Source organism: Lampetra planeri, chromosome 3 (assembly GCF_965212315.1).
Source record: "Lampetra planeri chromosome 3, kcLamPlan1.2.h2, whole genome shotgun sequence".
In the NCBI taxonomy this organism is placed as follows: Eukaryota; Metazoa; Chordata; class Hyperoartia; order Petromyzontiformes; family Petromyzontidae; genus Lampetra; species Lampetra planeri.
In genome coordinates this window covers 23,245,820-23,805,396 of record NC_136109.1, presented here as the reverse complement: position 1 = coordinate 23,805,396, position 559,577 = coordinate 23,245,820, and the positions used below count along the sequence as shown (strand labels likewise).

The following is a 559,577-nucleotide window of genomic DNA, read 5'->3' as shown; positions in this document are numbered from 1 at the left end:
GAATGGTAAGAGGCAAAGGTGCATCCCTGCAATATCTTGCTCAAGTCGCTGCAAGGACCTATTAAGAGAAGGGGCTGTAGCGAGCCACTTCAGAGGTTATCTTGGCCTACTCTTTGCACGCTGGCGAGGCATCTTCGAAGTGGTCAAGTAATCTAAACAAAATCAATATGACAAATAACATATATTTGCGCGGCAATGACGTGCGGCTGTGTGGGCGTGCACGCCTATTTTGCAGCGATTTGGGAGCAGGGTAGATGGACCACACACAGATCGACGTGTGACGCATCTTCGGCGGGGTAAGTCTTCTCCAGGATGCTCCCATATCATCCTACCAGGACCCCCCCACCCCCTACTCCCCACAACAAATGCTCGAGAACGGAATTGGTCAAACATCCCAAGCAGAAGAAAACGAGCGAGCAGCCTTAAGGACTCAGCGAGGCTTTCCTGGGTACGGAGTTGAAATTTGTTTTAAATTTATAACGGCCACGCCAGGGCCTGAGATGGAGCCGCCAGCCCTACCCCGGCCCTCGTACGCTGCCCCTCTCCCTCCTACCACACACCCCCCCCCCCCCATGTCTGTCTGCCCGTGCGTGTCGTTAAAACATTGCTTGCTTGGGCGCGTGCCCCCGATGCGACCACTCTGCGGCGGTGATGGCGGTGACGGCGGTGACGGCGGTGACGGCGGTGACGGCGGTGACGGCGGTGACGGCGGTGACGGCGGCGACGGCGGCGACGGCGGCGATGGCGGTGACGGCGGTGACGGCGGTGATGGCGGTGATGGTGGTGACGGCGGTGACGGCGGTGACGGCGGTGATGGCGGTGACGGCGGTGATGGTGGTGACGGCGGTGATGGTGGTGATGGCGGTGACGGTGGTGATGGTGGTGACGGCGGTGACGGCGGTGACGGCGGTGATGGCGGTGATGGTGGTGACGGCGGCGATGGCGGTAGCAGCAGCGGCGTTAGCAGCAGCGGGGTAGCGATGTCGGTAGCAGCAGCGGTGGCGGCTGCGGTGGCGGCACAACTTTTCTATTAGCGGCGAGCCGCGACGGCGTTCCTTATCGCCGGCGAGCCGGGCTGCCAACGATAAAGTGCCGGCCGCGCGGAGGAGCTGACCTTGGTCCTTAAATTTACGGCGCCGATATCGCCGGCAGAACCGCGACTGAATGGCAGATTTAATGGAGAAGAGAAAAAAAAGAAACGAAGACAATAAACCATCCTTAAATATAACGGTCGGCAAAACGGACACCTCCCAAACCCAATATCACTGGGGGCCCCTCTCTCTCTCTTTTATGTTAACACATTTTTGGCTGCAGATTAAATAACACCATCAGGGATGAGTGGGGACTCTGGGGGTTCATTGTTTCAAAAATCCAATTCAATTTTCTCCACCACCCCCCCCCCCCCCTCCTGTCAATGAAAAGCGCAGCAGCAGCGAAGGCTGGCGGATCGTGGGGGGGCAGGCGTTGGGGGGGGGGGGGGCCTGTGGGGACAGTGGGATACTGCGCTTTTGTTGAGTAAATACACGATAAGTTAATCCGCTTCCCTGCTCCTCTGTAAAGTGATGCAGGGCTGGTGAGATTCTGAGGGTGCGTGGGGTGGGGGCGGGTGGTGCTGGTGGCGGTGGGAGGAGCAGTTCGGAGAGGGCCCTGTCACCCACCGCGGTGTAGAATCTTCAAGCTCCACAGATACGTCAGCCCCTTCACCACCTGACAAACAACGAGGAAACGCAAAAAGTCACGTAACGTCCGATGCACGATGGAACGCCGTGTGATGGACAAACTGTTGAGCCTGTGGGGCGTGCGTGTGTGTACGTCGGTACCGCCGGCTCCTTTGTATTTTGCTCATACATCTAAAAACACAAACTCTACTGCTTAAGTCGGCAGCTCTCTTACATTCAGATCGGCTACTCGACACGTTGCTGAATCGAGCAAAACATGACCAGACGTGTCCACGTTTGAGCGCAAACAAACGTGCACTCGCCCAGCAGATACCGAGAGCTGGCGATCTCAGCCGGTAAATTACATTTTTTTCGCTTTTTTCACGTGGAAACATTCCACACGCTCGAGAATAGAAACGAGGTTCCGTCGGACATCCGCCTAACGACCTCAACGATGCTTAACTGCTGAAACTCGCTGAAATGCCCCGTGAGGCTACGGCCGCAGCGAAATGATGGGTCTCAGCTCCGTTTCACCTCTCACCCGCACATGCAATATGAAATAATAATACTACAGAATTACTCTTTAGTTCCTTCGGTAAAGTCACGTAGAAAGAAAATAAATGTAATAATGGAATACGACGTTTCGATTGCAACACAATCAATCGTCATCGGGTAGAAAACAAACGTAGTAAACTTAGAAATACAAAGCAATACAACACAGAGATTCGGCTAACACAACAGTCACCACCCCACCTGGTTGATTGCATTCTTCCAAAGATTGTTAAATTTGAGAGAGAGACAAAACACAGACACGGATACACACACACAGACACACACAGACACAGACAGAGAGAGACAACACAGAGACACACAGAGAGACACACACATAGACACACAGAGAGAGACACACACATAGACACACAGAGGCACAACGCCTCTGTGTCGAGGCCGTAAATACAGAATTGTTTTATTTATTTTACTTGATGGAGCTAGAGCTTCGAGGGCCAAATTGTACGCGAGATGAACGGCGCGTGGCGAGCTGCAGAGACGGGGCGAAGGTATTCAGGTGAGCCGCACACGCAGGGATCTGCAGCGTCCTCACACCCACGACGAAACATTTGCATTTCCTTAATGATCTATCACCGCTTTCGGGGGGTCACGCATGCCGATGTAAATGTGTCTCGCCGCATCCAAATGCCCCGAGCACTTGGAATAATTTGCTTACCTTTCCGAAACTCTGCACCCCTATCGCTCTTGGTACTGTTTGTCGTCGTAAACTTTCTGACCCGCCCCGACCGGACATCTGTGAAAAAGCCCTTCCTAGCTCATCGGATTTCTCCAGGATAAGTAAACGACTCTGAAGTGCTCTCTTTATCTTCAGAAGTATGCGGACGCAGACAGAGTATTCTGCTCTGTGTCAATCCAGACCCTTGAAATTCTACATACCGTCCAACGGCGGCCCCTTCCGTACACAAATCATTCCCGATGTATCGCTTTATGTTGTCACTGCCATCTATATATGCCTAATGTCGTGACTGCCATTTACAATAGAAGATCACGACCAACAGCTTTTAAATCAACGCAACACAAAGAGCGTACGTTCATTTCAATCTCGGTTAAACACCAGCGTTCATAAAAGCATAATGTGCTTTTCAAAACTAAATAATTAATGCAAACCCACGTGACTTAAAAAACCACAATTAAAAAATCACCGGCAATGGTGAGGCCAAATGAGATGCTTCAGAAAATATTTATTTTACAAAACAGCTGCTTAATACTAAGCACATTCTCTCATTCTAAGCAAGCGAAGCAGCAACATAATAGCGACGAACAATAAGCATTCAACACTTATTTACATTTTAGAGCACTCCGAATTTTCGAGGCCGCAAAAAGACCTTCAAGTCCCGCTGAGGGCAAAAAAAATTAACCCATAAAAACTAAGTTTTTCACTATAAATCCTTTATATGCGTGGCGGCTAGAGTCCTCTCGTCCTCTGGCTTGAGATGGCTGCCACCTATGGGTCAGATGATTGTCTGCCACCATTAAGCAATTGGTAATTAAATATTTTTTTTTTTCCCTAAACAGTGTACAATTTTGGAAAAAAATTTTCACGAAAATTAATTGTCACGCACAACGAGTGTGCAAAATGTCAGCTCGATTGGATCACGGGAAGTGGGTCAAAAAACGACCGAAAGATTTGCACGGTCGTAAGCAAGCAAGCACGCAAGCACGCAAGCAAGCGAACTTAATATAAAGGATTTAAAAATGACGCGAGGCGCTTCGCGGACGCGCGCGGCGCGCGAGGGAGAAAGCCCACGGAGGAGTTGAACAGGCGCTTGCAGTAGCTCGAGTCTCGCTGGGCCCTCTCCGTCCCCAAACGGTCAGAGCGTCCAAAAAAGCGACGCCGATGTGCAAAACTTCCCCCCCCCACCCCCCGCGGCTCAAATCCGGCGCACGGGAGGCACCAAGGGGGGGTGGTGGTGGCGCGTTCAGAAACACTGAAACGACGCCGCCGTTTAAAACGGCACGGGCGGCTCGCACGTTTTTGAACGGACAAATTAAAATAAAATAATAAAATAAAACAAACGAATAAAACTGCTTTTTGAGTGGCCACGAGCAGTCCGCTGGGCGCTTTTGTTCAGGTACGCGAGTAATTCTCTTTAACTGTCTTGCTTTAACAGAGATAGTGTGCAGGATACATGAAAATATCCCACAAGGCCACGGAACGGGATGCAAAATCCCTCCCTTAACAGCTCCCATGCCAGCCATCTTGGTAATGTGTTTATTGGACTGCTGTCAATCAATTCATCGGGGCACCCTTAGCGCCGCTCCTCGTTTCTGATAAGCCCCGCATTAATTAATGCGAGCGCTTTGCGAAATCGCTTCTGTGTCAATTACTTTTGCAGGAGTCTTTACAGGCACTATAATCTTCGTCAGCGGGTTGTTTAAGCGGTGCTCGGAGCCCGCTCACTCACCTTCTGCTTTGAGAAACCGACAAAGTGTACACAACAAAGGCAGCTACAGCTTTGCAATGCCACGCCAATTTAAAAATCGCCCGGCAAATCGCTCACAATATATGAAACGGGCAACGGGGCAATTAAATCCATTAATTGGTCCAAGATCGATTCCAAACGCTCGTGAATCGCACGTGGCAGAGTCAATTATTTTTGGTTTGCGCAGTTATAGGTATTTGGTTCATGTAGAACTCCTGCAGCCACTAGAGCAGCAACGGTGGACCGGTGTAAAAAAAAAGAAAGGAATTCGGACAACGCACGAACCACTGCACCACCCCTGCAGCCAAAACCCAAGTTAATATTTCATTGCACAAATTCAGCAATCCCTCGCCGACTGCAGACTTGCCAACCCAAGCGAAGTTTATATTTCATTGAAAATCTTCCGCATCACAATGGCGCACTCGAGACTCCAGCCTCGGTGGGCGGGACACAGTCCATGTTTTTACACCGCAACAAGCCAAACAGGTGGAGCGACGCTCGTTATCCGATTCACAGAAGAGTGAGCGGTCCCTGCTGCCGCGCAGAGATGCACGCGGCCAGACAGGGTCCGAAGTCAAACCACGCATCACGTAGTTCTTAACGTGACGGCAAACGAAGATGAAGGCGATGGCACACGATGGTGGTGGAGCAGCAAACGTCACTGCGAAAGTGTAAATGCGTACATCTAAAGAATAATAATTAAAATACTGCAGCATCAACATTATCAGCCAAGAACATTCCCCTGCTGGATGAAAACCTCCCTCCCCCCCCCCACTACCCACAAGCCATCATCATCTCTCATGGTCCTGGGATCCAAAAATCTGTCCAGCACCCGCAGACAAGCTGCTTTGAACAATAAAGGACACAATTAACACGACCGCTAATGTAACAAGACTTCAACTAAAGGCACGCTTAACAATCTACACAGAAAAAAAAATCGACTAAGTTAAGAAACTAAATGTAACGAACCCTGAGCATGGATACAATTTCTGATGGGAGAACAAGAAAGGGAGAGTAGGTGGGTAAAAAAAAACAGAGCAGAGAGCAAAGCTAAATCTGTGCTGGAGGGCAGGCCATTTGATTTAATAGCCCCAAGTCTGTGTTCTCAAAACAGTCAATTTTGGCCCAAATTACCCTGGTATTGATTAGAGGCAAGAAAGGGGAGAAAGGCAAGAGATGCGGGAGCTTAGCAAATGAGTGAAGATTACAGGGAATTGGCTTTGCTGGCTTCAGGGGTGGACAGAAAATAGGGCCCAAGTAATTGGTTGGATTACATTAAACTATTACCGTTTTCTTGCCAAGCGTGTGCGCGCGCTCGTGAGTGTGGAGGCACGAGTGAGCATGTGTACCTGTGTGTGCGCATGCACCTGTGTCCGTGGTGTATTTACGCGCACACTTCCGCGCCCGCGCGCGCGCGTGGCCGGGCTGGGCTTCTTGTACGACGTGCGAGAAATTTTCGCGGCAAAATCGCTTTCATTTTGTTTCCTTCCTCCTCTTCACGAAGGGGGATGAGCGGTGGGTGGTAGTGGGGTAGTGGGAGGGTGGGGGGGGCAGTGGGGTGGGGGGTGCGGTTGTGCCCGAGATGATCGCTTGCCGAGACTACCGTGGCCGGAGTGCGCGATGTTGCCGCTGTCCGATGGAACTGGGTGTGGAGCAGCGCCAGGCAGGACGGGGCCAGAGCGGGCACGGTCAGCGTGAACCAAGATGAATAGCCATCCGCTGGGTCGCAGGAAGCGCCGTGACAAAACAATCGGCGGCGTATCGCTCCGACAGCCACTTCGCTGAGACGTCGCCGCAAAACTCGTGTGCCGTCTCTCTCTGCGGCCCCACTCCTGGCATCCCTCGCACATCCCCGGACGTGACTCATTCGGGGGCATAACGGTTCCTGCCGTGAGGACAAACGACGGGCCAAGCTGCGTCGGCCTGGCACGCGATGGCCAAACAACAAACAGCACGCGACAGCGCGACAGAACGACTGATCTACTCCACGCTGTGCTCGCGTGGGCAGTAGGAAGTGGGCCGGCCCAATTCGCAAACCCGGACATGTGGGCCCGGCCCGGGACATGGCAGCAGCCGTACCGGGCCGAGCCAGCTCCGACCGGGCCGTGCACCCTGCTCTTAACGGGCTGTTTGGCTCCCTTAGCAAGGGGAGCTGCATGCTCTGCCTGGACGACCCTCCGAGTGACCCAGCCATGATGCGGCAGACAAAAGAGAGCAGTTGCCGGGGGTGGGGGTGCGTGTCGCTTAAGTCAGCTGCTGTGCCGTATTTTTTAATTTCACGAAAAAACACAGCTTGTGAGCTCATGCAAGTCTATGTTAGGTTAACAAATATAGATTGCTTCCATCGAGCTGTGGAGTGTAGGGAGAGGAAAAGGAGGAGAAGCAAGGGGGGTTGGCACAGAACGGGACGGGAACTGAGCTCGCAGAACCCCGCATCTTCCGACATTGTTGGGGACATCAAAGAAAGAAGCAGTGCCGATGCCGTACCAAAAACGGCCCGGCACGGGTCCCCCGATCTGCAAAGGCGCGTGGGAACGCGGCCTAAGTGACTGGCGACGGGGGAGTCTCTCTCGCTTGCGCCGAGATGATTGCGCGAGCGCGCGACAGCACGAGCCGACGGCGGCAGCCGCTGCCGCTGCGACTGGCCCTCGCGCGCAAATCTCATCACTCCGTCCGCGGCCGTGTCATCTCGGCAGGTGATTTAATTTCACCCGACGGATTCGTTTTAACAAGCGGCGCCGTCTCGTAAGCGCCCAAATGCAACAGAGGGCAACGGCGGAGGTGGAATATTTTACGCCGCCGCTCGGCGGGCTGCCACGGACGCGGGCGCCAAAAAGAATTAATCCAGGTTTGGGATTAACCTCGCAAGAGATAGGCCTGTAACCGGCAACTACACCCACGCTGCTATTGTTATGATTATCCTCGATAGAAGTTGGTTAATCATGAAGCATCAATCCTTTAGCAAGCAGTTTCACTGGGTTAAGTAGGGCCGTGACAATCCACCAGCCCCGATGATTGGTTGGTTTGTCACGATTCAGAGTTTTGATTCTTGTGAATATAGCGGCGCTCTCGTGGCTGGACTGATCACACGAAAAATCATTATTTACAACACGCATGAGTCGAATTTTTGTTTAATTCTTAAACAAGAGAATCATCAGCTTTTGAATCGATATGAATCGACGCATCATCACACCTCGTATAAAAAGGGTTGTTAATCGGGACCAAGGATATGTTTAAAAAAAAAAAATCTCCTATTCCCAGAATCAACCTCTCACCGCCCTCAGCATTCCACACCCCCCACCCACCCACACCCTACTTATACAACATTGTGACATCCAAGTGCATTTAGAAGCCTTAAATATCCAAATTGCACCGCGCGGTAATCTAACCCAGTTTAACCTCCCACCGTTCGCGCCGCTTAACCAGAACGCCGGTCGCGGCTTACGCGAGACGTGCCGGTCTCGCGACCTCCTCCTCCTCCCATCGTCATCGCGCGATAGCTGCATCCAATTATTTCATTATTTCTCCCCGCGATGCCGGGGTGTGTGTGTGGGTTTTTTTTTCTAAACGCGCAGAGAGGCTCCAACGACAGAAGAGTGCACAGCGGGCGGAGGTGGAAAGCAATTATTTGCCGTCCGTCGCGCCTGCCTCTGTGCGACGCGGGTGCCGTTTAGCCGCGGGGAGAAGCAGCTGTTCCCATCCTCCTGATTAGATTCACCGTGGAGTTTTTTTTTTTTTGCGCGGCTCGAAAGATAGGGGGGGGGGGGAGGAGGAAAAAAATATATGAAATAAATTTTAAGAAACAAATAAAATTAAAACCGTGCCGCACATCCTCCGTAGAATAATCAAACCCCCCCACCCCCCCCCCCATCTTGTTTTGTTGTTGTTGGTACTGACGTTTGTTGTTGTTAAACACCCCGGGACGCAGCAGCGGTTATCGTACTCACTCTTAAAAAAAAAACATCGCCCGGCCTCGCTCTGCCCCCGGATCTCCGCAAATTGTGAGGGCAGACTGCGGCCGCTGCCCGACGCAGCCCTTCCACACTCAGGGGACCACCACGCGTTCCTCTCTGCTCGGGAGATCAATTTAACGAAAATGTAAAGGTAACATCCCTCCAGGAGCCACACCCAAAGTGAGAGAGAGAGATCAACAACCCGACGGCAGGCCTAAACAAACGGCGAGCGCGTTATTAATTGGCGGGGAGGACAAACGCGGCGCACTCAGCTTGCGCGTTCGCGCTTGGCTGTAATTAATCATGCCACGCAGCCGGCTCGCAGCCACGCCGCGACGACGCTGGGCCAGCCGCGGGAGGTGCAGCGTCGAGGAGCAAACACGTGAGGTGGCCCACGCAGGCCAGCTTTGGACTTCTCCTCCGCTAACTCACGATTGGTTTTTTCTCTCTTCAGAATCAGAAGATACATTTCTACTGGAGGAATCCAATGAGGCTATAAAGGCTCTTTTTCACACAAGTCCAGTGGGGGCGGGTGAGAACGAGACAACAACAAACAATTAAACAACAAGATAGGAGTGCCAGAGGCCGTCCTCGGTCTCTTCTTCGCCCCCTCCCCTGGCCGTCTGGGCCATCGCAGAGTCTCATCTCAACTGAAGGGCATCTCGCTCTGAATTTCTGACATTTCCACCGACATCGCAAGAGTTGCCGGTGTCTGACATTGGCACGGCTCGATAAAGAAAGCGGTCGGAAAGGCATGTATTCTTCTTTCAACGAACTTTGACCGCCCACAGAGTCTGTGAAGCCTCATCCTCCAGTCGTCCGTGCTGTCGACTGCCTGCCCCTCATACAAGTCCAGACTCAAGACCACGCTTTTTCATCTGCTGATGATCTACCACCTCACTATAAATCAACCATGAATAATTGTGACTCCATCTTGAGATGGAGTCGCAATTATACGCTCTACAAATCTGAATTGTATTGTATCTCACATAATTAGGGCGCAACAAGAGGCCATGTTTTATTAATTAGCGGGTTATTAACTCTGTTTTTGTGCCTTTTGAGGAGAATGCTAAACGGCCGTTACTTAAACGTTGATAGAACGACAGCTCAAGTTTCTCAGGCCATGAAAAAAAAAAGTTTCTTTACACTTTCATAACCGTAGGAATTATAGTTAAGATCTGACCAACTACAATGGCCAAGGGAAAACTAGTCTGAAAAACGTCATCTCAAGTTATGTGGAAAAACATACATTCTCTGTAAAAACACTGCCAATCTGAAGGCTGCAACAACGGCTTTCCAATAACGCACCGCGCGTATGCGGGATTTCATGTTAACGAAGCGACTGTTAACTCGTTATGCAGCACTGAGAGAAGTCGAGAAAGTGGGAATAAATTAACGGCAAGAGTGTTTGTGACTCGACGAAGAGAGCTTTTAATTAAATCGACGGTAACGACCGAATAAAAAAAACTTTCGTTCCGCCAACGACACTTTGCACGGCGCTACAAGCAGCGCGCAAAGCTGAAGGGGGGGGGGGTGGAAATCTTCAAGAGAGAAAAAAAATAGTTGTTACATTCATTCTGAAGGCATACAGGGAACTCGACGCATCGTCTCCCACTGAAGGTTATTTAATATGCAAAATATGCAAATGAAGCCGTGTCTTTACTCATGTTCTACATTAGCAAGACACAAGAGCGCAGCTAATTATTAACGACAAGAGCTGCTCTCTGGCTTTAATTGTAAATGCGTTATTTTTTCCCCCTACGCTTCCCCCCCCCCCTGCCGGCTTGTCCCCCCCCCCCGTCCCCTCCTCCCACAACTCCCAACCAGCCCCCACCCCCCCTTCTCTCTCGCTCTCCCAGTGAAAAGAGGATCGCAGTTGTTTACCTCAAGGCAAAAGAGCCCCATACAGAGTGGAAATACACAGACAGCTGTTGTGTTGTATCGCGGTGGCAGGGCTGCCCGCGCTTAATTGTAACTGCGCCGTCGTTATTGCCAGCTTTTCGCGCAGGAAGGCTAATAAATACTGGCAAGGTTACAAAATGCATTCAGCTCGGTAACAAAAAACGGCGGCAAACGGCTTGACAAGAGAAATTTCGCGAGTGGCGCATTAGTGCGGGTCGTAAAGAGAGGAGAGAGAGAAAATAAAAATAGCGGAGCGCGCACCTCTCGCGTTGCACCGCCGGCGGCGTGATGCGATTCACGCTAAAAACCAACCCCTCCAAGCTCCAGCGCACACAAAACATTTGTTCTCTTCAGTTTTTAGCGTAACCCTCGCCCGGATGAAAAAGCGTCGAGTTGAACGCATTTACGCCACAAAAAAAAAAAAGCTCCAGACGGAAATAGAAAGTTGACTGCGAGCACCTTCAAAGAGTCTCTTTTACCCACTCGCAGCTTCACACCGGCATTCATCATCGTGACAGCCCAGGCAGCATCGGCGCTCACACCCCAACTCCTGTCCTCCGAAGGCCCCCTTCTCCGAAGGGCTGCTCTCTCCCAACCGTCACATTTTTAGCCGTACCCTTGACCCCGACTGGCGCTCGCGTTTTTTGAGAGCGTTCCACCGTTCGCATCGACGCACCAACAAAAAAAAAACCCAACCCCGGCAAAACGAACAGCGGAGATTGATTCATTAGCGGCGCGATATATTAATTCTTTTTTTTCGCGTTCCGTTGAAAGTCACGGGTTTTTTTTATTCGGTAAGTAAAGTTACCTAAAGCAAAAGGCCGACACGTGTTCCAGGTCATCTTTATTTAAGCACAACAATTACGGCCATGAATTATAAAGTCATGCTCCGCTCGTTAGCGGGAGCCTATTAATAAGGGGGCCGCTCAAGTGATGCCCGGGCGGGCGGGCGGGCGGGAGGGCCTACCACGGCTCGGGTTTAAACCCCGCAGGCCCCGTCGCAGTGCCCGCCCGGGGACGCACGGCCGAGTGGAACCAACCGCGCCCACAATGTCAGCGCTCACCTTCAGAGTGCCGACATCGCCGCCACTGCCATTGCTGGCATGCGTGCGCGCACACGCAAACGCACGTACGCGCGCACGTATAGGCCCAGATACATGCAAGGAAGGCACTGCCCTTCACCGGCACACACGAAAAGTCGAGATATTTGGTAAATAGTACGGGAAGAAACGAAATTCACCACTTCCCCAACCCCACATCAACCCTCCCTGTCCTCCTCCTCCACTGTCCAATCCTGTGCCATGGTGATTCAAGGAAAATGTCACCGTTCAGGGCTGCGATTCAAGAATCTCAAATTTTTGTCTTGTTTCCCCCCCCCACCCCATCTCATTTGTCTTGTTTCACATTTGTTACATGCTGTGTAATTATTTTATCCGCTCAATAATAGTTAACAGCTCATTTGGCAAATGCACCACTGGGTGAAAGAATCTCCACACCGAGTGAGTCATGGGGAGTTGTTGGACTTAATGACGCTGGTCTGTGCAGGCGAGTGAAGATGAAACCCTCAGACTGCATCATATATCACTCGCCACCAATGTTGATTCGTGGCCAAGAATCAAACTCAGGTCACCACCAGGTTTAAAACACAGTGCGCTAACCATTGTGCCACCACTCCAAACCAGAGTGTGCGTGTAATATTACTTAAAGAGTAAACCTTTTCTACAAACACTGCCCAAAGTGACCGCTTTCATCTTTGTAACGATCGCAAAAGGGGTTGTCACCAAAAGCGCCGTTGAGCCACAGATAAGCGCGCGCTCACAGCTGCAAGGGAGCCAGGAGAATACAGAACAGCAAAGGATTACTGAATCCATCCGTGCAGAGATTTGAGAGTTATCCCCTCGCATGCGTGGGTAGGTTTTACTGGGTCCTCCAGTTTCCACGCACATGAAGCCAGACACTAATTACCGGAATATGGTCAAACATTCCAATGCAGAACCCTCCTTAAAAAAAATTTTTGAGACTCAGTGACCCTTTCCTGCTTAAATAAAATGAATTATTATTGTATTGCGCTTATACGCGCACCTTGAAGGCAATGCAAGGCGGACACTTGTATTGAAATAATATTTGCTCACGCAACCAATGTGCACTTGTGAGCATGTCCAATAGCCATGCAGTGATCTTCAACTCGAGCAAGATGCGTACATTTGCGTTGCGGCTCTAAGAATCACCGAATCACTCGAGGAACTCGCATGCGCACAAACAGGTTAGGGGTGAAAAGGTCAAAGTGCATCCCTGCTCAAACGGGCAAAGGGGTGGCAATCTTTTCAACGAGCAGCGCTGCCCAATTGCGTGGAAATTCCAAATTCCCATGACGAGAGGCTCGCCTTCTACAAGGCGACCGACCGCCCGCTGATGACTGTAGAAAAAGACCAAACGGTCGTAGTCATTTTACCGTCAACACAAGGCAATGATGAGCTAAAGCTCGAGCGACCCCCTCCATGACCTAGAATCCGAACTTGCGACCTTCAAACGAAACTCTGAAGAAGCATCATAGCGCCACGCACGCAGGCACCAACGCACAATCGCGCGCGCAGAAAAACACAACGCGCTCCCCCAACCGTCGCTTTCCGCACCACCTGTTACCCGGCTCGCGACAGCCACCATTTTACCAACCACCCACCCCAACTGCCCCCCGACAACCCATCACTAACCCCCCCCTGTCTCATAATTGGCCAACGACGGGCGCCCCCAACCCCCCCCACCCTCCACTGCCACCCCCCCCCCCCCCGCCCAATGCAACGGACGACGAGCGCCGCATTCATCGAGGAAGGACCTTGATGGAGAGCGCGAAGAAGCTCGGCACGGTGATATACGCCGCTCCCAAACTCCCATCTCCGCGACCTTGGCGCCGCCGTTAACAAAGTGGACTGGGGCGAGGGGGGGGGGGGGCCGCGGCCGGAGTGGGGTGCGGCGGTCGGGCCGGCTCACTGCTCCCGCTCTGCTCTTACTTACTTATCGACCGGGCCGCGTGAGGAATTGGCCGATATAATGTCCAAATGGATATCCCGAGCCCTGCTGTACGTCTCTCTCTGTGCGACAGCGAGGCAAGCCACCTAACCTCGTGCCAAGTGGACTTTCGCATTTTCTTTTTTTTTCCCCGGCCGCGATGAAGTTGGTGTGCGTGCGTATGTGCCGGCACGACTGTGGCCGTCGCGCCAGGCCGGCTCAGCCGGGATGACGTCGGTTAAAGATATTGATCCGCGGCCCATCTCCCGCACTTGAGCTGCGATACTTTTTAGTTTTACCTTGGTTGCCTATAAATGCCGGTCCTCTCAACCTCTCTTTCTCCCAAGCCGCCCCCCCCCCAGTCACCCCCGTGTGTATAAAAATAATACGATGAAATATAACCTAAATCTTGCGAAATATAGTGCCGCTTTAAGAGCGTTACGTTTGTCGAGTATGAATTGACAACAGGTGTTGATGTGCTCTTATATACGTATGCCTGTGAACATTTCACACTTTACACACACTCGCGTGATTAGACACACATCATGCGCTTTACATATTCCCCACAGCACTCAGTTAAAGGCTGACTTGAGGGCTTGTCTCTGATCGCGTGGTATTTGTGTATAAAATAAAAAAAATGCAACCCGATGCTTATTATTTGTTCTAGAATTATGACGCTGAATTCATGCTTCTGTTCAATGCAGGACATTGCTAAAGCAATTAATTCAACGTTCTTGCACGTCACTTGCGCTGCGTTGTGTTCAAGCCGGGGGTTTGGGGTGCAGCTGTGTAGTTACACAAACACATGGCACAACGTGCCATTTCCTGGATCGCCAGAAGGCAGTACAGCAAGTGGACTGATCGCCATCTGTTTCCATCTGTGCGGGGACAGAGTGTTGCCCCCTTGCACGCCGTGGGTTCTCTGCGGTTTCCTCCCACTTGTATGAACACTCGTCGTTAATTGGCTGAAAACACCTTCAAATAAAAACCCAAATGCAGGACCATCCTGAAAAAGAGTCCTGTGACTCAGTGTGCCCCCCCCCCCCACACACACGAAGCCTAAACAGTCTGTTGGAGCAAGTGCTGCTAGCGTGCATCATGGAGGCCAGCATGGCACACAAAGAGTTGGTAGCAAACAAATACAAACCAACACACAAAGACAAAGATCCCAACCTCCCCCCCATAGCCTTAACAGACTGTAGAGGCAAGTGCTGTTAGCGAGCACCTATGAAGGCCAGAACGGCACACGAGGGGGTGGGTGTCCAGGTTCATAGCGCAGCGCGCTAAACGCTACACTACCGCTCCCCATACACACGTACACACACACACATAGGACGCATAAACACAGAGAGAGGTAGACAATTACAGACGGGGAGATAATGGGTGTGAATGAGACATACAAAACAAAGACAAAGATCCCCTGTATAGCCTTAACAGACTGTTGAGGCAAGTGCTGTTAGCGAGCACCCGTGAAGAAATGAGACATACACACATGTCGATATACACACACACACTCACGATGGACACAGATACACACGGAGGTGAATCCCCGATTCTCTCCAATTGCTCGCCCACTGGCGGTCAGTCGCTTCGTGATCACTTTGCTGTCGCGACGACCGTGGTTACCGTTCCCACGAACTTCACTCACTCATTCCTCCATCCGTGCTGAGGCCTCGGCCTAGCAGCCTCAATGTCTCGTGTCATCTGCACCGTGTTCAACCACCACGCTGCAGGCCGCAACGCTTCCCCCTTTCCGCTTCTTTCCTCGCACTGCTTGGGTGTGGAATATCCTCCCGTCACTTTTCCCCAGGCTATTGTAACCTTTCTCAATTTAAGAAACGTATTAACTCTTATCTTTAACAACTATAACAGTGCAGTTTGTTGCTGTCTGCTTGGGAGTTTTTGGGCCTTTGGCCTGTGCCCAACAACCCGTATACAGAGAGACAAGGGAGACACGGACACGAATTAGACAGATTTGTGGGCAGAGAGAAACTCACCGCCACTGCGATGCGGCCAAGGACGTGCTCAGGGACCGTGCCGTACACGTCCAGGGAGCCCCCTGCACGAGACACGGACACGAGTCAGCACCAGCGGGCCAGCACGCACACACACACACCAGTACGTACACGCCGGGCACACGCAAACGTGCACACACAAGCAACAACAAGACGGATCTCCCTTGCAAAATAGCCGGGCTTACTGGCTAAATGGGACCGTCTGTGTGACGAATCACGTACACGCAAACTCGAAACTCAAGCAGCTGACATTCGCCACCAAATTATGACGCACTTGTACAAGGCTAGGTGGACTCTGAGTTGGCGAAGGCTCACGATGTGATGGCGATGTCACGAGAACGCTTGTGTCAGCCTAGATGTTGAAGGCCCTGGCATGGGGTCACGGGACGCGACGCGGTGTTAAGGGTAATGCTCCACTTCTGCTCCCCACTGTACTTTCGCAACACAGTATTCCCTCATCATCCACGAACTTACTATCCGCAATTTTGTCTGTCCGCGCATCACATCTGGAAATCTACTCGGCTCCATCGAGAGAGAGACAGAGAAATAAAGTGATGAGATAAGAGTGATGAGAATGTGATGCGAGAAAGTGAGCGAGTGTACATATATACGGACACACGCGTCTGTACGCCACGTGTCAAATAAAATAAAAAAAATGGTTCACCGCTAAATCCTCGTCTATAGACATGAACGGTATATGTTCAGGCATCAATAATACTCAATGCCAATCAACAGCAATGTTGTACAGCAACGTATGGGTATTTGTTGAAGCATCAATAACGGTCAATGGCGATCAACAGCTTCGATGTACGGCAAGGCCCTGCGCTTTAAATAAGAGGTTTGTCAACTTTTTTTGGCCGCTCGATTGAATCGTCTAGAGAAATACAATTCAGTGTCCTTTATTTAACCATGCCCGAGTCCACAGAGAGAAATGACCTAGTTTGCAAGTGAGATGATGATGATGATTACAACATAGTGGGGTCTCCTTGAGGACATTTGCCGTATTTTTATTTATTTAGCAGAGGGTTCTTTTGTGCGATTTGGGCTCCCGTACCGGAGCACGTCATGGCATCGTGGGGGTCGCGAGAGATGCTCGCGGCTTGGGGGAGAACCTTCATCCAGCAGTGGAATGATCATGACCGATGATGAACAATGATGTTGAGCAAACTTCGCTGTGCGTGCGTGAATACCGATCAAGTGAAAACGCTCGGAAAAAGCAAAAGCCAAACCAAGAGTGACTCGTCGAGAATTCACCGGCAAGACGGGTCCTATGGATGCCCTTTAAACAGACGGCATTTTTAATCACTCACCAACAGCTTAGCAAGGAGTTATCCGAGAACAGTTCAGCGAATATTTTATTTTTCCACATCAACGACGGATGAGAAAGAAACTCACCGTCCATGAATTCCGTCGCGATGGATATTCTGTTTTCAACAAAAAATGCACCGTAGAAGGCTATGATGTAAGAAGAATCGCACTGTGGGTAGAGGAAACAAATATAATGAACAGAAACACAGGACAGATATAACGACATGTTCCCTCCTGTATAATTAGTGCGAGATTTTTTTTATATATATAAACAACTTACACAGGATTAACGTTAACACTGACGTGGTAAAGATGGCGAGAACAAACGGCTCACCTTGTAAAGAATGTCCAGCTCTGACATGATCTGCCTTTGGACCTCTGGCGTCACGTCCAACGGAATCACCTGGACGAGGGAGGATTTTTTTAAGAAACGCGACTCCACGTTTTACTGGAAATGCAAGCAGACGAAGCCCTCGCAAAAACGAAACGACCATCAGCCCCACGGCCACTGTGCACTGCAGGTCAAGGGGGCAAGTGGGACAGCAAGGGGGAGGGCGAATATTGCGATAGGGAGAGGCGGCGAGGGGCAAGGCGAGACAGTGGCGATGCACTGAACTAAAATAGAGCGAGTAAGAAAGATGGAAAGAGTGTCGGAGACCGAAAGGGATGACAAAAACCCATTAGCGGTTGGCGAAAATGAAGAGAGGAAGGTGCAGATAGAGAGGTTGAGATGCAAATACATAAGGAAACTCAGCGTGTCTTAGAGATGTGTGACATACTGTAGCTGGGGGTAGCGGCTAGAGCTAACACTAATTTCCCCGCAGGCCTAACGCAGGCTCAAGAAGGAAAGTTAACCCTCCAAACGCCTGCATTAATTGTGCTGCTTCTTACCGACCGCCCATTAGTGGTAGGTGGAAGGGGGAAACATCGTACTCGCCACACACGTATAACAGTTGTTTCTTTGCAACAGCATTATACGTGTATATATATACACACACTCGTCGAGCTGGAATACGCAGAATTCAAATTCAGGCACGGGGCGCCGGGAAAAAAACCAGCGGGCGATTGCGCTCACGCGCCACAACCAAAAGCGGCGTGTTCCCGCCGTTACTCCCGAAGGCGTTAAACAAGGGCGCCAGACCGAGCGCGGTGCGGCGGCACCACCGCCACGCGCCACCACCGCCACACGCCGCGTGCCCACCAAGCGCGCCGTCGCCCGCCACCCCCCCCCCCCCGCCCCAAAGCCCTCCTGCCGCCTCTACTCTTCACACTCCAGTTAAAACCACCGCGAGAGTACGGAGCTCCGGCGAAGTCATTTATCACTGCCAAGCCACCGCCGCCGCAGCCGCCACGCGCCCACACACCACCGGCCAGCTCCAACCGCACGCCTCCCTCCCTTCCACTCCGGGGTCACTCGCTTTCCTAGAAGCTCGCAGGAGGGCCCGAGCGTACGGCTTGGCAAAGCTGAGCTGCGCACACCTGCCCGCGCAATTTCGCACGTAGAGAAGTGGTGCGGGAGTCTTACGAGGGTGGGCAGTGGTGATTCCGAGGGTTTTTCAACCGTGAGGTTTTATTCTGAACCATTGTGCGCGTGAATGCGAGTGCAAAACGCAGAGCTGGAGACAAGTGCAGGTGAGAGGCCGAGAGTGCTATGGCAAAGATCGCCCGCACAGCCTACGTAGAGTGTTGGAGCATACCGCTGTTATGGCGAGCACCGATTCAGGCTGGCATATCACACGAGGGGGTGGTGTCGCTAGCACCACGCACGGTTGCCTTCTTCTCGCCACTGCTGACGTTTACCCACTGTACCAGGTACTCGGGACAAGCGCTGATCTCGCTCGTCACAATAAAGATAAAAACCTAATGAACATTAATTCATCACTCTCTTAGAAATTGTCGCTCCATCTTTGTTTTCTAAATCTCTTTCATGCGACTCAACTGTGTCGCTATTCTCCCACTAAGAGTTTATAAATCAAAAGGGCCAGGGGATGAGGGGAGGGAAATTCATTTCTCCCTAGGGCCCCCAATGGGCCATCACACACACACATCCACGCCCCGCACAACCACAAAGGAAAATGCAAAGATCCCCTTGTATAGCCTTAACAGACTGTTGGGGCAAGTGCTGTTAAGGAGTAGCACCTATGAAGGACGGCGCAGCACACCACGAGGGGGCGGGTGGCCAGCACAACTCCTAGCCACCTCTGTCTCCACAGTGGCGATGTTTACGCACCGCACCAGGTACTCATTTCAGGCTGAATCGACCTAGGGGAGGCCCAGGACCGGTTCAGATAATCGTCACTGGTGTTGGCCGTGAGCGGGAATCGAACCCGGGGTCGCCGGGTTCATAGCGCTGCGTGCTAGCTGCTGCACTACCACTCCCCAAAGACACACGCACACAGATTTCCACAGACAAGCGATAGCCAAAGCAACACGAGGACTGGGTAATAAGTCGACAGAGGCCCTTGCAGATGCTCAATGTCAAATTCTGAAACGTCTACCCGTCCCACAAGGAACGCGCAAGGTACGACAAACTCATAATCGCTATTTTGAAACGAGCAGAACAATAAAAAAACACGCACGAGACAATGTCTCTTAAGCAGTATATTTTACAGCCTTTCCAAAGTGCTCTAATTATAAAACTGACAGGATATGGCAGCCCTAACTAAGGCTCTATGGGGCCCAGGTGGTTATCAATAAGGTAAGCTGATCAATGAAGATGGCTTTTCCCCAATTTAATTAAAACTGAATTAACAACCTTGGAATACTGTGTATAGAAACAATTACAAGCATTGGATACACATGTGCATGTGTGCGCGTGCACATAAACACAAACACACTTGTGCACAAAGACAAAGACTTCCCATATAGCTTTTAACAGGCTGTTGGGGCAAGTGTTGTTTGCGAACACCTATGAAGTCCGGTATGGCACACACAAGTGTGGGTGGCCAGTACCATGCCCAGCCACCTTTGTCTCCCATGGGGCAATGTTTACACACCAGACCAGGTACCGTTGTCAGGCTGAGACGCCCTAGGAGAGGGCCTAAAACCAGTTTAGATAATCGTCCCTGATGCTGGCCATGAGCAGGAATCGAACTCTTATCGCCAGGTTGGTAGTGCAACATGCTAACCACTACGCACACACACACTCACATACATACAAAGTCAAACATCCCGTGTAGCCAACACACCCACGTACACCCAGAGAAAAAAAATCCCCCATAGAGCCTTTAACCATACTTAAGGCCAAGATCAAGGTCATGAGGTCAACATCGCCTATGCTTGAGCCCAAAGTTGTTGTAAAGCTGACACTCGACTTTCAAGGTCCGCTCTGACATTATCCCACCATCTGGCTTTTGGCACTGGAGGTTGCTTGTAAATGGGTTATCTAAAGCACTTGCATGTCCTTGATATATGGCCAACCTTTCAAAGCGTCTTGCAGGCGACGAGGAACGCGCAAATTACAGACGACGCTCACAACCGGCAATGAACATGACTTCATTCCTCGGCACGTTTAACGGGTAACGGAGAATGCTCTCCATCGCATCAACATAAAATATTAACGGTGGACTTCATGACTGCAGCAGGAGAAGGCAGCGGCGGCGGTGGCAGCGGCGGCAGCGCAGTGGCTAAGTGGCGCTGCACTATGAACCTGGCGGGGCGATGTCCAAATCGGGGTCCCGAGCCACGACGAAGTACGGTCAAACGCCCCACAAGACCAACGCGGTGCGTGGGGAAGCCCTCATCCAGCAGCGGCACTGAAGGGCTAGCAGTGACGCGGCATCGCTTTCGTCGCTTATTGCAGAAGTTCACGGTTCAGATACGGCGGGCCGCCTTGGTTATTGTTTACTGCCGGTGTATTGACTAAACGTACACGCCGTCCGCTTCGCAGCGGACGTGGGGGAATCCTGTGACATCATTCGCAAGAGTAGGCCAATGTGTGCTGGCACAATGTCCAAATTTGTTGAATAATCATGCACAACTTTGTATGCGTGTTGCAATCATTGACCGACCTCCTCCTAGAAAGAAAATAGCAGGACCCTCCTAAAGAGAGTCTTGAGACTCGGTGATGATTTCATGGCTAAAAAAGCATACCGATGATAAAATAATAATCGGCAGATGAATCACATTTTGTCCCTGCAACTATCTATAAAAAATGTTTCTTCAATACAATTTTGGGCAAACGTCTTCTGAATAACTCTGGTGACAGCACGTCATCTCGTCTGTTTCCCCGGAAATTATGCCGAATCTCTCTCGCTTATATTCAATTGCATTTGAATGTCATACATACCAACTTATTTTAATAATTAAAAGAATTTAATAATGATTCCAGAAAAAAAAAAATTTTCATTATTGGTAGAGTTCAACATTTAGAATGTGTATCATTTGAAAGAAGTTCAACATACATACATTTGAAGATTCATTGGAAAATGAAGAATTAGCATTCATCACGATAATTATTATTACGAATGAGTAACGAGGAACGGTAGACACTCTGCCCCATTCGCCGTGTCCTCGATCTCAAAGGGACCTCCCGCCGTGACCGTGAGCGATGGACAACACCACGAGGCTTTCACCGCAAAGCACATCACCACGCTTTCACCAAAGAAACGTTTCGACGTAAATACGCCATTCCCTCGTTATTCGCGAGTGATAACGTTCCGGTTACGCTCGTGAAAAATAGCACATTTCGCGGACAATGATATTGGCCTACGAAAAAAGCCTATCTTTGTAAGGAATTACCTTAAATAAATATGAGGGGGCTTTCAAATATACAGAAGTGATCACAACACAAGAATAAAAAAAATTATCGTAATAAACGTGAAGTAAATACGAATACATATTAAAGTATTAAACCATAGCTTATAAATGAACATACCGTAAATTATGATGACGATGCTGCACAGTAGAATCACATTCTCTCTCATCACTTTATCTCATCACGCTCTTTCTCTCTCTCTCTCTCGATGCAGTCGCATGGAGTTCCAGATGCGATCCGTGGACAGCCAAAATGATTGATATAGCAAGTTCGTGAAATAACGAAGGAACACCGTAGACATTCGCCGGCATATGAAACGAGCCGTTGATCCCTGCACGATCCACCAATCCCATTTCCAGAGCGCTGGATTACTGGTGTGCGTCGCCATGCCCGGCAGGTCTAATTGCATTAATAGCCGTTGCGCTCTAATCCTAATTTTAATTACACTGCAATAAATTAATTGTGGAATTAAAATGTAAATATTGCGGTGGCCGTAATCACGTTGTTAAAGAGCACAGATTAAAATAAAGAAACGACATCCTCCCTCAACGATAAAGCAGGACCATAATGCATTCAAACATAATGCTATTCACATAATATAGATCTGGGAAAGTGTGCAATAGTACAGTTTTAAGTTAATTAACCGGGTGGAGCGATGGCGCAGTGGTTTGTGCAAGGCACTGTGAAGCCAGTGATCTGGGTTCGATTCAGAGTCGTGGCTGCCACTCTCGTAGAGTCTTCAACAGACTGTTGGGACAAGTGCTGTTAGCGAGCACGGCACACGAAGGGGTGGGTGGTTAACACCACGCCTGGTCACCTTTGTCTCCCCAGCGATGATGTTTACACACCGAACCAGGTACTCAATTGAGTCGACCTAGGGGAGGCCCAGGACCGCTTCTGATATTCGTCACCGGTGTTGGCCGTGAGCAGCAATCGAACTCGGGTCGCCGGGTTCGTAGCGCAGCGTGCTAACGCACTAAACTACCGCTTCCAAGTCAACCCCGTCACCCGCCCGCGACGATGACCAACGTGGTTTAAAGCGATTTAAAACCCCCACTTCCCAAAGGCGTAGGGAGGCCTTCATCCAGCGGGGAAAGTGACAAAGGGCAGGATATTATTTATTCTGATTATTCATACAGGAGGTGGAGAAATGTCGAATGATGCCATTTAAACTATGCGTGTAGAAAACTATATTTAAGCCTGAACACATAAAATGAACGAATCTCTGAGCAACGGTAGCAGCAAAGGGGAGATTCGGCTTTGGCTCGTTGATGAAAGTCGGACGTATGTTGGTGGGAATCTCTCCGGTGTACGCTTTACCCACCTTTATTGCCATGATCTTCCCGCTCGGGAGGTGATTGGCTCTGCCGAAAACAAACAGCAAACCATCGGACACATTGTCAGCATCGTGATGACAAACATCAGCCTTGTAATGATTCACCCATTCATCGTCTGTGATCGATTCTTACGCTCACAATACAAGCGTTCATGAAAATTACACGCACGACATGCCCCTCATGTGTTTTTTGCTAATAGCGCAATTAAAACTGTACAACCGGGACAGACAAAAATGAGACATAATAGAAACGAGACGGTAAATACAGAGACAAGGCCACATTAAAAAATTATTGAAATGAATGACGATCCTAAATGGGGAGAATTCCTCAAATCGCTGAGCGGGAGAGGGGGGAGTAGACACGTTTATTAAAAATGCATCTTCAAATGCATGTCGTGGACTGAGTATGGGAGAGCTTAAGTACCTTCCTAGAGACAAACATTTTAACAAGGCCGTTCCATCAGTCCTTGGGCCCTTAAAACACCCATCCGGGTGCCTTAAAGCATCTCACTGGGGATGTAGGAAAAGGTCAGAGTTAGAGAACCCAGTCATAATAACTGTCATCTCTCGACAGATCCGATGGGCGTCAATAAACACCGAACCAGTGGTCATGTATTGGAGCAAAATGTAGATGCATCTCGAGTACCAAAGTTGTGCATGAATATACTCCGGCACTTGTGACTCTTTAGAAGGAATGAGCAACACTTTTGAAAATGAAACTGCACAAAGGTTCTGCATGAAGCTAATCATTTAAAAGTATTTACGTTAAGTTGCTGGATAAAGCGACAAATAAAACCTGAGGTATTTCTGTTTTGGTCCAAGCTGATGTCCAAACTTATATTTCGGAGTGTTTTAGGACAGATTACTGATGGACCAGTGATTCTTCAGAAACATTACCTTTTGTAAATAAAGCGAGTAACTCTTCTTTTGCATAATAACATAAATTACTCATTGATACAAAGTTTGCCTTGCAGAAAAGTAAAATGTTTGGCATTGCACTGAAAGCAAATAATCATGCAGTCTTCTTAAAGTGTGATAATACATTTTTTCAAGGAGCTCGTTTTTTAAAAATAATCTCGTTTAAGAAAAATACCTACAAATATTGGAGTAATTTTGACGAGAATGCCAACGAACCAAATTCCACTACCATCAAATTCATTTTCATCGAATACTGGGACCAAACGCATAACGGCTCAGGAAAGTCACTAATACAGCGTCCAAACTTTTGAACGCAAAATACTTTCCCGAAGTTTATCCGTTCACCAGTCGTTTAATTTGGGCTGTCACCACAGCGGCCACAAATACCGTCTTGTCACCACGGCGACCGCGGTATATATGGAAGCAGGTCCTCCTCTCACGAGCGAGCACCGAGGCCACCGGCATGGCAGAGGAAAGGCTCCTCCGCCGAAGAGGCCCCGCCGCCGAAGAGGCCCCCCCGACACCCAACACCTCGTTTGACGGACACCTTGGCCTCGCCCCGCGCGCGGCCGCAATGAACGCGACTAATCGCGTACAAAGGCCCGATCCGTCGCAGGGCGGGCGGGCGGGCGGGCACACGACCGGCCCACGACTGCCGCACCGCGTTAATCAAAGCCTGTCAGCGTGCCATTGTGCAATTTGCTCCGTCCCGGGTTTCCCCTCCCCTTCCAGACGGGCGACGTCGACGGGCCGGGCACGGTGTTTGGCTGACGCGCCGCGTTGCAAAGTGCAAGGTTACCGGCGGCCGCATTGTGTCGGCGTGACAGTCGGCAGGCAGGCTCCGCACGCGCCGGTTTAAACTTTCACACCGACACACCCGATCCCCCTTTTATTCCCCCCTTTTTTTTTTTCCTTTTATCTGCGCATCGTTCCGCCGTGGGGAGGGCGAGGACCACGTGCGCCTCACTTGCGCCGGTGGCAGGAAGCTGGCAGCCGACACCGGCCTGGCCCGGCCCAGCCCGGCCGAGCTCGGCGTCGGCTGTTTTTCTCGTTTGGGCCGAACACGAGACGAGGGAAAAGTGAAGCGTCTGACGGAGTGGAAATGGAAGTGGCACTTTTCTGGCTTTGCTGCTAGTGTCTCGCTTTCTCTCTCTCTCTCAGTGCATTTGGCAGCATTCCGTGGTTTGATGTCTCTTTGTTGGAGGACGCTTCATGCCGTGGTTTATCCGAGCCGCGATTCGCAAAAAACCTGATGGTACTTAGGGCGACGGGACCTTTGCGAGCTGCCTGCAAAAATTGTTAAAAATGCCATTTTTGGGCAGAATCATTCGTGCGCAAAACTGAAGCAGGAAAAAAAGACAAATCTGTCGAAAAAAGTGATATTTAACAACTAAATGTTGCCATAATCTGCCTTCCCTTCAACACATGAATTCGCAGCTCAAGGCATTAGGCAACATCCACGTTTGCAACATCTCTTTGTTTGCAGCATGACATTTTAATTACAAGAAAAATGAGCACGCAGCACCGCTGTGATGAAAGAAAAGGAAAGATCAGACTTCGTCGTTGGATCAAATTACGCCGGGGCTGGCAATGCAGCAGTGGCATCTGTACTTAATGAGTAACACAATCGCGAAAATGGCCGAGCACTGCGCAACCCCCACCTCCCAGCGATCTGACGATTTGTCTTAACTCGGGGTCACGATCCTCACCAACAATACATCTCTTTTTTAATCATTCATACAATCTCATTCGCACCATTGGCCTTCATGAAACGCTAGCCTATAATTTGCATCGAGCCTAAACGCTGCGAACAACGCTTGCGTCGCGAGCCTGAGAATAAATTCCATACTCGACGAATCGATGCATCCGTCACGTGCCTGCCGATCACAGCCCCCCCTCCTCCTGGTAAACGAGGATACACGGGGGGGGGGGGGGGGCCCTTCGTACCACCTTGCGTCGCCCTGGCATGCGTGGGCACCTTGGTGGGCACCAGGGCGTAGTATACGCCCGCCCATCGGTGTGTCCGCGCGGTGGATATCGCCGCGCCCGCTTACGAGCGTAGAGGCGTGCCCGAAGGAGGATCCACGGCGCCGCTCGGGTTTCACGCCGGGGATGACCCCACCGTGGCCACTACACCGGCTTGTTTGGATTGTACGCCACTTTTAAATTACAGTTAACTGTAAGGGGAGCTGATCATTGGCTACACAAGACAGCATGGCATCGGGTGTCCGGATGGACTGCCTGTCCTGTCCTCCACTCACAGCCACCACGGCCCCCCCACCCTCCCACCCTCCCACCCTCCCGACACGAATGCACCCCCCCACCCCGCCGCCAAACTCCACCGCTCCCTCCTCTTACCTCTCCTCCGCTCTTATGTCCCACACCCCAACTTGATTGTCTGACCGATCCTGCCCGTATATCCCCCCCCACCACCCACCCACCCACCGCCACACCTCCCACTCCTCCGCCCAGCGTTCGAGTGAAACTGGATTCTCCTTGCGTGTCTCACGGGGCATCACTAAACGGGTCACTTTCCATGCGGCGACGGATAAACGGGCCCCGCCGAGCACCCCCACCCTCACGTGCCCCCCCCTCCCTCCCCGTGCCTCTGTAAGACAACACGCTTGTTTACTGCAACTCCTTGATTTACGCCCACAGATAAACCACAGGGGACGCCCCCCCCCCCCGCCCCTTAATCGGTCATCTGTCTTTCACTTTCTTGTTTTGACGTCCGTGAATCGATAGGGATCCATATCCGAGTGGAGGGAGCATCGTAGATACAAGTCAGGGTTGACAGTTTTCTTCGCCGACATATCCAACATGTCCCGCGTGGGTCTTTTACTTCCTCCGTTACATACCTGCAAGTAAATTTCGTCAGGCTCCCACAATTATGACAATTTAATTACATCGTTTATTTGATTTTCGTACACCGGGTAAAAATGTTAATATACCCAATAAGAGGCCATCCCTGCCCACTGACCTCTCCTTCACTGCGATAAAATTACCAGAAATGCATCCAATTGCGTTGAATCTCAGAAGCTAAGCGGGTTGAGCCCGGCTAGCGTGGAATGGGTGGCCACCAGGGGCTTGCGAGGTGTGGACAGGAGATGGCAGGGCTGAGTGTCAACCCTCGCATGCCTCGTGGGTTTTATCGAGGTGCTCCAGCGTCCACAAACACGAAGCCCCCTCCCCCCCCCCCCCCAAAAAAACAGGCTCAATAATAAAGCGATTGCCCAAGTATCCCAATTGAGCAGCAACCCCCTGGAAAACGCTTTTGAGACCCAGTCGATGCTTTAATGGCTAAATGAACAGAATAATCGCAAATATTCTTATTGATAACAAAATATCAGAGCAGGTTGTGTATCCGCTTAGAACAAAACCTGGCCAACCCTCCTGCACCAACCTCTGCTCCGTCCCCCCCACCACCCCCCCTCCTGGCCCCCCCTGCCCCCTCCGTCTTCACAATCAGCAGCCAAGCTCAACAGCAACCCGATCACCGCAGGAGACGCAACGCTTGGCCGGGCTGGCCGATAATTTATGCATGGCGGCCCCCGCGCTCGTCTTACCGCTCCACGCTTGCTCGCCCGCCTGCCCGCCTCGCGTGTGCCCCCCCCCATCCATCTGTCCGTGCCGGGTCCCAGGTCCACTATCGATTTACCTGCCCTGTCCAATCTCACTTCTCTGATGGCCTTTTTTTTGTATACGTCCTTACATTTAATTAGCGTCAGGGACTGTTGTGCGCCGCATTGTTTTATTAACTCCCCTACATTTAATTAGAGGCAGGACCCGCGGCTCGCTTACACGCCACGGTGTTTCTCTCTTTACGGCCTCCCCCCCCCTCCGCAAAGGATGAGCGCTCAGGTCGTGTTTTTTAAAGCCCCCTGCCGCTCTCCTCCGCCCAGTCGCGAGCCGCGTGCCCGGGCTATCGGGTCGCTCCCGTGTACCGGGAGGGTAATAGTACGCTGTTGTTTAGCCTGCCCGCCGCTCTGTAAAATTAGGAGGATCCCTTACACACCGCTTCGCTGTGTTCATGCGGCTGTACTTATGTGGAAAGAGGCCAAGTCAACGCAGGTGTTTTCTTTTTTTTGTTAACTGGCAAGGCACAAACCGATTTGCAGGCTTGGCACGGGCCCTGTTTCCTGTTTAACGATTTCTATTTTTTGTTTAGAAAACTCCTGCTGGCAATTGGTAAAAAAGCACCGCCTTACACAATAGATGAGTAAGTACAGTGATGAGCCGGCATTTCAGGTATCCGAACTACTTCAACTGTCTGGAATCTGCAGACGATTCGTAGCTGCTCTTCAAAAAATTGTAATTTCCTAAACGGCTCAGCTACAACAAAAATTGTGTATTTTGCCGCTCTGCCCCCCCCCTCCTCCCTAAACAGGGCCACAACACACTTTAAAATGAAATCACAAAAAAATTGAGGGTGCTTGACATCTGGACGCTTTACAAACACATCAGCGATTGTAAAGCTTCAAGCTGCGAACTATTTTAATCATTTTTCTTTTACCAGCTAAGGCCCACTGAGCCATACAGCTCTTTTTCAGAAGCGACATGGCCACAAATGATAGCTCAACGAAGTGGCTTATCGCATGGAAATTTATAGCGGCCAAAAACTCTAAATGCACGTCGATTTTAAATGTGGAGGGAAAAACCGGAGAACCCGGAGAAAAATCCACGCGACCACAACAGGCGTCAAGGGTCAGGATCGATTCCGCGACCTCCTGCCAACCAGGCAAGGGAGAAAACATCTCACCGCCACGACGCCCCTGCTGCCACTGCGGCATTGTCGATGCCGCGCGCGACGAGCGATTGCTCATTCAGACGCTGTCTCCCCGACAGACCTGGTCTTCACCTGAGGACGGCTGCTTGCGCTGTGGCCGAAACGTCGTGAGAATAATTTAATTATGCTTTATTTTTATTATTTTATTATTTCCCTTCTACGTGACTTTACCGAAAGAACCAAGAAGAGCGACTGCTCGCTTGCACACCCGCACACTACGGCCCTTGCCGTGCCTCTCCCTCGCGCGTTTCAACGCAACGTAGACATCAACACTGGTTCACGCTTCAATTAACTTGTACCCTTTTTTACATCATAATTTCTGATGATTATTTACGGCCGTTGAATTTATTGACGGTCATGCAAAACTTTTCTTTTGGATATTTTTGTTGCATTAGAATATATCTCTATAGATGTCTCATCAACAACAACATCATCATCATCATCGGCTCTGCCAGAGACCTTGGCTGTTATCTGCAAGTGGGCACTCAGCCCGTACTAACCCCCTCTCCGATGCTTCATAAGCTGGCAAAGTCCAAAAAAATTCTTTGTGAATGTGTCAAAACTATTTGAAATGTTTAAATTTGCTGTGCACACTTATGATATAAAATATATATACTCCTCCCCTGTGGGATGTTAAGTGGAGAGGTTTGTGTGAAATGTAAATTCACCTAATTAGTAAAAAGAAAATCAATGTCATACATCTGAGCCGGTCATTACTTGGTGGTATTAGAATGTTAAGCAACGACATGTTACATCGCAGGACCGTGATAGCAACTGCCTTCAGGATGTCCTCATTTGGGAGTGGATCGGCCATGGCTGATAATGAAACGTAATTATCACATAATATATAATCAATGCAATTATAACATTTCACGCACATATAGGAGTTACTAACCGGAAGGTTTAATGTCCAAAAAATATTTTATGAATCATGATTCCAAACACAATTACTCTTAAATTTTGATTTAAAACTTTCGTGACTGCAGGGATTCAGATTCTTGGTTCTTTCGGTAAAGGCACGTAGAAGGGAGATTATAAAATAATATAAATATAAAACAATAAAAATTCTCACGACGTTTCGACTGCAACACAAGCAATTATCATCAGGTGTGAAATCCACAGAAAGAACATTTTTCAAATTTTCTTTTTTTTTTTCAAATTTTCTTGCCGTGGATTTCACACCTGATGATGGTTGCTTGTGTTGCAGTCGAAACGTCGTGATAATTTTTATTGTTTTATATTATTTTATTATCTCCCTTCTACGTGACATTACCGAAAGAACCAAGAATACAATTACTCTTCTTTTTGAAAAACGTCTTCTCAACGCCTTGAAACGTCTCTTTGTGAAACTAAAGACAATGGGGGAAAGTGATACCTGAACCGGTTCAGTGCACTCTCCTTTTCCACCAACCCACAATGAGTGGCACCATGAAATATTGTCAAACAATGCCCATGCCATTTCATTTATCACTAAACAGCCATTTCATTTATCACTATCTGTCAACATTACGCTTTCACGGCACAAACTTAGAGTTATTTTTCGTGGAATTTTGGATAAATAAATAACAAAAACGAAAACATTTCGGGACAGGGTTGGTCGCACGATGTGCCGCGTGCCACTCCACCGCTGGCTCGCGCCGAGAGTCGCTGGCGGATTTCGGTTCCTCCGAGGAAACCGTCCAGAAGCCACTTGCCGATAAAACGGCCCCAATCAAAAACCCATCTCTCGCACCGCGTCGCCAAACCGCCAGCGGAGGTGCGGCGCGTTTAAAGACTCGATCGTCCACAACAAAAAAAAAGCGCACGCTTTGGCACAACTCAAATTGGAAGCCGGCTTTTTCTTCCGTTCCGACAGCTCCTGGCATGCCCTTCCGAGACCGGCCACGCGCACCACGCGACGCGTCAAAAGAAAGCGAAATGCTATCACGGTGCACCTTCCACCCCCCCCCACCCCGCTGGCCCCCCACGGGCAGCCTCTTGCTTACATAAATCCAGGTAACTACGTATGCGTAATCATTTCTTTTCGGATATTTCTGTGCGTTTTATTAACCGAGACAACCCATCACATCGACAATTGTCCCATTTAGATGTGTCCCGTTGATTGCCCCATTTAAACGCCGTCTGCCGACTTTCCCCGGCAAATCCTGTTGGGAAAGGCGGCGATGCCGTGAAGGTAAAATGGAAAAAGATGAAAAGGGACTCCTTGGAGAGACGGCGGCACAATGTAAATGTAAAGCAAAGCCTCGAGCCAATAAAAATGTAAAATTTGAATCTGAATGTTACCAATTTAGAAAATAAAGTAGTGGGTGTTTTTGAGCCACTCGGGCTCCCAGAGGCCAGCACGACAGTGGAACTCATCTCAATCGAAGGGGCCCAATCTGTCCCCCGGTTTATGAATTTCCTGCCCCAACGACTGATTGTCTGCTCCTGTTTATGAAGGAGAAAGCAAGGAGGAGGGCAGCAGGGAGGTGGTGAGAGGAGGAGGAGGGGGGAGGAAAAAGTATGAAAAAAACCCACGTGGCCTTCGTTGTGATACGCGGAACATCTCAATGTTTATTCAAAACTTCCCGGGAGTGATCTCGGCGGGGAGAATCCTTAATACTGCGGGGGTCCCAGCAGAGGCACGACGAGATGGACGGTATAATTATTGAGAGGGGTGGGCTGGGGGCTTGGGGCGGTGTGGTGGGGGGGGGAGGGCCTCCAATACGCACGCACACACTCTCGCACATGTGCGCACACACACACACGAGCTCGCCGGTGCTCCCGCGCCTGTGTGCAAATTGCCAGGATAAATTGTTTCTACCCGCGGCCATCTACGGCTAAACAGCCCATCCAGAGCCGTCGCAGTGTGTGACACCGGGGCTGCTGGCAAAGGCATTGCTCGCTCGCGTACGTACGTACGCACGCACACACGCACGGGCGAGCGGCTGCCGTTGCACACGGGGCAGTCGCAGCCCATCACAGCGTCCGGCTGATCACACAAACGTCCAAATTACACGTGTAACGATGCATCAAATCAATTCCGATTCTTAAACTCAGGTTACATTTGTCCCCCTTTGCTTGATAAGAGAGAAATGCTTAGGGCGAACCAAAGTGGCCATGTCAGACGTACACTCAGACAAACGGACTCTTTATTTCTTCTGCTGGGATTGCGCTGCAGTTCGTATCCCGGGCTTACTCCCTCGTTTGGCTGCCACTCCATCAAATATTCTCAACCAAAGGCCATACACCCCTTAGCGTAATTTCAAACTTATATAATTGAATCGAGCATGCTTGATTTTTTTTTTAGACAAAATGTGAAAGTGGTTTCCTAGAGCTCAGTGGGCCTTACCTGGTAAAATAAAAAAAAATTGTTTAGTTTATAGTTCCTGCTCAAAGACACATGGAACAGCCTTAAGCCGGTGGTGGAAGTTCCACGTTCCTATGGTCGGGGCCAAACTTCCCATAGAACAATCAACTGTTGACTTCCCTAAAAAGTGGTACGAATTTTATTGACCCTGGAGGGATGATGGGCTGAGTCGAATCCCCACCAGAAATTTGAATTCGCGACCTTCGAATTACAAGCCGCGTGTGCTCTACTGCGGAGCCTCCTGGCCTTGATTAAAAAATATATATCTCTGTCTTATGCAATTAACTGACCTGTCGTGTTATTGGCTATGCTATTCTCGCGTTACCATATTGAGTGTCATCACACATCACCACTCCGAGTGCCTTGGTGCTATTGTGAAGACAACAGCAGACATAAAACACAAATTGTTGGCATCGACAGATCACAGGAGCAATGTTTACAGCCCTTTGTCAATCCATTTGCCGGATGAAGGTCTTCCCATGCCATATCAATGGTAAGAGTTGTTTGGCCATTCTTCATCATGCTGATCAGTGTGGGTTGTTGAACAGTAGGGGGTGGGCAGGGAAGGGTGGGAGGGGTCCAATTGACCAGTTGTGATATCGCTTAGCCCTGGCCAGAAAACCAAATAACGATGCTCACAAAAAAAATCTGATTGTTAAAAACCGAGCCGTGAGGTCGAATCGCGTCGATTAATTTATCATTAGCTGACACGGCAATTAATTATAACGAGCAATGCGGCAGTCAGCGTAAGCAATTCTACAATTCACACAATGGGCGTCCCATGGACCTGTTACGCGCCGAGCGAGCTTCGGTGCTCGTTTTGAAACAACCGAAACCACCCACCTCCACCGCCCCCGAAATACACGCAATTCAAATCTACCTGACGTCCGTAGTGTAATGCAGGTAATGGCAAAATCTTTGCTTAATGCCAAAGCAATACTCAACTCATTATTCTCCGTGAAAAGTCGGCTTCCGCAGTGCGAAATTGGACTGTCCTATTATTTCCTCAAAGGCTTCTAACGAGACTTGACACGACCAATATTTACTCACAGCAGGCGATACCTGAGGATGGCATGCGAGGGAAAATGGCCGGAAAACACGCAATCAATTTCGCCGCCCCCACCCCCCTCCCCCCCCTAATTCGTCGACGCGAGAATAAAAGTCAATTTTCATATCGTTCTCAAAACTCTGCCCAAATGAATGGCACGTCCGTCAGCGACGGAGAAATAGTGAGAAGTGGGAGTGTTTTTTGTTGGTTTTTTTTTGGCTGTTTTTGCTTCTCTGCTCTCTCCCACCGGGCCATGCGTTGGAGTCCTTTAAACGATCGGTGATAAAAAGGGTGAATCGAAAAAAGCCACCATTATCATCTTCGTTTCGGCTGAAACAGCGAAACCGTTAAATAAATGGCGGCGCGGGGGGAAAAACCTTCCGGTGTAATTGTATCGCGAAAATTTCCATCAAAATCAAGTTCCCGCTGCAAATTGATGAGGACCTGGAAGCGATTTTTTTTTTTTTCCCCCCGCACCAAATTGCCTTCGTGTATTAATATTCATCAGTAGCCAGCGGGAGCTTATTCTCAATGTCACGCGACAAAAAGCCCTCTTCCCCCCCACCACCCACCCCCAGGCCCCCCACCGCCCCCCCCCGCCCCCCCCCCGCTCAACCCCCCCAAACCACCTCCACCGCCACCCAGCCGCCCTCCCACCCATCTGCCCCCCCCCTCCCCCACCGATTTCTAATTTCTCCTAAACAGTTCCTCGTGGTCACCGTTACTCCGGCACAGGTGTGTGCCGTGCCGACGCGGGGAGCAAAGGCGGCGTTATTTATCAAGCTACGATGACCCCCCCGCTAAATGGCCGGGGACGGCCGTAATGGCTGGCACGCTCCTCCCCTTTGCGTGTTACGTGCCCGGCCGTGCCCCTCCTTATGCAGACGCGCGTGAGCCTTAACCGGGCGATTACCTCCCGCGTGACGTACAGACTCACCGCTCCTCAAATGTGACAGCGTATTTAAATTGATATTTGTAAGTGCCGGCGCGAGAGCGCGAGATGTGACCACCCCATTGACAAATCTACGTTTCCTTTAGGTATAGGTCGTGCGAGTCATCGGTTGTTTTCATTGAGTCTCAGAGGGGTGGGTGGGGAAGGGGTGGGGGGGAAGAACTGCAGTGCTCTCTCTTCTCCATAAGTGCAGATTTATTAAGTTATTATGTTATTATGAGTCTTTATTTGTTTATCAATTATTTCACTCCTACACACGCGTCATTGTGCTCTTGTTCTGTGGGAGCGAGGGGAGAGAGGGCAGGGAGGGAGGGGGGGCATTGTGCTGCCGAGTAATGGCCGAGCGCGATTTCTTTCTCTCTCTCGCTCCCCGCATTCGGCACAAAAACAGCGGCGCTAATCACGGCGCCCAGTAATGGGATAAGCGGCACGAAAAACGCCACGAAGACGTCCCCCCGTGCGCGCTTGACGGACAAGTGTGCCATAAGCGCGTCGACACAGGTGCACAGCCATCGCGGAGAGTTAATAAATCGCCGTCACACGTCGTAATTTCACCGGAGCCATTTGTCAGTGTCCGACGAGTCAAACTAATGGTTTCTCACGGCAGCAAAAATGAAAGTGGTCAGAGAGGTAAGCGCCATTTCACAACATATTACAGCGTTTATGTCATCCCGCCGACTTGGTTATCGCCTTCCATACGTCTTCATTCCCGCTCGTGGATTGTGCACCGTAAAAAAAAAGGGGGGGGGGGTGTGGAAGAGAGAGAAGTAGTCCTCGGATGTAACAGGTTTGCAGGGGAACAAAATCAATAAGTTGTATTAGCTCATTCCTCTTGTGTGAGCGAAAAGAATTGGGGGCGAAGGTGCAACTGCCATCTCGCCGCTAACACGGGGGCCATTCTTTTAGGGGACACACAAAAAAATCCTCCGAGGTTTTTTTTTTCTTAACCCTCGTCCTCCCATCGCTACTACTCACCGCCCCCCTCTCACCTCACCGCCGCTGTTTCGCAGAACGGTGGAAACGGAAAAAAACAGCGCAATCAAAAGCGACGGTCGGAAAGGAACCGCGGTGGTGGCGCGGGTTGCCGGGCCGTGTCAAAGGGTAACGCGTCTGCGAAGGTGAGCGTGGCGCTGACGCGTCAGCGTCCATCCGCCCGCCGCTGACATTCCCCAGGATTAAAACCACGGCTTTCCGTCCGCTAGGTTCAAACCGCAGCTTTCCGTGCGGAAAATTCGACTTTGGAAATGTGTCTCTGGGGCGTGGAAATGCCGACGAATCGACTCGATTATTACGAGGATGAACCACGGCAGAGAGCGTCTCCGGTAACCACGGTCGATTGAGGTCGGTCAAGAAGTGTTTTCGTTAACCTCTTAACCAATTTGCATCGGCGAAATATCCAGAGTTGACTTTCCCAGCGATGTCAAACAGCTGGAGGGATGAACCGTAAGTGAACTAATAAGCTCAGCGGAACGTACAACGGTTGAGATGTTATGCCTTTACATGCACACTTGTAATGTTTACTATTCCATTCAAAAAGGTTTCCGACTACTTTCTCAATTTTATTACAATTGTGGTATCGGTGTCATGTCACGAGACAGAATCGGAGCATTTATTTACACCGGAATAATCTGACGAACTCTAAAGCTCTTTTTCGCAGTCGTCCAACTAGTTTTCATGTTACAGTAATCCCTCGCCACTTCGCGGTTCAAGTTTCGCGGCCTCAGTGCATCGCGGATTTTTCGAACTGATTTAAAGGCCTCATTATACCTGTGCAGTAACACCATCATCATCATCCATCATCACATTCATCGAACTGCACAGGTCTGTCATCGTCGTCATTGTCATCATCATTGTCATCGTCGTCGTCGTCATTACTGGAGTCAAGTCTCAAGATACTACTGTCATTGGTGAGTGTAGAACACCATAATACGTATCGTATGAGAGAGAGAGTGAATGTATAATATTAAGGTTTTATAATTAAATAGATTTAAGTAAAATATATATATAAAGTATAAATAAACATATTTTAAACATTCTGGTACCCACACACACATATACGGATTCCTAGGGGGCCAATCCTACTTCGCGGATTTTCACCTATCGTGAGGGGTTCCGGTCCCCATTAACCGCGATAAACGAGGGATCACTGTAATTCAGAACTCTCGCAGATGCCGTTCGCAGAGCCACCTCCAAGGTCGCTTCAAGATAACTCTTTCATCCATCCACGCAACAGTGGGGGGGGGGGGGGACGCTACGTTTTGCCACCTGCGCTGCTGTGGGCAATGTTTGTACACTCTCAGGGATGAAGTTGAGCCTCGTTAAGTTATAAACCAACCCTAACGTGATGTTAATCGTGCATTGGCGTTGACCTGCTGTGAGGCGTCAACTCTCTACACGTGTGAAAGCCGGTTTAATCAAGGGTGGCTGAGAACCAGATTCAAACCTCGACTCTCAACAAACCTCGACTCTGATGCAAACTCCAGTCGTCCTCGCAAGCAGCGGCTTTTGGCTAACCATCGAACAAAGACGGTCAACGCATCGCGCGTTTTACTATGCGCTCCCGCAGCCGTCTGAAACACTCTTTCCGTCCGACATTACGAAGTCACTGTAGCTATGGACTTTTAGGTCTAGATTGAAAACGTATTTCTTCGTCACTGCTTTTTGCGTTTAGTTCGTTGTCCTTTCCCTGCACCTCCAATTAGCACGGTTGGCTACCTACGGTACAAAAGACGTTCAACATACATACATACATACAGCAACAATGATGGACCTCAGTGCTCTTATCCACGAGCCACCTGGGCTCCTTGTACATGTGCTGTCTAAATTTCGATTTGAAGCTTTCGTGATTGCAGGGATTCATCTTCTTGGTTCTTTCTGTAAAGTCACGTAGACTTTACCGAAAGAACCAAGAACATGTGCTGTCTGTTATGAATCTTTCAGCCTGTCACGGCTATGAGACACAATATAGACACCCACAATGAATCTTCACGCAAAGTTCTCTGTTGAGCGGTTAGGTGGTGTCAGAGACAAAGACAAAGACCCCCTGTATAGCCTCAACAGACTGTTGGGGCAAGTGCTGTTAGTGAGCACCTATGAAGAATGGCAAAGCACACGAGGGGGTGGGTGGCCAGCACCACGCCCGGCCGCCTTTGTCTCCCTAGAGGCAATGTTTGAACTGCACCAAATACTAATTTGAAGCTGAGTCGACATATGAAAGGCCCAGGACCAGTTCAGATAATCGTCACTGGTGTTGACCGTGAGTGGGAATCAAACCCGGGCTGCCAGATTCATAGCGCAGCGTGCTAACCGCGACACCACCGCTCTCCACCTACTCAGACCAGCACAAAAGCACAAAACTGCTCGGGTTTGTTAGCTCGCACCTATTAAGGACAGAACGTCGCACGAGCGGTCGGAGTGGCGAGCCCCATGCCCGGCTGCCTGGTGCAACATTTACATGTCTGACAATCTTTGATGGCCAAAGACGACGCAAGGGAAGCACAGGTATAGTTCAGGTACCACTCGCCACCGATGACAGCCACCAATGTGGTGAACTAAAAACCACTGCACCGCAGCTGCTCCCCACAAATGTCCGTGCACGCCGACAGACGGACAAGGCAGCTCGAAGTCCCTCGCCTGGTATTCAGGAGGTCGTGAGTTCGATCCAGACCCTGACGCCTGCTGTATATTTGTAGTTTGCGTGTTCTCCCCGTAATCGCGTGGATTTTTCTCCGGGTCCTCCAGTGTTTCCCCTCCACGTTTCGAATCAACATACGTTTAGAGTATTTGGGCTGCAATAAATGTCCACATGATAAGCCACTTTTGGCCGGGTCGCTTCTAAAAAAAAAGTTATCCATCTATACAGCTCAGTGGGCTTTACCTGGTTAAATTAAAAAAATCGTTTCGTGTTAAACGCAAGCATATATAAAAAGTATGAGGCTGTGAGGCAAGCAGAAGGGGTGACCGCCTCATCAACACCGAGAGCCGGAAGAGACGCGCACCCGGCAGACGCTGCGCCTCCTCGACTGCCCCCCCCCCCGTCTGTGGAACATCCTCCACTCGGTCCCCGTTCACCCCGCCAGCTTCGGCCTCAGTGCAGCTCTTCCTCAGCCTGCGCCCTGAAAGCCACTCAGCTCCGGTGTGGCGGCAAGGGCTTGCATCCCGGTTTTGTGACCGTTCGGGCGCGCGGTGTAGGTGTCCCCCGGGGTTAGCGGTAGACGTGTGCGTAAAGCGATCAATCAAATCATCAAGAGATCATTATGAGTACAGGGGCTGCACCTTGACCTTTGAACTTCTTTCGCACCGTACGTAGCCAACCGTGCTAATTGGAGATGTGGGGAAGGACAACAAAATAAACACAAAAAAGCAGTTCTAAATAAATGAGTTTTCAATCCAGATTTAAAAGTGCATCGGTCTCCAGTGGCTTACTAATATCGGAGTTCGCGTGATGATTTCATCGAACGGTACACGCGTTGAACCCTGTGCGCAAGAGCCGATTGGCTACAATGCATGCGAATTATATACGAAAATTACAACACACGCAAGTCAGAGGCATTGCATTGGCTGGTAAGAAGAGTAAATGGGCTTGGGCAGAAAGGGATTATGGCCAGCGGTCAAAGGAGGGAGCGCGCCAGGTTCATAGCGTAGTGACGCTAACCACTGTGCTACCGCTCCACCCCCCTTAATGATTAAACACGTGCAAAGTTTATTATTAAGTAAAGCATCCCATAGTTTGCCCACATTTTTACCTCCTATCCGCTTGGTTCTATTCTTCAATTTGTCTCAAAGCAGAGTAATTTTCCCCGAAATTCTACTCCCGAAGCAATCGTAGCGCTGGGCACAATATCGTAACTAAAATTTTCTCGAATATTCAACATGGCATTGAATAAATATTGCACTTATGCACCCAGTCCATGCTCATGCACGATGATTTCACCGCGATACACACGAACGGAGCCAGGAAGCGCGGAGTTGGTCATGACGTCGCTCTGCGCTGGATAAATCCGCACCGCCTGAGATCGTTAGCGAGCGACCGTGTGCGACGGACGACGCAAGCGGACCAACGCTGAACGTTTCGATACGAATCGCGGAGAAAATTACGGATGGAGGGAGTATACTGAAAATAAATTACAATTCTGCATGTAAATAATAGAACTTACATGCTTGTGATCATTAATACATGTTTACAAGAAGTCGTGCTAATATTCTCAAGCAATACAATGTTTTATTATTCCAAACTTAGCGGCTCTTTCTTAATCAACAGCAAGATCGAATACCTCGACATGCTACATCTTGTTATATGACGATACTTCACCAGGTTGGTGAAGGGGTGGGGTTCAGGACCGGTTCATGTATCACCCGGCCACCGATGTTCACTGTGGCCGGGAATTGAACTCTGGTCGCCACCTTCATAGCGCTGTGCACGAACCATTGCGGTAATACTCCTGCCACAGCAACTTACATGACTACAGGGCGAGGCCCTCATCCAGCAGTGGAATGACAAAGCACTGTCAAAGCAATAAATACAATTTTACTGAAATGACTTAGATTGCGCGGGGATTAGTTTTAATGGGCGACTGAACGATGCACCATCTGGAAACCCATTCAGACGAGGGCCTTTTTGTTTTCAGGCAGAAAAAATTCCCTGGCTCGAAACATTCTGGGGGGCAAAAGAGAGATTGTAATTTGGGGGGGGGGGGGTGCTGGCTGAGATCCACGCTCAATCGCCGATAGACAGCGCTAATATTCCGTTTCATTTTTCACTCGCAGGCGATGGATGGGGGCGTGGCCATGGCTCACCCCTTGCCCCCGAGGCTTGCGACAGCGGCGGCAGCAACTTAATGACACAATGCATCGAAAACAAATTGGCCCAATTTATTAAATTGAAGAACCTTAAACCAGATGAAAATAAATGATTACACACTAGTTATGTTAAATGATCCCCAACACATCTGAGCCAAGGAGTAAGCAATTGAGATAAATCTTATTTTCTATAACATTTTGCGCACGGTTGAAACAAATCAATACGGAATATTTTCTGGGGAAGGGAGGTGGGTGGGGGGGGGGGGTTTGGCGGGCCAGGAGCGGAGTTGTGGCTTTTTTGTGAGTAAAACAGATTGTGCGTGGGCGTGGAGGTGAGAAGCATTAGCGGTGAGCGACCAGAGCCCCGGCCCTGGAGAAAAGTTTAAGTTCATTCACTATCTCATTGGGAATTGTCAAAAAAATGTCTTTGATCAAGATTCCTTAGATTTTTTGAAAATATATACCTTTGGTCGTTTTATTTTGTATCCCTTTTAAAATTCTTTCCCATGGTGCGATCGGCGTCACATCATAAAATTGTGATTATATATTTGGAAATCTCACAGAACGGTGTACCTCCAACATTTGCAGAAGATATTTGTCACAGGGCACCCTCTGGAAAAATAATTCAAGTCGGCTTTTTATCCTTTACTCATAACGGGTCACACAAGCCAGCAAAACGTATGATTTAAAAATTCTCCAAGCTGGATTTAGTTACATTCAATGCCAAAATTTCGAATTAATTTGTGCAATCTTTGGTGACTGGAATGAGACCATCCACTCGCCTTCCATCACAGGGCAGTTAAAAACCCCGAGTTGAACCCATGACCTCAGCGGTGGCGGCTCAGCACTCTAACACTCGAGGTCATCGGGCCACCTGCAGATTCTCCGTTTCGTGAGCAGGATTTCCATACGGTGACAAAAGGAGAGGGAAAAAAACGCGACAGCATCGAGCGCAAAATAATCAAGTCAAGTGTTTACTTACAAAAAATTCAAATAGCCGTGTCGGCGGAGAGCGAAACACAACAGAAAAACAAAAGGATAATTTAATTATAAATGCAGTAAATACGAGGCCCCCCCACCCCACGTCCCCTCTGCCTCAAGTGCGGGTTCGGAATTGACTGTACGGATTGTGCTCGGACGTCCGAGCCGATTACCGCTCATGGCGCGCGCGAACCGGTGTCTGTCAACAGCGCAGCGCGGTACCGGCGCAGGACCGCAGTCAATTCTGCGACAGCGACGCCGGCTGCTCAGCGTGAAAACAGAAAGGCGTAGCGTAAATGCGGTCACTCAAAAAATTAAAAAGGTCAAGGTGCAGCCCCTGTACTCAGAATGATCACGAGAGCTGCCTCTCGACGCTATTCATTTGCTACTCTCCCACGCTGGCCACGGCATCTCCGGCAAAAGTCGGGTGTTTACGCAATTTAGCCCAGCCACACGCGACCTGCCGGTGGGCTAACTGTGGCGTCCTCACCATTGGAACCTCATTTGCCAGTAAAAAATATGATAATTGTTTTTTTACCCTTCTATCTGGCAACAAAACTGACACCTTTTATACAAGGAGTCATGTTTGCATAGACCACAATACCTGCAGTCATAATGCAAACAAAAAACATAACTCTGATAATGTGCACTGTCCTTGAAGTTGATTGGTCCACACCCGAGACAGCTTTTCTTAGATCCTAGTCTCCTTTTGGCGTCATCTGGTCCAACCCATGGCGTCCTCGTTTACACTTTTGTGTGGGCAGAGGTGGAGGTGGGGGCGGTGTAGCCGGTAGGAGACGATGTTTTGTAATCGAAAGGCAGGGTGGGGGTGGGGGTCTTTCACCTTTGGCTCTCAGTCCGGTGCTAACAGCAACGCTCGTGAAGGCTCGCTCCCATGACAGGAGCAGTGGGCTCTCGAGTCGTGATTAAACGAGATCTTGCAATAGCCTCAACGCGCGTGAAATACCGCGCACCCCGTGCGGCCGAGTGTCCGAGCGCAGGGCCTGCTTCTCGCGACCCCGACCAACGGTAAAATAACTCCAACAACAACAACAGCCACAATCCCAACAACTGGCCATGACCTCTCTAACCCTACATCCATTCTTGTCCGCCCAACCAGCAACTGTTTCTATATAAATTACCCGAACATTTACAATTACCATAAATATGTTAACCCTAGCAATAAATTGTATGCCAACAACATTGGCAAGCCTCATTAACGAATCAACAATAAACCTGCCCTAATCCTAACCATTGCCTACAAATAATTGACACATCTTTTAATTCACGTCTAAAAACCATAAAAACATAATAAATATAACAAAACATGAAAAAGATAACCCTAACACACTGGCAATAATGCTAAATTAGTCCTTACTAACCACAATACCAACAACATATTTCACAATGTTTACAAAAATATACATAAAAATTGCCGCTGGACGAATGCCTCTTCACACTGCTGTCAGTTATGGGAATTGTATTCTGACCACACTTCACCACGTTGGCCAACGCGGGCTGCTGAAGTGAGCACCCTGAACCGATTGAGATACCACTCAGTGCTGAATGTCAGCCGTGGCCGGAAAGCCTGCTCGGGATCGCCGAGGTTCAGAGCGCAATTTGCTAACAACTGCGCCCCCCCTCCCCCTCCCCTTGCTTAACAATAACCTAACCCCACGCAATAACAGCAGCCCGAGCGCTAATGACAGCCTTAGCCTCAAAGGTCTATTCCCAACCCGAAACCTATCAAAACCTACGTCTGACACAATCATAATCCTAACTGCTGTAATCCCAACAACAACAACAGCAGCAGCCGTAACCGCAGCCCCAACATTGAGGCAACAATGGCTGTACGTACACCGACCCCCGACGAGCGGTGCCAAACCCCCGCCCCCCCGTGGACGCGCGAGCTGCAGCGCAACGGGCCTGGCCACTCGACGTGGTCAAGGATGCCACGAAGAGCTTCCATTTATTTAATATCAGAGCACGGTCCGATTTTAGTATGCCTCGTCAGCCTCCACCAACTCCCTCTGCTGCTGCTACTGCTGCCTGCCTCCACCAAGAGGCATTAGGCATGTAAATGCATGTGAGGCAGCGGAAGTAATTACGGGTCATAAATTCGGCAGTACACTACTCCAATAAAAACAGATGCCTCCGAGCTCCTTTACAAAATATTACCTTGTATAGCGAGCATCTCATCTGTTGGACGTTCTATGGGACGTGACGCCAGCTGTTTTCTTACGATTTTTTTTGTACATTCTTTTTTTTTCGGTTGTTCTGTCGGAACGTGCGGATGGACCGACGGAACTGTGGGTGACGCCAGGCGGGCCGAGCTTACTTGTAGACGGTTCCTCCGTTTCCATGGCCAAGCATGTCCTGGTATTCGATGTCCTGCTCACTGATCTGCAGGGGGGTGGTTGTGGGGGGGGGGGGCGGCAAGAACAACGCGAGCCCATTAGCAAGTACGAAAGTGACAGGCCTCACCGGCAACCGAAAAGGAAAAAGCTGCCGCCCCTCTTCGGCCGATCCTGGTGGTGCCCACCGTGGCAGCTAATCGCTCATCTCTCAGCAAGCGAGCGAATCTCTGTGTTCGGTAAAAAGCCAAAGTCTAGCCGCAGAAAACAAGACGACTTGGGTGCCTACGTAGGCTAGACGGTCAAATAAACGTCTACACCTCCACATCTATGCTGCCCGCCTTCACCAACCCGCGCTGACCAGCGTGGTGAAGTATGGCCAAATAACACCGACGACGGGCAAGGCGTGGGGAGGCCCTTGCGCAGCAGTGGACTCGCAAGCGCTGAGCACGAACGAGGGCGTCAAAAACGCGGCCTCATCTCAAGACGCTGGCGAATTTTCGGAAGACATTCCAGTCCAAAAAGAAAAATCACAGCTCTCTGTCAATCCCCTGCTGGATGACCCCCTTCACCAGCCCATACTGGTGAAGGGGGTTTGTTTCACCATACTTCACCACGCTGGTCAGAGCAGGCTGGCGACGAGAGATTTAGACTAAAGAGGGCAGCGCATCAAAGGGTTATGTAGTACGGCGCTTAAAAGCTCTCATCTCCCCCAACTACCACCGGCCCGGGCTGAGCGGCGTGGTGAAGCACGGTCAAACAACCTCCACGATCCACGTGGCACGCAAAGGCCCTCGTCCAGGAGTGGAGCGACAAGGGGGCCGTGCGCGCACGGCGCGTTGGCTTGGGCGTGCGTGCTAAAGGGTAGCACACGCACGTCCCTTCTGTCAGCTCACACAATGGATGCGGGAGCGCCTGTCAACTGCGAGCAGGGGGTCACTGATGCCATTTGCCCATACTTCACCACACGGTGTAAACTAATTCGCGGAGCGGCGCGTCCGCCACGCGGTTACAAGGCGCCCGCCGGTGCAACGGCAGAGCGTGGGAGACGCGGAGCACCGAGCGCGTGAGAGAGCGGGCGCTTCGAGGCGTGCGAGCATGGGCGGCGGCGCAGTGGCGATGGCCCACGAGACGTCACATTCTTAATCTCGGCAGACAACTTAATTCATTCCAAATTGTCGAACGATTTAAAAACACTGCATTAAACATTAGCGTCGTGGGGGAAGTAAGGGGGAGGGTGGGGGGAGGAGGCCGGGTGGGGGAGGCGGGGGGGGGCAGAAAACGGTTAAAAACCGGGACGGAATAATGACCGCAGCGGGAAAATGGCAAGCTCGGTTCAAAAGCGGCGTACACTCAGACGTACACGCGGACGTACATGGGTGCACACAGACGTACACAAAGACACAGACGCACACGCAGACGCACACGCAGATATAACAAGAAGAAAACAAATGACGGTATCGCCGGAGAGACGAAGGCAAGGTAGAGAGAAGGCAGAAAGAAGAGAAAACGTCGAGGGGAAAAGATTATTCATGTGAAGAAAAAAAAACGCCCAATCAAACGAAGCCCCTCAAGGTCTGTGCGTGTTACGTCTGAGGTCGTGTCAAGTGCAGAGCCGATCAATACTCAGTTTGTCAAGCAATTTATAAAAAATAAATAAATAAAAATAAGGTGTGCGGTGGTGGCGGCGGGGAGGAGGAGAGGGTGGGTGGTGGGCGGCGGTGGGGAAGGTGTTACGAGTGAGATGTAAACTGTTCGAAACTTTGCCAACAATTCACAGTCAGCCGAGAGTAAGCTCTGGATTACTGACAGGCAGTTTCATTACTGGCATATTCTACGACCCATCGCTGTGCAGGAGCATCAATATGAAACTTAAAAAAAAATATTTTTGTTGGTTATTTTGTAGGGTCCTTCCTTGTCTTCTCCGCTTGCTACGGGTTAAAATGCTTCTGCATTGAGTTTAAGAGGGCCCAAAAAGATTGCAAGACATGCAGTACCTTCTTGTCAAACTTTGGCAAATAATTAATTGACAGCAATTATGTAATTTCATTTGGGGGATTTAAAGTTATTTATGAAGGCTTTAAAGATTAGCGCTGATTGGATGCTAATGACTTAGCCACAACATCCTACCAGAGTTAATATTACCTGGATCTCAAAGAAATTAGTCTTTAAAACACATTTTGCTTTAAAAGCAAATTAAAATGTTCTTAAAATATTAACCCAATAACATAATCGCAACAATAATTAAAATACGCTTGTGCAATGATCGCTAGAGGGATTTTTTGTTTTAAAATTACATCCACGTAAAGCATAACGCTCCAGCAAGAATTCTAAATTGGGACACTGTCAAAACATTTAATAATAAAATTAAATTATAAACTCAACAAAAATCCAATGTTGAAATACCAAAATCATAACTTAACCTTTCGTACACTAGACACTGACTTTCCCCCACACAGCTAAGCCATTGATTTTGACACTGAATAAATAATGAGCTTCCTCAACACCATATTCAAAATTAAATTGCAATCTAAATAAAAATCAATGGCCGTTTGTTGCACCGTTTCTTTTTTTTACCGTGTTAGTAAGTGGTAATGAAGGCAACGTGTCGGCACTTAAGAGCAAGGGCCCCCCCTCTCTCATCCGTCCTAGCGCTTAAACCTTCACGACACCAACAAAGTACCAGTGATGAAAATACCTGTCACTTCCAAAATATCATGTCCGTTTGAAGCAATATTTCCCCTCCGCTATTGATTTTTTGTAAACACGACCTTAACCAGATGGATTTCATATTGCGCCATCAGACTCGGCCGCCTCGACCCTTTAATAGGTTACCCTCTTGGTCACGAGTGGACAAATTTAAACGGATGGCGACGGCCGTCCACCAATCACAATTTCGCCCTCATAAAAACGAAATGGCAGCCAATACGCGCCGACGAGAAACGACACTTCTTTTTTTGTAAATAATTAGAGCGATTGCCATTTCGCCGCTCGACCTTTCGGCCAGGGAGCGAAATATCATCGAGACAAATTTAGGGGCCATTCCAACCGCCCCAATCAATCTCGCCCATTACGGACAAATTTCGGAGTAATAGATCTATTACAATAACAATCTCGCCACGCGACATTCGTCAATCCGAGGCCGCGAGCGGTCGTTTCGAACCTGTCAATATCGGCGGTGCGCGGGGAGCGCGGGGCCGCGCGGCCCGTTTTCGTTTTTACTGAACGCCTGATGAGGTCAATATTGGGCTGTCAGTTGCGATTTTTCCTCCTCCTAACGAGTCTTTTCGCCAGCGCGAGCTGATATTGCGCGTCCGCGCGACGGCAGTCGATAGCCGCGAGTCGTTAACAAGGCAGGTCCCGTTTAATAGCGCGGAGGCTCGGTTTCAGGAGGGAACTGCCAGGCAAAACAAAAAAAAATCCTTTTGCTGTAACCACGTGAATGTCTCTTTACTGCTCGCAAGAGAATAAAGACTACAGAGCGCTTCCAGGACGAGCTGGGAGGAAAATATTTATATCAATTTCTATTGCGCGCCACCAATGAAAAGATTCAAGAAAACGAAAAATTATTGCATTTATCAATGTGAATGCAGCGGTATGAGGAACGAATAGGGCACAAAGGAAGGAATAGGCTGCTGTTCAATTAATATTTGACAAAATAGGGCTTTCGGGAGACCTGCAACTTTAATTGAACCAATCTCAAAACCTTTCACGTGAGGCCACTGAAGAAGAAAACAAAAAGATGCCTTCGGTGCGTTAATTCCGTTCTTTCGTACGTCTATTTATGTGGACGCGCACGTGTGTGTGTGTGTGTCCGCAAGCACCACTTTCCATCTCTTGTCCATCAATCTGTCGTTTTTCTCTATCCAGTCCCCACATCCACCAACGCAAGCACACACACACGAATTCGCACCCCCCCCACCCTCGCGATTACAAAAGAGAAAAAAAACATTCAACCCCCCCTCCGCTCCCCCCAGTGCTTTTGCCTGGGGTCCCCCGCCCCCGTCCCCTTGCGTAACACACGAGCGGGCTTGTCTGTCCGCAGGATGAAAACTGATTGAGTCTGACTGCCGGGGTGAGGGTCAACACCAACCCCGCTGTCATCGCTCCCACAAAACAGACACTTACGGGAAAAATGGACCCGACCTCTGTCCATTCACACGGCCCTATTTATTTTGCTAAACGAGTTTGGGCAGCCCGGCAACTGCAATTTGATGAACGCCTTTTGTGCTATGCCGCGACCTGAAAATAATTTTGTTTTCGTAAAGATATGTATCAAGCGGGCAAATAAATATATCAGAGGCGGAGAAGCGAGCGAGGATGCGAGCAGGGTGGATGGGGAAAAGTCGTCTCGTTTTGTTCAAACTTTCGCCGAGAGATTCGGAAGCGGACAACTTGAAAAAAATGCTGCGCCGAGCCACGGGAGCAGGGGACAGACACAAATGGGGTTGGACCCATCTGGATTTGTAGGTCTGTTATAATTACAAGGGTTTCGTGATTTATTGTAAATAGAATGTGTGTGTGTGTATATATACGCTAAGGTAATCTCCCACGGCGATGCCACTCACCCAACTGAGCCTTGGACAATTACAGTAGACCCTAAGAATCTAAAGGTGCCTTATTCTGGATTTCAGACCTGGGCATTAACACTGAACCCTAGGAAACGAAAGTATCCTAAGTCTGGCTTTATGAGCCTCAGGGATTAGCATCGGATGCCTAGACTCGAAAAGGGTGCCTTAGTTTGGCTCTATGAGACTCGGGCATAAACAATTCACCCTTAGGATCCCAAAGTTGACTTGGTCACTGAAATTGTCGATGGCTGGTGGTCAAAGAATAGCAACAGAGCAGAGGTCGCAATCGGGTACCCAATACCTGTACCCTACCCGATACCCGGCTACCCGTACCCGGCCGGGTACGGGTACCCGTTTGCGACCTTGGTGCGGCCGGGTACGGGTAGGCCGTGAGTCACTGGTGAGTAACCGTTTGTCACTCATTTCCCAACGTCTTGTCTCTTCTCACAATTCAAGTTCCTAGAATCAACCCACCCGCACCTGCAACATGGCTTCATCCCAGAGGTCGCAATCGGGTACCCGTACCCGTACCCTACCCATACCCGGCCGGGTACGGGTAGGGTACGGGTAGCCGGGTATCGGGTAGGGTACGGGTACCCGTTTGCGACCCTGGTGCGGCCGGGTACGGGTAAGGAATCAAAACCCGTTTGCGAACTCTGCAACAGAGTGACGGCCAACGGACAGAACACGCCCGAGGACGACCGCCCAGGAAATGGAGCGATGTACTCAGCTCCAGTGCGGGAGATGAACACCGTGCGAGAGATGACAACCGGCTTGAGAGGGCCCTCATCCAGCAGCGGATTGATAACGGCTGATGATTACGAACGCCGCGCGTCGTTTAATTTCACAACTGAATACAAAAAAATATGGTACACTGATAAAGCTGCTAAATGCTCCGCTAACGAAGCAGTAAATAGCGCAGAGGTACAATATTGTTGTCAAGCAGGGGTTTAACGATGTTACAATTCATCGATGAACATCGACACATAAGTTCAAGAAAAATGCCGCCAACCGCATGTGCAAAAATTAGTTTGTTTTCTATCCCTATACGTCGTTTGCAATTGGTTTCCAAGCGACCTCTGCGGCGGCCAGATGCCGCTAAGTCACCAAAATGGTCAAATGAGCCTCGACGATTGAATCGAATAACAATCCCAGAATTGTGACAAATCATTGAATCGTTGACTCGTGACTGGGGCAGAATCGTTGCAGGCTTCGTGAGGAGGCAGGGTTGGTGGATGGCGACGAGATTATTTTGTGCATCAGACACTGATCTGCAGAGAAGTCAGCCAGGAGATGGCGGTATATAAAGTTCGCTGGTGACCATTCTGCGCTGCATTTGAGCGCTCAATTTTGGCATGCGCACGTCTTCACCGGCTGACATCGTTTCCGTCGACGTGTTTGGCCAAATGACCTTAAAAAAAAAGTCTCCGAAAAAAAAAGAAGTTCTGAGACTTAACAGTCAAGGCATTGCTGGATGAATAAAGAATGACGTGGCTCTAATGTGTCCGTACAAGAGACGGCAAATCAGCATCATGGTGCGCGCTTACTACCGGCTCCAGTCGGCGAGCGAAAGAGCAAGAAGAGAGATTAATTCCGCTCGCCAGAGTAAAACGGGAGCGCGCCGCATCTGGCAAGGACGCCCTCGGGTTACGTTTTCGTGAAGTTAAAAACGGCTTTAATTTCCAAACTTTTCTGTAAGAATGACAAAAAAACAACTCGGCGCTCATTGTGAAGGAAAATAACGAACAATAAAGAAGCAAATGGCATGGCAGTAATCTTCCAGAAATAGGGCAGCGCATTTGAAAAAACAAATTGAAACATGGGGGTGGAGGGGTTGGGGGGGGTTATTGCCGCATTATGCAGCTATGACAGAAATCGCGCAAAAAAAACGAAGCCAACGATTAAAGAAGACAGGAAGAGAGACACATATTCTTAGGTTTTTTCGGTAAAGTCATGTAGGTAAAAAATTTAAATTAATAAAAGTAAAATAAAAAAATAAAAAATAAATCACGCCGTTTCGGAGGCAACACAAGCTTCCGTCTTCAGGTGGAACTGTCACAGCATGCTTGCTGTATCATGATACAGCTATCGTGCTGTGACTCCGAAACGTCGTGATTTTTCTTTTATTTTACTTTTATCAATTTTATTTTTTTACCTACGTGACTTTACCGAAAAAAACCTAAGAATATGAATCCTTGCAGTCACGAAAGCTTCAAATCTAGAAAGAGAGACACAGGATGCGTGGCGGTGCAACCGGGGCAAGTGATTCGACGCCGCCGCTTTTGGCGTAGTAGAGACGCGCGAGCATTTCGCGCGAGCCCGTGCATGCAGGGACGGGAGAGAGTGTTCGAGCGGCCGCGATCCTTTGGCGTACCTGCTCGTTGGCCAGGATCTTATTTAGCTCTGCCGAGGGCTTCTTTAAACTGCAATGACAAACACGGGGAGGGTCAGGCAGACAATCCAGTTTCAACCGATAAGCCGATACCCGTGGAGCGTTCGGGGCACTCCATTTTTATTGCGGGCGGTTTGGCGTGTCCCAGTACGGAGGTGGGTCACGTTCGCTTGGCAGGGCATGGCTCGTAAGCACTTGCGTGCATTTCACACATAACACTCGTGTGGACGAAAACAAAAAAAAAACCGCATCATCCCCGCATGCCATTAGTGACCGCAATCCCGACAACATCGCCATTACAGAAATGCTTTATTCTGGGCGGCCGCGTTCGGCTGCCCTGGACGGAGTTTTGAAGGAGGCTGCCGCTGGTGTAAGGGGAATATGCCTTTAATAGCGGCTGGTTAATTTAGGCGCGACACGGGCACGCCGCAGCCCCACTGTTCTGGCGGAGCGTCGGGGGATCTTTGAAACGTCCGCAAGTGAACGGGACTAACAAATTAGCATCGCCTCTGAAGGACGGAGAGCCTCGGTGATGCCGCAGCGCCGCCCAGAACGCACGAGGGCTCTGCCCTCAGGGCTGCCTCCTTCCCCCCCCCCCACCCGCCCCTCCTCATCTCCATACGGCCGACGAGTGGCCAGCGACTCCGGTGAACATGCGCCGAGGTCACTGGGTAAAATGTGGCCACCGCACCAGACTATCAACGACATGGATTGCTTTTTTTCTTCTTCTTCTTCTTCTTCTTCATAAATCAGTAATAATATTTTTTTTCCTGTCCGTGGCGGTTGAACAATTATCTTTGCATGTTTTGTTTACGGTTTGAAGCTTTATTTTCTTTTATGAGAATTTGCGCGCTAAACTAAGTGATTCTATTGAGTGTCAAATATTTTCACAATAAACTATATTTGCATATAGCTAGGTTTTTTTTCTCCACTGTGAAGTGCCTGGAGATGTGGTTGCATTTTGACGCAACTATGTGAATGTAAATTGCATTGTAAAAGTTTGTCTTGTTTCGACAAATATCTCGTTGCATCTACTAATATATCTTAAGAGTATGCATGTAATGACGGATCGATTCATCAATGCATGATGCGAGATAATTTAGTGTTTACTATTCATGAAAATTACACGCAATTATATATTATTGTTACATTTAGGGAAAGGCAATGATCAAAACTACACAAACGAGATGGACAACACAAAAGAGACAAAAACAAAAATCGATTCTTGAGTCAAACCGTGACCCCGAATCGTAGCAACGTATGGAGCCGCTGGTGGCCTGGCTTGTGAGATGGCTACCATAGCTGACGCTGACGTTGTCATACCTGTCACCCTCGAGACTCCCACTGTTTTAGCGGAACAAGTCTCGTCATCTAAAACCCTTAAAATACATTTCTGTTTCGTGTGCTGCCTGCACACTCCACGCCAGATTATATACGTACAATATCTTAACGAGTACAATCGCTTTGTTTGCATATTTCCAGTCCAATATTTTAAATAAATGAACCTCAATTCGTAAGTGCATTATGGAATGTTTTCCCAATTTCGACGGGGTCACTTTCACGGACACGTTGCCGTCCGTTCGCTGCAATGGACGGCTAATGGCGAGCAATCCCCGTTCTCTCTCCTTTCCCTGTCCAAACACGCGCACCGTTGCGCACTCCCTGCTACTCGCTGAATATTCCACTGTGTATTGCGAAGGGACGTAGAGTTGCTGTACTGTGATAATCGTCTCAAATAAATGTGTTGCACGCTCTCCAGGTCAGGTCGTAGTAAAAAATAATTCTCTCCGCATTACAGAATACTAATTTGTTGCCTCGATCAAAAGCCACTTTTATTATTCTACCAATGATTATCCACATGAGTGAAGTGCCTGAAATGTACTGCCAAAATTGTGGAACACCTCGCTTGTATTTCGGGGGGGGGGGAGGAGAGAATGTTTAAATTGCGATACGTGCGTCCCATATCATAGAACAGGGGGCTGAAAAAGTACGAAACATTCCGTCCCCGAACTTGTGGGCTTGCCGAACCGCATTTCAGGGCAATTACAGGCCGTACCGTTGTGCGGGTGGAACAACCGCGCCGACGCCGGGCGACCGGCTCAAGCGACGTGCAACTCTCGTGCGTCAGCCGCCCGTCCGGTACCTGTTGGTGGGGAGGCCGCTACTGCCGCCGCTGTCGCTGGCGCTGGCGGTGGAGGCGGTGGCCCCGCTCCCTGGCCCGGCGCGCGTGTTTACCTGCGGGCGGTCAGCAGGGGAGGGGGTCGCGTCACGTGCGAACGGGCGCTGCCAAGCGCTGCCTCCTAATTAGCCCGCGTCCCGCCTCCCTGCCAAGGTTAATTATTCTGTCGGCAGGTTCCGCCGACGGCAAAGGAGCCAACCGGACGCGGAGAGGGATTTTTATATATATATATATGTTTATAAAATATTTTTTGCCGTAAAACGCTACCTCCGCCTTAATGCTTTGCACAAGCCAATACCTCGTTCACTGTTGGCTATGCCCGTGAAGTGATGATGGGTTTTTTAATACAGTAAAAAGGGTTGAGAATTATTAGAAATGTTTTTTAAGGTAACAATTGTCACAACCGATTATGTGTTTCATATCTGCCACCCCGTTATTTTCCAAAGATGAAAAAAAAAAATCAGATTTTTTTTTTACCTGTGTATGGACATCAAAGGAGAAAAAAATAGTTAAAGTGGGACTTTCAATTGTTTAACAGAGGCAGTGATGCGGTAATATGTAATGGTTAAAACGAAATGAAATCAACGTGCAGTGTGACAAAAGGCTCGACTAATGTCAAACGCTTGGCAATAAAGCAGCTGTTGAAATTCCTTTGCCCACATTTAGCCAATCTACATCAGCATTACAAATTTATGGCCTGCTCACCCACCCCCTCCCTCCGCCCCCCCACCAACACCCACCTCCTCCCCATTCCCCAACACCCACAACCACCCCACCGACCCCCCCTCTTAAAACAATTATTGAAATGATTACCTTCAGGCCGTGTATGTTTCGCTTCCCTGGTGGCTTGCAAGCTGGAACAGAGTAATTGAGCTAAATTGGGGAGTCGTATTCAAGCGATTTATAAATATGTCAGAAAATGAATTGCGCGCGGGGAAGGAAAATTGAAACGGCCGCGAAAATTAGCGGCGGGAAAAAATGATGGACAGAGCGAGCGGGCGGGCGGGCAAGCGGGCGAGTAAGCGAGCGAGCGGGCGGGCGGGCGAGCGGGCGGGCGGGCGGGCAGGCGTGGTGGCTTCATGACGATCACTCCAGGCAAGGACTTCTTTTAAATGGCTCCCATATGTTACCGGTCGCCGAGCCGTCGCCTTTGACAGATTCCACGGCCACCAGGGCCTCTTTTTAAGCGAGCTCCTTGTCCACCGGCCATCAATTACCTTTTTAACTATTCCATTTTTTATTTAGTTAAGGGAGTGTTAACGTGTCACGGCGCCGGCGCGGTGTGGGCCTGCTCCGGCGAGCGAGCCAAGCGGAGCGAGCCGCGCTGAGCGAGCGATCCCCGTCACCCCTTCTGGGTCAGGACGTGGCAACGCGTGCGTCCGGTCGGTCAGCGAAGCCGTCCCCGAGATTTCATTATTTTGTTTTCAATTCTCCAGCAGACACTTGCATGAACTACAACGTTTGTCTGCAAGCAGCTTACATTGTTACGTGCGTAAGCACGTAACAATGTGCGTAAGCACGTAACAATGCATCGAGTAAATGTGGTCGTTTTTATGCCTGCGGAATCAATTATTTTTGCCGTATGCAAATTATATGGCAGAGAAGCGTTTTTGTCACATTGAGGATAATGAAGCGAACGCAAGTGTAGGTATGAGAAAGATCATTTTTAAAAATACAAATGAGGTGATGAAAACGAGACAAAAAATAAAACATTCAGGAAACAATTCCAGAACCCCGAATCGTGACAATTCTTAAAATTACTGGGGGAATGAATCGCTACGTGCCTATTAAATATGCTCTTCACTAAAATTACTAATTTTGTGAACCGAATCACCTAGGAGAATCGCAAAGATTAAGAGAATCTGGGAAGAATCGTGACATGCCTCTTGTCGACCAGTCTCTCACAGCACCGTCACAAAACACAAGGGACATTGCGCACAAAGAGGTTACAAAAATAAACGCAACCAATTTTCATTTTAAAATTCACTTTAAATTATACCTAACAACCAACTCTCTACCGTGGTGCCCACCTCTACCCCACGTGCCCTCCCCAAGAGGCTATCTTCGCAACGGAGCATCGCAGCAGCAGAAGCAGCAGAACACAAGAATGACTTCAAGTCTGGCTCTTACCCCTCGGGTAGATGTTCAAAGGCTCCACCATTTCCCCGGACATCTGCATGTCATGCATCGTGCCCAGGTACTGCGAAGAGACAGCGTCTCAGTGAGTCTCGGCACACCTCAGCCCTCAAATAAACTCTCTGGTGTACACGGAGGGAGCGGATGTTTATAGAACACAAGTGAAAAGGGCGAGAGTCAGGGCAAACCGTTCACAATGGGGCAAAAACTGCCGTGGAGCACGGCCAAAGCATTTCTACGAGATGGGATATTCCCGCGGCGGGTAAACAAATAAATGTGAAACGCGCAGAATTAGGCGTCGCAATTAAAGCGAAGCCACGTCACAAAAGTCACACGCGGACAGCCAAGAGAAGTGGCAACGTTGTGTTTTAAACGCAATCATTCCAAAAAAAGTTTCCCCCCCACCCCCCCGAAAAAATTTACGTCGCCATTTTAGCGTAATTAAATGAGCGCACGCGCATCGAAGGATCGGGCAGTCTCGTTGGTTTGTTTGAATTTTCGATTTGGCTCGGCATTGTGGCACGGCCAGGCCCCTTCTGCGATCGGTCCAAAATTAATTTTCAGCTTCCTTTCATGCACCTTCAAGTGGTGCTCGCCAATGTTTGATTCACAATTTAACATTGGCAGGCTCTATAATGCGACGCACGCGGAACACACATAGGCCAGCATGGCTTTCATTTCGTCGTCGCTCCGAACGGTGATTCTATCGCCATCCTCATCCTCGTCTGAAAGGGAGAGAGGGAGAGAGAGAAAAAAAAACACATCTTTTTAAACCTTTCAAATGCGATTTCGTTTAAACAGCTCGTCGTCTAGCGTATTCATGTGGATTTCTAGCTTTTTTAATGTAAGATATGGAATATCACGAGTTACAAAAGAAAAAAAGAAAAAATCAATTTGGTGGGGGTTTTTTTTTTCCATCATCGTGTTATTGGCTGATAGAATAATACTTATTGTAAATGAAAAATTGTAAAGAAATACTATATTTTATTAAACCTTGAAAGGAAAAGTTATTTTTTAATGCAAGCAAAAAAAACCTCTAAGTATTGACACCGAGATGTCATTCCCGTTGAGATTAGTCACTAAAATTCAATTTCTCAAACCGAATCTCTAAATGTGAAGCATTACAAAACAAGAAAAAACCCAGGGTTCTTCCGTTAAATTATCAGCCTTCAAAACTTATCGCTCGCCCACCAAATAATCCGCGCCTCAAAAAAATGCGCGAATATTTAAAGGGTAATAAGTATATAAATTGCCACGGGAAAAAAAAAAACCTGCATAATCAGATGCAAATAGGGTGTACAGAACCACACAGGACGGAGGAGAAAAAAAACTCACATTCAAAGGCTGTGGTCGTGGCCTCAGGGAGGACTTGACTGATGACATCCTGACAAAAAAATAAAGGAGACATCTGAGAATGTGTAACGGCGGCGGCGGTGGCGGCCTCCTTCACTCCCCATCACAGTTTGGCCATTTGTTTTGCGTCTGCACCGCACTGTGGTCTGCGCAGTGTGCTCGCACACAGACAGCGCAGTGGGGGGGGGGGTAATTCCTTGCCTCGTTTTTTCTGTCAAATACGGGAGCGGTGAGTGCCCCCTGCTGGCTCGAACGTGGCCAGCGTGGCAGTGACGGTTCCACGCGATGCTCCTCGAATTGTGCATGTGTATGTTGAACTTCTTTCGCACCGTACGTAGCCAACCGTGCGAATCGGAGGTACGGAGGGAAGCGCACTAAACTCGCAGCTACAAGAAGCCAAAAGACAATTTTTTTTGAGCAACCGTTGCTGGAAATCTTCCACCGACAACTTCTTTTGATTTGAGCAACATTGCCGACTTGCACGACGAAAGCCTAGGCCGACAGGGGATTTCCACCTGCAAAACCGCAAGAAAACGGTGCGGACAGCTGCGATCGGTGAAGATTGTCGGTAGGAGTTGTGATACTTTACATTTTGCCCAGTGTGTCCGTAGCCTAGAAAGGGTACTTGGGGGAAACGGTGATGCAGAAGTGGCGGCGTTGGTATTAAAACTCTCTACGGCTGTTTGCATTCATGAGGGGAAATTAGCCAAATGAGAGCCAGACTCATTGACTGAGGAACAGATTCGCTGAGTAGAAGTAATGACCAGAAAATTGTGCGCGTTGCATTTGTAGTGGAATGGAGAGTGCGGATGATCCTCGGGGCCATCACGATGTGAGAGAGAACACTTAAAAAAGACAACGGATTGTTATCATCAGCCAAGACCTATCCACTGCTGGATAAATGACTCCCCAAGCCATCACCGACTCTCACGCACGGTCTGGCGATGCAACAGCCCGTCTAGTTTCTGCACACGAGCAGATTTCATCACCTAATCTCTGTTGGTGGGTGTCCTCTCGGGCACGTTTCCTCCATTGGAAGCCACTATTATTGTTACTTCTCCATGACCACAAAAAGCCTTTTGAGCATTTGCTCCACACTGTTGTTAATGCGGACTGTTAATGGGCCGCGCCTTGCCGAGAAGACTCAAAGAAATCAAAACCAGACAAGAAGTTGGCCCGTCTAAAAAAAAAAAATCACTTTTGGTAAACAGTACAAACCAGTGGCGTAGCGTAGTTGGTATAGGCCCTGGTGAGATGAAGGTGCCTACGCACTCCAAATCCATGGGCACCAGTGTAGTTGCACCGCCTGCACACTCAATATCTACCCCGCGCTGATGCAAACGGCTCTTGGGAAACGTTAATATGGGAGTCCGCTAGTGGAACAAGACGTCCACGAGCAGTGGCGACGTATTGCGCTGTGCAGAGGAATAGCCCGTGTCTCGCTGCACAACGATTAGCTGTGAAGGAACGGATGGATCAATGCTGGATAAAGAGAGGAACACATGTAAGATGTTCGCCGTCTCTTTAGCTCAGAGGCTGGAGGAGACGGTGGAGTGGGAATTCGTTTTGCGGGGGGGGGAGCTTATCAAGTTCAACAGCATTTTTTCTTATTTGGCATTTAAATGCAAAGCAATCTCAATGCACTTTAATAAAAGAGTATATGGGGGAGGGGGGAGGCAGAGTAAGGGAAGGGAAACATGGGAGAGAGGACAGAGATCATTGCTGCCAGAGCTCAGGATGAAGCACACTGGGGCCCAGCCACCAACAACGGACCCCAGGGACAGCCAGGCAAGCGCCACCGCGTGATTATAGTCTCAAGTGCCGCCACACAGGATGACAAAAGCGACAAGATGACCATCGTGGCAAACCGTCTCGCAGTGGCATAGCTATCGAGTGTGCAGGTACTACAACTGCAGCTGGGGCTGAGGCACCGGGCTATAAATTGGGGGGGGGGGGGGGGGGAATTGGACATGGAGTACCAATTCATTCCTCGCGCCTGAGTCCACGCCAACCACAATGCACCACTTCCCATCTGGCTTAAGAAAACGACACTTTCGGCAAGCCCAAAAAGAAAGGTCAGAGTCAGAGGGTGGCATGTGAGACCTGTACCGCAAGGTATGGTTCATTACAACACTGATGTGGGTATTTCATGCATTGGCAGTCCCCAAGTGAATTTTAGTTTTTTATTTCCCATTCATCTCGAATGGGTCGGCCCTCATCTCCAGTTTGGAGCCCTGGATCAATTTTAGAAATGTTAGGGGCAAGGGAATCGAACGTACTCCTCTTGATTTCATAAAGTGATACGGATTTTATCAACCACAAAAGGGATGAGGGCGTAGTGCATCCCAATCAGCAGTTGAACTCGTAACCCTGAAAATGCGAGTTGCACTTTGTGATCACGACTGCACTTGATCCTGACCAACCATATTATATCTACTGCCAGATGATGACCTCTCCAAACAATCATCATATTTCACCGTCTTGTGATACAACGATGATCGTATTGCTCCGTCTGCACGGTAGACACCCAGTCGCCATGTTCTTTCCTTTGGTTGTCACTCTGTCTTAGGCTGAACCAGCGGCCATCATCCCCATTCAGTGACATGTTCCGGCCCAAGCCCACTTAATTGTCTAAACAGACAACAATATCAGGGTGAGATGTTCACTGCCTCGCCTGGTATACAGGAGGTCGTGGGCTCCATCCTGACCCTTGACACCTGCGTATTTGGAGTTTGCATGTTCTCCCCGTGGTCGCGTGGATTTTTCTCCGGGTCCTGCGGTTTTTCCCTCCACATTACACACACGCGTTTAGATGCTTTGGATTGCCACCACGTTAGGATATAATTTATGGCCAGGTCGCTTCTGAAAGAGAGCTGGTAATTAAAAAAAAATTGTTCATAGTTATAGTATATGATGTATTTAACTCTAACCTTTGTGTTTCTCTTCAAACTCACGATGTCATTCCATGCATGCGTGGACTTCTACAGCACGACTTGGCTGGACGCTATGAAAACCGTTATAATCTGGTAAAGCTAGTCCATTTAGTGAGCCCCAATTGTGCGTGTGTGCGAGTGTGTATTCGGCTGTACAATACAGGAAACGGACGTCCGCACATAATAAACAGGCAAACGCACAGACGTACGCGTTATAGGCACGCGACCTCGATGACTCGCACGCTCTTGAAAATGCGTATTGAGACTCAATTTCGAATGTATTTTTGGACACGAAGGGAACAAAAGGCAGCTTTGCTGCAATCCGCTAGAATGAACAGCCAATTAAAACCAGGTGAAATTGGTCCACATTTCTCCACGTTGCAACCTATGGGGCCATCTCAACCGCAGCCGTTTAGATTTTTGTTGGAAAAGTTTTTGGTCAATGCAGGAGTTGTCGAACGGTTATCTCGTGCAAAGACGACAGGCGAAACGATGATTAGTAACATTATTATGAAGCGAGCACAAGAACGCTCACATTTCGTAAGCAGCTTACTCACGGCATTGCCTGTTTAACTACACCGCCACTTCGCAGCAAAACATGCGTCTCTCTAAAATTGTTTAGTGTTGTATGTTTGTGCAAACATTATTGTTAATTGCCGACAGTGTTGACTAAATTCTGTGTAGTAAATAAATGACGTCACGCGATTTTTGGCCGATGTTTGGCATCCCCCTCCCCCCCTCGTCACACAGCGTCACAAAGTCAGACCCCCCCTCAAAAATGATGTCACAAAGCTCTGCCCCCCCCCCCCCAAAATAAAAATCGCTTTAAATTATTGTCATTGTAGTGCGTATTTAATGTGCCGCTGCACTCTGATGTTGTAGGAGAAAGCATTTATTAAAAAGTATATTTAAATAAGATGAACGTGTTGTCTATATTTATTTAAAGTTGCGCATTTTGATGTGACGTCACATTTCTCAACCCCTCCCCCCCTCGTCACACATCGTCACAAATGTCTGACCCCCCCTCCCCCCCAGGTGCTTGACGTCATTTATGGACGGCCCCTTTGTTGTTTCACGTTCGCATTGCTATCATGTTTGGATGTTCAGATTGTTTGTTTACGCTCACTACTGCTGCACTGCTTTGTAACCCGGGCCCCCCCCCCCTCTCAAAACAACGAAACTCAAGCTTCTCAATGGGCCCCGGTGGCCACTTTAAAGAGCTGTCAAAGCAAGCGAAGCACGCGGTCGCTTGACCACCGCGCAGAACTCAATCCTCAACGTCGTCTTCTCAACTCGCGTCTCTCGTAAAAACAAAACAAAACTCGCGCGATAACTCTCGAGAGGCCTGGCTCGAGAACAGCGCGCTCGCCTAGCGACCGAAGCCAGACGAAGGGCGGTGGTGGGCCCCCTGCCCACGGGGGGGGGGGTGAGGGGCGGTCGGGGTCGAAGTGAGCACTCGTTCGCGGCGGCGCCGTCTCTCACCAGCACGTCTCTGAAATAGAGCTGCGGAATGGGGTCGACGCTCCAATCGACGTCGTTTCCATCCGGCGTCTTTATGCGAATTACGAGCGTGCGTTCGTCCATGGCTGTCGGCAGGAGCGAGGGCTCATTCTGCCCGGCGCTCACGATTTTCTGACAGTGGCGGCGGCGGCGGTGATGATGATGGGGGCGGTGCGCGCTAACACGTGCGTGCCACTTCCGGGTTCCCTCCTGTGGGCGGGGCCACGTGCCCATACCCCTCCCCCTTCCCTCTTCCGCCCCGCCCCCTCTACCCGGAGCTCACCCTCAATTGTAACCCTTCACAATAAACTTAATTTGGAGCATACTCTTAGTTCTTTCGGTAAAGTCATGTAGGTAAAAAATGAAATTAAAATAAAAAAATAAAAAAATCATCAAGTGATGCAGAAAATCTGACTGTGACGGTCCCACCTGATGACGGAGACTTGTGTTGCCTCCGAAACTTCGTGATTTTATTATTTAATTTTTTATTAATTTTAATTTCATTTTTTACCTCCGTGACTTTACCGAAAAAACTAAGAGTATGAATCGTTGCAATCACGAAAGCTTCAAATCTATAATTAATATTGAGCTTTCGTGACTACAGGAATTACTCTTTGGTTCTTTCACAATAATTATTTGGGTCTCTGCGATCGAAACGTCGTAGTTTTTTTTGTTAATTTTTATCTGTTCTACGTGACTTTCCCGAAAGACCCAAATAATATGAATTCATGCAGTCGCGAAAGCTTTAAAGCCTTCACAATAAGTTCCAACTTTGCATCGTGTGCGCGTGTGGTTTAGGGGTCGTCCATAAATGACGTCACGCGATTTTGGACGAATTTTTTACCCCCCTCTCGTCACACGGCGTCACAAAAAGTCAGACCCCCCCCCTCAAATATGACGTCACAAAGCTCTGCCCCCCCCCCCCCAAATGCTTAAAATCGCTTTAAACTATTTTCATTGTATTTAATGTGGCGCTGCACTCTGATGTTGTAGGAGAAAACATTTATTTAAAAGTCTATCTAATTAAGTAGAACGTGTTGTCTATATTTATTTATAAAGTTGCGCATTTTGATGTGACGTCACATTTTTAAACCCCCCCCCCCGCCCTCGTCACACATCGTCACAAATGTCTGACACCCCCCCCCCAGGTGCGTGACGTCATTTATGGACGGCCCCTTAGCCGAGATGATACGTCGACGTTGGCCAGAGTGAGCTGGGGGGCATTGGTCTTCCAGTCGCGGGCGATGTCCCGATCGAGTCATTTCTTTGGCGACACTGCGTTAATGTTCCAAGCCGTGCACGAGCACAAGTAACGAGGAGAATACAAATCAACGCATTCGTCAATAGCACCGTGGCTTTAAAAGGATACGGTTACGATAAGGCGACGTTTCAGGCAAGGGTTCTTCTTCAGAGCACATGCGCCATTGTCCGAAACGTCGCCTCCATTAACGTGTCTTGCGCAAGGCCACTTAATTTTCCGAGCCGTCAATGTGTCTTTAACCTGAATGTGCGATACAGATGGGAAATTGCCCCAAACGAAATAGGCAACGTTTCGGGCAGTGGCCCTTTTTCATAGCACGTGTGCCTATACGTTTTTCCCTTTTTCTTTTTGTATGGCTGATGGAGATGCAGAGCGACGGCTACAATTTCACATCCACGTGGTCAAGCCCAGATAAACACGTCAGGCGTAGCGGAGCGTGTCGCTGTGATGCCTCCGTGTTTGCGGATCGGGGCATTGCAGTGTTATTGACAAATGTGTTAAATTCTTTCATACCAGGGATCAAAACCCGACGACCCTTGGGCCATCGACAGTCCGCGACGTTATTCCATTCAGCCCATAAGCACGTGGTTAGGTGGTTCAACGGTAAAAAAACAAACCGAGCTGCTGGCAATGAAAAGGTTGCGAGTTGAAATCCTGGCTGGGGGTTGACCCAGCCCATCGTCCATTTGGGGCCGATAAAATGAGTGTCACTTTGCAGGGAAGTCAACAGTGGTTGTCCTATGAATATAATGGCACCTGCCATAGGAATGCAGAATTTCTAAAACTGGTTTGATGGTTGTGAACAGCAGATGAGCACGGCTTCGTTGACCATTTGAGCAAGATATCACTTTCGCTTGATCACTTTGACTTCGAAACGGCCCCCAAACGATATTTACCGATGACTGTGAGCATCTCAGCTGCACTAACCAGGTACTGGCAGGGAATATTTTCAACCTGATAACAACACAATTTCTAATTTTAGTGCGCTGAGTCATCACAGAACATGTTAGACATTAGTAGTAATTATTTGAGCATCCATACACATTGAGGCTAGTCTGAAATTGCAATGACTTATTTGTTGTAAATAAAACCAGAAAAACTTGGTGGTCATTTATTTGTATACTCCTCCAAGGCAAAGTTACACCAATGCATATTTAAGTATCGTGAGAGCCAGATTGGGTAAATTCCTACTGATGATGTCCTTTATTTAGCAGATGGCCTTCATGTGACGCGTGTGGAAACCATGTTAAGATTGACAAGATTCTCCATCATGGGACCTCCTTTGCCAGTACCAAAATATGATAATAGGTTTTCCCCCTTTTTTCTGGCAACAAAACAGGTGTTAAGTTGTTAAAACACCAAACTGAAACCTTTTACAAGGAATCATGTCTGCATTAACCACAATGTGGTCAGAATGCAAAAAAAAGACACTGATAATAAATGCATTGTCTTTGAAACTGATTGGTCCACACCAGAGACAGCTTTCTTTTGAGCCTCGTTTCAAACGGTGTTAGACCAGAGGATGCCAAAAGGCGTACAGCCCAAAGATATTACTCTGATAGTGCATTGTCTTTGGGCTGCAGCAATTGTTTATTGCTGTGGTTGTCCCGCCTGATGACGGACGCTTGTGTTGCGCCCGGAACGTCGTGATTTAATTCATTTTATTTTATACTTACGTGACTTTACTGAAAGAACCAAAGAGTAATTTAGACATGATTCCTTGTAAAAGGTTTCAGTTTGGTGTTTTAACATCTTAACACCTGTTTTGTTGCCAGGAAAAAGGGGAAAAACCTATTATCAATGACAGAATTTTTATTATATTTTACCTTGATCCGAGTCAGGCCAGAATTTACATTTCCACTCACAGATGCAGACCTTTATCTAGTAGATTACCTTTATGTAACATGTGACAATCATATTGGGATTTATGATGTCCTTTATCAATAAAGAATGTGTTACGTAATTCGTTGCTCTTCGATGTGTCTTGGGGTTGTAGCGCGTATTGTTCGGTATGACGTGCAACGTTTCAGCCCGCGACGCTATACAACAGAGGAAGTGTAACTGCTCAATTCAATTTCTAAAGAAGTTCCCAGCACATTTCGCGAAACGTCAGACACCATGCCAAACAACACGCTTACTGCCGCAAAAAAACGCATCAGAGATCTATACGGCACAAGCGTGAAAACCCGACGCAGTGGTATAATTAATTGCTCTATCAATATTTAACTAGTATAACCTTTAACCCACGTGAGAGCGGTATTGAAACTGATGTCCTTTCGCCCGGTTGAGAGTCAAATTGAGATTCATTCCCTCTTGCTTATATTAAGATTCATTATCTCTATTGATGTCCATTTTTTATCGAGTAATAGGAATTGTAAAATAATAATTGTCACCCTTTGTCAGTCCCACATTGGCCACACCGACTCGAGTGATGAGCTATGGTTAAAACATCCCCCATGGCCTTCTACTCATCCAGCATGGAGATTGACAAACAGCTGTAAATTAGTATTATTATTATGTGTAACACAGGTAAGATCCTTATTGAGAGAGAAAATGTGGCATTACTACAATAAAAACAATATACAAGAACAAAGGCACGGAGGTTTAAATTATAAGCCCAGGGAAAAACAAAACCATAGCCATGCATATAAGAGTGCAATTGCATATACAGCAGCGACAAATTACTGACATTTAAAGCCTTCAACAAACGTGGAAAGAAATGTGGACAACAAAAGCCATGACAAACTTTTTTTTATTGTTGATAAATCATGCAAAAGCACGGAATAGGTAACACTTTCCAACGTGCATGTGTCCTTGGAAATATTTAATTTCCAGTATGGTTAGCTGTCTGGGCCCCATTGTGTTTGCATGATTACATCTTTACGTTTTTGGAAACCTTCTGATCAAATTGGCCGGCCTTCAATTGGGTTACACCTCCCCTCCCTCCTTCGTTGCTTTCGGCCTTCGTTGTCACTGCCTGCATATGCTTAATATGACAGGGATTCCCAATAGGGGAAAAGCATCACTCCTCCTCCCCACGTCTCCACCACTCCACCATCCAATGACGAAACGCACAGGGACGGGTGGTGATAATCAACGCCGTTTCTTTACTCAAGTTAATCAGCGTGCTTAATTAATAACCGAGACCACACAAATGCGTAATGAATTGATGGGGGGAAAAAGATAATTACAGCGGAGAACTCCCTCTTCCGATGTCACGTGATTTTGGTGGGACGCTGGGGAATTGCCCGTGCAAGGCTTTGCGATCTACTGGGGGTAAAATTACAAATTAAAGAAATATAGTAACCTGAAGTAGTTGGAGCGTATAGAATTGTATATGGGGTGTTTTTTGTATTTGCTATAAACTACGACGTGTTTCATGGTGTCATAATTTTTTTTTTTAAATGAACACGTGGTATGATTTTTTTTTTTGAAATCTAGTCTTGCCAAACGTTGTGATAACAGGAGTGTATTTATAACTTTACAAAAAAAATTATGAAAAAATAACTCCAATAAAACTGAGAAGACAATTTCTCAGTATTGCGAAATATACGACTCTTTTATACATGGTAATCTCCAAATTCAGGATCAGTTATACGACACTTGACACATCATAGTGGCCAGCTAATGAAAGAGATCTTGTACTCTTTCATGCCCGCTTTTACAGCAACATTGCCCATATAAGAAAATGCTGAATGGATAGTGGGAATTTAACTATACTCTTAGGGTTTTTTCGGTAAAATAAAATAATAATAAATCACGACGTTTCGGATGCTAAATTTAGCTGTGACGGTCCCACCTGACGACGGAGACTTGTGTTGCCTCCGAAACGTCGTGATTTATTATTATATTTTATCATTGTTGTATGAATCCCTGCAGTATATACGAACGGGAGACACAGCAGAGCCTCACCATTATGGCGAATTGCCCGATGATGCTGGATGCAATTACCAGCGAAACGTCGTACTCCAATTATAAATGTTGTGGCTTCAACACACCGGTGGGCTAAAGCAGTGAACTATTTGTCTTTTGTCAACGTGACACATTTTTACTGATTGGCCGTGTCGGGTGGTGGAGGGTTACGACACATTTATAAATAACGCGATCTAAACCCAAAAACGTTGATTATGAATTGTTTACCTACGTGACTTTACCGAAAACAACCTAAGAGTATGAATCCCTGCAGTCACAAAAGCTTCAAATCTAGAAGGGAATTTAACTGTCAACTCAAAGGAAACTGGCTTGGTAGCGAGATCAATCCACCGTTAGAACACAAGTCACGGAAAAGAGTTGAGAATCTGTGAAATTCCTTCAGGCCATCGCATCTCGTTATAGTACCGCATTAAATACCACTGCAGTAAGAATTAAGCACAGTGCACTTAAAAACGTCACTATTATTAAAAAGTTAAATAAGGACCTTTTCCAGGCACTACAAGGACAAATGTGCTTCGGCACGTTTGTTCGGAAGCGAACGTCTAATCTGTAAACATTATATACTCATTTATAATAAGTGGTCATTAGTAATAGCATAATGAGTCCATTATGAGAAGTAATTTAACATGAGCATGATAAAATGCCTGGCAATTATCAGTAATTGTAAATGTTTATATGATGTAAATTAGTTTGCAATCCATGTTCTGCCATTTCTTAATACCAGTAGAATAGACCATTTGTGGCCCGTGCTTTACCCCAAACTACAAGTTTGAAATTACCAACAATTAATAATTAAAAAAAATTTGTTTTTTTAGTCGCATTAGGTCTTAAATCTAGACTATCTCAATATACATCATGTGTGATACCATTCCTGTAGGCAGAGGTGCCTAAGGCGCCCGAGATGGTTTGTTGACCTATTTACATTTACAGCCATTTGTCAACCCACCGCTGGGTTATGGCCTCCCCATGCCATGTGGGTTATTTGACCATATTCCACCTCGCCAGTCAGAACGGGTTGGCGAAGGCAGAGAGCGGAGAGCAGTCCAATGAATTTTGCTTCACTGCCCTCTGCTGTCCACCACGCGGCACCACAGCAGCCTATTGCAACTTGATGTTGCCCACCCAAGCCCGATTCAGACTCAACCCTGCTCAGCTTCCGAGTTGGGCACATCCTGGGGGATTTGGTCGTAACTCATTAGTGGATATTTTTGTCATCCCCTACTAATACGTGTTTGGGTGTTTTTCTATGAAATCCAATGGCTTACGTAGAAAAAAATATCCATTAGAGAATTGATCAAACATCCCATGTTGGACCTCGCTGAAAAAGTATTGAAACTCAGTCAGACTTTCCTACATAAATATTATGGTACTATTAATAATAATAAAGATTACATCGGTAATGTCAGGTGTTTACTTTAATCATATTCAAAACATAAATGTTATGTTCACCGTCTTGATAATGTCCCAGTATCAATGTTTGCCACTCACGTCGTGATTCCGTATTTGCCATTGGACACCGTATAAAACTAAATACTGTGGTAAACGTATTTTAAAGTACCGTATCTAAATGATACATTTATTAAAAGCACCACACCCCAGCAAAATTGTTTTTAAATATGAATCAAATAACAATTAACAGCGTACAATTAAAGCTAAGAGGACGCAACGTGTTCACGTACGACGCTTTAATTACGACCGCTTATGTAAATTAAATCAAGCATATTTTCAGCAAGCAACAAATAAACGAGACAAATTGCGCATAGCAATGAGGCTCCCGCTCGCTCTGCGGACATTTTCTTGAGGCTCATTTATTTATTTACTAGGAAACATGGAACACAAAAAAAATGCGCTTGTAATTATGGTTCCATCAGCACTGTACCCCGGAGGTCCGTTTGCACCCATTACGCTTTCTTGTAAATTTCAAACAAGAAGACGCTGGGTTGTTTTCACGAGCCACTTTTGTGACATGTCATTTTTATATTACACTTTCCATCAACCAAATTTCCCTCCCCACTACACCCCTAACAACTCGATTACCTTATGAGTTTTACAGTGTGGATGTAATAACTTTCCACGGGCATGAAATTCAATATAGGGTGCAATATAACGAAGGGACAGAATCAGCGGTGAAACTGCACTTTAGCCTGGACTGTTAGCGGTTTCGAGTTTTGAATGTAATATTTAAGATACAAAAAAATAAATGCCATATTCGCAATAAATTAATAATGCACATCTTTCCAACCCTCATCCACACTGCCCTGCACATTTTGTCAAACATTTTAAATTTAGAGCCTGAAACCTTCAATTTGACATTTAGTCATATCGTGAAACAATTACTAGTGTTGATAAATAGAATTAGCAAAATATGTTGTCAGCGGCCTGAACAGGGGGTCAATCTTGGGGAACAATTGGAAGTCCAATTCACAATACAATAACAAAACAACACGCTTTAAAAAAAAAAAAGGAATTAAACAATAAAATATAAAAACTAAAATAAAAAAAGAATACTTATCCACATACATCACATCCACCTGTCAATCCAGCTCCAAACTTGGAGCACTTTTCCACTCTAGCTCCGAATTGCCGCCACATCGTCAGCTGTGTCGGTCTTGTTGTATTTGGCAATTCCTTTGCTTGCTGACTCGCAAAAATAATTGGTATCTGATTTTGGCTTCATTTAAAAATCACTTTTAAGCACATGTCACTTGTTTTGTAGGTACAAGCAAGTATTAAATAAATTCAACCAATAAAACCAAAAACTGCTGTTAGCCAGCCTCATTGGCAATGATCTGTCTCTCCCCACAGCCAAACGATCGCCGCATAAATCAAACGATTGCCACCTAAATCAGCCAATGCCGGGTTGTCTCATTAGTGGCCTTCGGCGATCACTTTTCACCACCATCACCTCCATCCCGCGTCCCGGTTGGGACTGATGAAGCCTTCCCAGAGCCGGGAAGAGGGGCGGCCAAACGATGTCGCGGAAAGGGATCGATGCCCGGCACCGGGTTCACGAGTAATCACTTTCACTAAATTACAGCGCAACGGCGGTGGGGGCTGGCGTGAAATCGACGACGCAATTAACACCCGCGCTGCGAAGAAATTAACACGATCGATGGCGGGTAGGTCGTTAGCGCCGCTCGCGATGGCCAGGGGTGGCTCCCCCAGCGATCATCTCCTCCTCCAGACGCGTGCTCCAGCCCAATTGACCTCTCGGCAGCTGTCACCGCTCCCCATTGTTTGTTTCATCAACAAGAGCTTTAATCAAAGAGGACAACGATTGATTAGCAAAGGTGGGCAGTGTGAGCAATTATGTTGTTACCGCCTTGGGTTTTTTTTCTTCTCCACAATGATCTGCAACCAGGGTAAGTTTTTTTTACGCGATGCCGCAGAGGAGCTTTTTGTATTGTGGAAAAGGGATTGCAATTCACAATGAATCCAAAATTCATTGAAGAGGTTATTATTTCTGCCCTAATTGTTCCATTAAACTTTGCCGTTAAATCTTACGAAGACTACACCAAGGGATAATTCGGGTTAAAAGAAACACGCGCGTGCGTTGTTTGTTTTACAAAGTGACGACAGTCGGCAGCAAGACTACATACGCTGCACGAATCGAGTCAAAAGTGCAAACAGCTTGCATTGGCACAGACCACAGCTCCGCCCTCATGAAAACTGATCTCTGTTTAATCCTCTTTCATGATCAAAGGCCTAAGAGTCATTCCCAGTCATCTGTGCTCAGGTGCATTAATGATTGCCTTGCATAGACAGGGTGGTTTCTCCACTTTGCAGTTACCCCTCATGCCACCTCAATTCAGTTCACGGCCCCCTCCTGCTCCTTGTAGAGAAAGTAGATGGTGACAGGGCCCTGTTCCGTGGTCACAACCTCTGTGACCTTTGGCAAAAACAAAGCGCCCATGCCGTACGCCAGCGTCGGAATCCCTAGGGGGGGGGAAACAAACGAAATTAAATCATTAGGACACTGACTTTAAATTATTCTAATAGAGTTGCATGGATTGTGGAGGCAAATTTATTAAAGGACATGCTACAATGTATTTTCCACTTTGAAAATAGCCATTTTATGAAATGTTAGCACATTAAATGCAAATTGTGTAATGATTCACTCCCACTGACTTGTCAGGATTCTGGATCACAATTCGATTCAAGAGTCGATCGTTCTTACCATGTCATAGATATTGTTTCACATTTACATCTGTCTCGTTTATGTTTTGTTCACTTCCTTAGCTTAAAGGTAACATGAGAATAGAATTTGCATGTAATTTTTTATGAACAATAATCGAGCCTAACGCGAACGATTTGACACATGCACCCTGAATATAACAATCAATGTTAAATGATGACTTAATGCATCATTACAATCCAATGAAATATTAAATACACAGTATATGGCAGGTACTAGGTGAATTATTGCATTGTGACGGCTTGAGCATGCCTCCATCCAGCAGTGGACTGATCGTGGCTGATGATGTGACAGTTTGTTAATAATTAAGGTGGGGTAAAATACAATTGCCTGCTAAACTAAATTAAGGGCAAAGTGTTTTTTTTTAACGTGCTACACGATACTCGCGACAATCTCCGAGACCGCACAATTGAAGTCCTGCGCAGTTTGCAGTATCGGGTTTTCCGTCGGCTATTAAGCACGGTCAAGAATTACTGCAGTTTCTTGCATTGTCACCTACTTTAACTATTTAACAACATCGATTCCGCAGCTGTAAATCAGGTCGAGTGGCCGACGCCCATTGATCGGAAGAGCTACCGAACACAGGGCACTAGACCTTAACAATTAACCTTTCAACTGTGTCCTACTGGATCACGGCAGTAAGTTTACCTCCTATCGCCGGTCATGATCATCATTCTTTCAGAAGCCACATTGGCCTCATGAGGCCACATCCACCACCTGCTACCACAAATCCACGCCGCGCTACTCCGTTTGTATGTCACCCGAGGGAATTCACATTTACCGAGTGTAATGCCACGATATCGACATCTTCTATTCTACCCTGGGATAGACAGATATTTCTGCAGGGCCTTGTGAGGATCACGACATTCAAGAACACGGTGGGGTTTTCTCATGTAAAAAAAAAAAGTTGAAGTGGTTTCCCATCCAATTGCACATGTGGTAGAAATGTCACGTTCCTTTGATAGTGGTTAGTCTTTCCATAGGACAACCACTAATGCGACTTCCTAACACAGCGGTACTTTTGTTTGTCTGCTTGCAACCATTTACTCGGTTGCTGCGCACCTGACTTCACTAGATGCTTGCTTTCCATGGCTAGCCAAAAAATTCACCTCTATTAAACAAAACAAAAAAACCCAAAAGGACTGTATTGGCAGTAGAGCGCTATCAGAAATCAAATAAACTCACCACATTCATCATTAACACGGCCTTATAACAGGATAATATATAACAGGCTCACGTGTTCGGCCCTTGATCAAAACCTCCAAGGATCTGAAGAGGACCATTACCTAAAAAGTCGGCCGATTGTATCATTAGTTCTCTTACAGGGCAGTGTTACTGACGAATGTGACTTGTTTGCAACTTTATTTCTACTCAAATACATTTTTGGTGGATCTTAATTTGGGTAAATGTTCAGTTCACAACCACGACCCTCATCCCCAATTTGTTTCATTGAAGATAAGCATGGTGTTTGGATATTAATTCTGACCCACAAAACCAATTTAAAAATACACTTATTATGCATTCTGAGATTGCTGTTCAACTCAGAATGTGTGGTATCAACATCATGGTCGATTATGATGACGATAATGACCGTGCATTGTTTTAAAATATATATTTTAGAGTAATCATATTAATGTTGTTATCATCGAACCTAGGTTGATGAGTTTGAGAGCTGTGAAGATGCGGTTTTCAAGCGTCAAGTCCTCCCAGGGTCTCCGCGAGCAGTGGTACTTGATGAAGGGGAAGCACCCGGTCCTCAGCACATGATAGTTTGCTCCATCCACTCCCCAGTTGAAATGAGACAGCGAAAACTGATCGTTCTGCACATCGCTGTACTGAAATGACAAAGAGGCCACGAGCGACCATCTCTCATTGCACAGCGTGACAATGAAGAATCACGCTGATCTGACATGCAGGCTCCACTCCTCCAAGAAAGATCAAGTCATAATTCCACAGTCCAACTTCAAAGTATAAGAGCTCACCCAACTGCATCAATGTCCACAAAGTAAAATGCCTTTTCATAGTCTACAAAGTCTATTCATAATGGTACGTGAACTTAATTTGTCTTTTTCATAGCCTGAGTGATACGTTTGCATGCAGTCAATGGTCGAGAAAAATCTAAACTTAAAAAAAATGTGGTTTGCTCACTTGCTTGGTTAGCTTGTGAATTGTATTTTATTCTGTTCCCAATGATCTGCATGAACATTTTATATATAATTGATGAGGCGACAAATGATAACGGAAATTAATTTACAAGGGTAAAATTGCTTCACTGAGATGTGCACGCAACAACTGAATAAACATCCAAATAAGCATCAAGCAAGTAGATACATTCTTGCCAAAGTTAATGTCAGAAACATTACACGTTCTGCTCAAAAATTAGATCTGACAGATAAAGGAATAAACGTATAATGTAAAATAATAACTATCTCATCTGATGTCATATTTAATTATGACAACAAAACAAATGGAAATTAATTTTAAAAAATTGATTGAAGACCCAAGGAAAGAATGCTACAAAGTTGCACAGAACATGAGTAAAACAAAAGTCATGTACACAAATTTTCCTAAACAAAGATATATTGGAGGGGCACAAGTGGAAAACAAACCAAAATACGTATATTTAGCTCAATTACTGAAGGGAGATCGGAATCAAATACAAATACAAACAATACAATGTATGTACTTAACGTATGTTGAACTTATGTCTCACTGTAAGTAGCCAACAGTACTAATCAGAGGTGCGTGGAGCTAATTTGAGGTTGTGATAACCACAAAAAGATGAGAGCGGGTTGGAGTGCTTTTGGAAAACTGTATTTAATCATGAAAAAGAACATACCAATGTGCTGAATGATTAAAGTTTAAATCTGTTTAAATCTATGCGCATGATCTGCTATAACATATTGATCAGAAAAACGGACACTGGCAAAGAAAATGGAAGAGAAGCTAAGAAGTGTACATAGAAGCACGGTGAGGTCCTTACTTGGAATTACACAGACACGAAAAGAAACAGATTTGGGAACGTACGCAAGTTAAGATATCATATTGACTGTTAAGGAAGTAACTGGGCTTGAGCAGGACACGTTGCTAGGACAATGGCCAGTGATTGAGAATAACTGGCAGTCGAAGGACACGTCCAAACACGTGAAGATGGAGCTTTGAATCAGCTTATGTGCATGAATAAGATAGATTGTTGCGTCACACGACTGGGCATGGAGAGAGGCCTTCATCCACCAGTTGAGAGAATATCACTTATGACGATGATCTAGCATTACCGCTGGAAGGTCTGAGCTTACACACCTTGACAAAATAGGAGGTCCAATATGGGAGGTTTCGCTGCAGGAGATGAGCTGTGAGCACCTGGGAAGCCCGGGGTCTACGCTTGCTTGTTGACCAGCTCCTGGGCAGCAACTTCATCCTAACTCACAGATAGCCCTGCGAGTGACAGAGGGTCATATACATTGGGTCAATGCATGTCAACTGTACCAGAGGGCCACACGTAACTATCTCAGATTTTTTAGAAAAAAATACGCGTACCACTGAGATAGTGTATGTAAATTACATTAAATTATCAGCTGACTGCGCTGAAGACCTGTTTACTGTCAGTTATCGGGGTTGTTTGACTATATTTCACCACGATGGTCAGTGCAGGTTTGGTTACTTGAGCGAGGACCAGAATCAGTCTTGATATTACTCAGCACTGATGTAAACCATGGCTGACATTCAAATCAGATTAGGTTTACAGTGCAGCACACATAGCAGTTCACCACTGCTCCATTAATACCCTTTATTTACCCAGGAAATGCCTGGGTCTCAATACTTTCCTCAGCAGGATCCTGCATTAGAATGCTCGGCCAATTCTATTCACCAGCATTTGGCTTCATCTAGCATGAAGTAGAACCCAAAAAACACAACCAATACAAGGGGTTCACACTCACATATCTGCACATATTGATCCAATAGCTCAGTTATACTGCTGGTTCTTGGCTATTTGGCAGCTCATGCAAACACCTACAATTCCCAGTTTCCCCTCCACAGTTTCTCATCTTCCAACCCCAATTGCTTTCTGAGATCCGACAAGGTTAGATACATTGAGGGTACTGGAATTTGATCATAGGCGATTGATGGACATCTGCACAGTGTGAGCTGGATTCATTTGAGAAACAATCTAAAATCCACATCAAAACTCTCATACATTCTGGGGGTCAGGTTAAAACGTGTTGGTGTGGTTAAAGCGTTTCATTCATGAATGTGCATGACAATGAAATATAATGTGTGTACAGCCTGTGGTCAACCCTCTGCTAGATGGTCTCCCCACGCCGTATCAGTCACGGGGGGTTTGTTTGACCATACTTCACCACGCTGGTCAGTGCAGATAAGTGAATGGGGAGGGGTTCAGGACGGGTTCAAATATCACTCGCCACAGATATTATCCGTAGCCGGGAATAGAACGCGAGTATGTAAAGCCGGGACACAGTAAAATACAACATAGAGGGTGACCGCTTGAGCGGCTGCTAATTTCTGGTGGCCGACCCCTGACCCAATTGTGGAAATTCCACATTCCTATGACGGTTACCAGGTCAGACCGCTGTTGAATTTCCACAAAGTGCAACGAATGTTATCGGCGCCCCCGAGGGGGTGAGAGGCCGGGCCCACCTTCACAAACCGAAACTTTTTTTTTACTTAGGGGCCGTCCATAAATGACGTCACGCACCTAGAGGGGGGGGGGGTCAGACATTTGTGACGATGTGTGACGAGGGGGGGGGGTGAGAAATGTGACGTCACATCAAAATGCGCAACTTGAAATATAGACAGCACGTTCAACTTAATTAAATAAACTTTTTAATGTTTTCTCCTACAACATGAAAGTGCAGCGCCACATTAGATACGCACTACAATGACAATAGTTTAAAGCGATTTAAAGCATGTTTATTTTCAAAATGCAAATACAGTATGGTTTTGGGGGGGGGGGCAGAGCTTTGTGACGTCACATTTGAGGGGGGGGGTCTGACTTTTTGTGACGCCGTATGACGAGGGGAGAGGGAGGTCAAAAATCGTCCAAAATCGCGTAACGTCATTTATGGACGGTCCCTTAAACAATGTCAACAAATACGACTCGTTCAGCGCTACCCATCGCGCAAGCACAGTGACCCGCACCGCAGCGAGTAGCAGCATTGACCCCGGCGACCTATTTAAATGCCGCTCGCCGAACGACAACGGCAGAATAACGACAAAGGTTCACAAGCATCACTTTAGTTTCCACGAAGATCTTTAACGTCGCTTGCGGGAAGATAAAACTGCACAAACCTCGCCGTGAGGTCACTGTACGTACGCAACACGCCGCGGAACCGAAGAAACGTAATGGGCGTGACCTAAAAAAAGGCGGGATCACAGCTTCGGCAGCCCATTGGTTGATTGGGCTTGTCATTAGCATAAAGGGGTGTGGTTTACAAAGAGCCTCGCGCTAAGTCGGTGCCTGATTGGCTGATGGCTCTGGCTATTTATAGATTTGAAGTTTTCGTGACTGCAAGGACTCTTGATTCTTTCGGTAAAGTCACGTCGGTGAAAATAAAAATAAAATAAAAAAGTGAAAATAACTAAATTAAATCACGACGTTTCGGGCGCAACACAAGCTATGCCAAAGAGGCGCTAAAAGTTCAGTTTCTCTTTAAAGTGTCCCCTTGGTTAAGTATTGTGTGGACTTGTCAGCGTTACAATATATGTAGAAGTAAATAAATTACTGTAATGTGGTGATACTGCGCCGGCACTGGTGGCCCAAACACACGTCACAAACACATTCGTCAATGACAACTTCCTTATACGTAACAATATAATTAAATCAAACTTTATTTATACAGCACAATTGGTGCAAATAATTCTACACAAAGTGCTTTACGGGACGAAATGAAGGGACTGACGCAATGTAAACAACAATAAGAATAATACATTAAAAATTAAAATGAACAACTATAATAGAATGCATAATAAACACATAATAAAAGCATCCTATTCTAGATTTGAAGCTTTCGTGACTGCAAGGATTCATACTCTTATGTTTTTTTTCGATAAAGTCACGTAGGTAAAAAATAAAATTACAGCTAAATCTGGCTGTGACGGTCCCACCTGATGACGGAGACTTGTGTTGCCTCCGAAACGTCGTGATTTATTATTTTATTTCTATTATTACTTTTATTAATTAAAATTTTATTTTTTACCTACGTGACTTTACCGAAAAAACCTAAGAGTATGAAAGCATCCTAATTAAAAGGCAATCTAAAAAGGCAATCTAAAAAAAATAGACATTGATAAAAAAAAATACTTTTAAGACAGTGGTATTGATGATGTGTTCATGGTGTTTTTGTACAGATACAGTAATGCTTAAGTCTGAATTGCTATATCAGTGGCTTCATTTAATTCTATAAAAGTGAAGGCACGTCCAGTGAATATCCTCAGAAAGTGCATGCAATGATTCATATTCTTAGGTATTTTCGGTAAAGTCACGTAGGTAAAACATTAAAATTAATAAAAGTAAAATAAAATAAAAATCACGACGTTTCGGAGGCAACACAAGCTTCCGTCTTCGAAACGTCGTGATTTTTATTTTATTTTACTTTTATTAATTTTAATGTTTTACCTACGTGACTTTACCGAAAAAACATAAGAATATGAATCCTTGCAGTCACGAAAGCTTCAAATCTAGAATGCATGCAATGAGTGCAATATGACCAAAACAGATGCACCATCATACGGATGTTAAAAGTGATGTACCTACATGTAAAAATGTGTTTTACTTCCCAAAGTATTGTACTTACACAACTGAAGGTGAACCCGGATAAAGTTGAGCAGGTTGGAGTTCCAATAAAACAAAACTGAACATCATGAAAAGCAATATCCCAATATGACCAAAAGAAGAACGTTTAAAGTCAGTGTAACAGTATATCATTTGCCATGTGGTATGTATCAGAGGGTGGGAGCAGGGAGTGCCTTGGCTCCCGTTGATGACCAAAGTTCAGAGTTGGGGCCCCCTTGACACATCAAATATTGGGGCCCCACCTGACCTTGATAATGCAATTTCGATTTAAAGCTTTCGTGACTGCAGGGATTCATCTTCTTGGTTCTTTCGGTAAAGTCACGTAGAAGGGAAATAATAAAATAATAAAAATAAAACATTATAAAATTCTCACGACGTTTCGGCCACAACGCAAGCAGCCGTCCTCAGGTGAAGAACAGGTCTGTCGGAAAGACAGCGTCTGAATGCATCTGTTTTGGTAATATTGCAAACGCTGTCTTTCCGACAGAACTGTTCTTCACCTGAGGATGGTTGCTTGCGTTGTGGCCGAAACGTCATGAGAATGTTATGTTTTATTTTTTATTTTTATTTCCCTTCTACGTGACTTTACCGAAAGAACCAGGAAGACTTGACAATGCAGTTATGCCACTGGGAGAAGTGCATGCTCGGAGTAACACCGAGACAGGAAGAGGTACACGTGGATTAGAGAACATAACCACAAGTCAAGGACATGACATTTGTAATGCGGGCGTAAGCGACCTTCCGGATGTGACGTCACGGGGGGTGGAGTCATGTGACGTGGGTGGAAGGTTCGGGTCCTTAAGCGGGTAAACCGGAAGGGGAAGTCAGTCGGGGTGTGAGCGGAAAAGAGTGAGGCCATGCGGGCGAGTGAGAAGAGGGGGGGCACCGACGGCCATCGGGAGCCAACCCCGAAGACAAGAGGAAGCTGCGGAGTGGTGTGCAGCTGCAGAGGAGACAGCCAGAAGGGCTGCGTGTTAGAGGCAGCGGTGTGGCTGCCAGGAGGAGCTGCGGAGAGAGAGAGAGACAGCACGAGGCTGTCAGAGCTGCGGAGGGAGAGAGGGAGACAGCACGAGGCTGTCAGAGCTGTGGAGAGAGAGGAGTTGCAGCGAGTACAGCCAAGGGGGGCTGTGTGAGAGAAACAGCAGCGGGGCTGCTGTTGTGGATCGGGCCGACATTGGAGTCAGCACCGTGGAGAAGCTACAGAGTAAAGACAGCCGTGTGGGTGTACAGCACGAACCGAATAAAGGACACTGAGCCAGACATCGTGGTCCAGTCGTTTATTACACTGGTGTCGGAAGTGCAACGGCATGTCGAAACAAGTGAGGAAGAAAGTTAATCCGGCGCCTGCATCGGCTTCTTCGTCCGACGACGACGAACTCCCTCCAACCACGGATCCTGTTGGGGTGGTGGAGGAGAGCCCGGCTGAGGCGACCACGGGAACGGGAGTGGAGGATGTTGGCGCGGTGGCGGGTCCGTCGACATCATCAGACGCGGATCAACGATGGCAAGCGATGGCGGTACAACTGGAGGCACTTAAGGACGTCCTGGCGCATCTATGCCATCTCGTCGCGCCAGGGACGATGGATGATGCAATTGGTGCTCCGCGGGCCGCCACGTTGCCTGTCCTGCCGCCGCCATTGCCCACGCGGCAAGAGGCCGCCATTTTGCGCGCTCCGTGGCGCCAAACCGCCATCTTGGCCACGCCGCGGGCCGACGCCATTTTGAATTTGCCATCACAACCACCACCATTGGAAGACGGCGGGAAGAGGAGTCGGAGTCGCCACCTTACAACGGTTAAAGAATTTTCCGTCGGTGGGGACTGGAGCGCGTTCGCCTGCCGCTTCTTGGCGGCGGTACGCACAGCAAGATGGACCGATGCGGAGGCTTTGGAGGTGTTGCCGACTCTCCTGGACGACGAATCTGTCCGATTCTTCCGTTCCATAACGACCGATAAGAAGGCAACTTTATGTGGTGTTTTTCAAGAAATGGCCGATGCTTATGAGCCACCAGATGATGCGCATCGGCGATTCGCTCAACGACAACGAGCACCAGAGGAGTCGCCCGTGGCGTTCAGGGGTGCGGTGCTGGAGCTGGCCATGGCAGCTTATCCTGAGACGCCACAGGACCTGCTCGAGCCTCTCATATTAGGGAAAATGTTGGAGCTGTCTCGGGATCTAGGGATCCCCATGCCTGTGTGTGGGCATGAGAAGCTAACTTCCCGGACGGCTGCTAAGTGTCTCGATGCGCAATTCAACCTCCGTCGCTGGAAACAAGTGACGGCGTGGACGGTGGGGCCCGTCAAAGAAGGGGATGCGCTGGGGTGGAACCCTGCGCAGGCTGTCTATGTTCCGGATGACCGGGGCCCTCAACAACTGACGGCCGCCTCCGCTCCATGGACGGGACGCGGCGGCCCGAGACCGCGCGCGGCGCTACCAGAACGGGGCCGTCAGGAGGCGAGGCCTGCGCTTCGGCGCAACGAGGCCGAATGTTTCCGCTGCGGGCGTAGGGGCCACTACGCCAGAGACTGCTGGGCCCGCTTCCCGGCTCCGCCGCAGCAGGAGGCCTCGGCACCGGTCAAGTCGGCTAAAGATCCTCCGAAACGGGCATGTCGGCACGCACCAGACACTCGGCAAGGCTTTACACCTCACCCATCACCGTCGTTGTGCCATCCTAACGTTGTGGTTAAAGCATGCCCTTCGACGGGGCCTTGTCGCTCGGTCACGCAGTGGCGCAAGTTGGCACGGAGAGTCGTCGCGGCCGCTACGGGCTCGTCCACTGTACCGGGGTCTATACAAGGGGTGGACGTACGCATTTTGGTCGACTCCGGCGCGTCTGCGACTATTATTTCGGATGTCATTTTCCATCTGTTGGGCATCCCGCCGGGGGCTGTGCGTCCGGTTTATGGGTCGTGCGTCGCTGCGAACGGGGGTAGCATGGGTATCGTGGGTCAGGTGGATGCTAAGATATCTATTGGGGATGTGTCGGCCTCGGGTGTTGTGTTGATATCGAGATCTTTGGCGGTTCCTTGTTTGTTAGGCACCGATTTTTTGGCTAAGATGCCCATTTTGATCAAAATCAATGAGAATTGTATTGAACTGCCGGGGGGCCGTCAAATCTCGTTTCTGCCGTCGCCCTGGGGGCGACCTGCTTCGGCCGTACAAGTGCAGGCGCTGTCCGTCGCATCTGTGGACATCCCACCTGGTACACAGATGCTTATACCCTTGCGGTATCGGAAGCCCCTGCCTGATCGGCTAGGAGCAGTAGGGGTCTTGTTGTCACCGTCCGCCACGATAACAACCGGGTTGGCGTTAGTGGGGGCACAGACCATCGTCCGGCCGGATCAATTACCGTTGTTACAGGTGCTTAATGCGGGGGGAGAAAACGTCCGTGTCCCGGCCGGTACGGTTGTGGCACATGCCACTACGGCGTTTGCGACCCATGATTGTCCACATAGCCGGGGAGTTGTTGCTGGGGTTTCCGAGCCAAGGAGTTCGGATGATCGTTGGGTTGCTCATTTATGTGACGGAAATTCTTCCCTGTCCATGGAGCAACGTGGTGCACTGCGTAAATTGTTGTTGACATATTCCGATGTGTTCAGCTCCGATGATTTGGATTTGGGCCGCACTTCGTTGCTTTACCATCACATTGAGACGGGCGATGCTGCCCCTATTCGATTAAATTCGCACCGGATGAGTCCTGCGGAGCGAGAACACGTACGGGGGGCAGTGGAAGACATGTTGGCTGCGGACATTATATCGCCATCTAACAGCCCATGGGGCGCTCCAGTCGTCTTGGTTAAGAAGAAGGATGGCAAATTGCGATTTTGTGTTGATTTCCGCAAATTGAATAAGATATCGGTGGCAGATGCGTACCCCCTGCCGCGTATGGATGACTCCCTCGACGCATTGTCGGGGGCTAAGTTCTTTTCCACACTGGACCTCTCTTCGGGATTTTGGCAGCTTCCCCTTGACGAGTCCTCACGGGAGAAAACCGCATTCCGTACGCCGCAGGGGTTATTTCAATTCAACTGTCTCCCGATGGGATTGAATGCGGCCCCTGCTACATTTCAAAGATTGATGGAGCTCGTTTTGACGGGGTTGCAGTGGGAGACGTGTCTTATATATTTGGACGATATTATTGTCTTCAGCCGCACATTTGATGAACATTTGACGCGGCTGGAGACAGTGTTCACGAGGATGCGTTCTGCCAAATTGAAATTCAAACCAAAGAAATGTCACCTACTGCAACGGTCCGTCCGCTATTTGGGGCACATTGTGAGTGCTGAGGGAGTGTCCACGGATCCGGAAAAGACGGCGTGCGTCCGGGATTGGCCGACTCCGGCCACCGTGGGGGATGTTCGGCGGTTTTTGGGATTTGCCTCGTATTACCGAAGATTTGTGCCGGGTTTTGCTACGATTGCGAGGCCCTTGCATCTCCTTACGGGTAAAGGACGGAAGTTTGTTTGGGGACAGCCGGAGGAGGCGGCCTTTCGGAGTCTGCGTGATCTATTGGCCACGGCCCCAACATTGGATTATCCCGATTTCGATCACCCATTCATTCTTGATACGGACGCGAGTGACACAGGTATTGGGGCGGTGTTATCACAGTCTAAAGGGGGTGTAGAGCGTGTCGTGGCGTATGGTAGCCGAGTCTTGTCTCCTGCGGAAACCCGCTACTGTGTCACTCGCAGAGAACTATTGGCGGTTGTTTTTTTCCTACGGCAATTTCGACCATACCTCTACGGTCGTTCTTTTATTGTGCGTACGGATCATGCGGCCTTGCAATATGCCCTTAAAATTGACCAGCCATCCGGACAGTTGGCACGTTGGTTGGACACGCTACAGGAATTTTCCTTCCAAATTCAACATCGGAAGGGAGTGCGCCATGCGAACGCTGACGCACTTTCCAGATTACCGCGGCGCGCCCCTTGTAAATGTGAGTCGGGGACGCATAGGTGTTCGCCGATTCCAAACCCCCCTCAGCCGCTTACGTTGGCCGTCGAGAAGTCGGACACTCCGATGGAACCGGGACCGGCTGACGGGGTTTTGAATCTGCCGCGGTCTGTCTGGATCCGGGAACAGATGATGGATGAGTCATTGGTGTCCTTGCGGAAGCGGTCTGCTAGGGACAATGGGAGTCCGAGTACGGCTATGGGGCCGCAAACCGCTCTCCGAGATGGTCTGCTTATGTGGCGGGAGGGGTTCCAGGAACGTTGGCGCCTGGTGGTACCAACGTCCTTGCGATTCGAGTTGATTAGAACCCTCCATTGTGACACTCTCTTACATTTAGGGGTGCAGAAGACCTTGTTGACGTTGCAACGTCATTATTTTTGGCACGGCATGGCGACAGATGTCGTAGGGCACGTGCGCGCGTGCCCTGCGTGTGCACGACGTAAGCCGCCGAAACATCCTTACGTGCCGCCTCTCCAGTCGATTCAGGTGTCTCGAGTCAATGAATTGGTGGCACTGGACATATTGGGACCTTTTCCACCATCGGCGAGGGGTAATAAATATTTGCTGGTAGGGGTTGAGTACCTCTCCCGTTGGCCGATGGCCTGGCCGTTGCCCGATCAGTCGGCCGCGGCCATTACCGACGCCTTTTTGTTTGGGTATATTATGGATAAGGGGGCGCCTGAGAGACTCCTCACGGACCAGGGCAGGAATTTCTCTTCTAAATTATTGGCGGAAGTGTGCGCGGGCCTTGGGACTAAGAAAGTACGGACATCCCCATACCATCCGCAGACGGATGGTATGGTTGAACGGCTGAACAGGACATTGTCTGCCATGCTTTGCCATACCGTGAGTGAACAACAATCAGATTGGGATCTGCACATCCCCGGGGTGCTTTCGGCGTACAGGATGACGCCTCATGCGGCTACAGGATATTCGCCGTTTTACCTTATGTATGGTCGGGAAAACGTGCCGCCGGTGGATGTGCAATTGGGAACTGGGGTGAAGGGACCTCGTAAACCACTTCCTGAATACATTCAGGACACGGTTCGCCGAGTCACGGAGGCGCGGGAGAATGCCCGCGTGGCTACGGCCAAAGCCCAGGCCCGGAACGAGCGATATGCGCGACGGTCTGAGGGGGAGTGCCCTTGGAAGGTTGGGGACCTAGCCTGGCTTCATTGTCCACAGGTACGTCCGGGGACCTCGCCGAAATTGCACAAACCCTGGCATGGTCCCGTACGCCTCATTGCGGTTCCCAACCCACAGTCAGCACGCGTCCAGATTGGGTCTCGTCGCTGGGTTGTGCATACGTCGCGCTTGAAACCATATGTTGCTCCCTTACATGATGCGTCATCCCCCAATGTTGCCTTGCCGGGGTCTGTTGCTGCTGACTCTCCCCTGCCTGCGTCCATTGATCTTGCTAGAGCGCCTGTCGTACCTGTTCCAGACAGGCCGGCCGTGACATTGCGGGGGACGAGGGGCCCTGCTCGGAGGACGCCTGCCAGGTCTGCGGGACCTTCGAGCCCTGCAGCCCTTCCGACCCAGCTGCGGGCACGGTCACAGGACAAGCCCAAGACTAACTCTTTAGGGACACGGGACGTCGGTGGACTTCCAGCTGCGACAGGGGGATTACCCCCTGTCATTCCTCGACTTTCATCGCGTTCCCGTTCTGCGAGTGGGCCGCCGACCGTCCGGGACGGGCCGGCGACCCGCACACGTTCCAAATCGCTTACGTTTCGTTGATTGTTGCTGTCTTGTTATTTTTTTTTCTTACAGTTGTATTTATTGCATGCTTTTTGTACGTTCGTTGATGTTAATTGCGTTGTTGTTGTTGTTCTTGCTGTTACATTGTATGCTTAGTGTCCTTTAGGGGGGGAAACTCGGTTCGCCGCATTACGATTTGCTATTGGTCAGCCGAGGTCGGCTGGGATTTTTCTACGGGGGAGGGTGGTGTAATGCGGGCGTAAGCGACCTTCCGGATGTGACGTCACGGGGGGTGGAGTCATGTGACGTGGGTGGAAGGTTCGGGTCCTTAAGCGGGTAAACCGGAAGGGGAAGTCAGTCGGGGTGTGAGCGGAAAAGAGTGAGGCCACGCGGGCGAGTGAGAAGAGGGGGGGCACCGACGGCCATCGGGAGCCAACCCCGAAGACAAGAGGAAGCTGCGGAGTGGTGTGCAGCTGCAGAGGAGACAGCCAGAAGGGCTGCGTGTTAGAGGCAGCGGTGTGGCTGCCAGGAGGAGCTGCGGAGAGAGAGAGAGACAGCACGAGGCTGTCAGAGCTGCGGAGGGAGAGAGGGAGACAGCACGAGGCTGTCAGAGCTGTGGAGAGAGAGGAGTTGCAGCGAGTACAGCCAAGGGGGGCTGTGTGAGAGAAACAGCAGCGGGGCTGCTGTTGTGGATCGGGCCGACATTGGAGTCAGCACCGTGGAGAAGCTACAGAGTAAAGACAGCCGTGTGGGTGTACAGCACGAACCGAATAAAGGACACTGAGCCAGACATCGTGGTCCAGTCGTTTATTACACATTGAACACAAGTGAGTGGGCTTTGGACTCGGCGGCACACCGATAGAAGGGTGGATAGATGATGGCCTGTGGTTCAGACTGGAGAAGGAAACATGTCGGAGGGAGCGCACGTCGAAGAGATGGAACGACAAAATCATCTCGTGAGCAGGTATTAGACAGATCGTTGCAAGATCGTGAGAGATGACAACGACTTGGCGATGAATTATGGCTGGTGGTGGTTAGTGGGCATACCTGAGATTCATAGGTACGAACTAAGGAATAAACACCGCAAACCCGAGGAAGAGTGGCAGGGTGAGAGTTCAATACAAACAACACAGAAGCATAATTTAATTAACAGCTCTTTTTCGATCCACTGCTGGATGAAGGCCTCCAAACACCGTGTCAGTCATGGGCTATTGTTTGACCATACTTCACCACGCTAGGCAATGCATGTTGGCGAAGGGAGGGCCCAAGGTCGGTTAAAATATCAAGAGGCGTGGTGAGCTCGGTGACATCAAGTAACACACAGCTATAGGTAATCTAATGATGAGGGTTATGAGGAGGGCTGAGCAGTACATTTGACGGCGTTATCGAAGGGGAGCTATTGCATCATTTTCCATGGGGATCTATGGCCAATGGAGCACGGAGCACAATTTGAAGGCTGAGCATCTCTCCAATGAGCACTTCAGCCAAACATCCACTTAGACGGTACGGCCCCTCTATCTGTACACACTGACACGTCCCCGCGGAATATTCACTCTCAAATACTGTGTATTACTGTATCTACAAAATCTATAGATTGCACCATTGGGTGTGTTTCATATTTCGGTTTTGGAGGCTTTTACACACAGGGGAAAGCTTACACATCACGACATAGGGCCTGATTGACACCTTGACATAAACACGAAGCTTTGTAGCGTTGGGGAGGATGGAGTGTGGCTGAGACTACACACATATACACGCGCGTGCCTGTTGAAGGTTCTGCCACCTTCTAAATTCTCAAAGTTAAACTAGAAAATAATGATGCAATCTTTACATCTGGGGTTGAGAACTAGAGCAGAATGTATGACAGACAAAAGCAGATCGTTGGTCATTCTGTTTTAGCATTTAACATTTAGTTAAAGGTTAATATTGACCCGTGTTGTGCCCCTCCCATGAGGTTTTGTATGGCTCCCACGTTGACGAAGGGTACGCTTACAGGGTTGCTGAAACAGATCGCATCACCTTGGAGATTTTCCAGTTGCTGGTGATGGAGACATGAGATTGTCTTTTGCCGAAAATTGGACGAGAAAGGAACATTCACCGAAACGCGCATCGGGCCCTGCTAAGGCCTGTGTGTTTTCAAAGCAGGTGATGCACATTTTGATATGGAAAATTTAAACATTTTTTTGTTTCAGCAAATGACACTTATAAGAAGATTTGCGCGGACACTGTGTGATCACCGAGTTGGTTTTATTTAGCTTTGACACCCATTGCAGAGGCATGTCAGCGACTGATGCTTTATGACATTGCTATATGACATATGACAAGAAACACATTATCCATCTCCATCTTTTGATTATACACTATGTAACACGATTTTTGTCCCTGGCTAGTAAATGTTGTTTTTTTTAATTGCTTATGCCTAAAAAGTATAGAAAATGGCTATTATTCCCCACAAACTTTGCTTTTGTGACCAGGACTTTACGTGAAGGAATGACACAAATGCACACCACGTTTTCTCATTAAAAATAGGTATATTTCAAAATATCACTGTCCTGGTCACAAAAGCAAAGTTTGTGGGGAATAATAGACATTTTCTGTACTCTTGAGGCATAAGCAATTAGGAAATAACACTACTCAGTAACAAAACATTTTTTTGTTACACAGTGTTATTAATGGAGTGGATGATTAACTTTGCTTTTGTGTTCTGGTCACAAAAGCAAAGTTTGTTGGGAATAATAACCATTTTCTGTACTTTTGAGGCATAAGCAATTAGAAAATAACACTTACTAGCCAGGAACACATTTTTTGTTGTTACACATTCTATCGCCACTTACAGCAGACAATACCACAATCCGGCAACGTTCACTCGCATACTACAAACCAACAAACTTACGAGTTTTTGGGAACATATACTTGTTTTATCAACGTGAAAATACCAGGGAGAAAATACGACGTATCACAACAATACTATAATTCAGCCCTCTGTCAATCCACTGCTGGATTAAGGCTTCCTCAAATGGGGTTGTTTGATAATCAATTCTTCCCAAGCTGATCAGTGCGGGTTAATGAAGGGGGCGGTCAAGACTGCTTCAGTAATAGCTTGCCACTGATGTTAGTCAAGGAGTCAAATTCTGGGTTTACGGATTTATATTGCATTGTGTTAATCATTGTGCCACTGCTCCCCCATTGCGCTATTATACACTACAAACACATGCGTTGGTGGCTACAGTGCTTACACGTGAGTATTATTGTGTAACAGTGCAGCTGCTTATGAAATGTAAAGCTTCTTGTACTACAATGAAAACAACTCACAAATAATGATGAATGATCCTACAGTGAAATTACCATGTAGAAAAGCCTGACGAATACTAAAAAGTAATAAAGTATAGCGGCTACTCTATAAACGACGTGAAATGTTCCTTACCAGATTTTTAAAACCATAATTCCTATTTCTAAATGTAATTAAAAATACTTGAAAAAGAAACATTCACCATTTGTAAAAATCAGATACATACACATTTGGCACATACTGTAGATAAATGGCCAAATCGTCAACGCACAATCATGGAGCTAAACAAACCCCTCTGGCACTTGGGATTAAATAGCGAGTGGCGGCGCAGTACAAGTATTTCACTATGATCCCTTTCCACATATGTCGCTGCCCATTGCCCCATCTTTCATTAGGCCTTTGCTCATAGGAGGTCAGCGCTTAGCCAGCTGAGGGCATGCTTTTCTTGACGAAGCATTTCCCTCTCTGTCCCACCTTCGCATCCTCAACCGATGGCTCACAGGGCCTCTGTGACAGCAGCGGGGGCAGTGGCGGTGGTGGTGGTCTTCGTGTGGTCAGCAAGCTGGCCACTACTTTCCCGCTCCTTTTCCTCTCTGTCCCAGTTCTGCACCGTGATGCCCAGAATTGACTCAATTTCCTGCACAGCTTCCTGCAGCCAAAGCACAGATAGAGCCTTCCTGAACAGTCCATTTAGGCATGATGCCACAAAATACACTTATTAACCTTTCAACTGGTAAGCGCACGCACTTATAGAAAGTGACTCGCATTTGTTGTGCGGGAACATAATTTGAGCACTACACACACATTATATGCCATATGAGGGCATACCCAGAGACGACCTACATTCATTATATCATGGAATATATCAAGTACGATAATAAAACATTTCAATTTCTATCGCATCTAAATGCAACAACATCTCGAAATGCTTCACTAAAGTGAGGGGCTACATTCGGAAAGATGGCAGTGGCAGGGGTTGGGTAGGTAGGGTTGGGAAACATGGGAGAGAGGAAAGGGAGTAAAGTAAGCCAGAAGCAACTGGAGCCCAGCTGCTGGAACGGCCCGGGCAGCACCAACTAGTCCCAGAGCAGTCCGAGGATGGTGGGATTAAGGCGGGAGAGGGGAGGGTTGTGGGCAGATGAGGCCGGGGACAGAGATAGGAGGCGACGGTTTCGAGGATGGAGAACGTAGGGAAGATATCCGGGTGAGGAGGTGGTGTGGGAGTAAGGCACATTGCAAGGGGCAGAACAAAAAATGTGGTGGAGTGAAAAACATCAAACACAGCCATATGGAGGCAGACGGGATGAACAGGGAAAATTCGGGTTGGGTAGCCGAAACTTTACCAGTGCGCATCTACGTCAATCCAAAGGGAGGTTGGAAGCAGGAGACAGGCAACAGGTAGAAGGCAACTATCCTGCCTAGCAAGTCAATTACTTTAAAACTGTCTCAAAAGGAAAAAAAAGTTCTCAAAAGAAATGTCATCAAATGCATTTCATTTCATATTATGCTACTGCACTTGCACAAATTGCTTCGTGTTTCTTTCTACAGAAGTAGGGAAACAGCGGAGAGCATTGCGAGACCAACCTTAAAATTCGTCTCCCCTTGCATATCGGCGGAGGAGATCTGCTGGTGGATGAGTGCGAGGTTTTGAGCAAAAGTCATCAGCGCAACCTGGAGATCGTCCATGATCACCCTGCGAAAGGGACGCGCACAAGAGCGCGGCTGATGATGCAAAGTGCGCGCGCCATTTGGATGGAAATGAATGCAATTGCTCCACGCAGACCGACACACAAAATGTATCAAACAAAAGATTACGGATGGGCTGGTTGAGGGCGCACTCACATCATCCCGAGCCGCTCACGTCTCTGCCCGTGGATGAGGGTGAAGACGGTTCCCTGCCGCTCCTGATGTCACGTGCGAGCACGCCAGCATGCACGCGCACACACACACACACACGGCATCAAAAAGGAATGTTATTATTCATTGACTTATTTGACTTATTTGTCAAATTGATGTATTTGTATTTGAGTAATGGAAATGGAATGAGGCTGGGTGGCTTAAGGGGAAAATGCACAAAATAAGGGCGCCAGAGGCTAGGTCAAACATCGGAGGACAAACCTTTACAAAATAAATATTTTAATTGCGGAGAAATCTGCAGTTGAGATGTAGAAATTCAACAGTGAGTTTGCGGGCAGCAATCCCTCCTGAGAAACAGGCAAAGAAGCATTGACATGTGGAAGGCATTCCTACCAACGCCACAACATTCTTAATCATAGAAAATATGCCCCCCACATACCAAATGCCATTTGAGAATTACAATCATACACTCTTAAAAAATAACACAGAAAATAGAGAAACTGGATAAATTCCATGGTGGTTATTATTGTTAATGTGGTGAGATCCAAACCATCAGGCGTACTGTATCACTGATGGCCAATACGATGTGAAGCAATACAAACAGACAACACATCCTACTACGTTTTAATTTACGATCTGAGGAAACAAGAAGATGCTCGGTGTAGTCGGCACTTTGCTTCGTTCATCATTTCGTTTTTTTAGTTTTTTATGCTTTGCTTTATGTAAACCCCCCCCCGCCCCTTTTTAAATTAAAGATTTCACAATAGATGTCACGCTCTGCTCTCCTTACCCCTTCCCTCTCTCCCTACTACGTCTTTCGTAGGTAAACGATGTGTTGTATTTGTTAATAGGCTCATTTATTTGTTTTGTTTCAACTGGGCCACCCACCCCCCCTACCCCATTACTCCGGATATTCGAGAGTTGGCTCTGTAGTATTCCCTTATTATTCACGAACCTGCTATCCGGCATCCGCGAAACACTTCTGGAACTCTACACGACTGCATCGAGAGAGGGAGAAAGAAAGTTACGAGAGATAAAGTGTTGAGATAAAGTGATAAGATACTTTAATATTTGTAGCGTCACTACCATGTGGACACACACACGCGCGTGACGTCACTACGCGGAGAAGCGTCACTACCACGTGGGTCCACACACACACCCATACACATGACGTCATCACATCTGGATGCGGGAATGACGTCACGCCGGTTCGGGAGATCTGGAGGTCGTGCGTCATGGCCGCAGGGGTTGTGAGGCCGTGGCACTCTGAGTGAACCCGGCTGGACACGTGACCGGATCAAGTTGGGGGCCCCGGGGGCACCTTGGAGGCCACGTGGACAGGAGAGGAGCCTTCTCGAGAGTTCTCGAAGGTGGGCGTGGCCGGGGTGTGGCCCGGACACGCCGAGGCGCATATAAGCGGCCTCCGCCCCGGGTTCGAGGCTGCTCGTGTCAAGGAAGAAGATGCCTCGTGAAGACACCTCGTGAAGAGGAGCCAAGCCTCAAGTCAGCGTGGCCAGCCAGCAGCAGAGGTCGCAATCGGGTACCCGATACCCGTACCCTACCCGATACCCGGCTACCTGTACCCGGCCGGGTACGGATACGGGTACCCGTTTGCGACCCTGGTGCGGCCGGGTACGGGTACAGGTAGGCCGTGAGTCACTGGTGAGTAACCGTTTGTCACTCATTTCCCAACGTCTTGTCTCTTCTCACAATTCAAGTTCCTAGAATCAACCCACCCGCGCCTGCAACATGGCTTCATCCCAGAGGTCGCAATCGGGTACCCCGATACCCGTACCCTACCCGATACCCGGCTACCTGTACCCGGCCGGGTACGGGTACCCGTTTGCGACCCTGGTGCGGCCGGGTACGGGTAGGCCGTGAGTCACTGGTGAGTAACCGTTTGTCACTCATTTCCCAACGTCTTGTCTCTTCTCACAATTCAAGTTCCTAGAATCAACCCACCCACGCCTGCAACATGGCTTCATCCCAGAGGTCGCAATCGGGTACCCCGATACCCGTACCCTACCCGATACCCGGCCGGGTACGGGTAGCCGGGTATCGGGTAGGGTATGGGTGCGGGTACCTGTTTGCGACCCTGGTGCGGCCGGGTACCGGTAAGGAATCAAAACCCGTTTGCGACCTCTGGCCAGCAGCCCTCCTGGCTTGGTCACGCTAGTTGTAGCGAGTGATGGTGTGTGTTAGCGAGAATAGGTCGGCGGTCACCACCCTATGTTAAGTACTCTTTGGTTCTTTCGGTAAAGTCATGTAGGTGAAAAAATAAAATAAATGAAATAAAAATAAATGTATTAATTCACGGCGTTTCGGGCGCAACGCAAGCGCCCGTCATCAGCTGGGACAACCACAGCAAGAAACAATTGCTGAAATGGTCAAGAGAGCTGCTGCAAAGCAAGAGGTTATATATGTCAGAGAGAGGGGGAGGAGCCAGGGAGGGGAGGCAGAGGGGGGGGGGGCGTGAGGACTTTACTGAAAGAACCAAAGAGTATGGATCCTTGCAGTCACGAAAACTTCCACCCTATGTTAAGTGTTGCCTTGTGTTAACAATAAATAGTGTTGCCTTCCAAGCAGTTGCGAGTGCGCCTAATTCGAGCCCATTACATATTTATAATATTTCATGTTCATTTTGATTGCGAATATTTCGTTTTTGTGTTATGATTAATGTTCACGTATTTCATAAGTTCATCATCCGCCAAATTTGCCATTCACGAGCATCTCCGGAAAGTATCCCTCGTGAAAAAACGAGGGAATGCTGTACAAGAAGATGAATCTGTCTGTATATCACTCATCTGTCTGCCAGTCACCTCACTGGTGGAGTTTTTGTCACACAGCCTGGAGTAGGAGCCAGTTCTGATCAGATGATGAGCTACGCATTTGTCGTGGGCGGTTAAAAAAAAGAAAAAACCTGACTGCAAGGCCACGAGCATCTCCGGAACTCATCCCTCACGAACAACAGGAGAGGGAACGCAGCAGAGCGAAGGCCACCTTGACGTCGAAGCCGATGCCGTGCGCACGGCACATCTTGAAGAAGACGCTGTAGTGCAGCAGCGCCAGGTTGGAGTGCGCCAGCTGGGTGCTCGTCACCGCGTAGCGTCTGCTCGCTGGACGGGACTGCGCGCACGTCATAATCAACGTCGAGGTTATCATCGTCGTCGTCGTTGTCAATATCATTATCATCATTAACGTTCCCATCATCATAATCATTATTTCCAACATTATGAACATCCTCATCAAACAAAGACCATTGTCACTGCATCGCGCGCTTTCAGATGCGCTTCTGCGGCCGTCTGGAACGCTCTTGCTTCCGATATTAGGAAGCCACTGGAGCTATGCACTTTCAAATATAGATTTAAAACTAATTTCTTGAGAACTGCTTTTTGTGTTTAGTTTGTTGTCCTTCCCCCGCATCTCTGATTAGCACGGTTGGCTACGTATGGTGCGGAAGAAGTTCAACATAAATCGATACATTACCACTGTCAACATATCATTAACATCTGCATCGTCATCATAATCATTATCAACATCATCAATATCCTCATCAACATCATCATCACAATTATTATCAACATAATTAAAATCCTCATCAACATCATCACAATCATTCTCATTAACATCATTAATATCCTCATAATCATCATTCTCATCATGATTCGCATCCTCATCAACATCATCATCAACATAATTGTCAACATCATCATCAACTCTTAGTGGGCTCACGCTGGATTACTTGACGCACGCAATTTAACACAATGGCCCATGTTGACAACTTGAGACTGAGCATTGCAAACACTAACGAGTGACTGAAAATGTATTTTTTTTATTCTAGTGCCGCTCACCCTCTTGGCTCTGTCCCCATGTAGAGGCATTGCGCCGGACTCCGGGGTTGGCTCCGACGGCACGGAGAAAATGCTGTTGCGCCAATCCAGCGCTCCGCCCGTCACGAACTCCATGAGGCGCGTCATGGCCAACTGATCGCTGTAACCCACGTCCAGGTCCAACGCCCAAACCTGCAACCAGTTGATTCACCATCATCGCCATCATTATCAAGCCGTGGTCAGTCCACTGCTGGTTGAAGTGGATGAAGGCCTCCCCAAGTCACGCCATCTCTCATAGTCCTCAATAGTTTTTGTACTATTATTTTGATCACCTCCGATTAGCACAGTTGGCTACGTATGGCGCGAAAGAAGTTGAAGATACATACATACGTACATCACAGTTAATGAGCATAGGAACAAAGGCCCAAAATTCCAAATGCAACTAACAAACAGCATTGTTTTACGTGCCAATATCGCCCTCAATAAAATAGGCATCAGTGCACATTACGGCGGAAAGGGAACGGCACCGGGGGGGCACAGAGCAACAGGAATGAAATAAGAAACCCGTCACGACCTCAGCAGCTAACACCGACTGAACAAAGTACATCGCAACCACGCAGCAAAATAAAGCGCAACCGTGCGTAACGAACAGCATTAGTAGTGGATCAAAATAAATAACCACCGTGATGGGACATAGACACACACGGGAAGGAAGCAGAGGAGGAAGGAGACGCGTCGCAAGAGAAGCGGGAGACGGAGGAAGAGGCCGCACCTGTTGCTGGAGGCTCTCGGGGTCGATGAAGGTGACGAAGTCGACCGACAGGTGCCCGACGAAGCCGTGCCCGCAGCACGCCTGCGCCACGCGGCGCGCCAGCTCGTGGAGGGCGCCCGGCTCCACGGAGCTCTGCGGGAGCGACGAGCCCCAGCAGCGCAGCGCCGGGGTGGTGGGGCGCCCGCCCAGCTGGTCGCCCCACGCCTGCACCGCCACGTCCCCCGACGGCTCCAGCAGCAGGTCCACCGTGAGGCAGGTGAGGCTGTCGCCCGGCGGGCAAGCCTCGATCACGCCTCCTGGGTGGAGTGAATGGGATGAGTGACTAGGGTTGGGGTGGGGGGGTGGTGACTTGTCAAAGAAAACTGAATGGACTGCACTGGTGAGTGGTGTTCCAGCACAGGCCCATTGTTCGAATACATTGTGTCTGCCCATTGTTCCAATACATTGTCTGCCTATTGTTATAATACCTCGTGTTTTCCCATTGTTCCAATACATTGTATGTAGCTAGTTAACCTTAACATTCGACATTTCTCAATTGTGTTTTATGGGTAACAAAAGCGTTGATGAAATTCAGGAGAGAAAGGGCATCATGCCTAGGAACTGTTGGTTTTGAATGGAATTGTAGGAGGGGGGGCGGGGGTGGTGGTCATGGGGAGAGTCTCACCGTGGCAGAGGAAGGCCTGGATGAAGGAGGCCCAGTCGGGGTAGAGGTCGTTGCTCACGAGCTCGCAGCGCGTCTCCAGAAACTCCGGCAGCTCCTGAGCAATCCTGGCCACCGCCGCATCCTGGCAGCGTTGAAAGAGCACGTGGTAAGTCGATTTTTTTCTTTTACTTTATAAGTCTTTTTCCAAAGGTACCGCGATCTGCGGCATCTCATGCATGAGATGGAGAGTCCATTTAGAATTCTCGCTGGGATGGAGTAATGAGATCCTGCACAGCGGCTTCCGCGCAGGAATCAAATGGATTGCGGCATCGCGAGGACCGTGAGAGATGGCGACAAGAGTGGGGAGGCCTTCGCACAGCAGCGAATTGACCACGGCCAATGATGATTATCACAAGCAAGTTAAACTCCAGGGACTGCGTGAGCATTAAAGGGAGCCAACAGGAGGTGCTTGCTCTTGCCGAATAATGAGAATGCTTGATTTGTGTTTTTTCTTCGAATATTTGTTCTCATCCTGATTCTCCTTATCTGTGGCCAGCAGCCATTCTGATGCTTGTATCCACGGCCACTGTTCCCCCATGGGGAAGAGAGGGCAGGGTTGACGTACACACACCCACACAAGACACAGATCCCCTGTATAGCCTGATAAGACTTTTGTGGCAAGTGCTGTGAGCGAGCACCTACACATCGCTCCAGATACTCATTTGAGACTGCGTCGACCTAGGGAAGGCCCAGGACTGGATCAGATAATCGTCACTGGTGTTGGCCATGAATTGGAATCGAACCCGGGTGACTGGGTTCGTAGAGCAGTGCGCTAACCGCTGCACTTCCGCTCCCCATACACACACACACATACACACGGGACATGTTCAAATAATTAATATTTCAGCAACGGCGACCGAGAGTGTTACCATTAGCGCGTGTAGGCAACACGAATATTACCCTTGCTATTGACGTAATGATTAAAACAAAAACCCAGCATTCAAATGTGCACCAAAGCTGTGGCTAAAAATATATGTTCATATACAAAGATCCCCCGTATAGCCTTAACAGACTGTAAAGGCAAGTGCTGTTAGCGAGTACCTATAAAGCCAGCACGGCACACGAGGGGGTGGGTGGCCAACACCACGCCTGACCGCCTTTGTCTCCCTAGTGACGATGTTTACACATCGCACCAGGTACTCATTTGAGGCTGAGTAGACCTAGGGGAGGCCCAGGACCGGTTCAGATAATCGTCACTGGTGATGGCCGTGAGCGGGAATCGAACCCGGGTCGCCAGGTTCGTAGCGCAGCGCGCTAGCCGCTACACTACCACTCCCCACTATTCATGTACACGCATACACATACATACACCATGAAAACATCACTTTCCATTAATTATAGATTAGTAATGTGTAAGCGAGTAGGTGAGTTACTATTCGGCAGATCCTATTCAATAATGCATGCCTTTTATTTTAGAAAATTACAACCCACTTAGCTTGGTCACCTAAAAAAACACAAGAATTACTTTTCCATGGTTACAAAGCCACTTTTTTCCTCGATGGGAAGGATAAGCCTCTCTCCTGGCTTTCATAGCACAACGCATTGGCCCCTCGAGATCTGTTTTGTAAACACAGGACACAGATGTAGTCCGGCATTTATCTATTCGTGCGAGAGGCAGATATATATATATGTTTTGGGGGCCTCTGCCAGATTGCTGCCATTTGTACGTAATTTAAACCCGTATCACAATTACGAGGCTTTCCATGAAATGCTCTTTTACATTGTGCTGGGCCTTTAAAAGCCAGAAGTAGGTTTTCATGGTTGTGCTGCGCGGTTTTCCGACGGTTTGTTTTTTTGCCAGCTTCTTCAGGAACTATTGGAACTGAAGAAACTCCCAGCAGCTTGGAGTGAAAACGTCAGATGGATGTGGTTCCGAATAACGCGCGGCAACAACCCGAAAACCCATCATCGGAGAGCTAGATATCCATTACTACACAACCCTCTATCAACAAGCGTCCGCGAGCACCGCCAAAAGGTACCACGCGCAATTCTGCTCGCTTGAGTTAATCAATTAAAGGACAAAAAGAGGCAGGGCCACCCCTGGCGAAGGAGCAGGAGGAGGGGGGAGGGAGACAAATTAATTGCTGCCAGTGACTCTCCCCTGTTTTGTGAGGATAGAACTCAGGCAAGGCCGGGGTGTTTTCATAATGCACCTTCCCGCCGGAATTTAATTGATGCCAGCGTGGGCTGTGCGGTCCAAAGAGAAAGGTCCCCTGTATAGATTTGAACAGGCTCTTGGGGCAAGTGCTGTTATGCGAGCACCTATTCAAGCCAGCGTGGTACATGGGGGGGGGGGCAACACCATGCCAGGCCGCTTTTGTTTTGTTTACCCTGAGCTAGCCTAAGCGGAGGCCCAGAACCGATTCAGATATTTGTAGCTGATGTTGGCTTTGAGTTGAAATCGACCTTGGGATGCCGGGTTCGGTGCGCAGCACACACACACTCTCACTGTGCAGTGCACACACTCTCGCAGGGAGAGAGAGCCGTTTAATTTGCCCACCGGCCGCGGGGATCTGTGCATAACGCGGAACAGGACACGGACGCAAAATAAGCGATGCGCTAAGAAATACAAAATAATTTATCACCCCGATGTAAAGCAATAAATGAATAATGCCACTCAACGCTTGTGTAAAATTGTACGTGTCTACACTTTGCACATATTTGACATAGATATATATTGCCTCTATATAAATAATATATGTCACCGTGTGTCATCGCACACCATTAAAAACTATATTTACTCTACATTAATATATTAGACAATAATCGATGTTAAATGTACACCAAATCTTTGGCTCTGTACAGGTCCATATAATAATAGAATCATAATGAACCATCCGTAATGTTAATGAGTAAATCATCCTGAATGCACCCAGCATCTTTGTATCTCATAAGCTATGCGGGCTTGAGTCTGTTCAGATGTTGTAGGATTGGGCTGCAAGGAGATCAGGCGATGGTAATAAAGCAATGGATTCCTGACTCTATCTGTGCGACACTATGGGTGATATCTCATCATAAGCATTGTGGGTTTTGTCATAACACCGCACAACAGGCATGAGCCAAACATGACCGGAACTGGCCAAACATCCGAATGCAGGATGCCATATCCAATGCAGTTTGGATTTATTTAGCATTCAAAATGAATCTGCGTGCCTATACGCCCTATTACATTTTTTTACAGACCTTTGTTAATCTACTACCGGATGAAGGCTGTGTAGGTTATGGGGGTTGTTTGACCATACTTCACCATACTGGTCAGTGCGGGTTGGTGAAGGGGGTGGCGCAGGGCGAGTTAAGATTTTAAAAAACCTTGTAAGCCATGGCCAGGAATCAAACTCAGGTCGCCTGGTTCGTACCGCAGTGTGCCACCTGCTGCGACACTGCTACATCTCTAAGTGCGGAATACAAACGATGAGCCCTATTCTCAGATTTCGAGTTCTGAATATATAAGGTTGTGATTTTTTGGGTTTTTATTAATCAACACTCATAACCAGGTGCTTAATTCTAGATTTTAAGCTTTTGTGACTGCAAGGATTCATATTCTTAGGTTTTTTTCGGTAAAGTCACATAGGTAAAAAATTTAAATTAAAATGAATGAAAATAAAATAAAATAAAAAAATATTTTATTTTTATTAATTTGAATTTTAATTTTTTACCTACGTGACTTTACCGAAAAAACCTAAGAATAAGGTGCTTAATTTTAGCCGTAGCTGTGCAGGGGCTGAGCATCGCAAACAAAGTTGTCGTTCGGGGCCCCAGGGGGTTAGGGGTTGGGCGTTGAGGGGGCCCTGAATAAAATGCCATGCGAAATGAATCCCCGCTTGCAAATGTGATTACAGGTAGCAAAGATCTGATGAAGTATCATGAATCCCACCCAACATGTACACACGCACTTCACTACAACAACAGAGATCTCACGATTATGTTCAAGTATACTTATTAATTAAATTTAGAATAATATTTTTATTTAGTTTTTTTGTTGTTGTTGGTGGTGGTGCCGGCGCTGGCTTATTATGCCAAATGTAATGAAGACATGCTTCGGAGAACTTCACTGAGCATCACAGCACACAGATTTTAATTACTATCCAGTGCATGCACCATGAAATAAACTTTCACAATGTCCCACTTTTTCTGGGGGGGGGGGAGGGTTGGGGGTGGGGTTTGGAAAGACATTTAAATCACACTGAGTCATACGACCCAGGATGTTACGGTATTGGGATTGTTGGCCAAATCCATCATCATCACCATTGCCATCTTCATCAGTAGAACTATGATAACCAGGATGTTTAGCAAACTCATTTTAGAATACAGTTTGGTTTAAATCATAATAATATTTTCTTACAAATGTACAGTCCTTTGCCAGTCAAATGCTGAACATAGGCCACCCAATTTCGTACAGGTAATGAAGGGTCTTTTTTAACCATACTTCACCACATTGGCCATTGCAGGTTGGTAACAGGAGGGGCCAGGATCAGTTCAGACATCACTCGCACACACCAAATGTCAGCTGTGGCCAGGAATCAAACTCAGGTCGCTGGGTTCATAGGGTACTGTAGTGCGCCAAGCACAACGCACAAACGTAGTTATAGAGGATGGAAGGATAGAGCTTCGAGGTTTGTAATGTTTGCAGAAACAGCCCCGATACTGATTACGTTTTTTTTTATTATAAATTGGCCGCACTGAAAGAGGCGAATAGGGTTTATTGACGAATTTGCGCTGAGAGTGCCGTGCAGTTTCCGTGAGATGTGGGAGAATGCAAAAATCAGAAACAGACTGTGATGTGCTACTATCATCACGACAATTACCACCACCATCACCAAAATCATCATCATTGCTACTGTCATCAATATAATCACCACCACCATTCCCAAAATCATCATCCAAATCATCATCACCGTCATCATCAGTATCATCGGTCAATGCTCAATTTTAAAGCTACAGAAAAGCAGCAGTGATATAAATAATCAAGACAAACAACTTCCAAACAATTTCATGCATGTTGTTCTGATCATTATGATGAGTTTATTCATTCAACGAGGGTTCTCACCCGTGCCCAGCGATGCCTCCACTGCTCGGAGCCGTAGCGCCGGCTCTCGCTCAGCACCCAGCGGTGGCAGGGCAGATGCTGGGCCACGGGGCAGCTGGCCGTGCCGCGTCCACCCGGGCCCTCCTCCGTCTTGAGCAGCCAGCACCGCACACCAGCGTGGGCGGCCACGAGCCGCGACAGGCTCTCCACTAGCTGGTCGCCGCACCGCAGACCACACACACGCCAAGTCATATCGCGCTCCTCCGCACCGTGTCACATGGTGCCATGCCAGTTCTTATCAGAATGAATCCGCTTCGTAGAGCAATGACGATGAGCGACACACCACCTGTGGCATTTGTCATGGGTAAAAAATAGAATTGACTGCACGGCAATATATGCATATCCCTACAAGTGTGCAGCACACATCTAACAACAATTTAGGAAATACACATACGCTCACGCAGTGCAGTTGTATTTGTGATTACAGCTTAGAAAAAATGTACCCGTAAAAACAAAGTTTTTCACTATAAATCCTTTATATGCATGGCATCGGTTTAATTTATTATTCATTTCTGTTTTCTTGAGTAAGAGTTTCATTTTAATCACATTGGTATTTTAAATTAAATATGAAATTTTTTTTTCCCTAAAAAGTGGAAAATTTTGGAAAAAAATTTTCACGAAAATAAATTGTCACGCACAACGAGTCTGTGTGCAAAATGTCAGCTCGATTGGATCACGGGAAGTGGGTTAAAAAACGACCGAAAGATTTGCACGGTCGTAAGCGCGCAAGCAAGCAAGCAAGTGAACTTAATATAAAGGATTTAAAAAGACTGCATCCTTCCACAGGACGAGTTAGTACCGGCTTGTGTTTGCATCTGTCAAGGCCCACATCAGTGCAGGCGCCTTTCCAACTTCTTAGTTAATTGTTTCCAGACAGCCTCCTTCCTCGATACAAGTGGGAATCAGGGACGCTATTAAAACAACTGACCACTGCATTCACCCGTACCCTTGAGCCACCCACCCAGTGGTTCTTTGGGCCAATGGCGGACGTGAACATCGCTGCCAGAAACATCTAAAAGCCACCGGCTGCGAGGCATTACAATGGGAGGAGCGCAGCTACGAGGTTAGGGTGACTCAGGGCAGGTACGCCCCAGTATCGGAACGGTACAAAACAGTGATAGTGGAAATAAATGCCCCGCTATGTCTCCAACGCAGATTTAATAATTTTTCTACACACACCCCGCCCCCCCTGCCGCATTTTATATTGCGCATTATAAATGCTCATTAATTACTCGTTTCTGTCTGGTAATTTAACTACAATTAATGCCACCGCCACGCACTGGTTAATTTAAAAAGCGGTTGACGAGTCACTGCGCGCGACGAGCATATTTAAGCATGTTTCGAAAATTAGCAGTAAGTACGGTCTTAATTTGCTCAGTAAAGAAATCATCCACTTTCACAACAACAAAATCACGAGAGAGACAGAGACAGAGCACGAGCCAAAGCGAGAGAGAATTGCGGGGGAGGGAAGGAGGTGGGTGGAAAGTAGAGAGGGCTTTTTTTTGTGCGTGTGGTAAAGCACGCATTATTTATTTATTTCGTCCCGATGACAGCGGCTCCGCCGCCAGGCTATTTGTGTCACGCTGCTTGTAATCTGGGATGCGAACGCTCCGCGCCCGCGTGAGATGCAACACAGCCGAGCGCCGCCCCCTGAACCGCGTCGGAAACAAATCGCTGCCGTCCGGGAAAGATTAGCAAAGATGATCCGAGAGCACATTCATTCCAAAAACAATAAAATCGGTCGCAGGCCATTAGTTTGCGTAATTTGTGTAATAATATTACGCCGCCGAAAAGTGCGGGCGGAGCAAAATGGATTTTTTTAAAGGATGGCGGCTTGTGCAGACAGCATCGTGTTTGGGAGGAATATTTGTTTTCAATTTATTACTCGTGTGGCAATATTGTTTAACCTCCCGCTGCATTGTGGTGTGCGCGAACCCCTGCGTACGGCAGAGCCGCAGTGACTAATGGGCACACTCCGCTGCCACTTGGTAATCATTTGTTTTGTAAGTAATCTAGTTTGGCACCTTAGCTGTTTTTTACTAATTTCATCAACATTGTAATTCATCGCGCTTCACAGTCACTAATGCTCTAATTTATTGCCGTCCGAGGCTCGCTCGCGCGCGCGCTTCCACTCGCGCGTGTACGCACGCGGACAGACACACGCGGGGGAGCGTGCACACGCATGTGCACGTGCGCACACTCGCACATTCGTGTGTGCGCGCGCACGTACGCGCGTGTGCGCCGCGTGTTCCATGCGTGTGCTCATGCTGCGTTTTCCATATAGTATTCCACGTGAGCCATCGGTACGAAGAGCAGCCCGAGGCAGGAAAATATAGTGTGTATCAGATGGGCACTTGCTAACAAGGTGTGAAAAGAAATAGCGAGCGCACCTGTTAATGCACGCCTTTGCAAATTGACCCCCAAAGGCACAGGGGAATGTTTATAGTTGCGCGTGTTTTTGTATTTTTCCCCTCCGCCAATATCACGTGCAACCTATACGCCCCAAAGCTACGGTCTGTGTCACTTAAGAGTAAACCAAGAGGCTTTATGGAGAGGGCACCCATCCCAATCGTGCAAGCGTGTTCTCGACGTCGTGTTTCACAGAGTCATCAAACGGAATGTCACCGAGCCCCCCCATTGTTTAGCTTTCCATCGCGCCAGCCGTACCTGTTAAGGCTCCACGGTGGCTCGGCAACGCGCGTCTCCTGCCGTTGCGACCGGTGGCGTCGCGTGTACGGCATGGGCCAACCTCGGCCCCTTTGGCCTGCGGGCCCTTGGTGCGGTGGCACCGCCTACGCACTCGACGGCTACGCAACTTGATTGCGACGTCCCCCCGGTGCTCTTGTGGCAGGAGGCAGGGCACGGAGGGAAGAAACGATATTGTCGAGAATGGAGGACCATGTTTCTCGTTTCCCAATAAAATGGGCCCCGTAACCAGGTTGGCAACGGGAAAAGACCCATCACCGAAATGCGTGCGGAGGTTGACTTTCTACTCTGAAGCTGCCGTAATGCGGTTTTGCAAAATGAAAATGCTTCAGGAGAATTGTCTTATTGCTTATCCTTGATAACCAATATTCTTATACGTCTTTTTGAGCACGCCTGCCCGAGGATGCTGTCAACACAACGGCTTGGAAATAATCCTGCCATTGTAAAAGGCACTTTAATTAAATGAGGAGGTGTTGCTGCTGCTGCTGCTGCAGATATCCTAAGGTGAACTTGAGCGAACACCAGCGAGCCGCTTCGCTTTCACTTGTGCCAGCGCAACACCAATAGCGGCCGTGCGGTGCAGAATTTCCGTCGGGATGCCACAGTCTCTGGTACACACTGACGGCGTGTGAGACAAGGTTTTTTTTCTTCCTACTAAAACAGAGCGGGGGAACTGACAGGCCACGAGTCGGATATGGCTCACACGTCTTCAATTCGTATGGCACGTGGGCAGAGGAGGCCTACCACCTCCGATTAGCATGGTTGGCTACGTAAGGTGCGAAAGAACTTCAACATACATACATATATAACAACAACAACCGCCATTTGGCACTAAGTGGCGGTGACGTCACCACGACGCTTGTGCCAGGCCATGTGCACCTTGAGGCCACGTGAAGTGTCGAACGCCCGCTGGCAGGAGGTCACGGGGCAGACCCAGGTGCCACGGGTCGACTGACTGAGATGACTGAGATGACTGGCTGATGCACCACCTGTGCCTCCTACTGTGCCAACATATATACAGCCCCACCCACAGACGACATTAATCCATCACTGCAAGGATCTCAGCCAAACTAATTGGGTACCTGAGTGAACAATACTCGAGCTGGCACCAACAATATGTGTTTCTAATATTCGTGTAATAAACGACTGGACCACGATGTCTGGCTCAGTGTCCTTTATTATTCGGTTCGTGCTGTACACCCACACGGCTGTCTTTACTCTGTAGCTTCTCCACGGTGCTGACTCCAATGTCGGCCCGATCCACAACAGCAGCTCCGCTGCTGTTTCTCTCACACAGCCCCCCTTGGCTGTACTCGCTGCTGCACTTCTCCCTCCGCAGCTCTGACAGCTTCTTGCTCTCTCTCTCTCTCTCCGCAGCTCCTCCTGGCAGCCACACCGCTGCCTCTCACAAGCAGCCCCCTCTCTCTCTCTCTCTCTCCGCAGCTTCTCCTGGCAGCCACACCGCTGCCTCTAACACGCAGCCCTCCTGGCTGTCTCCTCTGCAGCTGCACACCACTCCGCAGCTTCCTCTTATCTTCGGGGTTGGCTCCCGATGGCCGTCGGCGCCCCCCCTCTCCACACTCGCCCGCGTGGCCTCACTCTTTTCCGCTCACACCCCGACTGACTTCTCCTTCCGGTTTACGCGCTTAAGAACCCCCTACCTTTCACCCACGTCACCTGGCTCCGCCTCCTCGTGACGTCACATCCGGAAGGTCGCTTTCGCCCGCATTACACCACCCTCCCCCATAGAAAAAACCCAGCCGACCTCGGCTGAACAACACCAAAGCGTAATGCGGTGAACCGACCTTCCCCCTTAAAGGACACTAAGCATGCAATATAACAACAAGAACAACACACAAGTAACATCGACGAACGTACGGAAGCATGCGATAAATACGACGGCAAGAACAAGAACAATAACAACATACAATCAACGAAACGTAAGCGATTTGGAACGAGTGCGGGTCGCCGGCCCGTCCCGGACGGTCGGCGGCCCGCTTGTAGAACGGGGACGCGATGGAACACGAGAAATGACAGGGGGTAATTCCCCTGCTGCGATTGGAAGTCCACCGACATCTCGTGTCCCTGACGAATCGGTCTTGGTCATATTCCGCGAATGCGCCTGCAGCGGGGTCGGAAGGGTCGCCGGGCTAGAAGGTCCCGCAGCCTTGGCAGGCGCCCTCCGAACAGGCCCACTCCTCCCCCGCGGTGTCACGGTCGGCCTGTCTGGAACAGGTACGACAGGCGCTCCAGCAAGATCAATGGACGCAGGCGGGGAAGAGTCAGAGTCAGCAGCAACAGACCCCGGCAAGGCAACATTGGGAGATGACGCATCACGTAGGGGAGCAACATATGGTTTCAACCGCGACGTATGAACAAACCAACGGCGAGAACCAAACAGAACGCGCGCCGACTGTGGATTGGGAACCTCAATGAGGCGCACAGGACCATGCCAAGGTTTGTGCAATTTAGGAGAGGTCCCCGGCCGCACCTGCGGGCAATGGAGCCAGGCCAGGTCTCCCACCTTCCAGGGGCACTCCCCCTCAGACCGCCGAGCATACCGCTCGTTCCGGGCCTGGGCTTTGGCCGTAGCCACGCGGGCGTTTTCCCGCGCCTCCGTAACCCGGCGAACCGTGTCCTGAATGTATTCAGGGAGTGGTTTACGAGGTCCCTTCACCCCAGTACCCAATTGCACATCCACCGGAGGCACGTTTTCCCGACCATACATAAGGTAAAACGGCGAATACCCTGTAGCCGCATGGGGCGTCATCCTGTACGCCGAAAGCACTCCGGGGATGTGCAGATCCCAATCTGATTGTTGTTCACTCACGGTATGGCAAAGCATGGCAGACAATGTCCTGTTCAGCCGCTCAACCATACCATCCGTCTGCGGATGGTATGGAGATGTCCGTATCTTCTTAGTCCCAAGGCCTGCGCACACTTCAGCCAATAATTTAGAAGAGAAATTTCGGCCCTGGTCCGTGAGGAGTCTCTCCGGCGCCCCCTTATCCATAATGTACCCAAACAAAAAGGCGTCGGTGATGGCCGCGGCCGACTGATCGGGCAACGGCCAGGCCATCGGCCAACGGGAGAGATACTCAACCCCTACCAGCAAATATTTATTTCCCCTCGCCGATGGTGGGAAGGGTCCCAATATGTCCAGTGCCACCAATTCATTGACTCGAGACACCTGAATCGACTGGAGAGGCGGCACGTAAGGATGTTTAGGCGGCTTACGCCGGGCGCATTCAGGGCACGCGCGCACGTGCCCTACGACATCTGTCGCCATGCCGTGCCAAAAATAATGACGTTGTAACGTCAACAAGGTCTTCTGCACCCCTAAATGTAAGAGAGTGTCACAATGGAGGGTTCTAATCAACTCGAATCGCAAGGACGTTGGTACCACCAGGCGCCAACGTTCCTGGAACCCCTCCCGCCACATAAGCAGACCATCTCGGAGAGCGGTTTGCGGCCCCACAGCCGTACTCGGACTCCCATTGTCCTTAGCAGACCGCTTCCGCAAGGACACCAATGACTCATCCATCATCTGTTCCCGGATCCAGACAGACCGCGGCAGATTCAAAACCCCGTCAGCCGGTCCCGGTTCCATCGGAGTGTCCGACTTCTCGACGGCCAACGTAAGCGGCTGAGGGGGGTTTGGAATCGGCGAACACCTATGCGTCCCCGACTCACATTTACAAGGGGCACGCCGCGGTAATCTGGAAAGTGCGTCAGCGTTCGCATGGCGCACTCCCTTCCGATGTTGAATTTGGAAGGAAAATTCCTGTAGCGTGTCCAACCAACGTGCCAACTGTCCGGATGGCTGGTCAATTTTAAGGGCATATTGCAAGGCCGCATGATCCGTACGCACAATAAAAGAACGACCGTAGAGGTATGGTCGAAATTGCCGTAGGAAAAAAACAACCGCCAATAGTTCTCTGCGAGTGACACAGTAGCGGGTTTCCGCAGGAGACAAGACTCGGCTACCATACGCCACGACACGCTCTACACCCCCTTTAGACTGTGATAACACCGCCCCAATACCTGTGTCACTCGCGTCCGTATCAAGAATGAATGGGTGATCGAAATCGGGATAATCCAATGTTGGGGCCGTGGCCAATAGATCACGCAGACTCTGAAAGGCCGCCTCCTCCGGCTGTCCCCAAACAAACTTCCGTCCTTTACCCGTAAGGAGATGCAAAGGCCTCGCAATCGTCGCAAAACCCGGCACAAATCTTCGGTAATACGAGGCAAATCCCAAAAACCGCCGAACATCCCCCACGGTGGCCGGAGTCGGCCAATCCCGGACGCACGCCGTCTTTTCCGGATCCGTGGACACTCCCTCAGCGCTCACAATGTGCCCCAAATAGCGGACGGACCGTTGCAGTAGGTGACATTTCTTTGGTTTGAATTTCAATTTGGCAGAACGCATCCTCGTGAACACTGTCTCCAGCCGCGTCAAATGTTCATCGAATGTGCGGCTGAAGACAATGATATCGTCCAAATATATAAGACATGTCTCCCACTGCAACCCCGTCAAAACGAGCTCCATCAATCTTTGAAATGTAGCAGGGGCCGCATTCAATCCCATCGGGAGACAGTTGAATTGAAATAACCCCTGCGGCGTACGGAATGCGGTTTTCTCCCGTGAGGACTCGTCAAGGGGAAGCTGCCAAAATCCCGAAGAGAGGTCCAGTGTGGAAAAGAACTTAGCCCCCGACAATGCGTCGAGGGAGTCATCCATACGCGGCAGGGGGTACGCATCTGCCACCGTTATCTTATTCAATTTGCGGAAATCAACACAAAATCGCAATTTGCCATCCTTCTTCTTAACCAAGACGACTGGAGCGCCCCATGGGCTGTTAGATGGCGATATAATGTCCGCAGCCAACATGTCTTCCACTGCCCCCCGTACGTGTTCTCGCTCCGCAGGACTCATCCGATGCGAATTTAATCGAATAGGGGCAGCATCGCCCGTCTCAATGTGATGGTAAAGCAAGGAAGTGCGGCCCAAATCCAAATCATCGGAGCTGAACACATCGGAATATGTCAACAACAATTTACGCAGCGCACCACGTTGCTCCATGGACAGGGAAGAATTTTCGTCACATAAATGAGCAACCCAACGATCATCCGAACTCCTTGGCTCGGAAACCCCAGCAACAACTCCCCGGCTATGTGGACAATCATGGGTCGCAAACGCCGTAGTGGCATGTGCCACAACCGTACCGGCCGGGACACGGACGTTTTCTCCCCCCGCATTAAGCACCTGTAAAAACGGTAATTGATCCGGCCGGACGATGGTCTGTGCCCCCACTAACGCCAACCCGGTTGTTATCGTGGCGGACGGTGACAACAAGACCCCTACTGCTCCTAGCCGATCAGGCAGGGGCTTCCGATACCGCAAGGGTATAAGCATCTGTGTACCAGGTGGGATGTCCACAGATGCGACGGACAGCGCCTGCACTTGTACGGCCGAAGCAGGTCGCCCCCAGGGCGACGGCAGAAACGAGATTTGACGGCCCCCCGGCAGTTCAATACAATTCTCATTGATTTTGATCAAAATGGGCATCTTAGCCAAAAAATCGGTGCCTAACAAACAAGGAACCGCCAAAGATCTCGATATCAACACAACACCCGAGGCCGACACATCCCCAATAGATATCTTAGCATCCACCTGACCCACGATACCCATGCTACCCCCGTTCGCAGCGACGCACGACCCATAAACCGGACGCACAGCCCCCGACGGAATTCCCAACAGATGGAAAATGACATCCGATATAATAGTCGCAGACGCCCCCGAGTCGACCAAAATGCGCACGTCCACACCTTGTATGGACCCCGGTACAGTGGACGAACCCGTAGCGGCCGCGACAACCCTCCGTGCCAATTTGCGCCACTGCGTAACTGAATGACAAGGCCCCGTCGATGGCCTTTCTTTAACAACAACAATAGGATCGCGCAACACAGGTGGTGGGTGAGGTGGAAAGCCTTGCCGAGTGTCTGGTGCGTGCCGACATGCCTGTTTCGGAGGATCTTTAGCCGACTTGACCGGTGCCGAGGCCTCCTGCTGCGGCGGAGCCGGGAAGCGGGCCCAGCAGTCTCTGGCGTAGTGGCCCCTACGCCCGCAGCGGAAACATTCGGCCTCGTTGCGCCGAAGCGCAGGCCTCGCCTCCTGACGGCCCCGTTCTGGTAGCACCGCGCGCGGTCTCGGCCCGCCGCGTCCCGTCCATGGAGCGGAGGCGGCCGTCAGTTGTTGAGGGCCCCGGTCATCCGGAACATAGACGGCCTGCGCAGGGTTCCACCCCAGCGCATCCCCTTCTTTGACGGGCCCCCCCGTCCACGCCGTCACTTGTTTCCAGCGACGGAGGTTGAATTGCGCATCGAGACACTTAGCAGCCGTCCGGGAAGTTAGCTTCTCATGCCCACACACAGGCATGGGGATCCCTAGATCCCGAGACAGCTCCAACATTTTCCCTAATATGAGAGGCTCGAGCAGGTCCTGTGGCGTCTCAGGATAAGCTGCCATGGCCAGCTCCAGCACCGCACCCCTGAACGCCACGGGCGACTCCTCTGGTGCTCGTTGTCGTTGAGCGAATCGCCGATGCGCATCATCTGGTGGCTCATAAGCATCGGCCATTTCTTGAAAAACACCACGTAAAGTTGCCTTCTTATCGGTCGTTATGGAACGGAAGAATCGGACAGATTCGTCGTCCAGGAGAGTCGGCAACACCTCCAAAGCCTCCGCATCGGTCCATCTTGTTGTGCGTACCGCCGCCAAGAAGCGGCAGGCGAACGCGCTCCAGTCCCCACCGACGGAAAATTCTTTAACCGTTGTAAGGTGGCGACTCCGACTCCTCTTCCCGCCGTCTTCCAATGGTGGTGGTTGTGATGGCAAATTCAAAATGGCGTCGGCCCGCGGCGTGGCCAAGATGGCGGTTTGGCGCCACGGAGCGCGCAAAATGGCGGCCTCTTGCCGCGTGGGCAATGGCGGCGGCAGGACAGGCAACGTGGCGGCCCGCGGAGCACCAATTGCATCATCCATCGTCCCTGGCGCGACGAGATGGCATAGATGCGCCAGGACGTCCTTAAGTGCCTCCAGTTGTACCGCCATCGCTTGCCATCGTTGATCCGCGTCTGATGATGTCGACGGACCCGCCACCGCGCCAACATCCTCCACTCCTGTTCCCGTGGTCGCCTCAGCCGGGCTCTCCTCCACCACCCCAACAGGATCCGTGGTTGGAGGGAGTTCGTCGTCGTCGGACGAAGAAGCCGATGCAGGCGCCGGAGTAACTTTCTTCCTCACTTGTTTCGACATGCCGTTGCACTTCCGACACCAGTGTAATAAACGACTGGACCACGATGTCTGGCTCAGTGTCCTTTATTATTCGGTTCGTGCTGTACACCCACACGGCTGTCTTTACTCTGTAGCTTCTCCACGGTGCTGACTCCAATGTCGGCCCGATCCACAACAGCAGCTCCGCTGCTGTTTCTCTCACACAGCCCCCCTTGGCTGTACTCGCTGCTGCACTTCTCCCTCCGCAGCTCTGACAGCTTCTTGCTCTCTCTCTCTCTCTCCGCAGCTCCTCCTGGCAGCCACACCGCTGCCTCTCACAAGCAGCCCCCTCTCTCTCTCTCTCCGCAGCTTCTCCTGGCAGCCACACCGCTGCCTCTAACACGCAGCCCTCCTGGCTGTCTCCTCTGCAGCTGCACACCACTCCGCAGCTTCCTCTTATCTTCGGGGTTGGCTCCCGATGGCCGTCGGCGCCCCCCCTCTCCACACTCGCCCGCGTGGCCTCACTCTTTTCCGCTCACACCCCGACTGACTTCTCCTTCCGGTTTACGCGCTTAAGAACCCCCTACCTTTCACCCACGTCACCTGGCTCCGCCTCCTCGTGACGTCACATCCGGAAGGTCGCTTTCGCCCGCATTACATTCGCACATGTGAATTCACCGGTTGTCTTTCAAGTAGTTCTGAGCATACGGTAAATCCACACATTGTCGACAAACGTGTGGCTCACCAAAGAGGTATTTTCAAGTCCTTTTCGGCCCTCGGTAAGGAAATGGTTGCCCCAGTCGTGCGTGCAAATGGTGAAATCAAAATGGCTTGAACTCACGTCGGCCACCGACCCAGTTTTCCAAGTAGTCGATCACGTCGAATGCGCCTTCAAACTTTTGATTTTCATTGCGCAATCCGACAGTGCCGTTTGCCGGGGGTTGCCGATATTCTAAGTCTTTTTAAATCCTTTATATTAAGTTCGCTTGCTTGCTTGCGTGCTTGCTTGCTTGCTTACGACCGTGCAAATCTTTCGGTCGTTTTTTAACCCACTTCCCGTGATCCAATCGAGCTGACATTTTTGCACGCAGACTCGTTGTGCGTGACAATTTATTTTCGTGAAAAATTTTTCCAAATTTTTTTTTTATATTTAATTACCAATTGCTTAATGGTGGCAGACAATCATCTGACCCATAGGTGGCAGCCATCTCAAGCCAGAGGACGAGAGGACTCTAGCCGCCACGCATATAAAGGATTTATAGTGAAAAACTTTGTTTTTACGGGTTAATTTTTTTTGTCGTCAAATTGCAATAACAGACCAGAATTTTTTTTATATATATCAGCGTAAGGAATGGAGCACCGTGTACAGCGCTGCTGCCCCCCCCCCCCCCACCGTGTGCAAACGAGGAGGCGGAATTTATGACCTGAACGCTCGTTGACGCCACTTGAGCGGGAGTCAAGTTGCCCTCGCTTTTTTCCAATTCTCTGCAAATATATGGACGTCTGGAAACCCCGCTGTGCGCATGGTTTCCGCAAACTGTAAACGCCCCCACTAATTAACAGTGATTACACTGTAATAATAATAATAATCCGGTGCGGTAGAAGAACGGCGGCACAGGGATCGAGCGCTCTGCTGCACGACGAACCTGGCAATCCGAGTTCGATTCCCGACTGTGACTAACGTCTTCTTGGCTCTTTCGGTAAAGTCACGTAGAAGGGAAGTAATAAAATAATAAAAATAAAACATAATAAAATAATTATCACGACGTTTCGGCCACAACGCAAGCAGCCGTCTTCAGGTGAAAAATGTGACTAACGTGATTTGTGAGTCAAATCCGACCAGGTCTTGGTTGAGATCCCCCCCCCCCACTGAACCCCCATGTTCACAAACCCACACTGATTGGTTTGGTGAAGTATGGTCAAACAACCTCTACGGTCAACACGGCATGATAGTCCAAAATGTGGCGGCCAGACTGCTCACCTGTACCTGTAAATGGGATGAGATCGGCACAATCCTCCAATCTCTACACTTGCTCCCAATACAATCCCAGATCAATTTCAAGATCATCCTCACCATCTTCAAAATGCAACCAAGGACTCGCCCCTGCCTACCTCTTCTCATTTCTACTCCCCTCCACGCACTCTCCTGCCTCTACCATCTCATCTCACACTGCTCTACTCGACGCACCCCCTGCTCCTGCAACCACGGGCTTCCTGCCAAAGCCGTCAGCAGTCGACGTTCCCATCAGTGTGGGTTCACTCGTTCTCCTTTGCTGCCCCCGTGGTTTTGAACTACTTTCCCCCTTAGCCATTTGTGTTGTCAGCTCCCTGCCCCTGTTCAATTCCAGACTCAAAACATTCCTTTTTGCCTCTCTCAGTTGCTGGTTTTTCCCTCGAAGAAAAAAGAAACACACACTATATACTATATACATAGTGTGTACATGTATCTATCCAACTACTAGAGATGCGGTTGCATTCATGCACACTCTCTCCGTGTCTTCTAACGTTCTCTGCCCAAGTGCAGGTCCATGGCTCAAGCTCCCTCCATCCCATGCCGGCCTCCCATCCGTCCTTCCTTCTTCGCCTCGCAACACCGCACTCTATATTAGGCAGGGATTTTAACACCGTAGGTAGGGCAGGGCAATCAAGTTCAAGTTCATTTATTAGGTGTAGCCCTGTGAGCCATTCGGCTCTTGAATCGGGTGCAACCGCAACAACAAAAAAACATGAACAAAAAACATCTTATAGTGACTATGTAACTAAGTGCAAACAGAAAATCCAAGAAAAGACAGCAAAATATTGCAGAAAAAAATCACCGTACACCAACGCTGTGTGCAAAAATCCCAGTGGGATGCTTTCCTCAACACTATTCTTCCACGTGACCCAGAAATCCCGTGAAACCTGCAACGCATTTGTTTATGATCGATCAACCACCGGGGCCCGCTCGCCCGCCCCTCCGCTCGGCCGCCCGCTCGCTCATCCGCCCCTCACCTGCGGCATCGACCGGATGTGCTCCTCGCCGGGCGGCGTGGCCACGCCGGCGCTGGAGAAGATGCGTCGGGCCTCCGACTTGGAGCCACAGAGGCGGGCGACGGTGGGCTCGGGCGCCAGCGCGGGTAGGCCCAGCTCGTCTGCCACCGCCAGGTCGGCCTCGCCGGTGCCGCCCGAGACCACGTAGGCTTCGCGGCCGCTCACCAGCGCGCGGATGCGCCGCAGCGTGCCGGGGCTGTACTCCAGCAGGCTCGCCAGGGACAGGGGCAGCTGCTGTGGTGGTGGTGGTGGCAGAGATGTCGGGTTGGGTTGGGTTGGGGGGGTGGAGGGGTCGGGGGGTAGGGGTGCTTGCAAGCAGTACAGCAACAAGGATGAATTGCTAATAGGGTTTTCCCCCTTTTTTCTGGCAACAAAACTGACACCTTTTGCAAGGAATCATGCTTACATTAACCACAATACTTGCAGTCAAATGCAAACAAAAAACAATACTCTGATAATTTATGCATTGTCCTTGAAACTGATTGGTCCACACCAGAGACAGCTTTCTTTAGAGCCTAGTCTCATATGGTGTTCGACCAGATGACGCCAAAAGGCGCACAGTTCAAAGACAACGCACTATCAGAGAAATGAGAGCTCGGGGTGAGCATATTTATATTTTGGTACTGGCAAAGGAGGTCGCATGAAGGATGAATTGCTTTCGCTTCCAAGCGAAGGGCTGTTGCTTCCGAGGTGGTGTAGTCGGATGTGACATCGTGTGGATAGAAACTAAAATAATAATACTGATTCTTGCAGATACAAGTGGCTGCTGCATGCAATGTGAGATTAATTCATTTAATTGGTAAATCAATGCTTTGTTCTACACCTCCTCGCTAGAGAAGGAGTCTGAGCATAACAGGAGACTGATGTTTACCGCATTTCCCCGGATTATAAGATCCTCCAAACAGTAAGAAGCGCTCCAAATTTGCGCCCGGTGTCAATAAAGTTACACAAATATGATAACACGAACACCTACATGGCATGGGTAGGGCTTCATCCAGCAGTAAGCTTACAAAGAGGCATGCAGAAATGTAAACACGCTCACATAGACGCGGGCGGGTTAGGCATGAGCGCAGGCAACACGCAGGCGCCCGTGATATAACACGCGGGCAACACGCAAGCGCCCGTGATATAACACGCGGGCAACACGCAAGCGCCCGTGATATAACACGCGGGCAACACGCAAGCGCCCGTGATATAACACGCGGGCAACACGCAAGCGCCCGTGATATAACACGCGGGCAACACGCAAGCGCCCGTGATATAACACGCGGGCAACACGCAAGCGCCCGTGATATAACACGCGGGCAACACGCAAGCGCCCGTGATATAACACGCGGGCAACACGCAGGCGCCCGTGATATAACACGCGGGCAACACGCAAGCGCCCGTGATATAACACGCGGGCAACACGCAGGCGCTCGTGATATAACACGCGGGCAACACGCAGGCGCCCGTGATATAACACGCGGGCAACACGCAAGCGCTCGTGATATAACACGCGGGCAACACGCAGGCGCTCGTGTTATAACACGTGTGTGATAATCGTGCTGGTTCGCATCAAAACGTTATATTGTTGAAAAACAAACTTTGTTGACCTATTTCATTATCAATATACGCCAAAAACTATGCGGATCTGGGCACTGGTATTGTTCAGCTGTGCGGTGAGGTTTGTAGCGATTGGTTTAGGGGTTTGCAGTGATTGGTCTGGGGCTTTTATAGCGATCGGTGTAGGGGTTTATAATGATTGGTTTAGGAGTTTTATAATGGTTAGATTAGGGATCCGTAGTGATTGGTTTAGAGCAGTGGTTCTTGACCTTTTTGGAGGTACCGAACCCCACCAGTTCATATGCGCATTCACCGAACCCTTCTTAATTGTAAAAATAAGATATGATTTTTTCAAATTAAAAACATAGGTATATGTTTTACTGGTGCACAATCACACGAGTCGGGTGTGTGTCTTAACATCCGCCGAACCCCTGAGACTGACTCACCGAACCCCTGGGGTTCGATCGAACCCAGGTTAAGAACCACTGGTTTAGAGGTTATATAGTGATTGATGTCGGGTCTTATCATGATTGGTTGAGGAGCTTTATAATGATTGGATGAGGGATTCATAGTGTTTGGATTAGGAGTTTAAAGGTTTTGCAGCGATCATTTTAGGGGGTTTGTCGCGATTGGTTTAAGAGTTTTGTAGCAATCGGTTTAGGAGTTTTGTTGCAATTGCTTTAGTGGTTTTTAAGCAATCAGTTTAGGGGTTTTGTAGCAATCAGTTTAGGGGGTTTGTAGCAATCCGTTTAGGGGTTTTGTAGCAATCAGTTTAGGGGTTTTGTAGCAATCGGTTTAGGGGTTTTGTAGCAATCGGTTTACGGGTTTTGTTGCAATTGCTTTAGGGTTTTTTTAGCGATTGGTTTAAGGGTTTTGTAGCAATCAGTTTAGGGGTTTTGTAGTGATCGGTTTAGGGGTTTTTCAGTGATTGGTTCAACGGTTTTATAATGATTGGTTTAAGGGTTTTAGAATGATTGGTGTAGAGGTTATGTAATTTTAATGTGAGTGCCGAAGGAGAAACAGACACACAGACACATGTCAGGAAGAAGATTACTTTTTATAATTCCTGATGGAGATGATTGCCTCTAAATACACTCGCGAAAATACCCTCTGTGTTAAAACATACCGGGAAGAGAACGTGAAAACAATTAAGATAAAACATTACACTTCAGACCTTTTTATTTCTGGCTTCAGGAGCTCTTGCTTCTAATGGTATCCTGGTGAGACGGTGTGCGTAGTAATTTATCTGCGAAAGCATTAGGAACAAAGCCTCTGTATCTACCACTTGCTGGCACAGCAGTGACACATTGCTGCATAAAATCTGCTTCAGCCTTGACAATAGGTGAACTTCAATATCATCAACAGCAGCCATTGCATCCTCATGTCATCTCATCCCCATAGCGAACCTGCAAAGTGACAATCCACCCAGGACCTGCATTTTCATTGCTGCATAGATATCCTGTTGGGCATGTTCCATCTTTCGACTACCGCTAAGTTGTCATCCTGGTCCATGAGCCATCATCCAATCTGACTTGGCTTGCCCAAGCACACTTACGGTACTTTTCTTCACAGTAAATAAGACGTCTCTAGCTTGCACGTGTGTTCTCTAACCCACTTGCTCCTCTACGTCTCTCTCACCATCATTCCAAGCGTGCTCCTCTCCGTGTTGCGCACGTTTGAGCATTCGTTTCCATTTTCTTTTGCATCCCACTGGGATTTTTGCACACAGCGTTGGTGTACGGTGTTTTTTTCTGCAATATTTTGCTGTGTTTTCTTGGATTTTCTGTTTGCACTCAGTCACATAGTCACTTTAAGATGTTTTTTGTTTGTTGCGGTTGCACCCGATTCAAGAGCCGAATGGCTCACAGGGCTATACCTAATAAATGAACTTGAACTTGAACTTGTCAGTGTCCACCCAATAAACACCAGGCCAACGTCGGTCCAACGCCGGTCCAACGGTTCCAATCGCATGCCAACGTTGGCCGAATGTTGCATGCTTCCTGGGCATGTTCCGATCCCATACGTTAGAGCAGGCAGTTCACATCGATCGCCCGCGAAGAAAGTCGCCCGTGGCGTCGGGGACTACGACGACGACGACGACTCAAAATTAAGACGCTTCAGTATCGTGAGCCACACAGCACAACCGCGAACGAACCTACGCAGCCGTGAATAATTGAACCTACGCGGCAGTGAAGAGTCATTGATTCGCTATGCAGGGGCCTGGTGGGTGGCGGTGAATTGCAACACACAACCAGTGGCAATCCTACAGCCATCAACAACTCACGGGAAAGCGGACCACAGCGTCAGGGACGATGATGGTGTAGCGGCCCGCCCCTTCCCCTCCGGATGCCGACAGCCCCAGCAGCCGCTCGTAGTAGTGCAGCACCTCGTCGCTCAGCGGCACGGGGCTCACGTAGATCACGTCCACATTAGGATCTGCCACACAGGTGAAGGCAAAGGTCCGCTGTATAGCGTTAATATTGCCATCAGCAAGTACCAATGAAGCACACGAGGGGGTTTGTGTGGCTAGCACCCCACCTGGTTGCCTTTCTCTCTCCCCGCTGCTGATGTTTACACACCACGCCAAGTACTCGTTTAAGGCCGAGTCGACCTAGGGGAAACCCACGAACGGTTCAGATAATTACCGCCGATGCTAACTGTGGCCGGGAATTAGATTCACATCGATTCGTAGCGCAGTGTGCTAACCACTGCACTACCGCTCCCACAGCAACACAAATACACACGCCCACATGAAGAGAAGGAAACCGTGTCATGTTCCATCTGAGTTAGATTTCTGATTCACAGCCACGGCTAACGTCAGTAGTGAGTGATATGGGAACCAGTCTCGGGCCTCCCTACCACTTCATCAACTCACACTGACCATTGTGGTGAAGAATGGTCAAACAGGCCTCACGACCAACATGTGTGTGTGTGTGTACTTGAACTTCTCTCGCCGTACGTAGCCAACCGTGCTAATCGGAGGTGCGACGCGGTTGTGGGGGGCCCTGCTTCCAGCAGTGGATTAACAAAGCGCTGCACACCCTTCACATATTTAATTACTATCAACATGTCTTTTGAGCGAATTACACGTGCCGCAATTATTTTAATGGCAGCTGCTCGCATTACAAAGCCCGCGCCGCGAGTCCCAACGTCGTCGCCCCGTCCTGACCTTTGATGTCACAGAGCCGGCCCATCTGCAGGTTCTGCAGGACATCAAAGTGTTTGAGGCGACGACGGAGGTGCTTGGAGTAACCTGCAGGGCACGGACACAACACGGAACATGCACACAGACACACGTCAGAACGCACAAAGTTAAAGCAAATCCTCCGTAGAGCCAACATGAACTTTTGGGGCAAGTGCTGTAGGCGAGCACCTACGAAGGCCGGCACGGCACACGATGCGGTGATGACATACGAACGTGTCTGTTTTACATGAATGTATGCATGCAAATACAAAGATCCCCCATATAGTCTCGGCATACGTTTGGGGCAAGTGCTGTTAGCGAGCACCTACGAAGGCCGGCAGGGCACACGAGGGGGTGGGTGGCCAACAGCACGCGCGGCCGCTTTTGTCTCCCGATGTTTACTACACACCGCACCAGGTACTAATTTGAGGCTGAGTCGACCTAGGGGAGGCTCAGGACCGGTTCACATAAATGTCACCGGTGTTGGCCGTGAGCGGGAATCGAACTCGGGTCGCCGGGTTCGCAGCGCAGCGTAGCGCTAACCGCTACACTACCGCTCCCCATATACATACACACACACACAGCCGTGCCCATCACTTCCAAGACGCTTTCAAATCACGACACAATTTGTCGTCTTGAAAATGCGGGGTCTCGTTGTGCGAGGCAAATTCGCATGCTAATACGGGGGTGGGGGGGGGCTACCCGCGATTTAAATGCGCGCGCGTGCAGAGAGCGAGGGGGGCCAACTCTGTGCGGCCCTCCAGCTCCTGAGGGCCCATCTTCTATCATTACGCTGCTTCCCGCGTCCTCGCGCGATCAAAAGATGGGCAATTTTCCACGTAATAGTTGACAAATTGCGCGTAATTACAGGTATCTGTACAGATGATTAATTAAGGCAGATCAAGGGGAACGCAAACCGGCATTTCCCCCACCCCACCCCTGCTCCGGCTTAATTACCCATGTCTGAAAAGCAGACTCTTCTCCTGACACACCTGGCCACTGGTACGCAGTCATTTGCCGTTGATTGATCATGTTTTAGCAACACAGTTGTCCAATCATAAATAATGTCGTAATGGGCAGGAGGCCAATTTTGGCAGATGTTATGTTTTGCCTTCACCGTCCATTTTAATACGGCAGCGAATTTCCTTTTGTTCTCTTCACGGCAAAATGCACTCGGTGGTTACTGAAATGTTTCTCTGCATTACAAATTATACCGTGCCCTATTTGTACATCGTTCGTGCAGGCCACACATGTGTTGTATCGTGTGTGCGTGTGACGTGTCGGCCTTCGGAGGTGCTCGCAAACAAGACTTGCCACAAAAGTCTGTTTAGGCTGTATGGGGGGGAGCGGGGGGGGGGGGTATTTTGTGTGCATGTGGGGAGCGGTGATGTACTGACTAGTGCACTGCAATACCGATTTTGATACCCGGCCAGAGCTAACATCAGTAAAGATTATCTGGAATCGTCGTCGAACTCACCTTGGTTGACATCAGCACTGGAGAGGCCAAAGCAGCCGCTCGCTAACACCATTCGCCCCGACAGTTACGTTCAAGGCTACAAACGGTGATCTTCATCATTGTTTTGTGTGTACATATACACACACACACGTGAAGTTTGCCTCGCAACAGAGACACGTTTCACATGGGCTCTCACTTGGTTGAATAAAGGAATTGATTCATTTACTGCTTCACTGAAACAGATGCCCAGAGGATTCCACTGCGAGTGGTTGTGGGGGGCAGCCAATTGGGCAAGTCCAATTTTAAGACATTAAAGGGGGGCACACTTTCTATCGATACTGGCGAACGCTATATCGGTACCTTATTTTACATTTCATTGGTGTGTGCCCCAACATACAGAGATAAGCAGTGTGCTTAGTGCCACCGTATATGTCTGTACACATAGACGCATGTGTGCATATGTTTTTTTTTATTTGTAGGTAAGTCGAAAGGATTTTAGATTCAGATGTTAAAATGTTAGGACAACCTAAATGATACTCATTTCAAGGTTCCCATCTCCACTTGTTAATTGTGTACTTGAAAAAAACAGCCCCCACCACATTCACGATTGAAATAATAATTTAAAGAGATGAAATATACGGCACGCGCAAGAGCATACATTCAGTGTCCCATGCTCAAAGGTTTGTGACTACTCGTCTTATTATAACACACATACGTATAACGAAATAACTATACACAGCATATAACCCTGCGGGCTGGCCTATCCATGAGGCCTGCCTAGGGGCAATGGATCGCGACACCTGATGGACTATTCGGAATGGCCAAATGATGGCTTAGTGACCACTAAATACTCCTGTGTATGGGTGGCTTCCCTGTTAAATCATGTTCTGTCTGCTATATAACAAAATGTTAGGACAGGTGTTGTTAGCGAGCAGCTATTAAGGCCAGCATGGCACACGAGGAGGTGGCTGGCCAGCACCATGCCAGGTCATCTTTGTACCCCCAGTGCTGATGTTTATACGCCACCCCAGGTACTCAATTAAGGCTGAGTCGACCTGGGGGAGGTCCAGGACCAGTTGAGATATTCGGCACCGTTATTTGGTCATAAGCGGGAATCGAAATTGGATCGCTGGGGTTTGCTATAAAAACAAAACACACACACACATACATGCACATAATACATACAAGGATTACAAGCTATATATATATACACGATACCTGTGTAATATATGTGGGCATAAAATTAAAATGTATATCTCATACGTATACCGCAATTACTTTGACAAACAGTTTCTATTACAAGCAATCACGGTTAAAGATTCCCTTTCAGTTCATACGCGATATTTATTTGAGTGTAGGGGCCGAGCTCGCTTTGCCTCTTCTCCTGTTGTGGCTCATTATTACAAATGGGCCCAAACAGCGTCCGCATTAGCAGTGGGGTCACGCAATTTTGCAAAGTACGAGCACATTGTTCCCGAGCAGCGCAGCCGTCGTCTTAACGCTTTCATAACCGGGCGGCGCTGATTATCCAGCTCCTTTCGTCGCTAAATTATTTTTCTTTTCCAGCCAAAATAAAAAAGAAGAAGCCATAATTACAGCAGGACATTAGAGACGGTGCCAGTCACATCTAACGACAGCCGCGGCGATCGTTAGCGAGGTGCGCCGCTTCACGCACAGCCCACAACGGCGCTTAGTGGCAAAAACAACAAACAGAGAGAGAGAGATGTGTGGAAATTAAAAACCGAAGGACAACATGAAATAATAATGATGAAAAGACCGAAGGCGCCGAATAGATAAATAAATAACTGCACATGCCAGTTTTGGTAAATGGGGCACGGGTAATCGCTGCCCGGATTTACGAAACACAAAATAAATCGGGCCCCTTATTGTTAAAAGCTCATTCCGCGCTCAAGCCACGCCGCGGCGTGCTCAGCGCGACTTTAAATGACGGCAGATTGCCTCCATTCCGGGGCTGCGGGTAATGGCTCGGTGAGGAGACAGGGAAGGTAATGATGTTGTCGGAGGATTTTTAAAGCCGCGTGGCGTGTAGCCTATTATGGTCCGCCACGCAGGGTGCTGCATTATGCGGCCGGCGTGGCGCTCGCAGGGACCCTGGCCAAAAGAGAAGCCCTCTCTGTAATAACTAACCGGAGCGCGGAGTGCGGGCAAATGATAATCCGGCAGCGGCCACGGCAATTAGGCCTGTGGGAGGTCATTCGGCATTAACCAGGCTTTTAGTTTTTAGGTTTTTTTTGCTTTTTGCCGCGAGTTATCCACTGCCCCCGTTTTATTTTTTTAAAACGCCGCGCCTTCATTATCTTTTCCCCCCGCACGGAGTGCCTCTAACGCTCGCAGCGGCCAAGTTAACAAAGTTGAAGCGAGAATGTTTTTTAATGAGCAACGGTTTGAGAAATATGGCTGCTAGTGAACGGCGAGGGTTGCATCATCGGCGGCCATGATCCATCCACTGCCGGATGGAGGTTCTGCCCGAGCCGTGGCCATCTCACGTGGTCCCGCGAAGCGAGAATCCATCGAGTGCCCACACTCTGCCACGAGTCTTTGCCATCTGGCCGTCGTCTATCCCACCGAGACGGTGTCCTCCCACTTAAGACCGAAACAGGAGGAGTTCTCCACAAATCTGGCTGTCGCCTGATGAGGCTGGCTGTAATCACCAGCGAAACGTTGTGCTTGAATTGTGAATGCTGTGAGCTTACTCTCCAACACACAACCGGTGTGCTGAACTAGTAACTAATTGACACGTTCTGTTTACGTGACAAACCTTACTAATTACCTGTTTCGGGTGGTGGCGGGTTTAACGACACATTTATATTCACACGATCTTACCCAGAAAAAACGCTATTATGGATCATATTAGTCGCGAAAAGCCTACTTGTTAAACACAGCCACTTTTCTCCGCAGTCAACATAATATATCCAATTGCATGCGTTCTCTAATAGCGATCCATTGGTTTCAAAAGGTTATATTAGCAAACTACTTGCTTGCGACTAGGGCTGAACGATTTGCGACTAGGGCTGAACGATTTGGGGAAAATATCTAATTGAGATTTTTCTGACAGATATTGCGATTTGATTTGAGATCATTTTTTTAAGTCCAGCTTCAGTTAAATATTCACTGTGTAATAGATTTTAAACATGTAATGGAGCATTGCCACATGATACCATCAAAATATGAACTGCTCTATATATTATAAAGCAAGGATGATAACTTAAAAGATATGAATTGCTTGCAACATGTAATTATAAAAAAAAAATAATTGAAAAAGAACAATCTAACATAGAACAATTGTTAAGTTAAATAAAGAAAGTTATAATAATAAATAAATAAACAATTCCAATCAAAAAGTAATAGGACTTTTCAAATAGCAAAAAATCGCTTGTGACTTGCTATCGTTCAGCCCTACTTGCGACTGCTGTTTTTTTTTAAAGATCTTAAGTACAAAGTGGCCAATAAATTTAATGAATGTGTTCACTGCCAAAATATCCTCCTACTTATCCATCTAATCTATTGACCAATGTCTTCTTTTAATCATGTGCAAATGCTTTGAGACTCATTTTTTTTATTAAGAGACAGTTGAAAAACTAAAGCACACAGAAAAGAGGGGTAACAATAAAGAGGCAAATACCTACAAAAATGCTAAATCCATTGTTTCTTAATTATCTCCATTGGCTTTCATAACGCTCTATTAAAGCTAACACAATCGTATTCTAATGCTCTCATTGTGGCAATATCCGTTTCTCTAACCTTAATTGTATTGTTCAGCATCACATAAGGGTTAATTACTTGCATTAAAAATAATGCAATACCATTGCAAAGCAGATTTCCTAAATGGGCTTCATTACAAAATGACCCCATGCCAGACGGTGTGATGCTGTACAATACCAATCATGCCGACCCAACACATACAAGATCTGGCACCAGGAAGGAAGCGATAGCCCATGATGATCTCTACCTACAACAATTTACACGGCCTTCCTGGCATGATGCTTTGGGTGTTCTGCTCAATTCTACCTTTTCACGGTGCCTCTGTCACGGAGTTATCGAGTGTGCAGGCCACGCAACTCTACCAGGTCCCAGAAGGCCAGAGGGGCCCTGGGGACAGGTTAGGGAAAGAATGGAAATTGAACAGGGAGGGGGCTCTAGATTTGAAGCTTTTGTGACTGCAATGATTCATACTCTTAGTTTTTTCGGTAAAGTCACGTAGGTAAAAAATGAAATTAAAATTAATAAAAATATTTTATTTTTTTTATTTTTATTTTTTTCATTTACGTGACTTTACCGAAAAAACTAAGAGTAGGGAGGGGACTCATTTCGTTCCTTGCACTGGGAATCAGTCCGACGCGACATCACTAGCGGAGCCCCACAAAGCCCCACCGCAATCGCAGTCCAGGGCGGGGAGTATAGAGGGACAGGCCATGGCCTCTCACCCAGCGATGGGATGTGGATGATGGTCCTTCTTGAACTCTGGATGCGTTTCCAGTTTTCTGCGAGATACTGAAATGAGACATGGGTGGAACGGACAAACAGTTGATATTAGGCACTTCATGCAATAATCACAACTCAAATAAGATTGCCACAATTTTGACTCATCCAGCGATGGGACCGATCCTATGATTGCAATCACACCTTCTGCTGTCTATAAATAACCTTGTGTGTGTGCAGTATTATGATTAATATGCTTATTTGTTTCCAGTCTGCACTCACTTTGCTGTCTGCTACAGAAAGCGTTCTAATTTGTCTACTGTCGCCCTTCATCTCACGATCTGGAAACGAAACGTGACATCACGTGGTCTTGTGGAATGCCAAGAGAGAAAAAAAAACAGGTCTCAATGCAAATTCCAAAAAAAAAACATCTAAATAAAACGAATAATATCCTATATTTACCAAGGAAATCCTCACAAAAGTATATATTTTTATATAAACTAAACTACTATATTTACATCAAGAGGCCTCCTTTGCCAGTACCAAAATATAATAATAATAATAGGGTTTTTCCCCCGCTATCTACTTTATTTAACCCGGTAAAGCCCACTGAGGTATCAGCTCTGTTTCACAGGCGACCTGGCGACGAATGATAGCTCAACAAAGTGGCACGTGGGATTTATAGTCCTAGCCAAATAATTAATCTTAACGCATGTTTCTCAAATATGGAGGGCAAAACTGGAGGACCCTGAGGAAAAATCCACGTAACCACTACTGGGAGAGAACACGTGAACCTCAAACATACCGACATCTCCAGGGTCTGGGATCCAACCGACGTCCTCCTGTGTACCAGGCAGGGGAGAAAACACCTCCCCCGCTACCATTGTGCCTGCATTTGGGATGTTTGGCCAATTCCATTAATGAGTGTCTGGCTTCAAGTGGAAGGAAACTCAATTACCCAGAAAAAAGGCAGAGAGATACAAGGAGATAATGACGCCCCACACAGAATGCAAGAATCCGCTTGCTGTGGTGCCATCTGCTGGTCACTACGTAGCCCCAGCGTCTTTGTGAATTTCACAAATCTGCGTGATCCACCAACCGTCCCGCAAAGGACTGTATAACAAGGCATGTGCAGGCATGTGCAGGCATGCGCTATCATTCTTGGCCACGAGCAGTAAATGCGCGATAATCACAGGAAGATACGGACGTATATGCTACATTGCTGTGTAATTCTAGGGAATCTGAAGTGTTAAAGAAAAACCGTGAAATTGATTTTGAAACACGTTTATGAAAACCACTGATTTATTGACAAGTTGTATACTTATAGAGGATCTCCCAGTGATTTCGAATGCCCCCTTTTACGTGCTTTGCAACGGGTGAATGATATTTGTGAAACGCGATTACTTCTTTGTTTCGCGCAGACACCGAGAAGAAAGGTGTAATCGAGGGTGGTGGAGACACCACAAAGATTTGATTCAAATGTTTTCTCTCTCGCTAATTTCTCCACATTATATTCGTGGGGTACCTATAAATGGGTCACCTTTTGTATCATGGCCCAATCATACAGATACGGCCTGTAGTTGAGCTGGCCATTGCAGTGTTCCTCTGCTCTCTTGGCGACTTGACGGTTTTTATCCCCCAACAGTGAGCTCACGATGCCACATCCCCGCATCACGATCTATACACTGCGAGATGTCAAGCATCCTCAGAGTCTCCTTAATGCGGTGAGATTTTACCCGATAAAAAATTCACAAACGTAAGGCTATTCCTCGAACATACGTACAGCATATTAATTGAGCCCTTAGTCAATGCACTGCTGGATGAAGACCTCCCCATGCTGTATCATTCATCATGGGGTTTGCTTGACCATACTTTACCACACCGGTGAGTACACGTTGGTGAACGGGCTGGGGGTGGTCGATGATCATTAATGCGCACAGATATAGCTCAGCAGGGGCGGGGGTAGCAGCAGGCTCCATGAATCACCAGTTCAACAGTGACTGGCTGTTTTGTATGGATGAGCTTGTTCCCATGATAACAATGTGGAATTTCCACCGCTTGCTTGCTCAGAACCGCCAATAGTGCTGAGCGTCACCCAAAGCTCATTAGAGCATGGGGGACACTTAAACTTAAAATGTATGATTAGTGGATTCATTGTTCTTTATTTTATTCGTAAATAATAACGACTGTGTAAAAGGGCCATTCGAGTCTGTAGTGTATTTCTTTGTGTACTGGCAAAAAATGTAGCTCTTTGTTCCAATTATATTCCGTTTCATTACCACGTACAGGGGTGTGTGTATGTTTTTTCAATTCGTGGGTTATTCGTTCAGAGAACTATTAGTTAATTTGTAAATAAAAACAGTATATATATTTTAAATATAAATGCATTCTCTTTGAATCGTCAATTAACCCTTACACAAACGCACACTCTCGCGAGAAGGCAAATGCGCCGCCGCTCCTTTTCAATTTCAAAAGATCAGGTTTGTGCGAGAGTGAAATCCTTAATGACGGCGGTGTCATCTTTTTCTGTCAGCCAGCTGTTAAAATTAAATGCATAATCAGTTTTGTAAAAAACAGCGGCAGATTGGCGATTTTAAAAGGCGGGGGGGGGGTCAATTAATTAGCCTCCATCTGCACAGAACAAATAAAACCCGAGCGAAACAAAAGCATTGTTGAGCGAAACGTGCGGGTGCTGATCGCAGGGGCGAGCGAGCGGGTGGCGTGCGGGACGACAACGGGAGTACGAAGCGAGCTCCCACCCCCCCACCCCCCCACCCCCCCCACCCCCCCACCCCCCCAAAAAAAATATATAGATCTGAATTTAATTAACAAAGCGGCGTGTTATTGTGCACGGGGACGATTGTGTTTACATTGCAAAACAGAACCTTTGACCTGCTCGCGCGCGCCGGCCCGGGCTCTTTGCGAGGAGGAGAACGTCCCACGCCAGTCTCAGCCGCGGCTTTCGCACGCGCGGTGCGTTCGCGTAAATTACCCTAATTAATTTAATCACACGCTCCAGCACTGCGACAATTAATTTAATTAGAGGCGTGCGATGGCGACGGCGGTGATAACGGAGAGGAGAGGGTATAATTAACAGGACGGGAATTAAAAACACGGCGGAAAAAAAAGCAGCGGGGAAGCGGTGAGCACTAATTAATGTCACCGCCGCCGCTGCAACCGGGAGAAGCCTAAACAAGCCGGAGGAATAACCTCATCCCCTCCCCTCCCTTCTCCGCGAAAACCAAATTAAAACTCCATTCATCTTCGGGGGAAAGAAGGTGACACCGCACCGTGGCACAGGCAATCATTCCCATTCTGCGGTAAACGAAGCGACAATTACGCGGGGACGTCACGCGGCAGGGGTCACCGTGCCCGTGACGCCGGCGACAACTGCGTAACAAAACATTTGTCATTTTCGGAAGAGCGCGGTGGGTTCGGCCGCTAATGTGTTTAAACAAAACAAAACAAGAAGCCATCCGGGCACGCGCGCACGCGCGTGTACGAGGCGGCGTCCGTCCAGACGGCGCAAACAATTTACGAGCAAACCCGCGTCGCCCTTTGGGATTACATAATCATTATTATCTAATGATGCTGTGCGTGCAGAAGAAGTACGCAGGGCCGAAAGTGCCCGAGATGTTTGTCGAGCGATCAAGCGGGCTCTGCAAACGAATGCGCGCGCGCCCCCATTAATCATTCATACGCAAGGAGTGCTATTGACTCGCGCGAGACACAAGTCAAAAAAGAAGAGAGGAAAACGTCGATAGCTCCACGATCCTTTGCTTATTATTAAGTATCCCCCCCCCCACCGGCTCTAGCTATCGTCATACGATGCCGTCGTACGTACACCACGCGCAATGTTTCAAAGTTCAAAGTTTATTTATTAGGTATAGCCCTGTGAGCCATTCGGCTCTTGAATCGGGTGCAACCGCAACAAACAAAAAACATGAACAAGAAAACATCTCATAGTGACTATGTAATTCCTGCCACCTCTGACTCGTGTGGTTGCGATGAAAGGAGCCGGGGTAGACTTGTATAGCCGAAGGCCCTTCCGCGTGCCGTTTGTAAGGAACGCAAACTGTTTACCGCGACCTAATGGATCAAACAAAACCTCTATTATGCGTGCATTCCCCCACTCCCTGCCCCCCCCCCCTCTCCACCCACTACCCTCCCATCCGCCGCTCCGCGCGCATCGCATCGCATTAGGACGATTTCGCAAAAAAAACATTTCTGGGGTGATGGGGCCATCCGCATTAGGCAGATACATATCGTTTAAAAAAAAAAGCCACTTTAATGTACGGCGCTAAAGCATTATAACGAAACACCAATGGAATTTTCTATTATTGTAGCATAATTATCATTGCTCCACAAAAAAGCCGCACAATTTATTGTTTAACATTAAAGTGGATGGCGTAAGTAAATGTTTCTTCAATTACGTTTAATGGTACTTCATTTACCGTTAAATGCATTCACCGCACTTATTTCCGTATTTGTGCTAATGGTATGGCGCATGCAATTAGGTCTGCGCAGTCAAGCTTTGAACCCAGATATCATCAGGGCACGGTATTAAAATGAAAAAGGGAAGGGGGGGGGTGCGGAAGCAAGGCACACGCGATAGAAATTGGAAAAGGGTAGAGAGAGAGGGGGGGGCTGGGAAAGCGAATGAATGGCGCGACGACGGGCAGAGAAGGACATTGCAGTGTTTATAATTTCAATAAAATAACAACAAAAGGGGGAGAGAAATAATAATATGAACAAAAATGAAACCCGCTGATGCAGCTTTTACCGAGCCGCACTATGATGGAAAAACAAAGTAAATATGTATAAGGCAACTGTAATTTAGCTAAATAAATCATTACGTTCATTACAGTTTGGTTTGCTGTGAAAGCAAATCAATGTTAATGATATTGATGAGACTTTACAAAAAATGTACTGTATACCAATAAACAAAATAAATGCTAGGTGGCTGGTATTACACCTGTATATAAATTGGAACCGCAATTGTGATAACGATAGTTTCGTATAAGTCTTCAAGTCAGTCCTGTAAATGGTAACTGGTCAATATTTGTTTTTAGTATTGTCAACATGTTGGTGGATCAGAAGTGTCAAGAGAAAACCTTTAATGCAAGGAGACGGCACCCACATTAACAGAAACAATTGTATGTGATTGACCAAAGGGCTCTATATTGTGATTATACGTCGTATGCTATGCATCCGTGGATCCCCACCAGCCACTGAAAGCACTAAATTCAGCGTAATATTCCAAAAAGAGAATCAACATCTGGAGCTGAACGCACAACCATGCTCCGCAATAATCCGTGAGCGAGGGCGAATCGTCACAGACCCACGACAGTCATCAACCAATCCGCCTGTACGTGCCACCCCGAGACGGGAAAACCCGAAGCAGAGTCTGTAGTCTCTCCCCCACATAAAACCGGATCGGTGGTCAGTGTCACCTGACTGTTAAAACCATCCGGAGCACCTGGGTCCGTTCGCAAGTGCGTATATCCGTCGCCTGGACATGCACGGTGGCTTTTCTCTGGGCGATCCGGCGTCCTCTCATATGAAGCCAAACACTTGTGAATGCATCTTGACTTAAAGCTTTCGTGACTGCAGGAATTCATATTCTTGGGTCTGTCGGTGAAGTCACGTCGATAGGTTCAAAGAAAATTACAAAAAATAACAAAAACAAACGACGTTTCGATCACAACGCAAGCGGTCGTCTTCTTGCGTTGCGATCGAAACGTCGTAGTTTTTTGTTATTTTTTTGTTATTTTCTTTGAACCTATCGACGTGACTTTACCGAAAGACCCAAGAACACTTGTGAATGCAATTTGCCACTCGTGTCAATGTAGCGGGGCCCTGGGGAAGGGGGGGGAGGGCGAATCTTAAGACTCAAGTGAGTCTTCACTGGGTAAAAGGGGGTGCGATTCTTGCACCCGTGGAAGAATTCTTGCAGTTGTCCAAGCACCACAAGTGTGTTTCTGTAACATCGTGGGCGCCTCCCATATGTGGGTGTCGCACCTGTCCACAGGTGCGCATACGTGTATGTCACGTCTACGTGCGTGCGCGCATACGTGTGTGTTGCACCTGCGTGCGCGCACACGTACGTGTGTGTAGCACTTGTCTGCGTGCACGTACGTGTGTGTCTCGCCTGCGTGCGTGCGCACGTACGTGTGTGTCGCACCTGCATGCGTGCGCACGTACGTGTGTGTCGCACCTGCGTGCGTGCGCACGTACGTGTGTGTCGCACCTGCGTGCGTGCGCACGTACGTGTGTGTCGCGCCTGCGTGCGTGCGCACGTACGTGTGTCTCGCCTGCGTGCGTGCGCACGTACGTGTGTGTCGCACCTGCGTGCGTGCGCACGTACGTGTGTGTCTCGCCTGCGTGCGTGCGCACGTACGTGTGTGTCGCACCTGCGTGCGTGCGCACGTACGTGTGTGTCGCACCTGCGTGCGTGCGCACGTATGTGTGTGTCGCACCTGTCCGCGCACACGTACGTGTGTGTCGCGCCTGCGTGCGTGCGCACGTGCGTGTGTGTCGCACCTGTCCGTGCGTGCGCACGTACGTGTGTGTCGCACCTGTGTGCGTGCGCACGTACGTGTGTGTCACACCTGTCCGCGCGCACGTACGTGTGTCGCGCCTGCGTGCGTGCGTACGTACGTGTGTGTCGCACCTGCCCGCGCGCGCGTACACGTGTGTGTCGCACCTGCGCACGCGTGCGGAAGTTCTCGAGCTGCGCTTGCCGCCTCTGGGCGAGCGAGCGGCGGACGCGGCCGCGCTGCGCACGCAGCATCCACGCGACGGCGATCACGCCCGCCGCCCAGCGCCGCCGTCGGTGGCGCTCGAAGTCGCGGCGGGCAAGGAACGCGCGCCAGCTCGCCTGGATGCACGTGGCCGCCCGGTCGTGCCCGCCCGGGCTCCTGGAGGGAATGGCGACACAGCGAGCAGATGCCGAGAGAAGATACAATATATATATTCATTTTTTATACGGACGCACGTTGTGGAAATGTGTTGTGTTCACTCTTAATTCTCCACGAGTAAGGCCACGAAGCACGCGTCTCTTGTTTGATGTACGCAGTCCTTGTCGTGAGCAATACCAAGTGTGCTGCAGAGGCACATTACATCATGACATTTAAATCGCTAAATGTACCGATAAAAATAAACTTTACCCAGGAATGCCTCCCTGAATATCCAAGACTTCTCATGTATCGCTGGTTTCTTTTGTTCGTTATTAACGCTTTCCAACGAAGACATGGGTTATTGACGCTGAAACCGGTTTATGCGATTGGGCTCTGTCTGTCCATAATGACAGGACACGATGACTCTTGTAAACGTGATCCGATTCAAACTATAACCCAGCGTATAAAACTGTGTTGCACTTTAGGATATTACCCTACTGAAATCCGTCCCAAGTTAATCAAAAGGTTGCCCAAAGCATGCGTACATTTTCAGTAGAAAATGCAAATACATATCTACATGAGGGAATCGGTGTGGGCAAGCCAACATTTTAATTTTTTTTTGCGGTTCGTAAGTTTTCTCTCGCGATGCCTGACAAACGAAGGCCCTATTATTGCGAGCTGTATGGAAACATTTTAACAAGCACAAAAAAGGCTACAGCAATTAGATCTTGTAATTGTAATTTTTCGTTAATGCCCATTCTGTTGTTTGCATAGATGATAACCGATTCGTGCTTTGTTAATGAAAACAAGGATGGAAGTTTTTTTTTTTTAAAGCCAAACAACGCAGATTAATTTCCGAAGCTCCCAGCTCTGATGAAAAACATCTTCAGCCTCCGCGTAAATAATGCCGTGACCTTCGGTGTCGCCTCCCATGGGAATCGATAACCAAACAACGCTTTGTTTACGATGATACCGTATTCACACGTTTTTTTTTAAAGGGAAATTAATGTGTATAGTAATGAGTTTGGTCATTTGTATTTATTTTATTCACCTGCGTGGGCTGATAAGACATCGCAGGGCCTTCGCCGGCTTTCGGAAACTATAATGAACGTCAGGCTCTTTGGGCTGTTCTGTGAAAAGACTCCTGACTTTTTTTGAACGAATAAATTAATCGCCGTTCAATTATTATTCTTTCACTGCAGCCGCTGACCGCAGGCCAAAGGTCTACGACACGAAGCAGACAGCTGCTAGCAGAGCTACGATAGTGTAGCGGACGAGAACGAAAGCATTTTCCTTGAATTGAGAACGTTTTCGGGTGCTTGTCTTGAATCGAGAATATTGAATGAATTAATGTTGTTTTCACTAAAGGTATATCTATTTTGGTTGAGAAATAAATAATATTTCATTATTGGGTGTTTTTTTTTCTTTCTTCGAAGTCAAGGAACATGAATCAATAACTGAATGCTTAATTTGAGTTGATAATGTTTGGTTATAAAAAAAAATGTCGTTGATTAATTTTCATGTTTTATTGCTGTTGTCTTCAATAGCGTTGTGAGATGCAGTTTTGCATGAATTTTTTTTTTTTATTATAAAAAAAAAAGTACGTTTTCATTGACAGACTACAGTTTGACCAGACACGAATGAATGCATACATAAACCAATATTTCTGTTTGAAAGACTTCAAAATGTGAGCGGTTATATCCGTGACGTGTTCGTTCTAAACTAACAAATAAACACCTTTATTGACGATCTCTAAAAAACAAATCACACCACGAAATAAATAAGCAAACAATTATTATACAGGGACTCCTCTACTTACGAGCATTCGACTTACACAAACTTTCAGAGATACGAACAAACCTAAATTTCGATTTAAAGCTTTCGTGACTGCAGGGATTCATCTTCTTGGTTCTTTCGGTAAAGTAACGTAGAATGGAAATAATAAAATAATAACATAAAACATAATAAAATAATTCTCACGACGTTTCGGCCACAACGCAAGCAGCCGTCCTCAGGTGAAGACCTCCCCGACAGACATGGTCTTCACCTGAGGACAGCTGCTTGCGTTGTGGCCGAAACGTCGTGAGAATTATTTTATTATGTTTAATTTTATTATTTTATTATTTCCATTCTACGTGACTTTACCGAAAGAACCAAGAAGACGAACAAACCTGTCTGTATGTCCAGTCGCTCGTTCGGACCGATAGTCGTAAGTTCAACCACCGCGCAATAGATGGCAGTGGTGGCATCTACATCTGCAGGACATGAAGAACCAGTGGCATCTACATCTGCAGAACATGAAGAACCAGTGGCATCTACGGGAGATTATATAACTTTTAAAGCCGTTCCCCGTGTTTAGTGTACACGCCGTACAACGTGTTTGTAATCGACAGAAGTAAAGTTGGACTTACAAACAAATCGACTTACGAACAGACCTGCGGAATCTAACTCGTTCATAACTAGAGGAGTCCCTCTACAAGTATTTTTATACCCTTTTACATATCAAGAATTTGCAAGAGCATGCTCTGAATCACAGTCGTTGGGCTGACGGTGAATTTCAAATTGTAAGTTCGTCGTGACCAGGAGAGAGACACCGAGCTGTCACCTGAACCCTCGTGCCAGCAGGGGCAAGAGTGAGTCCGGATTTTCGGCCGCGAACAACAGATCACGCTCCGTCACCCTGCGCCTCTGCAGCCCCAGCTCCAGCTCCTGTGCCACCTGGCAGAAGTGCACACAGGTTGGGGGTGAGATGGGGGGGGGGTGGGTCAATAGGGGCAGTTGCCCACCCACCCCAAAAAAACCTAGACAGCCATTGTATGTCATCGATGATGCTTCCCTGGTGTTAATGGTTAGCACAACGGAATTGCAATCAAGAGGTTGTCGTCAGTTCAATCTCCCCTCAGTTTAAACGATGGGCAAGTGGCTTAAATCCTCGCCTCCGTCCATGCAGCAGTATACATGGCTACACCGTGCTCAGTTGACTGGCAGGTCACGTTTGGTTGGGTAAAGTGTGGGTGCTTCCCCACCTCTTCCGAGGCACCTGGTCAGTGTGGAAGAGTAGGACAGATACCATCTCGGAGGGGGCAATCTCTGAGGGGGTATCTGTCAGGGCTGCTTCTGCCAGCAGTGGCATGAGCAGGCAATTGCAGGGCTGCACCTATACCCTTTATGGAATGTCACAAACTATATTTGAGATTCTTTTCATGGATATAAAAAAAAATGTGAGTAAATAGGTAGTAATTATTTTTGTTATATATATATGTTTTTTTGCAATCACTTTCGTTCCTTGAAAGAAGTGGCTTTGTATCACAGTGGAAACTATTTGCTCTCTCTGCGGAGTTAGGCTGGGTGTGCCACCGTCAGCTGGGTGTGCCACCATCGGCTGGGTGTGCCACCATCGGCTGGGTGTGCCACCATCGGCTGGGTGTGCCACCGTCAGCTGGATGTGCCACCGTCAGCTGGGTGTGCCACCGTCAGCTGGGTGTGCCACCATCGGCTGGGTGTGCCACCGTCCGCTGGGTGGACGGTGTTGTTATTACGGTTCTGAAATAATTGGTTCCAGGTGCAATTCTACATGCCACGCCATTTGCAACAATTCAGCCTCAATTCTAATAATAACGATAAAACTGCCTCGCCTGGTATACACGAGATTGTGGGTTGGATCCTGTAGTTGTGTGGATTTTTCTCCGGGTCCTCCACATTTAGAATCAACATGCATTTCAAGTATTTGGCTGCAAGAAATATTCACGTGATACAACACTTCGTTGAGCTATAATTTGTGGCCAGGTCGCTTCTGAAAACTAACTGTGTAGCTCAGTGGACCTTACCTGGTAAAATATTTTATTTTCTTTAGTTTATAGATAATTACCAACAATTATATAACGCCGTTACATGGCACGCCATAACAGGGGTGCTGAACAAACAAAAAGTTCGACTTCGCCTCTTAATGGAAGCCTAGTTTAGGTTCATGTTTTTGACCCAGCCAATCATCCCTTCTGAGGTTGATAAATGTGGTCAGCTCTGCAGTAGTTGTTCTGTGATAGACCTGCCCCCACAGTAGGATCGTGTAATTTCCACCGCTGGCTCGGGGCTGTAAACAGGAGATGAGCAACTCATTCTGAATATCTCGCCAGTTCTAGTTCTCACCAACTAATACTTGTTCTCTCTGAACTCTTTAACACCATACATAGCCAACTGTGCTAATCGGAGGTTCTAGTTCGGTGCACTGTTAAACGGTTTGATGTAGGCATGATAAAGGGTCTGTAGGCCTACCTGAATGCATTTGTTCGACGGTAGTTATGAGACCTCGGATATGACGGAGTGATGTTGAACCTGACTGTGAAGCGTGTGGGACCACGCCGCTCGAGGATGTTCTAGTTGCCATCTCGTTCCCTACACAGCTTGAACGCTCACTTCCCGCTTCTACCACAGTTCCGCCAAAATTTCCATCTCGTCCTCATTCTAGTGCCCGTTAACGGAATGCTCAGATTTCACCGACGGCTATTTTAAGGTTTTGCGAAAAACTTAAATGGTTGGAGTCAAGCCGATGTTTGATCAGTTTAAAATGTGGTACAAGTGGTCAGCAACAAATTAATAACGGTAACTATATCGCTGAATCCATGCATTGTAATTGTTACAACTGTTGCTCGGCACGCTGTGACACTGTTCCGTATACGAGCACGAACACGCGACAAAGCGCTATGGTCGCTGTCAAAATCTGCCGTCAAAAAATAAGCCCTGGCTTTCAGTTGTAGTTCTGGGTTCTTTGTCAACAGCAATAACGCAGACCTGGACCACGCGCTCCCCGCGCAGCACCACCACCAGACCGGCTCGCGAGGCAGACGACGTGGAGGCGGCGGCGGCGGTGGCGGTGGCGACGGCGGTGGTTGCGGCGATGGCGAGCAGGCCCTCCATGCCGCGGAGCGTCGACGAGATGGGCCCCCACGCCGTGCGATGCAGCTTCCGGAATTCGGAAAAGTCTCCGGCGGTCTCATCCACGCGGCCGTCACGTAGAACCAGCCGGTGCCACTGCTCCGAGGCCGGAGTCGTGGGCTTTGGAACAACGCCCACGGCAAAGGTAAAAATGAAAAACATCACACTAAATCCGACTCTACCAACAAAAGCGAACGGCGCTGACAAACCGGGTAGTGCAAGGTGACACGTGAACATACCACGCGTGTGAAAATAGTGGTGGCTGAGACACTTATTTTTTTAATCCACCATACTGCTGATAAATATAATGTTCTTTTCAAATTCCTATTTAAAAAATCGCTCATCACGGTGGGTAAATTTGATTTTGAAAGCAAACAAAAAAAGCCGAAATTTACATTTTGATGAGGTCACCACTTGCAAAAAACGAACTAATCAATTTAACAATTTCTTTCTGAATTGATCCTTGATTGATTCTAATTATTGTGAATTCTAAGAGGTTTTTGTTCGATCAGAATTGACCATTCCAATTTGTCAATCTTTTTTTCTTTGAGGAATTTTTTTCTCTGAAGTTCAGTTACACAGCAGAGCTGCATATGCCGGGCAATTGCTTCAAATGATAACTCGTTTTTTTCCATAATTTAAAAATTATTCAAAACGAATGACAACTAAAAATACATCAGCGACTATCAAACGAAAACACGTGCCAATATAACACCACGATTAGCAAAACTAACATGTCATGTAAATTTAATAACCGTTCATGTCGATTCAAAGCACAACGATGGATGCCTAATTTACGTGACTATAGAAAAAAATATATATAATTTGTGTACATTTGCTAAATTATCTCACCAACGAAAATCAGCGCAAGTGGGGAGAGGGGGTGAGGGTAGAAATTAAACTCCGGATTCCTGCCTACACCTGAATCACCCTCGTCAACGTGTCTCGGATTTTAGCCACGTGGTTTTTTCCCTTCCAGATGGGCTTCACCTGCAGCTGCGATCGCGACGGCTCCGCTGGTGCCGGTTCCCAGGACGATGCTTGAGTCCTCGCGCGAGCCAATCGCTGGCCTCGGCGCGGCGTCGACAGGGGAGCCGAGGAGATGCCCTGGGGCGGCTGCGTCCGCGACGCTTCCAAACGCGGCCCTCCCAGGTGTTCGCCGCCTGAAGCGTGGAGCGGCACTATTATTGTCGGACGTGTGTGTGACTTATTTGCGCCCTCCCCACCCAACCCTCCTCCCTCCAAACGCCCCCACCACTCTGTTCCCGCAACAAACACAATTGATTTGTCGCCGTTCGGAGACGTTGAGTGATTCGACTCACGGCTCGAGTTCTTTTGTCTCGCTTTCACCACCTCGTTTGCAGCGTTGCCTCTTGATGTAACAACCCACCCAGCTCCTGCACACGAGCCGATTTCATCGCTCCATCTCCGCGATGGGCGCCCTTCTGGGGCCACGTTCTACCATAAATGTAACGATAGCATATCAAATTTCGATTTAAAGCTTTCGTGACTGCAGGGATTCACCTTCTTGGTTCTTCCGGTAAAGTCACGTAGAATGGAAATAATAAAATAATAAAAATAAAACATAATAAAATAATTCTCACGACGTTTCGGCCACAACGCAAGCAGCCGTCCTCAGGTGGAGAACAGGTCTGAGAATGATTTTATTATGTTTTATTTTTTTTATTTTATTATTTCCATTCTACGTGACTTTACCGAAAGAACCAGGAAGATGAATAGCATATCAGTAGTAATAATGTATGATCTAACGTGTCGCAAATTTTTATGGAATGGTGACACTGCTGGATGAAGCCCTCCCTCCTTCACGCTGTAACTCCGCAAAAGCGGAGGAATGTTGAGAAGTAAGCGAATATTTTTGACAATTTTGTCCGACGTTTCGCTGGACATTACAACCGCCACCACCAGGTGTTGGCAGGGGCTCGGCTCTTCAATAAATTAGACGGTAGAGTCACCGCGGACCAAAAATAACGAACTGCAGAGCAAACATCACTCATTCTAACAAAGCAATACTCTTTAGCAATCAGAAACCCGCTGTGAGGAGTTGTTACCCCCTGAATTTCTTTGACATCGCAATTATTCCAAAAGAGATGAAAAGAAAATACATCCTCATTGCAGTGCCTCAAATCCAATTTGCATTGCTTACTGGCTGAACATGGGTAAAGTCGCTGTAATTAAGAGTCCTTAATTATTGTTATTACCAAAAAATATGCCGAGAATAATGGGTCGTACGCTGGAGATTCCACGGCAATTCTTCTGCAACTTCCGTCGAGAAAGTGCACTCTTAAATGACAAATAAAAACACGTGTAAATGTGCGGTGGTTGTTTGTCAAGACAGCACTGATGGCTGACGGCTTTCCCCATGCCACGCCAGGGTCGTGGGACGTATATTGGACCGCACTTCACCCGCCTGGCCGGCGCAGGTTGGGAAAGGCGCGGAACGTAGATGTGTGAGCGTAGGAGTCAAGGGTGGCACAGTCGGGTTTTTTTACAATCGGGTTTAATTGTCTTTTTATATTAAACCCGATCATCTGAGATTGGGAGAAATCCGGTTTAATTGGTTCTAATTGCAGAACCGCACTTCTCAACGATGGGCTTCATCCATTCCAAGTTAAGGAACTCACTGGCGCCCACGATTGTGGAGAAGCTCGTGTTCATCAAGACCAACCTGCCTGCCGCATTCTACGACTACCCCGTGCCCGACGGCCCCCCGAGTACGATAGCAGCACCGACGAGGAAGCAGCCTAAGCCTTGGATCAGAGTTTCGTATTCATTAAACCAGGTTTTAATTTCCAGAAATCGAGTTTAATTGTATTAAAGAAAAAACCGGATGCCTGCCGCTGGAAAAATCGAGTGTTTCCACCCATGGTAGGAGTACAGCACAGTGGAGCCGCTATGCCTATAATAACACATGTTATGTATGGCAGCCGCCCATCCTAGCACTGCCCAAGCTCTCGCCCTGCTTTTAGGTTTTTGAGATCTGTCGAGATCGGGAGCATTTCCTGTGGCTTAGTTTACATTCGCATGGCATTCTCTGAATCAAGAATGAAAATGAAGCATTTTCACTCGTCGTTTTGTAAAGCCAAAAGCCATTAAGAGAACAGACAAGTCCGCTCATCGTTTATTCACTGACGCGATGCGGCTGAAATTATCAAGTAGTTCTTGTTGTCTTTTTTTTTTATACGCTGTAATTCACAGCCTGGCGGAATGCACACCCAAGCCCAGCTGTCATAATCTGCCGCAAATTGCTTTCTTGTTTAGCGAGGTTATCCCAACAGCCGGCTCCCCGAGATGCCAGGCTCCGGCGTGAATAAATCAGCTCTGCGCGGCGTGCCCGGTGTACGCTGCGTTACGCTGCTCGCTCGCCTCTGCAAAACCGAGGGGGTGGGAGAGGAGTAAAACCACGGGATGCCGACACGCCTGGCGATGCCGTCAAGAAGAGAATGCGATCCACCGGTGGTGGTCGGTAAGTCGAGCGTTGTGCCATGGACCACCGCCACCACCACCACCACCACCGCCATCCATTCAACCATCACCTACCACCCATTCAACTGTACCACCACCCCCGCTCATGCATCATTACCACCACCACCACCACCCATTCGACTATACCACCACCACATTAATATATATATCCCCTGTGTAGCCTACATAGACTGTTGGGGCAAGTGCTGTTAGCGTCCAACCGTCTTTGTCTCCCCACTTGTTCATCAGGACGAGTTCAGATACTCATCACTGATGTCAGTCATGGTGCGCGGGAATCGAACTCAAGCTGCTCGGTTCATAGCGAGCTGTACACTCATCACGCCACCAAAGCTACCGCGACCACCGCCACTACCCCCCCCCCCCCCACTGCATCCCTGATGGCACGGGGATGGAGGCCGAGATGCCGGCCGTAGCGCCCCCAATTCCTGCGCTCGCCCACTGTGCTCACACAGCCCATGATTGATGTGCGTTATTTAAGCAGGTGAGGGCACGGCGAGATTCATCATCTTCGGTGCAGCAGAGACCTCGGGGAGTGCAGCTATGCATGGGTAGTTATTAATTTTATTATTACTATAATTATTTTAGCCAGGGGCAATTTTAAACTTTGTAATTTGGGATATGACATTTGTGCACGATGGACGATTATATCATTATGTTTGTCACAAGGTCTTAAACGGCACACTTTACTGCAGACGGAAGCACGCTTTGCTATGTATGCGCTTAAGCACTGTTGCTGTGCAAACAAAACATGACAAAATATTGCAAGATTAAACTCAGCCAAAACTATTTTTATTTTACCAGGTTAAGCCCACTGAGCTATTAGCTCTTTTTCAGAAGCGACCTGGCCAAACATGATAGCCTCACGAAGTGCTTAATCACGTGCAAAATTGAAAGCAGACAAATAATCTAAACGCGTGTTTCTAAATGTGGAGGGGGAAAACCGGAGGAGCCGGAGAAAGATCCATGCGACCAAACACATATACAAGCGTCAAGGTCGGGACCGAACCCAGGACTTCCTGCATACCAGGCGAGGGAGATAACATCTCGCCATCGCGACGCGGAGACGGAGCGATGAAATCCGCTCACGTGCAGGCATCTGGGTGGATCGTCACATCTGAAGGACCATGCGAGACGGCGATGACCTAGCCGAGGCCTTCATCCAGCACCGAATCGATCGTGGTCGGGCAACGATGATGACGATGACTTACAACGATAGCGGCGATGGTAATCATCGCGGCACGTGGACTTGGGGTGGTGCCACGTGTACTGGGGGCCCGGCACAGCTGCGTGGGCTCCGCGGCAGCAGCAGTGCGCGGTGGGGGAGCCCTGAGCGGCCCGTGCCGCTACATTACGCGCTCGCCGCACGCACACGGCCTCGCGTGACGCTCACGCGCTCCGCCAACGTGTCCGCGTGTGTGCGCGCGGCCGTGTCACTGTGCAGTCTCAGCGCGCCCGCCGTACATTCCCCAATCACACACCACACTCGTCGATTTCATCATCAGCAGCAGCAGTAGCAGCAATAGCAGCATCAGCATCGCCCATAACAACATCATAATGATTTAAAGCTTTCGTGACTGCAGGGATTCATCTTCTTGGTTCTTTCGGTAAAGTCACGTAGAATGGAAATAATAAAATAATAAACATAAAACATTATAAAATAATTCTCACGACGTTTCGGCCACAACGCAAGAGCAGGTCTGTCGAGTAGACAGAGTCTGAATTCAGACTCTGTCTACTCGACAGACCTGCTCTCCACCTGAGGACGGCTGCTTGCGTTGTGGCCGAAACGTCGTGACAATTATTTTATTATGTTTTATTTTTATTATTTTATTATTTCCATTCTACGTGACTTTACCGAAAGAACCAAGAAGAACATCATAATGGTGATGATGATGATGGCGACGGTGATGATGCTAATATAGAGGAGGGTGCTTCGATTGATAATGTACAAACACGGTAAAAATGCGTGCATGAAACTCAGGAGTGGTTACCGTCATAACATCGCAATCGTGGTATCATCGCAAAGTGTGGTAATTATTGCTTTGCAATTATTGTTGCAGTTTCATTGTGATAATTACTATGTTATTGATTCTGGGTCATATATTGTACAATCTAACCACTTCTATAATAAAATGACCATTGCTATGTGATCCACCATATGGTATCTTCTTCAAGCAATAGGAGCAGGGAATCAGCAAAGAGGAAATTGATAATTGGCAATTCCCAATTGGTAGCTTTTAGGGTGACAGATACAGTAAATCCATAGGCCATTATAGATTCTTAAAGTTAGGAGGAATGTTATGCATATCTCTGTCAAAAAAAGTGAATATATCCCAAGAATCAAATCTGGACAAATACTGAACAATATGATATACAAATGACTAAGTAAAAAAAACAACTTAATTTTTTCATGCTGATAGAAAATATATAATTGTAATTTGAATACTATTTTAAAACTGCTTAAGGCCACACTGCACGTTGAAGAAGCACTTTGGCCAACTGGCTATAAGTGTGTTTAAATCTCACCATGCTTTCTTTCGATTTTTCTCAAAGTACACACATTTTAAAAGCTGATTTGAAATTCCCATCGCCTGGACATTTTCTCTACTTTGCTTAAAAACTAGATATTTTGGCAGTGCCGGACTCATTACACAGGAAAAAAAAATTGTAATAGCTATAGTAGTCTCCGGTTACAAGTTGAAACCCATTATAAATTCCCTTCAATCCAATTTTTATTACAATCTACGCAAGTTAAAAGTACACTGTATATTTTAATACGGAGATAGCGTGTAATTAAACGTGGTCACACCGGACAGATTCCCTATTATCAAACGCCGTTCGCACGTGGAATCCGAGCTCTTGCGAGCAGCGGTGGCAGTACATGTCACGTCACTGTGCTGCAGTGTTCATTCTTTACGCACTAAAGTTTAGCGTGCGTACTTCTTCACGGACATGTCTTCACGCTGACTGGCTCTTCTTCTTCTTGGTTCTTTCCGTAAAGTCACGTAGAATGGAAATAATAAAATAATAAAAATAAAACATAATCAATTAATTCTCACGACGTTTCGGCCACAACGCAAGCAGCCGTCCTCAGGTGGAGAACAGGTCTGTCGAGAAGACAGAGTCTGAATTCAGACTGTCTTCTCGACAGACCTTCTCGACAGACCTGTTCTCCACCTGAGGACGGCTGCTTACGTTGTGGCCGAAACGTCGTGAGAATTATTTTATTATGTTTTATTTTTATTATTTTATTATTTCCCTTCTACGTGACTTTACCGAAATAACCAAGAAGATGAATCCCTGCAGTCACGAAAGCTTTCAATCGAAAGCTGACTGGCTCGTTGTCATGAGAGCACGTGTGAGTTGCGCAGAGAAAATCCTTTTGAGCAGAGAAGTGAACGTTTGAAAGTTGAAACTCTGCTCTGACACACTGGCCTATGCGCGTTCACTTCATCGTACAGTATCCATCGTTCAATGTTACCGTATCCTCTGGATTATGAGGAAAATTCTACCCCCCCCCCCCTTCCCCTCACCTTTCAAAGGAATAGTTGAATAGTTCAGAATGCGTCTTATTATCCAGTAGTCTGTACGTAACTTTGTTGACACCGGCTACAATCTTGGCTCTATAATCGAAAGAATATAGGACCCCGTACTCATCAAGGTATTCACCGTTCCATGCGATTCACTTAGTCACAGTAAAGCAATGTGCCATTCAATTACATTCAATGCGATACAATAAAAACATCGATTTACACAGCATTGGTTCATGCTGACAAGAAATGTATATTTTATTTAGATTAATGCTAATTCTGTACCAATGTTTACATGAGCACTAATGGATTTGAATTGTGAAAACTCATGGAAGACACGCAGCAAGCTGGTCGGGCGCAAGTTAAGTCCGACTAAATAACAGCATGGCCACGTGCAATTCTAACTGAACAAGCATCTTGAAATTTTTCTACGTCAACAAGTCACGCGTAAAAAAAAAACCCTCCAACAATAATTGCCAGTCCAACAGTTTTTTCCCCCCCACAATTTGGCGAAATGTCCTCATGCAAGAGCTGCTTGAAGTAGTCTTGAGACTCAATTGAGGCTATCCAGAATAAATAAATAAATAACTCCAGCAATTGTATGGCCAAGCTTTTGTTTACCTCGAGGGCATCAGGATCCTCCTGACCCAACATGAACTGCGCTGACCAAATTTTAACCTAATGGGCTGTGTCCGTACGGCCTCGAGCAAAGGTCCGCCCAATTGCTGTACCTAAGGCTCCAACCACCGGTGGTCACGTGCGCGGCCCAAAACTACGTCACGTTTGTCTCGACTTTCGTGCGAGGATTTAAAAAGTGGTTCACTCGGAGATGTCAGAAGCAATTCGACGATGTCTCCGTGTGCCGAGCACAAGACGTTGCACTGCTCTGTGAGAATGCCAATAGGGCTGTCCATAAATGACGTCACGCGATTTTGAACGATTTTGACCCCCCCCCCCCCCTTCGTCACACGGCGTCACAAAAAGTCAGACCCCCCCTCAAATATGACGTCACAAAGCTCTGCCCCCCCCCCCCCAAATAAAATAAAACATGCTTCAAATTGCTGTAAACTATTGGCATTGTATTGCGTATTTAATGTACCGCTGCACTCTGATGTTGTAGGAGAAAATATGTATTAAAAAGTCTATTTAATTAAGTAGAACGTTTTGTCTATATTTATTTAAAGTTGCGCACTTTGATGTGACGTCACATTTCTCAAACCCCCCCTCTCCCCCTCGTCACACATCGTCACAATCTGACCCCAAAAGGATACTTGGCCTCACGAGCATGATGCCGATAGCACGAGAGGAATCAAACCGCGAAACGTTAAAATGGAAGAAGACCAATAATAGCAGAGTGGAGATTGCTCCCGTGCATAGGAGGTAACGCTTGAACACGGCATATTGTTCAGCAGCACAGCGATGTAGCTGAACCAGTGTGCAGGCGGTGTAACTGCACCGGGGCCCACGGAACGCAGGGGCCCTAGGTGCCAGGCGACGAATGTGGGAGGAATTCTAGATTTGAAGCTTTCAAATCTAGAATTAATGCCCTCTATGGGGAGGAATTCCACCTATCTGTTAGAGTTTTTAACAGACAACGAGACAACTGATGACGGAGGCTTGTGTTGCCTCCGAAACGTCGTGATTTTTATTTTATTTTACTTTCATTAATTTTAATGTTCTACCTACGTGACTTTACCGAAAAAACCTAAGAATATGTGGGAGGAAGTTGAGACAGAGACGACTCAATTCCATTCCTCACACCAGGGCCCATGCCAAGCACGCCACCCCTCTGCTTATGATCTGATTTCGATTTAAAGCTTTCGTGACTGCAGGGATTCATCGTCTTGGTTCTTTCTGTAAAGTCACGTAGAAGGAAAATAATAAAATAATAAAAAATAAAACATTCTAAAAATAATTCTCACGACGTTTCGGCCACAACGCAAGCAGCCGTCTTCAGGTGGAGAACAGGTCTGTCAAGTAGACAGAGTCATTCAGACTCTGTCTACTTGACTTTACCGAAAGAACCAAGACTATGATATGATTCTTCCCTGTCTTGATCATTGAGCGCCACTTCCCCAGCGTTCGTCGACGCAAGCCAGGGCGTTTGTTCTGGACACGCGCGCGCTCTCTCTCTGGAGTAAACGCAGCATTTGCGGAGGAATCAATCGTGACGGCAAGGTGCGAGGGCAAAAGATTCAGCAAATACGGAGCGTATGCTGCAGTGGCGGAAGCCGGGGAGGGATCGGGCAGAAGTGGATGGAGGGGCGATGTGGTGGGGTGGGTGGGTGGTGGGGACAGCGACGATGACGGAGCCCCCGAGCCCGCAAGGGGTTCACCGGCACCCGTAACGACCCACGAGCGAGTGTCCTCTGCAGCCGAACATCTGGCGCGCTCACTGCCGTAGCACCGAGTGTACCCCCCCACCCACCACCACCACCACCACCCCCCAACGACTCCCCAAGCTGTTTGCCTTCCTTCCCCGAGCGCGGTCGCGACCACGATCCACGCAGCGGCGGGTGACAGCGGCGAGCCCGACGTGTCTGAGGCTCCGCCGTGCGTGATGGACTGCGATCGCAAAAGTTCCTTTTTTTTTGTGTTCGAGTGAAAAACGACGTTATTTCTCACGCGCGAATTTTTTTCATTACGCAATCATTACACAATAAAGTTTTTACACAGCGGTGTTTTATGTAATGATGGTCGGAAACAGCTGGTAAATTACTTGACATGACGTTTTAAACATAAGCACGCGCGATAAACGTAAAAGAAGCAAATGCCCGCGGTAAACCCTGAAATCAAAGATTCCGGACAAGCGGAATAAATCGCTCACGTGATTTTTGTTTTATTTTGCATTGTGCGTCGTCGTATAAACGAGCAGCGTTGCGTTGTTGTATAAACGGGCGCATAGTACAGCGCGTGTACTTTAGTGATGACATTCTGAATGAATGTTTATTCCCGGCTTTCTGAAATTCCGCTATCAAATACGCCACATTATCATTCCAATGGACACAGCTTTGTGCAACATCTTTTATGGCAAGTCCACTTTTTCTTCGCACGCCTAATTATTTTTATTCCCTCGCGATGGTTATTACAATTGCACGCTCCCTGGGAATTGTGGGCAAATTTTCACATGGCACCTTTACTGGGGGGGGGTCTCCCCCCAACACACCCCCACACCCCCCGACCCCCCACTACGAACCTGGCGACATACCGAACCAAACTTTTCATTGGAAACAGCAGGACAGCAACGGAGTAGTCACAGAGAGAGAGAGAAAGAGTGCGAGTCACGTTTACAACAAAAAACAAAAGGCCTTGTCAAAACTCCGGGCACGCCGCTACTTACAACCCATAGTTCATCTTTCGTACGGTTCATAGCCACATTGCGGGCAAGGTCCCATGGTGTAACGTATAATCCCGCCTTACGATTAACCCTCGAAGGAGAAGGAGAGTGGTGGGGTGTGGAGGGGGGTGGGTGCAGAGAGAAAAATATAAAAGGATTGGAGAGGGGAAAAAGTGTGGGGGGGGGGGGCAACAAAAAAAAAGGGACATGCTGCCAGCTTGAACAGACGCCGGCAACATACGCAGGGACATTAAGGAGATCATCGACAAAGCCCCACTGGGAGAAAAAGCAATCTCGTGCAACCGCGTTCCCCCATTTACCGCCGCGCAACATACGGGCGGCGCTACAACGAAATGCATTACACACGTCGGCTTAATGAGCCCTCCACGGGCCCAACACGATTAGCGTTATCTTATTTTAATCTCAAACTCAATCCGACGCGATGTCGCCATTCGACGGCCGTTTGAAGGGAACCGAGCCGTGACTGCTATTACTCAGCGGCGCGCATTGTGGGCCCGATTCCCCTTTAACGGGCCCCGTTTTATGCGAGGCATCTCCTTAAACGTCCGGCGGTATTTCTTTGCAAGTGCCCCCGTAATAACCAAAACCCATCTCCACAACTCAAGCTGCTGCTTTCAATTATATTTCATAACGCGCCGGGCGTTTGGCGCTGCGCGGGGAGGACGGATGGGATTGATGCGGGAGGAGGCGTACAATATTCTCTCTTTTTTTTTCTTTCTTTCTTTTATGCACAGAGGGGTCTTTTAGTCCACTTTAGTCCGGGGCAATAATGAATTGGCCAATGATCCCAATCTCTGAAACATTCCATCCTATTTCCGCAGTGATTTGTAACGCGATCACATGACGAACATTATCGGCAGAGTCTCTGAAGCATTCCGAGTGTGACATTAGACAAAAGTATGTAATCCGGCCAGTAGCATTACAATTCATTGGGGGCTGTTACTGACATATTGAGAGCAATCTGTGCCAAATAACATGCCATTACATCGAGAATCACATCTAAAACACATGATGAGCCACTCCCGCATATTGTCCTACGCGGAGACCGTGAGCACGTATAAATTACATTCATAACCGCACCTATTAATTCTAATATCTTTCCAGTTTCCTTTAATATACCGTCCCATAAAATTAAAAGAGCGGCACAAAGGTGACTGGCCACAAAATCCGCAAGCAGAATGAGCAAGGTGGTAAAACGCAATATCCCGCAAAACACTCCAGCGTGTCGCGTGGAAGGCACTTCACCTCTTCTGAACCGAACGCCCTTTTTTAAGTTTTGAATGACTTCCAGGTGCCGTTGAGGTAACACCCTCAGCCATTGCCCTGCGTCAGCGTTTCAATTTTGCTTAGCGCAGGGGAGAGACGTGCATGGCGAAACATATTTTTGAACAACTTCAAAAGCCGTCGAGAACGTCCGCTACGAGCGTTGTTGTGTAATAAATAAACCACAAGGCCGTTTCACGCGCGCATTAAAGCCGCTGGATTTGTTTTGGGTGCGCAGTAAGAAGTTGCCAACCTTAAAATACGACGAGGCATCTGGCATCACGTAAGATATTAAATATAATTTAAATAAAGCAATCTGTTGTTATTATTATTGCGAGTGAAATTGCTAGTCATCATTTGGTAACACCTTTCCAATGTTCACTTGTCATTGAGCTGTGCGACATTTAGTGATATCCCTCAACGGAACCAAATCGATACGGCGACCACCGATTCACTGGGGCCTCCAGCCCCGAGACCTGGAACCAGTCACCGGCAGATGGAATTAACGTCCCCTTGTACATTAAGCAGTCCTCCTCCTTAACCTCCTTCTGTTCCTATCTTCAAGCTCTACCTTCTCTCTATTGCCCAATTTTCTTCCTCTTCCCTGCCCTCGACCCTCCTCCACTCCTTCCCGTCACTCCTCTCCCCTTTCGTGATCCCTAAGTACCCCTCTATCGCTGTCACTCATTTCTCAACCCTTGTACACAACCATTCAAATCATTTCTATTCTGCCACAGTTTTGTAAGCTATGTGGAGCGCCTTCAGGGAAGGCCTTCGGGGAAGGCGCTCTATAAATATAGATTAGAAGTAGAATGTTCGAGATCCATGCTTGAGTCTGAGCCAGTTTTGCAACAGACTTAAAACAGTGGTGTTCCAAAGAGCTTGCTAAATGTGATCAGCATGCAATCCTGATGGAGCATAATAACAAATATTCAGACTTGCTATGTAAAAAAAATCAAATACAGGCTTTTTGCCTCCAGTGTAAGGGATTACAAATTACTGTAATTCATTGACATTAGAGGAATTGAGGATTTGGTCATCATTACACCGTTAATCCACCACGGGATAAAGACCTCCGCACATCATGTTGATCATGGGGGTTGTTTGACCACACTTCACCTTGCACTGACTGGTCAGTGAAGGTGGGAGAATGTGTTAAACACTGCGTCAATACTCCATGCCCCGTGATTCTTATTGTCCACTAGCTTTACTACCCGGCTTCGCCCGGGACTTGGATTCTTGTCTCGGGTTAATTTAATATTCCCTTATTTCACTGAAAAACCCTGAAAAAAAAGTGATGCTTGCAAGAAATAAAAAAAAGCCGAAACTAATACATTTAACTAAATCGGATGTTTTTCACTGAAGGAAATTCAACCTTAACCCACGTTTAAGGTCGATTTAGGCAACTCGGGAAGGGACTGCGTTCCCTTAGAAACGCCAGACAGCATGAGCTGTGCAAATTTCGTAACGTCAGAGCTCAGCATTCGAGAGTTTTTGCTGCTTCACACAAACAGATGTTGTTTCTGCTTTATATTTAGGAGCGAGCTGAAATTAGTCGCGTTGACTTAGAACATCGAGACAGCTACGCAGCACATTTGTGCGGGATACACGGCCTACGCGGAGGGTTTGGGGGGGGGGGTGCGTGACGTCAGCAGGCGCACTGCGTGACGCTGCCGCATGCGGGTGACATCACACATGTGACGTCACCGCTCACTTGCCGTGCAATATATTATATCCATTATTGCCCCCCCCCCCCCCCCAAATACAAAAGTCTAGTTTTATACTTTTTGTATTGTGTATGTCTGGAAGCTACCCACATGCCAAATTTCAAGTCTGTTGCATGTCGGGAAGTATGCTAAACATTTCGAACAGACACACATATTCACAAATTTCCCTTTTATGAAAAAAAAATATTGTTTGTATACTTGTAAGGGCCTTTTCAACGTAATGCACAGCAAACCAGAGGCTTTTGTTAGCTCACTCCCTCTGGTGACAAAATCACGAAACGCACCAACACAGGCGAGATCCAAACCCACATTCCTCTGCAGCATAGAGCACTCCGCATACATGTGAGCATCTACATACATGTGAGCATCTACATACATGTGAGCATCTACATACATGTGAGCATCTACATACATGTGAGCATCTACATACATGTGAGCATCTACATACATATGTGCATCTACATGGCAGAAGCTCTTTGATGAGTCCACTTCTGGTTGTGGACCTCCCCACACCATGCGTGCCTTCAGGGTTATTTAACCATATTTCTCAATTTAGTCTGTACCGGTTGGTGAAGGCAGGGAGCGCAGGTGTTGGAGCATAGTACAGCACAACGATTGATTTTGCCGCACTGCCATGTGCTGACAACGTGGTCCTGCAGCAGCCTGCGGCTCCCGCTTAATGCACGGTGGACACCCCTCAAAGCATTATCCAGACTCAAGCCTGTTCAGCTGCCAAGCTGCGAGGATATGGGGTGCATTCCTGGTGATTTGGTCACAAGTGACTCCGCTCCACACAGCACACATTCATATTGACCAGAACCAACTGCGTTCTTTATCAAAGCCCGCCTACACCGCTGCTCTGTTTGCGTCTGATTTACAACCACTGGCGGAGACACTTGGTGGGCTGTGACCAGCTTTTCCATCATTCACATATCGCGTTGCAAAATTGGTCCGTGACGTAAATGGTTTCAGAGCGCTGACCCTAATACATCGGCAGTACATCTGTTAATCTGCAGTGCATGATTCAGCGGAACTCTTACTATTCAGAGGAAAGCGGATGGACAAATTTACACCTGCGCTGAAGTACGTTCTACGGGCTGCCAAGGAAACTGTGCGCTGGCTTTGAAATACCCACACTTCAATTAAAAGTGCTCGTTTCTATCACCTCTCAATAACTCACAAAGCTGTTAAATACATTTTCAACCTGGACAGCTGATCTTGTCTGCGGCGATACAACTAATGATTGTAGCATTGACTTGTCGTTGCATCACAGTTCCTGAAAGCGTAATTCTGGAATGCCCACAGAATAAACCTGAAAATTATAACACCAACATAATACTCGAGCGTTACTCTGCTGTACAATGATTGTTTCGGGAATGGGGGTGCTTTCCAGATATGGTGCAAAAGGCGCAGTACAAATTAAAGCGATGGTGATGATGATGACGACGGTGGTGGTGGTGGTGGTGATGATAGTCATCTCCACAAGTGCCCATAAAAATGCTGCACGTGCATCGGCAGCTGCCTCCTTCACCATGAACCCACCTCCTCGGCCATCCTTATCAGGGATGGGAGGCAGAGGCAGAGAGATGGGCCCTCTGTGGAGGGGCGGGCGGCCAGAGAGGGGCTCAGGAATTCCCCTCTTCAGAAGCCTCCCGGGAAGAAGCTGAAACGAGACGGACCAAGGGACGCGACATAAAAGCCATCAATTACCCGTCACAACGCTCCCGAACAAAATATATATTTTTTTGGTTGCCGTTATATTTCATTCTCTCCAGTGTCGCATCACTTGCATAACCTCGCTTTCGCGACCTTTCGCGGCGTCTGTTCGCGAAGAACCCGTGGAATTTATTCCGCGCGCCGGTAGCGTTATTTTGAAGCGCCAATACGACGACGGCGAAGATGTGTGCCGAGCCCAGCAACGTCGGGAAGCCGCGTGGCAGAGGTCAGACAGACCGGGAGCCCACGGAAGAAAAATCGGTCAGTAGATACGCGGCGCCGAAGATGTGATTTATGGTGGGACACGCGTCGCGGTGCCTCTGCCATAACTCCGCGTTATTGTTCTTGCCAGGAAGTCCCAACTCAGGAAAATGAACGCACCAGTGCCCCCTGCTTGACTGTAGCTGCAAGCGCTGTGACGCTTGCATTCGTACAGAAGCCATGCTTGCGACACAGAGATCGTTGCATGCTTCGCAAAGTGAAATATTTACGTAAAACATAAGAGCTTTCGTTTTGTACACACGGACAAAATTCGTTATTGCGTTGTCTTCACTGCTTTTTTTTACCACTAAAGATGAACGGGACCCTGTCATGAACAGAGGGCGCTCTTGCCAATAATAAATCTCGCTCTGATGATGAAACCATAAATGTCATATAATTGGTTTCCTTATTTAAACAAATTCTGCTGAATCAGAGGCCAATCAGGTGAAAGCCTTATTAAAAAAAAATATATCGTATAAAATGCCACGTGAATTAAAAAAACATAAAGATGTGAGAACCCACAATTAGAGAACAAGTCACTTGACCTCAAAATTACTTTTTATAAAACTAAAGAGGCATGGGCAGCACACATCACTGGAAGCGGTGATGGCCGCTGGTCGAGACGAACAACGGACTGGAAGTCAAAGGAGGGAACGCTCCAGAGAGGGCATCCCCCGTGGAGATGGAGCGATGGAATCCGCTCGTGTACAAGGAGGAGCAAGATGGATCGTTGTATCGCAAGACCGTGAGAGGGGTGGCAAATAGCCTTCATACAGCTCTGTGGCCAATGATGATGATGAACACTCCACAGCAGCGCTTAAAATGCTTTCATACATTTGCATGCACATCAGTCATGCACATTACATTCGCTGCATACTGTAGGCTGCATTACCTGCTAACTTTACCAGAAACTCGTGCTGAACAAAAATTGAAGAGCCACAGTCAGGCTGCGGCATATCATGATACGAGTGCTCCGCACCGCCGATTTGAAAAACTACACATTGTCAAAAAGAAGCATTTCATCTCGGAAGAAAAACTGCCACGAAGTGGAAATTTCGAAAGTGTCTGCCATGTTCCCTGGGGTTTGTGTTTACGGATAGCCTGCTGCCACAAAACACACCATTAATCATTCTCGCGGGTCCACTGACAAACAGTGCAGGGGCGTATCTCCCCTTGACTTTTCGGGACGAGTGCTGAGCGCGGGCAGATGGATGTTGCTATCAGGACGGGCAGCCAAACAAGACAGGACAGATGTCTGCGCTAACAGGGCCTAGCTTGCCAGGAGAGGAGAGGAGGGGGAAAAAATGCCGCGTGAAGCCGAGGAAATAAAGTGAAAACTAGATTCGAAGCTTTCGTGAACTGCTGTCAGGTGCGGTGTTGCTGTTGTTTGTGTTGTCCGGCTCTCTGTGTTGTGTTGTGTTGCATTGTGTTTCTAAGTTTACCATGTTTGTTTTTTTCTCATTCATTCTTACCTGATGACGGTTGCTTGTGTTCCAATCGAAACGTCGTGTTCTATTATTATTTTCTTTTTTGATTTCTACGTGACTTTGCCGAAATAAAGTGAGCATATTGGCAGCACGAAAGGAAAGTTGCGTCAACACCGCGAGACGCCAAATCGTTTCTGGGTGTGGCAATGCCACGATGTGTATCCCACAATACAAGATCCGCGAAAATTGTGTGGTCAGTTTTTGCTAAATATCTCTTCATGGTAATTACGGTAGCTCACTTAAGATTTCTTAAATATTTAACTTCCTGACAAGATTTTTCGATTTAAAGCTTTCGTGACTGCAGGGATTCATCTTCTTGGTTCTTTCGGTAAAGTCACGTAGAAGGAAAATAATAAAAATAAAACATAATAAAATAATTCTCACGACGTTTCGGCCACAACGCAAGCAGCCATCTTCAGGTGGAGAACATTCAGACTCTGTGGCCGAAACGTCGTGAGAATTATTTTATTATGTTTTATTTTTATTATTTTCCTTCCTGACAAGATATTTAATAAATTGAAAGATTTAAATTTAAGAATACGTTGTAAAGACAATAGCTGTTACCCATTAAATGAGTGCTTTGTAAAACATCTTGCAGATTAATTGATGGTGAGGTGGTTACACGAAGTGATAATTTTCTGCCTGCACGTGCATTCTCAGCGACAGAGATTGTAAAGTTGCAGCGATTAGACGGCTCATGGCAGACGTATGTTGAGTGAACCACAGTTGAATAACATTTAATCAATCTTTATTCCTACTCGGGGTACGGCAAAGCACGAAATCAAGGCGATAAAAATATAAAATACAATTAAAGTACAAAGTTCAGGGAGGATGATATTATGAATTTAGATGTTCACAGCCATGAATACAATTCACGTTGTAACTTTATTCGGGCTGTGACTGCATAAAAACACCCCAGCGAGATTTTCCACTCCAAAGTCGCCGTCTGACAGGGACCAGGTGGCAGGAGGGCAACTTAAGCAGCAACTGGTGGCAAAGTCAAAGGCAAGTATTCCCTGCATAGCCTTAGCAGACTTTTTGGGGCAAGTGCTGTTAGCGAGCACCAACGAAGGCCAGCACGGCACACGAGGGGGTGGGTAGGCAGAACCCACGTCCGGCTGTGCTTCTAAGGAGCAATGTTTACACATAGTACCAGGTACTAATTTGATGCTAAGTCGACCTAGGGGAAGCCCAAAACCGATTCAGATAATCGTCACTGGTGTTGGCCGTGAGCAAGAATCGAACGCGGGTCGCTGCGTTCGCAGTGCAGCGTGCTAACCGTTACACCACCGCTCCCCTTAAAGTCTAAATTAAAAACTTTTTTTTCACTGAATTTAGTTTTTTGTACTTACCCTGCAGCTACGATTAGCACGGTTGGCGATATACAGTGCGAAAGACCTTCAACACACATACATACGTACAACGCCATGCACGCAGTCACACCGGCAAAAAAATTATTTAGTTAAAACATTGACGCATCGCGGTGACCATCAAATCGCCGTACTCTGCCGTGAACGGTGGCACCGTGGCCACCCCGGATCGCTGGCGCGGCACGGAGACGGAGCGCCGCCTCACCTGAGCCTCGCGCCTCCGCACGGTGGGCAGCTGGATGCCGTACGTGTCCCACAACAGCGGTCTGTTCTGGGGGTTCTCGGGGTCCGATAGAATCCTCGCCTCCATCGCCTGCCGCAGCTGCGTCAGATGAGGAGGAGGACCAGGGTAAAATTTCGATGTAAAGCTTTCGTGACTGCAGCAGGGATTCATCTTCTTGGTTCTTTCGGTAAAGTCGCGTAGAAGGGAAATAATAAAATAAAAAACATAAAACATAATTAAATAATATAATAACATTAGATACTAATTTAATAATATAATATTTTATTTTTATCATTTTATTATTTCCCTTCTACGCGACTTTACCGAAAGAACCAAGAAGATGAAAATAAAACATAATATTATAATATAATAATATAACATCTTAACACCTCTTCTTAGCTGTGACGGTCCCACCTGAAGACAGAGACTTGTGTTGCCTCCGAAACGTCGTGATTTAATTGAGTTATTTTCATTTATTATTATTTTATTTTATTATCATTTTACCGACGTGACTTTACCGAAAAAACCTAAGAGTTTTATTTCAGTATTCAGCCACCTGTGATTAAACTGGGATCTCATATGTGTGGTGAGTTGATGGTCATGGCCAGGTCACCAATGAATTAGATACAATGTCCATCATCGTAAATTTCGTTTGTCACTTGACCTGATTGCCCTGTGAGAATGCGGATGAGATACTTTGCCGCACGGCATGAGGCCGATAGCACAATCGGAATAATATCGGGGGTCAAAAGGTCATGCCGAAGGATGTAGCATAAAATAGTTGGCAAAGTGGAGAAAGCTCACATGTAAAAAGGGGGGTGACACTTAAACACGGCACAATTGAAGAGTGACCTAATCTTCTCTACTGCCCCTCTGGACTGCGGGTGGGTGTCACTCACACCACACTTGATCTCTGAGCTTCCCACCCACCGGCCCCACCACTAAAGCCCTGCATTGAGAGGTGCACCACCGAGCCCAGCTGACTGTATGTATGTTGAACCTCTTTCGCACTGTACGAGATGTGGCTGAAGGACAACCAACTAAACACAAAAGCAGTCCTACAAACATGAGTGTTAAATCTCGATTTAAAAGTGCACAGCTCCAGTGGCTTCCTAATGGCTCCGGTGACATCACTCACGACTGTGGGTTATCAAGCGGACCCTTGGCCGAGGTCAGGTGCACGCATCGATAGGAGCCTTACGCGGATTCCGGGCGAGCTGTGTGACTCCAGCGCGCGACCCTCCCGTCCCGTTGACGGCTTCCGTAGAGTCCTCAGGGCCTCGCTCAGGGGGTCGCTGAAAAGGAGGGAGTTAAAACTAAAATTGCACGGCTTTTTTTTTTTGGTGGGGGGGGGGGGCAGGCGGATTTCATCGGCAAGTAAAATAAAAATAAGGCCAAAAATGCAAGGCGACAAGAGCGGGTCGTGAATAAGATTTAACAAAGGCATGCTTCATTTCCCGACTCCCTATCTCGTAGATATGTGGGTACTTTTACGAACGCCATCTCATCGCAAAGGGGTTTGCATTTTTACGTAAAAAAAAATTCCAAACATTTTTTTGACTGAGGCGTAGCGGGCCAAAAGAGGAACCTCGCGCGAGAGAGTTCGTCCCCCCGGCGAGACGGAGACGTTCAAAGCACCTTTGGATGAAAGCCTCGCGTTGTGTGCCCGTCTCGTCGAGCGAAGGCAGCGTGAGCACCTGGCTGTTGAGCGAGTCCAGGCACTGTTCCGCGTAGCACTGAGGGAGGATTAAAATATTCACTGAGGGAGGTGGGTATGCCGAAAGTAACTTGTGACCTCGCGAATGGCTTACACGAAATAAAACCCGCGACAATCGCCGTCGGCCCGTTGCTGCGTGAAGGCCTCCCTAGGCCGTCCGCAATCTCGCCGCGATCCAGCGTCGTCGTAACAAAGCACCCGGCGCCTGCACGCGATTTTGTTTCATCGCTCCATCTCCCCTCAGCGGGAATCCTCCTCGGGTGCATTCTTCACTTCGCCTGCCACTCCATCACTGTTCTTGACCAACGGCCATCATCCCGTTTAGCGATGAGTCTCACCCAAGCCCAAATAGTTGTAGTTATGTCTTTAACCTGCGTGCTCATCTTTCTTTCTCATTCCAAGCATGCATCTCTCCACCATTTTCAGTTTTTGTTCCATTTTTTTGGGCAGAATGACCGTATTTATGAACCAAACGCCGCAGTGGGTAGTATGCAATGATTCAAAGCATGTAATAACATACCATACATTTTTAAAACACCCGCTCCGTTGTTTATGATATTTTGTTGGTAAGTGCAATACTTAGTGTGAGCAATTTGAACCGTACTGCAGAGGCATATTAAAATATTACGTAAAAACCTGCTCAAATCTTTTAAACAGGTTAAAAATGGTTGAATTGCACAGCGCAAACACAGATATATTAATACTTTATGATTTTTGTTTGCATCCTTATTTACATCGGAATGCCTCCTAAAATCCCCATGACTTGTTTAAAAAAACTTTCCACTTCTCGTATGTCACCAGTTACTCAAATAATTATTTAGTTTAACTTGGAAGGGTTTGTGGTATCCGGAGAAAACCCACAAGCACGAGGAGAAAGCGATCAAACTACACACAGGGCAGGTCAAAAACACATGAGTCAACAATATTGCCCTAAAAATGGTCATTAACAAAAACGTCGTCTATTAAATACACGAACATTTTAAGCTTTCGTTATTTGTACGTGTGCACCCCTGCCAACGCAGCGTGGCAATTTATACTGCGTGTATCTTTTCTTTGTATCTGCATACGACACCTGGATTCTCGTCTCCGTCTTCAGGATGGCCGAATCCAGGGCCTGAATGTCGATGACCTCTCCGTCGCCATGGATGCGGATGTGCGTCAGCCCGTCCCTGAGCTTCACCAGGTCCTCCTTCACCTGCACGGGTACGTCACGTACGTATGTTGGAACTTCTTTCGCAACGTACGCAGCTAATCGGAGGTGCGGGGGAAGGACAACAAACTAAACCCAAATAGCAGTTCTAAAGAAATTAGTTTTCAATCGAGATTTAGAAGTGCATAGCTGCAGTGGCTTCCGAATTTCGAAAGGAAGATCATTCCAGACGGCCACAGAAGAACATCTGAAAGCGAGCGATGCAGTTATAAAATAAAATAGTTATAAAATAAAATATTTTATTTCTACCTACGTGACTTTACCGAAAGAACCAAAGACTATGGATTCCTGCAGTCGCGAAAGCTTCAAATCAAGATCGATGCAGTTATGTTAGCCACAGGGGGCAGCACAACGACAACGATCCTAACCATCAGTGACTTAGCGAGCGAGTGTGCAGGCGGTGCAATTGCACCGGTGTCCATGGGTTAGAGGGCCTACCAAGAGGTGGTGGTGGTGGGGAATTGTACAGGTGCCCACCCCTCCCCCCGCATTTCGTTAATTGCACCGGGACCCATACCTACCAGGCTCCACAGCTAATTGCCTTGCAGGCTGTTGGGGCACGACAGAATTGTGTACGTATAGCAAGAACCACGCCCGCTCGCCTTTGTTTTTCACTGTATCAGACACGGTACACTACTCGTTTTTAAGGTTGAGTCGACCGAGGGGGGAACCAGTACAAGTCCTAATACCACAGGTTCACACAGATATGAACCTGTTGTTGCACATACACAAAAAGATCCCCCGTATAGCCTGTAACAGACTGTTGGGGCAAGTGCTGTTAGCGAGCACATATGAAGGCCGGCACGGCACAGGAGGGGTTGGGTGGCTAGCACCACGCCCGGCCGCCTTTGTCTCCCCAGTGGCGATGTTTACACATCGCACCAGGTGCTACATTCGAGGCTGAGTCGACATAGGGGAGGCTCAGGACCGGTTCAAATAATCGTCACAATGGTGTTGGCCGTGAGCGGGAATCGAACCCGGGTTCGTAGCGCAGCGCGCTAACCACTACACTACCGCTCCTCCTTCACACACACACACCTATACACAGACACGAATATATATAAAGTTGTGTATTGTTAGGCAATGTGCAGACCATGGAAAATATATTCTTAGGTTTTTTCGGTAAAGTCATGTAGGTAAAAAATTAAAATTAATAAAAGTAAAATAAAAAATAAAAATCACGACGTTTCGGAGGCAACACAAGCTTCCGTCTCCAGGTGGAACCGTCACAGCCCGACAGCTGTATCAAGTAAATGAGAGATTACAAGAGATACCACTCCGTATATATAACAGAGGTGGGACAAAGTCATTGTTATGCAAGTCACAAGTAAGTCTCAAGTCTTTGCTCTCGAGTCCCGAGTCAAGTCGAGTCAAAGATGAGGCAAGTCCAAGTCGAGTCTGAAGTCATCAAAATCATGACTCGAGTCTGACTCGAGTCCAAGTCGCATGACTCGAGTCCACACCTCTGATATATAATACTCTGTATATATACAGCTGTCGGGCTGTGACGGTTCCACCTGAAGACGGAAGCTTGTGTTGCCTCCGAAATGTCGTGATTTTTATTTTTATTTTACTTTTATTAATTTTTATTTTAACTTTTTTACCTACGTGACTTTACCGAAAAAAACCTAAGAATGTGAATACTTGCAGTCACGAAAGCTTCAAATCTAGACATGGAAAAGATTGCATGCACCCAATGTAAGACTTTCGCCGCTAGAGGGAGCACTATGCAGTCATCAAAGCAACGTTCACGTTCTCAGTTTACGAGGCTCCTAAACGTTATTCATTTTACCGGGGGTATTGATTCACCCAATAATGTATATATATCAATAAAACAGACAATAGTTTCCTTCGTGTATCTTGTCTCTGAGCCGCAAACTCGCCCTTCTCTGGGAGCGCATCGTTTTCAGCAGTGTCGATTCAGTGACAAGGGGCCGTCCATAAATGACGTCACGCGATTTTGGACGATTTTTGACCGCCCCCCTCGTCACACGGCGTCACAAAAAGTCAGACCCCCCCCCCCTCAAATATGACGTCACAAAGCTCTGCCCCCCCCCCTCCCCCAAAAACATATTTCCATTTTGAAAATAAAACATGCTTCAAATCGCTTTAAATTATTGTCATTGTAGTGCGTATTTGATGTGGCGCTGCACTCTGATGTTGTAGGAGAAAACATTTGTTAAAAAGTCTATTCAATTAAGTAGAACGTGTTTATATTTATTTAAAGTTGGGCATTTTGATGAGATGTCACATTTCTCAACCCCCCCCCCACTCGTCACACATCGTCACAAATGTCTGACCCCCCTCCCGCCCAGGTGCGTGACGTCATTTATGGCCGGCCCCTAAGGCCCACTGAGCCGCGTAGCTGTTTTTCAGAAGCTACTTAGCCACAAATGACAGCTCAACGTGGTGGCTTTCCGCGTGTAACTTTCGAGCGAAGCAAATACTCGAAACGCGTGGCGTCGATTCTAAATGTGGAGGTGGGGGGAGAAAAAAAACCGGAGGACACGGAGAAAAATCCACGCGACCACGGGGGGAAAAACATGCAAACTCCAAATATACAGCTGGCGTCAGGGTCGCCGGTATACCTGGCGAGGTAGTGAACATTTTGCCACCGTGGCGTCCTAGAAACTGCAGTGATGAACAAGTGACTAGGAGGTACAGCCCATAGCGAGGGGTACGGATCGATGTGGTGTGTGGAAATACAGTTTGGGTCACCGATCCAGCTGATATTAAAGCCCCCCGCCCCCCTGTGTCTAGATACCCTACAGCGATATGAATGTGACTGAATAACAGAGAGCGAATACCGTGTGTATTTATTGACGGTTAATGTTTGAGATTTAATGTCTTTAAAAGTGAGTACCATATGACAGTAGAGAATATGTCCTGAGTGAACGTGAATGACGAAGAGTGAATGATGAGACGTGACCAACGAATCGTGAATATCGAGTGGTTAATACCCTATGCACGTATCGATTAAGGCTGGGTAATGACAGGTCAGTGAGATGATTGATGAGTGAATGAGGAGAAAATGAATAGCGAATATCGCGCTTAATTCGTGAATGTACGTACTATGTTGAACTTCTTTCGCGCCGTACGTAGCCAACTGTGCTCACGAGAATGCGAACCGTGGGGAGTAAATGAGCGAGTTAAGAGTAAGTGAGTTAACGAGGAGTGAATCATTAGCAAAGTATCAATGAGCGAACACCCCACGCGCTCAGTTAGAGGATACGAGCGAATGAAAGGTGAATGATTCAACGCAGAGTGAATCAAGAGTAAATTGGTGGGCGTAATGCGACTGTGTAGCGAATACGGAGTGAACGAGGAGCGAATGAAGAGCAGCTTGGAGAATGAAAAGCGAATGAGCCACGGAGAGTGAATGAGTAGTGAATGGTGATGGGTGAACTACCTTGAGAAGGATGCCCCCGACTCGCTGCGTCTCCCCGTGGTCCACCAACCCCGACATCGCCGCTCGGTCCCCAGCGGGGCACCGCGAACCCCTAACCCCCCCCCCCTCTTCCTCGAGACGGGTCGTCACACCCCAAAACAACAACAACAACAACCAATAAACACCCGCCCCCCCCCCCTAAGGCAGTCCGTGACCACTTTGAGAGATCTCAGGTCGCAATCTCTTTCGGTTGCGCTCAGTCGCCGAGGCAACGAGACTCGGGGAGTGCATTTTTAGGGCCGTTCCAACATCCGAGTGGTCGGGAGGGGGTGTTTGTGTGTGGACGCCTTAGGGCGGGGATGAGTTCGGGCACAAAACGTGGACGTTTAATGGCAGGGCGAGGCGAAGACGCGATGTTTTAATGGGAGGATGTGATTTATTTTCGTGTGTGTGTTAAGTTCGTCTGCGGTTGGTGGCGTTGTCTTTGTGTCACGCACGCCGTTACTAATCGACACCCCCGGCGAGACGAGTTGGTACGGTCCGGAATAGGTTAGTTACAATGAGTGTTGCTAAATCATATCCTAAACGCGTGTTTAAGTATGTGGAACGCGTTATTGTTCTACTCGTTCCGCTTAATTGCTTGGATACGGGTGCGCTGTGCTATGTACGAATGTTGAACTTCTTTCGCACCGTACGTAGTCGACCGTGCTCATGGGAGGTGCGGGGAAAGCACAACAAACTTAACGCAAACAGCAGTTACATTTCGATTGAAAGCTTTCGTGACTGCAGGGATTCATCTTCTTGGTTCTTTCGGTGAAGTCACGTAGAATGGAAATAATAAAATAATAAAAATACAATATAATAAAATTATTCTCACGACGTTTCGGCCACAACGCAAGCAGCCGTCCTCAGGTCTGTCGGGGAGACAGCAAACAACAGTTCTTGAAATAAATTAGGGTTAGAGCGGTGGGGCAGTGGTGAGCGCACTGCGCTAATCTCGCACGGTCCACTCGAGTTGTGTTGCCGACCGCGGCTAACATCAGCGGCGAGTGACAGCTGAACTGGTCATGGACCTCTCTCGTACCGCCAGAGTTCCACCTTTAACGACCCGCGCTGATTATCGTGGTTGCGATGAGGTGAACTCATCCTCACGGTCCTGCAAGGCGTCATCCAGCAGTGGACAACTGTCTTTCTCAAACGCTTTCTCATCGCCAGGGCACTTTTAAGGCAACGTTTTGATTCCCCGAGTGGCGTCTTCAAGAAAATATCTGAACTGGTTGTTGTTGTTGTTGCTGCCTAAAAACCGAAACGGCGTGGGGAGGCCCTTCATCCAGCAGTGGATTGGCAAAGGCGATGCAATTGTGCATCTGTGAAGGATCCTCGTAACGGGCCAACAGCGCCCCCTGCAGTCCGTCGTGGGTGAGTAAGAAAGAAAAATAATTTTTCGTTTCGATTGAAAGCTTTCGTGACTGCAGGGATTCATCTCCTTGGTTCTTTCGGCAAAGTCACGTAGAAGGTAAATAATAAAATAATAAAAATAAACATAATCAAATAATTCTCACGACGTTTCGGCCACAACGCAAGCAGCCGTCCTCAGGTGAAGAACAGGTCTGTCGGAAAGACAGCGTCTGGTGGTATTTCATTCAGACGCTGTCTTTCCGACAGACCTGTTCTTCACCTGAGGACGGCTGCTTGCGTTGTGGCCGAAACGTCGTGAGAATTATTTTATTATGTTTTATTTTTATTATTTTATTATGTTTTATTTTTATTATTTTATTATGTTTTATTTTTATTATTTTATTATTTCACTTCTACGTGACTTTACCGAAATAACCAATAAGAAGGAGGAAGAAGCTCCCGGGCTCAGCGCACCGCGCTGCGAACACTGAGTTGGCCACCTGAGTTGGATTCCCACCCACGGCTACCATCGGCGTGGCAAAGTGACATCTGCGCTGGTTTTGAGCACCCCCCCCTCCAACCCCCTTGCCCATGGCAATTTCGCACCGTGGTGAAGTATGGTCAAGCCAACTCACATGGCCAAAAACACGGCGTGGGGGGAGGCCTTGTGTCAACCCATGCGGTTTACGCCGTATTCTTCTTGTACAGGGAAAATCGAGTTTTCAGGTCTGTACGGCGTACAGCCGTTTCAATACGGGCAAAAAAAATTGTCTATTTGTGTTTCTCCCTTGTGATGGGGACTTTGTAGAATGAACGTTGAGATTTATAAGGGCACGGGGTGACCAATACGTTCTGAATTGTTCTGTAATAAGGTAGAGCACTGATAAGGAGTTGACAGGTATGCCTTCGTCCAGCAGCGGATTGACCAAGGGTCTGCACGTACTACTCCGTGTTTCATTGTCACGACAGGCGGAACACGCAACGCGTAATACAACGATTCACGCGTGGCGGTACTGTATCCATTACCCATGCGCCATAAATTGCCGTCTGGCATTGAGTCAATACCCTAATTGCATTTGTGCGTAAATAAATAAATAAGCCACGCTGGCTTCCACTGTGATTATAAATTTAATAAAAACTCTCTTGATTGAAATGCAACGCCGCATGGCGCTGGCTGTGTACGGCACGGATTCGCAAGTCGCGTGCGATGTTTCGCGTGAAACAAAAACGGCGACAATCCAATTTCTTTGCTCGACGTGAGGTCTCGACTCATCTACAGTCTACACCAGGAGAGAGACAGAGAGAGGGGGGGGGGGTGTTTACACCAAGGCCGTAATTGTAATATATTTTGGGGGACACACCCCCCCCCCAATATTCAAATATGTTCAAAATACCCCCCCCCCCCCCAATATATTGCTATTAAAAAAATTGCTATGCTATGTAAATAAAAACTATTTTCTCAACCTTGGCCACAATATTTGGACTTGTCTTCATATAAATCAATGCATAGATTTCTGTTTATATGATTGTGGTTATGGTTGTACTTTATTAATCCCTAATCTCTGCCATTACATACAATGAAACAAGAAATGGAAAAAAAAAGTTAAAACAGAGCAAGGTAATATAATACACTATTCGACATTATTGTAAAAAAAAGTCCATCCTATATGTTGGTGATTTTTCCAATATTTTAGGCAGGAAATGAGTTTTCAAAGTTAGATCTTTTTCTGCGTTGGGACCCCCAGACACCCTGTCAGATTTGATCCCCCCCCCCAGTGTTGACTCCATGGCTACGGCCTTGGTTTACACAGCGATGTCACTCCACATATAAAGAGAAGAACACGCGGCAAAATGACGTGTATTTATTGAGATAATTGTGGCGTTGCACCGAGAACCACGACCGTTGATGATGATCACGTGAGATTCGGTTTCAAAACGGCTCTCTCTCCGATGTGTTCGAGTTGTCACCCCGTGCTGTTGTTCGACGTGACGCTGGAGAATCTCCCGGCACGTGCAGCAAAACGTCGGACAACCCTGACGAACACGCAAAACACGTGTCGGTGAGAAACAAAAAATCCATGTAATGTTCCAACATCCTTCGGCCACATCGCTCGGATTGCGCGCCCGACCTAGGGAAGTTAAGCCAGGTTGAGACTGGAGAGTGGTTGGATCGGTGAGCATCATGTCTAATAACTACAGGCGTGGGCAGCAGAGGGCAGTGAAGCGAAACACTTTATGCTTGTAGGAACCTCCTGGTTACAGCAGCCCACAGGGGATTATTGTGTCCGTCGTGCAGGGAGGGGCTGGGTGGGGAGGGAGGGGCTGGGTGGGGAGGGTGGGGTGGGGAGGGGCTGGGTGGGGAGGGTGGGGAGGGGCTGGGTGGAGAGGGTGGGGCTGGGTGGGGGGTGGGAGGGGTGGGGCTGAGTGGGGAGGGGCTGGTCACCCCGTGGTGCCCTTATAAAACTCAACGTTTAACCTACTCACGCCGGCTTGTGCCCGCCCTCACAGTCGGGCATATTTGCGGAATACACCACGCCGCCGTTGACCCTGGCCATTGACCGAGCAACCCAACGTTCCTACCAGATCCCTCCGCAGGAGGAATGTGTTATACAGGACTATGACTACAATGTCTGTGCTGGCCATAGGGCTGAACTATGGTCAAAGCAAACAGCCAATCCGCTTGCACAAAACGTCTCACGAAAAACTCGTCTTTTTAATGGCCCTTTTTATGTTTATAGGATAGGCGGCGAATTTTCCCACATGCACTGCGATAATGAATTTGTGTTTGCTGCATAACCGTCAACCCGATATGTGTATGACATTTGTAAGTGAGCCAATATAGTCTTTACTCTGTAGCGAAATTAAGTGGCAAATCATGCCGAATTTAATGGGGGAGTTTTGTGTGCAATCATCAGTGGCTTGTCTACACCAGAGATCTCGATCTGAATTTAACACGTGGTAGGCTTTCGCGACCAATATTATCCATAATAGAGGTTTTTGTGTTAGATCGCGTAAATATAAATGTGTCGTTAAACCCGCCACCACCCGACACAGCCGTTTAGTAAGGTTTGTTTACGTAAACAAAACATGCCAATTCGCTATTAGTTCAGCACATCGGTGTGTGTTGGAGAGTAAACCTACAACATTTACAATTCGAAATACATTAACACCCCCCCCCGCCCCCCAAATCTGGTCTTCGCACCTGATTTTCTCGGAAGTGATATCACATTTGTGCCTCTATTTACGACCGAAACAAGAGGATTTCTCCACAACTCTGGCCGTCACCTGATGATGCTGGTTGTAATTACCGGAAACATACCATACTGGAATGTATTATGTTGTGCCTTTACTCACCAACACACCGGTGTGCTGAACTAGTAACGAGTTGGCACGTTTTGTTTACGTGACAAACCTTACTAATTGGCTGTGCCGGGTGGTGGCCGGTTGAACGACACATTTCCATCCAATCGGCGAGCTCTAAAGTGGTCTGACCAAGCCTCGGCCAATCAGCGCCGTCCATTCATGAGCGTTGGGGCATTGTTTACATTCGATGCTGTGGGAACGAATTAGGTCTTTAACGTGTATTTCCTACACTCGCTTAACGAACAAATCACTTAACGAACGGCTTCGTGGAACCAATTGCCCTCGTTAAGAGGGGTACGGTACCTACTGTATTTGTGCTTCTGTACCATTGCCAACGCAGCGTCACCGAGTAATGTGCTTAACGTTTAGACGTTAAGCGAGTTAAAGGTTCATTTTAAAAAAGGGCATTCCAGTAAAGAGCCGTTGGACGGGGTGGGGACTCCGCGTGGCACGCATTCCTAACCTTTGCTCCAAACGGGTTGATGGTGTTTTGTGTGTTTTTGTCAAAAGCAGAGGTATCGAGACAATGTCTACCTTGCACCATCAGGGGGCAGAACCTCACCGTTGTGTTTTTTTTTACTTAACGCTTTGCCAACTCATTGAAAGCATTTTGGCTTCGTTCTGCCGTCCGTAACCAGGAAGGGCAAACACTATGCACCTCGTAAAGACGATCTAGTAGTATACGGTCGAATTGAACGTGTGAACAGAGAGGAGTTGCCCAACACTCGGAGACACACTCTCAAAGCAAAGACAAGACTTGTGTACATGCAAATCTACGAGCGCGTTTTGTCCTGACAGCTACCCGTCGGCTTACAATACTGCTAATTAAAAAGACATACATTTCACGTTGGGAAAGCGTTACGTAATCTATGCGTATGCACGATTTTCTACCGAAGCTGATGGGGGTTTTTCTTTGTTGTAACGTTGAACAAATCATTGTCCACCCTGCTGGAAAAGTGGACCTTAAAAACCAAGTGGCATAATTGTCACTGGTTCGGTTATTGTATGCCAATGTGTAAAAAAAAACACGAATTACAGATTTGAAAATTATGCGCATTTCAATTGAAACCAGTTCGGCGCAGTGCAGCAAAATGTCTATTTGTTAGTCTGGCCATACCCTGCTGATGAAACTTAGAGAAATGAAAACTGGCCAAAGGGTTTGTCTGCTTAAACACGTGACGTTGATCAACATTGGTCTATTTAATTTATTTTAATGGTAAACCATACCCTTAATACCACAGTATACATTTCATATTACAGACCTTCGTTAATCCACTGCTGGATAAAGGTCACCCAATACCGTGTCAGTCATGGAGATCGTTTGACCATACTTCACCACGTTGGCCAACGTGGGTTCATAAAGTGGTGGTCGGGGCATGTCCGGTTTTCAGATATCACTCGCTACTGATGTTAGCTTGGGCGGGGAATCGGCCTCAGGTCGCCAGATTCCCAGTGCAGTGCAATGACCTCTGCACGCCCCTGTTTGTAACCATCCACAGTTATGATGACAATGATCATAATTATCATCTGTATATTGCCTTTACTCATCACAGGCTCACAGAGGCGTAATTTAACCCAGACCACCTCCCTCCCCCTCCCAAAATCCAAACCAAACACATCCACGGGCCCTCTCCAAGTTGCATCAGGGGGGCATCGCTCTGTAACGCCGAGTGAACGAACGCAGCAGCACTCAGCGAGTGAATGAGCGAATGAATGGGCGCTTTCATCTGAAGCAGATTGCATTAGGTCCATGTACAACATCCCTTTTGTGAGCCACGGCCAGCACATAAACATTACTGCAACGATGCACGCAGGGACGACAGACACCATGTTTTGCCTGCAATGCCATGTGCCTCCCCGGAGTGCACGCGTCTCTTGCACACGATGCTCCTCGCGTCCAGGCTCGCCAGCGCATCATTCTGCATTCTTGCAAAGAGCATCGTGGGTTGTGCATAAATACATTCACGAACGTCTGTATCTTTCCGCACGAAACAAAACGTAATTTTGTGTGCAGTGCATCAGCCGATGGCGGCCTTCTGGACCGACGATTTCTAAAAGCGTGGCTTTTTTTTTTATCAGGCAAGGTTTAGAGCGGGTTTGACCTTCTGGTCTTTTCAGTAAAAGTCAGGCCTTATAAACTATTTATTTTAGTCTATCAACCTTCCATAATATTTATTAACAGCATTGGTTTAAGCAGCCAACGCTTTTTGGATCCATTTTCGATTTGGTGGGGGGGAGAGAGGGCATCATCAGCAGAATGGCAATTGATGAATTTTGTCAAAACATCACACTCCAATTATTAATGTATATGGTAAAAACAAATAGCACATCCGATTAGCACGGGTGGCTAGGCACGGTACGAAAACAATTCAACATACACACATACAAACATTCATAAACAGGACAATTGCGTGATTACCTTATATTTCTGATAACACCTCCCAATACCACAACACACGCCGGATGCCATAGGCAGGGGGCATAAGAAGTGTGGGCCATGAGATGGGTCACTTTAATATTTTCACGGTCCAGGGGTGGCAACCTCTGACCCACGGGCAGTAAACGACCAACACCGTCAGTCACCGTCCACGGCCACACGAGGCCTAACCGCTTCGAAAAAGGGCCCGCAAGCGATATTCGTCATCTTCGCCGCATTACATAACAAAATTACACCAACGCTCGGACCTCCGCATTGGTATTCATCTCCTAAACATGTTGCTGCCGTACGCAAGAATATAATAGAATTGGGTACTACAGAGGGCGGTTGGTGGAGGGAGGGGGGGGATATTTTCGATCTGTCGACGCTGTCATTTTAGCATGCTTGGGTCACCTGTAAAATTGAGCCCTCATTTTTTTCGTGATAACCCTTAGGTGTGTGTGTGTGGGTGTTAAATGGCATTTTAAAGTCCTACTCGGTCCCTCATTCAGCACAAGGTTATACCCGCCACGCGTCACACTCCGATATACACAAACACGACGATCATACACGGCTGTTGATAACAAACGACGGGCAGCCCCGCGTCCACTGTCGGCGCTACGTGTGTGTGTGTGTGCTATTTGGAGTCAATTTCAAAAGCACGTGCACTTTGACAGCGACCCCCACGTTGTGCGGCCGCCGTTGGGGTTGGAGGCTTATATGGCGCTGAACGTTACCGAGCACGAATGTTTGCGGGGTGGGGTTTGTTCTTGTTGAGGAAGTATAATCGTACTGTATAGCCTCATGTGCAAGCGTACGGACGCTGCCTGGTTTTCAATCGCACGGGAGAGCGAGAGAGAGAGAGAGCGAGAGCACGTGGGTGAGAGGGAGACACACATGCGTGCATGCATTTTAAATCACCAAGCCATTATACAAGGCGTCCGTTCAGCATCGGCACGGTTCGGGTTTCACCTATAAATACACAGGCACACTCGCTCGCTCTCACACACGCACACGAGCTAACCCATACGCGGACTACAACATCCTCCTCGTCCGTCTCCCCGTCTAGGGCTGCTAGAGAGGCAAGGCCAGGCAGGAATGGTGGTGAGACGCGAAGAGAAGAGAGGAGACGCGCACACATTACGCACACCCCACCACGCACACGCGTGTTGCGTAGGAGACGCGCACGGGGGCTGCTGACAGGGAGGTCCGCTTGAGGTTTGTAACAGGGGGTGGGTTACGCTTTGAGTACACACCCCCCCCCCCGTACACACACACACACCACACAGAGCTATCTTCTTGCTCGTGAACAGTTGACAGGCGGACAATCTTCGAGCGACAGGCGCCTAAAGACGCAGCGAGAGAGAGAGAGAGACCACGACGACACACGTGAACGGAGCAAGAGACACGCAGCGAGAGAAGTCGACACAGGAAGACGCGCGCGCGTTCGTTGCGGTAGGAGGAAGGCGTTTTAAGCGCATCACGATTTCTACAACAACGAGCACACCACCACCACCACCGAGATCATGCCTCCCAAGAAGAAGCCGGCCAACCTGACCATCAACCCAGGCGTGGTGGAAGCTCCACCGGTCATCAACAACGAGTGAGTTGTAGTATACACCAGCCCCGGGAGTGCGAGTGAGAGAGATATGGGGTTGGGCTGGCGGTGAGAGAGACGCGCTTGTGTGTGGTGGTGTTGGTGTGTGCCGCGTGGCGTCGTACGTGGGTTCCATAGCGCACTGCGCTACGAGCCCGGCCGGCTGGGCCGGTCTGGGCCACCTCTGGGTCCGCGTCGCCGCCACTTCCAGCATCAGTGGCGACTGATGTCTCAACCGGCCCTGGACAGAGAGACTCGGTGTCAACGCATTCACTTGGTGTCGTGGGTACACAAATGGGACAGACAGCAGCGCCCCCCCTCTCTCTCCAAACGCCCACGTCGTTCGTGGTACCGGTTTTGATAGGTGCTCGCTAACAGCACTTGCCCCAACAGTCTGTTGAAGCTATACGGGGGATCTTTGTCTTTGCGTGCGTGTGTTGGGGGGAGCGGTGGTGTTGTGGTTAGCGCGCTGTGCTACGAACCCGGCGACCCGAATTCGATTTCCGCCGACGGGCACCAACACCAGCAAAGTGACGATTATCTGAACATGGTCCTGGGCCTCCCCTAGGTGAACTCAGCCTCAAATGAGTACCTGGTGCGGTGTGTAGTAAACATCGCCACTGTGTGTGTGTGGGGGGGGGGGGAGAGACCAAGGCGGTCGGGCGTGGTGTGTTAGCCACCGCAACCCTCGTCAGGTGCCGTGCCGACCACCTTCATAGGTGCTACTCAATCTCGATTTGAGATGCTACTCGCGCGCGGCACTTGCCTCGACAATCTCTGTTCGAGGCTACACGGGTGGTGGGATCTCTCTGCCTTTGGTGTGTAAACTGCCTCGGAAATGCACACGGAGGGAGAGGCTATGGGATGGAACGCTGGGGATGCAGCCTGAGCCCCGACTCTTGATGGTGTTTACACTCGGGACAAGTGCGACGAGGGGGTAAACGCCACAATATGGCTGGGGTTTTATTTTATTCCATCGGTTTGGCCTTCTCTCCAACTCGTTCGCCGTAGGCGTGTCGCACCTGCGTTGCTTGTGCGTGTGTGCGTGGTGGTGGCGGCGCGCTTTTGGAGGTATTTGGGGGTTGGTGGGTCTCGTGGAGATTTTGCGAGAGTTTTGGTGGACGCTCCCCAAAACCACGAGATTCCGTTGCAAGTGAATGATGCATTTATTGCATCTATCTGTGCGGGGTTAGGTCTGTTTTCTCGGGTGCTTGCTTTGGTTTGGTTTTTCTCCCGCATGAAATAAAACATGAACAGAATTGGCCAACGGTGCCCAAAGCGGTACCCTTCTGAAAAATAACATTGAGGCTCAGCAAGGCTCTCCTGGATAAACAAAGGACGTTGTTGTTACAGTCCTTAAGTCGTCGCGTACGAGCATATCGATGGCTTGACATAATCGCAAAGGTTGCGAGTGGAAATTTCAGTTAGAAATGTCAGTTAAAAAATGCACGCGATTTGGGTTTTCTTAAAAAAAAAACTAATCTAATCACCAGTTTGAAGGGCAGCCAACAACAGTGCCCCGTGCTTTGGCTCGTCTGGCCCCTACCATGGGAATGTCAAGTTGCATTATCTCGGAAGAGTTAGCCTACGTAATACCTGTAATATCTACTGTATATGCAGATCCGTGCGCACGTGTCACTGCACACCACTTCGGCGAGATGCGCTCTTGAATGTTTACAAGACGCCTATTAATAGCACAAAGCGGTGGGGCTTGCAGAGGAGACACTTGGAGTACCACAATGCAACGGCGGCGTGCAGCTTGGTGCAAGGCGCTAAAGCGTCGTGCTGGTAAAAGGGCCCTGCTGCCGTTTGCTATGCGGCTCGTGCTACTGATGCAGATGCTGCTGCTGCCGCTGCCGCCAGTGCTGATGCTGCGTCTCTCCAACTCTCCTCCAATTTTGGATCAATTTGTAGGATCGAAATTACCCTCTCTTCCAAGATCCGACATGGACTCGCAACTGCCGGTCTCTCTTCACTTGTAATGTCTCACTCGACTTCCCACACACTCCCTGTTCCAGCGACAAAGGCTTTCTGTCGAAGTCTGAAATGAACCCTTTTTGCCCAGCCAGGGATTTGTCATTATTCTCCGCTTGCCCTCACGTTGTGGAATCTCCCCCCCCCCCCCGCCAGCAATCCGTGCTGTCGATTCCCTGCCCCTGTTCAAGTCGAGGCAGATTCAGGTTTAAACAAACAAAAAAAATCCTTACATCTCTCCACATAAATTTTTTTCTTCATATCATCAGCCTTTTGCCCTTCTCGACCAATGTAGCATGTGAACAATCAATCTGGACTAAGTTTCGACCTTCTGGGTCACATCAGTAGGCTTGTTAAACAATACTGGGATGTCAGCCTCGTTTGTCCCTTCTCCTCGTTAAGTTTGAGCTCAAACGTTGCCATCATTTCCTCTGCCTATTAAAACATATATATCTTCACCGTATCTGTGCAGGTGCCATATGAATCCACGTTGTATTGTGTGTAATTCTTCACAGTCAAAATAAAGAAGGAGACGTCTCGTTCTGTATTTCGACCGTGAAGAAAATTGTCCGTGAGCAGGACCCGTCCGCTAGAAGGGATTGGTGACCAGTGGGCGAAAATAACGACTTAGTGGCAGTGGGAGGAGGGAAATCTCCCAAGAGGGTCTCCACAGAGGAGAAGGGCAAACGAGATCAGCTCGTGCTCCGGTACTAGGAGGATTTGTTGAATCGTAGGACCGTAAGGGGTGCATGTATGCATACTCTTATTTCTTTCGGTAAAGTCACGTAGGTAAAAAATGAAATTTAAATTAAAAAAATAAAATAAAATAAAAATAATAAAATCATAATAATAAAATCACGACGTTTCGGAGGCAGCACAAGTCTCCGTCATCAGGTGGGACCGTCACAGCCAGATTTGCTGCATCAAGTGAGGCAGGGATTCCAAGATGCATCTTGCCTCCGAAACGTCGTGATTTTTTTATTTAATTTAATTTTTTACCTACGTGACTTTACCAAAAGAACCAAGAGTACGAATCCTTGCAGTCACGAAAGCTTCAAATCTAGAATGTATGTATGCATGTTGAACGTCTTTCGCGCCGTACTTAGCCAACCGTGCCAATCGGAGGTGCGGCGAATGACACCACGGCACACGCTTGAGCAGTCCTTCATCAAGCAGTGGATCGACAGTGTCTGATCGTGGTCACGTATTGTAATTGTATCATCCTCACTTCACCCCCCCCCCCGCCACCCCCACCAGGGGCCTGAGGCCAGAGGGCCCTCCCGCTGCGGCGCACGGGGACTCGGAGGTCGACCGCGAACAGCAGAAGCGCCTGGACGCCTTCTTGCACGACAAGCAGAAGGTGGGCGAGCTCAAGGATGACGACTTCCAGAAGCTGAGCGAACTCGGCGCCGGGAATGGCGGCGTGGTCAACAAGGTGCTGCACAGGCCCTCCGGCATCATCATGGCGCGCAAGGTGAGGCCCAAACTCGTGGTCACGTTGTCATGTCTTGTGCGGACATTCAAACGTACTCAGGGGTGAATGGGCTGCAGCCCACAACTTACACGTTGAAGGGACCGGAACGGTTGGCTACGTACGGTGCGAAAGAAGCTCAACATACTTACATATGTATTGTTTACAATCCGCTCCCCAAGAGGTTGCTGCTTGATTCAAGGGTTAGAGCAATGAGCTGGGAATTGAACTCGGATCGATGGGTTCACTGCATTTATTAATCTGGCTGCTCTGCATCCACCAATCTGGCCTGGATTTGAACATCAATATCTGGAGCCCTGCCTCTCCACCGACTGAGTTACAATGCTGATAGCGTGGAAGGGTGACCCCTGAAAACTTCGCTCGACAAGACCATAAAAAGGATGTTGCAGGCCCGAAGCAAAATGCCAGTTGAGACCCCTCCTGAGGCTTTTTCGCATCTCGAGGCCCGAGACAAACTAGCCCACCTGTCCTCCCCCGCCCCCTCCCCCACTACCCACCCCCTCCTCTCTGCGGCCCAGCCACTCCTCGACCGTGTATGCCATGGCTCGACGCCAACCAAATTGACTGCACGTTGGCACTTTATTTCAGTGCCAGCACAGCGGGGATTCTAATGCATTTTTCTTTCGGGAAAACAGTCTCCCGCTGGCACGTTTAGGTTTTACGCCGTGAAAAATCATTGCTGCGCCTAAATCATTTTCGGAATCGGAGCACTGTGTGTACGAGTCCTCACCGTAAGCCGGTCACGCTTCCGTGTGTTTGATTATTTTAATATTTGCTTTTGTTGATTTTTATCCCGGTCATATTCCAATTGAGCTGTCGTCATCACGCCGTGAGACGGAGACGTCGCCAATTCGAAATTGTGCAGCTAGAATTGTGTGTGTGTCAAAGGATGGGGCTACTTCTCATGTCACGTCCATAGGCATCATTATCCACACTAAGGGGCGCAACTTTGGAATGGCCTGAGAAGTATTGATCATTGCATGTCAACCTCACGGAAATGTTTCATTCTCAGAGCTGGAAGGGTTTAAATCGAGCGACAAACAAAATGTTACGTTGAGTTCTATATGCGTGTGTAGAGGTGTAGTGGGTGACATCACGTCACGCGCGCCCTCGCAGAGAGTTGCGTCGCGGGACGTGACGTCAGGCGGGCCGTGGGGGACGGTGACGTCATGCCCCCAGGGGGGGGGGGTGTTATTTAAAGGGGGACCCGGGATGTAACAGGGGTTCGTCGGGGGTGTAGGAGTGGAGACTCGGGGTAGTTGGTCCTCACACGAGGCTAGGGGAGGCTACTCCGCCCGACCGGCCGAGGTTGGGGGTGGTCCCAGGCCGGGGTAGGGAGGAGACCCGAGTTAGCCGGGGTGTAGGGAGCCCAGTACCCTGTCCCCTGGGGAGTTATTGGCTAGGGGGGGGGTGTTGGTTCGGCATAAGCCCTTAACAACCTGGCAGCAAGCCCTTAAATTAACGTGGCGTGAGCCCCTAACAGCAACCTGCCTCGGAGTCGTGAATTGCGCTACAACACGTGCAGTCATTGGTGGTCAGGCTGAGACCATTAACTCACTTCATTTGAGAAGCCGGTTTGCACACATGACCCATATCTGAACCCAGGATTTCTCCACTCCGGTTCTCGAAAACCCCGTCACGGTTCACATTTTTGGTGTTGGCAGTCTTTTATATTTATTTGCAAATTAAGCCACTCTAATTCTAGATTTGAAGCTTTCGTGACTGCAAGGATTAATATTCTTAGTTTTTTTCGGTAAAGTCACGTAGATAAAAAAATTTAAATTAATAAAAGTAAAATAAATAACAAATCACTATCGTGCTGTGACGTTCCACCTGAAGACGGAGGCTCGTGTTGCCTCCAAAACGTCGTGATTTTTATTTTATTTTTATTTTACTATTATTAATTTAAATTTTTTTACCTACGTGACTTTACCGATAAAACCTAAGAATTTGAAGCCACTCTGCACACTGCACGCGCCTGATGGTTGGTAACCGTGGAAAGCCGCATCGTGTGTTGCGAGTACTGGAGTGGAGGACGACTAATGGATTATATTCGACTGTAATAGTCACTCCGCGGACACATTTCTAGTCCCGGCATACTTCAGAAGTGGTTGTAATGACACCACCACCATCGTCGGTTCATTTAATTTCACACAATTGCACGTGTACTCCTGTGAGATGGGAGTGAATCATTGCACGCCCATCACCTACATATGAACCGCTATTGAATTATATTGTTGGGTAAATAACTAATGCTGTTGGTGGAGCAGTGGCGCACTGAGTCATGAACCTGGTGGTTCGTTATAATTGAACAGGCGCTGGGCCATCTCCAACACTTCACCAAACGTGCGGTGAAGTATGGGGAAACCTTCATCCAGCAGTGGATTAACAAAGCGCTGTATATGTATAATATTGTACAGCACCATTATGCATTAGCTTTAACATTGTGTAATAACAACTCTTGTAAAGATGATCCAATGTCAATGAAATGTTTATATAACGTTGCGTTGTTTTTGGGGACATACTCTCCTCAGTGGCCAAATCGAGCATATGAAGGGTTGTCAGCGCCCTCCACAGTGGGGCGCGATTCGAGCCCCATTGTGTCTCATCAGGGCCTAAGGACTTGCTCCTTCCTGCGCCCCTGGCACAATGGCTACCGTTATTATCACAAATGAAGACCTTTGGAGGACGGATAGACCGTCGGATGCACGCACGTTGGAAAGCGTCACTGAATTTCGCGAACGTTCACGATTTGTCCTCCTCGTTAAAATCCTCAGTTGATCCACCTGGAGATCAAGCCGGCGATCCGCACGCAGATCCTGCGCGAGCTGCAGGTGCTGCACAAGTGCAACTCGCCGTACATCGTCGGCTTCTACGGCGCGTTCTATATCGACGGCGAGATCAGCATTTGCATGGAGAACATGGTAGGTTTTGATGGGCGCGTGGATGCGTGGGTGCGTGGTTGCGCACGCGATGGGCCTGCTTAGCTCAATCCAAACTGTGGCGTCTCTTCGCAGCTCGCGGCAACCCCGGGGAAATTTATCGTCGATCGCAAAAAAAAAAACAACTGCCGTCCTGCTGCTGAGATTGCCTCCTTGATCCTCATTTATTTAGTCGAGTGGCCTGCCGCAAACAACACAGCGCTTGCAGCGCAGCCTGAAGGATATTGTGTCCTTGTGTGCCCTCCTCCTTTGCTAAGGGTGGAACGATTTGCTATTCACCATCTGTCCCCATCTCTCCACCCAGAGATTCGATGAAATGTTTCAGTTCAGCGTTCGCGATTCAAATTGAACAATGGATCTTTTTGTGTTTTACTTTGTGAAATGGAGTGGCATCTATTGGCTGCAGGGGTGACATACCATTACATACAACGTGTGTACATGTACAGCCCATTTGTCAATCTACTGCTGGATGAGGGCCTCCCTATGCCATACGGGTCGTGGGGTTTATTAGACCGTATTATTAGACTGCTCCAGTGTGAGTTCGTGAAGGTGGGGCGCAAAGATGTGCAAGCATGGAAGTACAGTACAACTATGCATTTTTCAAACAAGAATAAATTATTAGTCATTACACGTGGGATTTCATGCCCTTAGAAAGAGCTTAGAGATGGACACTAGTTGGTGCATGATCCATTTTTGAACAGGTCAACTTTAGTTTTCAGATATGGGTGTTTGAGGCAGAAGTAATAATATCTGTGTCAGTATCGGGGTCAGAGAGCCGGACATCAACAAGGCAACTTGAAAATAATTATCCGTCGAATATACAGATGCATGCGGAGGAAACTGGGAATTCTATGGTAGGATAGGGCAAGCAACTTGGACGTTTGCAACAGAACGCGGCAATACATTGTTGTCCGTGTAATCAGGAAGTGGAGGTTGTGATGGGTGGCGCATTCGTGCAGAATGGAGGAGGGCAGCTTGCCGAGACAGCCACTGGAGTGGCACCCAGAGGGGTCGGCAGCTAAGGGGAAGACCGAAGGTCAGATGGGCGGATACTGGAGGAGCGGTCCTCGGAGATGAGATGTCGTCTGTGGACGAACTGAGAGGTCTACCAAAAGAAAGCAAGTGATGGCGATGACCTCTTTAGCTTCAATTTGAGTGCCACCCTGAGTATGTATGGTGTACTTCTTTCGCACTGTACGATAGCTACCTTTCATTAACGGGGGGGAGGGGGGGGGTATTGGCCCACAATTGTCCCCCCCCAAACATAATCGCCTTTGATTCCATATCGGTGGCGTGGGTGGGCGGAGAGTATAGCGGAGATCAGTAGAAAATGTTGCGTTGAATACCACCTGGCAGCACTGCAACCCACCATGAGCTCGCGTTGGCCAGACAGGCGTCTGCCAGACATCGAAGCAGCTCCCACGACAGAGCTCGTTCATCGCAGCAGCCGCCCCGTGGAGTGCGTGGGGAGGATTGGCAGCTCTGCAATCGTCAGATCTTCTGTTTGAGATACGAGCGCTTTTTTTCTTCTTTTTTCTCTATTTCCACGAGCGGGCCGGGGCGTAGGTGGAAATGTGGGTGGGTGGGAGTGGTGTCTGTAGTGGCGCATCTGCCAGTCAACTCCGTGGCACCCGGGGCTGTCCCGTGACCTCCCGTCAGCGAGCCTTCGACACTTCACGTGGCCTCAAAGTGCACCTGGCCTGGCACAGGCACCGTCGTGACGTCACGGCCACTTAGTGGCGAATGGCGGCCATTGTTGTCGGTAGTGGTGTCTTGGCGTGTTGTATCTGCATATTACAGTTTTGCTTCTTCTGTTGCTTGGGGTCGGCCGCTCAGATTTACTTTCTTCCTGGACCCCGTACGTATGTACGTACGTCACCGACTTACGCTCGGCCTTTTGTACGTATGTACGTACGTCACAGACTTTCGATTGAGCACCGGAGACACTCGCCTGCTTTTTCCTTACCGCCGACTGGCACGCTCTCCTTCCCTGACGGGGTTCTCCTGGGTTGTTTCGGCCCAACGCGTTGCGTTTCGCCCGGGGGAGTGTGCGAGCGTGTGCGGCGGGTGGGAAGGGCGCGGTGACCAGTTGCGCAAGCCGTGCCTTCGCCATACCGCGTTTTGCCGAGCTCCCCCGTGTTTGGTCGTTTTCGTTTTGACAAAAGTATTTTGTGCGCGCGAAGAAGGCTAAGGGCTTTAACAAAATATTGCACGCCTGTGTGCGTGTGTGGCCGTAGCGCACACTGCGCACACGAACCCGGCGACCCGCTCACGGCCAACATCATTGACGATTAGTTGAACCGGTCCTGGGCCTCCCCTAGGTCGAATTAGCCTCAAATGAGTACCTGGTGTGGTGTGTAAACATCGCCACGGGGGGAGACAAAAGGTGGCCGGGCGTGGTGCTGGCCACCCTCCCCCTTCGTGTGCTGTGCCAGCCTTCAAAGATGCAGCTCGCTAGCAGCGCTTCCCCCAATGGTCTGTTAAGGCTACACGGGGGACCTTTGTCTTTGTTTAGAAGGCCAAGCTCATCCTGCCTTCTGTGAATTTAGACCATTTTACAGTCCCTAAGAGTCATGGCTCACAAAGCAAAGAAAGCACTGGGGCTGTCCACCCACCACCCCACTTCACCAACCCGCGCTGACAAGCACAATGAAGTATTGGTCAAACAAGCACCATGCCCGGCGTGGTGCGAGGAGGCCTTCATCCAGCAGTGGATTGACAAAGAGCTCCACATCACTCTTATTATTTACAAGACGCTACTATTTATCATACTAAATGTTTCCACGTATGCTACGTGCTCAACTCTCGTATACCTCTCCCGTTGTTGTTTAGTTCACGCCATGTACAGCCCTTTGTCAATACACTGCTGGATGGGGGCTCCCTTACACCGTCTGGGCCACGCAGGTTATTTGACCATAGTTCACCACACCGTCGAGTGCGGGTTGGTAAAGGCGTGGTCGGAGCCGAGATATCGGAGCATGAATTTTCCGCGCTGGCTTTTGTACCGTACCTGTGTTGAACTTCTTTCGCGCCGTACGTAGCCAACCGCACGAATCGGAGGTGCGGGGGAAGGACAACAAACTGCCCACAACGTAGCACCACTACGTATAACACGTGGCATGCATAGTGGTCGCACACCCACGCACTCTTTAGGCCAAAATCCTGATAATCTAACAAGATATGACAAGATCTAATAATTTTTTCCGGGTGATTTGATAATAGGCACTGATCACGTGATCGACGTACACACATGTAATCACTCGTTTGCGTTCCATATATTAAACATTACAATATAATGGTTTGCTTGCCAAGTCTGTCCCCAGTACCGTGGGTGTTCTCCACTGAATTATAATCTACAATGGGGCACATGTGTCAGGAGGGGAATTTCTTACATTATCCCAATGTCATTGAAGTTATTTTGCACATTGAATGTCAATGTGTACCTAACCCTGTTATTGACTGTTGTCTATAAAACACATTCCTAGAATTACAAAGGTGAGCTGCAATGTAACCTGCCAGAAAATTGCCATTGATTAATCCTCACAGCACTTAACAGTGATCTAACGTGTACTCCAGTGCGGCAATTTGTGCCATTGAATCCATACTGTACAGTAATAATGAAGCTAATCATTTACGCAGGAGGGTTTAAAGTTTGACCCGGGCGTGAGAACTCAAGAGAGACCAGGATTGTCTCATTTGCAAGAGTCACATGGGTCACCGATATAGCCTCACCGAGTCTTCAAGACTCTGTGGTGAGACATCTCAGACCGTGAAAAATCTCGACAACGACCGCCCCAAATCAGATCATCACACAACGGCGCTCTGAAACACATCCAACGGCGCTATTCCTGAAGCAGTCGAATGGATGTCAGATCTCGACATCAATTTATCTGTTGCAATCCCCAAAAATGCTATATACGAAAGAAGGAGGAGAGTCCTGCACTGGGATGTTTGGCAAATTTCATTTCACACAAGTTCGGCAGGTGGAATGAGAAACGAGAACAAATGCATATAAAGTGAAATACTAAAAAACTTCCATTACATTACTGCAATCTCCTGGACACCCGCAACCCGATCCTTTGACACCTGATATACGAAAGTGCTAACTAGGTCAGAAGTCCTGCTTAGTTTCTGAGCTGACCAGATCGGGTGAATTGTGGGTGATTTCACATACGATACGGTAGAAGCCAAATCCATTGTCCTAATTGAATTTCTGTGCTCCCCATATTTACCAAACGTACACTGACCGGCGCAGGACCCACACACAGCGTGGGACGTTGAGAAAAGTAACTGTGCATACGTATCCCAATGAAACGGACAAGAATAAGCCACGTGTGCAATATCCGCTGTACCGAACCATCCTCAAGACCGTCATCATCGTTTGATGAACGTGATGCGAAGGCCAGCCGAACTTCGTTTTGGAACAACACGCACTAAACTACGCCGTAGGCTTTTCGCGGCTGCGCCGCACAGCTCCTCCGCGTGTGTTTTTGTTGTTGTTGTTTTGGTCGTGCCGCGGTGTTGTTTGGAAACGACGTCCGACGTTTCGCGCGCCGCGCGCCTGCGGAACTTCTCTAGTTCTAACAGTTCCTGCTCCGACCTGAAAACAAATTCTGTTGGGTCGCGCAACCACAATCAATACCTTGCTGACAGTGCCGGATTCAGCTAGTGCGGGGCCCGTAGCATATGTTGTTATAAAGGGGCTGTATATATAAAAAAACAGGTAAATATTAAAACTCAAAATTTGTACTTGCATAGTAAAGTTATTGCATTTTTTCATTTGCTATACAGCCAAATAATACGACAAATCGCTAACCTTAAATACCCAGTCTTCATAAAAGTTGAAGGCGGTATAGTACTATAGTAATAGAGCAAGTGCAGAATCACCGAACCGGAATTGATAGCTTTAAGGCATTTAGCGCGGGGCCCTTGAAAGTGTAGGTCCCGTAGCTACATGTGTAGCTACTTTTGCTACTAGGACAATCCGGCACTGCTTGCTGATCTCATCAAGGAGCATAGGCTGTCACATCACGCGATCTAACAAAGACGGTTGCTGCATCGCGCGATTTCAGATGCGCTTCTGCGGCCGTCTGGAACGTTCTTCTACCTTCCCACATTAGGAAGCCGCTAGGAGCTGTGCGCTCTTAAATCTACATTGAAAACTCATTTCTTTACAACTGCTTTTTGTGCTTAACTTTCTTGTCCTTCCCCACACGGCCGATTCAGCACGGTTGGCTACGTGCGGTGCGAAAGAAGTTCAACGTGCAAGTAGTACACACATACAAATCATTATCAGCAACAGCAGCAACAACAAAACTCAGTGGAGCTTCGCGGCCGGGGCAGGAGAGGTGTGAGTTTTGCAGGCCGAAACAGGGGCCAGGAATCTTGGGAATGTTCCCTTGGGGGTGGCGGCGGCGGCGGTGGTGGTGGTGGCGCTGCTCCTGATGCTCGCTGCTGCTGCTGCTGCAAGCACGAAGCTCCCAAACCGGTTACTCCATTCTCTTTGGCGGCCGAGAAATCCCTGCGTCGCCCGGCAGCAATCGTTGTATACAGTGTGTCCTTGAAATAACGTGGGCGGGTGGAGTGTTGTGCCCTCGCCTCTCACGGGGTTTCATGATTGATAGATGGAGTTTGGGGGGGGGGGGCGAGGGTGTGGGGGGGACGACGACCCCCCCCCACCCCCAAAGAAAAATTAATTGGGGGAATTTCGTAAAATAAATTGCACTGCTGAAGTCAAAACATTTAACACCCTCCCAACCTGTAATACTAATCGGATTGACCCTTTCTGGCAATAAAAAACAAGGTGTTAAGATGTTCAAACACCAAATGGATACCTTTCGCAAGGCATCAAGTCTGCATTAGGAGGCTACGCGTACTTGCGGCGACACATGCAAACATGCTCCGATTATAATATATGCATTGTCCTTGAAACTGATTGGCCTATACCAGTGGCAGCCTTCTCTTAACATCTCAAAACCTGTTTTATTGCCAGAAAGGGCAAAACATACGGTATTCTTATTTTTGATACGATAATCTTCCATCTGCTCTGTGGATGGATAAAATGGCGCACTTGTATGGAATTTAACACGTTTGTGGTCGTGGTGGTGCTGGTGGTGCTGGCTGTTGTTTGCCTACACAGGATGGTGGCTCATTGGATTTGGTCTTAAAGAAGGCTCGCAGAATCCCAGAAAAGATCCTGGGCAAAGTCAGCATCGCCGTGAGTTCAATCCGACATTCTGTTCGCTTGAGTCTTCACCTGCACGCAGCAATCATGGAGTGGAATTGTCCAGCGCTGCAATGTCTCTTCGCAGTACTATACAGGCGAAGAATGGCACTAACATAATAGAGTTGTTTTGGGTTACATCGCGTAAATATATAAATGTGTCGTTAAACCCGCCACCACCCGACACAGCCAACTAGTAAGGGTTGTCACGTAAACAGAACGTGCCAATTCGTTACTAGTTCAGCACACTGGTGTGTTGGAGAGCAAATCCACAACATTGTAAATGTTGTGATGTGCTGTACAAGTAAGGAATTGGCATGTTCTGTTTACATAACAAACCTTACAAATTGGCTGTGTCCGGTGGTAGCGGGTTTAACGACACATTTACATATTTACGGGATCTACCCCACAAAACCTGTGTTATGGATGATATTGGTCGCGAAAGGCTGCGTGTTAAAATGGCGCCTACGTTGGACGATTCCATTGTGGTGGAGCGGATGGGAGGAGAGGTCACCTTACGCGACTATTCTCCCACCGCTTTTGAATGACCGTATAATGCACCTTTTGTCCAAAAATAAAATGACGTGAGGTGAATGTGTGTGGCTTTTTGAAGGTGATTCGAGGGCTGGCTTACCTCCGCGAAAAACATCAGATTATGCACAGAGGTACGTCGGCTCTTGTATGACGTGCCTGAGACGTTCTCACGCTGCAATTTGTATTTGCGGTTAACACAAAGAGGTGGTCCCCATATTTGTACGCTTCATAAATTGCACGCGTTGTTAACTTGACACGATTTTCGATTTAAAGCTTTCGTGACTGCAGGGATTCATCTTCTTGGTTCTTTCGGTAAAGTCACGTAGAAGGGAAATAAAATAATAAAAATAAAACATTATAAAATAATTCTCACGACGTTTCGGCCACAACGCAAGCAGCCGTCCTCAGGTGAAGAACAGGTCTGTCGGAAAGACAGCGTCAGACAGCGTCTGAATTACGCTGTCTTTCCGACAGATGATGAACTTCACAAGAGATACAAAATTCCACTGTCGTGTTGAGCATAAATCTGCTCGAAAGATTTGCATTACGTTTAGTTTTGGTTCGTACCTTTCATTTCGATTAATTCCCCGAAAACTTCTCATATATATATATTTATATGCTTGCTTTATCTTTCAGAAAGTGTCTGCGTTTCACAAAGAAATGGCACTTCCCACTTTGCTATTTACACCGGATGGGAGATTGTCCTGGAGTACAGCTTGTGGTGCCATTGTACTGTACTGACCCATTGCCCAATAGCCCCACCGTGGCGTTTAACGTTACTCATTGCCAACAACCGGTAAAATCTTCTTGATTCTTTCGGTAAAGTCACGTAGAAGGGAAATAATAAAGTAATACAAATAAAACATAATAAAATAATTCTCACTGTGAGAATATTTTTTTTTACCGAAAGAACCAAGAAGATGAATCCCTGCAGGCACGAAAGCTTCAAATCGAAATTTAACCGGTAAAATGCCGAAGACGCGGCTACGTTGCGTCACTCATGTCAGGGGTGAATCTTTTTTAAATGCTGTTACAACCAATTCCACACTCGTCCGTGGCCTGCGCCCCCGTCGCATGTGTCCATCGTCGACGATAGTAATGGCCTGGAAAGGGGGCGAAAGGGGGCGAACAGTGGTGCAGCGGTTAGCACATTACAAACGAAGCTGGCGAACTTAGTTCAAGTGAGACCTGAACTGGTCCTGAACACTCTTCCATGTCCTTTCCCCCGCCTCGGCAGAGACCGCACTGACCGGCGCAGTTTCACGTGGCCAAACACAACCCCCTGTGTGTGAGACAGTGTGGGAAGGGCCTTCATCCAGCAGTGGACTGGCAAATGGCTGTAATTTTAAATTTCGATTTAAAGCTTTCGTGACTGCAGGGATTCATCTTCTTGGTTTTTTCGGTAAAGTCACGTAGAATGAAAACAATAAAATAATAAAATAAAACATATTAAAATAATTCTCACGACGTTTCGGCCACAACGCAAGCAGCTGTCATCAGGTGAAGACCCCGACCGACCTGGTCTTCACCTGATGACGGCCGCTTGCGTTGTGGCCGAAACGTCGTGAGAATTATTTTATTATGTTTTATTTTATTTATAATTTTTTTTGGCTGTAATTTTGTTTTTATTCTGAGCAGGAGCATGAATTAAATCCGTGGGCAAGAACTTCTCCCTCAACAAATTGAATAGGAATAACCGCATGCGCGTGAAATTCAATTTGCCGAATTAAATACATCAAACAATGAAAGTTATCATGAAATAGCTTCAGAGAGAGATGAATGATTGGCGATATGAGAATATAAATTCACAGTTGTGGGGAGCTTAAGTTCACGTGCCGTTGCGCGTCTGATCCCACGCGCATCTGACCCCTGGCGTGTCTGACCCCTGGCGAGCCTGACCCTTGGCGAACCTGACCCCTCATGCCTGACCCCTGGCGTGTCTGACCCCTGGCGTGTCTGACCCCTCACGCCTGACCCCTGGCGTGTCTGACCCCTGGCGTGTCTGAACCCTCACGCCTGACCCCGCACGTGTCTGACTCCTGGCGTGTCTGACCCCTGGCGCACCTGACCCCTCACGCCTGACCCCTCGCGCGTCTGACCCCTGGCGTGTCTGACCCCTGGCGCGTCTGACCCCTCGTGCCTGACCCTTGGCGCGTCTGACCCCTCGTACAGACGTGAAGCCGTCGAACATCCTGGTGAACTCGCGCGGGGAGATCAAGCTGTGCGACTTCGGCGTGAGCGGCCAGCTCATCGACTCCATGGCCAACTCGTTTGTGGGGACGCGATCGTACATGTCGGTGCGACGTCGCTCACCCACACGCCCGCCTGGCCACGCCTGGCCGCCCACCCGCCCACGTGACATTCCTGCTTGTCGTTCATTTACCCAAGAGCTTGGGATTATGCAAACGTCGTGTGTTGTCGTGGGCCCATTGTACACGAGCATTGCCCCTTTTGTCAATCCGCTGGCGGTGGAAGGCCTCCGTGTGTCTCTCGGTCGTGTGGATTTTCTCGGTCGTCTGACCATACTTCACCGCGCTGCTGAGTGCGGGTTGGTGAAGGTGCAGAGCCATAGATATTGGGGTACTGGTACAGTAGAGTACAACAATGGCTTTAGCTGCACTGCCCCCTGCCGACAGCTCACGTAACGCCGTGGAGCATTCCGGATAATACAGTCAATAAATTCGACCTCTGTGCGTCTCTCCAGGGCACGCTGAGAATTCTCGTAGAATTGACCGCACAAAGGTAACTCTTTGAATATTCAGAGGGTCAGCGTTATTGTGCACGGCTCATTTGTAGCTGAAGCAACGAGTCAATGATACCTGAATCGACTCTCGCTTGGTTTAAATAAAAGCTGCAATCAAGTAGAAGCACACCGGGCGTCCCCCCCCACAACCGAAATTACGAGCGGCTTGACGGGAGAAGTTTAAATCCCAGAGGGAGCAGGCTCAATTCCTCAGCGCCCGGGGCCACGCTCTCCTCCCCCGCATGACCAACGGAACTCGATTGTGACGGCCCAATTCAGTAGGAATGAATTGGGCCGTCACAATCGCACAGGTGACTGGAAGAAATGGTCTCTTTCTATTTAAAGCTTTCGTGACTGCAGGGATTCATCTTCTTGGTTCTTTCGGTAAAGTCACGTAGAAGGGAAATAATTAAATAATAAAAATAAAACATAATAAAATAATTCTCACGATGTTTCGGCCACAACACAGACCTGTTCTTCACCTGAGGACGGTTACTTGCGTTGTGGCCGTCGTGATAATTATTTTATAATGTTTTATTGTTATTATTTTATTATTTCCCTTCTACGTGACTTTACCGAAAGAACCAAGAAGATGGTCTCTTTCTCTTCCTTCGCTTTCCCCAACTGCCACCATCGTCCGAATGCCTCTTCATTCGCTTTCTCCTCTTCTTCGTCCGCTCTCCTCTACATGCACTCTGCTCTTCAACTCCCCGATGTGATTTTTTGCTTAGTGCCGCACGTTAGTTGACGGCATTACGTCCGGATGTTTCGCTCCACGCGCTCGGAGCTTCTCCAGGAACTGAACTTCACTGAGTTCCTGGAGAAGCTCTCAGGGCACGCGGAGCGAAACTATGCAAAGCACAAATGTGAACACCTACGCAGTAAACTAAATAAAAAAAAACTACGCCTATATAAATGTTCCAACGGTGTAAATGTTACCAGTTAAGGCCCACTGAGCTATATAGCTCTTTATCAGAAGCGACCTGGCCACAAATGATAGCTCGACGAAGCAGCTTATCGCATGGACACATATAGCAGCCAAATACCTGCTTCAAACGTGATGATGAGTACAAAGTGAGTAATCATTGGAAAGATGTTATTAACCATGCAAAAAAGTTTTAACTACACATATTTGGACCATCTTATCTGACAGGTACTATTCTATTTTACCGAGTGTTGACATCCCCAGCGTTTAACAGAACTCTCCTTTTTGTATTTGGATTGTCAATCAACACCGGGTAGAACGACAACTTGTACACCTATTGTTCTCTTTCAGCCCCGCCCACCCCCCCCAACACGTTCCATTCATTGGCTACCACATTCAGATAAGCCCCTCCCTCCTCCTCCCCCCTTAACTTGTATTTAAGAGCTTGTCTCTTGGAATTTTGCCTCACTTGATACAGTAAATCTAGCTGTGACGGTCCCACCTGATGACAGAGAATTGTGTTGCCTCCGAAACGTCGTGATTTATTATTTTATTTCTATTAATATTGCAAAATTTTCTATTGTTTATTTATTCCCTACGTGACTTTACCGAAAACACCTAAGAGTATCAATCCTTGCAGTCGCGAAAGCTTCAAATCTAGAATTAATACCTGCTTCTAAACGCGGAGGAAAAAACCGGATGACCCGGAGAAAAAATCCACGCAAGCGTCAGTTTCGGGATCAACCTGCTCCACATCAGGCGATGTGGTTAACATCTCGCCGCTCGATCTTCCTGCACTCCCCCCGCCCCCCCCGCCCGCCGCCCGCAGCCCGAGCGCCTGCAAGGCACCAACTACTCGGTGCAGTCGGACGTGTGGAGCATGGGCCTCTCGCTCGTGGAAATGGCCATCGGCCGCTTCCCCATCCCGCCGCCCGAGCCCCGCGAGCTCGAGGCCATCTTCGGCAAGGCGGTGGCGGACGGCGCAGGGGGGTCGTCGGCCCCCAGGCCCAGGCCCCCGGGCCGCCCCATCAGCTGTGAGTGGTGGCGGCAGCGCGCGACGGAGTTCGACGCGCGGGGCCGACCGTCGCTCAATTTCTCGCCTGAGGATTTATTTTATCTCGGGGTCGCTGACGGTCTGGATGGAGTGGTTGGCACATGACCAGTAGCCGCAGAGTTATGATGGGTGTGGTATGCCGGGTGTGGAAGTATTTTCCGGGTCACTGACCCACGCAGATCGGGCTAAAACTAAGGCCTGGGTCTTGAGTTGATGTCAAGACAATTGTGTTCAATGTATAGAGCTGATACTACAACACCTGTCGATAAAGGACCTTGGCCACCCAAGGATGCCCGAGGACTTTCTGAGACTGCCTTATGCCAATGTTTCCCCGCGCTGTCTCCACCCGACCCCCCATTCCACCCTAATGCAGTCTTACTTATTGAATTTATGTCAAGCGTCTTCAGATGCAATTGAATTGACGCGCTATATCAAAGAAAAAATATATTATCGTCGGACTTTGAGGCCATGAGTCCAGGAATGCGGTCGACATGACGGAGGAGTGTGTAACCAGTGCAGCATCTGATTTTGGGGGCCCCAGCTCAATGAATTGTATTGTTGGGGTTTTTTTATGTCCACAGGCAATTGCTCCCCCGCTCCCCACACCTCCCTTACTGCTCAGCAATTTATCTATATCGGCCTTCCTCCAAATCTGTACACTTCCGCCCCATACTTGGGGCACCACAATTGAGAGATGTTAACTACCTCGCCTGGTATAACATGAGATCGTGGGTTCAATCCCGACCTTGACGATGCCTGTATATTTGGAGTTTGCATGTTCTCCCCGTGGATTCTTCTTTTTCGGGTCCTCCGGTTTTTTCCTCCACATTTAGAAACGTGCGTTTAGAGTAGTTGGCTGCTATAAATATACACGTGGTAATCCACTTTGTTGGCCTATCATTTGTGGCCAGGTTGCTTCTGAGAAAAAGCTACATAACTCAGTGGGCCTTACCTGGTCAAATAAAAATTGTAAAAATAAATAGTCTAATAAACACAACCTTCCCCACTCACTCAATGCAAAGCTCAAATCCACATCTGTCCACTCCAATAGGCGAAAACTGTAAATTCTTCGTCATCAACATCAACATTCCAAGCTGTCACTATCAGTCACGAGCTTGCGATGCGACAAATCGTCTAGCGCCTAGTGGGACACACGGTGAACGCAGAGGTGGATGGCTGCCACTCAACCGTACGTCTCAACCACCACCGGTCATCCCTTCTTGTGGAGCGGCGACAAATACAAACCATCGCCAACGTGAAAAATAAGAACAAAATAATATCATTTTGAACCTTCTTGGTTCTTTCGGTAAAGTCACGTAGAAGGGAAATAATAAAATAATAAAAATAAAACATTATTATTATGGTTTTTATTTTTTTTATTATTTCCCTTTTACGTGACATTACCGAAAGAACCAAGTAGATGAATCCCTGCAGTCACGAAAGCTTTAAATCGAAATCATTTTGAACGTTACATCACCGGGTATGAACCCATTGGGACATACATTTTTTGTTTTACAAGGCAGACCTAGGTTTCAAAACTAAGAGACAGCAGAATAGTGTAATGCACACCTAACATGCACAGCGAAGACAGGTCGACAGGGCAGCCTAGAGGTTCTTTGAGGCCCTGGGCTTGAGGCCCGGGGAAATATTCCACGTTATTCATTAGTGACAAAACACAGGCCCATTGTGGGGCCCTTTTGTGACTTCCAGGACAAATTGCCCCCCCCCACCACCCCCTACCCTCCACCCTGCACCCCCCCTCCCCTCTGCAGGGCTTCCCAGTATATGTGTCGTAACATATGTGTGTGTCGTAATGTTAGTTATGTGTCGTAACGTACGCTACAAACAAAAGCGTACGATGCAGCTGACACTCACCAAATGTGACTTTCAGCTTTTGGTGGAGGAGGAGGAGCACCGATGGCAATTTTTGAACTTCTGGACTACATCGTAAATGAGGTGAGTTCCTTCTGTGTGTTGTGTGTTAATCAATAACATACATCCATCTCGCAGAGGTGAACATTGATTATAATTGGATGCATCAACATGGTCAGTTCCAATGCAACGGCGATGCAGCTCATCGTTTGTGGACTTTAAGATGTCGACATTCTTCTTCTTGTTGTTGTTGTTGTTGATTGCAGCCTCCTCCCAAGCTGCCCCCGGGCATCTTCAGCCAGGAATTCCAGGACTTTGTCAATAAAACGTGGGTGCTCCTCTCTCCACGCACGCAAAGACAAAATACCTCCGCTTAGGCTTTATAGTCTCTTGGGGCTATAAGCTGTTAGCGAGCAGCTAAATAAGAGGTCTGTGGGGTCAGCGCCACTCTAAGCTTCCTCTGTCTTCTGCGCTGTCGTCGGCGGCCGCACCACAGCACCGGGTACAGGAAGAGTCAACAAAGGTTGAGGCGCAGGCGAGATTGACACGCGCGCAACAGCTCTGTTGTCAATCCACTGCTGGATGAGGGCCTCCCCAAACCCGGCAGGCCGTTGGGGTTATTTCAAACCATGCTTCACCACGCAGGGCAGTGCGGCTTGGTGAAGGCGGGGAGCATACACAATGGGAGTATAGACGCACAATACAATGGGTAACATCGTACTGGGAGCATAGACGTGGAAGTATAGTACAGTACAACAATGGATTTGCACTGCTGCCAAAAATGCATCCGTACCGCAGCCTAAACCAAAACGGAAAGTCTGAGACTTTTCCATCAAATGCAGAGCACGTGCTTGTTACATAATGAAATATAACCGTGGATTAAAGAAAATATCATCTGTATGTGATTAAAAACATCTATGTTTTTTTTCTTTTAGTTTGATAAAGAATCCTGCTGAACGCGCCGACCTCAAGACTCTCATGGTAAAATCACTTTCACACACCGCAGTGTTCTGTAGCGAAACGCACGCGTGCCCCTTGCACATTCGAACACTTGACCGGCGGTCGCACACGCACGGACGGGACTTAACACTTGCAGAATATTTTCCGGCTCGCCGGCAGACCGGAGTGTAAGCACGTGGCCAGTAGCCAAGCCACAAGCTGTAAGCGAGTGGTACTCCTTTATACAGGATGTGGTGTGCCGGAGCTGGGTGCAGACTTATTTTTCCAAGTAGCCGACCGGGAGAGACCAAATGGGGCAGATTTAACGCGAGCCCTGATCCTGCACTTGCCACACCGACTCACAAGTTTGCACTCGGTGTCAACAACAAGAATCGGTTCACGTACTCTTTGCCGCTTGCCACCCCCCGTTGTAAGTTCTCAACCTCGTTTTGAAACGCGTTGACAAATCCCACAGTTTTCAAAGGTGTGGGCCCTTTCTCAAACCCAGTGGCATAGCAGGGTTGGCATGGGTCCTGGTGCAAGTAATTAAATGAGTCCACTTTTCCTCCTCTTTGTGGCCTGGCGTTCGGGCTCCTTTAGCCCACACCTCTGGTTAGCACAGTCGGTTACGCACGGTGCAAAAGAAGTTCAGCATAGGCACACACAGCCCATGGGCTCCAGTGCAGTTGCGCCGCCTATATACCCGATGGCTATATGCCGCTGTGTCGACCGCGACTGTAGAAGCAATTTGTGGCAATTGATTAACAGGCTTGGACGTAGCGATTGACTGTGTTTCACCAGCGTGAGGCCCCACTGGGTCACCGCGCCTCTCTTGAAAGGAAGCGGTGACCTGGGTCAAGTGAGAGCAACGCGTTGCTCTTTAGACCTAAACCGTAGCTGTCAACCCCGTACGGTTTACCCCGTATTCTTGTGCAGGGAAATTGAGTGTTCAGGTCTATACGGCGCACAGCCGTTTCAATGCGGCCAAAAATATTTCTGTCTGTTTGTTTGCGTTTCTCTCTTGTGGCGATGGGACTTTGTAGGATGAACGTTGGTATTGATAAGGGGCACGGGGTGACCAATAAGGTGTCTGAATTGGTCTGTAATAAGGTAGGGCACCGATAAGGGGTTGACAGGTTTGCTAAACACAACATGCGCAACGTAATTTTCTCATCGGAAATTGCAACACATTGTCAAAAGCAGAGCAAAAACAAACAAGGCAACACCGGTGATCCCTAACAAGGGTCCAACTTGCAAACATTGTTTTAAAACACCACAATTTAAATCAGCCACACCGTTCGCGGTTCAAAGTCGAGGCCGCTGTGGAGGTACAGCAGTGCCCTCTCTCGGGCCCACGTGGTATTGTCATGACATATTCAACACCACAAGTGCTACGTTGAGTGACAAAATGGGGCCCGATGCAGTTGCACTTGCCTGCACGCACACTCGATGGCTGAGCCCCAGGTCTTTCATTTCAGCCGGGTCTGTCTGGGCCAGCGACTCAGAAAACATTTCCGCACCCAGCACGCCACATCCAGTATTCCTCGAAAGCTGTGGACGTGGCCAATCGTCAACGTGCCCTCTCCAGTTTTACCAGCAACACGGGAAATATTGAGTGAGAAATTAAGCCACGGCTCTCGTGGGTCATATTTACCCACAGTGCTGTGCATTGTTGAGAAAAACACATTCCTGCGGAGGGAGCTGGTAGTAACGTTGGGTTGCTCGGTCAATGGCCAGGGTCAACGGCGGCGTGGTGTATTCCGCAAATATGCCCGACTGAGGGCGGCCACAAGCCGGCGTGAGTAGGTTAAACGTTGAGTTTTATAAGGGCACCACGGGGTGGCCAGCCCCTCCCCACCCAGCCCCACCCCTCCCACCCCCCCCACCCAGCCCCACCCTCCCCACCCTCCCCACCCAGCCCCTCCCTGCACGACGGAAACAATAATCCCCTGTGGGCTGGTGTAACCAGGAGGTTCCTGCCGGTATTAACAGAGAGCTGCCCTCATTCCGTGTCTCCTCAGGCTCACCCGTTCATCCGCGGAGCGGAGGCGGAGGAGGTGGACTTTGCCGGCTGGTTGTGCAGCACCATCGGCCTCCAGCCACCCGCCACCCCCACGCAGCCCGCCACTCAGTAAAGACCTCGGCAGAGACTCGCGGAGCCAGATCCGTGAGCACATCGAGATATATACGGAGTAGACAGAGACCCCGATTGATGCAGACTCATAAGACACAAAAAAGACTCGCGGGACACAGAGGCACACAGCCGTGGATACGGAGGCCCGCAGACACATGTCCACGCGCCGCACAATCATCCAACCAAATAGTGCACACTCCAGGTCAAGAGGTCATCATGACCGAGGCACACCATGACAACAGAAATGTATAAGATGCACAGAGTTGTGAGAAAATAACCGAGAGCCAGTGTTCCGCAAAAAAAAAAGTTAAAATGGTTAAGTTCAGCAAATAGTAGCCACAAATGTAGCTTTAAGATGGTGGCGACATCAAAGGTGTGGACGGGGTGGCTCAGAGGTCCTCGCGCCAGCTGCTGCCTGCGATTAAACTGGGTTCTCGAGTGCTGAGCTTTGATGGCCTCAGCCTGGTCACCAATAGCTGCACTAAAAAACCCATTGCGTAATCATTTGTTTCAGCACTTAATTTGGCAACATTTTTGCTCTGAAAATTGTAACCGTCAGTTTGACTGTCACAAGACAAACAGTGGCAGCGGGTGGGAAACTGTCACCCCCTACTTACGCGGACCACTTCCACGGGCTGTTCTCCTACAATGGGTGGGGAACCGTTTTTCTGCCAAGGGCCATTTGGACATTAATAACATCATTCGCGGGCCATACAAAAGTATCAACTTAAAGATTAGCCTGTTATATTTGGTCAAACATTTAATTAACTCACCCCTAATGTGATGGCTGGAACTGCCAAATGATTTTGCGAGCCTGATACGGCCCGCGGGCCGGACGTTCACCGCCCTTACCTACATGGACAGATGGGCTGTTCTGCACGAGATCGGTATGGATACTCCGTCTCATGATATGACACCAACAGCAGTTGGAATTAAATGAGGTAAAAAGACAAAAATAAATCATGTGGTGGCTACATCAAGCTGTTTGTGGTACATGCGGTCTAGCGGAGCGTGAGGCTTCGTGTTATTGCCAACGTTTAGTCTTTTGTGTAACGTGCTTAACATTTTGTCTTGGGTTCCATGTTTCCCAGATGATGGTTGTTATCAGTAGACAGGGCTGAAATATTGGATGGGTGAAGATTATGAATGTAACACGATGCAGCGTCTATTAAAATGTATCCCTATGCTCACAATGCAATGAAAATCAACTCTAATTGTACCCGATCATCGATTATCTACGTTGGTGCAAATTACATTGTTACAATTAGGCTGCTGGAGCTAACAACGGTACAAACGAGACGTTAAAACAAGAACCAAAAAATGGTGAATAGAATCATAACAACAGTTCGTGACGCTTCATGCGAGTCGCTGGAGGGTGGAATGGTCTCGTGAACACATCCACAAGCGTACACACCAGAGGTCGCAACCGGGTACCCGATACCCGTACCCTACCCGATACCCGGCTACCCGTACCGGGCCGGGTACGGGTACCCATTTGCGACCCTGGTGCGGCCGGGTACGGGTAAGGAATCAAAACCCGTTTGCGACCTCTGGCACACACACACATTGGGGCGGAGTGGCATAACGGCGGTTAGTGCGCTGAACTTTGAACTCGGCAACACGAATTCAAATTCCGGCCTCGGCTAACCTTTATAACCCTTGCAGCGAGTGGCAGCGAAACCGGTCTCGACACTTGCCACCTCACCAACCCACACAACCACCAGGGTTGGTGAGGTGTGGCCAAGCAAATCACACGACTGACACGTGGGCCCGAGAGAGGGCAGTGAAGGGGCAATGGTGGTGGGAATGGCACACATCGTCAGGGGAACGAGTTAAAACGGCCCGATTCAAATACGTTGCGCAACTTGCGGCGACTGCGACAGACCACGTGACGCTCACCTCGTCTCTTGTTACTTGAGAGCTTGGCCACAAAGATAAAGTATAAAGTGGGTTTACTTGGTGACCACCGATATTAAAACTGTTTGGTTTAGGACTTTTACGACTGGCAACCTTGGGATGGGATCACCCAGTGGGGTAGCTTGAACAAGGGGCACAAGACCAGGAACTAAATGGATTAGAATCACAATGGCCTCTATGGTTCAATACAAACTCCCACTAAAGAGCACGAAAATACACCTCGCATCCGTCAATAACAGTACCTTAAAAGATATGCATAAGGCAGTGTTGTTGATGTTACTGGGTTTAATTGTGCACTACCAAAATGTTTTTTTTTTATCGAGACGAGATACATTACCACATTAGCAACTTCACCACTGGTCAAAAACCTCAGAGCCGAGTAGACTTTCGCGTTTGCCGACTCTGCATGCACTCCGTGCCGTGTCCACATCACAAGAAATCCATCCCACGTCGCTAAATGGCTGCCGACGCCATCACAGCAAATCCACTCCATTTCAAGGGCCTCACTTCTCGTGCTAAGACGGCCATTCGGCCCCCACGTGCATTGGAGCTTTCGCAGATACTTGCGGTTGTAACTTGTGGACACGTGCGAGATGGAACATTGCCGACATGTTGCGCTTCGGCTCCTTTTAGCAGTCAACTACTGCTGTAACGCGTCTTAAAATAATGTCCTGCAAATGTTCACGGGTTAAAGGGGATTTAAAGGCAAAAAAGTTATCCACTTTGATGGTAGATCATTTATGGTTACACGGTTTAAAAAATTAACCCGTAAAAACAAAGTTTTTCACTATAAATCCTTTACATGCGTGGCATCGGTTTTATTTTATTATTCATTTGTTTTTCTTGAGCAAGAGTTTAATCACATTGGTATTTTAAATTAAATGAGAAAAAAAAATTCCCTAAAAAGTGGAAAATTTTGGATTTTTTTTCACGAAAATAAATTGCCACGCACGAGTCTGTGTGCAAAATGTCAGCTCGATTGGATCACGGGAAGTGGGTTAAAAAACGACCGAAAGATTTGCACGGTCGTAAGCGCGCAAGTGAACTTAATATAAAGGATTTTAAAAAGTAAGGTGTGTGTGGGGAAAGTAGCCAGTGGTTTGAAAATAAAAAGGTTGAAGATAATTTCCTGCTGCTTGCCATTCGAAGTCAGTACAAATCCTAAAAGACCTCGTTATTTTCCTTAATGTGCAACAAGCCAAATATTAAAATAAAGCTAGCAAAACTGCTATCTGTACAACACACATTACCGCGATTTCAGAACGAGTTAAAGTGCACCATTTATTGAGTTAAATTACATTTCGAAACTGCCAGCGTTCAGTTTCTTTACTTTATAAGTCCCTTTAATTTACATGACTGCTATTTAAGGTTCAACAGGGCAGCCGATGGAGGTGTTACCGGCTTCTTACAGCCATGGGTTGCAGGCGTTGGGAAACCACAAAAATCCCAACATGTTACGGGAAAATTGCAGCTTTTAAATCAGCTCAAGCACTCATCCCCTGTAACAGGTTACCCCCAGGATGCCGTTTTTGCTTATCACGTGTCCTGTTTCCCCACACAAGGGGAGGTTAGAACTGCCATGTTGTGCGACTTGTTCTGTATGACATGCAAAGTGAAAAAAAGTGAAAGCTTTCCGTTGTCAAGTGTACCACCGTTGTAATGCTGAAAAATGTCGACTAAAAAAACACAACCACCGCGTGTGATGCTCAGATTTTTTATTATCAACTTTGCAAGTCAAGCCGTTTTAGAGCGCAACAGCAAATGTGACAATTCAAAGAAAAACGCGACTTTCACAACAAAATATTAGAAACGGCTGCCGAGCCGCGCCGTTTGCACGCGCCGAAGGCCAGTCGTCTTCCCTTTGCTGTACAACACGACGGGGGCACGCTCCAGCCTCGTGTCAGCCTCTTGGCAACTTCGGTAGCAGGGCCCTCTCTCCTCCTCTTTCAACCTGGTGTGAAACAAGAACACGAGACACCTTCACTTTTCAAGACTTCAATTGGAGTCACAAGGTATATTTCATCCATATTAAAAAGACCCAAAACATTATGCAATCTCATGGAAGAGATAATGCTGGCATTTATGTATGCAAGTTTTAGATTTTAAAGACTCGCACATTTGGGATTTAGTTTCAATTTGGTGCAGTAGTTCAACTCCATCTGCATGCAATGTAGAGGAATAAGATCGCGATCCCCCACCATCGGATTTCACTTAAGATTGCATAACGTGTCCAAGCCTTTGATAGCCAGAGATCAGTAGGACTCAATTTGTTTTCATCAAAATCAACAACACGGAATATCATCAGTTCAATGGCTTTCGGAAAACGAGAGCACGGAAAACGCACGCGTGTACAACGCCTCCACTTACAGAGTTTAAGTTCTCGAAATCCATGTTCCAATGAGCAGTCCCCGCATGAACTAAAAGAAACAAAACATCTGTTAAGCTGAGCAGGGTCAATAAAAAAAGTATCGAAGCATATAGCATGTACAAGACGTCTAATTTGCGCAGTTACGCACATTGTACATTTTGCGTCGGGGTGTCACGACGTTTGCATCTGGAGAAATCAGCCTGTTCAGCCTCAACACGGAAAATCAGTACGGCAAGTGAACATTTATTTTGTCTCATCACGTTCTCCAGACACTTTCACACGACGCGCACGTCTAGGCTCGTGAAAAAATAAAACCGTAGCTCACCTTGGGGGCTATCGCCATGCGAGGCCCATCCACACCAGCTCAGTCACTTCTTGGTGTTGGTCGGTACAAGTGTGGCCCGGTGCAGCACTGCCGTGTTTCAATAATTAGTTGCACCAGGCACCGCTCCCAAGGACCCTGATAACAGTGCCAATGTGTTTAGCATGTGCGCATTGGGACAATATTTCACCTTAAATGATTGCTAGGAGATCGACTGTGCAGTCTAATCTCAAACTCAATCCATTGCAATTAAAACTGCAAATCATATTCAACTTGAATAGGCAAATAGCACGAGTCTGCATCTGGAGAAATCAGCCTGTTCAGCCTCAACACGTTAAATCAGTACGGCAAGTGAACATTTATTTTGTCTCATCACGTTCTCCAGACACACAAGACTGCGCTTCAGGACACGCGCCTCTTCGCCACTCAATCTCGACACCGAAACAGTTTAAACATCGCTGCGAGCCCATGGAGGAGAGAACTGCATCTCCATCAGTCGCGGTGCAGCTGCAACGCCATTGCACCCAATTCAGCCAGATTACTTTAGATTCATCCAACTGGTGAGCGAACCACAAAGATCGTGACCACGTGGACAGTTTGTTTAGGCGCGTGTGCGCACGTTGTGCAAACATGCGAGGAATTTACTCTTGTACATTTTTGCATCATTATTTTTCAAATTACCACTCAACTGCATTGCTGCAGTATTTCACCTTGGATTAGTTTGCTATCGACTGTGCGAATCCAAAGCAATCGAAATGGCACCCCCCCCTCAAATTGTACCAACATTGTAAAACATGTCTTAAAACCTTTTACAGCCAGGAATTAGCAAAACTTTCTTTTCATAACGTCAGATGATCAGTTAACACGCACTTTGCAGCAACTTACAGAGTTGGGCCCTCCTAGAAGACCATCCCCCGCCATTGAGCAGTCACGGCAACGGAGGAGTCTCATCTTCAGCTCGTGTAAGATGGCAGCATTTGGGTGTTCAGCACAACGAGTTACACACTGGGAAGAGAAATACCCATTTGTCAAGCTCAAGAGCAATACCCTCACCCAGCAAAACATGAAATGCAGTTGGCGTCAGTACGCATCTGGAGAAATCAGCCTGTTCAGCCTCAACACATAAAATCAGAACGGCAAGTGAACATTTATTTTGTCTCATCACGTTCTCCAGACAACACCAATTAAAAAAAAACACACGACCCGCACCTTTAGGCTCGTGAAAAAAAAATAAAACCGTAGCTCACCTTGGGGGCTATCGCCATGCGAGGCCCAGTCACACCAGCTCAGTCACTTCTTGGTGTAGGTCGGTACAAGTGTGGCCCAGTGCAGCACGCCGTGTTTCAATAATGAGTTGCACCAGGCACCGCTCCCAAGGACCCTGATAACGCAGTGCAAATGTGGTTAGCATGTGCGCATTGGGACAATATTTCACCTTAGATGATTGCTAGAGATCGACTGTGCACAATTCAATCTCCAACCTCATCCATTGCAATTAAAACTGCATATCATGCAACTTGAATAGCCAATAGCACAGGTCGGCATCTGGAGAAATCAGCCTGTGCAGCCTCAACACGTTAAATCAGTACGACAAGTGAACATTTAGTTTGTCTCATCACGTTCTCCAAATGCTTACGACCCACCCCACCCTTCAGACCCACAACCTTCTAGGCCAGCCCATCTGAATGACCGTAACACTGCACGATTTTGGTTGCCATTCCATGGAGGCTAATCGATTTAATCAATATCGACACCCACCGGTGGCGATGCAGTTGCAGGACGTCAAACCTCAATTGGGTGAGATTCTAGTTTTTTTTAAATCGATCGTGAATGCAATCCAATATTCATCCAATCGGTGAACGAGCAAAAGATCGCATGACCAGACAGTTCGTAAGAATGTCTGTGCGCACACTTGTCTGCGTTACGCATGTGAATGCGCCAATGTTTGCAAAAATGCGTCCCGCATTGCTGCTGTATTTCACCTTGGGATTTGGGATTAAGTCCAATCGACTGCAATCCAGAAGGGAATTCCAATTTCACGTCCTCCAGGTCACAAATTGTAAACTATATCTAAACCTTTAATAGCCTGATAAAACTCCCATTTATTTATATAAAATCAACACCACGAAAAGTTATCAGTTCAACAAACACACTTCACCTCAACTTGCAGAGTGGAGCTGCTGGAGGAAGACATCCCACTGAGCAGCCTCAGCACACCACCCTTGCAGAATGCCGTTGGAGCGCTCAGAGGGCAACGCACTGGAAGAGACAAAACCACCCATTTGTTGTTAGCCGATGCGTAATCACTCTCAAAGTAAAGCGTCAAGTTTCTGTGTCATTATGACGATGCTTCAGGTGTCATGGTTGCATCTGGAGAAATCAGCCTGTTCAGCCTCAACACGTAAAATCAGAACGGCAAGTGAACATTTAGTTTGTCTCATCACGTTCTCCAGACGCCCGTACACCGATGCGCAACACAAATGCTCATGAAGAACGCTGCTCACCTTCGGGGTTTGTAGCCAAGCAAGGCCCGGCCACACCAGCTTCAGATTGTTCAACTTGTTAGCGTTGGTCAGCATACATTCGAGTCGCCATCAACGGCTTCACCAGGGCACCACCTCCAAGGATTTCCTCAGGACCTGATCCAACACCAGTGACGAGGCCATGCATGGCAGGTCACCAGGCAGCTAGCGCCGCATTCACCCACGGGATGGATGCTCACCAACATCTTTGCTGGCACCCACGTGTCTTCCAGGACATCTGTAAGTTTCTATAGTCAAGGATTATTGCCACAATTCACAACTGACGACCCACAACTACCCCCCTCCTCCCGTCAAACACACGCCTTGCTCAGTGGTTCGTTTTCAGCATCCGCGTGCGCTGGCTTAAGACGGCAGGCTACCGCCACCAGACGCACAGTAAGTCGCAAATTACAGCATCATGGCAAGGCGGTGGTGCGCGAATGTGGGACCAAGTTTTATTCTTTCAGTGGCGCAGCTATTTATTGAATGTGCAGGCAGAGTTCAACCGCACCACAATGTGCTAAAAAAGGGGGACCTGTATTGTTGGTCTTCCACCACACCGCCAATTAACATGGTTGGCTACGTACCGGTGCAAAAGAAGTTCAACATACGTACTGGCTACATTGTAGAGATGGGGGAAATCGACAGGAGCCCCCACATTTAAATCCCTGCGCCAGAGGCACATGACAAATATCCCACGCTACTGGATTTTTCACTCTGCTCCCCCGAAGAAACCCAGAGCTGCAAAGGTGGGTGGGGTGACAACGAAAGGATACGTGGTTGGTTGATGGCACTCCGCCTTGACTGGCCAGTGGTGCCGCCAATGCCGCTCGCCAGAGGGACACATGGCTGGTCAGGTGACCTGCAACCGACAAACACGTGGGGGGGGGTCAAGTCAAAATGTAATTGCAGTAACCAAAAGCGACAACAATGCTGCAGTTTTAATAGTTGGAGGATCAGGACTTCGTTGTTATCAGGGTGCATCAGCAACACGGACCGAAGTGGGAATCTCATCACGTCTCCAACGCGCAGTGGACGCTACACCACTGCAATACCATCTGGTTAACGTTTTCATTTAGCTACAACACATTTCGGTTACTTTTCAGCGTTTCTTCAACGTGCCTTTTTAATTTCCACCTCCCTATCCCCCACCCCTAAATCGATGGAGATCAAATCGTGTCATTCATCAGGTCGCTGCCATAAACGTTTGCAGTCAAAGGAGTGCAAACTATTTAAGTCAACGACACTTTAAGGCAGTGATTTTACACACAGCCTCGGTATTAAATGCTTAAAACATCTCCAGAGTTCCACTGCACCCAATAACCCCTACGGCTTAAAACGCGCCCTCTACTGGTATACAAACACGTGGTCGCATGAAGCCACAAACCCGGGTTTGAACCCCATTTCTGCTGGAAATTGTATTCGTTGCAATACAATCTTCAGGAACTTCCCCTTCAAACCACCGCTTAGGATCAAGGCTCTCACGCCATGTGTCGGTCATGGGGGGGGGGGGGTTGCTTGACCAAATACTTCATCACCCCGGCCAGTTCGCGTTGGTTTAGTGTAACAGTGGCCAGAAATCGATTTCTCAACGCTATACTTTGTGCTCCCACAAAGTGTTTTAGTAACGTTTACATCTTTAGTAACATTTTCACATTGCAAGGACTTGGGATTAAACTTCCGGTTAATTAGAATACAATTCAAGGTGGTACAGTACAAGCTCAGATGTGGATCAATTGTGAACATTTTATACTTAATATAAACACTATCAATAAAAATAACTGTACATCCGCCAAACATTAACAGAGTTGACTACACACTAAACGCGATTCATAAATAGCACTCGTTAATAATCCCGACTTCAGCAAAATATAATTGGCTTGTTTAACAAGATGCACATTTTAGTTACCGTGTTAAATATTTATACCATGCATTCCACCGCCGTCTTATTTTACTCAAAACGGTGATCAACGTAAAAGCCGCGTACTTAATCAGGCTAAAATGTAAAGATTTTATAATCGTGGGGGCTTCCGGTTGGCACTCATTTTCCAGACGGTGGCCCATCCTTCAAAAATCCACACTTGTTATTTTAACTAGCGATTAATTGTAACCATTTACGTTATCGAGTATTAAAGCTTTTTCGGCAACGCACCAAATTGCGACCGGTTAAACACCAAGGCCCTTCACGTGAAACACCAGGTTATCAACCCATCGAATTCGCCATTTCAATACAAAAGCCGGGCCCAAAAGCTTCACCAAGTTTTTGGAAATCCTTAAACGCAATGGGCCAAGCAAAGCTCACCAACCCTCCGGAGCCCACGTGTTTAAACCGCAAACTTTACTTCGGTCACAATCAACAACCCAAGTGGGCTTGGGCACGAAACGTCGGCCGCCCAGGGTGAAGTGTTCGGCCGCGTTTGCCAAGAATGGAGTGCGGCCAAAGGCTCCCAAACGACCGATTCGCTGCATCGCATTTGCGGTGGCGAATTCGGAGGGGAGGGGGGGTCCCCTTCATCCAGCAGTGGATCTACTACGGCTGTAGGTTGGCAAGGCCCACCACCCCACACAATGCCTGAGAAACACGCGTGCGGACCACGTGTTCGACACAAATTTCCTGTAAAAATAGCCTCGCCGAGATTTTAATTGGAGAGTGGAGAAACAACATACCGCCCCGACTCTTACTAAACGTCGCACGTTGTTGTTGGTGTCGCTAAGTAGAATTTTAAAAAAATTACGATCGCACATTTTCACGTTTGCATGAGTTGAGCATCGCCAAGAAATCTTACCCACAAGGAGGTCCCACGAAACAAAGAGACCCGTGAGCTCGAGGCGTCGCCCTTATATAGCCCGAGAAAACCTTCCGCGGAGGGGGGGAGGGGGGGGGAAGTGATCCGCCTACTGCACCACCTTCTACAGAACAAACGTAATCCCCACCGGACGTTTAGCGGATCGCAAAGAATACGACGCACCTCGAATGATGTTTATATATACGCGCGCGAACACAAACCACGGTACCACCGCAGTTTCGTCGAGGAATTATTTTCGGTCGGCGAAGTGTTACAGATTTGAGGTGCTTCGGCGGTTAACCACGTGGTGTCGTAAGGAGGCGGAGCTTCGAAATCGTCGTTGTCCTCGACTTATCCACTGCTGGATGAAGGCGTCAAATTCACCGGGCCTCTTGCACGACTTTATATTGTTGCTCCATCTCCAGGCAGACACAGATCTGGCTGTCCGCCTGATGACGCCGCTTGTAATTACTGGCGAAACGTCGTACTCAAGATTGCAAATGTTGCGGATTTACTCACCAACATACCGATGTGCTGGACTAGTAACGAATTGGCCACGTTCTGTTTACGTGACAAACCTTACTAATTGGCTGTGTCGGGTGGTGGCGGGTTTAACGACACATTTATATTTAGGGGCCATCCATAAATGACGTCACGCGATTTTGGACGATTTCTGACCGCCCCTCCCCTCGTCACAAAAAGTCAGACCCCCCCTCAAATGACGTCACAAAGATCTACCCCCCCCCCAAAAAAAAAAACATGCTTCAAATCTCTTTAAACTATTGTCATTGTAGTGCGTATTTAATGTGCCGCTGCACTGTTAAGAGAAAACATTTATTAAAAAGTATATTTAATTAAGTAGAACGTGTTGTCTATATTTATTTAAAGTTGCGCATTTTGATGTGACGTCACATTTCTCACCCCCCCCCCAGGTGCGTGACGTCATTTATGGACGGCCCCATATAAGCTCTCACCCAAAAAAATGTATATTATGAATATTGGTCGCGAAAGCCGACGTGTTATAAACTTGTTTCATTCTCTGACAATGTCCATGCCAGTGGCTTATCACGTTGCACCCTTAACATGCCCTCGCGTGCGTAACCGCTCGACTGCGTCATTGTCAAGAGGACAGATTTTCATGGGAATGTGAATTCCCGCTTTTGCTCTGGCCCTCCAAAGGAGACTGGCCACCCACTGCTACTTTGAAGTCACTTGGACTCGCAACGTTTGACTCAGCTCTCGGCTATTATAATAGCTATTATATTACAAAAAGTTACGGAAAGGAGTCTTATGACCAAACCTAGCTGTGCCACAATTATATCGTGCCAACACAACACCCTCCATTGGCCATCACGTACGCTACATGCAGGAACTGCATGGTTTCTAACGGATAAGAGTCTTCCATTAGTTCGTAGACATTGCTGTTTATACATTAACCAAGCTCGGAAAGGGCTTTTACCATCCAGCGGGGAAAATGTCACCTAGATGGGTTCTCAGCTGAATAAAACTTATCTTTGAAATTAACGTGGATATCCATCATACGTCATTTCAAATGTCTTAGGAGTTTGGCTCGTTAACCATTTCAGGACCAATCCTTTCCCTGAACGATATCCAGTCAAGTTTGTATGCAAGTGGTTATTCTATTAATCCCCGATAGGAACGTGACATTTGAAACGCTCATTGATATGGGGGCCACCACTGATATGCAGTCAAAAGCTCAAAAACACAAATTCTAATTTTTTTTTCCACATAACTCGTTTGCAAAGGTCTGAAGTCAATTCTCCAACCGTGGACAAAAGTGCATGATTCTGGTCAGGGTGAATTCAATAAGGTAGCAAATTGGTATACCAGTAACATTTGAAAGTCAAACTCGATTTGAAGCTTTCGTGACTGCAGGAATTATTCTTTGGTTCTTTCGGTAAAGTCACGAAGAAAATAAAAGAAAATATATTAAATACAATACGACGTTCCGATTGCAACACAAGCAGTCATCAGGTAGAATAAAATTTGAGACAAAACAGACACGGAGACACACACACACAAGCAAACAGTGTCTATGTTGTCTCCGTGTCTGTTTTGTCTCTCAAATTTAGTTCCACCCGATGACTGCTTGTGTTGCAATCGAAACGTCGTATTCTATTATTTAATTTTTCTTTCTACGCGACTTACCGAAGGGACAGAGTAATTTGAAAGTCACTGCAATAAAGTTTTGAGAAACTGGCATTCCAAATTTTTTACCCATAAAATCTTCCTTTACCGAGTTACAGTATTTAAACTAAACTATTAATTTCATGTACAGCTCACCAAAGCAGCAACTATGTAATGTGTATACTGTAGTAGATGCAAACACAAACATGCACGCTCATACAGTTTCTCCAAAGTCCAATCCTTGCGAGCCACCAGTTAATTTGCATCTGCATGGGGAGTAAATTGGTAAACGCGAAAAAATGTAGGTGGTGGGTAACGAGGTCTGTAGTTTCAGAAAACCTGAGCTCATTAATTTAGACAAAATCTGTCATCTGCACGATCACAATTTTAAATAAACATTTCGATTTAAAGCTTTCGTGACTGCAGGGATTCATCTTCTTGGTTCTTTCGGTAAAGTCACGTAGAAGTGACTTTACCGAAAAAACCAAGAAGGTTTAAATAAACACTTAAGCAACATATTGATTACAATACAGTTGAAAAACAATCTCATTTTTAGTGAAAACTTGTGCTGAATTGAAGCAAAGGACAACACGATGCAAGATCCATTGTCATTAATTGCCTTTTATTTGAACGAACCAGGTGTTACGAACAAGGCCGGCACAGCAAGTCTGCATGGGTGGCTCCAATCAGGGCCAGTTATGCGGTGGTCTTGGCTGTCTTGGCTGTCTTGGCTGCTATCTTGGCTGCGATCTTGGCCGCTTTCTTCGCCGCTGCCTTCTTCTTTGCGGCCGCCTTGACGGCTGGCGTCCTGACGGCTGGCTCTTTTGCGGGTTTCTGGTCTTTGTTGGCATCCGCTTTGGCCTGTTTGGCCTGTTTGGCCTGTTTGACAGCCTTTTTAACAGCAACAGTATCCTTGTTCTTCTGTTTTTGGAGAAATAGAAGTCCGTGTTAAATGTCAATGTAGATCACAAAAATGCACCTGCCCACTACTACCAGCACCAGTTTAAATATTTAGCTAACAGCAAGAAATAAAACAGAACGAAAATGCAACTTCATTACATAAATACATAACATCATAATATCATCATTCTAAGAGTCAGAGATCAGCACAATTACACACCCATTACAATCAACTGCATGAATGGGGACATTTCGTTTAGTGGTTGCAGGATGCGATTTTGCAGGTCACGCATGTCCTCAAGACTTACATGGCGCTCCTCTGTGAGGAGAGCGTTCCGGCGAGCCGTCTTGGCGTACGGGTTGAGCTTGATCATCACTCGGAGATTCTTAAGTGGGTTCTTCTTCAGCACACGACGCACAATCTTCTTGCTGTAAAAGACAGCGAGCAGGTAACCGAAACAAGCAATTTTGTAAAAAAATATTACTTGATAAAGAACGTACAGTGATTAGAAAACACCTAATGTTGTGCAATTGTTTACTTTAAACTTAATGAACGTGCTTGTGGGGGGAACCATAAAGGAAATATCAGTCAATTCTGCAAACGAAACACTTACTTTGGTGGTCTGAGCACTTTGTGGATCTCTTCACTCTTGAGGATACGACTGAGATCAGAGTTGGTCATCTTGTTCATGGGTAGGCTGCAAAAAAAAAACGGGATAAATCCATCGACAACTTAGATCTGCATAGTTCAAGTTTCGTACAATGACGCGCGCACACACTTATTCACCTCAGTTTAGCACAGTTGACTAAGCACGGTACAAAATAAGTTCAACATACGTACTGTTTCTAGTACAACACCATAAAATCTAAGAGCTCTAGGAGAGCCTCCGTATGATTTTCCACCAACATCCAGTATTAAGACCGCAGCATTACTTGTAGTTGGACTTTTCCTTGGAGGGTTTGCGCCAGGTGCCGTAGATGTCGTCCAGTTTGCCGAACGCACTCTCGGTCCAGATGCAGAAGCGGCCCACGTGCCCACCAGGCGCCAGGCGCAGAAGGTTCAGCTTCTTCACCGACAGAAGTGTGATGCCTGCGCGTGGAAAAAAAAATAAATTAACCCGTAAAAACACAGTTTTTCACTATAAATCCTTTATATGCGTGGCGGCTAGAGTCCTCTCGTCCTCTGGCTTGAGATGGCTGCCACCTATGGGTAATTAAATATAATTAATTTATTCCTAAAAAGTGTAAAATTTTGGAAAAAAATTTTCACGAAAATAAATTGTCACGCACAACGAGTCTGTGCAAAATGTCAGCTCGATTGGATCACGGGAAGTGGGTTAAAAAACGACCGAAAGATTTGCACGGTCGTAAGCGCGCAAACAAGCAAGCGAACTTAATATAAAGGATTTAAAAAAAGAGTACGCTTAACTCACGATGCTAATTCATATCTTTACAATTATTCATCGACTCCTGCCTATATGAGGGTACACTGGCTAATGGGACAGGATACTCCGAATATCTTTCCATTGTTTTTACGTTGTACCCCACGGCATGAAGTCAGAACAACACGCGGTAAAACATACAAATACGCTAGAGACCTATACTGGACGACCACAACCCAGGCAGTAAGGTACCTGGGATGTTGCGGAAGGCGCGGGTGAGGCCGTTGTCTTCGTTGTAGATGATGCAGGGCCCGCGGCGCTGGATGCGACGACGGTTCCTCATCTTGCCCTTGCCTGCACGCAGGCGCTTGGAGGCGTACACCTACGAAGCAAACACACGCTTTAAACAGTGTAACCGTGCAGTACACGTGTACTGTTTTTACAAGGACATTTGAGCATATGACACGCCTTGCATAACAAGGGGATCGAAAAACCATCTCGCCAGGCACTTTGAACAAACCTTCTTGACGTCGTTCCAGGCCTTGAGCTTCTTGAGCAGCAGCACAGCCTCCTTAGTCTTCTTGTAGCCCTCGACCTTGTCCTCAACTACCAGTGGCACCTCGGGGATCTCCTCGATGCGATGGCCTAGTGGGGGACACACCGTGGAATCCACAGATGCATTCAGCAGCTGTATCAACTAAACATGCAAACAGTCTTATAGAAATAACCTTCAAAATACAGTCCCTTTTAGGTGAACATTTGGAGAATCAGGACTTAATTATTATCAGGGTGCATCTGCAACTCAGACCAAAAAGCAAGGCTCATCACATCTCCAAATACCACGAATTAAGATTTCATTCCACTTGAAATTTTTGTCATGTGAAAAAGATCCCACTGGTGCTCACCCTTGGACATGACGAGCGCAGGGAGAGCAGTGGCGGCCAGAGCGGAGCATATGGCATAACGCTTCTGGGTCACGTTCACACGCCGGTGCCAGCGACGCCACGTCTTGGTTGGCGCGAACATGCGACCTCCTCGGCACATCTACATGGACGAGCTGTCAAGGATTCATCTTTACGCACGAACCAAAACACGACCCGCACAAACAGCTGCCAAGCGCCTTGCTCAGTGGTTTAGTTTTCAGCATCCGCGTGCGTTGGCTTCACGACGGCAGGCTACCGCCACCAGACGCACAGTAAGTTGCAAATTACAGCAACACGGCAAGGCGGTGGCGCGACTGAGGCACTCGTAGAATTGCGACGCTCTACTCCACCCCCCCCCCCACCCCATGACAAGACGCGAGAAAGGATACGTTTCCGAAGGCACCCTGTCCGGAGCGGTGCGTACCGCCACCCCTCACACGGGGGATACGCGCCACAGCTCGGCCAGTACCCCACGACTCGGCGCTGGTCTGGTGACCTGCAAGGGACAACGCACGACGATGGTTATAAGCATTTGCGTTTCACTGCCATTCCACTAAGGCGTTGTTTCACATTGGCACTTGTGCTATAACATCAGCGAATGAGCAATCTCGTCACATTGATGCCTAGCATTTGCGTTTCACTGCCATTCCACTAAGGCGTTGTTTCACATTGGCACTTGTGCTATAACAGCGAATGAGCAATTTCGTCACATTGATGCCTAGGATACACTTCCGAGCCTAATGACCGTTATGTTACGGATTATATATTAGGTGCATTTTGTTTAAAGTTTCGTCAGCAATGGCTAAACATATTCTTGGTTCTTTCGGTAAAGTCACGTATTATTTCCCCTTCTACGTGACTTTACCGAAAGAACCAAGAATATGAATCCCTGCAGTCACGAAAGCTTTAAATCAAAATGGCTAAACAGTAAATATAACTAGAGCATGTTTAATCAAGGCAATAATTATACCATTTTAATAGACCAATGAATGGCACTGTACAGTCAAAATAGTGCAAATTGGTATGTACTTTTTAACTTTGAAGGCTATTTAATATCCCTAGATAAAGGTAAGAGGCAGAGACTACATTAAAACCAGAGTTTTTAGGACCACAAGCTACATCAATTATTCGTGATTTTCCGGCTTGTGTAGTCCACGACGATTGCTCATTAATCCACCACGTGTGATCCCACATCTCCACGGACGTCGACTATTGGCGGCCGAGAGAGAAGACGTAAACCCGTTAAGACTGCTGGGTGATTGGGTGATTTGGTGGGGGAAGTACGGTCCCGGGCTCACCGTACCTGCATTCACGCTGACGGCGTAGGGCTGCCGGCTGTTCTTGCGCAGGTTCGTGTGCACGAAGTTCACGATGTCCGGGCGGATGGGCGCCCTGAACACGGCCGGCATGACCACACTCTTGCCAGAGCTTTCCCCCTTCTCAGAGTATATGCTTATAAGTGGGCGTGCGCACGCCTGTAAAAACACAAACACAAGTTAACGCACTTAAAATGAGCGCATTTGAACGTTTCATGTTTTGATTTACATTTGTCATGGGTACCCCACGAATAAATGTATGCGCGTGGTAGAATAAACAGCACGTGTCTACCAAGTAGCGTGTACTTCGCCATTATGAGTCACAGCAAGAGTGGTATTTTACTCTCAACGAGGCAAAATTGAAGCAGTCCAAGCAAGCAAAGAGGCTGGGCTAGATTCGTGGCATGGGGCTGGAATTTTGGTTACCTACGTGACTTTACCGAAAAAAACTAAGAGCTTGGTTATGACTGTTGAGTGAGGTCTATTTCAGTACGTTTTACCTAGGGGCCAAGGCGTCGTTGAGCTGAGAGCTAGCTGCCTTATTACAGCTCAGTTTAATTACTGGACTAATTTTGTAAATAATAAAGATTGACAAATACAATAACCTTCCCCCTTGTACTGGTGTTTGGCCCTGATCTAAACACATTACAAATAGACGGCGGGGATTATCAGTTTCGACGATTAAACGAGTGCATATCGAAAGTCCGATTCTCGTGTTGATGTTAGGCCTAGGCCCATCTCGTATGAGCCGTATGCCCGACTCGATTAACAACCTGGCCTCTCCTTTGTCTAAAAGGTCTCGGTAAACATGATACCCGCAACATTTCATCGATTGGCCTATGGGCTTCCACATTTATGCTTTACTGTAACATCGCCGCAACGCGTCATTTCGCAGTCTGGTCTACCAACAGCAGTTGCCTCATATATATAAAAAAAAATCGCCACTCTTTTAAGAGCACAACAAAATAAAAATCTAAAGCCGCAGTGGGGAAAATATCTCCCTTAACCCATTGCTCAACTCCCTCTAAGGCCGTTGTGATGGCAATTCCACATTGCTACGAAAAGCCAGTCCATCTTTAACAAAAAAAAACTATACTTTGCCGGACCACGCAGCCACAACCCTTTACTAATTTGAAACACAATTTACAAACGCAGTTTAAAAAAATAAAATCTAACTCCGCTTAGGAGCCGCTCTCAGCCCACGTGTCCTCGCCTGAGCAAGGCCCAGGCTCCACTACTCGCGCTGGGCCCTGACCCACCACATCAAAAAAACAACCTCCCCCCTCAAGGCACGGATTCACAGAGACACCGAACTGGCGTTCATGGTAAAGGCCGCCGCCCGTGCTTCTAGAGGGACCGAAGAAGACGTTCGTCCGCGCGAGAAACGCCACGTTACCATGATTCTCGTTAGCGCGGCTCCGCGGCCTCAGCGTCTCCTGACGGCGGTAACGGAGGAAGAGGCCGCAAGTAGCGCGCGAGGGGCCGCGTCACGCCTCCATCCTCCTCCGCGTCACCGCGTCACCGCGTCACCTCCCCCCACCACCGCCTCCACCCACGACGAAATAAGAATATAATATCCGCAGTGAACGTGTTTTACGTTTGATTTGAACGATTGAAACAAATTGCGCGGTGTGTTTTTGTGTGTGTGCGTGCGTGATGTAAAATCGCCGTGTTCGCGTGATGCTCGTTTGAATTTTAGCGTGCGGATTATTTTTTGTTTGCGTGGGGATGTTTTTTTTGTTGTTGGTGGAGCGCGTTGTGCGGTTCTTGGGGGCGGGGACATCGCCGGTGGGCGTGGTCAATGTGATTAGTGCCAGAGGCTGCCCAATTGCAGCTACATTGGTGATCGATCTCTTGAAATCGTCACTATCAGCGCCGGATTATCCTAGCAGCAAAAGTAGCGACATATCCTACGGGCCCCGCACTTTCAAGGGCCCCCGCGATAAACGCTTTCAAGCTATCTATTCCGGTTCAGTGACTCTGCACTTGCTCTATTACTATAGTACTATACCGCCTTCAGCTTTTATGAACGACTGGGCGTTTAAGGTTAGCGATTTGTCGTATTATCTGGCTGTATAGCAAATGAAAACTACAATTACTTTACTATGCAAGTAATAAAGTATTTTTTTATTTGTGTATTTAATTACATTTTTCGGGCCCCTTTATAACAACACGTGCTACATGCCCCGTACTAGCTTAATCCGGCAATGCCCATAACCATGCTAAATTAATATGAACATTTGTAGAGAAAGCAACCAATTTATGTTTAAAAAAAAAAAACCTCTAGCTGTCTCCCACCAATCTCATTGCACGTGCGAGCACTCTCCTCCTCTGGAGTGAATTTATTAGAGGCATGAAAGAGAATTCCCGAGGGCCGATCCGGTCTTCGATCTTTCCGCTCGGCTTCGTGGGTCAGGCAGTGTGTTCCTGACTGACCCGGTTATGTAGTGACTACCCCGTTGTGGTCTAGATAACCAAGTGTACTACCCCGTTGTGGTCAAGATAACTAAGTGTACTACCCCGTTGTGGTCTAGATAACCAAGTGTACTACCCCGTTGTGGTCTAGATAACCAAGTGTACTACCCCGTTGTGGTCTAGATAACCAAGTGTACTACCCCGTTGTGGTCTAGATAACCAAGTGTACTACCTCGTTGTGGTCTAGATAACCAAGTGTACGTTGATGCAGTTGACCTGTTGGGGTGTTATAATGAACGTGTTTCCCCCAAGTTCTAGTGTGTGTGTCTCCGTGGATACCCACTACACATCCGCAAATGGGAAACAATATTGCACACATGATGAAATACTGTTGGGAATATTACAGCCCAAAAATGTTACAATTAACTCGGGGTATTCATACTCTTTGGTTCTTTCGGTAAAGTCACGTAGTTAGAAATAAAATAAAACAAATCACGACGTTTCGATCGCAACACAAGCAATCATCATCAGGTGGGAAAACCACAGCAATACAAAATTGCTGAAGTGCTGTGGTTTTCCCACCTGATGATGATTGCTTGTGTTGCAATCGAAACGTCGTGATTTGTTTTATTTTATTTCTAACCACGTGACTTTACCGAAGAACCAAAGAGTATGGATGCCTGCAGTCACGAAAGCTTCAAATCAAGATCTGGGTATTAAATGACTATGGATGCCAGACATTTCCTTGCAGCAGTTTTGTCCGATGTCCTTTCGCCCGGTGCTCTTCATCGCAAGGCCCGCGGGCTCCACTGGCGGCCCCTGGTGGATCTTTAGTGCGGCCCCCTGACGCAACACGTGGACACCCCACCACCATCATCATGGTGCTGCTGTCAAACCCCAATGGTCTTAAATGTGTGGCGACTCTCACACACCGATGATGTCTTAAATTTCGATTTAAAGCTTTCGTGACTGCAGGGATTCATCTTCTTGGTTTTTTCGGTAAAGTCACGTAGAAGGAAAATAATAAAATTAAAAAAATAAAACATAATAAAATAATTCTCACGACGTTTCGGCCACAACGCAAGTAGCCGTCCTCAGGTGAAGAAACAGGTCTGTCGAGACGCTGTCTTCTCGACAGACCTGTTCTTATTATTTGTTTCTTTCGGTTAAGTCACGTCTAAAGATAAAATAATAAATTAAATTAAATAATAGAATACGACGTTTCGATTGCAACACAAGCAATCATCATCAGGTATAATGAAATAGCGACATAAAATCTAACCAGAAAACTATAGACAGACATATTAGCAGACAGATATCACCAAGATACATAGCGAGAGCAACACAGGTAACAGAGAGGGGTGATCGTCTCTGTGTGGTGGTCTTAAATAGACAGAGGGGGGGCGGAGGCAGAGAGAGGGAGGAGGGTTAGAGAAAAAATTAGCATATCAATGAGTGGTCAACAGACGTGGTGCTGCGAATGCGATGGCACGGCAAGCAAGCCTGAAAATCAGGAGGACACACTAAAATTAAATAACCTAGTAAAATATCGAAATGTAATGTAATACAACAATTATTTGGTTCTTTCGGTTAAGTCACGTCTAAAGATAAAATAATAAATTAAATTAAATAATAGAATACGACGTTTCGATTGCAACACAAGCAATCATCATCAGGTATAATGAAATAGCGACATAATATCTAACCAGAAAACTATAGACAGACATATTAGCAGACAGATATCACAAGATACATACATAGCGAGAGCAACACAGGTGACAGAGAGGGGTGATCGTCTCTGTGGGGTGGCCTTAAATAGACAGAGGGGGGGCGGAGGCAGAGAGAGGGAGGGGGGTTAGAAAAAATTAGCATATCAATGAGTGGTCCAAAAGAAAACGTGGTGCTGCGAGTACGATGGCACAGCAAGCAAGCCTGAAAATCAGGAGAAAGACACACTAAAATTAAGTAACCTAGTAAAATATCGAAATGTAATGTAATACAACACAAAGGGTCGGTCAACACACAATTAACGCATAGCCTGGTTGATTACGTATTTCAAAGATTGCTAAGTTAAAATTTAAGTGTGAACATTCTAAAGAGAACACAGGCAGAGAAAACAAGTCGCCAGAGAGAGAGAAAAAAGATAAGCTTAAAACTTCCCCGTAGAAGTGGTTCAATCTTAATTTTAGAACTTTCGTGACTGCAGGAATTATTATTTGGTTCTTTCGGTTAAGTCACGTCTAAAGATAAAATAATAAATTAAATTAAATAATAGAATACGACGTTTCGATTGCAACACAAGCAATCATCATCAGGTATAATGAAATAGCGACATAATATCTAACCAGAAAACTATAGACAGACATATTAGCAGACAGATATCACAAGATACATACATAGCGAGAGCAACACAGGTGACAGAGAGGGGTGATCGTCTCTGTGGGGTGGCCTTAAATAGACAGAGGGGGGGCGGAGGCAGAGAGAGGGAGGGGGGTTAGAAAAAATTAGCATATCAATGAGTGGTCCAAAAGAAAACGTGGTGCTGCGAGTACGATGGCACAGCAAGCAAGCCTGAAAATCAGGAGAAAGACACACTAAAATTAAGTAACCTAGTAAAATATCGAAATGTAATGTAATACAACACAGAGGGTCGGTCAACACACAATTAACGCATAGCCTGGTTGATTACGTATTTCAAAGATTGCTAAGTTAAAATTTAAGTGTGAACATTCTAAAGAGAACACAGGCAGAGAAAACAAGTCGCCAGAGAGAGAGAAAAAAGATAAGCTTAAAACTTCCCCGTAGAAGTGGTTCAATCTTAATTTTAGAACTTTCGTGACTGCAGGAATTATTATTTGGTTCTTTCGGTTAAGTCACGTCTAAAGATAAAATAATAAATTAAATTAAATAATAGAATACGACGTTTCGATTGCAACACAAGCAATCATCATCAGGTATAATGAAATAGCGACATAATATCTAACCAGAAAACTATAGACAGACATATTAGCAGACAGATATCACAAGATACATACATAGCGAGAGCAACACAGGTGACAGAGAGGGGTGATCGTCTCTGTGGGGTGGCCTTAAATAGACAGAGGGGGGGCGGAGGCAGAGAGAGGGAGGGGGGTTAGAAAAAATTAGCATATCAATGAGTGGTCCAAAAGAAAACGTGGTGCTGCGAGTACGATGGCACAGCAAGCAAGCCTGAAAATCAGGAGAAAGACACACTAAAATTAAGTAACCTAGTAAAATATCGAAATGTAATGTAATACAACACAGAGGGTCGGTCAACACACAATTAACGCATAGCCTGGTTGATTACGTATTTCAAAGATTGCTAAGTTAAAATTTAAGTGTGAACATTCTAAAGAGAACACAGGCAGAGAAAACAAGTCGCCAGAGAGAGAGAAAAAAGATAAGCTTAAAACTTCCCCGTAGAAGTGGTTCAATCTTAATTTTAGAACTTTCGTGACTGCAGGAATTATTATTTGGTTCTTTCGGTTAAGTCACGTCTAAAGATAAAATAATAAATTAAATTAAATAATAGAATACGACGTTTCGATTGCAACACAAGCAATCTAACCCCCCTCCCTCTCTCTGCCTCCGCCCCCCCTCTGTCTATTTAAGGCCACCCCACAGAGACGATCACCCCTCTCTGTCACCTGTGTTGCTCTCGCTATGTATGTATCTTGTGATATCTGTCTGCTAATATGTCTGTCTATAGTTTTCTGGTTAGATATTATGTCGCTATTTCATTATACCTGATGATGATTGCTTGTGTTGCAATCGAAACGTCGTATTCTATTATTTAATTTAATTTATTATTTTATCTTTAGACGTGACTTAACCGAAAGAACCAAATAATAATTCCTGCAGTCACGAAAGTTCTAAAATTAAGATTGAACCACTTCTACGGGGAAGTTTTAAGCTTATCTTTTTTCTCTCTCTCTGGCGACTTGTTTTCTCTGCCTGTGTTCTCTTTAGAATGTTCACACTTAAATTTTAACTTAGCAATCTTTGAAATACGTAATCAACCAGGCTATGCGTTAATTGTGTGTTGACCGACCCTCTGTGTTGTATTACATTACATTTCGATATTTTACTAGGTTACTTAATTTTAGTGTGTCTTTCTCCTGATTTTCAGGCTTGCTTGCTGTGCCATCGTACTCGCAGCACCACGTTTTCTTTTGGACCACTCATTGATATGCTAATTTTTTCTAACCCCCCTCCCTCTCTCTGCCTCCGCCCCCCCTCTGTCTATTTAAGGCCACCCCACAGAGACGATCACCCCTCTCTGTCACCTGTGTTGCTCTCGCTATGTATGTATCTTGTGATATCTGTCTGCTAATATGTCTGTCTATAGTTTTCTGGTTAGATATTATGTCGCTATTTCATTATACCTGATGATGATTGCTTGTGTTGCAATCGAAACGTCGTATTCTATTATTTAATTTAATTTATTATTTTATCTTTAGACGTGACTTAACCGAAAGAACCAAATAATAATTCCTGCAGTCACGAAAGTTCTAAAATTAAGATTGAACCACTTCTACGGGGAAGTTTTAAGCTTATCTTTTTTCTCTCTCTCTGGCGACTTGTTTTCTCTGCCTGTGTTCTCTTTAGAATGTTCACACTTAAATTTTAACTTAGCAATCTTTGAAATACGTAATCAACCAGGCTATGCGTTAATTGTGTGTTGACCGACCCTCTGTGTTGTATTACATTACATTTCGATATTTTACTAGGTTACTTAATTTTAGTGTGTCTTTCTCCTGATTTTCAGGCTTGCTTGCTGTGCCATCGTACTCGCAGCACCACGTTTTCTTTTGGACCACTCATTGATATGCTAATTTTTTCTAACCCCCCTCCCTCTCTCTGCCTCCGCCCCCCCTCTGTCTATTTAAGGCCACCCCACAGAGACGATCACCCCTCTCTGTCACCTGTGTTGCTCTCGCTATGTATGTATCTTGTGATATCTGTCTGCTAATATGTCTGTCTATAGTTTTCTGGTTAGATATTATGTCGCTATTTCATTATACCTGATGATGATTGCTTGTGTTGCAATCGAAACGTCGTATTCTATTATTTAATTTAATTTATTATTTTATCTTTAGACGTGCCTTAACCGAAAGAACCAAATAATAATTCCTGCAGTCACGAAAGTTCTAAAATTAAGATTAATACAACAATGTTCTTCACCTGAGGACGGCTACTTGCGTTGTGGCCGAAACGTCGTGAGAATTATTTTATTATGTTTTATTTTTTATTATTTTCCTTCTACGTGACTTTACCGAAAGAACCAAGAAGACGACGATGTCTTGTCGGCGAAAGTGGCCTCCCCCTCCCCCCTCTGAAAACGCGTGAAGAACGCTGCTTCAGCCAATGTTGAGCTTAAAAGGTTAGGAAGATACCGTTACAGCTGTAATAGTGGTATTAGTAAATCAATTGCAATTTTCCTTCAATTACCGTATGATTGCAATTGCTGTAATCCTATTCATATTCTTTGGGTCTTTCGGTAAAGTCACGGAGATAGGTTCAAAGAAAATAATAAAATAACAAAAAACTACGACGTTTCGATCGCAACACAATTATGTTCAGCCCCGTGTGCTGCTCATTGCCAATCGTTGGGAATGACACTTTGTTTGTAAAACACAAACGCAACGCCTAGAACAGTGCAAGTATTGCTTTATTCAGAAATCGGTCGTGACGGGACATACGGTCGACGGACGCGCTGGGTCACAACTTTTCCAGTTGCATCAAGTTTAGCAAAACGTATGGTGGTTGAGCGGTGATCCAGCATGAGCTACAAACATTGCTATTGCTATATTCACGTGCACATTCTCCAAACTTACACTATTTTTAACACATCATGTTAATCATTCATTATTTCTAAAAGTATCGAAAATACATTTTCTGCAATGCATTGGCATATTAAATAACTAATGCCCAATTACCGGTGGTAGCGGTGGTTTTAATATCTCGTGATTGAATTCCATGTGCACTTTGCGGCAGTTTTGTCTTATAGATTAACATTGATCGCGCACCCATTCATGATATCATGGCTAACATCAGCGGTGGCGAGTGATATCGGAACCAGTTCTGGGCGCCCCCCTTCACCCACCTGCACCGACTAGCATAGTGAAGCATGGTCAAACAAATCCCACTTTCGATATTGTGTGCGGAGGAGGTCTTTTTTAAAAGCTAGATTGAAAACTCATTTCTTTAGAACTTCTAGATTTGAAGCTTTCGTGACTGCAAGGATTCATACTCTTAGGTTTTTTCGGTAAAGTCACGTAGGTAAAAAAAGAAAAATAATAAAAGTTAAATAAAATAAAAAATCTTTAAAAAGCACGATTGCTGTGACGGTTCCACCTGAAGACGGAAGCTTGTGTTGCCTCCGAAACGTCGTGATTTATTTTTATTTTACTTTTATTAATTACATTTTTTTACCTACGTGACTTTACCGAAAAAAAAACCTAAGAGTATGAATTCTTTAGAACTGCTTTTTGTGTTTAGTTTGTTGTCCTTCCCCCGCACCTCCGATTAGCGCGGTTGGCTACATATGGTACGAAAGAAGTTCAACATTCATACAAGCAAGAACTGGACAGAGAAGAGGCTGTATTCTTTTTTTATTTCATTTAATATTAGATGCACTTCGAGCCAACTCTGCAAATTACTCCAACCTGCCCCTACCAAGCTCGGCATCGCAGATTCTCTCCACCGCTCACACGTTCGAGCAGACCAAGTCCGTCACCTTCTTCCCGGCTCCCGCCGTCTCCTCCACGCTGGGCCCGGCCCTCCTCTGGCCCTTGTCGGGACGTCCGCCGCTGGACGTCTTCACGGAGGCCCGCTCGGCCTCCTCCTCCCCGCCGCCACCGCTGACCCTCGGCCGCGCCCTCTTCGCGGCGTCGGAGGCATGCGCGGCCGCGTGCGACCGCCGCTCTGGGTGCGGGTGGATGTGCAGGTACTGGTCCGTGCCGCCGCTGTGCTGCTGGTCGCTGCTCGATGCGTTGGACATGTCCGACTCGGACGGGTGAGCGGCGGTAAGCGCGGCCGGGGCCGTCGGCGGTGGCAGCGACCTCGCGTCCCCGCCCTGGCGCTGCCCCCGTGAAGACTCGCGGCTTGATGCCGAGGTGTGAGACCGGCGACCCGATTCCGCCTGCTGCTGCTGCTGCTGCGGTGGCCCCTGCTGCTGCTGCTGCTGCGGTTGTTGCTGTGGTTGCGCTGGCGGCGGAGGCAGCGGATGTGGCGGGGATGCCGGTGGCGGTGGCGGCGAGGGCCAGCGGAGGTCATCGGGGTCCGGCAGGAGGAGATCGCCCTCGGGAGCGCGGTGCGTCTCCGCCGTGAAGACCCGCGTCTGCGCGCGCGACATCCCCGCTCGGGGATTCGCCTCGTCCTCGTACTCCTCCTCCTCCTCGTCCGAGTAGCGCGAGCGGTTTCCCTCGCCGATGTAGAAGCGTGCGGCGCGCATGCTTTCCATGCGGCGACGGTGCCTGTGCTGCTGCTGCTGCGATGGCTGCTGGTAGTAATGCGGCTGCTGCTGCTGGTGCTGCTGCTGTTGGTGGTGGTGGTGATGGTGGTGGTGGTCACGGGACGGAGGCCGCTCCTCCGCGCCGTGGAAGTCGCGGGTGGAGCGTCGCCGCTTCTCACGAGGAGACGCGGCATGCACGGCGCCCGGCGGGGGGCCGTGGCGTGAGCGGTAGCACTTGGCCTCCAGGTGCGGGGGCAGCAGCCGCGGCACGACGCGGGTTCTGGGCGAGGCGTACCTATGCACCGCACGTCACATCCCGGTGGATTCGTTGTTCTCGTGATGTGACGCCAATAGCACGCCAGAGGTAAAAATTGGTGGGAAGATACAACAGTGCTTTCCATCTTTACAAATGTGTTGTGAGCGCATCTGATTTCTGCATCTCAGGTCAGAGGTGAACCCTTTAATTATGAGACATGGCTTTAAAGTCCACTGCCACGCTCTTAACAAATGTCCAAATTGTGTTTAGAAATGTGGATGGACCATCACCATCCTTGTGTGAGTAAAAAGTCAGTTGGTCTGAGTATGTCTGGTACGTTATGAACTAGTCCAATTTGGTTGATGTGCTATGACCAAGAATTCCTCTTGTGATCATACCGATGATTACCCGCATCTTTAAAGCGTCTCAAATGTGAATCAAACATCGTGGGACACTGGCTCCCTTTCAAAGTATACGACTCCGGAGAGACAAGTTTAGTTATTCCGTCCCCGTCAGCGCATAGCGAGACCAAAACGAGTGGCACTCACCGGACTCCCCTCTGCACTGGCTCGCCAGGGTAGTATCCCAGAATCCTCTGTGCCTTGCGGCTGATGGGCAGCAGGAGCTCGGTCTCCTGCAGGTAGGGGTCACTGTGCCGCTCGGACACGTACATGCCGCCCGGCATGCGCATCAAGTATCCGGCGGGGCCCGGACCGAGCCACTCCATGCCCGGAGGTGGTGGCCTGCACAGCACGGGTTGATTACACTGGTCAACAAAGAAAAAACCTTTTTTACTGGCCTGGACTTTTGCAGCTGTTTTAGACTAATTTCAGGGTGCTGATTCCAAATCTGATCTCAGATTTGCTCTATCACATCTCATTTTATGCTATCGGCATACCCCATTTTCATTGATTTTACCCGAAATTAACTCTGTCACTTATGATTGCAAGTTGTTGCGAGTCAGTGACTGCTTTAGTGTTAAATATGGTGCTGTATTTTTAGGATAGTGTGTTTATAATATAATTATATGTAGATATCCACATTTATTTAATATTTTTCTTCTGCAGTTTTTATTGAAAATGCAATATTTGATATCTCAAAAACCTGATGTGATAGACAAAAACTGATGCCAGATTTGGAATTACCTAAAAACCGTTGGAATACCTTATGCCAGAAAAAGTGTGTTGACCAGTGTTATCAGTGAAACAAGCTTGGAGAAATATCACACGTACGCATGGATTATGTGACGCTCTTCGACATGCGTGCGTCTTTGGAAGTATTTAATTCGTGGTTTGTAAGCCGGTGGGCCTTGCATTGCAGTGATCCCGCACCTCCAATTAGCAAGTTTGGCTTCGTACGGTCCGAAAAAAAATTAGCATACAGAAAATGTTACGATTAATTAAGCCCTGCCACTGGCACACCCGACAATCGCTATGCGACTGGACCAGGCACAGGAGCGACTGTGGCAACGCGGTGCCCACAAGTCATCCCGTCTGCGTCTCCACGGCTGCGGTCGTAGGGCCCTGTCTCGTCAGCACCTGAAGAAGGCCCCGGGGCGTCGACCGGGCTCTCGCGTCACCACCTGCGGCCTCCTGGCCTCGAGCGGCCGCTCTGGGTGCGGCACCGCGTGCGCGTGGGACCTGGGTGGCCGTGGCCTCACGCTCTCCACTGCGTGCGCTGCACGGGACAGACAATCAGCGTGGAACTCCAGGGCAGAGAGTTTCTCAGGAGACAGGCAGACAGCGTAGAACTCCAGGGCAGAGAGTTTCTCAGGAGACAGACAAACAGCGTAGAACTCCAGGGCAGAGAGTTTCTCAGGAGACAGACAAACAGCGTAGAACTCCAGGGCAGAGAGTTTCTCAGGAGACAGACAAACAGCGTAGAACTCTAGGGCAGAGAGTTTCTCAGGTGACAGGCAAACAGCGTAGAACTCTAGGGCAGAGAGTTTCTCAGGTGACAGGCAAACAGCGTAGAACTCTAGGGCAGAGAGTTTCTCAGGAGACAGGCAAACAGCGTAGAACTCCAGGGCAGAGAGTTTCTCAGGAGACAGGCAAACAGCGTAGAACTCTAGGGCAGAGAGTTTCTCAGGAGACAGGCAAACAGCGTAGAACTCTAGGGCAGAGAGTTTCTCAGGAGACAGGCAAACAGCGTAGAACTCTAGGGCAGAGAGTTTCTCAGGAGACAGGCAAACAGCGTAGAACTCTAGGGCAGAGAGTTTCTCAGGAGACAGGCAAACAGCGTAGAACTCCAGGGCAGAGAGTTTCTCAGGAGACAGACAGACAGCGTAGAACTCTAGGGCAGAGAGTTTCTCAGGAGACAGGCAAACAGCGTAGAACTCTAGGGCCGAGAGTTTCTCAGGAGACAGGCAAACAGCGTAGAACTCTAGGGCAGAGAGTTTCTCAGGAGACAGACAAACAGCGTAGAACTCTAGGGCAGAGAGTTTCTCAGGAGACAGGCAAACAGCGTAGAACTCTAGGGCAGAGAGTTTCTCAGGAGACAGACAAACAGCGTAGAACTCCAGGGCAGAGAGTTTCTCAGGAGACAGACAAACAGCGTAGAACTCTAGGGCAGAGAGTTTCTCAGGTGACAGGCAAACAGCGTAGAACTCCAGGGCAGAGAGTTTCTCAGGTGACAGGCAAACAGCGTAGAACTCTAGGGCAGAGAGTTTCTCAGGTGACAGGCAAACAGCGTAGAACTCCAGGGCAGAGAGTTTCTCAGGAGACAGACAAACAGCGTAGAACTCTAGGGCAGGTTTTCTCAAAGTTTGAGGGCTTATTTGTGGCTCAAGACCTTTCCACATGATTTCAGAAGTTAAGCAGGGATGAGCCTGGACAGTAGGTGGCCATCGAACAAAGAGAGTCACTGTATTGGGCGCTTTCAAATGTGCTTCTGCGTCCGTCTGGAACGCTCTTCCTTCTGATATTCGGAAGCCACTGGAGCTATGCACTTTTAAATCTACATGGAAACTCATTTCTTGAGAACTGCTTTTGTGTTCAGTTTGTTTCCTTCCCCCGCACCTCTGATTAGCACGCTTGGCTACTTACGGTGTGAAAGAAGTTCAACATACACACACATGGGTGACGTGATTCATGCCTTGTTTTTCTAGGTGGTGGCAGGGCTGTGCCACATTCTGTGCTCTGATGTATGTTTTTCCTGTCTGCACCACCCCACACTGACCAGCCAGGTGAAGTATGGTCAAATAACCCCCTATGACCTACATGTTTTTGGGGAAGTCCTCATTCAGCAGTGGATTGACAAAAGGGCTTCACATTATTGTTTTCTAACTCCAGTCCTCGCGACTCCCCAGATTCACCAATTCACTTGTGGTCAAATGCATATAAAGTGGTTAAAAGATGCACACGCCCTGATGATTGCACAACACGTGACGTAGAGAACGCTGATTACATTTAAGATTGTGATCTTGTGTGTGTGTCTGTTCCATGTGATGTGAACAGGGCTGGGGGATCTCATTCATGATTCCACCCCAACCTCCCCTAGATCTGTGGTGGAGGAGATCTACGCTTCGTGCGTGGGTCTCTGGGCGTGTCTGTGTGTCTCTCTGTTAGTCTAGGGGTCTGTCTGCGAGTCAAATAAATAATAAATGAAGATGAATCCTTGCTTCCTTTTAGAACGCAGTCGGGATCAATTTTTCACTGCCACCCATTTCCACCACTGGATGTGCACAGAGTGTTGATTCAAAGCAAGATGGAGATCTTGCATGTGTCACGTGTCACACGTCATGTGCAGAGAGTGCATCAAGAGTCCGATCTTGTGTGTAAACGAACGTCCCTTGATAATGTTCTCATGCTTTTGTTTGACGGCTGTGTTTAAATCGAACCGATGTGGTTCGATATATATTAATGAGAGTTTTCCCGAACTTTGTCGATGCCGTACAAATAATATATGAACTACCAAGCTCCTTTTCAAATCCAAAATATTAATGTGGCCTTTGGCAGTAACATTCACAAACTCCTGAAACCTGTAAAATATAAATTGTAAACTTCTGATGGTTACTATAAAAAAAAAATGCCAATAACGTAATTGTTTTTTTTAAGCCATCGGAAGGAGCTACACAATGTTATAGAGGAAAGCAGAGCTATTTACAACGCATTCATTCTGTAAACACTGCATGGTTAAAGTTAATCAATAGGTGCTCACTCAGTTAGGTGTGTGGCTGTGTGCGTGTGCGCGTGCCTGCGCTCGTCCTACATCTCGCCATCTCGGGGGGCGTGGAGGAGCCGGCCTTCGCGGGGTGCGCTCCGCGCGACATCGGGGCAACGGGTTTTGGCCTCACGCCGCCACCGACGCTCGCCGCCACCGCGGCCGCCGCCTCCGCTATCGAGTCCTCCCGCCGGAACCCCACCACCGCCCGCCTCCTGCCCGCCGGCGTTCTCGCGAGCGCCGGCTCGTGCCCCCCGCGCGGGCGCGCCGCCAGCTCGGGCGTCGAGTCTCCGCGACGGGCGCCCGCGGACGCGCCGCCACCGCCGCCTCCGCCGCTACCCCCGACGGAGGCCGGCATCGCGGCAGCCGCCGCCGCCGCGGCGCCCACCGACGCCGCCGATCCTCCGTTTCCGCCGGCGGGGCCCGCGGGCCGCGGCGCGGCGACCCCCGTCACGGGCGCCGGGTGGCCGTGCGAGCGCGGCATGTCCGGGGTGGACTCCGCGGAGGGGATGAAGAGCATCTCCTGCGTCGGCGAGGACGGGGCGGACGAGCCGCGGCTCTGGGGCTCGTGGGTCGGGGAGGAGCGCTCGCCGCCCTCCTGCAGCCGCGCTGACGGCGCAAGGGGCAAGGTCGGCCGCTCGCCGCGCACAGGGAAGCAAACGCCGTTATGGGTGCGCACACGATGGTCGAGGCTGAGGGTGGAGTGGCAGACGAAAGGAGGGGCACGCGTTCGAGGGCACGACCGCCGTGCAGATGATGGAGCGATGAGACCAGGTTGTGCGAAAAGAGCTGTATGGATTATCGTATCACGAGATGGTGTGGGATGGTGGCAACTCGGGGAGATCTTCACCCAGCAGTGTTATTGATCTCGGGTGATGGTGAGGAAACGTTTTTGAGATGACAAACTTTGTAGTTAGTTAAGCGTCTCATTTTGTTAAGCAGTGCTTGTCTGCCGTTTCATTTATTTATCGTGCTTAGGGTGGGCTCTTAAACGATTGCTATCTGACAACTTTGAACTGGCCATGCCTGGAGTACGTCACGTTTGCATCCACGGAGCAGGGAGGAATTGCAACGGGATTAGAGAAATTCACGTTCGTAAATTCATACTCATCAATTTAGAACATTAAATAATAAAACCAAAATTTACCTGCTGCCATTTGAAACACTTTCTTTTTGTCCTCTGTACGCTCCTGAAAAACAAAATCATGGAAACGCAAAACAGTTTCTTATTCATCTTCTTGGTTCTTTCGGTAAAGTCACGTAGAAGGGAAATAATAAAATAATAAAAATAAAACATAAGAAAATAATTCTCACGACGTTTCGGCCACAACGCAAGCAGCCGTCCTCAGGTGACTTTACCGAAAGAACCAAGAAGATGAATCCCTGCAGTCACGAAAGCTTTAAATCGAAGTTTCTTATTCACCGATTTAATCTAATATACTTGGTGCAATAATGCAGTGGTTACCCTTCTACACTCTAAACCCACAAACCTGAGTTCCACTCTTGGCCACATCTACCGTCAATGACAAGTGGCATCTGGATCGAAATGGGGGCACCCTGTCCCCCCCCCCCCTCTTCACATAGTTCAGCTTCAGGACCCCCGCTGCCATCTGGGCCCCAGTTCCATCCCACCGCTTACACCCTGGACAGCTACCTCACTGGGCGCTATGCTGGCCTATAGGTTGATTACGTTCAGGAAGAATGATTACGTTCAGGAAGAACGTAATCAACCAGGTAGGGTGTTGACTGTTATGTTATCCGACTCTCTGTTGTATTACATTACATTTCTAAGTATACTAGATTTTTCGATTTAAAGCTTTCGTAACTGCAGGGATTCATCTTCTTGGTTCTTTCGGTAAAGTCACGTAGAAGGGAAGTAATAAAATAATACAAATAAAACATAATAAAATAACACTAGATTTGTGTTTCTATTTCATTTATACCTGCTGATGATTGCTTGTGTTGCAATCGAAACGTCGTATGCTAGTATTTAATTTATTATTTTCTCTTTATACGTCACTTTACCGAAAGAACCAAAGGGTAATTCCTGCAGTTACGAAAGCTCCAAATTAAGTATAGGTTATATGTTAGCCAATGGGTTGCAGCAGCGTGGTTGGCACATGGCCCCAGTTCAATGAACGAAATGGAGGCCCCCTGTCCAATTTGCCTCCCTCGGACGTAGCTCGGCGACTGGGCTTCTCTGACCGTGGTGCAGCTGCACCGCCTGCACACTGGATAGCTACGCCTCTTGCCCCGTGGGTCACAGGTTCTCTCTCTGTGTGGCTCCAGGGTGAGACGGCCAGCGTGGCACGGTGACTTTGTCTCTGGGTTGGCGCGGTGGGCCTTGCAGGTACTTACGTACTGAAGCTGCATCCGAAGGTCATTGTTCGTGACCTTCAGGGACCTGGCGATGGACTGCAGGTAGTAAATCAGCATGCTGCGCAGAGGACAGACACAGGGCAGTGCTATTAACATCTGACGTTCGTGTCGAGGGAGTAGGTGCGTGCGTTTAAACATGTGGGCTGTTGTACGGTTAATTGTGGTGGAACGATGCATTGATTCATCGGATAACATCGATTCTTGAGCTCACAAAATGTAAAGTGTGATTTTTTTCATTCAAACTTATACGTATGTATGTGTGTATATATATACAAACTCAGTTTATTTGTGACCCGATTGTCCGTGAAATTTGTTTATCTGGGTTTCGGAAAAACACTGTTCTCAAATATCCAGCGGGCAGAGCCATCCAACTATCCGGAGTTCAGTCAAACAGAGTTATCCGGAACATTCTTCTTCTCATCATCATCATCATCCAGGACTATTCGCGGTCACACCATCTGGCTAAACGAGTTAATCCCGGTTGGGACCCCGGATACTTGGAACCGGGGCACTCCCCCACCCACCACCCCCGGTTTAACCCGGATAAACAGAGTTTGACTGCATACGAACTGAGCTGTGGCAATGTCACAAATGCGTGCCAGAAAGTCTGGAATTGGAAACGTTTTTTTGCAAGCAGGTCGCCATCCTGACAAAACCAACGCGGTAAGTCGTAGGGGTGAGTTGAGGCTTCCCCCGCTTGACGCGCCCCAGCGTCGTTCAGCTTGACAGCGGTGCAATGTCAGACAGCAGGGGGCAACTGTTCTCCACTCGTGGCACCGACGCTGCAGAGAGCAGCAAGGGTTCTTGCACTACGCACTGTCGGTACGATCTTCCTTCGCGCCGTACGTAGCCAGCCGCGCTCATCGGAGGATGAGGTTAGAATTTTGAAGCCAGCTCTGGACTTAGCAAAAATGTGTGGCGTCTCGGCATGTCGTGTGTAATTAAACAAACGCTAAAGGCTCCGAGAAATTCGCACTCCACCCCCCCCCCCGTCGATACGATTCAGGGTTTGCGATTTGATTCAACAATCAATTATAAAAAAAAAACATCGGATTTAAAATTGCGGACTAAAAAAAGCAGTCCCTAATGAACGCAGCAATCACAGAAACCCATTACATACAGCATGAGTATGTTATTTGAAGAATATTGAAATACTGATGCATATCTCGTGAGCTTAAGAATTGTAATTAATATATGCCACAAATACCTAACAGACAGCGTTAAACACAACATAACACAGGAGACAATCTTACACAATCTGTGCAGAGACAACCTCACACACTCACAAGGACCACGAGCTGACTCACTTACAAGGAGTCACGTGCTGACTCACTCACAAGCACCACGAGATGACTCACTCACGAGCTGACTCACTCACAAGCACCACGAGCTGACTCACTCACAAGGAGTCACGTGCTGACTCACTCACAAGCACCACGAGATGACTCACTCACAAGCTGACTCACTCACAAGCACCACGAGTTGACTCACTCACGAGCTGACTCACTCACAAGCACCACGAGCTGACTCACTCACAAGGAGTCACGTGCTGACTCACTCACAAGCACCACGAGATGACTCACTCACAAGCTGACTCACTCACAAGCACCACGAGCTGACTCACTCACAAGCACCACGAGCTGACTCACTCACAAGGAGTCACGTGCTGACTCACTCACAATGAGTCACGTGCTGACTCACTCACAAGGACCACGAGTTGACTCACTCACAAGCACCACGAGTTGACTCACTCACAAGCACCACGAGTTGACTCACTCACAATGAGTCACGTGCTGACTCACTCACAAGCACCACGAGCTGACTCACTCACAAGCACCACGAGGTGACTCACTCACAATGAGTCACGTGCTGACTCACTCACAATGAGTCACGTGCTGACTCACTCACAAGCACCACGAGGTGACTCACTCACAATGAGTCACGTGCTGACTCACTCACAATGAGTCACGTGCTGACTCACTCACAAGCACCACGAGGTGACTCACTCACAATGAATCACGTGCTGACTCACTCACAAGCACCACGAGTTGACTCACTCACAAGCACCACGAGCTGACTCACTCACAAGCACCACGAGTTGACTCACTCACAAGCACCACGAGTTGACTCACTCACAAGCACCACGAGCTGACTCACTCACAAGCACCACGAGTTGACTCACTCACAACACCACGAGCTGACTCACTCACAATGAGTCACGTGCTGACACACTCACAAGCACCACGAGTTGACTCACTCACAAGCACCACGAGCTGACTCACTCACAAGCACCACGAGTTGACTCACTCACAAGCACCACGAGTTGGCTCACTCACAAGCACCACGAGCTGACTCACCACGCGCTGACTCACTCACAATGAGTCACGTGCTGACTCACTCACAATGAGTCACGAGCTGACTCACTCACAAGCACCACGAGTTGACTCACTCATAAGCTGACTCACTCACAAGCACCACGAGGGGACTCACTCACAAGCTGACTCACTCACAAGCACCACGAGCTGACTCACTCACAATGAGTCACGTGCTGACTCACTCACAATGAGTCACGTGCTGACTCACTCACAATGAGTCACGAGGTGACTCACCACGAGTTGACTCACTCACAAGGACCACGAGTTGACTCACTCACAATGAGTCACGAGCTGACTCACTCACAAGGACCACGTGCTGACTCACTCACAATGAGTCACGTGCTGACTCACTCACAATGAGTCACGAGTTGACTCACCACGAGTTGACTCACTCACAAGCACCACGAGTTGACTCACTCACAATGAGTCACGTGCTGACTCACTCACAAGCACCACGAGTTGACTCACTCACAAGCACCACGAGCTGACTCACTCACAATGAGTCACGTGCTGACTCACTCACAATGAGTCACGTGCTGACTCACTCACAATGAGTCACGAGGTGACTCACCACGAGTTGACTCACTCACAAGGACCACGAGTTGACTCACTCACAATGAGTCACGAGCTGACTCACTCACAAGGACCACGTGCTGACTCACTCACAATGAGTCACGTGCTGACTCACTCACAATGAGTCACGAGTTGACTCACCACGAGTTGACTCACTCACAAGCACCACGAGTTGACTCACTCACAATGAGTCACGTGCTGACTCACTCACAAGCACCACGAGCTGACTCACTCACAAGCACCACGAGGTGACTCACTCACAATGAGTCACGTGCTGACTCACTCACAATGAGTCACGTGCTGACTCACTCACAAGAGCAGCAGCAGAGCGGGCAGGATCACGACGGGCGTGGTCACGTAGCTCACCACCGAGTTGAACCACGACGGGAACTCCGTTTTGATCGTGTCCGACACAATGTCGTAGATCTTTTCCTGGCCGCTGACGGAGGGTGGGAGGGGAAGCGAACCGTTAGGCACGCTCCTCGTTCGGCGACGACGCGCACCGCCGCTGCCGCGTAGGTTTTCGCGGTCGTGCCGTACGTCTCCGCGACGTGTCTTCGGGGCCGTTCGGATTCGATTTTCCAACATTTCGTGTCTCCGCGTGCTGGGCGCGTCCTCGGTTCCAGAAGACGTCGCACGTCAATGACCGTACAAGAACGCGCGGTGCGGCCCGAAAACACGTCGGGGATTTTAGATCTATCCCGCATTTCCAAATGTATCTCTTTGTACCCGAATAGACGCAGTTAATTAGAATAAAAGTTGTTCCGGAGATGGATAGGGCTTTGTGGTATTTGTTCCAACGCGAAGCCTGTTTGCTGGTATTAGCTCTGAACGGGCTGTATTGCACACGCCAGAGCGACTGTGCGGACGGAGCGACAGCGAGAAATACCCGGGGGAGGCAGCGAGCGTTACCTGAAGGGGCCGCATCCACTCGACGGGCGGTATCTGACGATGGAGAAGATGGTGGGCAGCATGCAGAGGAAGAGCATGAAGAGCAGCATGGCCAAGTAGAAGTTGTTGGAGCTGCAAGGCGACGCAAAGCGCTCAATTCACTTCGCATCTTCACAAGTGCACCACAACCAAAACCGTCGCCGCCATCGTCATCGTCGTCACTACCGCTATCATCATAATCGCTACCACCATAAGTGTCATCATCATTACTACCGCTATCATCATAATTGCTACCACCATAAGTGTCATCATCATTACTACCGCTATCATCATAATTGCTACCACCATAAGTGTCATCATCATTACTACCGCTATCATCATAATTGCTACCACCATTAGCGCCATCATCATCAGCATTACCTCCATCATCGTAATCTCTACGACTTCCACTGTTATCCGACATCAGGAAGCCACTGGAGCGATGCACTTTTCAATCTAGATTTGAAAACTAATTTCTTTAGAACTACTTTTTGCGTTTATCTTGTTCGGCCTTCCCCCACACCTCCGATTAGCGCGGCCGGTTACGTACGGTGCGAAAGAAGTTCAACATGCATAGCCTCGCGAGTCGCCGGCGGCCTCTCTCACCGCGAGGCGCGGAACACCTGCTGGTGAGGCACGTTGCAGGTGAGCACGGCCCAGCTGCGCAGGTACATGAGGCCGATGAGCTTGAGCACATTGAACGCGGGCAGAATGGGAGAGAAGAAAGCGCCCATCCTGCAGGAAGCGGGGGGGGGGGGGGGGGGTTACGGTGTGGTCAACGGGCAGGGCTTGAACCTACATTAAGCTGGCAAAAATCCGAGGAGTGGCATTTCTACGTTCACCAAGTCCCTACCGTCGTGGTGGCAAAGTGGTTAGAGAACTGCACTATCAATCTGGCAAAAAAACTGCTTTCTTTATATTCGGCAGATCAGTGAGTCGGTTTATTTTGGGTAAGCCCCATTGAGCCGAGAAGATATTTTTCAACGGCGACTGACAACCGGATGCCACTCGCCGCTGACGGTGACCGTGGCCGGGATTCGAACTCAGGCGAGTGGGCTCTGAGCGCAGTGTGCTAACCGCCGCGCGCGAGCTCGCTCACCAGATCATGCCCTGGTTGTAGACGAGGTGGAGGACGTTCTCGGCGATCTTAAACTCTCCGTACTCGGGCTGAGGGCAGAGGCACACGCTCACATTCGCCTCTCCCAACGCCAGGCCCTCGACAATTTCAACCGAGGCAGTGGCCCCTTCAGATGCGACACAGCAACAACGTAGCGATGCACGCCCGTCATTATGTTTTTTTTTTCAAAAATCATCGTTAAAATAGCGGTGCGTGCAAAACGGGAGTGCTGAAATCCACTTCAGAAATAGTTTACTGTTGGTGCAGTAGTTCGAACACCGCCTTGCAATGAAGAGCACTGATTCATGTGTTCTGTTTTGTGGGGTTTTTGTTTTGCTGTTCCCATTTTCCCACCAGGTCTCCCTTGATAAATTGGAGTGCTGAAATCCACTTTAGAAATAGTTTACTGTTGGTGCGGTAGTTCGAACACCGCTCACTGAATCTCAGCTGTCCAGGTTCAATTCCTAGCCATGGCTAAGTCAGTGGAGCGTGACCTTTAAAACTGGTCCCTAGTTCTGCCCCCCCACCCACCATTCACAGTTGGCTACGCACGGTGCAAAAGAAGTTCAACATACAGTACAACATACAGTACATACATTCAGCAAACCGCACTGACCAGCGTTTTTAGAGGTGACCGTAGCGGTAACGGACACACTGCCCTAGCGCTGCCTCTTTTAACCTCGTTGTAAACTCACAAACTTCGTCGTAAACTCACAAACCGTCGTAAACTCACAAACCTCGTCGTAAACTCACAAACCGTCAGAAACTCACAAACTTGCTCTCGAGGTCCCAGCACCAACAGTCGCTGCAGAAGCGAACGAAGAGGCCCCGGAAGAAGTCGATGAGCAGCACGCTGGCCACCGTGAAGATCATGTCGATGATCGACAGCTTGAGCATCTCCTGGATGAGACCGTGGCGAGTGGGAGGAGGGGGGGGGTGACGCGGGTTTCAGCAGGGAACATAAGAATAATGGCAACACCCATTTTTGTTGTTATGGTGGTGTTTATTCATGTGAATGTTCTTCACTAGTTTTTAGAGGGGGGCCACTTTTAGTTTGAGGTGCGCCACACCGCCCGCTGCAAGGGGTGTTATATACTCTTAGTTCTTTCGGTAAAGTCACGTAGGTAAAACATAAAAATAAAATTAATAAAAAAAATCACGACGTTTCGGAGGCAACACAAGTCTCCGTCATCAGGTGGGACTGTCACAGCCAGGTGGGACTGTCACAGCCAGATTTGCTGCAGCAAATCTGGCTGTGACGGTCCCACCTGATGACGGAGACTTGTGTTGCCTCCGAAACGTCGTGATTTTATTATTTTATTTTTTATTCATCTTAATTTCATTTTTTACCTACGTGACTTTACCGAAAGAACTATGAGTATGAATCCTTGCAGTCACGAAAGCTTCAAATCTAGAATGCAAGGGGTGTGTTCACGTGTTGTGTCTTGTCGGGGGCCGCACGTCAGGGGCCGCACTAAAGGCCATCAAGGGCCTCCAGTGGCCCGCGGGCCTTGCAATGAAGAACACTGATTCATGTGTTTTGTTTTGTGGGGTTTCTGTTTTGCTGTTCCCATTTTTCCAGCAGGTCTCCCTTGATAAAGAACATTTTAGTCTTAGCAGGCTTCTCACCTGGTCATACGTTCATTGATCGAAGCATAGGGATACAATTCTACCTTTTATTACTTTGATCAATTACACGGTGGCCACGTCACGTCTAAAACAACGAGCACACGGACGTGTAAAATGCGGCTCTGTGCCCATGTCCACTTGCATCACTGCACCACAGCCCTGAAGGAGCGTAGGGGCGCAGGCAATGAGCTACATCGAGGTATGAATTTGGAGAGGTAGGCCCCACAGCATTCCTTTCGCAAGGACATATTGTAACCACGATGCTCGCTGAGCCGCATTGGCTTCAAGTTACCGAACAAATGCATTAGAAGGTCACACTCATGACACACCAAGTGCTTGCCACAAATGAACCACAATACCTTGCTGATCTCGTTGAGGAGCATAAACCATCACGCAAACTCCGGTCGTTCTACGCAGCAGCTTTTGGCTAGCCATCGAACAAAGACTGGCAATGCATCGCGCGCTTTTCAAATGCGCTTCTGCGGCCGTTTGGAACGCTCTTTCTTCTGATATTAGGAAGCCAGCTGAGCTATGCACTATTAAATATACATGGAAAACTCATTTCTTTCGAACTGCTTTTTGTGTTCAGTTTGTTGTCCTTCCCCCGCACCTCCGATTTGCACGCTTGACTTCGTGACGGTGCAAAAGAAGTTCAACACACATACAGCACGTTCGCACGCGACAATCACCTGCCCAACGTAGGTCTCCCAGCACTGGTTTTCCGACGACTTGGACGAGTACGACATCTCGGTGGTCGTGTTCGAGACGGGCTTATTCCCGGTGGAGCTCAGCGCCAGGGAGGACGTCCGGTTGGCCCAATCCACCACCGCCGCCACCACCCTCGCCGCCACCTCCGTCAAGTTCAGCGCCGTCGCCTCCGTCCCGCCACGGGGGCCTTCGAGGACGCTATCGTGCGGTCCGGGCGTCGTGTTGTTCCACGAGGGTGAAGAGGAGGAGGAGGAGAAGGAGGAGGAGGAGGTCGTGATTGCCGTGAGGTTGGCAAAGAAGGTCGACACCAGCACGGACGTCAGGTTTACGGCGGCGGTGGCGGCGGCGGCGACCGTGGCGGCTGCCGTGGTGGTGGCGGCGGTCGTGGCGGCGGTGATGAGGTCAAAGGTGGAATTCGTGAGTTGGCCCAGATCGACTGCCGTGACAGGTGGTGATGATGGTGACGGTGACGTCAGCGCCGGGGCGATCGTGGTGGAGTTGTGGGACGGGATGACAACGTGGGGAGTGTCCCCGCCGAGACGCACCGTGCGGTCCTGCGCGTTCTTCTCTGTGCCGTTCACCTGAAGGACAACCACGGTTCTGTCGGTCTCCCTTAACCGGAGCTTACCTAACAGGAAATGGCCCTGTGACCAAAATAATTCAGAATCAGCCCAATCTCTTTGGATAGTGCTTGGATGGGCAACCGCCATGAATGACAGGTGTTCTAGCCTGTGGGACTCTCTATAGGCAGCAGCGGGCTGTGCAGCAAAATCCATTGTTGTACTGTACTTCTATTCTCACTGCCTTCACGAATATGCACTGACCAGCACGGTGAGTGATGGTAGCATAATTGTCATGAGCCTCTTGGTTTGGGGAAGCCAGACGGTGGGGACGGGGGAACGGGGGTGATTTGTAACCTATCCACGTGACATGTGGCATCTCACCATGGCACTCATGATGTTGACCTTGTCCAAGAGGGCAATGATGAGGCTGTAGAGATTGCCCAGGTACAGAACCAAGACCCTGCCAGGGACAACAAACGCCACACGCTTAGCACCACGGACAGCAATCGTGCTGTGACGGTTCCATCTGAAGACGGAAGCTTGTGTTTACTCCGAAACGTCGTGATTTTTATTTTACTTTCATTAATTTTAATTTTTACCTACGTGACTTCACCGAAAAAAACTAAGAATAAAAAAGCACAGAGGGCACGACAGCAGCAGAAGAAGAAATGCAACAGAGGAGAGTGCGCGGAAAGCCGAGTGTAAGAGATGTGTTCTCAGGAGGAGTTCCAATTCGGAGAGAGAATGCACAAGGCAGGAGGTTGGAGGGGAACAGTAGGGAGTCCCGTGGACTAGTTTCGTAGCGGATAACGAGAGGAGATGAAGGTTCAAGTTCAAGTTCATTTATTAGGTATAGCCCTGCGAGCCATTCGGCTCTTGCATCGGGTGCAACCGCAACAAACAAAAAACAAAAACATGAACAAAAAAACATCTTAAAGTGAATATGAGTGCAAACAGAAAATCCAAGAAAAGACAGCAAAATATTGCAGAAAAAAACACCGTACACCAACGCTGTGTGCAAAAATCCCAGTGGGATGCAAGTCAAACATCCAACAACAACAACCACAAGACAACTTAGATTAAGGCCATCGGTCTAACTCTGTACTACAACAAACAAACATGGCTAAACCAATACACTTTTCGAAATCACCAAAATAAAGCCATGAAACCAATGAAACAGTGATCATAGGGACTGTGACGGAATTTTCACAATAAATGGTGGGGGGGGAGGGGTGGGGCTCGGGCGGGCGGGTGGGCGGGGTTCTGGCACCTGGCGAGCTGGAAGCGGAGAGTGGTGCGCGGGTGGTATTGCTCCAGCGCCGCGATGATCTCGAAGGCGGAGGGAGCCAGCATGGTGATGAGGGACACGACGACGCTCACCTGCGGCAAGGCGACACAGCACCCCGGAGTCATCTTCTTGGTTCTTTCGGTAAATACTCTTAGCTTTTTCGGTAAAGTCACGTAGGTAAAAAATGAAATTAAAATTAATAAAAATAAAAGAATAAAAATCACGACGTTTCGGAGGCAACACAAGCTTCCGTCTTCAGGTGAAACCGTCACAGCAAAATGTCTGTGTCAAGTGAAGAGAAGTCCCAAGAGACACGACCTTATATACTGGTTAAGGGGGGAGGAGCGAAGATGGGCCGCGGGAGGAGGAGTTGTTGTGAGATGGTCAGTACTGCTGCTGGAACTGAGCCGTTGTAATGTAGATGGCGGTAAAGTCACGTAGAAGGGAAATAATAAAATAATAAAAATAAAACATAATAAAATAATTCTCACGACGTTTCGGCCACAACGCAAGCAGCCGTCATCCGGTGAAGAACAGGTCTGTCGGAAAAACAGCGTCATTCAGAAAGAACCAAGAAGATAAATCCCTGCAGTCACGAAAGCTTTAAATCGAAAAGGACCCCGGAGTTTGATGCCGTTAGTGAGCACTCAAGGCCGTCGGCGAGAACGTTGCTGCCGGGGACGGACTTTCTCGGGTTGTGCCGCGTGCGGGCAAAACGCACCTCGTTTGTTAGTTGTGCAACGTTTCCTTAAAGAGCCCGATTCTCGTGCAATATTGTAGGGGTGTTTTTTTTGTGGGGGGGGGGGGGGTCTTCGTTGTTGTTGTGCTCACGCACCACGGCTGTCCCTTGTGAGATAAGCCGAGTAACGGATCAGCAGAACCTCAAAGACACCGAAGAGGCGCAGAGCACAACCGCGGAAAAATAACGACGCGGCGGCGTTACCTGCGACGCGCACGCGCACGGGGCGCGCTCCGCCCGTAAATCACGCTTCTCTTTAACCTTCAACGCACTCCCATTCTACGAGTCGAGCAATTACCGTTCATCACTTTCACTCGTCCTTCGGGCGAAGGCTGCAAGAACGCACGCAGAGATATACACAAACTGCGTATGCGGTGGAGGTGGGGGAGCGATCTGCAAACACCGCACTATGAACCTGGCGACGCGAGTTCGACACTCCACCATGGCTACATCCGTGGCGAGCATCCCAAGCCGCCCGCCCCCCCCCCCCAATCTTCACCAACTGATCCTGACCAATGTGGTCAAGAATGGTCAAACGATGTCACGGCGAGGCCTTCATCCAGCAGTGGATTGGCAAAAGGGCCGTAGATATTCTGTGCGGTGTACTATACATTGCATGCAGGTGTGCAGCATATGTGAACCTATGTGTGCATGCAGTGGTTGTCCTATGAATGGACTGTTCCTCGGCATATAAATGTGCAATTTCAAACAAAATTCCAGGGCTACCAATCGAGATGAGTGCCATCTCATGCTTGTGCGAGCAAGGGGAGATCCGCACTATGTTATCGGTTCACTGTAATCACTACACGGCGATCGGTTATCGGCGATTGGCTCATGGAAATTGGTACACGGTGATCAGTACATGGTGATCAGGTGATCAGTACACGGTGATCAGGTGATCAGTACATGGTGATCGATACATGGTGATCAAGTGATCAGTATACAGTGATCAAGTGATCAGTACACGGTGATCAGGTGATCAGTACATGGTGATCAAGTGATCAGTACATGGTGATCGATACACAGTGATCAGGTGGTGATCAGTACACGGTGATCAGTAGGTGATCAGTACACGACAATCAGCAGATGATCAATACACGACGATCAGCATGGCGCCACTCGCCTCGTTCTTCTCCCAGAGCGTGAGCTCGTCCTTCATCTGCTCCAGCTTCTGCGATCGATCCACCACGAAGTAGATGATGTAGATGCTGCCCGCGAGGCACAGCAGCACCAGGATGTTGGCGAGGATGCGGAGGAAAACCCGCAGGGTCCTTGGGACACGCGGAGACCACACGGGGGAACACGCGAGATAAGATCAAACTAAAAACTCACAATTAGAGATTCACGATTAGAGATGCAGACTTCCAGGGGCGTGCGGTCGCTTCGGGGAAAGGTAGATCGCACGCACCTGTTTTCACTCTTCTTCTTTTCTTGTTCTTCCAGGATTGATTCCTGTAACACGAACAACAACAAAAGACGATCACGTGATTTTCAATAAATATAAATAGAGTTTCTCATGGGTCAGGCGGTTCCTGCCAAACAAGTGTAGAATGCCCGTCGCTGAAACAGGGTGAACAGTCGGGATTAGCGCTGCCCAATGCTCTTAACGAGCTGGGTGCTTAGTCATAATAAAGGTTTTTGGGTTAGAGCGCGTGATTTATAAATGTGTCGTAACCCTCCACCACCCGACACGGCCAATCAGCAAAAAAAAGTGTCACGTTGACAAAAGACAAATAGTTCACTACTTTTGTCAACGTGACACTTTTTCTGTGATTTCGGATGCGCTTCTGTGGCCGTCTGGAACGCTCTTCCTTCCGATATTAGGAAGCCACTGGAGCCATGCACTTTTAAATCTAGAATTAAAACTCATTCCTTTAGAACTGCTTTTTGTGGTTAGTTTAGCTGCCCTTCCTCCCGCAACTCCGATTAGCACGGTTGGCTACGTACGGTGGCAAAGAAGTTCAACATATTTCTAGATTTATATTTGAACACTTGGAACTCTTCCTGTCTCTTGAGGAAGAGAGGGAGAGAGGGAGGGAGAGAGACAGCGGTGCTGGTGGTGTGCACGGGCCCTCACGCGGATGGTGGTGGCGATGGCCGCCACTTTGCTCTCGGCTGTCTCCTGGTTGCCGATGAGGTAGTCCCAGGCGCAGAAGACTTTCCAGCAGAACGTGAAGTTCTCATCCGAGGCGCTGCTCAGGCTCTGCCTCGAGTTCTTCGCCATCCTGCGCAAAAAAAAAGGGGACGCAGCGGCGGAGAGGAACATCCGGCTTCCCGCCACGGCACGCTCTCAGTTCCTTATCTGACTTCTTCGTTCTTGTAGGGAAGTTGGGAAGGAGGGATGGATGGTATTATTGATGAGGGGGAGTTGGGGGTGAGCGAGGGAAAAGAATTGAGTTTATTTTTAGGGAAGAACGAAAAATAGTCAGTGGGGCTGTTTGTCATTAAAACGTATTAAATGACGCGTTTCTTTGGTGCGCGTAATTCATTGGTCGCGTCCGCTGATTTTGTAAACTTTACATGAAACTGACCACGCATCACTGTCATCTGGTGAATCTCGCAGACGCATCCTCGTGTAACATGCATGATTGGTAAACAGCAGCGTCTAATATCAGCCTGGTGTGTCCACTTTGGTGACCTGCTAAATAGTTTTGCGCCTGACACACCACATCCAGGATGCCCGTCTCTGTGGCTGCGGCTACGAGTCACGCGCACGGCATCTACCCCAGTCCACCAGCGATATATTCGGAAGGAGCTTTAGGCCCCACGTGGACTAATCCTACGCGATCAAAAATTGACGCAGTCACTGCCACGCCAGTGAACAAGCCAACGTCGCGACAACGTTGCCACGTGTTCGGTACCGTCCGACAAAAAGTTGGAACCAACGTTGGCCCGACGTTTCATATTCTTGGGTTTTTTCGGTAAAGTCACGTAGGTAAAAAATTTAAATAAAATTAAAATCACGACACCATTGGAACCTAATTTGCGAGTAAAAATATAATAATTGTTTTTTTACCCTTCTATCTGGCAACAAAAAAAGTTAAAAAAGGTGTCAGTTTTGTTGCCAGATAGAAGGGTAAAAAAAACCAATTATCAAAAATCACGACGTTTCATGTTTACTGGGGGACGACGCCACGACGCTCACTTGCGCAGCAGCGCCACGAAGCTGTAGGCGAACACCGCCATGCCCACGAGGAAGTAGGCGAGGGGCAGGCGGTACCCGGAGCGGCCAAGCTTGCGGTCGTTGCCGTAGTAGCCGTAGAAGAGCACCGAGTATTGCAGATAGCCCTGGGGGGGGGGGGGGGGGGGGGGGAGGACGGCGACACGCGTGCGGTGATGGCCACTGTTAAATTGTACGCAATACGGCACAAAGATCGCACGCGAAAATTATTGTACCTCCAACCCAGCTTATATATAAGCTCCTAGCTTGGCAGTGTCTCATTCTTCACCTGAAGACGGCTGCTTGCGTTGTAGCCGAAACGTCGTGAGAATTATTTTATTTTATTACGTTTTATTTTTATTATTTTATTACTTCCCTTCTACGTGACTTTACCGAAAGAACCAAGAAGATATTGTACTTGAGTCAACATAGCGTTCGTTTATGGGCCCATACGTACTATCCGTACCAGGCATGAAGACAATATCGGAACTTTTGTCGGATTTTTAGCTCATTGATATGATGCAATAACGGAACGTGTCCTCGTGATAACTGGTCAAACACCATGTGAGACTAGGCTCTTAAAGAAAGCTGTCTCGGGTGTGGACCAATCAACTTCAAGGACAGTGCATACATTATCAGAGTTATGTTTTTTGTTTGCATTATGACTGCAGGTATTGTGGTCTATGCAAACATGACTCCTTGTAAAAAAAGGTGTCAGTTTTGTTGCCAAATAAAAGGGTAAAAAACCAATTATCAAAAGTGATGCCACCTAATGTCACGTGACGCCGCTTTTTTGGTGTGAAAAGCACAGAAGGGATGTAACGTATGCGATGTAATTTCGTGAGTCCAACTGTCGGATCAAAATATGAAACAAAAACCTTTCGCATTATCCGAAACGTCGTATTCCGACCCGATTTTCATTTTCTCCTGAATAATCTGGAAATCGAGAAGTCGCCACTAGTCCATTCTAATCCTGCACGGGGTGGTGGCCCAAGCGCAGCCTATGCCCGGCTTTGACCACCAAGTATCCGCAGAGAGTTCCCAAAGAGAGAGAGAGGCAGCCGCGTACTCCCAGCGACCAGATGGTGTCGAGATCCTGTGCCGTGTTCATCTGGTCAGAGGGGATCCGCTTGCTCTTGGTGGTTCCGAACGGTTCTCCTGCCAGCAGCTGGGCTCACGAGTGCACGCAAAGAAGAGCAACAGATCAATCGACTTGTCGTTGTTGTCGAAATACCTCTCCCACCCCTTCACACAAACAGACATTTCTCCTGGATCAGCAGTTCGCCTGCTGTATGTTTTCACCTGAAGACGATTGCTTTGTGTTGCGATCAAAACGTCGTGATTTTTTAAAAATTATTTTTCGATCTACGTGACTTTACCGAAAGACTCAGAGAGTACAAACGCTCCGCTCCCGCAACCGAGACTTTCTGACGAATTGTCAAGTCAAGTAGCAGGAGGTCGCTCTTCCTCCTCTGCTGCCCCATTGTCTGAAACACCGTTTCCTCAGCCATCCGTGTGGTAAACTCCCTGCCCCTGTTCAATTCCATGCTCAAGACCCGTCGACATTGCCTTGGGTGCCCAAAGCACCCGCGCGATACCGTCGACGCAGCGAAGCAGGGCCACGGGGCAACCGGCAGTGCCGGATTGTCCTAGTAGGAAAAGTAGCTACAAATGTAGTAGCTACAAATGTAGTAGCAAATGTAGTAGCTACTACATATGCTAGTAGTAGCTACTACTGTAGTAGCTACTACAGTAGTAGCTACTACATATGTAGTAGCTACTACATATGCTACGGGCCCCGCACTTTCAAGGGCCCCTGCGCTAAACGCTTTCAAGATATCAATTCCGCTTCAGTGATTCTGCACTTGCTCTATTACTATAGTACTATACCGCCTTCAACTTTTATGAACGACTGGGTGTTTAAGGTTAGCGATTTGTCGTATCATCTGGCCGTACAGCAAGTGAAAAAACGCAATGACTTTACTGTGCAAGTAAAACAATGTACGTGTTTTAATATTTACGTAAATTTTATTTTTTTAATTTAGGGCGCCTTTATAACAACATATGCCGACAGGCCCCGCAACCAGCTGCGAACCCGACACTGGCGGCCGCTGGCACCCGGCGTGTTCTCAAGAGGCGCCGCGCGCTCGCCCGAGCCCTCACCTCGGGCAGCACGAGGAAGGCGACGGTCATGACGGTGAGGACGATGTTGATGCCGAAGAGCCAGCGCAGGAAGATGAAGTACGACGCCACTCCGGAGCCGAAGTGACCTGCGCCACGACGGGCACGTGGTGTTGGGTCACGGGGTCACGCGGGTACGTGACATCGGAGGCGAGAGGCTGTCCTGTTGTTGCGCTTTGTTAAGTTACCGCTCTCACGGTCAGTGGGGGGGGGGGGGGCAGTGCCGAATTGTCCTAGTAGCAAAAGTAGCTACATATGCTACGGGCCCCGCACTTTCAAGGGCATCGCGCTAAATGCTTTCAAGCCATCAATTCCGGTTAAGTGATTCTGCACTTGCTGAATTACTAGAGTACTATACTGCCTTCAACTTTTATGAACGACTGGGTGTTTAAGGTGAGCGATTTGTCGTATATTATCTGGCTATATAGCAATTGAAAAAATACAATGAATTTACTATGCGAGTTAAAAATTTGTGTTTGAATATTTACGTATTTTTGTATTTATTTAGGACCCCCTAATAACACATGCCACAGGCTCCGTACTAGCTTCATCCGGCATTAGGGGGGGGGGGTAATTCGAGGCCGGATGGTCACCCCTCGTACAACACCTTAAACAAGTTAGCAGGATGGAGGGTCGGGAGACAGGGAACCAGGCGTACCTGGTGCGGTGTGTAGTAAACATCGTCACTGGGGAGACAAAGGCGGCCGGGCGTGGTGCTGGCCACCCCACCCCCTCGTGTGCCGTGCCGGCCTTCATAGGTGCTACTCGCTAGCAGCACTTACACCAACAGTCCGTTAAGGCTACACGTGGGATCTTTGCCTTTTGGTCCATAGCCCTTGGGCGTGTTTAGTACCCCGTGCTGTCCACACTTCAGTTGCCGAGGAAGCTCCCAGCGCGTAGGAGCGAAACGCCGTGGCGCAGGCGGAGAACACATCGGAGATCAGGATGAACGCGTACAGCCAATTTTATTTTTCGTCAATCGACTGCTGGATGAGGGGCCTCCTCGTGCCGTGTGGGTCCTTTGGGGGCCATTTAACGTCACTTCCCAGACTTCACCGCAGCGGTCATTGTTTGAGTGGTAAAGGTTGGGAGCATAGACGAGGGAGCGTAACGAAGTACAACGCTGAAGTGTTCGCTGCTCTGCGACCTACTGACAATGTAGCCCCCCACCCCCCTGCTGCAGTCAACCCGAGCAAGGCACAGTCCGAACCCTGCTCAGATTCAGAAAACTCGCGGAATCGGGCTCATTCCGAGTGATTTGGTCATAACAGGTGAATTAAAATTAATACCAGATGGGGTTTTATTTGTTAATAGTATCACCGAAAGGAACGTAAGATATTGGCGCTTCGAGCGACTGGCAGATCGAGAGAGAATTCTCAACGAATCTCGATAGGCGGTAGGGAGGGCGGATGGGTGGGGTCGGGGGTGGGGGGTGTAAGAGATAATGGACTCACCGGGGGTGCAGTCATTATTGAGAATTTATAGCCATGAATGGGTTTTGTTATTCCAAAAAACCTAAATCACCCTGCATACTCACAAGCACACCTCCTATAAACAGGGTCACGCTGTCCGCTGCTATCTGCACCACCCTTCCCTGCACCGCTCTCTCCCTCCCTCCCTCTCTTCACGGACCCGGTCATTTTTTTATTACAAAAAAGCAGCAGATTGAATGAAGATTTAGTGATAGGGGCTGTTTTGGGCACCAAAGTGGCGGAACAGCTTCGCCGAAAATTTTCATACACTATTTCATACACTATGAAAATTAAAGACATGTTTTTGTATTATTGATTCTCATTTGCTGTGGATACTGTCTCGATGTTGCATTGTGTCCTTACTCAGTATGGTTCTTGTAATTATCTCAAATACCCATTTATTACGGGGCATCGAGATACCCTGCATGGGATAGATAATAAGAAATTATGATGATACTGCCCTACATTGCCTCCAATGCACTGACCTGCCCTGCCATGCCCCCTTATCTCCCGCTACAACTCTGTACTCGCTTTGCCCTGCTGCTCTCTGCCTTGTACTATTCTTCTCTTCCTTGCCCTTCTTTATAGAATTATTATTTTTTTTAAACTGCGCGTTATCTTGGTGTGGTCTGGGACGGATTTTGCTTTTATTTGGTGTTGAAAAATCGCCAGGAATTGATGTACTTATCCAATTTTGTACTAATGTATTTTTATTTCGATTTAAAGCTTTCGTGACTGCATGGATTCATCTTCTTGGTTCTTTCGGTAAAGTCACGTAGAAGGGAAGTAATAAAATAATAAAAATAAAACATAATAAAACAATTCTCACGACGTTTCGGCTACAACGCAAGCAGACGGCTGCTTGCGTTGTAGCCGAAACGTCGTGAGAATTGTTTCATTATGTTTTATTATTATTTTATTACTTCCCTTCTACGTGACTTTACCGAAAGAACCAAGAAAATGTATTTTTATTTAGCAACTTGCTTACCTTTCCCATACTTTGCACTCCTTTCTGTTTTTGTATTGTTGTTGTAATTTCCTGACCTGCCTCTATTGGACGTCTGTGATTAAAAAGCTTCATAGCTTATCGGATTTTTCCAGTCTGAATAAAGATTTCGATACTGTATTGCATTGCCCTGCCCTATCCATGTCTTGTCTTGCCCACACATCTGCCCTTGCCATGCCCTGGCCTGGTCGCGCGGTCCTGCCCGGTGCTTACTCTCGATCTTCTTGATGCGCATCTCCCACGGAATGAAGAGCGAGATGAAGTTGTAGAGACATCGCTGGAATTTTCGGAAGAGCTGCAAACCACGCGGAGGGGACAGATTCGCCACACGTCAGGAGGGAGTCGTGCCACCTGCCGACGCACACACCTGTACTAACGCGCACACCTGTACTAACGCGCACACCTGTACTAACACTCACACCTGTACTAACGCGCACACCTGTACTAACGCGCACACCTGTACTAACGCGCACACCTGTACTAACACTCACACCTGTACTAACGCGCACACCTGTACTAACGCTCACACCTGTACTAACGCTCACACCTGTACTAACTCTCACGCGGGGGTGGCACGCACACCTGTACTAACACTCACACCTGTACTAACACTCACACCTGTACTAACTCTCACGCGGGGGTGGCACACACACCTGTACTAACGCTCACACCTGTACTAACATTCACACCTGTACTAGCACTCACACTTGTACTAACACTCACACCTGTACTAACGCTAACACCTGTACTAACGCTAACACCTGTACTAACGCTCACGAGGGGACGGGCAGGAAATACAGAGAAATAGACAGTGCAGATTATTCACATTGACCCAATATTAGGATTACTTTTAACTGATAAATAGTGTAATCATCATCAATCCACTGCTGGATGAAGGTCTCCCCAATCCGCCGCCACCTTCGGCAGTCAGTTGACGCTTTATCGGGACACGTTCAATTCCACGGCTGCCATTCGTTGTTCTTGACCCTCGACCATCATCTCTTCCAGCGTTGTGTGCTCACCGAGCCCCACATTCATGCACAGTTTGTCGTTAACCTGCACATGTTCTATGACCCACGTGTTAAACTATTTCTGTCTCCAAATGCAATTCCATAATTGCATCTCCACGCTTGTTTTTACACTTTTAAATGTTTATTACATCGACAGCACATGCAGTGAATGTTACGAGTGAGTGTATAAAATGTACTGCAAAGGCAGCCATGCAGGCACAAATGACTCCATTCCCATGCACTGCGCGTGTGGCGATGGATTCAGCGAGTCCAGATGAAGGTCATTTCCCGTGGCGCGAGGCCGTGATGGAGATGGCAGAGCCTCCCAGCGCCAAAACCGTGAAATTAGACGCAAATCGTGATCATATCCAGCGCGCACACACACACACACAACCACCTGTCCAACCCCTTGTCACACCATCACCCCACCAAATAGCACCCACTTTCACCCTCTCAACCGCTACTCTGTAGCCCAACCTTCCTCATTTGCTTCTCAGCGAATCCCATCAGCTCGCCGGCCCACCCCTCGAGCCCAGATGACCACCGCTTGTTTTGCGATCGAAACGTCGTGATATATTTATTTCTATTCACTTTCTTTTTATTTGTATTATTTAATTGTTATTATATGTTTTGCTATCTACGTGACTTTACCGAAAGAACCGTAGAATACCAGATTAATTCTGTTCATATGAATTACATAATTCAAAGCGTTAAGAAGAGTAAGTGGGACATGGACGGGACATATTGCTCGAATAGATGATGGCCGGTGGTCAAGAAGAGAGACAGTGGCAGCCAAGGAATGGAACGCGTTCGAGAGAAAGTCCACAACAGAGGAGATGGAGCGATGAAATCAGCTCGCGTGCAGGTGGATTAATGCATTGCAGGATCGTGGGAATCGGCAGTGGGGGTGGTTGCGACTAGCATGGAGGGTATCCAAGACGTGGGTTTTTTGGAGCGTCAGGACATCAATGTTACGTGTAAAGATACTCGCACGCCGCATGGGAGAGCGCCTCAATGTTCAGTTGGAGGATCCTTGTCCCAGGGCCTATCTGGCATGTCGGAATTGGCAGTGACCACAACTGACGACAACGATGATGATGATACTTCCTTTTCACAGGTGTTCCGATCTGCCTTCTGCCACTAAAACATACCGCGCAGCTGTGTAGCGCGGGGACATGTAGAGGATTTAATGCCAGCCGGAGCCGTCTGCGGCTGAGCTCCAGAAAATATGTAGTCCTTATCGTGAATACCGTGTATAAATCTATATATATACATACGGAGGATGCTGTTGCTACGCAGAAAGTGCATCTGTCCGTGTCCTCACTTCAAGACGACCGTGCCCGAGACGTAAAACAGGCATCTACTCGGTTCTGCCCGTGAGCATGAATACACATTTGTACGCATTCAGCAAGCCTTGCGGATGTTTTTATTTTATTTTTATTTTTTTCCCATTCCGTTTTTTTATGGCGCCCTGATAATGCTCGCTGCACGGAGCAGCGATTTATAGCCGAGAGCCCAAGGCTTCGGTGTCGGGCTTTAAAATGAAAAAAAATCGGGAGCGCCGTGGAAGCAGGGAAGTGCGATTTCACTGCTACTGCTGATACCGCCCCCCACTCTTCACTCGCCGATGCACCCACACCCGCCATCCCGCAACCAATGACTGCTCAAACCTCCAATGAAGATGTCAGATCGCTCGCTGAGCAAAGACACTTTTTTAACGATCAACAAAACCAGTGCTTGTGGGGAGGGAGGGGGGGTGGTCACTCAGCATTTAAATGGGTCCTTAAATCACAAAAAGTGGCCTTAACCCCCAATATGCGTGCCTTAATGCCAGCTGACAAATGTGAAGCTTCCGTGACCCTCACTCACCCTCCACTGCTTTAATCAAGGGGGCCCCGCTCTGTGACCTCATGATGGACAGACCCAGTTTTCTAATACGGAGTTGGGTATCTCCACATACTGTATATTAAAAAGGGGTTAGTCCATCAGCCTTATTGGCTTTACAGACAAATATTATGCAGCAGCATTTGTTGCTAGTTATATAATTTCTGCTGCATAATATGTATTGAAATCCAATTGGCCGATGGACATTTTTTATATATACATGTGGAGATACAACAAATTATCATGTTTATATCTGTTATTATCAAAAAATGTATCATGTTTATATCTGTTATTATCAAAAAATTAGCTTGTGTACCGTTCCGTATAGGTGGCTGGGGTTTGATGTTTTACCCCGAATATAATCTCGATCCCAAATCATGATGGACAAATCGTAGTAAGGGGTAGCAATGGGTGAGAAGGTGGAACTTGAGGATGTGAAGGTGGGAGTGGGATATACAGGAAGTCGTGGGTCCGATCCCGACCCTGACGCCTATAATATATTTTCCCGTGGTCGTGTGGATTTTTTTCTGGGTCCTCCCGTTTTCCCCTCCAAGATTTAGAAACATGTGTATTTGGCTGCTATACATTCCCACGTGATAAGTCACTTAATTGAGCTATCATTTGTGGCCAGGTCACTTCTAATAAAAAGCTATATGGCTTAGTGGGCCTTACCTGGTATACATCAAAATAGTTTTAGTAGTAGTGGTGTAGCATAGTGAGCAAGGGCCCTGGCACAACGAATTACAAGTAAACCCGTAAAGTTTTTCACTATAAATCCTTTATATGCGTGGCATCGGGGCGGCTAGAGTCCTCTCGTCCTCTGGCTTGAGATGGCTGCCACCTATGGGTCAGATGATTGTCTTGCAGCATTAAACAATTGGTAATTAAATATTTAAAAAAATTCCCTAAACAGTGTAAAATTTTGGAATTTTTTTTCACGAAAATGCATTGTCACGCACAACGAGTCTGTGTGCAAAATGTCAGCTCGATTGGATCACGGGAAGTGGGTTAAAAAATGACCGAAAGATTTGCACGGTCCTAAGCAAGCAAGCGAACTTAATATAAAGGATTTAAAAAGGGACCCCCTGTCTGTCTTCCCCTTTTTTCATAGCCCCGCATCTGGGCCGCTCTGGCCCGTGGGCCGTTGCGGATTTGCACTTCCTGCACACTTTTGTGTGTACACCAAGGGAGAGAATGGAGGTGTGATATCAGCTGTTTTGAGAACCCAGCAAACGTGAACGTACCGCCACTCCTGCCGCCTGGTATCCACGCGTCTTGGTCAAGCGGCCCTCGTATTTCTCCACAATCTGACGGGCTTGCCTGCGCAGCGAAGACAAGACAAAGATCCCCTGTGTAGCCTTAACAGACTGTCGGGGCAAGTGCCGTTAGCGAGTAGCGCCTATGAAGGCCGGCATGGCACACGAGGGGGTGGGTGGCCAGCACAACGCCCGGCCGCCTTTGTCTCTCCAGTAGCGATATTTCCACTTCGCACCAGATACACTACTCATGGTCATTAAATAACCGTGAAACTGATCTTTTTCAATTCTTCAGCAGGAATTTTGCCGAAAATTGAGTGTAAACCCACATTTTGTATGTGTGGTGAAGGTTTTCGGTAATTGGTGGCTGGGCTGAGGCCATCAACTCACTCTGCCCGAGAACCCAGTTTAATGACGGTCAGCTGATCACTGAAACCTGAATTTAAACCCAGGTTCTCAGCAGTGCCAGCTCAGCACGCACTGTGCCCTGGGCCACGTGGCCTCCTCAATAATCACATCCGTGATGCAGTCTGGGACCAGCAATCACGCACTTGAGCACTTTAAGCTTTTGCTTCATTGGCCAGGGCCGGCAACGGATGTTGGCGATGATGTCCTTCTGGATCTGGATGTTCTGCATGATCTCCTCCTGGTCACTCCACTCCGCCTGCGTGTCCCCGAGTCCTCCATCATCATCCGAGCCCCTGGAGAAACATCGCAACCGCTGTGATAGTGGTGACGACGATGATGATTGTGATGATGATTGTGATGATGATTGTGATGAAGATTGTGACAACGGCGTAGACTGATGATGAGGATAGCTGTGATGTGAGGTGTAAATCTCGACCAGGCTTGCTGTTAGTTAGAATATGGCTGATGACATACATCACTTATGGGAGCACAACGGCCACAACCTACTGTGTTGTCGCTCTTCCTATCCAAACTCGAACCATTGTCACATCCAATAGAGAACCCTTCTCACATCTCATACGGAGAGAGTTGGTCACTTCTGATACAGAACCGTTGTCACATCCAATCGAGAACGTTGATGACATCAAATAGAGAAGAAGAATTATCGTCGAATTCTATACAGACCCCATTTTATATCAAAAGCAAAACATTGATCACATCGATAATAGAACTTTCCTCTCATTGGTGTCCATTTATTTATGTTCATAAGACTCGTGGAAATGTATCGGAATCTAATGCTGTATTTTAAAGTACAGGAAAAGCAGTTCAGTTTTAACAACATCGGAGCCACCAATTGGAATATTAATATGTACTGCAGTGCCACTCCTAACACCATTGGTGAATATAAGCACATTTGAATTTTTTTTACAAATAATATCTGGACGAAGGCCTCCCCATATCGTATCGGTCATTCGAGCGAGGGGGTTCTTTGACCATATTTCACCGCTGTGGTCAGTGCGGGTTGGTGAAGGTGCCAATCAAGGGGTGGGGTGGTGGGGTGGTGGGGGCAGTGTGCGTGATCAAGATCGGTTCATCTATCACTCGCCACCGATGTTAGCCGTGGCATAGGAATCAACTGAACTCAGATCGCCAGGGTTCATAGCGCAGTGTGCTAACCACTGCACCACCACTCGCCGCCCCCCCCCCCAAGTGAATTACGCGTCTCTTGGCCGCATGTGATTGTGACAAACGCATAGAGGGGGGGGAAAGAAAAACAATTAAAATGGTAATTGCCCCCCAGCTCGGGAAATCAATCGATCTAGATTATTCCGCGTAATAGGCATCATTTGGTGTTTCTCCATTCCAATGCCACACACAGGGTCACCACCTGGGCGATCAATGCAAGGCCGTAAATAATAATGGACTTTAATACTCTTGTTTATCTTGAGAAAAAAATATAATCTATGAGCAATTATCTCCGTCGATGCGCGGTTATGTTTTGACCCACGCTCGCTCCTTAATTCTGTATAGCTTGGAGTTATCGTCATCGTTAACTGTTATTCGGGGTTGTAGTTAATGCGGTGGAGCGGTGGCGCGGTGGTTAGCGCACTGCGCGATTTGTGAACGGCTAGCCAGCCAAGCGACGATGAACACCAGTGGCGAGTGATGTCTAAGCCGGTTCCGTCTGTCCCACCCAACTACTCCTTCACCAACCAGCACTGACCATCGTGGTGAAGTATGGTCAAATATCCTCTACTGATTAATACAGGAAGGACCTTGTATTGATAATGGACTAAAGGTATGGCATTGTAATGATTCGTTTCCATAAAGCTGTCGGTGTATGTCTTGTATGCAATTTGCTCGCGACTCAACTTGCCTACAGTTGTACTTTTATTGCGTTGACGCTATTCTTGAAACGTATACATACGTGGGGTGTACCTCCGAAACCAAGGGTCGGCAAACTGCAGCTTCGGAGCCGCTTGTAGGCTATTTGAGGACTGATTCGTGGCGTTAAATCAATCGAGTGCGTTGTGGCTCTTGAGATATTCTGGGTTGCTAACCCCCGTTGTAAACCACGACATTACACCGGCCCAAAAGAGTGTGAAAAACATTGTAGCTATATCATTGATATCCAGCTCTCGGGCTCTTCCCGCATAGGTTGACTCCTCCGCCTGTGCATGATACCATTCTTCATTCAGATGTCACTCACCGCTGACATCAGACATGGCCGGGAATCTAACTCACATTTTCGGATTCGTAAAAAGCAATGCGCTAATTCTAGATTTGAAGCTTTCGTGACTGCAAGGAATCATCTTCTTAGGTTTTTTCGGTAAAGTCACGTAGGTAAAACATCAAAATGAATGAAAATAAAATAAAATAAAATAAAAAATCACGACGTTTCGGAGGCAACACAAGTCTCCGTCATCAGGTGGGATCCCCCGTATAGCAATGCGCTAGCCACAGCTCCCCGCTATAGACACAATTATAGAGAAACATAACGCAATAATATACGGTATATCAAATACACAATATCACATATACAAATCCATATTGCACAACCTTTCAAGCATAATCAATATGCATCATATTTCTCACACTTAATGTGATATATATATGTACAATTCTTTGTGCACAGGATTATAAATACACACATAAGATCCCCCGTATAGCGGTATACGTGACAAGGGCTGTTTGCGAGCTCCTATGAAGATCGGCACAGCAACACGAGGGGGTGGGTGGCCAGAACCACGCTCGGCCGGCTTTGTCTCCGTATGGTGGCGATGTTTACACATCGCACCAGGTACTCATTTCAGGCTGAGTCGACCTAGGGGGAGGCCCCGGACCGGTTCACATGTTCGTCACTGGTGTTGGTGGTTGTGAGCGGGAATCGAACTCGGGTGGTTGAGTTCGTAACACAGCGTGCTAATCCGCTAACCACGACACAAACACACAGTCACACAATAGCACACACAGTTACACAATAACACCGTCTCACACATACATACACATAGTCATACACAATCACGCTCACACAATTACTGTGTACACACCCAGCCGTACATTCTCACACAAAGGCAAAGATTCCCCGTATAGCCTGTAACAGACTGTTGGGGAAAGTGCTGTTAGCGAGCGCCTATGAAGCTCAGAATGGCACACGAGGGGGTGGGTGGCCAGCACCACTCCCGGCCACCTTTGTTTCCCCCAGTGGCGATGTTTACACACCGCAGCAGGTACTCATTTGAGGCTGAGTCGACCAAGGGGAGGCCCAGGACCGGTTCAGACAATCGTCACTGATTTTGGCCGTGAGCGGGAATCGAACTCGGGTCGCCGGGTTCGTAGCGCAGCGTAGCGCTAACCGCTACGCCACCGCTCCTCACACACACTCTCACACGCGTACACACACACACACGTGTTCACGCACACACGCGTACACACACACACACGCGTGCTCACACACACACACGCGTGCTCACACACACGCGTCTACACGCACACACGCGTACACACACACACACTCACCTGCCGTCGTGATCATCCTCGTAAGCTGCGAGGAGACGCAGACTCACCGACTTCTTCCTCACCGTCTTCTGCCGCCGAGCGGCCCGGGTCATGCGCGCGTTGCTGGCTTCGGACATCGTGACCCCCGGTCCTGGACCCCCCCCCCCCCCTTACCTCCTTCGCTTATCCCCTCGCTCGTCTATCTGACCCCCGTGACCCCCCCCCCTCCCCGCTGTCTGCCCGTCTGTCTGGCCGAGCGGACCCCCCCGGTGGCTGTCCGCCTTGTCCGCCGCGACGTGGAATTCTCCCACCCAGCACCAACACCCCTCCGCCCGCCGCTGCCACTGCCACTGCGCTCCTCCCCGACTCTGCGTACAGCTCCGGCTCACGTAGCCAGCCGCCTGTGTTGGGCTCGAGTCACTGCGTGAGTGTGGGTGGGTGGGTGTGGGTATGGGTGGGTGGATGTGGGTGGGTGCATGGGTAGGATGAGTGCGTGCGGGGTGGTTGGTGGCTGGGTAGTTGTTGCGAAGGATGCATGGGCTGATATATGGACAAGTGTGCGTATGCGTAAGTGCACGTAGGTTCGGTTGTGGAGGGTTGTGTGGGTGTCTGGGTGGGTGTGCGATTGGGCGCGTGGGTGGATTTGCGTATGGGCGGCTGGGTAGGTTGCCGATGGCTCTGTGTGTGTGTGTGTGATAGGTGTGAATGTGGAGGGTTGTGTGGACTGTATGTCTGGGTATGTGGGTAGGTGTAAGGATGGATGGGTGGGTAGATGTGTGTGTGGATGGTAGGTTACTGGGTAGATGAATGGATGGGTGGGGGGGGTAGTGGTGGTACAGCGGTTAGCGCGCTGCACTACGAATCCGGCTGACCCGAGTTCGACTCCCGCTCACGGCCAACACCAGTGGCAATTATCTGAACCAGTCCTGAACCTTTCCTAGGTCGACTCAGACGAGTACCTGGTGGGATGTATAAACATCGCTACTCGGAAGATAAAGACGACCGGCCGTGCGTGGTGCTGGCAACCAACTTCTTCGTGTGCCAAGCCGGCCTTCATAGGGGCTCACCAACAGCACTTGCACCAAAAGTATGTTAAGGCTAAACGGAGGATATTTATCTTGCAATGGCTAATGCACTGCCCTACAAACCAGGCCCTCTCGGTTAGATTCCCTGCAGGTCACGCAAATATTGTCAATAGGATCGTGTCTTGGACCCTCACCCCAAAGTATGTGTGGTTGGAATCTACGAAATTTGAGGAGAAATTGAGAACATGTTCTTTGTTAAGGCCTGCAGGAGGAGGTGATGTGACTAGCTTTGATGTTTAATGCAATAATTAAGGAAGGTCTCCTTAATTCGGGAAGGTCTCCGTTTTCGGTCGAGGAGGCGTCACGACGACACAATACTTCATCACGCTCGTCAGTTCGGGGATGGTGGAGGCGGAGGGAGCGAGAGAGAGAGTGGGCCGCTTTTGATATCGGGTGCCGGGAATCTAACTCGCAGCTCAGCCGCGGCCACCACCCACACTTGCACGCCACTGCTCTCCCCGCTGTGGATTGACAGAAGACACGGTGCAATGACGCACACGTGCGCGCGTGCACACCACTCCGCGCACGTCTGTCTCGCCTAATAATTGAGGCTCTTAAACGACACGATGAATGAATGAATCCCCTTTACGTCGCTGTTCCACCACCCCATGATGGTTCATGACTTTCCACGTTTGCATCTCGGGTGGCTTGCATTTGAATAATAAGAGCGCTGTGTTGTGCGAGAGTGGCGTTAGGGTTAGGGATAGACTATCGATTATCGCACGGTTCTAATATTTTCGAGATGAATTCCACCACAAGCCCCGTTGGCACGGAGTTCTCCGGCTTCGGAACGGATTAGATATACTCCACTGATGTTGATCGTGAGCAGTGAACCAACTCGGGTCGATTGGTTGGTTCGAAGCACAGCGCGCTGACCACTAAACTACGGCCCCTCAAACACACACAAGACAAGGATCCCCCATATAGCCTTAACAGATTGTTTGGACAAGTACTATTAGCGGGCATCTATGAAGGTAGGCACGGCACACGAGGGGGTGGGTGGCCAGCACCACGCCCGGCCGCATTTGCCTCCCCGGTGGCGATGTTTAACACGCCGCACCAGGTACTCATTTGAGGCTGAGTCGACCTAGGGAAGGCCCACGACCGGTTCTGATAATCGTCACCGGTGTTGGCCGCAAGCGTAAATTGAACTCGGACCGCCGGCTTCGTAGCGCAGCGTAGCGCTAACCACTACACTAACGCTCCCCGCTCACACACACAGACATACACAGACGCGCGCACACACACACACACCTCTCCGCACGCCCGTGTGCCATCACGCCACTGCTATATATGTCGGTGGTCGCATGCAAAGGCGTCACGTGGCCTCATTTTCAATTACTCTGGCCGGCCCGACCTCCGCAGGGAGCGATATCGCCAAATGAGATTCGTCCACCGGCGAGCTCTTCATTACAGGTACGCCTGAGAGGTCTCCATTCATCAGGGTCGGCCCGCCACGTGGCCATCCGTCAACGGTGGCCGTCCGCACTGACGTGTACACGGAATGGTACAGCATGACAGAAACAAAGATCCCCCGTACAGCCTTAGCATACTTTTGGGGCAAGTGCTGATAGCGAGGAGCGCCTATGAATGCCGGCACGGCACACGAAGTGGGCGTGTGGCCAGAACCACGCCCGTCCGCCTTCGTCTCCCTAGTGGCGATGTTTACACACCGCATCAGGTACTCATTTGAGGCTGAGTCGACCGGTGCAGATAATTGTCACTGGTGTTGGCCGTGAACGGGAATCGAGTTTGGATCGCCGGGTTCATCGCGCGGCGCGCTAACGACAACACTACCGCTCCCCACACTACAGCATGAGCGCATGTGAACACAGAATTTGATCATGCGCATGAGTAGTTGTTTAACCTGGCCTGGCATTGCAGATGAAACCCATGCTTCGAGAAAATTCATGTTCGAATAAAAAGAAAAGTGAATTGCAAAGCCAGTAAGAATATAGGGTTTACGATTTTTGACAATAAAACAGTAGTTAAGATGTCCAAAAAACAAATAGATACCTTTTTTCAAAGAATAAAGCGGGTGAATGATACAAACTGTACATTAATGACAGTCCGTTATGTAAACTCACGACTGGACGAAGTCGTGTTTGGTGCTCACGTGAGGTTGTTTGACCATACTTCACCACGCTGGCCAGGTCTGGTTGGTGGAGTGGGATGGTGTGAAAGGACCGGCACAGATACCACTCGCCGCTGATGCGTAGCCGTGACCGGCGATCGAACTCAGGTGGCCGAGCTCACGGTGCAGTGCACTGCACCGCCGATCCATCGCAAACAAAATTGCACTTCAACGCCTCTCGTGACCGACGTGCATACAGCTGTAGTGTCAGCGATTCGGAGAACAAGGTGTGTAGGAGGCACCTTCTTTATTATCAACATTCACGGTCTCGTCCACACACAATCTCCGCAGTCGCTTAGCCGAGCCTGTACACAGCACGAGCCGTCTAACACTGACGGCGCCGAATGAGATAAACCAGCAACTTTCCTGCAACGCAATATCTAGCGGAGAGGGCAGCGACGAGACGATCCAATCTCAAAACCGACGGCCCCGAGCTCCCCGCTCTCGGCTCCTTTTATACCCCCAGCGCGGCCTGGCTCCGCCCTGACCACGCCTCGCTTCTCCATCCCCGCCAGCAGGTTCCAGGGGCCTCCAGACGGGGTCCTCCGTGACCCTCGCCCGAGTTCCTCCGCTCTGCCAAACACACCCGTGGCTCACCGGCGTGCGCACTCTGTCCACCACAGTTGCCGCTGCTGCCCAGCAGCCGGCGCTGTTACACTACATTGGTATTGTATACAATACATTGTTATTATATATGTATACAATACATTGGTATTATATACATTGGTATTGTATACAATACATTGTTATTATATAGAATACCAATGTATTGTATACAATACATTGTTATTGTATACATTGGTATTGTATACAATACAATAACAATGTATTGTATACAATACCAATACATTGTTATTGTATAAATTGTTATTATATACAATAACAATGCATTGTATACAATACCAATCGATCATTTTCAAGGCTTACAAACACGATCCATCGACGCCTCGCTGAACGATGTTCTGCCGTCGTGCCATCGTAGCTTTCTATATTCTTTGGGTATTTCGGTAAAGTCACGTAGATAGGTTCAAAGAAAATCACCTATCTACGTGACTTTACCGACAGACCCAAAGAATATGAATTCCTGCAGTCACGAAAGCTTTTAAGTCAAGACGTAGCTATCTAGCTTGTCACATATACCGCATCTCCGATTAGCACGGTTGGCTACGTGCGGTGTGAAAGAAGTTCAACATACATACCGAATATATGACACCAGCCCCCTCTTCCTACAATCACACAAACAACAACTGCCGCCGTTCGTCACTCAGCAGCGGTGACGACACTACGGCGCCTGTGCCAGGCTAGGTGCGCTCCGAGGCCACGTGAAGTGTCTAAGGCCATCTGCTGGCAGGAGATCACGGGACAGAACCCAAGTGCCATGGGTTGACTGACTGAGATGACTGGCAGATGCACCAGCGGTGCCCCCGAATGTGCCAACTTGCTGCGCTTTAGCCGCACGGCGTTCTGCTCATCCATCACTCTCACCATCCTCACCACCGCCACCCCCACCACCCCCTCCATCCACCATGCACCTCGTTCACCATCCCTTCGCAACGCTTCTCTCCCTCCCTCTCTCCCTCCCATCCTCCGTCCCACATCGCTCGTAAACTGAGCGCCCGGCCAAGGGCTTTTGCGCCAATTTACGATGCCAGTCGATTTGCAGGCGAGCTGTTAATTTCACACGCTCTCTCGCTTTATACCTCACGAGTGTGTGGGGTGTGGGGGGGCGGGGTTGAGTGCTCATGGGGTGAGTAGGCAGGTAGCTGGATGTGCAAGAAAATAGGCGGTGCTGTGATCAGGACGGTCAAATGACTCCCCACGCGCGAGCCGCACGGCGGTGAGAGGTCCTCATCCAGCAGTGGATTGACAAGAGGGCTGCTGTCCTTGATGATGACGATACGGTCGGCTACGTACGGCGCGAAAGAAGTTCAACATGCATACATACACGCACATGGTGCATCGTGTGCAGTCAAGATACATGTGGTAAGAGGTGGAGCTCCAGCCCTGCGAATGCTTGCTCGCGTCTGTGCTGGTATAGCCTCCTGCTACCAGCTGCGTGGGACATTTGGCCTACTCTTCCACGGAGGACAAACGTCTTGGAAGGTGGGAGGGGTGGGGGGCGCTACCCACAATTTACCCCACCGGACGCGACCTGCTGCTCGGCCAACACGTGTGTGTGTACCCGTTGATACCACTGGTGCAATATCGACCCAATGTGTATACCCCCCGAGTGATATATCTGCATGGACATTAATCGTGCAATCGACGGCAATAATTATATTTCCAATGACTGCCCAGCAGAAATACCAAAGTGGGAATTAATTACGCGCAGACGCCACGGGAGCCGTGGCGCGCCTGGTTGGGGGGGGAGCGCATAAAGAACTTGGATGTCATTGCGATCAACGTACTTTTTGGATCCTTGTCAATCCACTGCTGGATGGAATATTCCCCCCACGCCGTATCGCTATGAAGGTCGTTTGGCGATGTTCCACCGGGCAGGTCAGTGCGGGTTGGCCAAAGGGCTGCGTGGTATGAACAGCAGCGGTCGAACATCACTCGCCGCTGGCTTTAATCCGTGGCTGAGAGTCGAACTCGGGCGGGCGCGTGTCGCGACGCGGTTCGTGCACCGCCCAGCGCCACTCATCCCGTCCACCCTGCGCATTGTACACCCACCCACACCGTCCCCAGCGAACACGTCTCTCCAACGTGATACACGGTTTTCTTCACTACATATGCACCCTGTCTGCGCGACATCTTTATTAACAGATGTATAATTTATACCTTGTCCCTGACCGCCTCTGATTGATGGTGTTTTGATCACCGCTACCCCCAACTCCTCGCCCCCTTCAACCCCAACCTCCACCTCCCTCTCTTCCCTTCCAACCACAACTCACGGGGGGGGGGTGGGGGGGGGGCTCCTCCGTCCGTACGGGCGGCCTCTCGTTGCCACCAACCCCGCCTCGCAGGCACGGGGACCTCCGAGTGAGATAAACGACGTCACCTCTGGTGATGGGATGGGGAGGGAGGCGAGAGGGAGCAGTGTTCTCCATGAACTGCTCGGTGTTCTAAATCCGCCACCGTCGCCACCACCACCAACACCACCACCCAATCACCCATCCCGCTAACAATGGCCTATCGTGATGACTCAAGTGGCCGAGGAGGGCTTTTGTTGTGTGCGTGCGTGTCGATGTGCCGCTACTTGAAAGTGCTATTCTGCCCCTATCCCTGATCAATCATCGCCATAGGCGGAGTTTGACTTCTATATTTGGGGGGGGGGGGGGGGGGGCAGTGGTTCGCTTTGTCGCTCACATTAGGAATCGCGGGTGCATACAGTTAATTAAATCGTAATTGTAAACTACTAAAATAAATTAATGGAGGTGTCCAGTTTGGGCGGGGTCTCCCCCCCCCCCTCCGTGCCCCCTCCCCTGCAAACTCCACCCATGACCACCGCGTGGACTTGCGGCGACGGTGTTGTGCAGATTCTTCACCTCCAAAACAGCAACAACAGCTCCAGCTCAGCTCAGGGATGGTGCGGGTCGGTGCCTGGGCTGGTGTGGGGCAGGGCTCAAATTCAGCCGAAGCTGTCCGGGGCTGGGCTCCGGAAAATAAGCCCTCCATTGGGGATGGGGGTGTTGGTTTGGGTATAGCCCAGCAAATTATTCTACGTTTGAGAAATGAATCCCTGGGTGTGGGGGAAACAGGGGTGGGCGGGCCGGTGTAGTAGGTTGTGTCTGGTATGGACCCGTGAGATGCCTCGGGTCACGCCGAGATTTACGACCCAATTCGATTTGTGCCGCGGGCCGTAGCGGCCAAGCGGCGCCCGCGGGATTCGGCCCTTTGGGGGTTGGTGGCTCACCAAGAGAACCCAGGCCGCTCGTCTGCGGCTCTGGTTGAGGGGTGAAGGCGAGACTAGTGGACATTCCACGTTCCGATCGCAGAGGACACGTCGTCAGCAGATGGCAGTGGAGCAATGGCTTACGGTTCCACTTGCACAATGCCCCGGCGCCTACGCTCCCACGCCTTTTATACCGACTGGCAAGAACTGGCTAGCGTGGTGAAGTATGGTCAAATCGGCTTCACGACGGCGCATGCAGCGGGGTGAGCCTTCACGTAGCAGTTGGGTAACAGAACGGATGCACGTGTACACGGGGATTAATCGAGACCAAACTGTGTCTTTTTCAGTAGAGAAGTTCACGGGGCCGGATTAAATTTAATGGGGGGCCCTGAGCTGTTTTAGTATTTTGGGGCCCTTCTTTGTATATTCATATCCTTGTGAGGGATTAAGGTAATACAGCCTCTATACAGGCACGTTATGGCATTAAATACCCGATGACCTACAGCATGTATAGTCGAGCGACGCGATTGTATTTGCACCATTGTAAAAACAAAATATTATTATGTGACCATGGTGACTCATGCAAATTAGACTATCCGGGGTCTCTTTGGAGCTCTCACCTGGTTACACACAAAATAAACGTGAAGCATAAAATTGTATCATTTATTTTATGAAACTATAAACTATCTTTAATTTTAACGAAGTGGCTTACCACGTGTAAATGTACAGCAACCGAATGCTCCAAATGCGTGATGTTGATTATAAATGTGGAGGGGAAAACCCGGAGGAGCCGGAGTAAAATCAACGCGACCACGGGGCGAGAGACGCGCAAACTCCAAATATCCAGCAGGCGTCAGGGTCGGAAATCGAACCCACGATCTCCTGCATGCCAAACGATGCAGTTAACATCTCGCCACCGTTAATCGGGCCCTGTCTGTCCGTGAATGCACCTGAACGATCGATTCTAGGCTCCTCCTGAATACTCTCGTCGTTCGTACTCCGCGCACGTTCCCCGCGAAGAGCAGAAAACATCGCGATTGAGCGCCCTGCACCATTCACATTCATCCCGCTTTAATGATCTGCGCGTGCCTTTAATTATCGAGCAGGTCAAGCGACTTGATCGTTAAGATGATTATTGCCCCCCGCCACGATTAAACTATCGGTGGGGATCGAAGCGGCGCGCACGCGTATACGCGCGCTCGCTTCTTCTGCAAGATTATTTGCCTTTAGCTTGCACAATGTTTGAATGCCAAGTGGGTATTGCCAGCACACACACGCACACACAAGGTTCCAATTGCCCTATTGGAATGCCAAGTGAATATTGGAACTTTGCTGCGCCCTCGAAATTCAGTCTCCCCGATGCCACGGACTATCCGCTTCGACAACCAAGGTTTTCTGTCAAAGCACCCTGTCAGCCAATCGCTAAGTGGGGGAGGCTGCTCAGTCGACTACTACCCAGGCTCAATACACTCGTCTGAAACCCTCATCTCCCAATCTTCTTCTTCTTCTTACACGCGTTTGTCCCACTCATGTTGGGTCCGTTGTCCTTGCCAACCTTCTCCACACTGCCCTGCCCTGCGCCATCTCTCTTATCGCTCCTCGGGCCACCGTCTCCGATCGCACCACATCGCCCCACCTCTTCTTCTGCCTTCCACTTGCATCGTCTGACCCACATCATTTTCCTGCTGCCTCTCCACATGACCGAACCACACCAGAGCCGTTTCTCTCACCTCTGTGATTTCTACCACCTTGAGTCTTCCTCTCACTTCTTCATTTCTCACCCTGTCCTTCCTTGTTAAACCCACCATGTACAGCAACATCATCTCTGTGACTGACATAGCTTGATCCTCCCTCTCTCTTGTGCCCCAGCACAAACTCTCTTCTCCCAGTCATCCGTGCTATTGAATCCCTTGTCCTTGTTCAAGCCAGCCTGGAAGCGTTCGGGCTCAAGGCATTCCTCTTCCGCTCTGCATATGACTGCCTCATCTCTTGTAAAACGAAAATTATACAGGTGTATACAGGACAGTAGATATACGGAAGCCACCTTTTTACTTGCGATGAACCTGACCCAACGTTTTGTTTAGCCACTTGAGATACAGCTGCATGTATAAGACGACACATAATACGAAATTGTGTGGTTTGATGGTCTATCACCAGCAACGCCACACAGCCACCTCCACAGCACCCCCCCAAAGGTCATCGGCAATGATGTAGTAGCAGTAGTAGGGCCATGACATTTTGGATGTGTCGGTCAGCGGGCGAGGGAAACCGACACAAAGCAACCCGTCTGGGTGAGGAAGGTGCAGGCAGAGTTGCCCGGGGGGTGCCTCCATTAATTTGGCAACGCGAACATTTAATCGGACTCAAATGGCCTCATTACGAGCGCGTGGCAGAAGCCAAGAGATCTCTCAGCTGCGATGAAGCGAGCCGCGATGCTGTGTACCCCAGCACCGTTCTCCATCTGTCGGGAGCCCTGCGAGATTTCCGAGATCACCGTCGAGAAATTAAACGTGCGTGTGTGTGCATCTGTTTGGTGACTCAAAACACGTTGCCCACCCGTACTACCAACTGGGAAAACAACATTTATTTTGAGAACAAAATATTTTTTAAATGTAGCTGTTGACAAATGCATGCACATGCAAATATTGTCTAATTGGCTTTACTCAAAGGCGTGAGCTGATCAATTATATTAAGATCAATTATGTCTTTGGGCAAAGAATGTATTATTCACAGGGACAGTTTTAGTTGGGTAATATTAAAAGCTGGAATTTGGGTCTTGATACCAGCAGTAACTTCCAATTACTCGTAAACTGCCCCTTAACCAGGCAGCTTTGTGATGAGCAAATCACTAGAAATGGGAATTTAGTTTACAACTAAAAATATAATTCCACGTGTAAAATTGTCACTTTAGAATGTAAACCGAGATGTAAATATCGACCTGAAAATAGATATTTAAACAGAATCTCCCTTTTTGCACTTACAAATGAGACTAAATGTGCAGTGTCAAGGCACCGCATTGTACGATATCATGTAAAGGCAAGGATACTCTGTAATTGCACAAAAAACTCGCATAAATAAGTTATACCATGCGAGAAGTGGTCAAGCCCGGAACTTCATTTAAATGATGCAGGACACAGCAGTTTACGCCCTATAAAGTGCAGCTGTTTAACGGTGCAGAAAGTTGCATATAACTGTAAACGCGCTGCTCGCAGCATGAGTGTTAGCATCCATGCAGCAATCTGTGGCATGAGTAACCAAGTCACTCCCCCCCCCCCCCCCCATATCGTTACATGTTGGGCAGGTAGGCAAGTTGAGCCAGACCCCTATGAAGCCGATGCGAGTTCCATTGTGAAAACGCCCCACTAAAGCGACAGGACTCACAATTCCGCCGACGCAGGACGTTACCGAGCCACATCACACCCCGTGGCTTTGCATGCGCACACTTGTCGACTTAAAATTCATGTCGACGTCGCTCAGCCGACGCAAAAAAGCCACTCCCACGTGTTTCGCATTCAGCGCAGCGGAAGTTCTCCCCACCTCCCCTTCCCATTGGCTGCTGCCGCATCCACTCGCCACGCTCATCCCGCGTGGACATGAAATTGGCCAGAACGAAGACACAATGCCACCAACGAACTTTCGCATGGGGTTAGACCTGCTTTCAGGGTCACGTGGCAGACTGCGCACACGAGCCTCGCACACAAAGCACTTGAGTGAATGCCTGCACACACACATTCTTCCAATCCTGGATCCAACTACTGTATTTTGTTTACATGTCAGCAGCATAATATATGTAGATTATGCAGTACATATGCTTATATATGTATATCATTCTGCACGTCTTCTATGGTTACATGAACGACATTGGCCGAGTTGGACTATTTGTTCCACCTATCCCAGTAGAAAACCGTTATCTTGTCACAAAATGCTTTTCACATCGCAGTTGTGGTCACATAAACCTGAAGTTACAATGTAGGTTTTCATAGCCAACATATTTCTTTATTGACGTGACCATCCTATCAGGTGATGGAAGGTTAATAAGAATTTTAGTGAAACATTGCGTACATGTATTGAATGTTACCCAATAACGAAGCAGGAAAATAGTTGTGACATCACATTTACAGAGCACCAGTCATCAAAATCCAGTTCAGGAAGCTTTAATGTGACACATCCTTTATACATATTACAATCCATACACATGTCAGTTAAGCACACGTATCCATGTACTGTATTCAACGAGTGACCATGCACATTCTTTCCAAAACCGTGACCAGAAGCGGGAAACAAAAATCCTGATTTCTAGTAAGTTATCCTCAACCTTAAGAACTTGTCATGCATGACCGATGTTGTAATGGAAGATACTTCTGGAATATTCTATCAGATTTGACGAGGATTCTGTCACCAGCGCCACCCAGGTGGGTTGGCGGGACTGCCAGGATCTGAATGTCCCTTATCGTACAAGATGTGAAAGTCTCAATATAATTCACGTCGTGTAATACACAGTCTACATCCGCATATTACCTTCTGTACCTCTGAAATATAGTGTACATATAAAAATATACATGTTCATATTTCATGTTATGGGTTGAAGAGGATAGTGCAGTAACAGATTGTTGTACTGTACTTCCAAGCTTCAATCCACAGACCAGAATGGGGAAGTATGGCCAAAATCCCAATGCAAAGAACATCATCCAGCAGTAAATTAATAATGGGCTGTACATGTATATTGCATTGTAAACACAAATGATTCACGTAGAAATACAAAGCACTATATAACTATACATGTACAAATCGTCATATTTATCCTGTGCTATATGAATAGCATAATGACTTTATCACGATTGAAAAATAAAACAAGTTTTAAGAAATGGCAAATTTTAACAAATGGTGGTGGCAATTCAAGTCTGCTCGTACAAGACTGCCAGGGGTCATAAAAGTATAAGCCTTATTTCTGTTTGTTCAGCGTTCAAAGCTGATTGTGCCTTGAATATTAATTGCACCGACGAAGTCTTATGTATGTACAACTTGTACGAATGGCTGCATTCAAACGCAGCAATCTTTAGGACTTTATCGGCAGGGTCTCGCAACTCAACAAGGCACATGCCACATAATTAAATTAGAACAAAGTCAATGATAATCGTAAGCCACGACAATCCAAAGATAAAACTAAAATAAACTCATGAACTGCACTATTTACAAATGCCTAATGCAAGGCCCATCATTCCAGTGCCTTTGTCAATCTTACCTCGAAATGTGCGTTTCAAAGCATTCCAGACCATATGCTGCACACCTCGAGTGTGTGGTCTCTGCTGCACACACACACAGCATATCCCGCAATGTCAATGGCAAAGACTCGCAAGCACCCAAGCGCAAAGAAACTAAACACAGGCAGCAATAACCTCCGTCTTGCCAATCAATGTAAGTGGTGCAGGCTTCAAATAGGTGGCGATGAATCATCCGACCGATTTCTTTATTCCTACACAGTGAAAGGAAAGGCGGTGAATTTATGACCGCAAAGAGAAAAGGCACGATCCAAGCGTTGTCATCGATTCCGAACGTTGCAGCGGGGCTCCTGCGTGCCACCCAATCAGTTGACGTTCTGATTCTCAACACTTTCTGTAAATAATAAGTAACTGATCAGATCGCAAAACGCTCATCAGACAACAATCGCCTCAGTTATTGTCGAGCATCCACTTCTGCAGCCAGGCCTGGATCTGCAGCAGGTTGCGCTCCAGGTCATCGGGGTTGTTGCTGGGCAGCTGGTGAACTATTTCGGCACGGTACGACTCCATGGCCTCCTCATAGATGGTCTGAAAGATCTCGCATTGCACGTTCTCCTCCAGCTTGCGGCCGCTGTAACCCCTGCGAGCATGCGCACACACATATGCAGTTGCTGGCGACCGAAATGTTACGGCGTCTGCAAGATGTGGTGGTATTCAGTTTACTCGTAATTCAAAGGATTACACTGGTCAACACACTTTTTCTGGCATAAGGTATTCCAACGGTTTAAGGTAATTTTGGGGTGCTGATTCCAAATATTGCATTTTCAATACAAACTGCAGAAGAAAAATATTAAATAAATGTGGATATCTACATAAAATGATATTATAAACACACTATCCTAAAAATACAGCACCATATATTAACACTAAAGCAGTCACTGACTCGCAACAACTTGCAATCATAAGTGACAGAGTTAATTTCGGGTAAAATCAATAAAAATGGGGTATGCCGATAGCATAAAATGAGATGTGATATAGCAAATCTGAGATCAGATTTTGAATCAGCACCCTGAAATTAGTCTAAAACAGCTGCAAAAGTCCAGGCCAGAAAAAAATGTTTTTTTTTTGTTGACCAGTGTTATTTTACTGCTACGACAGTCAGATTTAGCAGTGATTTGGGCAAGGAAGCATGGATACAATTAAAAGGCTTGGGCAATAAGATTAATTCAGACTGTTACACTTCAATAAAATTCCCACACATCCCAGGATTCTTAAAATAACATCAATGTCCTTGATGGATGTTTGCCCCCTTTAATCACGGAATATTTTACACGTTGAAGGAAAGCAGAGAGCCAAGAGAAAACCCACTTGCTGTAGGGAGATAACCTATCTTCTTAACTCATGCATTGCTGCCATCGACTTTATCCATGGCATTTGAACAATGTTTTGATGCACAAGACTTGCGCAAACGAGCAACATTAGCTAGGCCTGCCGTCTTGATAGATTTGTGTAATTAACACAGGGTGGTAGGCAGGCAGAGAGAGAAAGGTCTACGAGAGCTGAGACAGGTCACCGAAGGAATGAAGCAACACACACACCTGTGTTCAAGTCGGTTAAAGAGCAGCGTGTTGTCTGTCCTCAGCACAAAGATGATTTGGAACCATCGTTCCGGAAAGAAGTCACAGCCATGATAGTCCGCGATTACTCCTCCGTCGGCCATCTTTTCCTCCATCTCGTCCACCACCTGGCAACAGCGAGGGGCCCATTCGAGCGTCAGCTGATGGGACCGCTATTGTGAAGGCGTTCTTGTACATGAGCGGCAGGGGGACTTCTGTTTTTAAATCCTTTATATTAAGTTCGCTTGCTTATGACCGTGCAAATCTTTCGGTCGTTTTTTAACCCACTTCCCGTGATCCAATCGAGCTGACATTTTCCACACAGACTCGTTGTGCGTGACAATTAATGTTCGTGAAATTGTTTCCCCAAAATTTTACACTTATTAGGACAAAAATATTATATTTAATTGCCAATTGCTTAATGGTGCAATGCAATCATCTGACCCATAGGTGGCAGCCATCTCAAGCCAGAGGACGAGAGGACTCTAGCCGCCACGCATATAAAGGATTTATAGTGAAAAACTTTGTTTTTACGGGTTATACTTGTTATTTTAATAATTTCGTGAAGCGGTTTGTGAATGTGTCGCAGTGGCCAAAAGATAAGTACCTGGTCTTCGTCCAATATGGGACAGTCGAGTTCTGCATCAAAGCCATCGTACAGCTGCTCTGTACGCGTTAACAAAAAGATCGCGTAAAAACGTTACACCTCGGCAACACGAGAGATTTTATCAAACTAACAATGCCTTTTGCTATAAAGCCTTTGTAAACTATTACAATTTGAATCGCTAGGCAGATGCAAGCATGGCGTTCTGGATTGGGCAGCATCTTGAACATTTATTTACTGCAGAAAACCACGCTTGGATTACAAGCAGCTGCGCAAAATTTACGGGTTAAACTAACCAGCAAATCGAATTTGAGGAGTCAAAATATCCAACTGCCCAACAATATTAAGTGGAATTTCTGTTTCTATAGTAGCATTTCACATTCATTCTTTAAGAGTTGAATACGATTTTTAATGAATAGATGAAGGCCACTGAATATGAAGCTGCAGCACCCACCTGCTCCAAGTTATTGTTGGTGAGATATTAACTAGCTCGCCTAGTAGACAGGTCAGGAGTTTGCTCCCGACTCAGACGCCTGTATATTTGAAGAAAGCATGTTCTCTCTCTCCCCGTGGTCGTGTGGATTTTTCTCCAAGTTCCCTGGTTTTTCCCTTCACATTTACACAAATCCGTTTAGGAGTATTGGGCTGCTATAAATATCCACACGATAAGCCACTTCGTTGAGCTATCATTTCTCATACTCTTAGGTTTTTTCGGTAAAGTCACGTAGGTAAAAAATAAAAGTTATAGAAGTAATAATAGAAATAAAATAATAATTATTACTTCTATTAATTTTATTTTTTACCTACGTGACTTTACCGAAAAAACCTAAGAGTATGAATCCTTCCAGTCACGAAAGCTTCAAATCTAGAACTATCATTTCTCACTCATGGCCAGTTATTTCCTGGATTTTTCTGTTTGCGCATAATCACTTTAAGATGTTTTCTTATTCAAGTTTTTGTTTATTGTTTGTTGCGGTTGCACCCGATTCAAGAGCCGAATGCCTCACAGGGCTATACCAAATAAATTAAAACTGAAACTTGTGGCCAGGTTGCTTCTGAAAAAAGAGCCGTATAGCTCAGTAGGGACTCACCTGGCAAAATTAAATAATCGAGTTTAGTTTTTTTTATCATCACCAGTTCACGTCAACCTCGCACCGTTCAACTTTCAGTCGCTACCGAGCGCATCGCCACTCACCTTCCTTGGCGAGGTCGCCCACACACAGGTAGGTGAACCCCGTGATGGAGGCGAGCTCTTTCGCCAGGGTGCTCTTTCCCACGCCGGGGGTACCTAGTGACACACATACAAACACAGGGGGCAGAGTTACTACTCCCATAGTATAGATACAATGCGGGGTTAAACATCGGATACACACAGCATAGATGCACGAAGGGCAGTTACACACACACAGGGCAGTTACTACTCCCATAGTATAGATACAAAGCGGGGTTAAACATCGGATACACACAAAATAGATGCACGAAAGTCATAGTTCAGCTGCATAGCTCCAATTGTTAAGTAGTGCACACTGTAGATTCCACACAAATATAAATAGGTGCACGCTAACAGCAGCTGCAGTTTCCTGCACAAGCTCATAGATGACAAATGAGTTATTATAGACTGAACTTTACAAAAAACTACCAAGATATCTGTTGTTTACAAGGTACTTTAGGAACATAAAATATATGAATTTATCAACAACGTACCTTCCACAGAACTCACTATCACGTTTTCACAGCCATTGATCAATCTACTGCCGGATGAAGGTCTCTCCCATGCACTGTCCGCTGTGGGTTGTTGTTTGACCATACTTCACCACGCTGGTCAGTGCATGTTGGTTAAGTGGGAGGGGGACATAGGGCAGGTTCACTCGCCACTGATGATAGCCTTGGCTGGGAATCGAACTCTTATCGCCGGGTTCATTGCGCAGTGCGCTAACCAGTGTGCCACCGCTCTTCCCCAAACATCAATTAATCAATATCATTAAAGCGATTATCGAAAATGATAAAGTCAGTGTGCGTCGACTGTTGGCGACACTAAATTGGTGATGCACATTCCACATTCTTATGGAAGATGCAGTCTGTGACGGTACAAAGTACGACCTCTATTACCTGTACCGTACATAATTTATCGACCCCGAAAGCATGATGGGCCGAGCCCACCCCCGATCACGATTTGTGTTGGCAAACCTCGTGGCTGTAAATCGAGCGCTCTGACCAGAGGGTCGATAAAGCGACACGAGTCCACTCACTACTTTGTGGCGAGTGAAACGGAGGCAGTTGTAGAGACCGGTCCCGGCCATACTAATGTGGAATTTTCGCAGACTTGCTTGATAGCACGTCGAAGATGATCCTTGATCAACGCTCAAGTTGAGCAGAAACATCAAGTTTAATGAGTCAGTGTATCAACTAATACCGCGATCCTACGGTGCCCCGCGCACGCAAAGGCCTTCGGAATCCCGCATTGACCAGCGCGGTGAAGTATGGATGGTTACAAAACTTCCACGGATTTGCACGAAGTTTGGAGGCCTTCATCCCAGCAGCGGATTAACATCAGCAAGTACGTGCGGGTTGTACGAAGTGCAAATGGGTATCGCGTGAGAAGTAGAACGAAGATTACTCGCCACGCGGCCACGAATATTTGTCGTAGGCCGCGCGTCTGTGGGACTTACCCGTGATCAAAATGTTCGGCCGCTTCACCATTTTCAGGCCAACGCACAGAGTTAACACCGGATTATATCACAAAGTACTCGCGAGAACGTCAAGGGAGTTGTGAGTAAGATGGTGCAAAACTAACAAGGGATGATAAAGTCGGGAGCGCACAGCGAGACGATGCCAATTATTGTGAAGAGATTGCCGCTATCTCGGGGTCCTACCACGTGTCCTCCCGCTGGGGTGTCCGCGTGGCTCAGGCCACTGCCTGCTGCCAGCAACTTTATTTCGATTTATTTTAATAAAATGTTTTTATATACCTACAAATAAATATCATAAAATTAGTAATTAGGGAGAACAGTATTAAGGTTGTATTTACAGCCGAGCCAGTTGTTTGGAATTCGAGATTCTAGGGTGGGCCTGTCAGTTCCATAGGGAAAACCGAGGGAAGACCACAGTTGACTCTCCACAGAGCGGTACTTGATTTATCGACCCCATCAATAAAGATGATATGCTGAGTTGGATCCCAGACATGGATGTGAACGTGCAAATTCAGATTGTGAATCAGGCCATCACAACGGCAGCACAACCACTGGATGTATTACTTGAAACAGGTGGACTTCTCCACAAATCTGGCTGTCGCCTGATGAAGCTAGTTGTAATTTCTGGCGAAACGTCGTACTCAGATTGTAAATGTTGTGGCTTGGCTCTCCAATACACGGGTGTGCTGTACTAGTGACGAATTGGCCACGTTCTGTTTACGTGACAGCCCTTACTAGTTGGCTGTGTCGGGTGGTGGCGGGTTTAACGACACATTGATATATTTACGCGCTCTAACCCAAAAGGAACTCCATTATGGATGATATTGGTCGGGAAAGCCTACTACGTGTGTAGTGACAGAGAAAGGTCACTACTGTGTCGGCCCGTACGAAGGCTGGGGGCCCCAAGGGGGTGCCTGGGGGGTCACGTGGTGGAGGGATCCGGACCCTCCCGGAGGTGGAAGAAGTGAGGCGTGTCCTGGGAAGGGAGGCGTGGCCTGAAGAGAGCCAGCCACGCCGGGGCGGAGCCAGCCACGCCAAACCAAATATAAGCGTGGTGTGAACGCAGAGCGAGGCTGCTGTTGTACTGTACTCCAAGGTGAAGACATCTTCGGTCGTCAAGTCCCGAGTCGTCGTCCTGGGCCAGGCAGGCCGTTGCCTGCCTGGTCCAGTCTGTGTCGCGTTCCAGAGTGTTAGTGAGTTGAGGAAGGTGGTCACCACCTCATGTACAGCGTTATGTTACTTACCGTTTAATAAATAGTGTTGCCTCCAAGCTGCGTGTGTGTGCACCTAATTCGGTCCTACTACATTTGGTGTAGAAGTGGTCATCGAACTTTCGCTGATTAATTTGAAGAAGCTGTACCCTTCGCTGCCATGGTGTAAAAGCTGGCAGCGAAGTGCAAGACCCAACCGGAGGTGCGGATGGACGGTGTGGGTTGCACCTGGCCTCTCCCTGCGACGACCACGGAGTCTGGGGCCCCGGTGATGTGCCCGGGGGATGGCCGACTGCAGCCTGCATGGGAGGAGGCTGCGAGCCCGGGCTGCTCGCCATCGACGGCGAGTTGGAGCGACGTCGCTCATCAACTCGACCAGCTGCTGGTGGCAAGGGAGTGGCCGGGTGTTGGTGAGTGATGGCGAAATTGCAAGATGACGCAGCTGTGGCGTTCGCGCCGTTTCGGCGGTGCCGGCGTTCCTGCATTTCACTGCGGCGGCGTTCCCGCCATTTGCACCATGTCGGGGGTTTCCCGCCACTTCAACGTGCCGGCGTTCCCGCCACTTCAACGTGGTGGCGTCCCGCCATTTTTTTTACGTGCCAGCGTTCCCGCGGCGGCGGCGTTCCCGCCATTTCAACGTGTGGGCGTTCCCGCACTTCCCACAGCGGCGTTCCCGCCATTTTCACCGCGGCAGTGTTTTCGCGATGGCGGCGTTCCCGCCTTTTGCGCCTTGTGTGCTGCGCCGGCCTGGCGGCGCGCCGCTGCAGCCCTGTGATTACGGGCCTCCTTCCCCACATTGAAGTAAGAAGAGCGGGGGAGGGCATCGGTGGTGAAAGCGAGAGGGGCCCATGATTGAAGAGAGGGTTTCGACGTTGGAGACACTGCTGGGAGGGACTTTTTCAGTTTGACTCTCCGGTTTTGTGTTCCTCGCGGACGGTTTTTCCCTCTGTTCTTTTTGCATTTTGGCTTGTGCGAGTGTTATGTGGTGTTATATTGTTATTGTGTATACTGTATGGAGTTTCGCTCGTGATTGTCACGTGTAACTGTCAGAAACTTTGATCGTCATTGTTGCCAATGTACAGACCGTATGGAGCTTTGCTTGGAATTGTTAACAGTGTATGGAATGTTGGCTACTTGCTTGTGATTGTTTACTATGTACGGATTGTCTGGAGTATTGATTGTGTGTGTTGCCATGTGGGGACTGGATGGAGCATTGCGCCAAACGATTTACTGTACGAACTTCGTATACTGCATATACTGTATTAATCAATTCGGCGATTCTTGGGGTTTGTGTATTGTTTTTTTGCTCTCAAAATTCGAATGCCCTGAGTCCCATGGTTAATGTTGAAGGGGATTTAGAAATGACAGGTTCGGTTTGTTTCAAACTCGCTGGTTGGTTCCTGTCCGTTGTTGCACAGATGATGTCTTTTGTGCGGGAATGCTCCTTGTGTTCTATATGGACCGGGGGTGCGTTTCCGTTAATTGCCGTCAAATTGCGTTGCTCTCTCCACTCGGTTGGTACAGCTGCATGCTGCAATGCGAGTCTCGGAGATGATGTGTACGGATACGGGATGTGAGGTGTATTGTTGTGACCATTGAATATTCGGGATCGTCACAAATTGTGCGTACCTGTTCAGCATTGGATCAGTTCTGTGGGGGATCATAATTCAAATTGTTGTGTTGTGATGGTGTTAAATTGCAATGGTGACATGCTGCCAGGGATTTGGAATTGGGCTGCTGGCTGTCACCTATCTTGGGGCGCAGGTCCTGACCAGGATGGCCCAGTGAGAGTTGCGTGTCCAACATGAATGTTGTGGTCCCGTCATGCTATGGCTGACGGCTTGACCTGACAGCCCGGAGATTGAAACACTCCGTGGTATGTCTAGCCTAGTGGGCTGTGCGCTCACAGGGCTCGGAGAGTGTGGTCCCGTCATGCAATGGCTGACGGCTTGACCTGACAGCCCGGAGATTGAAACACTCCGTGGCATGTCTAGCCTAGTGGGCTGTGCGCTCACATGGCTCGGAGAGTGTGGTCCCGTCATGCAATGGCTGACGGCTTGACCTGACAGCCCGGAGATCGAGACACTCCGTGGCTTGTCTAGCCTAGTGGGCTGTGCGCTCACATGGCTCGGGGAGTGTGGTCCCGTCATGCTGTGTCTGACGGCTTGACCTGACAGCCCGGAGATCGAGACACTCTGTGGCTTGTCTAGCCTTGTGGGCTGTGCGCTCACATGGCTCGGGGAGTGTGGTCCCGTCATGCTATGGCTGACAGCTTGACCTGACGGCTCGGAGGTTGAGACCCTCCGAGGCGCGTTGAAACAGTGGGCTGGAGATTCGTAAGGTTCAGGTGGAGTTGTCCTGTTACGTTGGGACTGTATCCCTCAGTTGTTAGGGTGCATGTTGTGCAATGAGTGAACGATGGGCTCGTCTCAGCTTGGTCGGTACAGCTATATGCTGCGATGCGAGTCTTGGAGAGAGACTGGGTCGTCTCAGCTCGGTCGGTACAGCTATATGCTGCGATGCGAGTCTTGGAGAGAGACTGGGTCTCAGCTCGGTCGGTACAGCTATATGCTGCGATGCGAGTCTTGGAGAGAGACTGGGTTAAAATCCCACCGATATGGCCGACGTGTGCTACTGGTTGTGACGCCGCGTCGGAAAGGCGGTGGGGTGGTAACATGGAAATTCCCCCCCCGATATGGCCGACGCGTGCTACTAGTTGTGACGCCACGTCGGAAAGGCGGGGGGGTGCTAACGGGTGACTGTCATTGCATGCGTGATTCTAACGGGTGGGGGGGCTGTGCTGGAGCGTAAGTGGGTTAGCCAGTTTTCATGTATAATTGTTGTTAATTCCCTGTTTTCTATGCGGTTCCCTTTTACCCTCGTCGATTCTGTATATATTACGTGATTGTATTTCTTATCGGTCGCCGGTCATTTATTGATGTTGTTGGTTCGGAGGCACACCTTTTCAATGTTTCACAGTTGGGTTACAGCCGGGGACGGCTGTGTGTTTATACAGGGGGGGGTGATGTAGTGACAGAGAAAGGTCACTACTGTGTCGGCCCGTACGAAGGCTGGGGGCCCCAAGGGGGTGCCTGGGGGGTCACGTGGTGGAGGGATCCGGACCCTCCCAGAGGTGGGGGAAGTGAGGCGTGTCCTGGGAAGGGAGGCGTGGCCTGAAGAGAGCCAGCCACGCCGGGGCGGAGCCAGCCACGCCAAACCAAATATAAGCGTGGTGTGAACGCAGAGCGAGGCTGCTGTTGTACTGTACTCCAAGGTGAAGACATCTTCGGTCGTCAAGTCCCGAGTCGTCGTCCTGGGCCAGGCAGGCCGTTGCCTGCCTGGTCCAGTCTGTGTCGCGTTCCAGAGTGTTAGTGAGTTGAGGAAGGTGGTCACCACCTCATGTACAGCGTTATGTTACTTACCGTTTAATAAATAGTGTTGCCTCCAAGCTGCGTGTGTGTGCACCTAATTCGGTCCTACTACACGTGTTAAATAGCACTTTTGTCCAATTTTGGTAACAAAAATGTTTATCCAAACTTTTACCACGCTTTTGAAGGCAGTGGGTGGGGGAGGCACCATGGGAGCACACCACGTTAGCATCGTATTAAATGTTTCCAATTTAGATTGTTAACGTTGCAATGAAAAATACAGCAGCGAATATCCTACATTACATTGTAAACCGATTGGCAAGCGGGTAATTTGAACGTGTATTTATGATGCCATTTAAAAAATAATGTCTGCCTCGAGTTTCCTGGCTGGATCGCAGGCTGGGCTCCTGTCCACCCCAGCATTAACGACAGTATTTCTCGTGGTTGCCATGAAGCTAGCTGGGTAACTGGCTAAAAGGGATTTCCGTGTTATTGATTAAACTTTGAATTGAAATTTGTAAGAAACAGAAATGTTCTGTACCTCCGGTGAGCGCGGTTGGCCACGTACGGTGCAGAAGGATTTCAACATACATGCACGATAGATAGCGACACCAAAGTAGTGGAAGTAACGAATGTGGAAGATTGACACGGTTAATTAAAAACAGTTCAAACGTTTCAATTTGTCCTCCAAATCAACGTAATTCTTTCGCCAGAATATTCTTTCAATTCCTCGAGAACACTTCAAAAACACATTATCTTGCTTTTTAACTTTTAGTTACAGGAGGAGTGACAACCTGTGTCGGGTGAAAATAAAAACAAATTCGCCGGCATTATCCAGGGCGACCCGCGGGTTCGAGCGACGTCCCTGACGTGACGTCATGTCCCCCTCCCCTCAACATCCCCCCCCACCCCCTTCTCCCCCTTTAGGGTCAAAGGTTACGTGCGGCGCCGCCATCTTACGTAGGGGAATCCTAAAGTCCCCCTTTGTTCAGAGCGGTCAGAGAGAATTTACAAAAGGCACGGGGAGAATTGGAAATAAAAAGAGATTGGAATGAGCCCCCCCCCCCCCCCCATTGTCTTTTTGTGTGTGCCAGATATCGAGTTCAAGAGCATTGATTCAGACCATGAACGGAGGATTTCTAGGATTGTTAAATCCGCCACAGCCAATTAGTAAGGTTTGTCACGTAAACAGAACATGCCAATTCGTTACTATTACAGCAATTCACAACATTTACAATGTTGTGGATTTGCTCTCGTAACGAATTGGCCACGTTCTTTTTACGTGACAAACCTTACTAATGTCTGTGTTGGGTGGTGGCGGGTTTAACAACACATTTATATATTTACGCGATATAACCCAAAAAAAAACCAATATTATGGATGATATTGGTCGCGAAAGCCTACGTGTTAGATTAATGTATAAAGACGCAATTCCTGATCGGCAAATACGAAGGAGACATCGCAGCGATGATACACTCCGCTGCTAACTGCAGATGTGGATATCTGAGCTTGACCACCTGAATGTGAAATTGTAGTAGTTGCTCTGCCTCTACATCAGCCGTACTAAAAAAAGAAGCATTGATTCAAACATGCCTTGACTGCTGATGAGACACTGTATGTCGAAACCGGTCCGGCGTTTTGCTTGTCTTGAATCAATGCTGCTGGAAATTACGCACTCCCAGAAAGCCACTGGTGCAGTTGATGAGAGACAGGATAAATGAAGGAGATACATTTTTTATTTGTTCTATTCTCCAGAACGAATGATGATTTGAGTCAAGGCCGTAATTATAATAAATATGCTCAAAATATCCCCTCCAATATATTGCTATAAAATAGATTTATTTTTTATATGATTGTGGTTCTGGTTGTACTTTATTAATCCCAAATCTCTGCCATTACATACAATGAAACAAGAAAAGAAAAAAAACAGAGCAATGTAGTACAATACACCAGAGGTGTGGACTCGAGTCATGCGACTTGGACTCGAGTCAGACTCGAGTCATGATTTTGATGACTTCAGACTCGACTTGGACTTGCCTCATCTTTGACTCGACTTGACTCGGGACTCGAGAGCAAAGACTTGAGACTTACTTGTGACTTGCACAACAATGACTTTGTCCCACCTCAGAGGTGTGGACTCGAGTCATGCGACTTGGACTCGAGTCAGACTCGAGTCATGATTTTGATGACTTCAGACTCGACTTGGACTTGCCTCATCTTTGACTCGACTTGACTCGGGACTCGAGAGCAAAGACTTGAGACTTACTTGTGACTTGCATAACAATGACTTTGTCCCACCTCTGCAATACACTATTAGACATTGTAAAAACTAAATAAAAAGTCCATCCCATGTGTTTGTGAATTTTTGTTATTTTCTAGGCAGGAAATTCGTTTCAAATTTAGATTTATTTATTTTCTAGGGGGGACACCCCCAGACCCCCTGGAAGATTTGGTCCCCCCCAATGTTGACTCCATGGCTACGGCCTTCATTTGAGTTATACAGTTATTGGCAGAGTACTGTACGTGTTTTGAGTATAACAAACACGCATATATGGGTTACGCATGGTTTAGGGACATTCAGCCTATCTAGTAGCATATTGATTCTAGAATCTCGAGGCGTTTCCTGAAGAGTCAGCCCTTGTGAGAACATCATTAGGTGCGCCCAACATCTACGAATAATGTTTCCATTAACACAACTTTACTTGCTCCCTGCTGAAGAGGAAAGGGTTTCTCAATAATTTGGCCAGCAAATTTGGCTATCCCTACCCAAGATGGTGGCGGTGGCATCACCCCCCACCCCATCGTTGTTCCTCCCCGACTCTGCCTGACTCGTCACAGCTAACACCGCCTCCTCCTTCTCGACAAACATCGCGGCGGACTCGTGGCTTTTAAACATCATCATCACCACCACTAAACCACAACCACCATCAACAACATTCATTAAATCGAGACGACCACACGAGCATGTTGGCGGAGGAGGCGCGTGGTTGGGAGCCGGCAAATCAAGCAGCAGAAGAAGAAGGTGGAGGAGGAGGTGGGGGAGGAGGAGGTGGGGGAGGAGGTGATCACGAAGACGTGGATCGAGTGGGACCGAGAGGCCCTGGAGATGCCGTGCGGGATGCTTTGCGCGGGGACCCGGCAGCCGCCGACCTCCGCCTGAGCCTCGTTGCGGCCGCGCTGCTCGGCTACAGACGCCACTCGCTCCTGCGGCCATTCCCATCGGGCTACGGCGACGGTGGCGAGGATGGCAAAGACTTCACAGCCCTGGTAGGCAGGGGTTCCCTTCGCCGAACCGACGGTGTTCACTTTTACGAGGCTCTCTGCTCCTGCGTGTGGTAGCGAGTTACGTCCGGGAGCGAAGTGTCTGAAACGTCCGGCGCGCCTGGGCGAGAGAGGGCTTCTCGGGGTCGTGCGAGTTTTGGGTTTTTTCTCATCCTTCTCCGTTGAAGGAGGCCAAGATTGCAGAGTTGTTTACGGTCTGTAGTTTGTGTTTCTTTGGTCACGGTCGCGTACTCTAGTTTGCCTTGCATTGTCAATTTCGGAAGGAGATGTGCGCGGTTTAACTACCACTTTAGCACGTTTTGTTTTTCCCAAGGCCAAAGGAATGTGTGAATATTATTGGCTTGAGAATGTTCGCCGGTGCGGGTTAAACGTTGCCACGACGTGGTTGGTGACAGCAGAGGGCAGTGCAGCCGCAGCAGAAGCAGCAACATTGCACGACTGTGCACCCACTCCTTCAAATTCCCCACGTGGACCTTAACAGTTGCTTGCAAACATTCATTCGACGACTCTGTCGTCTTCCAATGTCAGATGGGCAAACATCGCCTTGCCACCTCAGAACCCTCAACCACCGCAATAGGAAAGACAACAGCCCTTCTTGCTCCAGTGTTGCTGTAGAATAAGGAATTGCAATGAATTCTTCAATTTGACTTGACTTAAGGTGCACGAGGTTTGCCATTCAGTCTAGATTTTAAGAGTGCATAGCTCCAGTGGGTTTCTAATATTAGAAGAAAGAGCCATCCAAGCACAAAGTAGGACAGGTGGCATTGATCGGATAATTTAAAAAAATTGCACTCAAGCCCACTTAGAGCAGCGGGTCCTTAAATGCCGGGCACATTCGGTGACCCCGGTATTTCAATTTCCTTAACAAAACCCGTGTTTTTGTCCGCGAAGGTCAAAGGTAATGTTTGAGGTGGTAGGAGTTAATTTGTACCAAGGTCTGGTGGATTTGTGTTGACCTTTGTGACGACATATCTAACAGTTTTTGGTCTCCAGTGAATATTAAAAAGGTGGCCACCATAAGCTGCACCGACGACGGCTGTTATATACAACCACCTGTGGGGTTTTTCTGAACTATTTCACAAATGTGTTCACGATCCACGTTCCTTCCCGATGGGTGGGTGCAGCTGGCGGACATGAGCACCGTGCCGAGTGTTCAGCAGCTTCTCCGCGAGGATGTGGACGTTGCTCCCCACATCCTGGAACTCCTGCACTGGACACTCACGTCCAAGAACTTCACCATCTCCAGCCAGAGGAAGGACGAGGTGAGGTGGTGTGGTGTGGTCGCCAACGCCAGGCTTCATCGTTATAGCCAGTGTGTTGAATGTGGTGGTGAGGGGGGGGGGTGTATGTTTATGGTAAAGCACATGATTTGAACGCAACAGAAGTCTCCCCCCCACCACTTCTCTGACATAGACTTTGGCCTCAAAAACAGTAGCTTTCACTTGGGTGAAATTTAGATTGTCGATTTTGTACTGTATATCTTGATAGTTGTTGAGATATAGCCTTGTCTGTTAACATACTGGTGCAATTTTAATCCAAATTCCACTTGAATGTTTATTTCTTTCACCTTTTCTCCACACGTCCGATTATCACGGTTGGTTACCTATGGTGTGCACGAAGTTCAACATACGTAACTCAATTGTACAGTGAACAATTATTAAAAGTAATTTGTCTGCACCAATTTAAAATGTATGTTTGCGTGGTATTTTTTATTCTGTAATGCGGTTATTACATTTTCTTGATTGTATTTTCTATGATTTCTCTTTGGTTGTTTTTTATTTATATTTGCTTTGCACACTTTGGTGGCCCAGGTGACTCTTGCAAAATGGACAATTCTGGTCCTTTGACTTATTACTTAGTTAATGTAATCTAATACAAAATAATAAACCTACCTCTGTTCAGGTCCTGTCTAAACTCTTCCCATATGTCTATGTCTGTATAAAGTGTCTTAATTGTCAACCTTACCATCCATTCCTGTCTCTTCCCTTTAGCATTTAATTAATTTGCTCCCTTTCACAACATATCAGAGGAAAACCCCCTCTTCAGTTTGTCTCAATGTTCACCTTTGAATTTACCAAAAGAGAATGCGGGAGAGTGTTGAACTTAAGATTCGTATATCCTGGCAAATATGTGTCTGGGACAATGATGGAAAATTATACAAGCTATTTAAGTACCGGTAGTAGAAATAGAGCTGCGGGGACTAATATTCAATATGTGCTGTGGATATGATGTATGTGTGGCAATCCTTACGTGTGTCTCCCCAGTTTTTAAAGCGTATTTATAGTGTGGTTACATTCACACACTCTAAATCCAGATTGCATTTTTACGAGTCACTGTTTTGATCAACACTTTTTTTCTGATCTCTGCTCATGTTGTAATACATCACAAGCCAAGCTGAACTTACATCATCTCCATCTTAAAACCCAGTTCATCACTCAAGCTTTTAATTGCCAAGGGTTGCCATTGATTAGTGGGATTGCTTTTTAGGAATGCATATGGTCACTGTATAAGCTTTCCTCATGCTTGCTTCACCTGCTCGAACATGCCATTGATTGTCTTGATAACAGTATGTTCTTTAGATCATTACCAATGTCACCTGCTTTGCCTTTCGTGATGTTTGTGTAATAGCTGTTTAAGGCAAGCAAACTGAATTCTCCACAAGTCAGTCTTACGTGAATGCAATGCTAGTTTTACAGTGGAGCGATTTAATTGACATTCCGTGCAAATTCTGTAACGTCGCCTTAGTACTATAACAGTTTATGCTATGTTATGACTGATGATGATAACATTTAATGTCAGATGGTCATTCCAACGGTTACTGGTCATTGCAGAATGTTTGTTTTGGAATTATTGTCTTCAACCAATAAATCAAATCCCTTCAGAAATCCAAGGTCTCCCCATGTCTTTCGGTCATGGGGATTGTTTGACCTTGTTGAAGGTACCCAGTTCAGATATCACACTACTGACGTTAGCTGTGGCCAGGAACTTGCCATTGCTGCGTTCATGGCAGCACGTGCTTACTAAAGCACGCCTGCTTCATTTTATTTATTTTAATTACTGTACTGTAAAATGTTGCTGCCTATGACCAAATTGTCTGCAATGTGCCCAATCTCATTACATCTCAAAAGCTAAGCAGGTTGAGGTTGAACGCTCGGATGAGTGACCACCTTGCATAAAACAGGTTATATTGGTTGCTGCATCGGGCAGTGTAGCAAAAGCCATCGATCCACTGTACTATGCTGCCATATCTATGTTCCCCACCTTCACCAACCCATGCTGACCAGGGTGGTGAAGTATGATTTAAAAAAAAAACTCCCACAACCCACATGGTGAGGGGAACCCCGCAGCCAGCAGTGGATTGACAAGAGAGTGTACATGTAATAGTTTAACCATTTAATTGTTCTGGACTCTTGTTAACCAATAAGACCTAAATGCTTTAATTGATTAAATTCATTTCATGTAAATAAGTAGTTGGTGTACTCCATGCAAATCAACCCTTGTGTGTTCTCTGATCCTAGTTTTCCAAGATTGAGGCCCTGACGGGTTCCCCAGGCGTGCCGGTCCCCGCGCCAGACTTCGTTTTCTCGGTGACGTACAGCGACACGGCCGAGCGCCGGTTTCGGGAAATGCGTGGGGAGCTGGACATGTTGTACGCCTACCACGGCAGTCGGCTTGAGAACTTCCATTCGATCCTCCACAACGGCCTGCATTGCCACCTCAACAAGGTGCGTGCCCTCTTCTCACCCCATGGCCCCTCCAATGTTTCAAATAGCACGATGACAGTGGGCCGAGCTGAAGAATGTTTAGGTTGCAACGCATTACGGGGAAAATGAATTACTTCATGCCATTTTTCCCATTCATGTGGGGGTCTACCTTTCTGATCCTCTTTCTCCAATCATTCCTATCCTGGGTCAACTTAACAGTCCATCATATACACTTCGAAATGGCTGGGAAAAAATACTTCTCTTTTAGTAACTCAGCTCATTACAGGGTTCTATGTCATAATTGTAAAGTGCTTTGAAATAGTTATCCTCAAAAGGCAGTATACTACATCTTATTGGTTATTTTGGTAAAGTCACGTAGAAGGGAGATAATAAAATAATAAAAATTAAACATAATAAAATAATACAATTCTCATGACGTTTCGGCCACAACGCAAGCAGCCGTCAGGTGAAGAACAGGTCTGTCGGAAAGACAGCGTCTGAAATGTTATTATTTTATTATCTCCCTTCTACGTGACTTTACCAAAAGAACCAAGAAGATGAATCCCTGCAGTCACGAAAGCTTTAAATCAGTATACTACAGTTTAAATGTTATGCCATTGTAATCGTTACCTGCATGTGACCGGAGACGATTGGCCACTTTACAGAACTGTTTGTCGCACGTGCTGGCAGACGGCGCTGTTTGGCGAGGGCACTTACCTAACAAGCGACTTGAGCCTGGCGCTGCTCTACAGTCCGCACTCGCAGGCGTGGAGGCTGAGCGCTCTCGGTGCCGCACTCAGCTGCGTCGCAGTGTGCGAGGTCATCGACCACCCCGACGTCAAGTGCCAGGTCAAGCGGAAAGGTCCGACAATGCCCGGCTTAATTTGCACGCTTACGTATTTGGGGCTCAATTTCATCTCAATTAGGAGCACACAGTCAGCCAGAATACTGATAAATTCACCAATCCCATGGTTATTTTTAATATTTATTATTATTATTATATATTTTTTAACACAAGCATTTGTTTGAACAATGGCTTTATGAATGGTTGTGATGTTCATGACACCAGAAAGCAGATGCTATGGTTTATATGCTGGAATGAAACATGCTTACATAGTCTAAAGCTACAAACTACAAATACATATCTGCTCAGATGCCGACGGCTTGGACCGGAGGAGGGCACGTGCACGGCACAGCGAGGGTGGAGACGTCCCACAGAAATACTACGTCGTCACCAACAATCAGCTCCTGCGGGTGCGCTACCTTCTGCTCTACGCTCGGAAGTCTCAGCATCACAGGTCAGAATATATGTACAGCCCGTTTGTTAAACCACTGCTGGATGAGGCCCTCTCATCTGATACAGGTTGCGGGGTTTATTGGACCATACATCAGCATGTTGGCCAGTGCGGGTTGGAAAAGGTGGGGAATATAGATGTGGGAACATTACAATATAACAATGTATATTTTTTGTACTTCCTGATTTTTTTCCCCAAATGAAATGTACTTTTAAACACACAACACGCAGTGCAGTGCATTGATACAATGGGTGCTGATTTTTATCTTGAATCTAATTCCAGCATTCCGTGGCAGCGATCATGGCTGGGACGGCACCGGTTTGCGGTGGGGATGGCGGTCTACGGCCTCATTCTCCTTCTCCTAGGAGCACTCAACTCCCCAACGGTGCTGCACTACTGGAGACGCTACCTCTCGGGCGACTGATGGCAGTGGTGATTGTCCCCCTCCTGCCTGCCTGCATCCTAAAGCAACAATCTTTCGCTGTTTGACAGCCTGAGCACGATGTGCTTCTTTCGAACTCTTGGGACACCTGGCGCATCTTTGTTAATTGAACCTTATGGCGGTACCCCGGGGTATCATCGTACCCCGGCTCTCGCATAATGTCTGTGATGCAGTCATTTTTAGTCTGTTGATGGTCGGCGATGCGGCAATCGACTCGTCTCGACGAGCTGTACACGATGCACCACTACGGTGCGTACGAGCGTTCGGGGTTTCAGCGCAATCGTCCTCGCTGCGTTTCGACCTCGCGGAGTGGCACTGATTTCGGATTGATTGGTACCCCAGATGCGGAGTTAAGTAAACCCCTGGAAAAAATAGTGTCCCAGAAATAAAATATTGGATTGCCTCGGCCATTTTGTATTATTTGGTATCCCGGGGTACCGCCATAAGGATCAATTGTTAATGTAGTGAAATCGTTTACAACTATTGTCCTGATGCGCTTTTGTTTACGTCACTGGTGAATGTCATGGTGCGTTTCTTTGGTGTAATTTTCTCAAAAATTTACATTGTGTTTCGTGAAAGAATAATATAGGAATGCACTTATCTCAATCTAAAAAAACTATTAACTTGACAATTGGTAACCAAAGTACCTTAAATACCTTTGCTGCAAGTTGTATGTGTCTGTACTTTTAAAATTCACACTATAAACAGCCTGAGCTGCTTTTTAGTTTTGCTTTAAATCATGCATTGAATTGTCAAGAATTATTCACAACTTAATTGTGCATTTCACCATGCTAGTTAATGCACTTAACTTGTGCTAGATTGTTTGTTCAATTCGCAAAACTTGCGGTTAAACTTTGTACGTCCTATGCTTTCAGCAAATATTTGCTTTTATCTTGAGGTGAAAATTCAGACTCGTTGTGCCTCAGCATCATCTTACGTGGGATTGCCTAAGTTGTAACATTCATAAAATGCAGCATGATCGTGTTTTATAATTGATGTGTGAAACTTATTCCAGCCGCTGGCTATTCAAGTCACCATATGTATATTGGCCTTTTTCACTTGTTTCAGATCAAATGAGTGCGTTTGCATGTGAACTTAATTTATTCTGTAAGGAATTGCAGATTCATGTGCTAAGTGCCTTTTTTGAAAAATATTGGTCTTTATATGCATGCTCCACCCTCTTAATTTACAACGTTATTTCAAAACGGCTGGTTATTAAAATATGTTTGGGGTGGAGTACTTGAGTAGAAGCCTTATTTTCCAGAGGGTGAATTATCCACGTGTAAATGATAAAAAATAATGTTCGATCACAACAATATCGCATATTCAATATTTAATTATATCGACATCATACATGTTCATTATACCATTTTGCACACAACCAGTGAAAAACACTGCCCAAACATTAATAGTAAAGTATATCAATGTCTTAGAAAAAGGAACTGCTCATTATGTGTTGCCTTAAGCTGTTAGGCATACGATTACACAACACAGATTGTGAAAGGCCAATCTTCTGTTTAAAGAAATTATATTGTAGGACGAATCAAATATGATTTATGATTGCCTTACGAATAACACTACAATGTCTGACCATATTAAGGGCATGACAATAAAACCACACAAATTTACAATAGGTCTTTGATAACATAAATATGAATGTGAGAACTGCCCAAATAAACTGGTAAATCTATCTCGTTTTATTATTTGTTTTATATTTGAAATGGATTGTAACTTTATTTGCTCAACAATACTGTTCAAACTATCCTTTTCCAACCAAACCAGGGTTCACCCACTCTATTGGTCTGGCTAGCCGGGGTTTTACTGCAGAACTTTGAGAGTACACACACACACTGTAAACATAACCACTTAATTTGGATAAATAATTTAACAATGAACATTCCCAAGAAACCGTGGACCTTCAGATAAATCATAACATTAATGATTTACACTCGACTGCCACAACAGTGTAAAGTAGTGCCATCACAAGCAAGCATTCCATGAGCTCAGGTGACAGAAGGCTTCTTATGACGAGTTGGCTCATTGTTCCGCAACAGTTTGAGCAGCCCCTATGCTGCCACGGTGTGGAGAAAAGCTTGGCCACCCTAGATGTCCGTGGGTTCATGTCACTTGCCGATGCTGCCTTTCTCGCCCGTCCATAGCTCGGTAAGTTTGACGCTGCAGCCAAGGTCGCGCAGGGCGGCCTTGGCGGCGTCGCGGCAGCTGCTGTGGTTGGCGCGCGCCTGCAGGATGAGTGGCTCTGCTCCCAGTTCGAGCAGTGGCTTACACAGCTCCTGTGTGCGTGACACCAAGTTCCGCAGAACCATGCATGCCTGCCTCTGTGGGAATGACGTGTGAACACAATAGACATAAGTCACTTGTCACTGCAACAGGCCCTGGCAGAAGTGATTTGAGCATGCTAAAAATTATAAAGAGCATTGCAAGGTCAAAAACATTCCCCTCTTCTCCCCATTTTGTGTCGCCAAGATGTTTGCATTGCCGGATATTGTTTGCGGGCCGTTTAAAAGTGGTAGGCCACTAGATTTGTATGAAATGAAGACTGGACTCTAGGTTCCCTTCCCCTGCACCAAAACTGTATTGTTTAATCACAGGACCATAGAGAGATGGTGATGACTAATGGGAGTTATTCATGTAACAGTTGACTATGGCTCAGATGTCGCAATCGGGTACCCGATACCTGTACCCTACCCGATACCCGGCTACCCGTACCCGGCCGGGTACGGGTACCCATTTGCGACCCTGGTACGGCCGGGTACGGGTAAGGAATCAACCCATTTGCGACCTCTGCTATGGCTGATGATGAATAACACAATCTGATTTTTTTTGTTAAGGCACAGCTGAACACACGATTTAAGTGTGGTCTCTTCCTTGCAGGATTGAGTCAAGAACCACAGATGGGTTGTACAGCGATGCGAGCAGGGCTTACCTGTACGTTTGCCTCCTTAGGGTGATTTTTCATTGCCTGCAGAATGGCCAATGCACCGCCACATTCTATGATGGCGCTGCAGTTCTGCGTATTTCGGAGCGCGAGCACGGAGAGGGCCGCGCATGCCTGCTCGCACAGCTGTTGGAAGACGAGCAGTGGCAATGTTTATGTAACAATACAAAATACAAAGATCCCTTTATAGACTGTTAACAAGCACTTATAAAGGCCATCATGGCACGTTGGAGGTGGATGGGGTGTGGCCAGTACCAGATTGCCCCCTGGTACTCATTTAAGACCGAGTTGGCCTAGAGGAGGCCCAGGAAGGGTTCTGATGTCACTCTAATGCCATGGCTGAGAATGGAAACCAGGTTGCCGGGTGCGTGGCGCAGTATGCCAACCACCACTATGCCACTGTACAAGCATGTGCACGTTAGTCAATTGGAAGATGAAGGACTCAGCCAGGCACCTGCGGGTTGCTGAGATGGTGGTTCATGGCCATAACGATGACGTTGGTTCCTCCCGCGGCCACAACGGCTTCCTTGACATCGTCGTTGGCCGCGATCGCACGCAGTGTGCTCAGGACGTTCTTCACCAGATCCTGGATAAAGAGTTGTGAGAACGAGCATAGACTTTAGAGAAGGGGAGGTTTTCTTTTTTTTCCGGCAGGCATTGTGGTTGCACACACCTGCAATCCAGTACTTTAAAGATGGGTTCGGCAGACCATGCGGGCATCATGCATTATACCCACCTCCAGGACGACAAAGAGGTCTGTATGAGGCAGTATAGCAAGCAGTTGCTTGCTTCATTGTGATATGATTTCAATTAAATTTTATCTTGTGTATATGACTGATGCACACCTCCGCACTTAAATAAATACACACCTGGTGGTCCAGATAATCCGCCAGCAGCGCCAGAGTAAAGTCGAGTCCTCCGAGCTCCACAATATCTTGACAGAACTCGTTCCGGACGGCAAGCTTTGCGATGGTGGCACACAGCTCACTCAGAACAGGCAGACTATTTGGGTAAGCTGAGTGGGGAAAGGAAAATGTAAGACATCTCAATAAATAAACAAAGCAGAAGTGTGTGGGCTACATCAAATATTAGTGTTGAGTAGTGCTCGTCTTTAGTGGTGATTCTGGCCCAGTGGTAGCAATTACACAATTTTGTCACATGGGCCAGTTTCTCAATTGGGACAGCTTTTGTTTATTTAACACAGTGTCATTAATTTTATCAACTCTGGAGAAAAAAATGGGCTTCATTGATCCACTGAATTGCTTGGCATGAGATTACGGACACAAACAGACCATCAACCAAATAGTGAGCCAGAGAAAACTCTGAAAATTTGACAGAGCCACTGAACTCATCTATTGCACATGAACCAAATCCTCACTACTCTGGACATTATTTTATACTCATCCGATAATACAGAAAAGAAACAATTACACAGATGTGTGTGTTTTCGCGAGTGGAATATGATAAAATGAAAACCAGATTTGGAGGTAGATCGTGTGAGGGCACCTTTTGACGCCTCCACCAGCACCTTCAGGCCACTGTTCTCGAGCACGATCATCTTGGCATGATCGTGGGCTTGCCCAAAGGGCACACGAATGTCGTCGTCGAAAGTCATGACTCGCAGCGCGGCGCACGCCTCCTTGACGGTGTTGGGTGCACCCACCACCGCGACGGCGCCCGTAAGCAGGGGCAGCACACCGAGCTTCACCAGTGCCTGCCGGTTCGCCTCGTGTTTCACGCAGGAAGCCCGAACTGCCCGTGCCGCCGTCTCCATCGTGGACCTAACAAAAGAGAGTGCACAGTGAAGCTACATGTATGCAGAAAGGTCACAATCCAAACCGGCACACAATCACCCTGACTAATCAACCACCCAGTGTAACTGTTGTTATACTCTTAGTCCTTTCGGTAAAGTCACGTAGGTAAAAAAAGGAATAAAATCACGTCGTGATTTTATTGTTTTATTTTTATTAATTTTAATTAATTTTTTTACCTACGTGACTTTACCGAAAGAACTAAGAGTATGAATCCTTGTAGTCACGAAAGTTTCAAATCTAGAAGTAACTGTTATTTTCTACAGATGCATATTATTTGCTCGGGTATGACTGTGTTAGAATATTAATCAATGGTACAGAAACTTAAAATCTGACCTTTACATAAATGTAAAAAACTGGTGTACTTTCACTTGAAGAGTACGAAGGTGTCCGGTAAATTAACTGTGCATGCTGTAACTGTCATTGTCTATAGATGTTTACCGTAGCTAGTTGGATATGAGAATACAGTGACGTTTTATTTAGCACTAATGGAATTAATTATTCTTTATAGTTCTGACATCGGCAAGACTCTTTGCATGGGTTTGCATTTTTTATTTAGTCTGCTTGTATTTTCTGAAGTTTTCTCACATCTTTCTTGAAATACCCATGTAGCTAAATGGGCTACTACATGATAATTAATACATCTCATCGAATACAACTTGAAAAGGCACACAATACAAAGAAACCCCCCCTCCTGCCCACCCAAATGAAACTAACTGCGTGATTTTTTACGTTAAAAAATCATTGGATTTACTTACACATTCGGGCCCAGTGAAAGGACCTTAATGAGCAGCTCCTGACCATCGGTGTCCAGTATGTCGGGCTGGCCATCTAAAAATGCAGCGAGTGCCAACACTGCTTTGGTCAGAATGTTAGTGTCTTCTTGGGCCAATGCCTCCTTGCAGATGGACACGAGCACTGCGTATGCTCCGTGCAGCGCAATCAAGTGTCGCTGGCTGAACTCCTTCCTGCAGTGGGCAGTGAGCAGTTCGAGTGGCGCGACCACCCCCGCGAGTGACGTGGTTCTTAGGGCCGCCTCCTCCACGCTTCGCAGCACCTACACACCGCACGAGACGAGTTACCGTTTTGGAGCACTGCAACCTTAATGGACTCTGAATCCCCATGTATTTCATTTGGATAAATTGTACTACCTTAAGGACCTCATGCTCTTCATCTCCAGACTCTTCCGAAGCCACTTTAGGTACTTCCTTCACTATGTTGGTTAAGTTAACGCCTGGAAAAACAAAACGGACCTTTAAATAATATCGCAGTCTGTTTGATTAATAACTGATTGGCTTGATTTATTAAAACTCGGGCTATGGAAACCAAAATTATCATATCAATGTGAAGCTCGTTTAATATATTCAGATGACTACTAAAGCATTTTGAATAAATTGGAATTGAAGCAATCGTGGAATAAAGTTTGGAACAGATGAAAGCCTTTGAACTTAATCCAAAATTCAATGTAATATTCCCTCCAATGCACATTACTCTGGATACAATTAAAGGTCTTAATATAAAATAGGTTCTTCAGTTATTTTTAGCCATGGGTCACTTCAGCCAATTATACAATGAGTGGGCTGCATTCTCAAAGTATTCAAAATAGTGTTGTTTGCAGCCTCACCAGCACTGGGGTCTGAAGGGGACTGGGTGTGTGAAATCAGGGTCACGTCTGTACCACAACACATCCAACTACCGTAAGCCACACATATCATTCAGTATGTCGTCTGCATGGGCCTCAGAACTGTACATTTTATATTCTGTGCACCCGTAAGCCACACATCATTCAATATGTCGTCTGCATGGGCCTCAGAACTGTACATTTTATATTCTGTGCACCCGTAAGCCACACATCATTCAGTATGTCGTCTGCATGGGCCTCAGAACTGTACATTTTATATTCTGTGCACCCATGATTAAATTCAACAATTGATGCTGAAGGTGGCTGGGGGACTCGGAAGTCATCGTGCTGATTTGGCACCACTGAGATCCTGAGATAAACTGTGTGTTTCAGCTGTCCTAGTTATGATGGGTTGTCCAAGTTTACCAAGATGACAGTCTCAGCCTGGTCAGCAATGACTACACAAAACCATATCTTAGTATATTCTGCACTTAACTTGGCCAAAATTAAAACTGTCAGTTGGACATAGCGCTCTGTAGCTGGGCAGGTGGTTAAAATGTATAATTCATTATCATCAAGAAATTTTTTTTTATGATTGAAGGTATGTATAGCACAGGTACAAGCAGAAACTGTACATGGCTCCACTGCAGAGAGGCTCACCCTGTAACTCAAACTGCTCCACGGCCTCCTGCAACGCTTCCTCGGGCTCCATGCTAAACTCTGCGATGTTCTCCCTCACCACGCCGTCAAAGGTCTCCTGCGAGATGCGCTTGGAACCCATGTCTCCGCCCTTCAGAAGCATTCCGCAATGGACATCAGTCAAGTGTTTGTGCCGTTTTGCTGCTCTTGAACTTTGCCTATTCTTTATCAGCCATGATCAATCCACTGCTGTATGAAGGCCTCCCCCAAGCCACCGATATCTCTCAAGGTCCCGCAGTGTAACAATCCACTTAGCACATGCATACGAGTTGATTTCATCGCTCCATCTTGGTTGCGCTCCCTCCCTCGGCTGCCACTCCGCAATTCGTCTCAAAATTTTAGTTAAGTGCAAATCAGTTTCTGAAGAATGTCTATTTCTTTGAATGGCATTGTTGGTGGATCGCAATGGTCAAACACCCCAAAGCAGAACCCTCTTGCACATGATTTCTAGGACTCAATGAGGCTTTTTTGGGAAAAAAAACAATACATGTACAATAATGACCCTGGTTTACTTCGTGGATGCGTTCCCATACCTGTAAACTCATACGGTTTACCAGTATTCTTGTCCAGGGAAATGTACTTTTCAGGTCCATACGGCGTACAGCCGTTTCAATACAGGAAAAGAAAAAAAATTGTCTGTTTGTGTTTCTCCCTTGTGATGGGACTTTGTAGAATTAATGTTGAGATTTATAAGTTCACGGGGTGCCCAATAAGGTCTGAATTGGTCTGCAATAAGGTAGGCACTGATAAGGGGTTGACAGGTATGTATAGTGGTGAGTGTCGTGGTGGTGATTGTCTATTTGTTTGTGTTTCTCCCTTGCGATGGGACTTTGGAGGATGAACGTTGAGATTTATAAGGTCATGGGGTGACCAATACGGTCTGAATTGGTCTGCAATAAGGTAGGCACTGATAAGGGTTTGACAACTATGTATTATTCACCTCAAACAAATATACATCATGAGGCCTCCTTTGCCAGTACCAAAATATACTAATAGGGTTTTTCCCCTTTTTTTGCGCTTATTACTCTGATAGTGCGTTGTCCTTGAACTGTGTGCCTTTTGGCGTCCTCTGGTTGAGACTAGGCTTTAAGAAAAGTTGTCTCTGGTGTGGACCAATCAGTTTCAAGGACAATGCATACATTATCAGAGTATGTTTTTTTGTTTGCATTTGACTGCAAATATTGTGGTTAATGTAAACATGATTGCTTGCAAAAGGTGTCAGTTTTGTTGCCAGAAAAAAGGGGAAAACCCCTATTAGTAAACAAATAGACAATCACCACTATACATACTTGTCAACCCCTTATCAGTGCCTACCTTATTACAGACCAATTCAGACCTTATTGGTCACTCTGTGACCTTATAAATCTCAACGTTCATCCTACAAAGCCCCAATCACAAGGGAGAAACACAAAGACAACAAAATGTGCCCGTATTGAGACGGCTGTACGTCGTGTGGACATGACAACTCAATTCGGTTACTTAGTTTATTCCTGTACAGTATTTATATCCTCCAGTGATGCCGATTGTAACACGGTGTAACACGATTTTTGTTCCTGGCTAGTGTTATTTTCTATTTGCTTATGCCTAAAAATAATAAAAATTGCTGTTATTCCCCACAAACTTTGCTTTTGTGACCAGGACAATGATATTTAGAAATGTACCTATTTTCAATGAGAAAACGGTCGAATTTGTGTCTTTTCGTTCACGTAAATTGAGAAAAAATACAACATATGAATCAAAATTAACATGTATGTATATTGACGTAATACAAAAATGACTACTAGCCATGTTCTGTACTTTTAAGGCATAAGCAATTAGGGAATAACACTTACTACCCAGGAACAAAGGATTAACAAATGTGAAATAATAAAACATGTTTTATTTTAAATTGTATTATTTTATTATTTCCCTTCTACGTGACTTTACCGAAAGAACCAAGAAGATGAATCCCTGCAGTCACGAAAGCTTTAAATCAAAAAATTAATAAATGTGTTAAACAGCGTTATTATTGAGGCCTCGCAAGTTGATGGCCCATCCCAAGCAGCACCAAGGCCCGGATATTTCGTCGGGAGGCGTTGTACAAACGCATTCTTGTGTAACAGCTCAGACGCGTGTCGTGTTTATCGCGTACAGAGAGAAACACTGCGTGTGTGTGTGTGCATATAAATAAGATTCAGTGTTTAAAAACGCAGCGTTGTTTCTATTGCCCGACCACAACGAGCCCTGCGCGGGAAGGCCGCGCTGAACACAACGGCCGCCAAAGCTGTTACGTGCAAATCGACAAAGCCTTACCTCCTCGACCTTAGAATAACAGAAGGTAGTTTAGTGTTGTTGTTTTTTTCAAATATTACTCGGACAAATCAATCGAAAGCCCCCCTCCCGTTGGGGCAGGAACAACTCCGCGTGGGACTCGCCGACTTGTCTGAGGCACTTCGACGGTTGCCGGAAGTCGCGTGACCCCAGCCAGAGGCGGATTCCCATTGGTGCGTGCACACGCAAGGTTTTAGTGGCAGCAACCTCATGGTTACACCAGCCCACAGGGGATTGTTGTGTCCGTCCGTTCGTCGTGTAGGGAGGGGCTGGGTGGGGAAGGGGACGGGTGGGGCTGGGTGGGGAGGGGCTGGGTGAGGAGGGGAGGGTGGGGAGGGGCTTGGTGAGGAGCGGAGGGTGGGGAGGGGAGGGGCTTGGTGAGGAGGGGAGGGTGGGGAGGGGCTGGGTGGGGAGGGTGGGGAGGGGCTGGGTGGGGAGGGGCTGGGTGGGGTGGGTGGGGAGGGGCTGGGTGGGGAGGGGCTGGGTGGAGAGGGTGCGGCTGGGTGGGGGGTGGGAGGGGTGTGGCTGGGTGGGGAGGGGCTGGTCACCCCGTGGTGCCCTTATAAAACTCAACGTTTAACCTACTCACGCCGGCTTGTGCCCGCCCTCACAGTCGGGCATATTTGCGGAATACACCACGCCGCCGTTGACCCTGGCCATTGACCGAGCAACCCAACGTTCCTACCAGCTCCCTCCGCAGGAATGTGTTCTTTAACATTCAGACACCGAAGAGTGATTTAATCCTCGATTGCAGACTATCCAACGACATACAGGGCGCTTCGGACAAAATCAAAAATAATTGGTAACACTTAAACGGGACTATCGGTTTTTTTTGGTGGAAAAAAATAAACGGAGAATACACCGTGACATGATAACAAATCTAGATTTGAAGCTTTCGTGACTGCAGGAATCCATGCTCTTTGGTTCTTTTTGTAAAGTCACGTAGAAGGGAAATCATAAAATAAAACAATAAAATTCTCACGACGTGTCGATTGCAACACAAGCAATCATCATCAGGTGTGAAAACCACAGCAAGAAATTTTGAAAAAAGTTTAAGAAAAAAAACTACTTTTTTCAAATTTTCCTGCTGTGGTTTTCACACCTGATGACGATTGCTTGTGTTGCACTCGAAACGTCGTGATAATTGTATTGTTTTATTTTTATGGAGCCACTGGTATAGTGATGCACCGGGTGCCATGCTAACTCTTCAATCTTGAAACCCAGACAACACCCCACTCACCCACCCCCATAGCCTTAACAGAATGTTGGGGCAAGTGCTGTTAGCGAAGAGCACCTATGAAGGCCGGCACGGCACACAAGAGGGCTGGTGGCCAGCATCACCCGGCCGAGCACCCGTTGATACGATCCCTCTTCAACCTTTTACCCCACGCATCCTCAAGATTGAATGAGCTCGTCGGGATGGGGGCTCAGGATTTGGAGAGTTGTCAAACGGGCGTCTGAATCTGTCGTGACACACGCGCGCACACAGACAGAACGTCCGTGGAGTTTTTTTTTTACAAGTTTATTACAACGCACTTTTAATAACACGTCCTTTTTCCAGCCGTGCATGAGGGAATGCAATTACAGAGCAAAAGATGACGGAACAGATTTGAGCAATGCTATACGTCCTGCACTTGTATACGCTAAGGGAGGGCCTTATAAAAAATAGAACTTTCACACTTGTGCAAAGTTCAAACATATTAACCTACTCCTTTATTGTACAAAAGTTACATCCTTCAGTAAGACAAAGCTCGCATAATCTTCTCTGCATTGAGAAATAACAATCGCTGCTATACATACGTTACACACAAAACACCCAAAAAATTGTCTGTTTTATTTCTCTCTAGCGACAGCTATCTCAACATTAACGGGAAATCGTTCAAGTTTTATTTACCGTGGAGACCAAGTATATCAAAGTTTGTCTGCGTTGTCCATGAAAAAAAAAACTTTAACGAAAATTACATATGTATAGGTACAACAAAAAACACATGTACACTCATTTCTCCTTGCAAGACCCTGTCGCTGTTTCAGTAAAATCGAGAAAAAAAAGAGGCTGGAGGGGAGAAGAGGTGGGGTGAGGGTATTGGGGAAGAGAGATATTTGAAAAAAAAAGCTTGAGAAACTGAACCCCATTCAGATAATTTTCGTGCATTCGATTTACAATACAGCAACGACAATTGTCCTACTGGCTACAACAAAATAGTACCCGACAGTAAGCTAAAGCTAGCATGGCCTGCTCTCATTCACGCCATATGAAAACGTGACAGATCGCCAAGTTGACAGAGTACAGAAATTAAACAATGCACACAACTTAAAGCTATATGAGAAGGGGAAGAACGAATATATTACCGTGCACATTCTCAGATTACAAAAAAAAGATAACCATACAGTAGCCAACACGACCAGTAATTGACCCACGTCGCAGCCAAATGTTCCAAAAAAAATCTCAGTTAACTCGTGTTCCAAAGTACATGTTCACTAATCGGCCTAAAAGGAACACGTGCACTGGAACACCGCGTATGGTTTCGATGCGTTGGCAAAACGTAGTCGGGCACCTCAAGGGAGAGGTCTAATGTCAACCAGTCACGAAGATTCACAAGCACTGCATATGCAGATTCAACCCGCTCACGCACAAGAACACACTTGAAGTCCACTAAAACGGCGCACTGCCAAAACACCTCAACATCCTTGCTGGTATGCAAAGGGTGTTTTGTTGACTTATGTTATCCGACTCTCTGTTGTATTTCATTACATTTCTAAGTATACTAGATTTGTGTTTCTATTTCATTTATACCTGATGATTGCTTGTGTTGCAATCGAAACGTCGTATGCTAGTATTTAATTCATTATTTTATCTTCACACGTGACTTTACCGAAAGAACCAAAGGGTATGCAAACCGTCATATAAATACCTGTATATACAGAGCAGCGGGCGGCAATGGTTTTGGAGTAGGGGGAGGGGGGGGGGATGTTCAGTTGTTCGCGTGCAGAAATCGCGTCAAAGGCTGCACTCGTCCGCATTCTACCCAGCATTAATCAGGGTCAATACATATCAGCACACCGGCGAGTATGCTCTTCAGATGGCTTTTTACTACGTCCTTGAGATTACAATGTTCATGTTGACTTTTTCACCCGTGGGTTGGAGAGAAACGCTACTCGACAAGCATTATATTATCACCGTAGCAATCGCGAGTTACACTTAACCTGCATGTTATTAAAGTGATCACCTGAAGTAAGCCTCTATGCTTCAACGTGTGTGTGTATAATAAATGCATATCAACGTATACATATTTTCAAAGTATATTTGTGTTTATACTCTTTTCCCAAAAGGAAAAAAAAATACATCTACAACAACCCAAAGCCTAGCCAGATGCAAATCTTTTTTTTTACAACAAAAAAAAACAATGTCAACAAGTGCAGTGTCCAGTGAACAAAGTTTGTTTACCTTTACAAAGTCAGCAAAAAATCTCAAACGTGCGCGACTGGCATGGCAAGTCAAGGATAACATTTACACGTAACGCGCACACAAATTCTTATTCCACCTATTTAACAGTAGAGGGCAGACTCGCACCAAAGATCGATGCTTCTGCTGCATAAACATATCGTTATAAAGGGGAGTTCGCGTATATAGCTTAAAGATGTTGAATCCGCCTTTAAAAGTTGCATACTTTGGAAGGGGTGGGGGGCGAATAAGCCCCTCGAGGATAATATACCTTACACACCCTGTTAGTATAACCCATGGAAATTCCACGGAAAGGCTACTTTGACCTACCACTGTTCAAACACTATTGGCTTCGCTAAATATGATGGGAATGCAAGCGATGTGGCTAGTCAGAAATCACTGTATTTGGTCAGCTAATGCTTGTGCGCAAATACGAATAAATTGCAACTGTGGCAATTTTTTTTTAAGTTACAACAGAAGCTATATTTCATTACAAACGCTATTTAACAGCTTGTGATGTGTATGAAAATAGTAAGCCAGGTGAGCTGTGGGATATTGGGCATTGCTGCTGTTTTTTAAAGTCTGCATTGTGACGATGGGTGCATTTTATGTTGGTCGCACGTTCATCAATGTAGGTCAATTGACATGACCATCAAAACGAATCCCAGTTGCAAACTTGTTAAATCGACGCCAGACTATTTACACACACGACAGCAACTTTTCCTCAAATGGCCAAAAGGATACACTTAAACAAGCAACTCAAAGTTGTCAAAATTAATTTTCTAAAACACAAGGGAATAAAAGTGTGCATCTTTCTCAATATAGAAATTACAACTGGGAAGGCCACATTTATCTTCACAGAAATATGTGCACTTAAATGTAATATATTGAGCCAGGATAAATGTGTCGTTCTGGTTTACAGTAAAATTCACAATTCCAGCACAGTTGCACAAATTCCCCACAGCCAGCTGTATGCCAAGTTAACTGTTTCAGCAAAGTGTGAGCAATGGGAGGAATGAAGAGGATTTTAAATGCAGTACGACTGTGCAATAATCTCCATTGGGCCAGCAAGGAGACATTACAAAGCTGCACAATTCTTCAGCACTATGCGGTGGAAGTGGCAAATGCGATTTTCGTTTGCATTTATGACCTAATTAAAGCTTGGGGAGATTTACGAGCAAAATAATGAACAAAATATCCATGTTTAAATGAGCTCCTGCCAGAAAACGGCTGAAAGGAATTATGCATATGTCAATATGTTACCAAATGCTTCACAAACTTTATTTAATTTCCCACTTTACAAAATACCTTCCAATTCACACGGCGCAACCGAAGGTGATCCCAGGCAAACATAGCAATGGCATAGGATGTGAATAAACTGTTGTGACAACAGGTACACTCGTACAAGCCATTCAGACCATTCTTTCGTTAGCTATGGATGGCCGTGTGCACTGGGATGGATCGTTCCGAGTTTGCAGCGCTGTGAAGGTGGCAATGGTTCCACAAGCAGCAACAGCAGCAGCAGACAAAAAAACAAAATGGTCTACTTCCAGGAACCGGCAGGCTGCGTGACGGAACGTGCTGCATTGCCCTGTGCAAGGGAGCGCCCGTGTGCCGTGGTCTGGTTGACGGCGCGATTGGCCGATGGCTGCTGCATGGACCGTCCAGACGGTGACGATCCTGTGCCTGGCACGGCACGCCCTGTGGCCTGCGAGTGGTGGCCCATGGCCCGTGAGCCATGATGCTGCTGCGGGTGCGCAGTGGCGCGCGACGCGGCGCCGTGCTGCATGGGCACGCGTGCGCCGTGCGACAGCTGGGAGGGCGTGCGTGAGCCCATCACAGGGCGGTGCACTGTCGGGTGAGAGATGGAACGTGAGGGTAGCATGTCGAGGAGGTATTCGCGCTGGCGCTCAGCCGGTGATGCAGCCGTCGACGTTGAGGGCTTGTGTTGGCCCGACAGGTTCGGAGTGACGTACGCCATGTTCACCCCGGCTGTGGCATGGACAGGGAGGAACATCAGTTAGAGTGGTGAGAGCACAGTGTACCAAAAACTCAAATCTTCTTGGTTCTTTCGGTAAAGTCACGTAGAATGGAAATAATAAAAATAAAACATAATAAAATAATTCTCACGACGTTTCGGCCACAACGCAAGCAGCCGTCCTCAGGTGAAGACCAGGTCAGACGCTGTCTACCCGACAGACCTGTTCTTCACCTGAGGACGGCTGCTTGCGTTGTGGCCGAAACGTCATGAGAATTATTTTATGATGTTTTATTTTTATTATTTTATTATTTCCATTCTACGTGACTTTACCGAACTAACCAAGAAGATGAATCCCTGCAGTCACAAAAGCTTTAAATCGAAAAAAAACTTAAATGTTCGTGGGACATTTGAGTGAGAGTGTTATGAAATACCACTTGATGTAACTTGAGACAAGTAACATCATCAAGTGGTGCAAAAACAAAATAGTTATGCACGAACACCTGCTGGACAAAACATTTAGACAAAATGAAATTGAAAGAGTACGATGCAAGATAAGATGTGGGGATGATGAGAATACAAAAAATATGCACTTGTACCACTAAGTGTAATTTAAGGGAAGAAATGGCAACCTAATCCTGATTATAAACATTTCACAATCCAATTTTCTATTTATTACCGTGACACTTAAACGTTATGAAATGATGCATGTTTTACTATGCATCAGAATGAATAAATAAACCCGATACACATTATTGTGTCAAGTCATAAAAAATCCAAGACTCCTAATTAACCAATGATACCACGCCAAGATATTGTAATTTGGATAAAAAGACTTCCCATTCTTCCAGAGCGCAAGGATGATTTGTAGAAGAGAAATAAGCTAATAAACGCACGCTTGTATGCATCAGCGCGTGTGAAAATTTGTGCATGCGTGCGAAAAAAACCAAACCGACTTTCTTCACCTGAGTGGGATGCGACGGCGTGCCTTCGAGCTCTGCCTGCGCCCCCTTGGGGCCTGGCTTGAGGCCTGACTTGGGCCTTACCTTGCAGCCCGAGCAGCTTGCTGGACGCCTGCATCTGAGGTGGCTGTGGGAAGCTGTGCAGGACCCCCCGGTGTTGAGGCTGGTGGCCTCGCTGGACCATTGATTGGCTTGGCCGTGTGGACTGCTGCTACACAGAAAGCAACATTGCAAAGAGTTAGGGAATGGTACCAAGCAATTAAATGTGGTGTTAAGACACCTTGTAGACTTTAAATGGCTGGACAGTGATGAATAACAGCAATACTATGTAAGTTCATGACTGCGCAGTATAGCTCTCCGATGTGTTTTCGTTTGCATGTTTTTCGGCACATCTGAAATTACGTTTCAAGTGGAGCAAAACATCTGACATGCCGAACAACACGAGGTACAACATGAAAAACATGAGAGCGTTAGGAATAACAGTATAGGTTAAGGTCTTTAAAAATGAAATGAACGGCAGACCTGTTTAAGTGGGAGCTGCTGCATGTGAGATTTGGCATTTTGTGTTGGAGTGGAGACCGTTTGCTGCTGGATCTGCTGCTCAATCTCCTGCAGATAGAGACACGACCACGTAATTTCAACCATAATCAACTTATAATGGACTCCCAAATCGACAAACTAAAATTGTGCCTCCAACTTAAATAATCAATCTGTTCAATCATAATGTTGAAAGCAAAAACATAAAAAAATAGAAGCAGTGGTTTAATATTCAGTGGACATGTGAAACAGAAAATAATCCAGGATTTCACAGCATTACCAACGTGTTTTCAGCGATGTCATCAAGTATTGTTAAAAATAAAGTTAACTTATAAACTAATGGAAGACAAATATACAGATTTATATGAAAATTATTGCTTGCTTTTACACGTTGTGCTATTGAATATGCCTAATGAGTTATAGGATATTTATACAGACTTTGATTATTAATAATGTAATGTTTTTCAGTTACAATACATTAATAAAATGAATGCAGATTAGCGAGCAATCTTGTACTGAAGGGTGCATGAGCTTATTGCCTTCTCTTTAAACAGCAATTTCTGCAAGCCTTTGAAATGAATAAAGATTCACCAACAATCTAGAGGAACATGCAGATCTTTCATCACCAATGGTCTGAAAGGTCTTACCGTTTTCAGTGCACATCTACGGATCCAAATTGTATTGACAGTTCCATACATTACAAGGAGTAAAACAATGGGCATGTTAACATGCATGCGCCTTTCTTCGTAATTGGCTGAGCTTGTGCCACAAAAGCATACCCCAATGCGACTAAGTGGCCGCACGTCAACGTGACCTCAAGCACACCCACCTGCTCTTGCTGGAGGGCCTTGACGAATGCCATCTTGAGGCGGTTTGTGTGCTCAGCCTTAAGTGCCTTCTTCTGATTAGAAGACAGGCACTGTTCGCAGATGACAGTGCCTCCTTTCTCATGCCGCCAGCGCGCAGTGAAGTCCGTTTGGCATTGCAGGCACTTGAACGGCTCCCGGCCCATGGGCTGCGGTGCCGCTTTGCCTAAAGATAAACGCAGGTATAAGAGGAGTTGTTTTTGCTTTGCAGCGGTGGCAATTTGTTACCAATAAAAGGCATTATCTTGCAACATCCTGATAACCGCATATTGAGTTTAAACACCCTTGTTATTTTAACCTCCAAGAAGGGTGCCTTTCCCATTAGTCTGTATGACTGATCATTTTACTCGTATGTTTTCCTCTACTTTTTTTATCTAGCACTACACCAGGAGGAGTGTCTCCTCGAGTCATGGCCCACACTCACCGTCATTTACTATAGAATCCAGCCACCAAAGTTACCATGCATGGTCTATCTCTTACCTGCACCATCATGCCTATTTTTTTACAACCAATTTCAATAACAAGGCCATACTTAGTTTAAACTAGATTCCCAGTCACAACATATCACTATAGCAATATACAAAAACGGTGCAATACACACCAGCCTAAACACATTATTATCCTGATCGCAACGGCGCTGGCTCCTGCAGGCTCACTGAGTTTAATAAAAAAATTAACCCGTAAAAACAAAGTTTTTCACTATAAATCCTTTATATGCGTGGCATCGGTTTTATTTTATTATTCATTTCTGTTTTTCTTGCGTAAGAGTTTCATTTTTATCACATTGGTATTTTAAATAAAATCAGAAATTTTTTTTTTCCTAAAAAGTGGAAAATTTAGGAATTTTTTTTTCACGAAAATAAATTGTCATGCACAACGAGTCTGTGTACAAAATGTCAGCTCTATTGGATCACGGGAAGTGGGTTAAAAAACGACCGAAAGATTTGCACGGTCGTAAGCGCGCAAGCAAGCGAACTTAATATAAAGGATTTTAAAAAATGGTTCTCACCTTGCGTCTCCAGCAGGCTCTGCACCACCTCCTCCAGCCCAATCAGGTAGACAAACTCGCTGTTGGCAGCGCTGGGCAGGAAGTTGAGCTCTGGTGGGGGAGGCTTGGGCGGTGGGATTTCCAGCAGCGTCTTCTCCAGCTGCTTGCGCAGCGCCAGCTTCGCTGCCGCCTGGCGGCTGGCGGGCGACTCGCTGCGTGCTGGCGTGGGAGAAGAGCTGGCTCCGCCCGATCCACGCACCATGCTCTGCATCAGAAAGCACGGCGAGAGGCTCAATACATGGACAAACCATCATAACGGTGAAAGATGTGCTCCATGTAAAACGTCACTCAGTGAGGCTTCCTGCAGGGTATTAATACAATTATTATATTGGCCTGTGCAATGCAAAAGTTGCTCAAGTATTTTCATGCGTATTTGACACCACACTGTAGTGCGTTATTAGGATTCACCTTCAAGATAGAATTTCCAGTTCATACTTTAAGAGTTTCTCCTCCGATAGTTTATAAAATCTGAGTAATGTCAAGTGTTTGCCAGGGTGACACCATCAGCCGAGTAAGACACACGAAGCAATGAATCTAAACTACGAACAATGGAGGTCATGTTAAGCAGAATGAGGATTATAGGATTCTTCACAATGTTCGTAATGAAAACATATTTAAGCAGTATGATTTTGCACAGGCCAAGGTAAGAAACATTTTTTATTAAACGCAGTGAACCTGAAGGAACCAGCGTTGATGCGATCAAGATAAAAATGTAACGCTGTGTTTAGGCTGGTGTGTTTTGCACCGTTTTTGTATATTGCTATAGTGATATAATGTTGTGACTGGGAAGCTAGTTTAAGCTAAGTATGGCCTTGTTATTGAAACTGGTTGTAAAAAAATTAGGCATGATGGTGCAGGTAAGAGAGATACAAACCTGAAATTTCAGAGAAGATAGTTATTATTTAATCAATATTTTTCAGGAATTGTGCCTGCCGATGGTTAATTTGAATTTTTTCTAAATTGCTTAAGTTAGCTCAATACACTATACCTGAGTATTGACACTTTCAAACTCGCCAAAAGCAAGTAATCATTTAACTTTATCGACTAGATTGTAACCTTAGTCATGCTGCAATTTACTTGTCCTTGTAAATCTGTTATGCGAAACATGTCTGGGTATGATCCAATGCAGCAAACGAAAAGCATATTTTTTTCCAAGTAGCCTCAGTCTTCGTGGAAATAAGAATCAAGTGCACAAAATAACAAGCATGCCATGATACGCAACATTTTCTACTCGTAAATAAAATGAACAGAACACTGTGTACATTACCAGAGTAGAAGTTTCTACTCTTAAAATCAACAGATGGTGCGTTTTAAATCACTATAAAAAACACCAAAAAAGGAACGAAAATTTCAGGAAAACCCTTATTCAGAGCACAATGAACCATTAAACAAAAGCTCTTTCCAAGCAATGTTGATACCCAGAGAGTGACCTTAAATTATGCCATTTGGAAGACTGAAATAAGGCCGATTGTAACAAATATGAAAACAATTTTCATACGAGCAACTCCCCCGCAGCATACCTTCATAAAAATGCACCAAACGTTTGTTCACTGGGTATTTACAGGTCACATATAAGCCCTCTGATAGATTACTTTGCACAAACAATAAATTAACCATAAATTACACTTCTATTTGGCATTTTAAAAAATATTGAAGGTAAACTGTGCCAAGGGAAAACCAAGTAATATCTATACTCTTTGGTTATTTCGGTAAAGTCACGTAGGTATTTTACCGAAATAACCAAAAAGTATGGATTTCTGCAGTCACGAAAGCTTCAAATGAAGATCAATTTATATCTGTAAAATGGCAACTAGACCAGACTAAACTAAACAATTTTTTTTATTTACTAGGTAAGGCCCACTGAGCTATTATAGTATTTTCAGAAGCAACCTGGCCACAAACATTTATAGTATGTTGATTCTAAATGTGGAGAAAAAACCCGGAGGAACCCAGAGAAAAATCCACGCGACCAGGGGGAGAACATACAAACTGTAAATATACAGGCATAAGGGTCTGGATCAAACCCACCACCTCCTGTAGACCAGGCGAGGTAGTTAACATCTCGGTTCCGGGGCACCCTCTCGCCACCACGGCTGTTGTGCACATGAGACCTGGTGGCTATTGCCACGATTATTTACCTAAGAGTGTACGTTTATCACGCTGTACTGACCTGTACACAATTTTCCAGTGCCCTGTATCCACATTGGACTGGAGAGGAAAGACTATAGCGGCACTCATTTGTTATAATTTCACATTTACAAATTGAGTCTCAAACAAACACACACACCCTGTCTAATAACCCAGGGAAATTACATCGCTATGCCGTGACATTGGCACGAACGAAAATCACACCCAAAATGAACACACCAGTCCCAGCGTCCTGGCGTGTTGGCACACATTACTGGTTTTCACAGCCTCACCTGAGTGTAGTTGACAACCCCGGAGGTTGGTGGTGTCACAGTAGTGACACGGACAAGCCCGCTGGAGGAGAGGCCCCTGGAGCCCTGCATCTGAGATGGTGTCGTCACTCTGGGAGCCATCATGAGTGGCGGGGGAGCAGTACCAGGTCTCGAACCATGCATCTGCTCAAGTCAACAAAGGGAAAAAAAACGAAAATATAACTGGGTTATGATGTGCCACTAAATGCCGACTAATGTAAATGTGTTTATTTCTAGATTTGAAGCTTTCGTGACTGCAAGGATTCATATTCTTAGGTTTTTTCGGTAAAGTCGGAAGCTTGTGTTGCCTCCGAAACGTCGTGATTTTAATTTTTTTTTTATTTACTGTTATTAATTTAAATTTTTTACCTACGTGACTTTACCGAAAAAACCTAAGAATATAAATGTGTTTACTTGCACAGGACATACAAATAAATGTCAGGTTGCAAACATAATTTTCGACACTTATTTCAAGGTAATCCTTAAGGAGACCCCACACAATCTGACCTGTTTTTGTTCTGATGTAAGCCCACCACTTTAATCCATATAGCTCCTGCAGAAGAGTCGATCTCAGTGCTATCTATGTGGTAGATGTCTTCTCTGGGATTGGCTTCCACTCCATCATTAGCCTCGGCCACCACCCGTCATTCTTTTTAGTTTTCTCAATTCAGAGATCTGTCGTGAAGACCAACAGGGCTTTCACTTCTGCTTTCTTTAATTGGTCAAGGGCTACAATAACACCAAGAGGCCAGGGGCTTTGGGTTACTTTCCATGCCATTGTAGTCCTCGAGCATCTGCTCATAACACTGTGTAACAATTTATTTTTTGTTCCTGGGTAGTGTTATTTCGTAATTGCTTATGTCTAAAAAGTATAGAAAATGGCTATTATTTCCCCAAACTATGCTTTTCTGACCAGGACAGTGATATTTAGAAATGTACCTATTTTCAATGAGAAAACGGGCGAATTTGTGTCTTTTCGTTCACATAAATTCAGAAAAAAACAACATATGAATCAAACTTAACATGTATTTATACTGACGTAATACAAAATATCTAGACACCAAGGCACACTACCACAGGCGGGACTGGCCACAGCGGAACGAGTTCTCTGTGGGGAGGAACAATGTCAAGTGGGAGCCACTGGTGGACCCCCGGAAGGTGCCGATGCCACCACTGCACATGAAATTGGACCTTATGAAACAATTTAGCAGAGCTGTTTGATAAGGAGTCGGCAGCCTTCAAGTACCTTCAAGACACTTCCCTAGGCTGTCTGAGGCAAAGGTCAAAGCCGGTGTCTTCGTCGGACCACAGATAAAGAAGATCCTGGAGTGCAATTAATTCCTCAAAAAGCTTACTAGTAAGGAGAAAGCGGATTGGACCAGCTTTGTCGCAGTGGTTCGTGGCTTCCTGGGCAATTACAAGATCGAAAACTATTTGGAGCCGGTTGAGACTCTGGTGAAGAACTATGGCACAATGGGCTGTAGGATGTCCCACAAAGTCCATATCCTTGATGTTCATCTTGATCAATTCAAGGAGAACATGGGAGCGTACTCGGAGGAGCAAGGCGAGCGCTTCCACCAGGATATACTGCACTTTGCACGCCGCTACCAAAGACAGTATATCGAGAACATAATGGGAGACTGCATTTGGGGGCTGATTCGTGAAAGTGATTTACAGTATAATCGTAAACCTCGAAAATCTATGAACTTCTAAATCTTTTGTAGTCATTTTTGTATTACTTTAGTATAACTACATATAACTTTGATTCATGTTGTTTATTTCCGACTTTATGTGATCGAAAAGACACAAATTCGCCCGTTTTCTCATGGAAAATAGGTACATTTCTAAATATCACTGTCTTGTTCACAAAAGCAAAGTTTGTGGGGAATAAGCCATTTTCTAGACTTTTTAGGCAAAATAAATTACGAAATAACACTACCTAGGAACAAAAATTGTGTTACATAGTGTAATCATTAAGGACTTTTATAATTGTGGGCAGGCTTGGGTTAGGCTGCACAACCTGGAATCAGAAGTTTCCTGGTCACCTTGCGATGTGACGGGGATGTCCTTTGACTTGTACACTATCCTTATATATTGCTTTCATTGAGAATCTATGCATCATAAATCCTATGACTATTAGGACATAGCCTATAAATTTGTCTCACAAAATGAAGCATCTTCCTTGTTCCGTTACAAGGTAGCGTTGTTAATGGCAAATTGTGCAAACCTGCGGGCCTCGGACAAGTGGGGGCATGACGACTTGCGATGACTGATGGTGTGAAAACTTGGGGGGGCCCTGCTGCCCACCTCGTACCAGGGGAGGGGGAACCACTGACCCCTGGTTTCTTGGCATCGTCATTTGCTGAAAAATCCATATAAAAAAAAGGCATTAATTTACCACCAACAAAGCAATGAAATTTGTCAAAAAGATCACAAAACCAGTCTGAAATTCAGGATTTTGCACCTAAACAGAACAGTACCAGATCAAAATACCAAAACCTACTTGTAATATAGATGTCAAGAGGTCAGAGTGGCCAATGGCATTTAGAGGGTTGCAGGACCCTGAGCAATCATGGCATGACTGAAGAAGCTGAGCATATGGAAGGCCAATAGAGAACTCACTAACACTAAAAACTACTGTTTAATGTTCAAACAGGCGCATATTACTTCAGCGCTAAACAGCAAAGCATTAATGTGATGAAGAATGGTAATGTGTGAGAATTTTACCTTAAGAAGACCTGAGAGTAATCTAATTAGCTTTGTCAATCTCTAGTAATTACTCAACAGCTACCGAAGACAAAAATAGAGCATGGGCTTTGTGGTGTCGTAAGCTGTTTTTCAGAGCTGCCAAACCAACACATATGGCCATTTAATTTATATATGAAGAAATGACACGAGGAAAGAAGGCCACACCCAGCCATGATATCATCTCAGAGGAGATTTCACCTGCAGTACAGGCATGATTATACTTGGGCACAATAAAATAATTAAATCTCCACCCTGCATACATACATATACTTGATATTAATTTAACCGGAATTCCAAAGTCAACATTAGTTGTGAAGGGACTCATTTTCACATTGGTCACTGTAAGTTTCACAGTATAAAAATTACATGTTAAGTCCACACCATAACACGAAATATGGCTAAGTGTTTTAAAAAAGATTGGGGTGGAATCAGGCTTGACCCGAGTACCTGCATACTGACCAACAACACATCATGATGGATGTATGCAGCAACAAGTTGCAGTGCCTCAGAAAGTGAGCTTCTAGGAATCATCCCCTGTTAACACTTAAATACGAGATTCCAGTTGACAGGTAAAAAACAACCCTGCACTGTCCATTCACCTCCACAGTTGTGTGAACCCCATAATCATTTGGACAGCAAGCGAGTGAATGGGTGAGTTAGCGAAAAGCAGAGCAGAGAACTTAAAGGAGCGTTGAACATTGCCATGCCATTGATGGTAGTGTGTTACAGGGTTGATGCGTGCCTGCTGAGCTGGGAGCCGGGTGCCCGGAAGCTGCTGCTGCTGACTGCCCCGTACAAGAGGTGGCGGTGCCGACGCAGAGCCTGTGCCGTGCGGTGCAGCGGGCTGGCAGCAATCAAAGGAAAACACGAAAAGGAAGATATCACCATGGGGTCAAATTCTTGTACAATAAAAATTCACTAAAGTGTCCCAAAATCATAGTTTTATGATTTTGCTTTGTAATTACTTTAAAAATTTTAAGTTAGAGGAATAGACTGATTTTGCTGTGATGGTTGAAGCATATTGCAAATGAACAATACAGACAAAAGCTGTGCTGACACATCAAGAAGAGATGTGTGGGCAAACGTTTGCCTTTTACAATTATGCTAGACAAGCAGAACATCCAAGTTCAGTTTCATGGTTATTAGAAATATGGAGATGAAGAATTAATATTGAAAAGCAGGCCATGTCTAAGCAAGTCAATCCATCATGTGGTCTTCTTGCCAAGTTCAGTGCAGCTTTTGTTAAATGTAAATCTGTTGCAGTCACAAATAATTATGGTTTAAAGACATTTTGCATCATTATTGTTACTTTACTAATACAACCACTGTTGTGTTCTTGTCAATCACAATATATTAAAATCAAGAATCCAATAACATGGTCCCCAATTACCTGTCTACAAACAACAAAGAGCTTACGCAAAAACGAAAAAACGAGACAGCAGACCTAGGCCAGGAATGTACTCCTATCCAAGGCTGTTTAGGATATAAAGCCAAAACAAATGAATAGAAAAGATCTATTACAAAAATCGACATTGGGATACTTTTCTTGAAAAAAATGCATTTTTTTACAGCAGTTGTTCCACTTGACAATGCTGTCAAACCCAGGTGATCTTAAGCCAACCAATCGTACTCTATGAAAGTGGTTTCCAAGCAATCTGGACCTGCAAACCATTGGCCACCCGAAAAATGGTTCAAGGATCAACGGTAAAAAAGTGGTGTTTTGTGAAAAAACATGATTTCAGCAAAAGTACCGTGGACCACTTCCCAGTCTTAGAGACAACCAGCAATCTGTGGACCACAGGTGTGGAACCACTCCTATATGACATCTCATGTTAAAACTAATTTCAACCAATAGCACGTGTTGCACACTCAAATACAACTCATTTAATGAGCACTGGATGGAGCCCATGGTCATAACTTAGAGAAGCCAAAAATATTTCCACAAGCATTTATATTGCATAAATTCTGCACCATTTAAAAAAATCAACAGCACTGTCAAGCCAATGCAAGATGAATACCTGCCTATGAACATGTTGGTCATGGGAGTTGTTTGACCATACTTCACCACATTTAAAAGTTTGGGATGAAGGGGGAAGGAGGACTTGGACCAGTAGAGATATCACATGCGATAGATGTTAACTGTGGCTAAGAATCGAACTCGGATCGCCGGTTTCATTGTGCAATGTGTTAACCACTGCGCAACTGCTCCCCCGACACTGTTAAATATCAATTGAAATGCCTTTATGGAATTCATCAACGAAGATATTCTCTCCAATTCCAGTTTAAGCGTAGTCCATTGCTGCCAGTAAAATCCAGTTTGTTTTCATTGTCTCTATGTCAGTTCATGCATACAACATTGTTTAAAATACTGCTGCCATAAATGAATGCTTTGCTAATTTGTCAAACGAGACCACATTGGTCATATTATCCATACCCGGTCTGCTCAATGTAGGTAACATGACACAGCATGAGGAAAAAAACTGTCATTTGATCGACCGAACAAACTAAGCCTTGTAAGAAACGAGGAACATTTAATATGGCTCCTAAAGTTACATGGATAAGCAGTATTTAAAACCACACATATATACACTTGTGTGTTATTTCCCACCAGGAAAGCTGCAAAACCTATTAGGCTACAGTGTTTTTCCCATGAATACACTATTCTCAAAGATAGCACAATTAGCAAGTCGAGTGAGGTATATTCGTTGACAAGGTTATATACCAAAGGTAAACATGCACAAGAATCCAGCATCAAACTCATGCACATGTTAAAGGTGAATGATATTGTGCATGCCTACTCGCAGTCTTATTTAAAGTGGGAGCTTTATTGCCCATGGAGAGTATAAAAGCATAATCATTCTGTTAAGTTGTGTATGTGGCAAAAATAATTAGGCATAACATTTTGACAGCTTTAAGCATGGCTTCCAAGGTGAAAGCAGATATTGACGAGCGGTAAAAGGCATATGTATGCTATGCTTTATTATTAATCCCTGCAAGTACATGAACAACGCACTTTGGCTATGTAATTGTATGGGAATATAAACTCGCACGCAAACACACATAAGTATGCATGCAATGGGCTACGCAACATGCCCGATGATGCAGCAGAGAGGTATAAACTTCCAAATTAGCGTTTAACTTCACTGACCAACACTGACTGCCATTATGGGTGCAAGAAATAAATAAAATCTGGCAGGTTGCTCACCTTCTGTGTAACATTCTCCTTTTGCATCTGGCTCTGCCGAAGCTTTTTCAATAGCACCAATTTGGCCTCTTCCAGCCGGAGTTCATCCTTCAGCCGCTTGATCATCTTCTCCCGTTCTTCTGGTGTGCTTGACTGTGCACGGGTGTGGGCAGCCACATATGCCATCAAGTTAGCACCAAAAAGACTGCACAAATTCTCCAGCTTACATTTGAATTCATGGCTGGTGAAATAATCTGTTTTGCAGTAATTTTAGAAGTGTTATCTATTTACCACGAGACAAATAACGGTTTATAGAACATTGAGATAACTTTATGTTTACAATAAAGTTGTTTAATCCATCTATAATGTTGTTGTAGATGGACTAAAGTCATATCGAAAAATAACATGACGAAACATGTTTTAATCGCAGTGTCCAACTGCTAAACATGCTCCTTGTGTAAGCATTAACCATTAGGATGCCTTATTCTGGCTGCTAGTATTACCCAGCTCTGAGTAATCATGTTCATAAAAATCCTTGCAAAAGACATTGTAAAATATATGAACTACTGCCTATCGAATCTCAATGAAAATGTTACTCGAGTTGATGATCCACTTCCAAAAAACGTTAATTATTGGAAAATCATTTGGTCAAGCTTTAAGTAAATACCCTTAAATGAGGTTAAACACTCACTATATGGAGACTGAAAATGCACAGGTCATTTGTGTTGCAGCAGGCTAACCATTAAGATGCTGGTTAGGATGACTGTATGTACACGCGAGTTGTGTGTGCACATACTTTGATGAAGTCGTTGCCAATCTCCTCGTCCTTGCAGTAACCATTGGCTGTGGGACTAGAAGACTCGTTGTCGGAGAGCACAATGACATCGGGTGATGGTCCTCGCTTTTCCTTCTTTGCATCACTGGCATAAAACATGTCTGAATGTTAGCAGTACCAAAAGACTCAATTTTAATTCAGTTAATATTGACTATTGCTGAGTTAGCATCCCCACTAATGCTTTCCCTGTGCATTATGTAGCTCAGTGCAAAACGTACATGGATCGAAGAGGTGATTAAGAGAAAAGCAAAATATGCCCGTGTTCTTCCATTTTTAAATGAAATTCTGCTCAACCACGCATTTTTAATATTTTACATCAGAGAATATGTCGGTTAATTACCATAATTATTCTAATGCTCAGTTAAAAAGTGTACCTTACTTAAAACAGAAAAATAACCTTTTGTTGGTGCTCATGTCCACAGGCTCATCACACATGTTTTCTTTGTCCTTTTTCACTGCAGGACGTGGGGAGCTTGCGTCCTTTTCTTCCGTATTCTGGTCATAACCATCCGCCATTGGCTCTGCTTTTACTTTCACCAATTCCTCACTCTCCTCTAGTTGTTCTTTCACGCTCTCCTCCGTCACTTGCACACCATCCTCAAGTTGCACAGCATCCTTGGTCCGGCACTCATCCTGGGTCTCCAATGCATCATTAGTCTGCATCTTTTCCTCTTCGTCTTGCAAATCATTTTGGGGTGGCAATGCACTCTGGGGGGACAATGCACTCTGGGGGGACAATGGAATTTGGGGGGACAATGGAATTTGGGGGGAAAATGGAATTTGGGGGGACAATGCAATCTGGGGGGACAATGCAATTTGGGGGGACAAAGCATTCTGGGGCAGAACGACATCTTTGGCTTGTAATTCTTCCTCAGGCGAAGATTCTTTGCAGGGCAGCACATTATTCTCCTGCTGTGGCACACTCACAGGCTCTAAAGGATCCTCGGGATGTGCAACAGTCTCCGGCTGCACATCACACTCGGTTGGTAGATCACCATCAGGCTCAGAATCAGCAAGGTCTTCATCCATGCCATTTTCTTGGGCCTGACCTGGGTCAGTTTCTCCTTCGACAGGCAGGTCTAGCTTAGGGTGCTTAATGTCTGTGGTGATCTCTCCATCCTCCTCCTCCAGCTTCCTCTTTAGTCCATCCTGGGTTTGTAATGTTTCTTCTCCATCCACATCCGCCATCTCAGATAGCTCTGAAAAATACCGCAACCCACAATTAACACGCAGCAAGTACAAGCGGAGCAATGTATAATGCATTGCCACAAATATTATAGCACTCAAGTGAAAAATGTGTTTATGCTTACACTAGATATTGGATGAGATGTTCATCACTTTTTGATGAGATCACGATACCACTAACCAAACCTCAGCAGTTCCGCTAAAATATATACTACCATGCCAGTGTGATAAATGTTTATATTATAACAGCTTTTGGAAGCACACAAAATAATAATTGCATGCATAATTGGTAAATTACAAGCCTGTGGAAAGTCTACATAACAGAAATGGAACCACATTTACAGTGACAATTCGATAATGAATGCTATATTACAGCAAGGGCAGCGGTGAGGGACTCTGTAGCTAGGCCAATCACACATGTGTAAAAAATATACATTGAAGCTCAATCCAAATTGTTTATTCCTTAGTGTTTACTTGCTAAATACTGCCCCAAAAAGACCGAAAATGGGTTTGCTCTTCACACCTAAGCATGGAACTTTATTCACTATTTTAACTTTACTGTATTTGACTCTTGACAGAGATAAGCAAAGTTTAAAACCGTATATGTACCGGGATAAAAACTTATTTGAGACTGTCCCAATAACAGCACAGAACACCATGTAAAGGTCAATGCAGCATGTGTTTGCAACAGCCAACATCAACTCTGCACAATTAAGTCACAACCAACATAATGGTAGCCGTTATTTGTTTCTCTGTATGCAGTTGCAATTGATGACAGTTGCAATTATGATGATTTGTGGCTGCTGTTGTTATTTTCTTGCATTTATCCTACTGCACTTGGAAGACCCGTGACAATGTCGAGTGCCGAGCCAGTTGGGCTGCAGCTGTGGATGCACCTTTGCTGCGTCAGCACGTCTCCCATGATGTGGTGGTGGCTGTGTCCCATTCAGGAAATGGCTTCCAGAGCCAGTCACATGACCCTGCATATTAAAGAGCCGGCCAAGGCGGCATCCCACAATACCTTGCGCCCGCCTGGCTGCCTGGGTTGCAGCGTTAAACGTGGGAGGAGGGGCAAACCGGTTCAGACCGGCTGAAGCCAGTTTCTCTCTTTTTTTTACGACTGGCATGTTATCTTTCAAACAGTCGTCATGGCAATACAGTGGCCAGGTCCTAAGACACCACGAGATGGGGAGAAGGCACAAATCAACACGGCTTTAAAAAAGAAAACACCTGCACCCCTACATCTCCCACACCCACGACACTCCGCCCCCCCCCCCAAAACAAAAAAAACTGATCAACAATACCACATATCAACGAGAATTCCTTAAACCCATAAATGTGTATGATCGGTGAGCTGGTTAGCCAGAGCGTGGGTGGCAGGATGGGGTTGGATATGGGTAGAGGTCAAGTATGCACTTCCAAAGTACAGTAGTGCCATAATACTGTACTTAAACGCGTTAATCCCATTTTAACAAGGGGTACAACAAAAGGATAACTTACACTTTCCACACCCCCCCCCCACCGCTAACAAAGTAGTGCTTCATCTTACAGTAACTACATCTGGAATTCATGTTAAAGCACTGGGACATATTTACACTATCATACATATTCCTGCGTGTTGTTAATGTACAGTTAACGAGAAACCAATTACACCAAGTACAAAACTAATTGCTGGAGTAAAGTCCACACCACATTTGTTGTGATGCCAAAGGCCACTTCGTCACCATGTCATGAGATAACATACTATCGCTTAAGTATTTTTTCAAATGACCAATCAAATAAACTGTCACGTTTTCACTCGCACAAGTTACAAAAGTTCTGTCGAGTCTGTTGTAAGAATCGTGAAGTCAATTCACTGTACAGTACAATCGGTCAAAAGTCAAAGTGAATTCCTGCTCGAATGAGCAATTAGACAGCGCTCATCTGTTGACGGCCCTGAACCAGTCGTGTAGATTCCACATTCCTATGGCGGGAGCAAGTTTATCCATAGGACAGACCACTTTAGACTTCATCACAAATTGGACGATGTATCGAATGATGAACCTCCCCCCTAAACCACGATTTGGTACTTACGCTGAAGCCACCAGGCCAAGAGTATGAACGTAGCAACACTGTGGGCACCAATGATGGCCAATCTAGCTGCCCAAGTTCATCTTTGTGCGTGCATAACAATGAGGATGACTAAAATGATGACTCAATTGCACTTTTACTCCGCTCATATATGACCGGCGTCTCCATTATGGTGTAGTTTGATGACTAACATGCGACTCTGGTGGGTGTAACTTTGACAAGAAACCATCTAAAGCAGCCTAAACCCATACAAAGAACGTGATATTTTCATACTTTAAATGTCAATAATGGATGAATGTGCATTTATTGAACATTTTGACCGCTTTAATGGTATTGAATAGTCAGGCAAACATGTAATGAGTCCAATGTAAACTAATTGGAAAAGAGCCTTAACACGAGGTAGCATTTTTACAAAACAACTTTTCAGTAGTATAAACTATTGTATCACCATGTCTAAAATAAGTGTGAAAGTAAAAATACACAATTAAACAAGTCAAAGAGGAACCAATGGTAAAATTCTGAACGACTACACTATAGCGTGCCTCTTTCCACTAAAGGAAGTTACAAACTCAAGTTTAAATACACATTAAATAACAAAAAAACCCTAAAGACGAAAACGTTAACCAAACCACACGATGAAATGAGACGATTGTTTAAGTAGCATGTTATTTTTTGATTAAAGTGGACACTTTGAAGGGACTAAAAACTTTGCCAACGTAAACGTCTCTTCGCCCGTGTACAATGGGACATTCGACTCTAACAAAACCGAGTCTTAAACGCAATAAAACCCACGGATTTAACTATTCTGCACACAAACACGACGCATTGGTATCGAATGTGGTCGTTTATGATCGATACAAATCATGATTATTATTCAACAATTGTGCGACTCGCCTAGGTGCATCCTAACGCCTAGGCCCGAATCGGTAATTAAAATAAGGCGAACACGACGTTTACAATAACAGTTATCGTGTATAACGTTACGAACATATATATATCTTACCACCTTCTATCGCACACGATATAACATATATAGTACGGCTTACGTAATACAGTGTATAATAGTAGGGCCTACACGCACTCGTGTGTACATACAGTACGCGAATGACAACCTTCATTAACGAGTACAGCAATATCGTGTAATCGAATGTTTACAAGTATGTAACCCTACGATTGTAATGTTACAACATATACCGTTCCATTATCGTAAGGCTATCGACGAAACTCCGCTACTAAACGCATCTCTCATTCACAGCCGGCAAAGTGCCGGCGAAAACAGAAAGAAAAGTTAACAAAGTAAAAGTCACAGAAACAATACAATGTCTATCAAAGTGTAATAAACTAGAATAACACCAACTACTATCGTAATCTATCATTAAAGAGGCGTGTGTGTGTGTACTGTATGTAATATACCATACCCCCAATCACGTCTACGCTCCCCCGGCTTCACAAATCCGCAACGACCGGCGTGGTGAAGTATGGTCAAAAGCCCCCCCTAACTACCACCGCTACTTGCCACGGGGTTTAGGGGGTGGGGAAGACCCTCATCCAGCAGTGGATTAACACAAAAACACCTCTCCACATGTAACATTCAGATGCAGTGTCCAGTGTGTGTGTGGCTTAAGCAGAGGCACCGGATCAGTCGAGCCCAGGCAATGTTCGGTCACACGGGGGCGGCCTTTTAACAAGATAGCAGCTCTCTCTCAGTGTGCGTCTCTCTCTGTGTGTATATACACACACAAAATTATTACAAAGAAGCTTATTTATTTATTATTACACCGTCCGGGGCCTTTCAATCCCATCCCTCTCGGCCGCGACGGCTCTGCTAACAACACCACGACACGAACGAACGCCAATTGACGCCCGCTGATTTAGGAGTTGTTGTTAAACGTCGGTTCGTTCGCATCTTTTTTTCTTGACGACGTGTGTTTGTTATACAACAAACGTACGGAGAAAGAATAAATATCCACCCGAACAGACTCCACCTCGGTGTAGTTCGCCGCCCGGCCCGCCGAAGGTAAAGGCCGCCAATTATCAGTAATTAAAAAATACTCCCCACGAATATTCCGTACCAATTCTACTTTGCCGGCGTATACAACATACCTTATTACCTGGAGGTAGGGCTTTTTTTCTCTCTCTTCTTCCCCAGAGCAGTCCCGTCCCACCGGTCCCGGGTTCTTTTTTTAATATGATAAAGCTTGTGGGGAATGGTGAAAGGTCCGAGGAAGAGGAGGGAGAGACGGCTGCGTTTGCCTCTGGGGTTCGGCTCCCAGTCTGGGTGGCGGTGGTGGGTGCCTCGTGTCCCTTCTGCTGCTGCCGCCGCCGCCGCTGCTGCTGCCACTGCCACTTCCTCTCCGCCGGGGGCTTTGTTCCCGAACGTGGTCTCTCTCTCTTCTCACTCACCCCACACAAGCCAGAGAGGGTTCCCAAAGCCACGGGATGTATATTTCTTCACTAATTGTGGGGTGTTTTAGATTTTTTTTTTTTGGGGTTTTGTTGGTTTAGGGAAAAAATTGCTGAGTTTTTAACTCGACATTGATTGTGGTTTTGGGATGAATTTTTTTTTAACCGGTGTTATTCGAGAATTAAGTTTTTTTAATTGATGCGGTGTGGATTTTAATTGCCCGGGGTATAATTGTACGGTTAATAATTTTTATAGGCAGGTTATTACTGTGGTTTAACTCGAATATCACAAATTCAGTACTATATCATATTGACATATAGTACTGTATTACATATTATTAGCCTTATTTATGCGGTTATTAATATTTTATCCAAATGTCAACTAAATTTGAAGATCTCCCAAAATAAAAAAAATGTTATCTGTACTTTATTTACTGGTAAATCGAATGTGATGATCTATTCGTGTATATGTTAATATTCATTAACGCCCCCTCCCCCTGCCAGACGTCACAAAAAAAATAAGCCTTTTAAAATTAATGCTATACAATCAGCTGGAGGCTTCTGTTGTCATGGCAGACCAGGCAACGTTTCTACCTCCTTCACTGCAGGCTATGTATGACCAGAAATAATACGAATTAGATAAGGTGTGGGGAGTACTTAAAAACAATCTACATAAGGCATCAATGATCACAGCAGCAGGGACAAAACAAATAAAAAACCCAAAGAATGTCCACCACACTTGTGTAAGTTTCTGAATTTTCTGTGAATGGTGAATGAGCAGTGACTGGGCAAGCCAAAGAAATGGCCGATCTCAGATGAGGGCTTTTTTTCCCCCCACTCTGTGGCGACGGGGGGTCGGTTTAGCAAACACCAAAGTGCCTCCCCCGTCAGCCTGGCACAAGCCACCAACCACCACCACCACGAGCCCCACCCGCCTTTGTGAGCGTGTCATTGTGCACGTGTCTCTGTTTCTTTCTCTTAAAATGGCTGCCTTCACACAAATACAGAGGCAGAGGAGGAAAGGGTTTCTTCAACTGGAAATCAGGGGCTTGATGGTGATGATGGCCAGCAGTGCTTAAGTTGGGCGGGTAAAGGTGGCGGTGGGGTGTGGGGAGGGAGAGAGAGAGGTTTGGTGGTGGTGGTGGGAGGGGGAGGCGGGAGTTGGGAGCCTTTGTAAGGGGGAGGGGAAGGGTTTTGGAGAGGTGGCGTGAAGAGCTGTGGTGCTGGTTATGTGTGTGTGGTAGAGGGGGGGGGAGTTGGGATTGGAGAGGGAGGAAAAAAAAACAAGTCAGTTTGGTAAACTGGATCTCCATTGGGTGGCAATGCATCACCTGATGTCTGGCCCCTGACCAATGGACCCGATGGTGTTGTTGGCCACCTGCCGAGGACAAACCACCGGCACCACCCACCCTCGTTTTTATGTTTTTTTGACTCGTCGCATGACGATGGGATGACGACACGTGCATGCAGTGACAGCCCTGACGGGTGGGCTTCATTAAACAAGAGAGAGAGATAGAGCAATGCACATGCACACATTGTGAGCACGCACAACATTGTTCCACGTCACGATAGGTTTCATGTGATGACCGATCGCATGTCACATGGGTGGCCAGCTATAGAGCTGTGTTGACCTTAACCGGTGCTGACACACAATGATGTGCATCGGCACACAAACACCATCGCACCATAAGTCATTGCACATGCAGCTTCTGTATAGGTAGAAAATCACTCCCAACAGAGAGTAGGACATTTTTACCACATTCGGGGTTTGTGTCACAAGGTGGAAGGGTGGCGCAGTGATTAGCGATGTGTCCTCTGTACCCAGCGAGCTGAGTTTGATTCCTACCCAATGGTTAACATCAGTAACAAGTCCTATCTGAACTGGTCCTGGGCCCCCGCTTTATAAATGTGCCCTATACAGCGTGGTGATGAAGTATGGCCAATGAATCTCCAATACTGACACAATTTGTGGAGTCCTTCATCATTGAATTGACAAAGGCCTATAAATTATTATTTGAGTTTGTGACACAAACTGTTTTGTGCAAAATCCACATTCCAGACATTTGCTTAGCACGTTATATTTCCTCGGCATTTATACCGTCTCATTAGGGTCTGAAGGTTCACTACTGTATTAGGTGATACGTTTGGCTTAAAAGAAAACAATTGCATAAAATGCTTAGCGGTCACAACCACGAGATAAAAAAATAGAGCACATCACGAGAAACATTCATGAGCCACACTCTTCCCCACGTCATTGCCAGACCGGCAAATTCTTCACAGTGACAGTCATCGCTGCAGTGTCTTTTGACCAATGAAACACACAAAAACCCCGCGACCTTATTATGGTTATTTATAACAGTTCTGCCTTGCACATTCAGACTGTCATGTTGCCATGGTGATGGAATCTCCCTGATGTTCTCTGCACAAAAAAATGTGCTTGTGCATTGCCATCCGGGGTGACACGTCCGAACCGTGCTACACATTTCGCAACAGACACATATAATGGCACATCTGTAGCGGGACGAGATAACAAACAACTTCACCACAAATCCAGGCTGTGTGGGTTTTTTAAAATTATTTTTCTTCCCGTGCCACCACCTTCAACACACAGGCATCGCCACCCTGTCAGCCTGATGAATTCTACCACCATCCTCGCTCAGAAAGAAACGTCTCCCTCGATGTGACCCTTCACTCAATACAAACATCTCGTATTGAACATCGCGTCCAAACATCTGCCCTACATTAGCGGCAGGAGCATTCAATCTCGATCTCCCATGGTTTTGTCAACTCCAATTCCACACGCGCCACAAGCAAGGGGCGGGTGTGGGTTTACATTTTTGACATTCGTCAGCTACGTGCAATGCGAAAATAATTTAAGTGTGCGTGAAGATGAGTCATCAACTTTTAAGAGATGGCTCATTAATTAGGAGTAGGAGGCAGTGTGAAGAGTGTTTTTTTGAGACACTGTAGTCCATCCGGTTCATGGCTCCCAATTTTTGTGAAGGTTTATTTTGTTTCATGCAGCTTGTACAGGTGACATCACATAATGGAGCATGACGGCACCTGTATTGTTGACGAAATTCCAATTCACATTGCTACACTGTGGTGTGATACCAGATAGGAAGAGACGGCTCCCTTACTCTACATCAAGTGCATTCATGAACCACCACCGAATTACTAGGACACATCAGACAGTGACATATATTCTCAATGACCACGCTGGGATTGCGACACCCTGTACTGTATTTTTCTGGGCTTGCACAATACTGCTCATGTTCTGCATCCTAAATGTTTATCATCTTAACGACTGGTTATAGGAGCAACATTTGGCTGTAATAATCCCCCCATGGCTAGCATCTTAAAATATAACAGGCACTATATAAGCAAAATGCCACTTGGGAATTTTATTTGTGCGCGGCCACGGGTACAGAATGTCGCAGGATGGTATCACGAGAAGTATTTTGTAGGTAAATGTTGCCCGTACGACCAGGAGTCTAGATTGTAATTGTTATGCCATTATTTAATCTTACAATTATTATTTTGTGAAGTCATACTATAAATAACTCAACATGGTGATACCGAAATGGTGGCCACGATTGGTGAAGATACCTGAAAAGAAAATAGAATTCCCCCCCCACCCAAAACGTTCTTATAGGCTGATTAGAATACTGCATGTCCATGTTTTGCGGATTTTTGTCATGTTTTTCTACTATAATCATCACCAGTCAGTCTATCAACTGCTGGATGAAAGCTTCCTCGTGCTCTCATCATCTCTCAAAGTTCCATGATGACACAATCCTTCTCACTCCTGCACATGAGCTGATCTTATTGCTCCATCTCCACAGTGGTCATTCTCTCGGTCGTGTTCTCTGTTTTGTGTTTTTATCATGATCGACCACGGTTAATCTACTCATGATCCTGCACTGTAACAATCTTTCTCACTCGTGCACATGAGCTGAATTCATCACTCTATCTTCTTCTTCGTCAGTGAATGTCCTCTCAGATGCATCCCGTTCCCCGGCTGCTACTCTGTCAGGGTTTTCTTTCTACTGTATTTTAGAATTAATAATAGACTCACAGGCATATATGTATACGTTGTTAATATCTTTTACTTCCTGCACACTTAATTCACCAACTTTATATAATAAATTCCGCGCGATAGATGTTTATTTTCTTTAATTGGGAAGTTTAGCTGTCACATGTGCCACACCACGTGGATAACCAATGTTGCCGATAATGATCCACTACCCTTGGGCTTTAAAAACAAATAATGATTTAGAGTTACAGTTTAATATAAGAATTAGTTTATTTTACCTTTTAACTTAATTTGAATGCACTCACACGTTAGCTCTGTCCCTCTGTATCGGGTGGTCGGGGCAGGCGGCTGCGGCACGATAACTGTCCTAAAGACGAACTAATATGAGTACAACTTGAGTATAAAGTTGTATTGCCATTTGGAACTTTACCTATAGAATACTGGCCACATTGATCAAAGGGGTTTATTTAAATGTAGAGACCGAAACTAGCACTACAAGTACTAACTTTTCCCACTTGTTTTCAGGTTGTAGAACTGCTTTTTGTGTTTAGTTTGTTGTCCTTCACCCGTACCTCCGATTAGCACTTTGGCTACGTACCGTACGAAAGAAGTTCTACATGTACGTGCCACGTGTTGTTCGGCATGACTTCCGCCATTTTGCTCCACTTGGTGTAAAACGTTAGACATCACGCCGAACAACATGCGGCACCACTCTAAAACACATTGGAGAACTAAAACATTTGTTTTTCATGTAGATACAATACACGTGCTGAATATCATATTAATTTGTTTTGGCCAGTTTCATCACTGCAAATAACTTTTTGGGGAAAAAATGCTTCAGTCGTATCCAATTTTATGTGTTGCCTGGAATTTGACATGCCTTCCCTGAAACTCCCCTGTCTGCGTGATTAACAAAGATGTTGCAGAGTATGGTGCGACACAACGATTTGGTGATGCAAACCAGATGTGCATCACACTTGACATTAGGCTTTGTTTGATTTACTGTACAGGAATGTGTGGGACGTAGCCATCATCTAAACATGACTATTTTCTGGGGGAAATACTCTTGGGATGCTTAAATGTACTGTACTGTGTTCCTTTAGCTAAATTCAAAAGCTCAGCGATGAAAACGAGTCAATGTAGGACGCCTCTCAACATTATGGGATCTACAAATGGTAAACAACGATGATAATTTTCAGCCATTTTTTCTCAACTGCTGGATGAAAGCATCCCCCATGCCATGTTCGTCACGCAGATTGTTTGAACATACTTCACCGTGCTGGTCATTGTGCGGGCTATGTTATTGACAGGTGCCCAAACTAAAGCCAGACATTACTCGCCACAGATGTTAGGCTGTGGCCAGGAATCGAACTCAGGTTTTCTAATCGACTGTGCCACCACCCCACCCATTGTTGGATTACCGTACTCTTATAAAACAACAACAATAACCACCACCAGCCATCTCTCATACATCGATAAATCACCACAATCCTATACATTGCTTTACCAGTTGAGAGTCCAATGAGGTATTACATTGCGCAAGGCAGACTTATTAATCATAATCACGCAGGAATTCTACTGTTTAAACAAACACGAACAGCTCGATTCTTGAAACGTGTCTGTCTTTGTGGGCAAGCACAGACGACGGTTGTGTGTACCCGAACACCGAAGATGGAATTTGATTTGAAGTGGACTTGTGTCTTTGGAGTGTGTGCATGTGGTCAGTTCACTTTTGGCATCTCACTAAGAGCGTCGTTTATGTAACTCCTCAGCATCATCAAGCAGCATTCAAACAAATGCATACCTGTCAACCCCTTATCGGTGCCCTACCTTATTACAGACCCATTCAGCCCTTATTGGTCACCCTGTGCCCTTATAAATATCAACGTTCATCCTATAAAGTCCCATCACAAGAGAGAAACACAAACAAATAGACCAACACATTTTTTTACCCGCATTAAAACGGCTGTACGCCGTATGGACCTAAAAACTCAATTTCCCCTGTATAAGAATACGGGGTAAACCGTATGGATTGACAGATATACAAATGCAGACAGATTGTTTTATTTCACAAAATAGAGCAGCAATTATACCAGTAGAGTACGTTACTGAACTTTTAAGATAACTTTATATTGCCTGTTTATATAGTCGAGGCTGACCCATAAGCCACAATTATATAACTTGGCAGACAGTAGGTGTATAGTGACGCTCATGGTGAAAATATGTGGACTGGTGGCTATTTGAATGCCACTCAGCATGAGCAGTCCATTCCACCATGAGTGATATTGTACCGCCGCCTTGTGGAAAATCTTAGAATTTGCATTTTTTTACATTTGTCGACACTGCATTGCCAGTGGTACACAATGACGCGTAATAAAAAAAAACTAAACGCATTCGTTAATAACAGCGGCTTAAGTGGAAATATTTATGTAATTGGCGAGCGACGATTTGGGCAATGGACATTTTTTTAAATAGCACGTAACATTTCTCCATAGCACAATACATTGCATGTAATATTAAAAAGGGTAATTGCCTGAAACGTCGCCTATTATATTTTTCCTTTTAAAGGCAGCGTTATTGACAAACGTGTTGAATGTTGTGTTATTTGTTCTAAAGTTAGTGGTAATGCAGGTGCCTCTAAACTTGGAATAATCCTGCATCTCGTCCACAACTAACACACCGTTAATGTTTGTTGCCGCTCTCAATGCTGTTTATGGTTACGTTGCTTGGAAAAGTTGAGTGTATAAACGCTTACAACAGTTTGTTTATACCTCGTCGAGTTAATGTTGTAATTTGCTTCGTGTGACTTTATAAAATGTGTTCTACTTTAATGAAAGCTGCATGAGTTTGTTTTGAAATGTAAGCTAAACTTTGTTGTGCGGTTAGCTTTTCTCTGTTTATATTTTAGTGTTTGTTCGAGCTTACGTTACAACGGTTGTCAGTACACTGCGCTACGGATCCGGCGACCTGAGTTTGATTCACAACCATGGTTAGTTAATATCAGTGGCGAGCAATATCTACACCAGTACTCTTCACCAGCCCGCACTAACCAGCATGGTTTTGCACAAAACATTGTGACCAGCATAGTTTGTGGATTTTTAACAAAGGTCCGTAAATTAAACTGAATTAGTCGTCACTTATTTATATGGGCCACCCTTTAAAAAAGGCATTGGAAGCCTCAATGGTTTCTCACCTCGTAAAATCAACTCCTTCTATCCATCAAGCAATGTCCCATTCAATCCCATTCATTGACTTATCACACAGCATGCTCAGTTTTAACGCAAAACACCCAGCAATACGTGGGAGAGGGGGGGGAGGCAGAAGAAATTTCGAAAGGAATTGGGGATGGGGAGCGGGGAAAGAGGCAGACAAAGTTATGAGAGGGGAAATGGCGTGGTGCGTTGCCTTTCAAGACTAATATGCTACCAAACAAATTGGTGGCTTTATGGTTCACATTACAACACGTGCAACCCTTGACAAGGGCTCGAGTGTGCACCACGTACTGTGCACAGGTGTGAGCAATTATATGAGAACTTTGGAACTCAGTGTTATGTGTAATTCATTGCGGAACCGCTCTATGGGGTGGAGCAGTTGCACGGTGGTTAGCGCGCTGTGCTTTGAACCTGGTGACCTGAGTTCAATTCCCAACTAAAGCTAAGATCAGTGGCCAGTGATATCGGAACGGGTTTTGTCCTCCTGCCCCACCCTTATCAACCGGCACAATGATTAGAGTGGTGAAGTATGGTCAAATCACCCCAACGGTATGAGAAGTGTGGGGAGAACTTCATCCAGCAGTGAATTATCAAAGAGGGCTGTACATATATATGGTACAACATTTCGATGAAGTTATATATTTTAGGGTCAAAATTCGATATTCTTGTTTTATCCCATTTGTACTGTCGCGTTTGTATTTTTTGTTTAATTTGTGCAGTTTTTTTCGCTGGGTGGTATTATGTTAACAGACTAAGTGTATCGTAATTATGAGAATCTAAATGCAGTGTTTGTCATCATTAGGCATGTTCTATCCACTGCTGTATTAAGGCTTCTCCATAGTGCTGCAACGACACAATATCCATCTCGTTCCTGAAAATGAGTTGATTCCGCTTCTTTCCCTCCGTGATCGTGTAACTGTCGGGTGTGCTCCCTACTTGCATGTATGTGGAACTTCTTTCATCGTTACATACATAATAAATACGCGTGTATATACACTGTGACGATGCTATCGTACATTTACTTTGTACATTTTCCAAAGAGTTCCAACATAGTTTCACGTGGAGAAGAGTTTAGCATCGTCACAGGCAATGAATAATGAATGTATAGCTGCGATGTGGAAACAAAGCGTTAAAGGCCTTAGTTAAAAACGCGTAAAACACTGAGTTCACTGAGGCTGAAAAAAAAATGCTTCAGAAAAGATTATTTGTGAAGACAATGCCGATTACTTTCTTTGACCCAGAAGGACTGGTGCATCGTTTGAATTTGTTTCAAAGGGTCCGATTGCGAACCAGAAATGAAAAAACAAACTTTTGCCCTGCCTACAACATCCATTTCGAAAACAGGAATCCAAATCATGAGTCTTGCAGTACAATGTACCGACACACATTCACATTGCCCTGCTGTGTGCTGGATCGTAGCCAGTGTGAGTCCAGCCTTTGACCACTGCACCCAACATTTCCCCTTCTGGCACATGTGGTTTCTTTATCTTCCAGAAAGTAAAAGAATACTCATAAAGGACATAGGTTTGATAACATTCTGACAATTGTCTTAAGCAAGGAAAATTACAGAGGATAATCAAAGAGAACTTCCAGAGACGTATTAAGAAGATACAGTAGAATGATAAATAGTGTCTTCATGCAGAACGAGAAAGACTATTTTAAATTAAAGGGCAAACGATAGTTGGTAAGTGTAAGAGGGTCATGACATAAGGATCAGAGATTGTAGAGGCGACCAACTGTTTATGTGGTCACAGTTGCTGAGCTAGCACCACTGAGATTTTTCGATTTGAATGCAGACAGCCGCCCATGATTGAAATGGGTTCTCATGTTGTCATTAATTGATGGTTTCAGCTCAGTCACTGATTATTGCCAAAAAAAACACCATTAAATTTGGGTTTGCGCTTAATGAAGCAATACATTCCAGCTCAGAGAATTAGAAATGTTGTTTTGACAGTTATACAACCAACGTGTCTCCCTGACGCAGGGCTGGTGGGAAAGTGCTGCCCCCTAGCGTGTCGCCCTCGTGTTGTAACGCAGTGCCACCAAATAATGTGAAGAGTCCTCTTTGGTTCTTTCGGTAAAGTCACGTAGTTAGAAATTAAATCAAACAAATCACGACGTTTCGATCGCAACACAAGCAAGTGGTCGTGATCACGCCTGATGACGACCGCTTGTGCTGCGATCGAAACGTCGTGATTTGTTTAATTTTATTTCTAATTACGTGACTTTACCGAAAGAACCAAAGAGTATGGATTCCTGCAGTTACGAAAGCTTCAAATCAAGAATGTGATGAGTGTCGGTGATAGATAACTTGCCATTTCAAAAGAAGTTCTCTGATATCTAGTTCCAATGACCGTTCTCTAACACGAAGTGATTCGCTGCTCTGTAACAGTTCTAAATTGATTCGTTGTTTCTTGACATGACGCTGATAACACCATTGGAATGAGATTGGGGGGAAAGACATTTTTTTTTTAAACAAATCAGTCTTGTAACTTCTTTCTACAGAATCTAGTATATTATGTAATGTCAAAATGTTCTCTGTAGAATATGTATTAATATTCTATATTTTCACAGTGTTGATCCATGCAGGTACAAATATACTTATTAACAGTCTACCCACGTGATAAAAACATTTGATGACAGCAAGGGGAGGCCTTTGTCCAGCAGTGGATAGATCACGGGTGCTGCCGATCAATCATTCATATTATTTGCATAGGAAAGCCAAAGGGAATACAGTATCGAGGGTCCGTCTGACATTGAGATGTTCGGCGAATTCGATGAATGAGTCTTTGGCTTTAAATGTGAGGAAACCTGTAGCAAAACCCATCCCACATTGGAAAATAGGGTGACCCTCGACACTGCTACCTCGTGGTGGTGGGCTACCCATCCGTATGTATGGTGAACTTATTTCGCACCGTACGTAGCCAACCGCGCTAATCGGTGTTGCGGGGAAGGACAACACAACACCCGAGAACGAATCAGGCTCAACCATGCTTACATTTCAAGAGTCGACAATTTCGTGTGACTTGGTCGAGAGCAAATTCAAAATACAAATTGAATTCAAGTAAAGTCAAAGGCCATACCTTCTAATCGGCCGTGTGTTTTTTTTTAACTTCTGGGCTCTTTGCCCAGGGGCGAATCGTACATACACACATCATTCCACGTGCAGCGTGCAAGCTGGTATCTCTGAGCCACGAACGGCTCCAATAAATGAGGGTGTATGCGTGCAACCCAATGCACAACTTGGGGCTTACGTAACCTCTACATCATGCGCGTGCCTGGCGAGTATGTGATGACGCACACCGCGTCCAAACCACCCCACACACGCACGCATCACATACGCAGACATTGCACCCCACGTGGCAGGCAAATCCTCCGCTCTGATCCGTACAGCACACCGATGATGCTGATGCTGCTGCTGCTTGCAGCTTGCCGCGTGGCGATCTTCAGCAACAATACAAGCCGTTGTTTGATCATCCCCCCCACCCCACACTCCCTCCTCTCTTTCTTCTGTTGTTATACCTGAGTAAATTGCAGCAGCGTCTGAGCACATTTAGACGAACGCTTGAAGATAAATTGGGATTTTGTTTTGTGTCCGTGAGACATTTCACGGAGTATAGTAATTCACCGGCGCGCATGGATTGATGGCACTTGTGTGTTAGTGATAGTCCTGCTGCAACAGAGTTAATTACAGGTCGGTGGATTAGGTACAGTATATTTATATCGGTTGTTTGTGCATGTGTATCCGAACGCTCTCAACCAAGTAAGCTGAAATGTGCCGGATTTAGTTTGACTGTCGGAAGCTAAGCAGGGATTTGTGCTTTTAAGGGAGACGTCCATGCATAATAGGTGTTATGGGCTGCCGAGCTATGCGATGGGGCAGCAGAGGGCAGTAGAGCATAATCCACAGTTGTACTGGACTTGTATTGCACCCCCCCACGCCAATGCTTAAGGGGCCATCCATAAATGACGTCACGCGATTTTGGACGATTTTTGACCCCCCCTCGTCACACGGCGTTACAAAAAGTCAGACCCCACCCTCAAATATGACGTCACAAAGCTCTGCCCCACCCCCCCCCCCCAAAAAAAATAAAACATGCTTCAAATCGCTTTAAACTATTGTCATTGTAGTGCGTATCTAATATGGTGCTGAACTCCGATGTTGTAGGAGAAAACATTTATCAAAAGTCTATTTAATTAAGTAGAACGTGTTGTCTATATTGTATTTATTTAAAGTTGCGCAATCTTATGTGACGTCACATTTCTCAACCCCCCCCTCGTCACACATCGTCACAAATGTCTGACCCCCCCCCCCCCAGGTGCGTGACGTCATTTATGGGCGACCCCCAACGCTTTCGGCAATTACCCGAACTACCATACCCATCGTAGGTGAATTGTGGTCAAATTAAGATCGCGCGCGTAAAGCCGACATTTAGATGATCATTGACAAAGGGCTCAACATATTCTATGGCCTTGAGAGGCTAACCCCCTTCTCCTGATGACGCACGCTTATGCTGCGATCGAAACGTCGTGATATTTGTATTCACTTTATTTTATTCTTTGTCTATTTACGTGACTTTACCGAAAGAATCATAGAATATGAATTCCTGCAGTCACGAAAGTTTTAAGTCAAATTTTAGGGCTCAACATGTCATATATATTTTCAATTATCAATCTAATACAGTCACACAGTGCCAATTCTGGTATCTTGTATATGACGGAGTGTAAGTCTTTTACATTGCATAGTGTAGCACCAGCAGCATTCTTTTGATAATACGTGCATTATAAGGGTTTGAACGTATAGTCAAATCCGTTTTGTTATTTCTAGATTGGAAGCTTTCGTGACTGCAAGGATTCATATTCTTAGTTTTTTTCGGTAAAGTCACAAAAGGAGCCTGTGGGCTATTGATTGTTCTAATTGTAATTGCTTATGTAGACGAACATTGAGCAAATGCCACGGCATTTGAGTCACTTTAAACACAATTGCACAACCCCCACAACATCCCCTCTTCTCATCCCCCACACAAACACCGCCCTCTTGTTTGCAATGCAAAAACTCACAAAACTCCTTACACACAACAAAACGTCAGCTGTGTGTGTGTGAGTGTCTACATTCTACGTAAAGTGTTTACAAGCCGGAACTGTGTACTGCATTAGGGCCAAGCTGTGGCTCAGCGGTTTGCGAAACGGGTAATGAACCCATCGAACCTGAGTTCGATTACCTGCCACGGCTAACGGCGTCCGCAACTTCACCGACCCCCGTATTGACCAGCACGGCGAAGGGGCCGTCCATAAATGACGTCACGCACCTAGGGGGGAAGGGGGGGGTCAGATATTTGTGACGATGTGTGACGAGGGGGGGGGGGGGGATTTGAGAAATGTGACGTCACATCATAATGCGCAACTTTAAATAAATGTAGACAACAGGTTCTACTTAATGAAATAGACTTTAAATAAATGTTTTCTCCTACAACCTCAGAGTTCAGCGATTTAAAGCATGTTTTTTTTTTGGGGGGGGGGGGGGGGCAGAACTTTGTGACGTCATATTTGAGGGGGGGTCTGACTTTTTGTGACACCGTGTAACGAGGGGGGGGGGGGTAAAAAATCGTCAAAAATCACGTGACGTCATTTATGGACGGCCCCAAAGTATGGCCAAACAACTGCCATGACCGACGCAGCCTGCGTGGGGAAGACTTTCATCCAGGAGTAGGGCTGTAAGTTAACATCAATTTAAAGCTTTCGGTAAAGTCACGTAGAAGGGAAGTAATAAAATAATAAAAATATGATGTTTTATTTTTATTATTTTATTATTTTATTACTTCCCTTCTACGCGACTTTACCGAAAGAACCAAGAAGAAGTTAACATCAATTATAAATAAGCCATTCAATTCAATATGGAGCTGTCCGCTGCTGTGCTCCGGAAAAAACAAAACTTCTCCCTCCAGTCTCCCCAACGCCCTAGAGTGGGCGGTCCGGGTGGTTAGGGAGAGGGGGGTGGGCTCTGGAAACGACTCCGTGATAAATGAAGCCTCGATAACAATGGAATTGTACATCATCGCACGTTGTATTTGTCGAACTGGTCCTCCAAGCTCCTATCTATCCCCCTCCCACAAAAAAACAAGACCAACCCTTCCCCCCACGCCGACATCCACCCACCCACCCATGCCCCCCGTAAACATTTTGTCATTCATGCTTTCCACCCACTTGGCCATAAAATCCGTCTGACTCTCACCGAAACCAGTCAGAATGAGGAAACGCGAAAGCTCGTAATACAACCAACCAACCATCACAAAGCTCCCGCGACAATAAAGTTCGTCGCACCGAACTCCCCCCAAACCATCCCATCCCCCAGCACCCCTCCGCCTTGTGTCACTTGCTACAAGCCCTGCAGCAAATGCGTGAGCGGCTCATAAAGGCGCGCAGCTGAGAGCAACCGGGGTCAAGCAAACGCCGGCGTTCCCGCAACACGAAACGCGGTGGTGTCGTTTCTCCGTGGCCGAGATTTGAACAGTTGAGGTTGGAGATTCGGAGGGGGCCGATGGCTGCGTCCAAGACCGACGATCTGGCCACTTTGGCAGTTTTGGACGAGACGACGCTGTTGGAAGTGCTGAGAAGCCGATATGCCGACGACCACATATACGTGAGTTAAATGAATGCAAATGTGTTTTGGGTGGGGGGGGCTTGCACGCACGCTCTGGCATACTGCGGTCTTACGTAAGTAAAGTGATATACTTTTGGCAATTGCATAATAATGGCTTGAACTTCGGTCTGCTATTGAGAGACTTGATCGCATCTTTTCGCCAAAGCTGCGTTAGGTTGTCTAACCGATGTTGCTTATTTCACGTACGTACATGTCGAGCACATATGGTGGCACGTGTGTGTGTGTGTACTCAGTGTGTGTGTGTGTGCTGTGTCACGTGTGTGTGTGTGTTTTATTGTTGAATTGGATGTTCCAGTGGTGGTTTGTACGTACGCCATGTGTCGCGAGAGATGCGTCGTGCAGTGTGTGACTGTGTCGTTCTGTATGCAGTATGTTGTCGGTATAAACACGTATGCCGCATTGAAAAATGTGGGCAAAGAAGTGCGCACGGTAATACAGTGCGTGCTTGGCATTAATGTGCGCTGAGGAACAAGAAGAGGAACACGTGGATCCAGTGAGCGTACACAAAGGCGAGATACATCAAATTTGTAAACTCGGGAGAGGAGGAAAAATGGTTTTGGTAGCACACGTCTCGCTCGCAGGAGTGATGACCGTTTGCTGGATGAAGGCTTATCCCAAAGTCAACATCGATCTTTCGCGGTCTCACCATGTAACACTATGTACCCAGCATCCGCGCATGACTCAACGTCAAAACAACACGCACTCCCATAGCCACGTTGGACATCCTCTCGTGCGCGTTTCCTCCTCTGGCTGTCGTTCCGTCGTTGAGTTTCTAACGACGTGTCTCTGCTCGAGCCCACTTTTTAACGTGCAAGATAATGCATACGTTTCACCTGTGTGTGATCAATAAATCGTAATAATCACGCGTGTCCCCCCTTTTCGGTCTCTCCGTGTAATCCCAAGTGTGCGTCTCTCCACGTTTCTTTGCGCACTTTTCGAGAAGTCTCCCTTTCAAGTGTCTGTGCTTTTAGTTCCATACGTCAGCTGGTAAATAGCGGGTGACGGCGTTTTTGGATAACATAATTTGATAATGTATAGGAACAAACCGATTCGTACAAAGCGGAACGTTTAAAAAAAATGGTAAGTATGTAAACCAATATAGAGTACACTGTGTTCATGCTTTTGGACATTGCTTGCACTCGTATGTAGAATTTTTTTTTTACAAAATAGACGAGGTCCCATGACTGACCAAAATAGTCCAATTGTGTAACTTTTCTAAGACTTTATAACACGTGACATTATCTCATTCTCACTGAATGTCGAGAAGGTCTTACACATTTGTCCTACCCTGTTGAAGATTCCTGTGGATTCAAGGGCACACAATTGCACATTTTCAGCAACTGAAGACGTTTTTGTTGTTGTTGCAAAATGCACAAAGGCTGCGTGCTTATTACACTTTTTTTGCGTTATTTGAAACCACAATTGTTATCAGTGACATGCCCTTTGCATTGTTATATTACAAAAATACGTTTGATTACCCAGGAAAGCCTCACTGAGTCTCATTGAGTCTATTTTTTCAGGAAGGTCCTGCAAAGTTTTGCGTTCGGGGACGATTATTGCTTTGTATAATCCCAATTTAGTAATTTGTCATATTTGCCAAATTTGCACGCTGACGTCGGCACACATTGGCTTACTCTTGTGAATTACACCATAGGATGTTTAATGTCCATTTCAAGTAGCACCCGCAGTAATAACCAGGGATGGCCGCTGAATTCAAACCGTGAATCTCTGTAAGAATCAGCGAATGCACTACCACATTACATTTAAAGTACACATCCTTTGAAACTTTAGCAAAATATGTACCAACTTTCAGTACATAAAGACAAATGCACCTACAATTGATAATTATTCTCATACGATTCTTAATGTAGTTTGTGAAATTTAAACAAAAATGTTCCACGGACATTGTGAAATAGCTTTTACAACGATGTTTTCATAAACACTGATCCGGTTTTGTGTAATTTTTAAACTTTTAAACAATCCGCAAAATACATTGTGCTGGTGCGTGAGTTACATCCTGATTTGTCTGGTCTGAAAAGCTGAAGGATCCATCCTCTAGGGTTAGTGCTTCGGACACCTTTGGGGTCACTTTCTCGACTTTATCTAATGTTTTGCACTGAAATGTTTACTTTGGCCCCGTATAGATAACATTTTGGTTATCTTCGTACCCTTCATTTAGTTCGTGTTCTACTTGGTTCACTTGATATTAAAACGTGATTCACAATGTTCATCGTTCTGAGATGCAATCTGCATGAATGACGTTATATAAATTAAATGTTTGTTATTATTCACGTCTATTTGTAAGAATACTCGCTGAACATTGCCAACATTGCATCTTGTAAATGTTTACGCATGGAATATGAAGAACCTGGGGAAGAATAATTTTCTTATACCAGGGTTGGTCAAACTTACATACCCTACCAACCGCATGGCAACATCTGTACGTGATCAAGAGGCAAAAGACACTTTGCAGATCATGTGGGGAGGTCAGGTGGGGAAAGGTCATGCGGCCAATTCGCTGGCGCTGTTTGGCTGCGGAGTTTTGAGTTTGTTAATATGTGGGAGCCCCCAGGGAGTACTGGATTATGACTTTAACTGCCTGGGAGATGCATGAAGCTTCCACGCCTCAAACAAGGTGCAACAAATGGGCACAGAGCACATAGCCTTTGGGCATATGCAAAAAATCAGCAGCAGTTCCTGAAGGAAGTGAATTGTGGTCTTCTATCGGTTACCATCAATGTAAATGGGTAATGTGACCAATTGACATCAGCAGTGATAGACAATTGTGGACTGGTTTCATCCCAAAAAATTATTGACATTTACAGATTTGATTATTGTTGGTCTCAGCCAAGATAATGGGCCCACGGTGTCGATGTGGAAATTCCATATACATGGTTCCCAAAGACAGACTTTGCAACAGCGAGCGTTGGTGACTATGCTGTCCTGATTAATCCTAAATAAGGACAAATAAACAGTCCAAAGTTGCCCATATTTTCAAGAGTGTGTCTACGAATATTTGCATATCGATTCCAAGTTTGTATTGCGTCGCTCTCTCATGTGACTACACGTTATAAACATTACGCAACGCAATGCCCTGAGACTATTTTGCAGAAATGGCACCGTAGTGGGACAGTTTCACAGGTGTGTTGCAATAAATGTACGATAAGATAGCAACGAGTGCAGGGAAGTAACGTTGTTGCATGGGGCTACAACGTTAGGCTCGCGCCACCCATGATTAAGCGTTTATATTCATTTATATGCCTTCAATCGCGAGCTGTCTTGCGACTAGTTTATTGACATCCTGTTACCAAACCGTCTGCACTCTGTGTTCTCCAGCATTGCTGATATAACGTTTCGAAGCCGATCAAATTTGAGTGGTTGTTGGGATGCCCTGTGAGAGGAGCCAACATGTACCTGGCTGGTTTAAAAAAAAACCGATGTTCATTACTGAAGAATAACAGACCAATGTGCCTAAGAGGGGAAATATGGCGCTTGTGGATATTAGCTGTTATGACATACGGATCAGAAACGTGGACATTAATAAAGGAAATGGAACAAAGGCTGAAGGAGTGGCAACTAGAAGCATGGAGATGCACCGCATGCTTGGAATTTCATTGCGAGACAGAAAGGGGAACGCGTGGATTGGAGAATAACCACAAGTTAGAGCCCTCCGTTGTTGGCCGTTGATATCAAATGAACAAATGATTTGGTGAGAAAATGAAGTGAGGCTTGGGCAGGATGCATCACGAAGTGACAATGGCTGATGATTGAGACGAACGACGGTTTCAGTTTCGGTTCCGTTTCATTTATTTGGTATAGCCCTGTGAGCCATTCGGCTCTTGAATCGGGTGCAACCGCAAGAAACAAAAAACATGAACAAGAAAACATCTTAAAGTGACGTTGAGCAAACAGAAAAATCCAGTGACAGTGGAAGCAGGGTAGGCGCACTGATGAGAGGTGGACGTGATGATTCAATCGGCTCTCGTACAGGTGCTTCACAAGAGAGATGGTGATGGGTTTTGGGAGGAACTTCATGCCGATCATAACGAGCTGAAAATGTTTTATTCGTCCAAATCAATTGGCATAACACTGGTCAACACACTTTTTCTGGCACAAGGTATTCCAACGGTTTCTAAGGTAATTTTGGGGTGCTGATTCCAAATCTGGCATCAGTTTTTGTCTATCACATCAGGTTTTTGAGATATCAAATATTGAATTTTCAATAAAAACTTCAGAATAAAAATATTAAATAAATGTGGATATCTACATAAAATGATATTATAAACACACTATCCAAAAAATACAGCACCATATTTTAACACTAAAGCAGTCACTGACTCGCAACAACTTGCAATCATAAGTGAGAGTTAATTTCGGGTAAGATCAATGAAAATGGGGTATGCCGATAGCATAAAAATGAGATGTGATAAAGCAAATCTGAGATCAGATTTGGAATCAGCACCCTAAAATTTGTCTAAAACAGCTACAAAAGTCCAGGCCAGAAATTTTTTTTTTGTTGACCAGTGTAATATATCAGATAGCACAATTTCCACGCACCACCCATATTTGTTTAAACTTCAAAAATATTCGCCTGATAATATTCATCTACTTTCCATACTAAAGCAGCATTACTTGAAATTATATGTATACATGCTATTTTGCCACGTACACGTTAGAATACGATTTAAATGTGTTTTTTTATCCACAGACCTACATTGGAGATATACTCATTTCAATCAACCCATTCAAGCAGCTTCCTTTGTATGAGAAAACGGTAAGTGTTTGGTCGCTGTGTGTTTTAAAAGAAATAAATTAAGTAGTTTTTTATATAACGTATAAACATCACATTCCAGAAGTGACCGCACTGGCCAAGTCTTTGAGCTGTTTTGCTTAAGAGCTGCTAAACCGGTTTCGGGGCCACCTCAGCACTGATGTTGATTTTTTTTTTCACCATTTGGCTAAGAATGGTCATTTGTTTAACTTAAATGCCACGGTATCTCAAAGCGCTTTACTAGCAGGCCTGAGCCAATGGTGGAAATTCCACATTCATATGGCAGTAGGCAGTCTATCGATAGGACAGTTTATTAGATACATGACATAAAGGTACAATATATTACAATGGTTAAACATTTAATATCGACGCAATACAAATCCAGAATCATGGATATGTATGTAGAACTTCTTTTGCACCATACATATCCAACCGTGCTATTCGGAGGTATGGGAGGATATATAGTTATATACGATGGGCTGTAATTTTAAATGGTGTGTTATGTCATGACCTCTGAAATCGGTGTGGGTACAATGTAACATTATTTAATGAATGATTAAGGTTGTTACCTTGCTGATACCACACAAAGCGTTTAGTAATGTTTACATTTTTGACCCACCCCTAATGGACATCTGCGAAAAAGAGCTTCATAACACATTGGATTAAATAAAGATTCTCATTCTGATCTGGTGGAAATGGGCAGGACAAGTGCAAACAACAACCGATGAGGGATAGCCTAAAATAACCGTGGAGTGAATATCGAGAGAATGCAATAGATGCACATGAAAACATTTGGAATAGACGGTGAGTTAAAATGAAAGAGTTCAGAGCTCATTATTGGACAGGAACAAAGGAGGACAGGAGGCAATTGAGGAAATTAGGGGAGGCCTTGAAGCAGTGAATCGTTACATGCTGATAAAAATTTCCAGACTGTCCAGCATGGCCAGCTGGGCTGAAAGCCTCTTAAAGTGGGAATGAGGCTCCTATTCATATTCCTAGGTTTTTTCGGTAAAGTCACGTAGGTAAAAACATTAAAATTAATAAAAGTAAAATAAAATAAAAATCACGACGTATCGGAGGCAACACAATCTTCCGCCTTCAGGTGGAACCGTCACAGCCACCACAGCTGTATCAAGTACAGCTGTCGTGGCTGAAGACGGAAGCTTGTGTTGCCTCCGAAACGTCGTGATTTTTATTTTATTTTACTTTTATTAATTTAAATGTTTTTACCTACGTGACTTTACCGAAAAAACCTAAGAATATGAATCTTTGCAGTCACGAAAGCTTCAAATCTAGAATGAGGCTCCTCATAAAAACCGCCGTTCCCCACTAAGCGGCAGTGACGTTACCACGGCGCTTGTGCCAGGCTAGGTACACCTTGAGGCCACGTGAAGTGTCGAAGGCTCGCTGGCAGGAGGGCACGGAACAGATGCAGGTGTTATGGGTTGACTGACCGAGATGCCAACGACTACCGGCAGTGTCACGGGCGCTCCTATGCCTCCTCACCCTGGGCACGAAAAACTGCACAAAAAACTCGTAAAAATAAGTTATTTTACTGGAGTCTACTTGCCCAGCTATGAGAGCTAAAGTGTGCAAATAAATTGTTAATCATAAACATGTGGGTAAACCGATCTATAAATGGCCTGAAGGACTTTAGACTGGTGCAGAGGACTTTTGAACACAACTTGCTTTTTTAAATCTAATCACTTGGCAGTAGCAACACGATTGGGTTAAATAGCTGCGAAAATATAAAAGCGTTATTTTGAAGTCAAATCAGTGTGCTTTTATGGTATAAATGTCCTGCTGATGTAATTGCTGTGTCACCTATACTTGGTATTCCATAAAAAAAATATAATTAGAGCATCCTAGGTAGTAAAATACCACAAAAATATTTCTCCGTTATGCATCTTCATAGCAAAATAAAATGTGTTTTCAGCCCGTTGATATTTTCAACGTGTATATTAAGACACAGCATTTGTTTAAGCCATCGAGCTATGGGCCTGTACCAGACAGGTCCCATCAGAAACATTCAGGCTTGTTAAACAAAAATAGTAATCCAGTAAATGGCTCAAACGCTGTACTGTACTTTGTAACGCATGGGAGGGTCTGTTGTGACTGGTAGTTCTGCAAGTAGTGGTTCAAAGTCTGTTAACGTATCTTGCTTGTAGAATGGGGCATATCGAACCCCATTTGAGTGGCTTGCATCTCCCTCAAGGCTGCAGCAACATGTGACCATTTCTTAACGGGGGTCATAGATTCATTGAGTCAATTTGTATTCTTAAACTCATGGATACACCCATCAATTCACAATATTTGTTCTATTCATGTGTTGTATGCAATGAGTTGACGTAACCCTCTCCAGCCACTGGATGCTGCTACATCCATAATATTGTTAAACAAACTTAATGGATTATTTTCTTGAATTGCGGCCCTGAGTCATGACAGATTAATTTCATCGTTAGGTCATGGGGTCAATTGGTGTACCACCTCTACTTTCTAAGCCGCCAATAGCTACGCAGCATGGATGAGGCATTCGTGGATGGTTTGTACTAATGGATATAAATCATGATTACAGATTCATAAGAGCCACAGGCACATGACTGTACTGCACCTTTGTCAAAAACAAATGTGTGTTTATTTTTTAAAATCGTAATTGCGCTCCAAGTTTTGTCTGCGGTACGCACGCATTGCGGTCTTAAGCCTGGTCTCTTGAAACGCAAGTTTTCGAGCCACACTGTGGCTCCGTGTGTTCCCGTGGCTTTAACGCAGCGGAATGTGTTGCAGATGTCTCAGAGGTACACAAACCAACAGAAGAGCACTCTTGAACCGCACATCTTCGCCATTGCTGATGCGGCGTATCGCTCGATGCTGGGTCGGGCGGCAGCAAAGTCCTGCAATCAGTGCATCGTTATCAGGTAGAGCATTGTCATAAAGCACACATCCTGAAGCTACTGTGCTGTCTGCGACACACGAATATACCAAATCGTGCGTGTTGCTTGCCAATTGTACAAACACTTTGTATGTCATTGCGTCGGGAGTGGTAGTGCAGTGGTTAACGCACTGTGCTACGAACTAGGCGACCAGAGTTCAATTCCAGCTGATGACCAAATGACACTGGTGAATATTTGAACCGGCCCTGGGTCTACCCCTCGGTCCACTTCGCCTTAAATGAGTACCTTGTGTGGTTCAAACTTAATTTGGAGCTTTCGTGACTGCAGGAATTATTCTTTGGTTCTTTCGGTAAAGTCACGTATCAAGATAAAATAATAAATAAAATAAAATAATGTGTTGCAATCGAAACTTCGTATGCTAGTATTTAATTTAATTTATTATTTTATCTTGATACGTGACTTTACCGAAAGAACCAAAGAATACCTTGTGTGGCGTGAAAGCAGCAGCACTGGGGAGACGAAGGTGGCAAGGTCTTGGTGCTGTCCACCCACCCCCTCATGTACCTTGCCAGCCTTCACAGGTGCTTGACTTGGAAATCTGTGAAAAAAAGCTTCAAAGCTTCGATTTAAAGCTTCTTTCGTGACTGGAGGGATTCATCTTCTTGGTTCTTTCGGTAAAGTCACGTAGAAGGGAAGTAATAAAATAATAAAAATAAAACATAATAAAATTTCGATTTAAAGCTTTCGTGACTGCAGGGATTCATCTTCTTGGTTCTTTCGGTAAAGTCACGTAGAAGGGAAGTAATAAAATAATAAAAATAAAACAATAAAATAATTCTCACGACGTTTCGGCCACAACACAAGCAGCCGTCCTCAGGTGAAGACCAGGTCTGTCGGGGAGACAGCGTCTAAGAATTATTTTATTATGTTTTATTTTTATTATTGTATTACTTCCCTTCTACGTGACTTTACCGAAAGAACCAAGAAGAAGCTTCAAAGCTCTTCGGATTTCTCCAGGATAAAGAAAAATCCTGATTCTGCTTTCTTAAAGCATTTTCCCCAACAGTCTATTAAATGCTACATGGGAATGTCTGGCATTGTTTTTTTGAATAATTGCACTTGGAAAACCATTCTTGTGTTACTGCCTTAATCATTTTGATTGGTAATGTACACAATCGATTTTGAGAATTTTAGAAAAGGCAGATTGAGGGGAGAACTCTTTGTTGGTGTATCTTTATCTTGGAATGGATGATATTATTAGTTCCACCTTCAACTGGTATTTCCTTGTTAAGCTTGGAAAGCTGAACATTGTGGACAGAAGCGTGAAGAGGTGTGCTGAGAGACCAAAAGAGGAGCTCCTTCGTTGATTAGAGTACAATTTTTTATTTAAGACCTCCAATTACCGTTAAGAAAAGTAAGTGGGCTTAGGCAGGATACATCGTCGCTAGAATGCATGAAGGCCAGGTGGTGAAGACTAATAACTGAATAGCAGCCAAACACAGGAAACGCACCCAAGGAGACCTCAACCCCAGAGACTGTGATCAATCCGCTAGTGTGGAGGTGTTACGGGGGCTTGTTACATTGCAGGACCGTGATGGGTGGCGGTGACTTGGTGAGGCTTTCGTCCAACAATGGCCATCACCCCATCTAGCAGCATGTCCTACCCAAGCCCGCTTGCTCTTCTGAGAACGGTGGTCGATGTGATGTCTGTAACTTGTGTATGTTCGCTGGCCCTTGTGTTGATAGTGAAAGCTTGAAGGGGGGAGGAGGTACTTAAGTTGATCGATCATGATCCCGGTAAATCAACTTTTGTGCCCCCCCCGTATGGGTGACGTAGCGTTTGGCATTTGGTAGTTGGAGGTGTGGTGACTCGCGTGCCCCGTGCTGTTTCTCGTTTGGTCCGCAGTGGCGAGAGTGGCGCTGGGAAGACTGAGAGCACCAAGCTGCTGCTGAGGCACATCATGGAGCTGTGTCGGGGAAACACGCAGCTGGAGCAGCAAGTGCTGCAGGTGACGGTGGCACCAACGCCGCTCCTCGGCACGCTGTCGCTCAATGATTGTGCAGAGGCGCGCTCGCAAAAAACAAGTTCCGAAAAATCATGCGTTTGCATGGATTGCGTCACGCTTTCCAACGTGTATTTGCCCTCGAGTGTATTTGAATTAGCATTGCATTTAAAATTAGCATCGTGGAAGCTGATGGGTCGCTGACAGGTCGATTCGTTATTTTTACTCTGGTTTGTGTTTTTCAAGTTTTGTGTAACCCTTTGATCAATTTGTCCAGGTTTCAATTGGGTAAGTCCCTGATACGAACACAACTTTTATACATAGGTTTTATCCATGTCCGATCATCTTTACGAGGGTTATATTGCCCACCGTCATATATGTAAAAATAAATGAAAAAAATATTTGTGTATGGGTAGGGTTAGTGAGTAAAGTCGGTCAATGTATTGTCAAAATGTTGAGTCGGTGTCTCTGTGCTAAAATTCGTATTGGGTGGAGCCAATTTCTGGTGCCTTTGAGCGCTATTCTTGTGCTAGTTTCTAGTAAATGGCACATTCCTATAGTGTTGACTAAATTGGCTCAAAGTTCAAAGATAAATCCTCAAACACTTTCCACAGCTCACGTTTGACTTTTATCTTTATTAGAGGGAGCTGACAATATATTTCAAATGTTATCGTGGGTCACCAGTGAAGTTGAGTGAGATCATACGAGTAAAAATAATGGATGTACTTTTTACCGACACAATGAGAAGTGGAGGGGATGGGGTGCTTTTGGAAGACTGAAATTGATCGTGAAAAGTAGCATACCATTGTGTCTAACAAAGGACACTTTTCAAACGGTGCTTATTGCCAGCCATTATGGATGGATTCGAAATAAGTTTATTTTCGTCATAAACCTTACTACTTGGCTGTGTCGGGTGGTGGTGAGTTAACGACACATGTGTGATCTAACCTAAAAAAACCTTTATTATGGATAATATTGGTCGCGAAAGCCGACGTGTTATTGTGTTAGAGTACCGAGAACGATGGTTATAGTGTCGGGAGGCGTTCGTTCAGCAGTGGATAGAAAATGGCGATACACACGTGTGCCAGAAGAAGCGCTGTATCTCACTGCTCTTTGAAACCTTGAGTCATTGCTGAATAGCAGTTAACGAATTCAAACAACCATTAGCATGCTGCCCTGTGGGTGCAAATGAGTTGTGTTAATTCAGCAGCGCTGTGCGTGTGTACGTGAAAAGAAAACGTTTGTAATACCGCAATGTGTATGCTGTGCTCGACCTCGTCTGTCGCTTTTACAGGTCAACCCTTTGCTGGAGGCCTTTGGAAATGCCCAGACCTTGATGAACGATAACAGCAGTCGCTTTGGAAAGTACATTCAGCTGCGATTCCAGAATGGGGCAGGTAAACTGGCGATGGGCGAAATGTCTCGGTTTGATAACAAGACACACACACACATACACACAAAGACGAAGATCCTTAATATAGCCTGAACAGACTGTTGGGGCAAGTGCTGTTAGCGAGTAGCGCCTATGAAGGCCGACATGGCACACGAGGGGGGGTAGGTGGCCAGCACCACACCCGGCCACCTTTGTCTCCCTAGTGGCGATGTTCACGCACTGCAGCGGGTAGTCATTTGAGGCTCAGCCGAACTAGGGGAGGCACCGGACCGGTTTAGATAATCGTCACTGGTGTTGGCCGTGAGCGGGAATCGAACTTGGGTCGCTGGGTTCGGGGTGCAGCGCACTAACCGTTGCACTACCGCTCCCCACTTGGATGACGAGACGCACACACAACAAGTATAACCCGTAAAAACAAAGTTTTTCACTATAAATCCTTCATATGCGTGGCGGCTAGAGTCCTCTCGTCCTCTGGCTTGAGATGTCTGCCACCTATGGGTCAGATTATTGCATGGCAGCACTAAGCAATTGGTAATTAAATATAATATTTTTGTCCTAAAAGTGTAACATTTTGGAAAAAAATTTTCAAGAACATTAATTGTCACGCACAACGAGTCTGTGTGGAAAATGTGTCAGTTCGATTGGATCACGGGAAGTGGGTTAAATAACGACCGAAAGATTTGCACGGTCCTAAGCAAGCAAGCAAGTGAACTTAATATAAAGGATTCAAAAAGATACGCCTATGAGAAAATTGCCAATAACACGACTGGTCTCATCAGATCTCGGCAGCTGAGCAGGATTAACCCTGGAATAGTGCTTTAGTGGGCAACCACCATGCATACAACGGGTGTTGTGGGCTGCTGTGGGGGCTACGTTTTCAGCATAGGGCATTACTGCAAAATCCATTATTGTTGCTGTACTATGCTCCAAAAGTCTATATTCACCACCAAACCGCACTGATCGGTGTGGTGAATTATGGCCAAATAACCCCCTCAACCTGCATGGTGTAAGGAGGCCCTCGTCCAGGAGTGCATTAACAAAGGGGCTGTACACGTACACACATCAATTGGTGGTCATGAGGGTAGTGGTGGAGTCCCAAAGCAAAGGAGCACGGAGAGCTATCTTTGTTGATTTTAGGTCCTGGTTATACATATCGAAGACGCAATTTCCACTTAATTTTTTTGTGTAAAACAGGAAACGCGTGGACTTTTCTCTGGCCGTATTGGCAGACTACCTTTCCGCCAATATCCTACTTAAATCCAGTGCAGTTTAAAATAGCTAAATAAGTCCGATTTAAGTCCAATTTCCTCATACAAATTAAGCGAAACAACGGGAGGGCACAGGAACTCCATCCATCCTCGCAAACAGAGCGGCCCAAACTACGTTTGGGCTTGTTCCAGTTGGACGATGCCGCTGTGGTAGGCGGCAGCTGCTGTGGAACTGGGAAGGTGGTTAACTGCCCCTTCCCACTTGCAATGCGTCCTGCCTCATTGAGCATACAGCTGTCATCACTGAGTGAACAATCCTTGCACATGACACTGTCGCTGTGTCTGCCATCAAGCACAATGGTAAACATGTTTGAGAGGTTTAGTTATTTGTCAGCTGTTTTTTGTGGTTGTCGTAAGATACTTTGGGGTGTAATAAATACCCGTTAATGCGCTTCTGTAAATAAGTCAGAGACGTCGGCAATTTTGATTAAAAAAAACCTTGATGTTCTTGACGTAAGGGAATGTACAATACATCTTACAAATTGCGTAATGGCTTTGACGTAGAAGTCATGCTTGTGGCATGTCCAGTGCCTGTTTGGTGTTTTGATCTTACGATTTGATTTATCGTAAAAATAAGGTCCTGTTGCCTCAGTTACAGTGGTGCACAAGCACAATTAATAATAATGATGCACGCATTCCTCAATAATACTGGTCTAAAAACAACAACAAAACATAATGTCCCTTTATTTATGTGCTGTTAAGAAAGGCCATTTCCCAAAATACAGCCTCTAACTATAGATGTTTAAGGCCACAGCGCTATTGACGAATGTGTTCGGTTTTTATGTTTCACAATCCATCGGTAGCTACTTCTAACATTTAATATATACCAACTGAAGGAGGATGCAACCGATTAAACATCTACGGTGTGTGTCCCGTGCTTTCTGAAAAACTTTTAGGATTTGTTCGTGCAAAGAAAAAATGACCAAACTTTAAAGTGACGTTCAGCTGCTTTCACGTGACATCACCGTCAGTGATCCATCAAACATACCGGGAGTCTCACTGCAGTGACATCACTAGAGCACTTTTGAAATTCACTTTGAAGGCATGTTCATTCTAATATCTAAGCCTCAAACTCTTGTTCGAAAGCCCAGGACACACAGCCTTGTTGTATAGCTACTGGAGAAGAGTCTGGTGTTTTAAAGAAAAAAAAAACTTTTCTGAACAAGGCATGGATAACGTGTGAGAGTGAGGGTGCATAAAATGACCTGTAAGTTTAGCCCAATTATTAATGCATTCCCGTAATGGATGGCGACAGCTTGGAGGTGGGGGGAAGGCACCATCCAACGGTGGGTCGATCACAGCTGATGATGTTAAAATAAGGCGAGATGGGAGATGCTGTGACCGATTTTCCCAGGACTGACTATGGGGCAATTGCTGAGACCGTGTCCAGTACAAAGGCCTGGGACGCTACTGCCACTGCCTCTTTAAAAAGCTGGACCCTATGCCAGGGAAGCTTTTAACATGCAAATAAACGCTCGTACCGTTTTTACGACTAAGCCTGAGGGATGGCGGCAGCTTTCGTCGGTTGTGCTTGGCGAAGCGCTTGTCAATTCACGTGCGAGTTACGGCTGTGCGTGCCGTGCCGTGCCATTGCCCGCGGCTGGGTCGTGTCGGTCGGAATAGGTCGTAGCAGCCGATCAGTTGACGCTTAAGCATTTTGCTGATGTAAATAACGGTGGCACGCGGACATTTTTTGTAAAACTGCGTATCAGCAGAACTCTGTTATATGTCCCCCACATCTATAAAAAAAATGTTTTTATTTAAAGCCTTTCAAGACTGATATTATCCAGCAGCAATTGTTAAAGCAAGCAACGAATTCTGCATGGGCTTTAACCCTCTTCTGGGTCTCATCGGCAGTCAGGCTTGAGAAACAAATGTTGCTGGATTACCAGATGTTATTGGCAGGAGCACTCCGTCCAGATGATGGTAAGGCTCCGTTCACTTTCTGCGTAGGCTGCACAGCGTGCCATGCTCTGCGATGTGTTTGGTGCGAAGCAGAAGACTGCGTTTGCGAAGCTGCATGTGGCTGCGGGACGTTAGGTGACACGAACAGGCATGGCCGGCCGTGTGTAGGAACAAGTTTGTTTAAAGAAAATGTTACATAGAAAAAAAACAATACAACAAAAAAACGAAAATGCTATCTGCCAGCAATATTGAAAAAAATATTACTTTTTATATGAATTAATTTATTTGGTAATACTTTTTTGATTATTGAAGGGTTTATCTGTCACTCGATAGCTCCTCTTAGGTAACTTTGAATATGGCAATAAAAGTAGCCGATCAACAGAAAACATATTAAAACTTAATTCTCATCAGGCCCCATGGTGTTAAGTGCAAGTTTCCAACCGATCTCTCTGCTGCCTCTTATTTATTCGTTGTGAAGAAGCGCCATTGCCCAAACACGTCACAGTGCTATTGATGAATGTGAGATTATTTTTGTTTCAAGCCAGTTGGTGAAGCCGATCACTATCCCTCGCCACTGTTGTTAGCTGTAGCTAGGAATACATCTCAGATAGCCGGATTCAGAGCACAGTGTGCTAATCGAGTGCAGTATGGCCACGGTGGCGAGATGTTAACTACCTTGCCTGGTATACTGGAGGTCGTGGGTCGTGGGTTCGATCCCAACCTTGACGCCTGCATATTTGGAGTGTGAATCTGGGTTCTCCGGTTTTTCCCTAAACGTTTCGAAACATATGTTTAGATTGTTTGGCTTATATAAATTTCCACGTGATAAGCCACTTCGTTGAGCAGTCACATGTGGCCCAGTCGCTTCTGAAAAACAAGCTGTATAGCTCAGTGGGCCTTACCTGGTAAAAAAAAAGTAGAATTTTTAATGAAGTGTTTTTTTTTTTGGAACAACGCAACTGAACAGGTTTGGACAGTGACACGCCGCAGCCTACCCAAGCCAACGACATTCTTTCTGCTGTTTTAAAATTGAGCTGCGAGCCATGTGAAATGCCTGTCTGCACTGTACGTCATGTAGATGTATTTAGTTTTTTTGTTAATGGCAAGTAAAATATTTAATGAGTTAAAGATTTAAAGAAGCATGGAGTCTACATCTCACTGGGGTAAGATTGGCTGGGAGAAGCCCCCAGTCAATCTTTGCTCAGTAGGAGGTCACTCCTCATAGGCAGCCCCTTGACCTCTACCCTCAGCCATATTTGTGCTGTTGACTGCATACCCCTGTTCAAATCCAGGCTCAAAGGCCTTCCTTTTTCACTGCCTATAACTAGACTGCCTCTCGCTACTGAAAACGAAGCCTGATTTTGAGAGTGCTGCCCTCTGCTGTGCAAACCCGAGGTCACTGTAAGGGGATCTCAGAGGTAGCTCTGTGCTGTCCGCTTCCACTGGCGATGTTCTAATTTGAAGGGTGGTACTGCTCTGCGAGAGGACCAAATATAGTATTTGTCTCATGACATGATGCAGAGCATAATTGTGATGAAATTAGGTGAAGATCACAATTTTTTTTTATTGCCCGCTCTGTCTTAATGGCGTCACATTTACACACCGAGTAAATATTGTTGTTCATGCATTTTTTTCCAGTCAAGGGCGCGAAAATCAACGAGTACCTGCTGGAGAAGTCCCGCGTAGTTCACCAGGACACGGGAGAGAGGAACTTCCACATTTTCTACTACATGTTCGCCGGCCTCTCAGAGAAGGACAAGGAGATGTATGGCTTGCTCGAGCCACAGCTCTATCGGTGGGTCGGCGTGTCCTCGTACACATCCTCAACGCATTGAAGACTACCTTGCAACTTGTAAATAAAAACCTTTACAACCAGCAAGAGTAGTAATGTGGAATTGATCACGAGCAGTGATGTGTATAATTGATAGCACCCAGTATTTGGGCCTAATTATTAGTTTCGAAACTGACTGGGCCTCTGCTTTTTCGTGCCGCTTTTTTTATAACAAAGCGGAAGTGACTTATCGATCAATTTATTAAGGAAGTTATACCATCTGCGCTGCGTATTAACTGTTCCCGCCTGTACAGCCACGGTGGCTTTCTTGTGTCCAGCCCACGTTCATAACCATATCTTTCAGTAGATTTTTAAAGACCGTTTTCAGTTCAGTCCCTGGCGTTTCGGGGATGTTTTACTGTTCCAGGTCCGTTTTGTATTTCACGTGCCACGTTCGGAGACGACTTCTGACGTGCCTGCGACTAATCTGCGCTGGTCTGCGAACTTACAGATACCTGAGCTTTCAGAGCATCGATGATGGTCTCAGCAAATCCTTGAGCACCAAGTTCGGCGAGTTGTGCAATGCCATGGACATGGTGGGATTTTTGGAGCAGGTAACATTTTTGGAGCAGGAATAAAACATTACACCAAGTTTGCTTGAGATGTACGTAGACTCACATCGGCTGGCATTTGCGATGCAAATGTTTGTTCAAGGTGAACATGATCACTTCACCGTGATGAATCCAATGGCAGCTTCGATTGTGCAATACCTCTATGGACAAGGGCCTCCCCATGCTGTATGGGTCATGGGGGTTATTTAATCGCACTACCAGGCTGAACAGTGGAGGTTGAAGGCGGGGAGCAGTGATGTGTGTGCATAGTCCTTTGTCCTTGCCTGCATCTCCGATTAGCACGGTTTGGCTACGTATGGTGCGAAAGAATTCAACATACATAGTGCAGTACAACAACGTGGTTTTTTCTCTCTCCACACACTGTCCTCTGCTGGCCACAATATGCATGGATTTATAATTGTGTACATATATCTATTTATTGCGTGCCGAGCAATGCTCGGCATTCGCAGAACGTTTTCATGGAGGGAGGCTGTGTGAGAAGGGCGATGTCCGAATGCATCATCTTCGCACTGTCACGCTGGCGTTTGTGCGTGCGTGCATTTCCCATGTGCAGGAACAAGTCGACATGCTGACCATACTGGCAGGAATTCTGTCTCTGGGCAACGTGGTCTTTGAGCCTCAAGACAGTGGCAGCATGGCGATCACTGGCAAAGCGAACCACTGGCTAAATGCTGCGATGGTGAACCCCGTGCAATTGTTCTGTCCGTTTTGAATGTGTGTGTGAATTAGAGGGTTCGTCGCGGTCAGTGCCGTAGATGATTCCAATGTTTCTGAATGCTGCAATCTTAGCCCTTTTTGAGCTGGTGGCCATCACAAGGTTGCGTGCAGCAAATGCAGGGACTAGTGGTGTGATCTTGACATGCAAAGCATGCTGGGATTCCAGTTTGTTTTGCATGTGTACATAATTATGAGATCGAGCACATTTTAAGTTTCTTATAACAGAACTATTTACTTGACCGAACGCCTCAGACATGGACAGGTCAACACATTAGCGGCTCCTTCCTGACTAACATCCAACTATGTCTGGCTGTAGCTTATCCGCTTTTGGAAAGTGTGCATCCCTGTTATAGACAAATCCTCTTTGATGTAATCCAGGCATAGTTTTTTTCCTAGAACGTCCTCTATCTAGTCTTTGTTCCACTGTCATGGTCCATACAGACAGATGTTAGGACATTTATTGTGTTTTTCTTACGTAAACACACGTTCTATGTCCGTATAGTCCATCAATTTTGAGGGATGGACCACGTGGTATGTTGCCGAAAACTCATGGGGAGAGATAGACGACACAGCTGCAAAAACCTACACAGTGCTAATCCTCCCTCTGTTGTTATTGTTGTGAATGGAACATGCTGACCAGCCTCTCCATTGCTGATGTGTGCAGAGCCAGCTTGGGGTGGATGGGGAGAAACTGAGACAATGCCTTCTGTTCTCCCGCTCCGTCACGCGTGGAGAGTCCATCTACAGACACTACACCAAGCAGCAGGCAGAAGGTATTGTCACAGTCGTCATCGTTAATCGGCCGTTGTCTATCCCCTCTGGGACGTAGGCCTCCCCACGCTATCGGAATCCCAGACGGTCCTGCGATGCCTCAGGCCCCTCGTGCTCACACACGAGATATTCTCACCTGCTCTATCTCTGCAGTGGTCATCCTGTCGGGCGCGATAATCGCCATTTGCTGCCATTCCTCCACCAGTCTTGTCCGTGAGCTGTTGTAGTATCTCCGTATGCTACATAACAGCTTCTGTTTATAAAGCTGTAGCAGCAGATCATGGCCGAGTCCAACTGCCAGTTGGAATCGAGCTGGCCCCGTGCTCATTGATCACGGGGAACCACAGAGCTGGGCCTTCTGGGGCAGTTTCTTCGCTGTTCCTGGACCAGCAAAGCCTGGTTCTCGGTAGTCGTGGAAACAGTGACTGTACTGGTCAGCTGATCAGTACAAGTGAGTGTCACCTTTGCTTCCCCCCCCCCAACCATTATCTAATATTCATCCCCATCACTCAAATAATCTGCTGATAACACATACCCATGTCGTCGGCTTCATTTTGCGATGTAACTCAACCTGTTCAGTTGCTGCTGGCGATGAGATCAATCTGCCCAACGCACGGCACAACTTGCACACTTGTTCCACGCAAATAGAACGTGCACCCGCCACGATGTCCTTGCTCGGCCGAGAGTAACTTCAGTGCGGAGTTGCTGAACGATACTTCATACTTCTCACCACAGATGCCAGGGACTCGATCGTGAAGGCCACGTACGCTCGTGTCTTTGGCTGGATCGTCGTCAAGATTAATCAGCTGCTGGAACCGCGGACAGCCCTGGGAATAGCCGAGACCCTTCCTGAAATAGGTTAATGCTCTTGTTCTTCTTGCAGTTAAAGAGAAAGCAAGCATTGTGTTGGATGCACTAAAGGTCTCTAGGACTGCAAATGCAGTAAAATTGTCGCCGTGACCTTGTCTAAAGGGGGGTGGTTGGTATTGTACAACGTGCAGGTGGTGGCTCAACATAGTTGGTGCTAAGCAAACTTTAAATACATGTTTAACACGAAGTCGAATGAGCATTGATGCTATCTGATGTTGATGTATATCATGTATTCTACGCTAGCTCTCTCACCCCCTTTGTGAATATTGTAAAAACCTTTTTGTCACTTGACTACGAATTTTATAAGGGAGTGGGCTGAGCCTTCAGCAAGGGGGGTTCGGCTCCCTCGAGCACCGCCTGTCATTACGAGATGCATCCACGCAGCGATCGATTAGATTAAAATAAACTCGCGGTTGTTGTGACGGTTTTCATGTAAAACTTTTGACTGGTGATGGAATTATGATCGCCCCCCCTCCTCCCCCCAATTTTTTTGTCCAGGAATTCTCGACATCTTCGGCTTTGAGCACTTCAAAGTGAATCGCTACGAGCAGCTTTGCATCAACCTTGCGAACGAACAGCTGCAGTTCTTTTTCAATGAGGTAAACTCTTCGGTGTTCAACTTGACATTTACGACCAAACCGTCGCACCCGAATGCTCCCGAGAACTCGTTCTTCGGAGATGTGCGTGGAGCGGCGTTCTTCATTGCAAGGCCATCGCGGCTCCACTGGCGGCCCCTGGTGGCCTTCAGTGCGGCCCCCTGACGTGCGGCCCCCGACAACAGACAACGTGTGAACACACCACTTGCAGGCGGTGTGGTAAACCCTCGCACTGCGGTCTTATCGGAGAAAGTTGCCGCACCCCCCTCTCCCCCCGTCTGAAAATCAGTGCAGAACGCTGGCTGAGAGGGTTGACCGCTGTGCCCAAGAGGCGCTTTGCATTTGTGGGCAGCAGAGGGCAGTGCATAAAAACTAAATAGTGTTTTTACGTTCGAGCATCTATGCTCCTGAGACAACCCGTCACCCGCAGTGACCGGCGTGGTGAGGTGTGGTCACACAACCCCCCACCAGCCGTACGGCGTGGTGAGGTGTGGTCACACAACCCCCCACTAGCCGTACGGCGTGGTGAGGTGTGGTCACACAACCCCCCACCAGCCGTACGGCGTGGTGAGGTGTGGTCCGACAACCCCCCACTAGCCGTACGGCGTGGTGAGGTGTGGTCACACAACCCCCCACCAGCCGTACGGCGTGGTGAGCTGTGGTCACACAACCCCCCACCAGCCGTACGGCGTGGTGAGGTGTGGTCCGACAACCCCCCACTAGCCGTACAGCGTGGTGAGGTGTGGTCACACAACCCCCCACCAGCCGTACGGCGTGGTGAGGTGTGGTCACACAACCCCCCACCAGCCGTACGGCGTGGTGAGGTGTGGTCACACAACCCCCCACCAGCTGTACGGCGTGGTGAGGTGTGGTCACACAACCCCCCACCAGCCGTACGGCGTGGTGAGGTGTGGTCACACAACCCCCCACCAGCCGTACGGCGTGGTGAGGTGTGGTCACACAACCCCCCACCAGCCGTACGGCGTGGTGAGGTGTGGTCACACAACCCCCCACCAGCCGTACGGCGTGGGGGTAGCTCCGGCATCCAGCAGGGGATTGACGAAAGGGGCCGTACATAAAAATGGAGAAGCGTTTAACGCGGATACGATTCGCACTCGCCGTGTAGAAGTGGCACGGACATGGACACAATCGCGTGTTGATTGCAAACTCACTAAGCGCGGAGTGCATTGCCGTACACTTGTATTTTTCTTGGCGCGAAAGATGGCGACGGTGGAAGATTTAAATGCCACTGTGATGTTGTTCTCTTTTTATTGTGCAGTTTATTTTCTCAATGGAGCTGAATGAATACAAAAAAGAGGGCATTGAGTGTCATGCTGTGGCTTTCAAAGACAACAAGCCTCTTCTGGTACGGTAGTCCTCAATATGAATCGATTTATAACGTTTTAATGTTTAGCATTACTGTTGCAGTATCAGTGCATGTTAAATTTGATTAATGATACTTTATTATATATCAAGTTTAAAAATGTTGATAATAAAGCCATTTCTACAAAAGATTGCCTCATTTTTTTCAAGTATATTAGTATTTTTCAAGAGTGTAAAAATGTTTATAATGTTGACATTTTTGACCTTGCAGGATCTGTTTCTGGGTAAACCCATTGGGATCATGACACTGTTGGACGAGGAGAGCCATTTCCCGCGGGTAAGGATAAATACTCGCTTACCTAGTGCAAAAGTTGTTGCACATCTGGGTCTTCCTGACTCAGCCGTTTAAAGATATTTTGGTCATTTTATTTCCAATTTCACTCCCGGTGCACATTCGGCATCATTTTTACGGGGACAAAGAATCCATTCGGGAGTCTCGCAGAGGGCAGTGCGAGACACACTGTGTGGCCCAGAGCTGAGATTAATGTTTGTCGTAGGCCGACACTGATATTTTAATTCTCAGAGCTGGAATTCTGCCGAAATTAAGTAATTCGAAGAATAAAATGTTGAATATACATTTACGTGTGGAGTTATCGGTCATCGGGCTAAGGCCATCAACTCGCTACACTTGAAAGTCCGCTTTAATTCATAGGCGGCTGAAACCTGAATTCGAACCCCAGAGGCTTCGTGGCATTGGCGCTGCACTCTGACCTCTGAGCTACTTAAGCCCATCTTAATCTATGACTTTCCAGCACTGTAAGGTCATCTGATTTAAGTAGTGGTCTAAATTTAGCTGGATTTGGTGGCACACCACTGTAATTCAGTGCTTGAGAAAGAAGCACTTTTTGTGAATTGCGCAGAGTTAATGTGCATGAGGTTCCTGCATGAGACAGTATAGCAAGTAGGGTGGATTATGGCTTTATTGGTTGTCTGCTTGAATTTTTATTCCGTGTATGTGTGGTGTTTACCTTGGTATTCTAATTTCCTCCGACATATATAAAATAAATAGATAAAAAAAAATATTGGTGGCCGAGTAGTTCGAAGGCCAGAGCACTGAGTTGATGACCGCTGAGAAACCTGGGTTTTGAGTCCTGGCGGCCACCTGTGATTAAACTGCACTAAAATTCGACCAAATTCCAGCTCTGAGAATTTAAAACATCGGATTGACTGCCGTGCGGCGAACATTGCTCTCTGCAGCAAGGTTGGTGGGAAAGTGCTTTCGCCTCGCGATTGAAGATCGCGCGCATTGTTCCTTCTCCCCTGTTTTGCGCAATTCCGTGGGCTAAGTTTTACGCTGCACGTGTCTGGGTGCGACTGTTATTTTATTTTTCAAGGGCACAGACAAAACCTTTGTGGACAAACTGAACCAGAGCTTCGGGAAGAACCAACACTACGAGTTGGTGAGGACTTCGGACACCATGTTTGCCGTCAACCATTACGCCGGAAAGGTAACAACGCGCGACGTCGCCTCCTCTGTTGTGAACAGTGATGAGGTTAGAATGAACTCGTGGGATTGGTGTAGTTGGCCACGTACGGTGCGAAAGACGTTCAACATGCATACATACTTCGATTTAAAGCTTTCGTGACTGCAGGGATTCATCTTCTTGGTTCTTTCGATAAAGTCGCGTAGAAGGGAAATAATAAAATGATAAAAATAAAACATAATAAAATACAATTCTCACGACGTTTCGGCCACAACGCAAGCAGCCGTCCTCAGGTGAAGAACAGGTCTGTCGGAAAGACAGCGTCCATTCAGACCATTCTGATTCTGATTCTTCCGCGTGCGCTCTCTCCTGTAGGTGGCGTACAGTGCCAGCGGCTTCCTCGAGAAGAACCGGGACTCGCTGCCGTCGGAAATCCGCGAGCTCTTTGTGCACAGCCAGATCCCGCTCCTGAGCCAGATCTTCGCCGGTGAGAGAGGGCACGAAGCAGAGCTTGGCACGGCGCACGCTCCACCGAGCGGGTCGTGCCGCGTGTTTTTTTTTCCTTTCGGTTTGATGGCCGACGTTTCGCTCCACGTGCTGGAAGCTTCTTCAGGAATTGAATATTCACCGAATATGTTTGACATTGTTTTGACATTAATATATATTCAGTGGATACTGCGTGATTATAATAATTATTCGGGAAATACTGCGTAGTCACTGAATATTAATTCCTGCAAAATGTTTCCAACACGTGGAGTGAAATATTCCACAAACGGTGCGACGCGGAAACACATCGGAGGCCTGTACAACACCACTGCATAAACCCACACAGTGGTAAAGCACGGAGGTGTTTGAGAAATATTCACATTGACGTTGACGTAGAATCTTGTTGGTGCTGGTGTCGGGTCTTTTTTTATATCGATCAATGAATATCCTTTATTATGAAACCAAGTGAGACTAGTAAAGGTCTCTCGCTTTCAAGGTAGACCTAAGTCATGAAAGCAATGTAGTACACATATAGTATGAGGTCAGAACAATGTAATACATAATGAAAATATGCAGATATGATTCATATTATTAATAAATAAATAAATCCGTAATACTAAATTTAAGATGTTAGTTTTGGTAATTTTGGTATATATGTTATGTGTAAGTTAAAGAGTAACATTCAGTGGAAAATTGTGTACAACCATTTTAATCTGATGATGCATGGCAGTACTGATTGTGCTCTTTATGCTAAGATTGTTTTTAAAAGATCCAATACAACATTTGTAATTCATCGCAAAAATTACAATGTTTTGTATGCGTTTATTTAATTTATTCGATTACCGAGTGTGGTCACATGACCGCGCACGCTAATCTGACAGCTGTCAAACTACAGAGGTCCATATCTGGTTTTCCATCGTTTTATATTCACAGGAACCGTTTCCCGGACAGGGACACTGATGCTCCGAAGAGGAGCGCAGGTACCTCTCCATACTTATGATATGAAATGAAGAATCGTGATACTCTTGAGATTTTTGCAAGATTTTTGTCATTCCGCTCAAAACACCAGTGTTAAACGTAGTGTGAGAAATCATATGAATGCACTAACATTCAGGAGGAAAAATGTCACTTTTTACAAAATGTGAGTTTGCTTTAAGGAGCGGGTGTGACCTGACCTGAAGAGGCGGCACATGCATTGAAAGTAACGATTGGTCGGTTGTGATTGCTCACAAGAGACATCTATTGATGCAATCGCTGAGTAGACAATACTTTTATAAATCCTCATCATCATCATGCAGCAGTGGCAGGGACAGCACTGGAGTTACCGCTTAAGCCAATTAAAAATATGAGAGTTTAAATGAAAGCCGTTCCGATGTTGCCCCACATATATTGAATGAGTCTCATTCTTTCTGTTGAAATTGGATAATGTTCATCTCTACAGCCTCAAGGCGACGTCAAATGAAGTGTTATAAATGCACGAATAAGTTACATGCTATGCAATGAATTATTAACTCATTATGGCCTAGCAAGGTGTAACATTGTCCGTGTATCCACTGTCTTCCCAGGCAAATGTAGATGTAAACGCCAACTCACGCAAGTCCACGGTCGGGTTTCAGTTTAGGGTAAGCATTTCGACTTTTTTTGTCTTTCACGCATGCACATACACACTCACTCATGTACACGCCTCATGGTGCCCTGATCACCAGTGCGTTTGGCCTCGAGTTGGGCTTTATCGAGTTCTTTTTACCAATATAATTATTGGTTTATGGTGGCAACTTGCACGAGTTGCTCACCCTGTAGGGTTCCCACTTCCTAAGGAACAAAAAAACGGGATATGTCATGGGAAGAAGAATATCTGACAACACCGTAGGAGTGAAGAACTACGTGCAAATGCCAATTCATTGTCTTGAGTGGTGTATTAATTCCACTTCTGACAAATGCCTAGGAATGTTTTTGTCCCGCAAGATTTACAGATTTCCCCGAACAGCTGTTGCAAGTAGAGGAAAGGTCCTGGGAAAACCAGGATGGGTGGAAACCCTAGCTTGAAGGTCCTTGAGGAAGACACATCTCCACACATCCCCAAATCTTCCTGTCAGCAGTCCATGGCACCAGCTCCCTTCCCATGATGCAGCAGTTCAACAGGTTGAAAAAGATGTTTTAAAATGTACATCGGTTTGTGTAACCATCGTTGACCCGAGGGGTTTGTTCGTGACTCAATATCCGTTGTTGGAGAAATCAATGACGACCCTTGGGAAAAAACTAGGGCGGGTGTCCAACCCTTACTTCCCTGTGTCTGCGTCCCCCTTTAGCAATCGCTGTCCGTGCTCATGGAGAAGATGTCATCGTCCAATCCGCACTTCATTCGCTGCGTGAAGCCCAACGACTCGAAGGCAGCCGACCGCTTTGACATGGACATGGTCAAGAATCAGGTGGGGGGATGGGGGGGTGGCCCTTTTGCCTGTCGCTCCGAGTTTTTATTCCTGCAGGCGGATACTGTGACCATCATCGTTCATAATCGTTCACGATTTAATAGGCAGGTACGAATGAGCACGATTCATCCGCTGCCTGGATACATTTTTTTCCACGGATAATCGAGAGTAAAACAAGTCTCTCAAGCCTGGTTATTTTTGAGGATGTTGTTTCACCTACACAGCATGATGCGAGTTCATAAGACACCCAGATCCAGGGCTCGAACTCGGGGTCTCAGCAGTGTTGTCTCAATGTCTCCGACATGGCCATTATATACCTAATCCACTGCAAAACATCATCACTAATGCGTCAGTTAAATTACCATGTCCTCAATCGATCTGCTTTTATACTGGTTGAAATGCACTCCTGTAGCACCGTGATGGACCCCACAGGTCCTTTGGTTGTTAAATCCAGAGCATCGTTGTTTTTACTACGAGTTATGTGCCCCGAAATAAACTCGTTTTGTTGGTTTTACAGCTGCGATGCAACGGGCTGCTGGAGACGACGAGAATAAGGAAAGACGGTTTCTCCTGGAGGCCCTCCTTTGAGGAGTTTGTCAGCAGGTAACGACGGGGATAAGAAGCCTCTGACAAAAATCGCCTGGAATGCGACCAATCTCGTCAGATCTCTGATGGATGAGCCTCGATCGCGCTTGGATGGTGACCACTATTCACAAGAGGTCGTAAGGGTTGCGGGGCTACCTGGTGGGCAGCAGAGGGCAGTGCAGTGAAAATGTATCGATGCATTGTACATGTATACTGCCCACTTTCCACAACCAGCACTGATTAGCAATGGTGACGTTTGATCGAATGACCCCCAAGACCCACGCGGTGTGGGGAGACCTTCATTCAGCAGTAGCCTTTACTTGGATAATAACCTTTGACAGAAGAAAACATACTGGCCAGGTAGCACACTGTGGTTAGGGGGCACAACCTGCCATTCGATGCTAGCAAGTTCAAATGTCGGTTCGGGGTCAAATTAGCCCTTCGTCCCTCCGGAGTGGATACAAACCGAGCACCAAGTTGTGGGGAAGTCATCATGAGGTTGTCTTGCGCATAAGACTCGTCCCATCCCATCGTAGAATTGAGGAATGTCTACTACTGGCTGAGGGGTGTAAACAATGGGGTGGTACATCAACGAAAAGAACAAACACAAACGCTGACATGTTCGTGTTGATAGGAAACGTTTGTAATGTTGCTGCTAACACAAAAACCCACCTTTGGTCTTAACAAGGAAACCTGAATTTCCATGAAGCTGAAATATACAAAAATCCCTTTTTTATTTTACAAGGGCACCATCACAACTGCAAAAATATCTGATAAAATACATGTTGATTGCATATGCTTACGTATAAAATACGAGCGTAAGTAAAATTAAATAATACTCAATTAAAATATGTTATAGATGATTATAATGAGGAGAATTCACAGCCCTTGGAGCAAAGCCTCCACTTTCCGAGTCGGTCACTGTGGTTGTTTGACCATACTTCACCGTACGGGTCGGTGAGAGCTTGTGAAGGATTCGGTGCCCAGCCACCGGTGCAGAAATCGCTCGGCACTGATGTCAGCCGTGGCCGGGAGTTGAGCTCGGCCCGCCGGGTTCGTGGTGCACTGCCGATGACTACTGTTCTGCGGCCCGTCCGTGTTTTACAGATACGGAATTCTCATTCTCCAGTCAAGTCTACCACCGAACAAGGAGAGGTAAGCGTTTCATGTGTGCCTCCGTAAGTCTTCCCTTATCCTGGGGAGAGGCATCTCTCTACCACGTCAATGTAGAATTTCCATCATTGGTTCCGATTGGCCTTTTGTGAGATGAAATTCTCCTTGCACTCATTTCAACTTAAATTTTATTACATTTTTTCACCCATTTCTTAATTGAACCATGCCCCTTGTTACATCTAATGACGTGTTTGCGTTACTGTTTTCACTTTTTTTGTTGCAGCTGTAACATGATTTTGAAAAAAGCGGGACTGGAAGCATGGCAGATTGGGTACGTCTCTTTAGTTTCCACTGTCAGTTGACACTTCAGTACAGTAATTCTCTCAGTAAACAGTGACATCGGTTAACGGTTTTTCAGTTCATGTTTTGCCTCACATAGGAACCTCATGGTTTGGACTAACGTTAACATTTCGATTAATTATCGATGTGTTTACATTATGTACGCGGACGCCAATTTCGGCCAATCGGAGCGCTCGTAAGTGGGGCTCGGCACGCCTCGGCCAATCGGCGACGCCCATTTATGAGCATTTCGACTGGCTTTGGGTTTTCCGTTTTGGCCGTGGAAACAGCTCTCTTGCAGACTCGGTGATTTAAAGAAAAATATATTCGATTAACATTTGTTTCGGAACGGGTTCATCAACCGGTAGCCTGCGGGCCAACTAAGACATGTGAGATGAGAGACAGGAGATGCACACGAGTGGTCATGCATTGCAGATGATATGATGTCACAACACTTTGTGATGTCAATGTTGACAGGCTTAACCTTGCTGATGGGGAACAAAAGGAAGTTTTATTTTATATATTCGGAACAAACTACCTGTTTTTAACGTTGGATGGTGGCCGATATTTTAAACAAAGCATCTCAGCAATTGCCAGCTACGTTTTCTGACATGAGCTTCAGTGTCCTGAGTTACCTATACACTGCAATGTGTTTGGGTTTTTTCGATGTGCGTGCATCTTTGTGTCTGCGTGTGTGCGCGTATAGAAAGACAAAAGTCTTTTTCAAGTACCGGCACCAGGAGGAACTCGCGAATCTTTTGAATGAGCTCCAGAGGGCAGCAACTGTTCTACAAAAAGGTAAACGGGACATTGAGTCTACAAACGATGACACAATAAAATGCATGAAGTCACGTGGGGGAACATTAAATAATAATCTCCAGCCGCCCTTTGTCACTGTACTGCTGGATGAAGGCCTTCCTACTCCATACTGCTCTAGACGTAACCATGCTGGTCAAATGTGGGTTGTGGGACATTCATATAAATATTACTATCATACTTTGTATGAGCTGTAACTTCAGGCTCTTGGTCTTCCAGGCTCATATTATCCAGCAGCATTTGTTTAAGCAAGTGCATTTTGGATCAGCTTTGACTTTATTGCTGTCATCAGCAGTGTTCAGTAATGTTCTACAACAGCGCTGAATGGGCTTTTTATACAACATTGTTTTTTGTGCTAACGGAGCCCCAATACAAAGGGGTAGTGTTCGTGCCGATAATATCTGGCAACCCAGCGGGAATACCTTTAACAAATCTGACGCTGCTGATGAGACCCAAAATTTTGAAACTGGCCTGTCGTTTGCTCGCTTAAACAATAACTGCTGGATAACATTCGTCTAGAAGAGAAAAAAAATCTACTGATTGATTCTATCGAGCGTCATTCATGCAAATTTGATCTCCATAGCTGTCAACCCCTTATCAGTGCCTACCTTATTACAGACCCATTCAGCTCTTATTGGTCACCCGTGCCCTTATAAATCTCAACGTTCATCCTACAAAGTCCCATCACAGGAGAGAAACGCCCCCTCTTTTTAATGACGACCGCTCGTGTTGCGATCGAAACGTCGTAGTTTTTTGTTAATTTATTTGAACCGATCTACGTGACTTTACCGAAAGACCCAAAGAAATAAAAGAGAAACACGAACAAATCAACAAAAAAACCCTTTTTTTTTGCCCGTATTGAAACGGATGTACGCCGTATGGACTTGAAAATAAAATTTCCCTGTACAAGAATATGGCGTAAACCGTATGGTTGACAGGTGTGCATCTCACAATCACCGAGGAACCACAGACACGAGCTGGAAGGCTGCCACGCGGTGAGCTGGCGCCAACAATTGCTCTGCAGTCCTCTATATATTAAGATGTTTTCAGACCAATTAGGGAGTGTTTATTATACATGTGGGAGGTCAACCAGAGCACCCGGAGAACACTCACAAATGTGAAGGGGAAAATTCTATATTTGAAGCTTTCGTGACTGCAAGGATTCATACTCTTAGGTTTTTTCGGTAAAGTCACGTAGGTAAAAAATAAAATTTAAAGTTAATAAAAGTAATACTGGAAATAAAATAAAATAATAAATCACGACGAAATTACTGCATCAAGTGATGCAGTAATTTTAGCTGTGACGGTTCCACCTGATGACGGAGACTTGTGTTGCCTCCGAAACGTCGTGATTTATTATTTTATTTTATTTCCATTATTACTTTTATTAACTTTTAATTTTATTTTTTACCTACGTGACTTTACCGAAAAAACCTAAGAGTGTGAAGGGGAAACACTATCTCGTACAGAAGGGCCCGATGATATCAGGCGTTCATGAACGAAACACTTGTTTTATTTTCATCCGGAAACAAACCACGAAGTCTGTTTTACTGTATTGTCCTGTGCCGATTTGTTCAGCATCAGGCACGCTGTGCTCAATAAGCACAGTTGGCTTTATCTCATCGCTCCTTGCTGTCGGTGTCTCTCTCGTGAAAGGTGTGCGTTGCTTCCTGGCTCGGAGGAGGTACACGCGAATCTTGGGGGCTTACCGGGAGAAGATCAAGAAAGAGCAGCAGCAGCAGCGGCAGGAGGAGGAGGAGCGGAAGAGACTGGAAGAACTTGAGAGGAAGAGGCTGCAGGAGGAAGAGTCTCAAAACAAACAGAGTGAGTGAGGCCGGTGGTTACGTAGGCTCCAGAATTTCTCGCCATTTTTAAATCCTTTATTAAGTTCGTTCGCTCGCTTGCTTGCTTGCGCGCTTACGGCCGTGCCAATCTTTCGGTCGTTTTTTAACCCACTTCCCGTGATCCAATCGAGCTGACATTTTGCACACAGACTCGTGCGTGACAATTTATTTTCGTGAAAAAAAATTTTTCCGTAACTTTACACTTTTTCGGAAAAAAATAAATTATTATATTTAATTACCAATTGCTTAATGGTGGCAGGCAATCATCTGACCCATAGGCGGCAGCCATCTCAAGCCAGAGGACGAGAGGACTCTAGCCGCCACGCATATAAAGGATTTATAGTGAAAAACTTTGTTTTTACGGGTTAATTTTTTCTTTCCTCGAAGACTGCTTGGTTCGATCTTTTTGAACACGTCGCCCCGTCTTGATGCGCAAACTCCAGCAGCAAATTGCGCACTTCAGTTGGCGGGCGACGTTCGAAGTGGACGACGATCCTCAAAGGAACGGTGCCGCCCACGTGGTCGTTTCCCCCCCCCCCCCAACTCCCCGTAATCCGTGGATCAAACAAATTACTCGAGACGCCGGTGTATGCCGGCAAGAGCAGTTAACGCGAATGCTGTCGCAAGCGGTCACACGTTTGGCGCAACGGTCCTTCGCTGGCTATGCGTAATGAATGAATGAAGATGGCTGTGTACAGCATCGATAGCACGCCCAGTTAAACATTTCGGAGACGGAAAATTATTCTTAATACTCTTGAGAAACGATCAATTGCGTATTAATGCAGTTTTAAGACAGATACGCCAAATAAAATGATAGAGAGAAAGCAGCATTTTCTTTCAAAGCCTCTTCACGTCTTCCACTAATCTCAATCACTTAAATATTTCAACACTCTCCTCTGTGAGATGTGAAGCCATTGCGTTCACAAAATTCAAGTATCCATTAAGAAGAACCCAAGAGGGTCATTATAAAACCAGTATGGATCGCCATGCATAATTTTACAGTATCTAATAAATGAAGCCTACTTCAATAACCATTATTAACCAGTTGAAATGTTTTATTTATAAACAATCGCGAAAATATATTTTGATATATAACGGCCATCTAAATATCTTGGGGGCGGAAGGTGGGAGGGGAGAAGTGATTGGAGTGTGGCCTTCTTTGCAGTATTATCACTCGCCATGCCCACCTCATGCCAAGGCTACAGACTTGAATTTTTTTTTCCACGTGCATTTGATCGCAATGTTGAACGTGTTCCACATACACAACAACGTTGCCAATAACAATAAATGGTCACTTTAAAATAATAATTGCCTCCGATTTTTTGCCAAAATGACTCCCAATTTACGGCAGCCTGTCGATTTGAGTGAGGTCCTCTGGGTAAAATGACCAATCGTTCAATCAACTGCGTTTCTCGCGGCTGACGAGAGCACTCCCGGAAGGTTCATTCCTTATTTCTGCGTCGTCGTGGCCTTTAAAACTGGACTGTGAGTGTTTTTAGAGAGAGCGTGGTGATTTAAGGGTGTTAAATCACTAGGGATATATTGTAAGATGGCATTGTTTTGAATTGATAATAATTAAATTACAGCCCCTTGCCAATCCACGGCTGGATGACAGCCTCCCCATGCTGTAATACACTGCTCCTCAATGATGTTGATAATGATGCCTATGATGATGATGATGACGAATCATTCTCTGATCGTTTTCGCAATTCTCGACGACGGCAACGTCCATGATGAAGATGACGACGGCGATCATGGAAAGCGCGGATCGTTTCTCACGATGCCCACCGTCCCTCTGCTCGTTAGATGGGACGGCCGCGCCAGAGACGGTGCCGCCAGTCCCCAGGCCACGGAAGAAGAGGGCCCCGTCGGCGAGCAACGCGGAGGAGACGGAGGCACCCGTGCCACGGCCACGGAGCCGGTTCATCACGGTCCACTCGGTGAGGGCACCACTCCCCCCACTCACCCACCCACCACCTCCCAACCCTCCCCCCCCCGACCCCTCCAACAAAAACAACTGAGCAACAAAAAATTAACCCGTAAAAACAAAGTTTTTCACTATAAATCCTTTATATGCGTGGCGGCTAGAGTCCTCTCGTCATCTGGCTTGAGATGGCTGCCACCTATGGGTCAGATGAGTGCCTGCCACCATTAAGCAATTGGTAATTAAATATAATTTTTTTTTTCCTAAAAAGTGTAAAGTTACGGAAATTTTTTTCACGAAAATAAATTGTCACGCACAACGAGTCTGTGTGCAAAATGTCAGCTCGATTGGATCACGGGAGGTGGGTTAAAAAAAGACCGAAAGATTTGCTCGGTCGTAAGCGCGCAAGCAAGCAAGCAAGCATGCGAACTTAATATAAAGGATTTAAAAATAAATTCCTGCGTGTGCACGGATTCCATAATCGTTTTCCACAAGCGGTTGTCTTTGGAAGTATTTCATCAGCGGTCGGGAAGAAGCCGCTGGGTTCCTGCGAGCACAAATGGAAATTGCATACAGTAAAACCTTGGATTGCGAGCATAATTCGCTCCGGAAACGTGTTTGTAATCCAAAGCACTCGTATATCAAAGCACTCGTATATCAGTTGGGATCACGTGACGCTCGGCAGACAAAGCGTTTACACGTACTACTCGTATTGCAAGACCTCGCTCGTTTATCAAATTAATATTTATTTAAAAAATTTGCTCGTCTTGCAAAACACTCACAGACCAAGTTACTCGCAATCCAAGGTTTTACTGTCATTGCGGATAGTCCATATTGCTTACTCTTGGTTTGTGTCTCCAAGTATTGAGGGATCTTTGTGTCAATTTGGCAGGTGTTCAATCGGGTAATTCTCTAATACCAACACAACATTACACTACGTTTTGGATCATCTTTACAAGAGTTATAGTACCCCACCCACCCCCTACGCTGTTATGGGCAGCCTGATAGACAGAGCTCATGCATTAATTATTTCAATCTTAGTTGGAAAGCGTTAAATATTGAAGAATAATCCATAGGAGCTTCAGCCAGCTTCTCTTAGGACGGTAATTTGAGAGATTTTTCATTGAGAAGCGTTGTTGCCCCATCACGCTTTTTAGACCATGGATCAATTCACTATCAGAATCTGTATTTAGACTGGAGGAATTCGATGAGCTGTGTGAAGCTCGTTTCCACAGACATCCAGTAGTTTCATAGGTAACAAGCGTTTATACCAATGTTACTCTACAGAGTAGTGGGTCACCGCTCCTCTTATCCGCATTGATACGAGCGGTATGTGGGGACTATGGCTTAACCGTTAAAACAACCTATCTGCACAAATGCACACGGGCAAGAGAAGATGATGGTTGAGAAGAGATTTTTTGCGATCCAAAATGCTTCCTTGAAATGCACGTGCCCTTCAAAATGTTGATGCTTCGGTGACTAAAGGGCGGTTGTACAAACACCCTGCTCCCCCCCCCCATCTCTCTGGAATTACTCAATGAAATGCACCCCCCTGGCGGACGGGACACTGCCCTGTGTGACAGGTGCTCTGTGAAAACAAGGCCAGCCAAAAGCAGAGTGAGCGGCGTAAGGGAGGCGGTGGTGTAAACGATGGCATGCAGCTGCCTCTTGACAGAATTACGAAGAACTATTTAGCAGCTACCGGGGAGTGCTGCTTGGTGAAGAGGCTTGTTGAGAGAGTGAGGCTTGGTCTAATAGAGCACTTTCCAAGTGGCCGTGTGGCATCAGGGGTCAGATCACTTGAACTGTGTGCAGTTCGAATTGTAATAGCAGTGGGCGTGTTCCTGGGCTAGAATGCGAGCAGCTGCCCATGACTATACCCGGTGTTCGGGTGGCGCGCTTTGAAGATCTCAACCCCATTTGCCAATGACTGAAAAAAAAAGCTTGAGCTACACCCATTTCAAGCCTTTTAAAACAGTCTGCCTCAGCAGCAGACCATGCTTTCCCACCTGATGATGGACGCGCTTGTGTTGCGCCCGAAACGTCGTGATTTATTTTATTTTATACCTACGTGACTTTACCGAAAGAACCAAAGAGTATGTTCTTGGTTCTTTCGGTAAAGTCACGTAGAAGGGAAATAATAAAATAATAAAAATAAAATATAGTAAAATAATTCTCACGACGTTTCGGCCACAACGCAAGCAGCCGTCCTCGGGTGAAGAACAGGTCTGTCGGAAAGACAGCGTCTGGTGGTGTTCATTCAGACGCTGTCTTTCCGACAGACCTGTTCTTCAACTGAGGATGGCTGATTGCGTTGTGGCCGAAACTTCGTGAGAATTATTTTATTATGTTTTGTTTTTATTATGTTATTATTTCTCTTCTACGTGACTTTACCGAAAGAACCAAGAAGATGAATCCTTGCAGTCACGAAAGCTTTAAATCGAAACCAAGAAGATGAATCGCTGTAGTCACGAAAGCTTTAAATCGAAACCAAAGAGTATGTTCAGTTTTGTTTCGTACTAAATTTGGCTTATTCTTTCCTTCAGACATGTGGTGTAGTTGACGTGCGATGAACAACACGGTGCGTCAAAATGTGTGCCCCTAAATGTGGACAAGGAGGCCTAAATGTGTGCCCCTAAATGTGGACAAGGAGGCCTAACTGAGGTGACTTAAAAAGTAGTTCTGTGACGTGATCTTCTGGGGCCGTTCTCTGGCACAAGGCGCTTCACACTCCAAGATGGAAATGCAGTTGTCCTTTGACATGATGATGCTGATGGCACAAATTGAGTCTGAGATTGTTTGATTCGTTAGGCGGATGATCGCGTTTTAGCCAGTTGCCCGGCAATTTTACAAGAGAGATCCGTGGTGCGTGAGCAGAGCAACAAAAAAATGGAATATAATTGGGAGAAAGCTAAATATGTTTACAAAGAAAACCTTAAGTGAGTAATAAAATCCCTTATATGTAGGCCTCGGAGAAGTAGACTGGTAAAACATTCTAAATTATTGCATCTACTATTACTTGTTGAATTAAATACTTAGTTGTCACTTGAAAACTCTAGAGACTGTCAGGTGTCTTCTGATTATTGCTTTATAATTTGCAAAACTAAAGAAGCAAAGACTAAGTTTCCAATATAGCTTAGGGCCTTCATGTGCAGCTGCAGCTGAATTGGAGAAAGTTAAATTTGTCGTGACAGGCAATGATGAATGCAATCTCTGAACAGCGCTTATCACACCCAGCATCTGAATTGTTACACAAAATCACACTTGTGTGGGTGATGAATGACTGCTCGTAACCATCATGAGAGATGAGGCTCTTCGGCAATGTTCAAGGTGTGTGGGGCTGGCTCTTATAATTTTGTAACGGTTGTAGAACAAGTGATCATTTATAGGAATCCATTGCTGTGTTTTACAACAACCAGGGGCTTTCAATAAATATCTTGACACTGCGCCTTGGCTGCCTCCTTAATCCAGGCGAGGGTTTTGGGTGATCCAACACGGGTTTTTGGTATTCCCTTTACTGCTGTGACGCTTGTTGCCGAGATGCTATTACATCTCCGATTCACACGGTTGGTTACGTACGGTGCGAAAGAAGTTCAAGATACCTACGTACATATCTCCTAGGCCTGTCGCGATTCGCTGTGATCGCAGTTCGATGAATGATCGTGATGACGGGCGCCACGGTGGCGAGATGTTAACTACCTCGCCTGGGATACAGGAGGTCGTGTGTTGGATCCCGACCCTGATGCCTGTATATTTGGAGTTTACATGTTCTCTCGGTGTTCGTGTTGATTTTTGTTGGGGGTCCTCCAGTTTTTCCCTCCACATTTAGAATCAACACGCGTTTAGAGTATTTGGCTGCTATACATTTCTACATGATAAGCCACTTTGCTGAGCTACCATTTGTGGCCAGGTCGCTTCTGAAATATATATATATATAGCTCGGTGGGTCTTACCTGGTTAAATTAAAATAGTAAGAGTTAGTTTCGTGAATCTATTTCTTTTCATGACTGCAGATGTAATCCTACATACAACTGTTACAAATCCTAACTGATAGCATCTCAGACTAAGAATTTGATACGTGTTATTGTAAGTGTAAGCATCTATTTCGGCCCACGAATCTGCCCGGCAGTTAACGCACAGTGTGCAATGAAAGGCGGTGGCAAACTTTCCTCATCCATAATTTAAACCCTAATGTACAATGATAATTGTATTTTTTTTTGGGACAAAACACTCTTAACAGCTAAAAGAGATGGTTTTATCTTCCGCGGCAGACGTGGGTGAATTGTTCCGCTCTTTGACCAAAAAATTTCGCGGAGAGGAAATTTTTCCTAATTTACATGTGAACAACTGAGGCGTGAAGAGCTGAGCCTGGTTCACCTCCCACGCCCCCCGGCTCTCTCCACCCATCAGCGGCAGCCTCAGCGGCAGCCGCCCGTGGGGCCACGCACTTTAAACGGGGTCCGTTTCCGCAATAGCCCCGTGCGTCATCTCGATTGCGTGCCAACAAAGCAACCCGCGTCTTGCGAAACAAACGACACCTGAGCGGCCACACGGCGCAGCGCGATTGTCCTTCATGCTTGCCGCCGAGGGCTGGTTCGGTTCGCAGCGACGGCCCACTGTAACTCGAGACCCAAGGTGGTTTTTAATCTCTCCGAGGCCAGCCACGTCCACACCGTAGCGGGGCTGGCGCCATGGCGAGCGGTGGCTCGACTCTCGGCTGTAACGTGGAGATATCGTGGAATGAGGAATCTGTAATTAAATGCTTTCCCCCCCCCTCGCTTTCTTTTTACTCTCTTTAAGAAATGTAGTAGAAATGGAACGTATCTTTTTTTGGTTATTTATTACAGTACCTGCAAAAATATTTGCCAAGTAAACGGAGATGACGACTAGTGTTTCGCGTTAATTAGGCCTAAATGTATCTTTCTTACGATGTTTGCCGACTTTGATGAAGGGCATATTGCCTGAACAGTTCGGACTCTCTTCGCAAGTACATTTTAGTTGACGTTAAGCAACACCTGAGGTCGGTCGTCTGCTTTCGTGCTCATTAAGGAAGTCGCTTTGTTTATTTGTGTGTGTTTTTAAAAAACGATCCTTAACAGTTACGGCTCTTCTTGTGCAGCTGTCGCAGGTGATCGACCTCGAGGACCCAGCGGGCGATGCGGGGTCTGCGGCGCAAATCCCTCCGCCTCAGCCCTCGGCGCCCGTGCTGCCCTCCCCTCTGCCCTCCGCTGCCCACGAAGGTCAACCGGGTGGGGCGGCCATCAACCGGACCAAGACGCTGCAGAAGCAGCAGACCTACAAGTGGTTCAGCGAAACGCAGGCACAGCGCGTCCTCCACAACGGCAGCATGCCCACGTGGTTCCACGGCGTCATCAGCAGACGGTACGTGCTGCTCGCGGCGCCCGTCCGTTCGTCCGTCCTCTGGAGGAGGTGGCCACCACCAGTTGACGATTATCTGAACCGGTCCTGGGCCCTCCCCTGTGGTCGACTGGGCCTCAAAACGAGTACCTGGTGCGGCACGTAAACTTGTCACTGGGGAGACGAAGGTTGTGGTTCCGGCCACAACCTAAACTTAAAACAATGTTTAACTGTAACACCGTTACTGTACAACATCGTGTCTTTGTTGTCTGTAGTGCTACTTTGTTGAAGCACTTATGCAAATTATATTCTAGAAATGGCAATATAATTTTTTCAAGTCAAGAGACTCCACATTTTTGCTACCACACTGTACAACTAGTAACGATAACTGCTTCTCTTTTGATTAATGACCGTTGTTTCATATGATTGCATTTATTAAAAAATATACAGTTTTACATATAGTATTCCATTTGTTTCACACCTTCTGATGTTGAACGCCGGGTTCAGGAACGCCGAGGATTTGCTGAGCCAGAAGCAGCTGGGCTGCTACCTTGTCCGCGTGAGCGAGACTCAGAATGGATACGCTCTCACCTTCAAGTAAGACTTCTCTTTTCACCGTAATAACGACGTATGAATCGAGCGTCGTTCTGTTGCGGCATTTATGTTGACCACGGTAGTTGCCCCTTTCTCATACCGGTGGTGAGTTGCTTCCCACGTTCCACCTTTTTGAAGGTTTTGAAGGTTGACAATCGCGATGCTGAAATCAACCATTTAGAGGATGATAATTGTTTTTTTACCCTTCTATCTGGCAACAAAACTGACACCTTTTTTACAAGGAGTCATGTTTGCATAGACCACAATACCTGCAGTCATAATGCAAACAAAAAACATAACTCTGATAATGTGCACTGTCCTTGAAGTTGATTGGTCCACACCCGAGACAGCTTTGCACATTATCAGAGTGTTCCTCCGGAATGGCACAGGTAGTGGCGACCCTCGTGGTGCAAAAATATGACCGCAAGGGCAGAAACGTTCGGCAAAGCTGAGCTTGGCATTTGAGATGGTGGCGGCTCGCAGTCCGCTGAAAATGAACGTGATCAGAATGTCGTGAAGTAATTGTAAGGACGCGCATTTTTGCGTGGGGAAGTGATTGCAAACGAACGTAGCACAAAACCCGCAAGGGAAAAAATAACGATTCAATTTGTTTTTTTGCTGTTCATAATTGGCGTCGGCCGCTCTGTGCGTACTCTTCAGGGGAGCCGACCGCTGCCGCCACTACATGATCGTGCAGCGGCCCACCGGCAAGTACATGATCGTGGGGGAGCAACGCGTGCACAACAGCCTGGCGTCTCTGCTCGACTACCACCAATCCGTTGGCATTCAGCCCTACGGAGAGACCATAACGGAGCCCTGCGGGCAGGTACGGGTTGGCCCTGTTTGGCTTTGGCTTTGTGCGGCCGTTTGAAAGGCGCCGTGGAAACATTGAACGCCTTCGACAGTGAGAACTGGGAAAAAAAGGTCTGCCGGAGGAATCGCTGAAATAATAATAAATGAGTGAAAATACTAAGTGTCCGACAGCATTGGCAATTGTGCATAGGAACAAATTGTATAACAACTCTAACTGCCCTAAAGAGTATATAGTCGGTGAGGTTTTAGGAAATGTCCCTTATTTATGGCAGAAAGGAATCGCTTGAGGTTGATTAATGACTGCCAGATGATGGCGACGTTGGTAGTCCCGTAATGATGCATCATTTCACGACGCGCTTAGCGATTTATTTGTCGAGGAATCCAATATTTCTTGAATTCACGTGATTCCTGCAGCCACTAGGATCACTACCATATGCAGATTTTTTTTTCCAAAGCAAGAATAATAGCTTGAATCAAATTGTGATTGTGAATCGTTACATATTATCGCGAGGCAGGTGAATCGTTACAGGCCTCGTCATTGGTCACTCTAGATCTATTTATAGGTAAAAATTTACATCCAAATAAAAAACTCTTCATCACAAAAAATGGAATCTTATCAGGCCCAATGGTGTAATATGTGACGTTGCCATCTATTATTCACTCTGTGTTTCTGGCCGCTATGATGAAGGGCCGTTGCCCAAAACGTCACCTATTATATGCGTTTCCATCTAAGGCAGTGTTGTTGATGAATGTGAGCTTTGTTTGTTTTTGTCATTGGGCATCTGGTTGGCTCACCACATAGAGGTCCCGGTTTAATCATGGAGCGGCCGCTCAACGTTTGAACCCGGGATGCCAGCGGCACGTTGGTGTTGCGCATCGGCATCCTTAGTTATCAGCCAACCGGCCCTCCTTTTTCATCTTTTCTGTTCTATGCACATGAGTTTAAAGAGAACTCGTTCTCACCCTCTGCTCCCTTGGCGCATTGCCCCCCCCCCCCCCCCCCGCGACAGGAGTGCGAAAAGAATACCGACTACGCGGAACTGATGCAGTTCGTAAGCAAAGCGGCGAAAGATGACGGGAGCCCTCGGCACCAGAAGCAACATCAGCAGCACCTCTCCTCGTCTTCCGGTCTCCTGGGCAAGCTCCCAGACGAGACGTCGTCGTCCGTGCAGAAACACCACCCCCAAGTTAGGTTCATGATCAGCGAAGCCCCCGGGACGTCGCCCCTGCTGCCAACTGCCCTGCCCGGTGCGGCGGCAGCAGCAGCAGCAGCGCCCAGCCGCACGACGGAGTTGGCCCCCGATGAGGGCATGGGGGGGCGGCTGTACCCTCGTCTCTACCCGTCTATCCGTCGCGCCCTGCACGAGCTCACCAGCCAGCCGATCAGCGTAAGCGCACGTGGAACATGAGTGCGGTTGGGTTGAGGTTTTGTTTTTCTTTTCGCGACTGTGCTTTCGCTGTCGGTTCATGAGAGGAAGAGATAATCCATTCAGGACTTGCGCATTCCCCCCTGTGTTAGGTAATGGCCTGCTGAGGTGGTTTTTAACAGAACTACTTCTGAGGGCCCTTCAAATTACATTTTTACAATTGATCTGCATCTGTCATCAGTTCTGTGTGGATCTACTGCTGTATGAAGGCCTCCACACTGTTTTTAGGAATGATTAAAGTGTCGCATCTGGAACTTTCTCATGTTTTTACCTTAGCAACTGTTTGAGTGCTAGGACACTTTTTGTTGTTGCTATGGAGATCTCCGTTAAATTGCTCCTCGAGTTTTAAGATGCTGTCTCTATCATGAGCTATATGGTTCCGTCTTTCTCCCTAAGGGCCACCATGTGTGAGAGGTTTGGGGTCGCCTGAGGGTAAGAGCCACATGTCAGGTGGGTATCTTCACCAACCCGCACTGACCAGCGTTGTGAAGTACGGTCTCACATATCTTGTCCCCCCAGTGCCACAGTCTCATCACGTGCAGCTCCGATTCGATCAATTGCGATGTCAGCAGTGTTTATGTACAAGTGGGCAATATTAATCCTTTCCCGTTCCGATGACGTACACGTACGTACATCTACGGCATCCGTTTTTCTTTCTAATCTGTTCTCGTGAAGAAAAACTAAAAATAAAATAACTTTATCCGTACTGAGGCTCCCACAAGGCCATGCGGGAGGGCATGTGGCACAGTTTGGCGCCAGCTATCATAGCGTGCGGTCCTGTTTCTACAGTACTTTGCGGTGAGTACAATGTCTTTTATAAACAACGGCGCTATGCCTCTCTGAATAAAATTTACGCTGAAACGCTTAGCGCATTCCGAGATTAATTGGTGAACGGGACCGACCCTGCAACTTGCAGACGTCTCAGAACGGGAAAGGGTTAAGAATCGCTGGGTAAGCACAGGACGTTACAACATTGTAACGGGAGGATAATGAAAAAAGGAAAAACAGGTCACTGGGTTGGTAGCACAATGCGCGATAACTACTCTGCCACCGATCCTCTCTCAGGCCTTAATAGGTGCTTGCTTAGGCGCGCTTTGTCCAACATTCTATAAATGGATATATAGGAGCTCTTTGTCATTGATCTTTCCATATAAAATGTATATACAAGTAATGGTCACGTCACCAGAGAGCTTGTGCCAGGCTAGGTGCACTTTGTGTCCACGTGAAATATATAAAAGCACACGCATCATGCACGCACATTACGGCCTGCAGGGCATGTGCAAACCATTATATGCTCTTGTAGTACCACACAGGTTACTTTTCAGTCCATGCTGTTGATTCCCCTGGGTTAAGACTGCAGAAGTATCAACCATAAAATAGACCCTGTCTGCATCGTGGTGGACGGTACCATTTCTGAGAAGTTATTTGAAAAGGAGTATGCAATGTTTGCCGGCGTTGTGGTCCACATTTGAAGAATTATATACAAACTACTTAATTGTAAAAACCAACAGCAACATCCTTCTCACCCCCCCCCCCCCACACTCGGGGAGATGGTAACTACCTCGCCTGGTATACAGGAGATCGTGGCTTTGATCCCGACCCTGACACTTGTATATCTTGAGTTTGCATGTTCTCCCTGTGGTCGCATGGATTTTTCTCTGGGTCCTCCAGTTTTTCCCTCCACATTTAGAAACATGCGTTAAGAATATTCGGCTTAAAATAAATTTCCAGATGATAAGCCACTTTAATGAGCAGTCATTTGTGGCCAGGTTGCATGTGAAAAAGAACTATGCAGCTCCAGTGGGCCTTACCTGGTTAAATAAAAAATAGTTGAGTTTACTGGCACACGAATGCCCACTTGCAAGTCGTTGCTGTGTTCACCTTGTTCTGCATAGGGACGGTGGCCATCGGGGGTTCCGCTAGGCTAAAACAAATGCACTCTCAGACGTTTGTTAGGCTATGGACCACGCTGTGATTGCGTATTGTTGTTTTACCTCAAATCTGTTCACAGGGACCAGACGAAGTCCCGCCACTGCCTCCGAAAACGTACCTGCAAGGGCCTCAACCTACACAAGTCGCCATGGTCCCTGCCATCCCGAGCAGAGAACCGCTGACACCCCCTTTCTTCGAGCGTCCACTGAGCGCGCTCACCCAGGCATCCGCCGGCCACTGGCAATTACCGAGCCCGGTGATTCCCTCCCACAGCGCCGGCTATCAACAGCGGTCCTCAAGTGGCAGGCCGCAGATACTGACGTCCTTCAGCTTCGATTCGATCGATCAGCACCGGCGTGGCGCACCCGCCGCGAACTTTAACCCCACAGTGGTGGCGAGTCCCAAGATTGAAGCCAGGGTCGTGATGGCGAGCCGTCCGCCACAACCTCTGCCTCGGGAGGATGCTCGGGGCCAGATAGACGGCGACTACGCGGGACTACCGGATGAGTATCACAGGCCGCCGCCATGTGCTCCTGGTTTTTAACATTGATATTTCCCCCCTTCATCGCCCCCCCCCCCCCCCCCCCCCGGTGTGCTTGAGGAACTTTGGTAGAGTTTGGGGGTTTGAGGCGGATGCAGCGAGGTGTGAAATAATGGTCGTTTTGTTGCACGTTCGCAATGCTACCGTGTTGGTTTTCGCAATTGTGCAGTGTGCTTATTTGGGGTGTCCCGCGCGTTTGTCTGGGACGACGTCCGACGTTTCGCTCCACGTGCTGCCAGGAGCTTCTTCAGGAGCTGGATGTCAACATCGTGCCGAACGGCACGCGGGCAAAACCCAAAGGACACTTCTTTGTTGAAATATGAATTTGCTGCGACGGACACAATCGCAGAGTACAGCCCGGTGCATTTAGTCTCGTGAAATAGACAAACTTTTAGCCATTTAAACTACTTTTGGTTACCACTCCATGGACATTTTTCACAACCGATGTACAAAATGTAATGTGGAAATGCATTATTCCATATGGACTCGCATTTTTTGCCACATCGTGCCTTGGAGATCGAGGAAGTGCGAAAAAAGTTAATTTTTAAGAGTTAATTTCGTACGTCTTGAGTTTTCTCATGGAGTGTCATTATATTATAACCTACTCGGAGCCTGCCATAGATCACTTTATGCCAGTTAACATATTCTATACATATTTCTACACTTTTTTTGACGAAGGAATTTTACGTTAATATTATTTTTTAACCAGATGGCATCACTTTGTCAGTTTCTCACAACTGTGGGTGAAATTGCTCGTCAGCTCATGAATTCACATCCCCCCCCCCCATTGAATGGTACGTGGAATTAATATGCGATTTTACGAAACAAATAAACGGTAATATATGTAATTAATGGGAGGGAATTTAATATTTTAATATTACATTGCCATAGCATTGAGCATTTCTTTGTCTTGTTTTCTTTACCCACCCCCGTCCCCTCCACACAAATATTAAGATCACGTGAAAACACAGTGGGCTGGTGAATAGCATCAGGATCGGTGATGGCGAAGTAGTACTGTGCTGCTTTCTATAATTGTGATTTGTGGGATTTGTTGTTTTAATACTATTTGTTAAGTGTTCATGTTGAATTTACAAAATAAACATTTATATTTCAGTGTTGTGGCCATGGGATGTTGATGATGAATGTTGTAGTAAGTGTGATATAATGTAGGTGAAGGCGCGGTCCTGCAATGCCTGGCTCATGCCACTGCTCTTTGGTTCTTTCGGTAAAGTCACGTATAAAGATAAAATAATAAATTAAATAATAGCATACGACGTTTCGATTGCAACACAAGCAATCGTCATCAGGTATAAATGAAATAGAAACAAAAATCTAACCAGAAAACTATAGACAGACATATAAGCAGACAGATATCACCAATATACATAGAGAGAGAGCAACACATCGGCACACAGAGAGAGAAAGTCTCTGTGACGAGGCCTTAAATAGAGAGAGGGGGCGGAGAGAGGGAGGGGGTTAGAGAAAAAATTAGCATGTCAATGGGTAGGGCGACGGGTGGTAAAGTAAGCAAGCTTGAAAATTAGGAGAACGGGAGAGAGACACATTAAATTTAAAAACCTAGCAAAATATCGAAATGTAATGTAATGCAACACAGAGGGTCGGTCAACACACAATTAACGCATAGCCTGGTCGATTACGTATTTCAAAGATTGCTAAGTTAGAATTTAAGTGTGAAAATTTTAAAGAGAGACAAAACACAAAACACGAGATCATGCCACTGCTGGCAGAAGGGGCCTCCAGTCGAGGTGAGCTCTAGAGGGTATTGTGTCTACGTGTCCACGCTGGTCCAGACGTCTTGGCAGAGGTGGGGGGGGGGTCCCTTGACTTTACCTCACCACACGCGACTTTTTGATCGACTGTGGCGTAACGATTGATACTGCTGAGGTGGATGGATCTTAAACACGTGTCCAATGTTTCAACTGCCGCGCCCGGAGATCGAATCGAGCCAGCGCACAGTGTCATAATAACCAGTACACCATGGCAGTTATCCCCATCTTACATATATAATACGGAATTATATTGCAGTCTTATGGCTGTGGAAGTCATGACTTGTAAGTGTGATATGTGCGTTGATGAAATGTGGTAGCCATTGCATGAGATGTAAATGAAATGATTTGGATATTTCTTGCTGTAGTTGCACAATTATTCTATTTTAAAATCTCAAGTTGGGTGGAGAAGTCGCGATGCTAAGCTGACGATGGGAGCGCCACTGATGTTCACCATTCGCAATTGATATCGTCCGTGAAAAATCTGCTTTTAATAATTACAGAGTGATCATTAGCTCGTCCGTCTGGATGCCACTGGGAGTAGTCCTCGACTCGCAATCGAATGTGGACGTGAATGATGCCAAATTGATATATGAACACTTTTTTTTTTCATTAACAGATATTGAGTAGCAAACAACACTCCCCCATTTAGGGATGGCTACACGAACTGATGTAAATTAAACAAATGCATTGACTCGCAAGGTCCTTGACTTCAAGAGTTCCAAAAGGTCGACTCGATCCATCATCAAACCTGTAGAGGGTGGATAAACCATGTACAGCTGTGGGGTGTGAACAGTCGTTGAAATCGAAATCCTAGGGAATCATCGCTTTTGTCAGTTGCGTAATATAGCACCATTCACGACCATGCATGAATTTACATGCAGTTCTCCCATAGCCTGGCATTGCGTGTGTGTATATATGTACCCCTATTGAAATATTTCTGACCCAATGAGCTTTTAATAGAAAAGCTATAAACGTCTGTGTACACATTCCCTGACGCATCTATACACATACGTGTGTACCTTGAATTACCTGCATAGTTACGCTGTACAGTGTTCCATCGGGTTGCTAACGGTGTGTGTTTGCATATCTCTGTGCATTGTGTGAGCAGACTAGGCAAACCTGCTGAGCAACTCTTGACACGCGCTCCACTGACATTGGCCCTCGCTTTCGTCTGCAAAGCAGTTTTTTTCCTTCCCAATTGTGTCCCATTCTACTCTCCTCTCAACTGTAAATCCTGGGTTTCCCTTTTATTTTGGGACTGTCCACTGTCGTGGTCTGGTGGAGTATCAAGGTAGAAAATCTGACACAGGGCCTCCAAACACATTTGCACATAGCAAACAAAGTCTCGGTCAAAGGTGGGCACAAACTGGTGTCGATATAGAATAATTTGTATCCAATGTTTCCACATCTCGAGTTTAAATTGTGATTTTTCTTTTATTTGTGGGGCATGTGCTGCCGGGGTCTGGTTGGGTCAAGGTCAGGAGTCGAACAGAGGGCCTCCAAAACGAATAATTTGACCTTTGGCATCATAAATTAGAATAAAAGGGGCCTTCTAACCATAAGTCCCAGAATGATGGTTATCAAATTCCATTTTGTTTGAGATGTTTCGTTTGATGTTATCTTACGTAATTGTGACGTTTACATTTGTTTTGGCTTTGGCTGCTGCCAGATTTATAAAGCTGTGCAGGGTTAATTTAACATCATTTAACTTTATAACCACTGGAGATCTGCTGGTAGAGATATAATATTTCTATTAAAAGCCAGAAGTAGATTACATTATTGAAGGACAGGCTGAACAAAAACATGTTCACATGGGAGATCTATTTGCCTGAAATGAGTTTTAATAGAAATAAATTGTGTTTATAGTTTATAATAATTGATTATTTGATTTTTATATTGACAGAGGTCAGTTGTTTTTTCATCCAGTGCATAATCACTGCCAGTGTATTTTTAATAAATATTCTCATAACATGTTTAGAGTATAAGTGCACCTTGTTATAAGGCATAGGTAAGATACTTATATCAGAAGTAATGTGCTTGCTTATATACAGGGTGGCCCAAAAGTAAGGACACGTCTGGTAATGTAATTTTTATTTGCGCTTGCATGAAAACCTTTAAATTGTTTGTTCTTTCAGTTAATATTTTATCTATTGCATTACTATTTAGTCTTCCCCCATATACAAAACTCGACAAGAACCCGGAATGTACCGAGACTATATAATCGATGGATGTTCAAAGACTACACGTGTAATCTTAAAAAAAAACCCCGTCAATTTCTAAAGAGAATGCATGCATGCAGTAATGTGAGTGGGAATCGGTTTTCACATTTGTTCAAGTAAATTAACCCTATGTGCCCTGACCTTTGGGCTACCCTATATAAGTCGTGCTGTTATATAGCTTCTGTAAAAAAATAATAATAAAAGAGAATTGGGATTTTCAGGATTTTTTTGGGACTTTCTATAATTGTCCACGATAGAACCACACGATGGAATAATGCGTTGCAGGCGATGTCACATGGTCCTTTGTGTCAATTTCAAATAAAGGTGGCACATGTTGGTGTTCATGTCACATGGCATCACTGCCTGGGCAGCTGCAGGAGCCGAACCTTTGACCCCGCGCAAACAAGCAAGCTTGCTAATCGCATGGCTGTCAAAATGTTCCATAATGGCCCGGTTATAGGTCAGGCATGTTTTATTTAAACCAAGGGGCAGCCCATTGAGACAACACATCCATCTTGTAAAGGGACACATGGGAAAATACAGGGTAATGGTGGACCGGGTATTGGGGTCAGCAGTGGGGCAGTGTCCAGCACCTTGTGCTATGAACCCAGAGGCCGGAGTTTGATTCCTGGCCACGGCCAACATTGACGATTAACAGCTCCTGCCAACCCCCCCTTCACAAATTCGTCTTGCCAAGCGTGGTGAAATATGGTCAAACCAACCCCCCGTGACAGAAATGGTGTGTGGAGGCCTTCATTCGGCAGTGGATTGATAAAGACGTGTCCATGGAATGAGCAAAGACTCTGACCGAGGTCCACACAGTGAACGGGGATGTGAACCACACTGAATCTGAACAGCGGCGCGGCTTCCACTGCCTCCACCGCCTCCACCGAGGATTACGATGCAGCGCACCGCAGGGGAACGGGTGAGATTTTGAGAGTGGCTGGGATGAGCTTCTACATAAAATGAAAGCTTGAGAACCACGCACAAACATCCACAGCCCTTGGACGACGACTGTGGAGGTTCGGGGGGGTTATTTGACCGTGCTCCACCATGCTTGCCGGTGTGGGAGGGTAATTGAAGGTGGAACTATAGACAACATAGAATATAGTACAATCTTGATTTGAAGCTTTCGTGACTGCAGGAATCTATACTCTCTGGTTCTCTCGGTAAAGTCACGTAGGTAGAAACAATATATAAAAGAACACGACGTTTCGGTCGCAACACAAGCGTCCGTCATCAGGTGAGAAAGAAAGAACCAGAGAGAATGTAACTTAGTACAATACAACAATGGATTTTTCTGCACCGTCCTCTGCTGCGAGCGTAGCCCCGTAGCAGCAGTAGCCTATAATACCTGGTTTTTCTACGCACGGTGGTGGCACGTCCACTCACTATCCTGGCTCATCGGTGCGCAAATTCTGCAGGTGATGAAGGGGGCTCTAGAGACGTCTGGCAAGTCAGCGTTATTTTTTTTCAAACATTTTTTTAAACGATGATGGAACTTCGGGGTGGCGGGGTGGGGGGGGGGGTCCTGCTCATTACAGGGACGAGCCTCAATTTCACGTGCGCAGTGACCCCTGCTCTGGCTCCGGCTCGGGTCACACTTCCGCATCACCCGAGCGTGCCACTGCCGTGCCAATTACGAGTGCATTATTTCTGCTAAGTGGTGGATACATCCACTGATTGATAGCTACCTGGCGTGCCCCCCCCCCAAAAAAAAAAAGAAAACGCAGGCATGTCGGCGAAAATGAGGGAAACATAATTTAGGTGGATTAATTTTGAGATTAATGTTATGGAACTCCTGGATGTTATGTTAATGTCTCTTCGTTGCATTCCTTTAAAGTGCTTGTTATTTATACAGCATATGTTGTTCCCGTCATATTGCCGAGAACATGTATTTATAATGTTTTAGGTCGTTAATCCCATCTGTCTATCTTGAAAGTGCTCGGGGTAAGATCATGTGACTGGGTAACTGATTCGTGTGTGATAAATGAAAAGTTTTTTTTTTGTCTAAAATGTGATGTTTTCAGTTTCGGTTAATGTGTTGTCTCATTTGAGTAAGCAGCAGAGTCTGCCTCTGCTGTTGCAGGTGATGACGTGTGCAGGTGGACTAATTGATCATTGGAACACAAATGCAACATGGCGTAAAATCCATGAGCCCAGGTCAGATATTTTCACCTGTCGGTACCACCTGAGGTGGCATAGGTTTAGCGGCTCCAATTTGTTCATGTGGCCTCAGATATCACTCACCACTGACGCTAGCCTTGGGCAGGAATCGACCTCTGTTAGCCAGGTTCATAACGCAGTGCGTTAACCACTTTGCCACCGCTCCCTCATACCTGTCCTGTTCTGTGGTGCAAAAACAACATTCGTTTCAACATTTAGGCATTGAGCCCAGATGTAATGCAGCTCAAAATTATTAAAGCAGGTTGTAACTCTCAGTTACTTCCAGCTAACTGCTACATTTTAATGAAAAAAAATTCCACGTAAAAAAATAATTGCTCAAACAATATGTAAATCTTTTTTTCTATAGTTTTAGCAGATGTCCCCATAAAATAGTGGCGTTTCGAAATCCTATTAATCCTGAGCAAGCATCAACATGTAGTGTTCAAGGTGTTTTGTCAGTGAATACACACGCCTTGTATCAAATGAAACAAAACAAGAAATACTTTATTTTTGTGCTTCAAATATTATATGTTCAATGCACCAAACGAGATCTCACAACTTCAAAAACTCTGACTCGGTTAAATTAAATTGATTCATTAAGAAGTTGACTCCAATTATGTCCCACTTGTGTTTTTTTGCATCTGGTGAGGCGGCTCGGAAGGTTGCAAGACGTTGAGGTTGACCCATCATCCTTATGGGGTCGATAAAATAAGTACCACTCTGTGGGAAAGTCAACATACATAGTAATATTGACTTTTCACCATGATCCAGGGTTGTAAACAGGCCACGAACGATGCTTCATTGTTAATTTTAGCAGGATATAACTTAAGATGTTTTACTTTTCATATCCTTACACAGCCATTGTGTCAGATATGTATGTGTTCTGTTTGTGTTGCGACTGATTTACGTGTCTTACCAATTTTAAATATATTTTTCAGACTATTATTTCACATGTAACACAAACTCTTTGCTTCTTTCTTTATTTCTACCGACGTGACTTTACCGAAAGGACCAAAGAGTATGGATTCCTGCAGTCACGAAAGCTTCAAATCAAGATGTAACACAAATGACATCGGACTGTGCAGAATCTAAACATCGACTCTAAACATAGACTCTGTTGGTATGCATCTGGTTTCTGAGCTTGTTTTGCCAATGCAGTACAAAAGTGGTACAGTACGTACTATACACCTACACAGTCATTTGTTCAAGAAGTGCTGGTGCAGAGATAGGCGCACCGCGCTTTGAACCCGGCGTTCTGAATTTGAGTTGAAGCCACGGCTGACATCGGCGGCGAGCGATAAGAATGAATCTGAGTCAGTCCTGGACCCAGCCTCTGTTGCTAACCCCACGTCTGAGCTGCGTGGTCAGTTGCGGTCAACAATCCCCATGTCCGACGTGGTGTGGGAGAGGCCTGATGAAGGCCCGTAAATCATTATTTCGTGGAATTTGTTTTTAAATATAAAAACTAGAAGGATCATTCTCCGATGGTGTCTTAACGTGATAGCAATGTCTCTTAACAGGTGCAAGCCTGGTGTTTAGTTTTCATCAGCATTGCTTTAGGCTTGTTAGGGGGAAACTCAGCAGCTTCGTCCAAACCTCAATTCATCACACTTCCCCGTGAGCCAGATCCTCGTAGCAATCTTCATTGAAATGAAAATTAAGTCGTTACACCTTGCACACGCGCCTGTTGATTGGTAAAACAAATTGGAAATGTGCAGCATTGTTGGTGAGGATGGATTAAGGAAAGACGTTTGTGAAGTCTTCATAATCGCCGCAGTCGTTAGGACCTCACCCATCTGTGGATTGATAACAGAGCTGCACATGAGCACGTTATTGTACTGTTCTTTATTTCCCCTTCATCTGCAAGGAGTGATTTAGGGTTCTCTCCTCCTCGTTTTGCGAGTGTAGCCTGGGCCACCTTCTCTGGACCGCGATGACCGCTGATTGATGCTGATTGCGACGCAGTTGGCTTGTTAGGCACAGCCACGGAGAAGCTCTTCTTCTTCTTGACCAGCACTCGTCTCGGTGAATTGTGCTGCTCGAGAAAATAAAACAAATAATCATTAAATTCGCGTTTTCCTCGATGTACAGCCAGACGTCTTGGGCGACCAGCCAATGGCTTCGGTTGAGAAGAGTATTTTTGAGTATTTGGCTGCTAAACATTTCCACACGATAAGCCACTTCGTTGAGCTATTATTTGTGGTCGGGTCGCTTTCTGAAAAAGAGTGGGCCTTAACTGGTAAAAATAAAAAAAAGTTTTTACAGTAAAGTTAGTTAATTTAAGAAGGGTGGATGCTAATAAAAAAACCAAAAGTAAATCTTGGAGATGAATAACAAAATAAAATGGAAAGGGAAAAGTAATCGATGAATGTGGTGGCCGGTGGCACAGTGACGAGCATACTGCGCTATGAACTATGGCCATGATCCTCGATCCGCGACTGCACTAACCCGCACCGACCAACGTGGTGAAGTATGGTCAAATAGGGTGGGGTGAGATTACCTTTCTTGTAAGTGGCTCCATCTTAATTAATATCGAATGGAGCCGTTGTTCCTTCATTTTGCAATGCAATATAATCATCATTCATTGTAATACAGCTACTCTCCCCACTTTGCCTTCATTTGGGATAAATCGTAAAAAAATTGAAATTCATCTGGGATTAAAAAAACATTCATTCACAGCAGCCCTAAGTACATATGTAAAAAAAAAAGATCGTTCTAGCAATGTTTTTCTTGAGATGAGATCGTCACCAAGTTGTAGGTCTCTATCCGGTTGCATAAAACACGTATAAGTGACTTTTAGTGCTTTGATTTACTCTGCTCCGTAGTGTTTACTGCACGTGACCACTGGCAGCCAGTTAAGAACCACGTCCATGTTGGTCGGCCCAGTGACATTGGAACATCATCGCTCTCTGGAATGGTAAACCCACCCGTTCTGCACCACCAAAACCTTGTCCCTGTCCCCAACATTCTCCACTGCAGAGACAATCATGGGCAGAAGCACGACTACTCTTCTACAGGGATGGTGGTGGAGTGTGGGCAACTGTCCCTCCGCAGTTTCTCTCTGTGCACGCCTCATCTTTAGCGAAGGGCGAACCAAATTTAGGGTTCTCTTACCTCGCTCTCAAGGTCGCCAGAAGATGACCCTGATTTTCCTGCTGCTTCTCTTGCCAAGTTTTTGTCCTTCTTCTGCCATGCGCCACGAACCCTGTTTTTGTTTTTTGTGTGTCCGATCTGCAGATTAATGCGACCTTGGGGGATGCTCATGTCTGGATTTTCAGGCGGTCCCACCAGCCCAGTGGAGTCTCTCTCTATAATTTATTACCCCTTCTATAATTTATCACACTAAGTGGTGTTTCTTCTATTCCATTACAGGGCTCATCATTGGATGTTTGGTGTTGCCATCTGCCATCTCGTGTTACATAACTGGCAAGCGAGCCCAGATATTGGTTAACCCTCGTGATTAGAAATCTTTTATTTTTAATTTATAAGTGTTGGTAAGACTAATTAATGTAACAACTTAAAAAAAAAACTTGGTCCATGTTCACATTCAACATGTGTCATCTTTCATTCCCCGTAGTTTTGGGATTTTGGATTTCCCCATTCGCTTGCGCCGGTGCCAAGAGTTGTGCTTTGGATACATGCGTATCCACATCTTATCTGAACACATTCCTGCGGAGGGAGCTGGTAGGAACGTTGGGTTGCTCGGTCAATGACCAGGATCAACGGCGGCGTGGTGTATTCCGCAAATATGGCCGACTGTGAGGGCGGGCACAAGCCGGCGTGAGTAGGTTAAACGTTGAGTTTTATAAGGGCACCACGGGGTGACCAGCCCCTCCCCACCCTCCCCACCCCTCCCATCCCCACCCAGCCCCTCCCCACCCTCCCCACCCAGCCCCTCCCCACCCTCCCCTCTCCACCCAGCCCCACCCCTCCCATTTTTGGATACACGACGGACGGACGGACACAATAATCCCCTGTGGGCTGGTGGAACCAGGTGGTTCCTACCAGTAACATCTCAATTGTAGTTATCATCGCTCTTGGGCTATTCTCTAGCCGCTGCCACACGAAGATCTCCCCATGTTGACACTAACACTGGCCAGTCATTTGAAGTTGCAGTCGTTTTATTGTCTCTCTTCCACGTCCTGGTTCATTTAAATTGCTCTGTCATTAAGTTCCGTTTCATATTCTTGGTTCTTTCGGTAAAGTCACGTAGAAGGGAAACAATAAAATAATAAAAAATAAGAAAAATGATAAATTATATAAAAATAAAAAAATATTTTTTATTATTTTATTGTTTCCCTTCTACGTGACTTTACCGAAAGAACCAAGAATATGAATCCCTGCAGTCACGAAAGCTTTAAATCAAAATTTTAATTCCGTTTGTTCACTGTTTGAGTCGCTTCTTTTGACCGAGTCTTCATATTATTTTCCAGGAAGCTCCTGCATTTTGGTATTTGGCCACAATTATTAATTCTCCTTTTTCATTTATGAAAGTAAACATAAGAACCCACGGTGGCCAAGATGTTAACTACGTCGCCTGGTATATAGGTCGTGGGTTCGATCCCGACCTTGACACCTGCTCTATATTTGGAGTTTGCATGTTCTCTCTGTGGTCGGGTGGATTTTTCTCCGGGTTCTTTGGTTTTTCCCTCCGCATTTAGAAACATGCGTTTCAAGTATTTGGCTGTTATAAATGTACACATGATAAGCCACTTCGTTAAGCTATCATTTGTGGCCAGGTCGCTTCTGAAAAAGAGCTATACAGCTCATTGGGCCTTACCTGGTAAAATAAAACAAAACAAGTTTTAGTAAAATGTCTATACACATCAAGCAATAACACTCACAATTCAGACATGGCATGAGACTCTGAGTTCGTTGTTCTGGCTATATAACCTGTTTCACTTGACAGCCATGGCTGGCTAGGGGGAGTTTCACAACAAACGAGTCGAAAGCACTGGATTACCGTCGTGTGCCGGACAAGCTGATCATATTTGATGACGTTTCCGTCGAGTGTTACCTGCAAGCTGCGGCTGCTTCATTTGCTATCGACCCGTAGCCGAAGTCTAAGCCCACAAAACGGGCGCACGAACGTTTCCGCGCTTGCTAAGCTCGGCGTCTGCGCAGGACTTAATGGGAAGATGCACTGCCCACTTAGAGGGGAAACCGCAAGAATGATTGGAAGGAGTGGTTCGCTACAGTCAAGTGGATACTTATTTATTTCATTTTATTGTACATTATCCAAGACGTGTGACTTGGAGGCACTTGATTCTGATTTAAGGACGTGTCTCTGCTCTGGTCACAAACCCATTTGTCTATTTTCCGCGAGGCCCTCATTACGTGTGCGTGATTTGTGGTTGGAGGTGTTTTACAAGAGTGAGAATATATAATCGGCTTTAATATGGCAGCCTTTCGAAAATGCTGACTTCTGGCGCTGTTGACTGGATGAGAGGAAAAAAAATCTATGAAGTGTTTGCCGCATTGTCCTAAACTCCGATTCATCATCGCACGTATTGACGTCTCCGATGCAGCCGTGATCCCTTCATTGGCCCGCGAGGTCTCGAGAAATTGGCTGGTCCTTTGGCAAAATGATCTTTGCGAGCAACAAAATATTTGCGTTCATTTTGAACGTCAACCTTCGGCTTTTTGTGTTTGTTGTCATTCATTCGCTTGCGAGTGGCCACTATGTAACTCGGAAAGCTTGTACGAGTGATTTCGTACGAACACACGAGCACGCAACGCTATTACGGCTTTCGCCGTGGATAGAAAGTGCCTATTTATCACTCAGCACGAGTAGGAATTGGATTTCCTGTCGAAGCGTTTGATTGATATGTAGAGCGATAAATATAATGTATGGAAGGTGATGATGCAGGCAAGAGTTAAAATAAGATTAATCATGAAAAAAGATATGGACGTCAAAGGAGATGACCATTGCTGCTTCCCCTTAAGGCACTGCAAACAATAGCAATGTGAAAAAAAAAACACTTTAAATATTCATAAATACGGTACATACTGTATATGTGAACAAAAAACCAAGTCATTGCGTGAGCAGTGAGCTTCGCTAGACAATGACAACAATAATACATTAACCCACACTCTGACTCACTCATATTTTCCGAGTGACGATGACTGTTGTACAAACACAAATGTACATCTTGTCGTTGTCTGTAAATCATTATGGACCTTTAGCAAAAACATTTTCTCGCCAGTTCTCACAGTTCTATGAATTCTTTCTTAAATGTATCAATTTTTTTTCCTTGCCTGTCATCTTTTTTACTCCATCATCGATCGATCTATTTTTCAGGGAGAACTGAAACGCGTTTCCACCTTCAATGCCTTGCGATTTAGTAAACAAAATATAGCAAGAAGAGTTTCAAATCGTAAATGTTGTGGATTTACCCTCCAACACACTGGTGGGCTGTAGTAGTACACTACACTATACACTACTTTACACTATACACTAATCTACACTACACTATACACTACTCTACACTATACACTACACTATACACTACTCTACACTATACATTATACACTGCACTATACACTACTCTACACTATACATTACTCTACACTATACACTACACTATACACTACTCTACACTACACTATACACTACACTATATAATACATTATACACTACTCTACACTATACATTACACTATACACTAATCTACACTACACTATACACTACTCTACACTATACACTAATCTACACTACACTATACACTACTCTACACTATACACTAATCTACACTCCACTATACACTACTCTACACTATACACTACTCTACACTATACACTAATCTACACTACACTATACACTACTCTACACTAATCTACACTACACTATACACTACTCTACACTAATCTACACTACACTATACACTACTCTACACTATACACTAATCTACACTACACTATACACTACTCTACACTATACACTAATCTACACTACACTCTACACTACTCTACACTATACACTAATCTACACTACACTATACACTACTCTACACTATACACTAATCTACACTACACTATACACTACTCTACACTAATCTACACTACACTATACACTACTCTACACTAATCTACACTACACTATACACTATACATTACACTATACACTAATCTACACTACACTATACACTACTCTACACTATACACTAATCTACACTACACTATACACTACTCTACACTATACACTAATCTACACTACACTATACACTACTCTACACTATTCTAACCCAAACACTTTTAGTATGAACAACCCCTACGATTAGAGCTTTCGTCGAGTGCAAAGTTCCCACCTCAAAGGGCTCGATCAGGTTGCCAGCAGAAAGCAGTACAGCAAGTAGATTGTCGATGTCAGTGTGATACGGCGTGCTTTTAAGTGTCAAACGCGCGCGTGCGTGGGTTTTAGCCAGCACCCTTTACAGTGGCCTCCGACAAACAATTCCGTGCGCTCGCCAAGGGTAAACCTCCCAAGCAAGACTTTCCCGACCGTGTGCCTTGACACTTTCAAAGGCAAATAACACACCCAGTGGATGTTTCCAAACGGTGTTGTACACGCACTGTGTTACACAGCTCTTTCCTCAAGGTCCATTGCTCCTGAACAATCTGGACTCTTTTCCTTGCCAAGTTATCTTAACATTCATTCACACGGGCATTCTCCTCGGCCACGCCAAGTTGTACGTTTTCACCCGGCAAGTCTACATTATATATATTTTAGTTGGTAAGGCCCCCTGAGTTATATAACTCTCTTTCATAAGCGACCTGGCCACAACTAATAGCTCAACGAAGTGGCTTATCAGGTGGAAATGTATTACAGCCACAAACTCTAAAACGCACGTTTCTAAATGTCGAGGGAAAAACCGGAGGACCCGGAGAAAATCCACGCGACCAACGGCGAGAGAGATACGAAAAACTCCAAATAAACAGGCGTCAGCGTCGGGAAAGAAACCCGCAACCTCCTGCATACCAGGCGAGGGAGTTAACATCTCGCCACCGTGGCGTCCGTCTGTACTACCGAGGATGAATCTGACTTTATAACGTGATTGTGGTGGTGGCTTAGTTCGTAAAAAAAAAACAATTACAAAACGAAAATTTGATAATTGGTTTTTTACCCTTTTATCTGGCAACAAAACTGACACCTTTTTTTACGAGGAGTCATGTTTGCATAGACCACAATACCTGCAGTCATAATGCAAACAAAAAACATAACTCTGATAATGTATGCACTGTCCTTGAAGTTGATTGGTCCACACCCGAGACAGTGCATACATTATCAGAGTTATGTTTTTTGTTTGCATTATGACTGCAGGTATTGTGGTCTATGCAAACATGACTCCTCGTAAAAAAAGGTGTCAGTTTTGTTGCCAGATAAAAGGGTAAAAAACCAATTATCATATATTTTTTTACTGGCAACTGAGGTACCAATGGTGAAAACGGAAATGTGTTCACTGAAATACGAGATCTGGGCAATTTGCCACTCGGTGTTTGGGCGTACATTTGGCAAAATGCAGTCGGTGTGCTTCATTCAAGAATTAATTGACACAGAGCAGTTCAATTATTAATTTATTGTACGTAGGGTGAGCCCAGACTTCGTATTTACAATCGGCAAGGGATTCATAAATAATTGTGCTGCCCCACCGCGATGCCCACGGTAAATTTTTATGCTCATTCACTTGCACCTGAGCTCAGAGCTGGAATGGGTTGGGGTTGGGCCTTCAGTGAGCTGGAGGCGGGGGGAGAACGTGCGTATGTATGTTGAACTTCTTTCGCACCATACGTAACCAACAGTGCTAATCGAAGGTGCGTTCGGCGAAGCCACGGTGGCTTCCCGTGCTCGTGGTGGTAAAAAAACGATCGTAAGGTTTCTAACAATTGTCTCAGAACATGTGGGAACCAGGGACATTTGACGCCATGTGCTGTGGATGCGCTGTAGTTGCTATACCTGTGCTTGTGTGAAACGACCAACAGCTGACATTGCCAAGTGTCTGCGATTCAACGCGGCAGCCACACCACGCAATGGAATACTTATTTCGTCCGTATTTATGTTTTTGCGTGTATATATATTTTCTTTCGATATGGAGTGGTAAACCCGAGTACAATTCCTGGACACGTCTAACAGCAGAGGCGAAAGTGATATCCGAACCCTTGCTGTACTCCACCACCACCAACTCACACTCCACACTGGCCAGCATGGTTGAAGGATGGTAAAAATATAAAATAAACCCCATGGCAGAAATAGCGTGGGTAGGCCTTCACCCAGCAGTGGATTGACAAAGGGTGTGAAATGTTACATCTCTTTATTCCACCAGCGGTGGCTATAGTGGCAAGGGTTGGTTGGTCACGTAGAGAAGTGTGAAACTTCTAAACGTATTAGACTGTGATGGAGCTCGCGAATTTGTGATTCCATCTGTGCAGACATTCCCACGTATGCTCGGGCTTTCTCCGAGTACTTTGGTTATCTCCAACAGCAAAAAAACCTCAGAAATTTAGCTGAACCCATTCCAATGCGAGACCTGATGAAATAACGAGTCTTGAAACTCTATTAAAACATTTTTTTAAATTATCACTGGGGGTCGTTTGATCGCACTGCACTGCGCTGGTCAATATGGGTTGGTGAAAATGTATTCCTACCATTGTTCAATCACCAGAGCTTTCATGAGGCTTTTAGGCTTTTTCATGAACGGAAGTAATGGGTGCAGATTGATCTACGTGCAGACCTAAATCCATCTCCAAACAGGTGTGCAGTAACAAATGTGCAGGTCCTCCCCTCTGAAACAAAAGTTGATTGTGGCGATTGATCAATTTTACTAGGTTATAAGTGCTATTTGAATGTCTCTGCGGGACTGTCATCTTATTTAAACGCACAATCATTCCATCACAATGAAGGTGATTGCAGTCATTGTGGCGAGAGTTATTGCGTAAAAAAGGGTGCTGGGACGAGTTTTAAACATTCCGGAGATTTCAACTGAAAGTTTCCGGCTTCTAAGCACTGCCCCTGTAATAACACACATAAGTATCATACTCAAACACTTTCGCACTTGGGTAATTGTTTGTACGTTGAATCAGCAGTGAGTGAATATTGACCGACCGAACGACATTTGGCTTGATGAGGTAAGGTGGTTTCGTTTCGTCCAGGCACGATGCCACTACTGGTAAACACAGAGAGAGAAAAAAAACGCTTTCTGTAAACTGCTTTGAGGATTTACAGCTTCACCAGACAGGAAGGTTGAGGCAGCCTGCCTGTGTCAAGGAGGATACAAATGTTTTTGTTTTTGTAGGAGGAGGAAAAACTTCCATTGAAATGAGGAGTCTCTTAACTCCAGCCCAGGGGAGGCATCGGTTATCTAAGAAACAAATGGAGGTATTGAACCAGGCATTGACAGTCCCAGCTGATTTGTGTTGCTTCCTTCGTGGCCCCAGCCGAAATGTATTGGATTGTTTTCAATCGGCATTCTTTAAAAAAATAAGAATGAAACGGCTAAGTGCCGTGTGCTCATTAATGCTTTGTTTAGGAAGGCCAATGGTCTGGCAGGTGCTATTAATTTTATTTATATGATTTTTTTTTTATCGCTGGGAAATCTGTCGGGGAAAAGCCGAAAAGAAAATCTAATTTAATGGGTTTGTGGGGAGGGGTTTGGGGGACAAAGAACACGTGCTCGTTACTCAACCTCAGTAGCAGCTCTGCGAGAGAGATTCGGGTGATTCATTTTCTGCGGGTTACGAAAGGTCCAAAAGCGTTCCATGGGGTGCGTTCGAAATTAAATAATGTGTTTACAAAACAAGGCCTGAGATGTGGCTACTCTGGAAATGGGATGAACACCGTGTGCATAGTTTGATGGTTTGTGAGTTCTTAGGTGCGCGTAATTGTGTCCTGCCCGTGCCTTTATTCTCATCCGGATTTGTCAAAGGCTGAGCTCTGGGAAATATCATGGGACCTCCTTTGCCAGTACCAAAATATACTAATAGGGGTTTTCCCCTTTTTTTCTGGCAACAAAAAGGTATCAGTTTTGTTGCCAGAAAAAGGGGAAAACCCCTATTAGTATACTCTGGGAAATACTTATGGGGATTCTGTTGGGAGGGCGATACTAGGCGCCCTCGTAAAATATTCCATGCGAATTTAAGGCCAAGCCATGGCACACAAAACAAACAGCTGAGCTTTACGTGCATGCAATTGCACTGAGTGACCCCTGCCACACGAGAGGTCATGATTGTTGGTCTTCATGCTGAACTAATGCCCCTTTAAAACTCAATAATTATCGCAATTCAAATGTTTATGCCACTGCACCGAGCATGACCGCAACACTATGATAATACCCAACAATCGTAATGGTGATAATTGTCAAGCACGGTACTGAATGCGACATTTCAAATCTGCACAACGTTGCATGTTAATGAAAGGTTACAAAGGGCGTTTTGTAAGTTGTGTATTACTGTATCGGAGGATAATTGAATAATTTGCTCAACTGTGTGTTTCAATCTTGATTTGAAGCTTTCGTGACTGCAGGAATCCATACTCTTTGGTTCTTTCGGTAAAGTCACGTAGGTTGGTGTGTTTCAATTAATTCCACTGGGATAAACTACGACAGTTGGGTTAATGTAATGCATATTTGTATCTCCGTAGGCACCCTAACTAGAAGGCCTGCTGTTATAAATGTGGTACCTAACAGCAGCTAATAGCATGTAGTTTTACCTCCCAGAAAATAAATCACAAGCGCTAATAGCGTGAAAGGGCTTTTAAAAAGAGGGGAAAACAACCGGGCAAAGGAAACGCAGTTATATGTTGTCCTTCCCCTGCACCTTCGACTTTCTCTTTCCCCAGCATCTTCGATTTGCATGGTTGGCTATGTACGGTGCGAAAGAAGTTCAACATAAATACGTACTTTCGGCAGGAGAACTGCTGTATCTGTTCCACCTGATGACGGTCGCTTGCGTTGCGATCTAAACGTCGTGATCTAATTTATTTTATTTTCTACCCACGTGACTTTACCGAAAGAACCAAAGAGTATGGATCCCTGCAGTCACGAACACTTCAAATCTAGATTAGGTACCTTCAGTTTAATTTATTTTTGGGTTGATCAACAGCACAGTTATCCTTCAAGCCCGTTTCATAAGGCTATGTCAAGAGGTCACCACGGCCAACGCTGTTGATGCCACAACACCACGCCACTGCTTCCTGCCTTCTGGTATGTACAATAGCTGTTCCAGAGTCGACACCTGTCCCGTGAAGACCACTCTTCGAGTATCCCACCATCTGCCCTTATTTAGGTCTTTCCTTTGGTCACTAACCTCTGGGTGTCCACAATCAACGCCTGTCTCGGTAACCTACACCACTCGGTCCAGCAGACGTAGATGTAAGCAGGGAGAGGAGGTTGGGATTATTTCGTTTAGCAAAAGGTGAAAAAAATTCGGAACATTTTTTGTTGCTTGTTAATTTTATTCATGCTTTTCTCAAAATTGTTTTCTCATACGATTCATACCGTGCATTTACATTCGTCACATGCTGGTGTCTTCGAGTCATCTATACTGAATTAGAAGTGTAGACATGAGCGTTCATAAGGTACTAAACTAAACTTGAATTTGCTGGTTTATAAAAGTTGTAAGCAAGGAAGTTTCAGAATAGAGGTTGTGTGCTCTAAGACTATGTAAGCCTTTACTGCATAAGTGTACATTTTAATTTAGTACCCACTGCCATTATTTCAATTGGCGATGCAAAGTATTATTACTGAAACTTTCTAATAGCCAGTGCTAGGCGTGTGGCGATATTGGTTGGGTCTCAGTAAAACCACTGAAAAGATGCGAGTCAAATAAACACAAAAGGCTGAAACAACAAACTCGTTGCAGGTAAGGTATATGTTTTCTTTGGACAGCAACGATCTAAATGTAGACATTTACCGAGGGTGATGCCTTTGGTAGGCCTTAAAATTTCAGTGGATTTATCATGACTTAGAATATTGACTGTAATAAATGGTAGATTGAAATTATATTTTGGTATTTAGTTATTTACATAAAAAAGAGAGAGATGCTTCTAGTATAATACAAACACAGTAGGCATAGAAATAGTCATATATAAATATGCCTACCTCTCTACTCTCATCTCACTCCTCTTCTCTGCATGCGCTCGTAACTCCAGAAACTGAGGCTTTCTCGGTTGCTGAAGTTGGAGAAGTGGGGGAAGACCCATTACCAATCAAATCAATTCGCACATTTATTTTGGCCTTAGCCTGGAATTGAACTCAGGTGGCCAGGTTAATATAAGAGTGCCCTAACGACGGCACCACCACTCCACCCCGAAGCTGTTATAGCAATATATAATCACAAATTACAGCCCTTTGTCAATCCACTGCTGGATGAAGGCTGTCGCACGCCATACCAGTCGTAGGTTGTTTAACCGTACTCTTATATCCACATACCAGTGATGAGTTTTGGCTTAAAACATTTTGGATTTTTTTTTTGGAGAATTTAGATTTTTTGATGGATTTTTGGATCACTCACATTGTGGTCTGTATGTTCGTGTCTCAGCGCTCACAAAAGTGACACCATTTCTTGCGGTATCATAGCAGAAACGACGCCATGATTGGGACGTCACTTCCATTTTTGGAATAATCTGAAATTTCACATCCAGGCCTGCGTTTCGGATTCATGTGAAAATTGGGAGCACATCCCCACATTACACACGGGTGTACCGCTGCATGTTTATGGCCCACTTCGTGGTTTAGTAGCTAACAATGAGCAGATTAATGGCAGAGATTTTATCCTTCCACCTTTCTCCATCCATTTGTATCAACAGCGACGCTGTCAATATGGTCTTTCCATGCGTGTAGTAGCAACTCAAGATGCCTTTTATTATTTTCAAACTAAAGTGACACATCGGCACAGTTGTTCTGCAGACTAGTGACTAGACCACCAGTACATAAAGCTTCGATTTTCTGGGCACGTGAGCAAATCAATATTTTTTAAAAAACAGTTTTAGCACAATTAACTTCAAATTAAGTCCATCGTGTGTAAAAGCCACGAGTGGGCTGCGCCATCGTGCGCTGGAGCAGTTATAGATCATGGGTGGGGTAATTGCTCCCGGGTGGCAATAAAATGTCCCCGCATCCTTCACGCCAAGGCACCCACGCCGTGAAGATATCGCGCTGACGCCCGCCAGGTGCGCGTGCGTGTGCGCGCGTGCGCGTGTGCGTGCGTGTGCGCGTGTGTGTGTGTGCGTGCGTGTGTGTGTGTGTGTGCGCGTGTGTGCGCGTGCGTGTGTGTGCGTGTGTGTGTGTGCGCGCGTGCGCGTGTGTGTGTGCGTGCGTGTGTGCGTGCGTGTGCGCGCGTGCGCGTGTGTGTGTGCGTGCGTGTGTGCGTGCGTGTGCGCGCGTGCGCGTGTGTGTGTGCGTGCGTGTGCGCGTGCGTGTGTGCGTGCGTGTGCGCGCGTGCGCGTGTGTGTGTGCGTGCGTGTGCGCGCGTGTGCGTGTGTGCGTGTGTGTGTGTGATGTCGAGGGTAAATGGGCGAGGTTTAAGACTGTGACTCATGCAGCCGCAATGGCTGCTTTGGGTACGCGGTCCAGACCTCCCCAGAAACCCTGGCTGACGGAGGAGGTGTTCAGGTTAATTGAGAAAAAGCGACAGGCCCACTCTCATCGCCTACAGCATCCCACGTCAGAGAATGAGGAGGTTTACCGCAGCCTTCGCTCGGAGGTTCGGAGAGCCGTAAGGCGCTGTAAGGATGGGTGGTGGTCGCGGGTTGCTGAGGAGATGGAGTCTGCCTCAGTGGCCCGCGATCACAAATCACTATTTAACTCCATCAAAAAAGTAACCTGCAGCGCCACACCTATTACTATCATTAGAGGAAAAAACGGTGATCCAATCTCCGACCCCCAGGAACAGGTTTGCAGATTTGCTGAGCATTTCTGTGAGGTCCTGGGGGAGGGAAAATCTCTCAGCCAGGAAAACATCATGGCACAAAGTGGGGATAACCCTGCTGAGGCTGCGGTGCCTCAAATATTGGAAGAGGTCACCCCCTGTGAGTGGCTGGCTGAGGTGCCAGCTGTTGAGGAAGTACTGAGGGCGATCCGGAGTCTGAGACCAGGGAAGGCACCGGGCAGAGATGATCTCCCAAGCGAAATGCTGAGGGAGGGTGGCGTTTGTGCACAGACTGCCCTATATGACATCATAACAACAGTCTGGACCACTGGACGGGTTCCGCAGGACTGGAAGGATGCCCTGGTGGTCCCCCTCTTTAAGAAGGGGGACCGTACCGACTGTAACAACTACAGGGGCATCTCACTCCTCAGTGTGCCGGGTAAGGTCCTGGCAAGGATTATTCAACATCGCCTTGCTAGGCACGCTGAGGAGAGGCTTGCGGAGCCCCAATGCGGTTTCAGGAAAGGGCGGTCCTGCACAGATGCCATATTTTCTGTCCGTCTGCTACAGCAGAGGTGTAGGGAATTCCAAAAAGACCTACATCTCTGCTTTATTGACCTGGTCAAGGCCTATGATACCATCAGTAGGACTGGGCTCTGGGTTGTTCTTCGTGCTTTCGGAGTCCCTGACCCTCTGCTCACGATCATTAAGGACCTTCATGATGGTGAGCGGGCCCGGGTAAAACTACGTGGCCGGGAGTCGGAGCCTTTCCCTGTACACCTTGGGGTGCGACAGGGATGTCCTTTGGCTCCCACATTATTTAACATCTATTTCGACTGCGTAGTTCGTGAAGCCTTCAATAGCTGTACCGGGGGAATTTCCATTTGGTACAGATATAATGGGAGGCTGATCGACGCCCGGGTGCGATCAAGGGATGGCTCCCTAATGGTCAACAACGTTATGTATGCCGATGATTTGGTAATAGCTGCTCATTCAGAAGAGGAGTTGGAGACGCTGCTGCTGAGACTGGAGCGTGCCACTAAGAGGTGGGGCCTTACCATCAGCCCCACCAAAACTAAGCACCTGCCTGGGTATTTTGTACCATCGGACACTCCACCCCCACAACTCCCAATTGGTGATGGGGCAGTTGTGGAGAGAGTGGAGAGTTTCCCATACCTGGGCAGTGTGCTTATGACCGGCTCCAGTTTATCAGCAGAGGTCTCACTCCGAATCAGTCGAGCGGCAATATCTTTTCATCGGTTGCGTAACGCTGTGTGGAAGCTACCTGGTCTGTCGCTCCGCACGAAGCTTCAGGTCTTCTCGGCCACGGTCATTCCCTCCCTTATCTACGCTTGCGAAACGTGGACCCCCCTAGTGGAGCATCTTCGCCGGTTGGAAACATTTAGGCTGGCCTGCCTACGATCCATCCTGGGTTTAACCAGGCTGGATTGTGTGAGGAGCTCACAAGTCCTTGAAAGATCTGGGCAAAGTCCCATCAGTGAGCTCCTCCGGCAGGCAAGGCTGCGTTGGCTGGGTCATGTAGCCCGCATGCCCAGCAACCGCATGCCTAAACAGCTTTTGTTCGGCCGGATCGAGGGGGCTAAACGGGCGCGGCACGGGCTAGAGAAGAGATGGAGTGATGTGGTACAGGAGGACGTGGAGCTGAGTGGACTTGCCGATGACTGGTACCAGCGGTGTCAAGATCGGCCTCAGTGGAGGAGGCTCGTGAAGGACGCTACTGGGCAGTTGGAGGCAGTCGCCCTCCAACAACAACGGAGGGCGGAGGAGCGACGCTCACAACAACGAGCGGAGCGCCGGGTGGCTAAAGCACAGCAAGTTGGTACAGTAGGGGGCACAGGTGGTGCATCAGCCAGTCATCTCGGTCATCTCGGTCAGTCGACCCGTGGCACCTGGGTCTGCCCCGTGACCTCCTGCCAGCGGGCGTTCGACACTTCACGTGGCCTCAAGGTGCACATGGCCTGGCACAAGCGTCGTGGTGACGTCACCGCCACTTAGTGGCGAATGGCGGTTGTTGTTGTTGTGTGCGTGCGTGTGTGCGCGCGTGTGTGTGCGTGCACGCGCGTGTGTGTGCGTGCGTGTGCGCGTGTGTCTGCGTGCGTGTGTGTGCGTGCGTGTGCGTGTCATCTCGGTCAGTCGACCCGTGGCACCTGCTGGGTCTGCCCCGTGACCTCCTGCCAGCGGGCGTTCGACACTTCACGTGGCCTCAAGGTGCACATGGCCTGGCACAAGCGTCGTGGTGACGTCACCGCCACTTAGTGGCGAATGGCGGTTGTTGTTGTTGTGTGTGTGCGTGCGTGTGTGCGTGCGTGCATCTGACTTCGCTTTTACACATTCGCCAAAAAAACTAAAACCGCTGCGAAAACCTACTTAGTGGTGCAATCTCGGTGGTTTTCGGGTTTAAGTCCTTGTTAAAAACATCAGCGCAAATTGGGTCGGACGTCTTCTAGATTGACTCAAAGGAACGGGTGTTAAGATGGTAAAACACCAAACTGAAACTTTTTGCACGGAATCATGTCTGCATTAATCACAGATACTTGTGGTGAAAATACAAACAAAAACATGCTCTGGCAGTATGTGCATTGTCTTTGAAACGTATTGGTCCACATCAGAGACAGCTTTCTTTAGAGCCTAGTCTCAAACAGTGTTAGACCAGTGGACGCCAAAAGGCGAACAGCACAAAGACAATGCACTATATTTTATAGCAATATATTGGGGGGGGGGGGGGACATTATTATAATTATGGCCTTGGGTTGGCCACATCATCCCTTTATGCGCTGTGCTGGCCTTCATAGGTGCTCACTAAGAGCACTTGCCCCAACAGCCCATGTGCAAGCCACATGGGTGATCCGTGTACTTTTCTCGGCAAGGAGCATACACCATCACGCAAACTCTGGGCATCCTCGCAGCGGCTTTTGGCGAACCATCGAGCGCATCCAGATGCGCTTCTTCGGACATCTGGAACGCTCTTACTTCCAATATTAGGAAGCCACTGGAGCTATGCACTTTTAAATCTCGATAGAAAACTCATTTTTTGAGAACTGTTTTTGTGTGTGTGTGTTTAGTTTGTTGTCATTTTAGCACGGTTGGCTACGTACGGTGCGAAATATGTTCAACATACACGCATTGTGTGTGTGTGAGTTTATGCATTGTGTCTGAGACGACACAGCGCTCAACGGATTGCAACGGAAACTGGTAACGAATGCGCGCGGGGTTGTCCTATGGCGGTCGAGCTTTAGACGCATTGGAAAGCTGTTAGCAAGAGTAACAAATAATCCAATTATCGGGCTGTTTGGTGTCCGGCGCGCAACGAGGCCCTTTGCTGAGGCGCCGCAGAAGCGAAGTTGCCGCGCTGACAGCCTCGCCACTTATTTACTGCCCCGTGACTCTGCCAGCGTCAGGACCCAAGGCACACACACACAGGGTTACTGATGAAGGCCCAATATTCCCCTCCCCCCCATATACCCACTGTAATGGCACAAATTAAAATGGCAATATTTCTTTAAGTAGGGGAGAGAGGGGGGGAGAAAAAAGTGTACTCCGGTAATTTATGAGCGTGCTTTTTTCCTGTGCAAAAACTGTTCCAGAAATGAGATAGATGTGGCGTATGAATCGATGTATTTATTCTATTACATATTGATGATAACTGTTTTTTGTGTGTTTTCTCCGCACCTCCGATCAGCACGGTTGGCTACGTACGGTGCGAAAGAAGTTCAGCATATTATATTCTTTACTTAAATAGATTATAATAACACGTGGAACTTTGTGTGATAAAAACAATAAAACACGGTACAGCCATTTGTAAATGCACTGCTGGATGAAGGCTTCGCCGCGTCATCTCGCCAGAGTTGTTTGCTCGCCACTGTCGGGCGGTGAGCGGAGGGGTGAGTTGCCCACAACTTAAATTTCGATTTAAAGCTTTCGTGACTGCAGGGATTCATCTTCTTGGTTATTTCGGTAAAGTCACGTAGAAGGGAAATAATAAAATAATGAAAATAAAACATAATAAAATACAATTCTCACGACATTTCGGCCACAAAGCAAGCAGCCATCCTCAGGTGAAGAACAGGTCTGTCGGGAAGACAGCGTCTGAATGAAGACAGCGTCTGAATGACGCTGTCTTCTGGTTTCAAATCGGCAATTAAAGTTGCCTATCAAGTGTAGCGAGTTGATGGTTTTCAGACCATTTACCAACTACTTCCTCCCCACCCCACCTACAAAAACAACTATGTAGCTAAATCACCCAAATTCCCGCTTTGAGACTTAAATACATCGGTGTGATTGACATGCAATGGAGAGTATTTGCAGGTCGTTAACACGTGTGGCCTGAGTGTGGGGATTAAAGTGGCCTCTTCAAGTGAGCTGAGGTAGTTCTATGATGTCATCTTCCAAGGACTGTCGGCCGACGCAAGGTGATGCGCTGCTCACTGATGCATTCCTGTTTCGTTCCTTAAAATGGAGGACTTCTCCACAAATCTGGCTGTCGCCTGATGACGCTGGTTGTAATTACTGGCAAAACGTCGTACTCTGATTGTAAATGTTGTGGCTTGGCTCTCCAAGACACCGCTGTGCTGTACTCGTGACGAATTGGCCACGTTCTGTTTACGTGACAAACCTCACTAATTGGCTGTGTCGGGTGGTGGCGGGTTTAACGACACATTTATATATTTACGGATGAAATTGGTGGCGAAAGCCTGCTACGTGTTAAACACACAAATGACTGCTGCAGTTGGTGCATCAGTTTTTTTTGTTTTGTTGCACACGGGAGGAACCAAAACGCTTGCGTATGTCTGGCCTCGACGAGGAAAAAAAAAACGTGAAGACAGCTCCGGATACGCCAGCTGTGCGCATACTAAAACATTTTTTTTTTGTTAAAATAAAACTTCCGTGGGGCTCCTTGCGGTCCCAGCGCGCGTTTTCTGCCGCGTTAATTGAAGTCGCAATCCTCGGGAGGGCAGTCACGTGCCCAACCGTGGCCACTAAAGCTTCGCGCTCAGCTCACGAACAAAGGAATAATGGCACGGGGGGTTTTGTTGTTGCTGTTGTTGTTTTCGTGGCACAAAGGCACCGGCGTTAAAACTAAAGGAAAAAGTGTGTGTGGGGGAGAGGGGGCTGGGTTTTTTTTTATCAGGACACCGCAGTGCAGTGTCTCTGAGTGGGAGAGTTGCACTTGGTGACTTTGACGGAGACCAGATTGCGGATTGGCATCTGCAGGCTTTGTCCGCATTGAAGATGAGACAACCAGACTCTCGCCATGCCACCCATCCACGCGACAAGCCCTCTAACCAAACGCACAGAACTACCCAACCAGACTCTCGCCATGCCACCCATCCACGCGACAAGCCCTCTAACCAAACGCACAGAACTACCCAACCAGACTCTCGCCATGCCACCCATCCACGCGACAAGCCCTCTAACCAAACGCACAGAACTACCCAACCAGACTCTCGCCATGCCACCCATCCACGCGACAAGCCCTCTAACCAAACGCACAGAACTACCCAACCAGACTCTCGCCATGCCACCCATCCACGCGACAAGCCCTCTAACCAAACGCACAGAACTACCCAACCAGACTCTCGCCATGCCACCCATCCACGCGACAAGCCCTCTAACCAAACGCACAGAACTACCCAACCAGACTCTCGCCATGCCACCCATCCACGCGACAAGCCCTCTAACCAAACGCACAGAACTACCCAACCAGACTCTCGCCATGCCACCCATCCACGCGACAAGCCCTCTAACCAAACGCACAGAACTACCCAACCAGACTCTCGCCATGCCACCCATCCACGCGACAAGCCCTCTAACCAAACGCACAGAACTACCCAAACAGACTCTCGCCATGCCACCCATCCACGCGACAAGCCCTCTAACCAAACGCACAGAACTACCCAACCAGACTCTCGCCATGCCACCCATCCACGCGACAAGCCCTTTAACCAAACGCACAGAACTACCCAACCAGACTAGCCCGACAAGAAGGCGAACTGCACGAGTTAAATTTACCCTAGGCACACAACGAACACAAACACAAATCAACCAACCAGACCATACCCCTATAACTAATGCTTCACTACCAACCAGACCCTAACCCTATAACTAAAACTTCACTACCAACCAGACTCAAGCCCTATAACTAACACTTCACTACCAACCAGACCATAACCCTATAACTAACACTTCACTACCAACCAGACCATAACCCTATAACTAAAACTTCACTACCAACCAGACGCTTGCCCTATAACTTACGTGAATTAATCTAGGCAACCAGACCCGAGCCCTACAACTAACACTAATTACCAACCATACCGTAGCCCTATAACTAACGCTAATAAATCTAGCACACAAGACCATATCGCTATAAGTAAAACAAGCCTCACTATCTAACCAGTTTCTATTCATTAAACCAACCAAACAAGCCAACAGACCCCAAGGCGAGACGAGCCATATTACTATCCACAAACGTGCCGTTGCCTCGTAGCCGACACCACGTTTGATGCCCATTGCTCTCTTGCAGTGATCCGATCGCCAATCGTCACCAGCCTCTGAAGAATCGAGTTTAAGATCGAACTTCTTTCACACCGTACGTAGCCAACCGCGCTAATCGGAGTTGCGGGGGGGAAGGACAACAAACTAAACACGAAGATTATAGATTTGAAGCTTTCGTGACTGCAAGGATTCATATTCTTAGGTTTTTTCGGTAAAGTCACGTAGGTAAAAAATTAAAATTAATAAAAGTAAAATAAAAATCACGACGTTTCGGAGGCAACACAAGCCTCCGCCTTCAGGTGGAACCGTCACAGCACGATAGCTGTATCAAGTAAGATAAATTCCAAGAAAACAGTCCTTGTATATATATACTGGTTTAATTTTTTACCTACGTGACTTTACCGAAAAAACCTAAGAATTTAAACACAAAGAGCAGTTTCAAGGAAATGAGATTCCAATCTGCCATGAAGAAGGTCCGTTGCACAAAAGGTCGGTTTGACCCTTTGGCCTCTTACACGAAGAAGAGCCGCCACCGTTGCCCGCTATGTCACCAAGTGCAGTACGCGTACATTGTCTTAGCCTTTTATGTCAGCGTTATTGACAAGAGTGTGGAGCTCTTTGTTTTTCGTGCTTACGCGTCATTGTCACGGCAATATCACACGAAAAATGTTTAGTTGAATCGTGGAAATGAGTGCTATATGATATCAATGAAGGTATGTTTTTTCTTACGTGTGTGTGTGTGGTCACGTGTGGGTGTCTGTGTGGTTAGCGCTACGCTGCGCTACGAACCTGGCGACTCGGGTTCGGTTCCCGCTCACGGCCAACACCAGTGACGATTATCTGAACCGGTCCTGGGCCTCCCCTAGGTCGACTCAGCCGCAAATGAGTACCTGGTGCCACTGGGGAAACAAAGGCGGCCGGGCGTGGTGCTGGCCACTCACGCCTTCGTGTGCCGTGTCGGCCTTCATAGGTGCTTGCTAACAGCACTTGCCCCAACAGTCTGTTAAGGCTATACGGCCGACAAGCTGCTATATCGTTGGGCGAACAGGCATCCCCCCAAACCAAACAAAAAACACACACTCGCATTCCGCAGAGCTCGTTTCACCCTCGTAATGGCTCATCGGCATTCCATGACCAGCCTCAGACTGCGATGCCCGGGCCGCGGAACACGTCACGGGCATCTTGGAGAGGACTTCATCTAGCAGTGGAGAGAGAGAGAGAACATCTAGCAGTGGATAGCGCATGGCTGGCGGTGACCATTTGAGGCTTCAGACGACGGATTCATTTGACGACGTTCATCGATTCCATCGTAAGCAACTTTTGTGTTTTAATTAGTCCCCTGCTCACATTGTGTAGGTGTGTGTGTGTGTGTAGCTGACCGTGTGTTTCACCTTGTGTAGGTCTTGTTGTATCACCTTGTGTAGGTATTGTGTATCACCTTGTGTAGGTATTGTGTATCACATTGTGTAGGTCTTGTTGTATCACCTTGTGTAGGTATTGTGTATCACATTGTGTAGGTCTTGTTGTATCACCTTGTGTAGGTATTGTGTATCACCTTGTATATGTATTGTGTATCACATTGTGTAGGTATTGTGTATCACCTTGTATATGTATTGTGTATCACATTGTGTAGGTATTGTGTATCACCTTGTATATGTATTGTGTATCACATTGTGTAGGTATTGTGTATCACCTTGTGTCACCTTGTGTAGGTCTTGTTGTATCACCTTGTGTAGGTATTGTGTATCACATTGTGTAGGTCTTGTTGTATCACCTTGTGTAGGTATGGTGTATCACCTTGTGTAGGTCTTGTTGTATCACCTTGTGTAGGTATTGTGTATCACCTTGTGTAGGTCTCGTTGTATCACCTTGAGTAGGTCTTGTTGTATCACCGTGTGTAGGTCTTGTTGTATCACCTTGAGTAGATCTTGTGTATCACCTTGAGTAGGTCTTGTTGTATCACCTTGAGTAGGTCTTGTTGTATCACATTGTGTAGATATTGTGTATCACCTTGTGTAGGTCTTGTTGTATCACCTTGTGTAGGTATTGTGTATCACATTGTGTATCACCTTGTGTAGGTCTTGTTGTATCACCGTGTGTAGGTATTGTGTATCACATTGTGTAGATCTTGTGTATCACCTTGCGTATCACCTTGTGTAGGTCTTGTTGTATCACCTTGTGTGTCACCTTGTGTGGGTGAACACAATTTTGGCAATTAATTTTTTTTAACACACTTCCTAGAAAAAAACGCAACTCACTGTAAATCGTGAACGTGACCACAAAGACAAAAATCCCCCCTATAGCCTTAACAGACTGTTGGGGCAAGTGCTGTTAGCGAGCACCTATGAAGGCCGGCACGGCACACGAAGGCGTGAGTGGCCAGCACCACGCCCGGCCGCCTTTGTCTCCCCAGTGGCACCAGGTACTAATTTGAGGCTGAGTCGACCTAGGGGAGGCCCAGGACCGGTTCAGATAATCGTCACTGGTGTTGGCCGTGAGCGGGAATCGAACCTGAGTCGCCAGGTTCGTAGCGCAGCGCGCTAACCACACAGACACCCACACACAGACACACACACACACACGTGCATTTATCTTCTAATTAAGACTGCCAATGAAAATGGTGCCCTGACTAAAGTGTGCCTGTTGACACTGAGCGCAGTCAGTGCCAAACGATGGCCACTGACTTTTATTGCCAAGAGACGGATCCATCTGTCCCTGCTTGGCAATCTGTCCAGCGCTGGGTCCGACACCACAGAGCGCGTACCAAACGCTCTCGCTCCGTCCCAAATTAGAGGATCGTCCCTGTTTGGCCCGCTGTTGTGACCGTCATGTACGCTCGTGCATCATTAATAACGGCCGCCTTCCTCCTACGATGGCTTTATAAAATGAAAAAGGAATGCAAGGCGAGTTTATGTTAGCTGCCTCTGCCACTTCAATGTTAAGGTAAGAGTACGTGTGCAGCCCTGCAATTGCTCGCTCTACGCTACTGTTGGCAGAAGGGGCCTCCACTAGATTGAGCTCCTAGAGAGCCCATCCAGAGGACATTCGGGCGCCACGGTGGCGAGATGTTAACTACCTCGCCTGGTCTGCAGGAGGTTCGCGGGTTCGACCCCGAACCTGACACCTGCACATTTGGAGTTTGCGGTGTCTCTCACCCCGTGGTCGCGTGGATTTTTATCCGTGTCCTCTGGTTTCCCCCTCCACATTTAGAAGCATGCGTTTAGAGTATTTGGCTGCTTTAAATGTCCACGTGATAAGCCGCTTCATTTAGCTATCATCTGTGGCCAGGTCGCTTCTGAAAAATAGCTCAGTGGGCCTTATTGGGTCAAATAAAAAAAAAGAGTTTAATGGTATAAAAAAGATGTGGCCTAACATTTGCCGATCGACTGTGTTCTATCCATTTACGCTTCTGGGGTGGACAGAGGCCAGTGGTATTAAAGACCCTCGCCCGTTGTTTCAACTGTATGTGCGTGTGTTTGTTGAACATCTTTCGCACCGTACGTAGCCAACCGTGCTAATCGGAGGTGTGACTGCCATGCCAGGAGATGGAATTGAGCCGGCAATGTCTGGATAACCACCACACCACGTGAGCGACCCCACCGTCGTCTCAATTAAGCTTTTAAAAAATGTCATCCTCAAATCGTCGCAAACGGTTATCGATCACGTATTTGGTATCTGGCTCGTTGATCATAAATTGTAATGCCTAATCAATTTCCAGCAGGCAAATGAGAACATTTCCACGTAGATATTGCTTTGCAACAAAAAATGGCTTGTATTTGTTTAATAAGCTACTTTGGATTGAAAGGAGTTAAAATGTATGGTTGGTTTGGTTTCTGGCTCGTTGATCATAAATTGTAATGCCTAATCAATTTCCAGCAGGCAAATGAGAACATTCCCACGTAGATATGGCTTTGCAACAAAAAATGGCTTGTATTTGTTTATAAGCTACTTTGGATTGAAAGGAGTTAAAATGTATGGTTGGATGCAGTTGTTGGGCAGGGGGTGGGGGCTGGTGGGGGGGGGGAGATCCAACCGAACAAAGCGCCTGCATGGTGTGATGTACATATATGCAAATCAATCAAGGAAGTTTGATGTCTTCGTCGATACACACAAAACCTGCTCAGGCTTTTAACCACCTTAACGTGTCTTATCGCAGAGAAAAGCCACAGAGGGGCTTTGTTAGGCTGAAACACAAAAAGTGCACAGCAGGATAATTTACTGATGTGAGTCTAGGTGCCTTTTAATTAAAAAGTCACGAGGGTATTTTTCTCATTTCCTCCCGGAGACTGTAAATAAAGCTCATGCCTGTACCTCTCCAGCAAAGGGAAATCAGCTCGTGCTATCTTCTGAGCAAACAATTCTTGATTTGTTGGTGTTTAACGGCTCAAAGCTGCAGTTATTAAGTACGTCTGATAAAGATGCACATAGACGGTGTGACAGAATTCAGTATATGGGGCCGTCCATAAATGACGTCACGCGATTTGGGACGATTTTTGACCCCCCCCCCCCTCGTCACACGGCGTCACAAAAAGTCAGACCCCCCCTCAAATATGACGTCACAAAGCTCTGCCCCCCCTCCCTCAAAACCATATTTCCATTTTGAAAATAAAACATGTTTCAAATTGCTTCAAACTATTGTCATTGTAGTGCGTATTTTATGTGGCGCTGCACTCTGATGTTGATGGAGTGTTGTTATAACAATTAATGTTGTTATAACAATTCTATATTTATTTCAAGTTGCGCATTTTTGTGACGTCACATTTCTCAACCCCCCCCCCCCCTCGTCACATTTCTCACCCCCCCCCCTCGTCACACATCGTCACAAATGTCTGACCCCCCCCCCCACCCTAGGTGCGTGACGTCATTTATGAACGGCCCCTTACTAAGAGTTCAGTCTACGAGTCGTCCTGCACCACACAACACTTGGATGGGTGACCACCATCAGGTCTTGCCAAGTGTGGTGGGCATGGGGAGGTGCTGTGAGGTGGTCCAGAGTCGTGGGATTTCCATCGATATACTCCAGTATCCTCCCACTGGAAGCCACAAAGTCACGTGTTATGAAGAAGGGCCATTGCCCAATACATTGCCGATTATATTTTTATTTTAAGGCAGTGGCAGTGTTATTGACGAATGTGTAGAACCTAAAATGGTTTTCGCCAAAACATCCAAATTCAGTAACCTCCCGATGACAAAGTCTTGAGCGAGGTTTCAGCGAGGCTTGTCTGGGTAAATAATTGGCACCCCAATCGTTATTTTTGTAGTTGTAAATGATATCCGACATATCTGATGAAAATGTATTGAAGCTACTCTCGAATAATTCAGCAAAATATTTATGGGAGAACCATCCTGAGCATCGCTATTCTATTGACACTCAGAACTGGCTTACCGGATGAAAAACAATGGCATTATAACGGTGAAATAAATTTGCGTGTCCTCATATCTATGGAAATGCATTAAAAGGAATGGTAAAAAAATGAAACAAATTTACGCGCAAAATGGTTGAGTGATATCTGAGAAAAAGAGAAAATCATTCCGGTGGCCTAAGGTGACATTATGTCAAGAGCAGGTTTCGTCAAAAAGTTTGATGAGAAGCTGTGAAGCGGACCATTTGTAAAGCGGGAGAATGGGGAAAAGGACATATTTCACAGGGTGCTGTGTCCATAGGATTCTTAAAAAATCTAATGGCAGGACCATGCGTCAAACGAGAGGCTCTATAATAGAACGGCAAAGACATCACTTTGTGTAATATTTCAGGGCGAGTGACTCCTCTGCGCTGGCTGTGTGTGCGCACAACGCTGCCTAAGCGGGTCCCCAAGGTCGTGTCAGCCGGCAGATCGGAGCGGAAACTGGGCACCTGGGAGCAAAGCGTAAAGGTGCTGCCTGGCAATTACCGGCTTGCACCACCGCTGGTGGAGACGCCTCCACGAGAGGGAGCTCTGGAGAAGTCCCTCTAGGGCAGGGGTCGACAACGTGCGGCTATTTAAGGACTGCTTTTGTGACGTTATACGTCAAGGACCACCAGCGGCTCTTTAAATATGAAGCTTTTTACCGAATTAGAAAAAAAATGGCTGTTTTTGTTATGTTGGTTTTCTGACCCCTGCACTAGAGGGTCATTTAGCTTCGTTTGGCTTACTGGCCAGACGCTTTGAAAGAGGTGAGAATACCCACAATTTATCCCATCACGCGCGACCTGCCGATCGACTAACCGTGGTGCTGGGTGGACAGCAATGTTTCAACTGCCGCGCCAGGAGATCAAATTGCGCGGGCGACCCCTGGATTACAAGTCCAGTGTGATAACCATTACACTCGGCTAGAATATAGTGCAGGAGCAGATAAAGAATTTGTAGCATCTCTTACCGTGTGCAAAATTGTCAGGGCTATATTTCTCACGGAACATATTACCGGGTTGTTGGTAGTCTGGAATAGGTGACACGTGAATTGTAGCCACAGCCGGAGCGACAGGAATACAGAACATGGTGTGCCGATTGCAGAAGTACTTCCCAGGTCGCCAACCCACGCACCGCCCGGCTTGAAAGAAAGTCTCGATAATAATACATTAAAATCTAAAACCTATTCACCACGGTGTCAATAAAGCTTCCGTTTGAACTCCACACGTAAATTATAATGGCACTGGTAGCGAGCGGCTTACAATCAAAATGATGTGAGATTAATTTCCAGTTTTCGAACTAAACTAAACTTTTTATTTGACCAGCTAAGGCCCACTGAACTACACAAGCAACCTGGCCACAAATGATAGCTCAACGAAGTGGCTTATCATGTGGAAATTTATAGCAGCCAAATACTCTGGCAGATGACTCATTCCTTAATTCCTCTCGGGTTACATGAAGTGAGGACAACTTTGTGGAAAGGTCAAGGTTCATTGTTCTATGGATAGACTCACTCAAGCCATTGGAATGTGAAATTCGACCAGTGGCTCAGGGCTGTAAGTAGGAAATGAGTATTTACCCCAGCCTCGATTGAGAAACCCTTTAGACTTTTTTGTGTGTAGTGTAACTGTCTTGCCTTGCATAAATTCTTGAGTATTACATGTAATTTCAAATGTAATTTTAATACTAAAGTTATCAAAGTGAATAAGAGTTCGGCTTTTTTAGCCAGTGACCTTCAAATTCTTTAACGCTTGCGACCTTATAAAACTTGCAGATGACGATGCTTGGGCTGTGCGGAGGAGTTGATTAATCTGCTTACGGTGTTTTTGCCACTTGGATTATTGAGGTATCACAGAAAATAAAAACCTCATTTATGAGATGGCATTGCTGGAAGGCAGGGCAAATAATCGAATTCCAATAAAAACATTACGTAACGGTAAGCTGACAGAAACAACACAATTAAACACTCTCAAATGAATCTATGGAATAGGTGCAAAAGGAACATGATGGTTGTAGGTTTAAATAAACATATACAATTAAAATAACTACTGAGAGAAATGTAGTTAGTATTAATCTTGTTCACGGGTAAAGGTGTTCCAAATTATGGGAGAACAGAGCGTGTAACAGATGTTATCTATTTATCTTGAGCCTTTCCTGAACGAACTGCTGGAATGAAGGTGTCACCGCGCCATGCCGATCATCGGGGGTATTTAACCATACTTCACCGTGCTGGTCAGTGGAGGTTGGTGATGCGGGGGCGGGGTGGTGGGGGATCCAGAATAGTTCCAGACATCACGCGTCACTGACATAGGTCGTGTCCAAGAATCTAACACGGGTTGCCAGGTTCATAGCGCAGTGTGCTTCACCACTGCGCCATCGTTCACCCTCAAATATACGTGAGGGTTATGGTATTTTAAAAATACACTTTGGGCGAGGATGATAAAAACATGTATTCACAGCGTATTGTGAGTTATGCATTTGCACCAATGAAGCACATGTTACATTTGAATTTGCACTCTTGTTGCAAATAATAATAATCATATAAATTATAATAAATTAATGTATTTGATTTTCACCCTATTCTTACAGCAGACTTTGTAGTCTGCCAGTCGGGTGCAATGCAAATTTGCTCTATAGTTTTACCTAATTCAGCAAAGTAATCTGCAAGTAGATTTTCACATATGGCAAATGTGGACCGCGACGCCAGCACTTCTTCATTCTTCTTATTTTTAAATCCTTTATATTAAGTTCACTTGCTTGCGCGCTTACGACCGTGCAAATCTTTCGCTCGTTTTTTAACCCACTTCCTGTGATCCAATCGAGCTGACATTTTGCACACAGACTCGTTGTGCGTGACAATTTATTTTCGTGAATTTTTTTTTTCCAAAATGTTACACTTTTTAGGAAAAAATAAATTATATTTAATTACCAATTGCTTAAAGGTGGCAGGCAATCATCTGACCCATAGGTGGCAGCCATCTCAAGCCAGAGGACGAGAGGACTCTAGCCGCCACGCATATAAAGGATTTATAGTGAAAAACTTTGTTTTTACGGGTGAATTTTTTTATTCTTATTTTTATTTTTTATTCTTTATTATTGTTCTTTATTCTTTATTCTTAGTCTTTATTCGTTATTCTTAGTTCTAATTCTTCTACTTATTATTAGTATTTGTATTCTTCTTGAAAAAACATCACTGTGAAAGCTGAAGGTGCACATTCATGGTCAGTGCACCCCCGCCGAATTTAATCCACCAAAGAACCAATGGCAGCAAGCGGCAAATGCTCTACCGCTCAGCCGTGTGACCAGGACTATCGTGAAGGTCTCAAGTTGTACCGTGAGGTTACAACCCACGTGCTATTACTACTACCTCCAGCCAGACGCTGATGCAGGCATTGCTGCGTTCCCGTTTGATTTGTTCATTATTGTTGAACGTGGATGGGCCTTTCGTTTATAGGGTAATGACCAACGCCGTAAACTATAAATGCTTAGCCGTCAACTGCCTTGAAATATGTTTTGTATGAGATCACACTTCCCGTCGTAATTATTAACGCGTTAGCAGTTCGGTTAATATTAAACTTAATTTTGCGCGAGAGACAGCTGGCCAGCGATGTCGCTGTATATGTGTCTCCAAAAAGTTATAGGCTCAGCAGAACGTTTTGACGGTTGCTAAAATATAAATTGAACAATTAAGTTCCCACCATTGAAGAAAACTTTGCAAGAAAGTAAACTCTCTCCTGTATGTCCCGCTTCAGATGCATCACGTGGCAATGGAGTGAATATTTGTTAATAATTCTCGTAGCCGGAATGCAGATACGGTCACTGCAGTCATTAGTGACCAGGCTGAGGAACACTAATTACTCTTGAGAAGCTGGTTCAATCAGAGGTGGATGCCCGGATTCAAAATGCAGCTACTCAGCGGTGCAACTGCTCTCAATGACCTCAGCATCCTCTATATTTTACCTTGTAATGCAGCGTTAATGAGTGCCTGTCACCCAATCCACATCAGACTTTGGAGGCTAAGCGGGGTTAATCCTGGACACTGCTTGCATTTGGCCATAAGCATGCATAAGCCAGGTGTCATAAGCAGTGTCGGATTAAGCTAGTGTGGGGCCTGTAGCATATGTTATAAAGGGGCCCTAAATAGATAAAAAAACACATACATATTAAAACACAACTTTTTTACTTGCATAGTAAAGTTATTGTATTTTTTCATTTGCTATACGGCCAGATAATACGACAAATCGCTAACCTTAAACACCCAGTCGTTCATAAAAGTTGAAGGCAGTATAGTACTATAGTAATAGAGCAAGTGCAGAGTCACTGAACCGTAATTGATAGCTTGAAAGAATCTAGCGCGGGGCCCTTGAAAGTGGGGGGCCCCGGTCGCATATGTAGCTAAATTTGCTACTCGGATAATCCGGCACTGGTCGTAGGCGTTGTGGGTAGTAGAAGGCAGTGCAGAAAATGCGTTGTTGTTGCGTCCTTCCGCGACTTTCACCAACGCGCCCACCGAGCAGCGTGGTGAAGCGTGCTCAAAGTAACCCGGACGAGGGAGGCCCTCGTTCAGCACTACATTGACAAGCGGGCTGTACGTGTGCACACGTGGATCACTGTGTGATGCTGAAAAGTATTCGATCTGTCTTCTTAGACCGTGGCAAGTGACGGTCAGATACGACGACGATGACGACGACGACAACAACAGGGTGCATAAATTGTGGCCAAAAAATTGCCAAAAGTCTTTATTTTAGCAAAAAGATGCAGACAGAAACAAAAGCATGTGCATATTTTTTTCTTCCAAAAATAGGTACTGCCCAGATACACTGAAAATATCGCGGCCTGACAACAGTACTTTTCTAAATTCGTATCAAAACTTGTCTGCAATAAATACAAATGATCGTTGTTTCTAGTTGAACACTGAACCCCAGCAAGACGTCATTCATTATATCTGACAAGGGAAGTGACCTGCACACAACAGCATCGTTACGCGTGAATAAGAACTCGTTTTCTTTCTTTCTTGCAAATTCACCGCAACAACTTCTTAAAATAAAAAAAAAGGTATTTCTTTTTTATAGCGGTGGTTCTCCAGTCCTTACAGGGACCTCGAAGGCCCATCGCTTTACATTGACCAACCTTCGCATGTCAATACTCTTTGGTTCTTTCGGTAAAGTCGCGCAGGTAGAAATGACCTGACGGCTCGTTGGGACACTCTGTCTACAGGAAAGCCACCCACACAGATTTCTACCCACGTGACTTTACCGAAAGAACCAAAGAGTATGGATTCCTGCAGTCACGAAAGCTTCAAATCAAGACTTAGCATGTCTCGCAGTCTTTTTCTCAACGCTAGTACCGACCTTGACATATTATAATGCAATGTGCACTGCATGCAACTGTAATTTAATATTTATATGCATATGGGAAAAAATAAATCTCAATTGCACAGGAGACAGTTTTAATGAACCAAAGAGGATGCACACTGCGGATAAATATCACCACGCTGAGAACAAATTTGACCGTGCACACCCATTCCATGTAACGTGCGGAGACGTTGGATGCCCGAGGACAGCTTGCAAACCACTCGATTGCTCCAGGCAAGTGCGCGGCATGGTCTATAACCAATGCGTTTCAAGCAAACAGCATTCCCTCAAAAACTAACGAGCAGAGAAGCTGCCCTCCCCTCGCCACCCAGCGACACGGAGACATCGTAGTCGGCTGGCATTGAGTGGGCACGCAGAGTCAACTCTAAAACGGGGCGTGCGTTTGGCTGTCGTGTGAGGAGGGGTGGTCAAAAAGAAACTGTTTAGAATGGAATATTAAAATGACCCTCGCTCAGAGTCATTACACACAGACACCTCTGCCATCTGTGCGACGAATGCGTGATCGTTCGACGGACGGGACGCGAAGATTCGATGAAATATGCGCGTTAATTCGGTGAAATTGCGAGTGCGTTTTTGGCCACCCGCTCGCGTGTCGTAAAAAAAAAAACAGTCCCTCGTGTAAGTTTAATGCCATTGCGTCCCCTTTAATACTTTTCAAGAAACACGTTGACGCTCGCATGCATCCACAAACCAGAGGGCGGGTGATGGAGCGGAGGGGGGGGCTCAGGGCCAGGGTTGCGATGGAAGTCGCCCGCGGAGGGAGGTTGAAAAAAACCCAAAAGCAGCCAAAGACCGCGGTGAGAAAGACGTGCGGAGAGGGTTTGTGCTAACGGACGGCGAGGCATCGGCACAGGGTCCTGTTGTTGCGATTCCACGACCAACGGCAAGCAGGGCTCGGTGGCCCAGGAATGACGCACGGGTGGCCCAGGATCGACAGTGATACAGATTCGATACGTGCCGCCGACGCTTCTCGGGTCACGAGCGTCAGTGGGGGTTGACCCCTTCCTGCTGCTCCCCCCCCCTCCCCCCCCCGCTGCATATCCTCTGCAGCGACTAAAAGCATGCAGGTCACTTCTGAAAAGGGAGCTACTGGGTCCACTTACAAAGCTGGCTGAGTGTTGGGTCGGCCCAGGTTAACGCTGCTGTGGGAACCTGGGCTTGGCCGGGCCAACAATTTTCCAGCTTCACGAATAAGGAGCCGGCTTCGCCTGCTCGGTGGCCGTGGGAAAAAAAAACGGCGTTAGACTCAACGAGTGGCCCAGTTGGCAGGGTCGCGTGTCCACACCCCCCCCCCCTCTTCCCCGTGTTTTAATACGAACGGTGCGCGGTGGACGCAAGCGCCAGCCGGACGAGTGGCCGGCGAGTTTGGGCTCGCGCCCTGCTTCGTCGCGCTGCGAGAGGACTCGAAAGCGTCGTCTTGTTGTGGTGGTGGAGGCTTTCGAGCGAACTTTCGTAGAAAATGCAGCGCGGCTGTGGTTAACGGGAATCGTGTTTTGTTCAAGAGTTCTACAGTTGTTTCTTTCTATAATTGCTTATTGCTCGGCAGATTATATATTTTTTATTTGGTAAAAATGTGTACGTCTACGTGTTATTCTGTCGTAACTACATATTTACTTACGTATCTAATATAACGATTCACTTAGAAGGAAATAGGTACAATAGTAATTGAAAACCTCTATCTGTTTAGTATTTTTTTGCTTATTTTTCAGTTAAAGCCCTTCTCCGTAATAATCCTCAAGCAAACCATGACCTAATTGGCACTTTCCAGGCACACTATTTTTGTTTATCGATGATAGACCGCACGATTAACAAAACTATACGCATCTTCCTCTTTTACATTCGTACGAAATGTCACAGGATCTCATGGAAAGGTTGGAAAATTCAACGGAAGCGTAATGCAAAAGCTTTTTAAGCAGCGCGTGCAAAATCCCAACTCTGCGTCGCGACGAGCGCTTTGAGCAGAAGTCTTGGCACAGGTTACAGTATCCAGCAATTGATGTTTATGCGTGGGAATAACTGGCTAAATAAAGTTGGAAATGATTGTCGGAAGAAACTGAGTAGAAATCGATCCCTGGATGAATGACCATCCGCTTTCTCGAGTTCATCACAATTTTGCAGGAGCTGCAATCACATCAAATGAGTCCTTTGTTACGTCTTTAAAAAACGTCTACTTGTTACGCGGCATTTTTGCGATTTTGTCAATTTCCAAAACAATGTAAGTGAATGAGTACGATGCAATTGCATAAATTGCCGTAATTAAAGCAGCAAGAACATTAGCTCAAGCGCCGCGACAAGAAGTGCGAGAAGAACAGCGATGGGGCACACGGAAATTCCACTTGAGGTTGTCCACATTTTGGGTAAAGTGTGAAGGTGGTTGATTAATCGCACTGTGGAGGAGATGACTGAAGCCGAGGAATGAAAAGCGTCCAAGAGCACGTCCAGCAGATGGAGCGACTAAATCAGTTCAGGCGCGAGCTGGATTCTGTTATGTCGCGGGATAATGAGACGTGGCGTCGACTTGGGGAGGCCTTCGTTAACCAAGGCTGATGATGGCTGATGATGCTGGAGGGTGATGTGACATAATGCAGCAAGCACTCGGGCGGTGCCCGGTTCCGACTCAAACGCCGCAGCGCTTTCAGTTTGGTCGTTCGGTGGGAGGACGTTGCGGCCGCATGCCAATTGTGCGTTGAAATGTCGGCACGTGGTCGTGTGACACTAAATATCTGTAGTGGAGCCCGGCATCTCCTTGAACTGGAGTCGGCGTGGGCTGTGCTTCGACGGAAGGAAAAATGTGATTGCACGCTTCCTGTAAAATGTCTGCACTTAAACAAAGGTTGTGATTGACTCGGGCCTCTGACAGTGTGTTCTCATGCTCCTGGCTTTCATCTTGCTGGATTTTAGCACATCTGGCACCACGGATACAAATGGATCCTAAAATAAAATAAAAATGTATCAACTTTCCAACCATCTGCGTGACTTACACACATTTGATCTGTACCATCCACCAAAGTGGCATTGTAAACCAAAAACAAACCCCTTTCAAGGTTAGGAGATTGAAATACGTTTCTTTTCATTCAACAGTGTGTTTAAGTAAACAATCTTAATACCAACAACCGATATTCGATGCACATTGCTACAATTGTGCAAATGGACACGAACTGTCTCTGGTTTCGAATGCCTTGTTTTGGGACGGGCCTAACAACGCCAGTGGCATCGCTATGCCAACTTCAGAGGCGCACCCTACATGTCCCACTTTCTCACACACACACCGTTTCACATTCGTTGAATCATTTGAGTAAATTCCATAAAATTGATTTCACGTCCGTAAGTCGAGACAAAAAAAAACCCCATTAACCGTATTGTTGTACTTGCGGTAAAACAATCCTGTCTTTATTTTTGTATGTTTTTATATTATATATATATAGTTTTAAACCTTCAGAAGCATATCATCTAGTTTACAAAGCCCTTTTACTGTGTCCCCTGTCTCAGGAAACAAATCAGGGTGAGGTTCTCTCCCCGCCCCGTATTAAGAATTAAATAACCATCGGGCGATGGGGGGTGGGGGAAGAAATGGCAATTGGGCAAATGGCTGATAAATAAAGCGGAGGAAAGCCCGACATGCCGTGCCTCATCCGTTGCACGGGTCTCTTCTCCCTCTCCCGACTGCCAGTTCTGGCTGATTGGAGGAGCGTTCGTCTATTGCGAGCTCGGCAGCAGCGGATGGCGTTGGCATTCAGTCTCCATTAGGGATTTCACTGCGGCAGAGACGGGGAGCCCATTAGCCTAAATCTGTGAACCTCGTCAATCCCGCTTTTGGCACTTCCGAAAAAGAAAAACAAAACGTTGCTCCTCCCGGTAAAAAATAAAAAAATCGACGCGACGACGATGTCCGTTTTGGTGACTCGGTCTAAAAGCTGGCGCGGTGTTCGTAACGCGTAGTCCTTTGCATTTCGCATGACATTTGCAGCATACCAAGAAAAGAAAAAAACATGCTTTCAAAAAAAAGACCCATATTGTTTTCATCGTTCTTCTTTTTTTTGCAAGTGGTGCTTTTGAACATGACGAATGGCCACGTGTCAACCAGGCCCAAAAATGTACAGTAATAGTTCTTCACGCATTACGCTTCAGACAGCACTTAAAGCTTCTCTCTCTCTCTCTCTTTAAATCGAGCTGGTGGAAGCGAGATGCTGAGTCGAGCCGCCCAGGCTGTGGGCCATCCCAGAAGGTCACGGGGTCATCAGCTGATGCCACCACATCCAGGTCGGAGGTCATCGGCAGCAGCCGGCAGGGGCGGGGGGGTTAATTACCTGGGGGGAACTTGTGGGGGGCACGACCTCTCCCGTGGAGGCTTCTGGGATACACTCTTTTCTTGTCAATAAACATCTCGCCGTCAGATCCGTATGTGGAATGTGCTGTTGAAAACAAAAATTACACAAATATTATACCACCGCATAGGAATTTTTTGCAGTTGTGCTGTACAGGTCTCCAATGTGTTTTCGGGTCCGACGTTTCGCACCATGTGCTGCGAGCTTCCTTAGCACATGTCCCGAAACTTCAGACATCATGCCGAACAACATGCGGTACAACCCGTCAGAGAGCAACGTAAAATTAATTAAGCAAAGGAGCACATCGAGCTGGTGTTTTAAATATGCATGGGATACATTTCCAAACAGCACCACGCGTAAGGAGGCATGGCATGCTATAGACCAGCGGGTCCCCAACCTTTTTGGCACCAGGGACCAGTTTCGTGTAAAAAAATTTTCACGGACCGGGGGGGGGGGGTCATCATTGGGTCTTTCCCCCTTTTCAAAGAAGCTCTCCAGCGACGTTTGTTTTTTTACTCATTTTGGCTATTAGGGGTTAGCAGCTTGTGGGCTTACCAACACTGTGACTGAGACAAGTGCGCAGTGCGGGAAAGAGGTGCGGATAGAAGCAGAGATCGCAACCGGGTACCCGATACCCGTACCCTACCCGATACCCGGCTACCCGTACCCGGCCGGGTACGGGTACCCGTTTGCGACCCTGATGCGGTCGGGTACGGGTACGGGTAAGCCGTGAGTCACTGGTGAGTAACTGTTTGTCACTCATTTCCCAACGTCTTGTCTCTTCTCACAATTCAAGTTCCTAGAATCAACCCAGCCGCGCCTGCAACATGGCTTCATCCCAGAGGTCGCAATCAGGTACCCGGCCGGGTACGAGTAGGGTACGGGTACGGCCGGGTACGGATACCCGTTTGCGACCCTGGTGCGGCCGGGTACGGGTAAGGAATCAAAACCCGTTTGCGACCTCTGGATGGAAGTGGTAAATAATTAAATAATGGGGACGGGCCACGTGCGGACTCACCGCTCTCACCTGCTGCTGCTGTGCGGCCCGGTTCCTAACAGGCCACGGACCGGTGACGGACCGTGGCCCGGGGGTTGGGGACCCCTGCTATAGACGACTCGTGGTATCGAGTGTGGGATTTGACACTGCGAGGTGGGAAGGTATTTATGACTTTTGCTTTCTCCGTGGCTGTAATGTCACTCACGTGGAAATTCGATTAATTCGAAAGGCAGTGCTTTAGTGACTGACTCTTGCCAAGATAATACCACGCACACAAATTTGAAAATAACTTCTTTGCAAGCGCGGCGCGCGCTCGCAACAAAATGGCTTACACGAATACTTTCATGGGAGCGATCTAAATAAGAAATGAGGCGACATCCTACGTGGGTGTTTTTAAACCACAGCTGAGCGGATTTCGCTGCGGATGCTGCGCTGCTCGGCATATCGCGCATCGTTCGTGGACATCGGAGGCAAACGTGAAAACGCTTTATGAATTTAATCAGCAGCCGTAATTTAATCAGCCCCTTAATGTATTCAAAAGCTACTCGCATAGCCTGAAATCTAGCACAACACGAGAAGCGAACTGTTACAGTGCACAATTCATTTAAGTGGTGAAGAAATCTTCGTAAATATGCGCAGCAGTTAATGAGTAAGAGTTGTCCCTAAAGTTGATGCCATTTTTTTTATTTCCCTCAATCACAGCTTAACGACAATTGATATATCCTTCAAGAATATTTTTTTAATTATGTTTCATGTGGGTGCGTAATTGTGTTTCTGCAATTAAGTGTTGTTGAAATATTTTAGAACAAAAATCCCTATGTGTGTATATGTTTGTAGTGTAGCGGTTAGTGCATTGCGCTACCAACACGGCGACCCAAGTTCGATTTCTGCTCAAGACCAACACCAGTGATGATTATCTGAACCGGTCCTGGGCCTCCCCTAGGTCGACTCAGCCTCAAATGAGTACCTGGTGCGGTGTGTAAACATCGCCACTAGGGGACAAAGGCGGCCGGGCGTGGTGCTGGTCACCCACCCCCTCGTGTACCGTTCCAGCCTTCATAGGTGCTCGCGAACAGCACTTGCCCCAACATCCTGCCACGGCTATACGGGGGATCTTTGTTGTTGCTCCCGTGTTCAGTGAGTCAACCTCCTGTTTGTGCTCAGTTTGCGGGTCTGCAGCCAGTGATCTGCTATGGTGGCAAGTGAATATTCACCACGATGCGATAGAATTGCATAGCTCATCGTACAGAGCATTCACGTAATGATACGACATTCGAGTTCTATCCAGACACCTTTCATTACTGTTCACGTGGAATACAGAAATAAATCACACACTGGTCCAACCAGACCCATTTAAGTCGGAAAACCGCTTCCAAAGCCGCGAGTGTCAGCGAAGAGCTCGGCCATTTAGAATTCTGTTAAAAGATCCATATTTCTCGCGAGCCACTTTGAAGCCTCAATCTTTGAGAAATAGTGCACGATGACCTCAGGTTTACCCCCATACCCCCTTTCCCTGGGGACCTGACCCCCTTGAACTCTGCTCTCCCACCTCCCTCCCCTCTCCATCCCCCCTTGTCACTGACCTGATGAAGTCTGGTGCGCGGGAGATCATGTGCTCGAAGTCGGCGAATGACAGCTTGCTGTCATCGTCCAGGTCGGCCTCCTCAAGCACCTTGTCGATGACCAGCAGCAGCTCCTCGTGGCTCATCTCGTCACGTGTCAAACACTGCAGCACCTGCAGCAGGTCCCCTCGGCCGATGAAGCTGTCGTCGTTGAAGTCTTGTCGGCGGACGAATAGAGACATGAATTCAGTTCCAGTGTTTTTGTGCACAAACAGATGTAGAGGCCGTACAACAACAACAAAAAATTAACCCGTAAAAACAAAGTTTTTCACTAAATCCTTTATATGCGTGGCGGCTAGAGTCCTCTCGTCCTCTGGCTTGAGATGGCTGCCACCTATGGGTCAGATGATTGCCTGCCACCATTAAGAAATTGGTAATTAAATATCATTTGTTTCCCCTAAAAAGTCTAAAATTTTGGAATTTTTTTTTTACGAAAATCAATTGTCACGCACAACGAGTCTGTGTGGAAAATGTCAGCTCGATTGGATCACGGGAAGTGGGTTAAAAAACGACCGAAAGATTTGCACGGTCGTAAGCGCGCAAGCAAGCAAGCAAGTGAACTTAATATAAAGGATTTAAAAAATGCTGCCGGCCCTGAACCAGTCGCGGATAGTCCAATGTTCATATCTCAGACGCAAAGCAGTTTTGAATCAGAATCAGAATATTTACTTATATTGAAGGAATCCAATGAGGTATGAAGGTAACTTGCATGCGAGTCAACTAGGGTCTCTCTCCTCAATCTACGCATTCATTTGGCCCCACATTTCACGGTGATTTTCACACCAAAATCACCCTGAAGCTGCCCAATGCTATCAGGTCTCGGAAGCAAAAGAAAGCTTGAGCCTGGTTTGTACTTGGATGGGAATCTGCATAAGAATACCCAGGTGTTGTATGTTTAGGGCTGCAAGGTGGCTCAGAAAGTGGCAGTGTTGGAATGGATTATTGGATCTCTGGAATCTATATATGCAGAATTTTGAGGTTTAATATCCCCGTATTTATGGGGGTTCCCTACATCAGCGGTGGCAATTTGGCGTCTCCCGAGCCGCATGTGGCTCTTTAATGCACCACACACGGCTCTGTCGAAGGGGCATAATGCCGAAGATACACAGTAGCAAAGGATAATGAATGTCTTCCCGTGCTGTGCCGAAAACTGTCAACATGTATAGACTTATACACCCCTCCTCTAGATACTCAAGTTTAATTTCAAGTGCCAAACGCTCAATAATGGAATTATCCATATATCCCAAATTCAGGACCCTCCTGATAAAACCGTCTTGAGACTCAATGAGGCATTCATGTGTAATGGACATAACTATTGTTATTATTTTAATCACTAGCTTCTTTGCCTGTCCTAGGACGGAAGCTGTCATATTTACGAAAACATTGAGCAGAGTATAATTGTATCTTGTGTCAATTTAATGACAGTGAATCTTGCACGAAAGTACCTCATGAAACACTTCACTGCATTTCACTGTAGCACTGTATTAATGGCAGTGAATCTGGCACAAAACAAAGTCATAAAACACTTCACTGAATTTCACTGTAGCACTGTATATAACTGACCTTCAATTTGTTCAAATTCACTGCTCTGATACTTTATTCACTTCTGCTTTCAGTCGCTGCGGTTGAAATAAATTGGAATTCGATACAATATCTGGAAAATTACCGATAAATGTCTATTTTACCATAATGTAGAAGCATAAAATAGACTTACCTTTTGTCTCAACTGCTGAAAAAATCAATAAAGACACCAAATCTACTTTGTTGCTGCGTATAATTATTTATTAGATTAACTTTCAATAAAGAAACGTCAAACTTAAAGCGAATTTGCGAAAAAAAATGCCTTTCCGCTCGACCTTCTTCTGCGTGAGTGTAAAAATTCACCCGCTCATGAATATTAATGAGGGAGGTGCGGCATGTGGAGTGACGTCACGCGCGGGACACACACAAACAGACATTCTTGGCTCACTATAGTAGTAATAATTACATGACAAAGAACAGTTTTTTTTCTGTTGAACAATGAGTGTTGACGTCATGCAAACGTATTAATAATTTCATCAGACCTGTGAGAATAAATGGTCCGAGTTGACACCAAACCGAAAATTCAACTCGCGGTCCTCGGATTGTGAGTCAGTGCCGCCCAGACACATTTTGCTGCGCAGTTGGTTAGTAAATTGGATAGACACGAGCATGATTCGAATTGAATGCTTCATCGCATCGTTCATCGTTTTGCATTTTCCACTTTTCTGCTCGTCTGGCCTGAATTCTACTCAATTACAATAACACTTAGGGGGGAGGGGGGGCAACATTGAACGATGACATTGCAAATATCACCGTTGCCAGAAACATACATCAAAGGGTAATTTCCTGAAACACAGCCGATATATTGGTTATGTCTGTAAGGGTGTTTTAGAACTGTATTTTAATGCCGCAGATGGAATGGGCACGTGTGCCGGTGCCAGGTGGATTATTGTATCGCAGGATCACGAGTGATTGCGGTTGCTTGGAAGGTCTTCATCCAGCAGTGGATTGGCTACTGCTGCTGCTGCTGCTGATGATGATGACTGTAATGGCAGTTGAGTGCAGACCTGACGGTTGTGGTCCTAATATAAACATCCGCAATATGAAATACCTAGAGGTGCCACATTCGAGTTTCAGCTGTGGGAAGGCATGACACGTGTCTGGAACCTCTCCGCAATCGACTTCTGGTCGTTAATTTAACTCTGAAAGATTGAGCCAAGTGGTCCCACACAGTTGTATTTATCACTTATGTGGCTAATTCAAATGCCGGATGTGGCTAATTCAGGTGATTGAACACAGAATATAAATGTCTTTCTACAACAGCACTCGATGTGTAATCACGATAATCGTTGAATGCACGCGTTTGGAATTTTTAGGGGTGGCCCGAATGAAAATAAACAATATCACCCGAAACAAATTCAGGACCTTCTCCTGAGTGAACTGTTAGCAACCCAATGAGGCAGCGGAGAATTTTAATTACTTTGAAATAAGCATATTAAAGCTGTGTAAAATGCCCGTGTGCACACACGTGATTGCGAGTCGGGTGTTTTTTGCGACGCTATGCCAGCAGTCTCCCTGGCTACATTTTGTTCCAATACGATGCAATAAAATTGGGATTTATATAGCATTGAAATGCAACTGTCTGTATCTTAAGATGCTGTACAGACGAAAAAAAACAGAGCATGTAGAGTATATCACGCAGATAAAAGGGAGGTGCCTATGTTTATTTTTTTTAAAGGTGCGATTAGAATCATGCTGCCGTGGCCGGTTGCCTAAGGAGACGAAATTGCGAAGCATTTCAAATGCCCGTTTGAGAGAAAATGCCAACGAGTTAGGCTCTGACGAATATTGCGTGAGGTTAAAGAGGCCACGTTTCAAGCAGCGATATGGCCTAAAGAAGTATTATTTAACACTTTTACCGAAATCCGGAGCAGTATTTGTTACGATGCCATTTTCCTTGGGCAAATTTAACTGGGATTTTTTTTGTGGCAAATTTAAAAAAAATATATAGCGCGATAAACTCCAGGTTGTTAAATTTTAACAATCTGAAGGCCGTTGTTTGAACCGTCCACTCAAGGTACACACTTTTACTACCGGACGGAGAGTCAAGTTTCTCATCGAGGGAACACCGAAATCATTTCTGCTCGCTCGAATTCAAATCCTATACTCGTTTACCATTTAAGAAAAGATGATTTTCATCAAACGTGCTGCATTCTCAAATATACCAAAAAGTTGTCACTTTATATCACCTACAAGTTATATGTATAAAAAGAATTGCAAACAAATACATTTGTGAGCAAACAGCAGTCGTAAAAAAAAAACCTCGCGTGCCGAGATGAAAAACGTGCCGTGCTTCACAAATGCCGACGTGAATTATACGCTTTGCGTTCGTCTGCCCTGTGTTGGGTGGCATTTCTTTCCCTCATAAAGAAATCGAACGAAGCATTACATAAGGATGCACATTCTTTTTTTAAATCCTTTATATTAAGTTCGCTTGCTTGCTTGCTTGCGTGCTTGCTTGCGTGCTTGCTTGCTTGCTTACGACTGTGCAAATCTTTCGGTCGTTTTTTGAACCCACTTCCCGTGATCCAATCGAGCTGACATTTTCCACACAGACTCGTTGTGCGTGACAATACATTTTCGTGAAAAAAATCATAACAATATTTTACACTGTTTAGGGAATTTTTTAAAAATATTTAATTACCAATTGCTTAATGCTGGCAAACATCATCTGACCCATAGGTGGCAGCCATCTCAAGCCAGAGAACCGCCACGCATATAAAGGATTTATAGGATTTATAGTGAAAAACATTGTTTTTACGGGTTAATTTTTCTCTTTCCGGCCGGTCGAATATTTTTTCACCGCCGATTTCCGAATGCCGATGACGGGCGAGAAATCCCGCTGGTTTCTTGCCTGCCTTTTGTCACCCGTTGCACTTCTCAGCATCGTTTTGCCGTAACCAAGCCGGGCGCCGAAGGCACACGTGCACGTTTTCCGTGTTGCCGACGCGAGCGAGACTCACCGTAAATTTTGAAAGCGTAGTAAACTTTGAGCTCCCTCGGGGCCGTTTCACTGAAGGCGGAGAACATGTCCACGAAATCGCTGAAGGACATGTTTCCTTGGCCGTCTTCCGAGAACACCTCCAGTATTCTCTGCCGGAAAGGGTTTTCCTGAGCGCAGTGGTGCCAACCAGACAAACATAGTAATTGGCGCGTATCAATTTCATTTTACACCAACGGCATTAAACTGTGCTACGACCGCCAAGATACAAAGGTGCATTTAAACATTTGTAATACTCCTACTGATACTCCTGCTGTTATGGAGTGACTCATGCTGCCAGCTATGGCTGCAAAGTTTGGTCGTACATTGTTATGTATATAGTTTGTTGTTAAATTTGAATCACAGCTGCTATGATCACTGTTACATTGTTTGTATCGCTTTATTTTGGTGATTTCGAAAACGTTTTGGTTTAGCCATATTTGTTTGTTGTCGTACAGAGTTAGACTGATAACTTTAATCTAAATTGTCTTATGGTTGTTATTGTTTGACTTGCATCCCACTGGGATTTTTGCACACAGCGTTGATCTACGGTGCTTTTTCTGGAATTTTTTTTTCGCAGGATTTTTCTGTTGCGTTTAGTCATTTTAAGATGTTCCTTGTTCATGTTTTGTTTGTTGCGGTTGCACCCGAGTCAAGAGCCGCATGGCTCACAGGGCTGGACCTAATAAATGATAATGAAACTGAAAAACTTAAACGGGAACAGTCCGTGAACGCCTCTGCGGGAATTATTTATGCCGCACCCACATTCGTCTTACCTTATTTTGTTTTCATCATCATCATAATATTTTTTTTTTATAGATATAAAACTGTTCCTAGCACTATAGGGATATAGGAGTACAATTATATGGGATTTTTGTTAGAAAAGGCATATGGTCGTACTCGAGTGCAAGTGCCTTATGCCGGTAATCAGTGCTCCAGGCCAGCCAAGCAGCGTTCCGGGAAATGTCGAACGAGAAGTTAAGCACTGGCTACAGCGTGTAACATACAAAGACAAAGATCCCCCGTATAGCCTTAACAGACTGTAGGGGCAAGTGCTGTTAGCGAGCACCTATGAAGGCCAGAACGGTACACGAGGGGGTGGGTGGCCAGCACCACGCCCGACCGCCTTTGTCTCCCCAGTGGCAATGTTTACACACTGCACCAGGTACTCATTTAATGCTGAGTCGACCTAGGGGAGGCCCAGGACCGGTTCAGATAATCGTCACTGGTGTTAGCCGTGAGCGGGAATCGAACCCGGGTCGCCAGGTTCATAGCGCAGCGCGCTAACCGCTACACTACAGCAAGGGGGCTTTAGTCATCATCCATAGGGCTCTGTCATGAATTCGTGTGAGTGTGGTGTCTTGGCGTTAGGGGCCACAAGGAATCTATTCGTCGATCAATCTAAATGTTTAAGTTTAATACGTAGCAGGATTTCACGACCAATATCATCCATAATGGAGTTTTTTTTTAGGTTAGATCGCGTAAATATATAAATGTGTCGTTACACCCGCCACCACCCGACACAGCCAACTAGTAAGGGTTGTCACGTAAACAGAACGTGCTAATTCGTCACGAGTATAGCACACCGGTGTGGTGGAGAGCCAAGCCACAACATTTACAATCTGAGTATGACGTTTCGCCAGTAATTACAACTAACTTACTAGTTGGCTGTGTCGGGTGGTGGCTGGTTTAACCACACATTTATATATTTATGCGATCTAACCCGAAAAAAAATCTCTATTATGGATGAATTTTTAACCTCACAGTTTACGTGTTTAATTGGTTATGTGTAAGGATCAACGTGTTTCTAGTCGTGCATGTGGCATGCAATGTGATAATGCGACTCCTTCAGACGTTGGTGGCTGCTAAATTGACGACTGTGAAGAAGAAAAATAATCGATTTTTTATTGGCATCGTGAAACCGAATTGTGACAATTCTAATGGTGCGGAGCTGTGCGTGGGTCATGTCGCCCTCGAACTGTCCAAATTGTTGAGAGATCGGCCACATCGTGGAGATTCTGGGTGCTAAAGGAACGGTCTCCATGAGTGCGGTAACCAAAAGGGAAGACATAAGACCAGATGGTGGGATACGGTCAGGGCAGATCTTGGAGGTCGCGTGTCAACTATCACGCAGCTGCGGGATTTGGCAAAGGATAACAAGTGCAGGCGAAAAAAGCGGTGGCGTCAACAGCATTTGCCATAATGACATTGAATGCTACACAAGAGTCACCTACATTGCCACTAATACCACCCCACAGCCACATACATAATGGAGATGTTTATCTATACAGTGAACATATTGGGCACGTGATGGATACGTTGGACACTAATGCTGCCCTCAATACACATACATTGTAAAGAAGTAACCAGTAATGTCACCCTTGAACCAGTGACATGATGGAGATGTTAGGGGCACCGCGGTGGTGAGATGTTAACTCCTTCGCCTGGTATACAGGAGGTCGTGGGTTCGATCCCGACCATGACGCCTGCTGTATATTTGGAGTTTGCATGTCTCTCTCTCCGCGGTCGCATATATTTTTCTCCGTGTCCTCCGGTTTTTCCCTCCACCTTTATGAACATGCGTTTAGAGTACTTCGAGGGGCTATCATTTGTGGCCAGGTCGCTTCTGAAAAAGAGCGACATACTCTTTGTTTTTTTTGGTAAAGTCACGTAGGTAGAAAATTCAAATAAATTAAATCACGACGTTTCGGAAGCAACACAAGCCTCCGTCTTCAGGTGGAACCGCCACAGCAAAATTACTGTAGTGAATAAAACCAAAGAGTATGAATCTTTGCAGTCACGAAAACTTAAAATCTAGAATTAAGAGCGACATAGCTCAGTCGGCCTTACCTGGTCAAATGAAACCTAGTTAACTCTTGCCACCCTCGAGTCATCTACACAGTTGAAATGTTCATCACTAATGCCACCCTAGGACCACCTACATTGCGGAGATGTTGAGCAGTAATGCCACCCTAGGACCACCTACATTGCGGAGATGTTGAGCAGTAATGCCACCCTAGGACCACCTACATTGCGGAGATGTTGAGCAGTAATGCCACCCTAGGACCACCTACATTGCGGAGATGTTGAGCAGTAATGCCACCATAGGACCACCTACATTGCGGAGATGTTGAGCAGTAATGCCACCCTAGGAACACCTACATTGCGGAGATGTTGAGCAGTAATGCCACCCTAGGAACACCTACATTGCGGAGATGTTGAGCAGTAATGCCACCCTAGGAACACCTACATTGCGGAGATGTTGAGCAGTAATGCCACCCTAGGACCACCTACATTGCGGAGATGTTGAGCAGTAATGCCACCCTAGGAACACCTACGTCATGGAGATGTTCGTCAGGAATGCCACCGCCACAGTCGCCTACGTCGTTCAGATATTGGGGGTACATTTGTCGAGATGTTCGTCACCCACGCGGCCCCTGTGGCTGCACTGGTCACGGAGCGACACTCGAGCCGTGATGCAGGAGCCTTTGTACCTTCAGCTCGGGCATGGTTCCAATCAGCTGGGAGGGGATGGTGATGTCGCAATAACCGGAGGAATCCTTCGAGACGAGGTGCGGAACCAGCTCCATGAATCTGCCGTGAAGCCTGTGGTGGCGAGAAGACAACGGAAACATTTAGTTTTTTTTGCTTCATCGCCACATCCACGCTGCAACAGGGTAGTTGTTTTATTCTTCTTGGTTCTTTCGGTAAAGTCACGTGACTTTACCGAAAGAACCAAGAAGATGAATCCCTGCAGTCACGAAAGCTTTAAATCGAAATTTAGGGTAGTTGTTCTTCGATTTGTATAAAAGCACCACTGGGATGTGATCTGGCTGTAAAGGTCCCATACACGATTTAAAGATAATTTGAGCTATAAACGTCTTTTTTTTAGAGCTCATCCTGTCAGTGTTGAAAATGTGTGCGGCAGAGGTGCTTTTAACACCAGCTGTTAGTTAGGGCACTAATCACAGGAACGCAATGGAAATTATGCCATGTAGTTAAATCCTTATTTTTTTTGGTGTATAAACTAGAAATCACCTTAAGGCATCGCCTTCAGGTCTCAAAAGAAATGATGACTCGTCAATCTTCAATACGGGCCTTTTTGGCAATTTAGCCTGCGTGTTTGATTTGGCAGCTTCCTCTGCAGCCATGCCAGCCCATTTCCGAGCCCCGGTACATGTTCAGTCAGCCTGAACAGCTTACTTATAGTTCAAGGCTTTACGGGCGACCATGAATCAAAGACTGCGACAGTGGCGCTTCTGTTCGCGCTGGCAGGAAACCAAGAAAGCAATGCTCGCCCGCCCGCCCGCTTGTGAGCCAAGCACTGCGGCTGCTTACTGGAAGGACGTTGGGTCTAGATTGCTTGTCACCCTGCACACGGTCACCGCATCGCGCGCTGTCAGATGCACTTCTGCGGCCGTCTGGAACGCTCCTCCTTCCGATATGAGGAAGCCACTGGGACTATGCACTTTTAAATAATCTAGATTGAAAAACTAATTTCTTGAGAACTGCTTGTTGTATTTAGTTTATTGTCCTTCGCCCGTACCTCCGATTATCACGGTTGGGAACGTACGGTACGAAAGAAGTTCAACATGCATGCAGACGTACGTACACCCCGCTGACCGCCTACTCTTACCTATATGCCCGACTCGGCAAACTGCACTCAAAGGCGTGGGCTATGGTTAAGTTAAGGGAAGCCAGTTGTGCTTGTTGCCTCTGGACGAGATGCGTGTGTCGCCTTCTCCTGTAAACCCAACGAAACGGCGCCGGACAACCGGAAGTCAAAGGGTAATATTTACAAAAATGTGCGTGTAAATCACGCTTGCTGTACACAGGGCGCAAAGGTCCAAAATGCCACTTGGCCAGCAACAGACAGCACCGTTGGAGGCGTAAGAGGTGAGGGTCAATACATCTCTTGAATTTCGATTGAGTTGAGACAGTTGAGACAGGTTATCAGAACGTGGGAAACAGAGACAATGGACGTTAATTCCAAATTGAACGTGAATAAATGACGCGAGTAAAATTTTAATTAACGTTGCCGTTTTAAATGACCCATAACTCACCTCCGTGCCCCCAAAAAAAACTCCCCAAAGTATTCATTTACCGTCCCTTTCGTTTCTGACTTCCTGTTTTCATCTTCCGTTCGCTGCACGCACCCCGGACAGCCGCGGTGAATATGAATTAGGCAGAAAACTACCTCGTGGAACATCATCATCAACTGCTTGCCCGCGGCCTTTCGGCACGTACGAATTATAACCGCACAAACGTGTGTTTCTCCCCACTTCCCCCCCCCGCGATTGTTAAATAAGAAAACATTTCGATGTCATACATGGGGAGATGAATTGATCCGTTGGCAATAACATTCTGTCGGCTAAGTAAGCCTTCTGTGCCGGGCACGTTGCTTTTCTGTTTTGGGCAAAAAAAAATCAATTTCTATTATGTGGACAAGGTAATGGAAAATGCCCTTCCTAGGATATAAATACTGCGGAAGTGAGCACCAATAGCACCACTAGTATAAACAATAAAATGGAAAATCCTTAGCACGGCTTATTTATTTATATACTTTTCCCATTTATCCCATAACGCAAAAGTTCTTCTGAAACCCACAACCGACGACCCACGGTGGCAATGCCTTTTATGAGCAATGCTCCCATAAATAACGCTGCTGGATTTACTCTTCATACCTTCACAAGTGATAAGCACAATCTCCGTGACGTTCCTTAACGGCCGTTGCGACGCTGCCGCTTATTCTCTCGACTTCTCATACGGGAGCGTAATTAGCACACTGACAGAGTTCCTTGATCTGATTTTGCACGAGCCAAGAAAAATGAGAGAGGTGCCATGCCACGGATGACCATCTCAGGTTAATATTTTTGGATAATGTGTTTGAAAACACAGTGTAACGTTTTTAGTATCTCTGGTGCTCAAAGCAAACTGAGCTTGGAAATTCAGTTTTAATATGGCTCGTAAAAGAGCAGCCTTGTAAAATCCCATCCAAGAGTAAAATAGGCCGTACATTTTTAAAATATATATTTTATAATGCACATCCATTGCTCAGCAAATCCTTTTCGATCGCAGGGGAGAGATATCACTCAACACAACCATAATTGAGAAATAATGGAATTTTAAATGGGGGTATTTGTAATGGCCTGGGATAAGGCTGACGTTATATAACAGGATAATAAGGGGCCAGCCGTCACGATTCTGATTCTGGGCCCACTGTGTGCGTCTGTGGATCCATTCCCCGTGTGTGAGCGTGCGTGCGTTGCGTAGATGCACGTGTGTGTGCGTTTCACGGAGATCCGCTCTCGCGTGTGTGTGCGCGCGCACGTGTGTGAGGAACGGTGGCGCAGTGGTTAGCGCGCTGCGCCACGAAGCCGACCACCCGAGTTCAACTCCCGCTCATGGTCAACACCGGTGACGATCATTATCTGAACCAGTTGCTGACTGTCCCTACAGCCGGCTCAGTCTCGAATGAGAACCTGGTGCGGTGTGTTAACATCGCCACTTGGGAGGCAAAGGGCGGATGAGCGTGGTGCTAGCCATTCCTATGCTTTTGACATGGGAATGGCTTAATTGTCCATTAGGCACAGCTGAAAAATTCCCCACTACCACAACAGCGGGTCTTCCATGTTAAAAAACAAATGCCCTCTGCATTTTCTCACGTGGGATAGGCTAACATTCATTCCCTAATGGAAGCACGATCGATGTATCTCATCCAAAACCATCCCAAACAACAGGCGCTGTGTCAGATTCCAAATAAATCCCTCCATGAAATATTTAGGCTTGACCCCACGGCTGTTGAACTCTATTGGGCTGAGCGCCGTATTTGTGGGCCCTTGTGGAGCGGTATGTGTGCACTCATTTAGCATGCGATAGCGCGGCTTTATTGACCCGATCAATCGCTGATATTTATGGACGGCTGTTCAACACTGTCCATTTTCGTGTCATCTCGCACACGCACACCGTGTGCCAAGCTGGTGACACCATGGTGCAGAGACTGTTCAGACACTGATCAGGACCTCGCTGTAAATCGCCGAGCAGCATCGCTGACATATGCGGGCTGCCAGTATCGGTGCTGGATTACCCAGCGCGTCGCCACAACTCTGCATATCACAGACATCAATCAAAGCCGTACGTCCGATTAATAATAACGATGATAAGCTTTACTTATCCATAAGTGCCTCAGGACTCTTTTCAAGAGGGTCAGGTAATGCGTTGAGATGTTTGGCCAATTTTAGTTGTGAGTAGGAAACGGACCTGAGGAAACCCCCCACCACGCACACCAAGAATTGACACTAAAAGCTCTGCACAGATAGATTCAAGAATCCATCGCCGAACTGAAAATGATCTGTCCACTCCGCAGCCCCAAGCATACAGCATCTGGTATTCTCATGCAGCCTCTCATACAAGCACTAACCAGGCTCAAGCCTGGTTAGCTTCCAAGACCTGACCACATCAGGAGCATTCAAAGTAGTTTGGTCGCGAGAGAATCGTCGTAAGATTTGGGGCCAGGGCTTGTTGTAGATGGGGGGAGAGGGACCCTAGTTGGCTCCACTAGGGCCGACAGAGGAGCCCTGATATATTTCTAGCAGGTGTGAATCCTACAAAGCGGTAGCAGTGTTAAAAAAAAAACTCGGGCACCAAGGGGCTCTGGATTAATGAAAAAATAAAGGTGCACAAATTAAATAATCAGCTCTATTTCAAATCCTAATGAAAATAGCAAGCTAATTAATGGAAAGAGACAATGAATCTCTCTCATTGATATCTTGCCTGCATGTTTCTTCCCTTCATTCTCTCATCTCGCTGCATCTCATCACATGTCTGTCTACGTATTTATAATCTCACTATATCTATATCTCGTGTGTGTATATATATTCCGTTGTCTCGCTAGGATTTAATACATTTAAAGGGGAAGGCCACCAAAACATATTTTTGCTTAGGGCCCCAAATGAGCCAGCACCATCACTCTCTACAAAGCTCGGTAATTGTTTCAAATATATCTATGTTCTCATTCCAGAAATATTTACTTCTGGGGGGGGGGGGGGGGGCTAGAGAAGAGGGGGGGGGGTACCATTGAACAATCACGTGGGGCACGTGGACGTCGATAACTCTGAACTGCAAAATGGTGTGAAGATGAGACGCTGCTGTGTTTGAGATCCCAGTAAGCGGATGATCTACGCGCCAGTCGTGAAACATCGACTGTCATTACCACACGGCTGTGGTCATAAAAAACAAATACGCGGGCACATGTAGTTGCCGATGTTCATTTGTTGTCACACCTGTGTTGCTGGAAAGAACAATATTGGTAGAAATGCCGTGAAGTAACCGTTTGGCTGATTAGTAGTGATGTTTGTAGGCTCACCGCGTGGGGAAAGGTTTTCTCCAGACAGGCCAATTTAGTGAATGTTTAGAAGTAAGCCAAAGGCGTTGGTTTTAAGTTGATGACAGTGTAAATGGGGTGGAGCGAAGGCCACGTGGTTATCACACTGCACTATGAACCCGGTGACCTGAGTTTTATTCCCAGCCACCGCTAAGTTCAGTGGCGAGTGGTATCTGAAGCGCTTATGCGCTCCTCATCTTCGTTAGCCCGCACCAACCAGGGTGATGAAGCACGATTTAGCGTGGGAAGACTTTCATCCAGCGGTGGATTGATGAACGGATGTGGATCCTTAGTATGGTAGAAATGGCTCAAAGTGGGTTATTAGCTAAACCAGGTTGTTTTCTTTTTGCAATATACCCACTAATACATTTGATTAGAGCTCTGCCCAATCCTCCCTTATCTTGACGCCACGTCATTGCTCATCATTAAGGAACCGTATCCCTTTTAATCCTCCGTCGTTTGCCAGCGGAATGCCGATTTTTCTGCAAAGGGGGCCCGGGAGAATGGGCGACCATCCTGACAATTTGGCGTGAGATTGAGGCGTCATGCTGTCCCGATGTAACGTGCAATCTGGCACTGCGTATGCTTCCCTTGCGTGTCTTCCATGCCTGGACACATTATTTTATGTTTGCTGGAGAGGGTGCCGTGCTGACGAGATGTTAACTACCTCTCCTGGAATACAGGAGGTCGTGGGCTCGATCCAGACACTGACGCCTGCTGTACATTTGGAGTTTGCGGTGTCTCTCTCTCCGTGATTGCGTGGATTTTTCTCCGGGTCCTCTGGTTTTTTCCTCCACATTAAAAAATATGCGTTGAGAGTATGTGGCTGCTATAAATTTCCACATGATACGCCATCATGGGCTATATAGCTGAGTGGGCCTTACCTGCTAAAAAATGTAGTGAATAGTAAAATAGAACTTTTATCGTTCCACCGCCATTCTCCACTCTATCAAAACACAGCACGGGATCGCGATGAACAAGAAAACATAAAAAACGAACTGAGCAGCCATAGAATGCCTGACGTTTCACCAACGTCATCATCGTTATTACCATCAGCCATGGTCAATCCACTGCTGGATGAAGCACTGGACACGGCAGCTGAATGCAATGGTAATGTAGCGAATCTCGGCAACGGTCCATGCTGTCTACGTCTGCTACGGGCGGCTACCCTGGATTGGAGATTAGCACTTGCCTGTCTCTCTGCTGTGCCGTGCCGCTTAACTAACTGTTTTACATTACTGGGCCGTCAGACTTGTGTTGGCTTCAACGGTACCCTGGAGATGTGTCCCACACCGGCTATTTGGCTGCTGAATAGCGAAGCGCCGGGGTTGCACTCTCCAGCGCAGTAAACCGCGCGTATATAACGCATTCATTGCAAATGGGGCTGGACGGCCGCGATCATAAAAATCTGTGGCATCCGCCCCCTGTGTGCCAGTAACACCGAGTCACGAGAGTTCCCAGAAGCAGTTGGCGGATGTTGTCGGTTTCCAGTGTGTCTGGGGCTTCCGCGTACCCTTTGTGTGTCTGTACCAGAGGTCGCAAACGGGTTTTGATTCCTTACCCGTACCCGGCCGCACCAGGGTCGCAAATGGGTACCCGTACCCGTACCTGGCCGGGTACGGGTAGCCGGGTATCGGGTAGGGTACGGGTTTCGGGTACCCGGTTGCGACCTCTGGTCTGTACAGGTGCGAGCGGGAGAGCGGGCACGCCGCAAAACGTGGCGTTAAATATTCACGACGTGAAACGGGTGGATGAGGCGAGTTGCCATTTGATCATGAGATTTTGGGGAAAAGTGTGACGTTTAAAGGACATCAAAGAGGCACTGTAATCGCGTAGATATAAATAAATGTAGGTCCATTTGTCTTTCCACGAAAAGGTCGTATTTGTTATTCCATCAGCCGAACCTGCGGTGCTCATGAGACCTGCCCGCTCATGGGTTTCCTTGTTTCCGCACATTTTGCTGAATTTTGGTCGAGAAAGCCTATTGGCTATTGTAATATGTTTTTAGTTGGATAGATTACATTGTCTTTGGGTCTTTCGGTAAAGTCACGTAGATAGAAAATAGTAAATTAATAAATCGCGACGTTTCGATCACAACACAAGCAATCGTCTTCAGGTGAAAAAATACAGCAGGCGAACTGCTTAGGCAGACATATAGCGAGAGAGCTGCTACGTGACTTTACCGAAAGACCCAAAGAGTATGAATTCCTGCAGTCACGAAAGCTTTAAGTCAAGATTGCATAGATTAGTAAACCCTTTGTGGACGTAAGACAAAGTGGCAAAAATTAACGTACGACTTTGCGGGAAGTCAACAGATGTCAACAGTTGTTGTCCTCTGGCGAGACTGGCTTCTACCACGAGGACGGTGGAGTTCCACCAATGGCTCAGAACTCGCTGAATGGACACGATTGTTCATGACAACAGGTCAACAACTTTGTTTCTTGACTGCATCAGGTGATACACGTAACATATGTTTTCACCTAAGGTGTCCCCACACCCATAGTTGAGTGCAAATCATTCAAACATTCATTACAAGCACCCTCTGATCAATCATCTTGACAATCATCTTCTTGGTTCTTTCGGTAAAGTCACGTAGAATGGAAATAAAAAAATAATATAAATAAAACATAATAACATATATAATAAATAAAAAATTCGTATATTATTCTATTCTATTACTTTATTATACTATTTTATTATGTTTAATTTAGATTTTTATTATTTTATTATTTTCATTCTACGTGACTTTACCGAAATAACCAAGAAGATGAATCCCTGCAGTCATGAAAGCTTTAAATCGGAACTTGACAATATTATGGGATGCCATTTCAATAAATTATGTTCAAATAATTATATTCGCGCTTGGTGGACGATGTCATCGCAGGAACGTAAGAAGTGGTGGCAGCTTGGGAAGGCCTTCATCCAGCAGTTGATAGACCATGGCTAATGATGATGATGATGAACTCGGGGTTGTCCGGGGGTGCCTGTGGCATGCGGCATCCCCGAACAACCATTTACGGCCTTCGGCCAGGAAAGTCACAAAAAAAATTGCACACCAACGACGCATTCACTCGATGCTCCGTTTTGAAGTTTTAAAACGAAACATCTTTGAATTGTTGAATTAAAGCTTTCGTGACTGCAGGAATTCGTATTCTTGGGTCTTTCGGTAAAGTCACGTAGATAGGTTCAAAGAAAATAACAAAACAATAACAAAAAACGACGACGTTTCGATCGCCAACGCAAGCAATCGTCATCAGGAGAAAAAAATATATAGCAGGAAAGCTGCTGAGGCAGGATGTTTTAAAGGTTTGAAATTGGTGTTGCCCAAGGGTCATCAGCGAAGTGGGCGGGGCTAGTGATGTTAATGTGATAAATTTGCATGTCAATGTAAGATCGCAGAGCCACCGCCACATCGAGGAGAACGAGCAACGGTGGCTGTGTTAGTGAGACATTGAACCTGTTAATGTAAAGACATTTCACCTGTTAATGGAAAACCAGAGAGTCGAAAATAACTACTAACATCGGAAGGCAGGATGGAAACACCACAGCCATGAAAACGACGGAAAGTGCAGCGTTCATCACGGATAGATACATTTGTGCGCTTATATAAGAGTATGTTACCCAATGGTGTGTAACTTTCATACTGTTTTTTTTTTGTTTTTACAAAAGCCTTACATGCCGCTTAAACATTCCTGCAAGAGGACATATGAACATTGGTGCAGCCATATCATTTTCTAACAATGACAACCAAAAAACGCTCCCAGATTTTTTTTGGGGCCGCATTTATAATGGGAAGGGTTCCAAGTCGTGCCAACGTTCACTGGGCCAACGTTGGGCAAACTTTGGCAAGTGAATGGAACCGCTGGACAATGCTGACCCAGGTGCTTTTCATCACGGAGGAAACGCGCCTGGCACCGTACCTGAAGCTCTCACGCAAGCTGCACGGATTCCGCTGTGCGCTCACACACTTGAAAAATACTTGCTGCGGCATTCATTTCATTTCTTCTCCTAACGAATCGTGGCTACAAATTCAAACCCCATAGGTCCAACGCGCAAGGAGGCTCGGGGACAAGGCACCTTAATTCTGCACAGCTGCTGCACGGCCCATTGCAAAAGCACACGGTGATTAGTGCCACGGTGTTGGGCCATCACGAGATGCCGAGCCGCCATCCATCGCACGCACGCACGCACGTGGAAGCCGACTCTGCTCTCGGCAAGACGGATTCGCCCGGTCCGTTTTGTCGAGCAAAATTTTTTTTCTTCTTTTGCTCGAGCATTTTTGTTTGCTGACATACGATGTATCTTTCTGCCTCCCCTTGTGCGCTGTAGTTGATGGTTTAATCATGCCCGCATCCCGCTGCATTTCAACACATGACGGCGTCAACAATCTTTTCCTCCCGTCGATCCTCGGGTAAGTGACAGCCCCAGTGAGGGATTGCCGCCTTTTGCGATCATCCTCCCCGGCTCCGGTAATCGGGCGGCTCCAGCTCTCCGCTTTATTTATACGGCGCTCAAAGTCTACTCACAAGCGCCGGCGGCGGCGGCGACTAAAGTGGCTGCAAAAACCACTCGGGCTCTGCTCTATCGGCCAGTGCCGGTTGTCACGCTGTGATTGGCAACGCACGTACACACGCGCATGTCGTCTGCGATCCGTTTCACGTTGATTCGACTTGAAGACAACGCGTCGGAGAAATGAAATGGGTTCTTTTCTGTTGACTGTGCTGCGAAGAAAATAACGCCGTGCATAGAAGGCTGCATCTGCCATGCAGCGGTTGCTGCACCCACAGTACAGAGGGTTCGGGTTCAATTCATGGTAAAGGTGGTAGATGGAACCATGATAAGATTGCAGTAAATGGGTTTAAAGATTGACAACCTGCTGATGATATCGGTAGGGTTTGGCATTTATGTGTACAATGCTAAAAAAATGCACGAGAACTGCATATATTATACTAGGGGTTTAACAATTCACCACTGCCCCCATCCCGAACGATTACATGAATTTCCACTATTATGGGCCGCAATTCAATTCAAGAATGTATTCTCTCATACCACTTACAGATATATAAATTCCAATGCGTGATCAGGTACTTTATCACATGTTTTTTATGACCATTCAATGATACACAGATTCGCATTATAGCAATGCAGTGGAATAAACATCCATTGATATTGCGCAAGAATGCAGCAATTGGTGATCAGCTCTATAACTTTCAGGAAAATGCAGTCAATAACATCATGGCTCGCTCAGGCTATTTCAATTTACACGATCACAATAGCTCGCTTTGGTCGATATTTCAACCTGTCGCTCTAATGCTCCGATAATCAGGTTCTTATACCAAATGCCAGTGATGTTGCATATGGTCACGGATCAAAGCCAGTTCTTGTACTTTGACATGCATCTGTGTATGTGTGTAGGGAGCGGTGGCGCAGTGGTTAGCGCATTGCGCAGTAACTTGAGTTCGAATCGCGACCACGTTTAACATCAGTAGCGAGTGATATCTGAACTTTTGTTGACCTTTCACCTTTGTCAGCCTTAAACGAAAAACTAGTTTGCTGTGTAATCACCACCACCGTGGGGGCAAATGTGGTCGGATCTGATCCTGGCTTCACCACCCCTTATTGCATTGCACTGTGCATGCACACAGCACTTGCCCCAACAGTCTGTTAACATCTGTATTAAAAGTTCTTGGTATGTGTGTGTTAGTGCGCGTGGAGAAAGATTGTATACCAAAGCAAAAGTAAGATAGATCATCCGAATACATTCTTAAACATGTACAGATGTTGGCAAAGGGCAAGCATCGAGGAGGCCAAAGCTGGAGATCAGAGGAGGCAAGATTGAATGGCAGGCGAGTTGCATGGACAGGATGTCACCCTGCATTTCATAATCAGAGCCGCTCGCGGCTGCCTCGTGGATAATTCCGATGACGGATGGGCAGAGCAAGAGGTGGGGGGGGAATGGCTGTTGCGGCGTGTCAGCGAGACTGACCGTGATCATCTCGTCGTGACGTCACCTCCATCAGTCTTTGCGACACAAGCGGCTCTGTCCGGCTCCCCAGCCCCCTTCGCCGCATGCTCGTCAAGGCAGGAGCAGCGGCAACGCGAGAACAGTTGGTTCATCTTCTTGGTTCTTTCGGTAAAGTCACGTAGAAGGAAAATAATAAAATAATACAAATATTAAACATAATAAAATAATTCTCACGACGTTTCGGCCACAACGCAAGCAGCCGTCCTCAGGTGAAGAATGAGGACGGCTGCTTGCGTTGTGGCCGAAACGTCGTGAGAATGATTATGTTTTATTTTTATTATTTTATTATTTTCCTTCTACGTGACTTTACCGAAAGAACCAAGAAGATGAATCCCTGCAGTCACGAAAGCTTTAAATCGAAAGTTGGTTCATCGTCATTAAAATCGTTGTCAGCCATGGTCAATCCACTGCTGGATGAAGGCCTGCCGAAAGCCCCCGTCACGTCTCGCGAGCACGGCTCCTGCATGTGAACTGACTTCACCGCTGCTTTTGCCCAATGGCTGACTTCGTGGATGTGTTTCATTTCTCGGCCGATACACGTTAAGCAATTAAAATTTGGTTTGCGATCACTTCCTTGCCGAGTAATTATCTCAAGCTGCCACACATCGAGATGTGCTGCATGGTATGTGCGGTTATAAATAATAATATATGATGACTAATCGTTTTTATTTTATTTACATGAACGTTTTGAAGCCACTGCCAGATGAAGCCCTCCTGCACGCCACGTGGTTGACCATACTCGAGGAAGGTGCGCAGGAACAGAACTGCTTCGATGACGGGAGGGATGGAGGGATGGAGGGGGCCCCAAGAATCGCGTTAGATATCACTCACCACCCAGGAGTCAAACTTAGGTCGCCTGGTTCGCAACAAAAGTTTTCTGACCACTGCACCACCGCTCCACCCGTACGGTGCAGGGGTGGATTACGGGTACGCTTTTACAAAAATACCACAATGGCGAAACTTAAATGCGGAGTTGGTTCTCGTAGAGGACTCGACCATGCTTAAGTGAATGACACAATCGATCGTGAGGGTCGTTTCCAGGCTGCAATTAAGTCAAGGGAAGGGCAAATGCATGAGGTGTGTAGAGACACGAGGATATATATATAGCGTGTCCATGTCGCAAGTGTGCCCCAGACTGGCAGCCTCCGCAGCTGCCAGCCGACCACACTCCACGTGACATTCACGAGGAGTAGGAGCGGGGTGGTGCTGATGATGTTCATAATCAGCACCGCGAGTCGGCAAGTCTCAATCCCTGCAGTTCCTCGTTGCGGTGCCATCTCCCTTTACCACATAGCATCGCAATTTCGTGATGCACAAGGATTGTGTTTCGCTACACTGGCAAAGCTATTGTTACACTGGCTAAGGCAGAGGCCAAGTCAGGAGACAAAGGTTGAGAGAAGGTCACGGTTTTTAGGTGGAGGAGCTTCGTATGAGAGTGTTTTAAAACCGAAGCAATGGTTTGATATATGGCAGTGTTGACCTTTTTCACTTGTCCTGTTTGCAGGAAACGATCGTACGAATGTGTCAATTATCGTGAAGGTGACTGATAAGAATTTGTTCGCAGAAATCAAAGTTAAATGTTTAATGTGGGCGTGGATTAAGTTAGAGTAGTTTAAGTTTAAGATGATGTAAATTACTTTTTGCTCTTTCAACTTCCCAGCAAAGAAACAGGGTAGAGAATCCATAATAAAGATTTTGTTTTGGGTTAGAACGCGTAAATATAAACGTGCCGTTAAACCCGCCACTTCCCGACACAGCCAATTAGTAAAGGTTGTCACGTAATGAAAACGTGCCATTTAGTTACTACTGCAGCACACCGATGCATTGGAGAGTAAACCCACTACAACATTTACAATTCCAGTACCGTGACGTTTCGCTGGTGATTACAACAACCAGCATCACCAGGCGATTAGCCGGAACGGCAGGGAAGTTGTACAAAGCGTACGAGGCCACACGCACGTGACTCTTCATCCTGGAGAAATCCGATGGGCTATGGATGTCTTTGTTGACGGATGTCCAGTAGGGTCCGGGTCTGAAAGCCCCAACGACAAACAGCACGAAACACGCGCTGTCGCACATGATCGCAGGGGAGTGCGCTCGAGTCAAGCCCGAGCAACGGGACTCTGCCCACCGTGCCCAGGGGGGCGGAGTGCCGAAGCTCCTTCGGGGACTGGGTTTTAGAGCAGGAGAATTGGCATGGGAACGCAGACTCCTGGCGGGGTGGAGGGTGCAGAGATGTGCGCAGAGACGGACGAGGACCGTTTCCCGTTGGACGCGGGAACGACGCGGCATGAGCATGCGGAGAAGACAGTTTACGCGACGGCACGGGTACAATGTACACGCAGGGAGAACGTCACGAATGTAAGGGGCGGCGGGCGAGGGGGGGGGGCTTTTATTGTCACAAAGTTGGCCAGCGTTGTCGCTGTTGATGAAGAAGGTTCGGGTTTCTCCGTTGTTGCGAGCAGCAGTTGCACGGCGAGGTTTTATTTTGGTCGTCGCTTGAAACGCCACAAAAATGTATTAAATCCGGACGAGTGGATATTGGTGGTGAACGAATCACCTTGTCAGTGATATTTAAAATAGGTTTTAGTTTCGGTGTTTCATCGGTGAGATTTCAAAAATCTAACAGTCCCTTATCGGATTAAAATGTGTGTAAACTCTTTTTTTCCATTTGTTTATATATATAGTATAACAAATAAAAAGTTGCAGCAGCTTACTCATATTTTATTTGCACTTAGGTCGTACCTCCTGGACATCTGTGAAAAATAGCTGTACTGTAAAGTTCATCGGATTCCTCCAGTATGAATACATCTTATGATTATGATACCATCTTCATCACTCATGTTCCATCCACTGCTGGGTGAAGGCTTCCCCACGATTATACATGTGCCCCATACGATGCCACAATCCATACAAACTGCTCTCTGCAGGGATTCTTTCAGGCAGGTTCACTCCTCTGGCTGCCATTCTATCACCAGTCTCTACTCCTTTGAATGTCATCCCTTCTAGCCATGATGTGTCCTGCCCAGGCTCACCTACTTAAACATTTTTTTATTTTACCAGGTAAGGCGCCACTGAGCTATATAGCTCTTTTTCAGAAGCGATCTGGCTATCACAAATGATAGCTCAACGAAAGTGGCTTATCCCGTGGAAATGTATAGCAGCCAAATACTCCAAATGTATGTTTCTAAATGTGGAGGGAAAAACCGGAGAACCCGAAGAAAAATCCACGCGACCACGGGGAGAACATGCGAACTCCAAATATACAGGCGTCAAGGTCGGGATTGAACCCACAACCTCCTGTATAACAGGTGAGGTAGTTAACATCTCGCCATCTCACGGGAGATTGTGGAGGCGGATTGGGCAGGATAGATTACAGCGATTAATGTATTATAGCTGATGGTGATGATGAGACATAACTTCAACCTCTTAGTTATTCTGATGCAACCATTTTAAAACGTCTATCCTTAGCTACGCATATGTTTTGCAAGTGGAAAAATAAACATTCGGGGTACATGATGTAAAATATATGAACGTTCTGGCACGAAGACGGTCGCAAGTGCCCTCTGTATTACATTTGCCATCATCATCATCAGCAATGATCCATCGACTGCGGACAAAGACTTCCTGACGCCGTCGCCATTCCATAGTGGCCTGGCGATGACACTATTGGTTGGCAATGCCATACAATGTGATTGCGTCTGATGTGATATTACGTGTCATTTGATACTTGACGTGGATTTCGAATGTTTTTTTTGTTTGTCCCCCTCTCCTAACAGCCTCTTCCCCAACAGCCTCGTCCCCAACACAAGAATTAACAGTGGCGCTTGGAGCGATTGTGCGCTTGCAAGTGACCGCTCCTTAATGGCGGTGACCATTTCAGCTGTGATTACACTAATTAACATTCCGAGATAGCGTTTCACCGAATCACGGTGGTGACATTAGACCCGCGTGCGCCGCTCAAGGTTGAACGCTTTAGAATCGGCACTTAAAAAGTCACGTGTAGAAATACCGAGACTCCTTAAATACTCATCACTTATAATGGCCAATTAATGGTGCCCGTGTCCAGTAATGGGAGAAAGAAAACGGAAACTTCAATGTTGACGCCCTACGTGCAATCCCTCCCTCCCCACTCCGCCAACTAAATGTCCTTCATAATCAACGTTTTTGGGTTTAGATCGCGTTATTTATAAATGTGTCGTAACCCTCCACCACCCGACACGGCCAATCAGTAAAAAAAAAGTGTCACGTTGACAAAAGACAAATAGTTCACTGCTTTAGCCCACCGGTGTGTTGAAGCGTGAAACCACAACATATCGGCTTTCATTCTAGCCAGCCGCTTAAACTTGCGCAAAAAAAAGGGTATCAACAGTAAACACTTGGCGCCTCCATAACAGTGGGGAATTAAGACCATTAGCTGTCTTTAAGTACGTGGCACGACCTCAATGGGTTGTGAATTATCGCGAGGCGTTGTCGGTGGGCCTCGCTGGCACTTTGAAGCATGTCAGCGGAATGCATCACGGTTGGGGGGGGGGGTTGACACACGCTAATAATATTCACGACGTGCCGAGCTGCGGACCCGCTTTACTTTGCCGATGGAAAAATGGGAGGGGAATATTCGTTTAACACGGAAGCTTTTGCGACCAATATCATCCATAATACAGGGTTTTTCGGGTTAGATGGCGTAAATAAAATGTGTCGTTAAACCCTCCACCACCAGTCACAGCCCTATTAGTAAGGGGTTTGTCACGTAATCAGAACATGCTAATTTGTTACCAGTACAGTACACCGGTGTGTTGAAGAGCATATCCAACACGCTGCTGTACTCGTAACGAATTGGCATGTTCTGTTTTCGTGACAAACCTTACTAATTGTCCGTGTCCAGTGGTGGCAGGTTTAACAACACATTTATATTTACGCGATCTAACCCCCAAAAAAACCTTATATTATGGGAATATTTCTTTATTCGTCTGTCATCCTTCAAAAGAGAAGGGTGTCTGCTCGTGAGCCAGAGAGAAAGGATGACGGCGTCTCTACGTTCCCTGCAAGCATCAAGGCTCCCCAAAAGTCCAGGCAGTGACATGGTTTGAGTTTATTTGCTATGCGACACCGGTCATCCCATTAAGCCGCTTTCCCTGGCTAATGCAACAAAGGAACATCCGTGGTGCGTGAGCGCGGCAACAGCAAAAAAAAAGTCGATCGTGTAAATTGCCCTATCCGTGCGGTGTTCCGTAATCGCTCTATACCGCCGCGGGGCTCTGAGCCTGTTTTGTCGCAGCGGTGTTCTGTGATTGTCGACACGTGGGGTCGCTGGGGTTAAGGCGGTGGACTACGGCGTTATGTAAACGTGTTGCTGTTGCTGTCGCCTGAGAGTTTCGATGAGTCGGTTGTGCTGGGTGTCAAGACATTATCCGAACACAGTTGGTTCGCGTCCTTGTGCATGGTGTGTCAATAGTGTCAATAATGCTTTGCATGTTGATAATTGTAAATATATAAGTATGTACATCAAATTGCATAATTTCTCCACAATTAAATTGAATCGTGTTTCCTCCATCAGCGTATGGACTTTCTGGACCTTTGTGATAATTTGTCCAAAAGCAATCAAACTGCAGACCAGTTTCTAACTTTTGGGTCTCATCTGAAGCATCATGCTTATTATGCAAATGAAATTGGGTTGCAGGTGCTGTTGGTAAAAGCACTCCATGTACACGACCAAGAATGTTGAAATTGGTCCACAATTTGCTAAACCAACTATGGTGACTAACCAAGGTTCAGACGGCCCATGGTCCTGTTGAACTCAATTTTCTTTTTAAAATTTTTATGTGGGGAGATGAACAGCAGTCCCTGTCTATTTATCTTATTACCCATAATGCCCCACAACAGCGCACAATGAGTTGATACCCAGACCATTGTAACGCGACCACGTTTAAACTCATAAAGCGGCAACACGTTCGAGGCAGTAAATGATAGTGATCCGCTCTCGGCCTGCTCCGAAGAAAACGCTGACATCTTCTTGTCATTTGTAAACTTCCGACTTGACTACTTGCACCGGGCCCATAAAACAAAACCAACAAAAAAAAGGGGCACCACTATTCACCACAACTCATCCCTTGCTCTGTGCCAAATGAACCAGGGCGCTGATTAGAACGGCGCCGGGGATACGAGCGTGTTGGGGAAGCACTAATGAAGCGGTCTTGCTCCGGCTGTTTTAAAGGCAGATGTACCTTGCTGGACAGTTCTCATAAATACACCTGCAGCGTTGTCACCAAAATATGGAAAAATCCATGCACACACCACAAGCAGTAATTAAACCTATAACTTAAGCGGTGAGTTGAAAGGTTCGCAGGACATTTGTCATACAATTTCAAATCAATATTTGTTTAGGATGTCAATGGGTATGGTCTCGCAGGTCTGAACCAATCATCATCGAGTTTGCCTTTGACGATTGACATCGCTCTTCGGTATGAAGCCAGCAGGCATGCCCCCTGTATGCAAGATCACACGTGTGCGTTCACGCAATAAAGAAGACGTCCGTCTTATATATCCGTGCAATTAATGTGACCTAGACATGTAGTGTGCCTCTTTATTGGCCAAATAAAAAAGGGTAGTAATAATCAATCACTCAATCAATATCCTCTATTTAAAACCACACGAGGACCCATAGAGATGAAAAGTCTATTTTTTTACCAGGGAGATCACAAAGGCGTGCAGGTACAGGTGCACCTAAAGGTCAAAACGACATCATAAAGGGAATGCATGTTGAGTAGCAGAGAAACGCCATCAATGGATTGCAGCACGAACTAATCGATGCTGCCGTTAGAGCAAAATCAATCATGGTGGGAACCGGCAGGGACGCGTCGCGTGAACAAGTGACGAGAGACGTGGGGACACATTGAAGATGCAGTGGAGACTGTGGGGAGGGAAGGGAAGCAGAGGGGATGGCAGCGGCGGCGAGAGACGACGTCACAGAGCTCGGATGCCATTCGCGGACACGAGGAAAGGAAAAAAACAATGGAAGAAAATCTGAAAGGGCTCACGTGGCCAGCAGTGGGAAGTTATAGACTGACGACAACAACAACAAGAACCAAGTAACGGTGGACAATTCAGCAGTAGAAAAAAAGATAAAATGTATCAGTATTCTCCAAAACTTCTCCCATCACCCCCTCCCCCATCTCCCACCGCACCCCACCACACATACACCACCTGCAGCTCGACATCTGAGCGCAACAGGTGAGACCATCAACCGATGCGTACGTCGCCCCCCCCCTCCCAACCTTCCCCCAGCTTCCTTGTCCATGGCGAGAGCAGTAAAGCATCGCGATTGACAAAGCGTCACGCGCACGGCCCTTTTTGTCGGCCCACTGCTGGATGAAGGCCTCCGCGCATCGTACGGGTCGTGGGGGGATGGGTCGGGGGGGGTCATTGGGCCATACTTCACTACGCTGGACAATACGGGTTGGTGAAGGTGGGGAGACACAGACTTCGGAGCTTAGTACAATACAACATTGGACGTTGTCCACCGCATATGCCCCGCTGAAACATCTTCTTGGTTCTTTCGGTAAAGTCACGTAGAATGGAAATAATAAAATAATAAAAATAAAACATTATAAAATAATTCTCACGACATTCTGTCGAGAAGACAAAGTCAAAGTCTTCTCGACAGAACGTCGTGAGAATTATTATATTATGTTTTATTTTTATTATTTTATTATTTCCATTCTACATGACTTTACCGATAGAACCAAGAAGATGAATCCCTGCAGTCACGAAAGCTTTAAACCGCTGAAACATATTAATGCCTGCTATGCATGGTGGTTGCTCACAAAAGCATGGCCTACGCTCAGCCTTGTTGGGTTTCCAAGATCTGATGGGATCAGGTGAGCAATGTGCCCAGGAGGCTTTTTAACACGTAGGCTTTCGCGACAAATATCATCCATAATAGAGGTTTTCGGGTTAGATTGCGTAAATTTATGAATAAATTGGCATGTTCTGTTTACGTGACAACCCTTACTAGTTGGCTGTGTCGGGTGGTGGCGGGTTTTAACGACACATTTATATATTTACGCGATCTAACCCAAAACACCTCTATTATGGCCAAGAGGACTTTGCACAATAGAGTAGAAAACTTAAAGATCGAGATTGAAAAACGCGTTTTTTTAAAAGTTTCTACTCTGTGCTAAGATATGGCAGCAAGGCACCCGTGTCTCAGGCTCCCATCTCAACCATGAAGCCCATTATCCCAGTGACCAAGTGCCCATAATCTGAGGTACACAGCTCAACCACATAGAATCTTAACCAAGTTAATGACAATTGTGTGCATATGTAGCTCAAATTGTGAAGCCCATTAATTGGGTGCTAAGCTCAACCCGACAGCTCAATATTCAGTCACCAAGATCATTGCACACAAAGTGATTGCCACAAATGAACCAACAACACCTTGTTAATCTCATCAAGGAGCATAAACCATCTCGCGAACTCCGATCATCCTCGCAGCTGCTTTTGGCTCGTCATCAAACATCGTGCGCTTTCAGATGCGCTTCTGCAACCGTCTGGAACGCTCTTCCTTCCAATATTAGGAAGCCACTGGAGCTATGCAATCTTGATTTGAAGCCTGGAGCTATGCACTCTTAAATATAGATTGAAAACTCATTTCTTTACAACGACTTTTTGTGTTTAGTTTCTTGTCCGTCCTTAACACCTCTGATTAGCACGGTTGGCTACGTACGGTGCGAAAGAAGTCCATCATACATACATAGCTGTAGTTAACCCAGCAGCAATGACATCCTTAACCGCATGTTTAATGTAACAGTTGTTTATGTATTTGGGTCTTCCAAAAATGTGGTGGGAAATTTGCTCATGTTTTAGTTTGTGTTTGTTATATGAAACAAAACTAAAACTAATTCAAGTGGACGAAAGATTTCTGATTCATTTTATAGAACAAACACAAAGACCCGGCATCCATATAGAATTTAACAGACTGTTGGGGCAAGTGCTGTTAGCGAGTAGCACCTATGAAGGCTGGCACGGTACACGACGGGGGTGGGTGACCAGCACTATCCCGGCCGCCTTTCTCTCCCTCGTGGCGATGTTTACACACCGCACCAGGTACTCATTTGAGGCTGATTCGACCTAGGGGAGGCCCAGGACCAGTTCAAATAATCGTCACTGGTGTTAGCCGTGAGCGGGAATCGAACTCGGGTCGCCGGGTTCGTAGCGCAGCGCTAACCGCTACTCCACTGCTCCCCACAATATGCACGCATACATATGTAGTGACGTAAATGGAGTCACTACGGCCTTTCGCGCCAGCTACTGAGAGAAGAGTGCAACTGTGCGTGTTAGAGCCTCTCTCTGGCACCAGAGTAGGCATGGCATGGAAGGGGGCCCTAGGGGGCATGGTCCTGGTGACAAAGAGAGGGCAGTTGAGGACGTGGCAGTCTGGTTAAACCCGAGAGGGCACGTGACCAGGACAGCGTAAGAATGTGGGCCAAAGGTGACCGAAGGGACATGTGATGTAAGGCCCAGAGTCTTCTAGTGAGTTCTAGAAGGGGGGCGTGGCCGAGGCGGAGTCAGGCCACGCTGAGGGGCATAAAAGGGAGTTCCCGAGGTCCGACCCGGGCTGTCTGCTGCAATGGAACCCGTCGTGTTTCGTCTCTTCGATCCTCGGTCTTCGGTCGTCACGCTCGGCATCGTGGGTCAGGCAGTGTGTTAGCCGACTGACCCGCTCATGTAGTTACCCCGTTGTGGTCGAGTTAACCCGTTGTTACGTTTATGTAGTTACCCTGTTGGGGTGTGAGAATAAGCGTGTTGCCTCCAAGTTCACGTGTGTGTCTCCGTGGAACCCACTACACTAGTACATGTACGCCTGAGCTGCTGCGGTGTTATGGCTAGCTCACTGGACTTGCAATACAGAGGGTCACTGGTTCGATTCCATCTCATAGCGCGGCGGTTAAAACAATGGGTGGGTTTCTTAAACAGCCCCTTGTCTCTGTCCACTCGGCTCGACGATCGGCACGTTGCGTGCAGTGGGATGAAGTGCATGCACTTCCCCCAAGACGGTCTGGCCGGCGTGGAAGAGTAGACCAAATACCCCTTAGAGGCTCATTACAACCCTATTTGCGGGCACCTGCATGAGCAGGGCTGCACCGTTACCCGTTTTAAACCCATGAGGTTGTATTGCCACACAGGCCGAGACGATTGTCCCGTCAATGCCATAGTTCGCGTAACCTCGTGGCAACGGCAAGGAAAGGAAAACCACAATCCCACCGATAACGGGCGGCTGACACGTTGGTTTCCGTGTATCCTCTCTTGCCTCTACTTGAATGTTGAATGGCTTGCGCCGATCACAGCTAATGAACTACGAGCCAGGTGACTGCGGTTTGCCATTAAGCTAAACACAGAAGCGGCAGTGCTGACAGGCTTTATGATTTAGTGACCTGGCACAGGAGGGAGGCACGGGGGGCTATGCCCGGTGTGCGTGGCATATGCTTCCATCACCTCCCCCCACCCCCCCTCTCCGCATCTCCTTCGCGAGGTTATAATTAACAAACGGGCTGTTGTGCTCTGCCCTTCGTTAATTAGGCAAGTGACTCTGCAGCTACGTGAGGTCAACAAAGGTTACTTTTGAGCTTATCCAGCAAATAATAATAATAATAATAAGAAGAAGAAAATTAATGATAATAAATAGTCCTTTGTCAACTACAGCAATGGTATATGTCATTAATGCGTGTATATATAAATACATTAGTAATTTATGGTATTATGATTTCAGTACTACGTTTTCTGTTGGTTTTACATTTTCACTCGGTTTTGTAGCTCTAATCTTCGTCCACATGCTCATTTGTGGGTTTAAGATAACCTGTCATCGGATTTGTATATTTTGAGCCGCACTTTAAGTGGAGTTTCCATTTCAAATTTTAATTATCCAATAATTTAAAGTGCTAATATCCAGTGAATAATTTTCTTCTCTAGGGATTTAAATTCGTTGCTTAGAACTAATGTCAAATCTCCCACCTCCTGATCTAAAATGTTGATGCAAATGTTAATCGTCTTGTTCTTGCCTGAAATTAACTGTGTTAATTTTGTGATGCAAGCCTAACTTACATCGCAACAGCCTGCGATCACTTCCTGTGTTGTGATTGAGAGTCGAATCCGATCTGAACAATTACAGACCAGTATCATCTTATCACACACACACACACGCACACATTATAAACAATTTTAGAACATTTCGATTTAAAGCTTTCGTGACTGCAGGGATTCATCTTCTTGGTTCTTTCGGTAAAGTCACGTAGAAGGGAAGCAATAAAATAATAAAAATAAAACATAATAAAATAATTCTCACGACGTTTCGGCCACAACGCAAGCAGCCGTCCTCAGGTGAGCAGCCGTCCTCAGAGGACGGCTGCTTGCATTGTGGCCGAAACGGCGTGATAATTATTTTATTATGTTTTATTTTTATTATTTTATTACTTCCCTTCTACGTGACTTTACCGAAAGAACCAAGAAGAAGAATTTTAGAACAACACAGAAAACGAAATAGTCGTCAGTTTAGAGGCTAACCAACCAACAATCGCAAGCTGGAATCAGTAAAGGTTTGTTTCCTTTTAACATTGACCACATCTATACGTACATAGGCTTTATCATGTACTAAAAAAGACAAATGAATTTAACGTACCATTATGCCCAGCATTTCTAGGCCACGACAAAGAATTAGATTCAGTGGATAATTGATGTCGTCATTCAAGCCCGCACAGTCCAAGGCCTTCGGAAATTATATGGAAATTAGCAAAACTATTTGTAAAGATGGAACAGCTCCGGTAAGATTGCATAAATAAATAAAAATGCAAATCAGCAGGGGGAGCCGAGCAAAGGGACCCCACTCTAAACAAGGTTATTCACAGTGACCGAGAAGATATTTTTCCAAAAATTGGATCGTAGGAATAAAGATGTGAAGATAAATGGTGAAAGTATTGACTATCCCAGATCCACTGATGACAGTCATTATAATACTACCAATGGAAATGACTTGTGAGAAAGGATTTAAAGCTTTCGTGACTGCAGGGATTCATCTTCTTGGTTATTTCGGTAAAGTCACGAAACGTCGTGAGAATTGTTTTATTATGTTTTATTTTTATTATTTTATTACTTCCCTTCTACGTGACTTTACCGAAAGAACCAAGAAGTTGTGAGAAAGGAGTTAAGGGCTTAACAGATACGACTGTATTTAGGGCTAAAGATAAAGACGAGCAAGACCAAATGCATGTACAAACAAAACAAGCTTGCTCAACCAAAGGAAGCCAATATTAGAGGGACATAACCGTGAAACACAATAAAATATGTATATGTAGGGCAATTGTTTAAGAAAATTATAAAATACAGAGGCGCGTGAGACGTTTTGCAAAGTTACGTTTGAAAAGGAAACGCAACATATGCTGAACTTCTTTCACACCGTACGTAGCCAACCGTGCTAATCGGAGGTGCCGATGTTAAAAAATAAAGTGTTCAATTGGTACATGTTATGCGCTGTGACGCTTGGATCTAAAACACAGACGGAGAAATCGGTACGAAAAATATATTCTTTTACAAAAAGAAGCGTGTAGAAATGCATCCTAGGAATTGAACCGAGAGACAGAATGAGGAACATATAAACCAGAGAACAACACACAAATTAGAGGCATCGCGTAGACTGTTTAGCAACTAGAGTGGGCTAAAGGGTAGGGCACGTGGCTAGAACGGATGATATCCAATGGATGAGACTGGTGACAGAATGGCAGCCAAAATAATAGGGAACACACTGTGCAGGACGATCACGGCAGAGATGGAGCATTGAGATCAGCTCCACATTCCAGGAGTTAATGTTGCACATTATGACGGCGGAAACCACTTTTGACGTTTCACAAAATGGTTTCTATCTTAGCGACCCCTCAATAATGATGGGCTGAGTCAACCAAACTCCCACCGCCTTCCCACGGCGATTTGAAATCGTGACTTTCTGAATGTGAGGTGAGCATTCTGTGAAAAGAGGAAACTCTTTAAACTGGGGTATAGCAGTTGGCGCAGTGGTTAGGATGTCGGGCTGTGAACCCAGTGAACTGAGTTTGATGCTGCTGCACGGCTAACATCAGTGTCGTATCTCAACCGGCCCTTGCTCCCCCTTCGCCAACCCCCACGCTAACCAGTATGATGAAGCGTGGTCACACAAGCCCTGTGCTTGAAACAGTATGGGAGAGGCCTTCGTCCAGCAGAGCATTGGCAAAGGGCTTGAGCAGCTATTATTATTATTATTGCCATATATTAAACCTAATATTTTGCTGAGCTCTGCTCGGTGTATAAACTTTCACTTAGACCTGGCACATTTGGTTCCGATGTTGTATATCATCCCGTGATTTTTATTTCCTTGAGACGGTGACCTAAAGGGAGATTTAAAATTCAGTGGTGCGAATGGACATAGCGGTGAAGATAGAATGAATAAGTACACATTGTAACTGATTAAGTAATTCAAAGTCGTGTCGGTACAAAATAATTTGTCTTTCACATTCATGCCGTTCTTTCTGAACGAATACTAATCACAGTGTCCTGCCACTGTTATGACCACTAAAGGCTGCGATTTACACGACATTATATATGCACACTTACACTTCGGTATTGTTATCAAAGAATCTCAGAGCAGTATGGAGAAGAGCTAGAATGAAAACCAAATAGAGTGGGGTTTTTTTTTGTTCTTCCCGAGGGTCACTCCAGGGGCACGCTTGGCCAATTCGTTCGTAAGTACTCTTTTCCTCGTTGGGTTATACAAGAAAATCCAAAGAAAAATAAAACGAGAACTAATGGTCCGTTGATTTACCTAAGATCGTGAGACAACAATGGGCCACACAGGACGTCGTTGTAGTTATCTCTGAATTCAGTTAACTTTGTGTGCTTTCATTTACGAGCAATAAATTATTCTCATTATCCTGTTCCCTTGCAATGGTCAGTGTGGCTCCACAGAGACCGCTAAATTGGCAATTCTGAATCCGGTTATTTCCGTAAGAGCAAGAGCATACGAACGCATTTTATGCACTCACATAGGCATTGCATAACTTTGAAGAACATTGCAAATGTGGTTTAATTGGCTATTTGTGTTCATCCCCGGTCGGCTTCACTAGCACCGTGAGTACGACCATCTGACGCGAGATTATTAAAACTGATTTCTGCTCCATGTGAGTTTGTTGACCGGATGCCAGACAAGCAGACTGCATGGAAGCTAAATTTTAACACTCATCGCTGTGAAGTACAGAAGAGGGCCGGGGGGGGGGGGGGCTTGTGGTGCGGGGGGGGGTAGCCGAGGGCGATATGAGCCTAACAGAGATGCGAGACACGGGAGGCGACATGCTTGGGGGAGATGGAGGAGTGGTGTGTGTGTGTGTGTGGTGCGCAAGTGACATACAGCTCTATTTACATCTCAAGGCCAAACATCCTTCTGCCCTGAAGTACGGGAAGACTTTCTGCTGGGGTCTCTGACCCACGTCCAAGCAACGCCCCCTACGGCATTGGGCCGGAGAGAGTGATGGGTGCGGTGAGGGGGACGAGTGCACACCACTGACACAGTTCGGGGGTGGGGGAGGGTAGGCGCTGTAAGTGGACAGCATGAATCCCCCGACAGAATGATTTATTCATTGTTATTTTTTTCGGCCCCATATATGGAGGGATTGTATTGGGCGTGACTTTTTTTTTTCCCAAATACGCATTTTTGGGATATGTTCTTGTCCAAATAAGGAATGCTGGGACCGTGAATAGTCGGAAACGATACGGATGTTTCAGCAGCAAAGCGATCCAAAGCTCGATCAATGCTCCGATAAAGCCCATTGGTAACATTTTTGACTGTTCATCCCCACATTGACGACCATTGGCTGACTGTATATTAACATAATGTGTCATTCATTCTGTCGGGGATTCATGATGTCCTGTTACAGGGTGCACCAAGGAGGGGGGAGCTGGCTGAGTCGTCGACTGCTCCGTTCGCTACTTCAGCGTCCACCGTTGGTACTGGACTTTGTTGCGATACCAGCGGTGCCAAACAACAGCGGCGCGACCCACCCCCAGCCGGGATGAATGGAAGTGTAACAACAAATGTTGTGGCCACTCAGTGTAAAACCCTCTGGCCTGTGAGCCAAGTTCTAGATTTGAAGCTTTCGTGACTGCAAGGATTCATACTCTTAGGTTTTTTCGGTAAAGTCACGTAGGAAAAAAATAATAAAAGTAAAATTAATACAAGTAATATGATTAATTAATAATAATAAAATTAAAATTAATGAAAGTAATAATAAAAGTAATATTAATTTTTAATTTGTTTTTACCTACGTGACTTTACCGAAAAAACCTAAGAGTACTTTGAGCCAAGGTTGTGGCTTCAGCCCAGCGCGGTTCCCTACATCATGAGGTTTGCACCCAGCATTCATTCTTCCGCCTGTCCGTGTCCGTCATTCAGAGCCATTACCGTGACAGCCTTGGCACCCCCGTGACTTGTGACATTGTTTGTGGAGCAAACGTCAATAGTTATTTCAGCAGTGCCACACTTTTGACGCGATCGTCTACATCGCGTCAAAAGTGTGTCAATTTTACATAGGTGAACTACAGAATATATATTTTAATTATATACAATTGGTTACTTTCAACAGATTCCCACGAATCTGTTCATCTCTGAATTCAGTTAACTTTGTGTCCTTTCATTGACGATCAATGCATTATTCTCATTATCCTGTTCCCTTGCAGTATTCAGCATGGCTCCAAAGACACCAATGAATTGCCATTGCTAAATTGGGTAATTCCCACGAATATAATATAGATTCCCACGAATAGAGTACGGTACAAAGCACACACATACAAAGATGTGTGTTAATAATTTAACGAACAGATTAAAACAAACAATTCGTCTCATTATGCGTACATTTTTTCTCTCCAAATTGACTGGCATGGCATCGAACGTAAAGCATAACCCTTGAAGCAGTGCTACCTAGTGCGATGATTATCTCGCTATCTGCTCACACACGGGCTTTTAAAAGCCACGTCTTGAGCATCTGTAGTTTAACTGTAACAAACTGCCACCTTCATCTCCTCTCCTCTCTCCCCTTCTTGCTGACATCCGCATTTCTCAGTTGCAAGCCGGCTCGGGGAGGCCGACGGTGGATACGAATGGGCCAATTGTAAATTTGTGCCTATTTTTCTCAGGGTGTTTTTCCCCTCCTCATCCCCACCACCACCACCACCACCCTCCTCTGTCTCTGCCACACTTCATTCCACGGGTGCAGCTGCTGTTATCGGTATTTGCAGACACCCGGCCCATTTCAACCCATGCCCGAGTTCTGAGCACTAACTGTCAGTGACGCATTCATCGGGCGTGACTTACAACTCAACAGTGGATTAAAGGCAGCCCAGAAATTCGAAGGGCACTGGCAATGCGCGTAGCATGTTTTTGTTTGTTAAAAATTGCCTTTGCTCTGAAAAGATGTCGGCAGCCTCACTATTCTCTCTCACACACACGCGCACGTGCACGCCGAAACATGTCTCGAACCTAATGACGAACTTTCAACAAAAATCTTTTACCGTCTGGCGAGCCCAATTTTTCGGGAAGAATTCAGGACAGTGCCATTATGGGATGAGAGGTCCGCCGAGTATCAGCTGGCAGATCAGTTTCGACTTTCACAAATGCCCCATGTGCTGGCGTCGGGGAGAAATGGATGGCGCTCGGGTAGAATGCGACGCACAAATCACAGCGCAGTGATTATGTTATGACAGGCAAACAAAAATTACTTTCACGGGTGAAAAATCCAATTGGTTCTAAGTTACCACATCCCATCAGCACCGTTATCTGTGTAATGAGTCTCACGCATTTAGGACAGAATAATGGTGCTGCTTCTCTGCGCTGCAGCTGCAGATTTGGCTTGTGGCGGCGGCCGATACGAAAGCGGCTCAGGGTTCTACGCTTTAACGTCTCCACGTTAGTGTTGTTTTCACCCCCGAAGGTCCTCAACGGGCATGCGGCCGGCGGTGGGAAGCGGTCATCTGAATGATGCACAAAAGGCATTCTTATTTTTTAACTCACCGGAGAATTTCTTTTCTCGTAAAGTAGCTGCAGTCCTGAAAAACATAAAGAGATATTTTTGGATGAGCGACGTGTGACGCGTCATCGAAACTCCGATTAGCACGGTTGGCTACGTACGGTGCGAAAGAATTTCAACACACACACAACAACAACAACCGCCATTCGCCACTAAGTGGCGGTGACGTCACCACGACGCTTGTGCCAGGTCAAGTGCACCTTGAGGCCACGTGAAGTGTCGAACGCCCGCTGGCAGGAGGTCACGGGCAGACCCAGCAGGTGCACACACACATACATACACACATGCAACACTATTTCGAAACATAGTTTATTTGTGCGAATGTCACTTGACGGTTTTGTTTTGTGATACGGTGTCGAGAGAGAGACCTGTGTGGAAGCAGATTTCAACATAAATATGTTGTAATGAAGTGGTCCTTTCGATAATTCACCTGCATAAAGCTACACAGTGTCCAGTGCCTACCTTGATCCACATTTGCATTTGGGTTTACTCCATGTGGTAGTTTTATGCCAAAATTATCGACATTTGGCATACAACCACCATGTCGCCTAACCCAAAAGGCAAATGTGGATCATTGAATTGGCTACGAAAACCTACATTTTAAGTGCCTACCCTGATTGAATGCTGGTTTTCATCATAGGGACCCTTTAAATGCTCAAATGAGTTGCCGATGTCCTTACTGTGACAGTAGATTAGGTATTTTCACAGCACCAGTAATTATACGCACCCTTCACTTGTTTTAAAAATGAAATAAAAATAAAACATGCATGTAGAAGTAAACAGAGCCATAAACCACGTCGGGTGATTTTATTGGCTTTGGAAAGACACATGAGAATAAATCATGCCAGAGTAACTGCTTTATGTGAAATTTTTAGGAGGTATGTTGATGAACTATTTATTTGTTTTTTTTAAATGAACACATTTATTTTAAAATCGAGGAAGCGCTCTCTTATTTTGCTAATGGACTATTTACAAGGAGACCATATTTTGATGGAGAGACTGCTCATGCAAACTTGGCCCGTGCGTCCACTTCTTTCCGCTGCACAACAAAAAAAACGCTTGGTGGAGAAATTGCTTCACGTGAGCAATGTCCAGGGTCAGTGGGCCATCTACCACCCAGCCTCCTGGACACATCCAGCAATGTACTGTTGTCAATGACAACGAGGTGACCAGCCTCTTCTGGCTCTACGTTTGAATTCTACGAGTAGCAGCACCACGCTCTGTTTTGCGGAGGGGACGGTGTCGAACGAGCGATTCACCAATCGGACGAAGCTTTAACCATTCAACGGGGGGGGGGGGGGGGGGTACCAGAGCCTTCTCAAATCGAGCTGTCCGATGGCCTGTAATGCCATAAAAAAAGGAATCACGTGACTGCAAATCACGGGCCAACTTTAGCCTCGGCCCTCGCCCAATAAATGAATCGATGATAAATTATTCCCGTTCCACGCACAAGCACGCACGCACAACCGTGCGCGCGCGCGCACACACACACGTGTAACCACAAACAAACGTGCACACGGACACACATGCAAATACAAAGATCCCCCATCTAGGCTTTAACAGACCGTTGGGGCAAGTGCTGTTAGCGAGCACCTATGAAAGCCGGCGCAGCACGCCTGGGTGGTCAGCCCCACGCCCGGCCACCACTGTCTCTCAAGTGTTGATGTTTACACTCCGCACCGGATGCTAATTCAATGCTGAATCGACCTAGGGGAGGCCCAGGAGTGGTTCAGATATTCATCACTGATATTGGTCGTTAGCGGGAATCGAACTCGGGTCGTCGAATTCTTTAAGCAGCATGCTAACCATTGCACTACATACTCCCTACAAAGACAAAGATTCCTCGTATAGCCTTATTAGACTGTAGGGGCAAGTGCTGTTAACGAGCACCTATGAAGGCCGGCACGGCACACGAGGGGGTGGGTGGCCATCATCACGCCCGGCCGCCTTTGTCTCCCAGTGGCGATGTTTAGACACCGCACCAGGTACTCATTTGATGCTGAGTCGACCTAGGGGAGGCCCAGGACCGGTTCAGATAATCGTCACTGGTGTTAGCGAGCGAGAACAGAACTCGGGTCGCCGTGTTCGTAGCGCAGCGCACTAACCATTACACTGCTGCTCCCCACTCCCTACACGCACACAGCGTTGACCCGTCAGGGAAGTGATGACCCTTAAAAATAACACAATCAGAAATAAAGCAAACTCCTTGAAATATTTTGCCAGCGGAACGAAAATGAGTGGGAGGACATCAAGCAAAGTCGTTTTGGGTTTAGCGATAAAGTGGCAGTTGGGACACTGTCTCCGGCCTCGTGTGTCACTGGACCAAAACTACGTCATGGTAAAAATCACGACGTTTCGGAGGCAACACAAGCTTCCGTCTTCAGATGGAACCGTCACAGCCACGACAGCTGTATCAAGTAAATGAGAGATTGCAAGAGCTACCACTCTCATTTACTTGATACAGTTGTCGTGGCTGTGACGGTTTCACCTGAAGACGGAAGCTTGTGTTGCCTCCGAAACGTCGTGATTTTTATTTTATTTTACTTTTATTAATTTTAATGTTTTGCCTACGTGACTTTACCGAAAAAACCTAAGAATATGAATCCTTGCAGTCACGAAAGCTTCAAATCTAGAATTTACGTCATGGTAGTTTGGCGAGGAAGACCTACACACACTGGGTTGGAGAACGTGAGTGACAACATGGTCCTGCTTGTAACAAAAATTGTCTTTTGTGTGAACGTCACATGGGAAAATTATTCACCGGATGACGCGACAGTTTATTGGCAGAGAAGTTTACGTTTTTTAAAAATGCATAACCACTGTACTTAAAAAAGATACAATTTCCTATAAATAAATTGAAATGGGTTAAGTGATGAGTGTTGAATTACGTGCATCAGAAAATTGCCTCAGTGTAAATGCAGTAAAAAGATGAGTGTTAATGGTTGGAAAATATATGTTGCAAATATTTAAATATCTAACCACTGTGTACAAAGAGACATTGGCAATGGGGGGGCGGGGGGGGGGGGTGATTCATCATGTTATTTCTCCATTGTTTTTATTTATTCAAAATAGGTTTGATATTAAAGAAAAACAAAACAACTAACCTATACGAGATTTTTATTCTAATTGTGAGTTATGCACACATTGAGTGGTGGTGCTGAGCTGCTAAACAACAATAATTGCCTAAAGTGGGCCTTACCTGATAAAATAAAACGCGTGAATTATCTGGCAACGCGGTTTTCGTATGATCGATTCTCATAAAAACAGAAAACCCTGGCATCGTGTCATGAGTCTCAATACTCTTGTTTTCGGAGAATCATGCACTGTCAATGATTGTGTAATTCCTTTTCAAGGGTGTTTTTGCATGAGGAAGGAAATTTGAAAAACGCCTCCCACACAGGGGATATGTGTTGCCAGCAGCGAGCAGTGCAGCAGAATCCAATGTTGTGTCGTACTCTGCCGCAGCGTTTATGCATCTCACCTTCACCAACTCGCATTGACCAGTGTGGTAGTGTACAGATTACAGATGGCCTGCGTGATGTAGGCTTCAACCAGATTTAAAAAAGAACTGTACATGAACATACAAGGGCATAACGCTGAAAGGTTTACGCCGGTTCACGAACCCACTACGAAATCAAAGGGCTGTAGATGCACAGACAAGGGAATAACAGTGAAAAGTTCCCACAGACCAGTTCAAAAATCCACTACGAGTTTAAAGGGCCGTACATGTGCAGACAAGGGGATAACACTGAAAGGTCCGTACAGACAGGTTGACGAACCCACTTGCACATAAACTATCCACCGCCTGAAACATAATTGCCCAAAGTGGGAGAACGTTCCACTCTTCAAATGGGGCCTTTGAAAAGAAAACGCTGCCAATTTCCAAGTGAAGGTTACGCCCCACGGAGCTCGCCACGTCACGGACAAATAACTCCTGCTTTGGGCTGGCAGTGTGTGTGATGGCTCACTCCATCTGCCCTGCTGAGCCAGCACCAGCGCCGGGTAGGGTGAGGGCGGTCCACCAGAGCCTTCGTCTTGCCCCCCCCCCATCGCCAACCCTCCCGGGGGGACAGAGCGCTGGGCGTGACGGTGCCCCCCCGATCCGCCCCCCCCGCTCCGCCCCCCCTAACTTCAGGTCACCCACAAAGTCCCCTAAGTGTGCCGTGTCTGCTCTAATGGTCCTCACATTTTCGGGTGTAAATGGAAATTTATTTTAAACATCGAATCTCCCACGGTTGCAAATTTTGCTCTGGGCGTGGTGATAATTGGTGGAGGTGAAACAGTGATTCGACCTAAAATTTCGATTTAAAGCTTTCGTGACTGCAGGGATTCATCTTCTTGGTTCTTTCGGTAAAGGGCCCCCAAGTGTGAGAATTATTTTATTATGTTTTATTTTTATTATTTTATTACTTCCCTTCTACGTGACTTTACCGAAAGAACCAAGAAAATGATTCGACCGTTGAAATCGATGAGGAATGGTTTTAGGAATGGGTTTTGGAAGCGTGATGCGCTGCTGTGAATCCAGTGACATGAGTTCGAGACCTGGCCACGGCTAGCATCAGTGGCGAGTGACATTCTGAGCTGGTTCAGGGCACGCGACCCCTTCACCAGCACGTGCTGACCGGCGTGACGTATGATCGTAAACTCCCCATGTATGCATGTTCAATGTCTTTCGCACCGCACGTAGCCATCCGTGCTAATCGGAGCGACATGGGAAGGCCTTCATCCAGCAGTGGATTGGCAAATTGATTTAAATGATACATTGTTATACTGGGATGTAGAAAAAAAAACGTTGAAAGATGCCACGGGGTTTATAATATTGTGTGTGCGCATGTGGGCTGATCAAGATGTACAAATATGGTTTTTTTTTTACAATCCAGAACAAAATGAGAACACCCTCATGCCATGCGGATAGTGGAGGTTATATGACTATACTTCACCACGCAGGTCAGTCTGGGTTGGTGAAGGCGGGGAGAATAGGTAGGGTACCATAGAAGTACAGTACAGGCATTTAGTTTTCTGCACTGCCCTCTGCTGATAACCACGTAGCATAGCCCCAAGGCCGCCTATGGCAACCTGGCCACATCTATAGGAAGCGGCACGTTCCGGGCAATTTGGTCATAGGCTGATTATATCTACACAGAACTATGAATTACAAACTGATAATTGGGGTCATGCTGTCTGGAATTGTAGAAAGAGTACTGTGCTACAGTCCGTACTACCTGGCTTGAAGGCGGAGAGACCGGCGTAGTACGAACTGGCCGTATACGGTCCAATAGACAATGTACGCGGTTTGAGTTTGAGCACAAAGATAAACGTTCAATAATGAATGCGCTTTTTTGCCATCAACGTGAACGGATAATTGCACCTCCTCTTACATTGTTCCTGATGATGCGGTGACAAACACGAGTTCCGTTTGGAGCGATATCATATATGCAATAAAATGAATGCCCATTGCCAATCGACTGCTGAATTACCATGCCAAGTGGGGAGCTATTCGACCATGCTTCACCACGCTCGCTCGTGCGGGTTACGATTGACGACTACCACATGACCGTCACTTTCAAATTCATAAGTTCAACGAATGTCCGTCCCCATATTCCAAAAAAAAAACCCCCAACAAACTGAAATGGATATCGTCTAAAATGTTCCCTCTTATTAAAACGAGCGTTGGACTGTGGTCATCTCTGTTTTGCAGCCATGAGCCAACAGCTTAAAATGCTTGTACACTCTATGGTGGCGACCAGCATAGCAGTGGAGACCACTTCATATGATCGGAATGTTAATTCACAAAATACATCCTCATCAATAAATAACAACCTCAGCCGCATTATACACACACACAGGCACTGTAACATTTTGAACCAAGTTTTAAACCAAACATTTGGAAACGCCGTAACGCATCTCTCCGAAACTGCATTTCATCATTTCACAACTCCATTCTCATAAGCCACAATTTAGCTGCAAGTTGTAACGTTCAATCAGAGCAACCAAGTTAACATTTGCACGGCCGTGCACATCCTCACCGCCAACGCGGCGTCGCCACGCAAAACAAAACTCGGCGCGACTCTCTCCTAAGTTGCCGTGCGACGTTAACGCAGCGCTTCTCTCACCGCTACTTCAAGCGACATCACCAAAAATCTGCGGAACCCCCCCCACCCCACCCCTCCACCTCCACGAGGCTCACTCCTTCCTCTCACCTGGTAGGCGTCCAGCTGCTCTTCTGTAAAAATGGTTTGCTTGTTGCCCATCTCGGAGTAGCGCGGGGGGCCGAGGTGGCGACGCACCGCGACATCACCCAGCCGCTTCTTAAGAGCTCCCACCGAGACGGACACACGGAGCGAGAGGAATAGCGCAAGGTTCTCTGGCCGCTAGAGCCCGCTCGCTGGCTGGACGGGCGCGCACTGGGAGGCGAGCGTGCATGGCGCACTCCCTGGTCAGTCGCCGGGGGATGTAATAGGGAGGGACGTTGCGGCAACTACAGTGCAGCACTTTTTCCTCCCCTTCCTCCTCCTCTTCTTCTTGGGCTTCTTGCATAAAATAAATATACGGGTGCGAATGTATCCCAGCGACGCGAGGTACGCAGAAGCAAAGCTGCCCAACCCGCACGTGCGTTGAGCTGCTACGCTGGAGCTCGCGGCGCTGCTCTTTACACGGCAATGATAATGATGGCCCTGCAAGTGTTTGCGAGCGCACGTTGATTGAAAAGTAGGCGGGGTGGGTGCGGGGCGGGGCGGAGTTATTATCGGCTGAGTTCTCGCGGCGCGCTCGACCGTTCAGGTCAGCACCATGGACAGCGGTGGATCAGAGGTGCTCTGCTCGGTATTTTCCAACGTCGGCTAACAGCGGCGGTGGCAACTTTTGCCGACCGTTTCGTATCGGAGGCCGGGTCTAAAGCGGCATCGCACCGTCTCTACTGACAATCTGCCTTGCAGATACAATTGCTCCCGTTCCTGTTCATCTTCACTGCCTCTCTCCTGCCGGCTTACCCGCCCACCCCGCCACTCCGCCACCCTGCCACTGTGTCATGTTTGTCGTCATTATAATTTTTGTTTCTCAACGCTTCTCTCTCCTCTGCATGGTTTTAATATCGCGCCTGCAGATACACAATTCTCACCTTCCCCGTTCGTCTTCGTTGTCTAATCTCCCGCTGTTCTTCTTCACAATGTCATATTTGTCTTCGGTACAATTGTCATCTTCTCATCGCTTCATCCTCTTCGTCTTGATTTTTTTTTATTTTCGTATTCTGTCACCCGCTCTCTATTCCACAATTTTATTATCTTTAACATTCTCAAAACCCGTTTAGTTCCGGTGTTATTTCACCATTTCGTGGGTCTATAGTTGCGTAGTATATGGTTAAGAAAGTTTTTGTCAAAGTATTACATTTTAGCGTAAACACTTAAACACAAACATTGTTTTCTTTATTTCAACAATTGTAATCTTGATGACTTAGTGTTTAGCTTACAGACAACCTATGCGAATGCTGCTTTAGCAGTATTATGTATAAACAAAAATAATGTAAAAGAAAAAAAGTGAATTGTAGTCAATGATAAGGCAGTCTTGGTTAGCTGGAGATGACTCCAGTCAGAATTACACAAAATACGAAAATGTATTTGATGTTAGTCGCATTAACCCACGATCTACCCCCGTCGACCAAACCTTCTTTAAAACTCACTCGTTGAACCCCACAATATCCCGTAGAATATCTGTCGTTCCAAATGTCGAGATCCTCTCAGTCACAATAATTTTTTTTCTTTTTAAACCCTCACGTTGTAATTTAGTGTTACTGGGTGGATGACGGGCACACAGCGAGTTGCAACATTTGGTGGCTCTCACAAAATACGTGAAACTCCTAACCCCACTGGGCCCAAGAGGTGGCCACGAGATGGCAGCACAGCAAACGGGTTGCATCAATCTGTGCAGACCTCTCAGCGTCATTGCCTCATAAGTGTGATGGGGGTTCTCCGGATACCTAGTACCTGGGCATTGGCTAAACATCCCAACGAAGGTCTCTCCTGAAAAATCAAACGGTCTCAAGACTTCTGGATTAACAACACCTCCCTTACCCCCCTATTAATTATAGTTACAGGATAAAGGGTTGTGCTTTTGTGTGTGTTGTGGACACACGATAAAGATGCAGTTGTGGAAATACAGTTTTGTTTTTCTGTGTGTGTGTGTCGAGGGACGGTGTAAATTGAAATAATGCTTTGATTACGCCGGTGAATGTATTTGAAATGCGTGGCATGAAAAGCACAATTATTGGGATGTAAAACGCAGCATCATGTTACGCCTCACAGAAGCCGACGGAGATTATAATTGCCGACGTACACGAAATGAGATAAGCGTAAATCCAGATTTACAGTAATCAGCATTAAATATGCGTATAAATCGTGCGAATGTGTCGTAAAATGATTTAGCACAACCTCCAAATTAATTTTCTCGAAGCTACATATCCCTGGGCTGCGTGTGTGTGTGCTTATCTGTACACATAATTATAAGTAAGCACATATTAACTCACGCCTGATTAAACAAGTTTTTAGTTTTCCTATTGGTGGTCGGTCATTAAGCTGAAATGTAGTTTCAGTGTATTCTCAGCACCCGGAAAAAAGTACACTCTGGTCTTTACAATAATCACATGTTCTTGGTTCTTTCGGTAAAGTCACGTAGAAGGGAAATAATAAAATAATACAAATATAAAACATTAAAAATTCTCACGACGTTTCGACTGCAACACAAGCAATCGTCATCAGGTGTGAAATTCACAGCAAGAAATATTTGAAAAAAGTGCTGTGGATTTCACACCTGATGATGATTGCTTGTGTTACAGTCGAAACGTCGTGAGAAATTTTATTATTTTATTATTTTATTATTTCCCTTCTACGTGACTTTACCGAAAGAACCAAGAATATGAATCCCTTATCAGCAGTCAGGCATGCTCGATTCAATGCTGACGAACTGACACATCTTAAAGGCAAGGACTCTCTCCTTATGCCTTAAGCGTCCGAGTTAGACGCTAAATTAAGTAGCACTAATGCTCCTTTTGAGTTGGCGATCATTCATGCATCATTCCTTTGACAGCCGTGGGTCTATTTTTGAATAACGTGGCGTATGACTGTAATGCGATCGCGGTACACGACGTCCGTGCAGTATTTTTTTTATGTATCCACGTTACAGGCAGGCTCAAATACGTATTCATACGTAGGGTAGTAATAGATGTTTTTTTTTATTATTTCGCTACACTCCAACTGTACAGAACTGTGTTTGCGAGATGCGAGTTCATGGTTCGTTTCTTGAGTCTTTCACCTCGAAAGACCTACGCTGGCTTAACACCATCATCAGCGTCGTCGTGACGAATAAAAGTTACGAATATATAATAACACAATATTGTCCGCTTAATTCATTACGCTGACTGTGTAAATACGTTTCCACTGATTATATGTATAATTATGCGGAATACGGTATAGGCGATGAGCGGTGGCGCGATGGTTAGCCCACTGTGCTTCGAATGGGGCGAATTGATTCCGATTCTCGGTCACGGCCAACGATAATCAGTGGCGAGTGATATCGGAGTTTATCCACTTGTGGTATTTGCCTTTTTATTATTACACGCTTTTATTTAACTCACTCTGTCTGTTGTTGTTGTCGTTGTATCCTCAAATCTTGTCACTCAATTTTAACCCACTTCCCAATGTGGTATCGACTGCAAACTTGTTATACTTATGTCATACTTATGACAATACTATATTCCATCATAACAAATATTTTTTTTAAACATTCTTTTTAATATGTTATGTTTCGGCTTGGGTCTAATTGTCCACGGTCAACTGCCGTTGGCTGTAATTGGCCACGGTCCATTTTGTTATGGCAAGCTTCGGGGCCACTTCCTGGAGTCGTGGAGTTCTTCCATTACTAGTACATTTCATAAAAGCGTGTTTTTAAAAGTTGTTTTTTTACTATTGCTTATTTTTACTTGTTAAAGCATGCACGTAATACACCCCTCTGCACTATACGGGTTGAGCGGTGGTGCAGCAGTTAAAAAACAAACACGTGGCTACGGACCAAGCGACCTAAGTTCGATTCCTGGGTACAGCTAACATCAGTGGCGAGCGATATCTGAACGCGACATTTGTGTGTGCCCCTCCTCCCCTCCCCTCCCAACCCCGCCCGCCACTTCACCAGCCTGCACTGAGCAGCGTGATGATAAATGAGGCATGGTCAAGCAACCTCTGTGAACGAACCTTCATTAAGCAGTGGATTAACAAAGGCCTGCAAATTGTGAACGGACATTATTTGTTCACTGTTTTCTGTACAAGTTCAAAGACCCGGTCACAGTGGTGTGTAAACAAGCGTAGGAGGCCCTTGCCCGTCTAAATTCTTGTTATTATGACGTGAGCTGGCGTTCACATGGACCTCAAGCGCTCACAAAATTCAATTTAAAATGTGATCAATTTATGGATGCCCCATTAAAACGGAAGGGGAGAAATTAAATAGAAAAAAGCGAGTTTTATTTCAATGCCTCTACATGTCTCCCAGCGATAGCAATGCAATCATTAGATATTTTAACAGCCGGTAGGACATTGAGCCATCAACTTTCACAATATTCACTCACCTGTTGAGAAGCGAAGAGGGTCATAGACATCGGTAGGGTATCTACAAATGGATCCCCCGTATTAGTTGTTGCGTGATTATTAAATGTGTGCACAAGCAACATAATCTAATCCTATTATTGATGATAATGAGAGTTTAAAGATGCAAGTCACACTGCATTTCAAACAACACTCAACTTTTTTTTTAAAGCACAGCCTCTGCGCATGAGCAAAATCCAACAGCATTTTCTCTGGAAGTGCATTGTTATCCTCTTGTCCGAGGTCAAATACATTTGAGCAAACGTGATCGACTGACAGTAGCAGTGATATAGTGATAGGAAACTGTGAACCGGTGTCATACTTATTACGACGCATCAGCACAATATAGCCACTGCTGCAGAGAACATTTACTTGGAGACCCCACTTCCACTTTAAGAGGCCGATTATCTTGACTATTTGCCAACGATTATAAAATCTGTCATTGACGATGAAAAACCCACCATCATCATCGCAACAGAATAATCGTGCAGGCCGGAACATCGTAAGCTTCAAGCAACACGCCAAAAACATTGTGTAGAAACAACCCACTCCACTGAAAAAACCAGCGAACGTTTCCTGAAGGAGTGCATTCCAGTAGAAATGCTCTCCGTCGGTCAAAGTTCCTCAAAACATATTTTGACGGTGACCTAAGATAAGAGAAACACACTGAACGTCTTCTAGGGAATGCTGATGGTTTTTTTGCAAAATCCACATCGGCCGCGTGCATGCTGTTAAACACGTGTTTTTTTGGTGTGTGCCTTGTTTGAAACTTAAGGCTTTGGTGTCCGGGCCTGCACTAGTATTCCGTTGTGATGTATTTTTGTCGTCTTCCACAGATTTTATCGCACCGCTTTGCTCACAACTCGAGCCATGAAGCTGGTTAAGTTGACCAACGACCGCGTTGCCAGTTGTATGTTGATGCACATGCACGGTAATTGTGTCAATCCACTGCTGGATGAGGGCATCTCTGCGCCGGGTCTGTCGGTCGTGGGACGCTGGTCATTGCAGCCTGTTAAGAGGGCAGGGAGCACATACGTGGACGCATAGAAAGTGCAGTGCAGCAGTAGATTTTTCTGCACAGCTATCCAGCATGCAGCCCAGTAGTCTACAGCCTAGAACACCGGTCATGCATGGTGGTCGCCCATACAAATACTATCCAGCATCCAGGGCTGCTTGGCTTCTGGAACCTGAAAAGATCGGACGCATTCAATGTTATTTGTTGATAGGCTCTCTGTCTCTCTATATATATTGGCCACATATTGACAATCTCAGAAGCCAAACTACCACTACGGGTGTGAAGCAGGCTACGTAAATGTGTATGTCAATTCGTTGCAAATCTGTGTGTGTGGGAGCGACGACGGGTCTAGTACGAGGGTAGGTACCGCCACCCCCTGGAGGTGATGGTGCCATTGCAGTATTATCGGGACTTCCATGTGAGGATTTAAGAATTTGGAAAATTATTGACCGTACCATTTAAAGTTCATAGCCGTATCATTCGGAGAATATGGCTTTCCCACCTGATGACGGACGCTTGTGTTGTGCCCGAAACGTCGTGATTTTTTTTTATACCTACGTGACTTTATCGAAAGAACCAAAAAGAGTATGTGTGGAATATGTTGTGGATAGCAGAAGGCAGTGCAGAGACATTATTTATTGTACTCTACTTGTATGCTGCCACGTCTATGCTCTCCTTCACCTTCAACCGCCCAGCAATGACCGATGTGGTGAAGTGTGACCATAAGAAACTAAAACTATCTTTTATTTGACCAGGTAAGGCCCACTGAGCTATAGAGCTCTTTTTCAGGTTAACGACCTGGCCACAAATGATAGCTCAACGAAGTGGCTTATCACGTGGAAATGTATAGCAGCCAAATACTCCAAACGCATGTTTCTAAATGAGGAAGGAGACACCGGAGGACCCGGATAAAAATCCACACCACCACGGGGAGAACACGCAAACTCCAAATACACAGCAGGCGTCAGTATCGGGATTGAAGCCACGACCTCCTGTATACCAGGCGAGGTAGTTAACATCTGACATACGGCGTGGGGTGGGAGGCTCTCGTCCAAGTTGAAGTTCAATGTTTGCTCTGTTTCACCGGGTGACAACTCGAGCCACCAGGAGAGTCTCGTTTTCCAACAGCGACCTGGGTCACCAAGCCAGCAATGGGTTGACACATAAAGGGGGATGTGTTCATGCACATACGCAGCAATTACAACGCTTATATGACAAGGCTTAAACCGACAAGTGCTGCTAAAATCAACGTGCATAAGATAAACGTGCATAAGTCAGAGGGTGGAGCGGTGGTACAAAGGTACTATAAAGCTGATGACCTGTGTTATCGCTTGTTCACCCGTATCATCCTCGAAAAAGAGACTTGAGAAGAATCAGTGAATTCGCTCTGAAGCATTTAAAAAATACGAGAATTCACTTTCAATACGCAAACGAATGTAATAATTTTTAGATTTTATTCACACCGAAAAAATAAACCTCAGTGAGTCTCAAGACCTTTCCAAGAGGGGTCCTACTTGGGACCATTGGCCAATTTCCTCATTACTGGGTCTGTTGTTTTGTGTTTTTAACGGGGGTATGTACTGTATGTTGGACTTCTTTTGCACCGCACATAGCCAACCGTGCTAATTGGAGGTACGGGAAACTGTAGTAGCTTGCAGGTGAAGGGAGATAATTCACAGACATCACTTCATATAGCTCTCTAAAAACTACTTGCTGTACTGATTAATGTGGAACTTAAACTCCCCTCGTGCGACCACTATGCGCACGATAGCTCCATCTCTGCAAATAAAACACTAAACGCTCATCCAACGTGCTGGATTAGACGCGGCCGCCTCTTCATAATCCAGCAATCATACCACAGGATGCGTTGATTACATGGTGGTGGGGTATTGCTATGTTGTAAACGAATTATCATACACTATTGCGTTTTAAAAAGTTGTACTGGCCGGGTACCTATACTTGCAGCCGTTGTGGCAGGACCTGCTTGTCAGCCACCAGCGTGCTTGCAGAAGACGTGGATGTCCTTCCTAGATCTTCGTTCGCGAAGCCAAGCCACGATGACTGGCCGGGATCAGAGTGCAGTGCTCTAACCACGGCGCCACCGCTCCCTCCAGACAACTTAATGCATATAATCGTATTTCCAGGTGGTGCCATTGTGATGGCAGAGGGCCTCAACTCGCAATTGCCAGATGAGGAATTAAAATCCCGGTCTGGGTTGTCAAAATTGATACCTCCAGAGTCCACACAGTGAACGCGACTCTGTTTTGTGTCAAGAGCTTAATTCTTCTGGTAGGATTACCTGCCCAATCGGAATGTGGAATTCCTACCGATCTCCCACGGATGTTAATGATGATGGTTACCACCCGAATGCTCATCTGCCCTTGTTTTTGACTGCACAGTGATAGTGGCACATATGTGAGAGCATTGAGTCAGTTACTAAATAATCGTGGGTTTAATGGGCGTGTGTTTTTATATCGTTCTAGCTCAGGGTGCATGCACTGCGTGTCGGTGCGCAGAATATATCGAGTTAATGATGCTATGTTAACTTATGCGTATATTAGGCTAATAATAGCCTACTCAAACCTTACGATAGTCTTAACTCACGCGATTATGTAAATACAACCCCATTAAAATATTGATTGCCAACGCACTCTCGAAGATTGCAACGGAACAAAGCAACGGGCTCCGCAAATTCTCCACGTACAAATCACGCGGTTGTCAAAGCGTTCGGCTCAATTAAATGAGCCGCAGCTATCTGAATCGTGCAGCCAGCCAGGCAAGATTCCCGGGAGGTGAGCGCATCCCAATGCCTGGCACTGGCCGCCAATACTGCCAGAGTCTCAACAACAACAACAGCAGCAGCAGCGGCGTTATCACTCGCACTGCCCTATCTGCCGGAGAGGCGGGAGGCGAGCGTGCGAGTGGCGTTATTTGCTTTTGCGGTAGGAGGTTTTTTTTTATCACGGGCTTCGTTAAAGTGGCCAAGGTCGTAAGAAATGGTTGGTGGGCAGTGGGGAGGGATGAGCTAAGCAATGAACGTGGATTAAAGAACGGGTGGGTGGGTGGGGCATGGATGCAGTGAGTGGGAGCGGAGTGAGTTATTCAGGCAAATCAGTGGATGCACCTGCACATACGCAACCCGACGATACTGAATGGATTCGTGCGTTGATGCTGACCTTGCGCGTATCGCGTTCGTGGTTAGCGCACGGCGTTTTGAACCTGGTGACCTGCGTTCGATTCTCGACCACAGCTAACACAAGTGGCTCGCAATTTAGCTCAACCGGCCCTGGGTGAACACGGCCTGGAATGCCACTGCGGATACAAAGACCCCGGGTACGGTGGTGACTTCAATAGGTCCTTGCTAACATCAATTGCCTCAAGGGGTCTGATGAGGACTAATCGAGAGAGTTTTAGCATGTATGAGTGCTCTTGAGAAGTATATAGCGAATTCCCTTTGGGAAAACCGATCTCAGTATAATCAATGTTGCCGATAGAGTTGGGATGTTTGATGGTTAGGCGCACGTATGTATTGACATCAATAAGCAAAGCGGATCAGCAAGCAGCATTTAATGTGATTGGTCTGAACCTCCTAGCCCAAAAAGTAAGATCATCGGAAGGACCGATACACATACTTATTGGGCGCCATGGTGGCGAAATGTTAACTGTATGTATGTTTGTCGAATTTATTTCGCACCGTATGTAGCCAACCGGGCTAATCGGAGGTGCGGGGGAAGGTATGAAGAAGGGAGTGGATTCGATGCCAACCCTGCCCCGTGTCTGAGATATGACGAGATCGGGCACATTCCAGGTTATTTTGTCATAGGCTGTTTAATCCGAGTACGAGATAGTTGAATTCGTTTTGACTCGCTGCCATAAATAATTTCAGTGGGTACAACAACATTGATATCATTATCACGAAAGTAAATTACAGTCCTTTGGCAACACACCGCTGGACGAAGGCTTCGCGCGTATCGTGTCACTCCTGGAGTTTATTTCACCATACTTCACCACGCTGCTGGAGGCTAGTCAGTGCGGGTTAGTGAAGTGTGTGGTGGTTGTGTGGTGGTTGTGTGTGTGGGGGGGGGGGGTGCCAGGATAGTTTCCCGTGGTTTAAAACAAACATTGGCATAGTAGGGGGCACAGGTGGTGCATCGGCCAGTCATCTCGGTCAGTCAACCCGTGGTACCTGGGTCTGTCCCGTGACCTCCTGCCAGCGGGCGTTCGACACTTCACTTGGCCATGACGTGCACGTAGCCTGGCACAAGCGCCGTGGTGACGTCACCGACACTTAGTGGCGAATGGCGGTTGTTGTTGGGGTGCCAGGAGCGGTGCAGATGTCACGTTCTGCTCATGTTTTCCTTCGCCGGTAATATAATAGCACTCAGGTTGCAGCGTTCAAAGAGCAGTGTGCTAACTATTGCCTCGCTGCTTTACATCCCCATACACTAATAATATATCTCGATGGACACAGAGAAAAGTTACTTTGAAAACTTACTCGGAGAAAATGTGTCAATATTATCACATACTGTGTGCAAACATAGCTGTGAAATGTCAGGTCAATAATAGTCGAGCATACACAGGCGTTACAGTACTGTAGTTTATAATCGGGCATCATAAAAGGCTTTAAAGGTGTATTGCTGACGCCACTGAGCTCAGGAATGTTTTCATTTGCAAGGTGCTTGTTGTTGCTTTTATGAAACCCACAATGCGTCTTAACCGACGCATTTGTGATACATTCTTGTGTTTAAAATAGCCAGCTGGTGACATTTTTCATTTGAATAACAAAGCACGTTTCTTGAAAGGCACGTCTACATTTCGAAACCAATCACGTTTCAATCAATTACTCGTGCACATTGTGGTTACACCCACTACAAAATATAGTGACGTTTTTCAATTTAAAGCTTTCGTGACTGCAGGGATTCATCTTCTTGGTTCTTCCCTTCTACGTGACTTTACCGAAAGAACCAAGAAGATAGTGACGTTTTGTAAAGCAGTTTTACAGACCACCCGGCGCAGGCAAATACACGTATGACCACTTTTCAGTACATTAACTCCTCTACTTACGAACATTCGACTTACGAACTTTCAGAGATACGAACAAACCTGTCCGTATGTCCAGTTGCCTGTTCGGACCGAGTTTTTAAAGAGAGTAGAGAGGAATCACGGGCACCATAAGGAATTAGCATCTACATTCGCAGGACATGAATAACCAATGGCATCTACATTCGCATGACATGAATGACCTGTGGCATCTACATCTACAGGAGATTGTACATTTTTTAAAGCCATTCCCCGTGTTTAGTGTACATGCCGTACAACATGTTTGGAATCGACAGGATTAAAGATGGACTTACGAACAAATCGACTTACGAACATACCTCTGGAACTATACAATATCCTAAAGTAAGAGGAGAGTACACACACACACACTCTAACCATTTAAGAAAGCCACTACTGTTCGTGAGCTTTTGTCAAAAGACATTTTACTATTTAACCAAGACAATGCAACCGTTCCCTTGCAAGACATTATCATGTATCCAACAGTGGGGAAAAGGTTATTCAAATACAAATACAGGGTGCTTCAAAATAATGTTAACACTTACATGGGACTATCGTTTTTAATGGAAAAATAACGGATAATACACTAACATAACAAATGTATCTCAAAAGCTTCAAAAAGTCAAAGAAACTCCACTTGTTCGCCATCATATTCAACACATCAAGTTTCAAGTTTCATTTATTAGGTATAGCCCTGTGAGCCATTCGGCTCTTGAATCGGGTGCAACCGCAACAAACAAAAAACAAAAACATGAACAAGAAAATATCTTAAAGTGACTATGTGCAAACAGAAAATCCAAGAAAAGACAGCAAAAAAAAGACAGTAACATGCCTGGAATCTTCTCCAGGTGGCGGTTGGGAACCGGAGGTACACACCCCAGGCTCCCAGTGGGAGCTGGGGGATTACGCAATAGTTCAGGTCCCTCCAGAAGGTTCCAGAGAGTAGGCGTGGCCAGGGGCGGAGTGACCCTGGGAGCTGTATATAAGGCGGGTTCGCTAGTCGTCGTCAAGCTGAAGACTGACGAGGCAGCTTAGACTAGGACCCTGGGAACCCCCGGACCCAACGTCCTTCTAAGGGCCGGGGCTGAGTGGGCCAGTGGTCGGACCCTGGGAAATCCCCGGGACCCTACATCCGTCTAAGGGCGGGAACCCAAGGACCTTGGCTTGGTGGGGTCAACTATCCTCCCCTAGGTCCCCCTAGCTGGAGGGTTGATTTATAAAGAGGAAGTGGTCCCAGTGATGAGGACACGCTAGCCTGGAAGCTATATCTCCCCAGGGAATCGGGTGGAAGGGGCCGATACCCCTTTGTGTCAGGGACCTTGTGTTACCTTTATAGTTGTTATAAATAAACGTGTTGCCTCCAGAGATGACTGAGTCTCCATCATTACCACTACACATTAACAAAAAATATGGGGCTGTCTTGTTATATTTTAACTATCGGTTTGACTGCAAAGCGTCACATGCCTTCCAAAAGCTTCCTGATCATGTCTGGACATTCTTCAAACTGACCCTATTTACTCTCCTCACTCGTGAAATGCTAAAACCCAAGGTACAGCAATCATTCCTATGTTTTTATTATTATAATAATACGCAGGATTTAATCTCACAGAATATATTCGTAGCCACTGGTAAGCATCGATTCGGCACGTGACCTGCAGACGCAACTCTTTTGAGAGGTATATTAAATGTGGTGTGCCAGGTGCAGTATTCTTTTTTGGGATGCTCACCCATAAGAGAGATCCTGCTTAACCGGACCCTGATAAGGTAGTTGCTGTGAGCAAGTAACATTTACGTCAAACACTTTAGATCTTTTGGCCTATTTTCTCGATGAGCGAAATCAATCAACCTCAAATTTTATTTCATTTTTTTACTTATAAGCATGGATTTGACTACATTTGTGCAAATTGTCACTTTTATAGACCTTCTGAAACAACAATAGTCATTATATTTATAACTGTACTTGTGAATGTTAGCTGGTTATTCCCACTCTCAATTCCCTTTCTCAAAATACCCAGAAACATTAGCAACATGCAGGGTTTCGATTTTACTCCCAAATTGGAACTTCCCAAAATATTATTTCTGGTTTTTGGATTAAAAAAATTGTCATATTAGGATTCTACTACCTTGATATTTCCAATTGCAGTATGTATTTATGTATGTTGAACTTCTTTCATACCGTACGTCGCAAACTGTGCTAATCCGAGGTGAGAGACAGTTTCACAGATCTAGATTTAAAAAAACCAGATGAACATTTTTCCTCATTAGAATGATATTTGTTTAGGTACGTGCCAAATTAGTTTTCCTAATTATAAGCAAAGACTATTATAATTATCCGAGATTTTTTTTCAGTGGACAGATCATGGCTGACGGCCACTCTGCCATCCATGATCGCGCCGCGTTATTACTGTTGTTGAATTTCTGCAACGTGTTGACATCACACACATCCTTTGTCTATTTTCCGTTGTAACGCAGATTGCTATCTCTGTACAGCCCGACGGGTTCCCAAGGTCATCAGAGAAGTCAACCGAAACCGCGTCGTGAAGAGTGTTTCTGTGGCCCCAAGTCGTGACGCGTGTGTTGTTTCCATGACCTCGGCAGAAGGCGACGACAACGAGCAGCGACTGGCTTCACGGCCCAGGGGTGAGATGCGTTGAATCTCATCCAGTAGATTCGATGAGTTGGTGTAAATTTACTGACCACGATACGGTTTAAAAAATCAAAGTTCCTTTTTTCATTGTTGTTATCGTCTCCGTCTCTTCTGCGTGGTTTTCCCCGTGGGGTTTGTTTTGTTTGAACCCTTGGCTCGCTTGTACAATTGCTCTCGTTCTGAAGCTAATATACGATTTTATGAATTCCTGGGTTTGTTCTCAACCAATACACCTAGCCGCACTGATAAGCATGGGTCAAACAACGCCCAAGATCGACAGTGTGCGGACACAATGCATTGCTTCTAATACTAACACAGTGCGATTCTAATCCCGCACCTCCGATCAGCATTTTGTTAAAATGTTTATTACACTTTTTTTAAACTATTTATAAGTACTATACAGTATAATACTTTTCAATTTTCAAAGTGCCACAATACAGTAATACCTAAATACAGCCACCACGCTTGAATAACACAAAGCTCAAACTCAAAGGGAGATCTGCTTATACTGTGTTCGCTTAAACATCACAACATCAAGAAACGACGACTTCGTTTCCATATTTAATTAAAAACCACAACAACAACAACGGCAACGTGTAATTCACGTTTTCATGTATTTAAGTCACAAAATCAAGAAACGACTACTTCGTTTCCATATTTAATTAAAAACCACAACATCAACAACGGCAACGTGTAATTCACGTTTTCGTGTATTTCATTGTTTCAATAACACTGGCAGTGGCTCGCAGTTGTAGTGTCCACAGTGCAGCAGCATTAGTGTATTCGCCACGTCATCCACATCATGACAAGAAACTGGGAAGTGAAGTCCGGCATTATTGTCGTGTACGTACCGCAGCTTTCCGAAAGTTACGCGTATTAGGAGTATGCGTGGCGAGTGACTCATTCAGAAAGGCTACGCACACGCGTACACACTTACAAACACACCCTGATGGGGGCAGCCCCAGTACCTCCGTATATAAACACACACACAGCGAGGGAGCTGTCCACGCCGAAAGGGCTTCATCACATCTTCTCTTCCCTTGCCAAGACTCAAGAAAACGTAGTCATTTCTCGCAAAGCGGGCGAACTATAATAGTAGCCACAACACCGTTTACGTAAACACGTGTGCCGCTATACAACACCGCCGACACACACGCACGCACACACGCGCACGCACGCCACGGGCTGTACAGGTGAGCGCAGGTGATCAACAAAGACGCCCCCGCGCAGCACAGCCATGCAAGCCACCAGCAAGTACGTGGCGATGGACTGCGAGATGGTGGGAACCGGCCGCGGCGGCACGGAAAGCGCGCTGGCTCGCTGCAGCATCGTCGACTACAACAAGCGCGTACTCTACGACGAATACGTCAAGCCCGATCAGCCCGTCACCGACTACCGCACGCGCTTTAGCGGAATTCTGCCCCGTCACCTGGTGCACGCCACGTCGTACGAGGAGGCGCGGAAGGAGGTACGGAGGAAGAGACGCGGGGCAAGGGGGCACGGGATGAAGTGCCGGGCGCGCAACGGGAAGGGTGGGGCCCCCGAGTGTGGGACGATCGTTTGTTTCAAAGCGCTTGCTGCTCGTTAATGAATTCGTCATCGTAATTATCGGTGTCGATTGGAGTCACACCGGTGGATGAATTCCGGCTGCTGTTGCTGTTGTTCTGGTCCGTCGCGGGGTAGCGATGTACTGTATTGATAATAATTCGCCTACTAACTGCAGCATCATCACTCTCAGTCATGATCAATCCACTGCTGGATGAAGGCTTCCCCCCCCTGCCTGTAGTTGTCCTCTGTTATGGGCCAGCAATGTGATAATACTAATAATGAACGTTGCTTCTACATTTTAATTATCGCAGTCGGTCTTGATGAATCGACTGTTGGATGAATTATTCCCCAAGCTATTGTCATCTGTCACGGGCCTACGATGTAATTATAATCCACCTATCACCTGCATCATCACCATCAATCTGAAGACTTGGAAAGATTTCGTACCGGGCACACAACATTTAGTGTAGGATACCTTTCGCTATGGGATCTGGATAATTGTCAACAGGCTCACCTAGTCGATCAGCGGCCCAGAACATATTCCGTGAAAATAAAGCCCTGGGTTGTATTACCTTTAACATGTAATGACACTGTGCAAAGAAGGCTAGAGTAACTTATCGTGTTTAAGTGTTATTTCAATAATCATAATAATTGGTTGTATGATACGTCCTGTGGTGCGCCATAGTAATGTGGATTTTAACAGGCTCTGCGAAATGAGGTTGTATAACAGTCTTCATACGAACATAAATGGTATTAAAATGAAGTTTTCAGTTTTTCATGTCACGGCAGCTTCTGTTTATTCAGGTGCAATGTCTGAGCAATGTAGTGCCGAGGACCTGTTTCTGTGCGCATAAAATGCGAACTTTAACTGGCAATTTACCCCCATGGGGGTTTCATTCAAAGCGGTATCAATTAAGGCGTAAAAATCAATAAAGTGTTTGAATCAACCAGCTGCTGAGCGTAATCGGGTGACGTGGATACTTAGACTGGATATAATCTGTGTACTAAGGTAAGCAGACCTGAAGTTTATGGTAGATTATACCGCAATGGATATACGAGGGCACTTTTAACATCTAATTACCTTGGATTTCCCTAGAATTGAACAGACGCCACCTTGTCAATGATTGAAGCATTACATCATGATTGTATAGACATACAGTAATAAGGTCCACAAATGTTGTTCCAACAGCTGATCCCGCTTCTTTGATGATGTGAGCAGTTGTTTCTTTTGGGTTAGTTATTGCCCATTTTGCAAACTTCAAAAGGACACTTCTTCATCAAGTGTGACAGCGTGAGCATCTAAATCCTCATCTGAGAAAATATTTGTTCGCTGGGGTATGCGATCTTTTTTTGTTTGCTGCAGGGATCTACATATAATCTCTCCATCAGTTTTAGAATTACGTCTCCGGCATACGTTATGAATTGACCATTGCTCTGTAATGGATTCCTATTCGTGATTTACTAATCATCGTTATTGCGTTGTATTATTTACGGTCTTTTCTCATGCTTTGCCTAATTGTTTTTCAAAATTACGTCCAATGGTTTTGCTTAACGCCTTTCATCTGGCACAATCATACATTTTCATATTATTACATTTTCTTCCACATGCTTTTTGTGTTCTAAAGTAATTAACGAATCCTCTTTGTTTAATTTCCCCCTAACTTTCAGTGAGCTGTTCCATTGCAATGCTACACATAGTCACGTAATTACCAAGCGGAGAAATTATTACCAAAGATGAGTAGGAACTAATAACACAAAGGCTCAAGCAAATATTTGTAAGCACAGCGTACACACGCTCTACAGCACACGGCGCACCTGGAGCACAGCTGGTAAAGTGAATATTGACTCGAGACTCGAGATGACGTATGCCTTTCTATGGCTTTGGCATTTCTCTGTGAGCAACCGGTTTAAACTGGCGAACGGTATCGCTGATGTGAGTGTTTTTAAATCCTTCATATTAAGTTCGCTTGCGTGCTTGCTTGCTTGCGTGCTTGCTTGCTTGCGTGCTTGCTTGCTTGCTTGCGTGCTTGCTTGCTTGCGTGCTTGCTTGCGTGCTTGCTTGCTTGCGTGCTTGCTTGCGTGCTTGCTTGCTTGCGTGCTTGCTTGCTTACGACCGTGCAAATCTTTCGGTCGTTTTTTAACCCACTTCCCGTGATCCAATCGAGCTGACATTTTCCACACAGACTCGTTGTGCGAGACAATTAATGTTCGTGAAAAAAATTCCCAAAATTTTACAATGTTTAGGGAAAACAAATTAAATATTAATTACCAATTGCTTAATACTGGCAGACAATCATCTGACCCATAGGTGGCAGCCATCTCAAGCCAGAGGACGAGAAGACTCTAGCCGCCACGCATATAAAGGATTTATAGTTAAAAACTTTGTTTTTACCGGTTTACTTGTTTGAGGCTGGTGTGCGTGCCCCAGTGTTTGTGGGTAGCGGAGGGTTCAACAGTTAGCGCGCTGCGCTCCGCTACAAAGCGAGTTCGATTCCAACTCACGGCCAAAATTGGTGACGATTATCTCAACCAGTCCTGGGCCCTCCCCCCTAGGTCGACTCAACCTCAAATGAGTACCTGGTGCGGTGTGTAAACATCGTTACTCCGGAGACAAAAGGCGGCCGGGCATGGTGCTGGCCACCCACCCCCTCGTGTGCCGTTCCGGCCTTCATAGGTGCTACTCGCTAACAGCAATTGTATCCAACAGCCTGTTGAGGCTATACGGGGGCTCTTTGTCTTTGTGAGGCAAAGCGAAGTAGTCAATTCATAATTCCTCTACCACCTGTCTCCCCCAAGTGCCTCTGAATTGCTTCGAGTCAAAAGGTATTTTTGCTCATCAAATACTCATTACTGCCTTTTTTTCGATCCACTGCTGGATGAGGGCCTCCGCATGACGTGTGGGTCGTGGGGGAGGCCATATCATTGCGGGTTGGTGAAGGCGGGGGGAGCGTAGACACGAAGGCATATGAGCACAGTACGTCGAGTAGAAAGAGCAATGTAATGCATTTGCTGCACTATCCTCTGATGCCCGCCACGTAGCCCTGCAAGCCTATAACAACCTGTTGCGTGTGATGGTCACCCATTCAAGCAGTGTCCAGGCTCAAACCCGCTTAGCGTTTGGGATATGACGAAATCAAGGGCATCCCCGGCTATTTGATAATAATCTTGATTACTTATTGCTTCGTTACCGCAACACTTTTGTAATGCACGTTTTTCTTTATTCAAAGGTTTATGTCGAAACTCTTTGTGCCTTTTACATGAATTGTAGTTATACAATCTCCCTGTTTTCCAAGTATGGTGCTACTTTTTATAAAGGGGAAATCCCTTGCCCTTACTTTGATTTAATTGTGGTTTGCATGACGCCATGCCATCCCTCATTTCAGTGGCACTTCTGGTAATCGTTTATCATTTATATTGGTAGTGTATCGCACTTTTAGACTACAATTTCCAATTCCTAGCATATTGACAAATTTGAACCCACATGTTGATGAGACTTAATATAATCCAATATTTCAATGTTTTCTTTCTTTAAAAGCTTCAAATCAAGATTTAAATGTCTTCTTTCAATTAATCCACCATGTATTTAATCAACAATGCTGATCAGATGGCATTCTTAAATACAGAGACTCCTCTACTTACGAACACTCGACTTACGAACTTTCAGAGATACGAACGAACCTGTCCGTATGTCCAGTCGCTCGTTCGGACCGAGAGTCGTAAGTTCAACTGCCGCGCAATAGATGGCGGTGGCGACATCTACATCTGCAGAACATGAAGAACCAGTGGCATCTGCATCTACAGGAGATTATACAACTTTTAAAGCCATTCGCTGTGTTGAGTGTACATGCCGTACAACATGTTTGGAATCACACGAGTAAAGTTGTTGAACTTGTAAACAAATCAACTTACGAACAGACTTGTGGAACCTAACATGTTCGTAAGTAGAGGAGTCCCTGGAGTCTAATGTTCCAGGCCATGGCAATTACTTTTTACCGAGCTGGGGGTGATGGCCCATTCCTGTGATCCGGAACATCCGAGACAATTGTTGGTGGATTACAACATATTTGTAAAATTCCCAAACATTCTGGGCTGCGAGGTGTCTTGGATTGATTTGTTTAGCGCTTTTGGTGTTATCCCCTCGTGTATGTGGGGTTTTCTTCATGTACTCTGGTTTCCCCCCACATGCCCAAACTCTCATTAATGGAATTAGCCAAAATATCGCATCACAGCCACCGTTGCAGAAATAAACTCAAGACTCAATGAGGCTTTTCTGAGTAAACAAAAGGGCATTACTATCATACATATTTTTTTTGAAGAAAAATTATAAACATTGAAGCATAGAATTCAGCAAATGGTTTCCACTTGTTTGCATTGTGATACCCCGATATTATTGAGTTTAGTTTGTATTTTTTTTTATACCTCTCATATAATTTGCACTCCTATCGTGTTCTTGAATTGTTTGTTGTTGTAACGTTCTGACCTGCCCCGACTGGACATCTATGAACAAGAGCTTTATAGCTCGTCGGATTCCTCCAGTATAAATAAATATTCTGATTCTGATATACAAGGTGTCTTGTTAAAATGTCAAACAATGCCACGTAATTATTAAGCGACAGGGCTAAGTGTGTTCCTGGCTTATGTGTATGCACCACACGCCCCGCAGATCAAGAAAATCCTGGAGGGAAAAATAATCATCGGCCACGACATGCGGCGGGACTTCTCAACCCTGGGCCTGAACATCCAAATGTTCGACACGCGTGACACGTCACTGTGCGAGCCGCTGCTGAAAAAGGCAAAGCTCACCGTTGGCAGGAGAGCGTCGCTCAAAAACCTAGCACAGATCCTGCTCTCAATCCAGATCCAGGTAAGGCTGCCTCGCTACCACGCAGGTTTTCCACGGTTGATCTCTATCGCTATCTGATGTGATTCGTTTCCTTTCCACCTCCCCGGTTGTACCGCCAATTGTTCAGCGTGATGTCCGGCGTAGTCGTCAGTTGCCTCCGTATTGCTCTTCTATTGCTACTACCATGGTTGACTGTTCTCATTGACTTCGCTCATTAATTCCTCTGCCCATGTGGGGTGCTCTCTTTAGTAGACGGTCTTCTTTCATTTCATTGACACTTTTCAACCACCAGACTGATGGTCAAAGACACTTTCCTTTCTGTTCCTTGCTCTGCTCGACTCTGTAGTTCCATCCCAGTGTCTATTTTCCCATGGTCTTAGTCCTAACCTTGTCTATAAAACTCTCAAATGTGCTTTGCTTGTTGCTGGCCACTTGGCATTTTTTTGCCCTTTGGCCCTGTGCTCAGCAACCGTGATATAAAATAAATGAAAGTCCGGTTCCGTGAACGTGAGCGTTTTTTGCACATTGGGTAATGGTTTTCGGCTGAGTCGGCCTCGGTGAGTTTGCATTCAATGTCAAGATACAAATACCCCCTTCATGTGGCCGGAGAGGAACTGAGGTGTATTCACAAAGAAATACAATTGATAAGATCACGTTATATTTAAACCGACAAAGTTGACAAAACAAACAAAAAACAGATCTAAAACAATGCAAATGAGATGGTACAAGACGAAACGAACTATCTTATTCTTGAATTGAATCGTCATCCGAAATAGTGATTCTTTCTTTTAAGTTCCGCGAGTGGGTGGGGTGTGTTGGGGGGCAGTGGATAAGTTGTCAGGTGCCTGCTAGACACAGGCAGGTCTGTGCATGCTGTCTATGCAAACAGTCATATAGGCATGTGATTATGAGTCAAAATACTGTAACTCACAGGTCCTACTGTCATCTGTCTGCCCATTCCAAAGTATCCAGTAAGGGATATGGGAGTTTTTTTTTCGTTATTAAAAGTTTAAAATTAAAAAAAAAATTGCAGGTAGAATTCATTTGAGGATGAAATCACTATTCATAGTTTCATTAAAAAAAATGGATGATAATTCATAGCTATTTAAAAAATAAGGTGGTAAGTTATGATTGGAGGAGTGCATCTCTTCAACAGCGTTTTGACCCTCTCTGAAAATTCCACACCGAGGTCTCGTGCTGCTTTGACTGTCGGTAGTTTTTGGAGTTTGTGTTCTTGTACTGTACAGGTAAAACCCGTTTTGTCAAGTCACTGCTGGATGAGCACCTCCCCCATGCAGTGAATCACTGTGCCTCAGTCTCTATGCGCCCACTGCCTTTACCAACCAGCCCATTCTAACATGGTGAGGCATGGTCAACCAGCAATAGATTGACTAAAATCCTGTAAACGTAAACAATAATTCTATCTTCTTGGTTCTTTCGGTAAAGTCACGTAGAATGGAGATAATAAAAGAATAAAAATAAAACATTATAAAATATTTTAATGTTTATTATTTTATTATTTCCATTCTACGTGACTTTACCGAAAGAACCAAGAAGATGAATCCCTGCAGTCACGAAAGCTTTAAATCGAAAAATAATTCTATCCATCTGTTTCATTCTCATCCCTATTCCCATCATCATCATCAGACACGCTCAATCCACGGCACGATGAAGGCCTCTCCAAGCTGCTGCTGCTGCCGCCGCCACCATCCCTCCCTCGCGGTCTTTCTCATCCCTATGCTGTGCTCCCTTCTCCGTTGCGTAACAGAACAGTTCAGAGGGGCACTGTTCGGTGGAGGATGCCAAGGCAGTCATGGACCTCTTCAGACTGGTGGACAAAGAGTGGGAGAGGGGCCCACACTCGTGGGCCGAGACCCCACGCCCGCGGCGTTACCAGAACCGACGATACAACTTTGACATCGACTTCGAGGACTACAATAGCTGCAATGACTGTTGTGATGGTGATGATTACAGTTCTGATTGATGATCCGCTTAATCTAACAGGTGCCGTTGCGCATAACAACGGTTTACATTTTGAAGCACGTTTTCAAATTTAGCAATTCTTAATCGCACCTTGCTTTTGAAACTGTAGTCCTTAAGAGGAACCGATTTTGTCATGTTGTAAATGTGTACAAATCTTGAACATTTTACTGGAATGTGCCAGAGAATTACATGTATAGTACTATATTTTTAAAGTGATAATTAAACGAGATCGAATTATGTATATTTGTACACTGTTTTGTACACAATCATACATTTAAAAATATATTCACTAAATGGTGGGTATGAGCCATGGAGCCTTGGGCCCGTGCTGCACATTGAACCCGGTCACTTGAGTTTGATTTCATGGTGGTAAGTTGTTAACTACCCCGCCTGATCGACAGGCTCAGCAATGGCAGAGCCAGGATTTTCAGGTAGATGGGGCAACCCCTCCAGCAATTAAAAAATATAGAAGTTGCTAGTAAGTAAGGACTTGTCCCTTGCTTTTTATTCGACGCATGTGCGGCGATGGCGCAGCCATCAATCGAGGGTCGAATTCAAACCGCGTTGTGTGATCGTGTAGAATGGAAATAATAAAATAATACAATAATAAAAATAATAAAAATCATAAAACATAATAATTATTATGTTTTATGATTTTTATTATTTTATTATTTCCATTCTACGTGACTTCTTGGTTTTAATAATAAAATAAAAAAAATAAAACAATAATAATTATTATTAAAATAATAAAAATCATAAAACATAATAATTATTATGTTTTATGATTTTTTATTATTAATAAAAATCATAAAAATCATAAAACATAATAATTATTATGTTTTATGATTTTTATTATTTTAATAATAATTATTATTATGTTTTATTTTATTTATTTTACTATTAAAACCAAGAAGATGAATCCCTGCAGTCACGAAAGCTTTACATCGAAATTTAAGTCTTAATTATTACATTGTTGGAATAATTAGCAATCATGTCTACATAACTAGGTCACCCATAGAAAAATGTACCATCCTGAGTGAGTTCACTCGATGAAGGTCTCTCCGTGTTGTAGGGGTCATGGGGGTTTGACAATACTTGAGCATGCTAGCCAGCAAGGGTCAGCGAAGGGTGGAAGCCCAGGAATAATAGTTTTAATAAGTGGTGTGTAGCGCCTCTAGTGGTTGTTAATATCACATTAACCAATAAAATCATGATTCTTGGCCATAATTTTCGATGTTATCTATTGTGGACATTCCTATAAATGTTTATGAATCGTTACACCGCTGATCGCTATTACATGTATACATGCTTGGCTAGTTGGACAAATGAGTAATTTGCTAAATGCTAGCACGTGCTTTCCTCAGTCCGCTAATTGATTAAAGAGTGGGATGTTGAAACTAAGAGCTTTAGTGTATGTTTTATAATTCCCCACAATAGATGACATCTAAGGTGACTCGATCATGCATACCACCCATGGTGTTCATACCTGTTGTATTAAATGTGAAAGCTTTAATCAGTTGATTCGATTTATCTCGTGCTAAATAAGGGTGGTTGGTATTCATGACAATGTTTTCATCACCAGTTTTTTTAATAAAGCGCAAACAACAACTGGACTTATCTTGAAGTTCATATGCAAATACAACAAGAGTCAGTGGTATAATTCGTAATTATTCAGTACCAAAGTGACGCTAAAGTGGTGCATAACAATCCACGGCAAATGGTAAATATGTGATCAATTACAGAGATGCCTGATGCCATTGTTTTTTAGAGGGACTGAACCCAAACGTGAAGCTTTTGTCCAAAGTCCATGCTCGTAAAAGCATTTTCGATGTATCTGGTCAGGAGGACACATTGCAACGTTGAGCTCATCTTTATTGACAGCACTATCACTGTTGCTGATGCAAATTACGTACACTAAAAAAAACTACGTGGGCCATGGGCCAGAGATGAAATCTATTTTGACTGAGGCGGAAATAATATTTGTTGTAGCAATTCGGTTAAAGTCCTGCCCAAGCCATCACCATACCCCCTTCATAGCCCGACGATGTTAACAATCCACCTTGCACCTGCACACATGCGTATTCCATTGCTCAGTTTCATCTGTGGATGTGGCTGATCATGATTATCGATATTCTTCATCACCGGCTGTCGAGCGATGTGTCCCGCGAATGCCCACCTATGAATGTTGTCATTTACCTGAATATGTTGTAAACTCCCATGTGTTCCTCTGTCTCAACAATGCGGTTCAAATCAAGCTTCTGCGACTATGTCGGATATTTAATTCGCACCACCTGAGTGGTAAAAAAATGTAATCAGCTCTGTGCTGTATGTAGAGTAAATACAGAGTGACTGTTGGTCACAGATTGTGCGTGCTGAACGGTTACCAATTACGAAATTGTATGTGCGTTTGGTACTGCTGCATGAGTGAACAAGCCGTTTCGAGATTGTCCTTTGGACGGGGTGATTTTGACACTTGGCAATAAAAAAAAAAGCCGCATAGCGTGAGGGAGGGACCTTGAAACTCAATGAAGCTTCGCCCATCCACTGGCAGGTCCCTTTATTTTTACATTAGCTGCAATGTCACGGTGTCCGCCAGGTGGCGCCACCGATCATTGCAATTCGGTTTGGCGAAATATTTTGTTGCCAGTTTTTTCCTCTCACAAGACGAGTCCTCAATAATATAGGTTCCCTGGTTCATACCTGCAACTAGGCCTCGGCAAGGTAAGGTAATTGTACCCTTTTACCGGGTAAAAGGGTAAAGGTAAAGGGTAAAGGTGTCGACATGCCAAGGGGTAAGGGTAAAGGGTAGGGTAAAAGGTAGGGTAGAGTGATTGTATTGTGGTAAGGTAAAAGCAGAACCGGCCCTAGACCTTTGGGGGCCCTAAGCAAAATTTGGTTGGAGGCCCCTTTGATGTATGATTTTTTTCACCCACTAGCTAGCAGTGACTCTAGGGGGCCCTCTGCTGGCCACGGGGCCCTTTGCAATTGCAAGGGTCGCTTAGTGGCTGGGCCGGCTCTGGGTAAAAGGTAGGGTAAAGGTAGGCTCGTTGTTTTTACACTTTCACCTTGCCGAGGCCTACCTGCAACTCTGGGCATTTATAAGGGACAAAATTACTCTCGTGTGCCGAATAAGGCATGCCGGTTTGTGACCATAATACACGTGTCGTCTTATTCTTAGGTTTTTCGGTAAATTCACGTAGGTAAAACATCAAAATTAATGAAAATAAAATAAAATAAAACAAAAATCACGATGTTTCGGAGGCAACACAAGTCTCCGTGTGTTGCCTCCGAAACGTCGTGATTTTTGTTTTATTTTATTTTATTTTCATTAATTTTGATGTTTTACCTACGTGACTTTACCGTAAAAACCTAAGAATATGATTCCTTGCAGTCACGAAAGCTTCAAATCTAGAACGTGTCGTCTTCACAGTACATGTTACATTTCCTTCCTGTGACTGTCATTCGAAACCAGTCGGCCGTTGTTGTGCCGGCGTCACGGTCCAAATTGACCCGCAAATTCTTCAACTGGGATAACAAACAGCAGCATCGCCCCGACTGTGAAACTACCGTAGACTACGTCTGTGAAACATACCACCCATTCCTTCGTGATAGCCTTGTTGCAGTAAGAATGGCCTTAATGCCAACTCTACTCACACTATATCCCGGTGATCATAGTTTAGAGATGGGCAGTATCTAAATTACATGTACTTTAAATACGTAATTTCATTACAATAGAAATTGGCATCGAAATAACGCAGTTCAAAGTAATTTATACGTGTACTTAAATTAAACGAGGCGTGGTTAATCGATGATTTAAATCTAAATGACATTCTCGCCAATAATTTTTAATTTCAAGATATTTTGCCTATTTAGAAAAAAAATGTTGTGCATCTCTTACGAGGCGTTCAAAAATCCTTTGGAATTGTAAACAAAAAAACACCCCACGGTGCTGACCTACAATTGAATGTTTATACATGTGTTCACTTGCATGCAATATATTAACCTCAGGGATGGCATCAGAAAATTCCTCTTGTCAAATCTTCCCATATTTGTGGTTTATTTGGTGGATAGTTTAGACATGCCCATCAAAGTTTATAAGTCGTGAAAAAAATCCCATCAGTGCGCAGTGACAGGAAAAACTATACATTGTCTATTGTCTAAGTGGACACATGGGGGGAAATCGATAATTACATGTTACGCACACGTTCACACGTAAAAACACTTATTTTATGAAAGTTTTTTATTAGTAAAGTTCAATTACCAACGGGGTATTTCTGATGATATTGTACAGTAATGTGAATTATTGTTATGGTAATACAGTACCTATACGAATTCTGACTTCAAACATTACACTTTGACATTGTGAGAGAATTGGAAGGCGTGTGTGCACAAACGTAATAAATAAAAGCTACTGAAATAAGCCAAAGTGGCCTATAAATGTAAAACAAAGTCTAAAATAGCATGCTCATAAGTTAATAAAATAGAGGCGTGTAATTTCGCCCCAGTAATTGACACTTTATGGTACAGTGCTCCCTTGCGAGTCTCAAGTGGAAGAGTCTTTTCCTCAATGGGCTCACACATACAGCCCGTTTGTGTTAGTCTACTACTGGATGAATGCCACTCCACACCATGGGGGCTACTTGACCATACAATCTGATCAGTGCATTTTGGTGGTGGGAATGTGCATAATTATGGGTATTATGGACTGCCCCTCTACACCTCGCTTGTACAAATGGTGGTCACCATTGCAAGCAATATCCAGGTTCAAAACCTGCTTGGCTTATCAGTTCTGACAATATTGGGTGCAATTCGGGTGATGTGGTCGTGGGGCTTTCGCCTGCTCATAATTTTTTTAAGTGACATAGGCATATTCTATCCTTCCGTTTGTGTAAAATAGCTTGGTTGATGGCCTTCAACAAGAAGTGACGAAAAGGAAATATAATTCCATAAATTGCATGTTAATTGTCACGACGTTTTAGCCACACCTGCCACAAGCCTCTTGCAAAACCCCACGAAGCAGGCTAACAGAGGTTCATCATTCTCTTATCTCCCGATGAGATTCTCATCGGGCATAAAAGTACGCCCAGGCAGCAAACCAATGAGAGCAACAATGAACCTACATTTCTATAAAGTGAACGGTGATACTGTGACCATAGGCTATTTTCAACCAGCATGCCTCGTATGTCAAATGACACCACCATACTGCGTGTGTAACGCACAACAGCCTTGCTTTAGACCAAAATAAAATAGACAAAGGGCAATTTTGGATCTCTTTGTCTAGCACAAGGCTATTGTGCATTCTACACGAAGTATGGTGATGTCATATGACAAGTATCACAATAACTCTTTCACACCGTCCACGTGGATCGGGTTGCGTTAATGAATGCAGCAGTCGACGACTATTTAGTAATTGCAGCATGTCCGCATACAAACACACAAATACAGTAAAAACAAAGATATAAAAAACACCCGAATGTATGTTGAGCTTCTTTCGCACCCAACGTAGCCGACCGCGCTAATCGGAGGTGCGGAAAGTTGGCAATTGGATTCGGGCTTTCGCCAAGTTTCGCTTACACATTGATTGGTCATGTTATTTACACGCCAGCCATAACGATCGAAGCTAAAGACAGAATGATAACTTAAAACATGAACAGACTATACACTGTTTTTGAATGGGGTGTTTTCAACCAAATCTTACGTAAGAGTCAAACGGTTGGAGTTAAGCCTACATGGAACTGGTCGAGTTTGTGTGAATGATTGAATGCCACGGCACAAAGCGTTCGGCAATAAACCAGCAGCCTATAGGAAGCACGAGCGGGTCGCGGCATGCCCCATCGTCTGCATAATAAATACACATTATCTTCTTGGTTCTTTCGGTAAAGTCACGTAGAAGGGAAATAATAAATTAATAAAAATAAAACATAATAAAACAAAATAATAAAGTAAATTAATATAATAAAATAATATAATAATGTTGTTATATTTTTATTACTTTATTATTTCCCTTCTACGTGACTTTACCGAAAGAACCAAGAAGATGAATCCATGCAGTCACGAAAGCTTTACATCGAAAAATATATACATTGTTACCGGACGTGTCGCAGCACATCATTAATGTTGTCTACAACGTGCATCCCTTTGTCCATCCACTCACCGATGGACAAGGGCCTTCCCATGCCGTACGGGTCTGAAGGGGGGGGGGGGGTAATTTGACCATACTTCACCACGCTGGCGTGCGCATCCACGTAAAAGCGAAGTGTTGTTGCGCCGTTACAACTGCGTTATAACACGAATTTTGTCGATTGTCTGTCGCGTGCATAAAAAAACCCCGACCATTATTCACTTCCAACGGTTAATGCCTTCTAGTTTCACGGTGTGGCGGTGGAAAGCAATGGGCACGCACGTTTCTCAAAACGCGCGCCCTCCACTCAACGGTCCACGCGTGTGCTGGGAGTACGATGTACACATCTCCACCACAGCGTCTCGCCAGCGTGGAAGAGTAGACCAACAACAACAACACCATTGGAACCTCATTTGCCAGTAAAAAAATATGATAATTGTTTTTTTACCCTTCCATCTGGCAACAAAACTGACACCTTTTTTACAAGGAGTCATGTTTGCATAGACCACAATACCTGCAGTCGTAATGCAAACAAAAAACATAACTCTGATAATGTGCACTGTCCTTGAAGTTGATTGGTCCACACCCGAGACAGCTTTCCTTAGAGCCTCGTCTCACATGGGTTGGACCAGATGACGCCAAAAGGTGTCTGTTTTGTTGCTAAATGGAAGGGTAAAAAACCAATTAATAACACACTCGAGTGGACCACCTATTCCATCCGGCAGTGGGCGTGGGCAAGCCATTGAGGGGTGCTCCACAGTGGTGAGATGTTGATTGCCTCGCTCGGTATACATGGGATCCTGGGTTCAATCCCGATCCCAGACGCCTGTATATTTGTAGCTTGCATGTCCCCCTCTCGCCGTGGTCGCGTGGATTTTTCTCCCGGTCCACCGGTTTTTTTTTCTTTCACCCTCCACATTTAGACACACGCGTTTCGAGTATTTGGCCGCTGTTAATGTCCACGTGATAAGCCACATCGTTGAGCTATCAATTGCGGCCACGTCGCTTCTGAAAAATAGCTATATAGCTCAGTGGGCCTCACCTGCTAAAATAAAAAAAACACCGATTATAGTTTAGTTCATTACGAGGGCAGCACATTCCACCTTTGGACGCATTTGACCTATTTAAACAAAGCGCGCGCGCGTGTAATTTTAGCCACCCAAGCAGGCTGCTTATTGTAAAGCAATAATCGCCTCCTTCAAATGTCCGTTCTCATTCGCTCGCGTTGCTTTTCGTTCACTCTCGAGCACTCTGTGCTCTCTTGCCGAATTGTGAATTGTGCAAAAATACACTCCACATCTCGTCGTCATCTCTGTATCGTTCCAATATTACAGCAGTACACGCTTGTGTACCGTTTGGTCCCGTAACCAGGAGAGAGGGGGGAATGAAATCAACTCGTGCGCAGGTGCCAAGCTGGAGTGCTGACATTGCAGGAACGTCCGAGATGGGGGTCGGCTTGGGGCAGTGGCGTAGCTAGGATATTTTGTGCCCGGGGACGAACTATAAAATTGGCGCCCCCCCCCCCCCCCGTTTAATCACATACCAAAATGTAATTACATGACATATAGGCTGTGTGTGGCGGGATATATAAACTTTTAGGTTGAGGTGTAGATTTGTGCAGTAGTTTCAGGCTGCCGCGCCCGCCGCAATAAGTTATAATGTCACGTTGTAAGCCTCATTTTGGCGCCCCTTTACCTTGGCGCCCGGGGACATATGTACCCCCCTGCCCCCCACCCTAGCTACGCCTCTGGCTTGGGGAACCCTTCATCCAGCAGTGGACCGATCGTGGCCGATGATGACGCTGACATCTTGATCGTTGTATGGGGTGGGGGGTGAAAGAAAACGATACTGCCCTCTAGTGGCGGCGAGAGGCTGATCCCCGTAGTTCACTCTCCACGCGTGCCAGCCACAAGCACCCACCTTCGCTGGCCTCCCACCCACGACGTTTCGCGCAGCAAAGCCATGGCTCCGGCAGGATCGGCCCGTCTCTCGACGGTGCATGTCACGTGCAGGCGTAACGGATGCCCTCCCAGCATGCTTCGTCTTCGTGTCTCCTATCCAATCTATGTGGCCTCTTGCCAATATTCTGCGCAGGCCACCGCTTCTGGCGTTGCCGAATCTTCTTGACGAGCGCTCTGTGAAAGCCGCAGGGCATCTCAGGACATGACCCCCCGTGGTTTGTTTCTCCTGACAAGCACGTTGTTTGGTTGCGCAGAAGCCCCGTGATTTCATGAGAAGTTGCATCTGCCGACACCCACTCTCTGTCCGTTTAGGCTCTTTACGCTGTAACGCGTGCATTTGTATGTATTTATGTTGAACTTGAACTTCTTTCGCACCGTACGTAAGCAAACCGTGCCAATCGGAGGTGTCGCGAATAAGCCAGACCCCCTTTGTGTTCGACTGCAGCGGGAGAAAACCCCGAGTAACCGGTATTGAACTTGGGACATTTTAACTTTGGGCCCACGTGTGTACGTCCACGCGTCGATAATTTACTTTAAACCGGTGAATACAATAGACTAGAGACTGATTGCCCTGTGCTGTGCACTAATATACAGTACTGCATAGTTTTGCTCGGGGATTCATTTCTCGTTAACATTCGCTGGGTGCCTATTACGCTGGAGCATCGCAGGCACCCGACTAAAAGCCACGACCACAGCGCTTGGTAATACAGTTTCAAGGTATTGGGTGCGCTGTGTGTAGGGAATTATTTTCCTGGTCGCAGACCCTGGCTGAAGTAAAGCCCCTTATAGGTGAAGGCGGGGAAGCCAAAGCAGCGTGCCCATTGAAGTACCGTACAACAATGGCTGCACTGCCCTCTGCTGGCCATCACGTAATGGCCACAGTACAGTCGAGTAATCTATAGATGGTGACCCATCCAAGGGCTCAACCCTGCTGGAAATCTGATGCGATGGGGCACAGTCAATGTACTTTGGTCGCAGGCGGTACAATGTACAGCTCACGGATAGCAAAGCTGAGTTTTGATTGCAGTTTCTTTAGGTGGCGCTTCAAGTGGAGCTATCGTGAATGTTGACGTTTGGGCACGGATCCTTCATTTCGCCTGTCCTGTGTTTCAGCACTTGTTCAGCCCTTTCCACGCGTGCCCATTTGCAGCGACACATTGCTTGCGTGTCAGAGGTTATGGACTGAATCATATTCCTCAGCTTCCAGTATAACGATGCGAGGGCTCTTCCTTCTTCTTTTAAATCTCCTAGGAATTGAAAAAAAAAACAAATTGGTTATTGTGGGACATTACCCTTTGTGGGATGAGTCATGGATAGGAGGATTGTGTTGTGAGTGCACGAGAATGTGTATTGTCACAAACCACAATGGCACCATTAATTCCAAGGGTTCCCAAAGTTTCCCAACTCACGACCCACCTGGGTAGTCAGATACTTTGCTGGGACCCATGCCCAGTGCGACAGTGCGAGTAAAAACATTGGCGGCCTGGTGATTACTATTGGAGAGGAGGCAGATATACACACCCCTGTCAAGAAATGGGGTAATCTTACACATCGTGGAAGTCATGTTAACTACAAAGGTGAATATCAGAGGAGCCATGGAGGTGTTATTACAGTGCAGCTCACTAGGTGATGGTTTTACAATTATGGTGTTATTGCACTGCGTGATGCTATTATTTTAACTGTTTAAACTAGTTTTTATTTGAACAGGTAAGGCCCCACTCAGCTATATATCTCTTTTTCAGAAGCGACCTGTCCACAAATGATAGCTCAACGAAGTGGTTTATCATGTGGAAATTAATAGCAGTCAAATACTCTAAAAGCACGTTTCTAAATGTCGAGGGAAAAAACGGAGAAAAATCCACGCAGGCACGGGGAGAGAGCAAGCAAACTCCCAATATACAGGCATCAGGGTCGGGATCAAACCCACGGCCTCCTGTATACCAGGCGAGGTAGTTAACATCTCGCTACCGTGGCGCCCCCTAATATAGTGTAACTCACACACAGAGACAGACACAGACATGGATAAACTCGCACATATACAAACAGATACGGCGATACATACACAGAGAGAAACACGGAGGAAAAGACACGCAGAGACGCAAATACACTTGCAAGACACGGAGATACCGAGACACGAAGATACACACAGACATGGAGACACTCTCATAGCCATGAGCATAACTGCCATGCACGAGTGAGGTGACGTTCATTGGGAACAAGTGGGAGCTCTCTGATCCAGACCATTTATTCGAATTAATGTTTGTCTGGTCGTAATATATTTTGGTTGCTTTGTTTTTTTTCGAGATCAGATATATATGTAGGATCGTTATTTATCGCATAAGAATAAAAAATAAATATTTAGGGGCAATCCAATCAGTACGTACGCATGGAGGGGGGAGGGGGGGTTTAATCCAAATGCGTACGCTTGCATATGGGGGGTCTACTGACAATGTACGTACGCATAGGAAACGGGGGGGGGGGGGGTGAAGCCTCAATAATAATAATAATGCAGCAGGCGGTGGACGATCTGTTTGCTTAAAACACGTTAATATTATTCATCCTTGACCGTTTCTGCGTGGTGGGTCGTGACCCGTTGTTTGAGAACTGCTACAATATTCAACACTTCAAATCTATGGGGCTGGAGGGGGGGGTATATGCGTCCCCTCGTACCACACCGAGTAAGAAGATGGGCTCGTACCTGTAGATGCACCAGGTAAAGGCACCGAGGGCAAGCAGTGTGAGCAGCAACGCCAACGTTAGCGCAAACACAATCCCTGTTCTTGCAGACCTTTCCTCCTTGCTGGAGTCTAGTGTCACCATCTGGCATCGGTCTCCTTCATAGCCTTCAGCGCACCTGTGTCAAGAGATACGAGTACGTGCAGTGTGTATGTCGTGAATTATTGAATGCACAGGAGCTCATCCCAAGATCAGCAAATTGAGCTATAAAGTACTGCCCGTTATCCACAACCATGTTGCCTGCTGTTCCAGCTTTACGTGGCCGAGTATAGAAGTGCGTAATGAACTGTAACCCGACCAAACAGCGAACCGAAAGTTCCAGCGTAGGTTTTGGTAACCAATTGAATTGCGAGTATTTTGTAGGCCCGTGTCGATCACAGATAGAGTGATGCCGACTGTTCGGGAAGCTATCTCAGATGGCAATGGGAGGCTGTCCCATACCCAGTGATATGAAGGAGCTGTCCCGGAGTGTAGCACTTTTTCCATCGGGCTGAACTAAACTTTTTTTAAAATTCGTATCCCCACGAAGTGTGGTGGCCGTTGAAACCACCTACGTGGATTGTAGGGTTTATTTTTTGGTGGGAAGGCCATTATGCGGATGATGGCTGAGTAGGTTCGGATGGTGGTGGTGAATGGATGGCCTGCCTCATCTCATGCTTGACCAAGGTGACCAGTCCGCGTTTCAGCTGATGACTGCTGTCACATGACAGTATCCTTCGAGCTGGAGCATTCACACTCACCAAGTGAGTTTCCTCGCGATCTTAGTGAGACTGCCGCCTTTGGCACTCTACAATTCTTCCACGTTCAGCTGCATGATTCGCAGTTATGGACTAATCGGGAGGTTGGTTTGTCCCCGAGGAGGACCTTTTGCATTGTTGCCATTGCCTTTTTGACTGACAGTTTGTTTTAAGATGTTCGGTCGATGTTGTTGGTGCACTGCACGTTGATGCACGCTCACCAGAGAGACAAATACAGGCAAGCAAATTGCTGGCTTCAACACTTCATTGTGTTGTGTACTGTGATGACCTTAACAGATGCTGCTAACATGACCTTAACAGATGCTTGCTAACAATGCATGACTCAACAGGCCATCGTTCTTATCTGGGTTATTAAAGGAATCTTTGCGTGTGCGTGTGTGTGAAGTAGGTGGCACTGTGACTCACGTACTGTTCTAAGAACCTTTCAATTTGCGTTTGATTCCTGGCCATGGAAAACAGCAGGGGGCAAGTGGTATTTGTATGTTTGCCAAGCGAATACATTGTAAGGTCGCACTCATTACACACAAAGTGCTTGCCACGTATGTACCACAATACCTTGCTCGTCAAGGACCATAAAACATCACGCGAACTCTGGTCATCCTCGTAGCGCCTTTTGGCTGGCCATCGAACAAAGAGTCTCTGCATCGCGCTATTCAGATGCGCTTCTGTGGGGCGGTCTGCAACGCTCTTCCTTCCAATATTAGTAAATCACTGGAGCTGTGCACTTTTAAATCTAGGATTGAAAACGAATTTCTTCTGCTTTTTGTGTTTAGTTAGTTGTCCTTTCCCTGCACCTCCGATTAGCTACGGAGGTGCGGGAAACTGCACTGCGTCACCCCTAATTCGGCTGAGCTTTCAATGACTAACTGGTTATGGCGTGAGGGGATTAGCAGTGGGGAGACAAAGGCAGGCAGGTGTGGCACTGCACCACAGAACCCACTAGTGTGCCACGCCAGCCTTAATTGGTGCTTTGTAAGAGCACTTGGCCAATCCGGGGATCTTTCTGTGTGTGTGTGCGCGTTTCACTTACGTGCATTTGATCAATGACGCTGACAGAGAGGAGCATTCTCCATGTATGCAGTAATTCGAACACTGGTTTATGTCGTCTGAAAATGGTAAATGAACAAAATGTAATTAAAAGTTGTTTATGACACAAAGTACGTGAATTCACAAAGACATTTTTACGTAAATGCTTTTTTAACGTAGGCTGTACTTTACTTACATGCCATGTCTCTGATGCAGCAAGATGTATAGTCCTTGTTGAGGTTTTGAGATGCACACCACTGAAAAACAGTACGTATAACATTACAATAACTGTTTCATCATTTATGGGCAGCAGAGGCCAGTGCAGCAAAATTATCTTGTTCTGAACTTTGCTTCCACATCGGTGCTCCACTCCTTCACCAACTAACACTGACCAGCTGTAGGTATGGTGAAACAATCCCCTTGACCTGCATGGTATGGGGGAGGTCTTCATAGAGCAGTGGATTGACAAAGGGCTGTAAAATGTACATTTTTATAACCCTGTCCATTCCGATGACGTACATGAACGGAATCGTAAAGGTAAAATAAAATAACTTTATTTGTACCGAGGCTCCCACACGCCCATGCGTTAGGGCATGTGGCACAGTTTGGCACCAGCCATCATAGAGTGCGGTCTTGTCACTACTGTTCTCTGTAGTGACTACAATGTCTTTAAAAACAACGGCGCTATGCCCCTCTAAATAAAATGAACACTAACCGCTTGCACGTTCCGAGATTCACAGGTGAATGGGACCCACCCTGCAACTTGCAGACGTCTCGGAACGGAAAAGGGTCAAACGTCTATTATAATAAAGCCTTGGATATTGAAGTACAATACTAAATATCGAGGTGGCTGGATGGGCTCAGGGCTGGGGGCTTAAATCCTCATAGAAGCACCTGAGATAAGGCTGTCACCAATGAGTTCACACACACACCCCATTTAAAGTTTAATTATTAACGTAGTAGGAATATGAAAGACACAGGAAGTCCTAATCTCTAATGTAAGATGCACATCAAATGATGAGGTTACCGGATGAAGGTGCTCCAGTAGCATTTTTGTGTAAAAGGGAAACTTGGGCTTGTTTTCACTTTCATGGTCTCATCAGCAGTCAGGCCTGATACACAATTTCATCTGGGTTGCCAGAAAACCATTGTGATCATTGATTTTTAAAATATATATCTTGCATTGAGTGTTGATTTAATATATCTGTGTGGAGTTCAGTGTTATCCCTCTTGTACTTGTGAATTTTCTCCAAGTACCTCAATTTATTCCTGCACATGCCAAACACTCGTGTATGGAATTTGCCAAACATCCCAATGTAGGACCATCATGAAAGAGACGTATAACTCAGGGAGGATTTCCTTGGGTGACTAAAGGCAATTATTATTACTACGTGATTTAATTACATAAAGCCTGATTTGGTCACAGTGCTAAAAGGTTCAATAGGCCCATTGTCACATAGAAATCCTTTAAACATTACTACAGTTGCTGTCTGGTTTGTGCTTAAATTACAATGACTGCATCGACACAAAAAGTGTGGAGCGATAACAGTCGTACGTGCACTGGACTATCAACCCGGTGGCCTAAATTTGGTTTCCCGGTCAACGCTAACACCGATGAGTGACATGATAACCAGTCCTGGCCTCCCCTCTTCAACTACGCAAGCTGTCCAGCGTGGCAAAGTCTGGTAAACACAACTACCACCATTGAAAATGGATGTGGAGACCTTCACCCAGCAGTAAGTTGTCAAAGGGTTGTAATTTATTATTTTTTAAGACTCCACAATTACTGTAGTTCCATTTTATTGATTATAATTGTGTGGGAGTGCTACCTGGATAGGATGTCACATGGCTGCCGGTGAGGGGCTCTCAGATGGATGACTGTCACGTGCTTTATTGCAAGAGGACAATTAGGGTATTGTAAGCGCTTTTAAAAAAAGTAATAAACCACAAAGGGAAATCCAATACACTTTGCATAATTGTGACGAAACGGAAACGTTACACAACCTTAACGCAGCAAGAGATTGTTGTCATATGCCTAAACTCATAAACCTGACAGCGTGTTCGTTGATACATACAATAACCTGCATTAGAGTTCTAACAACAGTACTACTTTCTTCATCAGATAATCTTTTCGACAGCTTCTGTGACTGAACTAAACGTCAATTGCATATTTATGATAATGTAAATATAAGGTGTGCAAATGTAAATATTGTGGTGAAACAGCAGAGGCAAACGTTTCACGTGATCGCAGATACCAGGTTTCCAATTAACGTTTTATTTCGAATAAGCACCAATGCCATTTGGAATATTGATACGATGGACAAAAAGTTTAAGTCCATCCAAAAAACACAACCTACTCACGACCAGGATAAACGCGTTTACCAACTTATTTTCAAACACCCTGTTTTGTTTCATCTAATATAATCTTCTTGCTTAATACTGGAAACCCAGTGTAGCGTAATCATAGAATGACCAATAGTAATTATGAAGATCAGGGTTCAAGTTTATATTGTTATCCAGGTGATAATTCAAGAGAACAGGGCAGTGTCACTTGCAAGAGTGACACTGGTTCATCAAAAGCAAAATAAAACTGTGCCAGATGAGAAATGGAAAATATTGCAAGAAGATAAATCGATGTTAAATCATATATCAATGTTAAAGAATAAATTCCCCTAAAGTGTAAGTCAGCTTAGGCAGATTATATTAACAATGATCAAAGTACCATCAAAAACATTATCAAGCCTCAGACACATTAAACAGAGATGTAGGATGACTATTGCATCCATACTTAAAACTGACACAATGTACAGGTATTGTAAATGCATCTTCCGATTTTTGTTTCATATGCATTTAGGATAGTGGTTCTTAACCTTTACTGCAGCCTTGCACCCATTTGGGTCTCATTCGTAAAAAGAATATAATGTTAACACATAGATTTGATGAAACAAAGTAGTTGTACATCCGTGCCCGTGCTTAATTTGTGTTTCGATGAGTTACCTTCTAAAAAAAATCTGGCATGTCTCGTACCCCCAGAAAGGGCATCTCGCACCCCCAGGGGGTGCGTGCACCCCCTTAACTTAAGAATCACTGATTTAGGGTCCGATACACACATTGGTGAATGGCCCTTTCCCCACTTTTGTTGGAAACATGCCTACTCCATCCATTAATAAGTGGAGAAAGTTGCCAACGGAATGCTTTTCAGGAGCTTGTGGTTTGGTCCGCTTGTGTATCCCGTGTACGGACGACCGAACATGACTGAGGACACATTAGGGGGCCATGCTGTCCTCAGTTCAGGCTCTTGAAAAGCAAACGCACGCATATGCAGTAGTCTGAGACTCACGACCTAAATGATACAAGTTAGCAGAAATATCCTCTTCTGTTAAAATTACGACGGAATCGGACTTTCTACAAATATTATGAATCGGGAACTCACTTTTAAGCTAGAAACCACTAACGGCAACAGCAAAACCATATGTACACGCACACACAAAGGTAGTCATTAAAGCAACAACAAAAAAACACTAAGTCTTGTCAAAGTGGAATTATCTACACTATACATCGACCAGCCGCATCGGAGCTAAATACGTTGACTCTACTCACCCGTCGAACTTTGGAATGCACTAAAGTGCTGTTCGGTGCTGGCGTCCAGGGTAAGCCCAAGTCCGGCTGGTCACTTCACGAGACACAGAATCCACCTTTGAAGCCAGCCGCTATGACCCAACGACGACGCGGGCACGCGGATCCAACCAGCGAACCTCCGCTTTGTCGTTTAATGAACAACCATGGCTCATTGTCGACCAAACCCTAGGCTAAACTCTCCACTGTATGCGGATTGTAAGGTGAGATAAGGGACTGAAAGAATGACTGTAAAAAGGACCTTTCTGAATAGGTTTAGACGGAGCGGCGGTGTAGCCCGACACTGACAATTGTTTAAACGCGCCCGTTCCCACTGCCGTTGTCACGAACGCAGAGAAGCCACCGTACGAATCGAACCAGTTGCGCAGTGGGGTTTTTAGCAGCTTGTAAAACTCAAACTCATTATCGTCACGGAATGTGATGACCGCAGTAAATACCTGCCTTCGGTGAGAGGGGGCACACAAACACACGCCCAACTATTTCGCCAAGAGATGTGAAATCAGAAACGCCCGCAACGCTCACCTTTTTCCCCCCTTGCAGACCCAAAGCATGGGTGTGTGCGTGGGGTAGGGGGTATTTACTAGAACGCTGCTGCAAGAGCGTTGTATGGTCAAACAAGCCCCACCACCATGACCGGCACAGCGTGGGGAAGAACCCTTCATTCACAGAAGTTTATTTACTAAAAGGCTGTGCATCATTGTTACTTGTTATATTGTAAATGTCATTACAATATGTAATTTAAACAGATGAGAACCCATTGAGATTGGCGTTACCTAGTTATATAAAGATGGTTATTTTTTCAATATATATAATTGTCGTGAGTGATTAGTAAATTTGGATTACGGTATTACATAGCAATGACGTTCTCATGCACTGCCCTACTTTTACATGTTGCAGAGAATTGAACATCGGAATTCTCGCGGTGTATGGGAAATTAACTCTTGAACGCAAATTTGCGAAATTTCAAAAATTCTGACATCACTGTTTAACTATGTGGGATGAAACTGTATACATTTTTTTTAAACTTACAAGCTAATGCAACTTTACCTCAAGCTGGGAGTTGCTAAATTACACAACTTTATGAAACTTCCACCAATTTGTTTTTGCTTCGAGTCTGCAAGTGCTGATATATAAAGCTGGTTGACTTGCAAAATGTTGCATCCAATAGTTAATGCATGTTTTTCCCACTGCTCCGTTAAATTGGGTCGTTGGTCCGGTAAAACTGAATAAATCTACCCATGGATAACACTGTTGGAAGGTCCACGTAAAAGTGAATCAACCTATAAGCCTTTAAGACTTCCTACATGCATCCTCTATGGTGTTTAAAATATTCTAAGCTACAATTACTTTTTTGCTGACATAACTTGTGAAAACCACACAACATTTTGTGGAATTTACCATTTGGGTATTTGGCTATGAACGCGAGATCGCATTAAAACGAGTTATTTTATTGAAATCAGCAACCCCACAAAAACTGATTAGATTGTTGTTGCAGTAGTTTATTTATGACATAATTATAATTTACAACTGTCACATAATATTCAGTATGGTATTTTTATATTTCTTGTGCTCAAATGCTATACCCAGTTCTGACTTCTGATAATTTTTCATACTCAAAAGGTCACGTAAATAAATTAACAAACCCTGCTTTTAAAATGCTACCATTAATTCTCATTTTCACCACAATGTAATAAGTGCATTTTTAAGAGTTTGCAGCATTGTGGTGCGATAATACTATTTTCCTTTACATTTTATATCGCCATTTCAAAAATCCTCCCGAAAATGACACCATCATTATATAATAAGGTATACATGTAATTACCACTGTAAAGTAGTACATGTAAACTCACCTTGGTCGGACTGCTCTTGTGAATACTGCTGCTTTGTAGTTAGTGGAACGTTGTCACCAAAAAACGAAGTTGCAGTGACTCCTGTTTTTTTATACCCAGCATCTGCACGCCTTTATGACCGGATGATGTGGGCGTTTGAAGGAAGATCTGAGTGTTTGAACATGATTTGGGTAAGAAGGAGGGCACTGGTTCAAAACTCATGCAGTACGAAACTGTCAAATTCACGTTATTCTTTGTTGAAATAAAAAAGGCAAGAATGTTGCGGTTTCTTGGGAGATTTCACAACTGCTAATAACCGAGAACTTCCACATCAATAGCTGCAAAATGTCTTAAACGTTAAAACGAAAGGGTACTACGGAGCCTTTGTGTCTAATTCAGTGAAAGTGCAATGATGCCTGAAGTCAAGCAAGGAAATACTGTAATTTCCAAAACTGGTTCGCAAGTAGTAAATTATATTTCTATTAAAAAAAACTGCATCTACCTATAATTCATGAGATTTAAATAGACAATGCTATCACCATAATTGGTTTCTTTAAGGTAAGATCTTATAAGTGTAAAGTCAATAGAGCTATATACATATATATATACAATTGTTAACAATTTGGTTGCTTTCAACAATGGTTTTCTGAAAAACAATCGGCTCATTTGCCCACGTGAGAACTTGATTTATTTGGCTTCGTCAAGTGTTGGAGAGTTTATACAGTATTTCTCATCAACACGATACCTACATAATCTAACTAAAAACAACCTATTATGAATCAGTGCTATAACAACTATATTGATACTAAACCGTTAAACGATAATGAAAGCTTAGTCCAAATACTCGGATTAAAAAGAGAAAGGACAGTACAATGCAACGCACATTATTACTTCCAATGCCAACGCATTACATCGGGCCAAGTCAAAGTTGAGAAAACACTGCATACAATGCAAATCAGAGAATGTTATGAGAACAACGGTCAAATTCGTCAGCACCAATGGCAAAAATGCACGTGGGTGCAGACACATGAATGCTTTGTGGTTTAAAGGCGACGAGGATATTACCTTTGCGTGTTACCTGTGACGTCCGCTACCTTGCTGGAATGTGGTTGGGTTAGCAGTTGATCCTGAGGGGATAACGTCCCACCACAACTAGGAACCGCAGAGGCTTCACTGTGGCCCCAGGGATGATTGTGGTGGCAGATAGCGAAGGTCTTTGTGGACCGTGTATCCTGTTTGTGTGGCCCCTTGCTGCTCTGTATAAGTGATTATTTTGTACAGATGCAAACATCAAAGAGATTTCGATTTAAAGCTTTCGTGACTGCAGGGATTCATCTTCTTGGTTCTTTCGGTAAAGTCACGTAGAATGAAAATAATAAAATAATAAAAATAAAACATAATAAAATAATTCTCACGACGTTTCGGCCACAACGCAAGTAGCCGTCCTCAGGTGGAGAACAGGTCTGTCGAGGACGGCTGCTTGCATTGTGGCCGAAACGTCGTGAGAATGATTTTATTATGTTTTATTTTTATTATTTTATTATTTCCATTCTACGTAACCTTACCGAAAGAAGCAAGAAGATCAAAGAGATTGTAATTACACTGAAGGCAGAGGGATGTGGGAAGGTGGAAGGGGGCATGGCAGCCACTCTTCAGCTTTCTGTATAATTGAACAAACATTTGTTGATATTGCGTTGGCAGTGGCTCAAAAGCACAAATAGCCAAAAAATACTCAACACGTTAATTCATAATACTGCCTTAAAATAAAAAAGTAGGTGATGCTTTGGGCGATGTCCCTTCTTCATGACATGTTCTTTTAAACCAATGATATTGACGAACATGTTGCACTTTAAGAAAATGTCTCTCCACCAAATTGGTTCCCGCACCCTACTGGAGAGATTCGGTGCACTCCTCACCCGAGTTCCCATGGCGAGATGTTAACTATCTCACCTGGTATACAGGAGGTTGCGGGTTCAATCCCGACCCTGACACCTGTATATTTAGAGTTGGCATGTTCTCTCAGTGGTCACGTGGATTTTTCTTCGGGTCATCCGGATTTTCCCTCCACATTTAAAAACATGCGTTAGTGTATTTGGCTGCTATAAATTCCCACGTGATAAGCCACTTCATTGAGCTATAATTTGTGGCCAGATTGCTTCTAAAAAAAGAGCTATATAGCTCAGTGGGCCATACCTGGTCAAATAAAAATTAACCCGTAAAAACAAAGTTTTTCACTATAAATCCTTTATATGCGTGTTCAATGGGCCACAACCCAGCCCACATTGGTCTTTGAAACGGGCGGCTAGAGTCCTCTCGTCCTCTGGCTTGAGATGGCTGCCACCTATGGGTCAGATGATTGCCTGCCACCATTAAGCAATTGGTAATTAAATATAAAAAAATGTTTCCTAAAAAGTGTAAAATTTTGGGAAAAAAAATTCACGAAAATAAATTGTCACGCACAACGAGTCTGTGTGCAAAATGTCAGCTCGATTGGATCACGGGAAGTGGGTTAAAAAACGACCGAAAGATTTGCACGGGCGTAAGCGCGCAAGCAAGCAAGCAAGTGAACTTAATATAAAGGATTTAAAAATGGTTCAGTTTAGTTTAGAACAAATTGATATTGAAAGTGGAATGATTCTATGCGACCCCCCTATCTCTTGTGATTGAACGACTTTTTGTGATTCAGAATAATAATTAAATTCAATAACTATTCATTGTTTTACAATGGTGAATGTAGCAGCATGCAGTTGCTGCGAGAGGTAAGTGAACCAACGCCATTAAAACACATTCGGATAAAAAATTAATTATTATGCATGAAATTTGATGCACTATCACGAGCCCAAGATCTGATATTGCAGTCGTTGATTAATCGATGAGCCATTAACCTGCGAGTGGATACCCCACCATGGCTGACCAAAACAATTATGGGCACGATATTAGTAACTAAATTCATATTGTTACATTTTCAGTATAACTACCAATCCATTTCACATGTGCACCAGCTACAAGGTCAGTGATATTTTACTAAGCTTTTGTAAGTACTACATTGGATTGCACTTGACTCGCCGACTGAAGGTTGTAAGATAAAATCCTGGTGGGCATTCACTGCTAGATGAGTGTTTCCTTGCCGTGTCAATCATGGCGTTTATTTGACCATACTTGACCTCGTTGGTCAGTGCGGATGGGTGAAGGGTTGGAGTCCAAAATTGGTTCGAATATCACTAGCCACTGATGTTAGTTAGCTATGGTTATCCAAGGTCACCGTGTTTGTAGCGCAGTGCACCAGCTACTATCTCACCACTTCACCTGCCCATCATCCCTCTTCAGTTGCTAAAACAGGTACCACTTTACAAGAAGCGACCAGTGGTTAGCTCATGGAGATACTGATCACTGCAGCAGAAATGCAGAATATTCAATGCTGCGTCAACAGGTTATTTTAGAAATGAAAATCATCGTGGTTGCATTTCGTGAACAGCTGTTTATCAGTAGCCAACAGAAAAACCTCGTGCGTGAAGTTAAGAGATTGACGCAATCTTTAGAAATGTCAGCACAAAATCATTTGTATCATGGGTTTTTTCGGTGGATACTGTGACTCATTTGCATTTAATTCAAGTTTGACGCATGAAGAAAACATTTTTTGGTCACAAATAGTTTCCCCCCCCCCACACAGATGAAACTAAAATAGATGTACGTAATTTAAGCGTGAGTGTATACAAAACTTTAGAAAAGATCAGTGTGCGGTTAGGATTTTCGGTTTTGCATCTCCAAAACTTTAACCTGTTCATTAGCGATGGTGAGCGATAACCTTAATCAGCTTCACCTGTTGAGTGTTCTGAACATGAACTGTCATAAAACAACTCACATGGTTGAATAATACTGCCTTAAATAGAAAAAAAAATCTATAATAGACGTTTAGGGCAATGCCTCTTCTTCGTAGCAAGTCATAAGACTGGTCAAATAGCGTCAGCAATCCCCCCAAAAACGTGCCCTTTTTTCGAGCCAGTCTAATGAAAATATTAAACCAAGCATACATGTCACTCATTACCTGAACTGTCTTATGTGCAAGTAAAAACAAAGGCCTTTGTTTAGCACTATGCACTCTAGATGTATGCACACATCCGGCAATGCTAATAAGACGCAGCCACACCGGACGCCCACCAGATTTACAGGCGGCCATATGCATTCCTCGAATGCTTAGAATGTACATTGCGAAAGTCATCATCTTTTGTGTTCCACCTGTAAGTAGCGTGAACAAAATCAATGTCCAAAATCATTATACAAAGGTGAACATTTGAAGTCATTAACATCAGTTCAACCAGTGGCATGGACTTACTGTAACAGTCTACACTTTTCAAATTAGAGGAATGGAAACCAAAACTGACCTGCAGGGTTCCATGTCTGGATCAGGGACGTGCGGGCAGGGGAGGCAGGGGAGGCAGAGCCTCGGCTGTCATACTCCAATGAAAATAGCTGTTATGAAAAGTAAAAAAAGAATAATCAAATCAAATAAATGTTAAGATTTTCCCACTGATCTGTGTTATAAATGTAATTTCTGTACGATTCCAATCATTTTAATAGTCAAAATCGCCAAATTTGCGGAGCTCCGCTGCAAATACAGGGAGAGACGAGAGGTGAGGCATCGATGAGCTCAGCCTCCCCTCTGATTGCGCAACCCCTCAGTAACTGGATGGAGGGCGGGCAATCAGCGCGTGCCTGTTACTATCTCAGTATGTCACCAATGTAATGTTTGTAGACCCCTTCATTTCATGTCCTCGCCTTCCATACTCCAGGTAACTTATTTCATGTATGTGTATAAAGATATTTAGGCTCGCTGGTCTCGTCATAAAACTGCAATGAAAAAGCACCAGGGGAGGCAGCTATCACATCTGCCTCATTGAGGGGGACTTGTCTAACACGCCCCCCTCAGCGAGGCCACACCTCCTCAGCGAGGCCACGCCTCCTCAGTGTGTGAATCTGGCTCTGACACGAGCCAGTGCCTCCCCAGCCATTGACCTCACCGCACGTCACTGGTCTGGTAATCATTGAACAGTCACTGGACGACTCGTTACAGTTGTATTTGCAACTTGGGAAACCCCCATAACATATTCGTGTTATGCTATCTCAATAATTTCCAAAGGAAAACAGACGTGTTTTCTTCTAGTTAAAGAGGTGATATGCAGGGGATTGTACATACCATGAGTTTTGGTTTTCTTATATATATTTCGTTTTTTTATGATTAGCCACTGATTGTATTAACAGCGTCTAGGCATCACCGATCGATTGGCTGCTAAAAATGCGTTTCATTTTTATTTCGTTGGCTAATATGTCATGGTGCGTTTCTATGGTTATTGGCTAAACCAGGGGTGGTGAACCTTTGTTTCTGCCAAGGGCCATTTGGATATTTATAGCATCATTCGCGGGCCATACAAAATTATCAACTTAAAATTTGCCTGTTATATTTGGTCAAACATTTAATCAACTCACCCCTAATATGATGGCTGGAACGGCTTCGCTTTGGCGAGGCGTGTGATGTTAGCCTTTAGCTGATGATGTTGCTACTCGCAACTGCTTTTCCAGGTTTGCTCCTAGATTTATTGAATTTCGAGTCCCGCCTGCGGTTGCCTTGGCAGGGCCACACCAAATGATTTCGCGGGCCGTATCCGGACGTTCCCCACCCCTGGACTAAACAGTTCCATCATCTTCAGCCATGAACCACTGCCTCCTCCCAGGATGTCGCTGTCAGTCTCTCACGCATATCATTGCTCCATTTTCGTGAAATATTTACGAAAATGAAGCAGCTGCACTTCGACCGTATGAAGTATACATTTACATGAAATGCACGCCATGCTCGCGGTCAATTTCATTTTAAATATATTGAACAATAATTTCCAGCCCTTTGTCAATTCACTCCTGCATGAAGGCATCTGGTCCATCATATGCGATGTCAGTTGTGGTTTCTTTTACTATACTTCACTACAATGGTCAGTCTTGGTTTGGTGATTTGGCCCGAGGGTGGCGAGGGAGATAGGATGTAAGGATCGAATCAGATATCACTCGGCACTAACGTTACACATGGCCAGGAATCGAACTGTGGTTCCCATATTCCACACTCCCCCTTACTCCCTAACGTAAAAAATAGAGATTGTACAAGTAGTGGATGCACACCAGCTCATTTCATCGCTCCATCTCCACAGTGGACTTCTTTCCCTTGGTTGCCACTACCATTCATTTAAAGAATAAAACATCGCATTACATTCGCACTAAACTAAAATATCGATTCACACACGTGTAGGGTCTCGAAATTACTCACACCGACATGGAGTAATAGGTCACCTACTTAAACTTTATACATCCTACTCTCGACCCGTTTTCGGCACTCCTACGACTGCCTTCCACCGTCACCACACACACCGCTTCTCCAACTACCCGCTCTCACCTTCTCTCTGCTATCTCACCGCTGCCCTCTCCTACGCTGCCCCGTACCCACTCACCCGTCTGCCCCAGGCGGGGGGTTCAGCCAACACCCGCCCAGCGACGGCATGACGGGGGCACGGTCCCGTTGCCGGCTCATTACACGCCAACAGCGAGATGTCTTCTCTCTTGGTCCCCAAACTACTCCACTTTGCTCACGCACACTCCCGCTTGTATACCCCTCCTCATTCCGAGTCCTCACGTGCTCCCCACTTAAGCTGTCGCCTGCACGGCACCTCTCGCACTCATTAATCCCTAATCATCGCCCCCATCTCCCGGCTCTCCGGCACCAACCTCATGCTCCAACGCGCACACCTGCTCGTCCTCGATTGCACCCGCTCAACTGCGCGCACTGCGTACATCTCTACTCTACACACGCACTACTTACACATACACAGGTTTTGGCAGCGTAATCAAATTCATTGACGTTTAATTGATCAATATCTTCCAAGCCTAAATACCGGTATTTTGATACACAAATTGGGGGTGCATCTTATTCTCCAGTGCGTCTTGTAGTCAGGATAGATATGCAGAAACTGTCTCCACCATTATATCTGACTGCACATAAACAAATATATTGTTTACACAACACATCGGCCCAATGGCCTTTTGGGAGTGCATCATATAAGCAGCATCGATTCAACTATTGGAGAATGTGTTATTGGTTCTTTCGGTAAAGTCACGTAGAAGGGAAATAATAAAATACTAAAAATAAAACAATAAAATTCTCACGACGTTTGGATTGCAACACAAGCAATCATCACAGCAAGAACATTTCTTTGCTGTGACTTTACCGAAAGAACCAAGAATATGAATCCCTGCAGTCACGAAAGTTTTAAATCAAGACAATTCGTTTGTTTAAAAAATAACAAATACGTGGAGAGACAAGTGTGTGAATGAGACAAATTGTCTACGTATCTATTTTGTTATTTATATTCTCGACCACGACGCTAATGATGAGTATTTTGTTGATAATCGGCAGTACATTATTAAGGAAGTTTTTTTTTTATCGAGCGCTCGACAATTTCAAAATTTCTACACTCCCGATTACGGTCCCATGCGAGGGGGCGGGGTCAACATAGGAGGCGGGGTCTACAGAGGGGGCGTGGTTAAAGCTACCTTTGGATTCCATACAGCGCATAGACAGCGAACTCCACTGGCACCGCTCATGATTGGTTCAGAGTTTCGGCTCGTGCCAAATCTTGCCAATCGCGCGCCAACCCCGGCCAGGGTCTCTCCTATACGTTGTACGATTTGTGAACGTGTTTTCGTCGAGAGGGCCGAACAAAGGCGGGAAACCCCAGGCCGCGGTATTTTGTTGTACGCGCTCGGGAATTATCGTTTCGTGTTCTTTGTTATTTATCATCGTAGCACGCAATGTTAGAGCGGGAGGAGGGGGGTGTGTGTTACGAGACGGGTATTTAGCGTCGTAACGACTGCCCCTCCCCGGCTTTGATTTTGCCCGAAAGCAGGTTTGTTGGCCCGACCCGGCCTCTTCAGGTCTTCCGTTCTCGGTAGGGATTCTAGGCAAGCCCCACGCTGTGACCTCGGGCCTACTTGCCCCACTCACCTCCTCCGGCAACGTGAAAATTTAATCATTTGTGCCCTCAGATCGGTGCTGTAATGTGGCAAAAATGCGTGTTGTTATTTGTGACCGATGTCCCATTTATCGACAGGCGTTGCGTGGGAATGTGTTGAATTCAGTGAGTCCAGCTAGGGGGATAGAATGTATTTTGCACGATTGTATATTCAGTATTGTACTGTGTTACTGTGTTTGTACGTGGCCTTGAAGTGCACGTAGCCTGGCACAAGCGCGCTGTGGTGGCTTCACCGCTTGGTGGCGAATTGCGATTAATCTACGTTGTGGGATAAGTACGCGTGGTATTTATTCATGCGATGTACACGTGTTTGTTTTGAGAATGCCCAATCTGTATGTGCACGTGTACCTAATGAGTTGTGCGCCTTTTGGCGTCATCTGGTCCAACACCATGTGAGACTAGGCTCTAAGGAAAGCTGTCTAGGGTGTGGACCAATCAATTTCAAGGACAGTGCATACATTATCAGAGTTATGTTTTTTGTTTGCATTATGACTGCAGGTATTGTGGTCTATGCAAACATAACTCCTTGTAAAAAAAAGGTGTCAGTTTTGTTGTCAGATAAAGGGGTAAAAAAACTATTATCAATGTGTGTCTAATTTAACACACGTGTGGGCATGGCCGAGGGGCTGCGTTCTAATTACGCAGAAAGGACAGAAAGCTGGGACTCGGCGTAAATAATGGAGCCTATGCATATAGCTAAATTAATGTCTGTCCATACGTAGGCGTGAGATGAAACTGCAAACATTGCAGGACAATGCGATGATGGTTTCAGGAGACATTCAGCTCGCTGACAACATAACCAAGAGGATAATAAACTACTACATTGTCTTGCACTCCTGTTTGCAATTCAAATTTCATCAGTATAAACGTAACTACATTCATGTATTTGCTGTTATGTGTTTTATTTCCGGTATGTATAAGGGAAACCGAGTGTTTTGCGTTAGATACTGATGCAACGCGAAAATGTGTTTTTGGTTACCATTTTTTGTTTTGGAACAAAGAGAGACTTATCCAGAAAGGGCAACATTTCGACTTACACCAGGAAAGTCCTCTGGAAAAGTTGGCATATTGTTTTGTTCCTCGGTGATGATTTCTTCGACGTGATTATGAAAATATTGGGTTGTGTATGCAGATGGTGTGCTTTAAGTGTCCATGAGTATACGTTGAATCAACGGCACGTTTGTTGTGTGTTCTGTTGGGATCTCTTAATTTGTATGTTGTGAAGCAGGTTGTTGATAAACTTTACCATGGCCTTGGAGGACGAGACTGGTAAGGATGTCATGGAAGAAGCGTTGGAAATGGCTGACAAGGGTGAGGATACGGAGACGTCGTTGGCTGAACCTCAAGCTGAGAGTTCGCAGCCAAACATGAACGCAAGCCCTTGCACTCCTGAAATTGGTGACGTTCCTCATGGCAGTCCCATGCAAGTAGAGGAACAATCGATGTCGGCAAAAAGTGACATATGTGAGAGGATTGAGGATGATAACGCCGACGAAGCTGCAGAAGCCGCAGCAGGGACTCAAAATGGCGAGAGGACAGAGACGGAAGAGGATCCCGACAACGGGTTAGGGGAGGACCTTGTGGTGTCTATGGAGGAGATGGAGTTACTCGTGGACAAACACCTTGCGGAATACGCCGATTTCCACAAGCAATGCATGACGTTGCAGGAGGTGCAGCTTTTGCTGTCCCAGCGAGAGGAGAATGTGGCTAACATTGACCACATCTTCAGTGGCTTTAAAATGTAAGAATAGCGTTGAATTGTGTGTTATTTCCCTTTGCTCGATCAGAACTTGGCGGCCACATGCCTTTTGCATGCCTACGCTTCATGGATGCTCACCATTGTATGTTGGATAGGCGCGTTTGCAGATGAGTACTCATACCTGTCAATCCATATGGTTTACCCGTATTCTTGTACAGGGAAATTGAGTTTTCAGGTCCATACGGTGTACAGTCGTTTCAATACGGCCACATTTTTTTGTCTATTTGTTTGTGTTTCTCCGTTGTGATGAAACTGTAGGATGAACGTTGAGATTTATAAGGGCACGGGGTGACCAGTATTTGGTCTGATAAGAAAGCCACTGATAATGGGTTGACAGGTAGGTATGAGTACTTCTGGCATCAAACTTGGCTGACTGTTGGACAGTTGTATGAGTGATCCAACAGGAGAAGCCCCATTGCACCAATGGACATACGTTAAATATACATATTATATCTTAATGTCGACTGCTTGCTAAGACATATATTTTGATCTTTAGGACTGTGAACCATATACAAGGACAAGTGAGAGAGCTGTATATAAAACTAGGGCTTAATTTTGACGAAGTGGAATCCCTTGCTGATGCTGCCATTGAAATAGCTACCACAACTGGCAAAGAGACATCGAATGACATCATTGAAATCCTGGATGATGAGGATGAGGATGCTGAGGCTAACAGTGAAACAGGTTGGTCACTGCATGCATGTTTATTTTGTTACAATTTATAGTTTTTGTTCTTTACGCATTATTTTTTCCTGTACCTCTGACTCGTTTTGTTCTGATATTCCACTTTAATGTTCTGTGCTGATGCACCACGGATCTCCCTTGCAGGCTAGCTGGGTCACTGGATAAACGGAACTTTCAGTTTAAACAAATAAACAGATTTTTTTTAGATTGTGCTAATAATGGCATGAACGTGAAAGACACTGCAATGTACAGACACTTAATAGTATATTATTTATGTACGGTTTGTATACAGGAGGCTCAAATGTTAAGGACTCCAATCGGGGCAAAACTATCAAGGATCTGAATGAAGAGGAGGTATTTATTTTATTTTTGCCTCAGATATGCATAAATGCATATCATGTGAAACATTGTGCAGTATTTGTCGGCAATTAAAATGCTCAGTCATTAATCAGTACAGTCGTGTTTTGTGACAAAGCGTGTATCTAGTAATTTAGTATTTTTTGTAAACGAACCAATGTGTAATTAAAATGTAATTGTGTAACCTCATTTTTTAGTTCCACAGTCAACATTCAGTTGCAATCTGCAGTCAGTTGTATGATTTTAATTTACATTACTTGATGCAATTATCTTTTTGTACATTTATATTAAAAAAAATCATATTTATGAGCTCTTAACTACAGTTGTAACGTTTGGAATATTTCCACAGGTGAAAGCCATTATGATGGTCATTAGAGATTCTATGAAGGAGGTACAATGTTGCCTCTCCACTATAAAGGAAATGCGTGTAAAAGAAGATGCCCATTCTTCCATGTGGCGAGATTCCACGCAAAAAAAAGGTACATATGCTTTTTAGAGCTCTTCATCAATCATGTCTGACCATACTTCATCATACTCGTCACTGCATAGTATATTAAATATACTATTCTTTTTGATGTTGGATAAAAGGTGAAGTAACAGCCCAGCAATACCTTGCTCAAGCCACTGCTTGAGCAATATCGCTGCACTCGGAGGTCTACAGACTACTACCCACGTTTCCCTGACTTGTCAATGTATTGTGTACCGATTCGTACTGCTTGGGTGGACAGAGGCAAGGGGGATTTTTTTTAAGTTGCCCAGTGTTTCAACTGCTATGCCAGGATATCGAACTGACGAGCACTATAATAGAGGTTTTTTTGGGGTTAGATCGCGTCGTTGAAACCCGCCACCACCCGTTCGGATAGCTATCGACTTAGTGCTGCGTGGAAGCGAATCCTCAAATAAAACATTGTTTAAATGCATGCCTATACAAGGCACCATAATTAAATAGGGATTACCGTTGGTACGGCTATTTTAATATACACATGGGACAAGAAGGACAGATCAAAGGGCTCGTATAATGCGCATGCATAATGTACATTGGCTCATTAATCCCCTCCCCCACTTTGCGCAAGAGCGCAGAAGTGTGGTCACCACATCTACGCCTCTATAAGGAACGAAACAGGTGGACTTCTCCAGGAAACTGGCTGTCGCCTGATGAAGCTAGTTGTAATTACTGGCGAAACGTCATACTCAGATTGTAAATGTTGTGGCTTGGCTCTCCAACACACTGGTGTGCTGTACTAGTGACGAATTGGCAGGTGCTGTTTATGTGACAACCCTTACTAGTTGGCTGTGTCGGGTGTTGGTGGGTTTTACGCGATCTAACCCAAAAAAGCCTCGATTATGGATGATATTGGTCGCGAAAGCCTACGTGTTAAATTGACGACCACTATATTGCAAGTCCATTGCGCTAAACAGTACACCATGGCAGATGATTGCTCATACTTCACATGGTATATTCAATCGAATGTCCATTTGCAAATCTTTTCACTTGTGATGTCATTCCATTTCTTAAAGGGCAGATGTTTTCGTTGGTTTTGTTTTCAGCTAATGCCGACACTCAACTCGAGGTAAACAGTGCTGCTTCCTTGACGGGGAGCCAGTCTCAGCCTTCATCGCCCACGGAGCCCGGAGCAGATAACGAAGCTGGCAGCATCCGACCAGAGCAGCGCTTCGAGTCTGGGCAGCCCACGGCAGTTGGTGATGAGATTTTGCTGGGCATGCGCGTCCTTGGCAAGAAGCGGACGAAGACATGGCATCGTGGCATTCTTGTAGCCATCGTCTCATCCGGTATCTATCCCAACACTTCAGTTTGATTAAGTACAATTGAAAAAGCACTTCAAAATGTGTAATTCGTTTTGCATGAATTGTGCTTGATTTACAGTTAATCACTTTTTTGTTTGCTTTATGTCAATACGAGAAGCCAGCGGCTTCAAGTACAAAGTTAAATTTGACAGCAAGGGGAAGAGCTTGCTGTCAGGAAATCACATAGCGTACGATCGTCATCCGGAATCCGAGAGCCTTGTTGTCGGCAGTAGAGTTGTGGCAAAATACAAAGACGGCACCTCGGTGTGGCTGTACGCGGGCATTGTGGCTGAGACGCCGCACAGAACCAACAAGTACAGGTAATTATAATCAATCGGCTTGTGTTTTGCATGGTTAACAATGGTAATGCTGGAATACCTCTGCTGTTGCAGAGTGGTAGAATATTGCATGTATTATTCGAAGAGTTTGTAAGTGTACAATGAATGCATCAAATCACGTGTCTTAGAATCTAAATGTTTTTTTTCAAGTTGTGTATATTGTATACAATGCGTAAATCCTCCCAACTGCTTGAAGTCATTTTCAGCACTCTTAAAAAAGTGGTGCGTATTCAATCACAACTGCCCTTAATTACAACAATTGATTGAATTGAGGGGGCAAATTGTTACCCTTGCTCTGGGAAATGTGATTGTAATATGAAACGTAATACAGTATACATTTAACGTTTACAAAGTAATGAGTGACGTTCTGTTTTGCAAGCTAATCACAGCATTGGTTGGATATATTTTATTGACAGTGCACATCGACTTGGAATTGACGCGACTGCACAGCACGACACGCATCTTTTATGCGGATGGCACACCAGATTTCAGTTTTTTTCATTTTGCGGCCAGTGAAATTGTTTTATAAATGTCAGCAGAATCAGTAAGCAAAAGGGGATGAGCACAAGTTTTGTTTATTGTAACAGAAACTCGGTGATGTGATATAAATGCAATTAATGGTGAATTGGACTGTTTAATGTGTAAATAGTTTAGATCTTTAGAATCTAAACAATGCAAATATTCAATACAATCAAAAATTTGCAATGTTTGTGCATTTTCTGGATGTGAAGTTTAATTGTATATTCATACATTGTTACAGGTTTCTCATTTTTTTCGATGATGGATATGCAAGCTACGTCACACTTTTAGAATTATACGAAGTATGCAGACAGTGTAAGTTCTATTATGCTTGACAATCAACACTAACATTATCTTTCTATATGCCTCTGCATCAACCTTTATCACATGTCATTCTCACAACTAAAAGTGTCATCTCTATCACATTGTTGACTGGTGATTTCTGAGAGATGATTGTACCTTTTTTCTTGTTTTGTGGTGTTGCGATAATGAATCTTGAATTTCACATGTAGTAACCAACAGTTGGGAAGACGTGGATGATCGTGCGAGCAGGGAATTTATGGAGGATTACATCAAGTCATACCCAAACCGCCCCATGGTTCTCCTGAAGCCTGGACAGAACATCAAGACTGAGTGGGAGGGCACATGGTGGAAGTCTCGTATTGAAGAGGTTGATGGCAGCCTCGTTAAAATCGTATTCCTGGTGAGAATTGCAAGCTGGAAGACCTCGCTATGCCATGGATATGGTTTTAGCGTACTTTATCTGACTGATATTCTTGGTTCTTTCGGTAAAGTTACGTAGAAGGGAAATAATAAAATAATATTGTTGTTTTATATTTATATTTTTTCCCTTCTACGTGACTTTACCGAAAGAACCAAGAATATTAATCCCTGCAGTCACGAAAGCTTTAAATCAAAATTTATCTGACTGGTTAATGAGATTGCTGGTGAGGGGTGGGCCCAGGAACGGATAAGGTGGTATTACATGTCATCTATACTGTATTAGTTGTGACTGGGAAATCAAACTTCGGCCGGTTCATAGCGCAGTGCTATAACCACTGCACCACTGCTCTTCTGTTTGCTAATATTAAGTGATTACCATGGTCATATATATTTTATCATGTACAGTCGACCCTCAATATTTGTGGGGATTTTATAATTGCGGTTTTGTGTATTCACGGCAAATTTATTGGAGTGTTATTGGAAATTTGCGGGGTTGTGTTTTAATTATTCACGGCCGTGAAATACCTGACAAGTTGTACTGTACAAATGCATGAGAGCGGTGTGGATCATGAAAGCGGCGTGAGGTGCCATGGTGACGAGATGTTAACTCCCTCGCCTGGTATGCAGGAGGTCATGGATTCGATCCCAACCCTGATGCATGTATGTTTGGAGTTTTGATGTTCTCATTTACATTGTCCAGTTCAGCCTTTTTTATTTTTAAATATCTTAAATGTGTACGTGCAATGAAGATTGAACGTGAAAATACTTAGCAGAAACTCTCAAGTTCGTGTCATTTCTTTCTAGATTGATGAGCGCTGCGAATGGATCTACAGAGGCTCCACAAGGCTGGAGCCCATGCATACCCTTAAACACTACCACACTGAAAAGAAACCCGGACAACGGATGAGACCCACTACTGGTCAGTCCCAGAAACTTCACTGGCCACCAAAGCCATTCCAAAATAATGATTGTTGGTATAATTTGCTCACGATTTACAATTAGTAGTTTCAATTACAGCATTGAATGTTGAGCTAGATTTGTAACTGTGCACATGGTTAATGCATTGTTTTTTTTTGCAGCTGGACGAAACAAGGGTGGTCCTGTTGTTCAGTACCCTCAGCAGGAGCCCCAGCAGCAGCACACCAAACCCCAAACTCCAGCTAGTGCTTTGGGTTCCCCAATCCAGGCACCTTTCATATCTCATACGATGTCGCTGAGCTCCCAATTTGCAATACAGGATGCACAAACGTGGATACCTCCAATAGACAAAACAAGTCCTCCACAGAGACTGGGAAGACCACCTTTATTCCCATCTTCCACGAATTTTAATTTTTCAATGCCCAGTCCTTCAGCCCAGTTCCCCACAAGTCCCAGCAGCTCTGCAGTGCTTCAACCCGGTGCCCAGATGTCACAGAGTGGCGGTTTCCAACCATATGGAAAGCCTACCTTGAGCAGGCAGAGGTGCGCTAATACAGTTCTTATTGGTTGCTACCGGTTACAGTTTTTTTTACTTAATCTAATATAACATTGCAATTGTGCAAAATAATACATTGTAATTATGCAATCGTTAAATACCTGTCATATGATTGCTCTGTTTGATTTGTCTTATAGCTCCAGCCATTCGGAATCGTCTTTGAATTCGGCCAACCGTAAGCAGGTGGCCAAGAAAAGCACTACCTTCCGCCAGGTGACCACATCCACCAGAATTACTGACTCCGATATCAGCTGGCCTGCCACAAACTACAGCTACATGCCACGGTGAGTTACTCACATCTGTGACCATAGCTATCAAAATATTGAGTCAGATTTTAAATAGTTTTTTACTGTTACGCTACATGCATGTATTGTATATGGGAGGAGCAGTGATACAATGATTAATGCAATGGATTGTGAACTTGGTGACCTGATTTCGACTGGGCCACAGCTAACATCAGTGGTGAATGATATCTGAACATAATTCTAGGTTTTTGTTTTCGCTACATTGACCCCACCTGAAGAAGGACGCTTGTATTGCGCCCGAAACGTCGTGATTTTATTTTAGTTGTTTTCATTCTATTTTATTTCATTCATTAATTTTTTTACCTACGTGATTTTACCAAAAAAAAAAACAAAGTATGATATCTGAACAGTTCTTAAAGCCCAACTATAACTGACCGGCAAGTTGTGGAAGTATTTTACAAACGAACATCAAGACCGACATGGCACGGGGAGGTTGTCATTCATTTGATTAATAAATGAATGTATATATGGGATATATTTGAGTCAAATGACCTTGGGAACCACTTGTGCTACATTCACCACAATGAAAAAAAACATTACTTTTGAATTTACCCGCAACCAAGACTTGTAACAATTCATAAAATCGAGAGTTGGTTCGGTGAGCAAATCGTTACTTGGGAGCTCATGTTGCACTCTGCCTGCCTGTCAAAACAAATGACTTCAGATGTATCGTTCTAAGGCCGTTCTCATATTTTGCAGCCCAGTGGATTTAACAGGACCCCCTGCCCGTAGCTCTGCAGGGGAGCGTGTTGTTCGCGGGCATTCCGAGTACGTGCAGGAAGACATCTCGCATAATGTGGGAGAGTCGCAGATGTACATGCCCACCAATAGCAAAATGGAAGTGAGTATTCTATTATTTTTTTAATATTTTACCTACGTGACTTTACCAAAAAAACCTAATAGTATGGATCCTTGCAGTCACGAAAGCTTCAAATCTAGAATGAGTATTTTTTGTTTCGTTAGCTATAAACTAAAATGTATATTACATGAAATCGTCCTGCAACGCACCTGATCTTGTCAGATCTTGGGAGCAAAGTGTGCTTGGATAGTGTTGGATTGGCAACTACTGGACATAACAGGTTTCATAGGATACTGTGGGGCTACGTTGTGGGTAGCAGAGGGCAGTTAAGATTAAGTATGGTCTAACAACTCCCACGACTCACATGGTGCATCGAGGCCCTCGCTCAGCATTGGATTGACAAAAGGCTTGTACTGTACATGTTTATATTACTTGAAACCTGAAATGTGTGCGTTACGTACGTATATGAATGTGTATGTGCTTCAGTATTCGCGGGGACACGTTCATGGAGAATGGTGGGAATTTCTTATAAATAAATATGAATACTTAAAGAGAAAAATAAAAATAGAGTTAGGCGGCATAACATATTATGTTTAAACGTCAACATATAAACTATATATTCATGAATACATATATTGTACAGTAATACCTCGTATACAAAAGAATATGTTTTTGCCTTTCTGTCAATAGGTGTTAAGATGGTCAAACACCAAGTAGATACCTTTTGAAAGGAATCGGGTCTGCATTAACAATGTGCATTTGTGGTAAAACATGCAAACAAACATGCTCTGGTAATATATGTATAGTTTTTTTACTGATAGGCCTACACTAGAGACAGCCGAAAAAAATCTAATAGCGCGGCAATAAATTTGTCGCCAATGTGTAAAACCCTGATTAGAAAGCCCGCAAATATTGAGAGTTTACTGTATTCTTGATTAGGGGTTAAAAGTACATCTTCACTGATGTCGTGGTTTCCTTCTATCGTGTCTCTTCAGGCTCTGGCAACATACCCAATATACAAGGCGCCGAAAGAGAAGCTGTTGTACGTTCCACACGCATGTGGCCAGAGCTGCTTGAGGAGTTTACGGCCAGCCAACCTCGACAAGTACAAGGGCAGGAACCCACTCCTAGTTCCACTCCTTTATGACTTTAGGCGACTCAGCGCACGCCGGAAGATCAACCGCAAGGTTTGGAATGCAATTTTGCAGTGACTCATCCTCAGTTATTTCCTCCACTAACAGTTACTTGTTGGCTTATTTACTGCTCGTTGACTATATTACGATCCATGTATTTGTAAGACTGCGTCGCTGTTGTTGCAAAGAGCCGCTCTTGGTGGCCACGTGTCTAACTTTCCATTTTTACACAGGCGCCGTTCCACATGATGTACAAGGCGCCGTGTGGCCGCAGCCTGCGCTGCATGATGGAGGTGCAGCGCTACCTGTTTGAGACGTACGCCAACTTCCTCTTCCTCGAGCAGTTTTGCTTCGACCCGTACGTGATGGCAGAGCGGCGCATCAGCACCGTGAAGCCGCTGTACTGCGTTCGCGACATCACAAACGGCGTGGAGGATGTGCCCGTGTCGTGCGTGAACGAGATCGATTCGGAGCCGCCGCCGGACGCCGCGTACAGCAAAGTGCGCATCCCCGAGCATGGAGTCTTCATCAACACGAGCTCCGAGTTCCTCGTGTGTTGCAGCTGCACCGACGGCTGTCAAGACAAGTGAGCACCCCGCACTACACACTTGTTGTTGTTGCATTGTGCAAACAATTAGTCACTCAAATGTGCATGCATGAACAACAGCCCTTTCAAATCACATTATTTGTGCATACTGTGGTGTTGCTGTGTGGTTTGTACACAATTGATAATTTGCAAGTCATTTTCATACTTAGCAAATGTGGACTGTGACGTCTGCAAACTTAGCTTGCTAATTTTCTAATAACGTTATGGGCTTCTTTATAATCTATAGTGAAGTAGAGGAGGGGGGGGGGTTGTTTACATACCCACCATATCAACCAGGGGAGTTGCTGGCTTTGAACCACAAACCTTTGCAAAAAACGACGACCAATGCCCTACTGCTTGGTAGCCCCTTTTTCAGTTGCTTGCTGGATGAGGGCCTGCGCATGCCATACTTGTCATGGGCTTAGTTGGACCATTAACCATGCTGGTCACTGCGGGTTAGTGAAGGCTCGGAGCATACAAGTCCAGTATAACAATGGATTTTGCAGCACTTCCCCCTCCTGCCTACCACTTAACCCCATAGCCTTTAATACCTGCTTTGCATGGTGGTTTCATATCCCATCACTGTCTAGGCCTTACCCTGTCTCTATTTGTCTATTTAAGATATCAATTGATTCACATTTTCAATCTCATTTTGCATTTACTTGAAGCCAGTCAAGAGGACATTGAGACGAAGTCTATCAAGGGAGACCTATGTCACAAAACAATATACAGGCAGACCTCGCTTAGCGCAACCCTGTAGAATGCTGATTCGTAATAGTGCTCTTTGTCCTGGTGAACATGTTTTCAAAATATTAAAACAAATCTATTAAGTGCTTATGAGTGAGAACATGCAGCAGTGCTGGCCGAGGAAACGCACCCATTCCCATCATTCACTCAGCCAATGAGAGTGATGTATGCTCAGAGCCTCACCCCCTTTGATACGATTATCACGATTCGTAGTCATGATTACATACAAAACATTTTTTTATTTTCAACGTAATTACAGTACAAGTGAAAACTCATGAGACCAGAGTAGTTTCAGGCTCCACCTAAAATTAACCTCATGACAGAAATGTAGACTAAAGGCATCACTAAGATCACAGAAGTCCTGGAACCCTTGCCTGAGTGACCCGGATTGGGAGTGCAGCATTTCCTACTTCGTCTCCCACCGCTAATTCGATGAGCGCTCACTTCTCCAGGAACGCATCTTGAGCGCTAAGTGAGGTCTGCCTCTCGTACATTTGATTAAATATCGAAAAGGGTATACAGCAGCAACATTAACAAATACAAAACAAACTTTTTACTTTTACGTAACATCAAGAAATGAAAATAAGCAGTAGAACGTTTTAAATGTAACTTAACCTATGGTCATATAAAATAAGAAATGAGGTATGAGGCATTATTCAAACGCACTTATATTCAGATTGTCCAAGCAGTGAGTCCAATTGTTCATTTAAAATCTGGTTCCGAGGGTTTGTTTTATAAATTTGAGGTTCCTGAGTGTTGTTACCTTCATGCCTTTTTCAGGCTCAGACTTTTAATGGATTACATTGTCACAAGTGACCAGTACATTTAATGTGAAAATTGTGTTTAGTTTGGCTTTAGGAATATCATATCGGCTGTATCCAAAGCTTCTGCTTGCTTGAACTTGTTGGTGAAATATTTGTTCAAATAGATAATTTAATTTTCTTGCACTGTTATTTGTTGGCAAGATCAGAGCTGTGCCCTTTGCCAGGTGATCTTGTAACCTGTTATTTTGGCATCAGGTCCAAGTGTGCATGCCAGCAGCTCACGATGGATGCAACTGGCTGCAGCCCAGGAGGCCAGACCAACCCGGATGCTGGATACCACAACAAGAGGCTTGAAGAGTGCTTGCCAACAGGGTAATAAAGCATGAGCACCCTGCCATGGGAATGTTATGTTTTATGCCTACTTGCGGGTGCGGTGTCATCACACAAGTGATTTGTACGTATGTGCGATACCTTGTGCCCCTGACAGGATGCATAGCGGACCTCTGCACAGTTGCACTTTAATGTTACCCCCCCTTATGTGCCTTTATGCGTCAGGATTTATGAGTGCAACAAGCAGTGCAAGTGCAACGTGCGGATGTGCCAGAACCGCCTGGTACAGCATGGCCTGCAGGTGCGGCTGCAGCTCTTTAAGACTCAAAACAAGGGCTGGGGCATCCGCTGCTTGGATGACATCAGCAAAGGATCCTACGTTTGCATCTATGCAGGTATATATTTGGTGATTTCCTTGAGTCTTTTTGCTGTCATGAGAATATAAGCTTGTGTTTTTTTTACATTTGCTGTCTGAAAGATGAGTTGTTTTGGGTTTTTAATAACAATTGGTTGTTACCACTTAATTTCCTTTTTAATACATGAATCGTATACTGCAAATCGGATCAACGTAGTGCAAATTTTGAGATTTTAATTTCGCCTTGCTGTTTATCAGAATGTATGGTGTGAAATTGTCACATTTCACTGCTTGGAAATGGATTTGGGTGCATGAACTGAGCCAAAGCAGGAATTGTTATTCATATTTTTGTATTGTCCTTTGAAGGCAAGATCCTTACAGACGACACTGCCGACAAAGAGGGGCTGGAGATGGGTGACGAGTATTTTGCCAACCTTGACTACATTGAGAGTGTGGAGCGACACAAGGATGGGTACGCATAGCTATGGCTTTCGGTACTAATAACGTATCAGAGAGGTACCAGCCCACTATAGTCTTGCAAAATATTGCAACACATGTAGGTTTGCTCTTTATTACGGCATGTCTTGAATCTTGACATGGAAATACATTTCATACCTAGTCACAAAGGTATTTTAGTGCCTTTATAAATCCTACTGAATTTGATTTCAGAGGTTAAACTTCATAACCGAATGTTGACGTCTATTTTGAGTACATCTGCCATTAATTAAAACAGGAAAACAGTGTAACTTTAATATTTGAGATGTTAGGGGCAGATAGTAGGGTTACATAAATTTTTACTTACTTAAAAATAACCAATGTTGCCTTGTAAACTGAAAAAATGTATATCAAACTAATGTTGTGTACAGTGACTTAAGAATCGTGGCAATGGTGTTTGAGGAGAGGTCATTTCCCTAATGTCAGCTTATTACACGTGTTTAGTTTCACATGGCAGTGCTTGTCAATAAAGATGATGATCTTAAATATTATGATCAAAGCTTAAACGTGTCAGGATGTAAAATGACACTAAATTTAAAAGCTTGTGTATTGCATAAAAATTGCTTGTGGGAAAAAATCATGTAATGCAGATTAAAGTGAGCTCAATTTGACTGCAATAGTTGCTATCAATTGTCACTGGCAATTATTTCTGCCACCATTTTATATTGCAAAACATTCCTCGAGTCAGTAACTGGAATGGTAACTTCTACTCGCAACAGAGAGCACATGACGACACGAGGTTGTGTGCTTTGCAGCGAAAATACATTGCTCATCAAACTTTACAAACAGTTTTTATTGACCGAATAGAAATCCATCGCTCTATGCCATTGCCATACCAGGTTCACAGCAGCTTGTACTTAATGTGCTGCTGCCAGTGATGATTGCTGGAAACGATTGCCCCAAATATGCCAGAGCGGGTCATGACCCTATTAAGGTTTGGACACCCCAAAGCACGGAGAGGTGACATCTTCGCGTGTGCAGGTACGAGAGTGAGGCGCTGGCATCCAGTGAAAGCAGCGGCGTCAATGTGAAGGGGGGCGACGATGATGAGGGCAGTGACGACAGCGAGAGCTTCTGCAGTAACGACCACCCTGAGTACAGGAGCCCCAGGGGTATGTTGCATGGCACCTTGCCACCAGACCTGATGTTTACTTGTGGCTATCGCTATCAAGCTGGACTGCATACTCGTTTTAAAATCTTTACTCAACATGTTAAGCACGTATCACATCACATTTACACCATATTTTTTGTTGTTGAAAAGTTCATCATCTCTTGAGCGTTGATCAAACACTGCTACTCAATCTTAATGCTATTTATTTAGGAAGTTGTCACTCCGTCTCTGTACTTATTTTCAGAAGGGTCCCATATTGGGATATTTGGCCATTACCACTGAGTGTTTTGCATGTGGGATGACACTGAAGTCCTGAAAGAAAACCGCCACATATAATGGGTTAACACTCAAAGGTCTGTACAGTTCATTGATGTAATGCCATTTTCTGGCTACCTGAGGTCAACAGGTTTGAGAATTTCTAAAATTAGCATAATCTTTCCAAGCCTTTTTTCTAGTTTGCGAAATTAGAGGCATTTGTTACTCTCCTTGCTTTGTGGGAAATTAAATAGGGGTCATCCCCACGGAGAGATGAACAGCTTTTACACAATAGAATATGGATTTGCATCGCGCGTGAATGCAGCTGCATCCCATGATGCTGTATAAATCCATTGGGATGAAGATGTTCAACCACTGGCTCAGTGCTGCCAAATGAGTTGAGTGCCACTCCATTAGTAGTTTGATAACTAATTCGCCTTATAGTGTGCAACATTTGCATACGGCAACATAATTTGAGCTACGTATATCAGCATTTGCAACGTCCTGTTTGCTTATACTGTCTTAAAAAATATTTACATCCTTTTGTCAATCTACTGTTGGATGAGTAGTTCCATGTCAGTCAAGTTGGGGTTATTTGATCATACTTAAACGTGCTGATTAGTGCAAATTTGGAACTCATTGCTGTTAATGATGATATTTGATTATCTTTATTCATTTCCGTATTAAACACTTCTCTCCACTCATCTTATAAGTTTAAGCTGACTTTGAATTTTAAACATTAACTTCATCCTGTTTTAGAGTTGTGTTTTTCCATTCTCCATCCATGAATATTTTCCCTATTGTATTCACCCTCCGCCCCGCCTCTCAGCTCTATATATATAAGGACTTGTTTCAGCAGCCTGTTTGTCTATCCCACCTGAGGACGATTGCTTGTGTGGCGATCGAAACGTCGTGATCTATTTTTTTTTCTACCTACGTGACTTTACCGAAAGAACCAAAGAGTATGGATTCCTGCAGTCACGAAAGCTTCAAATCAAGATTCACCCTCATATCTTCAATAACCTTTACCCAAGCTGCCTACCTCATCAATCGTAATGAAAAAAAATGTAATTGTGAAAACTTGAATGTGAAATCTAAATCTCGGATTATTCATATATTTGTGTTGATATTTACATTTTCTGTAATGCCTATGAAAAATTACTAGGAATGTGCCCAATCTTGTCAGATCTCAGAAGCAAATTTCTGTTTAGCCTGAAAAGTACATAGATTGTGACCATTGTGCACATCAGGCTGTAGGCTGCTGCCAGGCTACGTTATAGACAGCAGAGGGCAATGCAGTAAAATCCATTGTGCTGCACTTTCTATGCCCCCGCATCTATGCTGCTCCTGTTTTTACTGATCCGCAATGACCAATTCCCCTTGAGCTGCACAGCATGAGAAGGCCCTCACCCAGCAGTGTATTGATTAAAAGGGGCTACACACATGTAATTGTCCATTGTCTTGGCAATATGAACAGCCCGTGACAAAGAACGTGAGCGCGACCGGGACCGGGTTGGTCGAAACAGCAGCGGTGGCTCCAGCAACGTCCCAATGGCATTTGTGCGGAAGCTGCAGAAGAAGCAAAAGCAGAGCACGACAACACCGCCGGACGGCTCGGACGCCACGCCATTTTGCAGCTCGTCGCCCGCACCCCCAACGCCGCCCGTAAACTCGGAGACAGCCAAGCACAAGGTGGGAGTCCACATTGTGTGCAGTGTCTAGTAATTTTTTTAATTTTACCAGGTAAGGCCCATGGAGCTATATCGCTCTTTTTTTCAGAAGTAACCTGGCCGCAAATGATAGCTCAACAAAGCGACTTGGTACGTGGAAATTTATAGCAGGCACTTACTTCATCTTAAACGCATGTTGATTCTAAATGTGGAGGGAAAAACCGGAGGATCCGGAGAAAAATCCACGCGGCCACGGGGAGAAGATGCAAACTCCAAATATACAGGTGTCGGGGTCAGGATCGAACCCACGACATCCTGCATACCAGGGGAGGGAGTGAACATCTCGCCACCATGGCACTGCATTTCGTAGCATGCCAATGTGGCGAGTGGTGGTGGCAGGATAAAATATATAAATAACCATCTTTGCTTAAAGAGAACGCATGCTGTGGATTGAAGCTACACTGTCCATGTTGAGCTGTTTTGTCAGCCCACTGCTGGATGAGGCCCTCCCATCCGGATCATGGTGTTTATTTCACCATACCTCACCACGTTGGTTAATGTGGGTTGGTGAAAGTGAGATGCTAAGACGTTAGAGCACAGTATTGTTGTATAACAGTTGATTTCGTCAAACTAAAATAAGTCGCTTGCAAAGAGAGAACGCTTTCCAACTTTTGCCTGATATGGCAACAACCTAATTTGTTATACTAATTTCTAAATATTGGTATTGATTAATTCGTGTGTGGCGGTATATACTGTCAATTGGGCGTTGAATGTATTTTGTTTATTTTCTTTGCTGTTTATAGTTGTGAGATTTAAATATGTATTTAGAGTGTGGTGTGTTCTCTTCTGTAGGTAGCGTCGTGGCTAAGTGCCAACCAACTTGATGCTCTGACGGTGCAAGACTCTGACAGTCGTTCTTCCTTCAAAAATGTAGAAGACTTAACCAAGGATTCCAGCAAGGTCAGTCCCCTATGGGTGTTTAGTTCTTAAACAAATTTTGATCAAATCTCTTGATTTTGTGATAATAGGAGAGTATGGGGTTGCTGAAAATGTGAGTTACTCTTGGGTTATAATAAACAAAAATCCTTAAGGGTCATTTTACCATTGGTGGTAGTGTTGTAATTACAGTTTGGCTGTGTTCTTTAATTGCTTTTCATCTCTGATTTCAGACTGCCGAACCGAAACAACTTTCTGCTCCACAGTAAGTATTTGGTGTTAGAAATATAATTTCAAAATGAAACGGTGCATTGAGAACTCGTTGCTGAAAGCATATTCATTGCATCATTAATGTAGATAAAATAATAATTGCAGACCTTTGTCAGTCGACTTCTGGATGAAGGTCTACCCATGCCTTTGAGCCATTGTAGATGTTTGACCATTTTTAAATCCTTTATATTAAGTTCGCTTGCTTGCTTAGGACCGTGCAAATCTTTCGGTCGTTTTTTAACCCACTTCCCGTGATCCAATCGAGCTGACATTTTCCACACAGACTCGTTGTGCGTGACAATTAATGTTTGTGAAAATTTTTTTCCAAAATTTTACACTTTTTAGGACAAAAATATTATATTTAATTACCAATTGCTTAATGGTGCAATGCAATAATCTGACCCATAGGTGGCAGCCATTTCAAGCCAGAGGACGAGAGGACTCTAGCCGCCACGCATATAAAGGATTTATAGTGAAAAACTTTGTTTTTACGGGTTATACTTATTCACCACTCTGGTCAGTGCGGGTTGGTGAAGAGGAGCCGGGACCCGTTCAGATATTGCATGTTACTAATATTAGCCGTGGCTGGGAATGAAACACAGATCCACCAGGTTTATAGCGAATTGCACGAACCCCTTAACACTTACTGATATTATTTAGGCTTGTTAGATATAACAACAATAACATCATTTGGATTAAATTATTCGTATAATTATAATTAACACTGGGAAAAGGATATTTAAGTCGTGTAATCTATTGTAACATTCTGTGTTCATGTTCTTAGCTTTGTTGTGCTATAAAAAAATGCACGTGTTTGAAAGATGCAGTACATTTTAATGTTAATCAGGAAACGGTTAAATACAAACACAATTGAATAAGCCCTTTGTAAATTGTAAGGTCTCATTTGAATACCATTATTGAACTGGTCCTGGGTCACCTCTAGGTCTATGCAGCCTAAAATGAGCACATGGTGTGGTGTGTAAACATCACCACTTCGGAGACAAAGGCGGTCGGGCTTGGTGTTGGCCACCCACCCCCTCATGTGCCGTGCCTACCTTCATAGGTTCTCGCTTAACAGCACTTGCCCCAACAGTCTGTCAAGTCCATATGGGGGGAGCTTTGCCTTTGTAACTGATAGACAACGTATGGCTTCACGGTGGCACCACCATACTGCTTAATTTGAATAATCATCTCATTGAAACATTTGTTTTGGGTTTCAGCTTGTCCATAAATATTGGTTTGTTATGTGTCTTGTTTTATGAAGTGACTTATGCTGGATTAAATTTCGATTTAAAGCTTTCGTGACTGCAGGGATTCATCTTCTTGGTTCTTTCGGTAAAGTCACGTAGAAGGGAAGTAATAAAATAATAAAAACAAAACATAATAAAATAATTCTCACGACGTTTCGGCCACAACGCAAGCAGCCGTCCTCAGGTGAAGAACAGGTCTGTCGGAAAGACAGCGTCCATTCAGACCATTCAGACGCTGTCTTTCTGACAGACCTGTTCTTAACCTGAGGACGGCTGCTTGCGTTGTGGCCGAAACGTCGTGAGAATTATTTTATTATGTTTTGTTTTTATTATTTTATTACTTCCCTTATGCTGGCTTGTTTATTTATTGTGATGGTTCCGTGAGGGCGTAACAAATCAGAAGTCAATGGCATCTTAAGACCACAGTGCAGGTTGGAATATATGTATGAGGTCATAATTTTGATATGCTTAATGGGAATTATAATATACAATAGAAAATATAATAGGCCGCCAGTGGATTATAAACAGATTATACGATGGTGATGAATGGTGTTTTTTCACTTTGTGTTGAATATAATTTTGAACAAATGTTTTGTATAGCTGACTGACACGTTTTTTTGTATTTCTCAGCTACAGAGCAGTGGATCCCAAAGATGATGTGAGAAATTATATTTTAATTGTCTGTCTCAATTATGTTTACATGATTACACTCTGATGAGGATGAAAGCTTTCATGACATTGCAGTTGCATTAATCTACTGTACAGTTATTGTCAAGGCCAAGAGGTCACCACATTCGTAGATTAATGTCTCATCACGTATGCCAGAATGTTGTCACATTTTTCATGAACCACACCACTAAACTTCTTTGACATTTTATTAACTCTTGCATTCTTAAAACGCATGCACACAGAGTGCGCACATTGGAAATTCACATGCTGCAAGTTAATTAAGTTCCAATTTCTGGCCCATGTGACGTGATGCAGGAGATTATGATTCTGTCGAGCAGCTCTGAGTGTGAATTTCAAGGAAGCGTTGGAGTGAACAGGACTCAGCGGGCAGGAGGGGGCGGTATTACACCACTATCCAATGGTCTCCTGCAGAAGGGCTCCACCAATGCTGTGCCAACTTTAAACAGTGATGATGTGCAGACAATCTCATCTGGCACAGACAGTGACTTGGGTGAGTTGATGTTGGGAGAGGTGGGGGTAATGTCTAATGGTTTCTGTGCTGGTGTGGTCTGCATACTTATTGCCGTCTTCAGAACGTGCATCGGCTGTTGGACTAAAATATTATTTTTATGTGATGAAATGGACCCCTGTCTATTTTGTGACCAAATGGACTGACATTGCTTTACTTATCTACCATTATATTTTGTGCATCGGAAAACTGTCTTGGCCGTGAGAGCATATTGTTCTCCCTTTATTTGTTTATTTGTAATATATGCAGATCTTGGTAATGTAACATTACATTTGTTTACTCAAAACGCCTTGATCTGATTTTCAATACTTTCAAAAGTTTGACCAGTTCCTTTTTTCAATGCAATTTTTTTCGTATCGAATAGGGATTGAATTTATTCACCTACTTCATGGCTAATGGGTGTGCACCTCTGATTAGCACCGTTGGCTACGTATGGTGCGAAAGAAGTTCAACATACATATGTACCCAGAGCACTGGGTTCGAGCAAATTGAATATGCTTTGTGGGAAATCGACAATTATTCTCTTATAGAAAATGTCCCCTGCATTAGATAATTTCCACCACCAGCCGAAGGTTGCCAACATAGATAATTATATATATATATATATAATTGCCCGTCACCCCATGTTTGTTCGCGCAAAGCACCACCGACTTGGACTTTGAAAGTAACATCAGCCGTAATTTATTGTTCACCAATTGAGTCTCATTTAAATTTTCTCTTTGCCGGCAGATCGTCCGCTGAAGCGGCAGGTCGCCGTGAAGCGAGGGTTTGCGTTCAAGACGACGGCACGCGGTGTCGCCGTCAAGTCTACGGGGATGCGACGTGAGCTGGGGCGGGGGCCGGTGTTGACACAGGCCGGGCCCGGGCAGAAGGGGGGCGGCCCTTCCGGTGGCGGGGGCTCCGGCACGGGCGAAGGCGGCAACCAGCCGGAGAAGAAGAGCACGCGCGAGTTTTTTGATGGCGAGGACTCGTGCTACATCATCGATGCGAAACTCATTGGAAATCTTGGCCGATACCTCAATGTTAGCACACGTTGTGTTGCATTTTACATTTTGTGGATGCGTTGAAACCTTGCGTTGTCACCTTGCGTTGTCTTGTTACGTGTTTTTATGCTCGGTCATATTTGGAATGTGTTCCAGTATTAATTAGTTGTATTTTTTTGCCTTCCAGCATAGCTGCAGTCCAAACCTTTTTGTACAAAATGTATTTGTGGACACCCATGATCTGCGCTTCCCCTGGGTTGCCTTCTTTGCCAGCAAGTAAGTAGACATCGCCATCTGCAGCACTTTAATGCAGCCTTTATTCTCCGATTCTCTTAAATTATGTAAAATGCCTTATCATGGCCAGGCCTGCTGCTTTTCTGTTACAATAAAAAAAAATGTTAATCCTTTTTTTCTTCCATTGTGTTCCACGATACAGGCGCATTCGGGCAGGCACAGAGCTGACATGGGATTACAGCTATGAAGTGGGCAGCGTGCCAGGTAAAGAGCTCCTCTGCTACTGTGGCTCCACTGAATGCAGAGGAAGGCTGTTGTAATGCTTGAAAAAAACCCCAAGCTCGTCTCACAGACAACCACAATGGCCCCTGTAAGTATGGGGGCCCATGCTGTTTAATTTTCTTCCTTTCAACCTCGACTCTCGGTGCCACTGTTCTGACATCGCTTTCTCTCCACGGTTGTGATTGCTTGACATAACTGTAAACTATTACAATAGAACAAATGAAATGCTTAAGAACCGTTAAAGTTTCCCATTTTTTTATACCTTGGTTATTTCGACAAACACATGCATCATGTCTGCATACTTTACTTTTGAGTACATTAAATCTTTGGACACCTGTTACCATTTCAGAACTGAAGTAAACCTTGGAACACATTTGACATGTTTTATGAATATTTAAATTCCTGTAAATGTTGTGTTTTGACCTAGTTTTAAAATTTTTAATGCTGTATAATGCTTGTGCAGCTATTGGATTGAGTGATTTTTTTTTATTATTTCTTTTGTAATGAGATGTAAAACCCCAAAAAGAAGTTGTTATTTGTTATGCATTGCCAATGAAATCTAATTGGGTATTGACACGGCTGTTGCATATATTATGGTAAATTAATTATTCCACTTGAAACGTGACTTTTGGTTTTATAATTTGTAGTTACGATGTACGGAAATGTTGCTTGAAATAAACGTTTAACGTCCAGTATTTTTTTACAGTTGGGTGTTCATTTTTTTATTTTCTTTATTATGCCTTGGAATGTTGTGGAAATGTGTACTTTAGTATTATAAGGTAATCCATCTGTACAGAGCTTTCATTGACATGTTATGCATTTTGTATAAAAAACTAACGTGAGAATTGGGATTTGTTTTAGAGTTTTTTTTAATTAAGTTTAAGCTCAAATCCTTTATTGTAATTTTTTTTCTTTTTCCTCTTTGACATCGGTGAATTTTCAGTTTTCCTTCTTGCAATGTTACATTCACGAATGTGCAAAATCTTATTCATGAACCTAGCAGCTGATCTTTATTCATCGGCGCATTTCTAATGCAGACTGCAAAGTGCAAAACAAATTGCTTCCATTAAACATACGTCGCGAACACAGAAATATGAGTCGGCCAATGATAAAAAGTCATGCACAGTTTTTTTAATATTGCTCTTTGGTGTTAGAAATACACCAATATCAGAATCCCAGTTGTGTATCCGTCAACTGCTATGATATTGACGACATTTTCTGTTCAAGTGAATACTCTATATGATTGCTGATGTGAAAATGTTTATCATTAGTTGTAAAGCCTAAGCCATCTTTAAAATACTTTTAGAGTCATTCCTCTCGCATGCCTTTTTTGGGATCGGGCTAAAGGTCTTAAAGCATCCCCCCTCAATATTGCGGCACTGGTATAGTTCTAGGATGTGCGAATGTCCCACCTAATACCAATGCCTCCAAAAAAACATCTGATTGAAGACCCCCCCAAAAAACACCCTTCAGGTCTTACCCCAGAAACAATGGTCCCCATTGAACCATTTCGGAACATTGCATGAGAGATGCGGTCATCTTTTACACCCCTGGAAGATGGGAACGCACACAATGTGACCGCGGACACTAATCAAACTGGACCATGTTGTAAATCAGTGCCCATTTCTATCGTTTGCTGGTGGCATTGCAGACCTACAACAAGCCACTTCATAAGCTGTCCACGTGTTCATTAATCTTGACTTGGTTATTTTATTGTTGCCAATCACCTCTACTTATGCAAGTAGAAGAAGACCTGTGTAACAAACTACCGTAATTAAAATAACAGTACTTTTTTTTAAAGACTGATCACGTGCCTCTTATCCAATATTTACAGCACATTTTTTTGTCCCGTTTATACGTTTCATTTATATTTATGCACAGGTCACTTTGTGTTGTACAGATTAAACAAAAAAAAAATATCCAAATGTGAAAAAAATGTTAAACTCTGATGTTTTCCTGGATAAATTGGATTTGTTGGCAGTTGACTTCAATGGGCTTTCATGTGATTATAATGTAAGTGTACTGTAAAGGTATATGCTTTTGCAAGCTTAAAAATATAGAAATTACTTAGACAACCATAGTTTGTTAAATAACCAAAATCTGCTGTGTTCAGTAAAAAAATACTGAACAGATGTACATGCTGAGACCAGTATTTAAATTGAGACTTTTACCGTACAACACTACAGTGTACTCTTAACATTTTGTAACCCACCAGCGTTTTTAATTATATTGCTTGATTAATCCATGTTCACGTGATTAATCAAATACAAGTGCCATTGTGCGCTAGCCATTAAAACACCTCAAGCACAAAGCCTGGCACTTGTCCCAAATGAAGTGGCGTTGGGGATTTGTGCAATTATGACTTGGGCCAGTGATAGTGTGCCACGTGGGTGCTAAAAGATGATAAATACTCTGCAGTGAAATATAAAAGGTTGTTATGATTGGTTTTGCCCCTGATGGGCAGAGCTGAGATGTATGGATTTTTTTTCCTTCTCTTTCCAACTGCTGGATCCCAGGAGTAGCTAGTTTTTACTTTTCTGCCCCATCAGAACTCAATCCCATTTACTCTGTTTGAAATGTAAAATTTTAAGGGTTATAGAATTGATCTAACCACTCACTTGGTGCTCCTAGAGCCGGTGTGGTAATATCTAACAATGCTCTATTGCTGATTGTGTGCTGATAATGTACATACTGTAACTTTTATCTTTTTCAGTAAATAACTTGGAAGGATTTTGTGTGTACATGAATTTTATTTGATTTAATATATAGTTTATTTCATGAGTTTGTGTTGGGATTTAAATTACTCCGTTTTCATGGTATCTCTTGCAGTGAAAATTGTAAGCATTCAATCGAACTTTTCTAATTGTAAGGTAATGTTTATGTAGTTTTTTTTAAGGTTAAAGGAATCCTGGTGATGGCCTGATTCTCCCAACTTGTTACAAATAAATTTTGATTTAAAGCTTTCGTGACTGCAGGGATTCATATTCTTGGTTCTTTCGGTAAAGTCACGTAGAAGGGACTTTACCGAAAGAACCAAGAATATTGTTACAAATAGTTTATTAAAAGTAGTGATTTCCTCCAAGTGGAAAGTGACTAACTCCATGGAGATTTGCAAAGTTTGCTTGGTAATTATTGCCCTTCTACTATGGGGATTCCCACCGCATATTCTCACCACAGTTTATTTTCCTGGATACATCTGGTGCAGGGCTAAGATTTCTGTTTCACATCTGCCACCTCGGAGTGGCGGCATTGGCATTTTGGGCGAAAGATTGTCAAATTAATGTTCAGCATTGGGCGACTTGTGACCCAAGATTAACACTGGTCAACACACTTTTTCTGGCATAAGGTATTCCAACTGTTTTAAGGTAATTTTTGGGTGCTGATTCCAAATCTGGCATCAGTTTTTATCTATCACATCAGGTTTTTGAGATATCAAACATTGCATTTTCAATTAAAACTGCAGAAGAAAAATATTAAATAAATGTGGATATCTACATAACTGATATTATAAACACACTATCCTAAAAATACAGCACCATATTTTAACACTAAAGCAGTCACTGACTCGCAACAACTTGCAATCATAAGTGACAGTTAATTTCGGGTAAAATCAATGAAAATGGGGTATGCCGATAGGATAAAAATGAGAACTGATAGAGCAAATCTGAGATCAGATTTGGAATCAGCACCCTGAAATTAGTCTAAAACAGCTGCAAAAGTCCAGGCCAGAATCTTTTTTGTTGTTGTTGACCAGTGTAATAGATCTTCAGGTGGCGACATTGGAATCGTTGTGTACAGCACTGAACTAATGTTTGCTGCTATGCGGGATGGTGGTAGATAGTTGTTTTTGGGAAGAGACGGATGACGAAATGCGATTCTCATTCAGAGCTGTATTTGCCAGTACAGTGGTAAGTGAATTTTAATTACTTGCCTAATACTTGCATATCTTTGTGGTGGATGCAAGACATTGTGTATTATGAAGATGTACTCATTTGGGTCTTTCGAATGTGGTACAACCCGAAGACAAATAGTTTTTATAGCACAACTGCAACAACCTACGCAGTATTTAAACATGTTTTTGCGCCATATTGGTTCACTGGCCATGAGCTGGCCAAATATTTGGATCGGCAAGAACAGAAAATCCTGCTGTGGTGTAACACGAGCACCTATCTGCCCTGTGCAGCCCTTGTTGCAGCCACATTTTTTTCCGCCTGACACTGTCATCTGCATTTCCAGCCACAATTGAATTTCCCCTTTAGATCCACTTCTAATTTGCGATTGTGGCAATGTAAATGTGTGGGGGGAAATCTGCGAAATGTTTAATGTGTTGGATTTCATAATATATGATAGGCAAGCAATTCTTCCATTTAAAATAAATGTGCTTGAATCGCATGGTTGCTAGGGTGAGCAGACTTACACATTTAAGAAGTGCATTGCTAAAAATTTGTGTTGGTAATATGTGGAAAACTGGATGTTAATAATGGTTACATGGCTGGGTGTGTTATCTATCAGGCAATGGTAAATAGTGCAAAAAAATCAGCTGCGAACACATTGAAAGCCACATACAATAGACAGACACATCTGGTTAGGAAAAAAACTGCCATTCTGGAGGCGCATGATTAATGTTGCTGGTTTGTTTTGCAAGTCACTGCAATAGAAAATGTATTTATACTATTCATGTTTCATTGCAACTTGCAAGAGATTTTATACAATTATTTCTGAAAAGGTCGTACTAGTATGCAATTCAAATTTTCCACAATTTATGCAAATTCCCATTCGTTGCAGAGGTTGAGCCTGGTAATACACATACAGCAAACCATTCCCTATCGCGTGTTTAGCGGTTTCGCGTCGAATTTATTAAGGTACAGTTCGCTAATCTCACCCTTATGGCCCGACCATTCGCTGTTGACCGTATATGAACCACCCAGCCCCACCCCTCCCACCCCCCACCCAGCCCCTGCCCACCCTCTCCACCCAGCCCCTACCCACCCTCCCCACCCAGCCCCTACCCACCCTCCCCACCCAGCCCCTCCCCACCCTCCCCTCCCTACCCAGCCTCTCCCTGCACGACGGACACAATAAACCCTGTGGGCTGGTGTAACCAGGAGGTTCCTACCAGTATCAGAATCTTTATAAATGGAGGAATCCGATGAGCTATGAAGCTCTTTTTCACTGATGCACAGGAAATGAGCCTGCCGGTCATCACAGGGACACGCGTGTAATGCCACCGCTCTGATGTATAGCTGTGCAGTCTGTTGTGTAAGACTGGGTGCATAAAAATGAATGATGGTCAATGCAATTCAGCATAATGTGCACGCGCCTTTCTGCTCTGCTAACTAAAATAAATTGCTGTCATTGCCATGCATTCGTTACAAATCCTGGTGAAATTTACATTATTTCTAAAAAAAAGTCCTTGAAGATGTTCATTGTCCGAGGAAAAATTAGGCTCTTTTAAATAGGTATATATTGATCTAATTGTATATTACATACGTGAAGAAAAGCATTCTGACATTTAATGTCATCGTTTTTTTAAGTGCATGAGCCGAACAATTTTTGCTGTATTTTAGTGTTCTACAGTTTTTTTGTTAAACAAAGCTGTTGAATCATACCCTATGTACAAATAATATTTTGAGCAATGTAAATTACCTTCTACATCATGTGACCTCCTTTGCCAGTACCAAAATATGAGAATAGGTTTTCCCTTTTCTGGTAACAAAACAGGTGTTAAGATGTTAAAACACCAAACTGAAACCTTTTTACAAGGAATCATGTCTGCATTAACCACAATATTTGTGGTCAGAATGCAAACAAAAAACGTACTCTGATAATATATGCATTGTCCTTGAAAATGATTGGCCCACACCAGAGACAGCTTTCTTTGCAGCCTCATCTCAAAACGGTGTTAGACCAGAGGACACCAAAATGGTGAGACGTGACATCACAACAGTCTAATCCTAATGTTAATTTAAGCTGAGATATTCCTCTAAGTATGGCTTCTCATGTGTATTTCAGTTAAAACAATCAAGCAGGGAGAGTGAGTTTGAGACAATGATAGACAGCAGACAGGCAAGCGAAGATGAAGGTGCAGGGGAGGGGGAGGAGCTTGGACCTCGCCCAAATCAGCCAAATATTAATGTCATACCTAGTCAAACCCTTTCAAATAGGACACTTTCAGGAGAAATTGTTTAAAGATTATACTTGGCTCCATTACAGCCCCTCCTTAAAGGGGGCCCTCTGTTTCTATTGTGCTAAATACTTTGCAACACAAAAGCTTGCGGCGAAAGCAGATTCAGCTTTTGTCAAGACTGGCTTTCAAAATTTGAAGAAGGCACTGGAGAAATGTAGTGCGCATAAAGACAGCCAGTGTCACAAATTAGCTGTGATGACTCGGATTCAGGAACCAAAACCTGTTAATGTGCAACTTTCACGTGAGCTTGAAAGACAGCAGCAACAAGTGAGAAGAAATGTTATGAAGATTGTTGGGGGTGTGAAGTACTTGGTACGGCAAGGTCTGGCTTTTCGATGCGTTGATAAGGAGAGTGGGAATTTCAGCCAGCTTCTAAAGTACAAGGCAGAGGGTGATGCAGAGCTGACCACCTGGCTGAAAGGTCACTTTTATTTCACCAGTGCCCAAATGCAAAACGAAATATGAAGCTGGTGGGCAGTACAATCGTTAAAGAAATTGTGTCGGAAATAACATCACTACCAGTGGTCCAGTTCGCACTTATCATTGATGGTACCCAGGATATATCAGGCGTTGAGCAGAAGTAAATATGTTTGCGCTTGGTAGATGCAGATCAACAACCAAAGGAATAATTCCTGGGACTCTACGAAGTGTCATCAACGACGGAAAAATATAGCCAAGATGGCATGTGATGTGATGATGCGTCTTGGCCTTCCTCTGTCCCATCTTCGAGGACAAACTTATGACGGTGCCGCAAATATGGCTGGACGATTGCAGGGGGTGCAAGCCATTTTAAAGAAAGAACAACCGCTGGCTATGTATTGTCACTGTGGTCCACACTGCATGAACTTAGTTCCACATGCTGCCTGTGTAGCCTCTCCACTGGTAAGAGAATCAATGGGTCTGGTGCATGAATTTAATCAATCTGGCAAGTTCAAGGTGATTTTTCAGGAAATCGCAAAATCAGAGCATTGTTTCACCTCGTTGAAACCTCTCTGTCCCACCTCTCTGACCCCTCTCCCAAGGAGTGGGGGTCATATCCAGTGCCGGATGAAGCTAGTGCGGGGCCTGTAGCATATGTTATAAAGGGGCCCTAAATTGAAAAAAAATATTAAAACACATTTTTAAACTTGATTTGAAGCTTTCGTGACAGCAAGAATCCATACTCTGGTTCGTTCGGTAAAATCACGTAGATAGAAAATCAATAGATCACGACGTTTCGATCGCAACACGAGCAACCGTCATCAGGTGAAACAAACAGCAGGAGGACTGCTGACGTAGGAGAAAGAGCTGCTGCAACAAGAGTTTATATAGGATTTTTGGTGGGCCCAACCCAAGGGTAAGTGGGCGGAGCTAGAGAAGGAATTTGTACGTAAATCTTGATTAGGAGCTGTAAATATGAGAGATTAGCATGTCAATGTGAGACGGCCCAGCCACTAGAGGCGTGCCAATGAGAATATTAGCATGTCAATGTCAGAGAGCCGGGCAACAGGCACAAAAAAACCCTAAGAGCAAGAGGTACACATGATAAGAGAGAGACACACGGAGAGTCGGAAATAACAGCTGACATCGGCAAGTAGGATGGAACATCACAGTCAGTTAAGACTTTACTTGGTTAATAACGTCCTTCCAATGATTTCTCAGTTTGTACCCATCTTCTCGGTTGAAGTTGTGTCTGTTTATATATCTGGATGGCTTCATGAACAAATCTTTGATGATAGCCGGTGGATTTGCACAGTATTTTCGTCTTGGAAAAATCAATTTCGTGTGCCCACAGCGTTAAAACAATGATCCGCAACGGCCGATGTATTGGTCCTACTGTGCTTCAGATCTGCCTTGTGTTCGCGACATCACGTAACGCCAAGATTGGAGCAAATTGTGAAAAACAAAAAATGGAATGGCCTTTCGTCTCCTTGAGTTCTTTTACACAATGATGCGTTGGTGCCAACTGGATTTTCATTAGCACCAATATTGTGAATAGTGGTTTTTACTCGTAAGCTCTGACATATGTAAGTATGCATGGTGCTGAGGACATACGAGCCCAGCGCTGTTGCATCGTTCTTGGCTACAAGCCGCAGAATCTTGTTTTCATTATTTCACTTACAGAGCTGCAGAGCCTGTAACGGAGAATACGACCGGGGCTGGTTGTAAACGGATTTCGATCAGATGTTGTTTCTCAGCAAATATGACATAGTACAAACCGGCAAGTTTAATATGTTATCAACTTTCTGTTAGGATGTTTTTTTATTACCTTAAAAACCTTTTTTTCAAACTTGAGAAATGTATATTCTTTGGGTCTTTCGGTAAAGTCACGGAGATAGGTTCAAAGAAAATAACAAAAAACTATGAAGTTTCGATCGCAACACAAGCGTCCGTCATCAGATAGATGAGGTTAGCTTCTAAAGGCAACTGTTTATTAAGGTTTGAAATGGGCGTAGGAAAAGGATGGCAAGCTACCATTCTTGGATGTTTTAATCGAAAGGAGACCAGATGGCTCAATGGGACACTGTCTACAGGAAAGCCACCCATACGGATGCATATCTAAATCCTGACTCCCACCACCATCCTTCTCAGAATAATTCCCTCATCAAAACTCTGCACCATAGAGCTCGATGTATTTCCGACCATCATCACCTAGCCAGTGAACTGGAACACGTACACCAAGTCCTCAAGATGAATGGATATTCAGACTACGCAATCTGTAAAACTATCACCCCAACAGTTGGGAAAGAACCATCAGAGGACACAATCAAAACCATCATACATAGCAGGGGTCACCAAAAAGATCTCCAAAATCATGAGCAAACACAACATCCAGGTTCGATTTAACACAGTACATCAGATTTGTGATCTGATCCCATCTGTGAAGATGTGATCCCTGACATGCAATTACCCCCGGCGTCTACAAACTAAGCTGTGTCTGCGGCAGAAGTTACATTGGGGAAACTAAGCGACGTGTCTCGGACCGTGTTCGTGAACACAAGGCAGATCTAAAACACGGTAGGACCAATACCTCGGCCGTGGCTGTTCATTGTTTTAATGCGGTGGGCTCACACAAAATGTATTTCTCTAAGACGAAGGTTATTTGCAAACCCACTGGCTATCAGCAAGGATTCGTTCATGAAGCCATCCATATATATAGACACAGACACAATTTCAATCGAGAAGATGGGTATAAACTGAGCAATCATTGGCAGGACGTTATCAACCGGTTTAAGTCATAACTGGCTGTGATGTTCCCATCCTACCATCTTCCGATGTTAGTTATTTTCCGCTCTCTGATTTTACATTCACAGGTTAAATTTCTCACACTAACACAGCCACCTCGCTCGCCGAGCTCGAGGTTGCTGCTCTGTGATCTCCCATTAACACGCTCATCTCTCACATTAACATGCTCATCTCTCACATTAACATGCTCATCTCTCACATTAACATGCTCATCTCTCACATTAACACTCTCATCTCTCACATTAACAGGTTAATCTCTCACATTAACATGCTAATCTTTCACATTAACATGCTCATCTCTCACATTAACATGCTAATCTCTCACATTAACATGCTCATCTCTCACATTAACATGCTAATCTCTCACATTAACATGCTCATCTCTCACATTAACATGCTTATCTCTCACATTAACATGCTCATCTCTCACATTAACATGCTCATCTCTCACATTAACATGCTCATCTCTCACTTTAACAGGCTAATCTCTCACATTAACATGCTAATCTCTCACATTAACATGCTAATCTCTCACATTAACTTGCTAATCTCTCACATTAACATGCTAATCTCTCACATTAACATGCTCATCTCTCACATTAACATAGCCACCTCGGCGATCTCCCATTAACATGCTAATCTCTCACATTAACATTCTCATCTCTCACTTTAACAGGCTAATCTCTTACATTAACATGCTCATCTCTCACATTAACACGCTCATCTCTCACATTAACACGCTCATCTCTCACATTAACATAGCCACCTCGGCGATCTCCCATTAACATGCTAATCTCTCACATTAACATGCTCATCTCTCACATTAACATGCTCATCTCTCACATTAACATTCTCATCTCTCACTTTAACAGGCTAATCTCTTACATTAACATGCTCATCTCTCACATTAACATGCTCATCTCTCACATTAACAGGCTAATCTCTTTCTTTGTTTCTTTCGGTTAAGTCACGTCTAAAGATAAAATAATAAATTAAATTAATAGTATATTACGACGTTTCGATTGCAACACAAGCAATCATCATCAGGCATAAAAGAAATAGCAACAAAAATCTAACTAGAAAACTATAGACAGACATACAAGCAGACAGACATCACATCGGAGCAACAAAAATCTAACTAGAAAACTATAGACAGACATACAAGCAGACAGACATCACATCGGAGCAACAAAAATCTAACTAGAAAACTATAGACAGACATACAAGCAGACAAACATCACATCGGCACAAAGAGAGGGGTCGTTTCTGTGACGGTCCCTTAAATATAGAGAGGGGGGGCGGGGACGGAGAGAGGGAGGGGGCAGAGAAAATTAGCATATCAATGAGTTTACGGCAACGTACTGCTGCTGCTGCTGCAAGTAAGATGACGACGTGGCACGGGCACGCAAGCTTGAAAATTAGGAGAAAGGCACACGAAAATTAAATAACCTAGTAAAATATCGAAATGTGATGTAATACAACACAGAGAGTCGGTTAAAACACAATTAACGCATAGCCTGGTTGATTACGTATTTCAAAGATTGCTAAATTAGAATTTTAAGTGTGACAATTCCAAAGAGAAGACACAGGCAGAGAGAACACATAGCCAGAGAGAGAAAAGGATAAGCTTAAAACTTCCCCGTAGAAGTGGTTCAATCTTAATTTTGGAGCTTTCGTGACTGCAGGAATCATTCTTTGTTTCTCTCCGTCCCCGCCCCCCCTCTCTATATTTAAGGGACCGTCACAGAAACGACCCCTCTCTTTGTGCCGATGTGATGTTTGTCTGCTTGTATGTCTGTCTATAGTTTTCTAGTTAGATTTTTGTTGCTCCGATGTGATGTCTGTCTGCTTGTATGTCTGTCTATAGTTTTCTAGTTAGATTTTTGTTGCTCCGATGTGATGTCTGTCTGCTTGTATGTCTGTCTATAGTTTTCTAGTTAGATTTTTGTTGCTATTTCTTTTATGCCTGATGATGATTGCTTGTGTTGCAATCGAAACGTCGTAATATACTATTAATTTAATTTATTATTTTATCTTTAGACGTGACTTAACCGAAAGAAACAAAGAATGATTCCTGCAGTCACGAAAGCTCCAAAATTAAGATTGAACCACTTCTACGGGGAAGTTTTAAGCTTATCCTTTTCTCTCTCTGGCTATGTGTTCTCTCTGCCTGTGTCTTCTCTTTGGAATTGTCACACTTAAAATTCTAATTTAGCAATCTTTGAAATACATTAACATTCTCATCTCTCACATTAACATGCTCATCTCTCACATTAACATTCTCATCTCTCACATTAACATTTTCATCTCTCACATTAACATGCTCATCTCTCACATTAACATGCTCATCTCTCACATTAACATTCTCATCTCTCACATTAGCATTCTCATCTCTCACATTAACATGCTCATCTCTCACATTAACATTCTCATCTCTCACATTAACATAGCCACCTCAGGGCGCTGGCCGTGGAGTCCGCTCAACGATCTCACATTAACATGCTAATTGTTACTTGGCAGCCCTTTGCTTGGTGGAAAACCCACCACCGTCGCGGTCGCTGCCCACCATTTACATTCAAATTGGCTGCTGACATTTGGGCTATGCCCATGTCAAACCTTTATAAACAGTTTGCCTTTAGAAGCTAACCCCCTCTTCCTGATGACGAACGCTTGTGTTGCGATGGAAACGTCGTAGTTTTTTGTTATTGCCTTTTAACCTATCTACGTGACTTTACCGAAAGACCCGAAGAATATTAATTCCTGCAGTCATGAAAGCTTTAAGTCAAGATTGAGAAATGTAATTCAATTCGAGTCCCTTATGGGGCCTTATATTTTAAGCAGCATATAATTGGAATGTAAATTTAGTGAAACATTTTAATCTGCTCTATTGATGTCAAGAAACCGCAATGAATATTGAAAGTATATTTTACCACGTAAAACAGTGCAATTATATTTTGTTATGCTTCATTGCCTGCTGTGAATTTTTGAATATTAGCTTAGAGAAAGTGCTCAACTGAAGTGAGTTGAAAATAAAATCTGACTTTAAGCTGATAGATTGCACCACTTGCTTGCTTTTCGGTCAACCAAGTGGGCATTGCGAATCTGAGATTAGAATACAGGGTGCAGGGGCTTGTTCCCATCTGCATCCATTTGTAAGACAGACCAGCCCGCCAGAAAAATAACTATGTACCGCTTATACCATTAATTGCTGATTATAGAATCATTGGTGTAAGCAGAAGTTTTACACTGTGCCTGCGATGCGCGTTTGTTGCCCACATGGGATGACTATTATTTACAAGTCCTGGACGTGCACCATGGCGCTAAGCTGTGCCACTGTCTGGTTGGTGATTAGTGTTGGGCTGGGGAATCGGAGCTGAAAAATCTGTTCACAAGCTGATAAGCAAAAGGGAAGCAATTTGTAACAACGAGACAGTCTTTAATTATACACACTGAACAGCACAGTTAGGGTGAATAATTCACATTTTAATACAGTACCGTTTTGTGGAAAGTCAAGTGTAGCAGTCCTTTGAATATACTGGGCCCTGTCAAGGGAACGCGGAATTTCCACCAGTGGTATTACAACCACCAATAAAGACATACATCAACGCATTGCCCATAGGAGCAATTAAGGGAATTTAAACTGGAAAATAACTGCGGATTTGATTTGATTATTGTACAAAAATACTTCATTACAGCCTCCGCAGCATATTGCTTGGCTGATATAACATTTTTTAAATTAAGTTTGTTGACAAAGTGAATGTGGCTTTAGTCATCTTGGCTGGTAATGGAATCTGTGAGATCTGTGTTACGTTAGGCATGGGTATTCCCGATAAAAATGATAATTTCTAACGTGTGAATTATGCCAACTTAAACATATTGTAGATGTGGATTACAGTCAGACCATTTTCTTTATCACATGATATTGCTGTAAGAGCTAATGTATGAATGGTTTTTTGCACGTACATTTTTTAAAAATATATATCTGCATTTATTTTGTCAAAATACAATATTTAAAAAATGCTTATTCCGTATGGAACACATTGTAATTAGCATATCTGCAGTTGTGTATAATCTTAGCTCGAGCAATGTGCATTTATTTATTTTGTGTCTTTCGTGGTTAGATTAAAATGACACTAAAACCCATTTAATAACCTCCAGCCACATCCTTGACATAGCATAAATATTAGTGGGATTTATTACTTTGTCTTACAATTTACACATCCCCTTCACAGTTATAACTGTAATTATGACAGAAGTAAGCCTTGCCCTGGCCTGCCTTAACTGTCTGCACAATGACACTGTTGACATGCTGTATCCATATTCATTTTAATTCATTGGGTTACTCTGAGCCAAGCGACGCTTCCCAATTATGTCACGTATTGTTGTGACGAGGCTTCCCAATTATGCTTCTTTGTTACATGACGTGTTATTTACTCCAGTGGTAAAGATCCAATTAGGTGTTTGCTTCTCTTGCCGAGGTGCACTGACCTAGCCTTCTTGGCTGTGTGCTGGTGTGCACACAAATAATGGACTTGAACTGACCCCTCCCGTTGTCAAGCCAAGGGACTTGTTTTCCTCATTACCATTAATTAGGCATCATTACAAGATGTGCTGTGATTATAGCCAGCCCAAACGTGTACAGCTGGCAAAGTGAAACTATAATCAATGTATGCAATGCAAATAAGCGAGTTTTGGCCTCGGATGATGTGCCTGCGATATGTTTAGAATAAACATCTCTCGATTGTGCAATGCTCAATGCTAGACCATGTTCATATGCTTGGGTCTTTTAGTAAAGTCACGTAGATTGGTTCAAAGAAAATGATCAAAAATAACAGAAAACTTCGATGTTTCGATCGCAACAAAAGCGACTGCTTGCATTGTGATTGCTCGCGTTGCGATCGAAACATTGTAATTTTCTGTTATTTTTATTATTATTTTCTTTGAACCTATCTACGTGACTTTACCGAAAGACCCTAGAATATGAATTCCTGCAGTCACGAAAGCTTTGAGTCAAGATCTAGACCATGTTCACTTATCTTTTAGTCAGCCCTGACATTTCCTTAACAATGGCTACATTTTGTTTATTTTTGTATAATTCCGTGTACTCAATCAAAACAGTTTCCTCATTGTCTTTAATATCCTTGTTGAATGGTAAAAGCAAGGTTTGTAGTTTATAAAACAAATCAGAGAAATAAAAAAAAAACAAGGTGAATCAATTTTGATTTGAAGCTTTCGTGACTGCAGGAATCCATACTCTTAGGTTCTTTCGGTAAAGTCACGTTGGTAGGAAAAAAAATAGATCACAACGTTTCGATCGCAACAACAAGCGACTGAACAAGGTGAATGTGCTTGCCACTAGAATGTTCTAGAAGGATATAGGGAAAGTAACGTGGAAGTTGATCACTCCTAATTACTTGAAAGTGTTGGGGGATGCAATCGGGGAAAAGGGAGGTTACGATGGGTGGGATTTATATTTATGTGTTGGATGGAGGAGGGCATCTTACCGAGACATGCAGGTTTCAGATTGCGCACCCAGAGTTTGGCGACCAAGGAGAAAAAACCCCAAAAGCAGACGTTGAAGGGTTGCCATCGTCTTTACAACATCGATAGGATCTAGGAGAAGTAAGGGAGTCAGTAAGCAAGGACAGGGTGTGGTGCAATCCAATGGCATGCGCTATGACAACATTTTGACCTTGAAAAAATAGGCACGAATGCTTAGTTATTAACGAGTGCCATCGCTTGTTCTTGTACTTTGGGCCGAGTGGATGAGAAATTGCCTCCCGTCATGCGTCTCGCGAAATCGGTGGAATGACTAGAATCCAAAATGAATTGTGGTACAAGAAAAAAACCCAATTCTACTTCTGCTTTCGTCCTATCATACGGGACCTTCCTGTATATTTTCTAACTGTTTGGAATGATAATTAAGTACAGTATTTGTTGCTTAAATGTGTATTAATTTATTTTAAATTTCAGTGGAGATTTTTCACTCTAGTTTGAGGTCGTTATTTTCCTGTGCTGCTTGTATTTCTGTTTTCTGGTTTATTGGCTTCCCACCTCAACCCATGCTTTTCTAATAAATATAATATAAGCAACATGAACAAGATAAATACAAGGCTAATACTTCACTGCCTGTGCAGTCGGTTAGCCACTGTATACCCTTTATATATTGTAAATTAAACAGAATATGACAAATTATCCCATTTCTTATGGCATTAGATTGCAGGCAAAGCAGCAGGTCATAACTTAAAGCATAAAGTAATTGCGGAACAATCCTTCAACAGGACCAGATTTTCATCTTAGACTAATGCAATTGCCTGGTAGAAGCCACCGCTGCTGCATTCGCTAATCAAGCCTAGGCACAGTCAAATCATTCCGCCAGAGATACCAGTGGAGCCTCACTGCTTTTATTCAATTGTACCACTGTAGGGAGAATGGCAAGATCTGACAGCTTTGATTTGAAGTCGTCTCTTGGAGGATGCTGTCACGGTGTCATGGTTCGCGCACTGGACTTGCAATTTTAAAAAAAGTATTTTCTCACAACCCCAGTGCCCGACGCAGCACGGGCAGGACTTCATGCAGCAGTGAATTGAAACAGGACTATAAATTAAATCAAATGTTGGACCACAGTCAAAGCCAGTGGTTCTTAACATTTACTTGCAGCCTTGCAGCCATTTGGTTCTCAATCGTAAAACAATGTTTAATCTTAATAAACACATAGGTTTGATGACACGTATTAATTAAGCACGTGACCGTGCTTAATTTGTGTTATCGATTATTTACCTTTTAAAAAAAATTTGGCATGTCTAGCACCCCCAGAAAGGGCATCTCGCACCTCCAGGGGCGGTTTCTTCATTAGGGCGATTGGGCGACGCACCACCAATGTCATTCAACCACAGAGTCACGCTAGCCGTCACTGTGCTTCTGGATATAGTCCAATCAGCGTCATGTCCCGTTCTGTGGAGTACCGCCTCTTTTTGGGCGATTTCACTCCGGCTGAGAATCGCCCAGAGTGTTCCCATAGACTTACATTCAAAGATGTTTTTTTTCGAACGGGGGGCGCTGCAATGCATTCTCTATGGCTTCCGGGAGGGTTCGCACTAATGTGCTTACGTCATCATACGTGCTTACGTCATCATACGTAAGCACGTTGCATCCAACAATATTATTTGTCGCCACTAGGGGTCGGCACGGTTTGGCTCAAACCACCAAACCGCGGTTTGAACCGAACCAAATCGGTTTGGTTTGGCTCTGTTTGAACTGGTTCGGTTTGGTTTGGGGCTACGAAAACCGACTCGGTTTGGCTCGGACAGGGTGGAACCGGCTCAAACTAGTTTGGTTCAAGCCAACTTAAGAGGTTTGGTTTAGCTTAGTTTGGTTTGGTTTTGGTTTGGTTTGGTTCAGTCGTCGCTGGTTTGGTTTGGATTGCTCAATTTGAAACCAGTTTGAGTCGGTTCAAACCGTGCCGACCCCTAGTCGCCACCTAGTGGAATCTTTAATAAAAGAAACTTGAGTGGATTGTATTAATAGTGAGTATAGAAACAAACAAGATGTATTGTAAGAGTCACTTTATTTTTCATTAATATTAAAGAAGTGAAGTTGCCTTTACATGCTTAAGCTGTTAATTTATCCTTTGCATGGGTGGACCTTATCCTTATCAATCATCCAGACATTTGCCCCCCCTGAGAGATTTTGCAGGAGCCGCCACTGCTCGCACCTCCAGGGGGTGTGTGCACCCGAGGTTAAGAACCACTGGTCGAAGGCATTAACCTAACCCCTTGAGCGAGTTCTGACCCTAATACTAGTCTTAAGCACAATTATAACCCCTAACACTAGTTTTAACGTAATTATTAGCAGTAACCCGAGCCTTTACCCAAACTTAACCCCCAATTCAAAGGGAATCTAAAACCTAACTAAGTAGAAATCTAACCTAGCCTGAGCCTTGACCCATTTTTTTTTACCCCACCCATAACTGTAGCCCTAACCCCTACCTATGAGTAACCCCAGTTCTAGTTCTTGTCACATTTTTCACCATAAACTTTAACCCTGACAAGCGGTTTGTGCAAAGGAATGTGATCCACTTATTTTTTTCCACGATCACGGCGTGCGGAAGGATTCATGTTACCGGTTCTTTTCTGCCTCTAAAGGTCACATTCTATTCCATGCAATTAACCTTCATTATCCTCTTTGTTCTTGTCGTTTCCAAACGTGACGGCAATAAATAGACTTTCTCTGGAATCTCTGACGGTGAGACTTTTCCCACGCAATGAGGTCTATTGGCATAGCGAATTTCTTCAATTACATAATGCGTGATTAATGTAGAGCTTTGTGGATACCTTTATTAATTCCTTTCGGGAAGCAAGCCATGCTAAATAAAACGAAGTCACGTTTATTGAATGCGAAATTGTATGGAGGGAAGGACCATCCTTTCTCGTTAGAATTTACAAGGCGCAGCTAAATCGCACACTTTATTTCGTCAATTTGTCCTCATTTAATTGTTAAAGGCCATTCCAATTAAAATGTTGACATGGATGGATTGTTGCTTTAGTCATTTAAAAAAATTAACCAAAATTCTGTTTTGTTAATTAATTGGGAATATAAATTTGCCTGCAGGCCAGAGGATGAGAATCGATATAATGGTCCAGTCTTACAGTTGTAAGTAATAAAAGGGAGGACATCCATTTGTTAAATTGACACAATATAGATTGATTCAATTGAATTTCAAATTGTGGCCACTTCGTGGGAACATTGTGTTGAGTCGTATCTGACGGCTGTTATGCATGAAAAGTGCCACGGAAAATAATAACTGTAATCATAATAATCAGAACCATAATGATGGCATTTATTTGAAGCCAAACAAAAATAATGGACTGTTTATGTGGTGATGTGCTAGCGTGAATTGTTAATTCGCAAACCTTTGTCAGTAACATGGCTTTAAACATGTATATTTTTGTTAAATAATTTATCATAAGCTTTTCATCGTAATATTTTGTAATGGTTACATTTGTATTCGAATGCTGCAGAAGTGGGGCTAAAGAATAACACGCACAAAGATCAAACATAACCAAATAATTGACCATTTAGAAGGCCAACCAACCACACAAACAAAGGTGGCTTCACAAAATGTTTTTTTTATAATTTACCACATAAATACTGCCACTCAGATTTTCGGAAAGAGACATTAATATGAAATTCCACTTACGCCTGGCTCTTATGGAAATGCAGTGCAAACTGATGCAGCCATCCAAGGTCTTGCCAACAAAGAGCTAAGTAAAAAAAAATTAAAGGTTATTGGAGCGACGCAACCGCAACGCAATGTAGCATGTACACCTCGGGAATTTATCGCACACGGTCCAAGATCGAGATGAAATGGAGATGCGAGCATGAGTAAAATGAAGTGAAGTTTTTTTAAATGTCGTGTGATAACAAAATCAATGTGCTAAATATACTCCTACGAAGAGAGTTTTAACTCATAGCATATTACCTACCATCACGTTTTGATCAGAAACGTGGACTCGGGACAAAGAACTTAAAATAAAAACCTGAAAAGCACGCAAAAAGCATGGAGAGAAGAACGCTGGGAATTACACTGCGAGGGAGAATGACACATGGGATTAAAGAACAAATGCAATTAGAAGTATCGTGATTACTTAAGCATGCTTAGTCGGATTAAACGCGACACATTGCTTGAAGGGATGGTGGCTGATGAACGACACTGGTGATCTTCTTCGCTCTTTCGGCAAAGTCACGTAGAAGGGAAATAATAAAATAAGAAAAATAAAACATAATAAAATAATTTAATAAAATAAAAGTATTTTTTTATGCTTTGATTGTATTATTTTATTATTTCCCTTCTACGTGACTTTGCCGAAAAAAAAAATAATTGAATAAAAGAAAGTAATTTATTATGTTTTATTTTTTTATTTTATTATTTCCCTTCTACGTGACTTTACTGAAAGAACCAAGAAGATGAATCCCTGCAGTCACGAAAGCTTTAAATCGAGACACTGGTGATGTAATGGCTGCGATCGGGGAGGGGGGCGGCGGGGGGGGGGGGTGACACGGCTGAGAGGATGACCGCCGCAGAGATGGGATAGGGCATCGTGGCACCATGAGGGAAGGCAATGATGTTGGGAGGCCCTCACCCAGCAGTATATGGATAATGGCTGAAGATAAATTGCAGCCATTTGTCAGTCGACGACTGCATCCGCATACTACGTCGCTCATGGCGGATCTTTGATTGTACTTCAACCCCGCTGGGCAATGCGGGTTTTTGGAAGGGAAGGGTCCCTGGATGGTTGAGCTATCACTCGCCACGTGTTAATCGTGGCCGCTAATCAATCTAAAGGTTGCACAATGTGGCAACCCAATACAACAATTCTTTACCCCAACAAATGTTCAGTAGACATATTCTCGCTGATGGCCAGCTGCATATCTTTTCAGTACTGTTTTAAGGCAGTGTTAATTTAAAAAAAGTTACAGTTTTTGTGAGTTGTATTAATAGCAACTTAGTTGCATTGTGATTCAAATAATAAACAATAATGTTCACTCCATTGGAACCTCATTTGCCAGTAAAAAATATGATAATTGGTTTTTTACCCTTCTATCTGGCAATAAAACTGACACCTTTTTTTACAAGGAGTCATGTTTGCATAGACCACAATACTTGCAGTCAGAATGCAAAAAAACAACATAACTCTGATAATGTATGCACTGTCCTTGAAGTTGAGACAGCTAAAGCTGTCTCGGGTGTGGACCAATCAACTTCAAGGACAGTGCATACATTAGCAGAGTTATGTTTTTTGTTTGCATTATGACTGCAGGTATTGTGGTCTATGCAAACATGACTCCTTGTAAAAAAGGTGTCAGTTTTGTTGCCAGATAGAAGGGTAAAAAAACTATTATCAATAATGTTCACTCTTTATATGACTAGCTCCAGCTTTGCAATCTGACCATATTCCATAAAATGTACTCACGGAATTGTAGCGCGCTTGAATTAATAATGCGTTTTAATGACAGATGCAATTTTAAATTAAACTTGCAAGTGATCGATATGGAATGCACGTATTTAACTCCTTTGTTAATTGCAAATACAAATGCAATATGTTAATTCTATTTCCACTATGAAAAATAAGAATAAGTTTTTGATATTTTGATACTGGTTAAAAGGTCCCATTTTGTAGCTAATCAATTTCCACTAAAACAAAAAAGAACTTTTCGTACTGGTTTTTACATACAGCACAGGAAATGTATTTCTTTAAACATGCCTAACTCTTGTATGTATGTTGAACTTCTTTCGCACTGTACGTAACCAACTGTGATGATCGGAGGTCCTGGGGAAGGACACAACTCTTGATGTCGTCGGTTCGTGTGTAGGTGCTGGATGGATTGTTCCATCGCAGGATGGTGAGAGGTGGTGGCGGCTTGGACGATATCTTCTTTCAGCAACGAAATGACGACGGATGATGATGATGATGAATGTGCAGGCTCTATGAATGTATTCATTTTGGAAGTCCCGTCTGGATTGTTTGCGGAGTGCCGAGGACCGATGGGATTTTTGGTATCTGGTGCCAAGTTGGAAAAAGGGGCAGTGTAATGTAAATGCAACAACACGTGGGCCTTTGAGTAAACCAGATAAGCTATTGTTGGTTGGCCTCCCAACTCCCAGGGTAGTTGGGCAGATGGGGAATTCTAATCGCGTTGTATCTTTGGCGACGCTGCACTCCTCGTTGTGGGAGCGCTGCCTGTGGAGGTGGCTTGTTGGCTTGCAGGACTGATTCAGCTCTGACGATGAGAATATCGGCACTATCCCCGGGTACAACCCACTTTAAATAATGTTTTTCCTTCTGCAGTGAGGTTATTATCGGCCCAGTAAACAACATTTATGCAAAGATACCCTATCATCAATCATCATCAGAATTTGGCACCTATGAACAAATCACCCGGGAATGTGTCTTACCTCGTCAAATCCTGGAAACTCAGCAGGATTGGTCCTGAGTAGTGCTTGGATGGGGTGACTACCAAACGAAAAAAAACTGATTGTTGAAGAGCTGGAGAAAAAACGGTATGGGCATAATAGGTTATGCAGCAAAATCCATTGTTATATTGTACTGCTATGGCTCCACGTCTATGCTCCCAACCTTCTGAAACCTGCACTGACCACAGCACGGTGAAGGTAAAGGTCAAATAACCCTCACGACCTGCATGGGACGTGGGGAGGCCATAAACCAGCAGTGGATTTGCAAAAGGCCTGTGCATGTTACATACATTTGATAACTGTGCTTACATTCTTTTTTTATCAGACCAGGTGTGAGGACCTAAAAACGTGTCAGACAGGCGCAGACAGAGCCACTTATCTGCACAACAGAAAAGTTGGCACGGGAGATCTTTGAAGGCTATTGGCCATGGCTTAGTGATGACTTCTGGCATTTCGCCCGGCGTGACATACGACTGTGCTTGTTTGAGGATTCAGGAATGGAAATTGCTTTGCTCTGTGCTTTGATGAATATAATTAGGGCACAGATCGGAGCAAAGATATCAAATTTCGCACACAAAAGACACCCCCCTTGTGTTCTTGCACATGTCTTTGTCCATTTTCCCCCTTCTGCTCCCCTCCCCCCCAAGGAAATCTGCATCTCATTGGGCTCATACTTGGTTAAAAAAAAAAACAGCGTGCAACTTCTGCAAACGACTGCTAACGCAATTTTTATGCTGCAAGTAATTACACATGAATGTACGAAAAAACAAATCAATGATTGAGAACCTGCATAGTGTGCGTGGAAAGTGCGGTCAGCTTGCGTCGACAGTGTTGTGGCTGGCAGGGGGCGCAATGCGAGATGGGCGGAGCCAGCTGCGCACACGACGACGATTGTTCCGTTCGCCCGGACGTCAGCGCATTATTCAACATTCGCATTTTTGGCCAAGAAGACCCGACAGATCATTTGTCATGGGAATACGGCACAGTATACGTACGTGTACAACCATTTCGACAGTCTCCTTCTGGACGAGATCCTCCTGACGCCGTGGAGAGCAATCGACAACATTGAACAGTTTGGTACTAAGTTGTTAGATTGTAAAGTGTACCAAATTGATAAATGTTGGGGGTCGCTCTCGAACGTACCGGTGTGCTGGGGCGATCATAATTTTGTGCATTTGTTCACGTGACTTAATTTGGCTGTGTCGGGTGGAGGAGGGGGTGTATGACACACATTGGCAGTTGTATCCATTGTGGTCACTCATCCAAGCACTATCCAACCTCAAGCCTGTTTGCTTCCGAGATCCGACGAGATGTTGCGCATTCCACTTCCATGTGATTTACATTATTTGCATACATTATACATCATAGAATCTCACGTGCAATTATTTGATGTATGTATTGTAAGTATAATAATCTATTCATAATAAAGGTTTTTAGGTTAGATCGCGTTATTTATAAAGGTGTCGCAACCCTCCACCACCCGACACAGCCAATCAGCAAAAATGTGTCACGTTGACAAAAGACAAATAGTTCACTACTTTAGCCCACCGGTGTGTTGAAGAGTGAATCCACAACATTAAAAAATTTTGAGTGCGACGTTTAGCTGGTAATTACATCCAGCATCATCGAGCAATCTGCCAGAATAGTGAAAGCCTACGTGTTAAACTGATAATTATAATGTTAGCAATTTTTTTATTTATCGAAACATACCTAACGTGTCAATATAAAATGAGCAAATGTACTGTGGTGTACAGATGCATGAACAACATATACACATATGCACGTGCACACAGAAAGAAATTAATGCACGTCATACAAATGGAAACATTTCAAAATATGGTTCTCTATGTAATCCCAGCAGAGAAGACACATTAAAAAGCGAAGCATATATATATTTTACCGGTTTATCGCTGAAGGCCTAAAGCACCGACTGCCGATGGGTTTTCATTCCATCAGTCTCTGAATCAATGACACGTTGGGTTGTTAAGGTTTGGAATGAGGCCCTCTGCGGTTCAATACCCAAGGAACCCAGTGGAGTGACCCCCTGCGACCCCAATGGACACAATTTACAAATGTGCTGTTTAAGCCAGGTTTATGTCCTCGCCCATCGCGACAAGCCTTTGGGAATAGTGTTCATTTTCTTCTCCGATGGCATTGTCAAGATGAGTTTCTTGAAACACCAGAAATTTACTACCGTGGAGGCAATTGTAATATAAAATTGTTATACCAAACTCCGTGCAGTGGGGTCACTGGTACTGTCAACATTACATTGGCTTGCACGGTAATACATAAACGCAGATTGTTGGCATGTCTATGGTACTATTTATGTTAGGTATTTGTTAATGTCATGTGCATAGGTTTTCTAAAGAGCTACTGGCCGACTGTACGTAATAATGATATGCGGTAGTTGTACATTTATTTTGAAATTTAAGATGTTTTTTAATTTACAGTACAATGTCACATATTTTATCATGACACATCCATCCTGACCAACCAATTAACTGCCCACAGCCAGTGCAGTATTTGTAGATGCACGGTGTAACTTATTTTCTATAGATGTGCACATACCCGACCTTGTCACTTATCCGGCTATACCTCAGTCCTGAGCGAGTCGAATACACGGTATTTTATTGTACTGTATGAGTAGACTAGTTTTGAACGTTACACAATCGTTTTCGCTATTAGCTCATATAATTGTGATATACTGTGCGACTGCAATTCACTTTAATCAAATATCCAGCACAATATAGATACGCTTTAAAGTCATCAAAAAATAGTAACCGATGATAAAAATTTGTTAAGGTATGTTTCGGCATGAAGGTGAGATGTTAACGGTGGCGAGATGTTAACTCCCTCGCCTGGTATACAGGAGGTTGTGGGTTCGATTCCCACCCCTGACGCCTATATATTTGGAGTTTGCATGTGTCTCCCCATGATCGCGTGGATTTTACTTCGGGTCCTCCAGTTTTTCCGTACGCATTTATAAACATGCGTTTAGAATATTTTGCTGCTATATATTTCCACGTGATAAGCCACTTCGTTGAGCTATCATTTGTGGCCAAGTCGCTTCTGAAAAATAGCTACATAGCTCAGTGGGCCTTACCTGGTAAAATAAAAAAAAGCGTTTAAAATAACGTTTAATAGTACAGTAAAAGCACATTCGAGAATATGTTGTACAAATATCGTACTTGCATGTCCATATTTATAATGTAAAGATGTAAACATGCTACGCATTGGCAATGCTTGATTCTCTCTACGCATGATAAAGCCTACATTAATGTAATTCCAGCAAATTAGTGCACACCACCCCACTGCGTGCCTTTTAATATCATACAGGCATAATTAAGACCAACACTAATATATGCATAGTTCGAATAATTGATGCAAAAGAAACACAGCAGTGCAAATGATTAAGAATGTATGCTCCCATGCAAGGCACACATCCTTGTACCAGCGTAAAACAATATTAAAACACGTTTAATTTTAGTTGAAGAGGAAACGTGGTCTTTTCTCGCGTTTTCATCACTTTTTTCCTTCAGAAAAAAAAACCGATTTTGAGAAAGGTAATGAAACGGAACCATCACAACAATAACTGATGTCCTTGTCCGTGTGAGTGCCAAGCACACTTTGGCGTGTCAAAAGCTTCTTACCCAACCCACGTTCTGTCGCTCAGCCTTTTGTGTGGCACAGTTCCCAATCAGGGTTATATATTCTTTACGCACGTTACCCGGAGAGCTGGCACTCCGCGTACGTCTAGGGTCATTGGTGTTTCGATGCCCAAAACAACCATCTTTACACCTACCTTCTTGGCACGTCCCTCGTAAAACACAAAGCACTCTACGCTCTACGCGCTTTGCTGAAATATATATAACAAATTTTCACTCAGCTAACACACCACCTGACTAAATTATGAAAATGTATTTCTCATTCATACTTTTTTTTCATTGCATGACTCTCATTGGTGGCATTTATACATGCACACAAATTAAATTCAGTTGGCGATCGATTATCCGGCGCGCGATTATTCGGCTTCCAGCATTATCCGGCAGCGACGGGTCAGATCATATTTTGTTTTCATTGTATGACTCTCATTGGTGGCATTTATACATGCACACAAATTAAATTCAGTTGGCGATCGATTATCCGGCGCGCGATTATTCGGCTTCCAGCATTATCCGGCAGCGACGGGTCAGATCTGGCGAAACCGGCAAAACGACGGTCGGCACCACGTGCGTGACGAAAAAAAAAATAGCCATGCTTGATTTCAGTGTCAAAAATATACAGAACATTATACACGACATTCAACAACTTCAACAGAGAAAATACTGCACATATATGCATTTTTCATGACGAATAACTGCAGTCATTAGACAGAAAATATGCAGTGCGATCCGGCGAAAAGTGCGTGTAATTCGGAATTCGCCCGAGCATCAGTCCGTCCCATCGTCAAACACAAGTTGTTGAAACAAGAGCCTCAGTACGACGTACATCATCACCCCATGCGGAGTCTTCGAGATTGTCGTGGTAAGGACGGTACAGTAAATACGTTCACTTTTGACAGCAGGATATTCATATTTTGTCTATTTGATTATTTATGTCAATTTCAAATAGTAAACAGATTAAAAACACGAAAACAAACTTATGCGCGTCGCATGAAAACATAGTTTTATACAAGAATGTAAAAAATATCCGGCGTTTTTTTAAAAATCCTGCGCCCCCTCCCCCCGCCCCCAAAGCTGCCGGATAATTGATAACCTCCTGGAGTGCCTTTGACCAAACCACTCAAGAATGTTCCCAGTGTCATCGCGTCTCGATTTAGCAGAGTTCAGCCTGGATAGTGCGTTGATGAGCGATCATCTCGCACACGCATGTCAGCAGGTTGGCATCGGCTGCTGCTGCTGTTGCGGTGCTGTTACTCAAGTTACGGGCGACGGAGCAGACTCCGTCGTTGTGAACGTTTCTGGTCTCCTCCCATGCCTCCGAGCTGCCCACCTTTACCAACCCGCAACTGAGCGGTGCGGTAAGGTATGGTCAAGTTATGGGGATGCCCTCATCAAGCATGCTGTGTGTGTGCGCGTCTGTGCATTGTGGTGAGCGGTGGTGTAGCGGTTAGCGCGCTGCATTATGAACCTGAGCGACCCGGGTTCGATTCCCGCTCACGGCCAACACCAGTGACGATTATCTGAACCGGTCCTGGGCCTCCCCTAGGTCGACTCAGCCTGAAATTAGTACGCGGTGTGTAAACATCGCTACTAGGGAGACAAAGGCGGTCGGGCGTGGTGCTGGCCACCCACCCCCTCGTGTACCGTTCTGGCCTTCATAGGTGCTCGCTAACAGCACTTGCCCCTACAGTCTGTTAAGGCTATACGGGGGATATTTGTCTCTATTTGTTTTGCTCAGTGCAAGTGTTGCTTTGGTCAGGTTGATGTGTTATTTTTTGTCAGAGGAGGAAACGACTGCTTGGCATGCTGGCCACTTTTTGCCGGCCGCATTCGTCATGGTTTCGTGATCAGTATTTTGTAGGACACTTATTTTTGTTTGGTCATGACATGGCCTGTTCTCACAATGTTACAGGAAGTTTTTTTCGTCGACACCATTTCGCAGAAGTAATCATGAAATACGGAAATTATGAGAAAACCCCATTATAGTAGATTATTGCAGGCCGGAAAAAAATCGGTTCAAACAATGTACACCAACTTTAAAAAAAATAATAATATGTTTGATTCCACATCCTCCCTCACATCTTACATTGCAACATCCTGACGTTTCGGATGGTATTACCAGGGGCATCGACGATGTACACCAACTTTTACAAAGCACACCGCCTTGTGCGCATGCAAAAAGCATCAGCGTTTATTGAAGAAGTGCATACTGTGGTCCTCTTGGTTATTTATTCCTACAAATGCATTTTACACAAATGCGTGTTGTTTGAAAGTTAGCAGTAATTTTGAATATTATATTTGCAAAAAAAAAAATCGTGTTTTAGCTGCTGCAAGGAAATGTAGTAAACATGACCTAAGTAAATACATATTTAAAATAATACAACTATTGTATGCATGATGCAGGTTTTTTTGGGCTAGATCGCGTAAATATATAAGTGTCTCGTTAAACCCGCCACCACCCGACACAGCCAATTAGTAAGGTTTGTCACGTAAACAGAAAGTGGCCAATTCGTCACTAGTACAGCACACCGGTGTGTTGGAGAGTCAAGCCACAACATTTACAATCTGAGTACGACGTTTCGCCAGTAATTACAACCAGCGTCATTAGGCGACAGCCAGATTTGTGTAGAAATCCTCCTGTTTCGTTCCTTAGAGGGGTAGATGTGACGACATCACTTGCGTGCTGTTCTTGCGCGAAGTGGGGGGGTGGAGATTAATGAATGCACATACATGACAATGGGCATCATTGCCGGTTGGATTATGGATATGGTAATCAACGCACATTATGCATGATCATTATGCAAGCTCATTGTTCTTGTACCTCCTGTCGATTGTGGGTGCTAAAATAGCAGTATCATGGATGATATTGGTCGCGAAAGCCGACGCGTTGAGTTCCATTTTTAGTTTGATGTGAAATGTTACATGTGAACATTTACTTGTCAACCAAAGCAATTTTTGTTACCGTCGTGTGACTGCTGACGCAACGACACTTTCGTTCACGAAATATTTGCACGCTTTAAAAAGCGATCGTTGATGCGCATTTTAAAGAGGGTGAATCGTTGGTAGAGTGGTGAGCCCGCTGCAATCTAAAACTGGCGAACCGACCCCTTCACGGACCCACGCTGACCAGCGTGCTGAAGTATGGTCACAACTCCTTGACTGCCATGGCACGGGGAGGCCGTTATCCATTGGTAGATTGAGAATGGCTTGTGATTAATGTCTTAGTATTATTTTGAAGATGCATTTTTATTATTTAATTTTAACAATGCCATTGTTTTTAACTCAGCGTATGCAATCTCACCGAGCAAAGCGCTAGTTTTGTACCAAATGCTCCACAATCTTACGACATCATCTTTTCTTCCACACCATGAAAAATTCATAGCTCAGCCACCTTCAACCAATTTCAACCAGTGCTGTCTCAGACATGCTGAGCCCAGCATTTGTCTTGCTCAGTCAATGGCATGTGCAGCTGTGCCAGACTGGGTGGTTTCAAAAGAGGAACGAGCAAATGGAATCCGAATGACATTCAATGTAACCTCTTGTGTATAACCACGCTGATTTTGAACGAGTTAGCGAGTTCTTTGCACGAGTTCTTTAATCTATGTATTCTTGCAGCAGCTGCTAAGCCCCCTTGGATGCCACACCATTTTTCGGTAAAGTCACGTAGGTAAAAATCAAAATTAATGAAAATAAAATAAAATAAAACAAAAATCACGACGTTTCGGAGGCAACACAAGTCTCCGTCACGTCGTGATTTTTGTGTTATTTTATTTTATTTTCATTAATTTTGATGTTTTACCTACGTGACTTTACCGAAAAAACCTACGAATATGATTCCTTGCAGTCACGAAAGCTTCAAATCTAGAATTAATGCCACACCATTGCTAAAATAAATTAAACACCTTGGATCGTTTATTGCGCTTTGCTTGCAAGCAAAATCACATATGTACACGTATGACGGGACAAAGCTGCAACACAAAACGGACGAGTTTACAAAGAAGCATTTTGCGAGTGCTGGGAATTACACCGAGAGACAACGAGGAACACGGATCAAGAACATAACGCAAGTTAGAGATATCATATTGACCGCAAGTAAGCACGTGGACTTGGGCATGGCAACATTTCGAGATGGGCGAAGGTCGATCAACTAAAAACCTGGTGACCGAGTGGCAGCCAAGAAAGAGAAAACACACCCTCGAGGGCGACCGATACAGAGACGGATCGATGAGATTATCTCACGTGCAGGACTCTGTTGTATTGTGGCATACAGTGCTATAAACGTCTGAAACCAACGTAAACCAAAGACGTAAAGTAAGTATAATTTACAAAGGTCAATACTTACATTTTAATATTTAAGTATGTTTGAACATTTTAAATCCATTCAAGTTTGCCAATAAGTTACAAGGTCAATACTTACATTTTAATATTTAAGTATGTTTGAACATTTCAAATCCATTCAAGTTTGCCAATAAGTTTCAATCTATAAAGTGGCATTCAAGAATCACGAAAGAGATTAGGCGTGTCATAAATGGCCTGTCAACCCTGACAATTTTGATAAATCGTCATGATTTGGGGTCACAGATTCAAGGAGTGATTGCTTTTCATCTGATTTTACCATCTGATTTTACCATCTGATTTTACCATCTGATTTTACCATCTGATTTGCACCGTTCCGATGATTTACGTCTCAGGTTGCACAGTCCTGTTCATTTAATTTGTCTAAATTCAACATTAGGATAGGTAACGCGCATTAAATTTGTATAAAATTGCATGTAGACGCGTCATCAGATGTCTGATAAATAATAAAGCGTGCTTCTGGGAACTACAGCAGCAAAAAAGTGCCGGCCTCAGACTATATTTCGATTTGAAGCTTTCGTGACTGCAGGGATTCATCTTCTTGGTTCTTTCTGTAAAGTCACGTAGAATGGAAATAATACAATTATAAAAATAAAACATAATAAAAGGTAACGCGCATTAAATTTGTCACGTAGAATGGAAATAATAATAAAAATAAAACATAATATTTTATTGTTTTATTTTTATTATTTTATTATTTCCATTCTACGTGACTTTACCGAAAGAACCAAGAAGAGGCCTCAGACTAGTTTCGGCAATGGGCAGTGAAAACCTCGCCACTTTCCCTCAGTGGATTGAGAGAAATCCAGCGAGTTTCTCTTCGAGGGGTTAAAAAAAATTGTGACTACGTGGTTGTCAGTCGATAACCCACATGCGTGATCGATGCATGTGCTGTATGCGTAAGAAGTTATTTGAAGCAATGCATCCATGCGTTGCTAGAAACAAAAACCGTTAACCGTGAAATTCAATATCACGACATGTAAATGAGGTATCATACTTTAAAGATTATTAAACGATATTTCGTATTTCAGAATGTAGCTAAGAAGGGGCGAGTCATGTTTCACAATGCCCCTATTTTCTTGTTAAATTAGCAATTCTTTAACAAGCAAGGCAGTATTTTGAAATCCGTCTTGTAAATGAAGGGTGGCCAATTTAATTTATTTTAAATGCCATAGGGAAAAAAAACCATAAGAACTGTGAATCCAGCAATTATAGTTAATGCATTAAATTTTGCAAACATTCATTTGATAATGTGATTTTTTAACGTAAGTTATGGCTCGTATTAATTTTTAATGTGCATTACTATTTCCATTCAGGCTTTTAGTGCTAATGTTAAAATACACGTTACATTATTGAAAAGGTCCTCATACACACATATGCATACACTGGGGCATTTTTAAATTTTATTTTCTGCGAATTCAATGCTAATTTAGTGTTAGAGCAATATCTGATTGGTCCTGCCCCTCCCCCTTCACCAACCCACACTAACCGATCTCGTTAAGTATGGTCGATAATCCCCACCGACATGGAGGAGGGGGGGGGGCGGGCAATGTGGGGGGGGGGGGGGGGAGACTTCATCCACTCGTGGATTGATAAAGGGCAGTAAATTATTATTGTTCGAGCAACTGGACATTTGCATAATATTATTTCATCACAGTCCATAGGCTATTTTAATCATTGTCCAACATTGGCAATTAGGAAGATGGAATGATCAACATTTGTTCTCCCCGTGGTCGCGTGGATTTTTCTCCGGGTCCTCTGGTTTTTCCCTCCACATTTAGCATCAAACGCGCGTTTAGAGTATTTGGCTGCTGTACATTCCCACGTGATAAGCCACTTCGCTGAGCCGTCATTTGTGGCCAGGTCATTTCTGAAAAAGAGCTATATATATCTGTGCCCCTTACCTGCTAAAATAAAAAATAGTTTAGTTTTATCTTCTTGGTTATTTCGGTAAAGTAACGTAGAATGGAAATAATAAAATAATAAAATAAAACATAATAAAATAATTCTCACGACGTTTCGGCCACAACGCAAGCAGCCGTTCTCACGTGAAGACCAGGTCTGTCGGGGAGACCTGGTCTTCACCTGAGGATGGCTACCTGAGGACGGCTGCTTGCGTTGTGGCCGAAACGTCGTGAGAATTATTTATTTATGTTTTATTTTATTATTTTATTATTTCCATTCTACGTGACTTTACCGAAAGAACCAAGAAGATGAATCCCTGCAGTCACGAAAGCTTTAAATCGAAATTTAGTTTAGTTTTAGTTTATACCACTTTGCGCTTCAGTGTAACTATGGCAATACCTGTGCTGCAGTGATGCTCTATTATAGTACTAGTGAATTAACTTTATATGAAATAAACAAATATATTGTGTACCTAAAACAAATGACCTACGCATGTGCACTACATCGAACCAGTGCAAGTCAATACCTCGCACAAATGGATGCGTCGCCCCATTCAGTTCCTTTTCGCTTTGATCACTGGAGGGTCCTTACAGTGTACGCAAAAAGTAGCCATCTAACATCAAAGCCTCCCACGCATCGAATGCTCCATCACATTTTTATTCCACATCATACTCTGCGCAAGGTACAGGAAATAGCCTCACCGGCGTGTGGGCTAAGGCAGTTTATGTACCCCGTGTCATGGACCACTCGCAAGACCAAAGCAAGTATATTTCTGTGCCAAACAAACACATGAGGGCATTGAAGACCCGAGTAAGTGCACTGGATAGGGGTACCCATACCGGTCAGGCACTCAATAATGAGGCAAGACAAACCCAACTAACCCTCACTGACCAGCGTGATGAAGTAAAGTCAAACAATTCCTATGAATTACATGCCTCAACCATGCCCCCACCACCCAGTCCCCTACAACTCCGGATCCACCAACTGTGGTGTCGCTTGGCACCGTGAAGGAGTAGGGGGTGCTAAATAGTCACCGCGTACGAACAGAGGATGTCTTATGAAAACTGAAAAAACTAAACTATTTTTTATTTTACCAGGCAAGGCCCACTGAGCTATACAGCTCTTTTTCAGAAGCGATCTGGTCACAAAATAATAGCTCAACGAAGTGTCTCATCACGTGCAAATGTTTAGCAGCTACACATTCTCAACACACGTTTCTAAATGTGGAGGTAATAACCGGAGGAGCCGGAGAAACATCGCCGTGACCGCTGGGAGAGACATGCAAACTACAAAAAATACAGGCGTCGGGATCGAACCCAGGGCCTCTACCGTCGCTACGTACAACACACGTACTCGAATTGGTGAAGCACACCTTGTTGTACCGGAAGCAGATTTGACAGAGATAAACTGGGATATCGCTTCGCTCTGTGAGGTGAGCAGAAGAGAAAGATAACCAAACACATGTGAAATAGTGACGACCTTATTTTATCAAAGAGATAAAAGAAGACAAAGTACAGAGAAGCGTGTTTCTTAATTTCTGTAGGAATCAACCAAATGTTTTTTTCAGATAGCGATTCCCAACATACATTACGACTCCCAAATCACTACAAGATTAAGCCAATTTAAATATCTGCGACAACAATAATTACCTGGAGAAACCCCGTGTGTACTAAAGGGTATAAACGCTTAATGCTCCACTCAGATGGATTCAAGAATCCATTGCCAAACTGCCATTTCCTGCCGAGCTCACGTGGAAAGCCTGAACGGCTATTCATGGGCAAGTCTCACATCCAAGCGCTAATCAGGATCATGTCCACTCAACCCTGCTTAGCTTCCATTTCTGTTCACTTGTTTATGAGATAAATAACAATTCCCAGCATTCAATACCCCCCACACTAAAAGTGGCTGCTTGAATCTCTGTACTCCGGTGCGATTCCACGAAAAAGAGCTTCATCGCTCAACAGATTCTTCCAGGACATATAACGATTCTGATTCTGTTCCCGAGATCAACTTTGGTGTAATACACTTGTCGTTTTGCAGTATAGACTTCACCGTCACTTGCATCTAAATAATTATGTATTTCTAACAGCGGCCTCTGCTAGCATTTTTTTTTACATGATTTCAAAACATTTGTCAGGGATCCCGTGTGACAGGCAGACGAAATTGGCTGTTCTGACT

The 559,577-nt window shown here is 46.0% G+C and overlaps 14 protein-coding genes, 2 long non-coding RNA genes and 2 other non-coding genes across 41 annotated transcripts; 5 read left to right on the top strand and 13 right to left on the bottom strand.

Moving 5' to 3' along the window:
* Positions 1 to 1,650: 1,650 nt before the first annotated feature.
* Positions 1,651 to 60,358, bottom strand: MAP2K5 (mitogen-activated protein kinase kinase 5). Its single transcript, XM_078617102.1, has 13 exons — positions 60,161 to 60,358; positions 55,728 to 55,776; positions 55,050 to 55,117; positions 54,387 to 54,456; positions 53,070 to 53,110; positions 52,221 to 52,312; positions 50,060 to 50,108; positions 43,099 to 43,163; positions 22,916 to 22,955; positions 17,170 to 17,238; positions 16,923 to 17,004; positions 15,510 to 15,571; positions 1,651 to 1,707 (listed from the first exon to the last, which is right to left on the bottom strand). Exons 1-13 carry the CDS (start codon positions 60,260 to 60,262, stop codon positions 1,651 to 1,653), a joined length of 846 nt encoding a protein of 281 aa, XP_078473228.1. The 5' UTR covers positions 60,263 to 60,358.
* Positions 60,359 to 66,777: 6,419 nt separating this feature from the next.
* Positions 66,778 to 74,935, bottom strand: C3H15orf61 (chromosome 3 C15orf61 homolog). Its single transcript, XM_078624303.1, has 4 exons — positions 74,875 to 74,935; positions 72,868 to 73,002; positions 71,219 to 71,402; positions 66,778 to 69,308 (listed from the first exon to the last, which is right to left on the bottom strand). The coding sequence occupies exons 2-4, from the start codon at positions 72,982 to 72,984 to the stop codon at positions 69,181 to 69,183; spliced, it is 429 nt and encodes a 142-aa protein (XP_078480429.1). The 5' UTR covers positions 72,985 to 73,002; positions 74,875 to 74,935; the 3' UTR covers positions 66,778 to 69,180.
* A 10,326-nt stretch (positions 74,936 to 85,261) lies between these two features.
* On the bottom strand, positions 85,262 to 158,885 carry IQCH (IQ motif containing H). The gene is made up of 22 exons (XM_078624313.1): positions 158,815 to 158,885; positions 155,268 to 155,390; positions 154,117 to 154,214; positions 153,680 to 153,773; positions 152,461 to 152,577; positions 148,964 to 149,084; positions 135,030 to 135,202; positions 133,896 to 134,159; positions 131,713 to 131,825; positions 128,915 to 129,128; positions 122,214 to 122,280; positions 116,298 to 116,381; positions 115,413 to 115,564; positions 111,545 to 111,817; positions 98,530 to 98,721; positions 93,444 to 93,564; positions 92,780 to 93,075; positions 92,029 to 92,199; positions 91,178 to 91,303; positions 88,163 to 88,224; positions 87,905 to 88,013; positions 85,262 to 86,969 (listed from the first exon to the last, which is right to left on the bottom strand). Exons 1-22 carry the CDS (start codon positions 158,869 to 158,871, stop codon positions 86,817 to 86,819), a joined length of 3,180 nt encoding a protein of 1,059 aa, XP_078480439.1. The 5' UTR covers positions 158,872 to 158,885; the 3' UTR covers positions 85,262 to 86,816.
* A 7,921-nt stretch (positions 158,886 to 166,806) lies between these two features.
* LOC144741773 (dual specificity mitogen-activated protein kinase kinase 1-like) lies at positions 166,807 to 191,592 on the top strand. 2 transcript variants are annotated; one of them, XM_078624278.1, is made up of 12 exons: positions 166,807 to 167,074; positions 167,284 to 167,573; positions 170,799 to 171,015; positions 173,811 to 173,957; positions 180,115 to 180,192; positions 180,812 to 180,863; positions 182,905 to 183,029; positions 185,230 to 185,434; positions 187,346 to 187,410; positions 187,593 to 187,654; positions 188,262 to 188,307; positions 190,287 to 191,592. In XM_078624278.1, the coding sequence occupies exons 2-12, from the start codon at positions 167,497 to 167,499 to the stop codon at positions 190,398 to 190,400; spliced, it is 1,188 nt and encodes a 395-aa protein (XP_078480404.1). In that variant the 5' UTR covers positions 166,807 to 167,074; positions 167,284 to 167,496; the 3' UTR covers positions 190,401 to 191,592. The 2 variants fall into 2 exon arrangements, with proteins under 2 accessions (XP_078480404.1, XP_078480412.1); XM_078624286.1 differs by lacking the exons at positions 166,807 to 167,074; positions 167,284 to 167,573; positions 170,799 to 171,015; positions 173,811 to 173,957 and adding an exon at positions 179,865 to 179,984.
* Positions 191,593 to 194,016: 2,424 nt separating this feature from the next.
* Positions 194,017 to 200,401, bottom strand: LOC144741789 (uncharacterized). Its single transcript, XR_013590043.1, has 9 exons — positions 200,315 to 200,401; positions 198,305 to 198,390; positions 197,511 to 197,766; positions 197,165 to 197,265; positions 196,254 to 196,387; positions 195,892 to 196,011; positions 195,010 to 195,144; positions 194,684 to 194,733; positions 194,017 to 194,267 (listed from the first exon to the last, which is right to left on the bottom strand). It is a non-coding gene; the product is annotated as an uncharacterized LOC144741789 (long non-coding RNA).
* LOC144717383 (small nucleolar RNA SNORD16) lies at positions 197,854 to 197,952 on the bottom strand. The gene has a single exon (XR_013585102.1). It is a non-coding gene; the product is annotated as a small nucleolar RNA SNORD16 (small nucleolar RNA).
* Positions 200,402 to 203,067: 2,666 nt separating the features above from the next.
* RPL4 (ribosomal protein L4) lies at positions 203,068 to 208,752 on the bottom strand. Its single transcript, XM_078624267.1, has 10 exons — positions 208,380 to 208,752; positions 206,971 to 207,142; positions 206,057 to 206,163; positions 205,650 to 205,788; positions 205,265 to 205,389; positions 204,997 to 205,126; positions 204,296 to 204,452; positions 203,977 to 204,060; positions 203,671 to 203,791; positions 203,068 to 203,383 (listed from the first exon to the last, which is right to left on the bottom strand). Exons 1-10 carry the CDS (start codon positions 208,380 to 208,382, stop codon positions 203,159 to 203,161), a joined length of 1,263 nt encoding a protein of 420 aa, XP_078480393.1. The 5' UTR covers positions 208,383 to 208,752; the 3' UTR covers positions 203,068 to 203,158.
* Positions 205,867 to 205,967, bottom strand: LOC144717384 (small nucleolar RNA SNORD16). The gene has a single exon (XR_013585103.1). It is a non-coding gene; the product is annotated as a small nucleolar RNA SNORD16 (small nucleolar RNA).
* Positions 208,753 to 215,072: 6,320 nt separating the features above from the next.
* Positions 215,073 to 249,605, bottom strand: LOC144734740 (uncharacterized). Its single transcript, XM_078617089.1, has 24 exons — positions 249,490 to 249,605; positions 246,114 to 246,263; positions 245,551 to 245,626; positions 241,626 to 241,707; positions 238,917 to 239,023; positions 237,823 to 237,921; positions 236,739 to 236,881; positions 235,671 to 235,818; positions 235,002 to 235,045; positions 234,717 to 234,864; positions 232,837 to 232,946; positions 231,948 to 232,026; positions 230,985 to 231,584; positions 229,438 to 229,566; positions 228,649 to 228,716; positions 228,156 to 228,284; positions 227,532 to 227,642; positions 226,933 to 227,058; positions 223,651 to 223,729; positions 222,440 to 222,482; positions 221,326 to 221,901; positions 218,670 to 219,873; positions 217,680 to 217,874; positions 215,073 to 217,170 (listed from the first exon to the last, which is right to left on the bottom strand). Exons 1-24 carry the CDS (start codon positions 249,603 to 249,605, stop codon positions 216,129 to 216,131), a joined length of 5,604 nt encoding a protein of 1,867 aa, XP_078473215.1. The 3' UTR covers positions 215,073 to 216,128.
* An 11,055-nt stretch (positions 249,606 to 260,660) lies between these two features.
* On the bottom strand, positions 260,661 to 266,819 carry AK6 (adenylate kinase 6). Its single transcript, XM_078624256.1, has 5 exons — positions 266,631 to 266,819; positions 265,157 to 265,249; positions 263,965 to 264,023; positions 263,340 to 263,485; positions 260,661 to 262,381 (listed from the first exon to the last, which is right to left on the bottom strand). Exons 1-5 carry the CDS (start codon positions 266,659 to 266,661, stop codon positions 262,192 to 262,194), a joined length of 519 nt encoding a protein of 172 aa, XP_078480382.1. The 5' UTR covers positions 266,662 to 266,819; the 3' UTR covers positions 260,661 to 262,191.
* Positions 266,820 to 274,058: 7,239 nt separating this feature from the next.
* PARP16 (poly(ADP-ribose) polymerase family member 16) lies at positions 274,059 to 280,937 on the top strand. The gene is made up of 6 exons (XM_078624222.1): positions 274,059 to 274,497; positions 275,637 to 275,774; positions 278,031 to 278,237; positions 278,907 to 279,078; positions 279,370 to 279,514; positions 279,794 to 280,937. The coding sequence occupies exons 1-6, from the start codon at positions 274,195 to 274,197 to the stop codon at positions 279,933 to 279,935; spliced, it is 1,107 nt and encodes a 368-aa protein (XP_078480348.1). The 5' UTR covers positions 274,059 to 274,194; the 3' UTR covers positions 279,936 to 280,937.
* Positions 280,938 to 281,271: 334 nt separating this feature from the next.
* Positions 281,272 to 289,504, bottom strand: ARMC6 (armadillo repeat containing 6). Its single transcript, XM_078624214.1, has 9 exons — positions 289,333 to 289,504; positions 287,002 to 287,131; positions 285,872 to 285,954; positions 285,479 to 285,777; positions 284,416 to 284,690; positions 283,779 to 283,924; positions 283,364 to 283,495; positions 282,898 to 283,035; positions 281,272 to 282,289 (listed from the first exon to the last, which is right to left on the bottom strand). The coding sequence occupies exons 2-9, from the start codon at positions 287,120 to 287,122 to the stop codon at positions 282,077 to 282,079; spliced, it is 1,407 nt and encodes a 468-aa protein (XP_078480340.1). The 5' UTR covers positions 287,123 to 287,131; positions 289,333 to 289,504; the 3' UTR covers positions 281,272 to 282,076.
* Positions 289,505 to 292,636: 3,132 nt separating this feature from the next.
* LOC144741634 (transcriptional repressor p66-alpha-like) lies at positions 292,637 to 314,036 on the bottom strand. 10 transcript variants are annotated; one of them, XM_078624185.1, is made up of 12 exons: positions 312,747 to 314,036; positions 307,786 to 308,587; positions 307,350 to 307,473; positions 306,575 to 306,706; positions 304,112 to 304,213; positions 302,849 to 302,983; positions 300,604 to 300,765; positions 298,145 to 298,388; positions 297,099 to 297,301; positions 296,255 to 296,341; positions 295,736 to 295,943; positions 292,637 to 294,784 (listed from the first exon to the last, which is right to left on the bottom strand). In XM_078624185.1, exons 2-12 carry the CDS (start codon positions 308,574 to 308,576, stop codon positions 294,336 to 294,338), a joined length of 2,637 nt encoding a protein of 878 aa, XP_078480311.1. In that variant the 5' UTR covers positions 308,577 to 308,587; positions 312,747 to 314,036; the 3' UTR covers positions 292,637 to 294,335. The 10 variants fall into 10 exon arrangements, with proteins under 10 accessions (XP_078480311.1, XP_078480318.1, XP_078480325.1 ...); XM_078624192.1 differs by having other exon boundaries at positions 312,755 to 314,036; XM_078624199.1 differs by lacking the exon at positions 312,747 to 314,036 and adding an exon at positions 312,062 to 312,384.
* Positions 314,037 to 326,323: 12,287 nt separating this feature from the next.
* Positions 326,324 to 370,664, top strand: LOC144741727 (myosin-IIIb-like). Of its 3 annotated transcripts, XM_078624241.1 has the most exons (30): positions 326,324 to 326,934; positions 331,664 to 331,729; positions 334,511 to 334,641; positions 336,524 to 336,626; positions 337,915 to 338,017; positions 342,825 to 342,981; positions 343,469 to 343,571; positions 344,143 to 344,268; positions 344,971 to 345,079; positions 345,813 to 345,935; positions 346,446 to 346,546; positions 347,823 to 347,909; positions 348,138 to 348,203; positions 349,261 to 349,374; positions 349,726 to 349,837; positions 350,770 to 350,816; positions 351,402 to 351,458; positions 352,146 to 352,265; positions 352,783 to 352,868; positions 353,958 to 354,005; positions 354,247 to 354,294; positions 355,009 to 355,100; positions 356,775 to 356,942; positions 358,769 to 358,902; positions 364,006 to 364,268; positions 364,752 to 364,841; positions 365,499 to 365,664; positions 366,662 to 367,039; positions 367,475 to 367,528; positions 369,090 to 370,664. In XM_078624241.1, exons 1-29 carry the CDS (start codon positions 326,833 to 326,835, stop codon positions 367,487 to 367,489), a joined length of 3,315 nt encoding a protein of 1,104 aa, XP_078480367.1. In that variant the 5' UTR covers positions 326,324 to 326,832; the 3' UTR covers positions 367,490 to 367,528; positions 369,090 to 370,664. The 3 variants fall into 3 exon arrangements, with proteins under 3 accessions (XP_078480367.1, XP_078480360.1, XP_078480373.1); XM_078624234.1 differs by lacking the exon at positions 367,475 to 367,528; XM_078624247.1 differs by having other exon boundaries at positions 367,475 to 369,192.
* Positions 370,665 to 408,933: 38,269 nt separating this feature from the next.
* LOC144741623 (calcium and integrin-binding family member 2-like) lies at positions 408,934 to 450,888 on the bottom strand. The gene is made up of 5 exons (XM_078624128.1): positions 450,857 to 450,888; positions 422,863 to 422,974; positions 419,352 to 419,499; positions 414,769 to 414,964; positions 408,934 to 412,275 (listed from the first exon to the last, which is right to left on the bottom strand). The coding sequence occupies exons 2-5, from the start codon at positions 422,956 to 422,958 to the stop codon at positions 412,254 to 412,256; spliced, it is 462 nt and encodes a 153-aa protein (XP_078480254.1). The 5' UTR covers positions 422,959 to 422,974; positions 450,857 to 450,888; the 3' UTR covers positions 408,934 to 412,253.
* Positions 450,889 to 471,201: 20,313 nt separating this feature from the next.
* LOC144741612 (interferon-stimulated gene 20 kDa protein-like) lies at positions 471,202 to 478,830 on the top strand. Its single transcript, XM_078624117.1, has 3 exons — positions 471,202 to 471,685; positions 476,429 to 476,629; positions 478,377 to 478,830. The coding sequence occupies exons 1-3, from the start codon at positions 471,455 to 471,457 to the stop codon at positions 478,590 to 478,592; spliced, it is 648 nt and encodes a 215-aa protein (XP_078480243.1). The 5' UTR covers positions 471,202 to 471,454; the 3' UTR covers positions 478,593 to 478,830.
* Positions 478,831 to 482,813: 3,983 nt separating this feature from the next.
* On the bottom strand, positions 482,814 to 495,239 carry LOC144741604 (uncharacterized). Its single transcript, XR_013590026.1, has 4 exons — positions 494,794 to 495,239; positions 491,198 to 491,450; positions 489,372 to 489,527; positions 482,814 to 487,920 (listed from the first exon to the last, which is right to left on the bottom strand). It is a non-coding gene; the product is annotated as an uncharacterized LOC144741604 (long non-coding RNA).
* A 9,095-nt stretch (positions 495,240 to 504,334) lies between these two features.
* LOC144741514 (histone-lysine N-methyltransferase SETDB1-B-like) lies at positions 504,335 to 526,939 on the top strand. 12 transcript variants are annotated; one of them, XM_078624070.1, is made up of 29 exons: positions 504,335 to 504,439; positions 505,953 to 506,468; positions 506,983 to 507,170; positions 507,463 to 507,524; positions 507,877 to 508,006; positions 509,076 to 509,318; positions 509,452 to 509,653; positions 510,432 to 510,505; positions 510,703 to 510,893; positions 511,541 to 511,573; positions 511,718 to 511,832; positions 511,993 to 512,374; positions 512,525 to 512,671; positions 513,392 to 513,533; positions 514,487 to 514,678; positions 514,858 to 515,210; positions 516,977 to 517,093; positions 517,277 to 517,446; positions 517,773 to 517,878; positions 518,883 to 519,013; positions 520,221 to 520,334; positions 520,745 to 520,959; positions 521,790 to 521,897; positions 522,107 to 522,138; positions 524,024 to 524,051; positions 524,378 to 524,573; positions 525,321 to 525,613; positions 525,762 to 525,850; positions 526,011 to 526,939. In XM_078624070.1, the coding sequence occupies exons 2-29, from the start codon at positions 505,975 to 505,977 to the stop codon at positions 526,126 to 526,128; spliced, it is 4,665 nt and encodes a 1,554-aa protein (XP_078480196.1). In that variant the 5' UTR covers positions 504,335 to 504,439; positions 505,953 to 505,974; the 3' UTR covers positions 526,129 to 526,939. The 12 variants fall into 12 exon arrangements, with proteins under 12 accessions (XP_078480196.1, XP_078480168.1, XP_078480221.1 ...); XM_078624042.1 differs by having other exon boundaries at positions 509,449 to 509,653; XM_078624038.1 differs by having other exon boundaries at positions 504,347 to 504,439; positions 505,956 to 506,468; positions 509,449 to 509,653.
* Positions 526,940 to 559,577: the final 32,638 nt, after the last annotated feature.

Excerpts from the sequence above, each read along its gene's own strand:
- MAP2K5 (XM_078617102.1), bottom strand. The coding sequence starts at position 60,262 with ATGGACGAACGCACGCTCGTAATTCGCATAAAGACGCCGGATGGAAAC. Across the intron at positions 17,005-17,169 it reads AGCTGGACATTCTTTACAAG|TGCGATTCTTCTTACATCAT; the intron begins GTGAGCCGTTTG and ends CTCTACCCACAG. Across the intron at positions 1,708-15,509 it reads TTGGCCGCATCGCAGTGGCG|GTGGTGAAGGGGCTGACGTA; the intron begins GTGAGTTTCTCT and ends GTTGTTTGTCAG.
- C3H15orf61 (XM_078624303.1), bottom strand. The coding sequence starts at position 72,984 with ATGAAGTTGCTGCCCAGGAGCTGGTCAACAAGCAAGCGTAGACCCCGG. Across the intron at positions 71,403-72,867 it reads GGACCTCCTATTTTGTCAAG|TACAGCGATGTGCAGAACGA; the intron begins GTGTGTAAGCTC and ends TTGTCATTTCAG. Across the intron at positions 69,309-71,218 it reads TCTCAAACTCATCAACCTAG|GGATTCCGACGCTGGCGTAC; the intron begins GTTCGATGATAA and ends CCCCCCCCCTAG.
- IQCH (XM_078624313.1), bottom strand. The coding sequence starts at position 158,871 with ATGTCGGGGTTGGTGGACCACGGGGAGACGCAGCGAGTCGGGGGCATC. Across the intron at positions 155,391-158,814 it reads TCGGGGGCATCCTTCTCAAG|GTGAAGGAGGACCTGGTGAA; the intron begins GTAGTTCACCCA and ends GTACCCGTGCAG. Across the intron at positions 91,304-92,028 it reads ATGGGGACAGAGCCAAGAGG|TCCCGTCCAGCGAGCAGACG; the intron begins GTGAGCGGCACT and ends ACGTGCGCGCAG.
- LOC144741773 (XM_078624278.1), top strand. The coding sequence starts at position 167,497 with ATGCCTCCCAAGAAGAAGCCGGCCAACCTGACCATCAACCCAGGCGTG. Across the intron at positions 187,655-188,261 it reads CAGGACTTTGTCAATAAAAC|TTTGATAAAGAATCCTGCTG; the intron begins GTGGGTGCTCCT and ends TTTTTCTTTTAG. Across the intron at positions 188,308-190,286 it reads CCGACCTCAAGACTCTCATG|GCTCACCCGTTCATCCGCGG; the intron begins GTAAAATCACTT and ends GTGTCTCCTCAG.
- RPL4 (XM_078624267.1), bottom strand. Across the intron at positions 205,789-206,056 it reads GACAGGGTGCCTTCGGAAAC|ATGTGCCGAGGAGGTCGCAT; the intron begins GTATCCTTTCTC and ends TCGTCCATGTAG. Across the intron at positions 205,390-205,649 it reads TGCGCTCGTCATGTCCAAGG|GCCATCGCATCGAGGAGATC; the intron begins GTGAGCACCAGT and ends GTCCCCCACTAG.
- LOC144734740 (XM_078617089.1), bottom strand. The coding sequence starts at position 249,605 with ATGTCCGAAGCCAGCAACGCGCGCATGACCCGGGCCGCTCGGCGGCAG. Across the intron at positions 221,902-222,439 it reads AGTGTTTCAAATGGCAGCAG|CGCGGCTGCAGGAGGGCGGC; the intron begins GTAAATTTTGGT and ends TTGCGCCGTCAG. Across the intron at positions 217,875-218,669 it reads CGCCCCGGGGCCTTCTTCAG|GCCACCACCTCCGGGCATGG; the intron begins GTGCTGACGAGA and ends CGTGCTGTGCAG.
- AK6 (XM_078624256.1), bottom strand. The coding sequence starts at position 266,661 with ATGGTGAAGCGGCCGAACATTTTGATCACGG. Across the intron at positions 265,250-266,630 it reads GCCGAACATTTTGATCACGG|GTACCCCCGGCGTGGGAAAG; the intron begins GTAAGTCCCACA and ends GTGTGTCACTAG. Across the intron at positions 263,486-263,964 it reads CCATATTGGACGAAGACCAG|GTGGTGGACGAGATGGAGGA; the intron begins GTACTTATCTTT and ends CGCTGTTGCCAG.
- PARP16 (XM_078624222.1), top strand. The coding sequence starts at position 274,195 with ATGTTGGCGGAGGAGGCGCGTGGTTGGGAGCCGGCAAATCAAGCAGCA. Across the intron at positions 274,498-275,636 it reads GCAAAGACTTCACAGCCCTG|CTGGCGGACATGAGCACCGT; the intron begins GTAGGCAGGGGT and ends GGGTGGGTGCAG. Across the intron at positions 279,515-279,793 it reads CGGAAGTCTCAGCATCACAG|CATTCCGTGGCAGCGATCAT; the intron begins GTCAGAATATAT and ends ATCTAATTCCAG.
- ARMC6 (XM_078624214.1), bottom strand. The coding sequence starts at position 287,122 with ATGGGTTCCAAGCGCATCTCGCAGGAGACCTTTGACGGCGTGGTGAGG. Across the intron at positions 283,496-283,778 it reads CGGATTATCTGGACCACCAG|GATCTGGTGAAGAACGTCCT; the intron begins GTGTGTATTTAT and ends CTCTTTATCCAG. Across the intron at positions 283,036-283,363 it reads ACCATCTCAGCAACCCGCAG|CTGTGCGAGCAGGCATGCGC; the intron begins GTGCCTGGCTGA and ends GTCTTCCAACAG.
- LOC144741634 (XM_078624140.1), bottom strand. The coding sequence starts at position 309,700 with ATGCCAGTCGTAAAAAAAAGAGAGAAACTGGCTTCAGCCGGTCTGAAC. Across the intron at positions 306,707-307,349 it reads TTGGCAACGACTTCATCAAA|TCAAGCACACCAGAAGAACG; the intron begins GTATGTGCACAC and ends ACCCGTGCACAG. Across the intron at positions 302,984-304,111 it reads CCCGGCTCCCAGCTCAGCAG|CAAATGACGATGCCAAGAAA; the intron begins GCACGCATCAAC and ends TGGATTTTTCAG.
- LOC144741727 (XM_078624234.1), top strand. The coding sequence starts at position 326,833 with ATGGCTGCGTCCAAGACCGACGATCTGGCCACTTTGGCAGTTTTGGAC. Across the intron at positions 352,869-353,957 it reads TTTGAGGAGTTTGTCAGCAG|ATACGGAATTCTCATTCTCC; the intron begins GTAACGACGGGG and ends CGTGTTTTACAG. Across the intron at positions 356,943-358,768 it reads AGAGTCTCAAAACAAACAGA|ATGGGACGGCCGCGCCAGAG; the intron begins GTGAGTGAGGCC and ends TCTGCTCGTTAG.
- LOC144741623 (XM_078624128.1), bottom strand. The coding sequence starts at position 422,958 with ATGGAGCTGGTTCCGCACCTCGTCTCGAAGGATTCCTCCGGTTATTGC. Across the intron at positions 414,965-419,351 it reads CTACGCTTTCAAAATTTACG|ACTTCAACGACGACAGCTTC; the intron begins GTGAGTCTCGCT and ends TCCGCCGACAAG. Across the intron at positions 412,276-414,768 it reads CGCGCACCAGACTTCATCAG|CACATTCCACATACGGATCT; the intron begins GTCAGTGACAAG and ends TGTTTTCAACAG.
- LOC144741612 (XM_078624117.1), top strand. The coding sequence starts at position 471,455 with ATGCAAGCCACCAGCAAGTACGTGGCGATGGACTGCGAGATGGTGGGA. Across the intron at positions 471,686-476,428 it reads ACGAGGAGGCGCGGAAGGAG|ATCAAGAAAATCCTGGAGGG; the intron begins GTACGGAGGAAG and ends CACGCCCCGCAG. Across the intron at positions 476,630-478,376 it reads TGCTCTCAATCCAGATCCAG|AACAGTTCAGAGGGGCACTG; the intron begins GTAAGGCTGCCT and ends GTTGCGTAACAG.
- LOC144741514 (XM_078624042.1), top strand. The coding sequence starts at position 505,975 with ATGGCCTTGGAGGACGAGACTGGTAAGGATGTCATGGAAGAAGCGTTG. Across the intron at positions 514,679-514,857 it reads GCCGGAAGATCAACCGCAAG|GCGCCGTTCCACATGATGTA; the intron begins GTTTGGAATGCA and ends ATTTTTACACAG. Across the intron at positions 524,574-525,320 it reads TGGCACAGACAGTGACTTGG|ATCGTCCGCTGAAGCGGCAG; the intron begins GTGAGTTGATGT and ends CTTTGCCGGCAG.